The sequence below is a fragment of the Nycticebus coucang genome, chromosome 7 (genome assembly GCF_027406575.1).
Source record: "Nycticebus coucang isolate mNycCou1 chromosome 7, mNycCou1.pri, whole genome shotgun sequence".
Lineage (NCBI taxonomy): Eukaryota > Metazoa > Chordata > Mammalia > Primates > Lorisidae > Nycticebus > Nycticebus coucang.
In genome coordinates this window covers 68,958,769-69,535,484 of record NC_069786.1, presented here as the reverse complement: position 1 = coordinate 69,535,484, position 576,716 = coordinate 68,958,769, and the positions used below count along the sequence as shown (strand labels likewise).

The following is a 576,716-nucleotide window of genomic DNA, read 5'->3' as shown; positions in this document are numbered from 1 at the left end:
GAAACTGAAGAAACCGAAACACAGCAGGGGCCAGCAACTTGTCACACGTTTGCAAGTAGGGAGTTGGAATCTGAGTTCAGGCAGTCTGATTTGAGAGACCTCTGGCTTTAACTTCAAAGATTTTAGGTATGGACTTAGAAGATAATTGTTAAAAAAAAAAAAAAAAATCAGAGGTCTTGAGGAATGTCAAAATGAATGCTGCCCAAGAAATATTTCGTTTTTTTTTTTATTTTTGAGACAGACTCTTACTTTGTCACCCTCGGTAGAGTGCCACGGTGTCATAGCTCACAACAATCTCAATCTCTTGGGCTCAAGCAATTCTCTTGTCTCAGCCTCCCAAGTAGCTGGGACTACTGGCACCCACCGTGTAATGCTCCAGTTCTTTTTATTTCTTTTTATTAAATCATAGCTGTGTACATTGATATAATCATGGGGCATCATTCACTAGCTTCACAGACCATTTACCAAGTTTCACATATACCCTTGTAAGATGCACCGCTGGTGTAATCCCAGTTCTTTTTAGAGATGGGATCTTGCTTTAGCTCAGGCTGAGTTGAACTCATGAGCACAGGGGATCCGCCCACCTCAGCCTCCCAGAGTGCTAGGATTATGGGCGTGAGCTACCTCGCCCAGCTGACTTAATTATTTAGAGAGGGAGAATGTCTTTAAAATATGGGTGGTTTGGTGCCCATAGCTTAGTGGGGAGGGCACCGGCCACATACACTAAGGCTGGTGGGTTTGGACCCTGCTTGGGCCAGTTAAAACAACAATGACAACTGCAACAAAAAAATAGCCAGGCATTGTGGCAGGTGCCTGTAGTCCCAGCTACTTGGGAGGCTGAGGCAAGAGAATAGCTTAAGCCCAAGAGTTTGATGAGGTTGCTGTGAGTTGTGACGCCATAGCACTCTACCCAGCGTGACATAGTGAGACTCTGTCTCAAAAAAAAAAGAATATGGGTGGTTAATAAATTAGGGTGGTAAGTAGGACAAAAACTAAATTATTCAGGGATTAGCAGTAACATTTATGATTTGGTAGTTATTTAATCAGCACTAAATCACTGTAAGTAGCTGAACTAAATAAAATAAATAAAGAACAAAATAACACCAGAACAACTTATTAAAAAAAAATACCCAGCGATCTCTCTTTAATCTGGTATTAGTCTTTTCAGTTCAGTTCGATGTTCTTCAGGAAAATGATTTCCTTCAGTAACGGAGGCTGCACCCCCAGTTGTGGTTTGACGAGCAGCGGAGACAGGGTTGGCCTCTCCTGGCCTCAGCCCTACTCTGACTCTGGTCACGGTCCACCCTGCAAAGTGCAGAAAGGGTAGGGATTGACTTTCCTACCTTGTCGGTTAGGGGTAATATTTTGCTTTTCAAATGCTCCACCAAACTCAGGAATGATGATTTAGAAAAGAGAGAGTGTGAATGGGAAGCAACCTTAAACATGAAAAAAAAAAATTTTTTTTTTTAATTGTTGGGGATTCATTGAGGGTACAATAAGCCAGGTTACACTGATTGCAATTGTTAGGTAAAGTCCCCCTTGCATTCATGTCTTGCCCCCATAAAGTGTGACACACACCAAGGCCCCACCCCCCTCCCTCCGTCCCTCAACATGAAAAAAATTTTAAAAAAGAAAATAAAAACATTTAAAAAGAGAGGGTGTGTGTTGGTAATTATTGCTTTCTTTGTTGTTGTTTTTGTGTTCTTCATTTGTTTTTAAATTAGAATCAATGTTAAGTTGCTGTTTTCAGCCTTGACATGACATTAACTCTAGGAAACTACAGAACGAATGTCCTGTATCTAGACCTTATTTGGTAAAATAGCTTGTTAAGAGAGATATTCATCACACATCACAAAATGATTGGTAGAAGGGGTGAGGGGAATAGCGGTCTTTTGAGAAATTCTCTTTTAAGATACGTATGAAATCAGCTGGATGTGGTGTCTCAGGCCTGTGATCCTAGCACTCTGAGAGGCTGAGGTGGGAGGATTGCTTGAACTCAGGAATTTGAGGCCAGCCTGAGCAAGAGCGAGACCCCGTCTCTACCAAAAGTGGAAAAAATTAGCCAGGTGTGGTGGCACATGCCTGTATAAGCCCAGCTACTTGGGAGGCTGAGGCAGGAGGATTGTTTGAATGCAGGACTTTGAGGTTGTAGTGAGGTATGATGATGCCAATGTACTCTACCCAGGGTGACAGAGCAAGAATGTCTCAAAGAAAAAAAAAATGTATGAAATCCAAGAGGGAAATTTGTCTGGTTTTTTTTTTTTTTTTTAAATAAAGTATGAGTTAATACATTGCCACACTAGAAAAACATTTTTCCCCCCTTGGGGCCATGGTATTTTATTATGAAAATAGAATTTAAAAAATCGAAAACAAAACAATCCTTTCTAATTTAGTGAAAATTTGTTATTTTTTATTGTTTTCTGTATATGAGTTATATGCAGTTCACGCAGTGCTAGAATCAATTTTTATACTGTACACCCTGTGAGTTGGATGGGACTCAGGACATACTGTTTCTGAGAGTTGAGTCCTCTGTCATTCCACAAGTTTTTAGTTGTGTCTGGAGTGGATGTTGGGTGGTACTACCCTGTTTCCCCGAAAATAAGACATCCTCCAAAAATAAGACCTACTTACAGGAAAGATAAGACATCCCCTGAAAATAAGACCTAGCACATCTTTGGGAGCACACCTTAAAATAAGACACTGTCTTATTTTTGGGGAAACAGGGTAGATTCAGACAACCTCTGAATCTTCCCCCCATGTATGTGCAACAATGTCACTGTATGCTGTAGTATAGATTTCATTCAAAGAGCCACCAGGGGAAGAGTCAAGGCGAAATGTGCAATTGGAAGTTATGGTAACTGGAGAACGCAGTCCAACACATGTGGACACTTGGGCAGGCCAGCTGGGGTAGGGCAATAGGAGGTAGGGGAGACATGCTGATTGGCAGCAAAAACAATGAGCAGAGGTTTCACATTGCCCAGGAATGCTATGGACCTTCTCACCTATCTACTGGTTTTATATGCTTCACGAACCTCCAGCTCAAAACTAGGATGAGTTAAATACAACTCACGTGGCAGTTGAGTTCACGTCAATTCTCCTACTTGGGGGGAAGCCAAGTACCTTCTTGTTATAGCACCAGGGGCTAGAACAGAACCTGATTAAACTCTTACAGGTTTTTTTGTTTTGTTTTGTCTGAGAGACAAAGGTCTCACTGTGTTGTCCAGTTGTTCAGACTGAATTTGAACTGCTGAGCTGAGGGGATCCTCAACCTCAGCCTCCTGAGTAGCTGGGACTACAAGTGCTGAGCCTGCTCTTGTGGGTTGAGCAGAATGTTCATTCTTATTTTCCTGTAGCTATGTTTGGAATCAGTCTTGCTGTCTGGGGACAATGATTGAAATAAAATGCCTAGGTTTTTCTACATTAAAATTTGGACAGTGCTCTAGATTTTTCTAGTCTTTTCACCTCTGTGGAATAGAGATAACAGTGTTTAACTTGTAATGTCGCCTGTTATGGGGCCCAGCATCTGTGCTTGGCTGTGAAGCACTATATAAAGGAAAGGGGTTGTTACACCGATCGTTTTCCTGTTTGTTTGAGAAAACTGTCTATGTACAAATGATGGATTGAGGGGAGAAGAGGAAGGGTGTTTTCTTTCAGGGAACTTGGCTAAGGAAAACACGACTCATTGCAGAACACCATAAAATACAAAGGTTTCCGCTAGCATGTAAACAGTCTTTTATTGAGAACCAAATTGCCACAGCCATATTGCAAGCAAAACGAACTGTCTCTCTTTAAAGGACAACAAAAAGCCCTCAATATAATGACTGACAAGTATCATTAATTCATGATTCCAGTAATAGACACAATGGCCTAATTCAGGTTGAAGTGCACACCTTTTGGGGATACTCTGCAGCCAGTCAGCTAAAAGCTGCCTAGCTAAAGAAACTTGTAAGATAAAGACATGGGAAAAACAAAACGAAGACAATCCAAGATTTTCGAGTCTAATTAAGCAGTACACAAGATCACGTGTGTAAAGCACTTGGCGCACAGTCAGTGGAAGTTAAATTGTAGTTACAATTACTACTACTACTGGAATGAGACAGAGAAAAAAGGACAGGAAAAAGAGGTCAGCAAGTGACCAGAGTTAGATGATCCAGTTTGGCAAGGGTTGAAAAGTCTCCCAGGGCTCCAGGAAGTAATACAGGTCTAAAACTCAAGGCCCAGCTCAGTCATCATCTTGCATGGCCTTGAGCATTGGAGTTTAACAGCAGTTAACTAAGTATCATAGTTCCCACCACTTGGGATGAATAGGTTACAGTCCCTGTCCTAAGTAGCTCATGGGTTTGTCTACCTCACCTACCTGGGTCAGCCAACTATGCTCATTTCCTCACTTTTACTCTCTCCCATTCTTAGTAGTAGCAATAATTGTAACTGTGGTTTATAGTTTATTTTAGGGCCTTGTGCCACACCACCAGAAAATTACTAAGGGTGACCCAAACCAGTCTTCCTCACACTTGAGTACTACATGGCATCCTTTTGAAGGAAGAGAATTATTACATTCTCCTAGTATTACTTAAGTATTTTAGTTATGATGTTATTTATTTATTTATTTAGGCAGAGTCTCACTCTACTGCCCTGGGTAGAGTGCCGTGAGGTCATAGCTCCCAGCAACCTCAACTCCTGGGCTCAAGCCATCCTCTTGCCTCAGCCTCTTGAGTAGCTGAGACTACAGGCTTGCACCACCATGCCTAGCTAGTTTTTCTATTTTCAGTACAGATGGGGTTGTTCTTGTTCAGGCTGGTCTCGAACTCATGAGCTCAAGGATTTGTCCTGCCTCAGCCTCCCAGAGTGCTAGGATTACAGGCGTGAGCCACCACGCCTGACCAAGAATGATGTTTTTAAAGCAAAGCTGCGGTAGCTGTTATTGTTGTAGTTGTGTCTGGCATCCCGAAAGTGTGCCGTATGCTCTGACATTGCACCCATTAAGTGAACAAATGCAAACATTGTAACCTAATGTTTGTGCCCTCATATTAATTGGGAATAAAGACAAATAAAGCAAAGCTACTGTTCCTCTGATGAATACAGAGCCTTCAACTTCTCAGTTTTGTCCAGGGCAACAAACCACTGCATGCGGTTAAGTGCATTTCATGTGTATTAAGTTTTCCTCTTTTAATCTTTAGCCCATCAAAATTCACATTGATGCTATTTAGTATTAACAGAACATAGACTAAACCACTGAGATTACATGGCAATGTGTATGTTCGAAGTCACTGTACAGATGATCCAGAATACTCTCATAGTAATGTTTTAGATTATTCTGGAATATAAACACAAAAGTTAAAAAAACTTCTCAGACAATGTGTGACATTTAGAATGTATCTAACCTCAATTTGAAGATCACCGAACTAAGGGATCACTAAGTTACTAGCTCTTGAATTCTACAAACTCTGTTTCTTACACGTAAGAAGGTTGTCCTTGGCTGGACACGGTGGCCCATGCTTGTAATCCTAACACTCTGGGAGGCTGAGGCAGGAGGATTCCTTGAGCTCAGGAGTTCAAGACCAGCCTGAGCAAGAGCAAGACTGTCTCCATTAAAAATAGAAAAATTAGCTTGGACGCTTCTCAGGAGGCTGAGGCAAGAGGATTCCCTGAACCCAGAAGTTTGAGGCTGCTGTGTGTAGGCTGATGCCGTGGCATTCTAGCCTGGGCAGCAGGGTAAGACTGTCTCAAAAAAACATGAAAGAAGTTTGTTCTTGATGGTAGATTCTCAGTTTAATATTGGTCTAAATTGATTACACTTTCATATAAATTATCCAATCAAGTCTATTTTAAAAAGCAGAATTTTTTTTTTTTTTTTGTAGAGACAGAGTCTTACTTTACCACCCTCGGTAGAGTGACATGACGTCACAGGACTCACAGCAACCTCCAGGTCTTGGACTTTCGTGATTCTCCTGCCTCAGTCTCCCAAGCAGCTGGGACTACAGGTGCCCGCAACAACGCCCAGCTATTTTTTGGTTGCAGTTCAGCCGGGGCTGGGTTTGAACCTGCCACCCTCGGTATATGGGGCCGGCGCCCTACTCACTGAGCCACAGGTGTCACCCAATTTGAAATATTTTCATCAAACTGGTTAACATAGTCTTCATGGCATTTTCTTATTGTGTTAAGACATTTGTATTCTACATTTCACATGTACCCTTGTAAGATGCACCGCAGATGTAGTCCCACCAATTACCCTTCCTCCACCCATCCTTCCCGCCTTCCCTCCCATTCCCCTTTCCCTATATTCTTGGGCTATAATTGGGTTATAGCTTTTGTATGAAAGCTATAAATTGGTTTCATAGTAGGGCTGAGTACATTGGATACTTTTTCTTCCATTGTTGAGATACTTTGCTAAGAAGACTATGTTCCCGCTCCATCCATATAAGCAGGAAGGAGGTAAAGTCTCCATCTTTCTTTAAGTCTGCACAATAGTCCATGGTGTACACATACCACACAAACACTTTCTTGATCTCTATGGAGACCCAAGAAGTTTCAGCTGGACTATTAAATAAGAGTTAGCTGATGGACCTTGTGAACACTCATCTCTCAGGAGATCAAATATTTTACAAAACATGGGCTTCTGTGAGAACAGTGTGGAGAAGACCTGCAGTTGGTGGCCTCAAGCTGTGTCTTAGGCTGGGTGGCTGGGCAAGTACTTCACTCCCATAGGCTTTAGTTTCTTACCCATAAGGTGAGGACATTGAGCTTCTCTCCCTGGTATTCGAGATGATTTCCTGCTCTAACACTCAACTGAACTATGCTCAGGCTCAAATTTTAGATTGTGGGAAAATGTAAAATAAGCAGAAAAGGCAAAGCTTAGAAAAGAAGATACCAAATTACAATGGAGAGTCCAGAGAATTTAGTGGCGATGACCTGAAGTGATTCTCACCTCCAGGTACAGCCCTGCAGGGGCTGACCTGTGTAAACAATGGGATATTACAGAAATGACTGGGTGTGACTTCTGAGGCAAGATCGTAGGAGATATGGTAGCTTTCCCCTTACCCTCTTGGATTGCTCTCTCTTGTCATACCATGAGGATACTGAAACATGTGGGAAGACCCACACGGAGAAGAACTGAAGCTTCCTGCCAACAATATCTCAGAGAACCAGCTTGAGAGCAGATCTTCCAGCCCCAGTCAAGCCTTCAGATGAATGTGGCTTCAGTCAATGTCTTGACTAACATTTCATTAGAAAGCTAAGCCAGAGCCAGCCAGCTAAGCCATGGCTGAATTCTGGACCCATAGAAATGGTGTGAAATAATTAATGCTTGTTCTTGTTTTAAGCCACTGTGTTTTGGATTGGTTTGTTATATAGCAATACATAGCTATTACAATGTCTGTCAGAAAAGTGTAGCTGTTCTTGTAGAGTGTTTATAACATGCACTGGTTACTTTACCTTCATACTTTAATTCAATCCCTCATCAGAAAATTTACTGAGAACTTATTCTGTGCCAGGTGACAGAAATTCAATAGTAAAGATTCCTACCTTCAAGAAGCCCATAATCCAGAAAGCTGGGATGTGGGATGGGTGGTGGCCAAGCACAAATGCTTCTAACAGACACCACTTGTACCCTGCTTTGATAACTCATTTTGTGTTCCTGCCAGTGTTTGAGTACACAGACTTTGGCTGTGACTTCAGTGGCTGAAGAGAATGAGCGTCAGTTACTGCAGCATGATTGTTTTTAGTTTTAATAAGAGTGATCAATACCATCAGCTCCCCCTTTAAATGCTAATGAACGCTTTAACACAGCAGATGCAGACATACAGTACACTGCAGATTAAAATTGGGCACAAAATTAAATTGCTTACACATAGCGAAGGAGCCAGTTTGGACATCTTGATAATCAGCCACTACCAGATGACAAATCTTGAGCTGTCCCTGCACCAACACAAAGCGTCCCCCAGTCTCTGCCAGAACAGGCATCATCTGGCGACTAATGAGCGTGCCTGGTGTCTTTGGGTAAGAGAAAGGAAAACTGCCAGGTCAGACTTTCAGTAAAGCTTTGTGTACTTTTAGAAGCAGTCACAGCAGGGTCATAGAGGGCACGAGTACCAGGAACAATTTGTATTCATTAAAAAGACAGAACTTTAGGTTTCTGGAAAGGAAAGCCATAGAGTAGGATTCTATTAAATATCCAAAAGGACATTCATATGTCTATGTGTGGATTTCTTAAATGTTCACAGCATCTCTAATTTTTTTATTCCTGTGAGAAGTGATTATTGAGACCCTGCCTCTATAATGGTATGCTAGGTGTACAAATTTAAAATGGAAAATGAGAACAGTACACTATGATGCAAGTGACTGTTTCTTAAGAAAAATAGGCTGCACTTTCCCTTAAGGGCCTCGGCATACCCAGAATCTGCTCTGAGCAGAACACCCAAAACTTAATCAGTGTCTCGGTGTTTCATTCAGGGTCCAACTTATATTGGCAAAGCTCACAAGAGACTGATGTATAATATAAAATTAGAATGGCAATGATTTTAGGCTGGATGTAGTGGCTCGCGCCTGTAATCCTAACTCTGGGAGGCCGTGGTGGGTGGATAGCTTGAGTTTGAGACCCACCTGAGCAAGAACAAGATGCCATCTTTACTAAAAATAGAAAAACTAGCCGAGCATTGTGGGGGGTGCCTGTCATCCCAGCTACTTGGGAGGCTGAGGCAAGAGGGTCACTCGAGCCCAAGAGTTGGAGGTTGCTATGAGCTATGATGCTATGGCCCTCAACCCAGGGTGACAGAGTGAGACTGTCTCAAAAAAAAAAAAAAGGCAATTATTTTAAATAAGGCAATTATTTTGACTCTTGGGTGGGTTGCATACTCCTGTTAAGGTCACTTAATGAGCATGAAATTAGAACGAGAATTTAGATGATTTGATGTTTGTGAGCCTGATAAATAAACAATTAATGCATTTATTCAGTAAACAGATTGAGTACTGACTACGTCTTAGAGATACCCCAGAGACAAAGATAGGCAAAATCCCAGCTTCCATGAAGTTGATAGTCTGGTGAGACATACAGGCATATACATCTTGGGAGAATTACCATAGAAGGGGATGAAGACTTGAAGAACAAAAAGGTTCTATGGAACCTACAAGAGCAGGCCGGACTCAGGTCTGGGGATCTGGAAAGGTTTCCTGGAGGTGGTGAAACCTTAGCAGAGAGCGGAAGGGTAACGAAGCACACAGCATGGGGCGGCTGGACGGGGAACTACAGAGGGAGGGTGCATGGTTGCTGCTTCAGTGTGGCTGCGGCGTGACGTCTGGTGGCTTTGCTGTGCGTGTAAGGCAGACTGTGGTGCAAAAGAGGTCTCATGACCTGGGCCCTATGGCCATCTCCGCACCAGATTTGTATCTCTCAGACTGAGTGGATTCTCATGTCGCTTTGGGAGGTTGGGCTGGACAATGCTGTCCTGTTTACAGGGTCGCCACGTGTGATGGTGCAGGTTGTGCCCTGCAGGAAGGTCTTGCTTGCACAGTATGGCTCATCTTTTCCTTTGTGCATTGCCTTATTCTAGTCTGTCAGTGCCGACCAGCTCTGGCTGTCCCCAGACGCACCACCACCCCTAAAGGATTCATGTTCTCTTTGGATTGCTTCATACTTCCAGCCTGATTTACAACCATGTTTGGCAGGCCTGGGAAGTGTTGCAGTATTTGTGGCCATTTCATAATTCTCAGAGGTTGGTCTTATTTCCCTCATTGCCAAGTTCTTGGGCAGCACTGCTTTGTTCTCACAGAGCACCTTCAGAGGAGTGGGGCTGTGATGAATACCCTCATTCTCTCCAAAGTGTTTTTCAACCTTTTTATTTTTTAATCTCACAGAACACTTGAACTTACAGTTAAACATCCGTGGCACACTTAAATTATGTTGATGAAAAAAAAAGTAAAAAAACATGGCTTTGAACTTATTTCGAAAATAATTTAATTAATGATCTTCAACATTTTCACAGCCTGAGAGGGATACAGGATGCACAGTGTGGCTGGTGCTGTGAAGGGAGGTTTCTAGCCAGGCAGGACTTCAGCTGGTCCCTGAGGCTGAGCGAGAGTCATTTAGTGGTAGGAAAGGAATTTCTCTGGTACAGTTGAATAAATGGGACATTGGTAATGGAAACGGAATCTTTTTTTTTGTTTGTTTTTTTGAGACAGAGTCTCACTATGTTGCCCTTGGTAGAGTGTTATGGCATCACAGCACAGAGCAACCTCAAACTCTTGGGCATAAGTGACTCTCTTTTTTTTTTTTTTTGTAGAGACAGAGTCTCACTGTACCGCCCTTGGGTAGAGTGCCATGGCGTCACACGGCTCACAGCAACCTCTAACTCTTGGGCTTACGCGATTCTCTTGCCTCAGCCTCCCGAGCAGCTGGGACTACAGGCGCCCGCCACAACGCCCGGCTATTTTTTTGTTGTTGTTGTTGCAGTTTAGCTGGGGCTGGGTTTGAACCCGCCACCCTCGGCATATGGGGCCGGCGCCCTACTTACTGAGCCACAGGCGCCGCCGCATAAGTGACTCTCTTGCCTCAGCCTCCCAAGTAGCTGGGACTACAGGAACCTGCCACAACACCTAGCTATTTTCTTTCTTTTTTTGCAGTTGTCATTGTTGTTTTAGCTGGCCTGCTAAACAGCCCTTGAACCTGCCACCCTCGGTGTATGTGACTGGTGCCGTAACCACTGTACTACAGGCGCCCAGCCTGGAAACTGAATCTTGATTTTAGTATTGAATGAACTATGAGGTTACAACTCTTCATTCCTTAACTGTTGATGGGGTCATGCATTATTTGGCCAGCTAGTAGACTAAAGACTTGACAATTTTGACCATGAATTTGGTACTTTTTCCTTGTTGGCAGTCTCATAAACCAGATCCAGTAATAGCAAATAGATAGTATGAAGCAGGTCCAGGTCTTAATGCTCTACTTTCACTGTAGCTGCTTCTTCTTCTTTTTTTTTGAGACAGAGTCTCACTATGTCACTGTAGGTAGAGTGCCCTGGTATCACCGCTCACAGCAACCTCAAACTCTTGGACTTACGCAATTCTCTTCCCTCAGCCTCCCAAGTAGCTCAGACTACAGGCACCTGCCACAACACCCGGCTTTTTTTTTGGTTGTAGTTGTCATTGTTGTTTGGCAGGCCCGGGCTGGGTTTGAACCCTCCGGCCCTGGTGTATGTGGCCGGAGCCCTGGCCACTGAGCTACAGGCACCAAGCCATTTACTGTGGCTTCTTCCTTTTTTTTTTTTTTTGGCCAGGGCCGGGTTTGAACCTGCCACCTCTTGTATATGGGGCTGGTGCCCTACTCCTTTGAGCCACAGGCACCGCCCACTGTAGCTTCTTAAACCCAACAATGACAAGAGATTTTACAAGCCTCCTAAGTACAGTGTCTATAATTTAAAATTTCAATAATGCTGCATTCTGAACAAGCTTGCATAACCAAATTAAGACATCTTATAATTGGGCAGCTTCTGAGAGCCAGAGCTTTAGAAGAATACCATATCTGTATCAACTTGTTGAAGTGAAAAGAAAAATTATAGAGAAGGTACTTACAAAACTCATAAAATACTTACATATATGGGAACTGGAAACATTGCAGTTAAGTCAGAATTCCTTAAGGTGTGTCCAGGATGTTTTTATCCTGCCATTGGGAATACTGATGATTCTGACCTTACTATTTTCATTTCAGTAAGGATCACCTATATTTATAGGCAAAATATTTTGATCCGGATTATATAATTATTTTTTTGAGACAGAGTTTCATTCTGTCACCCAGGCTGGAGTGCAGTGGCATGATCATAGGTAACTGCAACCTCAAATTTCTGGGCTCCAGAGATTCTCCTGCCTCAGCCTCCTGAGTAGCTGGGATGACAGATGTGTGTTACTACAACTGGCTAATTTTTTCTATTTTCAGTAGAGACAAGGTCTCACTCTTGCTCAGTCTGGTCTCAGAGACCTAAGCTCAAAAGATCTTCCCACCTCAGCCTCCCAGAGTGCTAAGATTACAGGTGTGAGCCACCTCGCTTGGCCCAAATTATATAACTATTGAGAAAATATTTTAGTGAAGAATTTCAGGGAGTGAATGTCATATGTCAATCTAATTTCCTGATTAATTTTCTATCCAACATAATGTTATTTCCCATTTTTTTTTTAGACAGAGTCTCAAGCTGTTGCCCTGGGTAGAGTGCTGTGGCATCATAGCTCACAGTAACCTCCAACTCTTGGGCTCTAGCAATCCTCTTGCCTCAGTTTTTCTATTTTTAATAGAGACGGGGGTCTCTCTTTTTACCCAGGCTGGTCTTGAACTCGTGAGCTCGAGTTATCCACCCGCCCTGGCTTCCCAGAGTGCTAGGATTATAGGCCTGAGCCACCAACTCCTCGCCTTCCCATTTTTTAATTAAATTTTTTTGTTCTGATTTTGTCCATGGGATCAATTCCTTTCAATTTAAATGTTACAATGAAGATATTATGTATCTATGCTTTTTATTATTCATACTGGATTTTACCAGTATCAGCTTCTGCCACCAGGAGTTTGCTTTTGGAGTCATTATTATTTAACCTAATTTTCGCAGGCCAGATTTTATAGTGAATAGTTTAAACTATTGCAATTTAATTTTTATTATTTTTTATGAGCTATGTTCATTATAATGAATAAATATATAATCAAAAATATATTTAGAAAATAATTGATAATTTATACTTATTTCTGAAGTAGGTCTTGATAAGAAAAAATTCCTAGTGCACTTACACAGTTTGGGATTATTTAATTACTAAAGCTAGGTCTATTGTGTTGCTAAGCCAGTGATTTTGTGCAAAGAGCAAAACATCCTGCTTTGTCTGGGCTCTGCCTGAAATAATGACCGCCTCTATGATAGCAACCCACATAGATCTGGCAGTTCCAGACTCACTCTGAAACATGTTTAGGGACCATCAAATCCCCACATTTAGAGGTGCCCAGTCCAAGATGTATCTCTTGATTTGTTTCTACTATAATTTTTTTTTCTTGTAAAATATCCTTCCCTTTGTTTGTTCTTTTGGACTTAACCTCAGCCTCTTGAAACTAACACAGTTCCTCATTGTTGGCAATGGATTTATTCTGAGGGAGAAAAAAAGTCTTGATAACCCTTGCTTTGTTCCTGACTTACATTCATCTTTCAACCTGGCAACTAACTTTTGGCGAATAAGCATCATTAGAAAAGAAAAAGGAACATCCAACTCGTACCATTTGTTTACATCAAGAAGCACACTGCAGATGTTCTTACTTTGATTTTGCTGCGAGCCCTGACGCTGACAAGTATTTTTCATAAGATATTGCAAAACAATCAGTTTTATGGGCTGATGGAATAACCTCTCCATGATCACTGGCTAACACTAAATAGGGCTGAGATAGGTAACTGAGTGAATTTATTGCCAGATTGAATTTTTCTAACCCATAAACCCAAGAAAGCAAGATGGGAAAAAATAGCATATAACTAGTCATCATTTGCATAGCACCTTTTAAACTGAAGTCTTCAATAATTCCCTAGAATGAACATTTTGTGTATTAATCAAGGCCATATTTTGTGTTTTAGAATGACTAAGTCAAGACTGTTCAGCTACTTATCCAAAAATTCTAATCAAAGAATATATTTTACTGCTTATTTGGAAACAGCATGATTATTAGGATAGCATACTTTGTATTAGCCTACCTTTCTTTAAGTTTAAACAAAGGACAAATGGGAAAAATAATTGAAAACAGACTGTGGTTGATATAAACTTCATGAGAAAGGATCACAGAGGAGCTTAAAACTTTAGAAGTTGGTTATATATGATGAAAGAGCACTTCACTGATTGCACCGCACCCACTGCCTTCACCTATAAATGCAGATGGCACACAATAAAACTTGTATAACATCAAGTTGTTGAATCAGTGTGTAGGTCAGCATAGCTCCCTTATAAATAAAGGTCATCTCCTATAACCTTGACTTTAATGTTACCCAACTACAGTTTTCCCTACCAGGCTGGGAGTAATGTAGTAGAGCAGGGCAGCTACTCGTATTGGAACATATGGACATAGTATGATGCTGATTTTTATTTTATTTTATTTTTTTTGTAGAGACAGATTCTCACTGTACCGCCCTCGGGTAGAGTGCTGTGGCCTCACACAGCTCACAGCAACCTCCAACTCCTGGGCTTAAGCGATTCTCTTGCCTCAGCCTCCCGAGTAGCTGGGACTACAGGTGCCCGCCACAACGCCCGGCTATTTTTTTGTTGCAGTTTGGCTGGGGCTGGGTTTGAACCCGCCACCCTCGGCATATGGGGCTGGTGCCCTACTCAATGAGCCACAGGCGCCACCCTGTATGATGCTGATTTTTAGTAAAAGAGGACTGAACCCCACAGAATCACCCACGTGTCATTTCTCCAGAGCATCCAGAACACCGTGCAGAGCTGTGAACATTTGATATTCGGGGTTAGCGAATGCTGAACAGAACCTCAGAATATTAAGAGTAACTGATTTATTTGACATTTTAAACATGTGTTGGCCCCTGACTTTCTGATTTGTAAAATAGGGGTTGGATTCTGCATGCGTTTGCCCTAAGTGGCAAGCAGCCTCCTTCCGCCCCCAGCTGCTTCGAGCTGTCTTGCTCCAACAAGGCTGTTGGTGATTTTCAATTTCTCCGCTTTTAGCTTGTGACATTTATGCCTTGCTCTGTGTCTGTTTTCTTTTAGATTTTAGATTTATGACATCCGAAGGGGAATTTATAGACCGTTGCTCTCCCCTCTTTGCTCCTTCTTTGGGAAAGTGTAGAATATAATATTCAAAAGCAGTCCTGGGAGATTAGGGAGAGAAACAACCACAAATCTAGGCAATTGAGATCTTTGGTTTCAGATGAATCTTAATGAATGCAACATGCACTATCACGAGCATTAAGTTCAGTCACCTTTTTTATTGCCTAAAAATGACAAGCCAAATCAGTTCAACACTGACCATGATAAAAACACAAATACCTTACTAAAATAAATACTAACCAGCAGGGTTAAGAGAAGAAGGAGATGAAGGAAGCACTTGCCTTGGGCACAAAATTAAAGGGGGCATCAAAAAGAAAACCCACACCCAAAACTCAGATAAACGATATTTTAATATTAAAAAAGAATACTAATATAAAAACATTTATGAAGAACAAAATGTCAATATTTTATATTATTTATTTATTTTTAATAGAGAAGGGGTCCTGTGGTGTTGCTTGGGCTCTTCTCAAACTCCTGGCTTCTGGCCTCAACATTTTAAATAAAGACAGGATCAGTCATAGTGCCTTGCCCAAGCCTACTGGAGGCTTAGAGGAAAAGAAAAATCAGGCCTGCCTCAATGGCTCTCGTCTGTAGTCCCTGCACTCGCGAGGCTGAGGCAGGAGGAATCCTTGAGCTCAGGAGTTTGAGACTAGCCTGAGCAAGAGTGAGACCCTGTCTCTACTAAAAATAGACAAAAAAACTAGTGGGGTGTGATAACGGGTGCCCGTAGTTCTGCTACTCAGGAGGCTGAGGCAAGAGGATCGCTTGAGCCCGAGTGTCTAAGGTTGCAGTGAGCTACGATGACCCCATGGCACCCTACCCAAGGTGACAAAAAATTAAAAAAAAAAAGGAGAAATCAGTAATACTGATCCTGTCTTTACCTAGAGTTTTGATTTGGTGTTGTTGCTGTTGTTCACTTCATGTGCCTTACCCCAGTCCTGGCCCTGCTCAGGATAAAGCAAGTTGTTAGGTAAAAAGATCACAGGACACCTCCTCTAAAATTAACTCAGGCTGTGCACAGTAGTTCATGCCTGTAATCCCAGTGCTTTGGGAGGTCGAGGTAGGAGAATCACTTGAGCCCAGGAGCCTGAGACTAACCTGGGCAATATAGTGAGATTTCACCTCTACTAAAAAAAATTAGCCAGGCATGGTGGCGAGTGCCTGTAGACTGAGCTAATCAGGATGCTGAGGTGGGAGAGTCACTTGAATCCAAGAGTTCAAGGCTGCTGTGAGCTATGATTGTGGCACTGCACTCCAGCCTGGATTATAGAGCCAGACCCTGCCTCTATGGAAAAAAGTTAACTTGGGGAGAAAAATGTGTGTAGTTATTTCCAAGTCTAGTTACTGTCATTGGACAATCAACATCCATAATTTGGGCCGTGGTTTGACTGTGGTTTCAATCAGAAAATACTTCCTAATAGTCACCCCAAATGGAAGAGCTTTTGTTAATTCAGTACGAAGGCACCATATTGTCAAAATCTGTTATATTAAAACAAAAACAAAACCCTGCTAGAAAAATGCATCTAGTTAAATTTGTTAAAAGTTTCTCCGACCACGGTAGTTCCCTCTGACTCTTTCTTTGCTCGTCTTGGCAGGGGAGGGCCGGTGGGGCTTTTTCCGGTATTCCACTTTGGTCCATCCCCCTTCGCTCCCTCTGTTCTCCTCTTCACTGGCTCTGGAATCAGTCTCAGTGTGCAAAGGCATCCCTGGGATGGTCCTGGGTTGGTGGTGGTCATTTGGGCTTCTCTTGAAGTCAGGTGACTGGTGAATATTGAGTGCTGACTGAGAAACCCGATAGAACTTTCCAGAATATCTTTCTCTTGAAGGAGTGGAATGCTGGCTTTTTCCGCTGTATCTGCCTCTCGGAGAAGAATTGAGTGACACACTACCACGATCGTATTTGTTCCTGCTCCTGTCTGAGTACCGCCCCCTCTCTGAAGAGCTGTCAGTATTAACACTGGAAAAGCTATTGTCCCTGGAGTTGAGATGCAGAGAAGATAAGTTTTTGGCCAGTCCATACTGAGTGGGAGAGGAGCTTCTGGACTGGTTTATAGGTATGATCTGTTGATACTTAATGGGCGCCTGGGTCCGCCTCACAGCAGCAGCATAGGAATCCTGGTCATCAAAGTAAGGGAAGTATGATGAGCCCAGAATCGGATTGCTCTGGGAACGCTGTAAAGAAGTGTGGGATGCAATCTGCCGCATCCTCAGAGTGTCTAACCACTGGCAATCAGCACCTGCAGAAGAAAGGGAAGTAAGCATCTTTAAAGCCACACGGGAGCTGCATGCCTGATTCATAAGCCTGTCCGGGGATAATTTAAGGCTGTTTGGGATGCTCTCAGCTTTGCCATTCACAGAAATTCTACACTAGGTATTAAGGACATTTCCTTTATTGCTACAAATAATTCTTTAAAAATAAGGGCATTGGCCGGGCAGGGTGGCTCACGCCTATATCATAGTATTCTGGGAGGTAGAGGTGGATGGATAGATAGCCTGAGCTCTGGAGTTTGAGCCCCCGCTCCTGAGCAAGAGTGGTACCCCATCTCCACTACAAATAGAAAAACTAGTCAAGACAGGTACCTATAGTCCCTACTTCTTAAGAGGCTGAGGCAAGAGGATCTCCTGAGCCCAAGAATTTGAGGTTGCTGTGAGTTATGATGATGCCAGGACACTGTACCCAGGGTGACAAACTGAGATTCTGTCTAAAAAAGAAAAAAAGGCATTTTCACTTTAAATATATGTGTTTGGCATTGTTCCAAGGCTTTACTATATTATCTCATTTAATCTGCTCAATAATCTTTCTAGGTAAATGCTAACTGTCTTATTCTATCAACGAGGAAGCCAGCGAGGTCAAATTACTCACCAAGGGTCATGTAGTAATCCCAGGTTCTTTGGATCTAAATCCCACTTTTTTTTTTACTTAGTTGTGCTGTCACTTCTAGAAATTACTGTTAAGTATGTTTAGGTGGCAGGGGCATGTTTGATAAACAGAAGACTTTGCTACCCCACACTTTTGTTTTTTGAGACAGAGTCTCACTCTACTGCCCTAGCTAGAGTGCCGTGGCATCAGCCTAGCTCACAGCAACTTCAAACTCCTGGGCTCAAGCGATCCTCCTGCCTCAGCCTCTGGAGTAGCTGGGACTATAGGCGCCTACTACAAGGCTAATTTTTTCTATTTTTAGCAGAGACAGGGTCATGCTCTGACAGGGCACACCACCACACCAAGTTCATGTTTCAATTTTTTTGTAGAGATGGTCTCATTCTTGGCTCTTGCTGAAGCTAGTCTAATCCCTGGCCTCAAGCAATCCTCCCAAAGTGTTGGGATTACAGATGTGAGCCTCTGCACCCAGCCCCCAACCGGCACTTGTAAAGCCTGAAGGATGAGAAAAGCCTCCAGCCAACACTTTTAACCCCACAAAGACCCTAAATGAAGATAAAAGAAATGAGGTTCTGAAGGCTGAGACAGCTAGAGGTTTTGGGGAAGAAAATCAGGTCATGTATCCAGAGGAGAGATTCCTGCGGTTCAGGAACATGGCATGTTTTCAGCATAAAAAAATGATGCTGCGTGGCAATGGTCAGACATTAAGGTAAAAGTAAACAGTTAACTAACAAGGACCATTTAGTAAGCTATATTTCAGTGAATAAGCAAGTCTCTCACACCTAAGATCTTTTCTGTTTCCCCAGGGCCACATTATGGCTGCCCACATTCCAGAGACCCTGGTAGCCCTCCCTGACTCAGCCTCCGCAGCCACTCTGGCCCTGCCTGTGCAGATAGGGCTCCTGTGTCCAGACACTCTCCACAGCTTTAGTCCATAACAGGGCCTTTGTGTTGTACGTGTGTATTTTTATTGTTGTAAAAAACACATCCTATTTACCATCCTAACCATTTTTAGGTGTACAGCAGTGTTAAGTATATTCACCTTGCTACTCAACTGGTGTCTGGAATAGTTTCATCCTGCAATGCTGGAAACTCTGCACCCACAAAATACTACTCCCCCTTGCCATCCCCTTGCTTACCACCTTTCTCCTTATCTTTATGTTGACTACTTTAGATACTTTGCATAAGCAGAGTCGTATAGAATCACGTGTCTTCTTTCTCTCACCTTGACTTCTCTGCAATTTTAGCCTCCACCAGAGCCCTGATTTTCTCTGGTGTCCGACCCTTCCATGCAGGCCTGTGTGTCAGGGAGCTCTGACCACATTCTGGCTCTAGGGGCAGGCTTCAGTCAGCCTAAGCCAGATGTGCAGGTGCCTGGTCTGGGACACCAGTTTCTTACTTCTGGACAAAGCAGAATTGGTGAAGGGTAGTCTGCTGAAATTTCTTGGAAAGTTTTTATTTATTTATTTATTTATTTATTTTATTTCTTTTGTAGAGACAGACTCTCACTGTACCACCCTCGGGTAGAGTGCCGTGGCGTCACACAGCTCACAGCAACCTCCAACTCCTGGGCTTAAGCGATTCTCTTGCCTCAGCCTCCAGAGCAGCTGGGACTACAGGCACCCGCCACAACACCCGGCTATTTTTTGGTTGCAGTTTGGCTGGGGCCGGGTTTGAACCCGCCACCCTCGGCATATGGGGCCGGCGCCCTACCGACTGAGCCACAGGCGCCGCCCTGGAAAGTTTTTTTTAATCCTAGACATGAGAACCAGGAGGGACCTGACCCCTTTTGTCCTCTGAGCTTTGCTCTATCTCTCTGCGCTGACTGTGAACACGAGGGAAGCCAGCAAGAGAGCAAAGGCAATGTATTAGTGATGGCAGAGCAGAAAGAAGGAAAGGTTCATCCATCACCATTAACATAGTTGAGCTGGCTTATCTTAGTGCACCTGGAGCCTGCTCTGCCTCTGGACTTCTTGTTATTGATGGTAATAAATTTTATTACAGTTTAAACCAGTGGTTTTGAGTACCTCTGAATCATCTGGAGGGCTTACAATGCACTTTGCCAGTCCTACCCTCAGAGTTCCTGATTCAGTAGGTCCAGGATCGGGCCTGAGAATTTGTGTTTCTAACAAGTTCATAGGTGATGCTGCTGGTCCCGGGATTACACTTTGAGAACCAGTTTAAGAAGCCAATGAAACTGGGTTTTCTGCTACTTGCTGCTGAAAGATAGATTTCAACTGATCAGGTGGCACCCTCTTAGTCCTCACATCATGTTGGAAAAAAGAATACGAGGAGGAAGGAAGGAGGGAAACTAGGAAAGCTGGAGTAAGCCAAAGAGAGGTCAACCTTTCCAGTTAATAATCAGAGGAGAAAACTTCATCCAGAGCAATGCCAGGAGGAGGTAGGTACAGATTAGAGAAAGAGAATAACTATCTCCTAAAAGTTTTGTTTAAGAGAAGTTGAGTACACCTGTTAGATGTCTTTCTATTGCCTTTTGGGGGGAATGTCACCACCCTGTGATTACAACATGCTGCACACACAGTCTGTCCTGTCACCCCATCTGCCATCCCCTCACCTTGTGGATGCAGTTAAATGACCTGTGGAAGAAGACCACAAAAAAAAAAAAAAAGAAGAAGAAGAAGAAAAAGAAAAAAGTAGCTCCAATAAATTTTGCCCCAAGGGAATCTGGAATTGGGACAAATAAAGTATCTACTGGGTAACTCTCAAAGTAATAGGATTTGAACCATGTAAAAAAGGATTCAAAGCTATTGGCAGCCGTTTTGCGCTATGTGGGTAGGAAAACAGAGAAAACCAGCTTTTAATGGAAGAGAAAAATCCAGCAGAAATGAAGAGAGAAGACTTCCCTCTCCTCCCAGATTTCACAGGGGTATTCTAAAAATCAAATAGATCATGGCTGTGAAAGCCCTATAGATATAAAATGTGCTCTACCAGCATTAGTTATTATAATAAGTCCTTAAAGGTAGGATAGTAGGCATGTGAGGCAAGACTGATGAATTAACAAATAGAAGAACTTAGTCCTGGAGTACCTTCAGAGAGGGTGCTAGTGAGAATCAACACCTACTGTACAGGTTAGTCCTGTGTAGAAATAGCATACCCTAGAAGATGTTTGACCGTGTGTTTGTGGCTAAGAAGGCTTAGTAAAAACTCAAGCCCCATCGTGGTGGTCAGACTGTCTTCTCATAATTATTTGTGAAAAAAAGAACCCAATCAACTGTGTTGACAAACATGTATAAGTTCAGCATACTGCCAAATAATTGGTTAGTAGGTTTTGAGTACTGTGCAGAATTGTGAGCATTCTGGCTGGTGGACGTTTAAAAATTCCTGGTCAGCTTGGTAGATCAGCCTTTTCAGTGAAGGAGATAGGAGCTGGGCTCTCATAACTTGGCAAGATCAACAGTGAGGGTCACCTTGTTGGAGCCCCTTGCTTTGATTCTGTGCCCACCAAAGAACCTTCGATATGGCTTCCCAGGTATATCTTCCTTTCGGGGGAAAAATGCACTGATGAGAAAACATGTATTTCTGGTTTGTTTGGCAGATACAGCTCTCACGGGAAGGAGTGAACTGCATGGGGGTGGATCTACTTCCCATGCGTCTGTTGGCTTACTGTGCTCCCGCAGAGCCTAACTGTGAGTTCTGTTAAGAGTTTCTCCAAGTTTCAGGGCGGCGCCTGTGGCTCAGTGGGTAGGGCGCCGGCCCCATATACCGAGGGTGGCGGGTTCAAACCCGGCCCCGGCCAAACTGCAACCAAAAAATAGCCGGGCGTTGTGGCAGGCGCCTGTAGTCCCAGCTACTCGGGAGGCTGAGGCAAGAGAATCGCTTAAGCCCAGGAGTTGGAGGTTGCTGTGAGCTGTGTGAGGCCACGGCACTCTACCGAGGGCCATAAAGTGAGACTCTGTCTCTACAAAAAAAAAAAAAGAGTTTCTCCAAGTTTCTCCAGGGTCACAGCAACCTCAAACCCTGAGGCTCAAGTGATCTTCTTGAATCAGTCTCCCGAGCAGCTGGGACTACAGGTACCTGCCATGATACCTGGCTTTTTTCTTTTTTTAAATTGAGTCTTGCTATTGCTCAGTCTGGTCATGAACTCCCCCAATTTTTTGACTTCCCCTTTTTGCCCTGAGAATAATCTATATATTTTCTAATTGTGTAACATTTTCGTGGTCAGTGATGAGTATTACATTTCTTGATATGTGGTAAGTCTGACATGGTATTTAATCATTTCTACATACATACACAAATTTGTTTAGTTATCACAATTCTGAAAAGGAGTGGATAAAAATATAAGCAATCTGAAGATTTCCCCCCAAATCTCCTGACTCTACCTCTACTAGAGTTTCTCTACTGAATTGCAATTACCCCTGTGGTACAATTACAAATATAAATACAAAAGAGTCCTTATGTTTCAAAACACTAATGATAAATTAAGTTTAATAAGACTCTTCTTACAAAATTATGAGTTTATGAGTTTATTTGATATTGCAATAACTTTTGTTTCCTGTTTGTGTTTCAAACAGTAATAAATGTGAAATATCTTATTGCAAAAAAAAAAAAAAAAAAAAAGAGTTTCTGAACCTACAGAGCTGAGGGTCAGAACCTCTTCCCTGAATCCACCAAATAATGACTCATTTTATAGCAGGTCATCTGATCTTCCTCTATGGTACTCTAAATTCTTTCTTTATATCATCTGTAGTTACTATCACCATTATCTACTATATGCATTCCAGGTTTTCTCTTTCTCTACCCTCCCTTCTCTCTTCCCTCATCCTTATTTCCATCCCTTGCTCCCTTCTTTCTTTCCCTCTCCTTCCCATGCTTTGATGTGTCAGTGGTATCAGGATTCAAGTTGTCCCAACCGTGGCTTTGTAGTAATGTTTGATAGACATAGAAGATTCATATCTTTATCTACAGGCACACTTTTAGAAACTAAATATATACACATATAAATACACTATATGTATGTATTTTTATTTACCAATGCAACATAATAATTTTCCTCTTTTACCATAGTTTTATCTAAATATTGAAATTTATTATACTATGTTCAGATTTGTAAGTCCATAAATCCTCTTCTCCATATAATCTGTTTATAAAACCAATGCTGTAAAAGTATAAGAAGGAAGTATTATATTAGGAATCTATGTCTGTCCACAGACGGGTACTTACCTCTGGTAAGACTTTCATAATCAAGTTTTTGGGATCTAGCACACGTCTAATTACTACTGAGCACTAACTTACTTGAGTCAGACCTGCTTCCAGGGTTGCCTTCCGAGTTGGGGAATACTGTCTGAATAGCAAGTTGGACGGCCTTCACCTCATCCTGAGGTTTCATTCTACTCCACTGAATCGAATGGATGTGTTTAGTGCTTTTTGGAGTTCTAACATCACTCTGGTAAAAAAAAAAGAAAAGAGAAAGAAATACATAACCAAATAGATAGACACATACATATAAAATGAGAAGAAAAGATACCCAGTTATTAGATTGCCCCAGTTTCACTCCTTACAGCATTATATTATAATACATTAGATAAAATATTCTGAACAAGTGGGCTAAATATGTTAATTCCTAAAAGGAAAAATTTAACCACTTAACCCTAACAGCTTACCGAATTCCATCCCTTACCAGGTTATAGCATATATTCTTTACTAGATTCCAATAGCTAAAATTATATTTGTTTGCTCCCAGAATCTATTAATATTTGGCAAACCTCAACTGACCTCTTTGTTTAGTAGGAAATAAAAGAGAATCTCTTTTGTACATAGTAGCCAAAAACAAGTATTGTGCTTGTTAAATGAAAATCTGACCACCATGGTGCCAAAGGCTACCTCTGATCATGAGGGTAACCAACTGCGGTGAATGTGGGCAGCGTGGTGGGACAGATCACTGCATGGAAAGGAAGAGGTACAGACACAAAAGTGAGATAGAATCAACAGGTAAGAAATAAGGATTAGGGGGGCGGCGCCTGTGGCTCAGTCAGTAGGGCGCCGGCCCCATATACCGAGGGTGGCGGGTTCAAAACCCGCCCCGGCCAAACTGCAACCAAAAAAAAAATAGCTGGGCATTGTGGTGGGCACCTGTAGTCCCAGCTACTCGGGAGGCTGAGGCAAGAGAATCGCTTAAACCCAGGAGTTGGAGGTTGCTGTGAGCTGTGTGAGGCCACGGCACTCTACCGAGGGCCATAAAGTGAGACTCTGTCTCTACAAAAAAAAAAAAAAAGAAATAAGGATTAGGAAGAGGTGAGGACACACCACTTTCTTGTCCTGAAATCGTCCTCTTCACCAAGTGTGACAGATCAGTATTGATTAAAGAGTCTCCAGGGTTCAATATGGTTATGAAAATATTTTTTAAGAAGCAGTGCCTGTGGCTCAGTGAGTAGGGTGCCGGCCCCATATGCCAGAGGTGGCGGGTTCAAACCCAGCCCCGGCCAAAAACTGCAAAAATAAATAAATAAATAAATAAAATAAAAAAAGAAAATGAGCAAAGCATCTGAATAGACATTAAAAAAAGAAAATATTTTTTAAAAAACTCTGGAGTGAAAAATCCAGACACAAGTGGCCTGTCATCATGGAGTCTAAACAGGAGGAGAAGGAGGGAGAGGAAAGGGAGAGAAAAGAATTGGGTGTGATGTGTCTCCAGAACTGTCTAAGGCAGGCAGAGTTGAAAACTGGCCTTTCTGACTGTCCAGTTACTAAAAAGTAAGACATTTCCTGGGTAGTGAAGATGAATTAACAGGCTTCAAAATAGTCCATATTCCAAGTTCCTCAAAACTAACCAAGCTCTTTTTTTTTCAGATTTTGTGTCCTGCAGTTGACACTTTCTGTCACTTTATGTGACACTTTATGACACAACTTCTCAGGTGCCTCGTCCCTGACAACCTGTGTGCCCTGGCGGGTGAGGATAAATAACTGGTATAGTATTTACTGAATCCCAGGTTGGAGAAGTGGACTAGCCAAGATTTGCATTTCTACTACTGGAAAGCCAAACCCTGGTAGCTCAGCAGAGCATCACAATGCTGCTGTTCAAAAAGTCCAATTCCTGGGCAGCGCCTGTGGCTCAGTCGGTAAGGCGCCGGCCCCATATACCGAGGGTGGCGGGTTCAAACCTGGCCCCAGCCAAACTGCAACCAAAAAAAAAATAGCCGGGCGTTGTGGCGGGCGCCTGTAGTCCCAGCTACTCGGGAGGCTGAGGCAAGAGACTCACTTAAGCCCAGGAGTTGGAGGTTGCTGTGAGCTGTGTGAGGCCATGGCACTCTACCGAGGGCCATAAAGTGAGACTCTGTCTCTACGAAAAAAAAAAAAAAAAGTCCAATTCCTTCATGCTACCACAGCCACTGAGAAGCTAACAAGGTAGCTGGGGAGGAGTGACAAGTGTATTTACCAACACCAACTCTGTCACTACCTACTCAGAACCTTAGAACTTCCTTTCATCTCTCCGAGCCGGTTTTCCCTATCTGTGAAAGGAAGTTTATAATACTTATCTTGCAGAATTTACATGAGGTTAGTGAGATAAAACATGTCTAAACACTCCTCATAGTGCCTGGTTCATAGTATTATAAATCCTTAATTAATGTTTCTTGAATGAATGATTGAATGAATGAATGAAATGCATGTCCTGTTGATGGTATTTGCATACTGATATCTGCATGTGTGCTAAGACTGTAATATAACCGCACCCTCCCCTGCCTCCCTGCATGGCTTCTTGTTGATTAAAAAAAAATCATTAATATTAAATACATTCATTGAACACAGATTATTGAAATATATTACAGAGAGATCATTCTCTAAGAGTTAATGTGAGTTTTTTCTTAAATTATGGTAAAAATGTATAGTATAAAAATCTATCCTCTTAACAAATTTCAAGTGTATAATACTATTAACTATATGGTCCTTACTGTGTCCTTGCACAGAAGAAAGATCTTGATTTTTAAAACATAATTAGGTTCTTCCTCTCTACTGCTTACAATGCCCCATTGACTTCCCATCCTGCTTACGGTACCTCCAATTCCGTGCTGTGGCCCTATGATCTGGCCTTGCCCACTTCCCTAGTTTTGTCTCTGTTCCTTGGGGATTTGCATTTGCTCTTCCTGGGCTCTTCCCTGCTTTCTCCTTCTTGGAAAAGAGGTCTTCCCTGACCATCCCATCTAATGCCCCACGTCACAATATTTTCCATTATCACCCATCACTCTCTGATGGTTTTTATTTTTTACTTACTTACTTTCTATCTTCCCCACAACTAGAATAAAAGCCTCAAGAGCATATAGACCTAGTCTATCCCAATCACAAAACACTGCCTGCCAGCAGGTACCATTAAATGTGTGAATTTTAGTATTAATAAAGTATTTTTAAGAAAGTATAATTTTTTTCTATTTTTCAAAAGAAAAGATATATAGAATCTGTTCATCGTTTTTGGTAATAGCTCCTCCTCTCCAAGGTGGTAGATGAAGAATCATTCAGCTGCCCTTACTCCTAAACTCTAAGTGCCAAGAAGGCAAAGACCTGTCTTAGTCATCATTGGCTACCCCTAACATGTTATGTAGTACACAGAAGGCATTTGATCATTAACTAGTGATCAATGAATGAAGTATTATGTCTCTCTCTCTGGGTAAGTTTATCCTGTTCTCTTTCCTTTCCAGCACTTTATTAGGGAAATATATTGTTCTTCTCATACTCATGTTGCTTAAGTAATTTCTCTCCCAATATATCCCAACAAATCATAAGCATGCTGACGAAGAGTTAATTCCTGTTCACTCCCTGATGGCAAAGCCACCAGTCTTCTTCCCCCAGAGCTCACCTCATAGATGACAGTGCACTCCACAGTCTGATTTTCCACTATTCCTACAATCCACTTCTCCATTACAAATGGTGGCTGAAAAACAAAAGTTAGGATGATGGTGTAGAACCATAAAACAGCCTGCTATAAAACAGGCTGTCATATATTTATTTGAGGCCAGTAGCGCCATATACAATTGGCAAAATGGGGGCAAAATATTGGCCATGTTGGTTCACGTGTGATCACTTATAATGTGTTAATGATTGGGGTTTTGTTTTTCATAGGACATCCTTTTGTGTATTTGTCAATAGCTAGTCCTTGGTCTGCACAATCTTCTCTTTTATAACAGCACTTGTTATCACTCAATCTTATCAGGAGATCATGCTAAAGTTTGAAGCATCAATTTAGCATCAATTCATGCTAAAGTTTGAAGCATCTGCAGAAAGCTTCCTTACAATTAAGGGAAAGCTGTAAGAATTTAATAAGATCCAGAAGTGCCTTCCTTGAGCACAAGCAGTGGCTTTTTCAGTGGCTTCAACCATCGCTCTGCGTGGCTCAGCGCACATAGCTCCATGGTTAGGGCACCGGCCACATGCACCGGGGCTGGTGGTTCGAACCCAGCCAGGGCCTGCGTGACATAGTGAAACTCTATCTCAAAAATATCCCTAAAAAAAAACGAACAGAAAACAATCACTCTGCTCTCTTCTATCGCAGGCTATCTGGCAAAGCTGCACATACAAATGAAGAAACTGGGGCAATATTTTCCCACTGTATTAAGACAAAGGATCAGTGTGAAAAGTCCTAGATCTTGAATGCTATTTGAATTTTGAGGAAAACAGCCTCTATGAAGAAGAGCACTACTCTCTCCTCCCATCCTCCTGTTACACCAGGTTTAAGAGTGCAAAGGGGTGAGCTGAGCACAAGATAATGTGTTAGAAATTTAGCTGTGTTAGTTTCTTTATTTCTGTACGGGTTAAAAATTGCTATGAATTTTGAATGGTCTGCCCTAGTCTTATTTTTCCCATAAGCTCAGTTTATGTCGGTTTGAGACTTTGTATATATGGCATTGTAGGAAAAACACCTGCATGTAGTTTTACCACTCCATGGCACAGGTGGAGAGAAAAGACAAAGTATCTTTCTGGTCTTTAAGACATCAAAACATGATGTGTCCCAACAAAATAGGAAAAAGTTAAAAACAGATCATAATCTTTCCAGATAAATAATGCCATGGAAATAATTCCCACAGAGAATCTAACAATGAACATCAAATCAATCTACTTGATGAATCCATTTGTAAATTTAAAGAACATGGGTGTTTAGCCTATGAAGAGAACACATTTACAAGTCTAGTACATGGCTTTTAAGAATCATTTATTATTTCCCTACTTGTGTTTGTATCTTGGTTCTTCACTACTATCCCCTTTCTTCACTGAAATACATAGTTAAAAGTACACTAGAGGGCTGGGCAGGTGGCTCATTGGGAGGCAAACAAGGGTGGATTGCTTGAGCTCAGGCGTTTGAGACCAGCCTGAGCGAGAAAGGACCCCATCTCTACAAAAAATAGAAAAACTAGCTGGACATCATGGCAGGCACCTGTAGTCCCAATTACTCAGGAGGCTGAGGCAAGAGGATACTTGAGCCAAGGGTTTGAGGTTGCTATGAGCTATACCACCACAGCACTCTACCCAGGGTGACAAGAGTGAGGCTGTATTGCCAAAAAAGAGTACTAGAGTTAATGGCTATGTGAGGTTAGGGAGATGGTCCTATTGACATCACAGGTATGTGCCTGAAGTTGTGGGCCTTTTACAATTAAAGTCTCCTATGTATGTTTTCAGGATGATTGGGCCAGAATTGAATTTTTTCCCTTTTGAAGAGCAAGCTAAGCATTTCTATAAGCCTTTCTTCAGCATTTCCATGGGCATGCTTCTGGCATGACCCCAATGCAGTTACATGCTCTCTGGCCGCCCCAGGAGCTCATAGACGTGAACTTAAGGGAGCCATAAAGAAGTCCCTTCAGGGAGACTTCACCAGGTGCCTCGTAAGTAACCTCATCTAAGTCCTTCAAGAAATTGAACTCAGGAAAGTCTTCCTCCCTCCAAGTTTCAAAGTTTAAAAGGACTCAGGTCAAAGTAAATATTTTCATCAATAGCATTTTCTTTCCTTTAATCAATGACAAAATAAACATGAAGGAATATAGAAGAAAAATAAAAAAAAGAAATGATACATTTTTGCAGTGCTTTTTAGTTCACATGTATAAGTAGAATTTTAACAAAAACCTATTATGATTTCAATCTGCTAAATAAAATGTGCCTTTCAACAGCCAGCTTGAAGCTGAGCTGATGTGAGCCATCGCAAGCACAAAAGCACACCGCTGGGGTATTTTAATGTCTTTGTTTGATATCCCTCAATTCAAAAAAGCTTTTAAGCCGTAAATAGAACCCTACCTTTGTCATCTTTAAAATCTCTGTATCAGGTAGGTTTGTGTTGAATGTCACATCTTTTATGTAGGTTATTGCAATTTCATCCCCATCCATCTCCATATACATTTTCCACTTACAATCCTGGAATTAAAAGCAAAATTGTAGAATTTGAGAAAGCAAAACATTTTTTTTTAGTCTCAATGTTTTATAACACATAAAATATTCTAAATGAAGTATTATTGGAGTGTTTTTTCCCCCCTTTTTCAATCAAAGCACATGAAATTAGATCCCTTTGTATATCTAAATAACCCCCCTTTGGTGCAGCCTTGAGACATAATTTATCACTTTGAGTGCTCTATTATCAAAATTTCAAACGCAAAATCCTAAAGGGGCCAGCAAGATAATAAAAAAGTAAAGCCAGGCAGCTTCATTACAGAGCCTTAAGTTGTAACCTTTCAAAATAGACTCATTTAATTCACATATTACACATTGTAGGAATATTTTCTCATTGCTACGAAGAAATGTGGTCTTTCTACCTTTTTTGAAATATAAAGCCTTTTAGATCTATTTTTCATTTTCCCAGATTGATAATAACATGGGTGCAAGAAATGCTCACTTTCCTCCTAACATGAAGGAAAACAACCTGCAAGTGGAGGTAATGATGGGAATTGAAAGTTATGGGAAGGTCCAGGGACTCTGGGGAACTAAAGAGCAGTTGCCCTGAAAGCAGCTACTCCTCAGCTTCCATTGACGATTCCCCTGTGGATGTATGAGCTTAGGTGTGCTAGGTCCTTTAACCTTTCATGAAAGGTTGGGAATCTAAATTCTTATGTTGGTTTTGATTTGTAACGATGGTAACCTAATTTTTTCAGTAAAATCACCACATAATGAAAAAGTGCTCTGCATGATGTTACTAGGAAAATATGAACTATAAACATGACAAGGTGCCACTCTACACACTCACCAGAATGGCTAAGATTGATAACATCAAACGTTGGCTAAGATTTGGAGCTACCGGAACTCTCATAGATTGTTGGTGTGAATGTAAATGGTACAACTGCCTTAGACAAAGTTTTGGCAATTTATTATAAAACATAATATACACCTGCTATATAATCCATAAATTCTACTTCTAGGCATTTACGCAAAAGAAATGAAAAAAGCCTCATCCAGGTATATTCTTAGCAGCTTTATCATACATTCATAGAATGTAATCCTACTTAGGAACAAATTACTGATGCATGCAACAACATGGATAAACCTCAAAAACATGAATGTGGGCTCGTCGCCTGTAGCACAGTGGTTACGGCACCAGCCACATACACTGAGGGTGGCAGGTTCGAGCCCAGCCCAGGCCAGCTAAACAACAATGACAACTGCAACAAAAAATAGCTAGGTGTTGTGGCGGGCGCCTGTAGTCCCAGCTACTTGGGAAGGTGAGGCAAGAGAATTGCTTAAGTCCAGGAGTTTGAGGATGCTGTGAGCTGTGATGCCACAGCACTCTATCCAGGACAACTTGAGACTCTGTCTCAAAAAAAAAAAATTAATTAATGTGAGTGAAAGAAGTATTACATGAAAAAACTAACAATTCCATTTATATGACATTCTGGAACAGACAAAAGTAACTTATGGTAGAAAAAATTCAGAAGAGTAGTTGCTTTTGCAGATGGAAACTGACTGAGAAGGGGTATGAGGGACTCTTCTGAGGATATAAATACTCTTTTTTAAAAATTTATTAATAGTTTTTTGTAGTTTTTTGCAGGGGCTGGGTGTGAACCCGCCACCTCCGGTATATGGGGCTGGTGCCCTACTCCTTTGAGACACAGGCACCACCCCCAAAGAAATTCTTTATATTCCAAAATCACTTTATGCTCCGAAAGACACCAGCCTTCCTCATCTCCTTAAAATCTTGCATAGAATCATAATTTCTGTAGAAATCTGCATATGCCTTCTTTCTTGGTTCAGTCACAGAAAACTTATAGAAAGCTGCAACCCAGGGATACAACAAATGCTCCAACAATATGAATCCGCAGGCACCTGGCCAAGAGGCCACTCATCTGAGGTTTGGCCAAAGCACTGGAAGCCATGGTAGTTACTGTCCTTGATGGATATCCCAGCACCAACGTGTCCTTCCCGGCTGAAGTACACATGAACTGTCAAGTACTCTTGATAGAGGTTTGGATTATACAGGTGTATGCATTTGAATATACACTTAATATTTCTGCATTTTTATGAATTCCAACATACTGAAGTATTTAGGAGGAAGTGTACTGATACCTGAAAATTACTATGAAGTGCATTGAAATATACGACTGACAGATGGCTAGAGAGACAGATAGATAGATAGATATGTGAAAAGGCAAGGAGAGTAAAATGTTAATGGTTGACTCTAGGGGTGGGCGTATGAGGGTTTGCTGTAAAATTCTTTCAACCTTGCTGTATGAATATTTTAATAATAAAAATGCTGGAAGATAAAAACTGGGTTTGCAATTCAAGGAAAAATAAACCCATGTTTTTGAACCAAATTTGACCTCTGAACCATAAATTCACATTTTCTTTTTCTGATTTTTTGAAGAATCAAGCATTAAGATTCTTGAGAGATTAACGCTGAGGTACTTAGCACCTTCAATATCGAAACTAGAAAATGCCCTCCTGACAGTGGGCAAACTGACATAATTCCTAGAGCAAACTGACATAATTCTCATGGAAGGGCATCATAGAAGAGGCTGTTGAAAACCCGTTGGCTTCAACAGGAAGCTTGGGGAGCCTGATGTTTCAAGAAAGCCCTTGGACAATGTGCAGAACAAAGCAGGGCCCACGTCTGAGGAGGGGCTCCTCTTTGCCCAGCCACACTTACAAGATAAAAAGCCAATTAGTGAAGGAGAAGGTCTACTAGTCAATAAAATGAAAACCTAGCTCTTAGCTAACATAAGTCAAATTAGTCACTCAGAATTGACAAATCTCTCCGTATTTCTTTGTTTTGAAGCCACTGCAACCCCCGCAACGTGGGCCCTGAGATAACTGGGCAAGATAATGACTCGTGTCTAGACTGCTCTCCTCTGAAATCGCAAGAGCCTCCTCAAGGCAGTGGCTAGAATAAAAAGCCTTAGAAGAGATGAGTTTATTTAGTTCTGTTTCTTTTGCCTGTCAAGTTTGGGAATGCAGTTAGTCAAAAGCACAGTCAAAAGACCCTGAGCTGCGTGTAAACGCCGGGACTCGCTCTGGGTCTGTCTCATCTCCTAACCCTGGAGATCCCCCATGACCCCAGTCTCTGTAGCAGACTGACAGGAAGTCAGTCACATTTATGGAGTGCTCACTACGCGTGTGGCATGTTGCCGGGCACTTACACCACGTTATCTTGTTTGATATCCATAATAACCCCCAAAGTGAGGTCTGTTTACCCTTTAGATGAATGAGAAAAATGAGACTCAGGCAGGTTAAGGAACTTTCCAAGCATTTCCTGGCCAGTAAGTGGTGCACGTGGGATCACAGCAGCACAAGGCAGGCTGTCTCCAAAGTCAGGAAGGACAGAGGGACTCACTGGACCATTTTGCTGAGCCCCATAAAGGGGGCCAGACATTGACAACAGGCAGGAGAGAGAAGCATCAGAGATGATTTGCTAATACAACCGAAAAATCAAGTAGCCACAGTTGTTCCTTCCTTGATGGCTTCCATGCTCTCCAAACTCCAACTTGGAGAAGCATTGATCCAAACAATAGGGTTATAAATGTTTTATTTATTTATTTTAGAGATAGAGTCTCACTTTGTCACCCTTGGTAGAGTGCTGTATAGCATTACAGTTCACAGCAACCTGCAACTCCTGGGCTTAGGCGATTCTCTTGCCTCAGTCTCCCAAGTGGTGAGTAGCTGGGACTACAGGTGCCTGCCACAACACCTGGCTATTTTTTGTTGCAGTTTGGCCAGGGCCAGGTTTGAACCCACCACCATCAGTATATGAGGCCAGTGCCCTGCCCACTGAGCCACAGGTGCCCCCCCAAATGTTTTATTTTTTTAAATGTTCTTTCTCTCTTATCTGAAAGAAAGCCCTTTACCTGAACTGTAAAGAAGATAGCTACAGAAGGAAAAAAAAAACCCTACAATCAAGGAAATCATGGGGTGGAGGGCATTATCCTTTTCATCAAACAGTAGGTACTGCACGTTGCAAAGCTGGGTGAGAAAGTAAGAGAGTACGCAAGATTCACCCCAGTCATTAACTTAACCTGGCAGTGCCCTCATGTAGCTCCTAGGTATTTTTCAGGTCTCTGTGATGCCATTGTAGTCTAGTTAAGACAAGTAATCCACAAAGAGAGTAATAGAATGCCTTAAATTCTGCTCCATTGCTAATTAACCTAAGGCATCTTTAGCATTTTTACCAGCTGATGGATCTTACATTGTCAGTGAGGACTGTCCACAACCACCAGGCTTTAAGCCACAGTTACCAAGTTCCACAGAGCACAGCTGCAGTGCAGACAAAGATGCCATGTAACAAGTTCTTAATCCATTGATCACCGAAAAGGTTTTCATAACAAATAAGAAGAATTAAGTCATCAGTAATGTTACTAAAAGTAACAAAAGTTTCAAAATTTCACAAATTTATGAGCCTACAACAGTGTTTTACTTGCGCAATTGCTACCTTTCCGGTATCTTGGTAGTAATGGACCCTAATTTTAAAGCCATTCACCAGCGACCCAGTCCCAGCTACCCTGGAGGCTGAGGCAGGAGGATCACTTGAGCCCAAGAGTTTGAATCTAGCCTGGGCAACATAGTAAGATCCTGACTCAAAAACAAAAAAAATTCACTTTTACCAGGGTAAATTATTGATTTTGGCTTGATATGAATGATAGAAAGGTGGGTACTGATTTTTGAATCAGCAATATTCAAGAGTCCTTTTGAAAGTCTGTGAATAACTCTCAGTCTAGACAATTATAAATCAAAAGTGTATAGCTCTGTATTCTGAGAGAGTTGTGTGTGTGTGTGTGGGGGGGGGAAGTGTGCCTCAAAGGACTCCACTTCCAAAACCTTCTCACCCCTGCTGGTCTAAACTGTTCGTTATTCACTCAGTTGGTTTAAGGTGTTGATAATTCCTATTAATACGGGAAAAGATTACATATTAAACTTTTACTGATGGAATGTTGAAGGCCAAGGTAGAAGATCACAATTTTAACCTATGAATCCCTTCCACCCTAATTTTAGCCAGCATATGCTTTCTGAACTTCATGTTCTTTCTTCACAAGTGGTGAGTTGTGTTGTGGGGAGGTTAGATGAGGTTATATAAATACAGTAGCCACCAGCATTGTGCCAAAACCAAATTAGGAGCTCAAAAAGGAGTAATTACTATTGTTACCAATATGGTACCCGATATGGCTCCAATTAGCTTACTAGACCGGCTGGCCTGTCATCAAACAGGGATAAAATAGAATGGGGGCTGGGCGTGGTGGCTCACACCTGTAATCCTAGCACTCTGGGAGGCCAGGGCAGGTGGATCCCTGGAGCTCAGGAGTTTTGAGACCAGCGGCAAGAGCAAGACTTGGTCTCTATCAAAAATAGAAAAATTAGTTGGTGTCATCACAGGCACCTGTAGTCCCAGCTACTCAGGAGGCTGAGGTGGAAAGATTGATTGAGCCTGAGAGTTTAAGGTTGCTGTAAGCTTGGCTGATGCCACTGCACTCCAGTGTGGGCAACAGAGCAAGACTCTGTTGCAAAAAAATAAAGGTTAAAACAAGATGGAATGGAACAGAAAGCAAGGGGGCTTTGGTGGACAGGGGATGTGAAAAGCAGTCTAGATAGAGAGCCTGCCTGAGCAGGGAGGCTAGGTCACAGCACCTCATTTGGGCTGGAGTCAAGGGATATGAACTACTCTGGTATCAGGGAACGATCAGAGTTGGAAAAAAAAAATTCAGCTAAGTGGCAACATAACAATGACCAATTTTAAGAAATAAATAGAAGGAATAATTTGTATCTTCTTACATAGGTGGATTATATAACCCCAATTCTGCTCTTCCCTACCTCAGGAGATGTCAGTTCAGCCCTACTAATAAGCGCCGTAGATGTCTGGAAGCACTATTAATATTAAACGTGATTGACAGCCATGAAGCTTATCTTGGACGAGGAAATTGAAGCACAGAGAGATGAGTTCAGATTTGAACTACGGCAGTATGTTGGCGCTACAAAAAGCAGGTTTCCCCTCAGTCTTTTCTGAATCCTGAACTTTTCCTAGTTATAGGTTAATAAAAGTAAGAACTATAGTACTGGGAAGTCTCACTTTCCAAAATCAACATGAAAGGCAAAAACACAAGTAGTCTAAATTATCCTGGTGAATTCCTTGTCAGCGTATAGGTTGCATGGTAGAGATTGAAATACCATCTCTAGGAAGTCCAACATAGCCAATTTCCTCCTCGTTGTTGACGAAGATCATTGTTAAAAGTGCATATGGTGCCACTGGAATCTGAAATCAGACACACTTTCCTCCAGCCTTCCAATCGGCTGCTGGCTGGCTTTGTGGGCTCAGTGGGGCTCCCTAAACCAGGAACAATGTCAGGAAGATAGGCCCTGACCACCATGGCTTTTAGCTAGGTTCCCATCAAGTAGGACATTCCACTGTTTGAATGTGTATTTTGATGAACATTTCTAGGGAGTGCGAATTGCTAGTCAATAGGAAAAACATACTGGCCCAAGGAGCAGAGCTGGGCACTGAGAAATACTTTTGCTAGAGCTTTGAGTAACAAAAAATAGTTCCCTGAAGCTTTCCAATGTGCAAAGCTACAAGACACAAACAGAATTTTGTTGGTGAGACGGGAATTCTTTCATTTGACACGCATGAAAAATATGACAATTCCGGTGTGTGCCCAGGATATGTATGTTTATACCTGGATAATTTTAGGAGCAAGTGTGGTTAATGGAGGATGAGAAAGCATTCCATTTGAACTGCATCAGGATTGCCAATTATGTGAAAACATTTTCTGAATTAAGAGTACTGGCCAAGTAAAACAAAAACTCTTACACTGTGAAGATAAAATCCTAAACAACACTTGGTTGACACTAAATTATCTCTTTCTGAGAAATCACCCTTACACCCTTTACAAGCTGTTTAAAATTCTTTAGCATTCCAAGCCAGTGCAAGTGATGCCAAACATTGACATCCCTTCTCCTCAAGGAAGGAAGAAAAGGTGAGGGAATAAAAAGAAAAGAATCACAAAAAAGAAAAAAAAAAAAGTATCACGATAGCAGTAATTTCTCCAAATAGAAAACAAGATTGAAGGAGGCACACAAAAAATCAAACTTTAAAGTTCTGGGTAGTTCAGAGACAATAATCTCTCTCTATATATATTTTCCCTGTCAAAATTTAATTGCAAATATCAACACTATAGATTAATTTTTTTTTAAATCTAGGACCAATATTATTCAGAACATTCCAGACTCCGAAATTAGGCTTTCAGATTTTTATAGATCACCTTTACCTAAAGGTTACAGACATTAAAAAAAAATTAATGTATTTTCTTACTGAGGTATAATTGACATATATCAAAAGACACAGATTTTTTAAGGGTAAAGTTTTGACAGATGTATATACCCATGTAACCATCAGTACAAGCAAGATATTTCTAGTACTCGAGAATGTTCCCTCATTCTCTTTCCCCGGCAAGTTCCCTCCACAACCAGAGATCCTCACTAATGTGATTTCTATCATCACAGATTACACTTGGCTGTTCTAGAATGTTCAAAATCAGGACTTCACATTATATACTTGTATATGCCTGGCATAGAGTTTTCGACATTTGTCTATGTTATATAAGCATCACAGCCTTACCCTGTTACAGATAGTACTGCCCCCATTTTGCAGATGAAGAGACTGAGGGTCAGAAAACCGGGAGCTCTGTGGCAAGGTCATTCAACTTCATGGGACTGGAATCCATCCTGGGCACGTCGACTCTTAAGAGAGGTTGATTTTCAAATTCCCTATCCTTCCACCCTCCTCTTATGAACAGAGAGAAAATAAAATCATGGGAGAATGTTCAGGGTTTCAGCAAAAAGGCCCGCATTGAAGAAACAATTTAAAACATGAAATACAGAGGTAGCAAGAAACTTTTTAAGATTCAAGGGAGGTAGAAAGAACCAGTCTCATAGCAGGCACCTGACTGTTGCGAAATGTAAGAAGCAATGAGAGATGAAATAAAAATATGATAAAAATTTTGGTCATGCAACCGAACGACCAAAATTGACGGTTTAGGCCCCTTTACATACGTCGCTATTATCTAGCTCAGCTGCTGCAACCTGCTGTTTTAAAGGCAGGAGAGTAGAACATCCCGTGATAGCACCTGGGTTATTTATCATTAAGTATAACCCCGCTACACTATATTTTATTATGCTGCCTTTAACGGGAAGATAATACAAGTATGGTTAATTTGCTTCTCTTCTTTATTTATACAGTGTCATGACCCACCATGGCTTTGTCCCATGAGATTTGTTTTTCAACCAAAAAGAAATCCACAAGAAACTCTCCCTAAAAATTCCATTAATAACCTCTTTCAGAGCGTATAGGTTGCAGGGTCTGGAACTAAGAAGGTTTTAATCTCTTCAGCAAAACAATGTCTCATAATGATGTACAGGACTATTGCTGTACTGATGAAGAATCATACATAATTCAGCACCTTTCACTTGGCACCACTGTGATATCCTCATTAGCCGTGGCTCACAGTGTCTGTCAGATGGTGTCCATGCGAACGCAGGCATTATATTGTCTTTGAGATGTGCAGCTGCTTCCATGACACTGCCAGTATATAAAAACATGACGCCAGTTTGTTTTATTTAGTGCTAAACCTTCCAGTTTGTAAAAACAAGGCTGACACAGAGCCTGACATGAGGCAGGGAAAATAATTAGCTCTCATTTTCTCAGCCTCCTATTTCCTTCTCCCTGCTGTGTTCTCTTTCCACTAAACCACCACATGTCAGTCGAAATGGGAGGCAATTAGTGGGCTCATTTCAGTCCCCACAACTGTGCTGAAAAGAAAGTATTTATGATGGCACAATGAACAGCTGAAAGATTAAATAACATTTGCCTTTTGAAAAGAAAATGACTTCTAGCTAAATGGGCAATTTTTGATTATTCTCAAACAAGCTTAGAGTAGTTGGTTTTTAAAATACAAGAAAGGAAAATGAGTCATTTTTAGGTGAAAGAATCAAATAAAACTTGACACAGGAATGCAAATAACTGACGTTTTATTGCAAAATATGTAAATGCGTTATACCCTTAACAATGGCTTGTGTCTAAGGTCAGGGCAGATTGGTTCCAAGTAGACTTCAGTGGAGATAAGGTTGCTATATTGCCTTTTTTGGAGTTGTTATTTGAGTTATGTGTAAAAAGGGGACTTTGGGGATGATGTTAGAATAAAGTAAAACAAATCGAGTGAGACATACTTTCATACGAGGCATTACACACTTGACTGTCTAAAAGGGTTCAGATGTTGGTTGACATGTTTGCAAAGGGCTTTTTTTTTTTTTTAAGAACTGTATTTGAAATTGGAAGGTACTAGGTCTTCATCTTGAAAAAAAGAATAGTAAGTCTTGCTATTGATTTTTGAATAATTAAGAATCTATTCTATCCCAGACTGAGTTTCTTCACCAGCATAGAAGGTGATCTGTTTACCTAAGTACGGCTTAAAAAATTTTTCTAATACTAGGAAATTTGCTGCAAATAAACTTTCATCCAGGACCCTGAAAATATAAAAATAGATGTGTCACCTGGTAAATTCTTCTCCTCTCACCCTAGGACTTCAAGGGTGACAAGAAGAAATACATCGTACATATACGTTTTGAAAAAACACTGGCATAGTTAGTAGGCACTGCTTACAGTTGAGTTATTCTCATTTCAAATTCTAATCAAATTCGGGATTGAGATGGTTGTCATACATGCTTGATTTTCCAACATAGTGCTTTTCATTTTACTTCACATAATCTGTCCCTGTATAGTTGATTAATTCTTTTTTTTTTCAAATCCGAAGTTATTTTATTTATTTATTTTTTATTTTTTGAGACAGAGTCTTACTTTGTCACCCTTGGTAGAGTGCCGAGGTGTCACAGCTCACAGCAACTTCTTTTTTTGTGTGTGTGTGTTTTTTTTTTTGGCCAGGGATGGGTTTGAACCCGCCGCCTCCGGCATATGGGACTTGAGCCATAGGCGCCGCCCGATAAATTCTTAACATTTAATTTTGGTCCTGAAAACACAAATCAGTGTGAATATCAAGGCCTTCTTGCTGCAGAATTTATAGTGACCCTCGGAGGCTTTTGAAAACTTGCTTCTGAAAGCAAAGATCTCTATTCCTATCAACAACTGTGCCTGTCACCATGGAGTCTCCAACTACGACTGTTTCAACATTTTTAAAAGACAGGCACAAATTTAAATCGTTTCCCTATTTCCATAGTATATTCTCCCTTTTTATAAACCTGAATCCCAATTTTCGCTTCATCTGATATGATCTGTATGAGATAACAGGACACTCTGAGACAATGGTCACCTCAGAGCCATAAGCCAACCACTCATTAGGAGACTGGAGCTCTCTCTGAGTTAATGACATCTATATTATAGCTGGTAACCAGCAACAGTGTGTTGGTAATTTCTTCCGGCCTGTGATTTATCATGCAGGCTGCATTGCAATTTGCTATTTTAAAAGGAATTCGTAATCTTGAGTAAGAGACTGAGGAGGATCCTATGGTGTGCTGGAGCCAGCACTCACAAGCCCACTGCTCACAGCTCTTCTCAATTTCAAGTTCCATGATGTCAGCTTGGTAACTTGGAATTGGCCATGGTGGGAGTCTTCACGCCATGGAGATTGGCAAACGCCACGGATCAGGGCTGTTTTCTCCTGTTGTTAGACATTTCCTGGCACGCGAGCTGTACACATGCCTGTCAATCCATCAGCAAGTGCGCACTGAGCACCTCGCTCAGCTCTGCTCGAGCTCTATAGGCGGCTGTCCAGCCCGGCTGACAAAGTGCACCGCCATGCTCTGTAATTAGGTATCAGAGTGAGTTATGCAGTTGTAAAATTCTGAACTGCATTTGCTTCTTGGCTGTCAATTAAAACTTGAGTTTCTTTTTCATTTTTTGAAAACCACTTTGCTGAGGTATGACTGACATGCTAAAAGCTGTACGTATTTAATGTATATAACTGGATGAGTTCAGGCAATAACATGTGCTTCCGTGAAACCATCACCACAACCTATGCTATACTTAACCACCTCCAAAAGTTTCCTCTTGCCCTCTTATTTATTATTATTTTTCTTGTTATTATTTTTGTGATAAGAAAGTGTACATGAGATCTACCCTCTCAGCAATTTTTTTTTTGAGACTTGGCCTTATTCTGTTGCCCTGGGCTAGAGTGCAAGTGGTGTCATCATAGCTCACTGTAACCTCAAGCTGCTGGGCTCAAGCAATCCTCCTGCCTCAGTCTCCCAAGTATCTGGGATTATAGATGCACAATACAACATCTGGCTAATTTTTCTATTTTTTGTAGAAATGGTGTCTTGCAGGCAGCACCAGTATACAGCGCCAGCCCTATATACTGGAGGTGGTGGGGTCAAACCTGGCCCTGGCCAAAAAAAAAAGAAAAAGAAATGGTGTTTTGCTATGTTGTCCAGACTGGTCTTGAATTCCTGGTCCCAAGTGATACTCCCACCTCAGCCTCCCAAAGTGCTGGGATTATAGCCAGGAGCCACAATGCCCAGCTCTTAGCAAATTTTTTAGTATATGTTAACACACCATTATTAACTAGAAACATTAGGCTGGGACATCTTGTTCATCTGTATAATCAAAACTCTATACCTTTTGGCCAGTATTGCCCTGTCTTCTCCCTGACACTTTTCTTTCTTTCTTTTTCTTTTTGAGGCAGAGTCTCAAGCTGTCACCCTGCGTGGAGTGCTGCGGTGTCATAGCTCATAGCAACCTCCAACTCTTGGGCTCAAGAGATTCTCTTGCCTCAGTTTTTCTATTTTTTTTAGTAGAGACAGGGGTCTCACTTTTGCTCAGGCTGGTCTCGAACTTGTGAACTCAAGCGGCCTACTAGAGTGCTATTACGGGCATGAGCCACCGCGCCCAGCCAATGCTTGTATTTCTTATAGAACCCTGCCACTGCCAGCTTGTATACTTAGGCATACAAATACCTGAGTGTGTACATGGAGTTTTTCTCCCCAAAAGTGGTTGATCATGGGAAATAAACTTCTCTACACTGCATTGTTTAATAAATGCAAGATAAAGTAAAGAAAAGCTGTTCTGAAATTTACAAAAGATGTTGGCGTTATACTTCCTTACAAAATCCTTTTCTTTGAGCTCTGTTATTTTATTCATGTTTATCTGTTCATCTATAAAAATTGCACAATAGGGAAAAAAAGCCCTGTTTGACAGGTTTTAATACTTAGAGTGCTCTGAGAAAGGTCCTGGAGATTCAATTAAGTTTATTAAATGCAACGTTTTATAAGCAATCTAATAAAGACCCAAATGCACAATACAAGCGGGAAGCAGAATTTTTAACCTACGGATGACAGACAGGAAAAGCAGAACTATGGGTTGAATTTCTTCCCATGGGTCATGGAGAAGCGGCCAGGTGCTAACAATGATGAGGACAGAAGGCCGGAGAGGGAGAAAGTCTTCCACCGTGAGGGTGTGAGGCTGTCTGCTTCCACTTCTCCAAAATGTTCCTTCTGGCCAGTGTGGTGGCTCACATAAGTATTCCTAGCACTTTGAGAGGCCAAGGAAGGAGGATTGCTTGAGGTCAAGAGTTTGAGACCAGCCTGGGCAACATAGCAAGACCTTGTCTATGCAAAAAGAGTAAAATTAGCCAGGTATGATTATATGCACATGTAGTCCAGTTACTAGGGAGGCTGAGGCAGGAGGATTATTTAAGCCTGGGAGTCTGTGGTTACAGTGAGATGTGATGATGCCAATGCACTCTAGCCAGTGTGACAGAGAGAGACTCTGTCTCAAAAAAAAAAAAAAAAGCTTCCTTTATTTTCTCTTTCTGGTTCTCTTGCCTCTTCAAAATATCTCTCAAAAAAACCCAGACACAGTGGGTCTGGGAGGGGTGGCTTGAGTCTGGAAGCCTAGTCTCTATTTAAGGGTCCACAGTAGCCAGCGTATTGGGAGAGATGGGGTATCGTTTCTGTCACTTCTCCCCTAACCTCACTCTCTATCTATGGCAGGAGATCAGTTTTGATCCCCAGTCTGGTTTCCTTTGCCTCACTAAGGAGAAGAGGAAATCAAAACTGCAAGGACAAAGTCTGTGACTGTTCAGCTCACATGGAATAGACGACTCCCCAAACGGTTCCTTCCTAACTCTGCTTTTGAATTTTTATGACATAAAGTCTCAAAAATATCTTGGTGAGAAAACTGCTGGGTGATTTCATGGTTTATCCTTTGGCAATTTGAGAATCAATATTCCTGACTGGTGAGCTGATAAGAGATATGTAATAATAAACTGTGCAGCTGAATATTTCAATAAAAAAGGGTGGTTGCCACCCTGGGGAGTACATGAAGCTGCCAGAGATTCTGGAAGCTGCTTTCTTTTGTGCCAAGTCAAAGGCCTTAGATTACAAAACATAAATAAGGCTCTTTGCATGCAGAACAAAAACAGCAGCAGTGTAGTATTTATTAACTGACTCAAAAAAATACCTCTTTATTACCAAGTATATCAGAGGGGGCTGATGATATTTTCCAAAAAGGGGCAGTATTAGGCTTACTAGGTGGAGAACTCTGGATGATGCATTTTTTTTTTTTTTTTTGAGATGGAGTCTCAAGTTGTCCTTGGTAGAGTGCCGTCACTTCACAGCTCACAGCAACCTCAAACTCTTGGGCTTGAGCGATTCTCTTGCCTCAGCCTCCCAAGTAGCTGGGACTACAGGCGCTCACCACAACACCTGGCTATTTTTTTGGTTGCAGTTGTCATTGTTGTTTAGCAGGCCTGGCTTGGGTTAGAACCTGCCTGCCTGGGTGTATGTGGTCAGTTTCCTAAGCCATTGGAGCCGCCTAGACAATGCGTTTTATCTCTCTGCCCTCCAGTTTCTTCATGAACTGGATAAAACAGGCATAATGCTTCCTATGATGCTGAGCTGTAACAATCACAGGCCAAGTAAATGGGTCAAATTCATTTTCATTTTTTTGTTTTAAGAGACAGGGCTTTGCTCTGTCACCCAAGTTGGATATAGGAGCCTGATAACAACTCACTGGAGCCTTGAACTCCTGGGCTCAACTGATCCCCCTTTCTCAATTTCTCTAGTGCAAGGACTCCAGATGTGTCCTACCTGATTAATTTTTAAAATTTTTTGGTAGGGATGGGGGTCTTGCTATGTTGTCCTGGCTGGTCTTGAACTCCTAACCTCAAGAGATCCTCCTGGCTCAGCCTCCCAAAGCACAGATGCGAGCTACCACACCTGGCCCATTCTCAGTTATTAATTTAAATTACCAGTGAAGCCTTTGGTTCCATCATGATGTTTTTCCTGCCAGGTTGTTTCAAAAAAGGAAAAGAAAAGGGACATTTCATTTGTGGAGGAATTCTTGTAACATAGGTGAGACTGAAGCCCCGTCAGGTCCTGGCTGTCCAGAAGGCTGTGGCAGTGAAAACTAAGATCATGAGCGAAGTGTCTCCGCAGCCATTCCTGACTACGGCAGTAGGTGAAGGCACGTAGGCCTGCACGACTCCACAGCTTCGTACTGTGCCATAATCCATCTGATTGCAAAATGACGCTAAGAAAAATAATTTACTATGAATTCTCAGAATAAAAGATTGATAGGGTTTTTCCTCTAAGTATATTTGCATATTTGTGTATAGGGTTGTATTTTCATTGTTTGCTCTTAGTAGGTTTAAAGTTACCTATTTTAGGGCCAGGCAGAGTGGCTTACACCTGTAATCTCAACACTTTGGGAGGCCAAGGTGGGTGGATTGCTTGAGTTCAGACGTTCAAGACCAGCCTGAGCAAGACAGAGACCCTGTCTCTACCAAAAAAATGAAAAAATTAGCTGGGTGTTGTGGCAGGTGCCTGTAGTTCCAGCTGAGGCTGAAGCAAGAGGATTGCTTGAGCCAAAGAGTTTCAGATTGCTGTGAGCTGTGATATCACGCTACTCTATCCAGGGTGATGGAGTGAGACAGTCTCAAAAAATTTTTTTTAATAAGTTACCTATTTTAAACAGTAGTTAGTTGGTGGTCCTTCTCAAATGCAAAGGGAAAATGTAGCTGATAGAGTATTGTCATAAATTATTTGCAATGGCTATTAGAACAGATTTTTCATTTTACTTGCAGAAGAAAATGTGAAATCAAACAAATGTCTCTACTATACAGACTCTTAGGTTTGGACACAATTTCCAAACTCCAGTTTTCCCTTCGAAGCCTTATTCTAGTCATGGAGATGGGAGTGGACATAAAGGCTTCACCTTTTCCATGAAAAAGGGTTTATAAGAATTCAGTTAATTGGGATTTGGAGGAAATCTTTTTTTTCCCTTGGGTTCTACCTTTAAGAGTCAAGGTGACAACGTTTTCATGCTGGGAATTGGAATTTCAATTCAAAGCACATTTGTGGAATTTCAGTTCAAAGCACTATTTCATAATGCCAGGGCATGGGCTGGCATACCTGGCATAGTACAGAATCGGACAGTAATTTATTCTAGGATTGGTTTATGTAAGTTCACAGATGGCTTCAGTGTCATGGTCAGGTATGAGAGCTAGCACATGTTTAATACAAAGTCAACAATAAATCTCTCCTACCTCACCCAGGTTGGTCACACGCTTTCTCTTGCTGTTCCTTTTTTTTTTTTTTGTAGAGACAGAGTCTCACTTTATGGTCCTCGGTAGAGTGCTGTGGCCTCACACAGCTCACAGCAACCTCCAACTCCTGGGCTTAAGTGATTCTCTTGCCTCAGCCTCCGGAGTAGCTGGGACTACAGGCGCCCGCCACAATGCCCAGCTATTTTTTGGTTTGCAGTTCAGCCGGGGCCGGGTTTGAACCTGCCACCCTCGGTATATGGGGCCGGCGCCCTGCTCACTGAGCCACAGGCGCCACCCTCTCTTGCTGTTCCTTAATCAGCAATATTGTGCCTTATGTATCTCACACAAATGCCAGGGAGAGAGATGAGGTAACTTTAAGTACTCAAGCTCTTTAGAAAGAAGTGTTCTCAAAGAAAAAGCTTTCAACATTACATTCAGGAAATTATTTTGCAATTGCCCATCAACTCCTTCAAGCCTCAACAAAATACTCATCCCTTTCAAAAAAAGCTTTTCCTGATGGCATCCCCCATTGCAGCCACTTCTTCATACTTTTAGTACCCTGGCATCATGTCCACATTGTATATTTCCCCTTGGCTATATTACTTGGTAACACCATCTCTCCAGCTGCCCAGCCTAGAAACGTCCGTACCTTCCAGGCCCTCTCTCTCACTCACCACGTCTGCAGCTTGGGATGCAGTGTGTCCTGGGACTTGTGGCACTGCCATAGCCTCACCTCCTCCCCACCGGTCACCCGGCTGTCTGCACTGCCTACTCACAGATCTTTCTCTAGTGTGACCCCATTCCTGCTCATCCTCTTCTGTGCTTCTGAGAGATCTGTTAAAAACATAAATCTAATCCCTTCTACTCTTTGATTAAAACTCTTCAAACTTCTTGGCTTAGCACATGAGACAGTTCTTTTTCTGGCAGCCAGCGCCCCCTCTGGCCTTAACTCTCATGACACTACTTCCCCTGCCCCATGCTAACTCTTCCCAGAGGGAGGATGCTTGAGTTGAATCATGAGTCCTATCAAAATTAGCCCCAGAAGACCTCCCTGTGTTTTCCTGGCTTCATGCTTCTAAGCTTTTGTACACACACTTCCTGTCACCTTCAATGACCTCTCTCTACCTAGTGTTTTTCAAATTTTAGCTGAAGAATCACTTCTACCAAGAAGACTTCAAGACCACTCCTCATCCCCGTCCCATCTGCTATAGAGGAGCATCCAGTGTGCTTCCGTAGAATGATGTGCACCCTGTTGTAGAAACTCACTGTCCTGTACTGTAGGCTTTCATTGGTCTTGTCTATTTCTCTCAATGAGCTGTAAGTTTCTTGAAATCCAGGACTCTATTCTTTGACTTTGTATTCTGAGCATCTAGCATAGACAGGGCAGGCACAAAGTAGGGTCCCAGTCAAGGCCTGCTGAATGAATGGATGAAATTATTACTCTGAACGGGTGGCCAAGGAACAGCAGAATATCAAGTGTTTTGGCAATTTTAGGCCTTGTTTCTAACCTGTGATTTAAGAAGTATACCCGATCATGGTTAAAAACAGACTATTATATTATAGCTTCTAATTTTTACCAAAAATATCTATTTTTATTTATTTATTTATTTTTATTTTTTTGTAGAGACAGAGTCTCACCTTACCGCCTTCAGTAGAGTGCCAGGATGTACACAGGACTCACAGCAACCTCTAGCTCATGGGCTTCCGCGATTCTCCTGCCTCAGCCTCCCAAGCAGCTGGGATTACAGGCGCCCGCCATAACGCCCAGCTATTTTTTGGTTGCAGTTCAGCGGGGGCTGGGTTTGAACCCGCCCTCAGTATATGGGGCAGGCGCCCTACTCACTGAGCCATTTTTCAAGATTAAAAAGTCTTTCTTTTTTTTTGTGTGTGTGTGTTAATTGAAAATATTTTCTTGGCCAGGCATGTTGGTTCATGCTTGTAATCCTAGTGCTCTGGGAGGCCAAGGCAAGAGGATTGCTAGAGCTCAGGAGTTTTGAGACTAGCTTGAGCAAGAGTGAGACTCCATCTCTACTAAAAATAGAAAAACTAGCTAGGCTTTGTGGCAGGCACCTGTAATCCCAGCTGTTAGGTAGGCTGAGGCAGGAGGACAGCTTGAGCCTAGGAGTTTGAGGTTACCATGAGCTAGGCTGATGCCATGGTACCCTAGTCTGGGCAACAGAAAGGGAAACTCTCTTAAAAAAAGAAAAATTTAAAAAAAAGAAAATATTTTCTTGGTTGAGACTGTCCTTTATTGAATCTCTTCCAAAGAAATTCCTTTCTCTTCTTTTATCATCTACAAGCCCTAAAAGGTTTAAACAAAGAGAACTCATAAATTAAGTGCCATGGACTCAAGTATTCTAAAGAAGACAAATTGAAATATGCACTTTATTTACCATCGGATGGAGGCGTCCACAGGTACAGAATCTCAGGTTCAGAAGGGGCAGTGATACAGTTGGAGAGACAGGCACTTACTTTCCTGTGCTCTTTCTATAGATGCTTTGAATAAGAGAATGAACAGCAATGATCCATTCGCAGTGGGAAAGAAAAGTATTCAAAGTATTCATACACAAGAAACCTGGATTCAGAGCAGCTTTCACTCAACCACATTCTGTGGCTCAAACAAGGGAGGTACAGATTTCCTTTCAGCAGAAGCATCAAAATACTTGCAACAGCTCAGGGAAGACAGGCCTTTGCCAGGTGTCTAGAAAAGTGAAACTCAACCTCTTGCAACAATTTCCAACCATTCCTAAGCACTGGTTCCTAATGGCCTGGGGGCAATCATGGTTTTATTAACAAATGGCCAGTGGGCCTGCTGAGCCTACCAGAGCAATTGGCATTATGTTTATAAGATCCCTTGGCTTCCTCAAAGGAAAGGTACGAATAGTACAGCTGTTTGAGAGCTTGGGTTCTGGGGATAGAACAGTTTCCATTCAAGTCTTCATTCTACTACTCCCTACGCTGAACTCTTGCACAAGTTACATAACTTCTCAAAGCCTCAGTTTCCCCATTGGCAAAATGGATGGAAATAGCATTTACACCTCAGTACAGTATGCCTAGCACACAATAAATGGTTAGTATGTTACCATGATTATTAATATTAGCTATTGTGATAATCTAAAGTAACACAACCCACTATAATTCTGATTCACATGTTACCCGGGTCAAATACATTCTCCAGACATAACAATGGGAAAGTACAAGCCTGATTGAAGGGGTGTTGCACCCTATTGAGAGCTGACGTTATCATCTGGGCCTCCTTATTGCCTCCTTTCTCAGAGTTGCTTACTCTTGGAAAACTGATTTCCCTTAAGAAACAGGATATCAGGAAGCGGTGATGTGAACAGTATGAATAGTATACCCAGCGCACAGAACACACTCTGGGCCCTTCTCCGTCCGGGCTTTGCTGTGAGTTACCTTGAGGTTTGGACGGCCTCACACAGGATTCTTCAGCAGACTGAGAAAGTAAGATTCCTAGACTGGTTTACAGCAGCAGCTGTCAGCCGTTCAGCTAAATTCTATTTTATAAAGTCTATAAATTTACTCAGAATCAAGTTACCAGCTGGCAGGGGGTGTATAAAACCATGGAGTTACAGGAGCAAAAAAAAGTAATTAGTTTGAAATTTATCCAAAGGTTTAAAAATATGTGTATGATTTACCTGTGGGCCAGATCCTGGTTTCAAGTGAAAACCAAAAACCAGTTCAAGGTTCACTATTTTTTCCTCATTTTCTTCAGGTTCACCTACTGAGTCCTAAAACAGAAATCCAAGCACCAATTATTCCAGATGTTGTTTTTACTTCATAGCACTAGTTTTTTTCCATTCTAATATATTGTTTAACTTTTGGTTATTTTGGAGTAAGCTATAAATTACAATTACTTAAAGCAAGAGAAACAACGTATTAGGCCTTTCAGAACTTTGCTAAATGATTTATATCAGGTCCTTCAAATTGAATGTCACTATCTTATATTTATCACAATGCATCTCACGGGCAATTTTACCCCAGAAATGCGCTGAGCACCTGGAGATGCATTGTGAGATTTCAACTTGAGCTTTTCACCACACCCAGAGGATTTACAAGCTATTCCTAAAGGGGAATTGTGCAGGCGCTAGGGCATATGTGGATGAGGTCCAAGTAGCATAACAAAATGAATCTTCTAGGGTCCATTTGAAAAACCAGAGCTTTTTTTTTGAATGAGTAGAGTTCTGTGTTACTAGTTGCAAGGGTTTGCTGATTTTATTATGAAGTATGCCATATACCTTTGGATTATATTCAAAATATGTTAAATATACTAGTATGTTATTCAAATAATAGACCTCCCACCCCTGATAAAAATCATAATCCAGAGCTCTAGTGTGGGAATTTCTTCGGTGACTTACATGTTGAAAGGTCTCCAGGCCAGGGGGGAGGCCAGAGGTCCTATAACATTGACATTTCCATCTCCTGGCCACTAAACTGAGGCATGCTGTTCTTATCTGGAACTCACTGTTAATATTTGAACTTTAAGGAACAAAGGTGTTTGATTTATACACACCTTAGCTTCAAAAGGCCTTTTGTTGGGCAGATATGATTAAATTTCACTTCAAACAACTGTTTCCGATGTTGGCAAATGTAGGTGTGGCTGTGGCAGGTGCATGTGAAATACTCTTTTAGTTAGAAAAAGCCTTACTTACCTTTATTAGTGGTGGGAAGTGAAACAAGTTTAGGTAATCATGGGTTAATTTCTCAATGGCTGACTGTAAAAAAAAAAAGTCACATGACTTTATTAATGATTTGATGATGCCAAGTGGGGATTAAAACAATGGGTACATACGGAGTATAAAAACTTTCCTTATTTACATAGTTCATAAGTTATCATCAAGATGTTAATATCTAACATCTATTGAGAATAAACCTGATTGTCCAGAGTAGTGTAGGTAGTTTGTTATTATTTAAAGGAACAGAAAGATATTTTAAAGAAGTTAAACCTTAGACTACGGAGTCAATAAAACCATTCTTCAAGTACCAGCAGAGTATAGTTCATGTTCAATCTGGGCTATAGAATGCAGGTGTCACTCTGTATAACACGGGAACAGGACGACACACAAGTACAACACTACAGACCTTCAGGAAGGCTGAAATCTCACTCAACCTTGTTACATTGCTCAGGGCTTTTCTATGGATATGGGTCCAACACTTTCTCTACTAATGAAGCACAAAGAAATCTTAAGGGAAAGGAGAATAATTTATACTATGATTTTTTGGATACTTATCAGGGACAATTCAGCTTTTCTATGAACTTATGTAGAGTAAAAAAGTGCCAACCTAAGAAAAATTAGATGCATTTTTTCATTTCATTTATTTATTTATTTATGTATTTATTTAGGCCAGGGCTGGGTTTGAACCCACCACCTCTGGTATATGGGGCTGGCACTCTACTTCTTGAGCCACAGGCGCCGCCCCATCTTTTCATTTTAAAGCAAAATGAAAGCTGTTGACACCTGACAGTGTAATGACCACTCACTGGGTGTTCCAGCCTACACCTTACACCCGCTCCTCCACACAAGGGCCTGCAGGCTCAGGGAAGAAGGGAGCCACAACAAGGCCACAGAGAGGAACGACAAGCAGGCAGGACAGGAGAAGTACTGCTCACTTTCCACCTAGATCACCTCCCATTTAAGGACTGGGAGACTCCTGGAGAGGGTATGCAATGCTTGTGCCTTCCTTAGTGGAAGTGCAGAGAATGAAGGTCACATTCTCACCATCGGGGTGTGTGTGAGAGAAACACTTCTGCCAGGTACCGGGAGGGCTCCTCTAGTCTGGACACAGTCATCCCCAGAGGCCCAGCTTGAAGCATTATTTATCCAAATTGCCCCGAAGAGTACAAGCAGGGTCCACCTAGAATAAATTTCCAGGACCCCTTGCCCTTCACCTTTCCCTCTCTAAGCTTGTCAGAAACACCCATGCTGCAACTGAGTTCAGTGGCGTGTCCCCTGTTGGCATAGGCCCTCAGCTAGGTGGCCACTCTAAGCCTCAGCTCTGGCAGCAAGGGAGAGGGTTCCCTCTGTGAATGACCGCTGTTACATGCTCTCCAAGACTCACCAGGAGCTTGAGGGCAGTCCTAGGTCCCTCCCAGATGGGGGCCATCCCTTCCCTTGGATGTCAGGCAGCCCCTCTGGGTCATAAGGAGAGGACACTGCACTGACCCCAACTGGGCAAAAGAATTTTTAACCCCAAGCAGCTGCTTTTAAAAAGGGGCTTTTCTCTACACATGTTTCTTGGCTTCTCTGCAGCCTTTGACCCTTTCATCACTGACTCTATCTTCAAGCATTTCCCACCTCTGGCTGCTGTTAACACCCTTCCCTCCCCATTTCCTCCTTGCTGGACAGGTCCCCCTGTCTCCCTCTTCTCTCTCCTGCTCAGACTCCCCTGACCTCTCCTAGTCATGGGCATCCTTTCTGAAGGCATCTGGTCCTCCAAAGACAGAAGGCTTTCCAGCTGGGAGAAGATTGCTCTTGGGCAGGGCTGTAAAGGTGTTATGCTTTCTTTCTTTTTTATTACTATTTCTTAATGAGGTGAAATTTACACCCCATAAAATTAACCATTTTAAATCGGGAGATTCAGTAGCATTTAGTGCATTCACGATGCAACCCCTGCCTGTGTATAGTGCAAAACATTTTCATCACCCACAAAGGGGCTCCGCACCCCTTAAGCAGCGACTGCGCAATGCCTCCCTCCAGCCCCAGCAGTCAGGGGCTGATTCCTGACTGATCTGCCTATTCTGGACATTCGGGTAAACAGAGTCACGCCCTGTGACCTTCACGTCCAGCTTCTTTCACACCAGGTCACGTGCGTCGCAACAGCGTCAGCCCCTGACCGTAGCATCCTCCTTTCTTCCTTCACATTTTTGCTACACCAGCCAGTCCTTATTACTCTCTATTTTATGCCCTTCTAACTATTTTTTCAAACTCCACCTCTACTTTTTAATCCACTTTAAAACTTACATAAGCCAAGTTTAAACACATTAATTGTCAATGCTCCCGGCTGCTGGTTGAAGTCCAGACAATACTCTCCCAACCCAAAGTCATAAGCTGTCCAGGCCCCGGCCCGGCCTCCCTGCCCCTCAGGCGTTGCCAGTCCTGCTGTCGCCCATGTTCCCAGCAGGCTGAGCTATTTATTGCCACTCAGATCAAAACTGATCTCTGCTCCTCCACGTTCTCTTCTATTTCTTTCTTAACTCCTTATCTCTCTGCCTAGACCAGTGATTCGCCACCTTCCTCATGCCGCAACCCTTTAATACAGCTCCTGTGGGTCGCGACCCACAGTTTGAGAACTGCTGGTCTAGACTCACATTCTTTCCTTTCCTGTTGTCCATTCCAAATGCTGTCCTTCCTCCAAGATCCAAGTCAAGAGCCATCCACTCCCGAGGGTCCCCTTCCCGTCTCTCTGCACCACCCCTCCCAACCATAGGTCCTGAGTCCCCTTCCCCTCCAACCGCCCAGAAGTGTTTGTGCACATTTTCTCTCTTCTCTGGATGTAAATTTCATAACTGCAGACTTCTTTAAATCTTCACAGGCCTGAATTGCAATTAGCAGGCAGTCACTGAGTTTGCTGAACAATGAACAGTAAGTTTGGACGCTGTTGGCCTCAGCGATGCCAGCCAGCGGGGGTGGGGGTGGGGGGGCGAGTTCTTTGGCCACCTCTGGGAATATTTAGGGCTTTTGGTACAGCTCATCACCTCTTCCTCCTAATTGGTCCTTAAGGAATATTGGTCCTTTTCAAAGACAGCAGAGAGGAAGGGGAAGTGAGGGCATTGTATTTGGTATCTGCCAAATAGGACAAGATTTACAAACTTTCTCTTTTGAATGCTGAAATGTCTGTGTGCTGCAGAAATTCCTCCCGTGGCACACCTAAGCCGGCGCAGACTAGACTTGCCCACACCCAGAGGATGAGATTAAATTCTCTGCCAGTCTTTGAAATATATGTTTATCCACAAGTTTTTCTGTCCATGTTCCAAAAGGGAAACGACGGTGAGGTATTCTTTCTCCTGGGGAGGTGGTCAGTGCTACGCTGCTACCCAGCGGCTGCTGAGGGATGGGAAGGGCATTACTGACATGGGTCTCGTGGCCGCAGGGCGAAGGGAGTGAGTTCTCTTTGGACCTTGACAGGATTTCTCTGGAAAGGCCAGCGTGGTTAGCTCTGAGGTAAGGGGAAGATCAGCATGCTGGGAGGGCCTTTGTGAGGACCTGGATTTGGATGGGAAGCTGCTTTTTCTACACATCCGTCTTTTCCCCTCTTCTTTCTAACCTCCCCGCACTGGGGATGGAGAAAGCTTGATTTTATCTGTGTAACATCTCTCTTGAAACCGGGTTAATAAATCCACACAGATGGCAGCAATTCTCACTAGGTTTGAATAACTAAAAAATAAACCCCTCAAATACTCTCCCCCCAAACAGACATAAAACAGGTGTGGTTGCTAAACTGCAAAAAAAGCAATCACAGCAACAACAAAAACAGGAGCTTGAGTTTTAAAACTACTCAGGATTGAAGTTTTGGGGGAAATGCTAGGGTTTCCTAAAAGTGGGGGTTAGAATACACACCTGGTGGTGTCTGTCCTGAGTCATACTGAGGAAGATCGCAAATAACTTTAGGTTACTGCAGTGGCCGGGGGTTCCCTTGGGTCATGCGTGGAGTTGCCTCCTGTGTTCCCCTGGCGGACACTGCTCTCGGGGCCCACACTGCCTTGGTTCCAGGTTTTCCCGCTCACTATGCTTCTGCCTCCCTTAGCAACTCTTCCTGCCCAACCCCATCGCTTGCTTACCGCCTCCCTGTCCCCCATTTTCTACTGCCTCAAGCTTCTCCATGGAGGCCTCTCCTCGGCCCGCGCCCCCCCCCCCCGTTTGTGGCATTTTTCTCAGTTGCCATTGTCCCATCATTGCAGGGGTCATATCTGTTTTCTCCACCAGACTGAAGACTTCCTGCAGGCGCAGGGTCTATGTTCTGGTGAGTCCCGCTATACCGGGTATGAACCCTTTTGCTGTTGGATTGTGAGGAGGGAGCCGGGGTCCCCAGGGGGCAGCTGTTCATCAGTGGGGAAGTGTGTCAGCACTGGAGCCACCAACGCAGTAGCCACTAACTCGAGATCTGCTACCTAGCAGGGGCTCGGGTGCGATTTGTGCTGGAATGTTTGCCCTTCCCAAGGTACCTTTAAATGAATGATATGCCCCTTGGAGACAATGCCCATGTCTTTCAAGTCTTCTTCCTCCAGCAGCAGCAGCCGCTTCCCTGTAATGTTGTTTTCTTTAAACAAGCCTGCATACACACTCATCTCTGCTGAAGAGTCACCTGCAGGAAGAGATTGAATGCAGAACAAAATTAGACTGAATTACCTCCGAAGCAAAGTTAACGTCATGAATGAAGAAGGTAACTTATACCACTTGCCTTTTCTGACGAGCTGCTGAACCCAAAAATACTGTGAAAGAGAGGACATACATGGTTTTGAAGATTTGCACATGGTCAGCGTCCAGTTTTAACAGTAAAGCATATAATTTTTAGTAGATTCAAATATCTTTAATTCCTGCTGTACCCATGAAGGTTAAATGGAGGGTTTTCTCTTTGTAGTTTTAAAACCTTAAGCTTTCACATTGGGGATATCCCTCCCTTCAGGGGTCTTGGACAGTTCAAAGGTTGTTGGCTTCCCTCCTCCTTTGGGATATGTTTTAATATCTTTTCTAACTTGCAGTAACCTTTCCATCAGTGTGCCGGTGGTCCCCTGGATTGCGGAGAGGCACAGGTTTATTCAAGGAGTAATGAGGATCACACAGCAGTGGACAGTGAAGAGGACAGAGTGAGTCCTCTCTTCCAGGCCTGGTCAGTAAGTAGCCACGTGGCTCTGGAGAAATCAAAGTGTGGAACTTTCTGAGTAGAATGAGGTTGGACCCCATTGCCCTCAGTCCTCATATGTCACGTGTCACAAGTTTACTGGTGTCCTCCCACACTATGTGGAGGACGAGAGATGGGTAGAAGGCCATCTCTGATTCCCTCTGATTCTCTAGGGAGCTCTCAAACATGGAATTTTATTTAAGTGGCCTGGAAACCACTCAACCTCAGAGCAAAGACTAAAAATAGCCGTTAGAACTTGGTGCTTTTCTAAAAATTTCTTTTCAAATGAGAAGCTGGGGATCAAGGGATTATATCAAACCCACGAATAAAGGAGACCCTAAGTCCTCGTTCCTTATTAAGCAAGGCTGGCAGGAAAGTTAGAGTCATGGGGCCCAGTGAATAAACTGGTGCCAAGTTTCCCTGCTCTGCAGAAGCCAAAGAGGTGAGCTCATGTTGAGAGTGGTTTTACTTCACAAGGGTCTACGGAAAGCCAGGCCCGGAACCAGCCTGAGCCAGACACACAGACCTTCGGCAGAGTTTCTACCAGTGACGGCACCTGGTCTGTTCTCCGGGGCGGGACCCATACTTGCCAAGGCTGGCATTGTATCTGTTTTTTCCCTTTTTATTTAATGAACATGGACAGGCATAAGTTCTCGAAGTGTCTGATCAGGAATTCTCCTTCCTGCCTTGTCACTAAAGAAGCAGATATGGAGCCGTCACAGGCTGAGCAGCCTTAGGCCTCAGGGTTTCTATCCACAATGTGGAGTAGAGGGCTTCTGTGGACCTAAATAGTTTGCTTGCAGTCAAAAACATGGAGCTTCTCTAGCTACAGCTGCAGAGAACGTCTGGGTGTGCTGGAGTCCATTGTCCTCGGGAGGCCGGAGGAGGGATGGCAACTATGAAGCTGTCACTTTCTGCACCTAGCACTGTGTAATCCCAGCCCAACACTACCTTCCCCTGATCCTTCTCCATCTATCACGGGTCAAGTCCATAGCTGGCATATTAAGAAAATTCAAGACCCCCTTTTTTCAAGTATCTTTATTTGCTATCTGGAGTCAGAACTTTTGTCACTGGTAGTTATTATTGTATTCTGAGATATTTTCAGAGAAAATAGGGAGGTAGAATCCTCATGCAAGATTTGAAGAAATACTTGCTTTGCTCTTGAGACCTTATTTTCAATCATTATTGCATTTAAAATAGAAAAACATTGGAATTTGTCGACCTCTCCTAATAAGGATCTCCTAAGGCTCAACTCCCTCTGGCAGTATTTTTTAAACATGTGGACACATTTATGAAACACCTGCCCAGGTCAAAGGAGGCATTAACAGAGGCGGCTTACCACGTCGTCTTCGGTCCACGCACCAATCTCAAAGGAAGGCAGCAGCTGCGTGGAAAATATGCATGAAATGAAAAAAAGAGGAATATTATCACTGTCTTTTTGGTTTGTCCTCCCGTCTCACTCATTCAGCCCTCAGCTGTTGCTCTGGCTTCTTCCTCTGGCACGGTAGGTTGAATGGAAAATAATTTCCCTGACTTTAAGAGCACCCAAGGCTCCAAGGAGTTTGACCCCAGAAGCCAGTAATGTACAGAAGTCTCTCAGCAACAACTTATTGTGTGTGGGGAGCTGTTTCAGGAGAGATTGTGCAACATGGCATATTCCTCTTGGCACGTGGCAGACTCATAGTGGTTTTGCCGCCCACAATAGGGCCTTGGCAGTCAAGGAATTTCTGACATTTGTCAAGTTCCAGAGCCTTCCTCAGAATTCTTGGACAAAAGGAAAATTTGTTTATTAATGAACATTTCAAAGCAACCATTTGGTAACCAGATGATGTATCATGCTTAGCCTCATTGGGGGATTTCTAAGTGTTTAAATATTATCTCATTGGTGTTCTATTTTTTAAACCAAATATTAGCATCCAGGGCGGCGCCTGTGGCTCAGTCAGTAAGGCGCCGGCCCCATTTACCGAGGGTGGCGGGTTCAAACCCAGCCCCGGCCAAACTGCAACCAAAAAATAGCCGGGCGTTGTGGCGGGCGCCTGTAGTCCCAGCTACTCGGGAGGCTGAGGCAAGAGAATCGCTTAAGCCCAGGAGTTGGAGGTTGCTGTGAGCTGTGTGACGCCACAGCACTCTACCGAGGGCCGTAAAGTAAGACTCTGTCTCTACAAAAAAAACCCAAAAACAAGTATTAGCATCCATGGATGAAGAAGGACATGTGAAATTGGCACGGTCTTGAAATACGTGGTCCCAAAGTTGGTCTAACTAAAACAGACAAAAACATCTATCTCTTTGTCAGGTTCACAAGTGAAGGAAGACTCACAGAGGATTTCAGCCCGCACCATTTTCACAGCCAAAGAGCTATTCTCATCTCAATATATGCCTCATAGCCATAGTCTAAATTATAAATTCTTACATAATTTGAAAAGGTCTGTATCCTGCAATAGGAATTAAGAGTTTGGTACAGCCACTAGCTTTCACTTGCTTAACTAGCCAAAGTGTTCAGATTGCTCATGAGATAAAGCAAAGTGTCATCTGTAACAAACAATATTTTTTTGCAAGTTAAAAAAAAATAAAGTTGAATTTGGTTGCTTTTACTATTAGTATAAAAATCAGAGGGTGGGTGAGTTAATCCTAACCTGTAGGTATTTATTTTGTACCCACATCTCCAAACTCTGCTAGGAAAGGTACAAACCCTGCCTTCAAGGAGCTTTTAATTTAACTGGGAGGTGAAATAGGTATAGATTTTACATGGGGGAATCTAAGGCCACCTTCATGTTGGTTTACTTTGTGCATGACATATAATATCTGATAATTTTTTTATTGAATAATTTCATAGAATGGATAAAATTGAAGGGTGCATTTATTGAAATGGTATACCAAAGACTGATGTGTTCACAAAGAGTTTTGGAGTTCCCTGGGACAAAGGAAGGCAGGTGGCTTGAGCTGGGTGCTGCAGGGCAAGGAGGAGATTTGACTCCAGGTGAAGAGAAGCAACAAGGGAAAAACTGTCAGGGGGTAGAGGGAAGGATGGGTGTAGCATGATCCCCTAACTGGGGCAGGAGAGGCAGTTAGGTTCATCTTGGAGGAAAAAGGGAAAATGAGGCAGACTCTGGGAGCTCCAAGCAGAATTTTTTAAAAAGAAAAACACAAGGGTTAAAATAAATAGGGATGTGAAGAATTTGAGTATTACAGACAAATTGCAAGGCCATAAAGTATACACTTTCATCAATACTATTCTATGTGGACTCCACTACCCCACGCACTCTACTCCCCTCAAAGATTGTTCCTTTCCTCCCTTGAAATAATCAGGTATGTGGGGATCATCGGATGCACCTGCTTTAGCAATGGGCAAAGGAAAGGCTTGAGGAATGGAACCTAAAGCTGCACTTGATCAAAGATAAGTTTTGTTTCTTCCCAGGGCAGCTGGCTACAGCTGCAGAAACATGCGGATCCCTTCTCCCATCACGGAAGCAAATGTGAAATAAGGAATTTTTTGATTAGTTCCAGAAACAACAGACTGGGTTACAGAAATATTTCTCTGCATCAAGGCTGGCTTTTATAGGAAGGGGATGGGGGAAAAATGTAGTGTTTTTATTTTTATACAAATTCCCAAATGTTACACTAAACAAAATTGAGAAATAAGTATTTCTTGCATAAAGGTTGTAAATGAAGCAACTAATCAGAATCAACAGCTTTGGTTTGAATGTCAAAAGGCAAAGAGAAGAGTTCTCTTGCTGAGGATGGCTCATCAGCGTGAGCCCAGGGGAAGGCCTTACACTCAGCCTGATACCCTCTTCAGCAGGCGCCTCCGCCACAGCTTGCAGAGATCAGTGGGAGGAAGGCTGAAGCCAGGAACTGCTTCCAGAGGGTCTGACTTTGGCAAGACAGGGGATAAGTTAATGATTTCCAGCCACACACTGGCTTACCATTTCCTTTATGTTTTCTGTATCTTGTTAACATATCAGTGTATCTGTTGTAGGATGAGTTCTAAGCCTTTCTGTCTTTCTTTGGGGATTAAAAAAAAAAAAACCAACCTCCTGACTGCCCCATCACTTTACAAATTCATTATTTACCCTCCAAATGAATTCGGGAGAGAAAGGCTAACACTCGTGTGCATGTGTGTGACAATGATTCCTTCGAAGGATGTTAGGAATCCAGTCTAACAAAGATCTTACATACACAGCAACACATAACAAAGGGGTTTACTGTCAAAACGTTTATTGCAAAATGGAGTCTTAGAACAAAGGAAAGCAAAGAAAAGTTCACATCAAAATGAAATGTATGACACCAACTTGGATTTCTGAATACATTGTGGACTTCGTGCTGGAATATCAAATTCCAACTATAAAATCAGTAACTGAAGAGTCTTACCACACAAGAGTGCAATTTAATCTTCCATACAAACATTATACAAGATATTTGGCATAAGACTTGCTCAAAATAACATTGCAATAGAATAACTGAGTTTTTGTTAAAAAAAAAAATAACGTGATAATGCCATCTATTCAAAGCTCACACTCAAAGAATATAAATATTTTCTATTATTTAGTACACATTTTTTTAAAAGAGCACAAAAGCAGTATGTGCAGTGTATCGTATCCGACATTAAAAGCTAAACTGTTCTGCACACAATGTAAAATAATTAATGTAGGTGCTTGAAACTCTAGTTCTAAAGTAAATAATCACATGCCAGAATGCTCCTCACTGGTAACAGAGCGAATGAAGCTGGAATCGGAGGAAACTGGGTTCATCCTCTAGATTTCTTGACAGACACTCATTTTTTATCACAGAGGTGTTGAGTCTAGAGCTGTCAGGCTATGCTACCATTGAAAGAATTGAATAGATTCTTCTCTCTGGCAAGGCTTATGATCTAAACGGGAAAATAGTCTTACTCAAAAGCTGCAAAGGTGCCTGATTATAGGAACATCATGATCTAGTGTACATGTGATATGGTGAGACTACTACTTTTAAAAGGCTGCAAAAAATCTAGTATAACAGAAAATTAAAAAAAAAAATCAATATTTAACTCAGAATAAGTTTTCAAACAATCTTTCAGAAAACTCCTACTGCCCTTATGAAAACTTTGAAGAATAAAGTTATGTACACAGTGCTGTGAGAATTCATTCTGGAGCTCACCTAAACCCTCCCCCAGCCCCAATTCCTTGGTTTTTAATGGGGATCAATAGGTTTGAATGCCTCGGCTAGTGTTAGTGTCTGACAAATCCATTTCATGTTAAAATCCCTGGCTAAAAACCTGCCCTCAACATTTCCAGAGCATCAAAAATAGCAGACTTTGTGCACCCTCCTTCTCTTCCTGTTGGTGGTTATTTATGTAAAACATTAAAATATGATTTTGCTTAAAAAAAAAAAAACAAAAAAAGACCGGGAGGAAAAGAGGCCTTTTAAATTAATCTAGCTACTTTGCAGAATTGTAGTTACCTCAATAAGATGTTTGTTTTTCTTTTAAACTGTGGAATCCGTATAATACATGAATGACCCGCCCAGGTGAATTTCATAATTTCATAAAGTTTCCTCGCCAACATTCTTCAGGGGAAGGAAACTATTTCCATAACTGCTGCTTTCAGATAAAGCCAGAAACTCACAAAATTCAGATTGTATAGTGGTTGTGGTTCTAGAAATGCATTTTTTGAATTGGGTGACTTTGTTTGGGGAGAAAATAATTAGATATGAAACTCTGAAACTGCCAGGCTTAACATGTTTCTCAATGGGGAAGGGACAATGCTGTTTGTATTTTGAATGTGAGTCTTTACTGAGGGGATGGTGCCCAGCATGCAGGATGTTACCATTCCTCACAGAGGGCACCGAATGTTACCTTAGGACAACCAAAAATAGGCCCCAGCGCTCCCAACCCCATCGGATGACAGCACCGCCTCCCTCCCCCAGCTGAGACCCACTTGTAGGGTTTCCTTTAATTCTACAGGATCAATTTTATGAGTAAAGGCAATACATTTCCAGTTGAAAATTCACAAAGTTCTATTTATATGCTTCAGCTTTGGGGGATGTTTTCGTATTTTCAAACCACTAGAAGGACTCTGATCTGGAACAGAAAGTGAAACAGCCAATGCCATATGATGGTGATCTACAGCCCAGTTCTAGGTGGAGAACAACTTCAAACTCCTCGCTGTCTCCAATATTCTAAATCCCTCCAGTGTCGTGAAGATAGAGTACTGAGCTACGGCCATCTCTGAAATGCTGGTGAGGAACATGGCAGCAGGTAAGAGAGGAAGGAAGTGCTACCCAATGAATAGTAAACCTAGGGCTGAGCATAGATTCCTCACACTTTTCTCTTTGGCCCTATTTGGCTACTTTTATTAACGCATCAAAACTTTATGTATAATCATATGGATTTATATGTAAAGTAAGAAAAATGTCAGTTTCATTCCATTCATATGTTCTAAATGTACGCCGATTGTTCTTAAATGAGAAGGTTTACATTCTTACCTAAAGTGCACCGATCCCAAAATTAACCCACAGAGACCCCCTTACATTTTTCAGCTTTGCTCCTGACCTCGCTTTAAAAACCTCAGTTCTCCCCCAGGGGCCTTATCCTCCTTGCTTCGCTTTTGGCATGTACCTATGAGATGGTTACCTACCATGTGATGCATGTGTTTTGTTCACTGTCGACCCTTGTGCACTAGCATGTACCGCAGCGCAAATATTTTCATCCAGCTATTTTCTAGAACAGTACCTGGCACAGAGAAGGGGCTTAATGCGATGTGTTAAATGAACGTATCTTTGAAGGAGAAGATGTGCAAGAGGCTTTTAAACTCCATGCCTTTGGCTCTCTGCTTTAAGAGGCACCACCATAGCACCCCGGAGCATGCTGGAGAAACAAGAGCTGCCAGCTGCCCTTCAGCTCCACTCCACCACTTGTTGTGCCCGCACAGACCAAGGAACTATAGCAAAGGAGGTCTATGGGGAGCCCATCTTCCAGGAAAGGTTTGCTTCCTTTTTCTGTATTTAATTAGTCTCTACCTCAGAGCAGGTAACCCTGGCCAGGGCTCATGGTTTTCAAAGAGCACAGAATACATGTGTTTGTATAGCCTGCTTTCTAAGAATGCCCTCATTACCTTTCCCGAAAGCCATCCCCTTTTAATTTCTTCTCATGCTACTAAGCAAATATTACTTGAAATTTAGTTCTCCTGAAGCTTACTGAAACCGCTAATTTTCCAGTGTCTTTTCCGTGGCACAATTCATAGTAGCTATGGGCTTGGGACTGTGTTGGGTGCTTTACAGGCATTGTTTCTTTTAATCCTCACAATAATCCTTTCGAGTAGGTACTATTATTATTCCCATGTTAAAGATAAGCAAACAGACACATAGAGATTAAATAATTTGCCCAAGATGCAGAGCAAGCAAGCCCAGGATTCTGAATCATGATCAGACTCAGACGGCTCTTTGTCACTGTGCTATACAGACCGGTTTCCATACCCAAAGGAACATTTAACAGCCTATCAGTTGTTTCTCTCCAAATAAAGCGAGCACAGCATACTGATCATTTTGTGGCATTTTCCAGCTCTCCATGGGGATTAGATGCATGTCATGCTTCAAATTCCAAGAGGCTTTTTTAATGATCAAATATAGTATTAGGTAATATCTAGGATGAGGTCCTTAAAACTTCAATAAAGAGAACCACCAAAAGTATTTTAGTTTAATCGTCCAATCAATAACACTTCTTTCCAATTTAGACTGAAAAAACGTCTTTGTTCTTTTGCCTTTCTTTATATAATTGTGAGTGTTTTATGTAATTTAAACAAGCTTTGACAAATACGTGGCAACATTCTGAGAATATCTCTGGCCAGTCGGGCTTTACCGAGCAGTATCTGTATCTACGTCTTAGAAACACCAGCATCAATGAGCAGGGTTTTAAAAAAGGCAAGTCTGGAAGGCTCGATTTGATACAGAAACCACCTTTCAGTCTGTGCTTTTGTCTATGTGAAGATAACTTATCTTTACTAGTCCTTTCATAATACTTAATTTCCTCTTTAGAATATCTGCACATATATTTAGAATCGGGGATTATCCTGCTCCTCCAGAACGCAAACACACACCACGCACATCCCTGTTACTGGGGGTGCAGGGCAGCCCGTGCTCAGCACTCCCAGGCCTGGAAGTATCCCTTTAACACTGTACAATGTACAGGTTAAGTCTTACGTGGGTTACTGTGAAGAACTTTCCAGGGCCAGCACTGGTAGGAAAGCCTGCAGCATCTGCTGTTGGTTTCAAATTAGAATATTTCTCTTTCAAACTGAGAATAGGCTTCAGGTTTTACTTTGAGTAGTTGTGCTATTTAGTATTAAAAATTCTCAGCATTTAGGTATTTCTGAAGAGCATTTCGTTATACCTTTCTTTCACCTCAGTATTCTTGTTGTTGAATTTTGCAGTCAGTATTAATCATTTCTGACATTACAGTGTATCGCCATAAGGAAAACAAATGCACCGTACAGAACGATCAAGGGTCAGAGAAGAATTAGGAATTAAGAGTACTGTTCAAAATCTGTGTTTTCTTAACCAGTTGAATAAAGAAAAAAAAAAAAGTCAAACTATAAATTATTCATTAATAAAGAACATCCAGAATGTCATTAGTTAAAAAATACTATATTGTATATAGAATCACAAATTTCTATAATCAGGCACCACATTTGCTGATTTGTAAATATGCTTTTTTGGCTTAATTTCCCCTCCATTTTTCTGTAAGCAAAATAAATCAAAAGTAAAGTTGATAACAGACATTACTGTCATATAAATGTGACTGACCTAAAAATGTAGGGCTTGGCTTTCTGCCTCCTGACTGGGTTTTGCACAGACTGAGATAACAGGTTACTTTTGTTTTCACACACATTTTCAATTTTGTTACTTTGCTTTCTGCTTTCATTCACTATTACTCTCCATGTCATTATCCTCCTCCTCACCGTCATCATCGTCACCTTCTGACAAGTCAAAATCACTGAACCCCAGGGCCATGTTGACTTTCTTCCCCCTTCTCTTAGATGTGGTTTTGGAAGAATTCTGCTTGGCTTGCATGTTTATTTGCATCCCAGAATGCAGCACAGCTCCGGGTTTGTTCATTGAGAAGATATCCCCAAAGCCCATCAGCATCATGGCCTGCAGACTCGGGTTCAGGCCATGGCCCTCCCCATTACTTGTTGCTGTGATCTGACATGACATCTCTGCACTGTTTGACTCCTCTGTTTTAGATTCAAAGTAAGACTCCTCAGACATTCTTGCAGCAAGAGGCAAGAGAAGCTATCAAAAGGAAAGAAAGGACAGAAGTAAAAAGAGAAATTAGGACCAATTTAAGGAAAATAGATACCACAAAATTAGCTGGTACTACACAGGAGGTAAATGATTAGTGAAATAAATGAATGTAAGGGATTATGTGAGAATTTATTTAATGGCAGATTTGGCTCCAGCATAATTATTTGCCATCATTTATGAATGACAGAACCAATCACAATCTAAAGTTTACAGAGTACCACAGCAAGCCAAATTTCAAATGGAAAGGAAGTTGCAAGTTTTAAGCCCTCATTTTGCTTAAAACAAAATAGATTTTAGGATTTCTCTTAATTATTCCCCAATTTCACTTGCTCGCAGAAACTTTTAGTTAACCATTATATTAAAAAAAAAAGAAATTAAATAGAGATTCAATTTCATATAGTTAAGAAACCGTGTACCAAAGAAGAAAAGCTTAGAGAAAGTACAAAAACAGGTCAGCAGTCAATACAGTTCTAGGGGAATTGAGGTTGTTAACTACTAACTTTTTAGATTAGTAGTCTGGCTATACACTTGCTTCCATTTATTATTTATCACAGCCAGATCTGATTTAATACTACTTATTCACGTTATCACAAATAAATAATTCATTTGTCAACAAATTCTAGATTGTCTCTCACATTTAAATTATACCCACGTATGAAAATACATGTGAAAACTGGAAAGCAAAGAAAGCATTCATTTCTATTATCATCCTTCTATATTTTTTAATACTCAAGTTTGCTTCTTGTACCACAACACTTTTCTAAGATTCCGTTTCACCGTAGTTACGTTTATTTTCCATCTTATATAATTATTTTGAACAGCCAACCTGTTCTTGGGAGCTCTTTGTTGCTTATTTATTTTGTTATTTCAAGGGTGCTTCTTCACATTAGGTTAATCTCAACAAACGTCTCTCAAATAAGCCTGTATTCTTGAAAGAAATACATTTTTTTACCTCGCACTTCAGCTATAATTAAAAAATAAACATTTCTATGTTTATGCATGAAGAATTCATCTTCCCAAATATCTTTAATGTTTTCGTTCTAGGAAATAAAGAACATGACCTTGAAATTAATTCAATAATATAATTTTTTTTTATGAAGTTACATGAATGTTAAACTTATAATTAAGATGAGGCCACACACAGAAAACCTAAACCTTTAGCTACTTACTTTTCAAAGGGTTTATTTTATCTTTCTCTCAGAAATCTCAGTTAAAGTCAAATAAAAACTGATATGAGGATAAAAGAAAACACCTACTTATAGAATATCTGAGCATAAATTTTCTTTCCTTCAGAAATACCAGCTCTAAGAAAAAGAGACATTAAAAGCAAGTACTACTGTAAAGAAAGAAAACATCCTTCATAAGGAAAAAAAGGGAGAAAATTTCATTCAGCGCGTGCTTTATGCTGTCCATTGTTAGATGGTAGCCCTCAGAGCAGCTCCTTTACAGCAAAGAAAGTTTTCTGGAGTTAAAAATGTAAGCGTACAACCTACTGAGCGCTCAGCGCGTTTTATTATTTATTATACAACTATGTTACTAATAGCAATAACGTGTGCAAGGCAGCCCATAATTTCTTAGAAAAACTGATGCTAATAAACTAAAGGCTCTAAAGCGTACTCTAATAGGTAGTTTAAAGTCTTTTCTTACAATACCACATTTAGAAAGATTCAAGCCATGCAGCGCTTTATCGCTTACGATTTCAATGCATTTAAAAAACAAAACAAAACAAAAAATCTCCCAGACTTCAGAAGCCGTGCTGTGGGGACAAGGTCACATTCTGGTTCCTGCCCCCATCAGCTCAGGGAGAAGTGGTGCCCCTCTGCAAACTCCTAGGGTGATGCTTACAGTCTGCTGGGTGGCACCAAGTCAAGGTGGACAGGAAACTTCCCTGGTCGTCTTTCTCAAAAGCCAAGGTAAATTCAGGGAACTTATAAAATATGGTACCTTTTTAATGTTCCATGATGGTCTCAAGTATGGCAATTCCATTCTTATTTGGGAATTCCCTGGATCACCAAAATCATTTTTGAAAAATTTAAATCTGATAGTAAACATTTGACTTCATTCTATTTTCCTTTTTTGGATATCATGTTGCTTTCCCGAACATGTTGGAAAAGGAGACCAACTATTTTATTCTTAAGACACTGGAAAATACTTTGCAATTGGGCATTGCTGCTTAATGGAGATGAAAACTGTAATTAGAAAATAGGGAAACTGGCCGGGCGAGGTGGCTCATGCCTGTAATCCTAACACTCTGGGAAGCCGAGGTGGGTGGATTGCTTAAGCTCAGGAGTTGGAGACCAGCCTGAGTAAGAATGAGACCCTCCTACCTACTAAAAGTAGCAAAATAATCTGGGACATGCACCTGTAGTCCCACCTACTCTGGAGGCTTAGGCAGGAGGATCGCTCGAACCTAGGAGTTGAACCCAGCAGTTTGAAGTTGCTGTGAGCTAGGCTGATACCAGGGCACTCCAGTCTGGGCAACAGAATGAGACTCTATCTCAAAAAATAAAATAAAATAAAATAAAATAAGGGGGAAGCTTCTTGAAAATCACAAAATAAAGGACATTTAAGGGTTTTTGTGTATAATTGCCATAGCAACAATGAATTTAAACAATCAAAAATGAACTTAAAATATGTGTTTACTTTTAAATCTATCATTACTTATAATTTTTAGTGACCAAATACTGTCCATTAAAAACCCTAGAAAAACCAATTGTACATTTATACTTAATTCCTGAAAGTGGTCATTTGAAACAGGGAAGAATGCTGAACTTTGATTAGACTTTAATACATCATATCAGCATATAAACTCACATCGTGTATAAATAGTGAATTTTTTAAAAAGAATTTTTATATCCTCTAAATCTAAGACTTGGGCGGAAAAAGATATTTCCCAGGGGGGTAAATACTGGAGAGAGAAGTCTTTCTCCAGTCTTTTGTTGCCCATAACCGCAACATGAAATTGAGTAAGGAGTAGTAATGCTTGCCATTCATACGCGCATGTCAGCAGGGTAGCTGCATTTTAGAAGGAAAACACGATTAAGTTCTGACACACTGCAGACTTTCTTAGTATAGCCTTGCTGTTACGTTTATTAGTTACCGATGGACTGACTATAAAGAGTTCACCAGCACTGAGAAGCATGTTCTGGGGATCTAACAGATGGTGTGAAAATACATCGGATTTTATTTTTGTCATTCTAATATTCTAACACACCATCATAATATAATAGTTCTTAAGGAAAGAGCCAAAAATAGGATAAGCTTTTCAATACATTTCTGGCATTTTGCTAATTGAAATGAGATATGAGTACTACTGGAAAGTCAACGCAGCCCTTTATCCAGGCACAGGCAGGACACAGAGGGGCCGTGGTGGGCGGAAGAGGTGCCAGGCTGCCGTGCACAAGGCGCGGCCTGAGAGCTGTGTCTGGCAGGATGGCCGGGGGCAGGGTACTCACCGGTGTGTTGGACTGCTCCGTCAGCTTTTGCTCCCACATCTTCAAACGTCTTTCTCGTTCTTTAAGTTCCTGCTCTTTAAAGCTGAGATCTCGCTCTAGTTTCTTTAGCCTCTCAAGAGTTGCCTCGATTTCACACCTGCACAGGGATAACTGATGTAAGTCTCGACCTTACTTGAAAGATATCACTCAGTTTTTTAAAAAAAGGCAGGGTCTCACTCTGTTGCCCAGGCTGGAGTGCAGTGGAACAATGACAACAGCTGACAGCAGTCTAGAACTCCTGGGCCTCCTGAGCAGCTGTGATGACAGTGAGTCACCACACCCAGCTCCAGCTTAAGAGATATCAAATGCTTACGGGGTCCAACAGAAGGCTCATCAAAGTAAAAGACTAATGTTTGTGCTTCTAAATCAACCAGGAAACTATCAGAGAAGAAGGAATCTTTTATATTCTTAAAAATCAACAGGTAGTTTCTAGCCGGAAAAATGAGTTCAAAATATTACAACAACACACTGAAAAACCACTGGGTGCAGCATAAGCAATGGAGTTGGCGTCCTGGTTCAGCCATTTAATAAATGCTTATGTTCATCTCTCTCTTTACAGCTCACAAAGCACTATTAGTATTATTTCATCTTGTTCCCATAACAGCCCCAAGAAACAGGTACTAATCTCAGACATATGTCATAAATGGGAAAATGGTAATCAGGGTAGGTGATCAATATCACACCATCAGTAGTAAGTGGCTAAAATGATACTTTAGCCTCCTCATTCACTGAGTGACCTAAGCAACCAATGGAGGATTGAGGGTGACTGACCTGACTTAGTTTCCTTCATTATAGGAGTGAAAGTTATATTACAGCAGGGCTCCTTAACTTGCCCTTTCCTAAGACTTACCTAGGTCATTTATTAAAAAAAAAAACCACCAAACAAACCAAAAAAACAATAAGGTACAGATTCCTAGGACACTATCTTGAAGCTCATGATTTTAGTAGGGCTGGGTGTAGCCTAGACATTTTCAGTATTCAATAAAAGGCCCTTTTTATATTATATAAAATATGAGAATAAAATAACATTTTATATAAAATATAAAACAAAAATAGGTATCTTATATAAAATATAAAAATAAAAATTTATATAAAATATAAAATACATATATAAAATATAATATATCTTATACAAAACATAAAATAAGTATTTAATAAAAAAGTAATTTTTATTTACCTTTTATTAAAGTAAAATAAAGTATTTAATAAAAAAGGCAAGTGTAGGAACCCCTGGGTCAGATTACCTCTGAGTTTCTTTCTAACTCTAATTTAAATTTTGAAAGGACTGAGTATGGGCGGCGCCTGTGGCTCAAGGAGTAGGGCACTGGTCCCATGTGCCGGAGGTGGCAGGTTCAAACCCAGCCCCGGCCAAAAACCACACACACACACACAAAAGACTGAGTACATTGGATACTTTTCCTTAATAGGGGGAAGGGGAAAGGGAGCGGAGGGAGAGGGGAGGGAGGGGAGGGAGAGGGGAGAGAGGGAGGGGGATTGGTGGGATCACACCTGCGGTGCATCTTACAAGGGTATATGTGAAACTTAGTAAATGTGGAAAGTAAATGTCTTAGCACAATAACTAAGAAAATGCCAGGAAGGCTATGTTGACCAGTGTGATGAAAATGTGTCAAACGGTCTATAAAACCAGTGTATGGTGCCCCATGATCACATTAATGTACACAGCTATGATTTAATAAAAAAAAAAATAAATGCAATGCATGACCCTTATAAAAATAAATAAATAAATAAATTTTGAAAGGAAGTTCTCTCCTTAGCAGAAAACCTATCTCACCACTTGGAACAACATGCCCTATTATAGAAACCTGTCCCTCACGAAATTGAAATAGGTAAGATGGCTCAGCACAAAGGTTTTTTCTCTTTCTGGGCTATCACAATGTTTAGGTCCAAATTTATGCTCTGAGAAACGGCAACTCTTTCCCTTGAGTTTCTGAAGGCACTGTAGGTATCAATAATGAGAGAACGGGAGAGAGAGAGAGAGAAGCCAAGACTAGGGAAGGCAGCCGAGAGAAGGGTGTGGAGGAAGGAAGGGCCTGGGAATAGGTAACTGTCCTGGAGTAGCTGCTAAGCGCCACCAGCCACTGCTTCCAAGTGCCATGGAGACAAACCTGTGTTACAGCTGCGTAACTGGTGGAGACCCTGAGTGTGGAATGTAGAAGCCCCAGATCTAAGTTAATGAATGCATGTGATCAAAATCTGCCTTTTTCTTTCTAGGGAAAATCAGAATAAATGAACAGCTCATCCCAGGGCTCTCACAGGCAAGAATTAAATGAATAAAAACAAAAAAGTTCTGGGTATTAACTGGCAAAACCCACCTCAGGGAACAGCTATGGAGGTGGCTCTGGATTTGGGCCCAACACTTCACTTCCCTGCTTGTCTGAAAAGCACCTCAGAGCCATTCAGCATGAACAGCATCTGCTGTGCCACCCACAAATATCAGTGCTCCATCCCTTGTACTGGTACCATTTGAAAAATCATTAAAGGATGTAAGTAAAGCCACAGTACAGTCCCTAGAGAAAGGCACTAATCAGCTTCTTCCAGAATTGTTGCTGTCATAAAACCTAAATGTTATATTTGGTATTTCTGAGAAAAATACGCTTATTCACATTAAAAAAAAACAACTGCTTTTATTTTTCAGTGGAGGTTTGAGGGGGAACAAACCTTAGGGTACACTTTTGTCCCCACCAAGGCAAGAGTAAGCCATCTTCAATCACTGAGATGTCAGAGGGTGACAAGGTGGCAGCAGAGCTGAGCAGGCCCAGTGGCAAGCTGGCAGCAGCCTGGGCTGCAGTCTATATGGAGCTTCTGCGAGGCCAGTCTTCCCCGCACCCCTTCTCCCCCCTGCAAGACTGATCTCACCGATGTTCTTTTTGATCAGGGTAAATGGTCAACACATTCTATTTCCCTTGTAATTTAAGTGAAGAATTCATCTTGAGTTCCAGCTCTGGGAGCCCACTGCAATTGTGAGCCCTTCTGGAAAACAGATCAACAGTTAAATAACCCGAGAGCTGTGGCTTAGGAACAGTGAGTAAATCTTCAAAACTGTCTCCTCAGTCCCAGCTTCCCAACACTGCTCCCCTGACCCCAGGACCTGAAATCGAGCATGGGGTTGTGTGCCATGAGCAATGTAACCCCACCTGGAGACAACGCCACAGCTGCCGCCCTGGCTGTTTTTGCTGGTGCCTCAGGTGCATTTGCATCATTATTTTGGATCAGGTGCGTTTGTGGATACATTTATATAACCTTCCTATTCTAAAAATACAGTTTAAGGGTCTTAGTTGATGAGAATTATGGTTTTCTCTTAAACCAAATCCAAAAAGATCAATTCCAGTTAGTATGAATTTTCCATATGCCACAGAAAAATTTATTTTCAAAGAAAAGGTCACTTCGTACCAAGAGTGCTATAGCATATATAGTACAGGATAAATACATAATATGTATATTAAATTTAGTGCTATGTATTACGTGATTTGTACTAACGTCCAAATTGCAAAGATTACGTTTTCTGATCTCTTTTTAAGAAGGCATGTCATGGTGAGAGTACTTGGTCCCAGAGGAAAAACCACCAAAGAAGTGCTTTGCCAAGAGACGCAGCTCTGAATGCAAATCAGAACACTGCCCAGCTCACAGGGGGCAGAGGACTACAGGTCTGCGGGCAGGCACACGGGTGGGTTGATGCCGACTGGAAACACGACCAGTTCTTAATGTTCAATGTCATCATTGCTAATAAGTCGACAGGAGAAACACGCTGAGATCAGATGAACAAGGATGGGCCTAGCACGAGAGTTCTTTCCTAATATTTAGTCGGTCAAAGGAAAGGGCATAATTTGTGTGGTTTTTACTAATGTAGTTTTAAAAAGAATTTTCAGAATAATTATTCAATTTTCTAAAAATGCAAGTTCCATCTGGTCTGTGTGTAGAGATAGCTCTACCAGAAAACAGTCATTTGCCAGAAACATCACAGCGGTATTGGAGTCAGACTTCACTGTGATTCTAATTTACTAAAATACTAGTCACGTGGTTTCGGACACCAGACAAAAGTTGGGAGGAAAAAAGCAGTAGATTGGATGTGTTGTCCTTTGAAACATCCAGATTATCTAATAAAAACACATAATTCTTTTTCAGCACTTTGCATATTGGGTTAGACAGTCTTTCTGACTTAATGATAAGCTGAAATAATTGTGCTTTGGAATACTCCTCTCAGCTAAAATCTAGTCAAGTGAACACTGCATGCTAATGAGTAACCAGCATGACAATGGCCGCAGGTCGGCGTGTGCAAGTGCAGCCTGTCACAGGCTACCCGGGCTCCAGGCCTGGCTGCATCTCAGGACCACGTGGTCTTGGGCAAGTTACCCAACCTGCCGAGGCCTCAGTTTCTGCATCTGTGATATAATTTAGGGTTGCTATGGGGATTAAAAAAGATAATCCAAAAGAAGTACAAGCATCTGGTAAGAACCTAATAAATGACAACTGTTTATTATTATTATAATTAATATAATTATTCCCCATGTTTTAAACCAATTGCCAAGTTCAGTTAAAACGGCTCTGCTGCTTCTCAAACTGTGATGTACTGGTTCAGAGAAAGATATATATTATCTCTCCAGCTCTCAGAGCAGGATTAACCGTTCCTGAAAGAACCACTAATGAAGCTCCCCCCACACCACAACTATATGTATTATACTAAAATATATCAATGTATTTTACCTCTTCCCCCATCCTTTATTACCAATTTCATTCCTCTAATTTTCATCTTTGAGCATTTTAAAAATGAATTTACCATTCAACTAATCCAGGCTTGATGCAGAAAAAGTAGAAAATAAAGAGACACAAGTAGAAAACATTCATCCATAATCCTGTTACCCAAGGATAATACTTTACGATACTTTTCTCTGTGTATACATATATACACATAAGTATGTGTTTATTTTATAAAAGTGAGTCATTCTAAATGAACTACACTGTAGTTTCTATTTTTAAACCATTTATCAGATTGGTGTTATCAGACATGGCTCTGTATTACTCTGTGTGTGGAGACAGCATTGCTTAAAACCATTTCTCTTATCTCAAGAATGGAAAACAAAGTATCCAATGTACTCAATACACTATGAAATCAATATATAATCACCTACACATTCATACGAATGGCAAAACATAACTATAGTCCAGAAAATAGAAGGGAAGAGGAGAGAGAGGGGAGGAGAGGGGGGCAGTGGGAAAAGGTAGGGTGTTTAGGGGGACCTCCCCTAATGTCATGATGCAATGGTACATTTCAAACTATTAAGAAATGAGTATAATTGTGATGGATGTGTTACTTATTTCAATGTAAGCATTTCACACTGTATATCAAAGCAGTGCCCTGAACCCCATAAATGCATCAATCTACAAAGTTATGATTTAATAAAAAAAAAATTATTTCCCTTTTTTACATTTCCAGTATTTCTAGTTTTACATTTCTAAATAATGCTTTGCTGAACAAGTGTCTGTATGTTCTTGCACAGCCTTCCCATTTATTTTCTTGGGAACATAGAGTAGTGGGAATGGTAGAATTTCTAGGAAAAACAATATGAACATTTTTAGAGTATCTGATCTATACTGTCATCCAGCAAGGTAGCATTTTCCCACTGGGAACGTATGAGGAAGTCTATATAGCATTGGGTATTTTTGTAATGTATATTGTCAATCTGATGAATTAACTATTTTCCCTTGTACTTATTCAATTACTAAATGAGGTTGAATATTTTTCATATATTTAGTAGCCTTTTAATTCCTTCTTTTATACCTTTTCATGTCTTTTAGTATGGTATTTTAATTAAAATATTATTTTAAGGACAAACTCTTATCATAGCAGTATTGGGTATGTAGTCTGGAGGCTCATGAGAACTTTTTAAAGGATTCTTGAGGTTAAACTGGTCCTTAGAATAGCACTAACACAGGAGTTGCCTTTTTACTGTCATTCTCTCGCAAATATACAGTCTTCCATAGGTTTCATGACCTGTTGACAGAAGCAGGATTTATTATTGTTAAATGACCAAATACATATTTGAATTTTTTCCTCTGTTCTAATTTTCAATGTGGTAAATGTTGACAGATGAATGAAAATTGTTTGGTGCCCTCAATCATTTTTAAGAATATAATGGAGTCCTGAGACCCAAAGTTTCAGAGCTGTGGATCTGTCAGATAGGGGTAAAAGTTGTAACAGTGTGTCATTTGTCTTTTGGTCAAATGGAGGTTTTTAATTTTTCTACAGAAAACTTACCAACTTTCTACCTGTTTTCTGATTTTGTTGACATACTTTAAAGAACTCCCTATTGCAAAGGGAGTACTATAATATTAGTACTGAGATCCCACTAATCCTTTGGATATTAGATCAAATAGCATTTCCTCTAAGAACCTTTTATTATATCCCCAGAACAGATGAGATTTCATGGTTATATGCTGTATACATCTAGTACTTCTGCCGATTACTTGTCAAAATGTAATGAGATAATTATTGTATATTTATATTTAATGATTTAATTCTGGACATTCCTAGAGAGTTCCAAGAGCACTGGAACTGTTGTGCTCGCTGCTACAGCCCAAACCTAGAATTGCACCAGTGGTTTTCGCACTAGCAGAAGTTCAATGGATAAATAAATACAAAAAGCACTTTTGTCACGGCAAACAAATTAACTTACATATTTATATTCTCTTGTTTAATATAATGTCTTTTTATATTATTACCATCATGGTATGTTCCTCCTTTCCCCCCCAAATCCTACTGAACAAATGCTGTGCTCAAGGCACATTCTAGATGTTGTGTGTACAGTGATGAATAGAAGTGACTGTCCCCCTTACATTTTAGCCCATAATACACACATTAAATAACTCACTGCAGAATTAATTCCAACAGCAGTAAAGGCTACGATGGAGACGGCCTCAGAGCACATAAAGTAGAATCTGATCTGGCCTAGAGTTGGAAACACTTCCCTACAAATATCGTTCAGCTGCTATGCTATCTGAATAGCAAATAGCAGCTAAGGTGGGGTGTGGGTGGTGTGCAGCTGAAATGGGATAAGTTTTAAAGAAAAGAAATCACATTTGCAAAGACCCTGAGTAACGGAGAAATATGCATGTATTGAGGAATTGAAAAACAGAAATTAAGGGTCAGAATGATGTTCTTAAGATGAGGCTGGTGAGGCCAGAGTACAGAAGTCTGCAGAAGTATTTTGGTCTCTGTCTTAGGAATAATGGGAAGTCGCACATGGATTTTAAAGGGGTGTTATCTGAGTAGATGTGCACTATAATATTCACTATAAGAAACTAATATTATTTACATGTTTTGTTAAGCAAAAAGTCTCTCATACCTAGACTCCAGCTTAGAGTGTTTTTGTATCCTTAAATAAAAATTCATTTAACTCACTAGCCCTAGATAGAGATGTTTCAAAGGAATGAAAATAAATCCGGTTATTATAAAATACCAATCAAAAAGAAAACCCAGAGAAATGTCTAATAACAGAAGTAAACAACTCTGTTAATTTTCAAAGTGCATGCAGTATCCATTTGGCATCAGCAGATGGCGTAAGGCGTCACGTTACTGCCATGGCTCTCGGGAGCAGAGATGAAGTTATTTACAATCTCTGCTGAGTCAGGACAGGAATAATGTCAGCTCCCAAACATGCTATTTATACTCATGTAGCAGGTGACCTGGCTAAAATGTTTCATCCTGGGCTTACTTTTCCACTTATACAATTCAATTCTCTCATTACTAAGTTTGTTTTACACTTAATAAATTTAAATAGGATTTTTAATATCCAAAGTTTTCTTCTAAAAGTGTTTTTATAGTCTCCCAGTACTCAACATGTGGGTTGCAACCCCTATTTAACAATGAAAATACATTGCGGCATTAGGAAGGTTGAGAACCACTGCACAAGCAGATACCATACTCCGAAAATTTTAAGGCAAACAGCATTCTTATTTCTTACTGAATAGAGGCCAAAGCTTCCTAACAAAGAGTATCTATAGAGAAGTGTTTGGTAACCATCTTTTGTCTCAGATGATAGGATTTCAATATTCTTTCCAAATACTTAGACATCTAAAAAGGCTTAAAAAACATTCTTTTTTTTTTTTTCTGCTATGAAACAAAGGACATATTATATCTCTAAAATCTTTTTTAAAAACGTTTTTTCCTAAGCTGTGCTTAGAAATCAGGACTGTCCTCAAGGAATTCAGTTCTCTTGTTCACGGAGACCAGTCCTGGACTCTCACAGCCAGAGGGCAGATGTAGCTCTGCCTTGGGGCTACCCACCTCCACTCGGCCTTGTTGTGCAGGAATGAGTTACACTGGTCAGGAAGGTTCGTGTCATTTGACATAGACTCCAGAATTGAAATGATTTGCTTGAATGACGGCCGTTTCTGAAGAACAGAAAATAAGTCATCACTTGTTGGAACTTCAGACAGGAGATCTTTAAGAGAAAATGGACATATCCACAAGCATAGTGATACGCTCAATCCACCATAACAAAAAAACCCACGATACAGTGTCCTGACTTAGTCATTCAACCATCAGGCTACTTAGGTTTAGAGAAACGTATTCTTTATTTTCAATTAATTATTCACAAAGATAACAGACTCAGACATTGTTTTTTTACCACGTGGCCTAAGATGAGAATAATAAGTGAGTCTGGGTCAAGAGAATATTAATAATCTCTTTTAGTTATGATTAAGAACTTCTAAAAGGAAAAAGTCCTCTTCGAATCTACCTGTGTGATAAAGCTGTGTAAGTTAACGACAGTCTGTGTGGTGAGTATGCTAGTGTTGACTGTAAAATTCTTTCAACTTTTCTGTATGGTTGAAAATTTTTATAACACAATGTTATGGGGAAAAAAAAAATCTACCTCTCAATCTACTGAAACTAACAAAATTTCCCAGATAAGTTGGTTAGACAAAGAAATCCCCCAATTTTAAAGCCATCATAACTTCACTGCTCTCGATATTTACTTCATGTTATGAGTGGTGTTAGTGTCGGGACACCATCAGCTGCTGTTCACTAGAAATGAGCAGTGGTTAAGGGTATTTCCTAAGTCCGTGCCTTTAGGCTCTCTAGCCAAGGGTGAGACAAAAGGTTAAAACAAAAAGGGAGAAAGATAATAAAAAGGATGATTGCACATTCTCCTTCATCACACCTCATAATTATACCATTTCTGAACAAATTATAGCTGCAGCAATTAAAACACGCGTTTTAATTTAGCAGCACAAATACAGGAACAATGTGTAGGTAGCTTGCTCTCAGGCCTTCAGTGCTTTGTATATGATCAAGAAAAGCAATTTCTCAGAAATGTGAAACTGGGATCCATACTGGGTCTGTCATCACTGTTCTCTTTCAAGGGCATGGACACACACGTGTGCATTTTAAGAGACTGGAAGTAGCTAAATGTTACTGATGTACATTAAGCCTTAAAATAAGCAAAGAGGAAAATTCCTTCAGTAGGAAGCTTAAAAAAATATCACCTTCTTTAACTTTCTTCTCATCCTAGTTTCTCCCACAATGTGTCAGGCTTAAAGGAAAAATGTTTTAATTGTTTGCACCAGAACTACACAATAATTAAAGAATTTTTCATTTTGCAAGAAAAAGCAACAGAAGGAGCTAATGAACTTTTAAAGAATATTATTTTTCACTACATTTAATCAATTAAATATTTAAAGAATATTATCTTTTCACTACCTTTAATCATTTCTTGAAATAACATGCAATTCTTTTGTAACTGGATGAAAAGCACTCTAGAAAAAAAATCTTAATTTTATAGTTAGAGTACACTGGATAGAAATGATCAAAGTGAACATTTAAAAAGCAACAACAACATAGAATTTTGTGGCAATAATATTTTATGTATATTCTGGTTATAATACAACAATTGGCCTGGGATCTTATATAAGTTTCTCTGAAGGGGTTTCGATTCTTAGGTATTATACAGACTTTGCTTATTTAAAACATAATAGTAAAAAATCACAATCAGGGCCATTTATTAAGCATCTCTATGTATATTTCCTTATCTGTTATCTTCATTATATAGTGAAGATAACTAGCCTTAGAAAGGTAATAACGGCCTAGCATCACATAGGAAGCAAGTTGCAGAACCAAGGATTCTACTCTTAACCTCTTCAACATGTTTTCTTATGTAAGAGGAAGAATTACTTCCTATCAAACTCTTAGCTTTAACTATTATTTTCCCTTATTTAGAAATGTCATTTTAGAACTTGAACCAACATCCACCTTTCTTTTCTTCTCTTTAAATATTTTGAGTACCTGAGGTAAGCCACTAGAATGACCTGACCTTTCCCTACTACCAGCTTTCTGTTCTATACATCTCCCCATTCTCACTGCAAAAGAATAACAGTTCTATTGGCGAGCCGACTTATTTTAATCCAGGTGTTAATCCTCTAAAGTCTAAGGACTGAAAAAACAGAAACAAAATAGTTTAGCCAATTACTGTTCTACTACAACTACAGGACAGGTAACGACTTCTGGTTGAATTGCTACATAAAATGTGCCTCTTGTAGGATATTTACCTGGGGGTCTGGCTACATCAGGCAACAACAAAATTGGGCATATACTTTATAAGCAGATGTAAAGGACAACAGGGAGACACACGTACAAACTAGCTCTATCTCTTGTAGAGCTTGCAATCCATTTAGAAAGAAAAGACATTTTAAAAACGTAACAGTACAAGGTAAGGCCAGACTGTGGTTTAGGAAAAGGAGTACTAAGCCCGGGCTGGGATAAAAGAATAACCAGGAAAGCCTTGATGATAAAGAAGTATTCACGGGGGCAAAGGAAAGAACAAAGAGAGCATGTTCAGGGAATGAAGGTGCATAAAGTGTATCTAGAGCAGATTAGCAGCCAGAGCTGGAAATGTGGGCTGCCGCCAAATGTTCAATCAACTCAAATACAAGGGATATGGAGTTGTTGTATCAGGGAAAAAAAAGTCTTGAATTTAGAAAATAAAATCAATCTTAAACTTTTTTTATACCTCACATGTCTGAAACACAAGATTCCTTTGGTCCTAAAGAAGTAGGTTAGTCTACTACATGATAAAGACGTGCCAACTTCATGGCTTCAACACTAGGCTTAGTGTCCTTGTTGTGTAAGAAATTACACTATCATTTGATCAATGTACCATACATATATATTCTTGAAATGTTAATTAATGTAATATTGAGTTTCTAATAAAGAAATACAAAAGCTGCTTTGCCTGAAATATAATTACAATTGTAGGGACATAATTGCAATAATCCAGATCAATGCAAATACTTTTGGGCCAAACTTCTATTTAAATATCAGAGAGAAAAATACACCGAAATCACTTACATAGTACCATGAACACATAACGGGTAGAAAGGGCAGCAAGATACCATTTTCACTGTATAAAATAAATTTTAATGCAAGCTGGAAAATACTTGCTTATAATTTCTACTGGATTAGTTACAAGTGCCAGCATTTCTCTTAATGCTTAAAAAAATCCCCGCATTCTGTAAAATCACATACTTTAGACAATAGGGCCTAAACAGGGATACGGCAGATCATTCAAAACTCATACAGCTTTGTCACAGAATACTAGTAGAAAGAATCACAATCCTAAATAAAAATATTAACAGTTAAAAATGTTAAATTCTTTAATGAAAATAATATTAAGTAAACATTGAACTCTACTTTTAAAAAGGGTGAAGAAAGTTTGAAGAATAGGAATGAGAGCAAGGATTGAGGTTGCTGGTTATCAGGGCAAAGGCCAAGTGCCCACAGCGAGGGAGACCTGCACCAAACTCTTCTGTGCAGAGCCGAGCTGGATCACGCGGAGCCCCGACTCCCGCACTTGCCGCCCTGTTGGCTGCTTGATTACACCTCACAATCAGCACAGATAAATGTGCTGGGAAACGTTACGTACGAAGAATTCTGGTTTTCACTAACAGTGCCCACACTCATGAACTGTTTCTGAGTTATTCCCAGTAAAGAAAGATGTAGAATAAAAGACTGTATGTTGTCGTCAATATTGTTCTCTGGGGTTGGACTGGATTTAATTTGGTTTAGAGTAAGAAAGAAATTCTAGTCTTTAAGACTTCTTTTGTAGGTCTCCATTTAAAAGGTAAGCTGTACTACTTCTTTTTCCATGAAAAACTAGACAAATCTGAACCATAAAATTCTTTTTCCTTTTTTGAGTGCAATTCCTCTTTTAGTCTCATGTTCACTCTGTGAGGATCTTTCATTTTTTAACTTCATATTATGGAAAATTCCAAACAAACACAAAAGTAAAGAGAACAATATAATGAACCTCTGCGTACTTATCTGTCAGCTTTAAATATCATCAAGGCCAGTCTTGTTTAATCTATACCATTGTCCCTTCACTGTATCTTGAAGTGAATCCAAGACCAGTCTATCATTTTATCTGTAAATGTTTCCGTCTGTATGCAAGAGTCTTTTTTAAAAATGATCTTTGCAGGGAAAGGAAATGGGCCATTCATGCTCAGATGTGATAACCACATGAAAGTCTACATCTTGAAATTTCTTTTTTTTTTTTTTTAAAACTCATTTCCTTTATTTTTATTTTTTTTTTTTTAGAGACAGAGTTTCACTTTATTGCCCTTGGTAGAGTGCTGTGGCGTCACAGCTCACAGCAACCTCCAACTCCTGGGCTTAGTCGATTCTCTTGCCTCAGCCTCCCAAGTAGCTGGGACTACAGGCACCCGCCACAACACTCGGCTATTTTTTTGTTGCAGTTTGGCCGGGGCCGAGGCCGGGTTTGAACCTGCCACCTTCGGTATGTGGGCCCAGCACCCTACCCAGGGAGCCACAGGTACCACCCCACGTCTTGAAATTTCTCCAACTCTATTGTGATAGCTCAAAAGCATCATGGAAACTGGAAAGGGAGCACACACCAAGGTTCTCCAGAAGTGCTACTTCTGCCTGCTCTTGGTTAGAAAGGCAATATGGTGTGGCTAAGAGCAGGGACTTGTGCCAAGCTGCCCGGGTTCATGTCCAGCCCTACCACTTATTGGCTCAGCTGTGTGGCCTTGAGACTGTTATTTATCCTCTATGGGCCTCGGTTACCTACTTCATAGAGATATTCTGAGGAACGAATGAATTAATATTCATAAAGTGCTTGGAACAGTACCTGGCATACTATAAGTATTAGGGTTTAGGCATTTTATAACATAAATGTGCAATAGTTATTATGATTGCAAGAGGGACTTTACCTAACATTTGCAATCAGGGTAACCTGGCTTATTGTACCCTCAATGAATCCCCAACAATAAAAAAAAAAAAAAAAAGAATAAAATTATTTTTACTGAGTCAGGAATGCCAAAGACGAGTGTAAGAAAGAGTTAATGAGTCTCTAGGGATCAAGACAAGCAGATATCAATGGAAAACCTTAACAGTGAATCTAGGGCTCCTAGGAACATCAATCCAGCTTTGTTTCATAAACAGATTTCATTACCCCAAGTTTTTCTCTTTTTTTTTGAGACAGAATCTCACTATGTCACTCTCGGTAGACTGTCGTGGTATCACAGCTCACAGCAATCTCAAACTCTTGGGCTTAAGCGATTCTCTTGCCTCAGCCTCCCAAGTAGCTAGGACTACAGGTGCCCGCCATAACGCCCCGCTGTTTTTTGGTTGCAGTTGTCATTGTTGTTTAGCTGGCCCAGGCCGGGTTCGAACCTGCCAGCCTCGGTGTATGTGTCTGGCCCTGTAACCACTGTGCTATGGGCACCGAGCCTATTACCCCAAGTTTTGAAAACTCAAAGCCAAAGTGAAATTCAGAATTCTCAACAACAACAAAACATGCATATACCTTGGCATCAGCTTCCCAACACTGATGTAACAATTCAGCAAAACTTCTGGGGCAACTGCTTGGAATGGTTAATCTCTGTAATAGAGAGATAGAAAACAAAATAACACATAGTGATTTATTCATTAAAGCAAGCAAATACTATTTGAAAGGTCATAAAAGTTAATTTAAGAGCATAAAGAAGACACGAAATTTAAAGTTTCCATTGATTAATATATGACATATATATTTAGATTTGTAATACCTAATCTCTAAAGACTTATAATTTTTCTCCAAAGAGGAAATGTAGTGGATAGAGGTTCAGCACAACATCTGCCACAAAACATAAAGTCAAGTCTAAAAGAAGCTACAGTACAGGAGGGGCAAGTTGGAACTTACACACTAACCCTAAATCTGCACGTCAAGGTACTTCCATAGGCAACTTACAGTATCTGCAAACAGGCCAGGTATCCAGGACACCAGTTTAGCTTTGGCAGCTGGTGTACAACTCTGAAAACATCTTCAGCACAGAAGATCCCCGAGACAATGCATATACAAGAAGCACCCAATACAACACAAATTACAAGGTGAGGACCAGTCCTGTTCCAATAGTCTACAGGGGTGGTTCCCAGAAACATGTAAGCCTCTATCTGCAAAAGCAATTTTGTTTGTTTTAGAGACTACAGAGTCTCAACCGGCATTTACGGGGAGCAGGTCAGGAATGCTAGACATTGCACAATGTACTATAACGTCCTATGTAATCAAGGATTCTCTTATATCCTACCAAACTTCAAATGTCCCATGTGCAAAGCAAGCAATGAGGTTTATAATTTTCTGGGCCTGAACCTTTCATTTACAAATAAACACAAAGTATTTTTTGAACAGTTACAGAATACACTGAACTTTCCGAGAATGCAACTACCAAGTAAATCAAAAGCAGACTGATTTTTGCATTATTCACAGCTGTCAAGATTTTTGAAAAATGTCACTTGGTAACAGTGCTGCTCCTGGTACTAGAGTCCTTAATACTCGCAGGTACATTTCTAGCTTCTGAATTTTACTCATCCATGGGAGTAGGCACCTAAACTTGCTCCGTCATCTCCTTTAGTGTGGTCACCCTCAATTTGTACATTGCAATACATATTTCATTTATTTCTCTTCTATATTATGGGTGGAGCATTATATTGACTTAAAATACATGCACAGATGCATTTATGTTGCCTGTGAACTTCATTTCAGGGAGTGGGGCGTGTTAACACAGAGTCGTTATAAAGAGCACTGAGTGTGATGCAGTGGAGAACTGCTGTACTAAGAAGTATGAAGATTTATTCCACAGTACTGTCTGCCAAAGAAGTTTTGCAAATAAAAAACTTAAAACTGAACTTTGTTGGGCTTAGGGAGGCTACATGTAAGATGAGAAAAATAATTGTCTTGGCAAGAAAACCGAAAATCTATATTTGGATTTACAGATAAAATCTTAAAATCAAAACAACATAAAGTTAAAAACCAAACAACTCGCTCCCAATGAAAGGCTACACAAAGTACTTCTAACTTCTAGTCTTGTGATTTCACGGAATAGAACAAGATGTATTACTCTGTACTACATGGTATTATTTTACTGTAATATGAACTGCAGATCTTTTGATAAAGGTCAAAAGAAAATTCAGGTGTTTACTTTTTTATTTTTATTTATTTTTTAAGAAAACAAGTTTTTGTTTTTTTTTTTTTTTTTGCATTTTTTGGCCAGGGCTGGGTTTGAACCCGCCACTTTCGGCATATAGGGCCGGCGCCCTACTCCTTTGAGCCACAGGCGCCACCTGTGTTTACTTTTTTAAATATAAAATGATCAAGAAGTCTGAACTAATAAAACAGACTATAATTATGATTATGCAACTGAATGTATTCCATGTGTAACTAAAAATAGTAAGTGTTGTAAAGGGTAACATTTTTCAATACAACTTTGCTTCAACATTTTGCCAATAGCCGAAATGTAAACTGGCTGGATATAAATGTTGATCATGTCTGTCATCTTTTCTTTTACTGAAAAACTGTTTAGATACCACATCTGAGATATTATACAAGGAGACACAATTTTTTAAATATTCTGACATCGTCAAATATCAGTTAAATCTGGACTCAGACACTTCATGTAATGGATTATATTGGTGCATTAAAAAGTACTTTAAAATAGAATCCAAAGTATTTAAGTCTTGATTACATAACTGTGGGCATTCCTAATGCATTAAAACATTTTGAAATAACCAGATCTTAGCACCAGGTTTGCAACACTACTTAAAACTTAAATATCTTAAAATAAAAGTTTAAAATTAAAATATCTCCCAAACATTAGATCAGGCATGACATTTTGTAAAAACCATATTCATTGTTTTTTTCTTGAGAGAGTTTCACTCTGTTGCCCAGGCTAGAGTGCCATGGCGTCATAACTCAGAACAACCTCAAACTCCTTGGTTCAGGTGGCCTTCCTGCCTCAGCCTCCTTAAGTAGCTGGGACGACAGGTGGCCTCTATGACCCCCATCTAATTTTTCTACTTTTAGCAGAGATGGGCTCTCACTCTTACTCAGGCTGGTCTCCAACTCCTGAGCTCCAGTGATCTTCCTGCCTTAGCCTCCCAGAGTATTAGGATTATAGGCGTGAGCCACTATGCATGGCCAAGACCATATTCATTTTGGTACCATTTTCTGCATAAGATATAAAATTTTTTTTGTCAAATTTTTATCTTTTTCTGAAATATAGTCAAGAGCAATAGATTATGTTTTATGAAGATTTCTATGTCAATCAAATAGTTTTGCTACTTGGAAGAAAACACATTTGTATAAAAATATCAGTATTTACATAAATAGATTTATGCTACCAGAACGTTTTGAATGACTACTGATTGAGTTCTATGGAAGTGACAAAAGAAAATATTCATATGGTACATTTTAAAAATTTATTAGTAATGCCCTCTTAATTTCATGCCTTTGGTAAAGGTTCATTATTTACACTGTATTTAGTGCTTTATAAATTTAGTTTTAATAGGATTTAATGCTAGAGAAATACTTGCTTAAAGGCCTTATTTCATTAGTAAAGCTTTAGAAGCAATGATCTTCACATATAATTTTCAGAAAATATTGATTTTCCTACAGATGGAAAAAGCAACCCTAAATGGTAAAACTGAATAAAGTCTTGCCTAGTAAGGCACCGATCTTAATTCCCTGATGTTAACAGTATATTACAGATATGTAAGATGTCACGAATGAGGGAAGCTAGGTGAAGGGTACACAGAATTCTTTGTAGTATTTTTGCTAATTCTTGTAAATCTGTATTTCAAATAAAAAGAAAAGTCAACCCTAATATTTGGATATATATATATATATACACATTAATAGGGCGACTAGATCACATTTAAAACATATCCTTGAAAGTTTATAAACACATCAATTAAAACAAAGCTTGTTAAAAACAGGATGTTCTCTTTTTAACCGAATAACCTAAGGTATTCAAACATTAAAAATAAAATTAAATAACTAAAAGTTAAAAGGATAGTGTAAATTTTGTTATGAAATTAAATCCTTGGGAATTATCTTCATGCTATGCCAACAAATTACTTTGGAAATGAGTGCCTACACGTGTGAGGTGAAAATGAAGACACCTTCTTGAATAAGGACACTGAAATTTGCATTTAAACTTCATTTTCATATTTTTGACAAATTCTGTACAGAATAAGAGTAGCAAATAAATACCCTTGTAATAGTCTATGTTACTTCAGCTCATTAGCAAGTTGAGAAGATTTATTAAACTATGTGGATTTCTTTCAACTTAATATTATGTTCAATAAATACAGTATGAACAGTATGGAGTTGTCTTCATTAGTTATTAGCTGATCATCAGGATACCATGAATAAAACAGTAAACTTTACTGGATGGGATTTCTGGAGAGAACGTGCTTCCTTTGTATACAATGCTGAAGAGATTCTGAAGGTTGTTCACGGCTGATTCCCAACCCTCAAATCAACTATCCAGGCGGCTTCTGAATTAATTTTTTTTTTCAGCTTTAAAAATCCTTGACAGATACTTCAATATTTAAAAGAATGCTGTAGCTCTATATCTATCTTGCCACCCTTTAGATGGATTATGATTTAAAAATATTATTCTGTCTTATACATCTTTGGAGGGTCTAGTTAGCTTTAAAAAAACAAAAACCAACTTTCTCCTAGTGTATCTCTGAACAGTGTAGAGAAAAAAGATTACACTGAATGTTCTGCTCTTGAGTCAACACAAGGTCAATAATTCTCTTCACTTTCATTTGTAAACCCAGAACAAGATGTCTAATCTTCTCACTGGTAAAAAAAAAAAAACAAAAAAAAAAAACCGCAACAGAAACAAGTGGGTTCTCATATTAAGAAAGGATCAGTTATGCTGTGTGTGAGATCTTATTTACTAGCACACTAGGAATTACTATTACACTTAATCAAAAGACATCTGTGAAACAACGAACAGTGCAGATTCTTGCACATAACCCCCTTTCTTTCCTTAAATTGGCAGCTCGTTCCCATCCAGTTCAGCTATCATCAACATTTCATCCGCTCCAACAAATCAGGAGGACAAATTACAAAGTATGCCAGATTATGTGATCTAAAAGATGGAAACTTGGTTTCTCCCAGTCAATAGCAGCTTTTTGATTAATCTGGCTTGTTCCTGCACGCATATGAGGCACAGATCAATCTAATTCTTTTAGGGCATTAAAAAGAGCATATCTTTATATATTCTTTTTGTTTTGCACATTTTTTTACTCTAAGATTGCGCTCATACCCTTTATGGAGGGTACAGATAAGATTTGGAAATGAAGTTGTTTTGTAAAATAAAGTGGTCTTGCATTGCAAAGAAGACTGCACGCTTCCACTACCCGATCTAAGTTCTCCTAATACCTTGCTCTCGGATGCTTCATCCCTAGGCTGAGAATTTCCATGGCTGTGCATTTCAGTCACAATTTTAAACCTTTCAAAATGTAGTTGCTCTCTTTGATATGAATGTGCCATGTCCTCTGATGTAGGCTCATAGGTCCAACTAACTGAAAGCCTCAATTTGTGGGAAGAAGAGAAGCGAGGCTGGGGACACAGCACAAACGGTGTTTACACCACTGAAGTTCTTTTGAAATGGAAAGGCTCTGCATGAAGAGGCGAGCAGTTATGCCACTGCCTCGCCAATTCCAGTGAGGAGCTCATCTTCAATGTAGTGTTCAACGTAGGTGGCAAAACTGTAATTTTTCCCTTTTTTGAAACTATTTTTTCTTCTTTTATTTTTGAAATTCTCATCTAAGCGACAGTTTCTTGTACTATAGTGACTCCTGCTGGGAGAGGTAAGTTGAAGTAGCTGAAGGTCTCTTACAGATATATCAACTCCCGGCCAGTAAAAAAGATGTCCTAAACGCAGGAGATGGAGTTAAACTGTTCCCCTACCTTGGACGCAATGGCTTCTTTCATCACTAAGAACAAACCCCTAGGTTTTACAATTGAGACTGAGAAACTAGTACAGTACTTGTACAATTTTTGATCTACAGCATCACGACGTGAAGCTGCAACAATTAGATGTAAAGGGTCCATTCATGAGGAATAACATCACTTTGACCCTTTGTGTTAGCTCCTACTGCTAATCTTTCCATAAGCGTGAACTTACTTTCAATTTGAAGAAGATGAAAAAGTCTTTTGCAAAACCCCAATACTGTTTTCTGATCTATGTACCTGAATGGAGAAATGTAGTCTTACCTCGTTTTTTTCCACTACAAGCCAAGCTACTTGTAATCCTTCCAAACCTTTAAAGGGGACCTCCCTTGTTAGCATCTCCCAGAGAACCTGGAACAAAAAGAAAATGGAATTTTTATTCTTGTACTTTATATTTTTGGTGCATTACTGAAACTTTAACATTTAATTGTATCCAATTACCAGATACTACCAACTCCATCTGTAGAAACTTGGGCAAAACATATATATTCATACACAGGACTTCTTCCACATATTATATACTTTTTATGTTCTTTTTCATAAAGAAAATACCTGGTTTAGAAATTAGGACATCTATAGCCAGACTTAAAATTTTATAAAACCAATAGGCCCGAGTGATTTAATTTAATCTCATAAATTAGTATAATTTTCATGTATTTTCACAAATTACATTTTCTATTTTGTTAGGTATAACTCTTTCTACTCTAAATCTTTTAAGATAATAATATCCCTATAAGATAATAACTGGGGATTCGACAATATTTTTAAAGGTTCAATAATGGTCTCATAAAATAAAAGAATCCCAAATTACTAGTGTAACCCATCTACCCCATAACGGTAGGTACTTGCAAAACTGTAACATTTAGATTTTTGTTTTGGAGAAATCTTCCTCAAAAGGAGTCCATCTGAGGGATCCATTTTCATCTACCTATAACAAAATTTATTATACTACATTCTAAAATGTAATAAACATTTTATACACATATAAGCTGATTGGCATATGTGAATTTACGTTTGTGTTCATCACTGTGCCAAGTCTTAAAGTCAGTATGGTTAATAAATGTGGACTGGAAGGCCTAAAGGAAGGAAATTGGTGCTAGATTTGGGGTTTTTCAAAAACCTGAATAAAGGAGATTTGAACACTCTGTTAAACTTTCTCTGTTTATACAAATGGACTTCAAAAATTTAAGTCTACTAATATTCTGAAAAGTGCAAAAATAATTCTAATTTTATCAATAATAATCATCCTACTAACCACCACTCCCGTTTATTGAGAGCCTATTATGTTCAGGTATTCTTTACATATGTGATCATGATTGATATCAATCTTAGTGAATAGACAGTATCCTCATTTTACGGGTGAGAAAACTAGAGTTTAAGAAAGTTAAGCAAACTTGCTCAAAGACATTCAGTTACCAAGTGGCAGCGCCAGAATATGAACATGCTGTCTGACCCTATGCTCTTAACCCCATGTATTATAATTCTACGAAGGGAAAGTGGCAAGACTAGAGAGAAAGAGACATGCCATATCCTAGGTACGGAACGCTGGCAGAAGCGGGAAGAGACTGAGCAGTTCAGATTTAGATTCGCCTTGTTCTAAAAACAAAAGCCCATTTCTAAATAAGAACGTAGATGGGGGACATGGACTCTATTCAAGCAAACTGTTCAAACCTTTATGCCAGGGCTCAGTCTTACTCGAGCCATACATGTTAAATGAATTCTGGCTAATATGAAGATAATTAGTAGGAAAATCAGGGAAATTGGCAGATGCTGCTAAAGTAGGAGAAAAAAAAAGTTCACTGAAGCCTCTTTGGGCTTTTAATCAAGTGTGTAAGGTACTTCTTTAGAAGAGCTACTGAATAATTCTATTTGAGTTACATAAGTGATTGGGAAAAGTAAGGGCATCCCCGAAGGGGACAACTATAGTGAATACTGAAAGTCAAGGCCGAGGGAGAGTCAGTGTAGATATACAAGCACCCCACCACACCTCCCGGGCAGGGAGGGAGTGGGGAAGCCCGGGGCTGACCAGGAAAGGAAGCCTCTCAAGGTGCTGCAACCGCCACTCCACAGCGCAAGGCTGGGAGGGGCAAGGATCGGAAGTGCAAGTGGATTAGTGGATTTGGCATAACTAAGGAGAAGGGAACGGGGCAGCAGCCTCAAATAAATCAAGTGCTGCAGACACCAAAACATTCAGATGAGCAGCCGTGTACCTCCTTTCCTAGTTGGACCCGTATGCATAACACAATGTGTGTGCCCATGTACACACACACACACACACACACTCTGACTGGATTCTATGAGGTACATTGCAACATTGCAAAACCAAGAGTTTGGGTCATTCCCAAAGTAACCAGAAAAATATTTATGTCATTTTTTTGTTCTGCTGGAAAATATCCAAAATCTAATATGACTCAGGTTAACATTTGAGTTGTAAACCTGAAAAAAATAAAGACAGTTTCATTTTATCCCTTCTGTGCCTGGGAAGAGCTGCTAGAGCTAAGGGAGTCATGCGAAGCATGAAAAACCGTCTGGGATGGTGTTAGTAACTGCTGTGTCCCGAAGCCCCAGGGAGGTCTTCAGTTTAATTCCAGTATCAGCACATCTCGTGATTTCCTGTTATTAATTCTCCAGGTCTGGGAAAGTATTAAAAAGTAAGGTATGAGAGAGGAGCAAAGCTTTCTCTATGCTAAACAAAATGACATTTGGCACAAAAAAGTAACTATGTTGAGGAAGTCACTTGGAGGTCTAAAAGTACATTACACTATGCCCCAAAATACCAGTTATGAGGACGCGGGGCAATGTCATTGTGATCTATAAAATGATCTTAAAAACATTTTCCCACTCATTTTATATTGAGACATCCTCACACTTAAAACTGTTCACAAGGGAAATTTCTGTTTTCAGTTTATAGAATTGAAACTTGGATGAGGCTGTGTACTTTTCCTGCCTTTTCTTTCACAAACAATAGAAAGCCATTACCTGAGCCTGGTGTGTTCTGGAGCAGGGCTCGCAGAAGGCGAGGCCGTGATGCTGTCTCTTAAGCCTCTCTGTTTCCAAGGCTGGCTTTGGTGGAGAAGCTTTTAAGAAGGTAATCCTTTGTGCAATGTCATTAGAAAAGAATTGTTTCCACTGAGTGGCTAGGCCTTGTCTTTGCAGAAGGCTTGTTCTTTCAATGATTTTTACTTTCCTTAAGTCCTTCCTTTTGGGGGGATAACATACTAAAAAGGCCTGGTTAAGTTCTTCAGGAGAAGTTATCACGAGGGGGTAGGAAAATCTCCTTTATTAAAAAATGGAAAGAGAAACAATTGCCTGCCTGGCAGAGATCACCAGCTTAGAAGCAAGGATCACAAGATCCATTTCTGGCATTTGCAGCCCATTTATTTTAAGGCAGCACAAGGCTAGTGAGTCTTTCATTTGTTAGGCAGCAGCACAGGTTTATCAAGCTGGGGGTTTGGGGGCTGGTACTTTTGAGAGTATTATGTTAAATTCTTATAGCAAGTCTGAAAATACAGAAAAATAAAAATATATTGCATTTTGGGGGTAGATTTCAAAAATGACAACTTTTTAAAATGGCTCCTCTGTGTATGACTGCTGTGAATGGGGGGAGGTTTCAACTAACAGAATAGACTCTTCATGAACTAAGGGATGTTTTATGGAAACGGAAGCTCCAACTTACAAATGAGTCCTAGTTACTAGACTATTTTTCAAAAGACATCAAAAATTCTAATTAACCACCCTGCTTTCCTAGACAGGTATCATTTTCAAAGTTTATGGACTGCAAATTTCTAAAACTAACATGGCCCTAACCTTAAAAACTGTACTTTCTTGCTCTTTTATGTAATATCTACTTTGAACATAGACAGCTGTTCTTCATTTTTAAAAAAACTGATCATTTAAACACAATGGCTCTGCAAAGCATGCTGCATATTTTTTTCTTTCACTAATGGTGTTTATTTAGAACAAACAGAATGGGAAGGGGTCAGAATTAAATACAATCCTGAATTCCTGTTTATAATTAAATTAGCATCTGTAGACTTTTCTGAATGGAATTCTGCTAACAGTTGCCCGCATGTCTGACTGTCTGCATGATTGGGCCCAAACTCTCTTCTAGACAGTCAAACAGCACAAGGTGTTTAAAATAGTCACTGAAAGAGCATTTGTGTCTCCACCAGTTAAGGGAAGGCTCTAGGGTAACTGTAGAATTGATATTCCAAATCAGGTGCCTGGGGCAGAGCAGTTCTGAAGAGCAACATCTGGTGTATAAATACAGAGTGACACTGGTGATGTCCAGAGGTGGGTGGTCCAGTTTTTTTCAGCAAGTCAAATTACTTGATAGGGTGATTTGTGAAGCATCCGTTAAATCCTCCTCCAAATAAAACCAAACCAAGCAAAGGCAGGGTCAGTAAACGCGGGGATAAAAAGCCTAAACTACAAAGGGATATGTTTAGGCCCTTCTACTGAAAAGTGGTGCAAAGTTATTTGAGTGAAAAAAGTTTTAATAAAATAAGCTGAAACTATACAGTTCCAGAAAGGCTGACTCAGACTACGTTTAAGAAGTGGGGTCAATGTGAAATGGATGAAAGGGATTTTAAAATGATCCAGGTAAAGACCCTAAGCTCTGCAAATACACGTCAACTTTTAACATCTTTTACAGTTCATGTGTGAAAAGGAGTGTGTGCTTGGCCAATAGCACTGAGACTGTCTTTCAGTTAAGGAAAAGCAGAGGGTGCATTTCACGCCAAAGTCCCTGGCAACTGCGAGGTTTTTCAAGGTGGCAGCCTTAAGTTTGTTTTCATAACGAAATAATATTGAGACCAAAAGTTCATTCCACGTGTAACTCATAGTTGTATCTTTAGGTCAAACATTTCTGGCCAGGCGGGGTGGCTCACGCCTGTAATCTCAGCAACTCTGGGAAGTCAAGGCGGGTGGATTACTTGAGCTCACAAGTTTGAGACCAGCCTGAGCAAAAGTGGGACCCTGTCTCTACTAAAAATAGAAACACTGCGGCAAGAGGATCACTTGAGCCTGAGTTGGAGGTTGCTATGAGCTGTGATGTCACAGCACTCTACTCAGGGCCACAGCTTGAGACTCTGTCTCAAAAAAAAAAACAAAACCCAAACAAAACATTTCTGAGAGAGGAAAATTCTAAGATAAAGGAAGAATTTTATTTTATTTTATTTTATTTTTTAGAGACAGAGTTTCATTTTATCACCCTCGGTAGAGTGCTGTGGCGTCACACAGCTCACAGCAACCTCCAACTACTGGGCTTAGGTGATTCCCTTGGTTCAGCCTCCCGAGTAGCTGGGACTACAGGCACCTGTCACAATGCCCAGCTATTTTTTTGTTGCAGTTTGGCCGGGGCCAAGATTGAACCCACTACCCTTGGTATATGGGGCCGGCGTGCTGCCCACTGAACCACAGGCGCCGCCCTAAGGAAGAATTTTAAAAGTAAAAGCACTATACATACAAAAAAATGAGCCTCAAAAGTCTTCTAATTCACATCGATGTACAAAACAATTTAGAAATTACAACCGTCTATGAAAACTATAGCCAACAGATAGATATAAGCCCAACATATACATATATGATTGTCTACATTCATATACACATGTGTGCGGAAGGAATGAATTGCTTGTAACTGTCGGCAGGAACACTGACTAACTGAGACACGTTCTTCAGCTTCAGTCCTTATCTGTCCAACCCCTTTTGTTCCATAGAGGGGTCTGCTGCAGAACAGGAAATTTTTTCATGTTTTAAGGGTTGTAAGAAACAAACAAAAAATGACAATTATGCAACAGACACTGTAAATGGCCCCCAAAGCCAATAATTACATGTACTATCTGATCCTTTATATAAAAAGTGTGCTGGTTCCTGTTCTATAGGATAAAACGAGACACTGGTCCCAATGAACTGGCTAAGTAAAATTTAAATCACCCTATGTTGTGTCTAGCATAGTGCCTGACTTAATAAATTAATTGTTGCTTAAAAATGAATGAACATAACTTCGTAAGAGAAAAAAAATCTCACAAAGAGTCTTAAATTGCATCAGATACCCCATTTTTAAAATACCCAAGAGACGAGTCTATGATGTCAGAATGTAATAAATTAAGACATTAGAGACCAGTTTTTGAATAGTCTTCTTGGAAACTTAGGTTTTGTTTTTTCCTTCTTTCAATGAGAATATTTAATCACTACCCATAATAGTTTACAGTCTTCATTCTTAGAAACAACCAGAATCAAGGGAAATTAGGTATTTAGCCTGATGTTACTCTTGTCTTTGAACCTTTGAAATTCTAGCCTTTAGCTACAAACATTTCTTTTTTTTTTTTTTTTTTTGAGACAGAGTCTCACTTTGTCTCCCTTGGTACAGTGCCATGGTATCACAGCCCACAGCAACCTCAAACTCTTGGGCTTAAGTGATTCTCTTGCCTTAGCCTCCCTAGTAGCTGAGACTACAGGTGTCTGCCACAATACCCAGCTTTTTTTTTTTAAAGATGAGGTCTCACTCTGGCTCAGGCTGGTCTCCTGAGCTCAGGCAATCCACCCTCCTCCCAGAGTGCAAGCCACGTCACCTGGCCAAACGTTTCATTCTTGAAATGATTTTTTTTTTTGAAAAGGCCACAAAATTCAACCCTATTATGTTAATTTTGTATATATCAGATGTATTATGAATTAGAAAGAGCAAGCCAACTGGAACAAGCCCAGAACTTAAGAAATGAAGTGCAGTAAACAGAGAGTGAATATAAGAAAAGGAGCATGCCCGACCACACAGACCGTCTCCTGTGCCATCAGCTGCTCCCTTCCCCCATTCTCCAAGGACACGGAAGAGGCACGGTGAAATGGGCCCAAATTAGTCTGCTGCTTTTAAAATCACTATGAAAATGTCCTTCTAAGAAGTAATAGTATAAACAGAGAGGCAGTGTAACTGGGGGATGAGATGTGAAGGCAGGAGTTCCAAACACTATTCTGGACTTTTAAAGGATACATAGGCATTGTAGGGGAAACCTACCCTCAAAAAAAGCCAACACACAGAACTGCCCCCACCCAGCTTCCTCCCCAGGAAAGACCCCTCCACACGCTCCTCCAGCAGCTCCTGCTTCTCACCCGACTCAGTCCTGTGGCCTCTGTGCCTGTGCACTCTGCCCCCACATCAGTCTATTCTCATGGGTCGTTCTGTTGCTGTTCTTAGGTGATACTTTAGATACATGTTTCAGATAGTGACTACTGCTCTCTATGATGTGCAGCAGACATGGACAAGGCTATCTGCCAACGGCTAAGTACATTTTCTTTTCTGCTTTTAGAAATTCACTAATTAGGGTACACTGGTTAGTGAACAGGTGAGCCCACTTGGCAGATCTATGGGTGGCTTTAGACTGAGCAGTCTGTGACAAGGAAGTCCTCATAGATGATCCACATTTCAACTGAATTATAGAAATAGTCTACAGTCATTTCTCCACCTAGCAAAAAAGCACTATCCATGGAGAAGTGAGGCCACCATTATTTCAGTTTCCACCTAATTTGTTTCTTGGATGTGATGTTGGTTTCTTCTTAACACAGGACAAAATAACTCAAAAGTGTAAAAATGACCAAAGGAAACATTTTGGATATCAGAAAGTGTTCTCCTGGTTGCACTGTTTCAGGTAGTCCACTGCAAACAGCAGGTTGTTTGCTTTCTACAGCTCCTTTAGCAATTAAGATATGAGAAATGAACTCACCACACCATAGGAATATGTGTCACAAGTTTCAGACACAGGGAGACTTTGGATAACTTCCGGAGCCATCCATGGGAACGTTCCGACCAAGGACATGTGTGTTGTATGGTTATGAAACCGAGAGGCGCCAAAGTCGCAGATCTAAGGGAAAAGAAGCCAGTGTTAACCTTCTACTTTTCAGCTGATAAAAAAACTATCAGTCTCAAGAATTTACAACTGAGGTTAACAAGTTTTTTAAATAATTAAAGAAACAGTCCTACCTTCAATACTCCATCAGCAGCTATAACAACTAAAAAATAAAAAAAGATAAATTATGAAAATCATTTAATTAGTGTGATCTAATACTGAAAGAAATCAGAAACGTATATTTCTGCCTTTAATATGGCATTATAAAAGGTAAAAATCAATGTTATTTATAGCACTGAAGATTTTGCAAAAGGTTGTTGACATTAAAACAAAAGCTTAATGGAAAAGGCTTTTAAGACACTTGTTTTATCCAAATGCAGTTCTAATAAAAAAGGCATAAATCAGTAGTAATTGTTAGAACCAAATTTTTACCTTGGCTCTAGCAATAGACTACCAATGTGATACCGAGGAAGTCATTACCATTATTCCTTTATGGTATGTATAGTTTTCTCTCCCAAATGAAGAGTAATTTTCTTTCTTTTTTTTTTTTTTTTTGCAGTTTTTTGGCTGGGGCTGGGTGTGAGCCTGCCACCTCCGATATATGGGGCCGGCACCCTACTCCTTTGAGCCACAGGCACTGCCCAGAAGAGTAATATTCTTAAAGGCAAAGACAATATTTATTCAATTATTCATACATTAATTCATTTCACAAATATATGCTGAACACCTACTATGTGTAAGGCTATGCACTGTGTTTGGAACAGGAAGATAAGACCAGTATTGTCTCGGTTCACATGGGGTTCACAGTCTAATCAGAGAGAAGATTAAATGAACATCTAAAACAAAGTGAGATAAATCCTATGGTGACAGTACTATAGAACCAAAGAACAAGAATATCTAAGTCTAGGGAGATCAGCTGAAGTTTCCTGAAAGAAATGATCCTTACATTAGGACGCGAAAGACACAGGACTCAGCTAGAAAGAGGATGGCTGAGGGAGGAAATTCCCAGGCAGAAGACAGAGCCAAGGCAAAAACTCAGGAGAAGAAATGGTATGGCGACTTTGGAAGGTAGGGGCCAGGGCAAGGAGAGCCCTGTGAGAAATGGAGAACCAATGGACAATTCCAAGTGGAGGGAAGAAATGAGCAAACATTTCTCTGATAGTGCAGAGGGAAGACTATCAGAGAACAGAACGGGCGGGGAGCAGACAACTGCGCATGTATGCACGTGTGGTCCGAGAGGAGTCAGGATGCCTGGACAAGGGCTGTACAGGGAAAAGGACAGGAGAGAAGTGGACGGAGTCAAGAAATACTTAGGACCCGGGGCCAACCAGGCTTGATGAATAGCTGGGTATGAGGGGAGAAGCAGGAGAATCCAAACTCTTAACTCCTGTTCAGTTAATTTCTAGCTTGGGCAACTCACTGCTACTCACTCGCTAAGGGAAATGCAGAAATGACTTTTTGGAGGATGTGAGGTTGAAAGAAGATGAAAAGGTCAGTCTGAAAACATGATACATTTAAGGGTCATAAAAAACATCCATGTGAGTACGTTTAATAAGCAGATAGATACATAGATTTGAAGTTGAGATCTGTTTTGGACTATTAATATGTAGATGGGGCATTTATGGGGGGTAAGGATAACAGCATACGAGGAGATGAGGTCAAGGATAAAACCCTGGAAATAAGTTTCTGGTGTTTCTTTCATAAGTCACAGAGTGCCTTAAATATGGTAGAGGAGGGATACTTATTAGCTGCTAATAATGATTTTAATAAGGTGAGAAAATAATTGCTGCATGAACTAATATATAGAAATAGCCTCAGGGTAAACATGATATTAAAAACAATAAGCTATAAAATTTTACAAATAGAAACGTAAATATTGTTAATATTACATTCAGTTTTCCCATTATAAGATTAAAAAGTACTCAATAAAATCTACCATTATAAAAAATACATATATATATATAAAACATAGAAGAAGAAACAGTCTTGTCCCCTCTCCGTTCCCCCCCCAAAAAACTGTTAAAAGTTAGGTCTATATTCTTTCAATAAGAAAGTATGTGTGTTCCCATAAAAGTAACCACCCACAAATTGCAATTTTAAAAAATGGTGACATCCTCCACTGCTTTCTTCATAATGATAGCATGGAGAAGCTCATCATTTAGCTAACCATTCTCACGCGGAAGATTCAGGATGTACTGTAGTCAAATAACTTGTTTAAATTGGAATTCTGGGCAGGAAATGAAAATTTAGAAAGTCATAAAACTGATATTTTCTACTAAATTATAGATTATTACATAATGACTTCCGGGTTAGCCAATTATATATCAAAAATGTCTAGTTCCAGGAAACTTATGTCTAGCCAGAGCCAAAGGTTAAGTGATAACCTAGAAAAGGGAAGCACAATAAGCCAGAGTCAACTGGCAGGGCTGATCTATTGGTCCAACCCGGACTATGATGAGTGGCAGGTGCCAGCCTGCTACCTCCCACCCCCCGCCACAGTGTACACACAGACCTCAAGGTCCTGCAGCATGTATGAGCAAGGGTACCCGGTCCATTCATTCCCTGGCCCCCTTCCACTACCTGCCATCACCACCCATGCTAAGGATCACACTATCAGCATGTCCCCACTTTATTTATTTATTTATTTTTTGACACAGAATCTCACGCTGTCACCCTGGGTAGAGTGCTGTGGTATCACAGCTCACAGCAACCTCAAACTCCTGGGCTCAAGCGATTCTCTTGCCTTAGCCTCCCAAGCAGCTGGACTACAGGCACCCGGCACAAGGCCCGGCTCTTTTTTGGTAGCAGTTGTTTAGCAGGCCCAGGCTGGGCTCAAACCCGCCACCCTTGGTGCGTGTGGTCAGCGCCCTGCCAACTGAGCTATGGGTGCCACCACCCGTACCCACTTTAACTGCAGGGAACTAAAGAGCTGCTAAATATAAATAGTTCTCATCCTCCTCCCTGAGAAGACCCACTTAGAAAACATGTACACAACTAATTAAAAGCAAGGTTTGAAAAAAAGTGGCAAACTCTGATGTTTGCTTAGCTAGCTCTGGACGGCTAAGGTATCCCCAGCTGCCTTTCTCCAGTAACTATGAAGTGACAGAACAGAAGGAGCATTCTGGAGCATTCTGTTACCACTCCTACTTGAAGGCAACTTACCCTCCAAATTATAAAATACAGGATTATAAGTTAACTTCATAAAGTACAGAAGAAGAGAGAGAAGAAAAATAGAACCTCTACTTTCCAAACTCCCAAATGCACTGCCCATTTTGGGCACTAATCCCGGTAATAAGGGCACGACCAACATAAACAATTCGCACCATGTAATTCAAAACTAACAAGAACAAAATTGGAAATGGCTAGTACAGAGAAACACCTAAAAATAGAAGAGTAGAAACATGTGACTGTACACTTTGACCCAGCAAATCTTGCTTAGAAAATGATTTTAGGGAAATAATTGAGGATGTGTTGAAAAATTTGGGCTTAAAGGTATTAAGCATGAAATTTCTTATCAGGGCGGCGCCTGTGGCTCAGTCAGTAAGGCGCTGGCCCCATATACCGAGGGTGGTGGGTTCAAACCCAGCTCCGGCCAAATTGTAACCAAAAAATAGCCGGGCATTGTGGCGGGCGCCTGTAGTCCCAGCTACTCGGGAGGCTGAGGCAAGAGAATCGCTTAAGCCCAGGAGTTGGAGGTTGCTGTGAGCCGTGTGACACCACGGCACTCTACCGAGGGCCATAAAGTGAGACTCTGTCTCTACAAAAAAAAAAAAAAAAAAAAAATTTCTTATCAAAGAAAAATGTAAGAATCCAAATCTTCATATTTGTGCTATATTCATACAGTAGAATACTACACAGCTTCTTCAAATAACAGAGAATTTTGATATTTAAGTGATACTGGAAAGACTTCCATGGTATCAGCAGTGAGTCAAACAGGTTACAAAAGGTATGCAAAGCATGAGTTCTTTTTCTATATACGTGTGCATGAAATTTGTAATAAAATAGGTAAAATAAAAACATATGTTACCGTTTCTTGACTTGAGATCTCTGTGAATCACCTTGACAGGAGCCTCCATGTGTAAATAGTGCATTCCTTTTCATACAAGAAGGAAAAAAGGTCTTTTAATATTTTAACATTACATCAGTATTGCCTTCCATATTTTTTCAAGAAATTCCATAGCAGAAACTAATTTCTTCCATCATGCTGAGTAAAATTTGTGCTTTAATCTCTTAAAAGTTGGGATTTGATTGGGTGTAAAGCTGTAATAGCTTCTTCACAATACCTAAAAAGGGCACCTTGATTTTCTGGAGTCTGCAGGAAAATACACAGTAACCTCTGGAGGCAGTGTTCCATGACTAAGGTCTCCTACTACCAACTGCCTTCTAAATCTGCCCTGCTCCAGTTTCATTTGGATGCAGTTACCCAGTTGCAGTTTGGTTCATTTATTTTCTCAGTATTCATTCCAACAAGAGTGGGGAGTGGATGTGGGGCAGAGATAGGGAGAATTAGGAGGATTCATTAGTTAGAATGGGTAAAGAATTACATGATTTTCAGATAGAAAAATATACAATAGTTATAAAATTACTTTACTCTTTTTATAAGGATAAATCTTTGAGATAATCTATATTTAAACATAACTCCAAAATTATTTCCATGATATTTAGGGTGTAAATCAAATTTACTTCAGTAAACTGGGCATATATAAGCTTTGCAGAGTTTTAGTATTTTGAATCAAAAATTACACCGTAAAAGACATTATTTTATGGTTTCCCCCTTACTAATGTTTGACTCTTTCTGTATTTATATATTGTCTACCCCTTTAGAATAAAGAAAAGGAAAACTTTCTACTGAAATACATCCTCTTCCTTTATTTCTCAAGTTATCTTTTCTAAACAATGGAAGAAATAGCCCCCCCACCTCCAGCCCTGCAGTTGGACAGGTTTCTTTGTTAAATGAACTATACATTGAAAATAATTTAGGAAGGAGGCTTTGGCTTTTTAAAGCATGCAGAATATTTTAGTTTTTTAAAGACTAGGGTTTTTTTTGTTTGTTTGTTTTATTTTTTGTTAAGCAGGCCCAGGGTAGGTTTGAACCTGCCACCCCTAGTGCATGGGGCCAGCACTCTAACCACTGAGCTACAGGTATCCAGACTAAAGATTAGTTTTTAACCTCTTATTCTTCTACTATTCTGATTAGTATATATGGAAGAATCATGAAAGAACAAAGAAAATAAGGAAAAAATTAAACTCTAGCCATATAATGATATTACTGTAGAGTCACGTTAACACAAGTATTAGTAATTCAGATGATCTTAAACAAGATGTTAACTGGGATAAAGAAAATTTCTCTTCTAATATGAAGTTCTATATATTTTAAACTGTAAAAATTTGACCAGGCAAGGTGGCTCACACCTGTAATCCTAGCACTTTGGGAGGCTGAGGCAGGAGGATCGCTTGAGCTCAGGACTTCAAGACCAGCCTTAGGAAGAGTCTATGAAAAATAGAAAAATTAGCTGGGTGCTAGGTGTGGTAGCTGTTGCCACACACCAGTAGTCCCAGCTCCTCAGGAGGCTAAAGCAGGAGGATCACTAGAGCCCAGGAATTTGAGGTTGCTGTGAGCTAGGTTAAGGCCATGGCACTCTAGCCCAGGCAACAGAACAAAGCTCTGTCTCAAAAACAAACAAACAGCCTGAGCGTGGTGGCTCATGCCTGTAATCCTAGCACTTTGGGAGGCTGAGGCGAGTGGACAGCTTGAGCTCAACGAGTTCAAGACCAGACTGAGCGACAGTGAGACCCCATCTCTACTAAAAATAGAAAAACTGAGCCGAGGCAAGAGAATCGCTTGAGCCCAAGAGTTAGAGGTTGTTGTGAGCTATGATGCCAGGGCACTCTACCCAGGCAACAGCTTGAGACTCTGTCTCAAAAAACAAAAACAAAACAAATGAACAAATAGACTACCCCCACCCCCCAAAAAAACCCTGTAAAAACTCAATAGCTAAACCTGGGTAGCATTTACTAATCTTAATATAACTGAGTTTCACAGTTACCTCTCTTTTGCCCTAGAATCAAATTCATTAAAAAAATTTCAGGTAGAATCTATTTAATTAATCTTAGTGGCAGAGATAGTTTCCACACTTGCTGACAAGATTCTAGTACAAAAGCTTTAAACAGGCACTTTTCTCCCTCATAGCAAATTATTATAAGTACCATAAATTATTTTTAAGTATACACTTAAATAATATTACCTGTACATAAACAGTAATCACAATTACGTAAAATTCTATTTAATTTCTTTTTATAGAGTCGTCTATAATTCTGCCTTATTTTTACTGCAAATAGTTAAGAAGTCTGAAAAATACTTTTGTCAGGTTTAATGCTTAGGGTTTCCTAAAATGATGTGACAGATGTTAAGGAGGAGAATTTTGTGCAGATAAGGAATCCACAGTGACCATTTTAAGACTGGGTTGAAGTTTATCTGCTTTACTTGTTCCTTTTACACGTTGTTGATTGACTTGTAGCGATTTCAGATATCCTTGCTGGCCCACCCTCCACTCCTTTTCCTGTCCAGAAAGAAGAAAATCTTTTTTGCTTTGAGGAGATAGTCTTTTAACAGCAATGATGTTAAGCAATACTTATTTCAAAATGTATGAATCACTCTTATTTGAAATGAATATGTTCATTCTTTCATTTCTCAACGTATCACTGCTCCAGTCAATTTAATCATAGTCAAACTGAAAAGTACATAACTGAATTCAAAACAGAATCAACAAAAATAAAGCCTTCCTATTTAATCTCCAAGTTCTACACCTTTATCAGAAAGGGTCAGAGTCATTTCTAAAGCATTAACTTATTTTTTTCATTTATAATCCATCTTAAAGGATTTTTAAATGTTAAGTAAAAGTATTATCTGTAACTATTAATAATCGAGCCTCTTTTCTGCCCCACTTTTCATGCCTGAGATCAAACACATTAGCTCTTACTTGCCTTTCAGATGAATTCACCAGCCAGGCAAAAGGAATTGTATGACTGTAGTTTTAGACACCATCGGAGGTCACTCTGACTTTCTCCCTATTCTTTTCCTGTAGTTCATTTGCTATTTAATTCTGTTCTTTCTCTTCCTCGTCCTTCTGATGCAGAGCACCAGCACTCTAGAGAAACCCCAGAGAAAGAGCTGATCTGGAGCCCAGAGATTCACCCCTGGGGCAGGGATGGCAGGCAGGCACTTGAGAGGGGGAAAGGACCAGAAGCTCATAGGCTGGGAACAAGAGAAGCTTAAGTAGAGCACAGCAGGAAGCAAAGACTGATGTTAGTTGATTTGTTTGCTATCTATCCATCCTGAGTGCCATTAAGTAATAACATGGGTGTAACTGGCTAAGCACCCTAAAGGCAAATGTTTGTAAGGTAACGTGCTATAAGTCAAGGACTGCCTATACTGTACAGGCGTTTGTATTTACCTAGGCATACTTCCACAATGCTGCAGGCAGCTCCCTGTAATAAATAACACACCACTCTGCTTACAAACAGGTGGGCCCTGAGTACTACTGAGATGCAGAGAAGCAACTGTGACGTCACATGAAAATATCTTGAAGAATATAAAATTTTAAGGCTGATTTGAGATGCCTGATGCATGAGTACACAATTAAGTTAACACAGCCAAAGCCTTAAATACACCACTCTAAACATAGAGCTTATTACTCTTATAAGGTAATGAAGTATCATTCAGCAGCAATATCTAGCATAAAACTAAAAAGCAAAGTTTCACTTTCCCTATTTGAACAATTTGGCAGGTTTTGATGAAACTTAAAACAGACAAAACAATTCCCTAAAGGAAAGACTACGACTTTCGCAAGTCACACAGTGAAAGCAAAGTATAAATGCTAAATAACATACTTGCTTTTCTTTCTTTCTTTCTTTTTTCGAGACATTGTCTCACTCCATCTTGGGTAGAGTGTCCTGGCATCAAAGCTCATAGTAACCTCAAACTCTTGGGTTCAAATGATCCCCTTGCCTCAGCCTCCCAAGTAGCTAGGACTATAAACGCCCATCACAATGCCTGGTTAGTTTTTCTCTTTTTATAGAGACAGGGTCTTACTCTTGCTCAGGCTGGTTTTGAACTCCTGAGCTCAAGCAATCTACTCCCCTCAAGCCTCTTAAAGGCATGAGCCACAGCACCCAGCCAACATACTTGCTTTGTAAGGAGATGCTTATAAAGAGTGGAGTTGTAAAATGTACAGGAGTTAACTTCTCCAGGAAAAGGTGGACATCCTTTCTAGGGTTGTTAGAATGCAAATGTAACTATCAACCTTCATTACTTAGATCAAGTTGTTTCCAAAACAACTTTGACAGTTATAAATAAAACTCAGAAATGTTCAGTTAGGAAAATGGAAAAAAAAAAAAGATAAAAATAAATGGAACTTGAATTGCTTTAGAAAGCATTAGTCCATGTAGGAATTTATGAGGGGAAAAAGCTTGGGCACCTTGTTTAGAGATTTTGCATATTAACAATATTTAATTTCCAAGGGTGATGTCCAAGTTTACATTAAATATAAAATAAAATCTGAATTGCTTTCACATGGCAGGACAAACAAGATTTTCTTTTTTTGTAAGTGGTTTCTATTTTTTTGCATATTATATATACAAAATGAGAACTAATCCTATAATAAATCATGTTTTCTGGATACTGAGTCTAAGTAGAGACTTTCAGAACAACAGAATTATGATTTTTTTCCATTTAATGTATCAAGCAAGCTAGTTAATTAGATATCAGAGAACATGACAGAAGTGTCTGCCCTTAAGCTAGAACTTGATTTTAGAGAAAGAAATAATGTAGAGAAAGGAAAAAAACAACAACAACAATAACAACAAAGCAAGTTGGGAGTGGAAAGGTAATAACCTAAAATATTATCTACAGTCAGCTGCAAAAGTCTTGCTATTAAAAAAGAAGAACATCTAAAGTCTCAGGGTAAAATATGTTTTGACCTATGTTCCCCTTTCAGGATGGGAAAAAGCTCCCCCCTAATTTTATAAGAATACACCAAGCACAATTTCTTACCTTTGGCTACATCCGTGGCCCAGGTCATAATGTGATCCATATCCATCTCTTCACTTCTGTTACTGTTAATGTAATCATAGAGTGATCCCAGAGAAGCATATTCTATTTTAAAAGAGATGCATAAAATTAAAACCAAAATACAGTTCAGAAATAAGATTTTATATTTTCATTGGAAAAATATATTCAAGAATTTAACAAAAAACATCCACAGTAGGGGCGGCGCCTATGGCTCAAGGAGTAGGGCGCCGGTCCCATATGCCGGAGGTGGCGGGTTCAAACCTAGCCCTGGCCAAAAACCACACACACACACACAAAAGACATACACAGTATATAAAAAATTGTTCCAGGCTGTAGTTTCTAAAAGTTAATATCATCCTGAAAAAACAAAAAATTGTGAAAGACAAAACCAGTAACATAGAATGAACAGTCAACTTCCGTTGAAAATCAAAAACCATCTAGCTAGAACTGGAAAACAGAAAGAGGTGTTAGAAGAAGGTATTTGAAAAAAAGGTATACATATAAGTAGGTACTTCTTTAAAAATTGTTATTCTTATGAGATAGATAATATTAAACACATAAATCAGAAGGTTTATGCGAAAATATAAATAAATCAATCCTTGTGGCATAAAGATTTAGAAAAGCTTAAAAATTTAAGAACAAAAGGCCAAGGAAGTAAGAAAATTCCTTTAAAAATGGATTAACTTAAATAGAAATTACACACTGTATAATTCACTCACTGTGAGTGTAAAATTTGTTGATTTTTCGTAAATTTGCGGAGTTGGGCAATAACCACCATAATTCAGTCGTACCACCCTTCTATTACTCCAGTTTCCTCATGCTGGTTTATAGCTAATCACCCCTCTCTAGATCTAGAACATACCTTTTCTCTCTAAAAATGGACCTTTTCTGGATAGTTCATACAAACAGAATCATCGAAATTGTGGTTTTTGTGTCTGACTTCATTCCCTGAGCATGTTTTCAAGGATCACTCATGTAGCAGTTCTTCATTCCTCTTATTTATTACTTTATTCCTTTATTTTTTATTTATTTTATTTTGTTATTGTTTTGTTTTGAGACAGAGTCTCACTTTGTTGCCCTTGGTAGAGTGCTGTGGCATCATACCTTACAGCAATCTCAACTCTTGGGCTCAAAGCAATACTCTTGTCTCAGCCTCCCTGTTAGCTGGGACTACAGGCACCTGCCACAATGCCAAGATATTTTTTAGAGCAGGGGTCTTGCTCTTGCTGAGGCTGGTCTCAAATTCCTGAGCTTAGGCAAGCCACCTGCCTTGGCCACCCAGAGTGCTAGGATTACAGGTGTGAGCCACTGCACCCAGCCCACTTCATTCCTTTTTATTAGAGAATACTATTCTGATGTACGGATATAGTACATATGGTTTATTCATCCACCTGTTGATAGACATTTGGACTGTTCCTAGTTTGGGGCTATTATGAACAATGCTGCTAGAAACATTTGTGTGCATGTCTAGGTAAATATGTTCATTTCTCTTGGATAGACTCTTAGGAGAATTGCAGGGTTGTATCGTAAGTTATATTTAACTTTTAATAAAACTATCTTTTTTTAGAGACAGAGTCTCACTTTGTCGCCTTCGGTACAGTGCTGTGGCATCGCACCTCACAGCAACCTCCAGCTCTTGGGCTTAGGTAATTCTCTTGCCTCAGCCTCCCGTGTAGCTGGGACTACAGGCACCTGCCACAATGCCCCGCTATAAAGAAACTACCCTAAAAAGAACTGCTTTCCAAAGAGGTTGTACCATTTTATAATCTCACCAGCAAAGCATGGGGATTTTAGTTTCTCCATGTCCTCACCAACCCTCGTTATTGTCTTTTTTGATTATGGCCAATCTAGGGGGGTATTTCTAGTGGTATCTCATAACACTTTTAATTGGCATTTCCCCAGTGAATAATGAAGCTGAACATCTTTTCATGCACCTGTTAGCCTCTTGTGTATATTCTTAAGCAAAATATTTATTCAAATCTACTGCCCATGTTTAAGTTAGAATGTTTTTCTGAATTCTAAGAGTTCTTTACTCTAGATATAAGTCTTTTCTCAGAAATAAGATTTTCAAATATTTTCTTCCAGTATATCAACTGTCTTTTTATTCTCATAAGAGCATTTTTCAAAAAGAAGAAATTTTTAATTCTGTTGAATTCCAATTAATCATTTTTTTAATGTGGTTTGTGCTTTTGATGTCATACCTAAGAACTCTCTGTCGAGTCCACAGGCATAAAGATTTTCTCCTATTTTTCCTCTAAGAGTTTTATAGTTTTAGCCCTTTATACTCAGGTTTATGATTCATTTTGAGTTAATGTTTACGAATGGCACAGGCACGAGTCAAAGATTTTTTTCCATATGCATTTCTAATTGTCTCGGCATAATTTGTTGAAAAGACTACCCTTTATCCATTGAGTTGTCTTGGCACCTTTGCTGAGAATCAATTGATGAAGAATGTGAGGTTTTGTGCCCCTTGACTTTTAATTTTGTTCTGTTGCTCTAATGTCTGTATATAGTGCCAGTATCGTATTATGTTGATCACACCAGATTTATGGTAAGTTTTGAAATGAGGCAGTTTAAGTCCTCCAACTTAGTTCTTAAAACTCATTTGGCTATTTCTAGGTCTTTATTATCTACGGAAATTTTAGAACTGCCTAAAATTTCTACAAAAAGTCTGCTAGAATTTACATAGGAATTGTGTTAAATTCATAGATCACTCTGGGGAGTATTGCTATGTTGACAATACTTAACCTTCAAAACCATAAACATATAGTGGCTCTTTATTTATTTATACCTTTAATTTCTTTAAGTAATGCTTTGTACTTTTCATTGCATAAGTCTAATACTCATTTTGTTAAATGTATACTCAACTGTTTTATTATTTTTGGTACTACTGTAAAGGGAATTTTTTTCTTAATTTCAGTTTTAGGCCTTTTGTTCCCATTATATAGAACTGCAGCTATTTTTCTGTATGTTGACTTTGGATCCTAATGACCTCATCAAACATGTTTATTAGTTTTAGTAGGTTTTGGGGCATGTATTTCTTGAGATTTTCTACATACAAGTTGACATACAAGACAGTTTACTTCTTCCTTTCTAATTTGGATGCCTTTTGCTTCTTTTTCTTTCCTGATCACACTGACTAGAATCTTCAGCACAATGTTGAATAGATGTGGGGAGAATAAGATCTCCTTGCCAAGTCTTAGGGAGAAAACACGCAGCTTTTTGTCATTAAGTATAATGTTAGCTGTAGGATTTTATAGATGCTATTTATCAGGTTGAGAAAATTCCCTTCCACTCCTAGTCTCTTGAGATTTCTCATTATCAGTGGGTATTACAGTTTATCAAATGCTTTTTCTGACATATAAGGTTTTTGTCTTTTATTCTATGATTTTATTATCTATTAGGGTACTTTATAGCAAGTGATTTCAGATGTTAAACCAACCTTGAATTTCTGGGATAAATTCCATTTGGTCAAGGTACATAAACCTTTCTAGAGATGGCCAGACTCTATGCTAATATGGTTAAGAATTTTTCCCTCTACGTTCATGAGCAATATTTTCTAAGAAGGAGAAGAATTGGCGTTATCTATAATCTGTTCTATAACCATTTGATAAAATCCACTAGTAACATCATCTTGGCCTAGACCTTTTTTTATGAAAATATTTTAAATTACTAATTCAATTTTTTACTTATTATAGTCCTCTTTAGATTTACTGTTTCTTCTTAAGTCAGTTTTGCAAATTTGTATCTTTTAAGGAATTTGGTCATTGCATCTAAATTATTTAATTTGTGGACATAAAGTTAGTTAGAACCTTTCTTTTCTTTTTCTTTTTTTTTCTTTGAAACAGTATCACCTTGTCACCCTTGGTACTGTGCCATGGCATCATAGTTCATAACATCTCAAATTCTTGGATTTAAGTGATTCTCTTGTCTCAGCCTACCAAGTAGCTGGGACCACAGGCACTGGCCATAACACCTAGCTATTTTCAGAAATGGGATCTCACTCTGGCTCAGGCTGGTCTTGAACTCCTGAGCTCAGGGCAATCCAACCCCCTCAGCCTTCCAGAGTGCTAGGATTACAAGGGAGCCACTGTGCCCAGCCAATAACATCTCTTTATTTTTAACTTCTATAGGACCCACAGTTCTATTTGCTCTTTCATTTCTGATTTTGCTAATCTCTATTTTTTCTTTGGTTTCTTGCTAAAAGTTTGTCAATTTTATTGATCTTTTCAAAGACCAAACTTTTAGTTTCAGTGTTTTTTTCTATTACTTTTCTGTTTTCTATTTTACTAAGTTATCTTCTAATCATTATTATTTCCTTTCATTGGTTTACTTTGGTTTTATTTTGTTCTTTTTGTAGTTTTTTTAGGTTGAAGCTAAAGTTATCCATTTCAGACCTTTCATCTTTTTTGACACAGGCATTGAAAGCCATAAATGTCTCTCTAAGTATTGCTTTATTTGTATTCTATAATTTTGATATGTTGTACTCTGGTTTTCCATTAGCCCAAAACATTTTAAAATCTATTGTGATTTCTTCTTTGTCCCAGTGGATATTTAGAAGTGTGTTATTTAATTTCCAAATATTTAGAGATTTTTTAGATTTTCTTTTGTTGTTGATTTATAACTTAACTCTATGGTGGCTGGAAAACATACACATCCATTATATGATCTCATTCTTTCCAGATGTATTAAGATTTATTTCTTGGCCTCCCTTACTATGTATCCTGGAGAATGTTCCACATACACTTGAAAAAATAGGAACTCTTTACCTATGAGTTTGGTAGAGTTGGTTGAACATGCTCTCTAAGTCTTCTATGTTCTTGCTGATTTTCTGTTTCGTGTTCTATAAAGTTTTGAAATCAATTGTAGTTGAATTGCCTATTTCTCCTTTTAATTCGATCAGTTTCACTTCACATACTTTTAATACCTGTTTCTAGGTGTGTAAGCATTTATAATCACTGTATTTTCCTTGTGTATTGATTCTTTTATCATTATGAAATGGCCCAATTTGTCTCTAGCAAATTTTTTAAGTCTATTTTGTCTGAAGTTAATATGGTTACCCCAGCTCTTCAATAGTTATTGTCTGTAGGATATGTCTTTTTCCATCTTCTAACTTTCAACCTATTTGTACTTTTGAATTTAAGGTATGTCTTTTGTAGACAATATATATAGTTGAATCTTTCTTTTTTATATAGTCTACAATCTCTGCCTTTTAACTTGGGTGTTTAGACCATTTACATTTAATAGAATTATTGATACAGTTAGGTTTACATTTGTCATTTTCTTTTCTACATGCCTTCTTGTCCTTCTCAGTCCTCTGTTTCCCCTTTTACGACAGCATTTTATGTTAAATATTTTTAATGTATCACTTTAATTCCTGGTTGATTTTTATTTCATGAGTGACTTTGTTAGCGGTAACTCAGGGATTACAAAATGCATCAAACTCAGTACAATCTACTTCAGATTAATATTAACCTAATTACAGTAATGTATAGAAACTTTTCTCTAACTCCATTCCCTCCCTTATCATTTACATTATTATTATGACATATATATCTATGTATGTTTTAAACTCAATGAAAGTAAAAAAAAAAACTTGCCTTATACCATCTCATGTTTTAAAAGATGTTATAAAATATGAGAATAAATATATTTTATGAAGTCTTTATATTAACCCATGAATATACTGATGTTTTCCCATGACCTTTATTTCTTCCTATGAATTTTAATTACTATCTGATGTAATTACTTTTCAACCACAAGGACTTCCTCTAGTATTTCTTATAAAGTATGTCTGTTAGCAACAAATTCTCTCATTTTTCTAAACAAGAATGTCTATTTTTTTTTTTTAATAATTTTGCTGGATGTAGCTTTTTCTGTTAGCACTTTAAATGTCATTCTATTGTCTTTTGGTCTCCATTATAGAGAAGTAAAGTCAGCTATTAATCATATTGCTGTTCCCTTGTACATGAGGAACTGCTTTTTCTTTTGCTGCTTTCAAGATTTTTACTTTATTTTTATAAATAGTTTGTGGTTAGTGTGAGTTCTTTTGCATTTATCCTACTTGGGGTTTGTTGAGCTTCTCAAATATGTACATTAATGAATATTATCAAATATAGAAAATTTCTGGATCTTATTTCTTCAAATACTTTTATATCCTTCTGCTCTTCTCTTTCTTATTATACATTCATTGGTATACTTCATATTGTCCCAAAGGGCTCTGAGGTTTTAGGCATTTTTCTTCAAATGTTTTCTCTTTTTTTAAAATAATCTCTATTGATCTAGCTTTAAATTCACTGATATTTTTTCTTGTACCTCTCAAATTTGTTAAGTCATTCTAGAGCAGCGGTTCTCAACCTGTGGGTCGCAACCCACAGGAACTGTATTAAAGGGCCGCAGCATTAGGATGGTTGAGAACCACTATTCTAGAGACTTTTTCATTTTGATTATTGTCTTTTGCTTGGTTCTCCACCACTTTTACAAAAAGAATTTCTATCTACTTGAGATTCTCTATTGGTTGATTCATTACTTTCATGCTTTCCTTTACTTCTTTATAACATAGTTTTCTTTATGTTCTTTGAACATACTGATGCTTTGAAAGCTCTATCTGATAATAACTGGGGATACTAACAGTAATTGATGGATTTTATCCCTGAATATGGGTTACACATATTTCTATTTCTTTACATGTCTTTTTTTTTTTAATTGGGTAGGTTAGATAAAGCATTAATAGCAAGTCTGGATTCTAACTTCACCTTCACCATCACCTCCTGAAAGTTGTTCTTGATTGGGTCTGTTTCTTAACATGCTTAGACTAAATTTATTAAATCTGTCTCCCCCACAATGTGTCTGCAGTAATATCCATATATATATATATATATTTTTTTGAGACAAAGCCTCAAGCTATCGCCCTGGGTAGAGTGCCCTGGCATCACAGCTCACAGCAACCTCCAACTCCTGGGCTTAAGCGATTTTCTTGCCTCAGCCTCCCAAGTGGCTGGGACTACAGGCGCCCGCCACAATACCCAGCTACTTTTTGGTTGTAGTTGTCATTGTTGTTTGGCAGGACTGGGCTGGATTTAAACCCTCTGGTGTATGTGGCTGGCAACCTTAGCCACTTGAGGTATAGGCACCAAGCCTATATCCATGGTTTTTAAAAAACAATATTGTTTTTATTTCTAAGACTAGCCTTTCAGGGGCTGTTCTATATCTGCACAGATCGATGATCAGCCAGCAATTATAAAGAAGTTATGCTGATGAATCTCATGTAAGCAGAATACCTTCAAAGTTCAGGCTGTTTTTAAGACTGTCCTGTTTTGTTTTGAGAGAGTCTCACTCTATTGCTCAAGACAGAATAGCATCAGCCTAACTCACAGGAACCAGCTCAAACTCCTGGGTTTAAGTGATCTCAGCCTCCCGAGTAGCTGGGACTATAGGCACCCACCACTATGTCTGGCTAATTTTTCTATTTTTGGCAGAGATGGGGCCTTGCTCTTGTTCAGGCTAGTCTTGAACTCCTAAGCTCAAGTGATCCTCCTGGCTTGGCCTCCCAGAGTTCTAGGATTATATTACCAGTGAGCTGCTGCACCTAGCCAAGTATGTTTGGGTTTTTACTTTCTACTGGCCTTTCTTTTTTGTCTCCTTCACAAATGTTCATAGCCTCAGGACCTATAAGGATGCTGTGGATACTTAGGCCCTCTCCACACTCTATTTTGCATACATGTGGCCTTATCCGGGAATATATCTACCCAAATCACAACCCTCAGGTCAGACTAATAGAGGTATTAGCCATCCCTGCTTGCCCTCCACCAAAAACATCACTTCTACTGATAATGCTACTGGATGTGAGCATGACTCATTGTTCCAAATTTAGTGAGTACCTTTCAACTGTGGCAACAATGCTGACAATCCTCATGGCCTGCCCCCTGCACTGACTGAGCTGTTTTGGAGGTAGGGGGAGAAAAATGAGAATAACGCATGCAAGACCACTATTGAGTCCCACTATCATCCAAAATTCCATGGTTTTTCAAGATAAACACTTCTCAGATTGCTGTATGCCTTTGAGGAACGCTATAAATTTTGTGCAGATACATAAATATTTCTTGTAGAGAGGATTTGTCAACTTCCTAGTTTATCCATAGCTAGAAGTCCCTTCCAGAAAATTTCTTTTTCATATTATAGGCCAACATGTAGAAAATTCTCATTTTGGAGAAGTTGAGAATTACCCCATGAGACCTTTAATGATTCATAATAATTAGCATCATCATAATGCTAAAGTCTATAATTTCAAAATAGATTTTTAAGTTTTTTTCTGTGAAGACATAGCTAAGAACAATACTCTGAAACTAAAGTTGATTCATACAATTAATGTTATCATGAGAAATTATTCCTTGAGAAAAATACCAATACTCATGACAAAACATATGTCAGTGAAGAAGACATTTTTGTTTTTATGTAATTTTTATTTTGACATCAATGTTATGTAATAGCTATTAGTCAAATGGCATAAAATCACACTATATGATAATCTTAGATTTATAAAGGAATAGCAAAGAATAGAAGAGCCTTAAGTTTCACTATTACATAGCTTGGTCCAATGTAACAGTAAAGGTGGTAGTAGCCTAATCTACCTACCACATAGTCTAGACAATCAAGCTGCCTCTATAAATAAAAACAGCTCCGGTGATATACCATTTAAATATTTTCCGGTTACTAAAATAGCATTTGTAGAGGGTAATTTTATAACTTTTGAAAATAAGAGCAAATACAAAGTAAGGTTCACTTTCATCACCAAAAATAAAAATATCCCTCAGAAAAGAGTGAGTTAACTTATAGTCAGGTACTTCCAAAATCTTTCATATTTTAGGAAAAGCTCTCAAGGACTTTACTTTCAACAAGTAAAACAGTTTGGGGGAAAATAATATGAGCTTACGAGGACTTAAGCTAGTTTTTCAAGGCTCATAAAGGTTGCCTATATGAAAAGACAAAAAGAGAAGAAAGGAAGGGAGGAAGAGAAGAGAAGGAGGCAACAATTGTGGGGAGTGGGCCTGGCCCTCCTCCTCCTCTGTCCAGCTCCACCAGACTCCATGCCTGGGCACTCCAAGTAATAAATAATTACATAACTTTAAAAATGCAAAGGAAAAGGAGCAACAAAATTTACACTAATTAAACTTGGAACTATGAGATTTCAATAGCAGATAAAGGATGTCCTTGAAAACAAGTCTTGTGAGGATCACTTTAAAAAGTTGGCCTTGGTCGGCACCTGTGGCTCAGTAGGTTGGGCGCCAGCCCCATATACTGAGGGTGGTGGGTTCAAACCTAGCCCCAGCCAAATTGCAACAACAACAACAATAATAAAAAGTTGGCCTCAAGCAGAGGCTCACACCTGTAATCCTAGCACTCTAGGAGGCTGAAGCAGGAGGTTCCCTTGAGCTCAGGAGTTTGATACCAGCCCAAGCAAGAGGGAGGGAGACCTTGTCTGTAGTACTTTGGTGGAAGTCTGTAGTCCCAGCTACTTGGGAGGCTGAAGCAGGAGGATCAGTTGAACCCAGGAGTCTAACCTAGGTTGATGCCATGACATTTTAGCCTGTGCAACACAGCGAGACTCAGTCTCAAGGAAAAGAAAAGTAATTTGTTATAGCTACAAATTTACTATATGGGATTAAAATATCCAACAATCCTAATGTTATGCCATTGAGTACTTGTAGAACTTGAGATAAATATCCACAGTGTCTTATAGACATGCAAAACTACTATATTTTAAACATCAACTATATTGAAGATAATATACTCTAAAACACATTAAGATAACTTATAAAGTCATTATAATGATAATAAAGACATGGATGTAGAACATACGTGATAAAATTATTTCATGAATGTGAAGTTCCAAAAAAAGCAATTATCATTACATTTCTTTCTTTCTTTTTCTTTTGAGACAGAGCCTCAAGTTGTCACCCTGGATAGAGTGCCATGGCGTCACAGCTCACAGCAACCCCAAACTCCTGGGCTTAAGCGATTCTCCTGCCTGCGCCTCCAAGTTGCTGGGACTACAGGCTCACACCACAATGCCTGGCTATTTTTTGGTTGCAACCGTCATTGTTGTTTGGTGGGCCTGCGCTGGATTCGAATCCACGAGCTCAGGTGTATGTGGCTGGCGCCTTAGCCACTTGAGCCACAGGCACTGAGCCACATTTATTTCATATAAAAAATGATTCATAAATGTGTGGGTAGCTAAACTAACATAGTAACCATTTTCTTGGGGGGGGGCGCTGAGTCTCAAACTGTCACCCTGGGTAGAGTGCCATGGTGTCACAGCTCACAGCAACCTCTAAATCCTGGGCTTAAGTGATTCTCTTGCTTCAGCCTCCCAAGTAGCTGGGACCACAGGTGCCCACCACAATGCCCAGCTACGTTTTTTTTGTTGCAGTTGTCATTGTTTAAGCAGGCCCAGGCCGGGTTTGAACCTGTCAGCCATGGTGTATGTGATCAGCGCCCTACCCACTGAGCTATGGGCACAGCCCATGGTAACCATTTTAGATAGGCATTTAATTCACTGGACATTAGTATGAAAGTAGTTGTTTTAATTCTTTCTTTTTAAAAAGTCATTAAAGGCTCGGTGCTTGTAGCTCAGTAGTTAGAGTGCCAGCCACATACACTGGCACTGGAGGGTTCAAACCCAGCCCAGGCCTGCTAAACAACAATGACAACAAAAAATAGCCGGCCGTTATGGTGGGCACCTGTAGTCCCCACTACTTGGGAGGCTGAGGCAAGAGAACCACTTAAGCCCAAGAGTTTGAGGTTGCTGTGAGCTGTGACACCACAGCACTTTACTGAGGGCAATATAGTGAGACTCTTTCTCAAAAAAAAAAAAAAAAAAGAAGTCACTAAAAACCACATTATGCAAACCTTTTCTTTTGATTTCTAAGATAATTCTTCCCTTTGAGTTTTATGGTGACAATAGCTGGCTTTGAAAAATGTAAACAGTCAGTATTGTTGAAACAAATACCATTACACTGAAATCTCTTTATAATAAAATGTTACCAAGACCAAGCTTAGTTTAGATTATAAATAATAGAACAAATAAATTTGGGCAAATGTCTGAAATTTGTTATAACAAGATGTGACGCTTGTCTGTAATTGGCTAATAAGAAATGACCAGCATATCATCAAAACATGCAAATTAGATGTGTCTGTGCTTAAAATAAATCAAAACCAAGTTAAAGAAAATGAGATTGGGCACTAAAAAATTGTTTTCCGTGGTTGAGTTTAATAAGAATTTGGCACTGCTGACAAATCATGAAGAACCAGTATCCTCTCTCAGTGTATTGATAAAAGATAATACAGAACAGGTAATAACCTTAAGAGTCCTTGAGTACAAAGACAATAATTTTAAGAGCCCCTGAGTACAAAGATGCAATTCCATAGGGGCCTAGGATCCTAAATCACTTTCCTCTGGAACCCTGAGAGCCAGGCTGCCACCCTTTCTCAACTCGTAGATTACCAGGTACACTGAAATCTGGTAATCTAAGAGTTGAGAAAAGGGTGAGGGTTCCCCTTTGATCAGCTTGCTACCAAAGAGCCACGTCACCTAGTGTTTAACAAGGCCTTCCTTTGCCTCTCAGGGGTTCCCCGACCTCGGTATTTCTGTTAACATACATATTTTTTAAATTAAAAGAATGGGAGTAGTATAGAATGAAGAGGTTTCCCAAGATCAAAGAAAAGATGATCCATTAGTGCAGCTTTTTATTTTGACTTTGGAGTTTGCAGCTTAGTCACTTCATTTCTTTGCAGATCTGGGACAAAGATGTTCATTTGCCTTCCAAGGGAAATAAATGGGTGATAACCTCTTAAGGCTCTTGCCTAGGTACCCTAACAGGCAGGGTTTAAATCTGTGATGGGAAGTTTCATCAAACACACATGCGCAAGTGAACACACATACACTCTTAGCCAGAAATCATCTATTTTAGTGCCTTCATTCAAAATGAGAAAACTGAGACAGCAAGAGATCATCGGTGACCCATCTATGAAGCCCTGGCAGAATAAAGACACGATCCCACATTTCCCAGTTGCCATTCCATTCCATCACTCTGATAAATCATTCTTTCAAGCCTTTGGTATAAGTGACAACAGCTGCCTGTTTCAACAACCTTTTTGATTAACAACAACAAAAATAATTTGAGTTGGATGGATTCAAGACATTCAAGTTTCCTCCTCAGAGTCTCCAACATCTAAGAAAAATGAGCAAGCTCATGGAGGGACCTAACAAGGCCAGGTGATCGAGGGCTTTTGCTTGCCTAGCTTTCCTTTCCTCTGAACCTCCTCACACTAAGACTTATTTGTGTTCACTTCAAGTAGCAGGTTACAGGTTATGGTCTCTAATTCGCATGATCTTTTAATTCCCAAATTTGGCTCAGGTGGCCTATGTTCTGCTACCCATGCACAAGAGTGAGGCTTGATCTCAATGTTGCACGGGATTGGTTGAAAAGGTTCACATAAACAAACATTTAATTAAAACTAACATCCTTAAGTCTAAAATAATTGTATTGAATCTTAAACCACTAAACCTTGACTAATAGGTCTCTGTAACAATTAACCTCAGGGGGTATAAAATATACAATTCACTACTATCTCACATTTCTGAAGCTTCTGTCATTTTAAAGAACTATGTAACGTTAATAGTTTGTTACATACTAGCTCTGCAGGGAAACAGATATAGATCCATAAAGAACTAATCAATGTAACTATAAAGGATTTGGGTAGGTGAAGAAGAGATTAGAGAATGCTGAAGGGATGCCTGAAATAAACGACTGCCTAGTCTGACACAGAAACTAAATAAATTCAGACTGACTCATCCAACTACACCCTCTTTTATATGATATGACCCAGGCTGAATATGATAGCTAAGAATGAATGTGTTTCACATCCTCCCTGGGACTGAGAGTAAACTCTTGGAAAAAGGAATTCACACCATAACTCAAGTCTCTTTTTCTACCCTTCATCTTCACCTCAGGAAACTAGAAAACTTCATGAATAGCCCACTGAGTTAGTTACGGTAAATTCTTCCCCAAAGCATTAGATATCAAGGGTATAAAACAGAAGCAGCATTTCTAATCTCTTTGGAGTATCATGCACACTTTCATCTGCTAGGTAAGAATAATATTTAGCTACAAATGAAAATCTGAAAAATTCGATTCAGATTTATAAGGTAAATCTGAATAACTAGTAGAAAGTAAATACAGTAAACTCAGGGAAAAAAAAAAAAGAAGCCATATGGTATATGGAGTAAAGAAAGGTTTAACTTTAAGTCTGAAATCTGACCTAAAAAGTTAGGTATGGTTTACCCCTTAACAATACAACCCACTCTTGGGTATTCACGTTCATAAGACATATAGGCTCAAGATAAAAACTGCTAGATGCCCCATTTCAGGCACAGATCTTAGATAGCAAACTGGGGATAAAAGTCCCTCCGCTTAAGAACTTAGGTAAAATTGCTACTTAGAGCAAAAGCGTGTTAAACTACCTTGACACCAGAATGTGGGATAAACAGTAATAGTGTTCCTTTGAGTGCAAGAACCAGTGAGTTCACAGCCTCTAGAACCTAGCTTGCATCCAAGAAGCTTAGCTTCTGTAGAAAAGTACTCTGAAAAGTTGATACCACTCTAATTCTCCCACTAGCTAGGTGCCCATGGGAAAGTGACAAGTTCAAGTTTTAGTTTCTTAATAGTAAAACAGAAATTATTTCACCAAAGTTTTTTTTTTTTTTTTTTTTGCAGTTTTTGGACAGGGCTGAGTTTGAACCTGCCACCTCTGGCATATGGGGCTGGTGCCCTACTCCTTTGAGCCACAGGCGCCTCCCACCAAAGGTTTTCTTTTAAGGGTTATTATAAGTATTAGATGAGATAATTTGTAAAAAAAAATACCTAATATAACCCTTCTTTACTGAGGGTGTTTTGTTGTTATTTTTCCATAAAGACAATCCAGGTTCTTATCACCGCAGTGGAAGAAGATAGGGATAAATCCTTTAAGGTTTTCTTGTTTGTTTTTCTTTTGATCAAAGTATTGCCAAGATAAACAAACTAATCAGTTATTTATTGTATATTGAACCTTATAGTTACTATAGACCCAAAGCTGCTCATTGGATTATACAAATCTGAGCATAAAGTAATAAAAATACGTCTTTCTGTGTTTTCTTTCTTTTATCTTTTTTTTTTTTTTTGCCCCACCTATTACCCTCCCTCTACCCTTTCTGTGTTTTCAAGTGGCAAAATTTTCTATGTGCTCATTTTTAGGAAGGGTATTTCCACGGCTACAGACTGTTGCTCCAAATTATCTGAGAATTTACCTCAAGGTCATTACCAACTTAGCTGACCAAATGTGAAAAATATTGTTCTCATGTCAGAGACCTTGAAGAAAGAACACTCTAAGGGGATGAAAATGACTTGCGAAGAATTACAACACGAATAGCTCAAGAAATCTTAATTTATAAAAGGTCACAGAGTTACAAAAAACATCTCTCATTTCAACTAATTAAATGAAATTTTAGCTAAATGGCACCTTTAAATATTGGTATTGCAGCTGTTGAGTGCATTTAAATAGCATTTACACGGATATAATTAGCACAATTAAACACGGGTAGAAGTGGAAACACCTTTCTTAATTATATTGATATAATCAGTTTTATTAATGCTTTATAGCAACAAAAGTGACATCTGACAGTAGCGTACAATTCATGACTGAATCTAATAGTAAGCATTTCAGCATATTAAGGAATCCAAAGCTAGGTAATTGGGGAAAGAAAGAAGTCAAACAACGAGTTCCTACCTGTGACGATGCCGTAGTTGGGAGGCTCGAGAATGACCCCATAAAACTGGATGATGTTTCTGTGACTGAGGACACTGAGTATTTCCGCCTGCGGAAAAAATAAAATGCAAAATCGCATAAAATTTCATATTTTAAGTCTAAATAAAAACAGGCCTTCTATTCCATTTTCTTTTGCGTACATTTACAAAGATCTATACGTGTCAACAAGTATGTGATGGGGATAATATTGTGTTTAGGAGCATTCCGAACGGTTGAAAACAGCTCTTTTGAAACTTTCTGAAAATTTAAAAGGAGATAGGGCTGAAGAGACAATAAAAAAGCTTACCAGCAAGTCCGAGTGACGGATAGCAGAAGAGGGGCGATACCGCATTTACTGACAGTAAAAGCCTCCTTCCTAACAGTCAAATATACTTTTTTCTGCATAATGAGATGGCTCTTCTAGGAGGGTGCGGCAATGCTGAATTTTATTGGTTGGATGAGTAAAAATTAAGGTAGGAGTTTTAAACATTAAAGGAACAGATTTAAGTAATACCTATTTACATTATTTATCTAATCATTTATTCAAAATATATTATTGCTCTCCTTCGTATGCAAGGTACTGCGAACACTTAAAGGTGGAGTCCTGACCTTTGGTGGCCACTTAAAAGGAGGCCGTATTTATACACTTTGAAATGTATTAAATGCTAGAAAACTGTACCACAGGGTGACAATAAAAATAAGTTATCTTTATTAAACTTAATTTTTAAAACAAAAATATAGAGATATAATGGTATATATCTGCTAATGTCTACAGAAAGATGATCCCTTTTGGGAATCTGCATGCCATGAATTTGTGTTATTTGCTATCAGTTTTTTCCCATAGGATAAGAGTTGAGATTTCTTTAAAACATACTCTGTGAAACTGGTTTTGAAGGTGATATAACTATGTAGAAAACAGAAGCTTGAGGGTTGACTTGGGGTCAACATGAAAGGGAGAGAAAGGAAGATTATCACTGATTGTATGAGACACTTACCAAGGTTGCTTTAACAATGTTTTTCTTTTAATAATATAGATGTTGAATGAGTGCCTACTGTGTACAAAGGTTCTGTGCTCATGAAGTGACATTCTTCTCATAGTTCAGTTTCCCATATAGGAAGAAAATGCATCAATTAGGCAACACTATTGTTTTGTTTTTAACACAACTATTTCTTAAGGAGCAGGTCAACTCTTTGTGAGGAGAGCATTGGAGTTCAATGTGAATACAGTACAGCGTGAGTTAATGTTTGGACCAGTATTTGTCAAACTGGAAGTGTTATCCTTTGGTATATTCTTTGGGTTATCTGAATTCTGTGACCACTAAAAATTTTTGTATCAATAAAGAATAAACACAAGAATATTCTGAATTCTTGGATGACTACTTTATAATTTGGCATAGTAGGATTTCCAGTATTCTAACTAGTTTTCATGTTTATACTTAAGATAGTCCCAAGTAATACCTTGAGGAGATAGGATTTTTTATCCTTTCAGGTATTAGTAAGCATGTCTAACAGCTCTCAGGCAGGAAAACGCTAATGTTAAATTAACAACCATTATCCCACTGTTGTGCTCATATTCTAATTTTTTACAATTACGGAGACATAAATTCTCTTTTTCAGTATAATTTTCAAGTAAAGCCATTTCCATTCATGGAATAAGATTTTAGGTGATTATTTAATAAATTAAAAATCTGATTTAACATCATAAAAACAATGTAACACTGTAGAGTGCTGTCTTGTTTCATGCAAATGGGTCAACAGAAAGCAAAGGCAGACTGAATAAATAATAAATGAAGTAATACTATGATGTTAGCAATTCAAACACGTTCCAATGGATTCGCGTGTGAGGTTAACTGAATTATAAAACCTGCATTGCAGCAATCAGTATCTGATAGGGGGCAGATATGCACGGGGATTTTGCCTTTACAGGCACCTGTTTGCAGCAGTTCATTAATGAAACTATTGCAGTAAATATGTAGTAATTTTTTCATTGAATTGTGGTTTTCCCACTGTTTTCCAGATTTACTTCTGAGCTACACTAGCAAATGGATTGCCCATCAAAATAATGGATAGTGGTTTAAAAGTGAGTTCACTATTAAAAAGAAAGCATAATAATGATGAAGGCTAAAATAACAATCCAAATGAAAAGCAACGTAAGCAATTTATTTATGGCAGACATAATTTGATGAAAATCATTAAATTGTATTGATTTTACAGTTTTATTTTTATTTTATTTACTTTTTTTTTTTGCAGTTTGGCCAGGGCCAGGTTCGAACCCGCCACCCTCGGCATATGGGGCCGGCACCCTGCCCACTGAGCCATAGATGCTGCCCCTTACAGTTTTATTTTTATGTAATTAAAAATTGGTTTGTTTTTATAGGTATATAAGAGCTATGAGGAGTTAATTCTTTGTGTATACTTAAGTAACACTTGCAACTCAGAAGACTTACTTTTTCTGTATAAAAGAACTACACTGGCAGTCATGGTCGGTCGTGCCTGTAATCCTAGCACTTTGGAAGGGGGCCTGGGCCTGAGGATCGCTTGAGCTCAGAAGTTGGAGACCAACCTGAGCAAGAGTGAGACCTCATCTCTACTGAAAAAAAAAAAAAAAAATTTAGCCGGGCATCGTGGCAAGCTCCTATAGTCACAGGTACTCAGGAGGCTCAGACAAGAGGATAGCTTGAGCCCAGGAATTTGAGGTTGCTGTGAGCTATGATGATGTCACTGCACTCCACCCACGGCAAGACTGAGCATCTTTCTTTAAAAAAAAAAAAAGCACTACCCATTTCTCAGTTCATAAATGTTATTCCAGGGACTCAAACGGATACTTATACCCAATTTTCAAAGCAGCATTATTCATAATAGCCAAAAGGTGGAAACAACCCAAGTATTCATCAATACATCAATAAAATGATACCTGATGCTTATACAATGGAGTAATATTTTGGCCACAAAAAGGAATTAAGTATTGATATATGCTGAAATGTGGATGAACCTTGTAAACATTATACTAGTGAAATAACCCAGATACAAAAGGGCAAATATTGTATGATTCCACTCACAAGAAGTATCTTGAATAAGCAAATTTAGAGATGACGAAAGCAGATTAAAGACTACCAGGGGCTGGTGGGAGGAGGGAATGAGAAGTTATTGCTTAATGAGTACCTAGTTTCCGTTTGGGGTGATGACGATTTTAGAAATAGATAATCACAATGGTTGCACAACACTTTGAATATAATTAATGTCATTGAATTGTACACTTAAATGTGGTTGAAATGGCAAATTTTATTCTATTTCTATTTTACCACAATAAAAAGTTAAAAAAATGAAATTACAGAGTTTTGCAGAGATGAATGAACAGAGTCTATATATACAATCCAAAATCTAAATATCCTTAAGATAAATATATAATTTTCCAGATTAGGATTTGAGGCTCTAAGGAAAGACTGGGATAGATTGTGACAATATTAACTCAGGATCTAAGACTCTCTATAAAAATAAAGGGTCACAATATGATAAATAGAGTAACCAAGGTGCATCCATAGAAATATCTAATAGTAATATGCTTATCATATTACCACAAAAATGTTCATACAGATTATTTTGTTTGTAGCAAAATATGCACCTGCTCACTGCTTCCAGCTGAGACAATTCCTTCCTCTCTTCCCCCTGCCCTTCTTTACAGAAAAAATTACAGGGGTTTTAGTTTGTTGCTAAACCTGGGGAGGTGGTGGGCTTTTTGTCATTAGTTTTATTTTACCTGGCATTTCTATGCATTTACCTGGGGAAATGAGCTCAGTGTGCCAGAAGTTGGTCAGCGCATGGGTTACCAATGACTTCAATCAGATATGAAAAAAAGTTAATTATCATAGCTTTAATTCTCTTCCTTTAAAGTACTTCCAACAGTTTTAAAAACATTCCCATCTTTAGAGTGATCCCCTCCTTTCGATTCAAATTTTTTAAAATTTAAGCTCAAATTTTAATTTGTTTCTTTAATTTTGGAGAGCTGCCATTTGATTCTTAAGATTTTGTGTGTTTAAAGCTCATTTACATCTTTTATGTTCTATTAACACAGCCTAAATGTATTTATGTGACAGATTAAAAATAAAATTGAGTTCACTTCTTTTTCTGAAAAAAAGCAAAGATACCAACAACAACCTAGTTATAGCTTGAAAGCAGTGGTTTACTAAGCCCCACATCATTAGGCTGTCAGCCTCACAATTTACCTCTGACACATGGAACAGGCTTTTCTCCCTGGCTGTCAACAGCTATCACCCTCTACCCAGCACCAGGACTGTGTCTCATCAGGGTCCACACTGCCTGTGATGTGGCACTGACACCAGGCACACGTGGACTGCCCACCCATGTCGGCTGCTCCTCCACACTACTCCACGGACTTAGATCTCTCAGGTCCAATTCTAAGACTATCATTCTATCAACGTACAAGAGTAACAGAAGGAAAAGTGGATCAGCCAGTCGTTCAGCTGAAGCATTCTCCTCCCTGCATGATCCATCCAAGGTCCAAGACTCTCTCCAAAGATAGTTCTGCCTTGAAATTACCAGTAAGTTCCAAGGTCACTTTTATACTTAAGAAATAATAAAAATTACGTGCCTAGAAAAAAGACTGGGCAGAAACAAAACATTAATTGCGGTTATCTCTAAGAGGCAAAAAGAATAAGTGATTTTAAGATTTTTTTTTATTATTTCCTAAACTTTTTTTTTTTTTTTTTTGAGACAGAGCCTCAAGCTGTCACCCTGGGTAGAGTGCCGTGGCATCACAGCTCACAGCAACCTCCAACTCCTGGGCTCAAGCGATTCTCCTGCCTCTACCTCCCAAGTAGCTGGGATTACAGGCACCTGCCACAACCCCCGGCTATTTTTTGGTTGCAGCCATCATTATTGTTTGGTGGGCCCCGGGCTGGATTCGAACCCACCAGCTCAGATGTATGTGGCAGGCGCCTCAGTAGCTTGAGCCACGGGCGCCGAGACATTTCCTAAACTTTTTACAGTAAGTCCATATCCTCCATTTTTTAAAAAAATTTTTTTAGTCAGGTTCTCACTCTGTCACCCACTGCTATGGCTTGATCATAACTCACTATAGCTTCTAACTCCTGGTCTTAAGTAAGCCTCCTTGTCTTAGCCTCCTGAGAACCAATGAAAGATTAGGCTTCAAAAACACTGCACAGATTCCTGGGAGTGGGATACCACACTAACAGGGACTTTACCTAACAAATGCAAACATTGTAACCTAATTGTACCCTTACATTAATCTGAAATAAAAAACAATTGACCAGAAACATAATTTAATTGAATAGTGAACAAAATGAGTGAAAATTTAATTCTAGTTCCAAAACAGATGGCCTTGGTCACTCCTAAACATTGCTTTCTTCCTAGGAAATGACTCCATTGGACAAAATTATCTTCCAGATTCCTTCATACTTTAAATTTTTATCTATTTTTGTTTTTAAAAGTTAATTTACTATTAACACTACTTTATACAGAGTATTCAATGAATACTTGATAAACTGAATGGGGGTAATTAACCATGGTATATTAGGACATATTCTGGAGTACAAAGGGTTCGGTCTGAGTCTTGGCTTTAACACTTAACAAGCTAGGTGACTCTGAGGAGGTTAGGTAACCTCTCCGAGCCTGTTTCCTCATTTATAAAATAGGGAGAGTAATCCTATCCCAGTGCCTGCAAATACAGGGTACCCAACCAATGCTAAGTCCTTTCTTTTCCTTTATAATTAACACCTATCATTCAGAGTCAAGTCAAGCTTATGAGTAAATTTGTATTTCTTCAAGCAATGATTCCAATTGCAAAATTTTTCTTCCTTTAATTAGCCTCATATATTAACTTTCCATGTTTACTTACGTTTTTACCTAAATATAGCACTTTCTTTTCTTCTTTTTTTTATATTAAATCATAGCTGTGTACATTAATGCAGTCATAGGGCACAATGTGCTGGTTTTATATATAATTTGAAATATTTTCATCAAACTGGTTAACATAGCCTTCAAGGCATTTTCTTATTGTGTTAAGACATTTGTATTCTACATTTAGTAAATTTCACATGTACCCTTATTAGATGCACCATAGGTGTAGTCCCACCAATCACCCTCCCTCCACCCATCCTCTCCCCTCCCCTCCCCCTCCCTATTCCCTTTCCCCATATTCTTGGGCTATAATTGGTTTCTTGGGTTTCATAGTAGGGCTGAGTACATTGGATACTTTTTCTTCCATTCTTGAGATACTTTGCCGAGAAGAATATGTTCCAGCTCCATCCATGTAAACATGAAAGAGGTAAAGTCTCCATCTTTTTATAAGGCTGCATAATATTCCATGGTGTACATATACCACAATTTGCCAGTCCATTCGTGGGTGGATGGCCACCTGGGCTTCTTCCATGACTTAGCAATTATGAATTGGGCTGCAATAAACATTCTGGTACAAATATCTTTGTTATAATGTGATTTTTGGTCTTCTGGATATATACCTAGTAGAGATATTGTAGGATCGAATGGCAGGTCTATTTTTAGATCCCTAAGTGTTCTTAAATATAGCACTTTAATATTTTCAAAGCATTTATCTTACCTGACTTTGCAAGTAAGATATTTCATCATATTTAAGTGTTGAGAAATTGGGTCTTTGATTTTCTCAAACTCACTTGCCTGAAGCCTAGTAAATGTCAGTAATAAAATTTGAATCCATGTCTATGACCTCTTTTTTTCCCCCAAGATAAAAATCATTTATTGATTACACATGATAATGGTTAGATACACAAGCTTCATTCTCATCTGTAATTTTATCTGGTACCATTATTCAATTTAGATATATTGCATAGGGCTTGCCAACAATCACCTTTATAACCAATAATTCCATGATTTTCCTTGGACGACCCCTTTAAATGGTGAGCTTCAGGTCACAACAGTAACCCTCAGTTCAACTACCCCAAGGTTTCTGGTGACAATGGCTTCTTTGCCCAAGCAGTTTGTAAATGAATTTCAAATAGAACCTGGCATCACCCTGAAGGAATTCTAGCCTCACACTTTTGGGAAAGTTTACCAAAATGGCTTCAGAGTAGACTAACTTTACATAGCACATTTAAAAAAACAAAAGACACATTTATTCAGTGTCATGATCAGACTATTACATTTAGCAATCAACAGCATGGGTGCAAAAAAAAAAAAAAAACTACATTAAAACCCTTTGTTAGAATGCTTTACACTTTCCACAGAACAGAAACTAAAATAACCTGTTAAACAATTAGTCACAAATACAGTCCTCAAGTTTTTGCCAGTACACGAGTACTGTCTAAAACATGTCTTCTTTATAGCAGCTAGGCCCCGCCACCACTGTGCTTGGCTGAGTTCACAAATCTGTTGTAACCTGTAGCTTCCCTGTCACTTCTCTGGCTCTCCTCTCCTGCTAAGCTTTGTTTCCTGCTAAAACCTTCTGCCACTGCCATAGCTACTGCTGCTACTGGAACCACCATAGCCACCTTGGTTTTGTGGTTTGGCAAAGTATTGGCCATCAACACCATAGGGGCCAGAGCTTCTGCCTCCAAAATTTCCTCCATTCATGGGTCCAAAATTTAATGACTGATTATTGTAATTGCCAAAATCATTGTAATTTCCACCACCTCCAAAACTGCTTCCATCGTTACTAAATCCATTGTAGCCATCCCCACTGCCACCATATCCACCACCACCACGGCTGCCACCAAAGCCACCACGACCACTGAAGTTTCCTCCATGGTCAAAGTTGTCATTTCCACCAAAACCACCTCCACGACCCTCACCAAAGTTTCCAGAACCATTTTGATCTCTTTGGCTGGAGGAAGCACTAGCCATCTCTTGCTTTGACAGGGCTTTCCTTACTTCATAGTTGTGGCCATTCACAGTGTGGTATTTCTGAATGACAATCTTATCCACAGAATCATGGTCATCAAACGTAACAAAAGCAAAGCCCGTCTTCTTGCCACTGCCTCGGTCAGTCATGATTTCTTTTTTTTTTTTTTTTAATAAAAAAAAATTGTATTTACTTAGAAGCATTCAGAATGTCAACAAAATAGCTACAACTTTTTTTTTGCAATTACAGAGTGGTATTCAGTTAACAGAACAACAATTATTTCGTATAAGCTGCATCAGAGACAACTGAAGATGAAAAAACTACCATCCCCATGTATAACTAATTTGTGCTGTGCACCAACAAGAACCTGCTTTAAATTTCCATGCCAGTTTACAACCCCCAGACTGTACCAGGCAAGGTTAGTGGCTATTGAGAATACCACCAGGACAGGGCTATCTAAAGACACTTTGGGTAGCGTGTTAACTATACAGAAAAAGACACTGTACAGTTTAAAGACAAATCTTACACAGCCTTACATTTCAATTTTTTTCTTTAAAAGGAGTGAGTTGTGTACAGAGGGGTTAAATGCTTTATAGACAAGAAAAAAAACTGCCCTAGAACCAACTTCTTCATCATCATCATCTTCTTTATCTTCTTCATCTTCCTCCTCCTCTTCACCCTCTTCATCCTCCTCCTCCTTCTCTTCCTTCTTTTTCTTGCTTTTTTCACCCTTGACGACTCCCTTTTTTGCTGCATCAGGCTTTCCTTTAGCTCGGTCTGCAGCAATATCCTTTTCGTATTTTTCCTTCAGCTTTGCAGCCTTCTTTTCATAAGGCTGCTTGTCATCCACAGCAGTGTTACTCCACATCTCCCCCAGCTTCTTTGCAACATCACCAATGGACAGGCTGGGATGTTCTCCTTTGATTTTGGGGCGATACTCAGAACAGGATTAGAAAAAGGCCGAAGGAGGCCTCTTGGGTGCATTGGGATCTGAACTTTTTTGTTTCCCCTTTCTGAGGGATGTAGGTTTTCATTTCTCTTTCATAACAGTCCTGTCCACCTCTGCCATATCTTCACATTTTCCTTTCTCTTTAGCAGACATGGTCTTCCCCCTCTCTGAGCACTTCTTAGAAAACTCTGAGAAGCTGACTGAAGCGTCTGGGTGCTTCTTCTTGTGCTCCTCCCGACAAGTTTGCACAAAGAATGCATATGATGGCATTCTGCCTCTCGGCTTCTTAGGATCTCCTTTGCCCATGTTTAGTTATTTTTCCTCAGCGAGGCACAGAGTCACCCAGTGCCCGTCTGGCTCTCACTTGCCCCGGCACTGTCTCTATGGAGCTCAATGTACTGCAAAATGGCTGTGAGAGCGGGAGCCAGACGCAGCCTCCGGTCAGTCATGATTTCAATCACTTCAATTTTCCCGTACTGTTCAAAATCATCTCTTAAGTGATGTTCTTCAGTATCTTCTTTAATGCCACCAACAAAGATCTTTTTCACAGTTAAGTGGGCACCAGGTCTTTGAGAATCTTCTCTGGAAACAGCTCTCTTTGGTTCCGCGACTCTTCCATCCACTTTGTGTGGCCTTGCATTCACTGCTGCATCCACCTCCTCCACGGTGGCGTATGTGACAAACGCGAAGCCCCCGGAGTGCTTGGTGTTTGGATCTCTCATTACCACGCAGTCTGTGAACGTTCCCCATTGCTCAGAATGGCTCCTCAGACTCTGATCAGTCGTTTCAAAGCTCAACCCTCCAATGAAGAGCTTCCGCAGCTGTTCAGGCTCTTTAGGAGACTCTGACTTAGACATGATGGCAGTGGGAAGAGAGACTTAAACGATGCTTCCTCGGCAGCGTCCACAGGCAGAAACCTATGACCTCTTTTTAGATATTTTATCCCCCTTCTCTCTTGAAAAAAAAAGAGATTCACAAAAATCATGAGTCCTTCATAAGCATTTTTTTATTAAGAGCTATTATTTTCCCAAGAGATTCCAACTTGAAGACTCCCCTGTAATGCTAGCTAACCCCTACTGAGCGCCTACTATGAGCTAGGCTAACCACTTCATGTACATTGAATGTTTAAATCCTCACAGCAAACCATGAGTTAAGGTCTATGATTAATCACCTTTCATAGAGGAAGAAACCAAAACAAGGGGAAATTTAAAAATTTTTCCAAGGGCACATAAGTAGCAAAGTCAGGTCTTTAACATAGGTAGTTTGATCTCACAGCTCTGCTTATAATCACTAACCCATACCTCTTTGCTTCACCTAATTTGAATACAGAATGAAATACTAACTAACAGAACATCCAAATATTATACCAGACCTACAAAATTCCAGTGCTCTCTTTAGTTAGTTACAGAAGCATGAGAAGCTCCTTGTCAACTCACACTTAGGGTCTCAGCTGCTGTCCTTACTATAAGATTTCCATGTCTTTCTGACACTCTTTTGTGCCAGATCAGGTCAAGAACCAAGACCTAATTTTCTACAGGCAGTAGGCCATTGGGCCAGCCAATAACAGCCAAATTTATAGCTAATAAACCAGTTAATTGCACAGCATGAGGCACTCTCTCTCGATGCAAAAATTACATGGTTAGAAATTTTGAGCAACTCTCACAATCTGATTAGCTAAGTGCTTTATAATATTACTCTCCAGTGCAACAGAGTTTGATTATTTACATCCCATAAGAGAAATGTTTGCCACATTTTAATGGAAATCTACAAAATCACTTAGAAGAATTTAGGCAAATTTAATTTTAAAATAGTCTGAAAAGTCCTTTAACATCTTTTAGACTCTAATTACATGGTATCTTGAATACTTGGATTCTTCAGCTAAATTTATAGTAATTTTACTATTCGGGGGTTCTGTAGGCACACTCAAACAATAACGAAAGGTAAAGTCAGATGTGTGAGATGTCTGCCAGACTTTTACTTTACTGATTACCAAAAACCAGTACCAAAACCTAAAAAATGTATAGTAAGGATCATCTGAAATCATATGAAAGGAATTTGAAATCTGCTAGTCTTTTCCTTCCTAGACCCCAACTATAACCCCACCTTAAGGAAACTCCACTCCTAAAGGCAAAGACCACTTCTCCCTTAAATAAGATAGCCTCCATTTAAACAAACTCTAAATACTTAATAACCATCACCAACCATCTTTCCTTTCACTAACCTTCATGCTGAAACCCAAATCATGGTATTCAGTAGAGATAGTGAAAAACCCCAGCTGAAAGCTAAATTTTTACATTAGCTTCAGTTTTTCCAAAGCTTAAAAATTCGAATTCTTTTCATTTTTCTTGACATGTCTTATTTTTCAGCTTTTTGGTTATTTTACCCATATCTATGCCAAGACATCAGTCATTCAGAAGATGCATTCAAATAACTGGTATTGGGTAGAATTAGCAGACTGAATGTGTTCACCTTTCACCCTGATATTGAAGTATCGTATAAACTTGGTTGTTACAGTTCTCCTCAAAATCATCTTTATAAGTGCATTCCTCACATTTACGAGAAATTTTTTGATGTTCTTTAATTCAAACATGGACAGTTATAACAAGTATAATGGTATTAGTAAAAAGAGTATTTGTAATTTTCTTGAACAACCAATTCGTTTTTATTCCATTGTTCCCAAGATTATTTTAAGAACCTGTCACATTACATTTTTCAAATTGGTTGCTAGGAATTTTAGACCCAAGTTTGTTGTCTGCATCTAGAAAGCACTATATATTCAGAGCCTCGTGGGTGTGTTTTTAATCATACTAAACTTCATTTCTGTTTCCATTTTGTTTTTCTACCATAATTTCCTTTTGCTTTGGTTTTCTTTTCTTTTCTTCTTTTTTTTTTTTGAGACAGTCTCACTTTGTCACCCTTGGTAGAGTGTTGTGCTGTCATAGCTCACAGCAACCTCCAACTCTTGGGCTCAAGCGATCCTCTTGCCTCAGTTTTTCCATTTTTAGTAGAGACAGGCTCTTGCTCTTACTCAGGCTACTTTTGAACTCATGAACTCAAGCAATCCACCTGCCTCGGTCTCCCAGAGTGTTACGATTACAGGTGTGAGCCACCGCGCCTGGCCATTTTTCTATTTTTAATATATTTTCTCTCTCAGTATTGTTTGTAAGTTCAGTAGCTGCCTTACATTATTTTGATGACAAAGTCAAATAATAAATACAGTAATACAGCTGACTTTTGAACAACATGGGCTTGAACTTCTGAGGTCCGTTTGTAGGTGGCTTTTCTTCTGCCTCTGCCCCCCTGAGCCAGCAAGACTGATCCTTCCCCTTTTTTGTGTAGACAATAAGGATGAACACCTCCTTGATAATCCACTTCCATTTAATGAAGAGTAAATAGATTTTTTTCTTCCTTAGACTTTCTTAAAGACTTTTTTTTTTTTTTTGCAGTTTTTTTTGGCCAGGGCTGGGTTTGAAACTGCCACCTCCGGCTTATCGGGTTGGCATCCTACTCCTTGAGCCACAGGCACTGCCCCTTAATAACATTTTCTTTTCTCTAGCTTACTTTATTGTAAAAATACAGTATATACTGTAACATACAAAATATGTATTAATTGACTATGTTGCTGGCAATGCTTCTGGTCAACAGTTGGCTATTACTAGTTAAGTTTTGGGGGAGTCAAGTTATATCGCATTTTAGCTGCATGGGGTTTGGAACCCATAACCCTCATGTTGTTCAAGGGTCAACTTTATTTTGCAGAATATCTCAAATTGAGTCCTTAAAATAAGATTCCAGAGGTCCACAGATAGATCCTTGGTGGCCCATACAGTCAAACTCAACAGAAACACTGGTCTAACTGAAGGGGTACCTCTTGGTTACCTATCTGCGTATACAATTACTATTTCCTGGTCTTTGTCCACTCCAGGAACCTTCACCAGCATTTTATTTTAGCACCTTATGACTATCTTTTGCACCCTTTCATCACACACCCACGTCAAATGTGGAAACCCCTTTCTGACCTAAATCTTTTATCCTTACTTCCCTTAAATCAATTCTTCAATTGACTGGATTGAGGCTTCTAGTTCCTCATTGCTTTCAATTTTTTTCCTTTTTAAAACTGGGTTCTGTGGACAGAGGCAAGAATCCAAAACAACAGTAGTTTAAACAAGATAGAAGTTTAAAATAAGCCACCTTGAAATGACAAAATGTCTCAAAATATGAAGTCTGCAGGAAGCCCAATGTGGGGGCTCCACGGGATAATGCCCCACCATCCATCACGACGGCTGCATCCTCAGGGATGCCTGATGGTCACTATATAACCCCATTATATCCACACTCTAAGTAGCAAGAAAGAAGAAAGTGCACAAGGGTGTCCTCTTAGGTCAGCCTCCTTTTAAGAGCTTTCTCAACAATCTCATCCAAAAGTTCTGTTTAAATCTCATTAGTGAGTTCTATTTTCAGAGAGGGCTGGGAACGTAGATGTCAGCTGCATACAGGTGGCACCTCTAATAATACAGGAATCCTAAGGAAGACCAGGAGAATATCACTGGGTGGGCAGCTAATGATTAATGTCGTATCTACCAACTATCAATAATCGAGATTCTGTCTAATGAAAGTGTCTTTAAGGAACTGCACATTATACAGTCATTAGTTAAATCTCCCCCAAATATTCTTGCCCAAACCCTAAAGCTTTAGTCTCCTCCGCATCCTACCAATCTGCTAAATATGGAAAAATCCAATGATTACCTTTCTATGCTCCTCAGTACTTCCAGACAAGCTTTTATGACAGAACTGTCCCGTGATGGTTAACATGTTAACATGGTGTTTTTTTTTTTTTAAAGACAGAGTCTCACTTTGTCGCCCTTGGTAGAGTGCCGTGGCATCACAGCTCACAGCAACCTCCAGCTCTTGGGCTTAGGTGATTCTCTTGTCTCAGCTTCCCGAGTAGCTGGGACTACAGGTGTCCGCTACAACACCCGGCTATTTTTTTTTTTCTTGCAGTTTGGCCAGGGCTGGGTTTGAACCCGCTACCCTTGGTATATGGGGCCAGTGCCCTACTCACTGAGCCACAGGCGCTGCCAAACATGGTGTTTTTATGGTCTATACATTTATTGAAAGCTCGTTTTGAGAGTCTTCAGTTAGTTCAATCTTTCACTCTCAATTCAATATTTACCCTAACAAATATCGATGATGTGCCAGGCACTGTTTTTTGGTGCTGAGTACAGTGGTGAACAAGATAGCAAAACCTTTGCCCTCCTGGAAGTTATAATCTATTTGGGGGGGAAGACAGAATAGTGATGTCAAGAAATAAAATAATTTTCATGAGTCAGCTACAATCAAGCTTAACTCTTCTCATGTCCTTCGTTACTCTTGCCTTCATCATTCTTGGTAGATTATTACGAGCACCTGTACACTGGGGAAACAGGCAGAATGCCCCTCACTACTCCTATCTTACTGCCTTTCTTTCTGACAGAGAAATGTAGCTCTCCCCTTCCCCACATCTCAGCCTGACACTGGTTTTTTTCATACGTCCCTCAGGATATCATGCTCCATCAATATTCCTTCTGGAATCTTCCATCTCTTTCTAGTTCCCTCCTCCAGGCCAAAGAAAATGCCTGAATTTCACTTCTCTAAAAAAGAATGATCTTTCTTGACCATCACCTCCTTCTCAAACTACTTTCCTGAACATCCAAAACTCAAAATAATACTTTACATTCTATTTCATCACTGTCTATTCACTCCTAAGTCCTATTATATTTGGTTGGGTTTTTATTCTCTTGCTCAAGTTTCCCTATGGGACTTTGACCTTTTCTTTTAAATATCCTATATAGGTTATATTCTGAGTTTTTAAATTAAATATAACCACGTCTCTCCTTAACAATCTGATGTTGTCCTAAGCATCTATATTGATTTATATCTTGATGTGAACAAACAAGGATAAAACAAGTGTTATAAGTCAAATAAAAAGAAATAAACTGATACCATCAAGGGCTTAACACAAATATCCGGGGAAAGATAAAAGTACATGATAATAAGACACCATATGACACTCCACCACAGGCACCTGTGTGGGGCCTTCACAGGACCCTGCCCATGTGGCGATTGGGTGAAGCTGTGGGGAAGAGGGAACTCATCAGCTGCACAGAGAAAAAGGAGGGAGACCTTGACCGACAGTTGAAGGAGGAGTGGCATTTCAAAAGCATTTGTGGGCAGATGGCCTGGGCAGCATGTCAGAGACAGCAGCCCTTGAGGAATGTGGGGCACATATAGGAGAACAGAGTAGGTAATGGAATCACTAACACACAGCAGTGTGATGACTAACACACGCCAGGATGACTCTCAGGTCAAATTTCTCTGAGAGCAACTCCTAAAAAAGTCAGCCCTTTATATCTGCAGGTTCCACATCTGCGGATTCAACCAACTATAGGTCAAAAATAATAGCAAATAACAATACAACTATAAGAAATAATGCAAATTTTAGAATCCCATATAGTAATTATCTATGTTTACACTGTATATTAGGTATCATAAATAATCTATGTATGATTAAGCATATGGGAATATGTGGGTAGGTTATGTGCAAACAGTATATCATTATATACTTATATAAGCAACTTAAGCATGGATGGATTTTGGTACCTGTGGGGGATCCTGGAACAAATCCCCTGCAAATACTGAGGAACTACTACGATTTCAAAGAGACCTTTCAGGATCAGCAAGCCTACAGAAGTAAAAGAATTACTTTATATCAGGTGTATCCAGATGAAGAATGATTCTGAAGTATTTCTTCTTTTTCTATTGTCTACAAGATTTGGCATGATCTGCTTTTTGAAATTATCTTTTATCTTTGTTTATAAATATTAGTTGTCTTTTTTTTGAGACTTGAAAAAAAAATAAGAAGTTAAATAAGGACTCCATACTGAACCTCAGATCAAAGCATTCTATAATAGACATACTCTTATTTGACAATGTGAATGTTACATTTTGCATTATTATTATTGCTCAATATTTCATTGCAGCAATCGTCTGCTTTCTTTTTTGAATGTATTTATCTTTCTTCATTCTTTATGAGTTTTTTGTTTCTAGTCCTTATCTTAAACATTGTTATTGTTCTTAAATTTTAAGCCTTTTTAATTTTGTGAAGGCAAAAAGTGGAAACCAAATAAACACATGTAAAAAAAAAAAAGAATTACTTTAATCATTAGTGAGAACTTAAAGGTCATCTGCTCCAGGTGTCTTTCTAATAAAGTAATCCTTTTAATAATATTTTAAGAAATAGGCATCTCACCTCTGACTAAATACTTCCAATGACATATTAACACCAGGAAAACAGTGACATATTATTGGAAATTTGGAAATCATTGATGTTAAGTGGGTTAGAGCAGAGATATGTCAAGTTACTCTGAAATGAAAGACTATCCTAGCACTCTGGGAGTCCGAGGCAGGTGAATTGCCTGAACTCACGAGTTTGAAACCAGTCTAAGCAAAAGTGAGACCCTATCTCTAAAAATAGCCGGGTGCTGTGACAGGTGCTTATAGTCCCAGCTACTAGGGAGGCTAAGGCAAGAGAATCACTTGAGCTCTAGAGTTTTACGTTGCTGTAAGCTATAATGCCAGAGCACTCTACTGAAGGCAACAAAGTGAGACTCTGTCTCAAAAAAAAAAAAAAAAATTAAAAATTGGGCCGCGCCTGTGGCTCAAAGGAGTAGGGCACGGGCCCCATATGCCGGACGCGGTAGGTTCAAACCCAGCCCCAGCCCCAGACAAAAACTGCAAAAAATGAAAGACTATTCTAGGCAAAGAGGATGCAAGAATAACTTGGTAGAAAGTAGTAACACATTCAATAAAACTGTGTGAGTATTTAGTGATAGTTAGGGATGGTCAACCATGAAGAGTTAGAAAAAAGTTAAAAGATAATAAACACTGGCAGGGGCAGGGACATAGGCATAACACAACATCCTTAGCGGGGTGGGGGAGGCCTGCTGTCACAGGGCACCCACAGAATGTATTACGAGTTATCAGAAGACATGCAAATCCCCTTGCTAACTCCTCTTTCTCTGAATCCACATTCATGAAGCAATCTCTCTGTAAGTTTGTTTCCTATATAACTTACCTATAAATTAAAAATTTAAAAATTAGCAAGAAGGTTTTATTCTTCAGTCTCAATCAAATTATATATGATTTAATACCCCTGACAGTCCACTCAGCTCTGGACGCTGAAGATTAAATTTCTTTTTTTTTTTTTTTTGTAGAGACAGAGTCTCACTTTATCACCCTAGGTAGAGTGCCGTGGCCTCATACAGCTGACAGCAACCTCCAACTCCTGGGCTTAAGCGATTCTCTTGCCTCAACCTCCCGAGTAGCTGGGACTACAGGCGCCCGCCACAATGCCCGGCTATTTTTTTTTTTAGTTGCAGTTTGGCCGGGGCCGGGCTTGAACCCGCCATCCTCGGTGTATGGGGCCGGCACCCTACCAACTGAGCCACAGATTAAATTTCTGAACACGTAAATCAGAAGCTACCTCTCTAGGGACCCATCTGGGCAGGTGCCAGTCTTCCCCAGAGTGCTCCCTCACTGTATCCTTGGGAACCTTGGATCTCCTAACTATAGGAAACTGTTTTCGAGTTTGCTGATTCTATTATCTCGAATTACTAGACTTGACCTAGGTAACTTCTGGTGATCAAGCAAGCCTTGATCTTATTTGCTGTATCTATTTCAGTTCAGAGTTTCGTCTCCTCATTTCCAAACACCATCTCACCCCAAATTCTGATATTTTTCTCTTTGCATGAACATTCTGTGGGGTGTCCTTAATCTGACTGTCACTCTACTTAAATACCTTATTATCTCTGAGCCAGAAAGATTAAAAAAAAAAAACAAAAAGCCCCTTTAAAAGCACTTGGTAAGTGGTACCCTGTTTCCCCGAAAATAAGACAGTGTCTTATTTTAAGGTGTGCTCCCAAAGATGCGCTAGGTCTTATTTTCAGGGGATGTCTTATCTTTCCTGTAAGTAGGTCTTATTTTCAGAGGATGTCTTATTTCCGGGAAAACAGTGTAGTTAATAGCATTGTAACTGGTCCATTCTTCCATGCCTGTTGCCTGAGACAGCATTTGTGTTAAAAGATAACATTTGTTTCAAGCCAGGAAGCTTAGAACCTAGAAGAGATCAGATACAGGCTTCAGTCTATCTTTTGAGTTCTCTAGGTGGACTTCTTCCCTTGTAACTGATCATAATCATCACTAAACATCCCAGTCAAAATAATTGAAGATTTTCTGTATAATATGCGAAACTTAGTAAATGTAGAATATAATTGTCTTAACACAATAACTAAGAAAATGCCAGGAAGGCTTTGTCAACCAGTGTGATGAAAATGTGTCAAACTGTGTATAAAACCAGTGTAGGGTGCCCCATGATCGTATTAATGTACACAGCTATGATCTAATACTAATAAAAATAATATTGCTTACCAACTGCATATAAACTATAAGGATAGCAAGTCTTTATAGGGAAATAATAGATAACAATTATTAACTCATAGAATTTTAATTTTTCAACAGAGAGGAAGGAATGTAAAGATGGTCAGTTTTCATAATGAAATATTAGAGAAATTATAAACTCCAAGTTTTTCAATAAAGACCAAAATCAATCTCTCTCTCGGCTTGGTCGCTTTCTTGCTTTCTCTGGCTAGCAACCCCCCTACCCACCTTGGATTTCTGTTTTCACAAACCATTAAGAAACACAGCAGACCAAAAGGAAATGTAAATTCTTCCCTTGACATTTCTCCATCTCCTTGCCTTTTAGAATTTGTTCCCATAACCCCAAGTGATTCCCAAGGGTCCAAACAATGGAAAATGAACATCAGGCCTCAGGACTAGAAAAACCTGGAAAAATGTCTGCCTTCAACCTTGCTGGAGGAAAGGTGAATACAGCATTCACATCCAGGATACTTCATGAACTTGGCTGCGGTTAACTTTTTCTGCCGCCCCCTTTAAATTTAGCAGCGTCCACCTCCCACCCGAACTGCAGGCATTCCTTCCTTTCTTTCTACGAGATGCCATGCACCATGACCCTGCTCTCTTTTCTCTCTCTTTTCCTATTCTCTTTCCTCTCTCACTCCCTCTCTCCCAAAATACAAAATAAAGTTTATACTTTTATGAACTAAAATAAAATCTTAAGTTTCCTCCCTCAGCAACTCATGACTAGACCCCCTTGTTGGCCAAAAGGATTCCTAAAACTGAGTTTCTAGTCATGAGAAGAGATCAGACGTGCCTCATCATGCCCTAACCTTCTTAGAGATGTCCTTTGTGATTCAGTAACAGGCCTAAGCCTACACAAGACCTTTCTGCAGGTCCTCAATACACATAACAAACCACTTGAGTCTGTCTGGTGCTTCGTCTCTAATTAAGAGACCTTTGTTTTAAGCATTCCTTTTCACTGACTCTTAGTCTTTTAGACAAAGCCTTACTTTCAGTCAATTGTCAGCTAAAGAATCTTTAACCCCCTCCTATAAACTATAACTCCTGGCTTCCAGATGTCTCACCTTTTGGGGCCAAAACAATGTAAGAGATAGCTCACCTGTAATCCCTGTCTCCCTAAAATATATAAAACCAAACTGAAATCCCACCACCTCTAGTCCAAGTGCTCAAGGTTTTTTGGGTGTGGCTCCAGGTCATGGTCTTCAAATTTGGCTAGAATAAACCTCCTTAAATTATTTTACAGAGGATGAGTTCTTTTTCATTAACACTTTTATATCCTCATTTTAGCCTAGAGAAATTGTTTTCTCAGCCTATGCTTAGCACCCACTGAGCTTTTTACCCTGTCATAAACATAGAGAGACAAGAATCATTCTGCATGCAGATAAAATATAAACCTGGTGATGACCAACGCAATACATATACCACCCTACATCAGGGCTACATTCTGGCAGCCTGAGACACTAATTATCAAAATACACAGAAGGTCACTGCCAAATTGAGCTGAGATATAATGGTCCAGCAATGAGCCCAGAGATGAAGAAAATATGTTACAACAGCTTGTCTTCCAAGAAATAGAGATAGTAGGCTATGAAGCATAAGAGTATAAACCCTAGTAAGAGCTTATAGAAAAGTACACAAAATTTGATACAAATGAGCCAGACCACATAGTTCCATTGTTGTAATTTGTTTTCGATCAATGAATATAACAACTATTGTTTAAAAAGTTGTAAGCTGAGGACATTCTTACTCATATTTTATAATATAAAGCACTTCCTATGTATCAACACTATCTCATCATTTACATATATTAACTCCTTTAATCCATAAGGTAAGTACCATTTATCCAGTTTACCCAGTTTCTAAGACACTAAGGATCAGAGAGGTTAAGTAACTTGTCCAGGGCCAGATAGCCAGAAAGCAATGAAGCCAACATTCAAACTAGGCAACCTTGTTGCACAACCTATGATTTCAATCGAGAAATATAAATAGAAATTCTCAAAATTACATAGACTTACATGCCCACTGATCTCTATATTATTACACATAAATAAGCAAATTTACCAGTGACTATGTATATGCCTAAGTCTTTGAAAACAGTAAGTGCTAGAGTTTCTATTTGATCTAAGTATGGAAAGGCCTATAAAATCAGAACTGAGAAATCTATATTCTGAGAGTCTAGTTTCTGACACTTGATGGCTATGTGATTTGGGGATTCAGCTTACCTGCTGATAAAATGTCTAAATGTGAAAGAAAGAGGACTAATGGTTTAAAGCAGGGGTGTCCAACCTTTGGGCTTCCCCAGGGCACATTGGAAGAAGAGCTGTCATGGGCCACATATTAAATACACAAGCACTAACAAAAGCTGATGAGAAAAAAAACAGATCCAAGCATAATTTTACTGATATCTTCTACCAAAAGAAGATAAGCCAAAAATTCCTCACATAATGATCCTAGCTGTGGAGCAGCCCATTCAGAGTCTTTTAAAATCACTGACCAGGTCTCAAGTTTGTGATCACTAAGATAGAAAATGTACATATCCAAGTAATAAAATGTCTTTGGGTTTTAGAAAAAAATTTTATTACAAAAGTAAAAACTAGTGGATGGAGGGTTGGAGCAAGATGGTGGCCGAGTAACAGCTTCCCTGCAACTGGATATGGTGAATCTGGGGAGATAAGACTCCAGGCATCACTGGCTGGTGGGATCTGCCTATAATCATCCCTTTGAGGATACAGGGAGTCATCAAGGGACTTCTGGACCCCAAGAGGAGGACAAAAACAGTGGAAAACTGGCAAGTGGTTGTGTGTGTTCAATTGACATAATCCCGCTGGCAGCCGTAAGTACAAGCACCAGTGAAACTTCAAACCGGAAAGGCCCTACCTGTGAACTGCTTCGGTGTTTTTGGACTTGACACTCAGTTGAACTGCCTTGGGGAGAGCCTGAGCAGGAGTACAGAGAATTTTGGGCATTGGCTAGGGCCCCAGACTGAGCCACTGAGCCGGATGGAGCTAATAGTTTTCAGCTGCGGGCAGCAAGGAGCCATTGCGAGACAACTGCCCTGGCAAGCTCTGCCCGCAGGGTCGCAGAACAAGGATCAGGCGGGAGCTAGTAACCTAGTGACTGAGCAGCCTAAAGGTGGGGACTGAGCTGCCTTACAGCTTTAACCCTCAGGGGCAGAATGAGACCGGTTTTGGCACACTGGAGCATCAGGCTGTTGTCCTGGGTAGAGTGCTGTGGCGTCACAGTTCATAGCAACCTCAACTCCTGAGCTTGGCACCATCCAGACATCCATAAGAGCTGTGCCAAGACCCCCAACCGGCGACCCGCACCCGCCAGGCCTCCGCATACCCTGACCAGGAACTGCGGGAGCTGTGCAACCCTGCGTCCTCCCTTCTGTACTCTCCCCGCTCGTCTGGCCAGGGACTCTGGTAGGCGTGTGCCCTCCAGAGCCCTCCCTGCCTCTGCGCACAGCTCTTCTCCTGGCCAGAGACTGCTGGAGCCTTGGGCTCTCTGTGCCAAAGTCACAGGGCACCAGGCACTTCCAGAACTGTGTGCACCACCTTCCGCCCTATTGCTGGATCCGGGTGTGTCACACTCTGGAGCTGCTTCCACAACCAGAACTCCTTGGCTGGGGCAGCCCCAGAGGAACTACACAGGGTCACTCCCTACAAAGATCCAGCAACAATAGAGTGATCCCACTGGGGTCTCATCTTGGAGAGGCACCTCCCCAACTCTGAGGACGGCCAGAGGCAATGTTGAAAAACAATCATGAGGTGAAATCAACAGAAAAACTCTGGCAATATGAATAATCAGAGAAGATCAACTCTCCCAGGGATCAATGGGGCAGACACAGCACAAGATCCCATGCACAAACAAATAGCTGAGAAGTCAGAAATCAAATTCAGAATCTGGATAGCAAATAAGATCGAATTAGAATTCCAAGTAGCAAACCAAAAGATATCTCAAGAATTCAACGAATTCAAAGACCAAATGACCAAAGATTTTGACACATTGAGACAAGAAGTTGCAGCCCTCAAAGATCTGAGAAACACAACAGAATCCCTCAGTAACAGAATGGAGCAAGCAGAAGAAAGGATCTCTGACACGGAAGACAAAGCTTCCGAACCCTCCCAAACTCTCAAAGAGGAAGAGAAATGGAGGGCAAAAAGATATCACTCTCTCAGAGAGCTCCGGGATAATTCGAAGAAAAACAATATTCGTCTTATAGGGATCCCTGAAAGCGATGAAGTGGCTTCACAAGGCACAGAGTCTCTTCACAAGGCAGAGTCTCTTCTCCATGATATTATGAAGGAGAACTTTCCAGACATGCCAAAAGATTCTCAAATTCAGATAGCAGATAGTTTCAGAACTCCAACATGACTCAACCCAAATAAGACATCCCCCAGACAAATCATAATCAATTTCACTAAAGTTAATATGAAGGAGAAAATTCTGAAAGCAACCAGACGAAAGAAAACCATCACCTACAAAGGGAAGAATATAAGACTAACTGCAGATCTCTCTGCTGAAAGCTTTCAAGCTAGAAGAGGATGGTCATCGACTTTTAATCTCCTAAAACAAAATAACTTTCAACCTACGATCCTGTTCCCAGCTAAACGGAGTTTCATTTATGACAGAGAAATTAAATACTTTAATGACATTCAAGAATGTTGAAGAAATTTGCCATAACTAAACCAGCTCTCGAGGATATTCTCAGACCTATCCTCCATAAAGACCAGCATAATACTCCACCACAAAAGTAAACCCACCCAGAAAATTTTGACCAATTTCTAACTTCCACAGTCGCAAAAGGATTAGAAATGTCCACCGGACTCTCGAAAGCCTTATCGATATTCTCAATTAATATGAATGGTTCAAATTGTCCTCTAAAGAGGCACACGCTGGCTGACTGGATACAAAAACTCAAGCCAGATATCTGCTGCATACAAGAATCACATCTTACATTAAAAGACAAATATAGACTCAAGGTGAAGGGATGGTCATCTATACTCCAGGCAAATGGAAAGCAGAAAAAAGCAGGCATTGCAATCCTATTCGCAGACGCAATAGGCTTTAAACCAACTGAAATAAGGAAGGATAAGAATGGACACTTCATATTTGTTAAAGGCAATACTCAATATGATGAGATTTCAATTACTAATATTTATGCACCCAACCAGAACACACCTCAATTTATAAGAGAAACTCTAACAGACATGAGCAACTTGATTTCCTCCAGTTCCATAGTAGTTGTAGATTTTAACACCCCTTTAGCAGTGCTGGATAGATCCTCCAAAAAGAAGCTAAGAAAAGAAATTTTACATTTAAACGTAACCATTCAACATCTGGACTTAACAGACATCTATAGACCATTTCATCCCAACAAAACTGAATACACATTCTTCTCATCAGCCCACGCAACATACTCCAAAATCGACCACATCCTAGGCCACAAATATAGCCTCAGCAAATTTAAAAAAATAGAAATTATTCCTTGCATCTTCCCAGACCATCATGGAATAAAAGTTGAACTCAACAACAACAGGAACCTGCATACCCATACAAAAACATGGAAGCTAAACAACTTTATGATGAAGGATAGAGGTTACAGAGATTAAGAAGGAAATCACCAAATTTTTGGAACAAAACAAAAATCAAGACACAAATTACCAGAACCTCTGGGATACTGCAAAAGCAGTCCTAAGAAGGAAGTTTATAGCACTGCAAGCCTCCTCAAGAAAACGGAAAGAGAGGAAGTTAATAACTTAATGGGACATCTCAAGCAACTGGACAAGGAAGAAAACTTCAACCCCAAACCCAGCAGAAGAAAAGAAATAACCAAAATCAGAGCAGAATTAAAGGAAATTGAAAACAAAAGAATTATACAACAGATTAATAAATTCAAAAGTTGGTTTTTTTAAAAGATCAATAAAATAGATAAACCTTTGGCCAACCTAACCAGGAAAAAAAGAGTAAAATCTCTAATTTCATCAATCAGAAAAGGTAATGATGAAATAACAACAGACCCCTCAGAAATTCAAAAAATCCTTAACGAATACTACAAGAAACTCTACTCACAGAAATATGAAAATCTGAAAGAAATCGACCAATGCCTGGAAGTACACCACCTACCAAGACTTAGCCAGAATGAAGTGGAAATGTTGAACAGGCCTATATCAAGTTCTGAAATAGCATCAACCATACAAAATCTCCCTAAAAAGAAAAGCCCAGGACCAGACGGCTTTACGTCAGAATTCTACCAAACCTTTAAAGAAGAACTAGTACCTATATTACTAAAACTCTTCGATAATATAGAAAAAGAAGGAATATTACCCAACACATTCAACAAAGCCAACATCACCTTGATTCCCAAACCAGGGAAAGACCCAACAAGAAAAGAAAATTACAGACCAGTATCACTAAGGAATATCAATGCTAAAATACTCAATAAGACCCTAACAAACACAATCCAACAACACAGCAAAAAAAATTATACACCATGACCAAGTGGGATTTATCCCAGGGTCTCAATATTCGTAAATCTTTAAATGTAATTCAACACATAAACAAACTAAAAAATAAGGACCATATGATTCTTTCAATTGATGCAGAAAAAGCTTTTGATAATATCCAGCATCCCTTCATGATCAGAACACTAAAGAAAATTGGTATAGAAGGGACATTTCTTAAACTAATAGAGGCCATCTACAGCAAATCCACAGCCAATATCGTATTGAATGAAGTTAAATTGGTATCATTTCCGCTTAGATCAGGTACCAGGCAAGGTTGCCCATTGTCTCCATTGCTCTTTAACATTGTAATGGAAGTTTTAGCCATTGCAATTAGGGAAGAAAAGGCGATCAAGGGTATCCACATAGGGTCAGAAGAGATCAAACTTTCACTCTTCGCAGATGATATGATCGTATATCTGGAAAACACTAGGGATTTTACTACAAAACTTTTAGAAGTGATCAAGGAATACAGCAATGTCTCAGGCTACAAAATCAACACCCATAAATCTGTAACCTTTATATACACCAACAATAACCAAGCCAGAAAAACAGTCAAGGACTCTATTCCTTTCACAGTAGTGCCAAAGAAGATGAAATATTTGGGAGTATACCTAACAAAGGATGTGAAAGATCTCTACAAAGAGAACTATGAAACTTTAAGAAAAGAAATAGCTGAAGATGTTAACAAATGGAAAAACACACCATGCTCATGGCTGGGAAGAATCAACATTGTTAAAATGTCTACACTACCCAAAGCAATATATAATTTTAATGCAATTCCTATTAAAGCTCCATTGTCATATTTTAAAGATCTTGAAAAAATAATACTTAGTTTTATATGGAATCAGAAAAAACCTCGAATAGCCAAAACATTACTCAGGAATAAAAACAAAGCAGGAGGAATCATGCTATTAGACCTGAAGCTGTACTATAAATCAATAGTGATCAAAACAGCATGGTATTGGCACAAAAACAGAGAAGTAGATGTCTGGAACAGAATAGAGAACCAAGAGATGAATCCAGCTACTTACTGTTATTTGATCTTTGACAAGCCAATTAAAAACATTCAGTGGGGAAAAGATTCCCTATTAAACAAATGGTGCTGGGTGAATCGGCGGGCAACCTATAGAAGATTGAAACCGGACCCACACCTTTCACCATTAACTAAGATAGACTCTCAATGGATAAAAGATTTAAATTTAAGACATGAAACTATAGGGCGGCGCCTGTGGCTCAAAGGAGTAGGGCACAGGCCCCATATGCCAGAGGTGGCAGGTTTCTTGAACCCGGCCCCAGCCAGAAACTGCAAAAAAAAAAAAAAAAAAGACATGAAACTATAAAAATACTTGAAGAAAGTGCAGGAAAACTGTTGAAGGCATCGGCCTGGTTGAATATTTTATGAGGAGGACTCCCCAGGCAATTGAAGCAGTATCAAAAATACACTTCTGGGACCTGATCAAACTAAAAAGCTTCTGCACAGCCAAGAACATAGTAAGTAAAGCAAGCAGACAGCCCTCAGAATGGGAGAAAACATTTGCAGGTTATACCTCCGATAAAGGTCTAATAACTAGAATCCACACAGAACTCAAACGTATTAGCAAGAAAAGAACACGTGATCCCATCTCAGGGTGGGCAAGGGACTTGAAGAAAAACTTCTCTAAAGAAGACAGACGCATGATCTACAAACACATGAAAAAAAGCTCACCATCCTTAATCATCAGAGAAATGCAAATCAAAACTACTTTGAGATATCACCTAACCCCAGTAAGAGTAGCCCACATAACAAAATCCCAAAACCAGAGATGTTGGCGTGGATGTGGAGAAAAGGGCACACTTCTACACTGCTGGTGGGAATGCACACTAATACGTTCCTTCTGGAAGGATGTTTGGAGAATACTTAGAGACCTAAAAATAGACCTGCCATTCGATCCTATAATTCCTTTACTAGGTTTATACCCAGAAGACCAAAAATCACAATATAACAAAGACATCTGTACCAGAATGTTTATTGCAGCCCAATTCATAATCGCTAAGTCATGGAAGAAGCCCAGGTCCCCATGAACCCACGAATGGACTGGCAAATTGTGGTATATGTATACCATGAAATATTATGCAGCCTTAAAGAAAGATGGAGACTTTACCTCTTTCATGTTTATATGGATGGAGCTGGAACATATTCTTCTTAGCAAAGTATCTCAGGAATGGAAGAAAAAGTATCCAATGTACTCAGTCCTACTATGAAGGTAAATTATAGATTTCACATGAAGGCTATAACCCAACTATAGTACAAGACTATGGGGAAAGGGCCAAGGAAGGGGAAGGGAGGGGGAAGCTTAGGGTGGAGGGAGGGTAATGGGTGGGGCCACACCTATGGTGCATCTTAGAATTGGTACAGGCAAAACTTACTAAAGGCAGAATACAAATGTCTGCATACAATAACTAAGAAAATGCCCTAAAGGCTACATTGAACAGTTTGATGAAAATATTTCAGATTGTATATGAAACCAGCATATTGTACCCCTTGATTGCACTAATGTACACAGCTATGATTAAACAATAAAAGAAAAAACAAACTAGTGGATATTTGACACTGTATTTGAGAATCTAGTACATCAACATCTGGTTTGATGGACGTCCTTGCAATTGTCAGCAAGTCTCAAGGTGCTCGTCAGATATTTTCATTCTAATTTTATTGTTAATGTGTTTTTCCTTCATGAAAATAGTTGCTCACAAATGTAGGTGCTGCCAAAAAGCCATGACATAAATAAGGCGTGATTGTGAAGCAAGCAATATTCATCTCTGGAACCTAGATAGGAACTAGTAAAAAGACATAATCCAATTTATTTTTTAGAGTGCAGCTCTATGCATTGTGCTTGAAAATTGGCAAGTAACATATTTGTGTTGACTAAAAATGGAGTCACAAATGCACCAAAATATTGGTTATTTTCACAGACATCTTGAAATCTGTTTTCAAATTCTTGTATCAAATTGAAAAGCAAGGCTGCACATTTTTCACTGTTCACAGGACTGGGTTTAGCCCATGTGTTGAAATGCATGAAATTGTTTGCTTAATTTGCACTTGCCATAATTTCAGTTTTGTTTGAAATGGTGCTATGGTTTGAAATACTGTATTGGTAAGTTGGTTTCCACTTTGAAAAGCATGTTTTACTAATATGAATGAGTGATTAAATCCACTAAAAATGTTACATCTGTAAGCCAGTTTTCACTGTTAAATTCTGGCACAAATTTGGTTTTTGATACCATAAACAACTTGACAACATGTTGCAAATCATACAATCTTTTCAACATTTGGCCTTTAGACTTAGCCATCTTAACTTCCAAAAAGTAAATGATGTTGCCATTGTCAGTATTAATATTTTTAAGGAATTCCTGGAATTGGCAATGATTTAATCCCTTGGCCCTTATAAAATGCACCGTCTTGATGATGATTTGCATGACATTATCTAGTTTTAAAGCTTTTGTGCATAAATTTTCTTGACGTACCACACAATGATACTTCATTAAATATGAGTTTCGGGTGGGAAGTGATCATCTTCTATTGATTTTACAAGTCTGTGTCTTTTACCTACCATCACCAGGGCACCATCAGCGACTAGACCGGATATGCTCACAATGGAGAAAGAAAATCACCTTAACATATTTTTTACTGCTTTGTATACATCTCTTGATTTAGTTATGTCTTTTAACGGCACTGAAGAAGCTATTTCTTCAGTGACATTATATTTGTCATTAATACCCCTAATAAAAATGGCCAGTTGTGCCATATTTGTAGCATCAGTCCTGTCATCCATCACCAAAGCGTAACATTTAAAATTAGCTGCTTTACTCTCTAAACTTCTTTTGATCGATTTTCCAGTTTCTTCAGTTTGCTTGGCTATGGTCTGGTGAGACAAACTGATTTTAGAAATATCCCTTTTTTTCAGGGCAATGCTTTCCATACAATGCTTAATAAACTCTCCATCAGTAAATGGTTTTGATTTCTTTGCTATTAAATATGCTACCACACAACCAGCTTTTGCAATGGAATCCATCTGAGTTGTAACTTAAAAAATTTTTTTTGTTAAGAAGACAGACATTTTTCAGTTCCATTATTTTGTCTTTATAACATAATTCCTCATGTGCACTGAATTTGCCATGATGTTTTTGCATATAATTCCTTTTCAAATTAATCGTCTTTGAAAACTTGCACAAATTTCCCTCAAATTAAGCAGAGTGCCTTACTATTTTCCTAGACCAAAAAGTAGTCATCTGTCTACTTTTCATTCAACAATCTTCCTTCATCTGTAATCTTTTTTTGGGAGGGAGATTTGTTTTCTTTTCCGATGTTGTAGAAGCCATGCTGGGATTAAAAAAAAAAAACCAAAGTACTAGCTAAAGGACTATATTTACTTTGATTACGAAAATTAATTGACAGGAAAACAGAAACGAAGATTTGGGTCCTGCTATGTCTTGGCTGCTGATGCAGGACAAGGTCGGGGGCCGACTGGGAAGTGGGGCAGTGATGTGGGAAGCACTGCCTAGGGGTGGAAGTGCCCTTAGTAACCAAATGAGAATGCTTATCTGACTTCTAAATAACATTATGTGAACTATTATCGATAATCATGGCTCACCAAGTCACCACAAGCACATGTAATGTCTGATGGTGTTAAATATGACTGTCTACATTTGGAAGAAAATACCCTGGAAGCCGCACATGCACAAAACTGAAGCCACACACGTGTACAAATAGTAAGAGTATATGTATGTTTATCTATAATGACATTGTGACACAACGTTGTCATCTACAAAGTTCATGTTCAAGAACTGCACAATTGAGTTCCACCAAAAAAACCCCAAAAATTCCTACAAAAAAAAATCTCATAATTTTTTTTTCTTTTATTATTGCGGAATCATTGAGGGTGTTTTAAGTTAGTTTATGATTAACTATGACTGTTGGGCCACCGTCATAGCCATCCTGGGCTGTATGTGGGCTATGACACAGGCATCCCTGCCTAAAGTCTGTCTCTTCAACTTTAACTTCTAACTTAAATCTAATTTAATTGTTATGGGGTGGGGCCCAGGCATAGGTGCTTCTTTGAAGGTTCCAGGGTAAGTCTAATGTGCAGCCAGGACTTAAGACTCCTGGCCTAGAGGGGATCTATGGCAAGCTAAATTGTAGCCCAGGTGCTCTGGAGTCAGAAAACCCTGGAAATGAACTGTACCTCTATCAAGCATGAGCCGTTTGGCCTCACAAGTCTCTTAGCTAAACTTGCTCTTCACACATAAATAAAAAATAAAATAGTTGGGAGACGAAGCACAGTGGTGCATACTTATAGTCCCACCTATTCAGGAGACTGAGGCAGGAGAATGACCTCAGCCCAAAGTTCCAGACAAACCTGCGTAACATAGCAAGACCCTATCTCAAAAAAAAAAAAAAAAAAAAAAAGAAAATTGGTAGGAAGACCAAACTCACATGTAAAGTACACAGAAGGCACACGGTTTTCTCAGTAAATTTTAGCTTCTAAAAACTTTACCTAGATTAAGTAAAAAAAAAAAAAAAATCTTAAAAAGATATACAGAACTGAACTCATATACAGAACTCATATCAGCCAGAACTGTAAATTGCTGGAAAACAGATCCATATTCTGACAGCAACAGCACAGTGAAACTCATAAAAGAAAGAGGCTAAAACACAGATCTGCACATGCAGGACACTGGCTATAAACCAGGATTTAGAGAATACAGCATTAAAAAACAATTAGAGGAGGTGGAGACAAGATGGCTGACTGAAGCCAGCTTTCCACAGAGGCTTCCGTCCAGAAGGAGAGTTAAAGGACAGAAATTTAGCAAGTAACCTGGTGGATTAGAGCTGCACCAAGAGAGAAGGTTGAAGAACCCCGCTGAGATGAGCTGCGACCCCAAGGATACAAACAAAAGGTACAAAATCCATCACCAAGCGGATGGGAGTCCCCTCCCCCATCCGCTCAGAGAACGGCTCAGAGTGCCCCACAAACAAACGAGCCGAGTTCAAAGGTCCTCCCACTACACTCCATGGGAGAGACACTCTAAAAACTGCACCTACCTCCCCTGCTAGGGTGCCAGGGAATTCTCCTGCCAGGCATAAAACTGTATAAAACTGTACATATTCTCTACCTGCAATTCTGAGCTCCCAACACATCCCTCCACTCTCACTCTGAGGTCTGGAGGCCTGTCCCCCAGGAGTCCAGATTCTTGGGTGATTTCTCGAGGGATATGGACAGGGCCTAGACTGCAGTTGGTCAGTGCTGATTGTGTGGCACGGCAGTGAAGAGAGGACGGTCGGCTGAGAGGGAACCACAACTGAGCGGTGTTGCCCCAAGGCACGGAGCAGCATTTTGGCAACAATAGGGCTCACTCCTGGATATTCCGAAGCCACACTCCCTGTCTCCCTGGGCAACCAGAGGAGGCTGGGCATCTTCTCGGGTAGCAACCACCACGGAACAGATCTGGGACAGAAACTCAGGCCCCGTGAGTAAAGGGTTTGCCTGAGGTGGTACCGGCCTGGGTGGAGCGCAGGGAACAGAAAACACCTGGGCAGAGCCGGGAAATTCCCAGGGTGGGGCTGACCCAGAGGACCGTTTTACTGAGCCTAAGATGCACCCACCCCTCAGGGGATCGTCACCCTATAGACAAAGAAAGGCAGGAGGCTACAATGACAGCTAACTGAACACAAACCTGCAGGAGCAAAGACAGGGCCTGAGGCGCAGGCTCTGGGAACTCAAAACAGCTTCTTTTCTGCAGGGGAATTTAGCAGGGACAGAAACAAATTCCCGCCAAGTTGTTCTGTTCTGTTCTGTCAGTAACATCAATCAGGGGCGGGGCTACAACTGAGTGAACACCCCCCAACCTCCATCAAGCACCTGAGATTGTCAGGCCTCACATCCCTCTGCTGGATACAGGCAGAGTGCAGTGGCCTGGCTAAGTAGATACAGATTTACTTACAATTCAGGCAAGTGCAAACCCCTGGAGTACCTGTCACTAGAGGCAACTGGATCACAGCCCTGCAGGGCTATCAGTGACTGGGTGTGACAGAGGGGCTAAATGGGGAAGGAGGCATCAAAATTCCCAGATTAATCTATTTGCTAGGTGGGTCCTCCTGATTTCATGGAGCACTGGAGCAAGTCATATCTGAGTTGTCACCAGACCCCTATGATCCAGTTGCCACCTTTTAAGCTCTCCCACCTGAGACAGGTGGTGACTGAGATAATTGATTTGGACCTTTTGAACTGAGCCAATCACCCGAGGACAATTCAAGTGGTGCCCTGGGTGTGTGGTTGTAGGAAGGTTTAATTTCCTCTTCCAACTGTTGCCTATTGTGGCTGGGGTGACTTAATAGCTGGTACTTCTCCACAGCTGAGACTTCAACCCAGAGTAATTATTTCACTAGGGTCGGACAGAGACCAGATGAAACAAAGACAGAACCACTTAGCCCTACCACACCAAACAGGTCCCCAGTTTCTCAGGCCACAGCACTGTATGTGTCCTCGACAAAGCTACAGGAGAAAAATCAAATGGTGTAAAATAATCATGGGGCAGAATCAGCAGAAAAACTCTGGTAACATGAATAACCAGAATGGATCAAACCCCCACCCACACCCCAAGGAAAGATATGGCAGATATAACTGAAGATCCCATTCGTAAATAGCTGGCCGAGATGTCAGAAATCTAATTCAGAATTTGGATTTCAAACAAGATTAATAAAGTGGAGGAAAATTTGGAATTAGAACTTTGAGCAGCAATTCAAAAGTCGGAATTAGGAATTCGAGGAGAAATTCAAAAGTTGTCTCAAGAATTTAACGAATTTAAAGACAAAACCACCAAAGACTTAGACACGCTAAAGCAAGAATTTGCAGCCCTCAAAGATTTGAAAAATACAGTAGAATCCCTCAGTAACAGAGTGGAGCAAGCAGAAGAAAGAATTTCTGACATTGAAGACAAAGCCTTTGAACGCTCCCAAACTCTCAAAGAGGAAGAGAAATGGAGAGCAAAAACGGAGCATTCACTCTGAGAGCTCTAGGATAATTCAAAGAAGGCTAGTATCCGCCTCATTGGAATCCCTGAAAGTAATGAAATAGCCTCGCTAGCCACAGAGGCCCTTCTCCATGAAATTATGAAAGAGAATTTTCGAGACACACCTAGAGATTCTGAAATTCAGACAGCAAACAGCTTCAGAACCCCAGCATGACTCAACCCCAATAACACATCCCCCCAGGCATATCATAATTAACTTCACTAAAGTTAATATGAAGGAGAAAATTCTCCAAGCAGCCAGATGTAAGAAATCCATTACGTACAAAGGGAAGAATATTAGAATGACTGCAGATCTCTCTGCTGAAACTATTCAAGCCAGAAGAGGGTGGTCATCGACTTTTCACCCCCTAAAGCAAAATAACTTTCAACCCAGGATCTTATATCCAGCTAAACTGAGTTTCATTTATGATGGAGAAATTAAATACTTTAATGACATTCATATGTTGAAGAAATTTGCCATAACCAAACCAGCTCTTCAGGATATTCTCAGACCTATCCTCGATAATGACCAACCCAATCCTCTACCACAAAAGTAAACTCACTCAGAAACTTTTCATCAAACTCCAACTTCCACACTGGTGAAAGGATTAAAAATGTTCACTGGACTTTTGAAAAAATCAATACCCAAAACTTTACCAGACTTATCAATATTCTCCAATAATGTGAACGGCCTAAACTGTCCTATAAAGAGGCATAGGTTAGCAGACTGGATACAAAAACTCAGGCCAGATATTTTGTGCATACAAGAGTCACATCTTACCTTAAAAGACAGATATAGACTCAGGGTGAAAGGATGGTCAACCATATTTCAGGCAAATGGTAATCAGAAAAAAGCAGGTGTTACAATTCTATTTGCAGATATAATAGGCTTTAAACCAACAAAAGTAAGAAAGGATAAGAATGGTCACTTCATATTTGTTAAGGGTAATACTCATATGATGAGATTTCAATTATTAATATTTATGCCCCCAACCAGAATGCACCTCAATTTCTTAGAGAAACTCTTAGAGAAACTTAGACATGAGCAACTTGATTTCCTCCAGCTCCATAATAGTCAGAGATTTCAACACTCCTTTGGCAGTGTTGCATCGATCCTCCAATAAAAAGCTGAGCAAAGAAATTTTAGATTTAAACCTAACCATCCATCATTTGGATTTAGCGAACATCTACAGAACATTTTCATCTCAACAAAATTGAATACACATACTTCTAATCAGCCCACGGAACTTACTCCAAAATCGATCACATCTTAGGTCACAAGTCTAACCTCAGTAAAGTTAAAGGAATAGAAATTATTCCTTGCATCTTCTCGGACCACCATGGAATAAAATTTGAGCTGAGTAACAACAGGAATCTGAATACTCATACAAAAACATGGAAGTTAAATAACCTTATGCTGAATGATAGCTGGGTCGGAGATGAGATTGAGAAGGAAATTGCCAAATTTTTGGAACAAAATGACAATGAAGACACGAATTATCAGAACCTCTGGGATATTGCAAAGGCAGTCCTAAGAGGGAAATGTATAGCACTGCAAGCCTTCCTCAAGAGAATGGAAAGAGAGGAAGTTAACAACTTAATGGGACATCTCAAGCAACTGGAAAAGGAAGAACATTCCAACCCCAAACCCAGCAGAAGAAAAGAAATAACAAAAATTAGAGCAGAATTAAATGAAATTGAAAACAAAAGAATTATACAACAGATCAGTAAATCCAAAAGTTGGTTTTTTGAAAAGGTCAATAAAATAGATAAACCTTTGGCCAACCTAATCAGGAAAAAAAGAGTAAAATCTCTAATCTCATCAATTGGAAATGACAAAGACGAAATAACAACAGATTCCTTAGAAATTCAAAAAAATCCTTAATGAATATTACAAGAAACTTTATTCTCAGAAATATGAAAATTTGAAGGAAATTGACCAATACTTGGAAGCACGTCACCTTCTAAGACTTAACCGGAATGAAGTGGAAATGTTGAATGTGCCCATATCAAGTTTGGAAATAGCATCAACCATACAAAACCTCCCTAAAAGAAAAGCCTGGGACCAGATGGCTTCACATCAGAATTCTATCAAACCTTTAAAGAGGAATTAGTACCTATATTACTCAACCTGTTCCAAAATGTAGAAAAGGAAGGAAGACTACCCAACACATTCTATGAAGCAAACATCACCCTGATCCCCAAACCAGGAAAAGACCCAACAAGAAAAGAAAATTATAGACCAATATCACTAATGAATATAGGTGCAAAAATATTCAACAAGATCCTAACAAACAGAATCCAGCAGCACATCAAACAAATTATACATCATGACCAAGTCGGTTTTGTCCCAGGCTCTCAAGGCTGGTTCAACATACATAAATCCATAAGTATAATTCAGCACATAAACAAACTAAAAAACAAAGACCATATGATTCTCTCAATCGATGCAGAAAAAGCTTTTGATAATGTCCAGCATCCCTTCATGATCAGAACACTTAAGAAAATTGGTATAGAAGGGATTTTCCTAAACTGATGGAGGCCATCTACAGCAAAACTACAGCCAAAATAATACTGAATGGAGTTAAATTGAAATGATTTCCACTCAGATCAGGAACCAGACAATGTTGCCCATTGTCTCCATTGCTCTTTAACATTGTAATGGAAGTTTTAGCCACCGCAATTAGGGAAAAAAAGGTGATCAAGGGTATCCATATAGGGTCAGAAGAGATCAAACTTTCGCTCTTCGCAGATGATATGATTGTATATCTGGAAAACACTAGGGATTCTACTCAAAAACTCTTGGAAGTGATCAAGGAATACAGCAGCATCTCAGGTAACAAAATCAACATTCATAAATCAGTAGCCTTTATATATACCAACAATAGTCAAGTTGAAAAAACAGTTAAGGACTCTATCCCATTCACAGTAGTGTCAAAGAAGATGAAATGTTTGGGAGTATATCTAACAAAAGATGTGAAAGGTCTGTATAAAGAGAACTATGAAACTCTAAGAAAAGAAATAGCTGAAAATGTCAACAAATGGAAAAATGTACCATGCTCACGGCTGGCAAGAATCAACATTGTTAAAATGTCCATACTACCCAAAGCAATATACAATTTTAATGCAATCCCTATTAAAGCCCCACTGTCATACTTTAAAGATCTTGAAAAAACAATACTTCATTTTATATGAAATAAAAAAAACCTCGAATGGCTAACAGATTACTCAGAACTAAAAACAAAGCAGGAGGAATTATGCTACCAGACCTCAGACTATACTACAAATCGATAGTGATCAAAACAGCATGGTACTGGCACAAAAACAGAGAAGTAGATGTCTGGAACAGAATAGAGAACCAAGAGATGAATCCAGCTACTTACCGTTATCTGATCTTTGACAAGCCAATTGAAAACATTCAGTGGGGAAAGGAGTCCCTATTTAACAAATGGTGCTGGGTGAACTGGCTGGCAACCCGCAGAAGACTAAAACTGGACCCACACCTTTCACCATTAACTAAGATAGACTCTCACTGGATTAAAGATTTAAACTTAAGACATGAAACTATAAAAATACTAGAAAAGAGTGCAGAGAAAACCCTTGAGGAAATCGGCCTGGGTGAGTATTTTATGAAAAGGACCCCCCGGGCAATTGAAGCAGCTTCAAATATACACTACTGGGACCTGATCAAACTAAAAAGTTTTTGCACAGCCAAGAACACAGTAAGTAAAGCAAGCAAACAGCCCTCAGAATGGGAGAAGATATTTGCAGGTTATGTCTCCGACAAAGGTTTAATAACCAGAATCCACAGAGAACTCAAACATATAAGCAAGAAAAGAACAAGTGATCCCATCGCAGGCTGGGCAAGGGATTTGAAGAGAAACTTCTCTGAAGAAGACAGGCACGTGGCCTACAGACATATGAAAAAATGCTCATCATTTTTAATCATCAGCAAAATGCAAATCAAAACTACCTTGAGATATCATCTAACTCCAGTAAGATTAGCCCATATCATAAAATCCCAAGACCGGAGATGTTGGCGTGGATGTGGAGAAAAGGGAACACTTCTGCACTGCTGGTGGGAATGCAAATTAATACATTCCTTTTGGAAAGATGTATGGAAAACACTTAGAGATCTAAAAATAGATCTGGCATTCAATCCTATAATTCCTCTACCAGGTATATTCCCAGAAGACCAAAAATCACATCAAAACAAAGATATTTGTACCAGAATGTTTATTGCAGTCCTATTCATAATTTCTAAGTCATGGACAAAGCCCAAGTGCCCATCGAACCATGAATGAATTAATAAATTGTGGTATATGTACACCATGGAATACTATGCAGCCTTAAAGAAAGATGGAGACTTTACCTCTTTCATGTGTATATGGATGGAGCTGGAGTATATTCTTCTTCGTAAAGTATCCCAAGAATGGAAGAAAAAGTATCCAATGTACTCAGCCCTACTATGAAACTACTTTATGGCTTTCACATGAAAGCTAGAGGGCAGAGGGATGGGGATTGGTGGGATTACACCTCCAGCGCATCTTATAAGGGCATATGTGAAACTTAGTAAATGTGGAATGTAAATGTCTTAGCACAATAACTAAGAAAATGCTAGGAAGGCTATATTAACCAGTGTGATAAAAATGTGTCAAACTGTTTATAAAACCAATGTATGGTGCCCCATGATCGCATTAATGTACACAGCTATGATTTAAAATTAATAATAATAAAAAAATAGCTGAAAATGTTAACAAATGGAAAAACATACCATGCTCATGGCTGGGAAGAATCAACATTGTTAAAATGTCCATACTACCCAAAGCAATATACAATTTTAATGCAATCCCTATTAAAGCTTCTCTGTCACACTTTAAAGATCTTGAAAAAATAATACTTCGTTTTATATGAAATCAGAAAAAAACTCGAATAGCCAAAACATTACTCAGAAATAAAAACAAAGCAGGAGGAATTAGGCTACCAGACCTCAGACTATACTATAAATCGATAGTGATCAAAACAGCATGGTACTAGCACAAAAACAGAGAAGTAGATGTCTGGAACAGAATAGAGAACCAAGATATGAATCCAGCTACTTACCGTTATTTGATCTTTGACAAGCCAATTAAAAACATTCAGTGGGGAAAAGATTCCCTATTTAAGAAATGGGTGAACTGGCTGGCGACCTGTACAAGACAGAAACTCGATCCACACCTTTCACCATTAACTAAGATAGACTCTCACTGGATTAAAGATTTAAACTTAAGACATGAAACTATAAAAATACTAGAAGAGAGTGCAGGGAAAACCCTTGAAGAAATCGGTCTGGGCGAGTATTTTATGAGGAGGACCCCCCGGGCAATTGAAGTAGCTTCAAAAATATACTACTGGGACCTGATCAAACTAAAAAGATTCTACACAGCCAAGAACACAGTAAGTAAAGCTAGCAGACAGCCCTCAGAATGGGAGAAGATATTTGCAGGTTATGTCTCCGACAAAGGTTTAATAACCAGAATCCACAGAGAACTCAAACGTATAAGCAAGAAAAGAACACGTGATCCCATCGCGGGCTGGGCAAGGGACTTAAAGAGAAACTTCTCTGAAGAAGACAGGCGCACGGCCTACAGACATATGAAAAAATGGTCATCATCTTTCATCATCAGAGAATGCAAATCAAAACTAATTTGAGATATCATCTAACTCTAGTAAGATTAGCCCATATCATGAAATCCCAAGACCAGAGATGTTGGCGTGGATGTGGAGAAAAGGGAACACTTTACATTGCTGGTGGGAATGCACATTGATACAATTCTTTTGGAAAGATGTTTGGAGAACACTTAGCGATCTAAAAATAGATCTGCCATTCAATCCTGTAATTCCTCTACTAGGTATATATCCAGAAGATCAAAAATCACATTATAACAAAGATATTTGTACCAGAATGTTTATTGCAGCCCAATTCATAATTGCTAAGTCACAGAAAAAGCCCAAGTACCCATCGATCCACGAATGGATTAATAAATTGTGGTATATGTACACCATGGAATATTATGCAGTCTTAAAGAAAGATGGAGACTTTACCTCTTTCATGTTTATATGGATGTAGCTGGAACATATTCTTCTTAGTAAAGTATCTCAAGAATGGAAGAAAAAGTATCCAATGTACTCAGCCCTACTATGAAACTAATTTATGGCTTTCATATGAAAGCTATAACCCAGTTATAACCTAAATAGGGGGAAGAGGGAGAGGGAGGGGAAGGGGGAGAGGGAGGGGAGGGAGGGGGGAGGATGGGCGGAGGGAGGCTGATTGGTGGGATTACACCTGCAGTGCATCTTACAAGGGTACATGTGAAAGTTGGTAAATGTAGACTGCAAATGTCTTAACACAATAACTAGAAAATGCCAGGAAGGCTATGTTAACCAGTGTGATGGCGCCTGTGGCTCAGTGAGTAGGGCGCCAGCCCCGTATGCCGAGGGTGGCGGGTTCAGGCCCAGCCCCGGCCAAACTGCAACAAAAAAAAAATAGCCGGGCGTTGTGGCGGGCGCCTGTAGTCCCAGCTGCTCGGGAGGCTGAGGCAAGAGAATAGCGTAAGCCCAAGAGTTAAGAGGTTGCTGTGAGCCGTGTGATGCCACGGCACTCTACCTGAGGGCGGTACAGTGAGACTCTGTCTCTACAAAAAAAAAAAAAAAGAAAGAAAATGTGTCAAACGGTCTATAAAACCAGTGTATGGTGCCCCATAATTGTATTAATGTACACAGCTATGATTTAATAATAAAATAAATAAATAAATTAATTAATTAATTTAAAAAAAAAGAAAAAGGGTTAGAACTTGTCATTGTGCACATGCAGGTAACACCACAACTGGTGAAAGAATCTCTTAATTAGAAGGGCAAAAATACCAAGATGACCACAGGTTGTTAGGTCTGGTTCTGCAAACTTCTAAATAAGTCTCTTAAAGTCACTCTACTATTTTAAAAATTAATTGCTAAGCTGAAAGAAATTGAACATACTTTTCTTTTCCACTTACAGCAAAAAGAATGTGCCTTAATACCATCCCCAGACTCACAATCACCACATTTACAGAACAAATCTGAACATGATGAGGCAGCTCTTGTGATTCTATTCTTCGATTTTTGTGTCAGAGGTCACAGAAGATCACACTATACTATCATTCCTTTTGAAAACAACTAACTTTGGCCCTGGGCCATCACTCATCATCTCTTCTCTGTATGCTCCCTCCATGAGTTTTCTGCTCTAATCATTTAATCAAACAAGGCCCAAATATGCACTCTATTCTCAAATATGCACTCTATTCTCAAATATGCACTCTATTCTCAAATATGCACTCTATTCTCAATTCTCTATTCTCAATGGAGAATAGAGTGCATATTTGGGCCTTGTTTGATTAAATGATTAGAGCAGAAAACAGGAAATAGAGTCAATAGGAAATATATTTTTAGTTATTTTTCCAATAGTGGAACATGGATCACAACGATCTCTTATCTGTAAAATGGTATTCTATCTCAACCCTCAAAAGGCCACTGGGAAGGCATGAAGAGATCCGCATGAATGCAATGAGATCTTACTAAGGCAGTAACTACCCAGCAACAGGCACTGAAGCAGAAATGCAAGGACTATGGCCGCAGAGGTGTCCAACCTGCAGCCCGGGGGCCACCTACAGATTCTATGACGACTCGTTTGGTTACCTGTGGTGGCAGATATCATGAAAATTATGCATGGAGCTTTTCTTGCTCATCAGCTTTCATTAGTGTTTGTATATTTACCGTGTGACCCGAGACTACTCTTTTTCTTCCAAAGTGCCCAGGAGAAGCCAAAAGGCTGGACACCCCTAGAAGGCCTGGCTTTTCAACCACCTCTCCTGTATGCTACTGAGCAAGCTACCTAGCTTTTCTGAACATTGGAACTCTGCAAAATGAGGACTATAAAAACCTGCCCTAGATCATAAGGGTGTTTTTAATTTATTTATTTTTTTATTTTGGAGTAATTTTGGATTCAGAGAAAAAAATAGCTGGTATCTTATATACCCCTGCCCAGTTTCCCGCATTGTTAACACCTTACGTTACTAATCGTACATGGCTACTAACTAAACTCAGACTTTGGATTTCACTAGTTTCTCCATTAATGCGCCCTTTGTGTTCAGGGTCCAAGCCAAGGCACCACACGTTTAGTTGTCATGTCTCCCTAGTCTCCTCCAGTCTTATATTCACAGGGTTTTTGTTTTTTTTTGTAGAGACAGAGTCTCACTTTATCGCCCTGGGTAGAGTGCCGTGGCGTCACACAGCTCACAGCAACCTCCAACTCCTGGGCTTAAGCGATTCTCCTGCCTCAGCCTCCCGAGTAGCTGGGACTACAGGCGCCCACCACAACGCCCAGCTATTCTTTCTTTTTTGTTGCAGTTCAGCCGGGGCTGGGTTTGAACCCGCCACCCTCGGTACATGGGGCTGGCGCCTTACTGACTGAGCCACAGGCGCTGCCCTATTCACAGGGTTTTAATAAGAATCAACTCAATGTAAAGACACTTTGTAAAGTGAAAAACATCTTAACAATACAATTTACTATTGCCATGCACTGAGTTCAGGAATATAAAGCACCAACAAAATGGCCTGGCACATATTGAGCTCCAAATATGGACAATTAGGATTATCATTATAAATATTTATATTTACACCCATCCTACATTGGGAACAATTGTTCATGTCTCCAACAGCTGCTTGGAGCTCGGAATTCCTTCTCTGATCACAGATTTTATTTTCTCTGTAGGAAGTCAGCTGCATGGGATTAGCCCTGACCAGACCCTCATAAACACCTTGCTCAATCTCGGGCAGCAGGAAACACAGGAAGAGACAGAGGAAAAGCACGGGCATTCACGGAACCTCACCAAACACCGTTCTTATGCCCCACAGCGACACAGTGAAAAGAGCCACGAACTCAGCCACATTTGGCAAACCATAAAATTCAAGAGGGACTATTCCTTAGAGATCAAAGTAACCAATACATTAGTAGTAGTCTGTAGTTACTACAAACTAACCTAATGATACCAACAAACAGTGGAATCAATTCCAAGTCGCTTTAGAAGAGTAAAATAGAGGAAAAGGTCTGAAGCTCAACCTGTGCTAAAAGCCATTAACCATCCTACCTCCCGTAGCATAAAATTTTACCAGAGAGAGGTCAGAAAGTTTTATGAGCCAAGAGTCAGGGAGAATACCAAGAGTTGTTTTTTTAGTAGAGGAGCCAACATGTTCCTTTAAGGGTATGTTTGTCAAATCCATTAAATGTTATGTAATGTTAGACAAAAACAAATAAAGAACTACAGTGTATGTGGGATGGGTGGGGGGGGAGGTAATTGAGGAGGCAGAGCTGTGTGGAGCCATAAGAAACAGTAAATAATTTCTTTAACTGTAATAAATGACAACCCCTTTCAGCCTTCAGTATATCTTACAAAAGTCACATTAAAAAAATTTTTTTAAAAAGTCACGAAAACTCTTTGAGGGTTTTTGTGATTAAAAAAAAAAGCTTAGATAGCTCTCTCCCCTCCTCTCTCTTCCTCTCTCTCTCTCGGTCTCTCCTCTCTTCCCCTCTCCATTTCCTCTCTCTCTCTTTTCTCCCCCCTCTCTCTCTCCTTTTCTCTCCTCCTTGGTGCTGCTCGGCAGCATCCCTCCCTTGCCAATAGAAACCTTTCATACCAAAAAAAAAATGCTTAGATAAATGCTTCTTGATCAAGTTCAAATTTTTAAACAGGTTAGGATAAAACCACATTAACAAATAAAATCAGAAACTTGTAGTCCTTCTTGAGGCCAGCAATATCTAATGCTTCCTTTATTTATTTTTGAGACAGTGTCTTGCTATGTTGCTTAGGGTGGTCTCAAACTCGTTGGGTCTAGTGATCCTCTTACCTCAACCTCCTGAGAAGCTGGGATTATAGGCGTATTCTACCATGACTGGCTCTGAATAATACTTCTTGACCAAATTCATGTGTCAGGAAGGTTAGGATAATTATTCATCAAGTTTGGTAGTGTACTATTTTGAGTTAAAATTAAAAACAGTTCGTACCACGGTAGATGCTGGTGGCTGTAGTCTATTTTGCTTATGGTAGCAATAACCCCAGACAAAAATTTCCCAATGTCCCTTGCAGCTGAATGTGGCCACATGACACATCACGGCTCAGGAGGCACAAGAAGTTATTATCCCTGTACAAAAATGAAGTTGGATCCCTTCTTCAAACCAAGCACAAAAATTAACTCAAAATGGATCACAGACATAAAATATATAACCAGAAATTATAACACTCTTCACAGAAAATACAGAAGTAAATCTTGGCGACCTTGGGTTAAGCAAAGCCTTCTTAAATATGATGATACCAAATGTACAAAAAATAAAAGATAACCCGGACTGAACCAAAATTAAGTGTTTGTACCTTAAAAGACACCATCAAGAAAATGAAAAGACAAGCCACAGATGGGGTTGTAGATATTTGTAAATCATAAGGGACTTCTATGCACAATATATGAAAACTGTTACAATTCAATAATAATAATAATAGTAAAAAGATAAATAACTCATTCAAAACAGGCAAAGAGGCCAAACAGTTCTCCACAGAAGACACACAAATGGCCAATAAGCACAGGAAAAGACGCTCAACATCACTGTTTATTGTGCAAATCAAATGAAGACCTCAATGAGAGACCACTCCAGACCCACTAGGAGAGTTACAATAACGAAAGGGAATAACAGTGTTGGCAAAGTTGTTTCTATGATTGGAGTTACACGAAATGTTCCCAGTAGACAAATCTATAAAAAGGAAACACAGATTAGTGGGTGCCTGGGCACTGGATGGGGGAAGGTGAGAGGAAATGGAAGCCATTGCTAATGGGTATAGGTTTCTTTTTGGAGTGATGAAAATACTCTAAAAGTGACTGTAGTGATAAGTACTTAACTGTGAATAGACTGAAAACCAGTTAATTGTACGCTTTAAATGGATGATCTATATGGTATGTGAATTATACTTCAATGTACATTGAATGTCACATATATGAATAAACACAGTTTGTATATTTTTTCATACACACAGAATTATTGATTGGAGCTTCTGGAGCTCTTTAACAGGCAAAATGAAGGCACACTCCTCTATCTTTTTAAAAAAGATTGAACTAAAAAAATATTAATAATAAAAAAATAAAAAAGATTGAACTTGTTTTGTTTTGTTTTGTTTTTAAGAGACAGAGTCTCACCTTGTTGCCCTCGTAGAGTGCCCTGACATCACAGCTCACAGCAGCCTTCAGCTCTTGGGCTTAGGCAATTCTCTTGCCTCAGCCTCCCGAGTAGCTGGGATTACAGGTGCTCGCCACAATGCCCGGTTGTTTTTTTGTTGCAATTTGGCCAGGGCCAGGTTTGAACCCGCCACCCTCGGTATATGGGGCCGGCGCCCTACTCACTGAGCCACAGGAGCCGCCCTGAACTTGTTTTTTTAATTGTGGTAAAATTTATATATTAGTAAAATATATACACCTTAATAAATGTAGAGTCCTGATAAATGCATGTCCCCAATATATCACGCTGATCAAGATACAGAATGTCCCCGCCTTTCCATGCACCTGCCCATCAGTCCCCACCCTCACGCATTCTGTTCTGCTGCCTGTCACCATGGATTAGTTTTATCTTTTTTTGAACTTCACATAAATGGAATTGTACTGTAAGTTACCTTTTTTACCTGGCAGTTTTGCTCAACATTTTTGACATTTATGTACATGGATACACATATCACTAGTGCATTCTTTTTACTGTTAATCAGTATTCCATTTGATCTGTATTGTTTATCCATTTTCCTATTAATACTTGACTTTTTCCAATTTTGGCTATTATGAATCAAGCTGATACACACATTTTTATACTAGTCTTTTTCGGGACATATGTTTTCATTCCAACAGTGTAAGCAAGTTTTCACTCTATTTGCTGGATCATAGGGGAGGTGTTTGTTTAATTTTTGTTTCTTTTTATTTGAGACAGAGTCTCACTATGTTGTCCTGGGTAGAATGCCGTGGTGTCACAGCTTACAGCAACCTCAAACTCTTGGGCTTAAGCGATTCTCTTGCCTCAGTCTCCCAAGAAGCTGGGACTATAGGCACCCACCACAATGCCCGGCTATTTTTTTGTTGGAGTTGTCATCATTGTTTAGCAGGCCCGGGCCGGGTTCGAACCCACCAGTCCTGGTGTATGTGGCCGGCACCTTAACCACTAAGCTATGGTGCAGAGCCTGTTTGTTTAATTTTTAAAGAAATAGCCAAAAACCAACCCAGAGTGGTCATACCACTTCACACTCTCTGAAACAATGTATGAGAATGTGCTGATTTATATTCCTGCCAACATTTGGTGTTTGTGGTTTTTAAAATTTTACCCATTCCAACAGGTGGATTTAGTGGTTAGCTCTCACTGTGGCTTTGTGATAATCTGCTTTCCCTAACCGCTAACACCACGAGTGCTTTCACACACACTTACTGATTCACATACATCCATCTTCATTTGTGAGATGACTGTTCAAATCTTCTACCTATTTTTAAAACTCAATGCTTGTCTTTTTTTTTTTTTTAACGCTTGTCCTTTTAATAGCAATTTGTAGGACTTCTTTAAAAATCCTATACACAATTCTTTTGACAGATAAATCTATTATAAACATTCTTTCCCAGTTTGGGGACTGTATCTTGGGTCCAGAACCATTGATTAAAAACATTTCCTTTTCCACATTTAATTGCAATGGCACATTTGTTAAAATTTAGTAGACTGAAGTATCTGTGGGTCTAAATCTGAAATTCTACTGCACTGACATATATTTTTGTCTTTATGCCAAAAACACAGTCTTGATAACTGGAGCTTTGTACTAAGTCTTGAAATCAGGTACTGTGAATCTTCTGACTTTGTTCTTCCTATACTCAATTTTTTGGGAAAAAATGGCTTTTTTTTTTTTTTGAGATAAAGTCTCACTTTGTCACCCTGGGTAGAGTGCCCTGGTGTCACAGCTCACAACAACCTCATACTCTTAGGCTCAAGTGATCCTCTTGCCTCAGCCTCCCAAATAGCTGGGACTATAGGTGCCTGCCACAATGGCTGGCTTTTTAGAGGCGGGGTCTCTTTCCTGCTCAGGTTGGTCTCAAACTCGTAAGCTCAAGTGATCCACCCACCTTGACCTCCCAGAGTGCTATTATTACAGGCTGCCTCCCAGAGTGCTTGGATTGCAGGCATGAGCCACGGTCCCCAGCGAAAAATGGCATCTTAAGACTGAGTTTCACAATCCAGAGATGAGGTACATCTCTCTATTTAGGTCTTTAAAAATTTTTCTTAGCAATGTTTTATAGTTTTCAGCATAGAGGTTTTCCATGTGTTTTATTAAATTTATTTATATTTTTGCGTTTGATGCTATTGCAAATAAAATGTTCTAAACTTTGTTTTCAAAATTTTTTTTTAGAAAGAGTCTCACTCTGTCACCCTGAGTAGACTGCATGGTGTCATAGCTCACAGCAACCTCAAACTCTTGGGCTTGAGCAGTCCTCTTGCCTCAGTCTCCCCAGTAGCTGGAACTACAAGCACTCACCACAACCCTTGGCTAGTTTTTTAAAATTTTTACTAGAGATGGGGTGTCACTCTTGCTCAGGCTGGTCTTGAACTCCTGAGCTCAAGCGATCCACCTGCCTTGTCCTCCCAGAGTGCTAGGATTACAGGCACGAGCCACTGCACACAGCCTAATTTTTTTAATGTTGAAGATCATGTTTTGGATAATTTAATATATCAAATAATCCTGTTCATCTTTTAAATTTTATTGCTTAAATTGTTTGCTGCTAGTGTATAGAAATACAATCAATGTGCTTCCTGTAACTTTGCTAAGTTAATTGACATGATCAGTTCAAGTATTTATTTTGTAACATTCTTAAGATTTTCTCTGTAAACAATCATTTTATCTGCAAATACAGACAGTTTTACTTCTTCTCTCCAATCTTTTTTTTTTAGACAGAGTCTCAAGCTGTCACCCTAGGCAGAGTGCCACATCACAGGTCACAGTAACCTCCGACTCCTGGGCTTACTCAATTCTCCTGCCTCAGCTCCCAAGTAGCTGAGACTACAGGCACCTGCCACAACGCCCAGCTATTTCTTTTTGTTGCAGTGTCATTGTTGTTTTTAGCTGGCCTGGGTCTAGTGGCTGGCACCCTACCCACTGAGCGTCGGGTGCAGCCTTCCTCTTCAATCTCAATGCCTTTTATGTCTTTCGCTTGTCTTACTCTCTGACTAGGACCTCCACTACAGTGCTGAACAGAAATGAAATGAGGAGGACAGAGATCCTTGCCTTATTCATGATCTTAAGGAGAAAAACATTCAGTGTTTCACTGTTAAAATATTAGCTGTGGCTTTTTGGTAGACACCCTGAGAAGACGAAAACTTCTTTTATGGCCAAGTCTACGGACTATCTTGGAGAATGTTCCACGTGCACCAGGAAAGAAGGTGTTTTTTGTAGATGTTAATGTTCTCAGTTGATTAGAGGGAGATATTTAAAATCACAAACATAATTTTGGATTTTTCTCTTTCTTTAGTTCTATCAGTTTTGCTTCACGTATTTTGAGGCTCTGTTGTTCGATACATACTCATTTGGGATTGTTATATCTTTTAAGAAACTGACTTGTCATTATTAAATCATTCTTTTTACCGCTTGTAATACTCTCGACTCCTGAAGGCCATCTTTTATCTGATATTAGTATAGCCACATCACCATTATTATGCTTCCATTTGCATAAGATATCTTTTCCCATATTTTTACTTTCAACAGATCTGTGCCATATTTCAAATTCATCTCTTACAGATGGCATATATTAAGGCTTGCTTTTTTCTCCAGCCTAGCAATAGCTGCCATTTCATTGGTATTTAATTCTTTTACATTTAATGTAATTATGTATACGGTTGGGTTTAATTTACCTATCTTGGTTTTCTTCCCATTTGTTTCATGTTTTTTGTTCCTTTGTTTCTCTTTCCCTGTTTGTTTTGATTAATGATTTTAAGTGTTTTGTGTTCATTCCTTCATTAGCTTTTTAACCATATCTCTTTATTTTGCATTTGTTTGTTGGTTTTGTTTAATGTTTGCTCTAAGAATTCAATATGTCTCTTTATCACAGAATAAGGAGGCTCACCTCCCTATCCTTTGTGACTCTGCGTTATCTACATTAATGTACATATATTATAAAACCTGTAATATTTGTATATAACATGACTTTTCCCTTAAGCAGTTGTCTTTTAAGGAAATTAGAAATTTTAAAATGATCATTTATATTTACCTTTGATTAACAATAACGTTTCATTTCTTATAGTGAAGACCTACTACTAACAAATTATCTCAGCTTTCATCTATCTAATAATCTATTTCACCTTTAGTTTTAAAGAATATTTTAACTGGATACAGAATCCTGTGGGCAGTTCTCTTTTTTCTTCTCCCAGCACATTAAAAGTACCATTCTATGGCTGACTGGCTTCCATCACTTCTGGTAAGAAGCTACCCAATGACTTGTGTTGTTCCCCTTTATGCGATGTGTCATTTTTCTCTTCTTATTTTTAATACTTTTCTCTTTATCTTCTTTTTGCTCTTTGTTTTTTATTTTGAGCCTTGTTGACCTTATTGGAGCTGTAAGTGTATGTTTGTCACCAAAACTGGGAGATTTAAAGTCAACATTTTTTAAAACATATTTTCCATCCTCCCAAACTTTCTTTTTCTCCTTTTCTTCTATAAATTTTAATTATATATATATATATGTATGAGAGACTGATATTGTCTCTCATGTAACTGAGGGTTCATTTTTTTTCAACCTTTTTTCCTTGTTCTTCAGATGTGATGAATTCTACTAATCTGTCTTTACATATACCAACCTTTCCTTTAGGCTTCTCCAATCTACTATTAAGCCCCATACAGTAAAATCTACATTTCAGAGACAGTAGTTTCCCAGTTCTAGAATTTTTAGTTTCTATCTCTGTGCTGAATTAGCCATTCTGTTCTCTCATTCTTACTATGCTTTCCTTTAAGTTACTGAACATGACTATAAAAGCTGCTTTTAAAGTCTTTGTCTGATAATTACAACTTCACATATCTAATAATTTTTATTGTATACTAGGTAAGAATATAATTTAGTGTAATAAAGTAAGGATGAAGTAAACAATATCAGAGAAATGCAAATCAAAACCACTTTGAGATAACATCTAACTCCAGAAAGATTGGCCCACATCACAAAATCCCCAAACTACAGATGTCGGTGTGGATGCGGAGACAAGGGAATGCTTCTACACTGCTGGTGGGAATGCAAGCTAATACAACCTTTTTGGAAAGAAGTTTGGAGAATACTCAAGGAAATAAAAGTAGACCTGCCATTCAATCCTGCAATTCCTCTACTAGGTATATACCCAGATGATCAAAAATTATTTTACAACAAAGACATTTGCACAAGAATGTTTTTTGTAGCCCAATTCGTAATAGCCAAGACATGGAAACAGCCCAAGTGCCCATCAACCCATGAATGGATTAAAAAATCATGGTATATGTACACCATGGACTACTATGCAGCCATAAAAAGACGGAGACTTCACATCTTTTATGTTATCTGAATGGAGCTGGAACATTCCTTCTTAGTAAAATATCTCAAGAATGGAAAAAAAAATACTCAATCCCATGTACTCAATACTACTATGAAATCAATATATAATCACCTACACGTTCCTATGAATGGCAAAACATCACTATAGTTCAGAGAGAGAGAGAGGGGGAGTGGAGAGGGAAAATGGGAGGAGGGAGGGTAGGTATTTGGGGGACCTCACCTAATGTGCATGATGCAATGGTACATTTCAAAACTATTAAGAAATGAGTATAATTGTGATGGATGTGTTACTTAGTTCAATGTAAACATTTCACAGTGTATATCAAAGCAGTACCCTGAACCCCATAAATGCATCAATGTACAAAGTTATAACCTAATAAAAAATAATTAAAACAAAACAAAATATAAAAGTTATCAAAAGGAATCAGGAAGCTTTTTCTGTAGTCACATTTTAAAAGTGCCTCAATACATTAAGTTAAAAACCCAAGTTGCGAGGCAGTATTATAAAATATTATCTAATTTTTTTAAGTTTTTGAGATGATTAAGGATTCAGATGCAGTTACAAGAAATCATATAGAGAGATCCCATATACTTTCCAGTCAAGTTTCCACCAATGAAAATTGATATTTAGTAATCTGCCACTTTATTCAGATTTCCCCAGTTACACACACTTGCACACTCACGTGTGTGCATTTGCTTTAATCGGCACAATTTCATCTTCCATGTACATTCAGATGATCACTAACACAGTTAAGAAAAGTTCCATCACAAGGTTCCTTTGTGCTACCCTTTTCATATGACCTGTGTTTATGGAAGAAAAAGTGTTAATGTAGTTATAAATGCAAAGAAAAAATAGATTGAAAAGTTATATGCTGGTATGTTTTAGAGTGAAGGATTATTGGGAAACTTTGCTGTTTTATTTTCTATACTGTAATGTTTGTTTTTTTGTTTTAACAATGAATGTGTGTCACCATTTTAACATAAAAAATAAAATATGGGAAATAAATATAACCTGGAAATAGGGGGCGGCAAGTTTAATGGGGTCAGAGTGAATAAGCAGATAAAGGCAAAAATTTACAAAAGAAGTACAAATCTGGGTTTATAAAATAAAATACATCCATCCCATTTAGGAATCTATTTCTCTATTATTAGTATTCTCTATCCAAAAGGGATTCCTTTACTTAAGTAGGTACTGGTCATTTTTAACTCCTGGAAGAGATTCCAGAAAAGCAAGAAAAAACTTATACATGTATTACAATGACCTTCTTGTCCTTGGCCCAAACAAGAGTTATTAAACAGCATGTGGTATAGTATCAGAATAACTCAGAGAAGAACTTCCTAAGATAGTTTTCTAAAGATGAAAGGGACTGCCCCAAGAGGTTAGTAAGTTTCTCTATCATTAGTAATCAGAATTCAAACAGAAGGTAAATGCCCATTTATAGCAAGAGGACTTTAAGGGATCAGAAATATGGTCATTTACGATCTTTTCCAAAGCTGGGATTCCATTAAGGGTAAAGAGCACTGGGTCAGGAGCCAGAAAACCTATAGCATGATTTTGGGAATCACACTGAACCTGTTTCATATTTGTAAAGGAAATAATAAGTAACAGTGCTTTATAAACAGTAAAGCCCTGTCTGAGTGGCGTTATGTATTATCATTTAAGGACAATCCAAGTGATAATATATTAAAACCTTAACAGAAGCTGGGTAAACCAGCCATTAAGCAGGATTTAATGGTAAGAATTACAGAAACCGTCTTCCAAAGAGCCCGAGGAATTTTAACAACAGATATATAATTCCCAGTATCTGAAATAATTTAGATATAATCTTGATGTAGAATAAGAAGTTGTATTGTAATTTCTGTGGCACTGTCACTGGCTGCTAGATATACTAGAAAAAGAAGGAAAACAAAATGCCCCTTTCCCACTAATGCTGAGTTGTTATCAAATGCTTACCATTCAGGAATATTCAACCTTCTGTCTTGTAATAAGCAGGTAAGCAGTTGAATGTCTTTTAAAAAAATAACAGATACAGTAGGAACCTGACTACATAAGAGCTCCAAACTGGCAAACCAGAGACCTGGGCCCTTGAATGGAATCTGTTGCTACCCAGTGTAAACTTTCTGAACTTCAAATTAGTGATTTTTAAAATGAGGGCTTGAAGCTGTCAAACTAAAACAGCTATTAAAATGACAGTCTGAGCCTTACATAATAGACCTTTTCACAATTATGTGCAAACCTATCTGCTAAGCAAAAACCATACACCATAATACTAATACTTCATCACCTTTTAAACCTTTCCCATATTACACTGCTGTAACTAGGTACGAAATAGACAAATTCGGACCGATTCATAATTAGCAGTTCAAAACACACAAAAAAGAAAAATCACATATTTCATAATCATGGACATTTTCACAATTTAAATATTCCATTTAAAATTACAGATATTTATTTATCTATATGGATTTTCAAATAAGCTACTTACCTGGAATAAATGAAAATCATTAAAATAAAAAAAATGCTAGGATTACTCAAATTTATTTTTGTAGGTTGGTTGGTTAAAGAGCACTTGTATTTTACTTTACTTAAATTTTGCTGCCCAAGAACTAATAGTCCAACTATTAAAAAATGTTTTGTGGGTTACAATTCAAGCCAATACTCTAAAAACTACACAAATAAAATTTCCTTCCATTTCTGTTCATGGATCCCCATTTCTCTGTTAGGACACACAGATTTCCAACAGAATATTTTATAAAATAAAGAAATAGCAATATACCTACTGATAGAGGAAAAAGAAAGATAAAACACACTTTGTTTTTACTCTTATATATGATCACCTACTAGACAATTTCCCTTCCTCATAAAATTGCTCATCCAGAGAAAGATCTGCTCAAGCTAACATTTTAATCAAAATAGATGCTTCTGTCTTCTGCTTTCAGACTTAGGCCTGCCTTCCCAAATAGAGAGCTTAGGGTGTTTACAATTCTCTTTTCTACCCACGTACACTACACTGTATCCCTCCACAACGGGATGACTACCAAAGTACAAAAGATTTAATACAGCCATATCCCCATTACTCTTTCTTTAGACCAAGTGTTTCAGCAGATTCCTAGTTTAGATGGTAACGGTAAATGGGTTATTTTGCATATAAATGTTATAGTAAATCATTATGATATTTAAAATGTAAAAAAAAAAAAAAATGAAGACCTTGATACAATTGAACACTTTGCAACAAACACAGGAAAGCACGTTCTCCCACGCGAAGTTCACAAACAGCCATGGATCCTTTATAGGCTGGAAGTGTAATTGGAAAGACCAATCTTCTAGATATTTTCACAGCTACGGCCCTTGAAAAGTGGTGCTTCTTGTAAGAAAAGGATAGAACAAAGACTTTAATGTTTCAGGTCTGAAAGATATCCACATCAAAACCAGGTATAGTGGTCCTAACCTAAGCAGCTGGCAAACTGCAGGACGGATGTGGGCACTCCTCTGCCTAATAAAATCTGAATCAAACACTTTGCATCTGATTCTCCACGTGAGCTTTTATGCAAACTTCTAAAGTGCAAGGAATCCTGGGGTGGAAGAGCTATTCTGAGAGATTTCACATAGTTCATGTAATTAGGGAAACCACTTCCTTTGATTGTAAGTGTTCAAAACAGCTGAATTTCTGCTATCAAAGGCACTCTGTGATTTGGGTCACCTCTTTTACTTTCTCTTTCATGTTTCTCAGGATGAGAGGTGAAGCTGGAGAGCACATTATTTAGGGGGGGAAAGGATCTTGCTTTTTGTTTTAGGGATTGAACTTGCACTATTCAAAAGACTGCCATTTTAGAATCTTCCCTGCTCACCTCTGCCTCTTTCTTTCTCTATGGAGGCTCTTCAGGTGCTACACAGAACACAATCCCAAATGCCAATTTAAAGCTCAGGGAAACTGTCATATTGCGTGTAAAAGGATTCTAATTTTCATGTGTGGTATTTAAACCATAATTAGCAATGTAATCTGCAGGATCTTGATCCCCATGCCATGCATTTTTTGTCATTGTAACAGTGCATAAGCCAGAGAGAGAGAGAGAGAGAAGAGGAACAAACAGGAAAAAAGGCCCCTCCCCCAAACCCCACAGTCTCACGCCATCATGCCATCAGCAAATATGGTAACAGAAACTACCTCTTTGTCTTTACATATTCCTGGGGTATCCTTTTTCCCTATAAGTGGAACATAGGCCTATTCAACAAGGTGGCTCATGCTGCTTTTGTTACAGCTAATTTTAGCACTGATGTTCTGGCATTCAGTACAGCTCATTTTAAAATACTCTGGTCAGGTTAGTACACAGTTAGTCAGTGAATATATCAACTAAAAGAGGTAAAAAAAATAATTCACCATTTACCAAACATTTTGATGCCCAAATTTCTAGCAAGTGTTTAAAGCAAGTCTAACAATAATCTCTATGCTATGATCTCTAAGATTTTAATTTAAATGTCAGTTACTTAAAATTATAGATGGTTAATAAAAACTATTTGCCACTAGTTACATTAAAGAAAAGGTTTTTGAACTGTATGGATAAATGTGACAAAATTGCCTAGAATGATTAATAATACCACTTGCATTCACTATATGACATTTCCAATTCAAAAGAATACAATGGGGCAGGAATTATCCCCATTTTATAGGTGAAGAAACCAAGTCTCCCAGAGGTTAGCTGATTTTCCAAACATTCCATTTAATAAGAACAAAGTAGTAGAATTTTAAACAGAAAAAGAACAGGGCATGTTCTCCCTGGTTTAGGATTCCAAATTTCTATCACAGTTTGAAAACTTCATTAAACATATCATAATAAGCCAAAAATATAAAATAACCTTCTGGCAAACCCTCATCCTCTGTCTATACTTAGCTTTAGAGTTTACATGATGATTTTTTCATTTTCATCTATGAGGCTCATTGCTCTAATCTGTTGAAATCTTTTCAGGTTCTTGTTCTTACTGCACCTTTTAACATATCAGCTATTTTTCCTGCTATCACAGCAACTACAGTGAATCAGATGCTACCTAACTTATTAACAGAAGTGTTGAATAGGACACTGAGTAAAATTAGCTAATTCCACAAGGATTAAGTGCTCTTTATGTACTTGTAAAAATATTTACAAATCCAGCTCATTCGTACATAGAAACTTTATTTCAATATTTTTATTCAGGACCAGATGAACTTTGCCTTCCAAATCAACTTTGTTTCCATTACAACTATATAACCCTTAGCATGTGTTTTAGCCAAAATTTATTGAGCACCTACTATGTGCCAAGCATTGCACTGAAGTAAGTCCTGTAAGTAATCCTCACTTTAGGATAAAGAGGATAAGTAATCCTCACTTTAGGAACAAAGCTGTTAAAGAGCCTGCCTCAGGACTAGGCTGATCAGGTGGCTGACCCAGGGATTTCAACATAGGTCTGCCTGACTTCAAAACTTATACTTTAAACTACTGCATCTGTTACAAAGATATTTACAGTTTATTTCACCCAGTCTGACTGTAAGATCTCTGTGGGGTCTGGTCTCCCAACTTCCAGCATGGTTCTGGCATTTATTAACTATTTAATAAATGGCTTCTGAATTAAGTTGAAACCATAGCACAATAAGGTTAGGACAGGCTCTGCAGCCTAAATAAGAGAAGGTAAAGAAAGGGCATAACAGCTTCCTCCGAATATCTGAAGGCTGCCAGGCAGAGGAAATATTAGGCCCAATTTATGAAGCGCAAGAGAGCAGTACTAGAACCAATGGGCAGAGGTGAAGTGGCCCAACATCTAACTAAACTCAGCTAAGGCCTTTTAAAAAGAGCAATGCAAAAGAAGAAAAGGTGTCTTAAATTAATACAAGATTCTTACCACTAGAGGTATTTAAAGTATGCAAATAACCAAATGATACAGAAAATAATCCCATACTGAGAATCTCATTAGGGTAGATCGGAGGTTCTCACACACCAGCTCAATGACCTGTTACACCAGCTACGAATATTTAAGAGAAAAAAATTAAAATACACATACACCAAGGATGTGGTGTACTGGAACTACTGAATCACAATACTTGTAACGGGCTAATCTGTGTGTAATGAGCCCACCAGATAACTCTGATGTGTAGCCAAAATTAGAAAAACTGGTCTTGGGAGGTCCTTTTCCACTTTACGCTTCTGTAAAAGCATGCTGTCAGCTGTCTCTCAATTTCATGATCACCTTTACAGTTCTAAAGTACTATGGATGCGACAGTTCCCTGATGACTCTCACTCTCTACACCAGCCTTTGGCCTCTTCTCTCATTTCATCGTGTCCTTTCAGTTAACTACTGGGAGAGAGCTTCCTTCTTCGAGGAATTTGGCATAAATTTTGAAGTAGTTTCCAAATTGTGCAGCATCTCTCTACCCGGTACCCAATCTGTTTTCAGATCTTAAGCGCTTTTTATTACTATAGATAAAAATACCGATATAAACTTCTATGGGTAAAGTACTCTTAGAAGTTTATATTGTTTTGCTGCTAAACTACCTTCTAAAACTTTGGAATAAAAAAATACATATTTTCCACCATATTCTCATTTAAAAATAGATACAAATTTATGAAAAGCATTTAAAAAGATTGCTCCTTAAAATTTATATATGTCCATAACCAACGTAATAGAGAAAAGAGACTTATTCAGGAATGTGTATAGAAATGAGCCACATTTTAAAATCAGTATTTTTGAGTGCATACTATCTGTAAAGTACTATTGGGAGCCTGGAAGTGGAAGAGAGAAAAGGAAATATACAGTATATAATCCTGACATTTATCTGATATTTACTACGTGCCAGCCATTGTGCATTCTATAAAATGTTACCTCCATCTTTTTTTTTTTTTTTTTTTTTTGTGGTTTTTGGCCAGGGCTGGGTTTGAACCTGGCACCTCCAGCATATGGGACCGGCGCCCTACTCCTTGAGCTACAGGCGCCACCCTGTTACCTCCATCTTACAGGTGAAGAAAGTAAGATCTAGTGGTTAAGTGCCTGGCCATGGGTCAGGAAGCTAGTCAAGTGGTACAGCTGAAGAGGATTCTAACCTGCACAACCGCTCCTGAGCCTGCAGCTCTAGCCACTGCATTATGCTGAACCTGTCCTCATGCTACGCACACATAGGAATGAAAGACGCTTACAAAAGGCAATTTAAAAAACTGCTTGGGAGGTGGAAACAGAGATCAATGAAAACACAGGAAAATTTAACTCTCCTGGATGGAGGAGAAGAGGGGTGGGAGAGCTTTAGAGAAGGGATATTTTAGGAACAGGCTTCGGACTGGCAGGGAGGGGACAGAAATGCATTTCAGCTGGAAGTCAAAAGCACAGGTCTCTGCTTGCCGCTGACACTCCGCCTGCTAAGGGCAGGGAAGGAGCAGGAGGAGCTGCTGAAAAGCTGTCTTGGGGAGGGACTTTTTAATAAAAAGGGGCTAAATGCCATGTTAAAGATTAGAATTGATTCTGTAAGTAATGGAGAACCACCAATGGTTCCAGAGCAGAAATCACATGACCAGAAAGGACAAACAACCAGAGGCTGGGAGAGATAATGACCTGAACTAAGAGAGGCAGAGACAGAGAAAAGAGAGGGAGCACCAATTTATAAAAATATTATTAACAAAACTTACACGGTCGAGCAGAAGCCCTGGTCTTCCCTTCCAGGGACTGTGTTTTATTGGTTTAGAGATAATTACAGAATTCCACTAGAGAGGGGTCTGGGGTGAGATTAAGGGATCTGTCCAGGAAATCAAAGAATTAGACCCCTACCCCTGATTGCAAACTAACCTCAGAAACAGGTGAGGACGGCCAGGTGCGGTGGTTCACAGCTATAATCCTAGCACACTGGGAGGCCAAGGTGGGCGGATTGCTTGAGTTTAGAAATTCAAGACCAGCCCCAGCAAGATAAAGACCCCGTCTCTACAAAAAATAAAAAAACTAGCCGGGTGTCTTGGTGGGCACCTGTAGTCCCAGCTATTCGGGAGGCTGAGGTTAGAGGATCTCTTGAGCCCAAGACTGTGCTTGCTGTGAGCTATGATGATGCCATGGCACTCTACCCAAGGCAACAGTGAGACTCTGCAGGGGAGGACATGAAATCTCATTAAACCAGGTAGCAGCTGTCCTTCCCTCGGCTTCCATCACCCCTCCTTTGTTCTTAAAGCTGGTTCCTTTCCCAAAGGCTGCTCAGTCCACAGTGCACTGAGCAGACCCTCAGAGACCCTAAGGTGCCTCCTATCCCACTCGCACCCTTCTGTACCCCCTACACTTGATTTTCTAAATTTTATTTAGCTTTGATTACAATTTTCTCTTGTTGGGCATGGTGGCTTATCCCTGTAATCCTAGCACTCTGGGAGGCTGAGGCGAGAGGATCCCTTGGGCTCAGGAATTCGAGACCAGCCTGAACAAGAGAGCAGCCCCACCTCAACTAAAAATAGAAAAACTAGCCAGGCATCTCAGCGGCCACCTGTAGTCCAGATACTTGGGAGGCTGAGGCAAGAGGATCCCTTGAACCCAGAAGTTTGAGGTTGCTGTGGGCTATGATACCACAGCACTCCAGCTTGGGCAACAGTGAGATTCTGTGTAAAAAAAAATGTTTTTCTGCTAAGAATATCTAATATGCCACACAGTTTCCTAGCTGAGAGAAAGAACCTTGCCCAGCCCTTTGGCTTACAAAACAAAGACAATAAGAAATAACTGTCATTAGCTGATAATTTTTGAAAGTTTCCTTTTAATTGACAATTTTGAAAACTAAAAATACTTAGATAAATGATGGTGTCATGGTTCCTATCTCTGGACAGTTTATCTTTCACTCTACTGCAAAATGAAATCATTGAATTCCTAAGCAACTCTTTCCCCATCTCCATCACACTGGGTATCCATGGCAACGTGTCCTGAAGAACTGGTACACTGTGGCATTTCATTGTTTAATGGAGCACCTAATGTCAATTACTGTACATGTAACTTTATATGTGTGTATATTACCTAATCGCCTTTACATACTCCAACGCATATCTGACAGTCTCTGATTCCCTGGAGACAAGGCATTATCTCCTCTAGTGGGTAAAAGCCAGAGCAGAAAAACAAAATGAGACTAGGCACAGGGATGATTTCAGATCTTTGGGCTGCCGCTATTTCAGCTATTTTCACCAAGTTAGAAGACACAGCCAAGGGTTTTTATCCAGGCAGGAAAAAACTGCCCAAATGCCACTAATTCCATGAGGTAATTCTCTAACAGATCTCTCTCTAATAGATCACACGCACTTGGTCTTCCAAGGAGCTGGTAGACAAATCAAAATCTGTTCTCAGAAGCATCTTATTTAAGTCATAGCCACATGTTTCAGTAAAATCCTGACAGATTCTAAAACCTTGTATACTAAATCCTGGTGCAGTTAAAGTTTGGGTTTTACACTAACGTGGTGGTAACGGTAGAAGGGATAAGCATCGGCCAGACTTTCCCTTTCTCTCACTGTTGGTCTCATTTCACCCTTTGGCCTTCTGGGAATCGCACTGACAGCTCCGCCCTGAGCAGACTGCTTTCTAGCTTGGTGCTTAGCCCTTCTCAGAGCCGCCTGACCATACCCTCATGTTTTGGTACCCTCAGTTACCTGGCACGCTTTGGCTAGGATCCAACCCATTCTCACATCACATTTAATTCTGCACTTTAGTGAGGGGGCATTTAAATTTTAACAGTGGAAAGATCATAGTATTTCTATTTATTAACCCTCTCACTTTACAGTCGAAAGAACCAGAGAAACAAAGTGACTCATTCTAGAGTCTAGAATAAAAACATGAGTATTCCTGTCTCCATGACAGTGTAAAAATACTGACAAATTCTCATAACCCTTTCTGTATGTTGTTTGTTTTTCAGAATAACAAAAACTAAGTGAATATCATCCCAGAGCAGTTCCTTAAGCAAATCAGGCAGGGGTGTCCAACCTTTTGATTTCTCTGTGCCACTCTGGAAGATCTGTCTTGGGTCACATATTAAATACCCAAACACTAACAAAAGCTGATGAGCAAAAAAAAAATAGTCCGTGCATAATTTTTGTGATTAAGTGAAACATCTCTGCATTCACCAGATGCACTTGTTTGCCTATGACCTTAGGATACACATGTATTCTTAGCTGTGGCATCCCTATGTCAAAAAGCGAGCATGTTTTGACTGCTTACTTTTTGACTTCATGCAGTGCTGTACCTCAGAAGAATGTAAATTTATTTTCTACCAACTGTTTAAGAGAATATTCATTTTCCCAACCTTCACCAATAGTAAATAACCTCATTTATTTATTGATCATTATCAACAGCAATAGTCTTATCCTTTTGTGAAATGTCTCTTCATGTCTTTTTTCTATTTTTATAATAGGATGTTTGGCCCTGAATTCTTGACTCCACTTTAGTTAGCTGGGTTTCTATTATAATTTCTAATTATGTATAATTGTAGAACAGGCAATTTCAACTTGATTTTAATAAGTCAAAGACAGATAAAATATCCAGTGAAGTTTCACTTCTAAATGCCCCTAAATTCCCTTCATGAAAGCATTTATGAAAGCCCAAAGGCAACAGTTATGAATACAAGACCGATGGTCAGAGAGAACTGGGCTCGGACCTTTGACAAGTTATTGAATCCACTGTGTCTCGGTTTCTTCAGATATAAAACAGCACCAATGATGTTGCATTTACAGATTCTGAGAGGGAATGGCACTCTCCCCAGGGAAATAAAGACAGACTCTTTTTTTAGCTGGGATTCTACATTCGAAAGATGCTGCTAATACCATTAAAGATCCTCTTTCAACAGAATCCTCAGAAAAGCAAAACTTTTGTTTCTGAAGGATTATTTATACAAGTATTTTTCTCCTATCTTTCCCTCATTATGAATAGCAGAGAAAGCCTTAAGAGGAAAGAGCAGTAAGTCCTTAATTAAATTATTAAATTAGCAATTCCTAAATGAAGTAGGAAACAGAGAGGGGAATGAAAACCTAATAATGTCCAGAGATTATACAATCAGTGTCTATCCACCCATGTTTCATTCCTAGCCTCACGGAGGTAATTGGAAGGAGATGACTACTGGGTGGTCCTCTTCAATGGAAATTTGCTTTCTTATTCCTAGTTTTATTCATTTGCTGATCAAAACCCTGGTGTTTACTGAGTGGTCATAATGCTAGTCCCTACTTCCTGTTGTAGGTTTGCAGAAAACCACAAAACCAACCCAGGCAGGATTGTGGTTTGCTGAGTGAATCAAATGTCCACTCTAAAACCACACGGCCTTCACAGACGTGGCCAGCTCTTGCAGGCTTCTCCTTCACTTTCTAAAGTCCAGAGAACAGAAACCTCCTCCTTTTGCAGAAGCTAGTTGTCAGAATTACACGTGTGGATGCTGCCTATCTGAATGTTTTTCCTGCTCTCCTGAGCGGACTTTACTGCCCAGAATAGTCCATAAGAGCATTCTGCACTTGAAGCGGGTCGCACCCCTCTTCCCTCTACCAGGGTGTCCAACCAGTGGCCCATGCAGATTATTTTGCTTAAGTAAAGACTGTTTTGCTTATCTGTGGTGTTGGATATTGTGAAAAGAATGCACGGATCTTTCTGTCTTTTTTTTTTTTTTTTTGCTCATCAGTTTTATTAGTGTTTATGTATTTAATGGATGTCCCAAGACAACTCTTATTCTTCCAGTGTGCAGCAGAAAAGAAAAATATGTGGACACCCCTTCTGGACTAATAATGAAAATAGGAAACAAATATTCTCTTTGTTAAGAAGCATTCTTTGTTGTTTTAGACATCACCCACTTTCACAAGTATAGTATTCCAGTATTCCCTTGAATCTCTCTTGCCCTAAGCCAGTCATTCTTTTCCCTATCCCAACTACACTGTATGATGCACTTGTTTGCAAATGTTCTACTATCTCTAACTTATATAAATTCTATGGAAGTATACAGACATATACTTTAAAAGACATTATCTCTAAATGTATTAATATACATATGCTTTAAAAGCAAAGTGCTTTTAAATGTCTCATTCTTTGGTTTATATATATTATACTTCTGTAAAGAAATTTAATTATATTGCTTCAAAGCATTTGTTTTTAATCATTCTAGCGCAGGGATTTTCAACCAGTATTAGGTGCACTGAGAAAATTTTTAAAGATCATTAATTAAATTATTTTTGAAAGAAGTTCAAAGCTCAGTAAGTATACTCTTTTTTTTTTTTTTTTTGATCAACATAATTTCAGTGTGCCTCAGAAGCTTATAGGTTCAAGTGTGCCGTTGAGATTTTTAAAAGGCTGGAAAACACTGCTCTGGTGGTATAATTTTCTGCTCACTTCTAATGTACAGATTACTACACAGTAGAACTGGAGAATTTATATACGTCAATTTAAAAAATGTAAAGTGAATAAAGAAAAGATAGCCTTTTGAGAAAACTTTCTGGGATGAAATTTGTCCTATCTTCCACTCCCCAGGGTACTGACATTTTTTTGTGTTTGACAATAAATACTAGTACATTCATTAACGTAAGGCTCCATTAAAAAAAAAAATCTAAAATTTAACTTTATTTTCAAACTGTTATATAGAGAGACTTCTAAGCAGAAAAATGAAAGTAAATGAGGTTGCTTTAAGGCTAATCTGAGGTCTTTCTTTTGTTGTATGAGAGCACTCACCCACCTAAAACACTGTAAAAAAGTTGGTCACTTATAGTCCAGGACTTATGAATATATTAATAAGCTGAAGACTGAAATACATAGATAAGAACTTACTGCACTGAGAAAGTACTTTCTTTCGGGAGGTAAGAGATTCTACAAGTGAATATTTAAGGATGGTTTAAACATAGACATCTTCCTCAATATATGTAAACTTATGACTAGGCAGATTTTCAATGTAGAAAGAAAAAGCAATATATCCATTCTTTCTAAGAATGACCTAGTACCTTATAAAATGTGCCAGTTAGGAATTAATTGTCTCCCAGCTCTGGGTGGACACCTTGCCCTCCTATCTGATATTTGAGCTGGACCCTGTAAACATTTCTTTGTCAGTCATGCAATTTTAGACTTTGTTGATAGAGGCACTGGAGTGTCTCAGCAGAGGAAGAGGCTTCTGCTTTCTTGTTCCTTGGTGTGTTTTCTTGCTCCTATAGTACAGCTGCCAGGCAGTGTACAAGAGATCCAGTTGAACTAATCCTCCAGCAAATTTCTCTAGCACCCATTGGCTAAATTCTGATGAATAAGCACTGGCGAGTCACAGCCTAATAGGCAGCATCCCACCTGCCAGTTCTGGCCCACTGGCACCCACGTGGATGCCTTTACATTCACAAACTCCGACCCACAGGCAACCCAGAGAATGGCTTCTTAGGAACTAACTCCAGTCTGCAGCACTACATCAAACCTCACTGGTACCCTAGCAGGTAGCTTCTGAGGAGCTGGCTCCAGCCCCTGGAACTGCAACAAATCCCTCTGTTATTGTTTGCAGCTACAAACTCTCCAGTAAGGTCCCAATCACAGGCTGGAGAACAGGCCCCCTTCCAAGGCTACTCCTTCCTCGTTGCTCTCTCTCAGCTCTAGAATCAGTAGTCTCTCTCTATTTTTTATTCCTGCATTCTTTAGTCTCTTTCACCCCTTGGTAAAAAGGTTAACCACCTTTTATTAGTTAATAGTTCTCTACATTAATTTTCCTGATAAAAAAATGGTCCCAGGTGTGGTCCCAAGTTACAGACCTTCAAAATCGGAATTTGGGACTAGGTTGGTCATGAGCTTTGACTAGAGTACAGTGCTAAGTTCCCTGTCAATGGGAAATGGGATGCTAGTAATCCATGGCATTAAGTAGCATCAGAACCGATTAAGTTATTACCTATGATTAATCGCAATGAAGCACCAGCTGAAACAAGGACTAGGCGTCAACATGGCTTCTGTCCTCAACCACATAGAAATAATGCGGAACAGAAGAGCTGTAGGTTAGAATGAATTCTTGGAGTGCAATGAAGCACTTACCAAAAGAAAACGACAAAGTTCTCGTCATTCTCCCAACTAAGTTGCAGTCTGAGAAATGAAGAGCTTAGGTACTACATCTAAAACATCTATTTTTTATAGCTACAGGGCGAGTATTTAATATTCCAGAAGTCATATTGCGTGTGTTGCTGAGTTATAACATCATTTGTATGTACAACCTCACAATTTCTCACGTGAAGCTGATGTCCTGAATGGGAAGGATGGGGCCTGAAACCTGGAAAGGAGAGCACCTTGTTGGGTGTCAGATGAAACTGATGACTTCAAACTCCAAATAAACTCGGAGGCTCCCTTGATTATGAAGGTGCTTCCTCTCTCATACCTCAAGACACTAGCCTTCTTTTGCTGCAAAAACTTTTGCTGAATAGAGTCAAACCAAAGTGGAGTGGACACTTTGCTCATTCTCAAGATCGAGCCTAACTACTCATTGTTCCCAAATCTCAACATGCTCCAGTATATGCAGTATCACCCAGAAGGAAGTAATTTATAAACCTAAAAACCTACCAGACTTTTGTTAATACGTATTGGCAAAACCCTAGGAATATGTGTGGGAGTAGATATGATGATGTCATATAAAGGAGAGTGAGAAATACGCAGCCGACCAGATTGATTTCAGATACAGATGCATTTACTGGAGGTTAAAGACTTTGTTAGCTCGTGAAGTTGGAAGTGCCTCTGACAGTTTACTTGGTTAACTGAATCTTGAATTCAACAGTAGCCTGCATGTAATAAGTCTGAGATGCCAGAACTTTCCTGGCATGATAGGGAGGAAGGAACCAGAAGACTTAGGAGATAAGAATGTTTGAGTTGATTTATCATGTGTGAACTACATACCCAACCAGCCCAATTACATCTCCGGTAAAGGACCGGAGACCCTAACCAGCCCAACCACATCTCCGGTAAAGGACCAGAGACACTAAAACATTGAAAAATACCTTAGTGAGGAGAGAACCCCATCTCTGAAGGACTCTCTGTGGTTATTCTCCTTTGTAGACCAGGTACAGGCAGTCTCTGAGTTAAAACATCTGACTTATGTGCAACTTGCACTTATAAAGTGAGGCTATGACAGGTAATAGGTAAATGTACCTGTTCCAATTTATATACAAATTCAACTTAAGAACAAACCTACAGAACCTCTCTCATTCATAAGCGGGGACTGCCTGTAATAACACAGGGATCATCTCCACAAAGATGAGCTTCCTGATGCTCTTGGGGATGATGAGGTACCAGAGTAGCAGAGCACATAGCAGCACTCAGTGCCAAAGACAAGGCTGGTGCATTCACCATCTAGGCGGCAGGGACAAATTAGTCAAAATGCCTCGGCGTGCAGCAAATCACTGGTTGTGGCAAATTTATCCTCACGTCCCAAGGAATGATATTAGTGTGGAACCTGCTGAAATGTTATGAGATCAAGATAACAGGTTTGTGCTTTTAAACTTTTATCTAGGTTTGGTGGCTATTCAGTCATCACAATGGAGAGTCACACTTAGTTTTTAGGGATAAGCCAGTTTACAGATCCAGAAACCTATAACCGAAGGGCAGGCCCGGTTTCCTGGGAACAGAACCCCGCACTGTTGCCACAGGTGTGTACCAGAGTTCCTCCTTCAACCCTTCAGCAAAGGCACCTTGGATAGACAGAACACCACAGAAAAGGCCATGCTCAGACGTTCCAGAGATTACTACACACCGGCTCTGAATCAACCCCAGGCTTCCCACAAGTCAACTGAGAAAAGTTTAAAAGCACAAGCTCAAAGTGTAAATGGTTCTGTGACATGTTTGGACCAACTAAGTGAAAGTGGACGTCTGCAGCATTCTATCTTCAGTCAGGGGTGACCCCAAAGAACAGCATTTAAGGAAAACCTCTAAGAAGGCAGAATTCTGAAAATATATTTGATGATTCACTTTGTCTGGAATGAGAAACGGCCAGAAGTGTGAATTTATATGAATTAACGAGTGATTGCTTACAGTGTAGCTGAGTGATCGGGGACTTGAATGGACAAGGATTACAAGACTGTGACACAGAATTTTGGGGACGAGGTATGTGATGCCACAGACTGTGTTGCAAGAGACTGCAGAGGCGGCCACAGCAGTAATCACAGGAACAAAGTCACACGCTCTTGTGGGTGTCATTCAGCCTCCTTCCCAGCCACCCCAATGCTTTGCACAATGGGGCCGTGATGCAGGGTTGGAGACTACGTGTGAGCTCAGCAACGTGGATTTCCCCTTCCAAGGCTGAAATGTCTGCTGCTACTGCTGAGTATCTAATCTGCCAGCACAGACACTGAGCCCCAACGTTCTGCCATTCCTAGGAGGTGATGTGGGATGGGGGTTCATCCCCACACACATGTATCTTGTACACGAATTTGCTTTCTCCGCCTATCATGACTCTGACTACCTTCATCGGCTGCCTCCACTATTATTCACCAGGTATTCCATCCTGCATTGCTTCTGATGAAGGAAACCACCTCATGGCAAAGAAGTGAAGCAAGGGCTCATACTCTTGGAATTAACTAATCTCAACACATATCCCTTCACTCAGAAGCTGCGGGAATCACATTCCGAAGATTCAGTTATGGCATCAGGTGGGGAGGCAACACCCTGAAAGCACTTCTGACTTACAGAACAAAGTATATGCTTTGAATCAGAGATCACCGTCTCCCCTAAACCAGAATACATAGGTCTGAGAATCAAGGGACAGAAGTGGGAATGGCTCCTATTACTTAATAACTCGCAGTATGTGTGCTCCCCGTTCCAGTAACACTGAGCGCTGCTAATCTGCAGATCTTTGTCTCCAAGGGTGCAAGTTCCTGCCAGGGAACACAATGATTCCACTGACTTGGAACAGGAGACTGTCACTTGGCTATTTTAGGTTCTTTACACCGCTGAACCGACAAGCAAAAAAGAAGCTCCTCTGCCAGCTTGATCGAAACCCAGGGCATTCTCGGGGGTGCCCTCCAGTACTTCCGTGCCCAATAACACAGGTTAATGAAACACCATGACAAGCAATAAAAGGCAGAACTACTGAGGGCTCTCAAGCTTTAGGAGGGAAAGTTCAGGTCACCCCACCAGCTAAAGACCCCAAGACAGCTGAGGTTTGGGCTTAGGGAGAAAAAATATAGACTGAGTAGTGGAAGAAGGAAGCTAGAAATCATGCCCAATTTCAGAAATGAGGACGAAAGTAACTTTGAGTATGTTCCCTTTACCATTTTGTTATTGTTGTTATTAAATACCATTACATTAAAGTAACACCACTTCTTTATTTTTTTTTTTTTAGATTCTAATAATTTTATTCTGTTCACTCCCTTTCCCTAACACAACTTTACACTGTTAGGTATGTGCTGCAGTTGTCTTCACCGCACATCTCTTGCAGGTTTCCAAGTGACGTCCAGGCCAACACTACTTCCGCCAGCGTTGCAGCTTCAGATGCCTGAGATTCCAGCTACAGCACAGGATGAAGTACCCCGTGAAGAGCATCATGACGCTGCCGACTCCTCTCTTCCTGAGGGTGGTGTTGCACCTCAGCCAGCCTTTTTGTACAGCTTCCAAAAGCCTCCTTAGAGAGCAGTTGGAGGTTGTAAGCCAGGTCAGGGATTCCAAAAAGGGAACCTGTGAGAGTCTTTCCCCCTGGGGACTGATGAGCTGTGGCTTCTGGGCCACTTCATGCCAATACTGAGGCTTCCCTGGCAAGACCCCCAGTCCAAGATAACCAGGATAGCTCTGGAAACCACTCCAGCCCCAGGGAGCTGGGCATCTTTCTATCAGCAGTTGCAACATGATTGAGGAAGGGGCTCTTACACATGTGATGCAGGGCTGAACGCAACGGTTGTTGGCATCCGATGTGCAATTCGTGAAACTGACAGCCAGATTTGGGCTCCAGAGAAACTTGCTCCTTATTCTCCACTAAGGCCTTTATATCAGGGACTTGATTATGAACGCTGGCTTCTGCTTTTTCTTCTTGAATAAACTGTGTAGCCAGACAGGCAAGACTTTTTTGACTACTTGCCTGTGACACAGAAAAAAATTCATTGTAAGTTGTCTCCCTTGGAATGTACACATTTAAATGTCCTCCACCTTCAGATTTCTTCTCTGTGGCTGAATCGTCAGGTTTGAAATTCTCAGAGCCACTGCTGACGGCAGTCCATTTCTGCACTTCTCAGAGCCACTGCTGACGGCAGTCCATTTCTGCACTTCTCAGAGCCACTGCTGACGGCAGTCCATTTCTGCACTTCTCAGAGCCACTGCTGACGGCAGTCCATTTCTGCACTTCTCAGAGCCACTGCTGACGGCAGTCCATTTCTGCACTTCTCAGAGCCACTGCTGACGGCAGTCCATTTCTGCAAATTCTCAGAGCCACTGCTGACGGCAGTCCATTTCTGCAAATTCTCAGAGCCACTGCTGACGGCAGTCCATTTCTGCACTTCTCAGAGCCACTGCTGACGGCAGTCCATTTCTGCACTTCTCAGAGCCACTGCTGACGGCAGTCCATTTCTGCACTTCTCAGAGCCACTGCTGACGGCAGTCCATTTCTGCACTTCTCAGAGCCACTGCTGACGGCAGTCCATTTCTGCACTTCTCAGAGCCACTGCTGACGGCAGTCCATTTCTGCACTTCTCAGAGCCACTGCTGACGGCAGTCCATTTCTGCAAATTCTCAGAGCCACTGCTGACGGCAGTCCATTTCTGCAAATTCTCAGAGCCACTGCTGACGGCAGTCCATTTCTGCACTTCTCAGAGCCACTGCTGACGGCAGTCCATTTCTGCAAATTCTCAGAGCCACTGCTAACGGCAGTCCATTTCTGCACTTCTCAGAGCCACTGCTGACGGCAGTCCATTTCTGCACTTCTGTCTCAGACACACTTTTCTCTGCATTTCCTTTCCTCCCACACATCTCTACTCCAAGGCTAAGTCCTTTTTCTTGGTTCTCCATGACTCGGACTTTACCTAATGAGCTAATTTTAAGGCTTAAAATTAGTGATTCTATGTCTTTTTCTCGAGTCTCAGTGTCTTTAATATCAGTAGAGGCTCCTGAGAGGTGATCCTTGCCTTTGGAATCTCTCTCATTGTTCAACAACGATGTTCTTACAATTTTAACTTCATCACTCAGGTTCTTTGGAGAACTGTAATTGTCACCACTAAGCACATCTAGTAATTTTACTAGAAGCTCCTGTCATTGGGGATTAATTTTGTCCAATTTTAGATCAGAAGTGGTTTGTACATTATTAGGTATGGCTGAGGAATATTTTCTTTCTTGATTTGACAAAGAAAGTTCCACTGAGCCAACCAGTAAAGATGCTTCAGTTTCTGAAGGATTACATCTGCTTTCCCCTTATTTAGGCAAATTTCTGGCCAGTTCTTTCTTAGGAGAGGTGTTCTCTGGTGCATAAAACTGACCCTTGGTTTCTCCTTGGAAAGTAGTCTTTGGTTCAGACTTTTTTAACATTTTGGAGGAGAGCTGAATTTGATTCTTGATGTCTTTACCTGCCTCTGTAGTAATTGCTCTTTCCAAACTGGCAGTGGAAAGGACTGAATTGTCTGTTCTGGTTTGTCCATTATCAACTTAGAATTTCTTTTCCCACTTTCTGTCTCTAACTCCATCCGTTTAGCTTTCTTTAAATCTTTGATTGGCCCTTTCAATTTTTTAGCATGTGGGAGTGTACCTGGGTTGGACTCATACAGCAGGTATGGTTGGGCCTGCCATCTTGCAGTATGGCAAATGGGACTTTAATCTTTTAAATGGCTTCTTACAATAAGGACACAATTCCGTTCTGGGTGGAGTATCACTCATCTTCTTCCTGAGTTCTTCTAGGATATTAATTTTTCAGTTGTTTTACTTGGATCCCCATGCTTCCCAATCGTCGTTCCTGAGACTGGAAGAATGAACTTCAGTGTCAGCCTGGCCTGCCCTCCTCTCCACACCCCTCCTTTTGCTGAAAACTGTCTTGCTGCTTCTAGCCGGGTGGACAGGGATCGCCGAGCAGCTCTCAGGTCGTGGGTCAGCTTCCCGGCAGCCGGGGGCGTAACACCACTTCTTTTTATAAAAGGAAGGAAGGAAGAAAGGGGAGAAGGGAGGCCTTGCTTGTTCTTTACACGTATGTATATATACTTATGTATAGGATAACTATTTCCTGCTTATCTCTCCTTATTTCCCTTATTGTTTTATACACAAGTTGTTAGAGGTTATGATTTGATCTTTAGGGAACAGAATATTTAGTGTACTACAACGAAATTAGGGAGAAATAATAACGCCAGTAATGGGTACAATGACTACTGGGACTGTGCATCTAATTTTGGGGAAAGAATGAGAACCTCAATTGTAGGAAGGGCAGCTGGTCTTCAAAGGTGAAACACAGTAGTTTCATCATTACATGGAAGTTCGAATGTGTGTAAAGGATGTATGTAGAAGCTGAGCCGCCGAAGAGGGGAACTGTGCCAGTTAACAATTTATTACCTATCAGCATCAAATCCACCACGTTTTGCCCTGCCTTGTGGTACTGGAGCTAGACCCTATAAATATTTTTCCTCTGCCATCTGGCAGGATGTTAACCTGTGTGGATAAAGGGCACCGGAGGGACCACTGCAAGGCGTAGCAGAGGAAGAGACTTCTTTCCTGTGTGTGTTTTCTTCCCCTAGTCCCTGTGGTTGCCAACAGCACATGCAAGGCCCAGGGTATCTCACCCTCAAGGGGGTTTCATTGGCACCCAGTGGGAAGATGCTTGTGGGCCAGCTTCACCCTCCCAGAACTCCAGCAGGTGGCTTTCTACAAGCCAGAACCAGCCCACAGCATACACCCCAGAAGATGGTTTCTTGTGAACCAGCTCTGGTCTACCACCACAGCAAACCCTTCCACATCCAGGCTACAGCCACACACTAAATCTCAGCCTCTGACATCTGTTCCTTCCTTGGATACTCCCCTTAGCTCTGGAGGAAGTAACTGTCCCCTGCATTTCTTTGTCTTGTATTCTGTAGAGTCTAAAGTTAATCCCCTGTTACTAGTTATTAATTTTAATTTTAAACTTACCCTGTTCAAATCACTGGTATGATTTCTGTCTCCTGACTGGGCCCTGATTAATATAATCCACGGTTTCCAGACTGAGGCATCCAGGGTTATCATGGTTTTACCCTTTTGACAGAACACACCACTAACAAACCGTACACTTCCAGAACTTAATTACAGCTACTTCTACAACTACTAATTTGATAATATTTTAAGTAAATGACAGGAAGACGTTGTAATTCTTTGAATGAAAGAAGCTAGTTATAAATTAAGTCCATCGTACCATGATGATTTAAGTGAAAAACATACTGGTCAACTATCATAATTACGCCTAACTTCTAAGTCGAGCCCTGCCGTGAAGGACTCTCTCACCGTCAAGGAATCCAGTAAGTCTCCTTGCCAAACACACTCTGCAATCCGTGCTTTAAATCATGGCATTCAGAACAAAGTTTTGTGAAAGCCCGAAGGGGAAGTGCAGCGTGTGTGTGTCCACACATCCACAGGCTCCCAAGCGTTCATGTTCTTGGGTCAAATGAGAAACACAATCACTCCATATAATTAACACATAAAGTTTTTAACATTTTCTTACCTTCTGTTTTTCTGAATTGCCCCCTACCACAAACTTGTAACACAAAGACACAAATCTGGAAATAATTTCAAAAAATTAACAGGTCCATAAACTGTCTAGTTTTTGCTCCCCCAACTAGAGTCATTCACATTACTGACTAAATTAGATCTCATTCTGACACATCTGTTTAAAGAAAGATTTTTTTATCTCCACAAATGTAAACAATACAATAAGCTAAGAAATACTCTGACTTTCGTGGGGGAAAAACAGAATTATAAAGAGAAAAGAGATGAAGCGTAATCATTTTTTAAAACAGTCCTAGAGACAGATAATCTTAAGTCTACTAAATGACTAGATTTCTCCCTTTGTGAAAGAAGGGAAGCAATCAGAGCTGGCCTCAGATAAAGAACAGAAAACCCTTGGGGTGAGGGTCCTGCCAAGTATACTAGAGATTCAGGTGCTTTCCATCTGCCCCATCCCCAACATCCACCCCCCCTACCCCACCTTCCGGCCCTCCTGACTTTGATAATAGCAGGTACATCACCCCAAGACAGAGAAGGCCTTCCTATAACTTAGAGGTTTTAATACACCTTGGGAGGAGAGAGGAGAGTGTTTCTGTTATTAAATGCCAAAAGTGGTTAACAAAAATGCCTTTAGCCAAAAATGATTTCTACCTGTTTGCCTTATTCAGATGCATTTTCTTTCTTTCTTTTTTTTTTGTAGAGACAAAGTCTCACTTTATCACACTCGGTAGAGTGCCATGGCATCACACAGCTCACAGCAACCTCCAGCTCTTGTGCTTAGGCGATTCTCTTGCCTCCCGAGCAGCTGGGACTACAGGCGCCCGCCACAACACCTGGCTATTTTTTTGTTGCAGTTTGGCTGGGGCTGGGTTTGAACCCATCACCCTTGGCATATGGGGCCGACACCCCACCCACTGATCCACAGGCGCCGCCCCAGATGCATTTTCTATGTGACATACTCCTCTGCAGTTACCTAACATCTGTTCTGTTCTGTAATGTGTAATCTTAGAAATTATTAACCAATTCTTTTCATGTAGTTAAGAATAAATTTCAATATAAAGAAAAAAATAACTGAGGAAGTTTAAAAGAATATATTCCTATTTTAAAAAAAGAACCCTTTTGGCATTCTTAAGAGAGTCACCTTAAATACTCCTCAATCTTTCAGATATGCTTCACGGATAAATTTTTAAAAGACCAATTCTTTTATTTTATGGACTGCATTGTTAAAGACTAACGAAAATTATATCTTAATTGACATAATTATGAAATAATAGAACAGATCTTTCCTGAATCTTTTAGAACTGATACCTCTAAATGAGACTTGCCCTTATCACTGAAGACCCCAGTGCTGCCGTTCAAAAACAGGGATCCACTCGGCTGCTCTGTCAAGGAAGCTGAGACTCGATTTTCATGTAAAATCATCTAATTTTTAAATGTTCACAATGAATTCACAAGGTTCACTGTTGAGAGACTGGGTAAAATAGATTAAAGGCAGTGAAGGGAAGCTCAGCCTTGCTATTGCGAAAGTTCTGATCTGAACTTTTGCCAATAGTGGCTGAAGGGAAGTGGCGCTGACAGTCATCCAAGTGGTGGTGACAGAAGGCTGTAGCTCCGAAGCCACTACAGCGAATACCAAAGTCACTCAGAATGATGGTCACAGACAGGATGGAGATGATAACCGAGGCTGGTAATGAAATCAGGGAAGGTGGGAAGATGTGCAAGATGCAGAAAGCTGGCAGCCAAAGTGGTTTAGTAGTCTCGCGGAAAATCAGTCAGTGATGAGAGGTGGTTGCAAATGAGGAAAGGAGACTAAGTTTTCAACGGCTCATGAACTGATTCAAAGATTACAACACTCACAGAAAATGCATAAAATCATCTTTGGAGAAAACGGGGAGATGCTGGTCAAAGGGCATGAGATTTCAGTTCGGTGGAATAAGCTCAAGAGACCTACTGCACACCATGGTGACTACAGTTAGTGACAATAGAAAGGGACTGTATACTTAAAAATTGCTGAGAAAATAGAGTTTAAGCGTTTTCACCTAAAAAATATATTGTAAGTAGGTAGGTAACACATATATGAAATATCTTGATTTAGCCATTCCATAATACGTGTATATGTCAAAATATGTTGTAAAGCATAAATATGTAGAATTTTACTTTTCAATTAAAACAACATAATGAAAAAGATGTCAAAAAACTTTCTCTTTAAGGTTGAAAATGATAATTTCACTTATGTCTACTTACTGCTGACTCAAATTAAGACTTCCCTAAAAGGAAGAAAATCATCAAACATTTCTTTGTGGAAAGGCTACATCTTGTGGGATTCCATTTATATACAGGGTCCCGATGGGCCAGTCCACAGGAACGGGAAGTGGCATCACGGCTGCCAGGCACTGGAGGAAGGAGGAGGGGTGACTGGCAACGAGGACGCAGTTCCTTCTGGAAATGACGAAAATGCTCTAAAACTGCGGTGTTGGTCTCTCAGACATTTTACTGAAAACCACTGAATTGTACACTTTAAATGGGTAAACTGCACAGTCTGAGAATCGTATCTCAGTAAAGTCCTTTGTTTTTTAAACAAGGTAAAAGGCCAGTGAGGTGGCTTGCACATGTAATCCCAGCACTTTCTCAGAAACCAAGACAGGTGAATCAATTGAGCCCAGGAGTTTGAGGTTTCAGTGAGCTACGATGACACCACTGCCCCCCAGCCTCAACAACAGAGCAAGACCCTGTCTCAAAACAAACAGGCTCAGCGCCCGTAGCACAGTGGTTACGGTGCCACTGTTACATACACTGAGGGTGGCGGGTTCAAACCCAGCGCGGGCCAGCTAATCAAGTACAACAAAAAAATGGTGGGGCGCTGTGGCTGGCGCCTGTACTCTCAGCTACTTGGGAGGCTGAGGCAAGAGTTGGAGGTTGCTGTGAGCTGTAACATTATGGCACTCTACTGAGGGCGACATAATGAGACTATGTCTCAAAAAACAAACAAACAAACAAAAAAACAATAAAGGGTAAAAGATGCTCATCAGGAATCGTCAGAGAACTGCAGTCAGAAACACAGCCACTCACCAAGCAGTAAGGACTGTTGCAGACAGCTGGATCACCACTCATCTGGCTGCCCTTTTTTTTTTATGATTCAGAAGAGTGTCTGGAAACAGGTTGACCCTAACTAAATAAATAAACCTTTGAAAATTTTCAAATAAATGGTAGCAGAGCTCAAAATTAACAAAACAAAACATTCTTTTGGGGATGCAAATATATCATATTCCACCCCCCAATTAGATTTCCTAATTTGTTAGGTAGGATGAGAAAGGCATTTATTGTTCCAAACCAAAAGGTAATTTTCATAAAAAATAAACTTTAAACCCTAAAGTTCTATTTCTGAAAATGCGCCATACAAGTATTTTATGATTGTAGACAATTTAGCTAGGTAAACTCAAAGAACTGTACAGATGGGCTCAACAAGGGAAATGAGAAATTCAGGAAAGGTTTTGTTTGTAGACACAAATAGTAGGCCCTTTTTATCTGGCTCTCAGTGCTTTTACCCAGAGCAGACAAGGTCACAGCATATTCGGTCTCCTTCCTAAGCTCCTCTCTGAAAGGAAGAGTTAATGGAGAATCTCCCTCCCCTTCTCTGCAGACTCTGCTAAGATAAACAGGTGTGAAATGCTTTTCTCTCTTTATACTCAATTCTTAAAGAGAAAAATTTCTTCCCACTCATCCTGACAGATGGCTGTGGGTAAACATTCCAGAACCTTTATGAGTTTACTAAAACAAACAGAAAAAAAAAAAAACCATCATAATAAAAGGAAAGACATATTTCAAACATCTCCCAAGTCCTGGTTATATGCTCTTCTTATGTTTTCACCCACTGAGCAAATACAGACGTCCTCCTTTATAATTACCAGAGCTGGAGCAAGCTATGAACAAAGGCAAAATTCTAAAACATTATTGCTTAGTAACCAAAAATTCTATTTGTATTCCCAAAAATACTAAAGGAAGGTGCCCAGTGCCCCAATAAATGCAAAATATGTTTAACTTAAAATATCTGTGGTGTTTCTTCTGTAAAGACCTGGAGAAACTCTTAAGTAGAATTCATGTTTACTTTATACCACATGCTTGTAGAGCTTCCCGGCGGCAAAGAAATTGTGAGGGGAAAAGTTAAAAGAGATTAAAATTCTGGGTCACAATGACATTCTAGGAGAGTTGAGGCAGAAATATCAAAAGCCTATGAGTGCATTTTCAAGGGACTTTGCATGAATGAAAACTAAACAGAGGGCTGATTGTCAAGCTATACAAAACAGACAAATTGTAAAGCTGTTTTTACTATCTCCAACCCCCAAGTAAGATTCCACACACTTAGTTTTTTCTTTTTTTTCTGATACAAAAGTAGAACATGCTGACTACTCCAATTTGCATTGCCATATACAACTCCTAACACACACGCACATACACTTGGCCAGTTATTTCCTCACAACAAATTCCTAACAGTGAGGATGACGAGTCAAATGCATTTTATATTAAGACTTTTCTTAAGTCTCCAAAACTGCCTGCTGTACCAGTTTAGCCTTCTGCCAAGAAAACAGTTGTGCCCCTTACCCACCTCCTCGCCAGATCTAGAATTGCTATTCCTTCTCATTCTCGCCAATCTCTTCTTCCACGTTGTTCCATTATGCAGTCACAATGGATCGTATATGGCAGTGATTCTTAAGTGAGAGACGATCTCAATTTTCAGAAGACAGAGAAAAGGGGGCAGTTAAAAAGAGATAAACTATCCCAGTTTGTAACACAAAATACAGTAAACAAATGACAAAATATTGTTGGCTGGTGAGAAAACAGAAAAAAAAGCCAGGCACGGTGGCTCGCGCCTATAATCCTAGCACTCTGGGAGGCTGAGGCAGGAGGATCGCTTGAGCTCAGGAGTTTGATACCAGCCTGAACAAGAGTGAGACCCCATCTCTACTAAGAACAGAAAAATTAGCCAAGCATTAGGGTAGGCACCTATAGTCCCAGCTACTCGGGAGGCTGAGGCAAGAGGATTGCTTGAGCCCAGGAATTTGAGGTTGCTGTGAGCTATGATGCCAGAGCTCTCTACCGAGGATGACAGAGTGAGACTCTATCTCAAGCACCTGTGGCTCAGTGAGCAGGGCGCCGGCCCCATATACCGAGGGTGGCGGGTTCAAACCCGGCCCCGGCCAAACTGCAACAAAAAAATAGCTGGGCGTTGTGGCGGGCGCCTGTGGTCCCAGCTACTCGGGAGGCTGAGGCAGGAGAATCGCCTAAGCCCAGGAGTTGGACGTTGCTGTGAGCTGTGTGATGCCACGGCACTCTACCGAGGGCAATAAAGTGAAACTCTGTCTCTACAAAAAAATATATAAAAAAATAAATAAATAAATAAAAAAAGTTTGGGAAACATTGTATCATAGGGTGATGTAAGTAGGTAATTATCTACCAGTCTTAAAAAAGAAAGTTGAGATATAAGCAAACAAAACACAAAGGAATAGAAATCTTGGATGTGTTCTGACTATAAGCTGCTAAAGTAACTGTAATAACAGTTACATATCCTGAGAGCTGACTGGGTGCCAGGAATTCTGCTGAGGTATTTACGCAGATGACCTCATTTGGTGTTCAAAACATCTTTATAAAGCAGGCCCTACTATTATCTACATTTTATAGAAGAGGAAACTAAGGCTTGGTTCAGTAACATAAGTAGTGGAGCCAGGATTTGAATCTACACTGACTCCAGAGCCGAGGCTTACTTACTAAGCTATATAGCTCCCAAGGAATTGAATGCCTCCATTTATCAACAAAAGACAGAAGATGTTATTTAAAATATGCATTTTTTCCTAATATGCAGGCAGTAGATGATCTAATACAAGGTGGGGGTAGGGGAATGGGGGATAAGGGGTGGGAAGGGCAGTCACAGTGTATGTCACACCTCTTGGAGGCAGGACACGATTTTAAGAGGGACTTCAGCTAACAAATGCAATCAGTGTAATCTAATTCTTTGTACCCTCAAAATAAAATAAAATATGCATTTTTAAAAACAAGTAAATGAAAAGTCATTCTATAGTTTTCATAAATATTTTGACTGTCACCTTTGCTAACAGATTGATTCCCCATGAAGGACATGAGGGCAAGAAGTTTTTACTGGTTTTAGGTTTCCTAGATTCTCAGGAATTATCTTGTCCTCAGACATTTATTTACACAGAGTCACTGACAAACTACAGATTACATAAATATCCCTTTTGTGTAGAATATCCCTATTGTCATAAAATGGATTGTCACAGTCACTATACTACTCCCCAGGTCTCTTATTTCCAACTCCTGAGGCCAGGGGAGCCCTAACACAACCTTGTACTCCCCTCACCGCCTGGCCACAACCCTCTGCCTCTAAACTCCAGGCCTGAGCTCGCACGTCACCCCACACATGTTATCACCACAAGCCTGGCCCGCTCCCAGGCTGCTGTGTCACCCACAAGCCCTGTACCATTGCACATATTCTAGCTAACCCCCTCCCACCTTCCCTCACTCCTGAGGCCCTTCCACATTCCACCAGCGGTTCTCAACCTGTGGGTCGTGACTCCTTTGTAACAATAAAAGTACATCCTGCATATCAGATATTTACATTATGATTCATAAAATTACAGTTATGAAGTAGCAATGAAAATAATGTTATGGTTGGGGGTCACCACACCATGAGGAACTATATTAAAGGGTCGCGGCATTGGGAAGGCTGAGAAGCACTGAGCTAAACCCTCTCTCACTGGAATCTCCTAACTCTCCTCTCACCTCCTCGAACAGGAGCGCACCCCTCTCCGCAGCCCTCACGTCTCTCAGCACTGGTTCCACTGGGCCTGGCGGTGAGTACCGCACTCCCACGTCCAGACAGTGCTCCCCACTTCTCTAAAAGCTGAACTTCACTGTTGCTACCACAGACCAATCCCCAGATAGCTCCTATATGTCATGATATTTCAGGCCCTCGCTCACTGTCACTTCCTCCAGTCACTATTTTAGCAATCCGAGGGTGACAGAGTGAGACTCTGTCTCAAAAAAATAAAAAAAGTTTGATCTCTCTTACTTTCGTTTTCCCCTCAAACTTATTAAAATAAACTTTTTATTCTGGAATAGTTCTAGATTTACAGAAAGGTTTCCAAGATAGTACAGACCGTTCCTCTCACTCTGTTTACCCTGTTGTTAACATGCTGTGGCACCAGGGCAGATCTGTCAGAACTAAGAAAACAACATTGGCACATTACTGTGAACGAAATTTCCGACTTCATTTGGATTTCACCATCTGTTCCACTAATGTCCTTCCTTTCTGTTCTAGAATCCAATTCAGGATACGTGTGTAGTTAATGTGTATCTTAGTATCTCCCAGTGTGTGACGGTTTCTTAGTCTTTCCTTATTTCCCCAAACCTTAACAGTCTTGGGGCACCGTGGCCAGGGAGCCAAGAGTTCCTGCAGAAATGTCCACCACTTTGGGCTTGTCCGATATTTCCTCATGCCTAGACTAGGGTAATGGTCTGAGTGAAGAAAATCACAGAGGTAAAGTGCTTTTCTCCTCTCAGGGGATGTATGCTGTCAACATGACTTAACACTAGTGATACTTACCATGATTACTCGCCCAAGGTCTGTCTGCCAGATCCGTCCACTGTAAAGTCAGGCATTTTCCTTTCCTATGCTCTCTCTTTGGAAATGAGTCACTAAAGTCAGCCCCTTTCAAGGGAGGTAAAGGGTCTTTATATTGTATAATGTTTTAACAAATCATTTATTTTCTTATTCCCTACATTTGAGGGTGAACTCTAAACGGATATAAATTTTTGTCTTTTTTATTTGCTGATGTGGCTCCAGTGTCTAGAACAGCACCTAGAATGTAACAGATACTTAATATCTGTTGGACGACTGAATCACAGAAAAGGAAGGTACTCACACTCTGCCCAGGTTCCAGTTCCCCCGCAGTGTCGCTTTATACAGCTCCCTCCCCAGGAAAGTATAGCTCAGGAAACAGATGGGGTACCTCACTCACTCTGAAGCATTACTGACATGGAGAGTTACACTTCTCAGTGGTATTTGTCCATTCATTGGGGGAAACTATCTTAAAGAATGAGGTTACAAGCCAAAATTTAAAGTGTTAGCTGTAGGGCTGAATAAAGAATATCTGCAAATTGCTTAGAATCACAGCTGTAAATAATAGGAACTTTACTTTCTTCACCCTACAGTTAGGTGAGGGCCCTTTGGGGTATATAGAGGGTCCTCCAGGGACTTAAAATATACTTATTCTATCTGCTAATAACTGTGGATCCTTTTTGAAGCAAGGCAGAGTATAAATTTTTAACACTCTATATCCCCAAATCCATTTAATATTAATTTCGTTGATCTCTTCTAAAAGTCTGTTTCCAGCCTGGTCAGCATTTGATGTCAGTGTATCAAGAATTAGGGTATCCCACTGAGCATCACCAATCTCAGAGAGATGGCCTGGCCTTAGTCACAATCCCCAGGTTTCTTTGAGGATATAAAGTTTTTCCCTAGGAGGAATGTAGGCCACACTTAGGGGTACAGTCCTTACTTCGTGGTTAAGAAAATATCCTGAAATTTTTAGGGAGAAAAAGCTCTCCACTTCTGCGACTGTAAAAGATTTGGTCAGCAGTAGATGCTAACTAAACTTGATATTAATTTTAAAATACCCATTCCAAAATTAAAAATTGAGTATAGGGAAGCAATTCTGTTTCCCATTAAAGGAAGCCCCACTCTGCGTGTTTGTAAAATGCAGTGAGCTGAACCGATTTGTGCATTACTTGCTGAACGCCACCTCTTGGAAAGCACAGCAACCATGCCATCTCCTCTCCCTTTAACAGACATCTTCATCCTTATTACTGTGGCGGCTCTAATGCAGCTAATTCTGCCAAGCAGAGTTTTTATGAAGAACAGCACCAGGGACAGAAGTCATACTTTCAAGTCATTAAATCCTGGCAGTCTCATTTTATTTAAGACACCTTAATTTTTCTCAGGTCATGAATCAGTGCACATCTGATATTAGCAGAGCTAAGAGAAAGCATCTTGGATTCCTTTTTTGGAAATACGTTCAAAAACAAATCATGTAAGAACCATAGGCAGGAAAATCCCTCCTAGCTGCACAGAACGCTTATAAACAAAGTAAGAATTTATTAAGAACTCAAAAAATCAGCCAAACATGGAGAGGAAAAGGCTATGAAGATCAGCCATTAGATTAGAAATGACAAGCTATATTGCTTTCTATAGAAGCGGCAACAGTGAAACCTTCATGTCAACCTTATAAAAGAAGAGCCAGGGGCTCTTATTTTTTGTGTTTATTATTTTGTTTATTTATACACTATGCATTTATGGATTTTTATGGTGGGCCAGGAACTAAGGTGAAGTCTTGAAAATTCAAGAATCAATAAGACACAGTTCTTGTCTTCCAGAAGAAGACATATGAAAGAAAGTTAAGATTTGTTCTGTGTGGTCCCGGAGGCAAGGAGGGGCACCAATCGTTGGAAGTTACATCATAAAGAACTTTCTAAGCTTGCATCTCATATGTCAACAATGACAGCATTCCAGCAGAAACTGGTTGTCCTAATCTGGAACAGGAGACAAGCATCAGTAAAAACAAACTGGAAACATGGTCTCTATTCTTGGGTAATTTCGTACCAGCGACTTCCTGTCTTCACTGGAGAGCAGAAAAGAAAATTCTGGGCATCTTTTTAATACTCAAGTGAGAATTCTACTTCTGAAAACCAAGAGCCAATCATAGCTATTTTGAAAATATCTGAAACACCTGTGAGCTGCTCTTTCTTGCCTCCTATTTTTCAATTATTCTCTCCGCGTTAGGCTTTCATTTTCTCTGAAAGTCAATTCATGCTGCACACGATTTTTCTTCTAGCAACAAGACCCACCACGCTCTGTATAACATCAGCTAGTCAGGACATAACATTTTTACTGAAATACATTAACTGTTTTGATTTCAGCACAACAGTTAGAGCACTGCCAGGAAACAAATATTAACTGAAATGTTTATTGCTCAATATACCAAGATCAATACTTCAATGAAAAGCTGAAATAACAGCTGCAATAATGTGCCTCATATGGCAAACTGAAAATAACCTCCACATACATAACTTAATAAAGTTTTAAAAATATTTTTAGATTTTTGAAGACTAAGTAGCAAAAATAAGAACGATGAGGGCTGGCAAATAAAACATTTTTAAGGCCATATCAATGATCTAAAAAATATCATAGAATTATGTGTGTCTTAATGGAATTGCACCTCACAGAACATGATGAAACATTATTTACAACTTAAGTAATTTTCTAAATTCCTCTTACTGCCAACAAAGCCTTTCTTGTAGCTGTTCCTCCGTGACCTCTCTCCTAAGTTTCAAGTTATCTTCAGTAATATCTGCAATACAGATATTACAGTAATATCTACTTGCTCATTTAATTTATGTATTTGTTCAACATGTGTCCAATTTCTCTCTCTCTCTTTTATAGCCGTTCACCTTGGAGTGTCTTAGATTACAAGCTCCTAGTAACAGAAAATGTCCTGTAGAAAAGAGCTGAGTGATGGATGGATGTTTAATAAATACTTCTGGACGATGATTATGTTAATTATCAAATAAAATGACTATATTAAATTGCTTATTTTCTTTTCTTTTTTTTTAAACATTTCTAATACTATTTTATATAAATTGCTTATTTTCTAATTCCAAGTTATAACACCAAACAATGAACTTTTAAAATCCTTAAGCAGAAATGGCATGCTAGTCTAAAACACGCAAAACCAAAGGCATTTATATGAACCAAACATCAAGTACCCTAAAGCAAAGGGCATAACGTGAGAGTTCTGTTGCTATGGAACTGAATGCCCGTCTGTCTATCACTGCATTTACCGTGACACAGTAAAGACAGATAAGCTCTACCTTGTTCACAGCTCAAAGCAGAGAAAATAAAATAAAATGTGGGTACATCAATATAGATACCTTTCTGGATGAACATGAATGAGAGGTCAGTCCAGCGCAATATGATACAAATATCAAGGAACAAATACGTCCACGCTTCCTGGGAGCAAGGCGTGGTGCTGGGTGCTGTGGGGCAGGCAAGGGAGACCCACACAGGGGATGCTGTTTATATTGGTCAGGCCATTAACCTCTCTGAGCCTTAATTCTGATCTGTCAAATGCAGATGAAAGTCTTGCAGAGTGACTGTGAAAAAGTGGTGGTAATGTAAAGCTCTGAATCAAACGCGGGCTCACAGTGTCCAGTGATGATGACCAGCTTGGTGGCAGCTTCAACTACAAAGACAGCCCTTGTGGTTGGAGTGCTCGTGACGGGGACGTCAAATACCCCGCATACATGCTTGGCTGTCCACATTCTCACGGAGCCTTGCTGTGGCTCTCTTCCCTGCTAACTGTATTTGTAGCATCTGACCCCTTGTCCACATAAGGTCCTAAGCATCAACTAAGTAAAAATTTCACGGAAGATGACGTCTGTCTCTGGTGTTCTGACTCTGGAGCACAGCCGTGGAGCTACAACCGAAGGCAGCAGCGATCTGAAACTCCCCGGATGCCAAGCACTCCTCTACATGCTTTACAATCACGGGTCCTCAGACTTTTTAAACAGGGGGCCAGTTCACCGTCCCTCACTGTTGGAGGGCCGGACTACAGTTTACAAAAAAACTATGAACAAATTCCTATGCACACTGCACGTATCTTATTTTGAAGTAAAAAAACAAAACAGGAACACATACAATCACACGGCCGTATGTGGCCCACAGGCCGCAGTTTGAGGACCCCTGACACCGTTTACATGGATCGTCTCACTTAATCCTCTCAACAATGCTGGGAGGTGGGCACTGTTACCAGCCCCCTATTTCAGATGAAAAGACACGGCATGTTCACATCAAATGTGAAGTGGCAATTTCTTACAGGAATGCTAGGATCACAAGGCAGTAAACCATAGAGGTTAAACAGTATAAATTCCTCAGTGCTTGAGGAACGGAGCATGTTTCACAAAGAAGGAAAAAGTTAAAGCTGAAGAAGGAGAAGGATCTGCTGAGGCAAAGACAAAGGTATTGTAGGAAATAATGTGAGCCAGGCTGCAGGAACGGGAAGATGAGGCAGAGCAGCTGGGCCAGAGTGGAGGGCTCTGGTCAAGAGAAATACAAAACCAACCTGGAAAGTCGTGCTAGCTCCAGAGTGGGGAGGGGCTTGACTCTGAGGACATGAGCTGCAGTTTCACGTATGTCTCTTATCCTGAGTCAGCCTCTAGCTCGTTACACTCAATGACATGGCCAAACAGGGTCTGTGGATAGGTGGTCATCTACCCAGGGTGAATTTAAGAGTCTAAAGGCTTCGAAGAACAAAAACCTCTCACCACTAGTTTGACAAGGCACCCCAAATTCCAAACTGAAGTTATATTTGGCATATAATTGGCTTAGGTACAACTGCAACAATGGTTCTCAACCTGCCTAATGCTGCGACCCTTTAACACAGTTCCTGGGGGGCGCAACCCACAGTTTGAGAACCGCTGCTCTAGAGGGCACGACAAACAAGTGGGGAACCTTATTAAAGCACAATTTGCTGGGCCCCACCTACAGAGTTTCTGACTCGGTAGGTATGAGGGGAGCCCAAGAATTTGCATTTCTATCTAGTTCCCAGGTATTATTTGATGCAGCTGATTCATGGACCGCACTTTGAGAACCACTGAACTCAAAGAATGGAATCCAACACAGGTAAATTCTGATTGGGAAGAGAAAAATTTTGCATGCTATTGTCTTCAATAATAAAACATGAAGAGACTCCGGAGTGAAGGAGGAGAGCCTCGGCACATGAAGGTTCTGTAACCAACAAGCTGGGTACAGAAAGGGTGGGCATTAGAAAGGACAGGTTCTATATCCCCTATCCAAAATGCTTGGGAACAAAGTACGTTGGATTTCAGATTTTAACAGATACATAATGAGACATCTTGGGGATGGAACCCAAGTCTGAACACAGAATTTATTTACGTTTCAAATATACCTTACACACACAGCCTAAAGATAATTTTGCACAATATTCTTAATAATTTTGTATGTGAAAATTTTGTATATGAAACAAAGCATTTCATATAAAAAACCTGTCACATGAGGTAGGGTGTGGAATTCTCCACTTGTGGTGTCATGTTGGTGCTCAAAATGTTTCAGAGTTTGGAGCATTTTAAACTTTGGATTAGGGATGCTCAAACCTTTACCAACTTAAAGTACTAGCTCCTGTATAGTGAGGTAGTTCTTCCTATCCTTAAAATACCACATTTTAGGACATTTCTGAGCACCATTTTAGACAGATTATCACAGAAACTATGCCAGAACTCAATGGCAGTTGTCAAGTATCTAACATGTTTATTATTTATTCGTATTGGTCCCATAAATATATTTAAATATTAAGAGGATTTACAAAGAAAGTAAATGTGGTTTTATTCTTCTTTATTGTGTTCAAGGACAGTGAAAAATACGTATTAAAATAGTAATCCTACAATTAAAAAACTGCAAAGAGGGTGGTGCCTGTAGCTCAGTGGGTAGGGTGCCAGCCACATACACTAAGGCTTGCAGGTTCAAACCCGGCCCAGGCCAGCTAAAACAACAATGACAACTGCAACAAAAAAATAGGTGGGCATTATGGCGGGCACCTGTAGTCCTAGCTACTTGGGAGGCTGAGGCAAGAGAAACTCTTAAGCCCAAGAGTTTGAGGTTGCTGTGAGCTGTGATACCACGGCACTCTACCCAGGGACTCTGTCTCAAAAAACAAACTGCAAAGAATTCATTAACAAAAAGTCAGTGATAGCACTGTAAACAAAAGAAAAAGGGACTCCCAAGAGCTAATAAAGTGATAACATTTAACCAGCCTTCTTTAAAGCACTAAATATTGTCATGTTGATAAACTGTGTATACTAAGAACCTTTATTTTTAGCTTGGAGTTCTGCATCAATTTCAAAATTTTATTTTCTATTTCACATACTTTTCCCCTTCATATAAAAAAATCACTAATAGATGGGGCATGGTGGGAGGCTGAGGCGGGAGGATCTCTTGAGCCCAGGAGTTCTAAGCCAACCTGAGCAACAGTATGAGACCCTGTCTCTACAGAAAGTAAAAAGAAAAAAAAAAAAAGTCCAGGCCTGGTGACAGCTCTCAGGAGACTGGGACAGGAGGATGGGTTGAGCTCAGAAGTTCGAGGCTGTGCTAATTTATAATTACACTATTGCACTACAACTTAAGTGATAAGGTAAGACTGTCTCTAGTAAAAAAAAAACATTAATTTTTCCTGAAGTTATGACTACTTTTGACATTTTGACCTTCTTCATAAATATTTAATATGTGCAACTGTTTAGAAACTTGAAAATATTTATTAGGATAATTTTTTCCCTTAAAATAAAGTGAGGGGGAACTTGCAAAAGCCAAACCAATGAAGAAAGGGCCTTGTATTTTACCTCTTGAGAATTCTGTGTCCTTTCTATTCGAATCATGTTTGTTTCCTAATTACTTAAACATGGTTTCCTAACACCAATTGAACATCAACAGATTTCAAGGTTCAGGTTTCCATCTTTCCTAGTTTAAAAAAAAAACAAAAAACTACATACCGACATGTCTAGTTCAACATATCATCAAATACATTACAAGAGTAAAAGTAAGCTGCTGTGATCAGACCTTTTTAAATTTTCCTGTGACAAAGCTAATGAACTCTCTGTTGTGCCAGGACTGCTCTCCTCTGGGCCAGTAGTTGTAAGACACTGGACACAACGTCATTCCGTGTCACCTCCATTCCTCACTTAAATTTCTGCCTAAGCAGTTCGTTTTGATTCTAGTTTATCTGGAATTTGCCCAAAAGATACAATAATGCCTTCTTTTCTTACCTTTGGTATAATCCTTAATATCATATTATTTTCTCCTATTGAAAACGTTTTTTTTAAAACAGAAATAAATAGTGCACTGTAAATAAATCTGCAAATAACATAAACAAGCTAAATTACCACTGAGGTCCTATAACACTGTTATGTAACAGAAAACATTAAATATTTTAGAAGCACATATTGAGACTGGAAATTTAGTATTGTGTGATATAATAAAGAGGTTTACAAAACTCAGTTCGCTTGAATATCTTTGAAGTGACATTGCCATTTATACTTTTTTAAATTGAATTTTTCTGATTGTAAAAGTAAACATATGTCATATAGTATTCACATTTCTCAAAACTTTAGGTATATTTTATCTCAAAAGAAAATAAAAATGCAAACACATACTGAACTTCAGTAATAACATGCATGATGAAGTATTTAAGGAGAAGTATACTGATGCCTGCAATTTTATTTGAAATGCTTCAAAATGGAATGATGAATGGAAGGGCAGATAGTGGATAAACATGTGATAAAGCAAATATTTACATTCTTGATAGATCACAGGTAGTGTGTATATAAACATTCACTATAAAGTCTTTCAACTTTTATGTTTGAAAATTTTCATAACACAATGTTGACAAAAAATATAAAATTATCATAGAAAAATATGCAAAACAAAGGAAAGCACCGTACAAGACAAATAAAGAACCATACAGGCACCAAGCATATAACATTATATAGAATGTTTTATAACTTGCTTTCACCACTTGGCAATATATTATGAGCATTTTCCTTGCTCTCCAAATATTCTTACCAATGGAATGGAATTCCTTTATATAGCCATAGTATAATTTGCTGCTTCCAGCTCTCCACTGTTACATATCTGAGATGAACTCCTATTTTATCTGTCTTTCTGTACACTTCTGATTATTTCCTTAGAATAAAGCCCTAGAAGTAAGATTTCTAGCTTTCAAAAGAAGTAAGATTTTAATATTTTTGGTACATTTTGCTAAACTCTTCCCCAGAAAGGTTTACCAATTTACATTTCTGGTAGCGGCATATCAAAGACCCTAGCTATTCAAAATCCAGACTTTGAATTTTAAATTAAGTGCTTTCATAAATAAGATTTCTCTGTAACTATTATTTTTGCCAAAAAGACAAAAGGTCTTTTTAAAGAATCTAAAATAAAAAATCCTAATATACAAATTACCCAGTTCCAACTAAAATCAGGTATACTGACCCAGGACTTCTTAAAGAAATGGCTGACTCCAGGGATCAGACAGGAACAAGATGAGCCTGGAACATCTTTTTGTGCCAAAAAGTAAGAAAATCATCCAAAAAAAATTGATGGGGACATATCAAAAGGCCACAGGAGCCACCCTGAAGGACCTCTTGCTTACTAAATTTGGGACAATTTAAGCATAAGATAATGAATTATAACATTTTAAACTTGAAAAGGTGTCTTTAAGTCTACCAAACAATAAATAAATGAATGGAAGAATGAATAAATAAAGGAAAAAGAAGGAGGGAAAACTCATTTATGTTAGCATTTTTTCTTTCTTCATACTGCTATTGTAATAATATTTAATTCAAACAAAAATCATCAATGAATACAAAAACCTTGAGTAAATGTTTATTGAGAGAAAATATTTACATAGCCTCAAAGTACCTAACAATAGCATAATTATTAATCACAAAGGGAAAATAGGTATTTTTTCTGTGAAGAAAGCATATGAACCAAATTACCCAGGGGTTTAAAATAACATCACTAATGATGGGACATCCTGACAACATGCCATGTGACTCTCTTAAAATGCCCTGGGGACCCATGACCAATGCACAGTCCCAATAAAACCACCTAAACTTAAATTAGGCAGGAGGGGTGGAAAATCAGGTAAACCCCAAATAAGGAATATTCTATAAAACAACTGTCTTATATTCTTCAAAAATGTCAAAAGTCTTATAAGACATGAAGAGAAGCTCTTCTAGATTAAAGCAGACTAAACAGATACTAAATGCAATGTTAAGAGCCTAGATTGGATCCTGGGTTAGGAAAAATTGCCATAAAAAGTTATTATTGGAATAACCGGCAACTTTTGAATATAGTTTATATTCTTAGTAATACTGTTGTATCACTGATGAATTTCCTGATTGTTAATTATACTATGTTGTATTCTTGATTCCTGAAGCATTCAGGATAAAGGTACACAGCATCTATAATTTACACTCACAGTTCGGCAAAAATAATTAAATATGAATACATATAAATCAATAACATACAGAGAGAAAGCAAATTTGCCAACTGTTACTAAAGGGTGAGTCTAGGACAGTGGTTCTCAACATTCCTAACGCTGCGACCCTTTAATACAGTTCCTCATGTTGTGGTGACCCCCCAACCATAAAATTATTTTTGTTGCTTCTTCATAACTATAATTTTGCTACAGTTATGTAATGCAAATATCTGATATGCAGGATGTATTTAGGCGATCCCTATGAAAGGGTCATTTGACCCCCAAAGGGGTCGTGACCCACAGGTTGAGAACCACTGGTCCAGGGGAAGGATACACTAGGTTCGTGGTACTATTCTTATAATTTTCTCTAAGTTTTAATGACCTACTGAGATTTTAAGTAAATGCCATTTTTCCTTCAAAAAAAAAAAAAAAAACCCAGAAAAGTAATACATACCCACTGAAATATAGAAAAGCAATACATACTCACTAACCTAAAGGTCTGCAAATAAGGTCAAAGTAAACAGTCTTCCTTTCCTTTCTCACATAAGCAAACTTAGAAAGATTGGTATGCATTTTCTCCCTATTTCACTAATACATACAACATATATTTAGCAAATATCAAGTCACCCTTAAAGAGTCACATGAAGAACTGCAAACATTTTATTAAATGTTCTAGTGCTTCTAAAACCCATTGGCCAAAAACAACCAAGTGACACAGGATTGGATCTACGAATTGGAAAAAAATACAGAGCTCATTATCTTTTTTTTTTTTTGAGAGAGTGTCACATTTTATCGCCCTCGGTAGAGTGCCATGGCGTCACAGCTCACAGCAACCTCCAACTCCTGGGCTTAAGTGATTCTCTTGCCTCAACCTCCTGAGTAGCGGGGACTACAGGCGCCCGCCACAACGCCCGGCTATTTTTTGTTGTTGTTTGGCCAGGGCCAGGTTGGAACCCACCACCCTTGGTATATAGGGCTGGCACCTTACCCACTAAGCCACAGGCACTGCTCAAAGGGCTCATTATCATTATCTTACCTCTTAGAAAACACCTATCCAGTGAGCCAATACACATTTCATAAAGTACAATAATTTACACACAAAATGCATATCTCCTTTCCAATAACTGCCAACCCCCCATCATAACTTTTTACATATTAAGTTCATGCTGATTCAGTTACAGGTGGGGAAGTGGGGAAGCCTTGCCACAATTTACCATGTCTCTATCACTTACATACACTGACTAAGCTCCATGCTTAGTGGAGCTGAAGTGGAGTTTTTGTTTTTCCTACTTACAAGTTCGAGTTATCCTCTTACACTCAATTCAATTACTGAGCTGTATTCATTCAGGTTAAAGACCTACACAAAAGCAAGATTTGGCAGTTTCCAATTCCTGCTTTCACCCCTGTGCTTTCCTATGTCATTTACCTGGCTCTCTCAAAATAGTAGAACAGTTATCATGTTTGGACAGAAGGGATTAGAGGGAGTGGGCTGCAATTAATGTTTTCCTATCAATATATGTCTCATATCTTGTAGTCTATTTCACGTCTGATAGTTATACAAGAACATGTTCACTGCACTAATGTTGCATGACCTAAGGCTTAAAAATACTAGCATATTTATAAACTTCTTTGACTGTAAATGGATAGAACTGGTTTATTTTCTCTTCTTACTTGGCCAATTCGAGGTTTCAGAGCTAAAAGCTAAAGAATAGGAGTCTGGCTCTTCTGGATATCACTTGCCCCTCCTGGGGCAGAGTAATACATTTCTTAAAGCTCTATTTCCCAATCCATAAAATGGGGACAGTAATGTTTGCCTATAAAGGACTTAACAAGTTTACTAGCTAAAACGGCTAGGTTCAGTCCAGAGCAGCAGTTCTCAATCTGTGGGTCACAACCCACAGGAACTGTATTAAAGGGCCGCGGCATTAGGAAGGTTGAGAACCACTAGTCTTGAGTAAGAAATAGTTTTACTGTTTGACTACTATTAAAAAATTATGTTGATCAAGAAATGGAGGGAAAAGAGCAAATTCTTCTACCTACTACCCTTCTGTTTTGTGTACATATGGGCTCTCACTTTTTAATGTTTTTCAAAGCCTATGGATACCCCCAAGGCAGTAATATTTTAGTTCTTCCGAATTGGCTTCCACAATGGTAAACACAGCGGGTGATCACACAACCACCCAAGTCTGATGGGAGGAAACCCACACCAGGCTGCCACTTGGTTTCCTTCTCTAATCAATTGCTATGGTCCACTGGCAGCAGTTGACGGGAAAAAAATACCATTCCAGGAGATTACGAAAAAGTTCACTTTAAAAAGATATGGAAAAGGACAATAATTTGCCAAAACAGGACATAACTAGAAATGACCAAAGCAAGCTCCAGAGGATGGCCACTGAAGTTATCAACGCAGCTGACCCCTGAGGGTTGGCTCGGCAACTAGCTTTATTCTCAAGGTATCAAACTGAACATGGGGACTATGTTGTGTCATTCTTGGGCTCTGAGCTCATTTAGGACTAGCATAAATCCCAGACTCTGAAAGCTAAGACCCTTTTCTGATTTTTACCAGGAGGATAGCTGTCTAGCACCGATTAATTCTTTGTTGTATGAAGACTACTATCACTGTTAACCTTAAATAGAGGTGAAGTCCAAGAAGCTGGTATTGCTTATTTCAGTTGAAAAGAAGTATCTTTCATTTTTTTAAAAGACAACTTCTTATGTCCACAACTTGAAGGAGAGAAAATGGAAAGAGGATGAAAACCCTACATGTTATTCTTTGCTGACCCCTCTTGGCTGCCGGAGGGAAAAGAAAAGCTTGAACCCCAGGAAGAGGAGGTCTGAAGTTTCACCTCCGCCTCCAGGAGAGCCCAGAGAACATTTGCTCTTTCGTGCCATGGAAAGAAATCCTCTTACTTCAGATGACCGCTAGTAGAATTCAAGCGTAAAGCACACACTGTAATAATTTCTATTTATGGGGCTCCCAGAATGGAAATTGGGAAATGGCCTCCTGGATCAGCTCCAAAGGGCTTGCTAGGTCCCTTATACCCTGTGACCCTCCAACTCTACGCTGAAAAAGCTTACATAAGTGCTATGAGGACCAGTTCTGAAAGCAGGAAAAGACCTTACCTCTTTCTCTATTTTGAGTAGCTTCTTTACAGCCACCTCCTTGTCCTGTGATATCCATTTGGCTCGATAAACACTCCCAAAACTTCCTCCACCGCAGTTTTCAAAAAACTGCAAGTCATCAAATTTAATTTGCACAAAGGAGGCACCGAGAGACGACATCTCATAATGACAAAGTACTATACTTCCACAAAATCTGCAGAGAGAAAGAAAAAGCAGAGTTTAATTACAAATATATTAGGATGAATCCTTTGAGTCCTGCTTCAGGCAACGTAAAACGACTGAGTCCTATGAAACTTCCAGAGAGACCCAGGATAACTTAGGAGGAAGAAAAATAAGATTACAAACAAATCAAAACAAAAATACTCACCCTGGCAGCTAATGCAAATTCAAGGGCGACTTGTACAAACTTTGAAATACAGCCGTCCACAGAGAAATGGCTCAGATTCCCCCCTGACAAAACCTGTAGCAGCACTTCCTACACATCCGGAGGAGCTCTGCCTTAAAGGCTACTGTGTCACCAGGTCTGCTATCAGGAAGTCCTGGACAAGCGGGAAGCATGCTCTCCCCGGTGAGCTTGCATAGCTCCTCTGGCATCTAAGGCATGCCCTCTCCCCACATGGCACTCACTTCACACAGAATATGCATAGACTAAGCTGCAGAGAATCCTGAGCACACATTCAATGTTTAGACTCCCAAAGCAAACTTTCACTTTCAGGATGATAAAAAGGCTGGCCAGGTAGTTTCCAAAAGTGGCTCCCTGCATTATGTATCTTAGCAGAACTTAATCAAAAAGTAGAAAATTTGCCCTGGATTACAATATATTATGTCACAAAAAGAACACCCTAAGGATACTAAAAGCCCAGCGTGGTGGCTCATGCCTGTAAATTTAGTACACTGAGGCTGAGACAGGAGAGTTGCTTGAGTGACAGAGTTCAAGACCAGCCTGAGCAAGAGCCAGACCCCATCTCTAAAAAAAATACATAAATAAAAATAACCTGTCAGGCATTGTTGTGGGTACCTGTAGTCCCAGCTGCTTGGGAGGGTGAGGTAAGAGGATTGCTTGAGCCCAAGAGTTTGAGGTTGCCATGAGCCATGACCCCATGGCACTCTGCGAAGGGTGACAAAGTGAGACTCTGTCTCAAAAAAAAAGGATATTAAAAAATATATATTATGCTTGCTTCCAGAGGAACAGATATTATTACAGTGTTATTTTTTGTGGTCGAAAGAGTTTTACTATTCTCTAGGTAAGTGGTCATTCTTAATATCCCATGCCAAACCACAGATTAGCAGAAAAACCAAACCAAAGCATTATTCTTTTATCCATAGCAAATAATGGTATTTTGATTTTTTAAGAAGATGTCTCCATTCTTGGGAAATACATGTAGACATTTAAAATATGATGTCTACAATTTACTTTAAAATAGTTCAGCCCCAGCCCCTGCCCATCCTCCAAACCAGAAAAAGTTTGTGTGTGTGTGTGTGTGTGTGTGCACGTGCAGAGAAAGAGAGAAGGCACGCACGTGTGGCAAAATGTTGACTGACAAATCTCGGGAGAGATATATGGCCACTTTCTACTCTTCATTTTTCTCTGGGTTCCCTCCAAAAAAGCAGGGGTGGGGGGGACAGTTTTTATCTATGTAAATTGGCAAAATTTCTGTATAAACAACGTGAGGCTTTGCTGAGTGATATACACAATTAGCTCAGAGACCCTAATGTGTAGCCTGACTAGCCATCCCATTTTACTGAAGAATGATGATTTCTTACATCAGCGGTTCTCAGCCTGTGGGTCGCAACCCACAGGAACTTTATTAAAGGGCCGTGGCATTAGGAAGGTTGAGAACCACTGTCTTACATGAAGTCAAACTGTTATACTTGGAAGAGAAGGCAAAGAGGAAGGTTGTTTATCCTGTAAAGTTTAGAAGATAGTTTAGAGTCCACATAAAAACATGCGGTGGTGGGGGGAACCACAGTACCCAATAAACTTCTGCTAAAATTCATATTCAGTTAAATACAGAAAAGAAACGTGGTGTGCTTGTCGAAGGTCACAGCGCACTCACAATGGAGCTCTCGGAGTATGTGCAGAAAGGCTTCCAGATGCTGGCCAATCCTGGCTCCTTCGACTCCAGCGCCTTCACCCTTCTCCTCCGGGTGGCTTTCCAGAGCCTGCTGGACGCCCAGGCGGACAAGGCCGTGTTAGATCACCCAGACTTGAAACATATCAACTCAGTGGTTTTAAAACATTGTCATACAGCAGTTGCGACTTACATACTGGAGGCAGGAAAGCACTGGGTAGACAAATCAACTCTGAGCACTTATCTAGAAGACTGTAGATTTGACCAAGAGCAGATAGAACTATTTTGGATGGAGTATCAGAATAATAAGAATTCCCTAGAAATCCTACTGGAAAGTATAGGCAGATCTTTCCCTCATATAACTGATGTTTCCTGGAGGTTGGAATATCAGATAAAGACCAATCAACTTCATAAGATGTACAGACCTGCATATTCGTGACCTTAAATGTAGAGAATGCAGATTCCCAAACCTACCCAAAGATTAGTTTTAGTTGCAACATGGAATAATCACAGGGCTTGGTAGGGAAACTTAAAGATGCTTCGAAAAGCCTGGAAGGAGCAACTCAGTTGTAACTGAGGAAAGTAACGATCCACGGGAGAATGTAGAGGAAAACCACAAACACCCTGCCTTCAGCAAACCATCGTTTCTGTGAGCTGGATGTCCTCCTTTCCAGTAGAAAAGATTTTTCCTTTTAAATTTATGCCATTCATCAGTTCTGACACTTTTTTATACGTGTGTAAAGGTTAAGAGGGAAATGCTGCCTAAGTATTTGAGTCCTCTTTTATACCTGTGCATTTATCCTATGTTGATCTTTTTCAACTATGAAAGGAAATAGACAGTGTAATACCGTGAATAAATAAGGTGTTTCCACAGAAAAAAATAAATATAAAAAAGAAGAAAGTTTGGATAAAATTTAGGACAGTGCCGAAAGTAGGTACAGTGAGTGGGAAAGCTAAGAAGTTTGTTCAATGAAACATAAAACACAACTGGCAAAAATTTCCCAGCACTACAGATGCTATACATATATATATATATATATACACATATATATATCTTTTTTTTTTTTTTTTTTTCCTTTTTTTGAGACAGAGTCTCACTAGGTCACCATCAGTAGAGGGCCGTGGCATCACAGCTCACAACCTCAAACTCTTGGGCTTAAGCGAGTCTCTTGCCTCAGCCTCCCAAGTAGCAGGGACTATAGGCGCCTGCCACAACCCCTGGCTATTTTTTTGTTGCAGCTGTCATTGTTGTTTAGCTGGCCCAGGCCGGGTTCAAACCTGCCAGCCTCAGTGCATGTGGCCGGTGCCATAACCACTGCGCTATGGGCATTGAGCTACTAGGTATATATTTTTATTAATTATTTTTATTAAAACATACAAAATAAAATAGAACTACAGTTTACAATTAAAAAAAAAAAAAAAAAAAACAGAAGTCTTCTGCCCTAGTATTCCCCACATCCAATCCTCACTTTCCAGAAGCAACTGACTTCAACTCCTTTAGGGTCTTCTGCTGCTACTTAATAACTCCATTATTTCTAGATAATGTGTTTATATAGCTATTTTATTTCTCCATTTTAGATATCATCTGTTAACGTCTCCTTTGGAAGATGAGGATTTAGTTCTCATATACCGATCTTTCCCTCCACACATACAAATACGTCACACTTACCCACTGCTCCCTGCTTCCCACTATATTGCAACGTTTGGTTAAGTCAATATTCAGGGTCTACCGCAGTCTGACAAAGTATTATTCCCACCAGTGCCATGCAGGATTCAATAATTGTATTTCCTTTCTTGGGTAACTTTTTGTTTCTCCTAGAATTATTAGCTACTCTGTTTTTGCTTTTTTGTTGTTTGCGTAGTCTATTACATTCCTAAACCTTATGCACCTCGTCAAACTCTCCCAAGAGCTACAAAACTCCTCTCAATGAAGTAAAACAGTAGGTAATTCTTTCTTGTTTTTTTCTTTGTAGTTCTCTTTTTTGTTGGAGACATTCCTTCTACACCCTTTGTTCTGATTCAATCGGACTGAAATGGTGGTCCCTAGGTTTGACCGGGAATGGGACTTCCCTTTGCCACAATCCTAAGAATTTCTTTCACCTCCTTCCTTTGTGGAAAACCCTCTCTTTAGAATTTTTGTCTTCACTTCCTTGGTTTATTGCCTCACTTTGACTGCACACATCTCCCATTAGCTCCTGGACACAACACAAAGAATATAATGTTTTGAGGGTGGCGCCTGTGGCTCAAAGGAGTAGGGCGCTGGCCCCATATGCCAGAGGTGGCGGTTCAAACCCAGCCCCGGCCAAAAACTGCAAAAAAAAGAATATAATATTTTGAGAATCTGTAGCCTGACTGGGTAGGAGATTCTAGGTAGAAAATGATTTTCTGCATAATTTGAAAGTATTACTTCATTTTCTTCTTCTTTCTAAGGTGGCTATCAGTCTGATGCTACTCTGATTACTAAACCTTCTAACAATTATTTTTTCCTCTCTGAAAGTATGTAGGATCCTCCACTCATCCCTGGAATCCTGAATGTTAACAGGATATGCTAAGGACTTAGTCTTTTCCATTCACTGGTAGACACTCAGTGAACTCTTTCAATCTGTAACTCATGTCTTTTAATACCAGGGGATTTTCTTGGGTTATACCCTCAACACATGTAGCCACTTTTACTTTGTGTCTTCTCATTTCGCACACACACAAGGACCTCTCACATCTCCGTATCTTTGCCCAGCCTAATTCTGTACCCAGGAAACTCCTATCCCTGTCCATCTCCATGAGCAGAGTGAAATTCTCCCTCTTCAGCGTTGTGTCACTTCTCTTAACCCATTCAGGTTTCCCTAAAGGCAGAACTCATTCATATCTACATCTAGATCTTTAGCGCTCAGCACACACAGCCACGTACAGAGTATGCAGCTTTTCCATTAAAAATGTTTGGTAAATAAATGAATAGTTTCTGGCTATTTTTCTACTAAACCTTTTTTTTTGAGACAGAGTCTCAAGCTGTCACCCTGGGTAGAGTGCCGTGGCATCACAGCTCACAGCAACCTCAAACTCTCGGGCTTAAGCGATTCTCTTGCCTCAGCCTCCCAAGTACCTGGGACTACAGGTGCCTGCCACAACGCCCGGCTATTTTTTGATTGTAGTTGTCACTGTTGTTTGGCAGGCCCAGGCTGGATTCGAACCCACCAGCTCCAATGTATGTGGCTGGCGCCCTAGCTGCTTGAGCTACAGGCACCGAGCCTCTAATAAACCTTTTGAAGCTGGAAAGATTTCGACCAAATTATGTAATTTGGTAGTAGTTCTAGTTTTTCCAGGTGTCCCCAGAGAATTCTGAAGCAAATTCAGAAACTGTTGACTAGGCTTCCTAGAAGACTGACTCTGTATGGGACCTCCAATGTTGGCTGCCTTATCCAGAGTGAGGGAGGGAAAAGGAGTAGAGACATTCATTCCAAAAGAGGTAGAGATCTGACCCAGAATGAGATCAAATGGAATCAGTCTAAACCCTATGCTGAAGAGCAAGCTCAGCGAATATGGATGAATTAAGGTAAGATCAGTCACATCTAACAGTGACCTAACAGGTGCCAGAAGACGACCAGCCTCTCCAAAGCACCCTTCTCCAGGATCTTCACCCCTTGACGTGAGGTGAAGAACAGGAGGCAACTGGCCATGCTCTTCCCAGAATCAGTTACTTACTTTGTGAGACACCTTGCCATTTGGGAACTGGCTATCTATGAATGGAACTGTGCAATTACTTGAATGTTCCGTTGACACCATAGAAAATTAAGACTTGTCTGATTACCAAAGAAATTAATAATCTAGGGTGTATGAGTACAGGTTCACCCTGGGAGCTCGGTACAGCACCATGGACTTAGCAGAAAAACTGGTTGAGATTCTCATTCCTGTATATACGAATATCAGGCCTTTGAGAGACATTTTTTTCGAGTTTTCTCTCCTTTAATTTAAAAAATTATTATTCTAGGAGGATGACATATGATCAGAAGAATGAAATTATCTGAGTTGCTGGTTAATCATACTTAGGTCATGTTGGGCAAAACTGCTACTTGACCAAATTATGTTTTAATTTTCAAATGTATTCTCCAGTAAATATACGACAATTTAATAGTAAGAGTCACCTATATAAATTTATTTACTGAATATATTAAATCAAGTATGTTGTTTTCATCTCACCCTGTTAAAAGAACAGCTTTTACACAAAAAAAGGCAATTTTGCTCCAGGCAACAATTCTCAGTCCTAATTTTGCAGGATTCTAACTTTAGCTTCTTCAACTCCAAAAGCTGTTTTAAATGTTAATTATCTGCCACACAACACTGACGGGTAGGTAAGGGAGAGCAGGAATATCACCAAAATCAAAGCATGATAAGGCATCATGATTCTGTAAATGTTGGAAATCACTAAAATTTTGTGATTGAATCTAATCATTTGGGTATTGAGTGGCACTCAAAATTTTTAATTAAAACTTAATTCAAAGAAAATGTATTAACTACATTGCCGAAAGCAATATTACACTTCTATTCCCCCCAAAATGGATTTTGTTTCCCGATACATAGATTTTCTGTTTTGCTTTTAGACTTTTCAGATCAGTGTTGACCTTAAATACATCATCTGTTTTCCCCTCATTACTTTTGCCCCAAATTAAAAACCAAAAAGACCCTACTAAAGTTCTAGCAAAAAAAACCCGTAAGGTTTTAGAATTAGACACATGTGAATCTGAACTCTGCCTCCACCTCTCAGTAACTTTGAACCAATCACTTTTTCTCAGACTATGGCATTTCCAGAACAATAAATTAAAAATTCCAAATCCTCTCCATTCAGTGTCTCAAAACTAATAGCAGAAAAGTTACCGAGTTTGCACAGTATTATCTGACTTCACTGCTACGTTTTTGCTTCCAAATACCAAATATTTCAACACAGAAGCAGCATGGTCTAGGGGAAAGACCCCTATTAGAGAAATCCAGTAGTAAATCTGAGCCTCCCAGCTATTTATCAACCTTGGACAAGGCACTGTGCTGCTCTGACACTGATTTTCTCATGGGCAGTGTCTATTCTGCGTAGATCCTGGAAAGTGAGAGATGTTGTGACAGAGCCTCTGTGAGCACTGTGCCCAGTACACGACATACCATTACAAAAATTACAGTTTCTTATTTTAAGAAGCTTTGATATCATATTTAGCTTTTTATTCCTTCAGCCTTTGTGGTCGGATACGTTCTTCCCAATAGTTTTCCTCTCCCCATTTTCAGAATTGTTTTTTATCTCTTAGTTTTGCAAAGCAGGTCTTAATAAATGTGGTATGGCTCCTTAAATTCTTCTCATCTTTCTTTCTTTCTGTATGTTTTAATTTTTTTTACTCTGCTGTTTAATGCTTTTGGTTTTGAACTTTTTTTTTTTTTTTGAGACAGTTTTACTTTGTCACCCTCAGTACAGAGCTGTGGCATCACAGCTCACGGCAACCTCAAACTCTTGGGCTCAAGCGATTCTCTTGCCTCAGCCTCCCTGGTAGCTGGGACTACAGGCGCCCACCGCAACGCCTGACTATATTGTTGTTGTTCAGCAGGCCTGGGCCGGGTAAGAACCCACCAGCCCTGGAGCATGTGGCTGGTGCCCTAACCACTGAGCTAGGAGCGACCCTGTTTTGAACATTTTTGAAAGATCTTATTAGCAAATAATTATGATTTTAAAACTATTTTCACAAGGTAAATATTTAAGTTATTATACAAAAAGACAAAACTTTGTTTGTATTGTTTAGATGCTAGATTCCAGGATCTCTGTACTCAATGGCAGCACTCCCTGAGGAAGGTCCTGGAGGGTACTCAATGGCAGCACTCCCTGAGGAAGGTCCTGGAGGGTACTCAATGGCAGCACTCCCTGAGGAAGGTCCTGGAGGGTACTCAATGGCAGCACTCCCTGAGGAAGGTCCTGGAGGGTACTCAATGGCAGCACTCCCTGAGGAAGGTCCTGGAGGGTACTCAATGGCAGCACTCCCTGAGGAAGGTCCTGGAGGGTACTCAATGGCAGCACTCCCTGAGGAAGGTCCTGGAGGGTACTCAATGGCAGCACTCCCTGAGGAAGGTCCTGGAGGGTACTCAATGGCAGCACTCCCTGAGGAAGGTCCTGGAGGGTACTCAATGGCAGCACTCCCTGAGGAAGGTCCTGGAGGGTACTCAATGGCAGCACTCCCTGAGGAAGGTCCTGGAGTGTACTCAATGGCAGCACTCCCTGAGGAAGGTCCTGGAGGGTACTCAATGGCAGCACTCCCTGAGGAAGGTCCTGGAGGGTACTCAATGGCAGCACTCACTGAGGAAGGTCCTGGAGGCTACTCAATGGCAGCACTCCCTGAGGAAGGTCCTGGAGGCTACTCAATGGCAGCACTCCCTGAGGAAGGTCCTGGAGGGTACTCAATGGCAGCACTCCCTGAGGAAGGTCCTGGAGGGTACTCAATGGCAGCACTCCCTGAGGAAGGTCCTGGAGGGTACTCAATGGCAGCACTCCCTGAGGAAGGTCCTGGAGTGTACTCAATGGCAGCACTCCCTGAGGAAGGTCCTGGAGGCTACTCAATGGCAGCACTCCCTGAGGAAGGTCCTGGAGGCTACTCAATGGCAGCACTCACTGAGGAAGGTCCTGGAGGCTACTCAATGGCAGCACTCCCTGAGGAAGGTCCTGGAGGCTACTCAATGGCAGCACTCCCTGAGGAAGGTCCTGGAGGGTACTCACTCTCCTGGGGAACTATCATCTTCCTCCGGATCTTGCCCACTGCCTATCAAAAAGACACCCCGCTCAGGAAAACTGCAACTTGCTCATCAAACACCTGTCAAAATTTTTTAAATTAAATCCATTTTGCAAAAAGATTAACTTTACACGAAGACCTTTGGACTGTCTCTGGATATTTCTATTTTTTTAGTTTTATATGTGCCTGTTATTTCTAAATTTAAATCCTTCCCCTTTTTCTAACTCTTTCTTTTTCCCCTGTTTTACAAAAATTAAGTTACAAGTTTATTTTTGATATAATATAAGAAGAAAAACTTATTTTTTTATCATGACTTGGATATTACCAAAATAAGGGAAAAAAGACTTTTCAAAAACAGCCCTCAGCCTTCAACAAATTATTTTGCCAGCCCTTGCTGCCCTAATATTTACTTATGCAATTATTATTTCAGCCTCTTAACATAGATCAGTGAATAAATTAACAAAAATGTGCTTTGCCATCATGTGTACTAAAACAGTAACACTTGGAATCCTTGTGCTACAATTATTTTTTTTCTTACAAGTTCTATCTTCAAAAAAATGGAGAAAGCTCTAGCTTGGTGTATTTACTCATAACATCAAGGTCAAAGATTCAAAGACTCCATTGCTGAAGAGGACTGCTATTCTACTATATATATATATATTTTTTTTTACTCACTAAAAAGATAAAAGCTCTGGACAGTGCCTGTGGCTCAGTGAGTAGGGCACCGGCCTCATATACCAAGAGTGGCGGGTTCAAACCCAGCCCCGGCCAAACTGCAACAAAAAATAGGCAGGTGTTGTGGTAAGCGCCTGTAGTCCCAGCTACTCGGGAGGCTGAGGCAAGAGAATCTCCTAAGCGCAGGAGTTGGAGGTTGCTGTGAGCTGTGATGCCACAGCACTCTACTGAGGGCAACAAAGTGAGACTCTGTCTCAAAAAAAAAAGATAAAAGCTCTGAGAGTAGTAGGAAGAGATTAGTATACAAACAGACATAGTGCTGTGTCTACCATAGACCTTTCCTTCTCTCCTCCAGTGCTGCTCCCAGAAAATAGTGTCTTACCTAGAATAAGATGGTCTTAGTGAAGCGGACTCCTTCAGGTGTGGGTATTGAGGAAATTCAACTTTAAATAAGACAAAACTCAGAACAGCTATCGTTTCACGTTCCCCCCACCCCCCATCTGTGCTTTGCCATATAAATCATGTAGCTCTCTTGCAACAGTTAAAAGCAGTATTTTTAAAATGAAAACATGCTAGTTAAAATAGAACATTCTTATTTGTATTTTAGAATTTCAATGAATAAAAATCAGCTTCCATGACATGCTTCCTTGCCAGAATTTTTGTTGCCAGAAGTGAAAGACAGAGGGATGAGAACGTGGTTGGTGGAGCCACTGAGGCCCCAGAAATGCTATGTGGAAACACATGTGTGCTGAAAACAGAAACCCACAGACAAGCCACGCCATGGGCCACTGTAGGGGCTTCTTGAGGAAGAGCATGGGACCAGAGTGTGGAGAAGGTGAGGGAGCTTGCTGAAGCAGCTTCCGAGGTTGCCTGAGGAGGAACACGTGGTGTGCAGGCCGGGGCTGGGAGAAAGCTGCAGCCCCGGAGCCCACCTCAGTCTGCCAACCCCACCCCACGCCTAGGCCTGCTGTCACTCAGCTTGTTTTTGCGCAGCTATGTCCTATCAAATAGACAGTATCTGATCACCTTGGCTGCTGCTAAGCAGATACAATTTTGGACTGATGACCTAGAATGAACGTTCCCTGAGAAGGGTAAATGAGAGTTAAAACCTGGTAACACTGGCGTGAGATGAAAGGAAACGGGGATGTGAAGATCAGAGAAGACGGAGACCCTGTGTTATGTTTTGCTGACTGAAAGGCAACGCTATCTTTTTAGTTTTTGGCCAGGGCTGGGTTTGAACCTGCCACCTCCGGTATATGAGGCCGGAGCCCTACTCCTTTGAGCCATAGGCGCTGCCCTGAAAGGCAGCGCTATCTATGGGCAAAAGTTACAGAAGGAATTCCTGGCTATAGAACTGTCCCACTGGTAAGCACGCCACCCTTTTTAGTAATGAGTGAGCCATCACTGCGGGCATTCGATAGAAGGTAAGGGTGTGGCGTAGGAGACTCCTGCATCAGCCAGGAGAGCTGAACCAATGTTTCTTTCGGATCTACTCCAACTCTATGAGTATGATGGCTAATTAACCTACTATAAAATACGGCTGGTCTCTCTCTCCTTCTGAGAGATGCTCTCATGAACCTGACATATGTGCAGGTTCACGGAGAAGCACACAGATCAACATCAGTGAGGGAAATAGTAGAAACAACTGGGCCACCCTCCCAAACTGGCTAGCAAGGTAAGGACCACAGTCCACATTTCCATCCTACACTTCTCTTCTCCCTCCCCCCCGTTCCTAAACCAAAGAGCTCTCTTCATTTTCAAAGTCATAGTATAATCAAAGAACATAGAATTCTTTGGGGGATGATCCACCCCTATTCTTAGCAAAACAGAATTACACTACCGCATGCACTGGGCTGGGCCGCCAGGCTAGATGGTGCCATCCCCTTTATTAGAACCCACCTCGTGCTCCTCACGCACTTATTCCCTTACCTGGAGCAGACAGCACTGTGCAGAAGGTGTCTGAATAAACACACGTCCTACAGCATCAATTCTGCTTTACGATTTGGGGAAATAAGCCCAGCAAGGGAGGCAGCCCTGTAGTCCGAGCTACTTGGCCGCCTGAGGTGGGAGGATGGCTTGAGCCCAGAAGAATAAACATCTGTCTGTTTGTATTGGTTTGTCCAAGTAAGTAAAAAAGAGAATGCAAAATCTACATGAATTTTTAGGAGTAAAATACAAGGTTTTAAAGGAAGTATTTGCTTATATTGGGAGTATTTACAGCCGTTTATCTACAGATTCTTTTTTTTTTTTTTGCAGTTTTTGGCCAGGGCCTGGGTTTGAACCCACCCACTCTGGCATATGGGGCCGGCGCCCTACTCCTTGAGCCACAGGTGCCGCCCCATGTATCTACAGATTCTTAAAGAAATACATTCCTTCTTCCCCGCAATAGGGTACGTTAGTAGGAAACTTTAATAAGCAAAGATTTACTCCATAACCTGCACACAGTGAATCTTTCCTTCTCTTCTTGGTTTTCCTGTACAGAGGTCCAGAGATGAGTCTAGAAAGAAGGGTACTGGCTCCGAAGACAAGCTGTACTCAAAATCAGCTGCAAGAATGGTTCCAAGTGGTTGTGGTTCTGTCCTCTGTTCATAGAACTCCCAAATTCTTCACACAGATATGTATTTTTTTTTAATTTTTGTTATGACTTGAAAAAATTTCCAATTAATATGAGGGTACAAATGATTCAGTTACAATGTTTGCATCTGTTAGGTAAGGTTCCTGTTATAGTGGTGCCCTGTCCCCAGGAGGTGTGCCATATACCTTGACCTTGTGCCCATAGGTGGGAGCACACAGACACCCCCTCCCCTCCCTCCTCCCATCTCCTCCCCATACAGATACTTAAGTGCATTTATTTTCAGATTCTTCCCTCAAAAAACATCACAAAGCTTTCATAAACACATTTCAGAAGCTCCCATGCTCAAAGCAGTAAAGTACTTATAAAAATCTGCTACCTACCCCTACATACACACGTATGGACTGTGGAACATAGCAGGCTACCAAGGGCAAGCCTGAGCCAGTACAGGTGGGCACTAGGTTGGAACGTCCCTGCCAAAACTCTTGTTGAAATGTAATTGCCAATGTAGCAGGGCTTTAAGAGATGATTAGGTCCTAAACAGACCAGTGCAGTTATGGCAGGAGGGGGCTCGTTCGTTACCTTGGGAGGTCAGCCGCCTTTTTCTCCCTGTCTGTGCACCTGCTCTGCCTTCCTTCCTTCCCCCAGGGGATGATCCTTGCCAGATACCAGTGTCATGCTCTTAGCCTTCGCAGGCTCCAGAAATGTAAGCCAAACAAACTTCTATTCCTTATGCATTACCCACACCGAGGTATTCTGTTATAGCAGCGGAAGGACAGTGGGCCAAGCGGAAGGACAGTGGGCCAAGCGGCTCTGTGCATAACTTGAGAGATGTGGTGAAACACTCTTCCCTACTGCTCCGTGGCCTAAGTTTCAGGCACTGGTTCAAGCATTTCTATGTGCTGTCTCTATGCTGCCGTACCCCATAATGACATTTCAGTGAGGGACTGCGCGTACACAACAGCAGTCCCAATGATTATAACAGAGCTGAAAAATTCCTATCACCTAGAGTCACACATCCCCGTGCAACTCATTACTGGTGTTTGTGGCGATGTAAACAAACCTACAGTGTTGCCAATTGTACAAAAGTAGAGTGTATACAGTTCTGTTCAGTACAAAACCACCATCTTAGATGGTTATGTATGGACCTTTTATCCTTATTTTAGTGTAGTCTTTCTATTTAAAAAAAAGAAATAACTGTAAGCCTCAGGCAGGTCTTCAGGAGGTGTTCCAGAAGAGGTTGTTATCACGGGATACAACAGTTTCATGCATGTTAGTTACTGTCCCTACAGACCCCTCCAGTGGGACGAAACGTGGAGGTGGAAGACAGTGATACGAATGATCCTAACCTGTGTAGGCCTAGGCTAATGTGTTTGTTTAGATTTTAACAAAATGTTTAAAGAGGGAAAAAAAATTAAGAATAGAAAAAAGGATATAAAGACAGAAAATATTTTTGTACAGCTAAACGGTGTGTTTAAAAGTGTTATTATAAGAGTCAAAAGTTTAAAAAATTCAGTTTATAAAAGATTAATTTATTTTTGAAGAAAGAAAAACATTTTTGTAAGTTTAGCGTCGCCACAGTGCACTGTGTTTCTAAAGTCCACAGCAGTGTACAGTAAGGACCTCGGGACCTTCACACTCCCTCACTCCCTGACTCACGGGGCCGCTTCCTGGCAGTGCTGTGAGTTCCATTCATGGTAAGCGCTCTGTCCTTCAAACTGTATTTTTACTGTACCTTTTCTGTTAAGACATGTTTAGACACGCAAATAATTACCATTATGCTACAATTTGCCTCCAGTATTCAGTTCAGTCACCTGCTGTAGAGGTGTGTAGCCTAGAAGCAATAGGCTATACCAGATAGCCAAAATGTACAGTAAGCATGTAAGTATATTTTTTCTGTCATTCACACTAGAGGTACAGTGCCCTGGCAGTAGGTCATTGCAACCTTGAACTCTTGTATTCAAGCAATTCTCCTGCCTCAACCTCCCGAGTAGCTGGGATTACAGGGATGCGCTACCACATTTGATGAATTTTTAAATTTTTTTTTTGTAGAAATGGCATCTCGCTATGTTGCCCGAGCTGGTCTTAAACTCCTGGGCTCAAGCAATCCTCCCACCTTATCTTCCCAACATACTAGGATTACAGGTGTGAGCCAATGTGCACCCAGCCTTATATATAAGTACATTACATGTGTATAATGTTCACACAATGACCAAACACTTAAAAACGCAGTTCTCTCAGAACCATCCCTGTCATCAAGTGACAAGTGATTGTATTTATCCTCAGGAACAGGTATCACTGTGCCCAATCTATACGTGAGAAAACTGAGGATCAAGGGTGTAAAAGTAGCCCAATTCAATTACCTAACTTAGAACAACCGGAATTCAAACTCAGGTCTTTTCCCAACCAGATCATTCTGCCTCCTCCTATTAATTTGCCTTTTTTTTTCCTCTTCAAGTTGACTCTTTTCTTATTACTGGATTGCTTACCATCCACCTAAAGTTTATAATTTGAAGCTTTAATTTCCTACTAGCAATGGTGACACTGGGGTTAGGGTATGAAATGTACGGCTGCTTTGCTCACAATCTTCTAATGTGTTGGGATTATTTAACTGCTATTAGTGTATCATCAGTGTTCCACCATCCCTAGGAGGGTCTGACATAAAAGCACCCGTGTATCAGTCAAATCAGTTTAAGCTCTAACATTCAAAGCTCTCTTCCCTTAACAGGTACAGTTTTCTGGTAACAGCTAGAACTCTGCCTATTTGTGTGTAGTGGGGCAAGGTTAACAGCCACAAAAGAAGTAGCCTAAATCTTCCTTGCAGTAAGACGAAAAGGTATCTTAACCAAGATTCCTATTACATTTAAACAGACAAGACATCTACCCTGTCAATCTGTCCTGGGTAGAATAAAATGGAAAACAAATGGCCCAAATTGATCTTTTATTTCCAGCATCTCAGGAAACAGAAGGCTATTTTAGTCCAAGAACTTCTATATCACCACTGATACCTTTTTCCCAATTTTATATATTAAAAAATTCTCTCTCTTCTGCATCTATCAATTTCTAAAATCAGTATTTTGCTCTTTCACTGTACACCAGCGGCTTCACTTTACGTCTGACCTCTTTTCAATAAAACATGATTGTGATTTCTCCAGTGTTTTCTCTGATGATTGGATTATTCACCCCATGCCCCTCATAACTCCTGTTTATAATTATGTAGCCCTATCAAAGTCAGTTGCACTGCTCATTCCAGATAGGCACTGAGCCAATAAATTGCCAATAACACTCACTCTTGTGCTAACTTAAAATACACAGCGCAACTTGCCAAGTTGCCTTATTTGGCAAGAAGGCCCCTGAGTTCCCAAGATCTTTGACCATCCATTTTTAGACCCAAATCCTTGTGCTTAATATTTGAATTTTTCTCTCTCTTTCTTTCTCCTTCCCCTTAATGTATCCTTACGTAGTTCCTAAAAGAATAAGAAAAAGAGATGAATCATTTCTATTCCCTTTCCTAGACAAGAAAAAAAAAATCCCTGCAACTGAATTACATCATTTACTCTGAAACTTTTGGTTCAAATAATATCTTGCAGTTTTAAAAAAATTCCAAAAACAATCTCAAAAAGTTAAAGTAGGAATAAATTGTCAAAGATTAAAATAAACAGTGCACACGGCTTCAAAAGACTACTTTTATCTTAATTATCTCTTTCCAAACAAACTGAATTCCTATTTATTTACGATCTCCCAAACCTCTCACTATTGTATCAGGAATTTTAAACAATGACTCTACAAATGACTAAAACCATTATTAAAATGCAGCCAACACATACTTTTTTAAAAATCCCTAAGACATGAAATCTCACTGTGGAGAAGGGCAGACCACAAATAAGGCATTAACTGACCTCGAATAATTTTTTTATTTTTTTCTTTAAACATGTTTGTAGGTTTGGATCCATTAAATATTGGCTATTCATTACAACAAAAGTTAGGAAAGCAGGAAGGCTCTCCTAAAACAGCTTCATGAGTAAAGTAAGAATGTACTTCACAACAATATCAACTCAAATATCCTCCAACTTATTCTGTACGATGACTCTCATGCCCCATTATTAATAAGAGCTGCTTATTGTAATAACGTTGACATGAACCACTAAATTGTGTGGCTTTCCTTATTAAAGAAACTAACAAAAATAGAAATTAAGTTCCCCATAAACAGGGGAGCATCAGAATCACACATTTCTGGCAATCTAACAAAGATGTCCCCCCTTTTCCAGCAATTCGATGTCATCTAGCCAGTTTTGAGTTGAAGTTTTTCCGAAAGCTGTCACGAGCCGGCGGGCGAGGCGGCGGCCTGGGCGCGCAGCTCCGGGCCTGGCGGGGTCTGGGCGCCCGCGGAGCGGACCCGGAGTCGGCGAAGGAGACGCCCGCGGCCGGCCCCGGAGAGGCCGAGCGAGCCGGCGCTCCACGCCGCCCAGACGCGCGGCAGGAAGGGCAGCGAGCAGTCGCTCAGGGCAGAAAGAAGCTCCCGGCCGAGTTCCGCAGAAAGCAGAAGTTACCCGCTCCCCGCGCCAGCAAGGTCTCTGCTGGGAAGTGGCCCGAGCCCTGCCCCGCTGGGGACACTCGCGTTCGCCTCCCGGCAGGGCCCCAGCCACCCGCTGCGAGGCCGCGGGGCCCGGCCCGGGGGCGCCCCGGCCTACGCCGCACGCCCAGATCCCGAGGCGCCCCGGCCTGCGCCCCGCTCCTCCGCGCTCCAACTTCTCCGCGGGACGGGCCCGAACTTTGGCGAACCGCACTTGGCGGCGCCGCGGCCGAGATCCGCCGCGGAATCCGCGGGCGCCGGGGGGGCTCGCTCCGGCCCCCGCCGCCGCCCGGGCGGGCCCCGGGTCCGGGAGGGGCTCCCCGCGGGCCTCCTCCCGGGGCCCGGTGGACTCCTGCCCCGGCACCGGCTCCGCACGGGTCCCGGCCCCCGGCAGGGCCTCAACCCCGAGACCCCGGGACGCCTGCGAGCGCGGCGGGCCTCGCCCCCTCCCGCCCTCGCTCCTCCGCTCCCTCCGCAGCCCCCAGCCCGGCCCTACCTGCTCCCGAGCCGGGCGCGGACGGCAGCCGGGGGCGCGGAGGCCCCGCGCACGACGAGGGTGGCGGCGGGGGGTCGCAGGGACAGCGGCCGGCGGGGCTCCCACGCTTCCGCCCGATCAGGAGTTGAACATTCCGCCTCTCCGCGCGGCGCCAATGAGGGAGACAGTCGCGGCAACAGCACCACCTACCTCCCGCCGCGGAACGGCTGGGCCTCCCTGCCTCGCCCGGCACGCCCGCCGCCCGGCCGCCGCGGAGACGCGCCCGTAGCCCTGGGAAGGCGCCCCGGCATCCCGACCTGGGCCCCGGGGAGGCGTCCGCCCCAGCGCTGGGGGCGCTCGGCGGCGCGCACCTGCCCTGTGGTGGGAGGAGGAAGGAACGCTGGGGGAGAGGGTCCCCTGGCCCCCTAGTACATTAACATCTTTTGACAAGTTAACTCAGTCCTTATCAACAAACATAGGCGCTGGGGATACCAAGTCAGAAGTTAATTCTCTAGTAGGGAAGAGTCCACACATGTAAAGAGATTCTGAAGAGTTAGGGCTAAAGCCTGCCTGGGTGGAATGATCAGTAAGAATGTAGGAAATCTTGAGGAAGGGTCGTGGTCTGCTACTCTGGTTGGTGACTTTAACGGAGCCAAATTCAGCTAAGAAGGCTAGAATCTATTGCAGGTGTAAGCAAAAAAAAAAAAAAGGTGGGGTGGGGTGGAGATGGGCATTGGGAAGGAAAGGACATTGTTATGCTAAAAAATTCATATTGTAGGAAATGAAATAATTCTAAAAACTATCTGGGCATTAAAGGAAAAACTCAGGCTTTTTTGCAAAGACCCGGATTAAGAGTGCCCTGTTCATTCTACCTTTCTTTTTTTTTGTTTTTTGGCGGGGGCTAGGTTTGAACCCGCCACCTCCGGCATATGGGACCAGCGCATTCTACCTTTCTTTCAAAGGCAACTGGTTGTGATGGGAAGGTGAGGAGGCCTAAAGTCAGAGAACCACCAGTTATCAACTGGGGCACTTCGGTGGATAAGCCTCAGTCTCCTCCTCTGCAAAATAAGAGGGCCCAATTAGGTGTCAGTTATAGGTTCCAGCTTTAAAATACGAATGTATTGCTTCAAATTTGGTATTTTTAGCCACATTACCCTTTCTTCCCATCCAATTTTGCTTCATTCTATTTTCCTCACATAATTAGGCTAAGAGAATAACCAGCAGGAACATGGATACTAAAGATTAGTTTTACAAATATGCTTAAATGATGATCTGATAGGAATTTTCTAATCTTCCCAATTAGGTTGCAGGCTCCTTGTAGTCACATCTTATGTTCTGTTTTATGTGTGTGTGTGTGTGTGTGTGTTATCCATGGCATTAAATCAGCCTTTTCTTTCATCAAACTGCCTTTTTCCTTATGACTGTATCGATCTCTTTAGGCCTGGACCTAATAAATATAAACTAGTGAGTATTCACATCACTGACTCTCTTTTTCAAACTTTGAAAATTTATTGGTTAATTCTCATCAGAGAGAATCTAGGGTCGCCAATGTAAATAGCAATAATAAAAGAGACCTAGTCAAGCCTCTCTTATCAAACCTTACTATTCCTTTACTTTACATGTTTCCACACTAAAAATAGATGTACTCTCAGCAGTGAGGTGGCTTGGACATTCTTAGCACCCTGTTATATCTAAAGACACCCTCCAAAATAAACATGCGATCTAAGTATATAGAGTAAATAGAAGTATAGCTTGAAGAAAAAGTTTCCTGACCCCTCCATTCAATGGAATTGCTTCCTCTAAGCCCCTCTTACAACTGCCACCAGCTTTCAGTGGCTCAGAGAGATGCAGACATAAATTCTACTAATGGCAGAAGGAAAGGCCATTTAAAAGGAAGAAAGCAGTCTTTATCTGCCCTTCCTCTTACAGTGATAAGAAATGGGATGCAAGCAGGCACCTGGGGCAATTTCTCTAGCCATCTCAGTTCTCTATCTTAGATTGTGAATAGTCTATGTCTGGATCATAGCTAAGAATTAACCAACTTTTATGCAAAGGTTGGAGCTTTACCTACCTCCTGTACACCTCTGAGTTCCTGGGAAATAAAGTTACCTTAAAATCCTAAACGAAGTCTAGGTCATTGTTTGAGCTTAGTTTTCACATTTAACTTGGGGATCAAAGAGATTCACAAGAATGTTTAATACCAAATTCATTGAGGTGCCCTGGGGCATGAAAGGAACAGTGGGATAAAAAGAGACATCGGGGACTTCTGCAAAATTTATTCAACAATCTTTCACCGTGAAGGCACTGTGCTGAGCTTTATAACAGTGAACAGAAGTAGTCCTTGTGTTACTCTTTGTCCCTTCTCTCACAGAGTTTCAAGGAATCTCTAAGTTGATACAAAAAATCAGGAGAATTTGCTGGACAAAGGAAGGAAAGGCATTCAGATGAAGGCAACGGCAACCCAAGAGAAGTGAGAAAGTTCAAGGAATAAATTCTTTAGATACCCAAGTAAAGATATTGCCAGGAGGAAGGAAGAGTCTTTCTGGTGGTATTGATGATGATAATAGAGACGGTTAATACTTAGTGAGTACTCATATGCCATGTACCGAGTTAAGAGTTTGACACAGACGCGTCCACCTAGTTTTCACATTAACGCTGCCCGGTAGTTGACGTTATCATTCCATGCCATAAGGCAGTAAACTCTTGGAAAACTTAGCTTGCCTTCCCTCAGGGAGCAAAAGATGGACTTTAGGCCTTATTCTTTAGATGAAGCAGCTTTCCAACTTTTTGATCTTAGGACTCCTTGGCACCCTATTGTTAAGTGAAGGTCTGATAATGACTTTGAAGGTAAACACTATGAGCCAGCATTGGTTTATTGAAAGCAAGATGTGCCCAGTTTTCACCAGGAGAATCGGGAATCAACTGAGGATCTGATTTCAGTGAAATATTTGACAAAGTTTCTTGGGATGGCTTTAGAAATCAGAAGGAGATTTTAACTGATGATAGCACAACATGGTGAACTGCTATTAGTTTGAAACTGAGCTGCAAGTGCTGATGAATGGATCAGTGTTCCATGGAGAGAGGTTTCTAATGGCATGTTGCGTGGCTCTGTCCTTGGATGAAGGATGTCTCCATGGATGAACACCTGGCTGGGACACATATCTAACATAAATTTAGAGCAATCGTATCAAAACTCAAAAACGTTCGCTCAAAAACCTTTATTGACACTTCACTGCCTACCACATTAAGCCCAAGCTCCTTAGAGTGCATTCAAGAGCCGCCATTATGTTTTCCTGCCCAACATTTATCTCCCATCTTCATAGGTCTCATGTCAAATGGGACCATGTGCTTTCCAGTCACCATGCTTTCTCTTACCTTCTTCTAGCTTCTCTGCTAGCATCAAGGCCCAGCTAAAATGCTCCCCTTCCCCAAAGCTTTTCCCAATCCTCTGTCAAGATGATTTTCCTTTTGGAATTTAACAATACTTTTGTTTGCCTTTATGGTTTTGCCCCATATTATGATTATCATGCCGATCATTTCCTACTCTTCGTGAGCTTTAAAGACGAGATCCACAGTGTCTGACATAGGACACTGCTTGCAAGCACTCCATAAATATTTATTCATTTATAAAGGAATGAATAAAAGAAAGTGAACTCCTATTCGAATTACGGTTCAAGTGATTACATTTATCTATCTCAGAAAATTTATTTGTGAAGAAGAAAGATGGCAACGAACACTGATTCTGTGGCGGGCATCTTATTAGAAGCTTTGCAAATATACTACTTAATTTTTTAATTAACTTAATCTATAAAAGAGGAACTGCAGATTCAGAGATGCTAAGTAACTGGCTCACTATCACCTTGCTAACATGTGATGAAGTTGGGAGATTAATGAACCCTGAACTGTCTCAGTCTGTAGCCCATATTCTTTTCATTGTACTGTAAAATAGGGAACGTGGACTTTTAGATTTTTTTTTTTTTTTTTGCAGTTTTAGCCAGGGCCGGCCTTCATCCTGCCACCCCTGGCATATAGGGCCAGCACCCTACTCCTTGAGACATAGGCACTGCCAACTTTTAGAGTTTTTTGATAAAGAAATGAGCTAAAGAAGGACCTATCAGTCTCTATAATTCTTTCTTGAGCAAAAGGTACAGCCATTGCTAAAAATTGAAAAGAATTGGCATATTTTATAATATGTACTTTAAGACCTTTAAAATTAGGGAAAATTCCATTTATTCCATGTCTTAGCACATGCCTTCAGGTAGCATTTTTCTGAACAATTTAAAAAAATTTTGGCCTAATTTATTAAAATAAAATTTACTAAATAGCATGACTGCAAAAACACTGGTACAAGAGTTTACGATTTTAAATATATGACTTCTTGCTACCTTGCCATAATTAATGTTTCAAGATTAGTCTCAGACTTCTGTAAAGACTGTCTTCCTATGGCTGGGCACAGTGGCTCATGCCTATAATCCTAGCACTCTGGGAGGCCTAGCTGGGTAGGTCCCCTGAGCTCAAGAGTTCAAGACCAGCAAGAGTGAGCCCCTGTTTCTACTAAAAATAAAAAAATTAGCCAGGCACTATGGCAGGTGCCTGTAGGCCCAGCTACTTGGGAGGCTGAGACAAGAGGATCACCTGAGCCCAAGTTTGTGGTTGCTGTGAGCTAGCACACCATAGCACTCTACTGAAGGTGACAGAGGAAGACTCTGTCTCAAAATAAATAAATAAACTAATTCAAAATGAATGTCTTCCTATATACAAATCCTTAAACACTACTCAAGTACTCGAGTAAGAGTATCTCCAGGTGGAAAGAGATGTCCCTAAGTAGCCCACCCTCAGTTCTTCCACCACTGTCCCCTCTGGGGTCTGCCTCCTCCTTTGGGTTTGTTTACATCAGTTCTAGCTCCCATCATTGCACCTGGCAACCAAGAATACCCTGACTCCGTCACAGGTGGTGGCAGCCTCTATTCAAAACTCTCAAGGAAAGCGAATGTAATATAATTACATAAACATAGAACGTTATGAAAATAGTTACGTTTCTGAAACTGAGGCTTCTGCTTTAACAGATTCAAGAATTAGAGATGAGCTTTCAGTACTGGATAACTATATCTTAGCTTCGGGTAAGCTGGTAAAACTTTATAGACATATTATTTTCCTATAGTCTCCAGAGCTTCCCAGAGACACATCTTGCTGTTTTTCTGGATAGAACAAATTCTCAGACCCAAACTCAGACATTCTAAGAAAGCCAATGATATAATCCCATATGACTTTCAGTTATAGCAGCAGTTCTCAACCTGTGGGTCGTGACCCACAGGAACTGTATTAAAGGCTCGTAGCATTAGGAAGGTTGAGAACCACTGAGTTACAGCATTAATTTCTGGAATTTAGGCACATGCATTAGAAAAGGAAAACTCTGCTATCCGTTGATATCTGGTAAAGCAATAATAATATTTCACAAAGCAGTTCCATTTAATAATTGCTCATACGTAACCACGTTATATCAACTATCCTTTATATAAAATTTTCAAGTATCTACAGATTTTCATGGTCTTTTCTTTATAAACATTGGATGATATCATGACATAATCATCTGCCTTCAATAGTAATTCCTTTCTCTTCTCGGTGCGTCATTTCACTGGTAGGTATGCCTGATGTCTGTGTTTTCTTCATTGTCCTCACTACCCAAAAAGAATGCAACTGAGCAATATAGTTTCTCCGCTTTGCCTAGAAGGGGAATGGGGAGTAAAGGAATGACTCCTTCCCAGGGCCTGGGCCAGGACCTCTCATATGTATGTTTATCAACTTACTGTATAATCAGAAAATCCTGGTCAGATTTGAAAGTCACTTTTCTATCCACATTGCTTTTGTATTATTCTTTCTCAAGTTAAAATTTTTCCAACTAATATTTTTAAAAGTTCTACTTGCCTTTTTTTTTTTTTTTTTGCCACCATTGGCTTTTCCCTAATTTCATAAGGTCCATTTGTATTACATGGAAGGCCCTGTCCATATTGTTGTTTGTAACACCTTCCAATTTAGTCACATCTGCAAATTTCATTAACATGCTATTTACTCCTTCTTCCAGATCATTAATAAATGCTATTTCTTATGTATTAAATTTTGCGGTCGAATAGATTTAATTTGCTGTTGTAATTTCAATGCATGTTTTCTAAAAACACAATGCAGTTAAGAATGGTCTTAATGTAGGCTTAAATCCATACCCAGTTTATAGTTATTTTACTATTATGCAATCCGTTTGTGTTCACTCATCAGCACTGTTGTGAGCTCCATTGAAGCCATAATCTATTGATTTTCTCTTCCTTCTTTTTCAATACAGTCATCATCATGGCTTTAAATGCACAGCAATAGCAGAGTGAGAACTATTGTTGTATTACTCTAATCCACAGCTATTTATAGAAGGAAATTAAGACTTTTTTTTTTTTTTTTTTTGTAGTGAGACTCTGTCTCACTTTATGGCCCTTGGTAGAGTGCCGTGGCATCACACAGCTCACGGCAACCTCCAACTCTTGGGCTTAAGCGATTCTCTTGCCTCTGCCTCCCGAGTAGCTGGGACTACAGGCACCCACCACAACGCCCAGCTATTTTTTGGTTGCAGTTTGGCCGGGGCCGGGTTTGAACCCACCACCCTCGGTATATGAGGCCGGCGCCCTACCCACTGAGCCACAGGCGCCGCCCGGAAATTAAGACATTTTTTTCCTCAGTGGATGTTCTTCCACTGATTTAAAAATGTTCTATGTTCTGAAATTTATTTTATAGCCATAATATTCGATTTTCTTATGCATGGTATCAATGTTCTTAAAAAATAGATTTTAGTTTTTCATACAAGCAAGTAAAAGTAATATATAAATGTATGTATTATGTACTTATATAAAATATATCTAATATTATATATATAAATAGGATAGTATGTACCATATACATATTTTATTTATTTATTTATTATTGAGACAAAGTCTCACTATGTCGCCCTTGGTGGAGTGCCATAGCATCACAGGTCACAACAACTTCACACTCTTAGACTTAAGCGATTCTCTTGCCTCAGCCTCCCAAGCAGCTCGGACCACAGGCGCCTGCCACAACGCCTGGTTATTTTTTTGTTGCAGTTGTTGTTGTTTAGCTAGCCCCAGGCCAGGTTTGAATCCTCCAGCCCTGGTGCATGTGACTGGCGCTGTAACCACTGTGCTATGGGTGCCGAGCCATACACATATTTTAAATATATCTTGTTCACTGGCTTCCTGGCTCCTAGAAAATCTGGAGCTTTATATAATAGACATGTCACTTTCAAATCAGAGAATTTGATTTACTAAGCCTTTGCTTCATTTGCGTCACGTATCACCTCCTTGTTAGGCTTGCTGTGGTGCCAGTTTATATTTCCAACAAGGTGAGTCTTCTTACACCCTCTGTTGCAATACTTAATGTTCACATATTATAGTATTAAATCATTATACATGAGATTAACCTTCACGTTCCCATGTAATATTTCCAGGAAATTCTTTCTTTCTTTCTTTTTTTTTTTTGAGACGGAGTTTCAACCTGTCACCCTGAGTGGAGTGCCCGGGCATCATCTTAGCTCACAGCAACCTCCAATTCTCGGCCTCAAGTGATCCTCTTGCATCAATTCTTTCTATGTTTGGTAGAGACGGAGTATCACTTTTTGCTCAGGCTGGTCTTGAACTCCTGAGCTCAAGCGATCCACCCGCCTCGGCCTCCCAGTGTGTTAGGATTACAGGCGTGAGCCATCGCACCTGGCCAGGAAATAGTTTCTTTGCTATCTCTCTACATCTTTCTTTCATTTTTAATAGTGTTACCAGGATATGATCCCATGGCAATCTTTTATTTTTCCGCCCTGAGAAATTCATGTAACCTCTCAAACTCAGTTTCCCCATCTGTGAGCTGCCCTCCTTATAACTTTCCTGTCCATCTCAGAGGGTTGTTGCCAAGTTCAAATGAGTTAATTAAGTGTTTTGATTAATTGAAAGTATTTTATAAATTATATAAGGGCAAATAAAAGTCATTGTTTTTATTGAAACTAGTAAAGGCAAACACACATTTGTTCTTGTTGAGAAATAAAAGCTAAATTTCTAGAAGATTTTTCCATGTTGAACTTTCAGTAAATATCCATTTTTTAGTAAATGTCAAAAGACAGGCTTTTCTTTTGGTGTTCAATGCAATTGAATTCTGAATCTAAGATTTGTAGAGAAGAATTTCTGCATTCTAAAATTTCCCTAACTAAACAACATATGATTCTATATCCCAAATTTTAAAACATTTCCACAGTACACCTATAAAAAAGAGAGACACCAGGCCAGGTTCAGTGGCTCACTCCTGTAATCAGAGTACTCTGGGAAGCTGAGCTGGGAGAGTTGCTTCAACCCAAAACTGTAGTTTGAAGCAACACAGTGAGACCCCGCCATTTAAGGTTGCTATGAGCAACCTTGCACCACTGCATTCTAGTCCTGGTAACAGAGCTAGACTCTGTCTCAAAAAATAAAAAAATAAGACATAATAATAAAACCAAATAAAACTTGTATTGTCTTTTTTTTTGAGACAGAGTCTCACTGTGTTACCCTCAGTAGAGTGCTGTGGTGTCACAGCTCACAGCAACCTCAAACTCTTGGGCTCAAGTGATTCTCCTGCCTCAGCCTCCCAAGTAGCTGGGACTACAGGCGCCTGCCACAGTGCTATTTTTTTTTTTTTTTTTTGCAGTTGTCGTTGTTTAGCTGGCCCAGGTTCGAACCTGCCACCCTCAGTGTATGTGGCTGGCACCATAACCACTGTGCTACAGACACTGAGCCAAAAACTTTTTTTTTTCTTTTTGTGGAAAACTCTTCTTCATTTTCTAAATTTGTTTTTGAAATCTTAAAGAGTCGAACTTTTGTTGAAAATATTAATTGGATTGTTTATTAATTTATGTTCCCTCCAGGACAATTCATCTACTGTAACTTTTAGAGATTCCATGAGAGTACTCTTTTTCTTTTTAATTCTGAAGGGTACTTAATAGTTGTGTATCTTTATAGGGTACATGTGATGTTTTGATACAGGCATACAATGTGAATGAATCAAATTTATTACCAAAGGCATTTGTCATTGCTTTGTGTTAGGGACATTCTAATTCCATTCCTTTAGTTATTTTAAAGTATAGCCTAACTTTTTTTTTTTTTTTTTTGAGACTGAGTCTCACTCTGGTGCCCTGGGGTAGAGTGCCATGGTGTCGTAGCTCACAACAACCTTAAACTCCCGGGCTCAAGCAATCCTCTTGCTTCAGTCTCCCAAGTAGCTGAGACTACAGGCACCTACCACAATGCCTGGCTAGTTTTTCTATTTTTAGTAGAGACAGGGTCCCACTTTTGTTCAAGCTGGTTTCCAGCTCCTGAGCTCAAGTGATCCACCCACCTTTGCCTCCCAGAGTTCTAGCATTATAGGCACCAGGCACTGTGCCCGGCCACCCTAACTTATTTTCAATAATAGTCGCTTTGTGGTACTATCAAATACTGTTCATTCTGTCTAGCTCTAACCATATGTTTGTACCTACTAACCATCCCCACTTTACCTGTCCCCCCACCTGCAGCCTTTTCCAGCCTCTGATAATCATTATTCTACTGCCTCCATGAGATCTACAGTTTTTAGTATTTAGCTCCCATGTATGAGTGAGAACAGGTGCGGTCTGTCTCTCTGTGCTTGCCTTATTTCACTTAACATCATGTTCTCAGGTTCATCCATGTTGTTGCAAATGGCAGTTGATGAGAGTTGATTTTTGAGGACGTTTTACGAGGCCCTGTTCTCACTAATTCATCCTCCCGACATGTTCCGCTCTTTTCATTACCAATCACATTTTATAATAAATCTCCATATACTTCTCCCCATTTTCAACTTTTCTTTAGAAATGGTCTTACTCTTTGATAATGATAAAGTTGTTGGTTTTGTTATCCTGATGGAAAGAGAAAAATCAAACACACCCAGGTACGTGGTAGGAAGCTGTAGTAGGTAGGTAGTGTTTTGTTATGGCATCGCAAACCGAGTAATTACAGGTACTTCAGTGGAAGGAATCTTCTATCAGAATGACGTGGAGAGCAGAGTTAACTATCTAGCACGTTCATGTTCAATGTCCCTTCCCACCCACACACATACACACAAATACATTTTTGCCTAAATTATTTAAATATTTTAATCAAAATTCTTCTTACTACTAGATGTCATAAAAAAAAAAGTCAAAATAACTGGATAATCATCTCAGTTTTTCACTTTGATAATGTTGAGCAAACCTTACAAACCTTTGTGGTGAACATTTCAAAGTAGTTGTAAGTCAGATTTGCAAAATCTACTAAGTTATTTTGATTGAGTAATTGAAATTCAACCTCACTTAACTAGCCTCCACCTGTCTAGACAACCAGTTTATCTGGAATATCGTACCATGCAAATTAGTTACATAAACCCCTCCAAGAAGTTTCAGTGTATCAGATCACACAGTTTGATAGCTATGACCAACATCTCCAGTCCCAGAGGAAATTCCCCTCCACACATCTCTAGATGTTTCAGATCCCAATCGATCTGTATGCAACAAGTTTTAAAGTCAAGATCCTGTTACAAAACATGGTTCATAAGTATTCTTGAAGTCTTAGATGCTTCAGCGTCTTAGTGGCCTTTTCTTTAACTATGTGTACAGATGGAAATCAAATTCAGCCTTTCCCAGACTCACAGGCAAATCAGGATGGCCCTTGAGTGGTCTGATTATAAGAGAACTGGAAAACTTGATGGATCCCTTAGGACAAATGTTAATGAGAACTTTGAAGTATTTAAAATTCAAAGAGTAAGGCTCTTAAGACAATATAGCATAGAGACTAAGAACATGGGCACTGAAGTTAGATAGATACGGATAAAGACTTGGGTTCCACTGCTTATGAGCTGTCTTGAGTATTTTATTTAGCCTCTCTGAACCTCAGTTTCTTCACCTGTAAAATAGGGATGGTAATCAGGTTTTTATTGGCATTAAGTAATTCTGTATATGTACAGTACTTAAAACAGGACCTGGCCCAGAGTTCCTGTTTAGTAATTCTAGCCATTATTATTTTTTTTAGGCATGTTTACTATGCTAAGTATTTGCTATTATTATTGTTGTTATTATTCAAGTACCTGATTGATATGTTGCTTCTGGAGTCAGTTTTTCTTTTTATTTATTTATTTTTCTCTATTTTAATGGTTGTTAGTTTCCCCAGATATCTCTAGTGATTGTTAGCTATTGCTTATACGTCAGAATGAAGAATTATGTTGACTATCTTAAATAGCTGGCCTGGGTTATCTCTGTGTGAAGCAGACTATTCTCCTGTAGGACATTTTCCTGAATAAAAAGACTTGATGGGACTCTCTAGTACATAATGGGACATGTTGACTGGTAGACAGTAGGCTTACTTTAAGATAATATATATTTATAAATATCTGTGCTTTTTTTTCTTTTTTTTGCATGGTTGGCTTAGCCTACATAATTTAGTACGTTGGACTTTTTCCTGTCTCATTTTATGAAGTTATAACCCATGTGGCTAATGAAAAAAATGGGAGAGACTGAGCTAGAGGTGGTTTTCAAACGTGCCAGGAAGAGTATCTCACTGGATATTTAAATGAAAATTTTGCTGCAGCTTGAGAGGCCTTTAAGGAAATGTTCAGTTATCAAGAAGGTAAAGTTCAGGAAAAAATTAGGAATTAGAAGTTCTTTGACATTATGAAAAGCATAAAAAATATCACGGTAGCCTCTAAGGATTTTTTAAAAATAGCTGGGAAAAAAGTACCCCCTATACTTACCATGACTTAGGGGATTTTAAGAGAAATGAAAAGTAATGTCGATGTGTGTTCTGAGGATTTTTCTCCAAGTGGAATGGCAGTTACTTGATTATGTTCCTGTGTCTGTGAACTCTACGTGTATCTCCATGTTGAAAGTGTGCTTGGGCACAGCAAAGCTAATACAGGTGGTTTCAAAGTTTTAGTCTCTTCTTTTTCCCACTATCAGTCTCTGAAATGAAAAATAAAAGGAAGGAGATTTACTACTCCTCATATAAATCATGACGTCTACCGTCAGGAGGCAAAATATTGTATCAGGCTTTTTTGTTGTTGTTATCTTTAATATTATCCCTCTAAAGACAATGGACCTTGGTAACAGGAGGGGCTTCTGTTTGTTCAATACAAATAAAATTTTGATCCTCATCCAAAATGGACATTTTCAGGGCAGTGCCTGTGGCTCAAGAAGTAGGGCGCTGGCCCCATATACCAGAGGTGGCAGGTTCAAACCTGGCCCGGCCCAAAAACTGCAAAAAAAAAAAAAAAAAAAAGAAATGTCAAAATGGACATTTTCAAGCTTGGAGCTAGAAGCTTTGAGGAGATTAAATTAGTCTGCATAAAGAAGAAAACATGACCCGGGGTCACCAAGGATGTTCTGCAAACTGGAGGGTGGTGGAGAGAATTGGAAGTAGGGAAAGGAAACTCTGTAATTGGGAGCAAAAAAGAAAGATTTTGAGACAAAGTACATTCAATGAGGATTTTTTACATTGAAATATTGTGGGGTTCTACAAGGAAATGCCTTTCTCCACATTTCCTACAAACGATTCAGTAAATATGCATATTTCAAGAATTCTTTGATTTCAGTGGAGTCACTTTTACTGAAATAACACATAGAGAATAATACAAAAACACACATGGGCCAAGCCTTTCAAACCCAACTGAAGCTCCTTCCTAAATACGAGCGGGTCCTTCATGCTAAATACAACGAAATGTTTTATCTTGAGAAAATAAAGGATTCCCAAAGCTGCTCTATGGCATGTATGTGATTTATGGGATATTTATGAAGGGATTTATACACACACACTTCTATTAACAGGCAAAGCTTAAGAGAAAAATATGACCTTAAAATTAATCTCATGCTTTGGTTCCTGAACTCGTTTCTGTTATTTTTATTTGTGACTTTAAAAGCCTTGTGGAGGCAGAAAGATGGGCAGTCAACTTTGTAGTAACAACATATGTCTAGGAATCAGACATACAGTAAACCTCCACAGCTGACCACCTCCTTAAATCGACCTGATTTTCACAGACCAGACACGCACCACAGGCACATATCAGTACAGTAAGTCTAGTTCCTGATGTGGACCACCTCCATGTGTTAACCAGTTTGTTACAGTCCCTTGAACTGTCAACTTACAGAGATTCTATAGTACTTGGCTTGAGATCTCAACTCTGCTAGAATCTAAGCATGTGACCTTGGTCAAGCTATATCATTTCTTTCACTGTTTCATCGTCACTAAATAGTGAGACTACTCATCTTTTAGGTATTGAGAATAAATACTATGTATTTATTCTTTGGCACAACTGAGTCAGTGTTCAGTACATGCCAGGAGAACCGACAGACCAAAAGCATTGATCACTGAACCAGGATAGCCCAGGAAATTCTTTTCCAAAGTCAACATTTAGAAAACTTCGTATTTAAAAGTATTCTTTAGTGACCTTGTTTTTTTTTTTACTAATTTAAAACCAAGTACAGAACTGCCACCTCCCTTCCTTAGAATCTCTTGGTGAAAAGATTTCCATACTCCATGTTACAGCCTTTCTTCAGTTGCTGCAAAATGTTTTTTTCTAATGCATAAATGAACTCTGCACATTAAGACTGTAATACAACTGCATATCTCGGTTACTCCCCTAACCTCCCCTTCCCCCATAACTGTTTCAATGTTGACTTAATGTTATTCATTTGCTTGGGTTGTTACTGAAAACGAATTCTTAATTAAAATGGCCTAGCATCGCCAGGCTCACATAGAGTGTCACAAGCAATAATCCCTAATTTAATGTACACTTTGGCTCATACCTACAATTTAATTTCTGAAACCAGAAATACAACCAGTTTTTATAATGGCTTCTACATATTAGGTAGGAGAAGCTGAGGACTGCTAATGAAGAGCTACTTTCTTAGGAGGAATCTTTTAATGCCTAATTGTTTCTGGGCCATATGCACTGAACATGTAAATGAACACCCAGTTTAGGGTAAAATCCAGCTTCTAGTGTGATCTATGTACGACATGTTATACTTTGTTTTACTTTCTGGTCTACTGTTTCTCGAATAAACATTTTATCTGTTGGTAAGTAGCATGAATTTTTATTCTATTTTCACCTGTCTCCTCTTTTATTCATTACTTTGAAGTGTTTTCTATTCTACTTCAAAGAACTTTCAGTTGTGCCTATACAAAAATACAGGCACAACTGGTATCCTCGTTCAACTATTATAGCAAAACCTTGCAAAATGGGTGCCATCCAAGTCTGCTGTACAAAGGACCAGTGTCTGATAGCTCCCATGCAAGTTTCTTTTCTTTTCCATCCTTTTGTTATTGATTTGGTTGGAGACCCTCAAACATCCTTGAATGTTCTAAAGTACCTTGACCATGGCCTTTCATTGTAGCAGAGAGGTGGGAAAGGCATTTCTTTCTTGAACACCAAGCACTCAGGATGCTAGACACTTTATATACCTTATCTCATCCAGTCCTACCCTGGCTTTGCTGAGGGACATATTATAATTCCCATTGGCAGTTATGGATTGAAACTCTAAGAGGTTAAATGCCTCAACCAAAGTTCACAGCTGAGGGCTAGTACACAGTGGTGTAGGCTGCGGCACACACAAAAGCGTTGGTTGAAGGACAGCGCTCAGTGGGGCAGTACCAGTGGAGAGAAGGGTCACCTCTTTCTAAACACACACAAAGCTGCTGTTGATATTGGGGGTGTCTATACAGTGGGTGGCCCTGAGCCGAACCCAGATCTATCTGATTGTCAAGTCTGTTATCTCTCTGCTGATTCGTGCTATCTCCCCAGAGCTACTAGATGCACCTTGGAGAAGCACCTGGCAGTACCAGGCCCCAAAATCTCTCCCCAGAGAGCAGCAGCAGACCTTCCAGACACTCACATTGTGTGCTACCCTCCCTCTAGTAGATGGTTTGTGAAGATGGGGGCAAGTTTCCCTTCTACAACTTTGTACCCACAACTTTGGCAGAATAACTTTGCAGCTCTAAGCATCAAGACATAGAATTATTTCCTCTCCCTTGACTCCTGGCTGACCTCTTGACCCACTTTGGCTAGCAGCTGCAGAAACGACGTGTGCGGGTTCTGAGCCTCGGCCTCTAGAGCTCTTACTTATCCACTTACTTCCTGGGAACTGTTCTCAGCCAACAAATGCATAAGCTAAGACTAACCTGCTGAAGGACAAGGGTCTATATAGAGCAGAGATGAACTATTTCTTCCAAGGCTATCCTAGACCAGCTGACTGCAGACACATGACTGAGCCCAGCCTTGACCTGCCAATTCTGGTCCAGATGGCAGAATGGCCCTTTCAACTCATGAACTCATGGTTCATGGTTATTTTTTAGGTCACTAAATTTTAGAGTTTCTTATTTGTCAACTTTGATGATGTAGACAAGATTAAAATTTAACTTGGTGAACTTTGGGTAAAGCAGATTGCCCTCACAACATAGGTAGGCCTCATCTAATCAGTTAAAGGGACCTGAATAGTTTCTCAGTGAGAAGGAATTCTCCAGCAGATTGCTTTTGGGCTTCTACAGCATCTCCTGGGTCTCCACCTGCTGGCCCTCAGACAGGAACTGCACCATTGGCTTTCTGGGTCTGCAGGCTGCCAGCCCACACTTAAGATTTGAACTTGCCAGCCTCCATAATTGTGTGGGCCAATTCCTTTGAGGATGATTTATTGTAAGAAATTTGTTCTTTCTATCGGTTCTATTTCTTCGGAGAACCCTAATACACATAGCAGTTGATAGATACACTGATACAGTTTACCTTTTCACTGAACCACCTGTTCCTTTCTCCGTCTAAAGTCACTGCATCTTGGCTTAGTGCAGAACTTGTCCCCTAGAGCTTCTGTGTCTCCTTGCCTCAAGCCCTCTCCTTGCTGAGGAGACTGAAGCATCACATCAGTCTGTGCCTCTGGCCTGAAATATCAGGACTGCTGCCTGGAACCTTCCGTTCTCCTCCATTCCTGCCAAGTCCCTCAAGTCATCACCCTGAAGACCCTGCCACTTGCCTCTAGCAAAGGAAAGCCCTGGTAAAGATCATCCAGGTCCCATTTGGTCTCAAGTGCTGTAAAAACCTGTTAGGAATGATTTCATCCCAGCTTTTGCTCTCAGTTTTCTCTTGTGTTGGTCTTCCTATTATAGAATTCTGCTCTTCCAGAGTCTTCCCTGGCTGGGAAGAGTCTGACTTCTCCCAGAGTGGGCTGTGGGGAGGAGAGCAGGATGGAATCAGACAGCTCTCAAATGCCCTGACCCTAAGTTCTCTCTCTTTCTCAGATCTGGAGGGAAATGCCAGAGCCCACGAGCTCACAGTGCCTGGGCTTACTTCCCTTTTTAGCAGGGACTTGGCCTCAGTCTTTCCCAATTTGAATTGCCCCAGGAACAAAGATTCTGGCTTCCTGTAGCAGCATCCTTGACCTTGCCTAGCTGCCTGACAAGCACAGGCAAGGGAGCAAAGCAGGCACTTTTCCCATTCCCACGCCCTTATTCCCTCGAGGTTGGTAACATTCCCTCCACTCTTTCCATCCTGCAGTGTCAGACTACAGGCAATGGGAGTCTGATACATCCGCCATCAGGGCAGCAAGGACAGACCAAAGCTCTGGGGCTGCGATTGTCTTGTGGACAGACGTGGCTTCTCAGAGGTCATCCTAATACACGAAGCCTTCCTGCTCCATGCTCAGACACCACGTAGCCCTGGGTCCCCTAGGCCCTCTTTCTTCTGGCAGCCATGCTATACATTGGCAGCATCAGCATCCCAGGAGATGGTGCAGGTAATCATGAGCTATACAAATGTAGCTGATAACATGGTGCAGCCACTGTGGCAGAGAGTAAGACTGGTCCTCAGAAATTAAACAGACTAGTTATATGATTCAGTCACCTTACTTCTAGATATATACCCCCAAAGAACTGACAATCTGGGACTTGAACAGATATTTGTTCCATATCATCCATGTTGATAACTCAGCATTATTCACAACAGCCAAAAGGTGTGAACAAACCAAATAGCTATCAACAGATGAACAGATAAACAAAATGTAGTATACACCTAAAATGGGATGCTGTTCAGTCTTAAAAAGGAAGACAGTTCTGATAGATGCTGCGACTTGGTTTAACCTTGAGAACTCTATACTAAGTGAAACAGCCCAGACACAAAAGGACAAATATTGTGTGATTCCATTTAAATGAGGTACCTGAAGTAGCAAATTTATAGACAGAAAAGTAAAACAGTGGTTACCAGGAGTGGGGGGGGGATGAGAAGTGACTGTTCAATGGGTATAAAATTTCAATTTGGAATTTTGAAAAGGTTTTAGAGATGGGCAGTGGCGATGGTTGTAAGACAAGGTGAATATGCTAAATGCCACTGAATTATTTACTCAAATGGGTTAAATGATAAAGTTTAGTTGTGTATATTTTATCACAAGAAAAAATTTAAAAGTGGCCCAGCGTGTGGACTTTATCAGGAGGAGGGCTGGTGTTTGACTGGGTCCACCACTGCTTTTTAATGTTTGTCACTGTGCACAGCGCCCTTGAATTACCTCTGAGCCTGCATAATAATTAAAGAACTAGGGATGACCCTTACAACCTGTCCAGGATAGTGTGGTATACATAAAGCAGTGGTCCTGCCCTCCAGGGACTCACCATTAGAAATGCAACCCCTGTACTCCCGGGGAGGGTTGCTTGAGGCCAGGAGCTCAAGACCAGCCTGAGCAACATAGCAAGACCTTGTCCCTACAGAAAAATAATAAAACTTAGCCAGACACAGTGGCAAGAGCTGGTAGACCCAGCTTTTCTGGAGGTTAAGGCAGGAAGATTTGCTTGAGGCCAGGAGTTGGAGGCTGCAGTGAGCTATGATTGTGCCACTGCAGTCTGGCCTGGGTGATAGAGAGAGACTCTGCCTCAAAAAGAAAAAAAAAAGAAATACAACCCCTTGCCTCAAGCTCATCATGATAACATTCTACTCCTCTTGGGAGAAAAAGGAAAGATGATGCTCGTTACAAAGGCCGGCAAGTCCTTGCAGGCTGAGCCCCTCTTAGCTCTCCAGCACGCACTGACACACTGTCACTCGTGTTCTCTGTGGGCTGCAGTGAGCTGGCTGGCCTCGCTACTAATGTCGCTACCTGCTTAGAGCACATTCTTCTCTCTGCTCAGCCAGCGCTCACCTCACTGCTTCAGAATTCAGCTCCCTGTCACTTCCACAGCAAACCTTTCCTCACCTCGCATCAGGTTAAATCCCCTTACTATATGCTCTTGCAACCCCATATTCTTTCTTGGAAGTATTGTTATATTTATTTGTTTGCTCGATTACATGATTAATCTTTTCTTTCCCTGTAGATGACAACTCCAGGAGATCAGGTTTTTCTCACCCCTGAATTCTGAACCCATATAGGGTCTGTCACTCAGTAAAGCTCTTCAATTATTATTTGCTGATGAATGGACAAACGAATGAGTAAGTGAATAGAAAAATCACTAACAATACTCAAGCTAAGGATTCTGCTCTAGGTTAGAGGTAAGGCATGCTGTGACCTGTTTATCACATCCCAAGGTCTCCTGGGTAGAACAGGTTGAGAGTCCTCTGAAGCAAAAGGTGCCATGTTCTCTAGATGGACAGCAAAAAGAAAGATAGTTAGCCAGATGTGGTGGCTCACGCCTGTAATCCCAGCACTTGGGAGGCAGAGGTGGGTGGATCGCCTGAGCTCAGGAGCTTGACCAGCCAGAGCAAGAGGGACCCCATCTTGCTGGGGGGTCCAGTAGAGGTGCTGGGAGGTCCAGTAGAGGTGCTGTGGTGGGCACCTGTAATCCCAGCTACTTGGGAGGCTGAGACAAGAGAATCTCTTGAGCCCAGAAGTCTGAGGTTGCTGTGAGCTAAGATGTCACGGTGCTCCACCAAGGGCGACAAAGTGAAACTCTGTCTCAAAACAAAAGAAAAAAGAAAAAAGAAAAGAGAAAGAAAGAAAGACAGTTGAGGTAGGGATTCATTTTACCACACTGCATATTCTAGGGTGATTTTTACAATTATTATTAGCACAATTTGAAACTAGAATGTAACTTCTTGTGCTTTTCTCACACTGGTTGTCATTCAACCGCATTCCCATCTTCAGAGGAAATGCCCTAAATTCAGGAGAAGTCTATTTAACCTGCGCGGTGTTCAAAAATCACTGGAAAAGCTTAGCTCCTGCACACTATGCCAGTGACCTTGTTAGGTCAGCATGTCAAACACTTAAATGTGTAATTTTCTACAGGCACTTTTCACAAAAGAAAAACAACCTCTTTCTTCTTTTTCAGGTCTACCAGCAAACCTCCTTATCCTTCTTGTGACCCTGCAGGCATCTCGTTTTCTTTTGGCTTGTTTGCAAATTTTAAAATATTAACTGCATCTCCTGTCTCAGGAAAGGTTGCGTGGCTTCTACTCTGTTTTTAGAGTGCGAATTCTTTTACTTCTCCGTTTTCACCTTGAATAATGGAGATGAATGGATTTCATGGAAACCAGACGTAATTAAAATCTCTTATCTGTGTTCAGTTCAGTAATAGTTACTTTCACGTGGAAGACCAAACGGGATATACATGGAAGAGTATGTATTAATTTTGAATAATGTTGAGACTCAATTAAAAGAAGGTCGTAAGTTGTCAGTCACCATGGAATTGGGGAAAGTGCTGCTGTGTACAGGATTTTAGCTTTTACGTAAGGTAGAAATAAAGTAAAAAAAAAAAAAAGAGCAAAGATGCTCAAGGAATGAGCTTTCAGCTTCATTTATCATCTTTGTAAATTACCTACAAAAAGAAAAATATATAATGGTGCCAACTTTGTAGTTGATATTGAGGCCTATGAGATAATAAAATGCTGAACAATAATAACTTCAAAGAAATTTATTCAGTGACTTTTTTTATTATCTAGTAAATTCCAGGCCCTGTACTTGCCTCTGGGTAGAAAGTGTAATACTGCATAAAACAGCACCTGGTTCCTGAGGACCTTGAAATTTTATATAATTGAACACAGGAAGGTATTTGCCAGCTTGAGCATTTCTTAAAGTGAGCTTTGATTGTGGGATGTTAAAAGGGATTAAATTGGACTTCTCAGAGTCTTTAATATGTTAATGAATACTGGGAACCATTTCTAAGGAGATGGTATATTATGAAGCAGTCCCCAAATTTATTAAAAGATAGCACTTTGGTTTTGTTTGGGGCTTTGTACTTGTGTTTTTGTTTTTGGAGGAACAGCTTGTGAACTTACAAGGCCAGTACAGCCGGAAACAGTCTGGAAAATGCTGACTCATTAAAAAACAGAGGTACGTCCAGAATTGAAAGAATTTTGGAAATCTCTTCATCAAATACTAAGTGCTTAGTCACACACCAGTGGGGCAAGGGGTGGGGTCAGGGACATGTGAAAAACAGTCCCTGACCCTCCCATTGGAATGTGATTGTATCGCTGGAAGATAGCATGAACCCCTTCTTGGGAAGCTCTCACATCCAGTACCCCTTCATAGCAGAAATATTCCTACTAGACAAAAAGTGGAACGATAATCAAATGTCTGTCAACTGATAAATGAATAAACAAAACATGGTACATTCAAAATATGGAATATTACTCAGCCATAAAAAGAAATGAAGTATTAGTACAGCCTGTAACGCAGATGAACCTTAAAACATCATGCTATGTGAAAAAAACACAAACCCACTCATAACGTCTGATTCCATTTACACGGGACGTCCAGAGTAAATCCACAGGACAGGAGAATGAGAAGTGACTGCTAATACTTCATTTAGGGATGAGAAGACTGTTCTGGAATTAAAAGGTGATGATGGCTATATGACCTTATGGATAGACTAAAATCCACTGGATTGTGCACTTTTCTTTTTTGAGACAGAGTCTCTTTCTGTCACCTGGGCTAAAGTGTCATGAACTCAGCCTAGCTAACAGCAACCTCAAGTTCCTGGGCTCAAGCAATTCTCCTGTCTTAGCCTCCTGAATAGCTGGGACTACAAGTGTGCACAATGATGCCCAGCTAATATTTCTGTTTTTAGTAAAGACCAGGTCTCGCTCTCACTCAGGCTAGTCTCAAACTCTTGACCTGAAGCGATCCTCCCACCTTGGCCTCCCAGAGTGCTAGGATTGCTAGTGTGAGCCACCACATTCAGCTGGATTGTACACTTTAAGAGGATGAATTTTATAGTATGTGAATTTTATTTTATTAAAAAAATTCAATAGTAAATGGTTATCGCTCTCTAAAAAATAGGAATTGAGAATAACACAACCATTTCTTTTCAACAATTATATTTAATGAAGGTACTAGATGTTATTTACAGAAGATATACATACATACAATTCCTACACGTTAAATGTAGTCTAATTGTGGAAACAGGAAAAAACTGTACTCCAAAATTACATACTAAATAAAATAAATAAAAAGTATTTTTTTTGGCACAATATCTATTATGTGGCAAATAAATAACTCTATACCATTGATTGAATGAACTATATACAATCTATTTGAAAGTGCAAAACAATTGCTTACAAATTAAGGTATTTGTAGTAACATTTAAGTCCAGAAAATATGTTTTTCTTCATAAATAACAATAAATTTGTAGCCAATAATAAAGATTTTTAATGCCCAGGAAAATATTTCAATTTTGTAAAATGTTTTGTATATATTGTGCTCTTCTGAAATGTCATTTTCTTTTTTAACGCTGGCAATTTTTAAGAACCTTGGTGTTTCTCAGTGGAATTCTTATGCATGTAATCCTGATTTGTAAATTTGTAAAAGTTACATTGTAAACATAAATATATTTCTATATCTCATTCAGAAATTACAGACCAGTCCTCCCTAAATCACATAAATAGCCATAATGTTTTACAGTAATGTGGTCAGGTTCAATTCCTTCAGAGGTATGATTATGAAGCTGGAAGAATGTGACTTAATTTGGGCTTACACAGAGATTCCTCAACACCTTCCCCAAACCCCATGCTCCAAATCAAGATGTTGAGTTAAAAACTACGAAACTATATCACACCCACTTGTCCAAATCAACCCCCATTCGTAGAACATAATCCTGTAAACACGTTTAGAAAAAAATGTCAGGGGCTTGATGGTTCTCTTGACAATGGTACTTCTACCAAACTCTTCATGTGGACCTTATTTAATGTTTCAGCAAAGAAGATGACACAATTGGAAATGAAATAAGGTGACTACAAACTGGGGGTTCCTAAGCTAGAATGTGCAAGCTTTTTGCAAGTCAAATAATTCCTTCTCTTGTCACGCAGCTGGTAAGCTGAACACAGCCTGAGACATCTCGAGATGTGTTCTTGCTTGTTTTGTAGAATTCTCTGGTGGCAATACAGTCAGTAGTAGCATAAATGGCATTTTTGAAAGATTGTGGACTGGAGACAAACCATTGCTGTGGGCACTTTAAATGTCTATGGTCGACGAGGCTCTAGTCTGTGTGACATCTGTGATAAAGTTCTCTGGTTGTCAATCACATTTAATTGCCGTACATAACTACGGACATCCTGATGATTCTTATTAGCTTGAGCTGCGTCGGGATCTGTGGAAAGAGGACAGGGCAGCGTTGGCATTGTACAATGCATGCAACTCAGATGCAGCCTTATTTCCCAATTACTTATAACATTTGCCATAGATTCCCGGGTTCCATCAAGACCTTTCAACACACCACATTCATTGAAATGCTTCCACTTGGCTGTTCCATTGCCTCCTTCCTATCCTCCAATTTTCTTTTCCTCCCTGGTATCACCTCCTTTGATCATTTTCCTTTGCATGGTACATCGCAAAAAAGAAAAAAAAATGGCACCAAATAAAAAGGAAAGCATCTGTCTGATAGCCCCTGGTTACAGGTGACAACCACTTGCCCTTACCAACATGCCTCTGTGTCTCTCGTTTTATATCTCTGCCTCCTTTGATCCAGATGAGGACGAATGTAAAAGACGCAGTTTTTCTTAGTGCCTCACAACAACAGCACTTAACACCTGGACCAAACCGAAGCAAGCCACTGAGACTACACAGTCGTGATCCCCTCTTTACTTGCATACAACACACAGCATCACTGTATAGACGGTGTGTTCTTGGAACTGTCCATATTCAGGAAAAAAATACACTTCATGGGCTGAATTTATGACTTCTGCTAGACCTTTGATTCTCCGACGCTATTTGTTCTGAAAATTCAGTTACTATTCTATTTTGAGCCAAACTCCAAGTTTGTGAGGACCTGAGCTATAGCATCTGATTTCATTAAAATCAGATCTGAAAGAGGAATTCGATGCCTGAAGCCCTAAACAAAGATTATCATGAAAGAAGTAGGCCACCTTGGATGGTGATGGATGGGCACACAGGTCCCCTCGGGAGCGACTACTGAGCTCCTGCGAGCTGCTGCCTTAGAAATCTCTTCTGTGTCCAGAGTTGCCAGATCTTTCTTCTTCCTCCTCCTTTCTCCTCCTTCCACCTCCTCCTCCTTTAATTTTTAGAAATAGGAAACCTGGATGTTTTCCTCATGAATTCTTCCAAATTTTAAATGACATTATTTCCAAATAAAAGGGAGAAAATGCTGTATTTAGACTCAACACCTCTCTGGGCCACCTCTGTTCCATCAATCACTTGGTGGAGTCTCTTGTCTAATAGGGCACCGGGAATGACCTAGTCAGTGTGGCTCCCGACCGGGGTTCTTTCTGCCCTAGCACACTGGGTCCTGTAAGATCCACGCTCCACTCCTACAGACAATTAGCGTACCATCTGCTTCAGGGGCAAAGGGGAGCATTGCAGTTTTGAACACAGAAAAGCAGACAGAAGAAACAGAGGCCCCTACTTTCCGTAGGAAGAAACTCCCCAGGATAATTATCACATGCAAATAATACCATCACGGACTGCAGAAGATACTATGTCTAATTTCTTCCACTTCTCCCTGGCAATGTACTCTACATGTACAATATACTGTAATTACATTGGACATATTCCCACAGTGTTTATGAATCTATTCCTATAGCTTTATCTATAGATTGTTGACTTCAGCGCTGAGCAGCTGTTGTTTACCAGCAGTTACTGATAACTTCAACAAACGCACTGGAGTTTTAAAAAAATAATTTCCCCCTCACTTCTCTAGGAGGTTTAGGAAAATGTGGGATTTACTTCTAAGGAGGCTCATGGAACAAAGTAAATTCTAGCATGGTTCTTTTTTGGTACTTGATCCTCACTGAAAACCTTCTTAAGGCTATCAACCCGCTCAGGCACACCTGATTTTGCATATAATTTCCGGAATTTCCTGGACCCCCCATGAAGGGCCATGGACTCTGGATTATAAACTCCTGCTGTCACTGATAGCATTTATCTATTTCATCTTCACTTGTACAACTGCTCTGTGATCATGTCTTTAAACACACTGTAAATTACCAGACAAAAAGATATGTGACAGGTAGCACCTGCAGCTCAGTGGGTAGGGCACTGGCCACATACACCAAGGGTAGTGGGTTCGAACCCGGCCTGGGCCAGCTAAAACAACAGTGACAACTGCAACAAAAAAATAGCTGGGCGTTGTGGTGGGCATCTGTAGTCCCAGCTACTTGGGAGGCTGAGGCAAGAGAATAAATTGAGCCCAAGAGTTTGAGGTTGCTGTGAGCTGTGACGGCACCCTACCCAGGGTGACACAGCACTCTACCCAGGGCGACAGCATGAGACTCTGTCTCAAAAAAAAAAAAAAAAAGATAAGAGACATTTTAATTATGGAATGATCCACATAGGGAAAGTTGATGATATGCAGCACTATTCTTATTTTGGAAGTCAGAGAAGGCCCAATCACTTAAATTAACTTTTTAAAGGAACTATTTGTTTCCCGAATTAAGGTTATTTTTTCCTAGATTTTTTCCTCCCTAGATTTTTTCCTCCTGTATATTAAGTAATGAATATTTAATAGTTCTGGCTTCCCATGAAAAAAGCCTGGCTTTGGGCCAATCCTGTGCTAAGAAGTACAAACAGCTCTGGTTTTATTAACAAGAACCTTTTGGTCTCTTAGCACTGGGTTTACTGGAGGGGATGGTACTGGTAGCCTCAGAGTCATGTCTGTGTCATATTATCATGTTGAATTAATGGGACAAATTTCTTCGAGTGACTCATACAGTGAAGTTCACAAAAAACTTCACAGGGTTCATCTCTTCACTCCAAGATCAGATTGAAGGAGTGAAACCTCCCCCACTTCCTTAAAGTCCCAGCCAGAAGCAACAGTAGCATCTAATGTGTCATAGCATTACATTTGGTGCTATGATGCAACTTAATTCCCGACAGATTAAAATTATTTATCATTAGGAATATTTTTATATTAAAGTATTGTATGATGCCAGTTTGTGATACATGTTCAGATTTAAAAAGAAAGCCTCAAATTCCCTAGGAGTACTAGAAATATAATATGATCTGTTATGGGGCCTTTTACACATGTGCTATACACATTTATGCATTCTTGCAACACATGGAGGGACAACAAATATTATCTTTCCCAGTTTATAAATGACAGGACTGAGTCATCAAGATGTGAGTTTCTCAACAGCAAGCGATGAGTCATAAAGAGAGTTGGTTTGAGGCAGCAATTGTTGGCAATTGTGCCTTAGTTGTCTCTAGCCATGGTGGAAAGAGCAAATTAATTCTCCTTAAACTCATTAATAAAATAGTATTCTATGGTTGTTTTCTACTTTTATAACAATGTAAATATTTTCTAGTTTTCTAACAGCAAGAAAATCCTTAAACTTAAGGCTGCTATCCCGTGGAATTCATGGCCCAAAGTGTTTCTGACATAATCAAATACTGTCCTGGATCCTCAAATGTCTCAGTGGCCTCATTAAAAAAACTTTTCAGCCCACATCACAAAATCCTGAAACTACAGATGTTGGCTTGGATGTGGAGAGAAGGGAATGCTTCTACACTGTTGGTGGGAGGAAGGAGGGTATTTTGAGGGACCTCATCTAATGTTCATGATGCAATGGTACATTTCAAAACTATAAAGAAATGCAAGCTAATACCTTTTTGGAAAGAAGTTTGGAGAACACTCAAGGAACTAAAAGTAGACCTACTGTTTGATCCTGCAATCCAGATGATCGAAAATTATTTTACAACAATGACATTTGTACCAGAATGTTTATTGTAGCCCAAATCATAATAGCCAAGACGTGGAAACAGCCCAAGTGCCCATCGACCCGTGAATGGATTAACAAATTGAGGTATATGTACACCATGTAATAGTATGCAGCCATAAAAATGGAGACTTCACATCTTTTATGTTTATCTGGATGGAGCTGGAACATATTCTTCTTAATAAAGTATCTCAAGAATGAAAAAAAAAAAAAACGTATCCAATGTACTCAATACTACTATGAAATCAATTTATAACCATCTACATACTCAAATGAATGGCAAAACATAATATAGTCCAGAAAGTAGAAGGGAAGAGGAGAGAGAGGGGAGGGGAGGGGGACATGGGAGGAAGGAGGGTATTTTGAGGGACCTCACCTAATGTTCATGATGCAATGGTACATTTCAAAACTATTAAGAAATGAGGGGCAGGGCGGCGCCTGTGGCTCAGTCGGTAAGGCGCCGGCCCCATATACTGAGGGTGGCGGGTTCAAACCCTGCCCCGGCCGAACTGCAACCAAAAAAATAGCCGGGCGTTGTGGCGGGTGCCTGTAGTCCCAGCTACTCGGGAGGCTGAGGCAAGAGAATCGCTTAAGCCCAGGAGTTGGAGGTTGCTGTGAGCTGTGTGATGCCACGGCACTCTACCCCGAGGGCCATAAAGTGAGACTCTGTCTCTACCAAAAAAAAAAAAAAAAAAGAAATGAGGGGCATCACCTGTGGCTCAGTGAGTAGGGCACCGGCCCCATATGCCGAGGGTGGCAGGTTCGAACCCAGCCCCGACCAAACTGCAACAACCAAAAAAAAAAAAACAAAAACAAAAAGTATAATTGTGATGGATGGGTTACTTAGTTCAATGTAAGCTTTTCACATTGTATACTGAAGCGGTACCCTGAACCCCATAAACGTATCAATGTACAAAGTTATGATTTAATAAAAAACAGTTTAAAAAATAAAAAAACTTTTCACATTGTAGGATGTAGCAGCCAATAACTTACTGAAGGGTTGGCTCCTGTAGTATCTCACTGTTCTGGCAGTATTTGTAATCATGCACTGAAAGGAATCAAGAAAAACGAAAGAAACGCAAGTAAGCTTAGTGTGTAATATAAGAAGGAAAACATTATTTATTTTGGCAATAGTACTATGAGAAATAGCATGTTCTGAGATGCTGGCTAACTCAGGGCAACTGGCTGATGTATAACCTGCTTAGTTACTTTAAAGAGGCACCCACACTCACACCTACGAGGCATTTTCAGGTAAGGAATATAAGGGCATAGTTCTAGTTAATTGTTGGCTTGCTCCCCACAAGATAAAAAAACATCCATCATGCCTGAGACCGTACCTTAATGCTCAGGAATAGTTTCGCATCCTTTCCTGAGGTCACTGGGAATTTGTAAGAGAATTTGTAACTACCTCAGATTTGAAGGAAGATGAGCTTGTCAAGTTCCTCACAGTACACAGGGCTCAGTAATGAGGTATTACATTATAGTGATTGAACATTAAGTCAAAATATTCTACATATAAATTTTTGCTATACCTTATGCATTACTGACCTCTCAATCTTCTAGCAGAAGTGTGTGTTTCAATGTTAATCCTAATTCTCTGATTCCCTCTCTATCTCCTTCCCTTCCCTTCTCTTCCTTTTTGATTACAACATAACACATGCCCATTTTAGAAAATCAGAAAATACAGAAATTGCTGTGCGCAAATCAAAAATCACTTAGAAAATCACAGAGTAACCTCATTAATATTTTGGTATATTTCCTTCAGATATTAAAAAGGTAACATATTTAGAACTATATTTCTTCCAAAAATCTGAAGTCATCCTATGCATACATATTTTAATTTAAACTATTTTGCACATTGCATGCATGCCATGCCATTTGCACTTGAATTTTAAAACATTTTTAAAATGAGTATGTATTCAATCAAATGGATGGATTATAATTTTTTTTTTTTTATTGAGGCAGAGTATCACTGTCACCCTGGGTAGAGTACCGTGGCATCATAGCTCACAGCAACTTCAAACTCTTGGGCCCAAGCAATTCTCTTGCTTCCATCTCCCAAATAGCTGAAACTAAAGGCCTCAACCATGACATCTGGCTAGTTTTTTCTATTTTTTTGTAAATACTGAGTCTCACTCTTCTTGCTCAAGCTGGTCTCAAATTCAGGGGATCTACCCGTGTCGGCCTCCTGGAGTGCTAGGATCACAGGCGTGAACCACTGCGCCTGGCCCAAATGGATGGATTATAATAATTGATTTGACTTTTGTCAATTTTGTCATTAAGTGATTGTCTATATTCTGTGTGAACTTTTAGTTGCAATAAAGACTTAAAAGGGAATCTTTTGTGCTGAGTGCCATTAAAAACAAAAGAAGAAAAGAAAAAAAAAATGGAGGACAGAAGCAGAGATCCCTAACTCCTGAGGAAAAGTATCAATGAGACCTGAGCTCCACATCCTGGTGGTAATGTACATTTCTTACTCATGGTATTCTGACAATAGCGGGCACCCCCGTTACTGCATATGTTTCAGGATACCTCTGCTGCTTAGACTGTAAAGGGGAAAGTCCCATGGAGATAACAAACTAATTTTAATACTAGCAGAAAACTGATAAGGCTCCACCCAGGTAAGGAGACTCCCCAGTCTCTGAGTGGCTATGTCATTCCAGTCCTCACTTTCTTCTACCATGGATCCTTGGCTTTCCAAAGTATAATAAAATGACTTTGAGAAAGCTTATGTAATATAAAAAAAAAAATCACAGAAGAATCAAGGCCTTAGGAATGCATACATGTGAGCATCATAAAACCTCACTCAACACTACTGCTTTGAGGACTCTGGAAAGTGTGAAGACGTGCCTGCATTGGATAATTTCTCAAGGAGGCAATCAGAAAAGTTTAAACTTCATATCCATAAAGGATTTTAAAAACTAGCGTGTTTGTTGATCAGTATGAGAAATATATTACAAATACCTCCAAGAAAATGTAACATACAATGTATAATTAGCCTCTGATATATAATGCCCTGAAATAAACAGTAACTATGATAATTTTCTTGCTAATTTACTTTTAAGTTGCTTTTTCACTTCTCTAAAGGCTTTGCATCAGAAGGGCACAAGTATGGTCCATGTAGAATTATTGTAATTCTTTAGATAGTGAATGCAGTGTAATTACTGAAAACCCAGGGAAATGCTGCCAATATGCTCCTCTGAAGAATAATAAAACAATGAGCAGGGGTCAGAAACCTCTTCCTATACCGTTTTGTAGGGAGTAATTGTTCTGCTTTTTAGTTTTGAAAAGCTAAAACATTTCATTCTGACTTTAGTTTTACAGCCATATCGTGAGGCTTCATAATTTTTAGCTCATTATGTAGTTTAAAATGTGAGAACAATTGTTTAAATCAGTAATTTCCAGCTCTGAAGTTCATTCTACCTTTCTAAATCTTTGATTAATTTTAACAATGGTTTTAATTTTGACGTATCCATTTTAATTGCACTCAAAGATAACTTCAGTTTAACTTTAAAATCCAAATCTGGCTTTACAACGAGGTCCATTCATTTCCTTTGTGAGGTCCAGACAATAACGTTTAGTGAGATGAACCGACCATTACAGTGTGTGAACTGGATGGCATTGCTGCTCAATGTATAGTTAAGAGTAACCCAAAGATGGGTTAATGGGATATGTTAACTCCACCCTCTTCTGCACCCATTGACACAGGCAATACCTGTATTTAGTATGCTGTTAACATCTACACCCAGCCACAAGGCCCTTTCTTGGGTTGCTGAAAGAGACTTTGGAAGTTGTCTCCTTCCTTGAAGCATACCCAGAGAGCACAATGCTTTTTGCAGCCTGCCTCTAAACAGCGGCTTTCCCACTGTTTGAATGCAGCTAGCAATGAGGAACTCATTACCTCCAAGGACAACTCCATTCATTTTTAGATACTGCTATTAGAAATTTATCATGCTGAGTCAAAGTCTTTCTTCCTCTACTTTCCACTCATTGATCTCAGTTCTGAGCTCTGGAACCACAACAAACATGTTTGGTTTCTCTTTAACAGGATGGGTCTTCAGATGCTTGACTACAACTGCTATGGACATCTCCCCATACCCAGGTCTTTTCTTGTTCAGCCTAAATAATCCTAATTTCTGCAATACTTCTTCATAAGATAGCTTTGGCTTTGTTTTGAACAGACTCTAGTCTGGTTTTCTAGATAAAACAAGTCATAGAGTACAGAGAAATTATTACCTCCCTTCCTTGATCTAGACCAGTGGTTCTCAACCTTCCTAATGCCGCAACCCTTTAGTACAGTTCCTCATGTGGTGGTGACCCCCACACATGAAGAGCGGTGTCTTGGTTCCCAAGATGATTGGAAATATGTGTTTTCCAATGGGCTTAGGCAACCCTGTGAAAGGGGAAAGGGTCGTTTGACTCTCAAGGAGGTCGTGACCCACAGGTTGAGAACCACTGATCTAGATAGTGCCATGAGTCCAAGTCCACACTTCTATAGAAGTCATGCTGCTGACCCTCGTTGAACTGATAGTGGGCTACACCTCTCGGGCTACACCTCTCAGCCTAGTTCACTGAGCTGCTGCTAGGTGGGCACAGCTCATGCTTTATAGATTTCCAGACCAAAGGGGTGAGTTTTACATTTATCTCCACTGAAGTGTGACTAGACGCAGCGGTTATCAAACTCTGGGTCGCGACCCCTTTGGGGGTCGAACGACCCCTTCACAGGGGTTGCCTAATATCAGATATTTACATGACGATTCATAACAGTGGCAAAATTACAGTTATGAAGTAGCAACGAAAACAATTTTATGGTTGGGGGTCACCACAACATGAGGAACTGTATGAAAGGATCATGGGATTAGGAAGATTGAGAACCAGAGTTAGTCTATCTATCTTTCCACATACTTAAGCCTTGCACGTTATTTTTGCTGGCAAGCAGCGGCTGATTCATTGGTGTTCTCAGTCAGTGTTGGCAGAAACTGAGGTTGAAGAGACATAGGCTTAATTATTCAACTGCCACAGCAGGATAAAGCCCCAAATCACACCCTATGCTTCCCGGCCCTGCCAGAGCAAGTTGGCCTGCCTGGAGCAGATGGGGTGACTTTCAGTAATGCCAGACTGGGGTTGGGCAGTGGGGTGGTGCCCAAATATTCCAAAGCAGAGATTCTCATCTTTTTTTTTCATCCTAAAAAACTGAGGTTTATGACATAAACAACTCATTCATTAAGATGGTAACTGGTAACTCAGGGGTAAGGATGAGGTGAACATGCTTCTTTAGAAGGTACTCCAATCAGGGTAGGTGGCAAATTAACCCCCCCTTGCTACACTTTGATTTTCCTTGGGATTAATTCTAAATACAGGTCTTCAGAGCTTGTTTGAAAAAGTGAATATGTTCGCACAGTTCCTGACCTACTGGGCTGAGAGGAGCCCAAAGTGAATGCTGATGAAATGCCCTCAGCACACACACTAGTGGACGGGAGCTTGGAAAGGACAAGTGGGGTGGGGAGTGAAGGACTCTGTGACTACCCCCACGCATTTACTAATCTTTGGCGCTGAGAAAGAGTGGCTCGGAAGCAGATGTCTTCTGGGGCCTGAGCTGCAGTGGACAGTACCAAGCCACTGTTCAGAGGACAGGGTGATACCGTCTGTACTCCAGTCTGGCACAGGCAAGAGGCTCGGAGGCTCCAGTCCCAAATATGAAGTCCCTTCAAACTCAGAACCAGGTAACCCCTGGAATCCAATGCGGGGTCAGAGGGCCTTGTTCTCAGACTGGGCTCTGCAGCCTGGGCCTCACTGCTCACCCTTCTGTGACATTTCCCTCAGAAGCAGGTCAGCCAAGGTACACCTTCACTCCTATCCAGACGTGTCTGGGATCTGCCAGGCCTTCACCGCTGTCTCCAGCCTTTCCGGCCAGCTCTGTGCTGATTCCTGTGCCCCCCGTCCAAGCTCCCCCTTGGCTCTCCCGTTGCTGAAGCAAGTGGACTTTGTGTCTGTATTTCAAGTTCAGACCGGCAGCCGTCCAGGCCATGCCGCCTCCTGGGGTGCCACTCTAGGACCGCCCACTCCCACACAGCTGCCCGTCGGCCTCCCTCTTAGGCTGCTCTGCCACTCTGCTTGTCCCGTGGGGAGCTCCTCCACCCAGGCCTCCTCCATGGCTGTCTTGCAGTTTTTATATTCCTTTCTGTTGCCCCTTAAGATCATTACCACCCTTGTCCTTAATGTGGCCAGATGGCTTTTTCTCTGTCCACATGCCTATCAGATACAGGATTTCTAACAATTATTCTCTGCTCATATATGAAAACCACATTTGCAGCATCTGATTATTTCACTCAGACTTCCACACATTCAGGACAAGAATTTTTTTTCACAGCATGATCCAGAAATAAATAGTCTCTCACGTAACTAAGATTATGCCCATGACTACAACCAAATGGAAGTGCCCAGTGAGAACAAGCTAAAAGGGACCCAGGAGCAGAGCTCGCTGTCACTGTATGGTTCACTGAGGAGGAGCCCTGACCACCGTCTCGGGGCTGCCTATCTAAGAGGTGTGTGACATGTGGACATACACGTGGAACACACACGTGATGCTCACAGGACATCGTACATATGATTGCTGTGAGACAAGACAGTTCAGGTCCCTGCTGTACAGACACGTGCAGAGTTTGTGAACACCCCTGGACTCAGGGAAGGGCAGTGAGAACAGACTCAGAACAACAGAGGGAAGGGGAGACAGAGTAACGTCCAGTTAGGAAGAGAAGGATAGGGGAAGGCCACCTTTCATAATGTCTCAGTTATGGAAAACATTTGGGGAGGTCCTGATGAATCAAATTTTCTAATAAAATAGAAATATTCTTTGATTAAATTTTGTTACATAGTAATGAAACTTTAAAAAATGCTTCAGTGCACTGCCACACCTCACTTCAGTCTAACGCTGAAATGTAACTAGTTTATTCTTTTATTCAACAAAGATGTCTCACATCCCTATAATGTGCCAGACACCTTTATTGGTGCTAGGGAAATAGCAGTGAACAAAACAGATAAGATGCCTGGACCAGGGCACTTATATCCTAGTACGGGAGACAGACAATGAAGAGGGAAAGTAAAGAAGATCATCCCAGCTTATGAAAACTGCAAGGTGAGCTTATCTGTTGGAGAGTGTTGGGTGTGGAGAAGCTGTGTTACCAGCGTGGTCGGGGCAGACCACACAGAGGAGGGGACACCTGAGCTGAGGCCTGAATAATAAGAAAGAGCCAGACAGCTGAAAACTAGGGAAAAGACAATTTCAGTCTAGTGCAAAGGCCCTGGGGTTGGCAGGAGAAGAAGAAAGGCCAGTCTCACCAACTTGGACAGAATACAGAGAAGGCAAAGTGTGCGCTAAGGTCAGACAGGTGCATAGGGCAACAAGTCTAGATTTTACTATATTATATATTCGAAATACATGGCTTTATTTTCCACTGATACATCTGCAGGAAGTTCTCTTTCCTGCATTTTTCTCTTTTTTTGACATCTCTTTTATTTTTATTCTGATTTAGTTTTTATATCCTTTCTTGATTTTTAATAGTTCATGTATATATGTTTTATCCTTCCAACTGCACCTAATCTCCTGAAGGTCAAGGGCTACCTTCTAGATATTTTATATTTCTTGGTAAGATCCTTGCCTGGACACTGTACACGGTTGTGTTGCTTTGAAATAAGCCTTTTGAAAATCTGTATTAAGCCTGGCCTGTGACATCTACGGAAAGAACTAAACTTTCAAAGTATTCCCATAGATTTATTTCCTTTGTGTTGGAGCAGTCTGGGAATAGGGTGGATTTGAACATGTGGAGTTTTACTTAGATATTTTTTTTCCCTCACAGCTTCAGGTAACAAATCCAGCACTCTCTCCATGAATCTTGTAATAATATTACTGGTAATAGAAAACATATTGTTACTGATTATTTAATGACATGGTTAGTGATATAAAAATACTTCAAAATGTTTCTCTTCCTTAATGAAATTTAGCTTCTGTACTGTTTCTAGAAGTACAGACATTTGCCCCATGCTTTTCATTGCAAATAAAATAATTACCTTAAAAATCACATTCATAAATAAATATACCTAAATAAGGGTAAGCCTGAAATGGAACCAGCCTCCTAATACAGTAGCAACTGTGCCTATCAGCATGTTCTGTGCAGTCTGAGATAGTGGCAGCTGGCCAGCATATTATCCTCTAATCCATTGCTAGCCTACCTCCTAAATGTTATAAATATTCATGTATGCCATAGAAAGCTATGAAGGGCTTTATTCAAACATTTTTTTGAATACTCCTTTATGTTTTCCGCAAATGAAAGAATGTCTGCTTTTTTCCCCCTGTTCTTTTTTTTTTGCATAAGGATCAGAGTGTAAATTCTCTTTTGTTCATACCCATAAATCCTGAAAACCAATATGCAACAAATTCTTTAATCCTCATTTCATACCTCAAGGGTGAAGAGGTTCAAAATAAAACTATGGGTTGGCACAGTGTGGTTTCCTGGATCTGTACAACGATGCCACCAAGAAATGGCATCTCCTGCCTCCCCTGGTGACTTCTGCCCCTGGCAGGGACTCCCTCTGAGGATACAGCCTACCAGCCCCATAGAGGCTGCCAGCTCTGCTAATCACCTGAGACGTGCTGATGGGCGACTGGGGAGCAGCACTAACATCACTCTGAACTTTCCAACTTTTTGATTGCTAACATGATCATTTGTGGTGGTGGTGGTGTCATGGGGGCAGGTGTGGGTGAATTTACGGGGAAAACATTTTGGAAAGTTGGCAATAAGCACCAGGTTTAGAAAACATAATCACATCTTCTTGAAATTCTAAGCATCCGATAGAAGGGCAATTGCAAAGTCAAACTTTCTCATGGTATGATTTATCAAGTGAGTAAAGTTGCTGGAGTAAAGAACTATACTCTTTCAGTATCTTTTCTGTCTTGTCTTTCACAGTAACAGACCCCACCCACCCCAATTTGAATACCCAAACTAAGGGCTATATTTTCTAGCCTTCCTTTCACGGGACTAAGTTTCTGGATGATAAAATGGGAGGCAAGTGGTGAATGCAATTTCGTTCCTGCCTTTAAACGGAAGAAGCATGCCTTCTCCTTTGCTGTTCCCTGTGGCTGGAATAGGGACATGGTGGTCGCCGGCCTGAACCGTGCAGATGGTAAACTGGAGAGAGAGAAGCCTGAAACCTTGACTGCCTCCTGCAGTAGGGCTGCTGTACCTGCTTGGACTTTTAAATGAGAAAGCAATAAACTGATCTTGCTTATGGCATCATTAATTTAGGTTTCCAGATAGCAGCTGAACTGCATTATATCTTAGATATTTATTTGCTTGTAAGCACAAGTGGACTCTCTGAGGACAGGGCCTACAGGATTCCTTTCCTCACTGCTAGGAGTGGAAGGACCTAGCACTGTGCAGGGTGGACAGCAGAGATGAGAAGAGAAGTGGTACCCTCCTAGGACCTAGAGAATGTGAGCTTGACTTTTCCTTGCAGGCTATGGATGGAACCCCAAGATCTAAAAACCCAGATGAAGCACATTTTACCCACCCTGACGGATGGCTGGCTCTGTTCAGTTAATGTTAGCAATCTAAAGTTGGAAAGCTCGGTCACCTCTTTTGGAAACTTTGACTTCTGTAACTCGGTACACATGTATACTTTATGGTTAAAGGGTTGGCTTAGCCACCCTGCAGTCTGCATTTCCACACAAGTGATCCAGAAGGTTCTTTACCCATTTGCCAAATCTTTCCTTCCTGGAAAATAGGTTTTCTTTTTGAAAAATCAGGGAAATTGTTGAATTCTCTGCCCTAATAAATGAGCAAAGAATGTTGGTTTTTTGTTGTTGTTTGTTTTTTTGCTTTGATCAAAAAATTATTACACTGACACAGGGATAGAAATGTTCTACTCTGTCTTTGGTGTAAGGGGTGAGGAGGAAGACTGCTGAGGAAGTATTTGCCCTCTGGGATGGAGAGTCTCTGAGGAGCGTGTACTCATGCTATTTCCTAAGAAGCTTAAGATGTGGGAACCTAGTGCCTGGCGACCACTGTACTTTACCAGACAGGGCTTCACAGTAAACTCATTCCCAAAGCTGAGCAGTGCTGAGCCTTGTGGGATGACTGCAGGTGTTTCAAATTCTCTGGAGTCATGCACACCATTTTTTAAGAAAAATTAAAGTAACGGTTTTATATTAAGAATTCTGTAAAAATCTATGATTTAAGGGAGACTTATGTAGCATAGACCTACCAATAATTCAGAGATAGATGGATCGGGCATGAGCCACACTTTCTGTTGGGGAAACTGATCCACAGGAAAGTTAAGGGAGGGCTACAAAGGAATGAACCTCGTGTCTCCTGAACTCTAAGGCTTGAGCTTTTCCCACAGGGGAACCACATTTACACTGCAAATCATAACCCCTGACAAACACCTACATGGAGATGAAGCTCTCCATCCATCCAGGCTGCAGCCAAAGGATTCAGAAGACAATGGAAGATTCCGTTGAAAAAAAAAATTTTTTTTTTCAATTGTGAAGATTTTCAAGTTCCCTCTTGGGACTTGGATGAACTTTACAGGGATAAACAATACCCATTTGGATTAATCCCCCATCACAAAGATCTGCTATAGAGTTGTCTTTTGCCTACATGCACTGAAGCCAGGCTTCGTAGACAAACATCTCAAAGGCACCCGGGGGTAGTCCAGCTCCACAAACCTTACAGCAAAACAACAACACGTAAGTCACTCTGGAACATTTGGGCATTTTAGCAACAGGCAGCCAAGGACGAAACATACAGCATAAAAGCTAGCTGCTGCTGCGAGCCACAGCACAAATACTATTCAACTGCACAAAAGAAGACTGACAGAATAGAAAAGGTAGCCAATTGGAACCAAATATTTAAAAACACCTTTGTGTGTAACTACCTTTTTAACCTGGCAGCGTCTATGGAAATTATTTCCTTTATCAGTACAAATGCAAATTTGATTTAAAAAAACACATCGTGGTTAAAGTTACAATACCGCACGTACCATTTTTTCAAAGTTTACTAGATTGTCAATGAACGTCTTGTTCCCCTCATGAGTAAATGTCATATCTGTAAAGAAATAAAAGCCACATTCTAATCACTAACCGAAATATGTCAGACTAAGAAAGCACAGTAGCACCATTAGATTATGCTGGTGGATTTGCATAACACTGCAGTTGAAAAAAGCTGTTATTGTGCCTTTTATGCTAGGTGTTTAACTTTCTAAACCACTTTACCTGAGATTAGTAAAATTTCTAAACCAGTCTTGTTTCCCTAACCGGGCTTCCACATCTTGGATCGCTGACCCTCCAGTTTATCTTCCCAACCCTTGCACAGAAATCAGGGCTGAGGGGAGATGTCAAGGAAGGCAGGAGGATGAAATTCATCATTCTTCCCCAGAAGATCAATCTGACTGGCTGTTGTTCATTTCCCTCCCCAGATATTCATCCCCACTTGGCTCGGGCGTTTTCTTAGGATTACCTTTAATGAGCAAAGGCATGAAGGGGATCAGAGGAGGCTCCAGCTTAGCCACGGTCAGCCTGTAGGCCCTGTGGTTTCTTGAAGGATCCTGGGGAGAGACAAAGAGGTGCTGGTCAATGACTGGTTACACATATGCCACCGGTCGTCACCTCCTGATAGACCCGGCCTTGGCACCCCGCAGGCAGGTACTCTGGACCCTCCAATAACACGGGCTGGAACTGTGCGGGTCAATTTAAACGTGGGTTTTCTTCCGCCTCTGCTGCCCCCGAGACAGCAAGACCGACCCTCCTCATCCTCCCCAGCCTGTTCAACAAAAAGACAGCGAGGACAAAGACCTTTCTGATGGTCCAATTCCACTTAATAAATAGCAAAAAACATTTTCTCTTCCTTATGACCTTCTTAGCATCTTCTTTCGCTAGCTTACTGTATTGTAAGAATTCAGCCTATGATACATGCAAAATACGGGTTGGTTATGTTGTCAACAAGGCTTCAGGCCAACAGTAAGCTACTAGTAGTTACTTTTTAAGGGAGTTACATGCAAATTTTTGACTGTACACACCGGGGAGACAGGGCCAGTACCACTAACTGTGGGCTGAATTGTTCAAGGCTCAGCTATATTTTTGAATGGAGTGTAGCTACAAAGGAAGGTAAACTTAAACAAATTGATTTGTGTTTTTTTTTTTTTGTAGAGACAGAGTCTCACTTTATGGCCCTTGGTAGAGTGCCGTGGCCTCACACAGCTCACAGCAACCTCCAACTCCTGGGTGTAAGTGATTCTCTTGCCTCAGTCTCCCAAGTAGCTGGGACTACAGGTGCCCGCCATAACACCCGGCTATTTTTTGGTTGCAGTTTGGCTGGGGCCAGGTTTGAACCCGCCACCCTCGGTATATGGGGCCAGCATCTTACCGACTGAGCCACAGGCGCCGCCCTGATTTGTGTTTTAAAACAACATCACACATATCATATTCTTATAGATAATCTTTGAAAAGATTTATCTATAGGGACCAAGGGGAGAGACACTCTTGGAAAGCAAATATGAAAGGTGTAAAACCTCGGCCACAGGAGTCCCCTTCTGGAGCCCTGCCTCCTTCCCTAGAATTTGGCTCACCCTCCCTCTGCCCTACACAGCCGTCCAGTCCCAGCTTGCCCTCTGAACTGAGCGCATCAATCCTGGCAAGTCCCACTCACACCTTGACTGTCTGGTAATACCTCCCAGCCAAGGGGAGAAAAATTATCTTAGCAAGCCAAGGAAAATGCACTTCCAATCCATTGTCAACCTGAGTGGAGAAGACCCCATTACACTGCTTTTCTTAGTTACACAAATTGACCTTATGTGGGACATAAGTCCTTTTTAAGTCACTTCCTGAGGGTGTCATTCATTAGTCAGATGTGCTTGTTTTAGCAGCACTAAAAGGGATCATAAACTTCTTAAAGTCATACAAGGACAGATAACATTTCCAAAATGAGAACTTCAATTCAGCTAATCAGAAATTGGATTAATGCAGCAATGAACAGCATAAAGGACCCACTGTCACTTACCATTAAACTTTCAAACTCTGCATAGAACTTCTTGAACTTGCTTGGCAGTTTCTGTTAATAAAATGAAAATGCCACACGCATATGTCAGATTCAATATCTAGATACGTATCATGTGTTCCCATTTCTCAGGGAAATGTATTTCTGTTGGCTCTTAATCAAACATCTCTGAGACAGGCTGAACTGTAATCTGTCCAGTCATTTGGAGAATGATCTTCTGGAATATGGAGAACTAGCCTTTTCAAGGTCTTTAACCTAATTGAACCAAAAGTAACTGCACACGCTTTGGTCTTACTGCCTTTATAATGTTTTCTGAACTGGATGACCTAGAAAGAGGACTGCGCTCCCCAGACATCCCCCCCTTTTTTAAGTCTTTGATTTCCACAATCAGGAATCTAGACCAGAGAATATTATTGCTAAAAGAGCTTAAGGAACTATTTCGACCCTCCTCTTCCCTTAGGAGGCAAGCTGCATCGGCGCAGGGATTTCTATTAGTTTTATTCCCTACTCTTTCCTCAGTGCGTAGAAGAGCGCTGGGGACATAGCAGGTGCTCAGCAAGCGTCGTTTCAGTAGATTAACCTGTGTGTTATGGACGGAAGAAATTCAGTCTCACAGTTTGAATGATGGGTCCAAAGCCACACAGCTTCTCTTACCCGCTCTACGCTTTTTCTACACGAGCACTTTTGCCCCATGATGTCTCTGCCTTTCTTTAACACAAATTTTGATAGTTCTATCAAGGTACTGATTTCTCATGTTTATATTCTGGCAAATGATTCGACACCACTTAATGCATTCACATTATCTATACCAACAGGTCAATAGTAAATCGTTTTTCAATCATTTATGGATTGGTTCCCCCTTTGCTGAGTTCCTGAGTCTTGTTTTGTTTTTGAGACAGGGCCTTGCTCTCTTTCCCAGACTGGAGTACGGTGGTTTGATCACAGCTCACTGCAGCCTTGAACTCCTGGGTTCCAATGACCCTCCCGCCTCAGCCTTCCAAGTATTGCAATGGGCATAACACTATACCCGGCCTTGAGTTTGTAATGAAGCTGAATGTTTCGCTTTCCCTTCAAACCAAGATAGAGTGGTACGATACGTTCAGCATCCCGAGACTGGAGAGGCATATACCAGATCTTGGGTCTCAGACATTCCTAAGTCAGCTCTGCATTGTCCAGTGTTTCTAAAAACCAGTCTCCTATGTATCCTCCGAACTCTTTTTCCTAGTATCTATTTTCAAGTTAGGTTTCGAGGGAACCTGATATCCCTGCTTACAGGGAAGACTCAAAGGGCTGAAAGCTGGATGGGCAGGAAGCGATGAAGGGATCTCATCTCACACAGTCTCCAAATCACCAGGTTGGGCAACAACAAGGACTTAGCGAACACAGTCCATTTATAAGATTAAGAGTGCATTCATTGTATTTATGGTTAGACCTCTGTCACTCTAGTTCTCTTTCTTCCCTTGGCTGGCCTTTAGGTCAAAGACAGCAGGGCACACGGTAATAGCAAACACTTCATTATCAGCAATATTGCCAGCCATGCACCATGCTTCCAGGGCCCTGTTAGCATCAGGGGCCGCTTTGCCAACCCAGGAAACTTTTGGTAGCACTTGGGGACAGTTTTGTTGTCACAGCTGGGGTGGGGTGTGGTGAGAGGTGCCACTGGTGTCTTCCAGGTGGAGGCTGGGTATGCTGCCCGGATAGTGTCCTGCAAGGCAGAGGACAGCTCCACAGCAGAGACTCATCCTGACCCAAATGGCAACAGTGACGAGGCCCAGACTTTGCTCCAGGTACCTGCTTATTTGCTTCATCTTAGATTGGCCTCTCCCCTCTGTTTCAAACGCTTCCCTTCATTGTGTGGTCTGGCTTCATTTTCTCTTTCGCTCATTGACTGTTTTACTCCTGTGTCTGAATTCCTTGAGGTCAGGGACTGTTCCCCTCACTGCTCATGCGGGACCCCCATGCCACAACTGGGGTGGTAAGGGAAGCCCTTGGGATGCTCTCGGCAAACCCAGGTATGTAAACCAGAATCAAAGATGCTTATGTATCAAAGGTCTCCTACCCAAGTATATAATCATATTTCACTTAAGGAAATAAAAGCTCGTAACTGATGAAAGGTTAATCTCTTTTCAGCAACACACATGCTGAAGACAGAAGCTCGTAGACTCACTTTATTCCTCTCCCCGGTAAAACCGAAGGCCAGACCAACTAGCCAGTTAGCCATCTCCTTTCTCTGCCTGCACCCACCGCAGCAGCCTCCTGTTCATCTCTTTAGACTGGGGAAGGCGGCTCGGACAGTGTTTCCCACTTGCTCTGCTCTCACTGTCCGGCTGCTGTTATGTGATACCTCTACCTGGTCCCTGGACCTATATGAGGATTTATGCCATTTTTAATTTTCCCAGTCAACTCATTTGGGCTCTGTGGGGGAGGGATTAGACGCTGGAAGCAGACTGGGGAACGCAGACGCTCTGAGGGAGAACCCGAGGTCTCCAGAGATTCTGAGAGTTCTGGGCTGTGAAGACAGGGCTGTGCTGTGGGGGTGGGTGCACGGTGGCTTCATGGCTGAGATTTGCTGGCAGCACTAACTCTCTCCTTTTACTAGCTGGCAGATGACACAGCAGCGTGGCCCGCGGGCCTCACCAATTCCCTCATTCCTATATTCAGGGGATGAGCAGCTGTGTGCTGCATCTGCCTGGAATTTTAAGAGAAACTCAAGACAGAAAGACCTGTGAAGACCTGCCCTAGAAACAATGGAAACTTTAAAGAGAGGCAGAAAAGGAAAATAGTTTTAAGAGGGAAACAGGGAAGAAACTAATTTCCAGACAAACATTTAGAGATGCAGGTATCTGCCTTCCAGCACCACTGCCAGTTGGGTCTCTGCTACATAGCCACACTCTTTGTCCTCTTTTTGTGTCCCACTTACACACACTTTTTTATTTTTAGTAAGAGTCTATTTCTGGGTGTATGTTCTATGAGAGATTAGCGTTTCTTCAACGCTATGCCACATGTGAGAGGTCAAGCACATTTTGAGGACTCAGCTAAGAATAAGTGAGAGTGTTTTTTGGCTTGAGTAGCCCACTATCAACAAACCACTCTCCATATTTGCTACAGAAATCCACAGGACACCTGCACCTCTTCTGCCCCAAACTGAATACCAGCCAACTGTTGTTCTTCTGCATGGAAAGCGAGGTCTGCCAGGGGTGGAGAGACACTTGGTACTCGCCTTTCCAAACAGTTGGCCTCCTGGCTATTTCTCCCAGGAGCAAAATGACTACTTGGATAAAAAGGGATCTTCTGTCCTCTCTCAATCATAGATAAGGCTGATTGCAAAAGCAAGAAGGAGACACTTCAGAGAACAACAGACTCTATGAGCCGAAAAAACTTTTGAAGTTATCCAAGCCATGTTGTTCCTTCATGTTACACCCAGGCTGGACTCTTATTATTATATATGGAGAAGCTGACATCTCATCCTCCACCCTGCACCCCCCACCCTATACACAAAAGGACAATATCTTTTAAATTTTTCACTCTGAGGCAACTAAAAAAAGGAGGCAGTTCACCTCCCTCCAAGTGTCCCATCTTTTCCATTGTTGTACTAGTGTGAGTGATATTTCTATAAAAAAGCTCACTGGTAAGCCTGTGTTTTTATTCTTAAGGCAAAAGTCACAGCTGGATCTCAGCTGAAGCTTACCTCCCACGTTAGTGCCAAGCGGCTCACAGCAACGTTACTTAGTCCCATGACGATGGCAAAAAAGGAATTCAGATTTTTGTACTCCTTACAGCTGAAACACAAGAGGCACACGTTTCATAAAATGTCACTTTTGAGTGAGATTTAAAAAAAAAAATCAGAGTTCAGTTCTCTGTTAGTTATTAATATTCGTCAAGACTCCATCATGAGAACAGGCGATGTTAGATTTAATGTACTGTGTAAGTGCCACTTGGGTAACCACGTTCTGCTGTTTGATTTCTCACTGTAATTTTACAAGGTTGATGGTTTTGGGGTCCAGTGTGGTGGCTCACACCTGTAATCTCAGAACTTTGGGACGTGGAGGCAGGAGGATTGCTTGAGGCCAGGAGTTTGAGAGCAACCTGGGCAACACTGCTAGACTCCATCTCTAAAAAAATTTAAAAAAATAGCCAGGCATGGTGGTACACACCTGTAGTACCAGCTACTCGGGAGGCTGAGGAGGGAGGATAGCTTGAGCCCAGGAGTCCAAGGTTGCAGTGAGCTATGATGATGCCACTGCACTCTAGCTTGGGAGATAGAGCAAGACTCTATCTCTAAAAACAAACAAACAATAACAACCCCTCCCCCCCCACTAAAAACTAAAGTTCACGGTTTTCGCTGTAGAAGTTTGGGTTTTGAGAAAGAATTTAAAGATATTTACCCTAGAGATTGTTATCATGATCCCAAACTTGCTGAAAGAATTATTGGACGGGAACCAAACTTGCTGAAAGAATTATTGGACGGGAAGGGAGACAGCAAAATGTCCTTGTAGACTTCCAAACCTTAAACATTCAGGTAGACACCCTCCCTGGCAACTTGAAGGAACTGCTGCAGCCACCATGGCTCTATCTACCACGCAAATGCTTCTAATTTGTTAAAAAATACCAGTTTACAAGTGACAAAATTCCTGTAGGCTCGTCACTTAATCTCAAGGAATTTCAAAGCTGAAAAATAACCCAATTAACTCCCAAATAACCACATTTTCTCTTTTTACTGATATTGATGAAGCTGAACATTTAAAATCTGCACTTACACCAATATTAGCTTTTATGAATATATGATTTGAGGATGAGACCTGTGGAATATAATCAGGAATTTTTATTAGAATGGTGATGTTTAATCTGGGTACTTGATTTTACTTAAAAAAAGAAAGAAAGAAACCCACCAACTTCTTCATACTAGGTCTCTAAAAAGAGCATTCATTCTGCAATAAGCATAAATCTTTCACCCCAAATCAACATGGTTATCTATGTTGACTACATCATAATTAGATCCTTTCTGGATTAACATTTTTGAGAAAAGCTAATTAAGTCATTGCATTTGCTACCTATGTTCTCCTTGCAAAGACAGCACTTGAGTAATTCTTAAACTGTCTGTGTCAAAGTGGGAAAATACATTTCAGAGAAGCTATAGTCTGTGTGGTCCCATGGGTGGGAAAGCAAGCGAGGCCTGAAGCGTGTGGGGCAGTGGTCCCAGGTCAGTAGCTGGAAGCTGTTAGCAGACACCGTGGGGTGCAGGCAGTGATACAACTGTTCTCATGTTTTCCTTGTCTTATTCATGTCATCTTGAAAGAATAAACACAGGACTGTAGACCTGCCTTTCTGGCCATTGCTCTGTTGCCAACTAACTTGCCAACACACCTGAAATGTCTCCATGCCTCAATCTCCTCGTATATAAACAAAATGATATAACATCTTGCCCTCCTTCCCTCCAGAGTTCACAAAATTCTCAGCAGGACAAAGAGCTTCAACAGGATATGCTGAAATTCTCTACAACTATCAAGTAAAGCAGATGCTCCTGCCTCGAGGTTTAGATCTGCCTCGAGGTTTAGATCTCATTCTTGTAGATCACAGATTTATGAAAGTCTATAATCTTCCTCAGCTGGGCTGTGTAAAAAGCTTCACTCTAGGACAGGGAACTCGGTATAGGGCGTAGTAATGGTTAAATATCATAAACCAACTTACATTGAGGGCAGGCCCACCTCATCCTTCACACAAGTACAAGGAAGAGGGATGACAAAAGCAAAAACATTAAAAAAAATTCATGGGTTATTTTTGGAAAAGCTCTTCCAGGTTGCCTCTGTAACATAACAGGATTAGGCCCACAGAGGCTTTCTGACTTCTCACAGATCACAGACTGCCTCTCTCTTCTCCTTAGTGCATTTGGCCCTGCCAGGCTAAGGTGAAGAGAGAATGTGTTCCTTAAAACGGGAAAGCACGCATTCTCATAGTTTCCATAATCAACTCATTCCAGACACGTGAGGGCATTTGTCCCTTGCAGTGAGGCTTTTCAGGCTACTAGGGAAGATGGCTACGCTCTGAACCAGAAATTCATATGTAACATTTTACCAAATCTTTCTGTAAATAGCTAGGTTTCTACATTAAGAGATAATAGCTTTTAAATCCAGGGGGTTTAGTATTCTCCTGAACCCTCAAATTTCTGGCAAAATATGTCAAGGCATTTAGCAAACTGATATGCATAAAATGTCAGGTAGCCTTTTCGTCTTTGTTTGGCCCAGGAAATCAAGATTCATGTGGGATCTAAACTGTTTGGCTCAAGAAAATTCCCTAGCTGGGGTCACTTGTGATCTCAACCTTCCTAGGCTAGAACTCCCTGCATTTAGAAAGGAAAGAAGTCTCACAGCCACAGGCCACATTTAGCATTTTATTTTTAGCACTGTGGTGATACCAAAAGCATGGCAGTAAACAGGAGGTTGTCAGGCGTATCTAAAGAGCAGAAGATTAAATTCACGTCAGGGAGAAATCTAACTGGCCCCTGCAGTAAAGAACGTGTTTCCCATGAAGTGCTCCTAAATAGAATATTTATAAGATTTTTTCTTTTTCTTATGTTTATGGAGATGATTCTTATGTACCAGATTAGCTCTCCTTTTTGCATTTTACGGATTTTCTGCTGGCTGCTGTACACGCGTGTTCCACTGCCCTCTACTGGTGAGAATGTGTCATGCAGGACATCGGCTGGACTTGCCTTTTAAACAGAACTTTCCACAACAGAACTTTGTTTACTGAAGAAATCTTTAAACTGAACAAGGCAAAAAGGTCTGAGTAGTTCAGAGAAAAAAAGAGGTTGCAATTTTGACTGTAAGAAATTATATATTGATGTCAAATGTTTCAAAAGCTAAAAGAAATGCATCTTTTAGAAGACTCAGTTATGCTGGAGCCCCTGTGGTGGTCCTTAGGCATAAGTAGTTCTTCTATTTTGCTTTCCTTTTTAAGGTTGTAGTCCAAGAAAACAAGATGAAAACACAGCTCAAAAACTGTTTCACTTACTGAGCTAAAGATACTTACTGGGCTGCTATCTTAATAAATTTTTTTAATAGCTGAACACGCTTGCTGAGCTGGGAACAAAGGCAAATCTCAGTGACAACCCAAAACTGAATTTCATTAAATCTCTTCAGGAACAAATCCAAGTTTGCTGTGGTCTTTTTAAAATTATGCCTTCCAAATGTGTGATAGATTAGCTCCAGCTAGAAAAGAAAGGAAAACAATTTTACTTATTTGCTTGTTTTTAACTCAAAACACCAGCGAGGGCTGGGCACAGTGGCTCATGACTATAATCCCAGCACTCTGGGAGGCCAAGGCAAGTGGATTGCTTGAGCTCAAGAGTTCAAGACCAGCCTGCGTAAGAGTGAAACCCCGTCTCTACCAAAAATAGAAAAATTAGCCAGGTGTGGTGGCGGGAGCCTGTAGTCCCAGCTACTCAGGAGATTGAGGCAAGGGGGTCGTTCAAGCTCAGGAAGATGAGATTGCTGTGAGCTATGATGCCACGGCACTCTACCCAGGGCAATAGAGTGAGACTCTGTCTCAAAAAACAAAACAAAACAAAGCAAAACACAACACCTAGCCAGGTTTCTCTATTTGTCAGTATTTTATCAGTCAGCAAATTTGAATTCAATCATTGACTGGGATGCAGCTATCTTGTGTATTTGAAGGCTTCCATGAGGCTTGTTAAATATATAAACATAAATTAGGCATTATTTGGTTATACTCAGGAAGACATGGCATACTGTAAATCATAAAGATTTTCTTTAACACTCAAAAGGCTTTGTAACAGCTTTGATTTATAAACACAATGTGCAAAAAGCCTTTACTCATGTGCTTTCCACACTGCAGCACATATCACCCCTTAGAGTTGAGCAACACTAACAGTCCTCGTCCTGAATTGCAATCACATCTACGAGTGCACCTCGCTGGGCACCTTACCTCATGTACGCAGTTGAAGAGTTCCCAGTCATAAATCGTCATCTGGTATGCTAAATCTTTGGAGCTCATCAGTTCAAAAGTTCCCACTGTTCCAACAGTTGGACCTTCCTGTTCTGGCAGGGGAGTCTATGAATAGTAGTGCAAAAAAAAAATACATCAGAATCACACACAGACAAGTTCTCAGTGCTGAACACGTTCAGGAGGTTCTGAGGGGAAAGGATTCTGCAGATAGTTGCTTTCAGGAATATCCTGAAGTTTTGATTTGACTCAGGGGAGAGAGATGCCTTTGCTCTAAATGCTACTTGCTTCCACGTCAGCTTTATAGTCACCATCACCATTACAATCAGTTCCACTGACTGAAAAACGTGGACCATGGCAAATACGATCTGTGAGAATTGCCTTACAATGGTGCGCTTCCACTCAGGCCGGGCAGGTCCCTCAGTAAAAATGGAAGAAGTTCTAGGAGACTTTTTTGCCTCCTATTTCTCCTTGAAGTTGTTCCCAGGCCGGTGCTGTGATGGCAGTTTGGGACGTCATCCTACTGCTGGTGACTGTGGTGAAGCTGCTGCCTCTCCCATCTCTTATAACACACTGCCTGGGGTCCCCAGGTGATGGAGAGCTTTGGGAGCTGAGCTTATGCACGATGTCCAGTTCCTCCACTCTCCGGCAGATGTCGAGCTGAGCATGGTATTCATATGGTTGTGATATTTAGACCAGACATTAGAAGATCAAGCCATGTTACTTTCTGGAAGACCCTTTGTGAAAAGTTTCCGTCTGATTTACTTATCTCATTTTTATTTTATGGGAAATGATCTAAAGTATTTTTACTTAGTAAGATAAATGATATGTATACTTAGGAAATACATGTATAATGCATTAATATCTCTATATAAAATAATATATATATATATATAAAACAAAGATAGAAATGTCACAAAAGTGAAAAGACCATTTCCCCAGTGGGATGTAATCGTATTTGGACACTCGGTATTCAAGTCGGAAGTGATCATATGTAAGTTCCATCTTCCTCATCATCACCATTCTATAAATGCGCACTGTATGTAGCATTTAGAGTACATTATAGGATCATTTCTGGACATTAGAGAAATTATATGCTCAGGAAGTAAGTGATCCCTGCATTGGAAAGTTTACAGTCTGAATGAGTCAGCCCTGACCAGTGAGGACAGAGTCAGCTGGTGGTCCTCATTGGCTTTTATCAAGAGAAAGAAGCATCAACACATGTGACTTCAGGGTACAGAGATGAACAGGAGGGGAACGTCAGTGAGCTTTGGAAAGTTATGGGGTGTTAGGAAAGAATTAGTGGCAGAAGAAGATCTCGGAGAAAGAAGCTGAGCTTTAAAAGATGAAGCAGAGCAGCCTGGCTGGGTCAGAGCTGCGAGGCCTTCCCTGTGTGTGCAGGGTGCTTTGTTAGGGTGGAAGAAGGCCGAGGAAGGCTCGGAGGCGGGGAGGCTGCCGTGAGACTGCTGGGCAGGAGCAGAGAGCACAGGGGGCAAATGGATGGCTTGAATAGCTTTTAACAAGTCTTTGGGTACTGGAATAAGACTTTGGGCTTGGATAATAGACCAGGTCGGTGCCAATTTTAGGGAGCAACAAACTTGTGTATAAACCCCACTCTAACTATGGAGACTTGGATAGGCCCCCTGATCTCTTAAATGTCTTAATACCTATCAATTAGCCTGTTAAGAGCACTGGTCGGGAATAATTTCAGTGATGCAGGTATCATAGTGCTTGGCATAGATGAGCTCCCCTCCTCCAAATTAGTTAGTTCCCTTTCTAGAAGTGCTATAGCAAAGCCACTTACAGAAAAGTGTGATCAGTACAACACCCGGATGTAATACTGTTGCTCCTAATTTATTCTATGTAGGGAACAGAAAACAGGGAAGAAAAACAAAGATTACAAAGTTTTAAAACTTCGGGAAAGACCTGAAACTGATGGGCATGTAGGGTAAGGAAACAAATGGTTTCAACCAGGACGGGTTCTAGGTAGAAAAGTTGGGGAGGCGTTTAAATTCTAGGTCTTTCCACCATCTCTCAGGGTCACACCAGCTTTCCATCCTCCCTTCCCCCCTGCAGCTGCTGCTGGGAACGCAGCCCCTCGGCTCCCCTGGAAAACTGCCCCCCCCTACTATGCTACTCCTTGGATTTCCTCTTTCCTCAAAATTGGAGACACTCAGGCTCCCTCACTCCTGTCTCTTTCTGGAGGCTTTGTAACTTTTCACAAAAGGGACAAATTAACCTAGCAACTACAGGGAAGATTCCTTTGAAATACGCAAAGTTCGTTTAGCCGTGGACAATGGTCTATCCTTCCTGCCTCATTTATGAGAGAAAAACAGAAAGCTTTGTTGAATCTCCACTTCATTTGAGAGGCCAGAGCTCACCAAGCCTCTCTCCCTTGTAGGGCAAGCTGAGGGCAAGCTGAGTCCTTCCCCCACGAGTCCCCTGAAGAGGCATCTGAGCAGCAGAAGGTGCTCCTCCATCTGAAGAGCGGAGTTCACCGCTGACCCCAGGCCCCTTAGGAAGCATCTCCTTGGGCCGTTTTCTCATAGAAATCCCTGTGGAATTTTCCTATAGATGGAGCACAGCAGAGCTTATGAAGGGCTCCACTGCACAGACATCTGAAAATTGCCTACACGCAGGCACAAAACTCCCACGGACATCTCCCCCACCTTTTTTGAGAGGTGATTTCTTTGCCAAAGTTGAAGAGCAGAGAATAGCACTGTTATCCTTCCATCTTACGGTTGGGAAAACTAAGATATAAAAAGGATGTGCTAATGACCGTCAGGGACAAAGCGATGGCTAAGGTAAGCTGTGCCCTACGCGCTCCCTGCCTCCCGCTCCCACATCCTCTGTGCCTGGTTCTAAGGGTACCTGTCACACTGGATTCTCCCTGATGACATCCTGATGTCTCTCACCACACTGTGAGCTCCTTGAGGCACAAGGACTATGGTGGATTCATCTGCAAAACCACCCCAGAGCCACAGCTGTCCACAACGCCTGGAAGGGTTGTAGTAGGTCTAAATAAAAGTCACAGGAACTAGTGAATGGGTAAAGGTAGAGCCACACTACAGTGCAACAGGATTCTGTTGTAATTTGCTCTGTACTAACATTTGTACTTAAATAAAATGTTGAGAGTAAAGCCTCAATATCTGAGCCTTCAACCATAGGCTAAATTGCTGGCACGCTGCTATTTCTAGACAACACCATGTAACATGAAAACTCATTCTCTTCCAGGCTGCTTGTGTTAGTCTCATCTCTCAGATTTGACCGTAATGGTTACAAGGACAAAGGCTCTGAGACGCTTGGTCCCGTGTCACACAGGGGCCAGCATATCACCGAGTGCAAAGCAGACACTTCATGAGCGTGTGTTGCTAGATCAAAGGGTTTGGCCAACATTCTACACGACAGTCATCCTCTGTACGAGTCTTCCTAGAAGGACTGTCCTCAAAGGAAATTTTTAGACAGCCAGAGAAAAAGATCCCTGGCTACAGCTATGTGAGGCAGGTGAAGTTCGACCACTCACAGCACAGTGCACATTCGGGGTACTTGTTGCAAAGTAGTTTCTTTCAACTACAGAGGCCTTAAAATGGACGATAAGCGAGGCCTAAGAAGTTGGAAGGCGGCAGGATGCTGTGCAAATAAACAGAGGCTTAAAACGTTGGTATCTGCCCCACAGTGAGCTGAAGACAGTCCACAGCCCCTGTCTATACGCCACATCTGGTGCTGCAGCCAGGACACAGCTGGCAGAGAGGCCAGAGCACCCGTGTGACCATCATATCACATAGCACCTTCCACAGGGTTACAGCTAAACTGGCTTTTTATGGCTTCCTTTCCAGGAGAGGGCAGCACCACTCATTTATAACTTTTTTTTTCCAGTCCCTCTGTGTTGGAACTATCTATCTAGAAAGCCATGAATGCAGATGACTAAAATCACATATGATCAGGACTGTGGGCAGATTCAGAGCTTCCGACCCTGGCGGCTGGGGAAAGGCGAGGGTGCTTAAGACCCGCAGTGGGTAAGGGATGAGAAAGGGAACTAATACCACATTTGCTAAGTTTCTCTCCAAGTAAATTCAGCATGTTGTAAAAATCTGCTTACCTTCACTAGAGAGCACAATATGGCTTTTTCCAAAGAGAAATAGCAGGATTGTGAGGCTAAAACAAGCTCTAAAAAGTCTAAGGAGAATCTTGATTTACTTAGAAAAACTGACCGAATTAAATTTGAAACCTCTGCGTGTATGGCTTGCGTGGTTAAGCTCTTTTCCCCAAATTCAGTGCCATTTACCTCCAGCTCCTCTGTTGTGCTTTTCATAGAAAAGAAGTCCCGTGTGTCCGCAGATGGAGAAAACTAATTTCTCTACCTTTGGAACTGGTCTCACAGGCTTTCTAAGATACTTTAATAGCCAGTCCCCTTCATGCCTAATTTTTGTAGGATAAATAGAAATGAATGTTACCACCTGCTTAAGAGGTGACTACTCAATTATTAGTGAGGGCTGATTAGTCTTTTATTCACAGAAAGCTCTGTGCGGCTGCGAACAAGTGTTCTAGAGACCTGAGGAAGGTTTCTGGCCTCTGATATTTCCTATTCAAGGCAGATAGAGTACTTTCAGCAAAAAGCATTTCTCTGCGACCAGAGGGAGGCATTGCTATAATGCAAAGGAGTCTGCTAAACAGTGATACCTTGTTTAAAAAAACCCAAGATAATCCTAGAGTAAGCATTCAGATTTTTAGTGTTAACATTTAAGTTTGGAACATATCAATGAGGCAAATTACGACAAAGAAAGCTGAAATATGCCTCGTAGTGGTGTTACTTGGCTAATTTCCACGAAAGAAAATCTATAGCTCAGAGCATCTCAAATGAACACCTGAGGCTTACCTAACAGGCTGAAGAAAAAGCAAAAGCTAAGTAGCATTCAAGAATTTTTAGCCACTAGGTTCCATGTGACTGCAAAATTACGCTCCAGACAAGTTTTTCTGATTGCAGGCACAGCTCTGAGGAGGCCATCCACACCTACCAGTGCGTCGAATTGCTCTCGCGGGCAAGCAAACAGGCGTCCATTAATGGTGAGCGTCGTAAATACTGAAACATCATTAGGTTTGAGCACCACCTTTTCTGTGAACATAAAAGCATGAGATTGCCTATTAAATACATCTGAGATTTGCTGCACTGCCCTAATCACACCAACAAATTGCCAGCTTGCTGAATTACTGGAACACGCGGAGCAACTGAATAAAATACAGCACTGAAGGGACCCACTGAATAAAAAGGCACAGCCTTCACGCAGCCCCACGGCACTCAGGATGCCAGCGGAAAGGACCACAGAACAGGAATGGAAACACCAGAAGGTCAATTCACCCAGTGCTGTGCTGCAACGGTAATGACTACACACACAAAAAACACACTTGCTACGAATATAACAAGTTATGTTTCTGGATGGTAATTACAACCAGCACCTTGGAGATGAAAAGCTCACTTTTTAAAAACTTGGGAGGTTTCTGAGATCCTACATGCTGTTACAGGCAATATTATTATGTTGCATATAATATTTGTATTATTTTGCAAATAATAATATGTGCAGTATTTTTTTTTCCTTATTCCCTAATTGGAAGGGTAATAGCATTAACTAGATTAAGCCTTCTTCTACATTTAAAAAATGAGTTCATTTGGTTAAGTATTTACTTGGTATTTACTATAGGCCAGACACTGCTCCAGGCACTGGGGAGATAAAAGGGAACACTGCAAGTTGGAAGGGAAGGGAAGGAAAGGGGGAAGGAAGGAAGGAAGGAAGGAAGATCCCAGTCCAAAAAGAGCTTCTATCTGGGAGATGCAGACAAAGAACAAGATCAATGTAGTAGTGAGGAGAGATGAGGAGGAAAAAACACAGCAGGGAAGGGCCTTGGAAGCTTGTATAAGGAGGAGAGGTTAACATTTTAGACAGGGAATCAAGGGAAGGAAGGAGCAAGCCTTAGTGAAACACTGATACAGTGTAAAGATGTAAAGGAAGTGAGGGTGGGACTGGAAAATGCAAGGGGGTCAGCTTTGTGCAGGGACAGAAATGGAAGGGAGATCTTGGGAGCCTAACGTGCATTTTATACTCTTACATCACAGAAATGGAGTGGGAAGGGAGGGGAGGGAGGAGGTTTGATACAGGGAGGGTAAATGGTGGGACCACACCTACGGAGCATATCGCAAGGGTGTAAGTCAAACCTATCACGTATAGAACATAAATGTCTTAACACAATAATCAAGTAAATGAGGCGAAAGCTATATTAATTAGTTTGACGTAAGCACTCCAGATTGTATAAAAAAAACAACACATTGTACCCCATATTTGCATAAATGTATTCATGATCTATTGGTATATGACTTAATAATAAAAAAATGAAAATAAAAAAAAATCTTACATCAGTAGGGTCAGTTGCCCTAAAAGTCGACGGAAATGGCTCACCTTGTCCTGAAGGATCCCCCCAATGGCCGTGAAATCATTGCTGGAGAAATTAACCTTTCTGCTCCTTCCCCCCAGCTTTTCACCGCCATGTGGCTGACCACTACTCAAACTCTTGGCAGCATGGACTGTTAACTATTTACCTATTGCCCATCTTCTCCCTCGCCTGGGAGAGACGTGGAGACACAGACTGTATCTAACTCATCTTTTCCTGTCACAGCGACACTAGGTGGTCAGTAATTGTATGACAAGCAAAAGAATGACATTTCAGGAAAGCATATAATAATCAAGGACAACAAAAGGAATTACAATCCCATGGGGGTAAATATTACTCATTTCATTTGATGTGCTGGGCCCCTGCCCTCTCTACTGGGCAAGGAGAGGAACCACCATCAGCTGAATTAATCAGCCTCCTGGGCTCAGCGCCTGTAGTACAGTGGTTACGGCACTGGCCACATGCACTGAGGCTGGCAGGTTTGAACCCAGCCTGGGCCAGCTAAACAACGATGACACCTGCAACAGAAAACATGGTCAGGCATTGTGGTGGGCGCCTGTAGTCCCAGCTACTTGGGAAGCTGAGGCAAAAGAATCACTTAAGTCCAAGAGTTGGAGGTTGCTGTGAGCTGTGACGCCATGGAACTCTATCCAGGGCAACATAGTGAGACTCTGTCTCAAAAAAAAAAAAGAACCAGCCCCCTTACATCAGACTTGCAGAGACCTACTTGAGCTTGTTGAGCTAGTTTCCCTCCTGGGATCCCTGTTTCTCAGGGCTCCAAGGCCTAAAGTGTTCTTGATTAGGATTTATACTGAAAGAACTCTAGGTGGCCATCCACACCAGAGTCCTCAGCTCCAGCCATCTCAGGTAAATCACCTCACCTCTTTCTGCTTAAGAGGGGGTGCCTACAATAGGAGATAATGGACACCCCAGCCCACTTACACAATTTATGTCATTTTGGGGAGCATAATAAGCACCAATTCATCCTTCTGGGTGGGCCTGAAATAGACATGCTAACTCCTGATGTGGTTTCTGACCGGATGGGATGCCCCATTTTGCCAAAACCCAAAATACTAATAAGGGCTGTTACCTCCTCCGGAACTCATCTTGACTAAGATCAGACCTTCGCCAGAGCCCAGCTTGTCGGCAACTGCGCTAATGACTTCCTTCACCGAGGCGGACACTGGTACCCGAATGGTCGTGTAGGTGTGGTCCATGCAATAGACCTTAAACAGAACTATGCAAAGGCAGTGACAGTGTGGTAAGTTAGTCTTGGGAGTTCTTAAGAATGCCACAAGCCATGCTAAATATTTAGACATCACTCAAATTTGCGTCACCTTGCCATCCTTACTATTGTATTTATTCATACAAGTCTACCCCATGCCTGCCCCCTTCTAAAACTGCTTCCTCCAGCACTGCTCTAAGAATAGGGGCACGAATGGTTGCCAATCCCGATTAGAAAAACGACAGATACTGGTGAAAACCCTACAAGCAAGGTAATGAGAAGAAATGGAAAGTATCTTTAGGCCAATTACAAGATTCACTTGAGGCTTAAAATGAAACGTTTGTCATTATTATTGTGACTATTTTTGGTTATGATTCTTTGGAGACATCTTAAACAACCGAACAATAAAAGCCAGCATTTTCACCTCCCTGCTGGCTGCTGACAGGGCTGTGGTCAGGGTCAGAGCGCCGCCTCTGGGCAGGGGCCTTGGTATTCCACCTTTTCCTAGGCATTCACAAGATGCCAGATAACCTCCCACCAGGTCTTCCCAGTGGTGGGCAACCTTGACTATCAGGGCCTGAAATAATCTTTATTTTCTTCAAAGAAAGGTGTTATTTGAGGGTAAAGCAGAGTCAAGAAAGGGTGGACAAGCAGCTTGGCTCCAGGTACGAACAACATAAATACGCAGACGGCCAAAGGGCACGTCCAGGGCAACCATCTGGATGGCAGCCAGGAGCCACCAAGAGAAGCTGGTCTGTGGGCCCAGGCAATGATACCCAGGGGGAAGATTTGCTCCTGATTCTAAACAATCTATACAACCATGAGTTAGAAGAGAATTTTTACCCTCATCAGAGCCACGGATTGGCTGGCGCTTCTGGGTTCTCTCATCGCCTGTGTTGAACTGTTGCAAAAGAACTTTGTGCTGTGAAAACAAGAACCACAGCAAGTGCCATCAGGGACACTGACCAGCACACACTGGTAACTCTGAGGGAAGGCGTCTGAGAAGCAGGCAGAGTCGAGAAGTGAAGACGTATTTCATGTTTTCAAAAAAGAGAATCGGTTATATATTTATGTTTTATATTTATATTGCAATCTAGTATTCTGGGAAATTGTAGTCCACATGACAGAGAATCCGAATCTACGCCACCTACCTTTTTTTGTGGTGCCTTTGCATCTTCTGAGCTACGAGAAGGAAAAAAAGCACATTATTTAATACCATGGCTGCTATTACTTTAAATGGCTTTATTTGCATACAACTTCATTTTTTAAAATATTTTTTATATTTGCATGTAACTTTAAACTTACATTAGAAAATGAAATGACAGAATCCCTGCCAGAGCCTCCTCCTATTAATACTAAGAGACCAAAGTGCAGGGGAGAAAGCAAAGACATCAGCTCTTGTCACAGGCAGATCCCTGGCCGGACGGATGCTCCAAGCCGCGGTCTCCAGCCTTCAAAGTCTACCTAGTAGCACACTCACTCGCTAGCTCTGTATTCATCCTATAGTTCAATTAACAGCATGTGGACCTCCTGTTTTCACTGAGAGGACACAAATATTCACCATCAATAGCTCGGCCAACAGAAAGTGAAGTTTCCACATAAGTAATGGCCCTCAAATTTTCTCGAAACACCATCAATCAAAATTTTATTGCTAGATTCCCGGCTTTGAACTTAAGGGACCCAAGTTTATTGAGTAGGGCTCCCTGCATGATCTTTCGCTTCCCAGGCTTGTTCTTGGCAGCTCTCCAGCATGGAATGCAGCTGAACAGAAGCTCAGTCTTTCCGTTCACCTGGCTGTACTGCCGTGACCTGTGCCCTGGGTACAGTTTGCTCAAATCAGAACACTGTGGCCATGGAGAGACCAGCTTAATTTAGCCTTTCTCATGGGCACAGGACTTTTGGGAAGATGTTTTGATTGTGAGGCAGGCACTCACTGGATGAAGGCATACCCCCAAAGCTAAGCCCTTCCTTACATTTGCTTGACGATCTTCTCCAGCTCTGGCAGTTGCTCCTTGAGTGCAGCAATCATCCGGGCATCATCTGATACAGACACATAAAACTCCTGTAATTGGCAAAGGTCACAGACTTTTAACAAGAACTGCAAAATGAGCACGCTTGTGAAAAAGAGCAATAAAGATATATCTCTATGTCACCGGCTTTACCAGCATCTCTAGACCATGGTTTCACGGACTGGAGGGGGGTCGGGGGGAGGAGGAGGAAGAGAAGAAGGAGAAGGAGGAGAAAAAGAAGAAGAAGAAAGAAGGAAAAGGAGGTGGAGGAGGAGGAAGAGAAAGAGAAAATGTTATAATGTGTCTAAATTCAAAATTGTATGACAAGAAGTTTTGGAAGTAGATCATGATAACGATGCCACAACATTGGAAGTGAAATGAATGCCACTAATGTGTACACTTAAAAATGGTTAAAATGGCAAACTTTATGTTAGATATATTTTGTCACCATAAGAAATTCAATTTAAAAGAAATTGCAAATGAATTATTTATATGATGGTAATTGAAAGCCAATGTAATGCAATGTTTTGGAATGAATGACTTTATAGTCTACACTTTAAGAGGACTTTTTCTTAACCTTAATTTTTTTTCAGGGATTTTAATATTCATTTTAACATTATTTTAGTCTTTTTTATTTCATATTTACCATTCATTCTGGTTAACTGTTGGTGGTAAAAGGCTGGCATGGTCTTCTGCACTGTTCTGAATTTATGCTGAGTTGTGTCACCAACTCAGGACTCTTTGCTGATTCCTGGAAGCTGCCCCGACCCCTAGCAGCAGCAGGAGTGCCTCCCCCCACACTTGGGAACAGTAGCCTCCACAACAGAAGGTAAGAACTATGGCAGTTCCAGCTTAACCACCACTTTGGTTCATCTGGAAATGGCCTTGTACTCAGTGAGTACAGGCCATGAGTCAACATATGACCCCAATATACTACTCTTCCTCACATTTTCAAATACTTCGTTCTACAGCCTTGAAGGACTCTCAGGGACCATCTTCCCTCCCTGCCTCACCCCTCCACCTGTGAAAATGATACAGTTAAAAAGGAGACAGGGTCAGTGTTTCTTTTGGATTTTTGAAATAGCAATGACATTGCCTTTTGCCCACCTTATCTAGGTTTTGGAGGAGAGAGTATGTAATTAAGGGTTAAACTCCAGGATCAATGCATTAATATGGGGCTACAGGTATAGGAAGGAACAGGGAAATTCAGCTCAAAACAGTGTTTATGAGCTGCCCTCACAGTCCATCACTTCATCTTCTAGTAATTCCTTGATAAAATCATCAGCTCTACTCCATTCAGAAATACCTAACATTTGATCTAATAATCTCACTTCTAGGAATGTAACCCAGGACAGACCTACTTGCACAAAAATGTTCACTGCACTATCACTCTAGGGAGGTGAAATTTATTCAATAATATGGGAGCATATAAATATATCTGTGGCATAGCTACTTAATGGTCATTGGAAATTTTTATTATAAAGAACATACCTTCTATAAAGTTAAATGGGAAAAGCACACTGCAAAACGCTGGGTACTATGTGATTACAACCACAAAAAACATACAAAGAAAAAGAGACTAGATGAAAATACATTAAAGTGCTACTAGTTATTGAATTAAAATGCAGGATAATGAATAATGTTTTTCTTTGCTTTTTCGATAGGTCCTTTCTGATGCATAGATGTGTTAACAAAGTCTAGAATTTGCAATTACGGTCTTTTAAGGAAAGCTACTATGCTTATGGGTAGGTCCCTGTATTGTAGGACAAAGACGTATTCTTGGAAGAAATAACACCACCCCCCTCCATACCTCTAAGAAGGCCACAGCCACGTCGTCCTCTTGTAGGAGGTCTCCATACATGGCAGCCCACTGTAGAACCAGGCGGATGACTCGCCTCTTATTGTTGAGGGCATAATCCATTTTCTCCTGTTCTGTACCTTGTGAAGGCTGCGCGTGGTAAGTGCCAAGGGGTCAAGGAAGACAGTTAGCCATTCCACACTCATTTCATGTGTTCTTTGCCAAGGCAGGAGTGATAGATCCCACCTTCAGAAGGCTAGCCTTTTAGATTAACGAATGTCTTCTTTTAGAACCCAAGAAAAATGCCACATAACATCTCTAGCAAATGCATATGAATGCTTGTTAACTACTGCTGACTTAGACATGACAGATGCCCAAGGAATTATACTTTCACCGGCTGCCCTTGAACTTGGTGTTGGCAAGGATTCTTGTGCCTGGCTCTGTTCTCATCCCCATCGGCCTCTGCCTTGCTTTTTGCCTCTCTGTGTAGCGGTGTTTCCTGCAATCACTTGTCACTGGGGGCCTTGCTGCTTCTTGCTGATCTCCATAATTCTGCCCACATCTCTATAATTCTCTTCACCATATGCATTTCAGTTGAGCCTTTCTGAGTGGGCATCTAGTTCTGCCAGGGCCATGGCTGATACAAGGATTACAGGATGGGCAAGTGAGGCTGGAGGTAGATAAACTCACCCAGTGTTTAGGAAGAGGAAAGCTTCCTGCTGTATCAATCCCCCGGTGAGGACTACAGTCACACTTTTCACACCACACCTTTTCTTCTTGTGCAGAACCACAGCTCACGGCATTGGCTGTTTGTGCATTTACGGCCAGCCACCTTCATTATAAGCCCATTCAGGCTTGGGATGGTGATTATTTGCCTTGTATTCAATACCATGCGTAGCATAGTGATGTGCATCTAGAAATTTTCTTTTCTCATTAATACAATGAATATATAATTGAGTCCTTCTTCTATGCCAAGAGTAAAAGTCCCTGTTCTTGGTTGATGATATTCTTGTATGTATTATAGGAGGGAGTGCATAGTAGGCGATCAAGAAACATTTTAGAAGATACTATTCCTTTCTCATTGGTATATAGTTCACACGATAGACAATTAGTTCATAAGACAACTTACTCTTTATAACTTGCACAAAGTAACTCAGTTAAACTCTACTTCGTAGCCTTGTGATGAAAACATTCCATTTTTACAAGCGAACAAACTGGCACTAAAGGAGCAGAAATGGTCAGGATTCCATAGTGAGAGTGCGGAATTGGTTTTGAATCCAAGACTCCTAATTCCAACCAGTTTTCTTATTACATAACACCTCTGTGCCTCCCACCTAGCTACAAGACTGGCCATGCCTTGGCTTCCTACCCTGCCTTAAAAACACTGCAGAAACTGCCTGTGGCAGTGCTGTGCTTGAGAACTAAACCAGTAAAGGGCCTCTTCTAAAAGGACTATAAATAATCATGATCAAGGTGAATGGCAGAATGTTAAAGCAAAGGTTTACTGCAGGTAAATGGGTTGCAAAATGGCTTTCATAAATTGAGCACAAGATTCATAAAAAAGAAAATCGCTCAACCTGTATTGCCACAATTCTCTCTGAGCGTACAATAAAAAAAGGAGGAAAGATCACTTTATGTGAAAATTATTTCTTTCCTGATTAACCCCTTGGTCTCTTGCTTGTATACATTCATAACTCAGTTTTTCTTCCAAAGAATTACAATGCTGGGCACTAGATTTTATGACTATTTTTAATGGTATTTAGGAGCATTACCTGGCACATTGTGGGTCCCAAATAAGTAATTCTTGACTGATTAAAAAATATGTACTGGTTCACTCAAGAGCGGGAGGATCTGGGTTCAAGATAGCTTGAATCAGATAGCTGCCACCATCTAGCTATCTGATTTTGGACAAATAACTTACCCACTGGAGACCTCCCTTTACTCAACTGTGAATTGAGGTGAGATAAGATCATTTCCAAATTCTTTCAGTCACCACGTTTAATAACATGAAGGCAAAGTGGATCCACAGAGAACTGGCTATGGCTAACCAACATAATGAAAGTACAATGCTGCTTTTCCATGATGCTCTCTATGTTTAGTGTTATGGTAACTTTTGGTTGTGTAGAAACTTGGCTGCCCGACCTCATAAGGGAAGGAGACACAGAAGGACCACGTGGTTCTGGTATCTCATAAGTTCTAGCTCTTAAAAGTCTGTAGGAGAATCCAAAATTATTTACTGAATGGTATTTTAAGCACAATTAAGGACCAGCCATAATAGTTCAAGTGGCCAAACTTATCACTGATACACTGAGCTGATTTCAGAAGAGTCAAAGAATCACAGAATCTGTAAATTTCAGGAGCCCATTGATTACATGTCCTTGAATTCCATCATCTTAGAGGTAAGGAAACAGAAGCAGAATGAGGTTAAACAATTTTCCCAATTTATCAGTGGAATTCTTAGGACTATAACTCAGTTTCCTTATTCCTTTCCCCAGTATTCTTGATACCTTTCTATGCTTTTGTGTTCTTTCTGATATTAACACCGATTTCTTTTGTCTAACATACATCATATAGCAGAGTCAGGTGCTAACAAACTTCTGGTTTGTTAGGAAACAAGAAAATCCATCTAAGAATGTAGAAATTGATCCCTGTTGTATCCTCAAAATAGACAAAGCACATGTAGAAAGCAAAGAGTTAACTGTTACAATCTTGGTAATCTGACAATCAGGGAGGCACAGAACTGCTAATGTCTGAAAGAGACCCTCTCTGCTACGGTTTCAATCAGCTCTCTCATCTTACACCTGTCAGTGGCCATTACTAACCAGACATTGTTAAATCTACTGACCATTCACCTTCTAACTTGAAGTTTCACTCAAGGTTGAGCCTCTGAAGGTTGAGTATCTCTTATCCAAAATGCTTAGGGCCAGAATGTTTTGGATTTGATATTTCTCCAGATTTTGAAATATTTGCATCATATTTACTAGTTCAGTATACCTAATCTGAAAATCCAGAGCCAGAAATGATCCAATGAGCACTTCCTTTGAGCGCCATGTTGAATCTCAAACAGTTTCAAATTTTGGAGTTCAGATTTTCAGATTAGGGATATTTAACAGGTAATAACTACTTCTCACCACCAGGGAGCATTCAATCAAAATCCTTAAGAGCAGGAACCAAGTCTTAAATTCACTGTGCTCACTACATTTTCTAGCCAAGGACTGGACATGCAGAAACACAAAAAACTTCAAAGTTTGTTGATTGGCTTGTCACCTTAAACAATTTAACCACACTGTTTAGAATGCCATAGATAATGCACTTTTCAGGAAAAAAAAAATCTTCCAAAAAGTCACAGCTCTTTAAGACTCATTATCTAAATTTATATCTAAAGATATCATCTAAATAAGTTCATAAAGAATTTAATGTCACTAGGTACACTAAGTCTATATAAGTTCCAAAACATCTGGTACATATTTTAAGCAAATCTTTCATTTTGGGAGTATTTAGTCTATAGGATGACAAACAGAGTGACTAAATCTTCATTGAATTGAACCACCTCCTTCAGCATCTGAAGACAGTCTGGAGCTATTTTCTGGGAGATATTAGGGCTGAAAATCAGAAGAGGTAAAGGCCACAGTGTAGGCTACATCTTTCCACCTTGCCAACAGCAGGCTTAATATTCCATTGAGTCATTTTCTTCATGCCGGCTCTGCCGTTCAAACACTGTAATTATTTCATATATTTTTACCTAGTTATTATCTTACTCACCACAGGCACCTGTAATTTTTCTGCATTTTTTTTTACTGCTCATTTACTTATTCTTAATTCAGCTAATAATGGTTCCTGTATTAAAATTATCGCAAGGAAAGTAAGTGAAAACCTCCTAGGATGTAGAGGCAGCAGATTCACTTACAGCCTACAACAGGGAATAAAATATTATGTATACTTTTTGCAGTAAGTACATGCTAATTATGCAGCTATTTATAAAACACTTAACAACATTCAAACTGATACTCTTCAATGTTGTTGTTTTTAAAACCCTGCTTTGCATACAAGATCTCTGCTTGCAGCTGAAAACAAACTTTGGGGGTCATCTGCTCACTGTCGAGACCCAGCTTTTGTATAGTCTTCACAATACACCATGTGCCTCTTATAATGGTATAATGATACTAGCAACGTCTATCTGAGGCTTTAAGGTTTATGATATACTTTCACATATATAACCTCATTTGATCTTCATAACTACCTGGTAATGATGATTGGGCAAGTATAATTATCCCTATTATATAGAAGGAGTTCGGAGAGGTTAAGGATAATTGCCAACTAATATCGCTTGCAAGACCCAGATCTTTCTTTTCTGTTCTTTATCTTTTTTTTTTTTAGTGACAAGGTCTTGTTCTGTCATGCATGATCATAGCTCACTGTAACTTCCACTACTGGGCTCAAAGAATCCTCCCAAGTAGCTGAGACTACAGGGGCATGCCACCACACCTGGTTCGTTTGTATTTGTGTAAAGACGTGAGCTTGCTATGTTGTCCAGGCTGGTCTCAAACTCCTGGCATCAAGCAATCTTCCCTGCCTTGGACTCCCAAAGTACTGGGATTACAGGCTCGAGGCACTGTGCCCGACCAAGACACAGGTCTTCTGACTTTAGAGCTTCTGCTTTTCCAACTATAATCCAGGGCTTCCTGTGTTTGTGGAGCAGCCTAACATCCTGGTCCCAGGTCTCTTCCTTCCTTGATGATGCAGTATGTTCATGAGAATATAAATTCTGAAATTAGACAACCTAGATTCATGTCCTGGCTTCCCCACTTATGTATCGAGTATGTAATCGTCCATAAAGCCTTGTTTGGTTATCAGTAAACTCCATAGGATGGCTGTAAGGATGAAAGGAGATTAGACGTGTATAGGTTCAGCGTGCATCACTGCATCTGAAACCCAGTAAACACTCGCTAAATCTTAGCTATCATTTGATTTCCAGTCCTTCTCTGGAAATCATTTGAAATATTTTCTTTTTTTTTTTTTTTTTTGTTCTTGAGACAGAGTCTCATTGTATCACCCTTGGTAGAGTGGTGTCACAGCTCACAGCAACCTCCAACTCCCGGGCTTAGGCGATTCTCTTGCCTCGGCCTCCTGAGTAGCTGGGACTACTGGCGCCCACCACAACACCCGGCTATTTTTTGTTGCAGTTTGGCTGGGGCTGGTTTCGAACCTGCCACCCTCGGTATATGGGGTTGACGCCCTACCCACTGAGCCACAGGTGCCGCCCCATTTGAAATATTTTCTTTTTCTTTCTTTTTTTCTTTTATTTTTTGAGACAGAGCTTCAAGCTATCGCCCTGGGTAGAGTACCGTGGCATCACAGCTCACAGCAGCCTCTAACTCCTGGGCTCAAGCAATTCTCCTGTCTCCGCCTCCCAAGTACCTGAGACAACAGGTGCCCGCCACAATACCTGGCTAGTTTTTGGTTGCAGCTGTCATTGTTGTTTGGCGGGGCCTGGGCTGGATTCAAACCCAGCAGCTGAAGTGTACGTGGCTGGCATCTTAGCCGCTTGAGCCACAGGTGCGGAGCCATTTGAAATATTTTCAATCGATAGTTTTGGACAAGCGCAGTGGCTCACACCTGTAATCCTAGCACACTGGAGGCCAAGGAGGGTGGATTCAGGAGTTTGGGACCAGCCTGCCTTTACTAAAACTGAAAAACTGAGGCAAGAGAATCATCTGAGCCCAAGAGTTTGAGGTTGCTATGTGTTGTGATGCCACGGCACTCTACCAAGGGCAACAAAGTGAGACTTTGTCTCAAATATATATATATATATATTTCAATGGATAGTTTTAGAATTTTTTGTAAGACTTGTGATGCTCCTCCTACCAAGACACACAGCTCTTTTGTTTATGGGTAACTATTGACTTTGAACTCATAAGAGTGCTTTCTATGCTATCAATTTCTTCAGATAGCTTCTATTTTCTTGCTCACAATATTTTTTCCCATTGATTTTCAGCATTTTCTGTGCTTTTAGAAGTCATCAGTTTTTAGCTCTTCTCTTTTTAAGTCTCAAACCAGGGGCTTATATTCACAGTAGAGGAGTTAGGACATTACGTAACCTGGGTTCAAATCTTGTCGAACATTTACTAGCTGTGTAACTTGGGACAAATTATTTGGCTGCTCAGTCTCACTTTCCTTATTGTAAAAAATAGTATTAAAAGAATACACACCTTGTAGTGTAATGTATATATGTAGTGTTGATAAGAGGCTGAGAAAATATATACAAATATTTATAGGATATCTGATAAGACATCTTCCAAGGAGCACATCCTGTTCATATTATCATTAAACCAAATCTTCTTTATTGGAAATAAACTCTCAAACTGTCTATCTTCAGAAGTAAATTGCTCTAATGGTGACATATGGATCAAACACTTCAGAATCAAATGGCCAAATCTTCCTTAAATGTAAGTTTTTCTTAGGAGTCTAAAGAATATTCTTAAAAACTACTCGGGAGGCTGAGGCAAGAGAATTGCCTAAGCCCAAGAGCTGGAGGTTGCTGTGAGCTATGACACCATGGCACTCTACCAAGAATGGCAAAATAAGACTCTGTCTCTAAAAAAAAAAAAGAATACTCTTAAAAACTTGGCTTTATCTAAAGAATATAAATCTGATGCTGTTATGAAAATCTTTCATAACATAACATTTTGATAAATGTCCCACTTAGAAAACACAAGTCACCTTACAAAGAGAAAATATCCAGGTCAATTTTACAGAGATATAAATGACAAAGACCTTGCCTTTTCAGGAAGGGAAGATGCTGTGATTCAGCATAGGAATGAAATATATAAAAGGCAGTTTTCACTAAAACGTAGTAGCAAATTGATATTGTATTTTTTCTTTTTAGTCAAGAAACTAAACTAATTATTTCTCTGCCCAAAGCATAAAATCTGTGTTGAATACTAAGCCAATGAAGATTAGTGCTAATAAAAAATATTTGACCAAAATTATTGCTATATTTAAATTTCTTTTTTTTTTTTGATGGAATAAAACGCGTTTTTATTTAAATTACTACACTCATGCACACAGACATACACAGGCTTGAACATAAGTACAAGTCAATCCGTTTTCACTTTTTTACATCTGCTTTGCTAATAACCTTCAATTTACTATATTTAAATTTCTATAAGTTTAAATATAAGCCATTTATCATTTAAGATTCTTTTGGCTGCAGGAAGAATCGGTCCTAAACAACAAAGACCTATAGTTGTGGACATAAGAGAAAATCTATTGGCAGAGTGAGCTTCAGACCTGGTCCAAATGCCAATGATGTCATCACAGGCACGGTGTTTTTCTGGCTGTCCGCTCACTTCAGCTTTATCTTGGGATGTATTCCCCCCATGGTTGTAGGATAGCTGTTGCTGGAATTGAGGTTATAAGATTCCTGTTCTTTCTCTTAAATGTTGAAAAGATTTTTACCTAGAAGCTAAGGAAGCCTCTCTTTGAATTCTATTGGCCAGCATAGCATGGGCCTGCCGTTTAAGAACTGGTCCTTGGCAGAGAAAGCCAATTAGTGCAAGTGGTTTTCTCAGACAACTGAGATGGCTGAATGTTGGGAATCAACCACAATTATATTAGTGCTGCACAGACTTCCTCCAAACATCTCTAGGACACACAGATTCTTGGGTACTTATTTGGCCTCCCCATGCCTTGATTTCTCTCGTATCTCAAATGAAATAGAAAATACATAAGACCTTTTTGCCTCACATTTGGGGAACGGGTGTTGGCAACATAAATGATGTGAAAATACTCTGAATCAAGGAGTTATTAAAATTCAAAGTAGACGTAACTTAGTTGAGATCCCTTAATGAATGGAAGAATAGAAGGGCAGCCTGTATTTATAAAAACAACAATATGACAGAGTTTAATCATAAAGCCCAGAATTAAGACAACTTGAGAGAGCAATTTGGGAATAAACATCAAAAGCATGAAAATATTACACATTCTTTGCCTACGTCTAGAAATTTAAATTAAGTAAATTATCATATATGTGGACAAAATTAAAGATTTATCTGGAAAGAGGTTGATTCATCCTACTGTGCTTGTTATGGCCAAAAAAGTGGAAATAATCTAAATATCCAATAGGGAGAAGCTAAATATATCTACCATATTATATATGTGGTCATTAAAAATTTCTTTAGTTCCTTCCTCACTTATCTGTTGCCCAGCATGCTAGGAAATATTGTCAGTACTCAATAAAAAAAGATGTAGTTTTATTTATATGTCAGTTTGAAAAGATATCCACAATACATACCATAAAGTGAAAAAAAGCATATTACAAAAAAACACATGTAATATGATTTAATGTATATATATATGCTTACATATGTACATATATTCTGAAATGTTTTTCATAAAATTATTAACCATGGTGATATACCAGATGGATTTTGCTCCATTTTTGTGATAATTGAAATTTTTTATAAATTTTACAGATGACAAGCTAACTATATTTAGAAAAATGATAGAGGAAAACATTTAATATAATAGATAATAAAAAAATATTGTTTCATGAAAAAGCATATGAAATTATTTATACTATGACCCCATTCTTGTACTTAAAAGTATACCTGTACGTATAGAAAAAAGTCTAGAAGTATACAAACCAAAGTATTAGCAATGGTTTTACCTGAGTGATGGCAAGGTTATATATATGTGCTTTTAATTTTCCTTTTAAGACTAAAGGGAAATTGAACTGAATTTTAAATGCAGATTTTAAAAGGATTAAAGAAGCTGGAGATGAAAAGTACAGAAATTGAACAAATATGACTTTACAACTCATTATAAAGCACTTGTATTCATCAGGTCAAATCATGTCCAAAGTGTATTTAGTGAATAGAGAGTCTCTCTCATTAGCACATAAAAGGCCTGATATATTAATGTTAAACTGAGCTCTACCATCTTTCTCCCTGCTAAAAGCAAAACTGGAAGAGACATACTTTGTGGATTAAGAACAGAAATAGGTGTCAGAAGCGCAGGGCTCACATGCGTTCTGTACTAGTAATTACCTTTCTCTGAGTAAATCATAAATTTTCATTATCCTAGTTTATTGATTTGGAAAAAGAACAGTGAAAATACTGACTTCTTCATAGGGCTGCTATAAAAAGCCACAGATGTTAAATACTTTAAAAATACTTACCCGAAGCAACTGACTGATGAAATGTGGTTAAGTATTTTATTATCCCTATATCCTGTGTTAAAAATGGGATAGAACAAATGTGGGTTAGCCACTTTCTCTTTTTTCTTTGAAGACAGTCTCTGTCAAAGTGTCCAGTACAGTGCTTTGCATTTGCTTGACCAGGGTGTCAGTAGTGACCCAACCTAGGGCAACCAGACACCAGTTCCTGAGAATGTGGGAATGAGACAGGGGCCCAGACCATTCCCAGTAGTTTTACCGCAACAGTAGAGTCTTTAGTCCTGCCCCTGAGGCCCTGTTCTAAGGCTTGGACTCTTCCAGGATTCCTTCATTTCTCTGAGTTACCCATATGAATTCCTTTATTTCTTATGTCAGTCACAGTTGGTTTATATTACTTACAACCAGAAAAAAATGTAGCTTTCATAAGGAGCCTATATGACAATAACATCTCCCTGAGGAAAAAGGAACACTGAACATTGAGTCATTATCATAACATACTTGACCTTTGGGGATAGAAGCCTTTTCCTGTGCAGCAAGATGAGCCCCTGGCCTCCTGGGACACCGTTCCCTAGGCATTACAGAATAACATTTCTTGTCTGAGGCTGTTATTTCCAATATCTAAGGACTAGACTTGTGCTATCTAATGTGGTAGCCAGTAGCTACATATATGGCTATTTAAACTTAATGAAAACTAAATAAAACTAAAAATCCAGTTCCTTATACTAGATAATCTCAAGCCCAGTGGCTGTTGGGCTCACACTTTTATCATTACACAAAGTTTTCTATTGGACAGTGCTAGACTAGCCCATAGGCTCATAGGACCAACCTTCAGGGAGAACCCTTCACTGGCCTGTAGTGACATCCCTGAGTTCTCCAAGTGAATATGCAAAATGGGTCCCCCTAAGAGCCTTGGCACATTGGGAAAATCATCAAAACTAAAAATATAAATTTTAAAGGAATGCATTCAGAAAATCATGGCAAATTTTTAAGATCGATTTAAGTCCTACAAACTACTTTATTTAGGCCTACTTTGCTTTTAGCCAACTGCATTATGCAATATACCGAGGGTGCCAAAAAATGTATACACGTTAAGAAAGGGAAAAAAAAAAACATTAAAATTGTAATAATATATACCAAAAACAAAAGATGAATACAAGTCACATTGAGCACCTCTTATAATTGCAGAAGTAAAACAAGACTTGAGTATTACAAATTTGAGAAGTTTTTCCTTTCTTAAAATGTGTATGTAATTTTTGGGACCCCTCTGTATTATCAAGACATATTCTTAAATTCTAAAGGTTATAGAATCATTAAAAACTTAAATAAGCTTTGAAAGAAATAAGCTGTGAAGAGAAAAAAAGGACAAACCCCAAGCTTAGAACCCTAAGATCTGGATGACTTGCTGGGGCCCCCACTTCAAGTTTGTGGGAGCTTCAGGATCCCCAATTGTAAAATAAAGGTAAGAGTAACCCAGATCCTACAAGGATAAGGTGGAATCATACTGGGCAATGCTCTTAGCTTGAGATAGAGACAGTTGATTTGAAATCAAACAATGAAGAGAATCTAAGTTCTTACGAGACCAGATGTGAAGGAGGTTGTAGGATAATATTTAGAAATAAACATATCCTACATCAAGCACACAAAGTGAACTCAGTGCGAGTTTAAAATGACTTGTGATTCGTCCAGAGGCTTAAGGGACCTGGGCCCCCCTGGGACACACGCAGAGTTGGCTTGCCTGGAATTAAAAATTCCACAAGCCCATTCTCTGAAGCTGTGCACCCCATGAAGCCTGAGCTCAAAGGGCATGCTCCCCTTCCTCAGAGATACGGGCCGGAGGGTTGACGTATGTTAACAACATATTGTCAGAGGTCTATAGGTGCTCTGCCCTGAGGAAAAGACACAGTCGTTACTTCATACTGAGTAAACTGAGTGAACGCTTAAAGATAGTCTTCCATTAACTCTGTTCCCCTGTGGCTATGTTCTTCTTTATGATTTTGTTTAGACACCTGCCCAGAGATTAGTCAGTGTCTAGAAGAAGATGTTTACTGCAAAAGTGATTGTGTTGATATGGTAACAGGATATTTCCTTACAAGTTAATTTCAGATAGGTAAAATGAGGTAATGGTGAAACTAACAGATAATAGATTAAGTGTATATGTGACTAGAAAGGTATAAAATCAAACCCCTAAATAAAGAACTTCGCAACACGCCATCCCATCCCGTGTAGTCTGTTTCTTGACTTAATAATTACAGGAGTGAGTTTACACCCACGGCAAAGCTGCTGTTCATTCGCATCTCTGGTCACGCAACAGGGATGGTCTGAGGACACGAGGTAGTATAGATTATACCCAGTCCTCCTAGATTACTCAGTCCACAGAACAAAAAATGAGGATTTGATATCACAAATGTTCATCAGGTATCCCATGATTCTATTACTCACTGTCTGGTCTTTCCTCCTCAGCGTTACCATTCCCATTTATCCCCACCCCCGGGCAAGGTGTGGGCCTTTCTTCCAGGACCTGCTATTTTGAAAACAGAAGTCACTTACTTGAATGTTCTCAACCAACTCTTGAAAGAGAATAAACTAAAGAAGGAATAAGAATGGGTAAAAAATACAAGCCTTGTGTTTGGGGCTGAGACTTAGCCCCCTTTACTCTTTCACATGTCCTTGGATTTGGTTTGCTCAGGCTTATCGGTGTGCTAGCTGTTAGAAAAAATAAGTCTGAACTCAACATTTGTTTTATTTTTTCCTTCCAACAAATCTCAAAGGTGTAATAATGATTACCATGTTTGGAGTTAGAAGAGCAGAGAGATCCCAAATGGGTTAATTTTACATGAGAATAACTGGCTAGGAGCCAGAAAGAATATAATATCTGTAAGTCTCATTAAGCTGTCATTACTTAGGAAGATATTTTCCAGACAAATAAACACCCAAATCTCACTCTTGCAGCTCCCTCTGAGTAACACATTCACCTCAAATCTCCCATCCTCACACATTCTGTTGACGTCAAAAAGAATTATAGGTGTACAAGAAAATGAGAATCAGGGAGGGTTATTATAATCCTGAAAAAGGAAAACATTTAAATGTGGAATTGCTTAAAAAAAAGGGGGGGGGCATTCTCTTTCAAAATACAGTAGACCTGTTGAACTTTTTAAGTTGATCATCCAAGGGACTGTAACTGGTCAACATATGGAGGTGGTCGACTTAAGGAACTTCCATTGAGTACAAGTAATGCATCCAGTCTATGAGAATTAGGTGAAGAGGCAAGGGGAAACTTGCCATTTCCCTTGAAAGTGTGCTGAATGATCAACTCACAGTTAAGGCACAGCAAGAGAAGAAAAAGGATTTATTTGCCATGCGTACGGGGAGAAATCACAAAGTGATAACCCAATTTTCTAAAGGAGTTCAGATATCTTTATATGGGACTTACAGAGGGTAGGAGGGAAATTGAGCAGCACAGGACTTAAACAGTTGCTAGGGGGGTTGCATGAAACAGATAGGAGAGAAATAGACTGACTAGCGGAGACAGGTATTTATAACCGAAATGGTTTGATCCAGGTTCACCTACATCCCTGACCCTCGTTCCTTAAGTATTTTGAGATAACAGGAAAGGGGAGGAGGAGTCAGTGGTCCCCTTTATCCTCTAATCAGCCCAGTCCAGTTTACGCAGATAGAGGGAAGCCCTCCTCCTTCAGTGCTTCTTGACCTCACATGGCCTTCAATTCAAAATATTCTTCATACCAGAGAGTTATACCTTGCAGTGAAATTTCCTCAGCTCCTTCATTCATCAACTTAAGGAGGCGGTCAAGGTAAGGAGGTGGTCAAGGTAAGGAGGTGGTCAACTAGGGAGGTTCTACTACATTTAACTGCTCGAAAGGGTCAAACTGTTTTGGAACCTAAATTTTTGTTGCCTTAAAAATATGGCAGAATTTAAAAATATACTTTCCCATGCTCTCCAAAGTTGAGGATGAAATTAATTAATAATGTTCACTTCTTCTATTCAACTCTATTCTTCTGAATGCTGGTGCTGCACCAGAGACCAGCATCAGCAGGTCCATTCAATATACCATTGAAAGGTGCACAAAACAAACTCATGTCTAAAGGCACTGTCAAATGAATTTCAGGTTCATATCTTTGTTTTACGTTAATGATAGAGCAAAAAAAGCAACAAAGAAAGAAATTTCAGCTTCTTAGCAAACTGCTTCATACTACAGCTCAGAAGAATACAAGCAGACCACACTCCATCCTGCCAGGTAGTATGACAGAGGCACACAGTCTGTCTTGCCGGTCAGGGAACTATCCCCTGCACCAATCCCAGATTCTTCTCCATACGCTTCTCTACTCTACTTCTCAAGTATATGCATAGTACCTGCCAGTATCACCTTTCTGAGGTGACCTGATTCATACTTCTCTGCAGCGGTATTAAGAAGGAAATCCTTAAGCCTACGCCAGGGAAAGCTGGAGTCTACACAGGGGGAAACTGCTGGCATTTCCTGATCTGGCGAGAATGGAAAACACAGACCCACCTGGGCTGTGACTTACCTTTAGAAGCTGAGAGGAGGGAATGGCCATGTACAGGAAGGGTGTCTCCAGGAGAATAGAGAGTTATCACAACAAAAGGATATTGGGCCATCAGGGCTGGGCAAAGCTGGGTATTTGGCATAAAAACACAGTGCATCATAATGAAGTCATTTAAAACAGAATCTGGAAGGGAGATAAAAGCAGAAGAATAATTAGGTTCTTGGGGAAAATCTTTAGGAAGGAAAGCAAGAGTATTTATTTGCCCACTCTTGGCCACTGGTTCTTACAGTTGCTTGGGGTATGATTTGACTGTACGTAGATATACTTCATATGAAAATAATGATATTGACAGAGCTTAAGGTAAAAAGTCAATGTCTTAGGATGATGGACAAAAAGTATAATATTTTAAAAGCAAACAGACTTGTCTAAATGGCCATAGATACCTTAGTTGTTAAGAAACTTATTTTATTTTTTAAATTAATTAATTAATTTATTTATTTATTTAGACAGAGTCTCACTTTCTTGCTCCTGGTAGGGTACCACGGTGGCATAGCTTACAGCAACCTCAAACTCTTGGGCTCCAGTGATCCTTTTGCCTCAGCTTCCCTGGTAGCTTGGATTATAAGTGACTGCTATAATGCCCAGCTATATGTTAGAGAAGGGGTCTCGCTGTTGCTCAGACTGGTCTCAAACTCATGGGCTCAAGAGATCCACCTACCTTGGCCTCCCAGAGTGCAAGGATTACAGGCCTGAGCCACTGTGCCCGGCCCAAAGAAATTTAAAACTACATATACATTTGTACATATCTAATTGAAGAGTCACACATAGGCACTACCACACATGCAGAATTAAGGCATGGTCATTTCTTTGTCTACTTTAGATGATGTTTAATTTTTTTCAATATATTTTTTCTTTTATCTCTTTTTTATCTCCTATTTTCAGAAGAATCAATGAAGGGTGAGAGGACAATAAAATTATGGAAAAAGGAGATGGTAGGTAAGACAAGAGAACTGGCGAGAAGAAAAAAGCAACAAAAAAGAGACAAGAGAAGGGCTGTGAGCAGCAACTGGAGGAAAACAAAAGCCATGGGGAGATTAAAATGGTGACTGTGTTATCTTTGAAGGTATTTTGTAGATAGACAAGCAGGGTGACGGCACGGGAAATAGGGCAGGTCCCAAAGATAAGGCTCATTTGCTTTGTCATTGAATTTCATGCTATTGCGTCATTGCAAAGACAGTGCTGTCCAGCCAGCCTGCATGGAAGAGCAGGTGAAAACAGCCCAGAAGCCTCAGAACTATGCCCATAGAAACCTGGGACTCAAGATGCCATGACAATTGTCGGCCAACAAATGTACTACATTGGCTGAGATTATGAAACTCATGTAAATTTTCCAATGGAAAATTTATAAGAAATATTTAAACCTTAACTCTACATCTCAGATTTTCAGAGTCCATGTTTTTAGTGACTAAGGGGTAACCATTATTACCCTAATTAATGAGTGTGATCCCATACCATCATAATTCAGCATCACCAGACCCTTCAGTCCCATTGTAATAAACTGGAGAAGCAGAGAAGGTACCAGATTGAAGCTGCATGAACTTTTTAAGCACAAAAGGACTTTGAGTTTAACTTCTAGAGTCACCTTGATATATTTTATATATTCTCTGGAGATGGTGGCAAGTCATTCTTGCTTATATGCCACTTGGAAAGCTGTGCTATATAGTAGTTTGACTTCTGATAAAGCAAAGATTTGACGAGGTGCACAGAGGCTGGAGAGGTGGTCACCCAGCATGGCTACCCCTGGCACTCACATCTCCATGTTGCTCTTTGCTCATGTGCAGCAACTCCCGGTTATTTCCTACTGGAAAATGATATCCCAAGTCCCTCTCAGGTCATGAAAGTAAAAGTCTAGAAAACTAAGAGTCTAAGGTAGAAAATATATGTTTTGGTAAATTAAGAAAACACGTTGTCAAATTTAGCAGTATCATAGTTTCTCTGATGTAAACAGATTTCACTGCACTCTGAGATTTCTCACTGAATTGTAAATCCATTAAATGACCAAAAAGGTCTCCTATGCCACTGTATCCACAAATATCATGGACCTAGTCTAGGATTATTTTTAGTATCTTAGATGGTAATGAGGTACACTTGTATTTCCAATTTATGAGAAAGATACTAATTTGGTCTCTTTCTCCAAGCCATGAATGTTACACGTGCAATAAGGAATCAGAAAGACCTCAAGGAATGAAGTTCGATATTAAATTATAATGTTAGCCTAGTCTCTAACATCAAAAATGGAAGGGTCTGGGATATCCCACATGCCAGCCTTCAAATACACTGATTTCTAGGCTTCAATGTTTTAATTTAAGAAACAATGATTAGTCAGTCCCCATCTCTTTGGGAGGAAAGACATATTTGCCCTTAACGGGTAGTAAAGATCCTAAAGGCCTTTCCTTAGATGGCATAGTCTCTAACCTTCCCTTTGAGACAGTCCTCACATCAGGGAAGACGCGGCTTCTTGCCTTATGCAGTCACATGTTCTGGGCAAACAGTTAATCAGAGGGGAAAAGTCAGCTGCATTTTTCCTGACCTACTGTCCTGGAAATTTGGTTTGTTTGAGGTGACGTATGGCCCTTGGGAACAGTCCCCTCCTAACTGGTTCTTCAAGGGTTTCTTCATCCTAAATATGGAGCAACCTTTTTCCAGAAAGCTCTCATCACATTCCCCTTGCTCAGACAGCCGTCTTCAACCAATCCCGAGTACTGAGCTTTACTTTAAAACCCTCCAAGGTCTGTACCCTAAATTCTTAGACCTGACCTTCTTTTCCTACTTAGGTACAGGGTGGTCTAGCAAAACCCAGGCCGTTTGTTCTCCTTGCCTGTTTGTAGGTCAGCACTAATGTCATCCCTCAGTATGGAAGGCTTTGTCCCCATCTCCAGTCACTGGTTAGTAGCCTTCCTTCAGGGCTGCTTGAGAAGCTATACCTTCCGTGATACTTTCCAGTTCTGTTGGTCAGGCAGAAGGTTCCTGAAGCAGGAACCACATTCAACCTTATGTCAAGCTATTTGCACACTCCGTTATGTCTTCTAGCAGACTATTAGTTTCCTGAGGGGAGGAGGGTGATTCCTTGTTCACTAGTTCAAAGCATTCAGCTTAGCTCCTGCCCCAAAAGATACTCAGCAAATAATGGGCTCCAGCCGGGAGCTAGGAATCCTGCCTATTATATCTACCATTCCCTAATTAATCTGCTATATAAAAAATACTCAGGTAATCTATTTATAAAATGAAATTTATAAAACCAGAATGAGGACATAAAATAAGAAGTTAATGGTAAAATACTTTTAGGAGGTATCTCATGATAATAACGACATCTTCACCTTGAGTGTACTGCCCAGGCAATTGATGGAAATAGATTCTGAACTACCAGTACGTTTTTGAGATAAATCTCTGAACTTCTTTTAATAAGAAATGTTTTCCTTTGGAGCTCAGTGTGCTTAAAATGTTGACCCATAACATTGTTCCGAGAGAGAGGCCAGTAACTCTGGATTCTTTTTTTAAAGTCGAATGTGGGCTGTTAAAAAGTCACACACAGGATGGTAACCAAAGTATGGTTCACAAGTGAGATTTGTTTTAGTCACCCTTAAATATTCTGTGTTTAGGTGATAAAACTGCTTCACTGTAAGAAGGTGGTATGTATTAAAATTTATCCCCCCAAAAAGACAGGTTGAAGAACTAACTCAGCACCTTAGAACATGACCTTATGTGAAAATAGGGTCTTTGAAGACATGGTTGAGTTAAGGTGAGCTTATTAACTGTGGGCCCTAATCGAATGTGACGGGGGTCTTAAAAATGGGGGTGAATTTGGACGCAGAGACAGATATGCATAGAGGGAAGAAGATGTGAAGAGTCAAGGGGACAACACCATGAACATGAAGGCAGAGATTGGGGTGATGCACCCACAAGCCAAAGAGCACCAAAAAATAAGTAGCAAACCACAAGAAGGTGGGAGAGAGGCCTGAACAGATTCTCCCTCACATACCTCAGAAGGCTACCATCACCTTCATCTCAGCCTTCTAGCCTCCAGAACTGTGAGACAATACAATTCTGTTGTTTGAGCTACCCAGTTTGTGACACATTTTTATGGCAGGCCTAGCAAACCAAGACAGGAGGGGTTTAGTTACACAAGGGCACAGAGAACCATCTTGCTCCCAGTTGGCACAAAGCTATGCCTTTTATTATGTGTACAGGCAGCTTCAAATCCTTTATGGGAACGGGTAGGATTTAAATGATAAATCCAACAGATACCTACAGAAGGTGGATTTGAACGACAACCTAAGAAATGCCTATGGTAGACTAGTCATAATGGGTGGGAAAGAGACTGAGTCATCTAGAGAAGAGCCAGGAGTGGAGAGGGCAGGGGAGAGTCAGAAGGGCTGTGCACTGTCTGGCCACACAGGGATGCTTTTCACATGTCAACACGCACAGCTCTCTTCTAAAATTGCCTAGGCTTACACACTGAGAATGAATTCAGGATTTTTAAAAAACAATTCCATGCATGGGTTTAATGGACATTCACGTTTTATGGACATACAAGATATACAGGTCCTATGTGTGTACCTGTTGCTTCATTTAAAGCTGGCTCAAGGCGAATTGTTTCTAGAAAATGCTCTAAAATTTTTTCAGGTGTTCCTGACATCACAGTATACCTGGATAAGAAACAAAATGCCATTAGTTTTTCAAAAGTAGACTAATCATTAACAAAAAAAACCCCTTTTTATTTATTTAAGTATTTGTTTTTTCTTAATTTAAGATGCCAGGGAGCCATATATACATACTCTTCATGGTAAAAGAGATCATGAACCTTGCCAAAATTACACAAGAAGACAAAAGAAAAACCACAAAGTCAAGCAGTTACTAGAACGTTGCTCTTTCTTCCCTACAAGGAAATAAAGTAAACTTCTTGGAGAGCAGCTTTAGCAGACTGGGAAGCAACTTCTGCCTTTTTCTGAAGGGAAATAAAAAGGAACATGTAAAACTCAGCTAGGTCATCCATATATGGGTTACTCATAGCAAAATTTCAGTCCCACAGTCAATTCCCCTGTCTATTTCTGGAATGCTCCGTCTTTCCCAACTGGATGCTGGTATGTGCTCTGGAAATGCAGCTAATAATAAAACAAAATAAAAGAGAACAAGATCCCAACCACCAAGGATGAAAAAAATGAACCCCAGCAACATTATGGATAGGAAATAAATCAGCAGTAGAAAATCCTTATAGTTTACTTCAATGTCAAATATAGATTATTGGAGCCATTAGCCATGATTTCAGAAGTTCCATTGATTATATTCATCAATCAATATGGGAGGGTTTTTAAAAATTGAATGTGGGTCGTTTCAAAGTCGTCAAGATAGGGACAAAGCAATATGGGAAAGCTGCAGGCAAAATGCGTTAAGAAGATCTGGGTGCTTCTCTCATGAAACTCAGACTTTGTTTTCCTACTTGGCGTTTCACTTCAAGCAGAATGACGGGAAGAAAGACAACAACGAGAACAAAATTGTCTACTGTTCAGAAAGCAGCAATGGAGCTCCCCTCCCCAGGAGCACCCAGCTCTCTTTGCTTCCCCACTGACTCTCTTTCCTTGCCAGTTTGAGACCTTCGAGGAGGTGAATTGAGATACCAAGAACATCGTATTATTACATCTCAGGACCCTAACCTCCTGCCTGAGGGAGTGAAGAAGAGACCCCGAGATGTGAAAATGGAGTGTGAGGGCTGCACCCCTGCTACCGAGTGACATAGTGCATGAAGCCGCTAACTCGGTCAGTCTGGAAGGTGGCACTTACGGAAAACTGTTCTGGGAGTGCCAGCACAGGACAGAGGGACGTGAAAGAATTAAGTCTTTGAGGAAACCTGGCTTTAAAACCTAGGTGGGGGAGGGGGAATGAAAAAATAGTCTGCTTTTATCTCAAAAGTATGACCCCTTCTCAAAATAAATAAGGTAGAAGACAATGGTTTTTCCTCCCGTAAGCAATGGATATTTGGGGGAAAGGAAAGGGCACATCCATAAATGACGTTCAACATGTAAATGAAGACTATTGCTCAGTTCATTCAGTAATTCCCGAAATACATGACTCATTGATAGCCCTTGCCAGATGAAAAAGGAGTAGCATCTGGCCACATTCACCAGGAAATGGGGTGAGAGGGGCTTTCAACGTCTGTTGGACCTTTACTGTGCCCCAACGGCCAGGTGGGTACTGAACAGGGTGGTCAGGTTCGGTCCCGCTAGTTAAGCATTATCTTCATTCTGCAGATGGAGAAACTGCTGAGCATGGGAGGGGCCGTGCCTCAGGTCTCAAAGTTAGTAAATGGGCGATCTCCAACGTGGGCCAGAAAACCAGCTTGTGGCTCATGGTGCTCTCCTGTGTGTATGTAAGATGCCCCGGATGAACACCAGGTCTACTTAACTGGAGCTCTTTCTGAACCGGAAGTTCTCCGTGTAATTGAAAACTTCCCTCTAAAGAGGGATTTTCTGTTTGCTCGTTTCTGAAAATGAGTTTTGTTTAAATGAGAGCGTAAATGCATAATTACATGACATGAAAGCTGAGTGGGAGAAAACTTCAAATGGCCTTGGTGCCTGCTGCTCATAGCTGAAGCCCTGAGGCAAGCTACATGCCTGAGAGAGATGTCAACATGAAACGCGTTCCTTGTCAAAAGGTGAATTCTGGTAAAATGAATGTTGGCTCCTCATTCTGGTATTCTTGGTTTGGATATCTCTTAGCTAAGGTATTATGGCTTGTCAGAAAAATAAATAAATAAATAAATAAATAAAAATGAAACAACTAAAGACCAGGGCAGCAGGCCTGGCTATCTGGCCACCGGAGACCCCACAGGAGCTTTCTTTTATTCCCATCTTCTCATGGTACAGCTGCCGTGGCTGCCTTACTTCAGCCTCTCTCTCAGCTCCACAGAAGGCTGTTAGGGGCTTATATTCCTTTGGGCAGGGAGGGTCAGGAGCTTCTGGCCAGACACAGCCCGCTCTGATATTAGGGCTCTGGGTCTGGCTGAAACATGACGAATGATGGCTTTGTGTCATGTGGGCCACTGCCAGGCAGTTGCTGCTCAACTCTGTTTAAATGAGGTCCAGACCACCTGAAGACCAGTGAGCATGGCTCCTTTCAGTTCATTGCATGAAGGAGCTACTTGGGTCCAAGTTAAAAATGAACCTTAATGGCTTACATTATGTGAGCTATGAGGTTTTAAACTTGTAACAGAAAAGCTTCTCCCACACCAAACCTGCAAATGAGGACACTTCTGTCTGCACGTGGAACAGAAAAGGGTCAGGGAGGGCACCTGAAAGAGACTATCTTCTTGCAAACAAGATGGAGTTGAGCAATGAGAAAACAGTAAGAAAAGAGTGACTTGGTCAGCAAAACTGGAATAATCTTTTCAAATTCTTACTTTCTTACACAGAGCACAAAGATAACCAAAATAGTAAATGTTTGATAACCAAAATTATAAATGTGTAATTTGTCCATCACGAGAAATGCTACCTTACTATTGATATTTTCATATCACAGTCAGAGTTGAGAGGTTTGGGCAGAGTCCAACAGTTTTGAAAGTTTAAAAGGTATATAGAAACTATTCTGAATTTCTAGGGAAAACATGATTGGAAAAGTAACATTACTAGCGGAACCAACATGGGACCCTCTTTGAGCTTAAAAAGGACAATTTCTGAGAAGAGGCCCTAGACTTGCAGACGTGTCCAACCTATGGCCTGCAGGCCACATGTGGATGGTCTGAGGATGGTTTTGCTTATTGGAGGTGTTGGAGAGCTCAAAAAGTATGTACAGACTTTTTTTATTTGTTCATCAGCTTTCATTAGTATTTACACATATAATGTGTGGCCCAATTCCCATTCTTCCAATTTGCAAGAGAGACCATAAAAGGTTGGACACCCCTGCCTAGAGCTTCATAAATTTTAAGTCCATCCACAGACAATGTTGATGCCATGTTAAGGAAGTTGTCAAGAACATCAGCTCGAAATTCATTCTCATGGGCCTCCCCTTTCAACCAATTCCGTCTCATTTGAGAAAGTGCAACATGGAAAATGACCCCTTGAGAGAGTAGTTTTTAATTTTTTCAGGGAAATCACTTTGCATGGTGCCTTATTTTGAACTCACTGATATTTGTTTAATGGTTTTACTGCAAATAAGCACAAGTTTTGAATTATAGACGAAATTTAGATTAGACTACAGGACACAAATTAAGAGCTATAATGGAAAATCAGGCACAGGCCTAAATTAAATTTAATACACATGGTCTCTCATTTTTTATACACTTTAGTTTGATGTTCTAAAAAACCTATATTTGAAGTACACCCTGAATGGAAGATATTATGACAAACAAATGCTTTGATCATGATCCAGTGATATGAAGAGGGAAAGCAAGAGGACCCCCAGGAGACCTCAGACCAAACGTCCAGACTAAGAAGAATTCTCTAGGTTGGGCAGCGCCTGTGGCTCAAGGAGTAGGGCGCCGGTCCCATATGCCAGAGGTGGCACGTTCAAACCCAGCCCTGGCCAAGAACAAAAAAAAAAAAGGAAGAATTCTCTAGGCTTATGTTTTCAGTTAGCGTCTTTTCCTGAGACATCTGAAGCATTATTAAAGAATGCAGGTTAAGCCTGTAAAGTGGTCTAGTTATTCTTAAGGGCACCATAGTCAAACATTGGGACAGTCCCAAACTTCACATAAAAAAGGTATTTTCATTCTCATCCTCCTTGGTGGACTGGAAGGACAACTGTTAAAACACAGTTTTAAGAATGGACAGTAAGTAGTAAAAGATAGAGCAATAAAGAATTTTTTGTAAGGGAAAAGTAGTTTTTGATACAGTCCTTTTATGTCAGATTTTTACAACATTTACTATATAATACTGAGGATATAGGTTTTATATACCATATTTTGCTGTGGTAAGCTGGGAGGAAGGAGTCATAGGTGAGAAAGTTAGTCAGGCTAGACTTGAATATATATTCTACAATCATAAGCTTTGAGACCTTGGGCCAGAAACTTTCTTTTCTGAACCAAAATTTCCCCATCTTTTTTAAAAAAATTTTTAAATTTATTTTTATTTTTTAGTCCCCTCCCCTTCCCCCAATTTCCCCATCTTTTTAAAAAGGGGTTAGAATATATATCATAAGGATTCGATAAAATCTGCAAAATACACTATGGTTATTTGATAATATATTTTTTCCTGCCCTCTTTGAAAATATGTTGATTCATCCAGATGAAAATTTCTGAGCCTTAGGCTTTTAGTCCAAACAATAAAAATTCATCAGTTACAGAGAATGTTCTGATAAAGGGAACACTCCACTTATTTGGCAAATAAAGGAAAATTACTTGAGATGCATTCTCTTTCAACATATTATTTAGTGACATTTCTTTAGCTACAGAATTGGTGTTTTTATTCCACTATGATTGAAAATTAATCTCCATTTAAAAAACTAGATTCTGCAATTTTCTGTGATTTCTTAGAGCCACATTTCCTATTATTCCATCATACCACTCAAATGTAGGCACAATTGATGAAAAAAATCTTACGTAGGAAGTTGCAGCAAAAGCTGGAACTCAACATACCTATAATGAATAAGACTTATATTAAGAAAGTGACCTGAGAAATGTGAAGACAATGCCCTTTGCCATTAGCAGATATAAGTAGGAATAAGGCCAAATGGATGCTTCTGGGCAGCAATCAACAGATTGTTTCACATTTGAAATCTGGGTTCCCATCAGACTCTCATTCTGATAACAAGATGAAAACACTTCATGAGAAACCCTACATATGAAATTCAAATACCAAGGTTCTCATCACATCCTGTGGGCTGTGTGAGCTGCCTGGTGTCCCCCATTCCCAGTGTCCCCTCACGAGCTTTCTGTTACAAAGCTATTACCATTGAACGCTGCGTACAGAGACTGTTTTTTTTTTTTTTTTTGTAGAGACAGAGTCTCACTGTACCGCCCTCGGGTAGAGTGCCGTGGCGTCACACGGCTCACAGCAACCTCTAACTCTTGGGCTTACGCGATTCTCTTGCCTCAGCCTCCCAAGCAGCTGGGACTACAGGCGCCCGCCACAACGCCCGGCTATTTTTTGGTTGCAGTTTGGCCGGGGCTGGGTTTGAACCCACCACCCTCGGCATATGGGGCTGGCGCCCTACTCACTGAGCCACAGGTGCCGCCCCAGAGACTGGTTTTTAAAGTAGGGGATTATTCTCTCCAGAGTTACTCCAGGCAGCACCAAGTTCAGTGCAGTGCCAGAAATGGATACATTATCATCCACAAGATGTGTGATTAGTCAATAGAAAGAAAAAAAGTCATATACACTCCCGTCTTCCACAAAAAAGAACATGCTATTGTGGAAATGATGATACCATGTGAAAAGGTTAATCACAGTCTGGCAATTACAGTGTTAGATGCAAACATACTTTTGCTGAGGCTGTGAGTTTCCTTGATTAGAAGCTCTGTTCCCTGCTGGGACCTTCTCCAGCACCAAGACATCTTGGTCATGTTCTTTAAGTCTGACTGTATTCGCCTCAACATCCTGCAAATACAAATTACACCACATACAGATGCTGCCATTTACTCAGACAATGAAAAAAATTTAAAGTGCTTCAGAAACTCATTTGGTGCTTGTGATGCTAATTGTTGCGTCTACAAATTAAGTCATTTTCAAAGTCAAGGGCTGGAACGGTCAGAGAGAGGACCAGATGAGGTTTGAGGCATGTGTTTTTAAAATCAGCTTTTATCCCGGCTTCAGAAAAACAGCAGAGTAGAAAAGTAGTGCGGTTATGCTCTGAGAACCTGGGGAAAAAGGATGGCTCGTGTACAGCAGGAAAGTGAGGGAGCAAAGGCATTTATTCTTTAAAAAAAAATATGCAGTAAATAGTACTCAGCTGCAGCAAAGTTCTTTTTTCTTCTGAGTATATTTAGTTTCTTTAGGAGTGGAGCACCTTTCTTTCTAATCAAAGGACTAAAAAAATCTCTTTGAAATGTGTTAAGAACTCTTTCAGCTATTTTAAGTAGTTTTTATACCTTACATCAATGATAATGGTCCTCGTCTGATTCTCTCAAAGAAGTTTTTGGCTGAGTGTGAACTCTTTATGTGTGAAAGCAGTAAAAAAAGGCAGTGAAATTTACCTCCAAACCTCAGTGTCATTTAAATAATTAATTAAAACATTGAATGTGCTTTCTCTCAACATTTGACCCCATTTTAAAGAGATATCAGATAAGAATGAAGTCGAATTTCACGTGGTATTTTTTTATATCTTTCAATGGTATAAACTGTAATTTAACTTTCTTTACATTAAAACAATATATTCCTAGGTGAAACTTTCTTGTCAGAAATTTTTCCGCCAAAGGCAAATGCTTAAGGGTGTATAGGGACAGATGTCTATACACAATGACAGGGGAGTGACATCGTGAATCATCGTTCAATAAGGGAAATGCACCAGAAAGTAGAAAAGCTCCATGTGAGACCCCAGAATGGGCTAGAGAATGATGGAGAGTTACAAAAGAGAGAGAAGACAGTCTGTGCTGTGCTTCAGCAGGGGAGGAAAGAGGGCAGGGCAGACCCTTGGCAGAAGGCCCTTCTAGGGGAAGTCCAGCTAGGGTGAGAAGGACCACAGGTCACCCAAGAGGCCAGGAAGGATGAGACATTCTCATCGCTGCCAGCAATCCACAATCAGGCCCTAACCAGATGAAACTGGGCCAAGGGACAAGGGACTGCATGTGGGGAGAGCCCAGGGACCATCTCGTCTAAACATCACCCACTCTCACAACTCCTGTCACAAACTCAGAGTAGGCTCATCTTCAGAGGCCACTTTTAAGTGCAGCTGGCACAACTCCCTCTACCAGGCCTACTTTTCCTACTTGCCAATGCCTGAAATTCCTCTAGCTTGAAACAATTTGAGATAAAGCTCTTGAAGGTGGCAATGCTTGGCTTGCACTAAAATGTAATCACCCAATAAATCAAGAGAGTATGTGATGATAGGAGAAAGGTTTTTATTTGGGAAGAGATAGGAGGTGGAGACCAGGGAGATCCAGGACAGAGAAAGAGGGGGGCTGGGGTGCTGCCACTGCGCTGCAGGGCAGGTTGAAGAGGGACACAAAGAAGAGTGGCCAGGTGTCAAAGAGAAACTTCTTAGACTGTGACTTTTTGCCAAGGCAGATGCTCATGGCCGAGCACAGTTGTATGCAGAGAGATTTGGTCCAGCATAACCTTCTACATGTGCAGCTTTCCTGGAATAAAACCTCTGGATCCCAGAATACACACCAGTTCATTGAACACATCAGGTTTGTAACAAAGGCCCTTTGCTCCTAGAGCACTCATTCATCATGGGACTACTCCATTAACGCTAGGGGCAATCTGTTCATCTGGGAAAGGGAAAAATCAGATGTCCTCAAACCAACTTTGCTCTGGACTCACTCACCCTCAGGATCCGGTTGAAATCCTCTTTGTCTACTCTTAAGAAGTGGCAATTATCTTCTCGCAAGACAATGGAGGCAGCTCGTGGGGCGTCATTCACCAGTGCTAACTTGCCAAAGTCATCTCCTTCGTGCAGGGTGCAGACCACACCCTGGGAAGAGCACAGCATTCAGATGAAAATGGTCCCTGATGTAGAGCAAACACCCACCTGCCTCTTACCTTGCCCCTAAAACACTGTAGATAGATATAAATGGGCCATACTCTAGGAGTGACAAAGGGGATTATATAATTAATGTTTCATTTTTCTCTTATCAGTTAATAGGATCTATGGCCTGACTTAAATGTATATACTATAATCAGAAAGTACAATACTACTTTGAGTATAATAATTGAGATAATTTTCGATTAAAGATGCAATAACATCTTTTCTATATCCAGTAACAATGTTGTTGCAAATTTAATTGCAGCACTACCGGGCTAGTACTGAAAGCCACACTAGTAAATGGAGCGTAATAAAGTTTCAAAAAGAAGAAGATAGATATACCTTGCCATAAATGACTACATTCACGGATCCTTTTAGAATAATGTACCAGGAGGTGCCTTCTTCCCCCTGGTTAAACACTAGACACAAAAAGATGAAAAGACGACTGATAAGAATAGAAACACATCAATATAAATTACAGCTTATCAAATCATCATTTTAAGTCCCCAGAATTATAAATACGTAATATGAAAAAAAGCACTGGCAAAAACGAACTTATTCAGGTGGCACATTATTTCTTTTTCTACAGAAAATGATGAAAGGCAGAGAAACGTTGCCCATCTTGCTCTGCTCTAAAGGATAGGTTTTTACTGGCTATCGATTTATCAGCAATCCTTTTCTTAAAGCCACAGACATTTACCCCACAATTCATCAAAAGTTATGCCATGGAAAAATAGTTTTTCGAAGTAATCTGACCAGTGATGAAACATTGAAAAACATGCAAATCAGCACTCCGTATTGTTTCCAGATACATACCTACATGCGGTCGCCTGTGGGGGATGTGTTCCTTCTACGGATACCAAAATCCACGGATGCTCAAATCCGTGGTGTAGCATTTGCATATAACTGACACACGCCCTCTCATCTACTTTAAGTCGTTTCTAGAATACTTCTAATACCTAATGCAATGCAAATGCTATGTAGATAGTTGTTATATTGTATCATTTTGTGAACAGTGACAAGAAAAAAGGCTGTACATGTTCAGTACAGATGCAAACCACCCGTTTTCTTTCTTTCAAATGTTTCTGATTCTCATTTGATTGAATTCAACAGTGTGGAGCCCATGGAAATGGAGGATTGACTATTCTTTTAAAAGAATGGGTTGGAATAATAACCACTACGTTCAGGTTGGAGTTCCTTTGGAGAGGGAAAGAGAAGAATGGGATAAAAGTGGGAATCAGGGGTCTTCAACTGTAAAAGTATCATTTCATTCTTTAGAAGATATAAGAAAATAGCATAACGTTTGTGCTTGATAAAGATCGAAAAGGTGTTTTTAATAGGCTCTATTTTTGTTTGAAATATTTAAATACTTCATAATAAAATGGAGACAATAAAGTATAAAAGAAAAGAATAATAAGGAAATAAAAGAGAGAAAAGAATAAGTCCTCAGCAATGATAATGATAAAAAATATTAAGCACTGTGTAAGTATTTAGAGCAAAGAAATTCAGGCTTGGAGCCTCCAGGGAAAGGGAGAGAAGAAAAAGAAAGCAGGATAGTTCAAATGTCATTCTAACTGGTAATCTCGTGATAGATTGGCTCCAAAAGACACTGAAGTGAGGTCACTGGAACAGGCGCTGCCTTGGCCAGGCTGGACAGGAGCAACTTGCACCCCTTCTAAACCCCGCTGGAGCCGGTGGAGAGTGAGTGAGGCTCAGGCTGGTGCCCACTGCGCGTGCTACCACTAGAAAACCACCAGACTTCATAAAAGTTGACGTGTGCTGGAAATAATCACAGGTCCAGCAAAATGAAAGTGCCGCTGGACACCCTGCCAAGTCAGACGTGGGGACAAGAAGCCACGTGTTTTTCTGGTTTTCTGTGACATGTGCGTGTGAGCGTGCCAGCCAGGCCAGGTCCCTGTGTGCAGGTTTCACTTACACACTGTCCCTCCTTTGGCATGAGACTCAAAAATGAGGACACCTGCTAACTCTCGCTTCACCTAGAAGGAAAAGAGAAAGAATGTGGAAAGGCTGGATCAGGAGCCGGGGCGGAGGGTGGGGGGGTGGGGTGATTCATGCTCTTTCTGGGGCATGAAACTGACTGTGCCCTGTTCCCACCGCACCCTGGCTTCCCGCACAGTTGTCCCCCCAGGCACTAGCTGCTGCAGCTACTCTCACCTAGAGCTGCTCTCACTGGATTTGCTGCTAGGTTCTTAAAGCTCATACTAAAGTTATTTTTACAGAATAGTTTACAGCCAATTTCTACCAGACGACCTCCTTGGAGACTTTCTAAAACGCGGTCCCACATGCATTAGCTAGTCACGTCTGCCTGTCTTCCGCCTTGGGTGAGACGTAAGCCCATCGACAGCATCGTGTGATTCTGTTGCTGTGAGTGGCTCTTCCCTGCATCGCTTACAATGTGTCACTGCAAATATGTTAGAGGATTCAATGTCTTGATGTTGAATAGTTAAATTTAAATGAGTGAGAAGATTTGTATTCTTAGCCAAAATTCCCAGATAGCTAAATTTCTAATTAAAAAAATTCTAAAATTTGATTCCAAATGATGGCTCGATCTCCCTGAGAACCAGGTATCTGAGAATTTTCCACAATACCTGGGTACCTGGGTACCTGGGTTTGGGCAGAAGAGCAGCCTACCCCTGATCCTCTCATCCTGCCAATACTGGGGAAGTGGGAACAGGGGCATGCTAGGCACCTGGAGTGCAGGTGGGGGGGCTCTTCCCTACTTCCTTCACAGCATGAGTTCCTGGAGCCTCAGGTGCCCCCTACATATAAGCAGGGGCTCCCCAGGTGAGGTTCCCAGGCACTACACCTCCCTACCCCCATGGAGAGAGTGAGGAGGACAAAGGCAGCGGGAGGTGGGAGGGGAGGTGGTCTGGGACCCTCCCTTGGATAGTTCGTGTAGGTGAGCCCTGTGAAGTAGCAGGACATTGCATTTAGAGAGCTGGGAATGAAAGACAAATGTAGATGGTTCTCAGGGGCCTCAGAATATAATCTGTGAAAGCTGAAACCACTTCCTCCTTCCTGAATTATTAGCACGTAGGAGATGCGTGCTGCCTTGAAATCATCTCCTGGAAGGAGGGGCTTCTATCCCTATTCAGAGGCCACAATTTCTGTCTCCCCAATACCCTAATCAGGTAAAAGTTCAGAGTCAGATATAGCCACTGGGTCAGTTTTTATTAGTGGGCAGTGCTATTGTGCCCTAACATATCCAACTGATGCACTCTTGAACTTTCTGCTTCCTTTCTTGATAGGGCAGCAAACGTTGGTTGAGTTGGCCCCTGGGGCCAGGAAAGGGCGTCTAGATTTCTCTCCTCCCTCCCTCTGGCTCCATATGTCATGGCAAGGAGTCAGAGCCCTCCCAAGGCCTGGCGCTCCTGTGTGAGTGTGCGGATTCCACAGTTCACAAACAGAGGGGTGAAGCACATGTTCCAGTCCTACTCACATCAGCCTATTTGGGGGTTTAGGTTAACAGGGGCAGCTGCTAATAATATGCCAATACTTGATTCCCTTTCAGTGATCGTTCTTGGGTATAACTCCCTGAGCGTCTTGTGAGAGAGAAGGGAGGTGATTCACATGGGGGAATTCAAGCACTCTGACCCACCTCTGCCACACCGTAACACTCTCCTCCAGTACCAATAGTGCATTTAACTCAAAGTCCCCTAACTATGCTCAACTAAGAGACAACTTACTGTGGTAGACAGATGGGATAAAGCTTTAATATGAAGGAGCTCTTCATAGATAATCTCGAGGTCATCCACAGTCCTCTGGCCAGGTCTATAAAGAACAAAGTAAAAAGGAAATAATGAAAAAATGGTCATGACTAAGGCTTCAAATATGGAACTGGATTCAGGTCAGTAACATGCTCAGGGATTTCTTCTACATAAAAGGATATCGACAGAGGGAGTAATTGTGCCATTATAACCCCTGCAGGGATTTTTGAAATGAATGTGTTCCTTGATGGAAGAATAAGGGAGGAATCTAAAGTATGCACGGTCCCTGCTCTTCCAATCTCAGAGGGAAGAGCACTGCCACTCATGCTGTAATCGACAAATTTACCTCTCACTTTGTAGATGATTGCTGTAAAAAATTGCTTTTCATTACCACCTTAATCAATGACAAAACTTGGTTTTTAACACTATGAGAAACAATTGGTTTAATCCATTTGACAAGTGATCCAAATTCCTTGGGATCCTGTGTGATATCTTAGGCTAACAGAATAATCATGCTGCTGTCCCTATTATCTTGGGTTGTGTAATTGCTTTTTCCAGAGGACCCAAATATAGGATGTATACAGACTCAGCTTTTCTTATTTAGCCCTCCCTGAGAGGTAAGGCCATGAGATGAGAAGGCAAAGAGTAGGGTCTGGGATTAGTAGGAGAAGGGAATAAATGTTCACCTTTCTCAAACTCTGTTCCGCGGACCACCACTATCTATGAGATGTTAATCAGTTTATATAAAGCTTTTTTATTCTATAATTTATAATAAAAATATTATTCAATAAAACGCTTTTAAGGAATGGTGTTATGAACATTTCTGGCATTGGAAGACTGAGTCGATTGCTAATCATTTTTCATACCTATAATTATTTTAGAATCATTAATAGTGTTTCCTTATATTAATGACAAGATATGATGGGTTGGTAATTTGAATTTTTTGTTGCTCTCTGCAATGTAAGGAACCCTAACTAATATGTTTTTGGAAATTAAAAACAAACCAATGAGTTATTAATTCTGAGAGTGTTCAGAAGTCAAATGAGAGACAATCTCTACATTGATAGATAGGCAGCAGTTACAATCAGCTAACCACTAAAGGCATGGATGTTACCTATTATATAATCATCAGTCTATTTTATCCATTTTTTGTCCTAAAATTCTAACAATTTATAATATTATTCAACATGAAACATTAAAACCTCAAGGAGCTACTGAAAGTGTACTATCATTACCCTGTCATTAAAAAAGTATTCCTTGGTCAAATTAATTCAAGGCGTGTTGGTGTACTGAGCAGAGCACTGGCTTTAGAGTCTGAAGAGCAAGCTCCAAGTTCAACCTCATACAACCTCTCACCAGCCATCTAACATCAAAGTCTTATTCTCATCTGAGAACTGAGCACAAAGGGTAATTGGTGGGACCTCACCTACTCTGCATATCGCAAGGGTACATGTCAAATATATTAATAGTAGAGTATAAAGGTTTAAACACAACAATTAAATAAGTGAGGTGAATGCTATGCTAACCAGTTCGATGTAAACATTCCAAATGGTAAATAAAATCAGCATATTGTACCCCATAAATGCAGTAATGTAGTTATGATCTAATAAAACAAAACAAAACTGAGTATACTGCTCCCTAAGAGAGGAGTTGTGAGAGCTGATGGAGAAAGCAAACATGAAGATAGCTACATATTTATTTCTGTAAGGGAAAAAAATCCAGAAAAGTGATATTCGAAACTCCAACACTTACACAAGAAGTTAGCCAAATTTACTCAAATAAAGTATGGCATTTGTCCTAGCAAATTACATCGGAAACTTAGTCAATTATTAGATAAGTACTCAGAGTAATAAAAACTGAATTGTAAATAGTCTAAAATAGTTCATTGGATTAAATAATTCCACAACCATATTATAATATGGGGAAGACAACACATCTAGTGGGGGATAGTTGGAGGAAGAAAACTCTGCATACCTTGCACATGACCTTCACAAGGACAGCTTTCACACGGATAAAAGAATATGATAACCTTCTCTATAGCATCCCTGGGGGACCTATTTCCTTACCCTGACTGTACAAAGACAGATACTAAATCCATGACCCAGAAGATGCCAGGGATTCATCTCCTGCTAAGGATCACCACCAAAGGACGTAACTGCACACCCATCTAGTGCTTAATGGTGGAACCCAGAAAGTATGGGACCCACAGAGACACTGATGAAAAGCTGTGGCCACGGGCACCAAAGGAGCCAGGCCTTCTCAGCAAGAGACCTAATCTACTACTTGACTTAGACATGGGGATTTTGAAATGAGGACCCTTGGGGATTTAAAAGTCAATCAAGTCACCTTTGTCCATCTACTACTACAGAGGCCACTAATAGGAAAGTCTCAAGGTGGGCATAATAGGATTATGGCTCTTCAGCAAGAGCAGCAGCCCTGCTGTTCTTGCTACTTGACATCAGCTGCAAATAGCATGGAACCCTCCTAGAAGCTTGGCTAAAAGAGAAAACAGTCACCAAGTCTCATTCTCTCCTCCACGGGGCGGGCTGTTACTGTGGGAGGAGAAGAACTTAGCTGGGAAAAGAAAGGCTTAGACTAATTTAGCTCCGAAAGGTTGATAGGTTCAAAGTTGGAACTTGGGGAGCAGATCTCTGTGCGTTTAGGGCGAGTGCTTTACGTAATATCAATCTGGAATCTGTATTGATCAACTCTTACGGATTATTAAAAAATGCTGCCTTTAGAAATGACAAATCTCAATATTAAAAATAATTGCATTTCATCTAAGATTTAAAACATGATGAAGAACTGCCAGATCTTCAATGCCATGTACTAAAGATTTGACGTAGTAGTTCAAGGCTGACCCTGGAGCCATTCAAATTAGTCTTAGGGCCTGCACCTAGATGTGGGGGAAGAGCGGTGAGGATAGCAAAATTTAAGCTGTTTTTGGAACATACTCCATGACCCCACTGCCCTCACCATGGAGCACTCCCAGAAGCTCTCTCGCCCTCCACTCTCCTGCCCTCCTGGCTTCCGGCTTGTTTCCTGGATATTTCTTCACATGTCTTTTTGGTTTATTGTTCTTTTGACCTCTGCCTGTATTATGCCCTGCTCTCAAGGCTTTGCTCCACCTTTGTCCCTGGGAACAATCCCCAACTTCCATCTAGATAATAATGAGACCTAAATCTCTGTCTCCAAACAGCCCTATCCAGTGGCTTCCTGGTCATCTCTTCAAGGGGTACCCCACAAGTAACACCAGCTCAGGCTATCCAGAGTGCTCCCTCCTCATCATACAAGGCTCTGGAAAACCAGATCTCAACCGGCTCTCTTCAATACCTCCCCTGACAGCCACATTCTCCATCCCTGCTATACCAGGTGTTTCTCCAATCCCTAAACATGCTAAGTTTTTTCATGCCTCCAAGACTTTTTGCATGCTCCTGTCTTTGCCTAAGACATTTTTTCCCTCCAGGTTTTCTCCAACCTTTCTTCTTCCACAGCATATGGTTCCGCTGCTATGATAATTACAACATACTGTGATGAATGTTATTTGCCTACATATCCATAAGTCTAGACAGATCTTCCCAAGATAAGCAGCATCTGGTGTACACGGGGCACCGGGTTGGAAGCAGAGACTGGATCTGAGATCTAAATCATGAACTTCCTACTTGCCTGAACAGTCTAATGCCTTGTTTCTGTATCTGTAAAATGGAACTGATCCATGGGATTGTTGTAAAGGTCAAATGCGTTAATATATATAAAGTGTGTACACTAACTAGAAATACGTCACAAATACAGTCTGGCGTTACTATCAGGTATTCAATAACTCTCATTATAATTCATGCAGAATTCAGGGTCTGCCAGAGAGAGAGGGCAGCAGTATCACGGGCCGGTTTTCATTTTGTAGCCTGGGAAATACGGGGGCTTCTCCTCTGCCGTCCTTTCCATTGAGGTTAAGTAAGACAAGCCATCCGTGAAACAACTCACCTTTGATACGGGATGCCTTTGTGTCATGGCAACAGTTCATTATTAACAGATGGAGGAGAGAAGATGAAAATGATGGACTTCACCTCTTACTCCAAATGCCTGAAAATCCCTACTTTCCTTAGAATTATAGACTTATTCATGCTGTTATGAGGAACAAATTACGATCTCGGAGCAGCTTAAGTTGCTCAGTCTAACTATGTCAAGGTCAGTAGGAGTTTGAGAGGTCCGTCCAAACCAGCGAAAAGCACCTGTTGGGCTTTGGCCAGATTCTTGTCTGCCATGCCAAGGTTTGATGAAGAGCTATTTTAACATTGCCAAATAGCACTGGGAAACAAACAAGCAAAGCCATCACCACAAACAACAAACCAGTATTATCCGCAGACCAGAAAGTTTTTGTTTTAGAAATGCCTGGATGATAGAAAGCAGAGAGGAACAGCATGTCTGAGAGGGGAGCCTGGCTGCAGCCCCAGCTCAGCACAGTAGAAATCCCCACAGGAGAGAAACTGCAAGGCTGATCAGACGGGCATCAGCACGCGGAGGGCAGAGGAAAGTGAGGCAGAGGGGCTCAGGTCAGCTGGGCAGCAGGCCCTCCCCTCTCACACCTGTCACACTGAGCAGTGGACAGAGGCAGAGTTTGCTGCCAGGCAAAAACCTGTGACTTGCAGATGCTCAGGAAGGAAAGGCTGAGCAATGAAGCCTGAGAGGCAGAACAGAGCAAATGGAAACCTTGGTCCCTTCTGGGAGACACGGGAGGAGAAGGAGGCAGCTCCCAGGAGGGGAGGGCACAGAGGGGCTCCCTTACTGGGAAATCCTCTTAATTTTGACAACTAGTAGGAGGCAGGGGGATAGCTTGAATCCACCTGCTCCCCCATATGCCTGTCCTAAAGCAAAGCCTGCCAGGTCACCAGCCTCACTGCCTTCAGGGGAAGCTCTGGTGGGGGTGCCCTGGCCACACCTACAGAGATGCCCATGTGGCAGCCTGCTCCGTACCCTGGCCTTCCATTCATCAGGAAGCAACATAGCCATCAATAAAGGGGACTGGCTGGAAGCCTCAGAGAGACCCATGGCAGCCGTGTGAAACAGAATGGAACAAAGCCCGAAAACAGTTTAGTCTCTGCGTTTAAACCACACGCAGAATGAAAGCGAGGGAAGAAAACCACGAGAACCAAAAGCCAACCCCGTGGGCTGGAGTGGTCACTGTAACCACAGGGCAGGCCCCTGTCATCTGGCAATCCACTCAGGTAGCAGAGTTTTCTGGTCCTGTTTACAGCACATGTTTTAACGAGGTGAGAGAAGTCAGGACTGCAAGGTGTGAAGTGACTGACTTTTAAAAAATGAGTATTAGTCACAGTTAGCAAAGCAACAAAAGCATTCCTGAGAGGTTTACCGTGAGGGGGGACATTATGTCCCTCAGGGGCCTCATCCTGTCACCAGGATTGAAAATTGAGGAAAATTCCAGGGAGGTAGCTGGCCAGATGGAGCAAATGTCAGTGTGGCCAACCTGTGCCCACCTAAGTGCATCAAAATGTGATCCTCTCCCACCCCGGCGGATCTCGGCGTTTGTGGCAGAACAGAAACCAGCCCAGACTCTCCAAGGCCCTGGCGCAGAGCTGCTGTGCCATCTAGCGTCGCAGCAAAGGCTCCCCTCTCTCTGACATCAGACAAAAGTTCGCCCGTTCATCTACCCCACCCCTCTGAGAGCACCCGACAACATCTAAAACCCAGCATTCCCCACCACAATCACTGAACAAAGTCACATCTTAAAAGCGGGTTTCTTGTAGCCAACGGTGGCATTAAGCACCTTTCCTGCTTTGGTCTTTATGGGGGTGACAGGGAAAAAATGAAGAAGAGATCCTGCAAATCAGCCCCCGGCCTGTTCAAACAGCAATGAAAGGGTCCCAAGGACTGAAGGCAATTTGGCTTTCAAGAGTAAAAGGAACGCCGCGCCCGAGCAGGAGGCACTAACTCCCAGGTCCCCTCATAAGAGTAACCTGCAAGGCTGGGGAAGTGAATTGACTCTCCGCTGCTCTGAGTGGCAGCTGGTGAATGTACCTGGTCTTTACTTGTCCTTCTCCAGATGTCACAGGGAGAGATATTAGGCATCCCTGCTTCTTTACAAATCTGCGTGGTGCCACATTGATGTGGATTTGTCGGACCCCGCTGTGGAAAGGCCTAGTTTCCGCAGGGGATGCATTCTGGCAGCAATGTCTAGTTACAGACAAGATAATAAATGGGGATAGAGGGGAAGCAGTTTATACATTAAAGGATGGGAGGGCTCAGGTGATATTGGGAGCTGCTGGTAAATACAGTTTTATCAAGGAATTTATCAAGGTCAGAGACAGAGCTCCTCAGTTAGCGGAACGTGGATAAAATGGAGGATTCTTCCAGTCACCAAGCAGCACATGGGCATGGCCCGTGGTAAAATATGCATGTAATAAAGCAAATAAGCTGGTTCCTCTAGACCTGTTGCCTAGTAGACCCTGGTACATGGGGAAAATACCCAGAAAAGTCAACATTATAAATATCTACATACGCTATGGTCAAGCTTCAAAAAAAAAAAATCTTTCTTTCCTTTAGAGGGGGAGTGTGCTTTATTTTTGATCTCAGCCTACCTGATTCTCTGACTTCTAAGTCTTTTGTCAAATTTGGATCATTTTCCAACACGCTTAAGATCCTCATCTCTTCTGCTTCCTTACAGGGAAGTATGGAATGATTCTGCACCTCCTTGTCCAATAAAACCAATGAAACATTTTTTGTTTTTTTTTTTCTTTGCTTCACCTCCCAGGACTCCTGCTTCTGAACTGTCAAGAGCTTGGTGTCTGGACATTTGAAGCGTCTTGCCCTACTTGGTCTGCTCAGCTACCTGCCACGCCACCACCCCCTTCCTCATCCACAACTCAAAAAAAGAGGACATTTTAAAATTATCTTCCAGTTCTGATAGCAAAGCTTTCGTACGTGGGGATTGTTTCCTTCTTTGTGAAGTTAGAAATGAATACCTTCTACAGTTGTAATAAAGGGTAAAAGCTTTTTAGACATGAATACGGTCTATGGTTGTAATAAGGGGCAAAACCTTTATGAATATTTTTCAGACATGAAGTCATCCCCGTTGGGAAAGAGGTAACGGTTCTGTGACTCAGGGTTTCTGAGCACTAAGTGTTTCTAGTTTTTAGGACAATGTGGCTTGATCATATTTAGAAACTGAATATGCCCAACATCCTCCCTGCAAAAGTGTTTACTACGAGGACACTCTAGAAGTTTAATACAACTACACATATTTGCCTTAAAAACCCTAAGTAGCAAGTTGAGAAGAACAAACAGATTTAGATGGAGTCAGATAGTATAACTACCTGCCACTGAGGATGACATCTATATGTGAAATAGAACATGGAAAAAAAAAATTTTTTTTTTGAGACCGAGTCTCACTATGTTGCCCTTGGTGGAGTGTTATGGCGTCACAGCTCACAGCAACCTCAAACTCTTGGGCTTAAGCGATTCTCTTGCCTCAGCTTCCCAAGTCGCTGGGGCTACAGGTGCCCACCACAACGCCTGGCTATTTTTTGTTGCAGTTGTCATCGTTGTTTAGCTGGCCTAGGCTGGGTTCGAACCTACCAGCCTCAGTGTATGTGGCCGGTACGGTAACCACTGTGCTACGGTGCCAAACTGAAAATCTTTTTTTGAGGAAGTGCCATATGGATGCATCATTACTTCTTCCTTGTAAAAATTCAGTTCTTAATTAATCAGGGACAGATGGATTGCCCATACATTTTTGGTCATTTCACGGCTTGCTCAGAAAATTCCCTAGTGCAGAGAAACTTGAGGCAATCTAGTAGAGAAGGAAGAATATTGTTAATGAAAGAAAAAAAGAAGAAATAAGATTGGACTTGGAGTAAGATGATTTGGGTCAGTTCTAGGTTCAGCCACAAATACTGCCGTGTGATGTTAAGAAAGGCATTTGGCATCTACTAAGCTCAATTTCTTCTGTACACAGTGGATTATAATTAGTCCTACTTCGTTCAGAGAGCTGTTTAGTGCTTCAAAGAGTGGAAGGGTATGAGATAATATATACTGGGCTGTTTAAATATTAATTACTAAGTTTTGTTTGTGCTTCTGGCTGAGGGTTGCTGTGGAGTAAGCTGACCCTTCCGAGACCTGGGTGTTGTCAGTGGTTTCTATGCTACTTTGACACTAAATTTTCCAGCAGCTGTAAAGGGAAGCAGACTATCATTAAGTTGGGTGCCAGATTTAGAAAATAAAAGTACTGAATGAAACATCAAAAAATTATTCATTGTCTGTCTGAAATGCCAGTTTAACTGGGCATCCTGTATCTAATCTGGCAACACCAATCATAAGGCAATTAAAACTATAAAGCACTTCATTTCTGTGGAATCATTCAACAGGGAATTTTAAATTAAAACTTTAGACCAGAGGTTCTCAACTTGTGGGTCTCCACCCACAGGAACTGTATTTAAGGGCCGCAGCATCAGGAAGGTTGAGAACCAATGCTTTAGACCCAAATGGCTGATTAGACTCTGTTGCTGACAGTACACAGTAGAGCTCAGGACAGAAGGTTAAAATAATTATAGGCTCCAGAAGCATATAACTCTCCTAGGAAAGAATCATCATCATCATAACCCATTCTGGATTAGTGGCACATCTGGGTATCTTCCGTATTAGAGGACTTTTTCCCACAGTAGATGGTACACTTGCACCCTTTTCAGGTCTATATGGTGATAATTTAATAAGATTAGTCAGTTATTTTTTTTTTTAGATACAGGGTCTCAACCTGTTGCCCAGGCTGGAGTGCTATGGCCTGATCATAGCTCACTGCCATGAGCTTGGGCTCAAGCAATTCTCCTATCTGAGCCTCCTAAGTAGCTAGGACTACAGGCATGTGCCACCCCACCTGGCTAATTTTTTAAATTTCCTGCAGAGATGAAGTCTCACAGCCCAGGCGGATCCTCCTTGCCTCAACAGATCTTCCCATCTCGATCTCCCTAAGTGCTAGGATTAAAGGCATGAGCCACCCACCTGGCCTGTAATAATTATTTTTAACTTGAAATTCTATGACATCTTTTCTCACCAATGCTCAAGGCGTAAACCCATAAGGCCATTCTAAATCTCTTTTAGCCTATTCCAGGTGGTAGGGCACAGACAGGCTTGGGTCAAATCTTGAGTTCACCACTTTCTAGAAAACCATAAATTTAGCTTAAGCCTCTGTTTCATAAATCCATAAAATGGAAAAATATAATTAATTACATAATAGTTTTGTTGAAAGAATTCCATTAAATAACTGTTCGGCACAGTGCCTGGCACATGTGTGCTGGGTAAATGTTGGCTCTGACTAAATAAGGCTGCACTGTGTTTCCATTAAAAATTCCCTTGTGGGGCGGCACCTGTGGCTCAAGGAGTAGGGTACCGGCCCCATATGCCAGAGGTGGCAGGTTCAAACCTAGCCCTGACCAAAAACTGCAAAAAAAAAAAAAAAACAAAAAAACAAACAACAAAAAAATCCCCTTCTGAAGTAGGGAAGAGTCAGCAGGTATTATGAAATCATCGTATAGCCTGAGAAATTTGTAACCTGGAGTTGTTGGATGGCTTAACGGTAAATTGGTAAGAATAGAATCCAGAGCTCTTGTGTTCAGTATTACTTTTACTTTATTTAGCAGACTCTTGGATAAAATGTTATGTATCTCAAAGGCTGTCATTAAATGCTTAAGATATAACAAGTGTTGCTTTTCTGATGGCCTTGGGTAAAAACAAAGAAATGAAACTCCCCAAATACAAGGAGGGTACTCTCATATAACTTAGTATCTAGCTTTCTGCCCTTAATCTTGATTCCTACAATCCATTCTCCAGAGATAGCAGAGAAACTGACCTACTGCAAATCTGACCATACCACCCCTCTCTGTAAAATTCTCCAGTGATGCCCGAATGGCTATAAAACAGTGTACGCAGAGGGCATAGCAGATGCCCCTCCACTGACCTTGGCCTCACTCTCAGCAGAGCCACATACACTAATGCCCCATCGCCACTCCCATGCCCCTGCTGGGCTAGAGCTCGTTCTTCACTCTGAAAGGAAGAACACTAGAATATTCTATTTTGTTGCTCTTAAGAAGAAAGGGCTTGAGAATCAACATAAAACATCCAACAGTCACAAACTGAATGCATCAAGGAACATTCAGGGGAGCTACTCTTTACCTATATATATATATATATAATATATATATATAAAATATATATATATAATATATATATATAATATATATATATAAAATAATATATATATATAATATATATATTATATATATATATAAAATCCATTAAAGAATACATAAGTTTAAGGGAGAATGTTATAGTGTATTGATATCATTATTAAGTGTACAAAATTAGGAATTAAAAAAATACCCAGAGGGATAGGCACAAAAATGTTAATGGTAATTATCTCGGACAGATGTGACTGCAGATATTATCTGTTCTTTTTTGATGCTTGTCAGTAATTTCCAAATTTCCTACTATGAAAAGATTGACTTTAACACTAAAATGACATTAAAAACATGAGGTAATCTTATAATGAACCCCAGACTATAGTGACGTCCATTCTCCCCTCTCCCAAATCTGAAACTTAAAAGTACAAAATCTGATGGTTGGCTTCTTGGGCCTGTATGCCTGAGGGAGAGGTGGTAAACTGCTTTTACAGGGGAGAGGCAGATGACCCACTTAAGGGAATCATCCATTCAGGTAAAGTCTATAAGCTTTCGCTTAGGGCATAGAAATCTTTCTGGTAAAAACTATAAGCTTTCGCTTAGGGCATAGAAATCTTTCTGGTAAAAACAAAGGCAAAGGCTGTCATGCAGTGGAGGAAAGGATTCACAGTGATCAACTATTGCATCAGATGAAGCTCTTTTCATCTGGTCAGCGTTTGAGGATGGACTTCCTAACTGTGAGCATTCTCTGGGCACATCCCAACACAAATCAAAACCTTAAACCTCACTAATTTTGATTTTGCTAATCTGAGATCCCCTGAGGAAACAAATCCCCTTATAATTATCAGGATTTGAAATTGCACATCCTTGAAAACAGTTCGGACAAAGATCCTATTAAAACAGGTTCTGCAGGGTGGCGCCTGTGGCTCAAGGAGTAGGGCGCCAGTCCCATATGCCAGAGGTGGAGGGTTCAAACCCAGCCCTGGCCAAAAACCACAAAAAAAAAAAAAAAAAAAAACAAAAAACAGGTTCTGCAAATTAAGAGAAAATACAGCCTCTCATGCTCCCCCTAGCGAAAGTGTGCAGAATAGCACTGAGGCGGTCTTCAGTCTGCCTGCCAGGGACAGTCCCCTTCTGTTCCCCAAGGCATTTTCTCATGTCATTGATCCATTTTAAATTGTTGCCTTCCAACTTTTCATGCCAAGGCATATATTTGATATGAAGTCAATGCATTTCGTGCCATGCCTTCACATTTCTTAATGACTTGGCAGTTTGGGCAGTAAAAAAATAATAATAAAATAAATCAACATTTCTATACCTTGGAACATGTTTAGTTTCCAGGAGCAAAGTGCTCGGCGGGTCTATTCAAGGACAGCAATTCTTTAACAGCTAAACTTGTTTTCTTTCCATTTAAATAAAACCAATTAGTAGGTCCAAAGATTATTAGCAGATTTAAAAAAAAAAAAAAAAGAAAAAGAGAGGTGTGTGTATATAGAGTTTAAATGTCTGTCTCATAAAATTAGATTCCTTACTTGTCACTTTCCCATCTGTGGGGAGTTTTCATTCCAGTAGAAAGAAGACCGAAGAGTCAAAAGGACTATCAGCCCAATTGTAATGTTTGCAAAGTTTCAAAAAACTGGAAAGGTGGGAAAATCCCAAGGGCATTTGAAATAATTATTTATTACATAAAATAAATGAACTCAAGTTTCTGAGTTTTTGACCCATTTGGAAGACTCCACAACTTGCCAACAATTTTACACACACACACACACACACACAGTACCAAAAAAAAAGCATATACATTTTAAGAGAAAAGCTATCCTCTTCATGTCTGCTGCACACTGATGCTGGCATCCATTTGATTAAAGCCATTTTTTGGAGGAAGGTCATTCTACACATTGCTACTGTGATTCAATTCACATTTGAAGAGTAATACATAGATAGTATCTCTTAAAATGTGTATATATTTTTTGGGCACCCTTGTGTGTGTGTGTGTGTGTGTGTGTGTGTATTTTTCCCTGTGCACAGGCCCAGCTGATTTTTCTCTTTATCAACTTCTTAATCCTCTAGGCTTTTAGGGAGTTTCAGAACTTGGTTTAGGAAACAGCACCTACTTCACTGCCTTACCCCAAAAGGCGAATCTCTAACCATCCTAAACCGTGGAGCACATGCCCCACTTTACCTGGAAGGAGAGCTTAGAAGGCTTCTATGGCAGAGCATTCTGTCTCCTCGAAACCTCTTTTTCTATAGCTGGCTTCACATTGACAATACTCTGCTTACCGAGTCACTTCACATCATTTCGCCCTTGTCTGTCTATCCAAAGTATCTGCTCGAAGAAAGCCCAAATGTACATTTCTGCTGGTAAGGGTTCCTACTTGCCATAGGGTGACCTCTTTGTTTTCAGACTTATAAACAAAGCAAAAACAAAACAATAAGCTTTGAGAGTTCACTCTGTATTTGATGGCCCTGTCTTGGAGCTACAACAACAGCATCATCAAACTGTCATTGTTCTATAGCACTTGCCCCCAAATGCCATCCAGGTCTGCACCTGGAAAACCAGGATGGGCATTGTGAGTCACTCTGTCTGCCAACACATAAAAAGCTAATTTCACATTCAGAATGTATGTTTCTTTCAATACCAATAGCAACAAGAGTGTGCCAAAAAATTCCCCTGAAGCTCTATTCTGTTTTTTAAACTACAGAACATTCTTTCATAGTTTGACAGTTAAAATGCTGCAGTTAATGTAATAAACAGAGAATTTTTCTAAGTAGCCTGTCAAAACAAGTGACACTTTTTTTTTTTTTGCTAGCGAGTCTCAGATTCAGAACAATAGGAAGTACCTTTCAAAGCAACATCTTCATTATACAATCAAATTCTCAAAGTAATCTTCTCATCAAAGAATATTGTGTTATTTCTTTCCCAGTAATTATCAGAGTTCTGCAACCTCTCTGGCAGTGGTGACTATTAGAAATTGCAGCTGTGCTGAGGTAAAAAGTTGAGGGGTCCTGCCTTGGTCTATATGGAGCCAATGCATCTCATGCCTCCACATTTCTTAATGACATAGTAGTTTGGGCAGTAAAAAAAAAAATCAACACTTCCAGAACCTTTGAACGTGCCCTCAGCTCTCAGGAACAAAGTGCTCAACTCGCGTCTTCAAGAACAGCAACGATACTGGCAATTCACAATCAACTAAGTTTGTTTTCTTTCCACTTAAATAAAATAAAGCAGTAGCTGCAAAGATTATTAGCAGATCAACAAACGGGGTGTGTATGGGAGTATAGAGTTGGCATGTCTGTCTCATAGAATTAGATTCCTTACTTTTCACTTTTCCATCTCTTGAGAGCTCTCATTCCAGTAGAAAGAAAACTGAAGAGTCATAGAACGTCCAGCCCAGTTCTAATGTATGAAAAGTTGTAAAAAACCAAGAAGACAGGAAAATCCCAAGGCTACTCCAAAATGATGGCTCTTGGAATACTGGTGAAACCTGCACTTTAAGAGCCAGTGACAGACTGGAAGAGGCTGAGACTTGGAATGTAATTTTTTTTTTTTGCAATTTTTGGCTGGGGCTGGGTTTGAATCGTATATGGGGCTGGCGCCTCACTCCTTTGAGCCACAGGCGCCGCCCTTTGGAATGTAATTTTCTCTGAAGAATCTTTGGGCTGCCAGGGATCATGCAATTCAATGGTGTATGCAAGAAAAAGGAAGGACAGCAGAGGCTCTCATCTCTAAGAGTGACTCAGGGAACCCAGCTTTCAAGTTTCATGTGAAGGGCAAATCAATTAGCATGCATGTTCTTAGCAGACAGCAGGTGCTCAATAAATGTTTGTTGCATCTGAATCTGATTTAGGAATACCTCTCACATAGAACTGTAAACTCCCCAAAGGCAGGAACCACTTTATTACTTTTTTCTTTTAATTTCTTTGGTAGATGCTTGAAAATATTTGTGAATCGAGTGGTATTTCCTCCTCTCTTGAAGCAAGCAAGAACTGAGCGACCATTAGGTAGGGCTGTGTATTCACATACTGATTCACTTGCTCAGCCAAGATTTATTGATGGCTTACTTGGTATAATGCACAGAGCTAGAAATACGGCCTCATTTCCACATCAGGTTAAACCCTGTCCCCACAGTATGTTGTGTTATTTCACAGCTACCTTTTCTTCGATAGCATTTGACGCAGTTATGATTAAATGATCACTTGTGGCTGGGTGCGGTGGCTCACCCCTATAATCCCAGCACTCTGGGTGGCCGAGGCAGGTGGACTGCTTGAGCTCAGGAGTTTGAGACCACCCTGGGCAAGGGCAAGACCCATCTCTACCAAACACAGAAAGATAAACTGAGCGTGTGGCAGGTGCCTACAATCTCAGCTACTCAGGAGGCTGAGGCAAGAGGTTTGCTTGAGCCTAAGAGTCTGAGATTGCTGTGAGCTGTGATGCCAGGGCATCTACTCAGGGTGTCAGAGTGAGACTCTATCTCAAAAAAAAAAAAAAAATCACTTGTATAAGTAGTTGCTTAATATTTGTCCCCCGGGCTAGACAGGGAGCTCCAGGAAAGAGGAGCAGGCCTCTTGTTCAATGCTTATTTTAATGCCTTCGCACTTAACACAGTACCTACAACAAAGTAGGTGCTTAATAAATGAATGAAGTAAAAGGAGATATGTCTTTGCCTAAAAGAAATTCAGTTTACAGCAACACACCATTTCAGGATGGCTTTTTATTTTGGAGGGTATTTCAGTGTGCTTAGTAGCCCTGTGTCCTAGCCACTGCCCAGTGAATGTCAGCCACGTGCCCCTTCCTGCACTCTGACAACCAAAACATATCCACATATCCTCACACTTCCAAACACACTTTGGGGCCTGTTTCCCCCTGATGCAGAATAAGGTGGCAGCCAGGAGGACAGAAGAAAAAATATGGATCCAGGAAATGATGGAGAAGCACAGATGACGAACAGTGGGACAAAGGGGTGTGGAGAACAGTGAGGGGACGCTGGGGACAGGAAAGAGGACCTGGTTAAAAGGGTGCTCACTTGAATTCTGCAAGCACTAGGGGTTCTCTGTATCCCTGCAGCCTCCTCCCCACATGCTCCTTCAGGGCAGGGAAAACGCAAATTAGTCGGGCAGGTTTCCTCCTCCTGCTAAGGTCAGTCGAGCTCTGGCTTTTCTGTTTCATATTTTGGATTTTCCTCTTAAATTTTTGTTTGAAGAAAAGGTTTTGAGGCTTAGAGAGTTAGAAACCACAGTTCTAGAGTTAAGGATGACGGTGCCGACTGGGATGAAGGAAGGCCTTTGAAACACAGGGTGCCAGACATTAAGACCCAAGAGAAAGTTTTGACAAAGGGGACATGGTGTGACAAAAAAACGAAACTGCAGGTATGTTGAAAAGACTTTGCAGCACTAAGGAAGGGCAAGTGAAAGAGTCCCGGGGAAAGGAAATAAAGGGACTCAGAGGGCCACTGCCGTGGGTTTGAGAGGCAGACTTTGGGGAAGCAGGTCTGAGAGACACCTTGCTCTGGGAAAGTGCTCAGTGGATTCGGAAGACGTGTAAAGTTTAACACTCTTGTCCAGACTAAGACTAATAGATGAAGGCCAGCCAAGCTGGTGACTCAGAGTCAACATCCACCCCTGGCAGGCACCGGCTGCTGGATGGAGGGCGGCTTCATTTCCAGCAGAAAAACAGACCCCTGTAGTGGTTTCAGATTCAAGTGTCATGTCGCCACTACTGCAGGGGTTTCCCTGAGGACTAAGACTGTAGCGCATGTTGCTTAGCCTGCCCCGGGGAGCAACAGGTAGAATGCCCGCGGAGTCCGGAGTCCCGTTTTTGAAAGCACAGATCTTTCTGAATGGATCTGACTGAACATTTGACAGGCCTCCATCTCAGCAGGTGGGCTGCTCCTGAAGATGAGCTCAGTTCAGGGGAGGCCAAAGGCAGAGACCGCCTCAGGGGCTGATGGAGGCCTTGCAGGGGTTAATGGGCGGGGTGTTCTCCTAAGAAGGGGTCTCCAAGCTGCAGGGCAGAAGCTTCAGAACAGGGTGAAAGGGTGTGCTGAGTGAAGGAGCGCAGGAGAGAATGGGAGAATGAACATGGGCCTGGGCATGAGGGTTATGGGCTGACCTCTGTCCTGTTGCAGAAGGAAGGGAGGTACTGCCACAGTCTGCCATAGACACAGCACTTTCTGTCTGTCATTGGCCAAGGGTCATTTAATATGGGGATTCACTATTCAGATCCTGAGCCAACTACTAAAAATCTCTATAATTTTTAACTCATGCAAATGGAAAATAGTCATCTGGCTCAAAAGCAAAAAAAAAAAAAGCTCAAACCGAGGCAAACGCTGCTGTGTCACCCTTTCAGTGTCTCTCCTTTGGCTCTGGGGCAAGGCCAGGAGGACTTGTGAACTCAGCCGTGTGCCCCTCTCCCAGGCGTCCAAGCACCAGGTGGGTCCAGGGGCCACAGTGGCTGAGATGTCACTCACGGTTTTCGGAGGATCATCCTCATGTGGGCGTCGGGGCCCATCTGGGACAGCAGCAGCATGGTGTCCTGGAGCTCCTCATCACACTCTTTCTTCTCCTCCTCAGTAGGCAAAGGGGCATCCTCGTGCTCATCATCCAGAAATCGATAAAATAAATATTTGTCTTGGAAATGGTGCTCCTGGTCCACTATAGGAAACATGGAAGCATAGGTCAGCTGTGGCACTGCGGCCTCACTGCTCCGGTCCCCAGAAGTGAACAGAGGGCATTGGGCAGGACAGCCTAGTGGCAGCAGAGTGGTGAGATTCCGCACCCTGCTCACTCCGCCTTGCCTGGAGCCATGCAGCTGGAAGACTTGACCTTCTGGCTGTGGGCGTGCACACCACAGCCCTCTGAGACCCACCCACCTCCTGGGCCTTCGTGGGGCTCCCTCTGAGACCCTGCCAGCTTTTCTGAGATGACCTGTAAACACTGTTGTGGATGTGGGACATCCGTCCCAAACAGGAAGACAGCCAACTGCCAGATCATACTCTCTGATGGTTTTTGAAAGCACAGACTTTTTAAAAACCCACTTTTTCAGGATCGGAATTCATATTTTTCTTTCTGTATGTACTTTTTTATAAACATTTCTTTCTGCACTTGGGGAAAATAAAGTTAGAATAAAATTTCAGTAATTGTTTGAACAAAGCTGACCAGGTCCTAGAGGGATTTGGGGTTTTGTGGTAATTTTCTTCCAGACCTGATTTTAACAAGTTATTTTTCCTCTTGTTCTTTTAAACAACAAGATTTAGATCTTGGTAGGACTCAGATAACAAACTTGGCTCATTCAGAATCCCTCATCTACATGTCTTACAGTCTTTAGCCCTTTTTTAGGCTAGAGCATCAATACTCTCCAAAGATAAAGAGAAGTAGGAGATCCTGCTGCTGCTCAGAATGTGACCCTCGGGATGGACATCGGCAGAATCGGGGCACCTGTGGGAAAGGTGGATTCAGGATCCATACCAAAGCGGCTAATCAGAATGTGCATTTTAACAAGAGTCCCAGGTGATATGTATGCACATTATATATGAGGAATCCGGTGAAACCACCATTAGAGTCCCAGGTGTGGGCAAATTAAATGAATTATTTGAATATTTTGTCTGTTTGGACAAGCAGTCTTAAATACATAATGTGAGCAGTTCAGCCAGACTCACAGGCCAGTCCTGAAGAGCTACTCTGCTCAATTATAGCCCCTGCAGTTATCAAGAGCCACAATTGCAGAGCACATTCCTGATTTTAAACACGGTCATCCTGCCGGTGTACAAACTGGCCGCCCCAGACAGCGGCACATCTGAAAGGTGCTAAATGCAGCTTCTGAGTTCCTCACTCACTTTCATGTCATCAGCCCAGCCACACACTTCGCCGCTCTTCATTCTGCCCCTGCATCGGGACTGCGAGGCGATGCTTGGAGTATAATCACGCTATCAATGAACCATGAATACAAACTAATAAACATAATTGGAACTGATGCGCTCAGGCTGCAATTTCATTTTCCTTTCAGACGTTCTCCCAAGTTAGGTAGGTCCGTGGTGCAGCACAGCAATCAATAGCATCCACTCGCTACATCTGCTGGTCCCTGAGGGATCATCATTCTTTCTTGCCCATTTCTTAAGTCAGCAAAAACTTACCCAGGGAAATGCACTCAGCATTTCTTGAGGGGTTTCCAGGGACAGTGGCTCAACTTACCATGGTTAAGAACACCGTCTTCTAACAGGACTTGCCACATGCCGACAGCTTGCGTCCGGGAGTGAACACATGGAGTCTGCTGTGTCATCCAGTCCACCAGCTCGATCCCCACGCAGCATTGTCTAAGGGCAGGTGGGACACAGAGGGTGGGAAAATCACCCTTTTGCAGATAAAGGATGGGAGATGGCTTTCCAGAGGACAGAACCTCCCACAGTACGAAGGACCACATGGTGTAGCCTAAGGTTTCTCCAATGAGAAGACAAACCAATAAAACCAGTCAGCTCCTAAGAGAATGCTTTAAGCAAGGCTAGAAAAATAAAAAAGCATTGGGCGGCACCCGTGGCTCAGTGGGTAGGGTCCCAGCCCCATATACTGAGGAGTGGTGGGTTCAAACCTAGGCCCCGCCAAACTGCAACAACAACAACAAAAATAAATAAATAAAAAAAGAAGAAGAAAAAGCATTACAAGTTGCCATACCAGGAGAGAAGGAGAGCATTGTCTGGCAAGCTAACCATCGGGACAGAAACTCAGTCATCATGAGCTCGTCCCAGAAAAATCTCAGTGTAAGACGAAGGCAAAGCAAAAGACACGCTGACTCTCTCCACCTGAGCTTCGGGAGGAATGAGTTAATGTTCGTGAGGCACTCGGAGGTGCTCCATGAAAGGCGCTGTGTAAGTGCAAAATTATATAGCACTTTATATTTTCAAGTAATACTACTGATCTTCCTCAGAGGGGTGTTGGGAGAAACAAGCAATTAGCGATGCAAATCTCTCTGAGAAAGTTCTGTGTAATGAGCATTAGCACTTGTACAGAGCCTGCCTTCTGAGGAGCACCAAATGCTTCCAGCTTTGTGTATATTCACATGTTAATCCCTAAGACGCCCTCTGTGGACAGTAGGTCTGGATGGGCAAACTGCATGTATCAGTTAGGAAATTCGTAACTATACACACACACATTAGGGAACACTGAAACCTTCCAGGGGTGAGAGAAGGGCAGGTGTTCACGGCACAATGGTCCAAGGGAGGGGATGGAATCTTGAATTCCAGGAATGGACCCCAAGGGAAAAGGAAAGAAGGCCGAGGGTCACAGAGCAGCTGGCTTCTTGCAGCTGGGACTGAGTCCCTGGTGGCCTTCCCTCCCATGCTTAAGGATGGCACCGTCTCTGGAGCATGGGCTGAGACTGGGCCAGGCCCAGAGAGCTCCACCAGGAGACTCCTAGTGCTGCACTGCTTTGCAAAGAGTCTAGAACTAGGAGGAGACATGAGCTACAGCGCCAGGTCTGCTGCTTACTAGCTATGTGACTTTGGCCATATGGGTTCAACTCCCTGGTTCTCAGTTCTTTCATCCGTAAAAGAAAGGAGGAACAAAAGATGAACTCCGAGGCCTCCAATTTAATATTTTAGAACCTCTAAAATCTATCAAAGCTCCTGAGATGCTCTAACCCTGACCCCAGAAAATTTCACAGGGAAGATGTTCTAAGAAGGCCTTCTTATAGTCTATACCTACACATTAGAGCTTTAAAGCCCAAAGAGTCACTTACTGACCATTCTGAACCAAACGTATGACCTGCTGAAATGGTCCTTTTCTAATGTGAGAATGTATTAATGGGAAAAACTTGTGAAAAAGTCAATTTCAGTTGGCTTTTAATTCAATGATTGCCTTTGCTAAAAAGAGCACATGGAATTAAGATGATCTCAGAGCATCTGAGTCCTTATAAAGGGTGTAAGAATCTTGCAGGGAAAATATGAAACAAAGACACACAGCCACAGCTGTGCCACTTGGCAGCTGATGGGATCACTGGCGTCCTTTCCATCAGTGATCCCTAGCCACTTTGGAATAGTGATTCTTGGGGACAATACTATATACAGAGAGGATGCAACTCCCCAATATTGCAGCCATCACATAATGGGGAGAAGAGCAGGAGGACGGAAGAATGCAACTGAAGGTATGAGGTCTGGGGCAAGGAACTCAGCTGGTCTCCCAGAAAAAAGAAATCATGCTTCTGGCCTACAGAGGAGCCCGCTGGTCATTACCAGCAGATCATTAATTTGTGTCATAGGCCTGGAATAGACATAACATCTATATTTCAGGGCTTTAAAATCTTAGTACTATGGAGCACAAAGAGATTGGGATTTCTGACTTCTTGTTTCCACTATTTGTCACCAAACATGACCTATTTTAATGGATTTTCCCTAACTTAATACTCAGCAAAGCATAACCACTAAATTAAGGGGAAAAAATAAAATTTTAAGAACAAAATGTTTCTTTAACCATAAGAGATTTTGAGATCCACTTAATGAGTTAAAGAGGTTGAACTCTTTCTGGGGACATGTGACACACAACTTTTTTTTAAACGTTTACTTTCCTTAAAATTATAGCAGTGTGTAGGGATCACAGCTTCGAAATTAACTTCCAGGGTTAGAGAACAAGACTTAACAAATGGAATCACCCAAAATAGTAGTCAGTAAATATCAACATAAAAAGGGTCCAATGTGTCCTAAGTAGAATGTGTTCCTTATAAGACTAAGGTGCCTTTCAAATCCCATGTCGTTTCTAAAATTTTATCAAAAAGAGGCCAATCTGAATATAACAGACTGTCAGTTTTGGTCCTGTAACATATTCATACCAAGTATAAGCAGAAGAATATGAGGTTGCGTGGAGTGTAGAAAAAGTAATCCAAAGAGGAAGAACTTGCAATGCTTTCCCTCTGTCCTGAGAGACTGGATCTTGAGGAACATATACTTGGTAGGTTTGCTACAGGGTGAACCAGGTATAATTTTATAGGTTCTATCATAGTTGGTAGTCACTAGGAACATATACATCATTCCTGGTCACTCTGAAACTTGTATTCCAGCTTTTCACTGTCTTATGAATTAGGTTCATGTGAATCAAATGGGTTTTGACTCATGCTAAGGCTAACGGGTTCTGAGGTCATGTCTGGGCTGCCTCACTGAGTGCGGAGAGAGGGCTGTGTCTGAACCACCGGCTCTGGAAAGAGGAGTGAAGGCTCGTGTGCCACATGTTGATAAAATCAAATGTTAGGGATTAGACTCAAATTCTTAGTTGGCCGATTATGGTTCAGTCATCCCTGAAGGTTCAATTAACCATGCAGCCCCAGTCTTTGTGATTTATTCCCTCTAATAACAACTATAACAAGGAATTCTTCATGATATACATGTGATACAGTCATGTATCTTACTCTCTGCATACTAGAATGAAATCTTACATTAGAAAATAAGCTCCATAAAGGACTTTGTATATTTTGTTCACTACTGTATCCTCAGAGCTTGAAATACAATAGGACCTGGTACCCACTCAGTCTTTAATAAGCTTGTGGGACAAATGAAGATTAAATGAATGAAAAGATCATTGAATTAGGAAATCAAGCAACTTTGGTTTAAATTCTGGCCTACCACTCACTAGTCTCGTAATTAGGACAAGGACAAATATTTCATCTCTCTTGAGTCTCAGTTTTATCATTTGAAAAATGACCATATACCTCTAGCGGGGCTGTGATGAGGATGAAATGAAAGTGGTCTGGTACAGATCATTAAGCATAAATAAGTGCTCAGTAAATGTTAGTTAAAAGTGATCTAATCTAGTAGGCTTCCTAAGAGTCATTAGAAACAGAAATAATAAAAATTTTCTCTCTCTGTTCTTTTAAATCATAACTGAACCAATGTCCAAGCGAATTAGTTTAGGAGCAACTGCCAGGAATAGTCCAGATAATTAAATACTCATAGTTAAACAGGGTCCAAGGCAAACTTAGAACTTCTAGAACTTGAAGGCATTCAAAAACGGGCTGCCCCCAGATAAAACACAGGGAGAAGCATTTTTGTTCCATTTTCACCACACATGAACCTGTAGGGGCCACGGCCTCTGGAGTGAGTGCACGTACCTGTACGTCTTCAGATGGTACTTTCTGTCTCTTATCATGTGAGGTGCTCGAGAGAGAATGGCATTTCGTAAAATTTTTCCAGCCCTGAGGATCTTCTCTGAGGGGACCTGGATTTTAATCAGGTGGAAGGAGGGGAGGAAAAGGAAGGAGAGTTTATAGAAGGAATACAAACCAGATCAATCCTTAACTCACTTTCCAGTCTCACTCTGGCTTAAAAAACATATTCATTACATTTACATTGTCCACTTATGTGACATGTCCCTGTTTTATGTTGAGAACTGAGACACACTGGGTATTTATTATTTCTAAAAACTGTATCAGAGATTTCCTGAATTGATGCTCTGACATAGAGACCATTTCCACTGGTACTTAAGAAGCAAATTCTGCTGGCTCGTCAACCCACCTACGTCCCATTACCTTGGTAATGGTGTTAGCAGGACGAAGAGGAACGTGAGGTTCAATGAGAGGTGTCTGAAAAATAAAATGTTAAAGCAAAGGAAAATTAAACAAAAAGCTCACTGAAGAAAATTATGGGGATAATAAGAAACATCTATTCTTTATAAAACTCAAAATAGAATTAAAAAAACAAGAGATAAAATCTATCTAAAGAACTTGAATGCATAGGCATTCAAAGGGCAAAATCAGATCTTTCAATTTGCCAACATTTAAGCATAAATTATTAAAAATGAAAAAAACAAACTGATAGGAATGATTAGATGTTTGTAGACTTTGTGAGACAGGAATAACTATCCGCGCAAAGCGTAACAAACATCAGAGTAAGGAAAAAGCAAAACAAGGCAAACGGAAACAGAGATTAAAATGGCCTGTCTCCTGGGGTGCGGATAAAGTGTTGATTTAGGATGGAAATGAGCTATTTCACTCTTTCTCCTGTAGTTAAGATTCTTTTTCTGCAATTTGTATTTTTAGGAAGAAAGTTTTAATTTACGAATGAGACTTGGTAGTTCCATATATATACTCAAGCACCCAGAGCCCAGGGAGGCAGCTCGCACACTTCTCTTTCTTTTGCAAAGTAGTATGCAGTTTTCAGGATTCTGGGACTGTCAGATAGGCTGTAGATCTAGAGAGAGGCCATATTATTATCCACATTCTTCAAGTGGATGTACTGAATCTGATCCTAGGAAACTTACCTGCTACACATTGAGCCCCTACTCCTGTTGAAACCTCTTTGCTCTCTTGCTCTAAAATATCTGGCAATAGCACTTTCAAATGCAAGAGAAGGCACAGATAAATACAGATATATTTATTTAGAACGGCCAAAATCTGAACTGACTTACTTAAACATTTTTATTGCCTCACTGGAGTCTAGTAGAATCTTTTTTTTCCCTCTTGAAATCTCTAGAGCATAAGAGTCAAGCGATATTATAGTATTTTAGCAGCATACTGTTTACAAGCAGCACAGATCAAGGAATGCCATTCTGGTTCCATTCAATGTGTAGCTTTAAAGATAGACCACTCTGCCCTAAATAGCCCATCCTCCCTTGTGGCAGATCTGCGGAGGGGAGAGGGACGGTGAGCTCACAGAGAAGGCAGGGGAATTCTGTGATGGCATGTTTCACAGTACCAGGGGACCATCACACATTAGACCCCTGCAGTGTGCAGTTAAACATGATGCTGTTTCCAAGCTGGGAGTTCCCAGTCCCAGGCCCCCCACCTTGTGGCATTACATAGGTTGGTTTACGTGTCTAAGAGTGCACCTGGCTATGTATCCAAATTGTAAAAGCCTCTTGAAATAGTACTATAGGCCGGTGTGGTGGCTCACACCTGTAATCCTAGTACTCTGGGATGCCAAGGCAGGTGGATTGCCTGAGCCAGAGTGTGACCTCATCTCTAAAAATAGCCGGGCATTGTGGTGGGGGCCTGTAGTCCCAGCTACTTGGGAAGCTGAGGCAAGAGAATCGCTTAAGCTCAAGAGGTTGAGGTTGCTGTGAGCTATCATACTCTGCCAAGGGTGACAATGTGAGACTCTGTCTCAAAAAAAAAGAAAAAGAAAAGAAAGAAAACAGTACTACAGACCCATTTCTTCTTCTCTGGTAGTTAAGAGGTGTAGATGGATGTAGTCTACAGGAGACAAATGTGAGATTAGCTTCTGAGCTCACCTTTTCTTTCCTAAGGAATGTCTACTTTCCTCTGCTGTGGTTTTTGGGAAGCTGGCTGAGCTGAGGTCAAGAAGATGCCCACACTTAAGGGCTGTCAATAAGTGCTTATTCCTTGTAGGTGTAGTGAAACATTTGAGGATCGCATCTTTTGCTTCTACAGAAATGGCTATATTTTAACAAAATGCTCATAAGTCCCTAGGTTACTTTGTTTTCTTGGACAGCTCCCCTTTTAGTTGGTGAGCGGAAAGCACTACTAAAGCAGGGGAAACATCAAGCTTCAACCAGAATTTTTCCTTTGATTTGCAACTTCTAAAGGAGTGGATGTACACGAGGTTGTCTTTTAGCTGGGTAATCCAGCTACCAGTTCTAGGACCAAGACACCGTTTAATCTGTTGAAAGGCAACATTCTCAGAACCTTCTCTGGCTCAAAGATTTTAGGTGTAGGGGCAATATGATGAATGGATGCTTTGAGGGGGGGATGGTCTCTTTAATTAAATAAAACTTCCAGGAACAAATGCAGGAGAAAGCAGAGAAAGTTTTATTTTGAGGGACTAGGAATTTGTCTTCAAATGGGGCACTACATTCAGTTGAGTAATATCCTACATCCTAAGAACTATGTTTGCATCTGGAAGTCATATGTGCAGAGACAGAGAGTGTTCCTAACAGGGGAGCCAGGTCCCTGGGAAACAGTGATGGTCAATGCCTGTTCAGGGCCTCCCCCATCATAAGTGTGACTGTATCATTTTTGTACCGGCTCATTATTTCCTTTTTTGCTCCCCTTGGCTTTCAAGTGGAATTCCTTTTGAGAATTTTACCTTACCTTTGTGCTATAGGAAAATAAGAAAAAGAATTTCATTTGACGAATGATTAGGTTAAACATGAGAAGGAAAGACCAAGCCTAGTGAGATTAGTGAATCAAAATAAGAAAACCAGCCCTAGAGGCAGGCTCTCCCTACCACATTACTACGCCCATTGTTTATGGGGAAAGCAAAGACCAAAGACACTCAGGGACGTGGCTGAGCTCACATAGCTAATACCTGGAACTGCTGAGAGTTGAGTCCAGGTCTACCTCACTCCAAGGTCTACACTGCAAGTACAGTCACCTTAACCACATACAATTTTCTTTTAGAAACATCTTGGCTCACTCTTAGGAGAGTTTGCGTGTTCTGTTTGATTAAAGTTCACTGAGAAAAGTGCATCTAAGCTCTTCTAGTTATCAGGTATTGAACTTTATCTTACTAATGTCCAGCAGTAAATATTCGTTACCACCCACTGAGCTTACACATCCAGCATCACCAGTGGTCTGAATTAGCTTTTAAAAAAGCAACTCTGTAACCATAAAACATTTCCCATGGAGAAACTTCCCCACCAGGGCGAAGCCAACTACCCCAGGGACAGAAGCAGCCACAAGGTGCACCTAGGAATGAAAACCCTCTGAGGATTACCACAGAGGGCCTTTAAAGTCAGGAAGTGGCTTTGTGCAATATTAGCAAAGCAGGAGGCCCATGAGCAGAGGGACGGAGGGAGACGGAAGCATCACCGGGGCCTGTGCCCGGTGTCCTGGTGGCAGCTGGAGCCAGGAGGGCTCCAGGACCTTGCAGGTATGACCACTGCCGGAGATGGCACCTGACTACTGCCGAGAGGGAGGCAGGACCCTCCCACATCCAATCTTCCTCCAGCCAGAAGCAAGAGAAATAAAAGAATTTCATTTCAAAAAGGATTAGGTTAAACGGAAGAGGGGAAAAAAGTAGCAAGTTAGTATTAGGGAGACTCAAAGGTAGAAAACTACCCAAAGGCAAAATTGAGGATGAGGGAGGCCTGGAAAACACATTTGGCAGTGGCCGGGCCTCTTGTAATACACAGCAGAGCACAGAAAGGGCAGGGAATTGATCTGAGAGTAACAGACCCAGGACCCACACAGCAGGCTGGTCGCAGAAGCCACAGAGCGGGGGCTGGGCTGCCAAGGTGCCACCCAGCCCGCAGGCCCTTGCTGTCCTCAATGTCCCCAGCATTCTTCCTGTTGGGCTGGCTGTCCGAGAGCCAGTGGATAGCACAGAGCAGGGGCGACATTAGCACTTGCTGGGTTTGCTTCCGAGGGCTGTAGCCAGAAAACACTTACCACTGAGTCCTAGAAGGATGGGCCCCTCTCCAACTAAATTTCCTAGATTTTAACACATCAATCATGCTCTGATAAAGATTCTTCCTCCCTACCTGGGCATGAAAGAATCCAAATTGGGCTGTGACAATGTGATCCCGAAAAGGCTAGGCAGGAGGACAGATAAAGGCAAAGGCATTCAGCTTTCTCTCTGCTGTTCTTGGCTTTCTCCATGGAAGACTTCCCTCAGGATTGACCGTAATTGGTTTTTGTTTGTTTCTGGAAAGGGGATGCTCTTTCCTCTGCTTTTTATTATGTTTAGATTACTACTGAAAAGGAGAAACAGTAAGGGGAAATATTCCTTTTGGCACCAGAGCCAATTCAGAAATACTAATCAGGTGATGAAAAATATGAATTTAGCCTCCATTACAAGGTGCACAATAACTCCCCGGTAGATTATAATGAGCTATAAGGCACTGTAATAGGCCTTGCGAAAAACCATATTCAGACCCTTTTGAAAGGGATAATTCTTTGTACTCGAGTACTTGCTCACAGAAGCCTTCTGCAAGGCATGACATTTTAAGCCAAGAGACAAGAATAACCTGCAAGATAGGGACACAAAGCTCTTGGCTGGAACTCTGGCAACCAGCTCAATAAACACCTGGGCAAGTCCACGTCCCATCTGATTCCAGGGTTTAATGGAGGCCCATTGTGTGAGGAGCAGCGTGCTAGCCTAGGCTAGAGATTCTGATAAAGCACCTGGCTCTTGATCTTGTTGGAGGAAGAAAAACTTCTACATAAGTATAGGTTAAACAATTAGGGAGACAATGTGAATCCACCACTAAATGTGCCATGTTTTGGATTTCAAATTCCACCTTTTCTTACTTTTGCTGAGGAAATACCTAGGGGTAGGGAGAAAAATATCTAATATTTTAGTGGAAATCATGTATTTTTAGGAGCTCACTCCCTTGTTTTAGCATTTTGGAACAATGCAACTACGGTCTTTGAAATAGCTTTCTCATTCCTATACTAATTATCATCAATGTCATCACTCTTTGGGGCTGCCCACATGAAATTAAAGTCAGGACTAAGTCATCCTCACAGGCAGATTTCACCACTCTGAAATAACCACGTAAGTGTTTCCGTTTGTGAAATAATGGAAAAATCATCTCTAGACAACTTTGGCTTCCGATTGTAGGCTCTACCACCCCCTCATCTTCCCTAGTTCAAAATGGGCTAACACAGACTTCCAGTTTCAGTTTAGACATAAAGAGCTTGAAAGTTGTCAATGGGGTCCTTATAGCAAGAAAATGCTGGCCAAAGTGAACAGAATGACTTCTCCTGAGCCTTATCAGAGAACTAAGGTCACAAAGCAAACCGCCATCTGAAACTTGGGTGGACAGGAGAATCCAGACAATCACTGCTGAGATCTACTTACCCGGAGCAGAACCCTCAAACTGGTAGCAATATATAAGCGGTCATGTTGATGAATCACGGGAGTCTGTGTGAACTAGCTTGAGAGTGAGAAACTCCTGGGGGTGATGGGCAGTCTTAGACGTGACCCCATACTTGTGTGATTTTACCTACTGGAACCCCGCAAAGAAAGATCTGCTTGTGGCTCTGACAAGGAAAGGGAAAGAGTAATTCTCATAAAACACACCCAGAGTATTAATAAATACTCCAGCCTTTATTATGGAGTATTTATTCTCCATAATAAAGGCTGACTCTCTAGAAGATTTCAGGAGTGTCTTATCCGAGCCAGGAGAGTGGTATTTCTCTGATTCTAGCAGTCTCTAGCTTCCCGGTTTCACAGAAAAGGGAAAGAAATAGTCTTAACCTGCCAAAACCAGAAATACCTTCTTTCCCGCTTTTTCTTCCATGCACCAGCTAAAGAACAGCAAGAGCAGAGGTGACTGGGAGTGGGAGAGGCGGACCCACCCCCACCCCACCCAACGCTGGGACAGCCTGCCCAGTCTCTTCAGGGATTCCCTTCCAATTAGAGCTGAATAAAAGTCTGAAACACATATATGACTGATCCTTAAAGTAATATTTTAAGGGCCCTAAGTGACAAAATTTTATGGATCAAGACTGAGGCGGTTTTTTATGGGTGCTAAGTACCAGTGAGGAAAAAAACAAACATTCAACTCAACACAGTTAATAGTTGTCAAGGGGCAGAGGATTATTCCACGTGTGTATTTCACTGATTGAGACTCCTCAAGCCAACCAAATACATATGTATGTCCCTGTATTTTTTAAATGGGCTTATAAAACAGGGGATCTGGGGTTTACGGTTTGGTCTTAGACTGCAGTCTGACTATTTGTATCTGACTATAGGAAGACACTTCAGAGTAATGAAGGCTGCTTGGTGAGTCTGTACTCCTGGACTGAGGAGGTGTTTCCAGGAACAAGGCTGCCAGCTCCTGTCCACTGGTCTGGGAGCTCTGCTGTCTGCCAGGTGCTAGCAAATGGCTTGTTTCTCTCCAACACACCCTAATGCAGTCCCGCAAAATGGCATGTTTTAAAAACGATTCTGTCAAGCCCTAACTTACAATATAAGATTGTTTCTGATTTCTTGTAGTGGTGAGAGATAGCCTCAATGAGATAATAATATTTCTCTTAATAGCCACTAGCCTCCCATAAGCATTTACATTTAAATTAATTAAAATTCAGTTCCTAAGTCACATTAGTTCCATTTTAAGTGCTCACCAGCCACATATACCTGGTCCAAGCCTTCATCTACAGACTGTGACAGTACCCTAAGAGGTCTGGATATTTCTACCCCTCCAACATTGTCAGCCCCATAGCCAGAATGATCCTATAAGAACAGGAGTCAGATCCTGGTACTCTGCCTGAAACCCTCCAAAGGCCTCTCCTCCCACTCAGAATGAAGGCCAAACTCACAGTATGCAGTCTGTCTGTCTGCCTCCTTGAAGCCTCTCTGATCTTCTCTCTGCCACCTGCTCGGTCCACTCCCCACTCCCTGAACACACATTCCCCAGAGAGCCCCCTGGCTCGAGTCCTCACTGCCTTCAGGTCTCTGCTCTAGCACACTTCTCAGAGTGGTTGGCTCCGCGCATCCCAGCCCCAAACCCAGCACTCTATCCCTCTTGCTGTAGCACTCACCACATGGGACACGTTTGACGTCTGTCTTGCATCTATCTTCTGCCCTGAGTGTTAGCTTTAGGAAGACGCAAACTTGGATTTGCTCACTGCTCTACCTCCAGCTCTAGGCACACAGAAGTACTCACCAAGTATTTATGGAATGATAGTAGGAGTTCTTCACTGACTCATTCATTCTAGCAACTTCATTGTTGGAAATCGAAGAGAAAATGGAAGGTGACTTATGGGTTCAGATGTAGGAAGGGAGTTTAGGAGGAAAGTGACTGGCTATTCCACCTCACTGTAGGATGAAGGGTCACATTCGATGATTTACAACAAAGTAGATGCTTATTGACAGATGGGACAGATGGGGACTCTTCTTCCCCTGCCTTTTGTTTTTTAACAGCTGGGCTTTGTATTTGGTAAAATGATGCATAGAATCAGCACCTTGTAAATTTTAATATCTGTATAATCATATGGCGATATCATTAAAATGCAGATTCTGGTTTTGTTGGTCTGAAATGTGACCTGAGAGTCTCCATTTCTGCCAAATGGTGTTGATGCTGTTGGTTTGCGAATTGCATTTTGAATATCAAAGAATCCCATGAGTACCAGCAGCAGCCTGTGGATCTGTAACTTCATGGCAAAAAGATTGGGTCTGCTTGACATAATAATAAAGTCATTACCTTAAAAACATTTATGGTACTTAAATAAGCCAATATGTTTTCTAGTTAAAGGAATCACTTCCCAATCACTTTTGGTTTTTGTTTTCTTAATACTCAAGTAAATTCTAGGAAAATCAAATACATACAATTTATTAAAGAAAAAATATTTGGCCTTTAGGGTTATTTGAATAATATTATTAGTATTCACAAATAACACACTTCAAAATTTCTAAATTACCAATATTTCTGCTCAACCAAATTCGTTATATAAACAATTATGGTTTCTAAGAATAGGTGAGATATATCATAATCTTTACATCACCCTCCTAAGATGATAAGACAAAAATAACTGCATTCCATATTTATGAAATTAATATTTGAAAATGAAGGAAAGTATTTATAATATGAACCTAAATTTCAACAGCATACAGCATTTTCCGTATTTGCTGGGTATATCAATCCTTATCCTTCTTCTAGCTAATTGAGGCAGAACAGGAATTTATTCATGGACAATTAAAAACTCAGAGAATCTCTGGAAGAGCCACAGAGATGGGCTGAGGGACGACATGGCCAGGAACAAGACCCAAACACACTGCAGGTGATCTCAGCCATGGGCATCACTGAGACTCTCAAAGTGTGTGTGACAGACCCTGGAAACCCAATCCTTTCCCTACCACCTTTACCAAAAAAGTGAATTCTGCAAAGACCGCAGAATTTGGGTCAAATGCTTAGGCCTTAATTGTGTTCAGAGAGGTCAGACTACTAACATATGAAAAATCCCAACCAAAGTTAGCATTCTCTCCCCACCAAAAAAGCAAAAGAAATGACTACTAACCTGGGCTGTTAAAACCTAAGTGTACAGAACAAATGTATAAATATTATAAGCATGCATATTTCTAATGTACATATTCTAATGAAGATTATAGCTACCTTAGATACCCTGAGAGAAGGGCAAGGTCCCGGTCTCTCAAATTTTAGTTTGAATACTTTCCTTCATTTCCAAATATTAATTTCATAAATATGGAATGTGATTATTTTTGTCTTCTTATCTTAGGAAGGTGATGTAAGATTATGCTATATTTTGCCCATTCTTAGAGACCATAATAATTGTTTATATAAAGAATTTGGTTGAACAGAAATATTGGTAATTTAGAAATTTTGAAGTGTGAAAATTTTGGAAGCATTTCCATAAACCCATTGGGTATACAGATTAGTCCTTGAAATTGTGTAACAGTAACACCCAACAACATCGTACATATAAAAACATATAATACAATGATGTCTCATGTTATGCAATTCTATTTTAAATTTAAATATATGCAAATAACTTATTATTTGCATACAGTTGAGAATATCATCTCTCCTGTGCTACCTTGATTGATTAAAGTTCAAAGGAAGCTTTTCTAGAAAATGATGTTAAGTTTGGTTTTAATCCTAGGTTTAGGTTACAAAATGTTTAAACATGAGATTGGCCTAAGTAGAGACACACCCTTTGAAACAATCTGAGAAGCTATGGAACTTTAATAAAAAAGTACATAGTCAATTACAGGTGGATTTTCTTATCCTTGGTTCCTTGAAGATTCATAAACATGCCTTTGATGAAACAAATTGAAAAAAAAATTAGAGAGATTAGTGATCAGATAAAGGTATTCCTGATTTTCTTGATTTTGAAGGATGCATGAGCATATGTCCACCAGACATCAGTTGTGTCCTGAATTTATCCTTGGGATCCCTCTACATTTCCTGAATCTCCATTACTGCATATATTGTACTATTTATACCACTGTTACTTCCAGGTCTGTTTCTCCAAGTACTACATGAACTCCTTAAAATAACAAAATTGCGTCTTACGGTCTCAGAATCCCTGTAGTGCTTTATGCATACAGATCATTACATATTTACTTGATTAATATGTGGAGAAGTTTCTGAGGTTTGAAGAGCTCAGTAGTACAAAAAAATGGAAGGAATTTTTCTCTTTTCATTTCTGAAATTAAAGTTTTGCTCTTCATGGTTAAATACGATGAGATTTTTTGTTGGATGTTGGCAATTTGTGCATTATTTTGCTTTTTCCTTCCTAGGAATAACATTTCTGCTCAGTTCAAATCCTTAGTGAGGTGTTTTAGGTTGGAAGGGTGAAGCATTAATTTCAAGTTGGCCACCTTTATGTTTCCTTTAGATGCAGGAAATTCTGGGAAGCAGATTGCTCTGGAGACCTGAAAACCACCCTTCTCTCTCATCATGTCCTCCTCTTCTTTTCCCCTGATACACACCAGACCAGCTTTAAGTTTTTGCTAAGAATGTCTGACTGTTTTTGAACACTTCTGAAAATTTCACAGAACTGATGAAGCTTCAAGACACACACATATATCCAAAATTCTGCTTATCATTTCAGGGGTGAACACATTTCTACAAGTCTATATACAGATCCTAAATCTGAATATGAGTGTTCCTAACACACCCCAAAAACAACTACTACGTAAAAGCCCAACTGAAATGCACACATATGTTCCCTGAAAGGCCTGGACTGACGTGTTCAGAGCAGTGCTAGTCACAATAGCCTATCACCAACAGAACGGACAATAAATTATATGGTTCATAATGGAATGAGAAATTACAAATGCCTTCAACAATGTGGATAAATCTCACAAACATAAGGTTGAATGAGAGAGAAGCCGGATATAAAAGATACATAACAGATTGTTTCATTGATTACACGGTATCGAAACAGATTACTGTTTTCTTAGAAAGCAGGATAGTGGGGAGCAGCTAGCAGGGAACCTGAGGTGGGTTTCTAGAGTGGTGGTGATGTTCTGTTTTTTGATCTGTGAATAGGCGTGGCTGTAAATGATCTGTGTACTTTCTTACATGTCTGTGCTATGCGTCAATAAAAAGTTAGAAGAAAAAACATGTGTTAGAACTCCTCTTAAAAAAAAGTTATTTACCAACCCTCCATGATACAGAGAGGCACGTAAAGAAGTAAAGGAGACCAGAAGATTCCGAATTCAGCATTTGAGTGGCACCAGATCCACTGTGATCCTGACACACAGCCCAACGTGCAGCAATTTTCATTTCAGAGTGACTTGAAGGGAGAACAAGAGAATGAACACAGGCTTGTGTGCCTGAAAAAGGCCCAGGAACAATGTTACCACCACCAACCTCCACGGAAGGCGGCCTTCAGGATAAGGACGCTTGGCTGGAGAGAGGGCCTAGCAGACTACATAGCATTTTGAGAAATAATCATTCATTCCTTTAGCAATTCTGGAAAAGTTTAAGAACACCATTGCAAATGTTAAGTATCTATTATTTAAGGCATATCATCCTCAAAAGCATGTAAACACGTGAAAAATTAAAACAAGAGTATTAATGAATATTAAAGTCATTATATAATTAAATGTTTTATAGCTGTTTGATTTATGTACTAGCTATACCGGGCAACGAGTACATTTTTTATAGCAGATCATAGTAAATATTGATAAAATATCAATGTATTCTACTGATTCATGTTTTTCATTGCAAAAACAACATCATCACACTTCTCAGATTTAGCACTTATGGAGCTCAAGGATTTGACTTTTGATCACTCATTTGACTCTTGAGAAAGTGACCAGTGTTTCTCTACAGTCAACTGCGGGCTAGTGAAGGCACAAGCTGAATCTGTCAAAAATCTTAGAAATTCTCACAAATGCTTTTAGGTAATGTGTTAAATTCAGAATAAGTGACTCACGTTTGATGTTACATGTTGTGGAAACTCTATAGTTGAGTTTTTGAGTTAAGGGAATGAATAGTGAGAAAATGCTACACTTTGGAGACGGTCATTACCCACTTGCCACTCATCAGTGTCCATGCTGACCAGTCAGCAGGTGGCTTCACAAGGTCGGAGCCTGCTCCTGCACCCTCTGTTGGTCGGCACCAACAGATAAAAATCACACCGAGCTAAACTCTGTCACACACGTGCAAGTACTTTATAGAGACTGAAGGTTTGAGCTGGGGGGTGGGGGGGCAGTTGCCCAAGGGAGCTCAAGGAAACCTTCCCAGAGGAGGAGAAATCTGAGCAGGGTCTGACGGATACAGAGGAAGCGAAGCTGGAACCAAAGTCATACGGATGAGAGTTGAAAGCACTCTGAGCCTCCTAGTCTGGCTCTAGCACACAGCTGGGGGCAGTCAGAGAAGGTGGGAGAAAACACTACATGAGACAATATTACAGAGTCACAATTGTTAAGAAAGTCAGAGCATCGGTTATTTATTTTATCTTTTTCATATTCTTTCGTTACAAACCAATGCATTCATGCTCACTGGAAAACATAAAAAATTTTAATCATACAAAACCAACCACTAAAATACAATTATGATTAATATTTTGGAATATTAATGGTAATCTCATTTGTCTAAATATGGTTTTTGTTTTATTTTTAACTAAAGCATAACCACATGTAGATAAAATTTTGTATCTTTCCTTTTGACATACTCTAAATCACAACAACTTCATGCATGACTCTAAATTCTTTGTGACCATCGTGTAAAAATTCCATTGAATGTGTATGGCACAATTTAATGATTTTCTTGTCATTGTATCTTGTAGTATAAATAAGCTGTGAACTTAGACCCAAAGCTCCCCTCACTCACTCATGTCTGGGGTTATCTTCTGAGAATCAATTCCCCAAGGTGGACCACCCAGTCGTGGGTTATGGTTCTAAATACATTGACAAACTGGGAAGCGTGCATTGAAGGTAACGTTGGATGGGATATTTTTTTCTGTATAAACTCTTGAAATCGGGTTCCATCTTTGGCTTCTTGAACATAGACATTGGTTTCTGTAGTAAGACTAATAAATATCAATGTGGAACAAATTAATCAATTAAGACAAAAATCTCCAACAGATAAACATATTTTCCTAGCCTTTAAATGCATGCTGTGTATAATGCCCTAAGCCATTATTTTAATAGCCTAGTAACTCCCAGTGGGGGAAAGGTAAAATAATTATCATGGAAAAAAGTTCTTTGTCTTACACATTGAATTAAAAATAATGCAGTCAATTGACTTTTGTACAGCCCTCTGCATGTACGTGTATTTGTCTGTATTGATTGAAAATTTTTAAAGATTTTTTTCCTGTTTTTTCAAACAATCTAGTAGGCCAAAGCTATAATAAACATAACTGTAGTACAAATGCAGAACAAGAACACACGAACAAGTCATTTCAATAACCTATAAGGACTCAGAACCCTGAGAGGAGTGGTAGATTGGAGGAAGGTACGCAGAGTTCCTAGAATAGCAATAACCTATCGATGTTTACAAGAAACCTTTTAAGACTTTACAAAGCTCAATGAAACAAACACGATCAAAGTCCTAAAAACATACCATGTAAAATATGAACACAAGACAGAAAAGTAGCATCCTGCATAAAGCACCAAGTTTATTTCAGATCTGGCTCATAAACCAGGCTCCCTAAACATTGTCTTTTGTTCTTTTTATCATCAAGTTGATCAGCTAGGCAAACCTTAACTCAAAAGGCCAAAACAGTAAGAGGTATGTAAGAGATTCAACTTTTATTTTATTTTTTTATTATTTATTTTTTTTTATTGTTGGGGATTCATTGAGGGTACAATAAGCCAGGTTACACTGATTACATTTGTTAGGTAAAGTCCCTCTTGCAATCGTGTCTTGCCCCCAAAAGGTGCGGCACACACCAGGGCCCCACCCCCGCCCTCCTTCCCTCTCTGCTCTTCCTTCCCCACCCCTCCCTCCTTCTTTCTCTCTTTGCTCTCCCCTTCCTCCACCCCCACCGTGAACTTGTCATTAATTGTCCTCATAAAATTGAGTACATAGGATTCATGCTTCTCCATTCTTGTGATGCTTTACTAAGAATAATGTCTTCCACTTCCATCCTTAATACGAAGGATGTAAAGTCTCCATTTTTTTTAATGGCTGAGTAGTATTCCATGGTATACATATACCACAGCTTGTTAATCCATTCCTGGGTTGGTGGGCATTTAGGCTGTTTCCACATTTTGGTGATTGTAAATTGAGCTGCAATGAACAGTCTAGTACAAGTGTCCTTATGATAAAAAGATTTTTTTCTTTCTGGGTAGATGCCCAGTAATGGGATTGCAGGATCAAATGGGAGGTCTAGCTTGAGTGCTTTGAGATTTCTCCGTACTTCCTTCCAAAAGGGTTGTACTAGTTTGCAGTCTCACCAGCAGTGTAAAAGTGTTCCCTTCTCTCCACATCCACGCCAGCATCTGCAGTTTTAAGATTTTGTGATGTGGGCCATTCTAGCTGGGGTTAGATGGTATCTCAGGGTCGTTTGATTTGCATTTCTCTAATATATAGGGATGATGAGCATTTTTTCATATGTTTGTTAGCCATTCGTCTGTCATCTTTAGAGAAGGTTCTATTCATGTCTCTTGCCCATTGATATATGGGATTGTTGGCGTTTTTCATGTGGATTAATTTGAGTTCTCTATAGATCCTAGTTATCAAGCTTTTGTCTGATTCAAAATATGCAAATATCCTTTCCCATTGTGTAGGTTGTCTATTTGCTTTGGTTGTTGTCTCCTTAGCTGTACAGAAGCTTTTCAGTTTAATGAAGTCCCATTTGTTTATTTTTGTTGTTGTTGCAATTGCCAAGGCAGTCTTCTTCATAAAGTGTTTCCCCAGGCCAATATCTTCCAGTGTTTTTCCTATGCTTTCTTGGAGGATTTTTATTGTTTCATGCTTTAAATTTAAGTCCTTTATCCATCTTGAATCAATTTTTGTGAGTGGGGAAAGGTGTGGGTCCAGTTTCAATCTTTTACATGTGGATATCCAGTTCTCCCAACACCATTTATTGAATAGGGAGTCTTTCCCCCAAGGTATGTTCTTGTTTGGTTTATCAAAGATTAAGTGGTTGTAAGATGTTAGTTTCATTTCCTGGTTTTCTATTCGATTCCAAGTGTGTATGTCTCTATTTTTGTGCCAGTACCATGCTGTCTTGACCACTATGGCTTTGTAGTACAGTGTAAAATCTGGTATGGTGATGCCCCCAGCTTTATTTTTATTACTAAGAACTGCCTTAGCTATACAGGTTTTTTTCTGGTTCCATACAAAACACAGAATCATTTTTTCCAAAGTACGATGGAAAGTACGTACTTTTTTTGAAAGTACGATGTTGTTATTTTAATAGGAATGGCACTGAATAGGTAGATTGCTTTGGGAAGTATAGACATTTTAACAATGTTGATTCTTCCCGTCCATGAGCATGGTATGTTCTTCCATTTATTAATATCCTGAGATTCAACTTTTAAAATTTGATTTCGTTTATAGTTTTCTTCCTTCCTCTTTCTGTGTTTTTCTAATTTCCCATAGTGTGTGTACAACGAAAAAAAGCTCAGATTGTAAAGCCTTAGCTTATGGGAGGAATAGCAAGCTGAAGGAGTTTAAGCGTATTTTAGAAACCTGGCATTTCCACCCCAGGGTCATGGATTTTCTTTTTTTTTTAATGAAAGTCATTTGAGAGGCTTTAGAAATACTTGAAACATCTGCAAGTGCAATGAGAAGGAATCAAATGTTATTGTGCTCTTTTATTGACTGGAAACTTAAACTGTGAACATAATTCTTTTTCTGGAAGTGAGAGGAGGATTACAGCTCACCCTCAGGAGGACTCTCGTGCTATCTCTTGGAGAAAGGAGAAATGTTCTGCTGCTTGTGACAAAGCTACAGAGCCCCTTGATTAAAGCTTTCAAGCCAGCCTGGGGTTAATCACTGTCAGATCTGCTGATTAACAGGCTGTTTTCAGAGAAAGCACCAAATATCTCGCTCCCATCTGCTTCCCTTAGGGAGAGGCTCCAGAGTTGGGAGGGGTTGGGTTTTGCAGCCATGAAACCGAAACAGCCCAAGTACAGGAAGGTAGTCACGACTTGCTGTGCTGGTGACACAGCCTGCTCTGGGCATGCGCCCAAAATAATAAGAAAGGATTTCCACTGCTTACCTATTTTCTTGTCTCTGCCTTTACCTGGCATTGGAAACACTAAAAATCTCTCTGCTTGGTGCAGCTTAAAATTTAAAAAATGGTAGGCTGCATTTGAAAGCAAATCTCTTCCAAATAAAAACAGAACTTTTAATACATTTAATACATTACTGTCTTACTGCTTCAACCTAAAACAATTACTGAAATCTGCAAATGTCATTCTGTTTTCTACCACGAGGTTCCCTCTCTGATGCCGAGTGGCAGCTGAAGGGGCATTACCAGGAACAAAAAAGCGGGGGCTGGGGGCAGTCTCAGATGTTCAATGTGTTTCCGAAAGAAGGAAGGTTTTGGGGTTCATCTGTAAGACTATTCTGGGCTCAGGAGAGCCTAAGAACAAACATTTATTGAGCGCTGCGTGCTAAGTGCTTCACATCAATTATCTTATTGAATACTAAATAACCACCCCTGAGGACTCTAATTATTCCCATTTCACAGATGCGGAAACTGTGGCAGTGCTGGGATATGAACTCTCTAGTTAACACGTTTACTACCCTACACTGCTTCTGAGGGAAATGCCCCTGTCCACCTTCCCTCTGAAGTAAGGGTGATTTTTACAATGAGCCCATGTGATGGCGTCACTTTTCTATTTAAACTCTTCCATGGCCGGCTCCCCACTTGTACGGAAACTTCTTACCACTGTTGGAAGGCTCTTCCTGACGTCGCCCCGCCTGCCTCTCCAGCCCCTCTGCTCTTCCCTGCTCCAACTGCTTAGGGTATTTTTCAGTTCTTCAAATATGCCAAGCACTTTGGTTTTGGAGGTTTTGCCCAATCTCTTCCCTCTGCTTAAAATAGGCCTTCCCCTCCTCCATTTTCCTGACTTCCTCATCCTTCAATTTTCAGCAAAATGTGCTTTCCTCAGAGGGACCTTTCTTCTGGAGCAGGGGCGGCCAACAGGGGAGCCATAAGGGAGACAGGACCACTTAGACGCTGAATGTGGCCAGTCTGATGTGAGGTGTAAGTGTGCAAAACATGCTGGAGTTTGAAGACAAAATACAAGAAAAAGAATGCACAATGTACAGGTAATAATGTTTTATGTTGGTTACATGTTGAAAGGAGAATATTTCAGGTATGTTGGGGTAAGTAAAAATATATTATCAAAATTACTTTCACTCCTTGTTTTTACCTTTTCAAATGTGGCTAGTAGGAAATTTTAAATTATTAAGTATGTACAGATTCCCACCATACTTCTACTGGACGGTGATGTCATAAAGTGCTCTGCAATTCCCTTTGGCAACACACATTACAGGTGAAATTACTTGGTTACTATCTGACTTTGTAACAGACTATAAGACCTAAGAGGGAGGAGCATGTTTGTCTTAATCCCTCTGGGATGGCCTGGTACCCAATGCTGAGGACAGTGCCTGGCATGGTTACGTGGATTGTTCGTGAACACGGGCCTTTAATCTTCAAAAGAAAGAGAGCAGATGGTAGGTTTGAATTTGAGTTACAATCATTTAAAAATATATTAACAGAAGTTTTTGAGATCTGTTGCATGGCACTGTGACTACAGTTAATAATAATGTGTTGTATAGTCCAAAATTACTAAGAGAGTAAATTTCAAAGGTCTCATCACAAAAGATGGTAAGTGAGGTGATGGAGCTGTTAGTTAGCTTGATTTAATAATTACACATTGTACACATGCATCATCTCATTGTATGCTGTAAACATCTCACTGTATGCTGTAAATTTATATAATTATTATTCACCAATTAGAAAAACCTCTCTGAAAACTGCAAAGCACCAGTTAAACAACGTATCACCAGAGATATAAACGAGGCAAATCAACTTTATCTTATTTATAACCAAAGGAGCATTTGTTGAGAGCACACTATGTTACAGATGCCATGCTGGGTGAACTTGATACATTATGTTCTTATTTAACCCCCATGAGAAGCCGGGCATGGTGCATGGTGACTCACACCTGTAATCCTAGCACTCTGCAAGGCTGAGGCAGGAAGATTGCTAGAGCTCAGGAGTTTGAGACCAGCCTGAACAAGAGTGAGACCTGTCTCTATTAAAAATAGAAAAACTATAAATTAGTTTCATAGCAGGGCTGAGTACATTGGATATTTTTTCTTCCATTCTTGAGATACTTTGCTAAGAAGAATATGTTCCAGCTCCATCCATGTAAACATGAAAGAGGTAAAGTCTCCATCTTTCTTTAAGGCTGTATAATAGTCCACAGTATACATATATCGCAATTTATTAATCCATTTGTGGGTCAATGGGCACTTGGGTTCCTTCCATGATTTAGTAATATGAATTGGGCTGCAATAAACATTCTGGTACAAATATCTTTTATAGCTTTCATATAGCCTAGGAATATGGAGAAAGGGGAAAAGGAGGGGAGGGGAGGGGGGAGGGGGGAGGAGGTGGAAGGAGGGTGATTGGTAGGACCACATGTATGGTGCATCTTACAAGGGTACATGTGAAACTTACTAAATGTAGAATATAAATGTTTTAACACAATAACTAAGAAAATGCCAGGAAGGCTATGTTAACCAGTGTGATGAAAATATTTCAAATTGTATATAAAACTAGCACATGGTACTTCATGATTGCATTAATGTACACAGCTATGATTTAATTTAAAAAAATAGAAAAACTATACAGGCATTGTGGTGGGTGCCTATACTCCTAGCTACTCAGGAGGCTGGGGCAGGAGGATCACTTGAGCCCAGGAGTTTGAGGTTGCTGTGAGCTACTACAGACCGTCTCAAAAATTTTTTTTTCTGTTTTTTTTTTTTTCAATTAAGAAATAAAAAAAATAAGCTGGGCGTGGTGGCTCATGCTTATAATTCTAGCACTGGGGGAGGCTGAGGCATGAGGATTGCTTGAGCTCAGGGATTCGAGACCAAGCTGAGCAAGAGCCTGTTTCTATTAAAAATAGAAAAGTTAGCCAGAGGTTATGGTGGATGCCTATAGTCCCAGCTACTCAGGAGGCTGAGGCAGGAGGATCACTTGAACCCAGGAGTTTGAGGTTGCTGTGAGCTATGATGCCACGTACTCTACCAAGAGTAACAAAGGACAAGGAACAAAACTTAAATATGCAAATTTTAAAAACTCAAGAGGTTACGAAATCCCAGGATGAATTCGAGACTTTGACCAAAAAAAAAAAAAAAAATTGACTCTATAAATGCATGAAATAATCTCACTGCAAGGAGTAACAGGGCAGGGGGAGGTGAGGAAGGTGCTGACATAACCTTGGAAATGAGTGAAGGAAGAAAGACTATTAGCAATAATCGTGCCTCGGATAAACCTCATTGGCTACGCTACTGCCACTGTGCAAAGCTAAGGAAGAAAGACTAAAGGCAGCAACTCTGCGTTCTGTGCCAGTCGACAAATTTGTTTCCCGCAGGGTCCAGGCAAACAATCTGAAACCACATTAAATGTACACTGCAAGTATATAAATAAATCAATGACAGATGGTGTGAGCCACAATTCTCACTGTTGGAGTTGGGGGTTACAGAGAAGCAAACAGGAAAGGGCTAGAAGGATTCATGTGGTAGCAGATTAGAGTTGAAGAAATCGGTATGGGCTCATGCTTAGCCAAGTATGGAGATAGATGGAGACCTAGAAACAGATGCAGGGCAGTGTGCAGGTTAGTGTGCACACACGTTTTCTTGCTCTGTCACTTGGGAGGGCTTCAGATGTCCCAGTAGCAACGAGTTCATCTAGCACCCAGATCTTGCTTTCTAACACAATTCTTTAATAAAAGGAACCAAGGATCTTTGGCGAAATGGCTAACTGTAAGACTGTGACAGAGAATATACAAGTATCTAGTTGTGCCACAGGCAAGGCAGTGCTCAAAAACCCCAAACCAAACAAAACGCAATGATGGGCATGTGAGTCAGGAATACAGGAGCTAACTCAAAGAGTTCAAAGGGTCAAAGCTGAAACTATGTCAGCAGGAAATACGGATGGGAGTTTTGGATTGTAACCCAGAATATAAAATACACACCTATCAGTACACAGTGATATGAATAAACGATTGAACAAATCAATAACGTGGGAGAAGAGACAAACCCCCATGCAGAAGAATTTCAAATAATCTATATTGCTATCTTGATAGCAGAAGATGCTACCAAAGAGCTGGAGCAGAACTCCCCACTCCTCAAGTGTGGACAGAATGTGTTCTTGATCTGATGTGATGAAAATGGGGCCCCTCTGTGGTTTCCTCCTTAAAACTCATCACTTCAGTCTAACCTTGAGAAAAAACATCAGACGAATGAGGCACAGTCCACGAAATACCTGACTGGTATCCTTAACTGTCAAGGTCATCCAAAACAGGCAAGTCTGAGAAACTGACCGCCAGAAAGAGCCTACGGAGAGATGATGACGAATTCCTGGGACGCAACAGGTACGTTAGGAAAAAAGGAAGGAAATCTGAATAAACTACGGACTTCAGTTGTGACAACAAAAAGTTCTTCATACAGGAGGCAAGTAATGCCAGAGGGAAATTCAGAACATCAGGAATGAAGGAAGAACAACAGCAGTGTAACCAAAAATAATTCCAGAAATGGGAAGGGGATGGCGTGAAAACTAACTTTGACAAAATAAAGATAGCTGTTTCTTTAAAAAAAAAGTTATTGTCGATGAAATTCATTCCCCAGTAGGGTTGAGACAATATTAACCGATTTAAAGAATTCTTTTAAAAAACTTAATTGACGGAGGAATGCTATGACAGTATAAACTAAATTTTCTTTCTATACATATGTACACATACACGTTTCTATACATTAAATATATACACACAAATATTTCTGGGTAATGGTATTTATAAAAAGTTAAAAAAAAAATACTTTAATCCTAGCACTCTGGGAGACCAAGGCAGGAGGATCACTTAAGCTCAGGAGTTCAAGACCAGATTGATGAGACCAACCTTGTCTCTATGGAAAAATAGAAAAATTAGCCTGGTGTTGTGGTGGGTGCCTGTAGTCCCAGCTACTTGGAAAGCTGAGACAGAAGGATGGCTTGAGCCCAGGAATTTTGAGGTTGTTTTGCTAGGTTGCTATGCTGATGCCATAGTACTCTACCCTGGGCAACAGAGTGAGACTTGGTCTAAAAAAAAATACTTCTATGTTTCCAAACATTCAACATAAGAAGTATTACATATATGATCAGGAAAAAATAACCATTGTTTTTGAAAAATGCTTGGTCTTGCTAGACTTCATTTTAGGTTCTTGGCAGAAACACCTCCTTTTAAGCACACAACATACAACTTGAATGATTCATCTGAATGTAAATTTGGCTCCCGAATTTTAAAAGGCTAAAAATGTAGGTTAAAAAAAAAAGAATTCCTGTAATATTCTAGGGAAAATGGGATTGCGTATGTCATATAGTAGTGTTTCAGCACCCATATCTAAGAAGCTCAAAAGACTTAACGATCCAACCTTGTTCATCTCCACATCATATATGTTAAGATAGTGAAAAAGAAATTATGATGCTGATTGAATGGGATGCGTGGACTTTCTAAAGCACAATGCTTATTGCAATCAAAGCTATTGCAAGATGTGATGTCAACATCATTTTCATAAGTGCATCTGTCCAATTTCTTTATAAACAAGGGATGAAGTCTAACCCCGAATGAGATATTGATTGCATTATGATGTTATCTGAGTACTTGGGATGAAGGGGGCTAGTTTTTCTGCAGTCAGCTGTGTGCGCATCACTGGGGAAAAGCAGTCAACTCTTACCATCTCTTACTGTGCCCACTTCTCCTAGGCACAGACCCCCCCATCTCCAGAGCTGAGTTCACAGTGGAATCTTACCCACAGTGGCTCAGAGTCCTTCCCCAAGGTTTTCTCACTGTAGCTGCTGGGGAAGAACCCAGAACAGTTCTAGGCTTAGGGAGAAGCAATATGAAATAGAGCCCGTTTCTCCTGTTAGCCCCAGGCCAGCCTCACATCTGCACTTCATGGGGAATGGGGATATAAGCCTCTCTCATTTGCTTTTTTTTTTTTTTTTTTAATTAAATCATAGCTGTGTATATTAATGCAATCATGGGGGACAACGTGCTGGTTTGATACACAATTTGAAATATTTTCATCAAACTGGTTAACATAGCCTTCACCGCATTTTCTTAGTTATTGTGTTAGGACATTTATATTCTACACTTGGAAAGATGTTTGGAGAACACTTAGGGATCTAAAAATAGACCTGCCATTCTCTCATTTGCTTTTAAGGTGGTTTTAAGGTTTCTGCCACCTGTAACTTTGAAGTCTCAAGTTACACAGTAACTTAGTCACTCCCTATTCTTGTGAAGAGGGTGACTGTAGGGAAGTGGGTGAAAAAGGAAACATTCTTGTCTCAGAAATCTTTTGGGCTCAAGTAACATGGCTCTTACAGTGCATATTTTGGTATTTTGGCACTTACCTCTATTCTCTCCCAGTAGCACATTCTGAAATAATTATCTCTTTATCTGTTTCTCCCGCCATTAGGCAGTTTTCTCTTTGAAGTCACTAATTCATTTTATTGGACTTTGTATCTCCGGAGCCAAAGTACAGAGTCTGCATGGCAGATAGCAGGCACTTAACAAATGTTTGTTGATGTGGGAGGCCGAGCCAGGCAGATTACTTGAGCTCAGGAGTTGGAGTTCAAGACCAGCTTGAGCAAGAGCAAGATCCCGTAAACAGAAAAACTAGCCGGGCGTAGTGGTGCCTGCCTGTAGTCTCAGCTACTCTGGAGGCTGAAGCAAGAGCATTGCTTAAGCCCAAGAGTTTGAGGTTGCTGTGAGCTGTGACTCCACTCTACCCAGGGCAATAGAGTAAGATTCTGTCTCAAAAAACCCAAAAATGTTAGTCGATTCAAAAAGGATAAAATAAAATATGGTCATTTCTTCCTGCTATCACAGAATTATCTCATTCTTCAAACTTTATTAATTGGAAATTTATAAGTAGGCTAGAAAATGAATTTATTCAAGAAAAAAAGGTTATTAACCCATTAATAGAAACTATAAAGAGAATGCTTAAACTCATTAAGAAAACAAATTGTTTCCAGCAGGCCATATCCATTTAAAATCACTGATTCATACAGAAATAATTTGTGGGCTAAGTTACAATTAATCTCTCTCTACCTATTCATTAAATTAGGTCCCTGAGGATGTCTATTAAGTAATACTGTATTAGCCTGGTGCATTTACTGTTTGTACTTGAAATTCCATAAATCAACCTTTATTAATTTGAAAGGTGACACCTGAAGTCATATGCAGAGTTTACTTACAAACATAAATTCCCTTAAACCTACAAAATATAATAGAGGAGCAAAATCTAATAAAATTCTTGCCAATTTGTGTCTCATTTTTACATTTCTTTTAGACACATTTTAGTTTCATACATGCCCCAGGCACATGCTACTTGGTACAAATCCCCACCTCTATCTCATTATCACTTTCTAATCTAATGTTTATTATCATTAGCTATTGAATGGACATAGGTATGATACCAAAATCTAATCACACCTCATTCCTGGTACTGTCCAGTACAGTGACGTTCAAACTAGGTCTCCAAACCCATTCTCACTTCAGTCTTCCCTTTCTTACTTGATGGCAGCTGTCTCCTTCCACCTGTTCAGGCCAAAATCCTTGAAGTCATCCTCGAGGACTTCCTCTCTCACCTCATTATTTAACTCACCAGAAAATCCTAGGGCCTCTATTTTTAAAATCCATCCAGAATGTAACACCTCCCACCACCTCCACTGTGACTACACCATCACTTCTAGCTTTCCATGAAGTATCACACCAGTTTCCTGGAAGTCCAAGAATTTAGTAACATTGCTATTTAAAACTACTTCCATTCCCATCTTCTTATTTATGTGACAGAGTTCTCCCAATGCTTACCTATATAAAATCAAAAAGAGGAATAAAATTGATGTGAAACTGCTATCTCATATAGGTATACTGATCCATTTTTTAAAAGATATCAAGTCACTCAGAGATGCATCCTCAACAACAATTTTTAAGTGTTTAATAAAGTTTTTACAGAATTATAAGGTATTTACTTTGTTTTAATAATTATGTACAAATACTGTCATGACTTCATCTGGAAAAAAACTTAATAAAGACTTGTCACAGGAAATTTTAAAACACTAAGATTTAAATTTATATATATATTTTTAATACATGCTAAGTATAAAAGGATGATCTATAGAGACTTTCGATCATAAAGATACATTACAACATGAAGCCACCATATTATTCCTGGACAGCCCATATTTGGAGAGTTAACATGAATGAAAAATAATCCTTAATTTTATTTAAGACCTGTTCTGTTTGAGTTTTTGTTATTGTGGCTAAACTTCTATATTATCTAATATACCAATGCAATGAAAAAGGCATCTGGTCTTTAAAAAAAAAATCATTATAATAGGATAAAATGTTATAGGTAAAACAGAATTGGAATATGATTTAAATAAGAAAAAGAAATGCTATGACATTACCAACTATTATTAAAGAGCTTGTCCATGTGTTTTTTAAATGGTAACAAGTTATTTCTCACCATGCTTCACTTTGTTCTAATATTCAGTAAGTACTCTATAAAAACATGCTGACTCATAGACTCACTCTTTGGGAAAATTTGTTTAATGAGCAGGATTAGAACTCAGTTCTCTCTGTGGACTTGTAGACCAGACAGTCCTGTATTCAGGAAAATCACATATCAACATGATAGAAGAGAAGACTCTCTATGTGCATATATGAATTGATGAATGAATAAATTAACTGGATATTTTGGGTAACTTTGAGGTTCCCAAGTATCAGGAATCTTACAAAAGAAAATGACATGTACTATGAATATTTCCAGGTTCATCCAAACATCATGTAGGAAGTAACTAAAACTTCAAGATAAAGCATGCAGAAACAGAGGGATGACCACCAGGGGGCGCCCACGTGTTTTTCTGAATATACCAGACACCCAAGGGAAAAAGGAAGAAAACAGAAAATGTCGAGCTGGAAGCGGTGGTGGGAGCACTACCTGTTTCCGTCATTTAAGAGAACTATTGAATGACAGAACTATTTTTGCGTCTATGTTACAAATTCCTTTACTAGGCAGTTGGAGGTTGCAATGCTCTGACATTTGTAAAAGGAGGATCAGTAAAACTTAATACTTGGAATTCTCAGATAACCTAAACTAGCAGGTCCTGAGGGGACTGCTGCAGTAACATCCATGTTCTCCACTGTGCTCCAAGGAAGCCAGGTGCCTTCTGGGCTCATCTGTTCGTTCCTTCTCTCACTCTCTATTCCGGCCCACCTTTGTGGTGACGTTGGAGGAAAGATTAGACTATCGAATGACAGAGCACTGGTCATTGTGACTTGGGAATTTTTCATTCTCCTGTCTTAGCCAATTATAAGACACTAAGATGAACAACTTTCCATTTGTCATCCTGAAGCCTTTCCAGAACCGGACCACATCCTAACAGGATGCAAGAGGACCTCTATAACCTGTCCAGACCCAGTCTCCAGGGAAACCAGAATCCGAGGGCCAACTTCATCATACCCTCAGGTTAGAAAAATGTCCTGGGCCTGGGGCTGTATAGACGAGGGTGCGATCCTGTTAGGATTACGTTCCAGGGAAGCGTAATACAATGTCTTATAGTTGAGAGCAGTGTCAAGTTTTAGAATTTGCCCCATGCTGTATCTAATCAATCCTTTTCTTGAGGTGGGTCAGATCACCATGATATTGGCAAGGAAACTGAAGCTCATGGGAGTGACTTGGTCAGTGTCTCCGGTTAGGAAGCGTCAGGGATGGAAACTGATAAACACTTACTTAAGGGGACATGGATTATAACAATAACTGAGTACTGAACTCAGTCACAGGAAAGTCTTCTGAGACAGAAAGAAAATTACTATCTTCCCTTCCCCTCAAACTACAATTGAGTGAAAAGCATAACGAAAGTGAATCCAATGACTCAGCACTTGCTTTACCCAGGACTTTTATGGTATGTTTTCCTAAGTTTCTTTTTCATGCCTGGATGGGGTAATTGTGTATCATGTATGCAAATAAATTAGCACTAAAATCTTGAATCCTACAAGGTTAGGTCCTCAGCTGAATGCTGCTGGATTTAATGTGCTTATTAATGCCTTGGCTACGGAATCAAAAGCATTCTTCACCAAATTTAACAATGATACCCAATTGAGTGGAGGTGGCTGGCAGTTAGGAGAACTAGATTGAAAATTAAAATGACCTTGACAAACACAAAGGGAAAAGGGAGCAAAATTCCATAGAAAGCCTTGCAAAGTAATTCATACAAAAGAGGGGAGAGAACACAAAGGAAAACAACAGAAATGAGGGAGCATTGGCTGGGCAATTATCACAGACAAGGAGCCAGAGGTCAGAGTGAACAATAGGCTTCAGAAGCATCAGCAACCTAGTTCTGTCATTTTAAAAAGAAGGCATGCCTTGGGGAAGTACAAATAGGAGAATGCTCAGCTAATTACTCCTCCAGATTCAAAATAGATCAAGCTTGGGGGGAGGGAGTTGTTTTGGGGGGACCTGAAATGCCTGTAGCTTGGAAGCCATATTTTGATAACTTTGAGAGAGAGCCTTAGAAAGTGCAGTGCCTGAAATAGTTAGTATTTGATTTTTAGATCTGATGAAGCTAGCCTCAAAAGAGAAAGTTCTGGTACTCTTTCTCTTAGTTCATGCAATGTTCTCAGCCAGGAATAGCCTTTGCTTTCTACCTCAGTAACACCCACCTTCTCTCAAGCACACATACGGGCATTTCCTCCTCTGTAAGGCTACTCTGAACCCCTCCTCTTCTCCCTGTAGAGAACGGCACAGTCGGACATGTGTGTCCACAGGCGGATCCTGGAGCTGGCCCTGGCTAAGCCCTCGGTGTGCAGTACCTCATTAATGTTCTTGGAACCCCACTGGGGCATGACATTACCATCATTCTTATTCTTTAGATGAGGAAACAAAAGAGTAAGGAGATGAAGTAACTTGTTCATGTTGTTCACATGATTGGTAATTAGCAGAGCTAGGAATTTAACTTAAGCCTGAGGAGTTCCTAAGTCCACGTCCTAAGCCACAGTATCCTAACTGCATGCACACCCACAGTACTTCCTCATACTTATCCATTCCCATGTCCGCCTCTGTCTTCTGGACTGCAACTCCCTGAAGGAATGTACCAGGTTTTATTTATTTGCATAGGGGCCTGAGATTGATCAATAAATGTTAGTTAAATTGAAGGTTTTCAAGCAAGTGAATGGAATATTCTATGTGATTCTGAGTCATTCTTTGTCTAAAGGAAAATAGAAAATAAAACTAAACTGAAGTGAAGTAAACATTTATAAAAACTGACAATAAGAATTCTGAAAAATTTTGTGCCACATTACTAAAGATGATTCGACAATTTTATTTTGCAAAATTTTTTTAAAACCAAAGTATGTAGATATATATTTATATGTACAAAAATGCACACATATGTGCCTGTATGTGTATGTCTATGTGTACGTTTATTTATCTATCCTCTGTCTTCAATGTAATTCTACCTAAGGGTAAGGAGAATGACTACAGAATATTTTAACATCTATGGACTCTGGGGAGCATGCCTGACACAGAATTGTTCATGGAGAAGAATCCAATTTCTAAATGACATGTCAACACTAGATTAATTTATCCAATCTGAGAACACTACAATTTTCTCTCCTAACCATAAGACGTATTTTGTAAACAATTTGTTCTCAATTCCTCAAAACCGGAACAATAAAAATTCAAACACATCAAACATAAATGAGACCATTTCATTCTCACAGTTTACTGAGATAACATGCTAGCAGCCCGAAGTAACTGGTGATGAAGATAATTAAGCTCAGTACAGGATAAAATATTTGTGAAGACAGCATATACTTGCCTGCCACTTTGGAATCAGCAGCAGAGTATGTAGCACTACCGAGACATGACATGCTGAAGATGGGACGGGGGGACGAATTCCTAGCAGCGGAGCCCACACTCAGCCACTCATCAGTTTTTAAAGTGAGACCAAGAAGAAGCTGTTGGCTAGAGAGATAAGGGAATCTTATTCCCCTTATTATTATATTTTTAAACCATCAAAACACTGCCCAGGTTCTTTGGGATAGCTTGCCCAAGTCAAATTCTGAGTACTGAAAAGGCTGAGTGAACACACTCAACCCAGGGGTATGTGGGATCTATCCGTCCCAGAAAAGCATGGGGAAATTTAAAAGTTCTGTTTTACAAAAGAGTTAAAATTATAAAGAAACCAAACTTAGAACCTTAAAAAATGATTCGTCAAATGTTATTGTACAAATAATTCTAAAATGTAACAACGCGCCACCACCCCAGCCCAGCCCAGCACACGTCCTTTCCACAGGCAAACTCACAGCAAGCAGGTCCCAGGAACAAGGTCGAGGGCGTTCACATGCAACCAACGCTGACAACAGCCTAGGAACAAGGTCGAGCACGCTCACATGCAACCAATGCCGACAAGAAGAAGGAACAGAGCTTTGGAGTGTGACCTACGGTTCCTATTTGCTATTTTCATGGAGGACAGCTAGGCATCGTCTTAAAAATTCAGTCAATATACGACTGTAGAAGCTAGAGAGACGGTACAGTTAGCTTTCATACCAAAGCAGGGGAACAGATGGAATAAGAAGCAGAAAAAACTTCAGCAAGGACACTCTGCCCCACCAAACACATAACTCACAAGTACAAAAACAAACATTTCATCAGAGGCGGGAGAGCTGAAGTTGTCCTTGGCACCTACGACACTAAGTCACTGGTGTTTTCCAGGAGGTGGGGCAAAGTCAGCATGTTTGGGCTCACTGGGCTATGCTTTCTAATAGGCCAGCTAACAAAAGGAGTATTTGCACATTACACAAGTTGCGGGATAGGCCAGCAGCCTGCTGAACCTAATCTTCACTTGGGCAATAAGCAATTTGTCCTTCAAAATCAGAACAAGCAGGCTCAGGAGTTTCTGAGTCTGTAGTATTTTGCCATTTCACTCTCCCAAGAGCTTCTCATCCTTGGATGACTACACATGGTTTCAGAGTGGCGATGACACTAGTCAAACCACTTGCATCCTAGAACAGAAGGAAAGAGCTGCCAAGGGGAAACCTGGGGACCTGGCCCAGGTGTCTTCATGGACTCCGGGCCTGTGTCAGTCATATTTTAAAGCAGAGTTTTAAAAACTGTGTTCTGTGGAAGACTGTGTGTTTGATTCTGTAGGTGCTGTAAAGCTGGAGTTGAGAGGATTTATCATGAGATTATCTTTGTTTTTTATATTTTAAGTTTCTATGAGAATACACAATTTCCTGTTTCTTCATCTGGCCCAGAATTACATTGTCATAGCCAATCTGTAGGGGTAAAATAAGATGTCATAGCATAGCTGGAAAATATTCACACTTGTTTTCTCTAACTTTGAAAAAGAGCGGTAATAAAAAGAAATAAATGTGACTATATTCCTCCAAATCCCCCAAATTCCTAATATTTTGACCCTAATAGTTACTAGCTTATTATTATTCTATTGCCCTCTCCTTAATGAGAATTTCCACAAACTCTGACAATTATTTCTGTACCAGTTGCCATTGAAAACCTTATGTCTTTATAATAATTTTCGAATATTATTTTCATATAAATGACCCATGATTTTAAAAACTTGCAGAAACTCCTGCTTTAAGTAATCTCCTTAACATAAGGCCTGCCAAAAGTTTGAAAAGACCCTGAGGCTTACTCATCACTAATTGTTAGCGTGAGTTCTAGAAACTGGAAAACAACTTTGAGCTGTGAATTGATAGTGATTTATACTGGGAAATCACTCTCCAGTATTTAGCTAGTCAGACTATCCATATGATAGCTACCTAACTAATGAGGTCCTTATCTGTTTGGAAGCGAGATGTTAGTGAACAGACTCAAGGGGCTTATTTTGTTTATCTTCTCAAGTCTAGCTCTCTGGCTCCTTCCACACTGAAGAAGGAAAGTACAATCTTCTAAAACTGCAAAATCCCACAGCAGTTGCCCTCTCAAAAGGATAGAGCACAAAAAATTACAAACTCTACATAAGTAGCAAAAAATGAAGACAAGCTCATCCTTTAAAAGGGCAACCATAACATTCCGCATTCAACATTCAAGCTTTCTTAGAGTTGTGATTTTTAACTTCGCTGTTAAACACAGTCAGGGATAGCACATAACAGAAGAGGGAAAAAAAAGACAAACTTGAACAGATCAAAGCAAAGAATTTCTTGATAAAATCAACAGCCCCAAATAATCACGACCCTACCAAATAATCTATTTGCTTTATTGGCTCCATGGTTGTATTTCTGGTGGCTTTCTTAATTATTTTATGGGTTCCTGTGTCCTGTGTCACCTAATGTTAAATAATGTCCTTATCAATTGTGGAAGTAGCAGACAAAATAATTCAGCAGGATAACTGTGAGTCCATTTGTTTCTATGAGAGTACAATTTATGAAAAGAAAGTTCTTGTGCATGGGAAGGCTGAGTCCAAATAAAATCTAGCTGGCAAGGCAGCTACAAACACCACATGTTGATGTCTGTATAGTTGATTTAAAAGTTAAACACAGTGAATAACAAAACTATGAGGAGAAGCTGGAAAGGAGAATATACTTTTTCCACAAAAAAATCTGCGAAACAGTTGAATTTCTTTTATTTTGGTCCACCGGCGTATTATTGTTATTTAGAAACAGAAGGGGAATATTAATATTGTCCGACATGTAGTTAAAGAAGGTAAGGATAAAAGAAATCATCATAACACAACCTGCCTCTTACAAAGGAAAACAATCTCAATTAACACCACTTTAAGGCTCTCAGGCTCCTTTTTATGTTTCTAGAGCTTCAACCCAGCCCATGAACGTCTTTCATCTCCTTTGCTGTACTTTGAAGCCATTAGAAAGCTTTCTCCGTAGCACGTGGTGAGGATGCACCTACTCTGTTTGCTAATAGAGAATTAAAGTGAGCTTCTGCCTTTGCAGGAGAATGTGACCTAGAATAGCCCAAAGAAATGCAAATACGCATACACTACTGCTAACATGGGGAGACTGTCCTGGACAGTCCCCCAAAACTTTCGGAACATGTTCACAGCCCATTGTAGCTGACAAACTCGTTCTGCAAACTTCAAATTACTATTCGGTGACAAAGTGAGCTACGTGGTGACAGCTGTTGGGCCCTCTGCTTGAGCCTTGTGCCTGCCGTCCCTCTACAGGGGATCCAACATAAAGGTCTGTGAGTGCCTGAGAGGACAGAGCTTCCTTTTGAAGCCTAGAACATTTCAGCCCTCCCAGGGTGCGGACATTCTGTGTGTACCCCCACGTCACTGATAGGCCCTTGATGGGGAGTACAAGGCCCTTTTATCATCATCATTTGGCTAAGGATTTGTGTAGGATTTGTTGCGGCATAGACGATTTGGGACATCTGTGTCCAGAATGGTGTCAGAATCTAATCGCTGCTTTAGACTTCTAGAGCCTGTTGCTTTAGAATCTTTATAAGCCTGATTATTTAGAGTTTTACTCAACACACACACACACACACACACACAAATTTTTAAAAGCAAAAGATCAGTGGTAAGGTTCATTGAAGAAAGGTGCCCTAAGGCAAAAGAACAGTTATTTTTAAAAGGGTAAGACATTTTGGGGAGGTGGAAAGATAGCTAGGCAATGATATAAGGCTTGAGAAAATAATAATCACAATGATAGTCCTAACACTTACCAACTTCTGCTGTCCTTATCTCTATGCTTTCCACAGATTATCTCGTTCAATATTCTTAATTTCTTTGTAAGGCAGTCATGTCTAACATTTAAATTTTAAAGATGAGACAGTATGCTTAGGGGGATCCGGTACCTTGTGCAAGGCCCCACAGCTGGGAACTGAAATATTTTGCTGAACCAAACCAAGTAAAATGTTAGGGTGATGTTTGAAGTGACATTGCTAGGTCTTGAACCCAAATTTGTAAGGGACCAGGCAATGAGCTAGAATCTGCAAATAGCCCTTTAAAACCAACATTATGAAAAGAGGAAGACTGAAAGAAAGCTAGGGCCAGGTCTCTGAAAAGAGATACAGAAATAAGCTAAATTTAATTCAGACAGTGTATCTTCCCACAGACACAGGATCCAAAATAAAGAAAGGGACTGGTGACGATTCTGTAACATTGTATAATAATAACCTGGTATAATAATCAAGGAATACAGTTACAAGGTGTTACACCTGAGAGCCAGCCAAACACTGCATCAGATTAACCTTTCCACATTGCTTCCTAAATCTAGATTCTAGTCTATAGAATTGATATTATTATTTGTATACAAAAATAGGGCCCCGACTCACTACCATCCTTAGAAGCATGCTTCGCACTGTTAGTGAAAGCTTTGTCCTGAACCTTTTGCTCTTTTACAGAAAGAATACAGTTTTGCAGAAACAATTATAGTAGTTCATTATTTTCAAAATGGTGACTTTAGGGCACTTGTATATAATTAGGTGAATTCATCAACAGGCCTTGAATTTTATAGTTTGCACTCCTATTAAGGAAAATCAACAAGTTTTCTGTATGTTATTAGGCTAATCATTTGTTCTATTCCGTGTATGCACCATGGGAAAAAGAAAACACTTAGCAATTGTACCATCTGCCCCTAGAATAACCTTTCTTCAAACTAGTTAATATTGCAGACATGTGATGACCATGTCAGTGCGATCAACCTTCTCCCCTTTATATTTCAAAGTGACTCACCAACGATGCCAGAATGAGATTAGAAAAATGTTTATTGCTCTGTTGAATGTGGATCAAGAGCTCTCTTTGCTGGCAGGGTGCCACAATTATTTTTTACCTTAAGATAGTTTTTAGAAGTTAGGCAGAGAGAGTGGCTACTCACGTTTTCCTTGTCAGGAATCCCTAAAGGAGGAAAAAGAAACAAAGAGAGGCCATGAATAATACAATTAACCTGTAAAGTGGAACCAAAATCCTTTGCTGAACCAAACCAAGTCAAATTTTAGTGTTCTGATTTGTGTTTCCATAAAAACTTACATAATGCTGCTTAGAAATATAAAACAAAACTTACATAATTTGGCTAAAATAAATCAATGAATCAGGAGCAGGGCTATGTGCCCAGACAACAAAACCCACCAGGCTTATTCTGCTTATCTGCCACAGGCTTTACCTTCCCAGGGGTGAAAACCCATCACTGGCTCGTTCACACCGCGTCAGGAACCAATTCACTGACTCAGGCACCAGGACCCTTAGCATTTTGAACAGACACATTAACTCTTAAGTTTAACATGCTGTACTTTTACATAGCAAACCACTTCACACTGCTCCAGTGATATGAACGTCAAGGAACACACAGAAGCCAGCAGAAAACAGCTCCCACTGTGAGCAAAGCAAACTCCTCTGGCCTCAAGTTAGGTCTGGGCATGGCAGTGGCTGTTTCTGGGGAATCTCAGTTTTCTTAGCTAAAAAGGTAATTACTCTCCATTGCTCATTTGTTCACTCATTGGCAAACCTTTTCTGAGTATCCACTATGGTCAGCCCCATTTCGTTTCACTTCCTTTGCATTGCTCCCCTGACAGCATGGTAAGGGTGATCACACTGGAAGGCTCCCAGCCAAGCAGGGAGTTGTGCCCCCAGCACAGCAGACACAGTGGCTTTACATTGAAGAGACAGAAGAACAGGTGGTTTCTATGTGCAGCTTGCACTTTGCTTTCAATCAGTGGGGTAGCATGAGGTGTTTTGCAATGTGAAAATACACTACATCCAAATTCTGAGTAAATGGGGCTTTCTGATTAGCCAGGGGCCACATAGGATTGACAATATTAGTATTAACAGAACCGAGTGCCCATCCTAATTGTCAGCAGCACAGTATGCAGGAGGGGTAAGGATGGAAAAGTCTAGTGGGAAACAAGCTTTGGTCCCCAACTGAGACAGCACCAGGGTATAAAAGCTCAGTTGGGAAGCAGGGCACGGAGCTGTCCTCTGAAGCAGTATTAATAGCCATCTTTGCCATCACTTCCCTGATCTGTCAGGAGAAGGAAGGACGGCCTCAGGTCAGTGCTCTGAAACTCATCTTGAATCCATCCATCCATCTATCCACCCATCTGTCCCTCCAACAGCCATCTGAAAGAACTAGAGTTGACAGCATGAGACGCTGGGACGGGACAGAAGCTGGGAGGGTCAGTGAGATAAATACGCAATTGTCCAAGTCACCATATATCTGAGGGGCTAGAAATTAGAGTATCTGTAGAGAAATAATAACAGAAGAGTGATTTGAGGCCATGCAGGAATTTCACACTTGGGCTAAGGCATTAATAGTCTTGGAATTTCACCTTCCATGGCAGGCAATGGACAATCATAAAAAGTTCTGAACAACAGGAGAAGGGGAAGGAAACTATTCAAAACTAAAGATATACTCTGGGAGGCCCAGGCCAGTGGACTGCCTGAGCTTAGGAGTTGGAGACCAGCCTGAGCAAGAGCGAGACCCCATCTCTAAAAAAACAGCTGGGCACTGTGGTGGACGCCTATAGTCCCAGCTATTTGGGAGGCTAAGGCAAGAGGATCACGTGAGCCCAAGAGTTTGAGATTGCAGTGAGCTGTGATACCATGCACTCTACTGATGGTAACAAATTGAGACTCTGTCTCAAAAAAAGGAAAAAAAAAAAAAAACAACCTTTAAGACACAAACATCAGGTGCAATGGCCCTTGGGTGCCAGTTTGGGCAATCAGTGACAATGACATCCAGCTGGGGAAGCCTGAATATGGACTAAGTGGAGGATGTTACTAAGGAGACCATGGCAGTCATTAGGGTGTGACAGTGGTGCTGAGGTTATACATGGGAAAGTTTTTATTTTCAAAGGCACCTGCTGGCTGGGCATGGGGGCTCACGCCTATAATCCTAGCACTTTAGGAGGCTGAGGTGGGAGGATTACTTGAGTCCAGGAGTTTGAGGTTGCAGTGAGCTATACAGATTGCCATGGCACTCTAGCCTGGGTCTATCTCACCAAAAAAATAAAACAAAATGAAACAAAAAAACCCCGCATAAGTATTTGAGGTGAAATGTATGTATGTGACTAGAAGAAGGAGATAATGATAAAATGCTATTAAACTACATATTAATTTATTAATAAAAATACATCATATTTAAGCATTAAAATATTAATGAAATTGAAGTGAGAAAAATAGAGGAGTTAATGATGTACCAATCTTTCTACTTCCCATATGTTTGAAGTTTCTCATTATAAAAAGTGAAAAAAAAAAAAATGCCGTGGCAATTAGGTGTAGGTAGACCCAGGGTGAGACAGTGAAGGTTCAGAGCCAGCTGAGTCATCTCTGCCCTCCCCAGGGGGACAGGCTGGGCGTGCTGCAAAGTAGTGGGGGTGGGACACGTGGCTGGCGTCAGGGGTGGGGCTGAGGGGGGAGGCATCCGTGCTGCTTGCAGTTTAGAGCTTGTGTAGAAGAAAGACACGGTTGTTGGAACAGACTGTCAGGAGGAAGGCGTGGGTTTGAGGGAGTCGCTATACTTTCCCTTACCGACACTTTGAGGTTGAGGGGGCAGCAGGCCACATAGGCAGAGACCCAGCGATTAGGCTGCCCCTTGGAGGAACCAAACAGAGGTTATGGGCTTGCAAAGTATATGTATCAATTGTAGGAAAGGAAGTAAAACATGGAGAAGAGAAAAACAGCCATGGCTACACTCTTAGGAAATATTTAAACTTTTCAGGGAGAGAAGGAAGTACATAAGAAAGAGTCAAAAGAGTCAAAAATGCAATGGCCGGAGAGATGTGAGAAGCCCAGCAAGGTCAGGGGAGCCCTGGGCGCTGTGGGAGGAGGGAGTCTGACCATGGACGGTTTATTGAAGGCAGAAAGGATGGAGAATGGGAAGGACCGGGTCTTCCTCAGTGACTGAGGGTAATAAGCTCCCAACACCATCTGGGAGCTTAGTATATGACCAACACCCCTTTTGACACGCTTTGATTCATCTAATCCTCACAGCAGTCCTGCAAGGAAGTCGAGGCACAGAGAGATTAAATGCTTGCCTGAGGTCACACAGCTAGAAGACAGCACAGTTAGGATTGCAACTCAGGTCTTCTAACTAGCCAGTCATCCCAAGCTCAGCCCAGACAGGAAACAAAACCAAGAACAGGGGTGGAAAGGAAAGAAGGCTGTGTCCCTCCCAGGCCCCCACTCTGAAGGGGAAAGGAGGCTGAGGCTGCACAGACAATGTGAAATAGGGAAGGAAAGTGAGGGTCAAGCAGGGAGAAAGATGAGCCACGGAGTGACAAATCTGAAAGGGAGAGTGGGAACTCTAGGAGACCAGAAGAGGATTTGAAGGGTGGCTGTGTCTCCGAAGATGTGTGGCCTGATGGCGCTGCCTGCTGTATCACTGCGTCTGCTGGCTGAGGCGCCACAGCTCTGAAGACCCCTTGTTGCACATATACACACACAAGCACTTAGCAAGGAGACTCACAGATGCACGAGTGACGCCAGCAATGCTAACATGGCTGGTCTCCTATCAAAAGCCTGGATTCTTTGAATGAAAAATTTTTTTTCCATTAAGCAGGCCCAGGCCGGGTTCAAACCTGCCATTCCTACTGCACCGGGCCAGCACTCTAACCACTGAGCTACAGGTACCCAGCTGAAATGAATGAGTTTGATATCTACTATCTATAACATGCCATTTTTTCTGCAGTTTTTTTTTTTTGGCCGGGGCTGGGTTTGAACCCACCACCTCCGGCATATGGGGCCGGCGCCCTACAGTCCTTTGAGCCAGAGGCGCCGCCCAACATGCTGTTTTGATATACACATTCCAACTGAAATTACTACAGCTAAGCAAATTAATCTATCAGTCACCTTCTAGTCACCTCTGTGTGTGTGTGTGTGTGGTGTGTGGTAAAAGCACCTAAAACCTACAAAGGCCTGGAATTTGAAGAGGCCATGACTTAAGGAGATTAAATAAATGACCCACACTGTTTCTCTCCTCAGTCAAAATATGCAAATCAATATACGCAAGAGGTAGGGCTCTCAGGTATCGAGATGTGACTGAAACAAAATCCCTTCATGAATCCCATTTTTAAAAGGGCACAAAAACACAGAAACTGGATTCCACTATAAGTTTAAGCTATTCGGAGAAAGGATTCTGAGCGTGTGGAGGGCCCTGCTGGCACCAGAGCACACCTCCCTTCATCAGCTAAGACCACAAAATAATATCACATTAACCATTCTTTAAAAAAGCCTCAAGTGTGCTGGCAGGTTTGTTTATCCACAAAAGAGTCTGGAGACGTACTCCATCAAGCTGGTGTAGGACATATATATATATATTTTGTCACATGAAAACACACACCACGCAACAAATTTTTAGATACAAAATGTTCACATTTTCCACTTACTGTCATTGTTAGAGCCTGTTTCCATAACACCATAAGGAGGAGCCAGAAGTCCTGCCATGTACTGTCGATATTTCTGAAAGACAAGATTGCAAACTCAACACACAGATATTTACTCACTTCAAGCATCCATTTATTTACATGTTAAAAAGCAGAAATGCTGGGTGTCAGGAAGCATCTGAGCCTTGTATTTATAGAGCCCTGAAACGTGCAGTCTGGGGTCTCTGGTGTAAAATAAAGATGTGTGTTCTAAAGACGTCTTCCTGAGAAAGCCTGAATGTGCTCCCCAGCCCACCTGGGGCAGGGGGTCTCTCCCAGCCTGCTCGTTTATATGTTTGCAGCTGACTGAATTGGGCAGGCTTTTCACCCTCCTCCACCCCTGCTCCCCTCTCCACCCCTGCAAACACATGCTCAGCTTTTTGTAGAGGGAAGAAAAACGGCACTTGGTTTCTATTGATGCAGATACAAATACATGTGCTGGCTTCTTAATAGGTGAATGGCACTGAATCAGCTTCTTTCAACTCAAAAAGAAATGAATCTTGAGAAAAATGTCCGATATGAAAGAAGCTGATTCACCACTATTTACCTACTTCCTTTTTACACTGTACACCTGCCAGCTAGGGTGACCTCCAAAGAATTTTTGGTGTGTGTCAAATAAAGTGAATCAGCTTAATTTAGAACTATTTGGATTCCCCTGAATTGTAGTTCCCTGACTTTGGGTCCAGGCATGCTCTAAAACCTGGGGCTTACCCCTGGACATTAGCCCCAGGAGTCTGCCATGTGGGAGGAAGATGGCTTGGGGAGCACAAAGCAATCTAGAGCAAGGGCTAGAAAGGAGAGACATTTACAGAATGGAAAGTGAGCATTAGCCACCCTCTCCTCTCAGGTAATAAATACAGCCTCTTCCCCTTTCAGAAAGGAAGCTGGGCAATTTTATTTATTGCATGATGTCATGTATATTTATGGCCTATAATTATGATGACACACAAATGTTAAACAGCTTCAAAAGCATCAACATTCCATAGTGTGCTTGTGGGTTACATAAATGTCAGTTGAAAAGACTTTGTGTGTAGCAATGGGCAGCTGGCAACATGCAGTATTCGGGCAACCATCTGGCCCATTTGGTAGATTTGAATGGCGGTTGTAAAGTGACATTGATGCTTTTTCAAAAGAGCCTTCTTCTAGTCAAGATATGACTAGCTTTTAAAAAAAAAAAATTTTTGTTTCTTCTCATTCTAAGGCAACTCTACTAACACCTGCAAGCAAGCATTAAAACCGTGATCCTCTCTGCCTCTGAGCTAATCACTCAAACATACCCATAGGACCACCCTGTGTTCCTGCCATCTCTTTTGATAATTTCCCAATTCTGATTCTTTTCTTCCATATGACACCATCTACTCTTCTTTTTCATGAGAGAACATTCATTAAGCACATTTCTGGGCATCATAAGATTCTGGACTGTAAATAAAACAAGCTCAGAGACTGCAGATGAGGACTAAGGATGTTCTAAGGATCTTCTTATAGCCTTTTGAGTTATTCTTCTTATCATTAGCAGCTCCCTAACAGGCTCCCAAAAGAAATCATTCATGTCAAAGGGGCCGTTTTACTTTGCTTAGAAATCTTGTCTTGAATGTGACTAATGTCCTTTGTGTCTGGCACCTCAATGTCAATCCCCATGAACTCCATATAAGCACCTTCCTGTCCCCGGATGAATGGGATTTCACACCTTCAAACTTTATAGCTCCTAGTCAGTTGCTCTTTCAAAGAGCACATCATCAGGGCCAAAGCTCATGAAAACACAGAACAGAGTAGCCTTTTGGGAAGGAGGGTACAGGCTGGTCTAGAGGACATGCTGCGTTGAGCACCTGCTAAGCACTGGACTCATTGCAGAGAACAAGCAAACAGGCTCCCTGCACTTGAGAAGTATCTATTTTCTGTATCACAGGGCACTATGTCTTACATATAATATGAACTTAATGCTTATTTGTTGAACTTCTGAATTTTTCTAGAAAATTCCAAACAGATATCAAAATACAACAATTATAACTCAATAATTATTAACTCATGACCAATATTGTATCATCTAAACATCCATCTACTTATTCATTCCAGAATTATTTTGAAGAAAATCCCAGATACCGTATCATTTAATCCATAAATATTTAATCCAAAAGATAAGGACTCTTTTTTTAAACAAAACCACAATACCATTATCACAGCCAAAAAAATGTAACAACTCCATAGTATCCAGTTGATGTTCAAACTTCCAAATAGTTTCATTCATGTCATTGTTGAATTGAAATTAAAAATAGTTTATTTAATAAAACATTGGTTCTAGTATAATACCTTTTGGTACAGGGGAGATTACAAAGACCCCTAAAAAGCCAACCTTTTAAAATTAATAGAGGGTTCTCCATACTTCCTTCCAAAGAGGTTGCATTAGTTTGCAGTCCCTCCAGCAGTGTAACAGTGTTCCCTTCTCTCCACATCCACGCCAGCATCTGCAGTTTTGAGACCTTGTGATGTGGGCCCTTCTCACTGGGGTTAGATGACACCTCAGGGTGGTTTTGATTTGCATTTCTCTAATAATTAGGGACAATGAGCATTTTTTGAACTCAAGCTAGACCTCCCATTTGATCCTGCCACCCATTGCTGGGTATATACCCAGAAGGAAAAAAAAGTCCTTTTACCACAGCGACACTAGCAGTGGACTGTTTATTGCAGCTCAATTTACAACCGCCAAAAGGTGGAAACAGCCTAAATGCCCACCAACCCAGGAATGGATTAACAAGCTGTGGTGTATGTACAGCATGGAATACTGTTCAGCCACTAAAAAAAGATGGAGACTTTACATCTTTTGTATTAACCTGGATGGAAGTGGAAGACATTATTCTTAGTAAAGCATCACAAGAATGGAGAAACCAGAAACCTATGTACTCTATTCTGGTATGAGGACAATTAAGGTCCTAGTACATGATGGAGGGTGGAGGACGAGGAGTGCTGAGAAAGGGCAGGAACGAGGGGGTCAGGGGACAAGGGGTGTGGCCTACCTTTTGGGGGTGGGGCACAGTTATAAGAGGGTCCTTTTCTAAAAAAAGCAATTAATGTAACCTTGTTCTGTGTACCCTCAATGAATTCTCAACAATAAAAATATAAATAAACAAATAAAATGAATAGAGGACTTTTTAATAAACACTCACTAAACTTGGGAGCTTGATCTTTTACATAGCACTGCAGAGGACCCTATAATAGGATAGTAAGAGCGAATTAGAATAAAACCTATATCCAAAAAATGAGATTCTTAAATTATTTGTATATTGCTTGATCTTTGGGCAGCATTTCATCTTCCAAGCATAAGTTTAAAACACACCCTATAAAAGGAAATCTCATATAAAAAGATGCTGAACTCCATTAATAACAGAAAGGCATATTAGAAAACTACAGTACAATATCATTTTTTATCTGACAAAATTTGGCAAAGTTTCAACAAGTTTGCTAATATGCTGCTGCTAAGAATGGAGAAAACCGATTTTCTCATAAACACGTACTGCTTACGGGAGTACAAAATGATATCACCTCACTGGAAGGCCATTTGGATCTAACTAATTTTAATGCATATTTCCTTCAACTGAGCTAGCAGCCTGCCTTTGAGAACAGACGTAGAGCTTCCCAAAATACCTAAATACATAAGCAAGCACATGAACCTGCCAGTGACAGCAAACCTAACAACAACAACAAACAGGAAATAACCCGAATATTCATCAGCAGAGAACACTGAGTTTCTGCCTGGTGAGTAAATTATGGTGAGTTATTTCTTGATAAATAGAAGATGTTGGAATAGTATGCCTCCATGCACAAGAATGAAGCAGCACTACCCATACAGACATGAAATAATCTCCACAATGTATTTTTAAATTAAAAAAAAAAAAAGTACCAGGGGGTTCAAAACCAGCCTGGGGCGGGGGGAGGGAAGCAAACCACATAATGATATATGTAGTATGCCAGCATTTTGTGGAGATAAAAAAATAGATGTTCGTGTGTGTGAATATACATTTGTATATGCAGATTTGTAAATGCACAGACTGTCTCTGGATAGATACACAAAAATGTAATAATAAGAATTGCCTCTGGAAAAGAGATCTGGTGGCTGATCGTCAAGTGGGAGGGAGATTTAGTTCTCAGTGTTCATCCTTTAGAACTTTTTTTTTTTCTTTTTTTTGACACAGAGTCTCATTACGTCGCCCTCGGTGGAGTGCCATAGTGTCACAGTTCACAGCAATCTCAAACTCTTGGGCTTAAGAGATTTTCTTGCCTCAGCCTCCCAAGTAGCTGGGACTACAGGCACCCGCCACAATGCCCGGCTATTTTTTTGTTGCAGTTGTCATTGTTGTTTAGCAGGCCCCGGGCGGGCTCGAACCACCCAGCCTCCCTGTATGTGGCTGGAGTCTTACTCACTGAGCTATGGGCGCTGAGCCTAGAACGTTTGACTTTTGTACCTTGGATTCCAGAACAGCTAATGTCCCTCTCTATTTTACATGTATTATTGAACTTCTGTGCTGGATTTCATTTGAAGAAAGGATTCCGCTACTACAAAACAGCAAGCGAACAAAACAAAACGAAAACCACACAAACGGTACAAATAAAAAAAAGATCAAAAAATTTAAAAGAAAGAGTCCAGGAATTAAGAAAAATAAAAGACCATATATGAGTGCTCTGGTCAACCACCCCAGCTGAGCCCAGCCTTTGAGTCATCCCAGACCAGCAGCCAACATGCGAATGAGGAAGCCTTCAGGTGATTCCAGCCCCCGACCAGCAAGTCACCTCCAGCCGATCAAGTCACCTTGGCCTTTCAAGTATTCCCAGAGGCGGCTCCAGATATCATGAAGCAAAGACAAGTTTCCCACTGTATCCTGTTCAGTTTCTGCCCTCACCCATCAGATGTGTGGGTACAACAAAGTGGTGGCCAGTATGTGGCACTGAGTTTGGCACAGTTTGTTATACAGCAATAGACAACTACAGCAGAACTTGGTGTCTCAAGGTGAGTTGGTATTATAACAAAACCTAAACTGTGCAGCAGTAATTTCAGAATTGGAAAGTAGAAGGCAGCCTGACAGGGCTGAAGGAGGCTTGATGAAGGCTGGAGAAGAAGATTGAAGGAAGGGCTAATGGAAAATAGAGGGCCTAGACCGTGTTCTGCACTGGTGGAAAGTTTAGCAAAACTAACGCCTGTAGGAATGTGGAAAATGGAAAATGTACCCAATGAACCAGTGGATCTGGCAAAAGAGATTTCCAGGCAGAATGCCAAGTGTCAACTGTTTTCTTGGAGCTGTATATTTTAAGGTGTGGATACAGATAAGCTAACAAAGGAATCAGTTAGTTTGCAATCAGAATTGGGAGTAAAGATAAATTAGACTCCAGGACTTGCAAACTTCAGAAATAAAGCCATTTTTCATCTCCAACCTCTCCCAGCAAGAGATTTTCAAAGTAAGAAAGAACCTTGTGACAAAGATCAAACACAGGGACTGGCCGAGAAATGAAGCCTCAGAGTAAAGAAGCCAACGGTGTCACTGTAAAACCCTCTTTTAAGACTTTAGAAAGGTGTAAGGTGGGGCTTCATAGATAGACAAGAGACTTCTAAAAAAGTCTTAAGGATATTCTATCACAGTAACTTCAAAAGGCATTCAAAGCAGAGAAACTTGTGGGTGATAAATTGATACATAAGAAACCCACCAAGGTTTTAAACACACTACACTATCTTCTACCAAAAGAGAAAGAAACGGAACATATGAAAACCATCCTTTGGATCTCTTAAGTTTCTTTAGCAGGAACCAGTCTGAGGACACTAATCAGTTGCAACACAGGCTACATTTTATGGGAAGGGGACATGGACACACCTACAACAGGGACTCTACCTAACAAACGCAAACCTTGTAGCCTAACTGTACCCTTACATTAATCTGAAATTAAAAAAAGAAAGAAAGAAAAAGTGGGGACATGACTGAGGGTAGAACCAAAACCCAGAGGGAGGAACCAGGAGCCACAACTCCCAGGCAGTAGAATTGGGTTTTAATCAAGGAACTGGTGCCACTTGGCCAGCTGGACCACAGAATTGCTAAGACTGGTGACTGTCATGTGACAATCATTCCAACCGCCCACTCCCCCCACCCCTTGTTAAATGGGAGTGTCTGCTGCAGTTCCCATCCCCTGTAGCCCCTATCTGTACTGTGTGTTGGGTGTTGGGGACATACACCTTGTCTCACACGTAGGTCTCAGACTGAGAAGCACATCCAGGGAACCGTACCCAATAAGCAGCATCTGAACCCCTCATCCACATCTAGACCTGATGTAGGATCCTCAACTCTGAGTTGATGCCATGACACGAAAGGACTTTGGGAGTATCCAGAAAGGAGAGAGCTTATTTTGGATGTGGGAGGGGTGTGAGCTGTTATGGCCAGACAGTGGACAGAAGTAGACTGTGTGTTTTAATGAATTTTTTTTTTTTTTTGGTGTTTTTTTGGCCAGGGCTGGGTTTGAACCTGCCACCTCCGGCATAGGGGACCAGCGCCCTACTCCTTGAGCCACAGGTGCCACCCTAGACTGTGTGTTTTAAAGGTGACCACAACACTCTCTCATTCCACATTCTTTCCTGAAATATGACCCTCTCTTTCCTTCATCAAATGGGAGCCTCTAATTCCCCTCCCTGTAAACTTGGGCTGACCCTTGTGACTTCCTTGTCAGTAACAGAACACAGTGGATGTGATGCTGTGTGACTTCCTGGGCTAGATGGGAAGAAGCTTGCAGCTTCCACTTGGTCTCTGGGAACACTTGCTCTCCAAATGTTCTTTCTTAGGATTCTGCCTCAGAAGCCAATTCGTCATGCGATGAGAGCCTCAGCTACATGGGGAGGCCACACAGAGGTGCTCTGGTCAACAGTCCACCTGAGTCCAGCCTCTGAAGCCTTCTAATGATTCTAGCTCCCAGTCACTCAAATTGATTCCAGCCATCCAAGTCTTCCCAGACGAGGCCAAGAGGGTGTGGACCAGAGATGGGTCATCCCTCTGTGTTCTTTTGGAACTCCTCAGAGAATCCATTTGTGTAACAAAATAGTGGTTAGGGCCAGGTGTTGTGACTCATGCCTGTAATCTCAGTATTTTGGGAGACTGAGGCAGGAGGATAACTTGAAGCCAAGAGTTTAAGACTAGCCTGGCAACACAGCAGAATTCCCTCTCTACAAAATACTTTTAAAAGATAAACCAGGCATGGTGGTAGGTCCCTGTAGTTTCAGCTACTCAGGAGGCTGAGATAGGAGGATTGCTTGATCCCAGATATTTGAGGTTGCTGTAAGCTAAGAAGCCCCTGTACTCCAGCCTCAGAGACACAGTGAGATCCCTTTTTTTTTTTTTAAGGTGGTTATTTTATACCAGTATATTTGGTGTGGTTTTCCAGTCAACAATAGATAAAAAGGAACACTCTATCACAGGTTAAATGTGTGCAATTTGGAGTTCTGGCCCTGTATAATAGGCCAGGCTGGAAGGCTACCTTGGAATATTAATGAGTCATCTTTAACAGGGTTGCTGCAGAATCAGTGGCACTCCAGGTGATGCATGCATAGTTTGTGTTTCTAGGATATAGCGGAGAAACTGCCTAGAAGGGACTGGAGAGAGAAGGGGTGAAGAGATTCTTCATTTGCACAGTAACAAATGTTAAACCAGATGCTGCTATGCCTATATAGCCTGGAGTAGATGAAGGCCACGGGCAAAATTTTGGGATCCTGAGCCTGGAGCACCCTTGGTTGAGCAAACACTGAGGCTATGAGGCTATCTACTGTCTGTCTGGCAGGGGCTGGTCTGGCAGGGTTGGCCTGTGGCTGGGGTCAGCATCACTCTTCCGAGAGCAAGGTACCTGGCGACAGTGGTCAGGATGGCAGTGGCAAAGCACACAGCCCTTTCCCTTGGATTAACAGGCAGAGGTGAGGAAATGCCATCTGAGGCAGGGTGCTTTGGGGAGTTACATACAGGGCAACCTTTTAGTAGAACTTATTGGTGCTCAAGTGATGAACTGAAAAATAAGAGATGACTGTATCAGCAAACCTAGATTGTGGAGCAGTTTATATCTTCACAGAGGTTAAAAGTCATTGCATGAATTCTGAAACATAGGCCATGCTTAATAACACCCTCACATGTAAGTCAGCTCAGGTCGGCTTAATCCTGGGGTCGGTGAGATTTCTTTATGTTAGTCACTCAGTGTCACCGCTGCTGAGGTGTGCTGTGGCCTGGCTGAGCTCTTTGACAATGTCTGCTTTGGGGCCCTGGTGGGCCACCCCTGCAAACCCTTTCCCTGGATCCCAATGCACTGTAACACCTCACTAGGCATTTTCTCAAATCTCCACATGCACGTGGGAAAGAGCTATGCCTTTAGCACAGCCGTTCTCAACCTATGGGTTGCGATCCCTTTGTAACAATGAAAATACATCGCGGCATTAGGAAGGCTGAGAACCACTGCCTTAGCAGATTAGTCAACAGTGAGGTGAAGAAAAGATCAGAATGCTGAATCGGTGCTTAAGGGGAGCGGGAAAGGATGAGCTCCAGCTCCTGCCTGCAGCCTTGGAATGTGTGCCTCCTGCGTGCTACCTAGGGTGGCGCAGGCCTTCCTGTTGGAGGCGTTCTGTTTGTGTCAAGAGGAGCTTTGACAAGGCCCTTTCTGCAGTGTTGGGGCAAGGTGCACAACAGACCCCTGGGCTGCATGGAGTTCTGTCTTTAGGGCCCATGGCATCAGTCCCACTGCTCTCAGTGGGGCCTCCCTGCCATGACACTGGGACAGAACATGGAGGCCCCTGGCTGGAGGACTCATGAACACTCCACTTCCCAGCCTCCCAGGACCTCTGAGGGCAGTTAGGAAGTCAGTTACACCAATGACAAGAAACCACAAGAAGGGTTTCAAGGGTCCTAGAAGCACACGGCAGGCTTGGCTCCAGCTTTGCCACTAATCAACTGGGTCACTGCAGACAAGTCTTCAAGCTCTTTCACGTCAGTGTCTTCATCAGTGAAACAGGTGCCTTGAATTGGATCTCTCCTGCGGAACCTAGAATTTTCTGGGGTACCCTCAGGCAAGGACACACTGTGTAAGCATGGCCTATAGCCCCTATGGCAAGTGGAACAGTGGTCCCCAACCTTTGTGGCACCAGAGACTGATTTCAAGGAAGACAATGTTTCCATGGTTGGGGGGAGCTAAGTGGAGCTCAGTCCAACAGACAGGTGATGGGGAGCAGCTGGTGGCTATAAAAACAGATGAAGCTGCTTCGTTCGTTCCCCACCACTCACCTCCTGCGGTGCAGCCTGGTTCCTAGGTTTCATGGAGGACAATTTTTCTATGGACAGAATGGGATAAGAGTCTTGCACTTCCAGGGGCACTGGGGGGGAGGTGGAGCTCTGTGCCACTCCTAACAGCCTGTGGACCAGTAAAGGTCTGTGGCCCAGGGGTTGGGGACCACAGAACCAGAAGGTCTTCACTTTAATCTGTTTCAGAGATTAAGAGTTCCAAGAGCAGTTTCATTTGAAAAATGACTTTGGTTTCTAAAAGTTAATAAACCACAAGATGAAATAATCTTTAAACTCCCAACCAGAAAGATGGTACTCAAAGATCTCCATGAAGAATCAACAAAGACCAATTTAGGATTTGTCTAGGCAGTGTTAGGAACTCTACTTCTGTTAAAAAGATAACACAACCATGGTTGTGGACTGGCCACGTGACAGTTTGCTCTGTAACTGAAAGGTTTATCAACAAAATCTGTACTAGGAATTTAACTGAGACACAGCACAGTGCAGGGCTGACCTTCTCAACCTGAGGGTGCAGACACCAGGGTGCTACCCAGTGGGGCACAAAGGGATGTGGGAAGAACAAACAGGAGCTCTTCCTGGAGTACAGAGTTTATTCTATGTCAAGTAGTTTAAAGGATTATTTTTATACTTTTATATTACGGAGTAGAAAGCTAAATTTGCATAAACATTAAAGATTAAAGCATGGGACTTCAAAGAAATTCTGAGCTGGCTGCTAGCTACTTCTAGCTACAAAGGGTCTAGACCCCAGGCATTACGTATTGATTTCCTCTGCATTCGGGAACTTCAGTGGAAAAAACCAAGAACCTCTGATGTTATGAGAAGGGTGCAGACATTAGAATCACACAAGTTTTGGGTTTTAATTCCGATTCCACCACATGCTACCTGTGTGAACCTGGGTAACTTATTACCAGTCTCCAGGGGAAGGAAACTGGTATAACAACACCCATTTTTAGGATCATTGTGAGGATGGGAAATAAACAGCGCCCAGCACATATTAGGCATTTAATAAATGGTTGCTGATCATAATAATGATGCTGATAATTGTAATCACAAGCCAGGGATTAATTAAGCTACTAGAGTACATTTGATGATAGTGTCTAGCCAGGTAGTCTTTGGCTTTGAGAAAGAACATTTTCTGTATCACAACTTCACATTACTGAGGCTGGTTGATGTGCACATGATATAAAGACCCACAATACACCTATTGATCTGTCTGCTAAATGGGGCCGTGCAACAATAAGAATTTAAATAAGGCACTTTCTCAAAGGATTTTATAACATACTACCTATTTTTTATCCACACAGTAAAATAGCCCAAGGAGAAAGCAACACAACATGTTCCAAAGTGATGGAGAAAGGAAGAGCATTAAAGGGAAAGCCCAGAAATAATACATAAGTAAAGCCTTTCAGCCGTCAGAGCTGTCTCTTTCTATTTATAAAATCCCTTAAAAATTAATTTGTAAATTACAATTTGCCAGTTTCAAAGAAAACTCAGTGTCTGTGGCTCAGAATAGGGGCAAGTGGTGGGGGAAACAGCACGAGGAGGCCCGTGGGTTAGTGAAGCCTGATGCCCATCCCCAAATCAAGCTGCAGATGTGCTGTCAACTGTCAACTTCGCTGTTTTCTAGAAAGAGACAGAAGATGACATTCTCAGAAAGGTTAAAATCTGGTCCATCTTTCAGTGACTTGCCCCTAGGAAGGCCACTGAGGAACTCTGGCTGGAAGGCTGGCAGAGCCACCACCAGACTGAGGTGGGGTGGGGGTAAATCCAGCTCTGCTCCACAAGCCCAGGGGAATAAGCACTGTTTTCTAATGTGCACAAAGGCTTCATGTGGCCCAGATGTAGCCCAGGAGCTGGCATACAAAGCTGGGTGGCATCTTTTGGGGGAGGAGACAGAATAGAGCCATGTCACTTTCTGAGAGGTGACTCAGTTTGTAAAGCAGGGCTCAGAGTATAAGGGAAGCTGACAGCTTGAACCTGGGCTGGACCATCCATGCCAAGAGAAGACAGGTTCCTGGCAGGGGAGGACTCTCTAGCCTGGAGGTTAGGGCCTTTCGGGCGCTCTGTGAAACCTTCTGGGTGTTCTCCAAGCTTCTGCCCACTGCCAAGACCCGTCCAGGCTGCCAGCAGGAGCCTCCGCTGGGATGGGAAGGCCTGCTACCACACTCCCACAGCCAGGCAGAGACTCAATCTGGGGCACACCTTTCACAGTAGCCAGTGCCTTGCAATCACCAGGCTGTAGGGAAAGCATCAGTAGCTCCATAGAGTATACACCTGACAGCCCTGGGCCAGGATAATTAGCACTAGAAAAGCCTTAAAAACAGGAAGCCAGCAAGAATGACTGACAGCATTGTGCCAAGACCTGGGGGGAGGGGCACTGCTCAGAATAAGGACACATGAACAAGGGTGCAGGGCCGGCAGCGCCCAGGACTGGGAAAGAACAGCAGAGGACTGTTCTGGGGACGTGGGGATACGTCTAACCATAAGGTCCCATTCACTGCGTCCTGCCAGGTTCTCCCAACTTCCTAAGGTCGAGATCATAAAATACCACAAGAAACAGGCCCTGGGTACCTGCTCGTCGTGATCAGACAACATAACAGCTTAGAAGAGTGAGACAATATTTGGGCCCACTTTTTTCTGTTTCTTGGCAAGAGTTCTTTCACGACCTCTAGATGATGTGAAAATGGATGTGATGCATTGTTCTAAAACCCAGAGAGCTGGAGAATTCTTAAACATGTGAATAGTAGAAAAGAAGGTGGAAAGCGAGGCAGTTATAAATGGAAACCTGCAAGCCGAAGTTTTCGTCCACCTCTTTGAAGTTGCAGGTGCTGCTTTTCCTGTAACAGACCAGTGGCTGGACGGAGTTTACCTCCAAGGCAAGTTATCCTGCTTCCCTGTTTCTCGATTTCTATAACATCAGCATGATAGAGCAAAAAGAACTTCCATCACCATTGCTTCAATGATGTTTACTGACATCTTTGGCCCTTCATAGATATTTCTAAAAGGAGGCAAAATTCTGCTTGGAATTCAGAACTCGTGGCCGTTCTGAATTCACGGCCAGTCTGCTGAGAGAGTGACAGTCACACTGCCGCTTTTGTGGAAGGTGCTTGCCAAACCTGAATCACTTGCGAGTCTCAGACCAAAGCCCAACTCGGATGATGCTACAAGAAACAAATGAAGTCATTGAGAAAAACACAGGGTAGAAAAGCTTTCTTTTAGTGGCCCGAGAAGGTGCCAAGATTCTGACCAATCGGTGCTCTCGAGAGACAGCAGAAATATTTCCTGTGAGGAATAACAGCTCACCCAAGTCTCAGTCACTGAGAGTAGTCAGATTAACCCTGAAGTCACAGGAGAATAAGTACACAGTTATCTAGTCAGTCAACAAACACCACCGGCAGCATGAGCTCAGGGGTGACAAAGGAGGCAGGGCAGAGTCCGTACAGGCCTGTGGTCCAGGGAGGGGGATGGCTGTTCACAGGTGGTCATACAATAACTCTGTCAGAGCAAGGGGGCTAGGTGCTACAAGGGAAAATGTATAGGGTGCTCTGAAAATGTGGTCAGGTGGTGGAAGGTGGGACAGATGTATATTTGAGAGGCAGGGAAATGAGAAACTGACTCTGAGGCTGAGGAGCGTGGGGGTGAGGGGCTGAGGGGCTGAGAGAAGGAAGAAAGAGCCTTCCAGCTAGAGAGGGAACAGATGGGGCATTGAGAGGAAAAGAAGGCCAGGATGGTGGAGGGTGAGGCTGAGGGGATTCAGGGAGGGCGGGGAAGTTGGCGAGGCCTCATCGTGCAGGGGCCAGGACGGGTGAGGCCTTATAGGTCACAGTGAAGATTCTGACCATTATCCTTGCATGATGACAAGCATTTGATTGGAGGAATGACAAGATCATTCTGGCTACTGTGTGAAGAATTTTTTTTTTTTTTGAGACAGAGTCTCACTATGTCGCCCTCGGTAGAGTGCCATGGCGTCACAGCTCACAGCAACCTTTAACTCTTGGGCTTAATAGATTCTCTTGCCTTAGCCTCCTGAGTAGCTGGGACTACAGGTGCCCGCCACAAGGCCTGGCTATGGAGAATGGTTTTAATGGGAAAACAGGAAGGTATTGGATGCAGAGGGGGACAGCAAGCCTAGATGGGGCCCCTCAAAGGGGCCTGACATGTTGCAAAGAGGGAGGAAAGAGGGGAGGAAGTCGTGTCAAGGGTAGAGGTAGATGAAGACACTTCATTCCTAAAAGAAGAGGAGAAACTGGGCGGCGCCTGTGGCTCAAGGAGTAGGGCGCAGGTCCCATATGCCGGAGATGGCAGGTTCAAACCCAGCCCCGGCCAAAAACCAAAAAAAAAAAAAAAAAAAAGAAGAGGTGAAATAGCTCCAACTGCTTACTGTTAACAACACGAAAGCCTTCAGTTTCTCACGGAAGCACACTCAACACATCTGTGTTTTTAATACGACTAAAAGGTTCAAAGATTTCAGGGGGCTCCCTGGGATTCATGTAATGTTAGTTAGTGCACACTCTGTATATTCAAGTAATTAATTAGCCCTGAGCTTCCCTCAGGGAAACTCGTATTGAGAGCAACACACACATACAGAAGGTCAATGCTACTTAATTGAAAGTCATAAAATAATCTGCTCCGGGACCGTTATTGCACAGTAAATCCTTACAACCTTGTTACAGTGAGTCTGAACCGACTACTGTCTGACAGATAAATGGGACTATGAACCATGAAAAAAATATCAGTTGTCTCTTAGTTTGAGAAAAAACAGTTGATCAAAATTTTATTTAACCCTTAGTCTTTAAAGGGTGATAGATATTACATATAGAGCCCTGCACTTATAAAATTAACAATAACATCAGTAATACAAATCAGGAAAACACAGAAATTCCAAAAATATGCCTACATATTGATATACAGAATTGGGATGGATTGATCATTGAGAGACCTAAAGTAAAGGATCATTGTACAGAGGAATAGCCCGTGACTGTCACCCCATCGAAGCAAACTGGCAGCATTAGACAGGAAGACTTTGCTGGCTCAAATAAATAACAGCACTTCCCGCTGCAGAGACATCCCTTTCGCTGCTGGCTTTCTCCCTCTCAGAGACCACAGGGGCACAGGCACTATGCGTTTCCCAGGTTACTTTCTCGGGAAGCATTTGTGCATCACCCACCTGTCCTTCCACCTTGACTCTGATCCTGCTCAGTAATCCTAATCAGCTTAGAGTTGCCACATGGTTTCCCAGCTTTGGCCATGTCCATGCTCATTGGTTGCTGGAAGGTAAACCACACGGACAGCGGCTTTCATCTGCTGCACATTCCACCTTCCAGAGCACACGACTTCTTAGCTCTGGTCATGCTTCACCTTTGGAGACTTCCTGCTCTGGTTCCTTCCAAACTGTGGCAGCTTGTCTGCCCACACGTGTTGTTTGCGCCTACTTTCCTCCCTCCGCTCCACAATCAGCAAGTCTTAGTTCCCATGAACAACCCTGAAGCATCCTTGTCCATCTCAACCAATATTGCATATATCTAGGGAGTTGCCATAATATGGCTCTGGGTGGTTTGGAAGCTTCTGGTTATCACGCAGCACCGCACGCCTTCAATCCTTTGAGTGGATCCTGGTTTCTCTCATTTCTCCACTCTGGACAATCTGAACTCTGCCTTCTCTGCAAGACACATTCCTAGGGGGCTCACCCAGGCCTCACATTTTCTAATTTCCCTCTATACCATCAAATAACAAAGCAGGCCCCACTTCTCCCAGCCTGAACGAGGTGTCAATGATGAAAGCAGTGCTTTAGCTCTTCTGGAAATGAGTATGGAAGCATAATATTAGGGTGCCACATGTCCGAGGAGGGGGGACGTGGCAGAGGACAAGGCTGAGAGAGTTGGGGTGGGGGATGCAAGCTTTAAGATCGGGGCATCTTAACGGAGTCTGGGAGCTGGAAAAAAAAAAAAAGGAGGAGCTCCTCCAACCTCAGTTCTGCAAATCTCTGCAGCTCTCACATACTTCCCGTCCACGCCTTTCCAACCCCACTGGCCTCTTAGATCCTTCAGCACATGGAGTTTCCCTCCTGCCACCTGCAGTCACACTGTCTCCTCCCCTGAGCTGTCACATCACCTCCTTGGCCTTCCCCAGCCCCCTGCCTGCAAGAGTCATCTGGTTTTCTCTTTCTCAGCATCACGTTTCTGCCATCGGGGTGCCCAGTAACGTGTTGGCAGGCACTGCATCTGAGTGTGTGCTGGCTCAGCGCCCCCTCCTCTTTTCCCATGGGCCAGGAGAGGGCAGGGTTCACACCTATATTCTTTCTCACTGAATACCTAGAACCTAGCACAGCGCCTGGAACATAAGAAGCTTTCAGGGGATACTTGTTGAGTGAATACACCACTGACTGAATTTCTTAACCACTCTGAGGTTCAGATTCCTCGGTAATAAACCAGAAATATTACCATGGCACCCCTCGTGGCTGATGGCAGAACTGAACGTGATAACCTAAGCAATTCTCCTCACAATCGGGCACAATTATTAGTCCCCCTTTCTCTACATCATCATTTCTTCTCAGACTGATTCTGCCAAAGGGCACATTTTCATTTAAAAAAACTGATGCTTGAAAGAAAAATCATCCTGATGGCTGAAAACCTACAAACATAATGCTGGTGTTTGGAAATATGATGAAAGAGGCTATTTAAAATCATGTGATGAACATGGTCCAATATCTCTGTGACGTTTTGCTCTTTATGAATAAACTTCTTGCTTTCAGAGGAGGAGCAGGACGAGCAGGATAATCACTTGATGCTGATAAAAACAAAACCTAAATTTAGTTCATCAAAATCTGTGAATACGAATCAATTTTGTAACTTAAAAAGAAATACAGAGGAATAGAGCTCCCAGTCTGCTCTCTCGGAATTAGTGCCAAAATACACTCGTGGGTGAAAATTTAGTTTTAAGAAGCTCACGCACGATGCATGTATGATTTCAGTCTTATTTTCAAAAGTGAGATAGCACTGTAAAACTTAATTCCGACGCAAGCAAATAGGAAGCATACCACTCAGGAAATCCCTTTGATCTCTCTGATGGCTTTACCTAATTGGTGTGATTATGTAGTAACTCCATTTACTATCAATCGTATTTCTGTAAACTGGACCAAAGCTTCTCATGTAATATATTTGAAAAAAAAAAAAATATACTATGTTCTCCCTTCTAGAACTGCCAGAAGAAACAGAACTTTAATTAAATTCTAAGTGAAAACTTCAATTTTGACATTTAAAAATAATAATAGAAGAGAAATTATAAAACATTGTGGATGGTAATGAATATTAATAGTGTTAAAAGGAACCAGATTAGCTGATTTTGATAATTGTATTATGGTTATATAAAAATGTCCCTGTTCTAAAGAAACATGCCTGGCAGTTTTAGGGGGCAAAAGAGAACAGGGGGTCAAAATACTCACAAATGACTTGGAGAATAAATGAGAGAAGGGGGAGCCAAATGAGGAAAAAGGTAAACAGCTGGGCAAAAAGTTGGGATGAGTTCTTTGTGCTATCCCTGCAGCTTTGCTAGGTGTACACAAACATATCAAAACTAAAAATTATCAAAAAAATGAAAAGCAGTCAGAGCTGAAGCTTTACATGACTATTCTGAATCTAATGTGTTTATCCACCCATACCTGCCTTCCCCAGCTCTGCTCACCTCCAGCTCTGAGGTCACCCATTCTGCAGGCTCAGTGCCTCCCCTCTTGAGTGAGTCACTTGAGTGAGTTGGAGTGGCGAGCTCTGTCCTCAACACCAGAGAAGGTCTAGAGCTGCCTCTGGGTGCCATGGGTCCAGTTAGGTGGCATGTGGGGAGGAGGGATCCGGGGTATTAGGAAGGGCAGCACTTGGGGCTGCAGAGCCACAGCTCGCCCCCATCGCATCTCACGTGCTTTGCCTTTTTCCCTGATGAGCATGTCTATTCCCTTTCTGAGACTGGTGCTCAGCCTTAAATGCAGTCCACAGCTTACCCTGCCCTCCTACCTCCAGGACAAAGATCACTTGTCCTGCATACTACTAGTGCTAGCCTGAAACACTGTCCACGATCACAGATGACCCAAAGCCGTGATACTGTCTCCTGATTTTTTCTTCTTTCACTGTTGGTAAGCATCTTTTCCAGGCATCACCCAGCAGACCAAGGATCCTCCTGGCCTCAGGGCCATCCCCGGTCAAGTCTGAATTCTCCAGTCTCCTTTGTCACTATCATTTTCGTTGTTGGCCACCGCCCCCAGGGGTGAGCTTCACAGCTTCTGTGACAAGGTTTTCTGGGATACACATGTGGCTTCCTTGTATTTTCCACGCTGGACTGGCTTGAGGCCTGAGGCTAGCATATATCCAGTCTCCGATGTTAACAGATTAATTTTTGTTCACACACAAAAACCAGATTTCTGTTGTAATCTAGAAACTCAACTTCAAATGTCAATTCCCCAGTCAGAAAATAGCTACATTGTGCTTCCCTATAAATTATCTCTATGGCAATGGAAGGAAAGAAACGACCTTTTACCAGCCAACACAAAATCCAAATAATATGAGACAGGTGTGCCATGCTGAAGAAAAAACCCAAAGTATAAAATGTGAATGTATGTTTTTCTACATTTGTAATCTGCAGGCATTCTTGATTTTATTACAGATTTTAATAAAATTCCTGATACTAAAAAGATATTTTTTCTAAATCAATATATGCATAGCTTTCAAGAAACATCTATTGAATAGTAAAGTATATTTAAATTTCAGGGAAAAAATTAAAGAACAATCTGGAGAGGAGAAATTTTGAGAGAGTGAAAGAGTGCTTCGTTAAAAATTCCTTAGAAGTTTCACCTGGAGCAAGATTATTGCCAACTACTTTTCCGTGTGTATATATATGGTACACAGCTAATTTGGATAACAAAGACTCTCCTTCCTTCAGTGGAAGTGTCAGAAGCTGAAAGTACAACTTTAAGGAGAGATGTGGGGCCAGCCCATGAGGAGAGCACTCTGGCTCTAGCCCTGGATCCCAGGGACTATGGCTCTGGCCCCCAGGACCTAGAGGGTTCTTACCTGGCCCTCCCCATCCCGCTGCCCCCTATAAATGACAATGACATCCTGGTTTGTCCTCTGCACTTGTCTCCATGCAGAAGTGGGCTGGCCAGCCTGCCTGTACCCTGTGGAGCTGGGTAGCTGCCCAAGCTGGTCACCTCACCTATGGGGCATAGGGATTTGCGTCTGAGGGAGAATGCTAACCAGAGGAGCTTGTCCAAATGGGTCCACAGAGTGAGGTAAGTCTGAGGAAAGGTCTTAGGGGGACAGGGAGGGAGCCTAAAAAGCAAGGACCAGAGCTACTCTGACTGAGCAAAGAGGAGGTGGTCTGGGATGCTGAACGTGAGGTGACAGGGTATGTGACCAGACAGGATGCCTATAAAAGGGGCAGGACGCAGTGGCCACTTGCCTGGCTCTTCTGTCTCCAGTCCAGCCCTACCTTCCTCAGGCTTGGACCTCAGGCCTGTCTGGATGTTGACCTTGATGTCTACTTCCTTTTTATTATTTTAAAAAGTATTTATTTACTTAGTTGCTTACTTATTTAAAGTCTCACTCTGTCATCCTGGCTAGAGTGCTGTGGCGTCAAAGCTCACAGCAACCTCAATCTCTTGGGCTCAAGCAATCCTCTTGCTTTAGCTTCCCTAGTACTTGGGACTACAGGCACCTGCCTGGATGCCCAGCTAGTTTAGAGATAGGTCTTGCTCTTGCTGAGACTGGTCTCGAACTCCTGAGCTCAAGCAATGCACCTTCCTCAGCCTCCCAGAGTGCTAGGAATATAGGCGTGAGCCACCACGCTCGGCTTCACTTACCTTTAGATGTTTACCTTCCGCCCTGAGAATCTTCCATCTTGACGTTTGACTCCCAACCTTCCCTGCTCCCATGGAGATCCACCTGGTCCCACACCTCTCTTCTTAGCACCCATCTACATCTGGCTGATGATGCTCCTGTTTTTGCCACCCCAGATAAGACTCCACGCCACTATGCTCAGGCTGCAGCCCACAGGCCATCCCTGTGATGTTGCTAAAGAAACAACATGGTCCCCCAGCCCAATCACCTGGAGACCACTCACCCCAAGCGTGTCATGCTGCCAGCCAGGCCTCGCATCCAGAGCTCACGGGAAAGTGCTCTGCTGGCTATCAAGGACTGTGCGTGTGCTGGGCGCTCAGCACAGTTGCTGTGCCATGAGGCTAAGACATGGGGTGGAAAAGGCAATTCCAAAGATGAGAACTCCCATTCAAAAGCGGCCTAGAAAATGATCGTTTTTATTTCACTGAATTAATTTACCCAAATCTGGATCTCAAGAGATTGCTAACTGGGATGTGAGGTGATAAAAATGTTTTAAAACTGGTTGTGGTCATCCACACAAGAGAAAAACCCAATTTCAATTCAAGAAGTAGGGAGAGGGCAGCAGCCGGGGAGAGAGCGTGACGGAGGGGATTGGTGTGCTCCTGCATAATGGGCACCGCGGGGGGTATATGGCCCACCTCCTGCAGGCAGGACACGATTACATCAGGGTCTATACCTAACAAATGCAAACATCGTAAGCTAATTCTTTATACCCTCAAATTAACCTGAAATAAATTAAAAAAAAAAAAAGAAAGAAAATATTGGTTGCGGTGACTGTTGCATGACATGACCAAAAACTATTGAGTTCCAGATTGTCATTGGGAATTACACGTGTGGTATGTGAATTATACCTCAGTAACTCTGTGGGGAGGAAAGAGAAAACGCTGAGTGGACTCAGGACGTGAGCCTGACTTGCCCAACGTATCCTCCTGGCTGTCAGAGGGAGGGGTCAGAAAAAGATGCAGGAAGATCAGTTTTGAGAAATTCTGGGTGGGCTCCGATGAAGCACATGTGCTGATTTCACCCTCCTGAAGCCCACGTCTGACCACGCCTCCCTCAGGCAGCTCACCACACAGGAATGCTGCCCGCGGAGAGAACTTGTGCCCATAGCATGCAGAGCTATGCTTCCTTTTTCTCAGCATTTGATTTTTCCAAACAAAAGGAGAAACCAAGCACACAAAAACTAACAGAGAATCGATGAACAACTTTGCATATATATAGAATTTCCAGGCAATAAAGCATGCTCTCCAACAAGCTTGTCTTTGTTTGGAGGAAAATTATGCTTTGCTCTCTGACAATGCCCTCTGCCAAACCCAGTGTGCCCTCCTAATTTAAATTAGTCTTTCGATTGTACGATCGTTCCAAAAGAAACTAATTTTCACTGTGCTCTTTCAGGGAACTTAACCAAAACTTGATTATTATTATTATATTTTTTTTTGGTAGGATGGCAGTGGTGGTGGCGAGCCCATATAATAAGGTTTTCTCCTTTGCCACAATTCTAAGAGTAATCATTTTCTAAATATCTATAAATATTAGTTTGATGATGTGAACGTCTTTCAATAGCTGTTTATGAAAAACTCACAATACTGTAAAGTCTATAAAGAAATATGCCTAATACCATATGAGAAGAGAATGAAACACGAATTGCAGTTATGTTCTAATTTGTAGATTATAATTCACTGTGCCATACGATGTATCCTGAAAATTATGTTATCTTTAAACTGATTAAAATAATTTTTCTTGTAAATCCTAAAATGCTTCATTCCCTGAGTAATCTTATTCTGTCCTATCTCAATAAGGAAATTTTCAATCAAAGACCTGGAAAGGAAGGGTAATAAATCTTGGCAGTTTCCATAGGTTCTGTTTTCTGTTGTATGTTAAATTCCTCCCATCTGTATGAAGTTCGGCATAAGAATGGAGGATTGTAAAAAAACGTTTAAACTCTGGCTTCTCTGAGAACATCTTAATGGTCTTTCTCACTGCTGGTTTATTTCCCAGAAAAACTTCCATTTTCACTACATTTTCTTAAATAGAGTTGTGAGGGCAGAGGATGCCATGACACCTGGGGGTGTGAGGAATCTGGTCAGAAGCGGGTTCATTTATTTATTAATTTTTTTTATTTTTGGCCGGGGCTGGGTTTGAACACGCCACCTCTGGCATACTGGGCCGGTGCCCTACCCCTTTGAGCCACAGGCGCCTTCTGCAGGTTAATTTTTTAATTGTCATAATCACACAGTCTTTGTATCAATTCATAATCTGGACAAGCCAATCATTCTGTGTGGCTTTGGGGCAAATTCTTGTTTGTTTTGTTTTGTTTTTAAGAAGGTGTTATTATTACCTCTCTCCTCCCCTACTCCCTTCTTCCCACATACAAAAACGAGATATTCATCTCTGAACGCCCTTGGGGACCCAAGCATATTATTTTTTGGGACAAATTATGTCAGCAATAAAACTTGAGGTTTGCAATGCCAGAGAATTAAGTTAGAAGTGCATTATTTCTATATAAAATACTATATAAATAAACCATGTTAGCAATATGTAGATTCACAGAAAATTGTGAACAATAACTCAAGAAATAATCCCTTTTTTGGGCACATTCATGTAAGTGAAAAATCAACACAGGCAGTGTATTTCAGGTAAGGTATGCACTGTGATCTTTCCCCCAAAGATCTAGGGAGTTGGTAGAAAGCACTCAACCCTCAGACAGGGAGCTTACAAGGGTGGGGAAAGGCCTCTACCTCCTTAGAGATACCCACAGGCTCCATTTCCCAGCAGTTTCCCATCACAAGTTCTAGAAAGCAAAACTTTTAATTAAACACTACAGGAAAGGACAATGCCACATGCTTTAAAAAATAAAAACAAGACAAATCCATCCGAATGGCTCACAACAGGACAGGAAATCAAGGCTAAGTACCAACAAGCAGAATCCAGCTGTTGTTTCAAAAAGATTAAAAACAAAGAAGAACAGAAAACATTAAAGTGAAACGGTTGCAGGGATGCTGCCAGAGAGCATTTAAAACAGACCCAGAGAGGAACAACAGATTGCTCCCCACTTCCCACCTCCTTTCACACACCAGAAGCCATAGAGAGCTCTCTAAAGAAAATTCAAAAATAGTTCTTCTGTTCAGCACCCTTTGAAGATGCTCGAAGTGCAGCAAAAATCGGCCAATGTACATGTAGCGTGTCCGAGACAGGTCAAAGCTAATTTTGCGATAATTGTTTTGCAATGTTCATGCCCACTACAAAGGCCAAAACAGTGTATTTGCACGCAGGTGCCTGTGTAGGTATGAGTATTTTCAAAAGGTTGGCACAAACTGTAATAAGAAACCCTATGGCAAGACATCAATATCTTTCCTTTGAGTTTCCCTGAAATGCTCCCTCAGAGCAAAGGCAGATCTCAGCACCCACTTCTCACCAAGTCACAGACCAGTTTCTCTTCTCCTTAAATCCTCATTTCAGACTGAAATGAATGTGTTATTCTTTTCCTGCTTGGTCAGAGTCGCTTAGGCTTGCTTGCTTCCAAAATAAATTTCTTTCTTTCCTTTTTCTTTTCCCTTCACGCTCTCTCTTTTTAAACAAAATAACTCTTCTGCTCTCTCTCACTGAATTCTTTTCTGTGGAATAAAAAGAGAAGGAAACACGGCAAGAAAAGGGCAAGACCTAGAATCAGAACCTTTATGAAACTCAGCCCTCATTTTCTACCATACACCATGTAGCAGAAGGAAGTTTAAAGCTGAGGTCATCACAGAAAAGCAGTATTGCACAGTGCAGAGACTCTCTGGCTAGAGGTCTATATGGAGAGATGACTATTGCTACCGAATATTCACTGATGAGGCTACAAATGAACTTAAAAAGTCCTAAGCACAGATCCACATAAGGAACCCACTGGCCTCCAAAATTCTCTACAGGTCACTGTAGACCAAACAGGCAGTGAACACGGTTCCTGGAGCAAAGAAAGAAGGTGGCGCAGTGGTCCCCGGGGGACAAGCCTATGTTATGTAGAACTTACAAGGGTGCCAGGTCTTACCCAGATGTGTACATTGCACACACCCAGGGACATCTGCTATGATTCTTTCTTTTTTTTTTTCCCGATTAATAGAAAGGTACATACAGTCAAGTTACATTGTTTGTGTAAGGAAAAGTCTGTTAGATGTTCCCTATGCCCCTACAGTGTGCCCGTTCTCACCATCTATGTCTCTGATGCCAGGCGCAGGGGCTTACACCTGTAATCCTAGCATTTTGGGAGGCCAAGGTGCAAGAATTGCTTGAGGCCAGGAGTTTGAGACCAGACTGAGCAAGAGGGAGATCAGTCTCTATAAAAAAAAAAAAAAAGAAAAGAAAGGGGAAAATTAGCCAGGCATGGTGGCTACCCTGGAGGCTCAGGCAGGAGGATGGCTTCAAACTCCCAGCCCAGAAGTTTGAAGCTGCAGTGAGCTATGATGACATCACTGTACTCTAGCCCAGGTGACAGATTCTATCTACTAAAAAAAAAAAAAAAAAAAAAAGAATGAGAGATCTTTTCAGAGAACCCTAAAGTAAAACAGGGGCTTTCAAACAGCATCATTACCAAGGACTTGGGCGGAATCTTCTGCTGGCTTGGAGCTAACTGATCAGACTGGCATTGTCAATATCACCAAGTGGGCCAGGCTGGGGGTGCATTTGGAAGCACACTGTGGGTGGTAGGCGATAATACGCCTAAAACAGGACAAGAGAAGATCACCTATAGCTGGGACCTGCCTCGGCTCAAACAATCACGTTTCAGGGAAGGTACTTTAGATTTCCATTACTTTAAGACTCGCTGGCATTCCTGGAGTCTTTTCTTCCAAAGAAGACAAAGTTCAGATTTGCTCTGAATAAATGCATTATATTAAATACGATAGTTGCTCACACCCTATACCCCTGAGGCTCTGAATAAATCAAGGGGCTCACTTTTTAAAAAATGGAAATAGAGTTATTGCATTTTTTAAAGCCTAGAATCATGAGTCAGAAGCCTGTGCCCAACTTCCATGATTTAGGGCTGCAGCCCGTGGGTCTGCTTTACCAAGTGCAAACTTTGCCTGTGCCTGTGCCATGATGTTTCAAGAATGCTCTTTTTTCCTTCACCTTTCCTTCACTCTGTGTTTCACTCAGAATATGAAGCAGAGGCCTTCATCTCTACATTCTCAGTTTACCTCCAACATGCCCTGGCTGCCTGCAGCTCTCCCCAGGACTGAGCAGTCTGTGCCTGCCCCCCGCCTTTACTTGAGCATCCTCCTGACCAGTAATGCCCTTCCTCTATCTGTCCTGCAGGCCCTCACCCACTCGTCTTGTACAGCTCCTAACCATGGACCCACTACTGACCATTTCCTCCGAGTCCTCGTCATACTCTGGAAAGATTTTCAGCATCATCTCTCTCTAGTAGACCATCTGCTTCCCTGTCAGCACCAGCCCGTAGCATGGTAACTAACAGAAGGGGCCTTCTGTAAATGTTTGCTGCACAGGTAAGTATGCAATGAGATGCCATAAAGGAAGAGGGTGCCGAAAATGGGTAACATGTTTTAAGAAAGGAAAAGACTGTATTAAAATTGTTACTCAATACACACCAATAATGTTTGTTATTGTGTATCCTGTATCTCTTGTAATTGCATGACTTGAATATTACAATTTTAATACAGTTTTCTTCCTTTCTTAAAATGAGTCTGCATTTTTAGCGGCACCTTCTGTTTATGGGAAGAGACTGTCAGATGACAGTGAGACTCTGGTAGAGTGCCCTGTCAACTGAAGGAGTATTTTTAATTTTCCAATTTTCTTGTTTAGTTATTAGTTCAAAGTTGAAAGACTTGTGTTCCAAGGAATGTCACCACTGCGCCAGGACATACAGAAGGCTGCCCTACATGCGCCAGCCTGGCCAGTGCTGTATCCTACTCATTCTAAGGTGCTCTCTTAGTTTTTATTCCTGTGGAAGCAGAATCTGAGAGGTGATAGGTTCCAGGAAGCGGCAGTGAAAGGCAGGAAAAGCGAGACAGGGAAGGAGGGAGAGGATATAAGGGCTGTGTTAATGAGTCATGATCCCAGTGCGGACCCTTGTTGAATGCATCTCAGAATTGTGCCTCTAAAACACAAGAGTCTGGGGTGCTTATCGGCAGACTCTCATCTCCTGTTATTTGAGGAGAACCTCCAGAAGGACTAACTCCCCCTCCAAACTTCCAACCACCCTGAGTTTAGCCTGGGCCGGCTCCTGTGGTTTAGGAAACAGTCCGAGTTGAGAGACGGGGAGCTACAGGGGGCGGGGGCCATGGATACGCACAGGACTGCCTGTCACAGCTCCAGCTCCAGTGGAAGGTCAGCTGCAGCTCACATTCAATATTGATGAGGAAAGGGCAGCAGAGCAACTGGATGTGGCCTTACATCACATTTACGAAGCTAGGTAAAAAACTGGATTCCAAGCACAAGCTATTAATAGATGGAAAGAAAGTGCTTGATGGGGGCCCCTTGAAAGAGCTCCCTGGGGAATGCGTGACTGAACCAGGGAACGCTCGGGACTCATCCAAGACTGGTTTACTTCACACCAACCCTGCTCCCACCCGCCACATTTCCTGCCACCCCACCATTCATGGGGCAGACAAAGGGCTGAGTGCTGCATACACTCAAGTCAGTCCTGATGATCATTTTCTAAAAATGGGTAAAGGGAGCAGTAAAGCAGAAAGGAAGGGGACTTGCTAACCTGAGCACATTCAGTCATATAAAGATAGCCCCTCTTGAGCTCTGATAACAGATGGAGAAGAATGCCCAGCTAATGCCCTGGGGGACCTACTACCAACAGCGGCAAACATACTACTTAGCTTTCTCCAAGTATACTTGAGAAGGCTGCTTGTCTTCATCGTCACCAGAATTTTCTACGTCACTTGGAAAAAGGCTGGGCCAAGTCCCATTCCTTAGTTGTTTTTATGCCTGACCCTCTGTATTCCACTGTTAATTTGAAAAGGATGCCAGGTGCCACCCACCCTCCACACCGCACGTGCACCCTCCATCGACGCCCCATCTGCCTGCCATCCCACTGCGCAGAACAACCGTCAGTGAATTTGGCTGTTTGTTTCTTGCAATCAGTCTCACTTTTCTAACATGAGCCTTTTAGCTTAATGCCGGCCCAGGATTTTGAGATAAACAGATGTCAGGACAGTGAGATGAACACATGGAACATAAAAGCAGAAATCAAAGCCGGCTTCTAAAGAAAATGCCTTCTTACAAGGAGGATGAGAAGGAAGAGGAGAAAAAGGAGACAAAACACACATCAAGGGGCGGCGCCTCTGGCTCAAAGGAGTAGGGCGCTGGCCCCATATGCTGGAGGTAGCGGGTTCAAACTCAGCCCCGGCCAAAAACTGCAAAAACAAACAAACAAAAAACAAAAAACCACACACACACACATCAAGAGATTAAAGGAAGTCAGAAGACACGGGGGACACATACCTGAAATTTAATATCTGACCGAGGTCACAGAGTAATATTAGTTAAGATCTGATAAGGACCAGTTATTAACGTCGCCAAAGAAGAAAAGTAAAATCGGGGCTGGCTTCAGGATTGTGTGAACTGGGCATGCCCACAGAACCCCATGTTTGGAAGGGCCTCACACTCACTGTAAGCAAGGCTGTACTGTTGCCATCTTGAAATTCTTAACAATTTTTGAACAAAGGGACTTATGTTTTTATTTTGCCCTGGATCCCCATCAATTATGTATCCAATACTAAGTAAAAAAATAAAAGTTGTGAGACAAGCTCTTTCATTTGCAGGCTACAGCGTAGCAAACATCATTTGCAGAGGTATTCTCAACTCTCTCAATGATTCTCAATGGTTCATTTCAAGCTGTCTTCTTTTAAAGATGTTAGGAATTTCAGACTAAAGGTATGTTGGGTAGAGGAGGGAGTCAGTCACCTAGTTGATTAGTGACAAAAGGAAGAAGTCTTTTTTTTTTTTATACTTTCTTTTCTTTAAAATTTAATAACAGAATCAATAAACTTATAAATCACAATTATGATGGCACTTATTCCACTTCTAAACTTGGCTGTATTTTTTACTCAGCAAATATTTATGTATCTCAGATGCCTAAGGTACAGAAATGTGTTAAATAATCAATTCATGCAGTCTTTCCACTTTAGTTTTTTGTTGTTGTTGTTGTTGTTTTTTGTTTTTGGCAGGGACTGGGTTTGAACCCGTCACCTCCCACATATGGGTCGGTGCCCTACTCAAAAGGAAGAAGTCTTAATGGATGAAGTTCTACATGGATGAGACTGAAAATTCCCCCACTACCCCTGATTTCCTTATTTGCAGAAGTGGAGAATTAACACTTCAAAAAGTATTCAATCATCACTCTTCAAAAGAAGGTTCATTTACACAAAGCCTAGCTTCCTCGTAAAGAAAACTCTGTAAGAGTCTCCTGTAGTGTAACCCAATTAGAAATCCATTTTCCAGCTCAGCACTTGTAGCTCAAGTGGCTAACGCGCCAGCCACATACACCAGAGCTGGCGGGTTCGAATCCAGCCCGGGCCCACCAAACAACAATGACAACTACAACCAAAAAATAGCCGGGCGCTGTGGCGGGCGCCTGTAGTTCCAGCTACTTGGGAGGCTGAGACAAGAGAATCACTTAGGCCCAAGAGTTGGAGGTTGCTGTGAGCTGTGACGCCACAGCACTCTACCAAGGGCAACGGCTTGAGGCTCTGTCTCAAAATAAAGAAATAAAGAAATCCATTTTGTTTTTTTAAACAAAAGCAAACAAACAAACAAAAAAACACACAACGAAAGGTCACCCAATAGTCCCTGAGGATGTGGAAACGGCTGTTGCTAGTCATTCAGGTCCTGACTCTGAGGTTGAACTCTTATCAGTCATCAACATCCTCTCCTTAAATAGAGCCACTACAAATGTCACCACCAGCCTTCCTCGGACAAAATCAGGGATATGGCGTCAGAACCTCAGCTGACAAAATAAAAAGCCTCTAAATTACTCTCAGGTCACTGCAGCCTTTCCTTCCGTATGTGTTGTGAATTCACCGTTTACTAGTAAGGTGCTTGTTCAAGTACTGCTTTCACCTGCAGGCGCTGGCCCCGGTGGCGGTTGAGCTTGACAACTGTACAATATGGAGGCATACATCTTTCTGCTGTAGAAATATACCCTGCTCACCATGGGACGTTCCCAAAGACTGGTAGAGAAAATCCCAGGAACAGAGAGCACCTCAAACAGTCTTGCGTGGTGGAGTAAGTTTTCCTTGGCAAAAATCTGCTATGAGAGAAGCCAATCATTGTTTACAAGTTTAAATATTGGCTTGGACCCAAATCTTACAAAATGTCTATCCATTTAAAAAAAATCCCCCCCACCCCCCCTAAACTAACTAACAAATCAGATAGAATTATAGTTGCACTGGGTAGCCTGAATGTACGCATACGTATTTATTTCATTAAAGCTCATCCTTGTGTATAAGTATGCCGCCTTGTAAAACCTTGTTCTGTGAGTGGAAACTCCAAGTTGAAATGACCTCTGTGGGAGAAGAGGCATTTGTTCTTTAGATACAATCCTAATTACAAAGTAGCTTGATGAACAGAGACCAAATCCTACCCATGTTTCTAGCAACCCTACGTAATTTGGTCTCTCAACAACTGAAATCTGTTTGTAAGCAAATGAGACTCCTTTCTTGACATTATTACCCTCCATAAGGATTATTGCCAAAGCCTGAACAATGGAAGTCCAACAAAAATGGACTTTTCTTTATAAAACATGCCAAAAAGATGTTAAAAGCCCATTAACTTGAAAAGAGACAGCATTATACGATCTCTTCCAGCTCTTTAGTAAGGAAAAGACACAAGTGCTGGGCCTCTTAAAACGCACCTTTATAAATATTAAAAGAGAGGTTCTAGTTTGAAAGTTATCATTCAGTATCATCTTTGAGACGATAAATATGATTTTCCTGGTATTTAAAATTAGATCCCAACGCCCATCAATCTCAGAAATTGCTCGTCAGCCCTCACACTTTCCTCTCCCTCAGTGAAGAGGTGTCTGGGAAGTCGATTAAAGCTCGTCCTTATTTCCCCATAAGTGGTTACCAGCCCCAGGAAGATGGACAACTGGGCTCTTTGCCAGGTCAAGTTCTTCCCATTAAGCAATTGGAGAATGTGAAGCATCCAGCAGTTAACTGGCTCTAGCAACATGAAATCACCATCACTCCGATAAATATGGGAAACTCTTGAAAAATGCTGCTTTCTAGTTTGAGTTCAATCTTTCATGAAAAAAGGAGAACAATATTAAGATGATCATACAAGCCAGATCACTGAGCAGCTACTGCAAAGTCTTATATGGATCGAAAGCGGCTTTAAGAAGCATTCAGATTTTCAGACAGGGTTGAGTCAATACCAGTGGCTGAGAATCATCTTTATGTTACAAAAGGAAAAACTGAGGGAGATGGAGAATCGACTTACTTGTCTACAAATGAACGACAAAGCTAATACCAAAATTCTCTGATGTGCTTCCTAGTACTAGAGGCTGGTCCACCAATAAATACCCTGCTTCCTCCACCATGGAGATAACTATTAACAATTTTACTAACAACTTTCCAAAGAATACAGTGTGTCTAGCCCACCCTGCAGTTCAGTCTTCTCTGCAATGGAGGTGCAAGAGAGCCGGGTGCTGTGTCCCTCAGTCTTCTTGGCCAAATTCCCTCTTTTGCCTCAGCTTTTTTTTTTTTCCCATCTGCAAGATGGCAGGATAGGGAAGAGGAGGACAAAAATAATTCCTAAATACTGCACAGTTAAAAATTCCAGAATTCCTCCACCTGCTGGACGTGTCTCTGACTACCCCATGCTCATTCTCAGGCACTGGTTAATAACGTTCAATACCCCAATGTTGATTAGTCACTTCTTGAGGTTCTGCTGGGTTCCAGGCATCCGGGTGATGTACTAAAGATGCAAAATTAAATAAGACACAGAACCCCATCCTCTACAGCTCGGGCTCTAGCAGGAGAAAGGACAAAACCAGGAATTAGAATGCTAGCACCAATGATAAGTGCTTTAATGCGAGCCTAGAAGAGCAAAAACAATACATTTTGGGGAATTCGGAAATTCACAATAAAGAAGGAAAACCAAGTGGGAAAGGTTTTCTAAGTAGGAAAGAGGTCAGTGGCCTTCCAGGCAGAGGAACTCATATGTACAAGGGCTCTCAGACCCACGAAGAGGTTGGGCAAGCAGAGGGAATGTTGAGTAGGGAGACAGGCAGGGCTAAATAGAAAAGCATCCTTGAGCAGGGTTAAGGAACGTTTCCCGTGATAGGCTAGTGAGTCAAATGTCAGGCTTTCTAGGACATATAGTACCAGTTCAGCTACTCACTTCTGCCATTGTAACACAAAAGCACATAAACAACATATAGATAAAAGTTTAAAATAAAACTTCATTTACAAAAATAGTCAGCAATCTAGATTGGGCTCACAGGCCATAGTTTCACAACCCCTCTCCTAGAGCAAAAGAGGAGATAAGATTATAAGGGCAAGCTGGAAATCAGATTAGAGAAGTTCCTATTGGCATGACAGAGAAGCTCGGGAGAAATATTAACATTTTTTAAGTAAAAGAGAGATGGTAAAATTTGCTAAAAATAAAAGCAGCATGGGATATGTACATTTTCACAACCGGTATTATTAAAATAAAAGCTATTATCTTTCTTCATTATACTCTGATTTTCTAAAATTAAATCTAGGTAAGGTGTTTTCCCAAGTAAATGTAGAAGAGGGATTCTTTTCAACTAAGCAAGCATCTGGAAAATACTTTGCATCTTGTCCCACTTGGTCTAAAACACCTGGCCAAGAAAAAAAAACCGAGTTGTATAATCTCTATGTCTTTAGTGAAAGCATTGCCTATGAAACTAGTAAATGTTGCAACAGGCTGAGAACCTCACTTCTGTCTGATGAAGAGCTGTAAGAAGGTGGTACAATATTCTCACACCCAGATCTGGAGATGTTTTATTGGCTATGAACAGCACTGACACATGTACATATAAAATTAGCAAGACAAGGGGCACGTAATACGGAAGGAAGAAAGACAAAATTGGTGGAAACTTTGTTTCAAGTCAGACAGTAAAAAAATATTTATATTATGTCTACTTTGTGTCAGGGACTGTGCTGGGTGCTAGGTCACAACAATGAGCAAGAGAACTCCTCTCAAAGGAAGCTCATACTCTAGGGGAGGGATTGACAAACTCTTTTATAAAGGTCCAAATATTTTAGACTTTGTGAGGCGTATGGTCTCTTGCAAATACTCAACTCCGTAGTTAGTACAAAAACAGCTGTAAGATGATTTGTAAATAAATGGGTGTGGCTGTTATCTAACAAAATTACAATTATTGGCCGATCCCTAGTATAGAAAGAGAGAGACATTAAACACAAAATGGAAAATAAGTTACATCACTGCAAATACACAAAGCTCTAAGGAGAGAAGACACAGGAACACATGTTCCAAGGGCTGGACTAAGCCTGAAAAACCTAAGAAGGAGCTGGGAAACTAGGGTGGGAAAACCAAGGCCGGCAGAGGGAGGGCAGTGCAGGGGCACCCAGGCCAGTATGAGGATGGGGGGCTGGCTGGCTGTGCCCAGCTCAGATGCGCTGAAGGGTAGCAGTGACAGCTGCCCTAGGGATCTGGGATTCTACCCTAAGGTGGGAGGAAACCGTTCAAGGTTTCAGGACTTGAATGGTTTGCATTTCTAACCGTTCAAGTTCTAGATTCTGAGGTGCTGGTGGCCAGAGGCCTTGTAGGAAGACTAGCTGGGGATCTAAACCATGGTTCAGGGAAAAACTCTGTCTTAGTCTGGGTTCCACCAGCAACTCACTGGGAGACCAGGTCTTGGGTTGCAGCCTTGGCAGTGTGTTCAGGAGGCAATCATAGGAAGCATTTGGAAAGGAAAGCAAACGAGGCAGGGGACAGAAATGTCCCTGTCACTGCAGGCAGCATCAGCCCTCGGAGGCAGGCAGGAGCTGGGCGTCCACCCCTCAGGGGGGAACATCAAATCCTTGACTCTTCTGTGCTGGCTTATTGTCCGAGCAGATCCCCAGACACGGAAGAAAACCCTGAGACAGGAGTGGAGAAACACTGGGGCCTGAGGTGGGAAGACGGACAGTCCACGGCAGCTACCAACGAACTCAGACACTGGCCTAGGTTACATATGGTGAGAGGAGGGGGCAACAGTCTGTTCTGCTTCAATGGAAAGTAAATAAATCAAGAAAAATACAAATGATTTCCAAGTGCTGTAAAAATTTCCTAAATAAATTTCTTCCTTTTGTGATCAAAGACTAAAGTCTGTTAAGCTGAAGTACGTTTCATCACAGCTCACAGCAAGCTTCAATTCTTGGGCTTAAGCGATTCTCTTGCCTCAGCCTCCCAAGTAGCTGGGACTACAGGTGCCTGCCACAATGCCAGGCTACTTTATTTATTTATTTTTGGTGTAGTAGTCATTGTTGTTTGGCAGGCCCAGGATGGATTTGAACCCACCAGCTCTGGTGTATGTGGCTGGCACCCCTAGCCTCTGAGCTATAGGCACCAAGTTGTTTCATATGTATTTTATCTGAAAAAATTAATACTATGGCACCGGGACCATGTTCAAAATACTTGACAAATGAAACAGCACGGGCACAGACTACTGAGAGCAGACCTTCACAACTCTTCCCAGGGCATACCAATGTGGACAGGGTGAATACCAACTCTGCTACATTTTCTAGAAATACTCACTGAGTACTGTAGGGAGCCAATATGGTACAAATGCAAACACAGAATCCCTACGTGTGAGTGAATAATACCTCTGGATCTCTAGCTGAGTAAGGCATGAATTAGAAAGCTCTACCTGGCGTCTGGCATGGGAAACCTCCTTCAGGCAAAACTGAATCTTCTGGCACATTCAGTACTGACGTTGCAAATGTTAATTTAAGACAGGTACGTAACGTTCCAACGTGTAAGTCCTACTGACTACAAATGCTGATTTTCTAACCCATCCACCTGCCTGTTATAAATGGGGAATGAAAGTGCTTGTTACCCAAATTACAGTCCAAGGTCAACACAAGATTAAGGACTGTGTCTGAAGGTAAAACATTTCAAACCCTTTCATGGTTGCCAAATTGGAGACACTGCTGTAGGAACAACTTCCCAGCAATGAACTGCTTCATACATTTTAACAGCTCGCTGCTGGCTCCCTGGTCCTGGGTGCAGGTACATGGGTACAGTGGGATTTAAACACTGTGATCACAGGTCGTGGTGGCAGCAGAATTGCTGTGGTGACAGTTTAGTTACTAGAAGCCTAATCGATGAAGACAAAAATTGGTCTGATACTACAGCTGCTGGCCAGATCCGTGAGGCTGATTATTTCGCTGACCATATATATCATTTCTCCCCTTCTCCACGGAAAAAATGACTCTTATACATGGTTTATTTTTTCACTAACCTAAATACAAGGGAAGAAAGGACTTGATACTCTTGCTTTCTTCAAACCATACTCTGTGTCTCACATTGTTTGAAGTTAGATTTGGGCTGGGTTTTCTGTGGTCCTCAGGACCACGCTCGGCTTGAGTCTGTGGCTTAGAACCTCACCCGGATACTGCCAACTGAAATGGGCTTCTAACCAAACCCACCTTTTCTAAAAACATCTTCTAGGAAAGAAAAATATATGGGTAACATCTTCTAGGAAAGAAAAATTTACCAGTAGAATTTTTCTTAATGGCAGGCCCTCTTTTCCTTCCCCTATTACACGTTTGAATGATGAACCTGTCTTTCCTTCGAGAGTCTCCATCTGTCTATAACATGAATGTGTTTGCCCTCTTGGCAGAGAAGGTCTGCTATGGTCTTAATATCTCTCCCCAAGTTCATATATTGGAAACTTAATCCCCAGTGCCACAATGAGGGGAGGTGGTGTATTTCGGTCATGAGGGCTTCACACTGATGAATGGATTAACACCGATCATAAAGGACTTGAGGCTACGGTTCACGCTCTGGTGTGTGTGCTGTCTTCCCTCCCTGCTTCCAGCACGGGATGAGGCAGCGAGAAGCTGCTCAACAGATGCAGCCCTCCCCGGGACTTCCTGCCAGACGGTAAGAAGGAAATCTCTGTTCTTCACAATCTACCAAATTTCAGGTATGCTGCCAGAGAAGCACAGAATGGACAAAGAGTCTACCCCCAGCTGGACTAGCTTCTTTTTTAAACACATATTGCTTTAAATTGGCTTCATCCTGTCCTCTGTGTTCCTGATCCTCCGCTCTGCTCCCCTGCCCAATTCATCCTCCCAGATTGGTAGACGACTGGAAGTGAACGCATTTTAAAATTTAATGATAAAATGTGAATAAATGCAGTGATTTGACTTGAAGGAACTAAAACCAAGGACAGCCTGATGCTCCAAGTAGCCAGAACTTGGGAATTCTTGGATGTAGCATCTGTCTTCCTAACCACAGTTATTGAAGATGAGGAGGATGTTTGCTAGCACCTTACAATCTATAAAGCACTCTCCGATATCTGCTGTCTCATTTGAGCTTTATTCAGTTTTATAAAATGTAGAAAGAACAGATATTACCTTCACTCACACCTAAGGAGAAACTAGTCTCAGAGACGAAGTGACTTGCACAAGTGCCTTGTAGTTAAAAGTCAAGATACAAACACAGACTTGAGATTCTAGACTCCATGGGCTTTCCTCATAACACACAGTCAACCTGCCTTCTGCTGAGCCGCCTCCTCCTATTCCTTCTCTCCTCTGGTGGCTTTGAAACTCAGCCTCCTTGTCTTTCAGATTCTTTAATGTGAGTCCTAGATGTCTCTAACAGGCCTGCACTCCATCAAGCAGCAGAGTTAAGCAGGCCTTGGGTGGACTCATAAGCTGTACAATGAACACAAACCTGGAACCGTGCTCGAGGTAGCACAGGGTCAGCTAACCCCAAAGACTCAGGGCTGCAAAGAGGAATTCATTTCATGTAGATACTCAGAGTTCTAAAGAGATTAGGAAGTGAATATGAGGGGGGTGAAGAGGTAGCAGCCAGAACAAATTTCAAATGGAGAACAAGAACGTTATTAACTAATCACAAGGCATTTCATACTGTGCACATCAGGGTAGATGGTTAGTCCAGAAATAAACAAGTTAATTGGAGAAATGTAACATAAATTCAGAAGAAAAATACTGGATCTATTTAATTATAACAGGGCCCTATTAAAACCCATGAACATACCACATATGTATTTCAATGCTTTTCCTTCTGTAGGTATAAAAGAGATTATTGGTACAATCAATTAGAAAAAGGAATTTCTTCCCCTCTTGTCAGCTTATTGAACCCCACAGGCTGGCGTTTTTTTGTTTTTTTTTTTTTTTTTGTAGAGACAGAGTCTCACTTTATGGCCCTCGGTAGAGTGCCGTGGCCTCACACAGCTCACAGCAACCTCCAACTCCTGGGCTTAAGCGATTCTCTTGCCTCAGCCTACAGAGTAGCTGAGACTACAGGCGCCCACCACAACGCCCGGCTATTTTTTTTTTTGGTTGCAGTTTGGCCAGGGCCGAGTTTGAACCCGCCACCCTCGGCATATGGGGCCAGCGCCCCACCGACTGAGCCACAGGCACTGCCCAGGCTGGCATTTTTTAATATACGTTCCTCTGCCATACTCCATCATCCATCAGACAGCAGCTTCACAAGTCTTTAAAAATGAAGCTACTTCATTTAAAGGCCACAGATGAATTTCTCTAATAAGGGCATGCACAGCATTCTCTTACAATTCAGATACCCAGAAGCACAATTAGAAAAAAAACACGAACATGTGTTGGACTAATACTAAGGCTAATAATAAAATTTTAGCACTTCATAATTCACAAAGCACATTCAGTGATATCAACACAGACCATCTCATTTAAACCCTGCTGTCAATGAAGGGCCAGTCTTATTCTCCCTGTTGGAGAAGCAGCAGCTGAGCTCACAGAGGAATTAACTAGCAGATCCAGGGTTTGAACCCAGTGTCCTTGGCAATAGCACAGGCTGCTTCCTTCTGTCTAGAGGAAGTGCTGAAATTCTAGGCCAGTCCAGGACATGACGTTAAAACTAAGTTTAACTAGGTTTTAAACTATAGAATAGTAAATAGAATAAAAAGTTTCTGCATATGGTAAGACTTCAATTGTCTTAAATATATGGAATATTGATGTTCAACAGGAAGGAACTCAGCCAATTTGGAAATCACAAAAATCATCCACCGTATTCATTAGAGAGCTCATTAAGAGCCTCATCAAGTCACTCTCATTTATACAAGATTACATGTAACGTGTTTGGTTGTCTGATTCCCCAAGAGCACAGTATATTAGAAAATTATAACAATGAAAGGAGGTACTTAAAGCAGGCCGTTGAGAATGGTAAGAACGACAGTTGACCGTTAATGAATGGAAGACAGAAGAACTAAAAATCAGAGTTGCTGGAAAATATGACCGCTGTCTACATCTCTGTAAGCTCAGGCAGCTTTTCTGTGTTATGCACAGGACAGTAATTACTGCTGATGATAGTATACCTGAGTTAAAAATTAAGATGCTCATTTTATTTTTTCAGGAAAGAAATCCATTTTTTAAAAATATATCTCAAAGTTAGTCAAATAGGATACACTTGGTAGTGTATTCAGAAAAAGTGTTTTCAGGAAACTAAACCAACGAGAATGGCCATGTCTGGAAGGTTCTGGACAATTGTTCAGAATGAATGGATTTGTCTATGGGCCACACCTTGCTGTCAAAGCTTGGCATTCATTATCTCATTGAATCCAAACAACCAGCCTACGTGGTAGATTAATTTTGGTATCTCCATTTTATAGAGAAGGAAACTGAGGCATCTGGAGGCTAAGAAATGTGCCAAGTCACCAGTTAGTAAGTGGAAATGCCAGATTTGAACATAAGCTGTTAACGCCAAAGCCTAAACACTGAACCAACTGGCCATGCTAAGTTTTAATTCAAGCTTGTAACTATTATGCTTCTGCATCTTTCCCTTATAGGAAAAGCCCAGCTTTCAAAACTTCACTTAAATCAGTTATTTAAAATTCAGATTATTTTATCCTCCATTCAAGTCGTTTTTTGAGCACTGACTGTGTGTCAGGCACGGTAGCAGGTGCTGAGGCCACAGAGATAAACAAATACAACTCCTGCCCAGATGTAGAAGGCAAAGAGGAAGACTGATGTAGAAATAATTAATTACTCTGCAAGGTGCACTTATAGAAGGTTACCCTGGGGTCAGGGGAGATGCAACGTTAGGCCTGATGGTTGGCAGCCTGGAGAAGCACTTTTCTCAGACCTCAGCTCTACTGAAACTAAAGATACAGTCTTGCTCTCTAAGCTTCCCTGAGCTTCTCTGAGTGCTGAGCACTAAATCCACCAGAGCTCTGGGACAGTAGGGAAGGGATGTGGACAACAGGACGTGTCACATCTTATGTTTAACTATCTTTAATGATGGGCTCTCTGGTTGCTGTCAGCAAGTGGGCATGAGATTCCCCCACACCCTCAATCTACAGGTACGTGGCCGTCTCGCTTGCTGTGTACAGCATCCTCCTCATCTGCAGGCTCAGCAGGTGTGCTTCTGGAAAGTGTATGGGAAAAACCTCTCACACGCCATCATATAAATAGACCAACCACTACCAAAATAAAGAGGAAAGACTTTCATTACACCACCCACCTCTGGTTTCCTGAACAGTCTCTTTGGGAAGCAATTGAGAGTACTTTTCCCAGAAAACTAAGTTACAACAACTATTTTTATATATGCTTAATGAAATACAAATAAGCCATCCATTCATTCTTATTGTAAACACGTCAAAGGTCAGAGGTAGGAAGTGTAAAAAACTAAGTCCCGATTTACTCCCTCACCCCATTCCCTCTTTCCTCCTCACTGCTAATGGCTTGGTATACATATTTCATAACTTTATCTGTGCATTTACCTCCACATCTAAGTATGTATATGGATCTACGGTTTAGGTTCTTTTTTTTTTTTGGCCGGGGCTGGGTTTGAACCCGCCACCTCTGGCATATGGGGCTGGTGCTCTACTCCTTTGAGCCACAGGCGCCACCCTAGGTTCATTTTTTAAATAAATGGGATCATAAAAATATAAATGGTCCTGCAGCTGCCTGTTTTGGAATTAACAATAGGCCTTACAGGTCTTTCCATACAGTCCCCCCTCAGCTTTTTGTTTAAATTTCATCATTAATATTATTTTTATTTTATTTTTATTGCAGGTTAATGTGAGGGTACAAACTTTTTTTTTTTTTGAGACAGAGTCTCACTTTGCTGCCATTGGTAGAGTGCCAGGGAGTCACAGCTCACAGCAACCTCCAGCTCTTGGGTTCAGGCGATTCTCTTGCCTCAGCCTCCTGAGTAGCTGGGACTACAGGCGCCCGACACAATACCTGGCTATTTTCTGTTGCAATTTGGCTGGGGCTGGGTTTGAATCCACCACCCTCAGTATATGGGGCCGGCGTCCTACTCCCTGAGCCACAGGCGCCGCCCCTGAGAGTACAAACTACTAGATTACAATGTTTGTCTCCCTCGGCTTTTTAAACAGCTTTATAGTATTTCAAGTTAGACACAGAGTATAACTTATTCAACTACTCCTTTACCGGTGGGTATTTACAGTGTTTTCTGTAACAAATAATATTGCGAAAAAGACCCTTATATCTTTATAAACATGTGCAAAGCATTTTTGGAGAACAGATATCCAGACTTAGAAATGTTTGGCCAAATGGAGTGTGCCTTTTAAATTTTGATAGATGACTGCCAAGTAAGCTACAAAATGTGATTAATATTTGCACCTGCACCAATCGAGTGTGAGAATACCTTTTCCCCCCACCCCTTCCCCAACATTGGATATGCATATTTATTAATTACTTCCGCTGATGCCAATCTGATAAGTACAAAAGCATATCTAATTGTTTTCTCCATTATGTTTTTATGCCTACTACTGATATTTACATTATCTACACTCCTTTCTTTGAGAATTACCTATCCACGTTGTCCATTTTTCTAGCTAGTGGCCTTTTCCTTGTTAATCGATAAAATTTTTGACTCTTTCCTTTAGTGGGGAATATAATGTGTAACAGACTTCTCATCCAACTGATGCTTCTAATCAGTCTAGTTGCTTTGGCTGCGGTCACCCTCTAGAAGAGTGCTGTTCTGATGGCCTCGGTGAGATCTACTCTCCCCTTTCTCTGCTTTCTTCCCCACGACTGTTAACGAACTCGGATGTCAACCACAGGAACAAGCAGGCTGCAAGCTGCACAGGCGCCAGGTGCCCACACTACGGTGACAGTCCATCCTAGAAATGAAGAGGCTGAGAGAATCCTCCAGATACAACCCCATACGGGCATCAGACTGTCTTGAGGTAAGGCAATAGGTGAGAACCTGAAGGGATCCATCAATAACCATTTTTCATCATTTTGGGAGTAAGTAGGAGAAAGAGTGAAGAAAATTCGGGGGGAAGGGAGCCTTGCCAATAGCAAGGGAGGTAAGGACACGGGCGAAAATAATGGAGGAAAAATAACCACAGCATCACTTCCCCTTTCCCAGCTCTGCCTCACCACCTCTCTCACCTTTCACTTGTTTTTCACACCAAGTGGGCGCCAAATTAATTCATTTGAAGTGCAGATTCTGATGCAAAGAGCACCGACTTCAGCAATTTGTTCTAACAGACTCAAAGCCTGACTCCCACAGCAAATTAGTAATGCTGGCTGAGTCACGGAGGGGTCACAGACTAAGTCTCTTAGGGTCTATTTGCCTCTATTCTTAGCAATTATCTCAGAGCAAGAGAACAAAACATACTGAGGATCTATTCATATTGCCGACTTTTAGTATGTTTGGAATTACACAGCACCATCATTGCAACTGTTCGGAGGTTTGCTGCTTTCCCAAGACAAGGAGAAGATAGAGGATCCCTCATAGCTCATGCTTTCCAGGGGCTTAGGGACAGGAAAAAAGAACCAGCCACAGACCCGCACTTGGCTGGATGTTTTCCAGGGTGCAGGCAGCCAGGGCAGAAGGGAGAGGTTTTTTAGCTGAGAGGTTAGTCCAGGGCGTGGAAACGGTTTATATTCTGGTTGGTGCCATAGTCCAGCAAGGTGAGAAAAGTAAAGCAGCAGCCCCTCCTTGTCCAGGTCTTGGACTGGACTTGAAACAGGTTTCTTTAACTCAGTGGCAACAAGGAAATCTGCATCTAAATCATTGCGCTTTTAGATGTCTTCAGTTTGTGCTCATGAGTATGGGTGACTGTTGAATTAGGAAATAAAGTAGCAGACCGAGGAGGAAAGACTCAGCTGCTCTTGTATTATCTAAAAAATACATTGTCTCAAGATTATACCAAGGTTGTAGCCAATGGTGACAGTTAAGATGACTTGGCTTTCAAAGAATTCTCTAACAAATTGTCTCATATTTCGATTGCAATTTTAATGAACATGTAGGCACACACAGAGTAGCATCCTTCGAAGTTTTAGTAAGAAAACTGAGAACATCTGAGAAATGAGGACAACACAATGAATCTTAGAAAAGCTCTCAGGAATCCCCCAGTGCCCGGTGTTGAATATGAGCCAACTCTCTCTCCTCTGCCTGCATCGCGGATGCAATCACAGGCACATTGCATTCACTGGGAAAAAATTATTGGACTTTGTATTCAGTGATTCACACTCTGTCCTCCAAAGTAGCATCTTCAATTAAAGAGTCCGATCACCTCTTCTTAGCTGGTGGTGTATTACAACAATCAATTGCATTTGGCTAATGCACCCAAGTATGGACATTCACAGTTCCAGTCAGTCTGAACTGTGCGTAGACAGCCTGAAGCGAGGTGGGGTTTGTAACAACACTGCAGTTTGTGAAGCTGGAAATAAAAGCAGGTATCTGCTCAGCTTTTCATCCTCTTAGACCAGATTTCAAAAACACAACACCCAAGTAGTCTGGGCATGGCAACTAGCAGCCTACCCAGTTGGGTTGAAGAACTCATGATTGTAAAAGGAATGGGCATAACTCCACTGCTAAGATTATTCACCAAGACTCAGTTTTGTATTTTAAGAAGACATAATAGTACAGCACATATAAGCCTCTGAAGAGTTTTGTTAACAGGTGCTAAAAGTACAAGGAAAGAACCATTAACAACTAACAAATACATCTGATAGAAAAAAGCAAGGCTTGAAATGATGCAGTAATGTACTCATTAAAGAAAAACAGCTCCAGGCCAGGCTCATGCTGTACCCCTAGCTCCTAGGGAGGCCCAGGTGGGTAGTCTGCTTGAGTTCAGGAGTTGGAGACCAGCCTGAGCAAAAGTGAGACCATCTCTACTAAATACAGAAAAACTAGCCAGGCTTCTTAGCAAGTGTCTGTAGTCTCAGCTACTCGGGAGGCTGAGGCAAGAGGATCACCTAAGCCCAGGAGTTTGAGGTTGCTGTGCGCTATGACGCCACGGCACCTTACCTGGGGAGGGAGGGAGGAAAGGGAGGGAGGCTCCAGAGAATAAGTCAATTTAGACACCGAGGTACGATTTAGAAACAAAATGTAGGTATTTCAATTATCCAGTTGTCTCAGAGGTTGGATTTATTTTCAGATAGAGATGTGCTATTGCCATATTTTAATACCATATATCCTGCGATGTACCATAGGAAGGATGCTGGAACATCTGAATCTGGGCATTGCTTTCTCCCTGCTGGGTAACTTCAAGCAAGCTGGTTAACTTCCCTGGGCCTCAGTTTTGCTACCCATAAAATTATAGACGGGAAAATAACCGCCACCCAGCACTACTGGGGGATTAAGCAACCATGTAAAAGTAAACTGGAAAGTGTCTGGATATAGTTGCTTCTCAATGCGTTTTTTTTTAATCTGGGATATTTACCCTAGTTTTAAGATATATACATATTTGCCTCGGGTGGTCATTTGCTCATTTCAGTACTGCTGTCATCTCAAAATACTGTTGTACCTCCCTTTAGAATTGCCTTCAGTACAAAAACAAACAAAAGAAAACTTGGTCTCCTTCTTTTGTCAAAATATCCCTTGCAGGGAATTTCCTGTGATTGCCGCAATTTCACTGGAGTTGATTCTCTGGCCATAGGCAGCATGCCAATACCAGTCAAAATAGCCTGCCAAGAGCCTCTATAGACCTCAAAACTTGGGGAAAGCATAAGACAAGTTAATTGACACATTTTCCTTTTGAGCAACCCTCTGGGTCCTTTGTCAGTTCACCTAGACAAAAAAACCTCATGCCTCTACTTACCTGCCTGATTAGCAGGGTTGCAGATATAATACAGTCTAGTCTGATAATGATGAAACCCTATAGAAAAAGTAACTGTCTCTTTCTCTCCCTTTAGAAAATATGTGTTTCTGAATGAAAAGCAGTGGGCCACTGGAAAAGCCACCTTTAATCAGGCTATCTGAGTCTTACAGCAGGCAAGGGATATTTCTTTTTCTTGATGCTAATAGAAATAAATATACCAGTCCATAAACGTTATCCACCATATTAACAGAGGCAAAAATAAAGATCACATGATCCTCTCAATAGATGCAGAAAAAGCATTTGATAAAATCCAGCATCCTTTTCTAATTAGAACACTGAAGAGTATAGGCACAGGTGGCACGTTTCTAAAACTGATTGAAGCTATCTATGACAAACCCACAGCCAATATTTTACTGGAGTAAAACTGAAAGCTTTTCCTCTTAGAACTGGAATCAGACAAGGTTGTCCTCTGTCACCTTTACTATTCAACATAGTGCTGGAAGTTCTAGCCAATACAATTAGGCAAGACAAGGAAATAAAGGGAATCCAAATGGGAGCAGAGGAGGTCAAACTCTCCCTCTTTGCTGACGACATGATCTTATACTTAGAGAACCCCAAAGACTCAACCACAAGACTCCTAGAAGTCATCAAAAAATACAGTAATGTTTCAGGATATAAAATCAATGTCCACAAGTCAGTAGCCTTTGTATACACCAATAACAGTCAAGATGAGAAGCTAATTAAGGACACAACTCCCTTCACCATAGTCTCAAAGAAAATGAAATACCTAGGAATATACCTAACGAAGGAGGGGAAGGACCTCTATAAAGAAAACTATGAACTCCTCAGAAAGGAAATAGCAGAGGATATTAACAAATGGAAGAACATACCATGCTCATGGATGGGAAGAATCAACATTGTTAAAATGTCTATACTTCCCAAAGCAATCTACCTATTCAATGCCATTCCTATCAAAATACCAACATCCTACTTTCAAGATTTGGAAAAAATGATTCTGCGTTTTGTATGGAACCAGAAAAAACCCCGTATAGCTAAGGCAGTTCTTAGTAATAAAAATAAAGCTGGGGGCATCAGCATACCAGATTTTAGTCTGTACTACAAAGCCATAGTGCTCAAGACAGCATGGTACTGGCACAAAAACAGAGACATAGACACTTGGAATCGAATTGAAAACCAAGAAATGAAACTAACATCTTACAACCACCTAATCTTCGATAAACCAAACAAGAACATACCTTGGGGGAAAGACTCCCTATTCAATAAATGGTGTTGGGAGAACTGGATTTCCACATGTAAAAGACTGAAACTGGACCCACACCTTTCCCCACTCACAAAAATTGATTCAAAATGGATAAAGGGCTTAAATTTAAGGCATGAAACAATAAAAATCCTCCAAGAAAGCATAGGAAAAACATTGGAAGATATTGGCCTGGGGAAAGACTTCATGAAGAAGACTGCCATGGCAATTGTAACAACAACAAAAATAAACAAATGGGACTTCATTAAACTGAAAAGCTTCTGTACAGCTAAGGAGACAATAACCAAAGCAAAGAGACAACCTACACAATGGGAAAGGATATTTGCATATTTTCAATCAGACAAAAGCTTGATAACTAGGATCTATAGAGAACTCAAATTAATCCACATGAAAAAAGCCAACAATCCCTTATATCAATGGGCAAGAGACATGAATAGAACTTTCTCTGAAGACGACAGACGAATGGCTAACAAACACATGAAAAAATGTTCATCATCTCTATATATTAGAGAAATGCAAATCAAAACAACCCTGAGATATCATCTAACCCCAGTGAGAATGGCCTACATCACAAAATCTCAAAACTGCAGATGCTGGCGTGGATGTGGAGAGAGGGGAACACTTTTACACTGCTGGTGGCACTGCAAACTAGTACAACCTTTCTGGAAGGAAGTATGGAGAAACCTCAAAGCACTCAAGCTAGACCTCCCATTTGATCCTGCAATCCCATTACTAGGCATCTACCCAGAAGGAAAAAAATCCTTTTATCATAAGGACACTTGTACTAGACTGTTTATTGCAGCTCAATTTACAATTGCCAAAATGTGGAAACAGCCTAAATGCCCACCAACCCAGGAATGGATTAACAAGCTGTGGTATATGTATACCATGGAATGCTATTCAGCCATTAAAGAAAATGGAGACTTTACATCCTTCGTATTAACCTGGATGGAAGTGGAAGACATTATTCTTAGTAAAGCATCACAAGAATGGAGAAGGATGAATCCTATGTACTCAATTTTGATATGAGGACAATTAATGACAATTAAGGTTATGGGGGGAAGCAGAAAGAGGGATGGAGGGAGGGGGGTGGGGCCTTGGTGTGTGTCACACTTTATGGGGGCAAGACATGAGTGCAAGAGGGACTTTACCTAACAATTGCAATCAGTGTAACCTGGCTTATTGTACCCTCAATGAATCCCCAACAATAAAAAAAAAAAAGAAATAAATATACCAATTTTAGGACAGAGTTAAAAGAGCTATAACTCTTTTTAAAACATTTGAAACATCTTGATCAACCAAATATTCTCAAGCTGCTGATTCTACTAGCATAATCCATAGTCTACAGTCAGATGGCTCTCATAGCATTTTTATAAAGTTAAATCTCAACTTACAGATCGGACAAAATTGTAAAGTTATATTAGGAATAGGAAACAGGCAGAAAGATAAATAATCTCACCGGGCTATATCCATGTGCATAGCAGCAGATTGCTGGCGATGTTCATGGTCAAACTAAAACATTCCACAGCAACTGAGATAAGTTGTCACCACCTATAATTAATTTCATGGGCTTCAGAACTTTGCTACTTGAAGCCATAGCCCCATCTTGGGGCTCATCTGCAAGGTTGTGGCTTTGCAAAACCAGAAATAGGAAAACAAATCCCGATATAAACCAACACAGGCCACAGCTGCTTAAGAGGGATAAAAAGCTTAAAGATTGAGCTGGCATTTTTTTCTCTCTCTCCTGAAGCAGTAAAGTATCCACAAGTTTAGTTGTGTCCTCATTCCAAAAAAAGACATGACAGATAGCTTCTCAAACCTGAGAACTGGCCCGACAAGATACATACGGTAGGTAGGTAGTCAGAGAACTCATCTATGTGTGTACCGTATGCATAGGTAATGCGGTGTAGAGTGCTAGGTCATGACGTTAAGTGCATTCCTACTGTGAATTACAATAAAAGAGGCCTGAAAAGCAGGACCCCGAGACTCCCCATAACCTCCAAATTGGAGGTAAGTTGTGAGCCAAAGCAGAGCACTCACATGGTGGGAACAACGGCACAGGGCATGGGATGACCGGGAGGCGGAGAGGCTCCGGTGATGCAGCACACCCAGGGGTGCAGCTTGCCCGGATGGCTCCTCGTTTGAGTGAGGAGCTCACCCTTGGGATGTCTGCCCCTATGAAGAACCTACGATTTCCAGTGTATTGTCTTCATGAAGGAAGTCCGTGATAGTACATGCACTCGCATGAGAAGGCGTTTTCAGTTTACGTTGTATATTTTGCACTGTCTGCTTCCGGATTTCATTTTGGATGTGAGATACCGTCCCTGCCCTCCATATGTCCATGTTAGATAGAGAAGATAAACAAACACAATCGACAACAGAAACATACGAAGCTGAACATATGAAGTTGTTGTTTTGGTAAGCCAGAAGTGGTCAAATATCAGCGATTGTGTATGGTTCAGCATAATTAAAATCATCAAAGTGCAAGGAGGGGCTGGATGGCTCAGAGATTCAGCTGACAGCACTCCCAGCCCACCTTCCACACACACAGCAACACGGGTGAAGACGTCTGAGCACCAGAAACCCATTTTCCATCTGTGATTCTCAATATACAAAATTTAGCATTAACTCTATGCAAGATGTTGAACTTCCTGCGCTTTCTACTGTTTTGCTCAAAATATATAGGCATAAAATTACCCACAGGGAAAAAACATTTTGCAAAAAGTTTTCAATATTTTAATTTGAGATGTTCAAAATTATTTTTTTAAGTGCATATTAGTTTTGTTTTTTAAACTGCTGTTTAACAAGAACACAATACCTAAGAATTTACCAAGGCCTCAGACGTGGTTTGTTCTTTTTTTTGGTAGAAATTTATTGTTTATGAAGAATTTCCTGTTATCTCATTGAGCCCCCTTTTAACTCTATGAGGGAAAGATTTGTCTTCGTACTTTACAGATAAGGAAATGAACTATTTCAGGGATTCACTTAAAATGGGGGAAAGTTCAGTTTTGTTCTTTTTTTTTTTTGCGGTTTTTGGCCGGGGCTGGATTTGAACCCGCCACCTCTGGCATATGGGGCTGGTGCCCTACTCCGTTGAGCCACAGGCACCTGTTCTTTAAGGTAAACTCTAGCTTCAGATTGTGCCTCTGGTTGGCTTCACATTCAAATACAAATACTTACAAAGGACCCAGAAGATGCCAGACCCTTGACTGGTGTTTCCTTGGGTTCCTTTTCATCTTTTGGCAAACACTCTAGCAGGAAGCCAGGCCTCTCTAATGTGTGCGGTAACTTACAAGTCCTGAGACTCAGTAGGGTCAAATCTAAGTTCCTCTGCTTTGGGGAGAAATGTTACAAGAGTTGTTCCTCTCCAAACGGCCTCCTCCACTTTAAACTCTTTCCAGCATCATTACATGTTAAAGAATGAATAACAAGGATGAGACCTGGGTGGTGTCACTGAAATGACCTTGTATAACCTCAGGTTGAGAACATGTCTGCAATTTTATAAACAAAGGACCCCAAATCTGCTGTTCTCTCTGTGGTATTTGATGTAAACAAAGAAAAATTAAGCTATGGACAACATAGGTGATGATATTGAGCTCTTGTGTTATTATTTAAAATGGCTTTTGAAGAGGCTTCATTGGGCGTACACTTTTATCATCACTATAAGCCTGTCTTGGTCATTGTTCTAATGTTTGTGCCTAGAATATGCCTGGCACATAGTTAGAGTCAATGAATGAACGGAAACAAGGAAATGAATAACTTAACACAGGATAACTGAAGCCAGGCCCTCCAAGACTGAGAATACTCTCCAATGACAAAGACGCTACCGCCCCTCCTCACACCTGAAAAAGAAATTAGTTGGCTAATACTTGAGCTGGAAATGCTGTATTTCTTAACCATCAAAAATGACAAAATAAGCTCGGCGCCCATACCTCAGTGAGTAGGGCACTGGCCACATACACCGAAGGTGGCAGGGTCGAGCCCAGCCTAGGCCTGCCAAACCACAATGACAACTATAACCAAAAAAAAAAAAAAAAAAAAAAAATAGCTGGGCACTGTGTGGGCGTCTGTAGTCCCAGCTACTTGGGAGGCTGAGGCAATAGAATAGCTTAAGCCCAAGAGTTTGAGGTTGCTGTGGGTTGTGATGCCACAGCACTCTACCGAGGGCAACATAGTGAGACTCTGTATAAAAAAAAAAAAAGACAAAATAAAACTCAAGACTTTAGCTTGATGTTCTGCACTGTGGTTGATTAGGGGTAGGGTAATGTAGCTTCTGTCTTACTCAGCTTAGGACCAGCTGTCCTCTGTTATATGGATTTGCCAAAATGGTTATCCAGCTATCTACCCTCTGATATTTTTTAGTAGAAATTTATTGTTTATGAAGAACTTTTGTGATATCTCATTGAGTCCCCCCAATAACCCTATGAGTTTACAGACATCAGAAATCTGAGGAGGATCATAGTGAGTTCTGAAGGCAAAATAACAGAAGTGAGTGATCACAGCACTGGCCCCGCCTCTGAAGAATGGCCATCTTTACCAGAGGCCTAGAAAGACCTGCAGGGATCATTTTGCAACCTTGCTAAATTTTGCAGGAAACAGTAAGTGGTGGAGACAAGGTGCCTTTCTTTGTAGCTCAGTATGTCAGTCCACTGCAGAGAGGCCTGAGGCTGCTGATGGATTTGCCTTGACGCTTGAATTTTGGGAAGACAATGTCAACGGCCCTTACCTTCTGCAGTGCTCCAAATGCAACTTAACAGAAACTTACATTGGTTGCAACACTGTATTTCAGAATTTAGCCTTTTCAAAAGAGTTTCTATGTTCCCCTTTTAGAAGAGGAAAAACTGTAGAACCTCAATTAAGATAAAACTGCAACTATAACTCTGTCCTTTGAATTTACAGATAGTGTCAGGTTCAGACTGATGGCTGCTTCTATTATTTGGGTTTCTCTTCAAAAGCCACAAATCTAAAGAGGACACAGGCTCAATTAAAAGGAGAGAATTAGACACATGGCTTCCACCTCAACCCTCCACTCCAAAGATTCCTTCCCCTCTGTTCCCCTGCCCCATTACGTTTTCTCTTATTAAAACTTAGAATGAAAAAGTAGAGACAGTCTGTGCCATGTAAGAGCATATTATTATGCAGTCTGCTCTAATTCCACAAAATGAAATACAGTGCTCGTATTTTCCAGAAGCACCGGGATGTCAAAACAAATTTAGAGTTCTCTGTAGATTGCAAATGAACTTTGAAGCAAAGGTCTTTCTCTCAGTTAAGTATTACCATTAAGGATATGAGTTGTGTGAATCATATTGATCAAAAAATATTTAATTCATGCTTTTATTATTTCAGAGATTGACTACTGGGATGCTCGTTCTGTTAGGTGGTCCAATAATCTGTTCATGGGATTCCGATCTGTTCAAAATGCAATTGCATGCCTGGCTGATAGGAACCCAACAACTGAAGCATGTCACCCCTTCTCTAGTTTCTTTGTCATTGATTAAAAGTTAAAATTTGGATTAATTTAGGTATGACACAACTCTTGAAAGTTCAAATGTATTTCACATTCTTCTTAAAAATTACTTTAAGAAGCTAAATAAGCAATATGAAAATGTATTTTTCTAAACCAAACCATTAGACTTCTTGAATGTCACAGAAAACCTTTCCAAAATGTAGGTAGGACTAAAAGGTTCAAAACAATTTCTTAAACATTACCCCCTTTACCTGTATAGACTGGCCTGGTTAGATATTAGTCTGTGTCTGTTTAATCAGGATGAAACGAGAAAACAGATTTAGTTCTCTCTTTCACCCCAATCTCATTACAAAGACTCAACAAATGAGCCATACCTTCTTTCATATATCCATTTTTATTCATGAAGTGTTGAAAATTAGAATCTCCCCATCATGTGCAGTTTCAAAGTGGTACAGATACATTTCAGACAGTAAGGAATCTGTTAGATAAGCAAGGAGATATTCTCTTGGACCTTCATGTTCAGGGGTCAGGAGTCTCTTCTCTTGGATGACTCCTCTGACCACAAGTAAAAGCAGTTTAATTCCCCTTTCTTCCATTTTTTACTGTTGGTTAAGATACAAAAAGGTTTGTATTGCCCTTGTGGGATTATTCAGTTATCCCAAGGACACTAAAAGACTTGAAGGAAAAAAAGAAGCCAATTGAATGTCCAAATAATTTTTTTTTATCCGAGGTACAGAAAGCCAGAGTATTTTATTTTATTTTGCAGTTTTTGGCCGGGGCTGGGTTTGAACCTGCCATCTCCGGCATATGGGGCTAGTGCCCTACTTCTTTGAGCCATAGGTGCTGCCCTATTTTTTTATTTTTAATAACATGTTTTGAGATAGAAATGCCTTTTTTATTTTTGAGACAGAGTCTCATTCTGTTGTGCCAGACTGCAGACCTATGGTGTGATAGCTTACAGCAACCTCAAACTCCTAGGTTCAAAGGATTCTCCTGCCTCAGCCTCCCAAAGTAGCTGGGACTGTAGGCTCTGGCCACAATACCTGGCTAGTTTTTTTTTTTCTCCTGTTGCTCAGGCTGGTCTCAAATGCCTGAGCTCAAGCAATGCACCCACTTCAGCCTCCCAGAGTGTGAGGATTATAAACCGGAGATAGAAAAGACTTTTGCATTCCAAAACATTGGCTTGACTTTACAGGGACAAATTCCATAAAGTTTATACTCTAAACAATAGACTAAGGAAGAATGAATATAAAAAGATTTCAGAGGTAGTATTTCAGCCCCAAAGGAGATCAATACAGTAAAATGGGTGGTGGAAGTGATGAAGGACATATGAGGAAGGTTTTTTGAAAGAAAAGAGTAATGTAGCAAATTATTGCTATGGGCTAGAGAAACAGGCCCAACCTCACTCTGCCCCATTCTGGGGTCAAAATCCCAGTTGAGTTTGGAGGGACTCCCCAGGTAGAGGTCTGCACCTTTTCTAGTAAGGCCTGATGTGATCCCAGCATGGGAGTTGAGAGCATATAAGTATTAACTGAAGCTACTGGAATGGATGGAACCCCTTCCCTAGTTCTCTTATAGTCAGAAAACAACAGTGCCCCTGAATAATGCCTACATTTTAATACATTATAAAGAAAGGTAAGCCTTCAGAGAGTAAGAAATAGGATAGCACAAAGAAGCTACAGGAAAATGCTAGTTCAAGAAGGGAAGGTGGTCCACAATGTCAAATGCTGTAGAATAAGGACTGAGAATCTCTTTCACATTCAGAACAAGTAGGTGGGAGAAGCCTTCAGCTATCAGGGTGCCCATGGAGTGGCTGGGGGAGAATTTAGATCACAGTAGGCTGAGGAGCGTCTGGGTAGGGAAGAGATGGGCTCAACAGATGTAGACAATTCCTTTGAGAAGTTTGGCTATTAAAGGGGAGATAGAATTGATAAGAGGGCATGAGAGAAAGATGAAGGTTTTCTTCTGTTTTATCTTATACTTTAAAATTGGAGTGTCTGGAGCCCATGTGCCATGTACACAAGTTACAGGAAATGGAGGAAACAGTGCGTAAAGCACCCAGGAAGATCGGAGTGAACAGAGTCTAGAACACAGGTGGGGGAGTCACGGGAGGAAAAATATTGTCTATTTGAACCCAAGGAAAGAGAAATGGGTGAGTACAAACGGACAAATCTTTTTAAACTATATAATAAATTGCCAATTTTTGCAACCTCTTCCTCCCCCCACTCAGAAAAAGGACAAGCTGCTGCTCAACAATGGCTACTGGTGCTGACTGCAGTAAGTGGAGTGTGAGAAGGACGACAGAGGCCATGACAAGCTAGTTAGCTCTGCCCTGCCAGAGGGAGAGCAGACAGACAGGAGTAAGATGCTGGGATGGATTAGTGTGGCAGCAGGTGAGAAAACAGAGGAGGAGGGCAGAGGGAGAGAATAAACTGATGGCTGCCAGGAGGACCCAGGTTTGGGCAGCAAGATGTGTAAAGGTGGTTGTTAGGAAATCTGGCTATGCGTTCTGAGATTAGTAACTCCTCAAGAAACTTTCAGTAAAGACCTTCATTTGTCTTCCAAGCCTTTCTGGAGTCAGATTTGACTTTCACTGGGTTGAACTGTTCTTAAGACAGTTTTTTTTTTGGCTAGGCAGGTAATAGATTTATTGGCAGGAAGCGAAAATCTTGCACAGTAAGAGGTAAGGCTATCTCCTGAAAATGATGAGAGAGATGGTCCGCTCAAGGATTTGAGGAAAGTAGAAAAGTCTTCAATTAGATGTTGGAGAGAAGGGTAGATGTGTATCAGGAATATATTCATTTCCAAGTATCTAATACTCAAGGTCCAACACGTAGGAATCATTCTACAAATTTTTATTGAATGAATGAATGCATGCATGCATGGGGAAATTGATAGTATTGAGAAGGGGACAGTTTAAATGACAGGCAATGGTATCCAAACCAAGTAGGGAAGGAAACAAAGACGAGGGGCCCCAAAATGGGAAAAGTAAATAGGAAACCCCTCAGACTCACCAGGTCACAGGGGCAGTATCGGACTCTAGAGAGCGCTTCTCTAAATCTGAAGCACCCCCTGGTGGCCGAGCCGGGGAGCTATTTGCTCAATACTCTTTCCCCTCCAGCAACACGCACATCCTCAAGTTCCTCTTCTCTGGGTTCAGCACTCCCTTCTCTGTCCTTCAGACATCTCCTTCCCACCCATTCTTCAAACCTGCTCTTTTTCCTTTCTTAACTTTGACTCTAGCCACCTCAGGTATCTCTCTCTCTACCCACTTTCTCCCCTCACCCCCATTCCCTTTTCTTGTGAAAACGATCTTAGTCATGGCAGATATTGTAGAATCTGTGATGAGCCCAAAATAAGGACAAGAAAATCTTTACATTTCAAATCTAAAGAAGTTGAAGTCAGTTCAGGAGGACACACATTTTTAGTTAGTCGCAACCTAACTCATCTCATCATTAACCTACGTTTCCCCAAGCACCAGCATTCAAGACATTTTCTATCCTGGTAGTTATAGCCTATATTTTAATTACTAACATTACGAGTATTTTTGCTACTAAGTTTTTATTGTTATTTAATTTATTTTTTTCTATGCTATTTTAACCCATAGGGTGGGTTGGGCAAACTTTTGAAAAGCAGCCTAAACGTGTTTACAATATTGTCCCAATGAAGGACTTGCAAATGAACTTTTGGACCACAGTCTATTTGCCAGCTGGGGGAAGGGGTTGGTATAATTTTGATTCTTGCTTGAATTTCCATAAAAAAATCACAATAAGTTATTTAGGGAATAACAGTTTCCAAACTGACAAATTATAATCAACAGTCAGGTTGTGAAAGGTCCACGAACCATCTCTTGGCTCCCATTTCCTCCTGAAAACCAAGCTATTTTGAGAATTTCCATTCCTCATGCTGTTTTTCTTCTCACCCTGACACTATTTGTATCCCCTCGGAGGCATTTTTTAACTCAGGAAAACCTAAATAAGTTCCAAGATTGCAGAAGAGCCTTATTATTTGATGATTATGGGTCTGGGAAAAACTCCAAACATAGATTTGCCATTTTAAGTAATTCTTTTGAATTTTCACTCTATTGTCAGCAATAGCCCTATAGTATTGGTTTATTATTAATTTTTTTGTTTCTCCCTTTACGTAAGTTAAGTAGAGCACTCCAATTTCCTCTTCTATCTTACTTAGTTTTCTTAGTTTATAAGTCTCTGAAAGACTTACAGACTTTATATGTATATACAGAGAGAGACTTATAGATATTGTTTAAGGTTTTTGATTTTTAGAGTACACACACACGTGCATACATAAATCATACCTTGCCCTTATCATAAACCCATAATCTTTTCCCTCCTCATCATGACTCTTTCTTCTTTACACTCTTCCTCATCCTATTTTCATACAACCTGTTGCCACATTTTGTTATTTTCTCCTTTAAAACATATTTCAGCTCCATCCTCCTCTCCTTGTTCTCCCCCCCAGCGCTGTCCTGTCTCAGATCATATTCTTATCCGTGGTACTGTCACGCCCTCCTAGCCAGCTGTCCTGCCACCCCCCTCACTCTCTCTGCACACCACCCCCACGCTCCCCTGCACACTCAGTCCATATGGTACATCACACTGCTACATCCTGCGGGCAGAGCAACTGCTGGCACCCAGGTACATCTTCTCTTTTCTTTTCATTCTCACAATCCTGAATGATGAGTGTGATTTTCTTCATTTCACAAATGAGAAAACCGGCTCTCCCAGAGCTTACGTATTTTGTCCCAAATCAATTAACTTGCAAGTGTTCCAGTCACTAGCCCTCTGAAGGCTGTTGTATTGCAACAGAAAAATGAAACATTTACATAACAAGGATTTGATATTCAATCTCTTTAAAGTCAAGTAACAAGACAGACAGTTATTCTCATATCAAGGCCAAGAGTTTTCAAGAGATGACATTGATAAGAGAGAAGCATAAATCCAACTGTCAACTCTCAAGAGCTTTTAATGGAGTTGGTTAGAGTGTGCATCTAGAACGTGCTAGATACATCATAAATGCTGATTAAATACTTGCTCAAGCCAGGGCCAGGGAATGGAGGGGGAGCCTTTGCTACAATCTCTACTGGGCCTGCTACTAATTGCACTGTTTATTCCTAGGGTGCTTCTTAATATAAAACGCTCTCTTTGACACTTCCTTCTGACCCAGTCCCAAAAAACATCAGAACAATATACTGTTAAGGAAAAAGACGTTGAGATTACTGGGCTGCCATCCAGACTACAGGCTGATTTATTTTTTTCCTAACTACAAGATAATTATTGCTGGATATTATTATGGGATTTTTCCATATGTCGTTTGGTCAGGACAGTGATGACCCGATGCTGCCTTTTAATGTACTCTGGTCTCCTGCCAGCTTACCTCATTCTACAGCGTTGCCTTTGGTTTTTATGTTTATGATTATTCAGACTTCCCATCGCCTAATCGATACCTCAATTGGCCACTGCTGCTGTTGACTCCACACTTGGACAAAGAGTCCTTAGAAAAGGTCTTTTTAGCTTGCAGTGGGCTCATTTAAAGCAAGTTCTTGCTACGTTCATCATTTTGTCAAACAAGGACAAGTCAAGGAAATTAGAGGCCAAACTTGACAGAGCACTGGGTGCAGCTGCTGGCCCAGCTGTGCAGTGATTCTCAACTGGTCCATTACCTCCAAAACTCAACTATTCAGCACAGCTTCCCTAGTCCAGCACTCCTGTCGGTCTAATATATTTGGCAACAGCCATTATTTCAGAAATGAATGTTCATGTGTATTTATAGCAGATCACATGCTTGCTCTATCAACAATTAAAGAGATTAAGATTCAGCAGACGTATTCCTCTAATTAGGACAAGATGGAAGACATAGTGTAGAGAATGCTGCAGTTTGGTCAAGGTTTACTCTTTCCTAACAAGGCTGCCATGCTGCATTTCATCAGTCAGACATCCAGTGTCTTGGGGGCACCCCATCTTCCCTGTGTGACATCCACTTCCTGTGTCTGTCCCATGGATTTTGCAGTCGGGGGATTCTGTTTGCAGCGGGCACTTGGAGTTCACCCTTCCTCCCTCCCGCCCACCACACTGGAGGCTCCGTGGATTGCTTTAAGGCTTGTTTTGAAATAACATGTGGCCAGCATCATGTGGCCACTAATTTCAGTGACACGCTCCCCCTGGAGCCTCTGTGTATGCTATATGCTCACGCTTAAGTAGCCTCTCCTCTGAACAAAAGCCCAACCGCAGTGCCTGGGCCATAAATCCCATCTTGCCTCCCTCTTGCCCAGGCATTATTTAAGCAATCTTCTCGGCAAGCCGGCGCGAGAATTTCCCTCAGAGCAACAATCAGCAGGCGCTTCGAGCGCTGTTCTAACGGGAAATGTAGGATATCAGAGAGCGTCCCACCCGTTCACAGTCTCGATAATGAAATATGATAATCTAATTTGGTAAAAATAAACTGTGAAATCAGAGATTTGAGGCAAAAAACTTTAAAGATGCAATTCAGACTAGCAATCAATGCTCATTCAGTTTCTGTACCATCTCAGCTTTCTCCTTGCACAGATGCTTAAGTGATGCTAAATTAAATAATTGACAAATTTTTAAAACTGCTGGAAATTACCATCTGTACTTAATTTTGGAATATAAAAAGGTCCCTAGAAAACACCCTTTATGATTATTTTGTCTAATAACAGATATGAAACAATACAAACATCCCAGTCATAAAATAGAATGCGTTTCAAGCAGGCTGGCTTACATCTTTAAACACAGTTTTTCAAAACAACAGACCACAGGAGGAGTGAAAGGCTGAGTGACAAATACATTTTTTTTTTTTTAAAGAATGGCAAAATAACTAGAGTTTTCATTTAAAATCTACCCCCTCTAACCCCCACTTCCCGGTAAAACAAAAAACAAAATACAACTCACCCACGGGCTTCCTGCACACAGTTATGACAAACATCACTTTTTTTACATTTCTCTCCTGGATAAACACTGGGCTAATCTGTCCTCTCTTAAGAACTTTATTAGGTTGATATTACATTTATATAAAATGAAGTCTACTCCTGTAAATAAACATGCTTGAGGCTTCCACGAAAGCACTGAGAAGAGATACAAGCTTCCTGTCAGTGAACACACTGGTAAATATATGGATAAAACAAGTTGAAACTTACACCAGACACTTCCCCCCGGTCCAGCGCAGCAGGAGCCCTAAGGGTACATTCTAGTTTTTTTTAATCCATATTCTGCTCTTCTCACTGGTGGGACTACTCAGGCACATGGTCAAGTTGCAATCAGCTTCTTCCTTAGTGATGTATGAGAGCTGGACTGATTTATCTTGGCTTTCTGAAGCATATTAGCACTAATGTTTCTGCGTGTGCATCCTACCTTTCTGTAGCCCGAGTCCCAGCTTTATCATTGGTAATCTAAATTAAAGAGCCAGTGAACAGAGCAGGGTTGTTGTCCCCCACCCCTCCCTGTTTTCCATGAAACAATTGCCAGGCAGTCATTCCCGGACAAGGATTTCACTGTTTATTCTATCAAGCCTCCCTGTCCATATTCCATTGAGACTGGAAGCCAGAGTTGCAAAAGGATGGGTCCAGGGAGACCGTCTCAGTTCAAAGGTATATTTACGATTTATGCTCTAAAACAGCAGACGACTTCAGGAAATGCTAGAGAGAGCTGTCATTTACCAGTTTTTCAGCCCAGAATTCAGAATTGGCACTATTTATAAAAACAGAGCAACTTGATACTTCATTTACTGCCCAGGGCACAGCCTGCTATTAGATGACTCTTTTTCTGATAAATCTCTTTCTTTTTCCATCAATATTTATTTTATATTTGCAAACTTAAATGTTTATTTTAATGAAACATATGAATACAATGATTGAGCAAGTTGCACACAAGAGGCATAAAATTCCATAAAAATTTGGGGAAACCCATCAAACAAATCATTATTAACCTTGTTGTAACCTGCTATCAACACATAGCAGCTGAAGTAGCAGCTAAAGGCTGTAAATAATTGGTGAGGTGTCGATTCCTTTCTTCGAGATATATTTAGAATTTTCTCCATCTCCACAAATGTTTGGGAAGGGGAAATAATATCAGAGTATGTTTTCATATGAAAGCTTTTAATTTCTTAAAAATTTTGCTGTCTTAGCTGATCTCAATGTTTTTTAAAATCAGATTCATGAAGATTACTGAAATACTATTAGTTCTGTTTTCTGTTTTAAGCAACAGACTTTTAAACTGTTGTTAATAAAGTAAAACAAGTTTCATGCCTATCTTGTGTATTTTTTGTTAAGAAAAAAATTATTGTTTTCATGATGTTAAGTATGTTCATTAAATTTTTAATTTTATTATTTTAAATTAACAAATGTAACATACTCATTTCCATGTAGAAAAAATATATACTTGCCATTTTTAATAGTTTTATAATATTCAATTTCCTAATTCATGATATTTCCATTATTTCAATTTTTCATTTAAAAATAAAATATCTCTTATCAGAAATGCAAAATACTCAACATTCAAGTCCCTATTCCCCCCAGAAAAAACCAAAAAGGCACTCTCAAACTCAAACTGTGATTCTCAGCTTTTTTCAAAATTTTAGTGTGGAGAATACTTAGGAGGGCTGTTTGAACACTATCCAGGGTATTCATTCTTCCACATTGTACCTTTCAGTTAAACTTTAAACTTATTTTAATTTTTACATTCATTTTTACACTCTCAACCTTGGTTATACTGAACTATACCATAAACATCCAGGGAAGTTATTTTAAAAATTTAAATCTGGGCTTGTTACTTGGCTGCTTAAAACTCTGCATAGCTTCCCGTTACTCTTAGGATGAAAGCCAAAATCTTTATCGTGGCCTTCAAGGACTCAGTTTTTTTTTGCTAGGAAGATAAGCCCACCTTCCCAGAACTGACTGGCTGGGATTCAGAACCATCAATCAATCAAGTATTGAACCCCTACTCTTTATTGGCCAGTCACTCGAGTATGGTATCCGAGCACTGGTTAGAGATGCCGAGAGAATTTCAAAGCAGATACATAGGCCTCCTCCTTCAGTTTGAAAAATAACATACTTGAACAAGATTTCACTACCCTGCCAATCGGCTTATGAACTGTCACAAAATCAATAAGCAACAAGCCAGACTTTGAAAATGCAAAACGAAGATAAAAACCCAAGGATAAGAGGAATAAGTTGAAATTAATTATTTGATGAATGTTAATTCAAACTGATGGAGGCTAGAAGACAAAAAGGGAGTGAAGAGGATCAGAAACTCTAAAACAAGTGTTGTTCAAAGTTGGTCCTGTTATTATGCTGTCAAGGCCTATAGCTCACATCTGCTAAATTACATTTTTAAAAGTCAACAATTACCCCATAATCATGGCTTTGAAGTTCTTCAATAAATAACTCAGATATATTCATTATATTACTGTTGATATGCTACATGGCTTTTGCTCCAAAGATTTATTTTAATCACTAGAAGAACCACATCACAAACTTCACCAGGTTCTAGGTAAGATGGCCAACATGACTGACCATACAGGACCCTGAACATATGGGATTTTTCATAACCAAAGATCTACTTTGTGGTTAACCAGGAGCAACAGGATCCTTCGATGCATCTTATATATAAACTTGTATTTAAAATAATGCAAACACCAAAATATATATGAAATAGCCACTGAGTAATGAGACCTCAAGAAAAGCCTGGTGCATATGAAATTGATACCAGAACGCCCCACAAGTTCCAGAATATTTCCAAAACTTCTTTCCATTATCCTGAAAATTCGTACCACACGTCTCCCCTTGTAAGGAATTCTAAGACTTGGGAACCAAACTGCCTGTGTTCAAATCACAGCTCTGTCACTTACCAGCTATATGACCTTGAATAAGATACTTAAACTCGTGAGAGAGAAAGAGTTAAATTTACCTGTAAAGTGGGATAACAGAGTTCTGCTTCTGGTCATCAAACTAAGTCATATTGGACCAACCCTCCACTGACAACAATTATAAGCCCTGGGTAAATTATTAGAAACAACAACAGGGGCAAAATTATCTGAAAGAACTAAAGAGTGACTGAGAGTTGGTAGAAACTAAAGGGGCATTGACATTTAGAAGAATGGGGCTTGATGAATTACACAATTTTTACAACTTTTCATCTATGGAAAGGCCCCAGTCAATTCCGCACTATGGCAAGACTCAGATGGAAACCTGTAGTCTTACTGGCTGAGAAACCAGAGAACAGAGTTCAGGGAGATGAGAGTAGCTGGAAAAAGAAGGAGGAAATCCCAAAGAGAAGACAGCAACAGAGGGAAAGCCCCAAAGTCAGCACATACAATCTGATCAAATTGCTGGCTGATCCGACCACTAAATACGTGTGGAGCAGACTCCAAGCAGCCCAGCTAAGAAGAAAAGAACTGAACAGAGATGTCTGCTGCTGTCTGTCATAGGAGACTAAATTGGAATTTGAATTCTGACAAGTTAACTGCCTTCAAAAACAAACAAACAAGCTCTTTAGGGGCATAGGACAGAATGCAGACTCTCTATAAAGTGTCAATCACAATGTACAAGATACATACTAAAATTACTAGATATGCAAAGAAACAAAAATATAACCCATCATCAGAAGAAACTGAGCAAAAGAGACCAACTATGAGATGATGCAGACAATGAAATTAGCAGACAAGGATTTAAAATCGCTATTACTAACTATGCTCAAAGGCATAAAAGAAATCTCAGCAAAGAGGTAGAAGCTATAAAAAGTATCAAATGGAAATTCTAGAACTAAAAAATATAATATCTGAATATCTAATATCAAAATTCCACTGGATGGACCTAGCAACAGACTGTAAAAATAATAAAAATAAATATCAATGATTTTGAGGAACAGAACAATTGAAATTATCCAATTTAAAGAACAGAGAAAACAATTTTAATGGATAGAGCCTTGAGGTCAAACATATGTGTTATTTGAATTCTAGAAGGACAGGAAAAAAATAGGCAGAAAAAAATATTTAAAGAAACAATAACCCAAATTTTATAAAATTGGAGTAAAAATACATAAGTTTACAAATTCAAAAATCTCAGCAAACCTCCAACCAGATAAATAAAAACTGAAACAAAATAAAAATCCATGCCAAGGTACGGCATATCAAACTGTTATAATTCAAAAGTAAAGACAGAATCTTGAAAGCAACCAAGGGTAAATGGCTTATTGCATAAAGGAGAAAACTGTAATAATACTAATTTTTCTTTTCTTTTCTTCCTTCCTTTCTTTTTTTTTTTTCAAAGCCTCAAGCTGTCACTCTGGGTAGAGTGCTGTGGCATCACAGCTCACAGCAACCTCCAACTCCTGGGCTCAAGCAATTTTCCTGCCTCTGCCTCCCAAGTAGCTGGGACTACAGGCACCCTCCACAATGTCTGGCCATTTTTTGGTTGCAGCCATCACTGTTGTTTGGTGGGCCTGGGCTGGATTTGAACCTGCCAGCTCAGGTGTATGTGGCTGGGGCCTTACCCACTTGAGCCAGAGGCACCGAGCCAATAATACCAATTTTTCATCAAAAGTAATAGAGACTAGAAGATAATGAAATGGATTCTTTTAAGTTCAAATAGAAAAACAACTGTTAAGCTAGAATTTTATATCCAGCAAAAATATTCTTCAACAATGAAGCCCAAATAAAGACAATTTCAGAAAAACAATACCTAAAATACTTAATCTCTAGAAGATCTGCATGACCTGAAATATTGAAGAACATTCTCTAGGATGAAGATAAAGGACACCAGGTGGTTTTTTGGATCTTAGGAAGGAATGAAGTTCACTGGAAATGGTAAATGTATAGAAAAATATTAAAAACAGACATATGTACACTTTTAAAATTGTTTAAAAGACATACAACAATTGAAATAAAAAATATAAGACTATATTGTGGTGTTTATAGTGTCGTTAGATGTAATATATAAGAAAACAATAACACAAAGGCGGGGGCAATGAATGGAACTATACTATTGCAAGGTTCAGTATGTGACGTGAAGCTGAACAGTGTTAACTCTAATGAAAATGTGAAAAGTGAAAAACGTGGTAATTTCCAGAGCAACCACTAAAAATTACACAGAGAGATACAATTAAAAAGCCAGAAAAATTAAACTGAAATCTGTGGTAACCATGAAGGTGTCCACTTGGCTCTCCCTTCTGGAAGAAACTTGCCAACCAGCTGACAGCATCTTACTATAGTAACTTTGGGATCTATTGTGAATGAATCAAAGCTATGTCCTTCAAAGTTAGCCAATATTGAGCATGGCAGGGATACCAGCATTTGCTCATTTCTGTCCAGTGTAAAACTTGTTTATAGGCAATCTTTAGGCCAATATCCTCTATTACAGACTTTCTCAAACTGCAGGGCAGTCTAAGGCTCTTAATACCCTCTGCTCCTTCCTTCTGTCCTCTTCACAGAGGACAGGCTCCCAGTTTCTCTCTCTCTCCTCTTTAATTTTTGGTAGCATTGCACTCAATAAATCTCTTGCACTTATAACTCCATCCTGGCCTCAGCTTCTTAGAGAACCAAAGTAATGGAGAATTCTAAAAAATATTCAATTAGTCCAAAACAAGGCAAAAAATTAAAAAAAAAAAAAAAGAAGAAGAAGAAGGTAGAGGAATAAAAAGCAGATGGGACAAAAAAAATTATAAACTGGCAAACCTAAATCCTACCCCATAGACAATTATAATACATTAAGTGTAAATGGACTAAACATTCCAACTAAAAACAGAAATCATCACAATGGATAAAAAAGTAAAATTCATCATTTATATACCTTTTAAATATAAAGAAATATGTAGTTTGAAAATAAAAGGATGGAAAAATATTTACCATGAAAAGAGAAAGCATAAGAAAGCTGCAGAGGCTATATTAATATTCTATGAATTCTATTTTAAGGCAAAGAGTATTACTGGATATAAAGAGAGACATTTTATAATGCTAAAAGGGTTAATTCATCTGAATGAAATAATAATAAATGCATGTGTACCCATAACAAAACGTTAGAAAGCAAAAACTGACAGAATTTTTTAAAGAAAAAGACAAATTCGTAATCACAGAGGTTTTAGTATTGTTTTCTCAATAATTATTAGAACACAAAAAAATCAGTAGGGACATATAAGACCTGAATATCACTGACAGTTACAGAACACATGTTTTTCAAGTGTACATGGTGCATTTACTAAGACAGAAATATAGTATGCTCTAAATAAGTCTCAATAAATTACAAAAGACTGAAATCCTAAAAAATATATCTTCTGAACATAATTTAATTAAAAATGAAAATCAATAGCAATAAGATATCCAGAAAATTCAAAATATTTAGAAATTGATAATACATTTCTAAAGAACCTATGTCCAAAGAAGAATTCTGGGGAGATATATAGTATTTTGAGCTAAATGATAATGAAAATGCAATATATCAAAATTTGGGGGGGCATAGTTAAAGCAGTGCTTAGAGGAACGTTGTAGCTTTAAATACTTATAGTGGAAAAGAAGAAAGGCATAAAAGCAAGGACCTAAGGTTCCATCTTTAGAAGTTAGAAAAAAAAAGAGTAAATTAAATCCAAAGTAAGTAAAGGAAAGGAATAATACTTTTTTACAAAGATCAGAAATCAATGAAATTGAAAACAGAAAACCAACAGGAAAATTAAGAAAATCAAAAGTCAATTCTTTGAAAAATCCACAAAAATCAACAAATTCCTAATTAGATTGATCAAGAAAAAAAAATTTTTTTAAAGAGGGAATACAAATTACCAGTATCAGGAATGAAAACTCTAATAAACACCTCTAAGTTAATAAATCCGAATGTGTACATAAAAATAGACAAATTTCTTGAAGAATGTGATTTACCGAAATTGACATGAGATGAAACTAAAGATCTTAACAGCTCCAATCTTGAATGTGTTATTAAAATCCTTTTCATAAAGAAAACTCCACTACAAATGGTTTCATGGTAAATTGTATTAAACATTTAAGAAAAAACATTAAGTTTTACACCATGTCAGAAAATAGAGCAGGATGGAACTCTAACTCATTTTATGAAGCCAGCATAACCCTGATACCAAAATCTGACAAAAACACTGTATGAAAAAATATAATTTTATAGGTCAATATCTATGAACATAGACACAAATATCCTTACCAAATATTAGCAAATGAAAGTTAGAATATATAAAAAAAGAACAATTATCCTTTTTATATAATGACCAAGTTGAGTGTATCTCAGGGATATAACTGTAACACATTTGTAACACATAAAAACCAACCAGTGTATTTTACCATATTACCAATATTTACCATATTGTTTAGTAGATGTTATTATTAATACATTCAGAGAAAGTATTTGACAACCTTTAGTGCCAATTTGTGATTTTAAAAAACTCCCAGAAAATTAAAAACAAAAGGTCATTTCCTCAATCTACAGTTAAAAATCATATTTAGTGATGAAACAGTGACTAGTGTTCTCTACAATCAGTGATAAGGAAAGGACATCTGCTCTCACTACTTCTATTCACCCTTGTACTGGCCATCCTAGCCTGTGTAATAAGATAGGAAAAAATAAATAAATGGCATAAAGATTAGAAAGGAACAAATAGGCTCTGCTCCTGTAGCTCAAGCGGCTAATGCGCCAGCCACATACACCAGAGCTGGTGGGTTCAAATCCAGCCTGGGCCTGCCAAACAACAATGACAACTACAACCAAAAAATAGCCAGGGATTGTGGCAGGTGCCTGTAGTCCCAGCTACTTGGGAGGTTGAGGTAAGAGAATGGCCTGAGCCCAGGAGTTGGAGGTTGCTGCAAGCTGTGATGGCACAGCACTCTACCCAGGGTGACAGCTTGAGGCTCTGTCTCAAAAATAAATAAATAAATAAATAAAAGAAAGGAAGAAATAAGAGTCTCATCATTTACTGACCTCATGATTGTTCATATAAAAGAATCACAAGGAATCTAAAGTGGGGTAAGAATAATGCCTATCTCATATAACTGTTGTAAGGACTAAACGAGTTTAAATTTGAAATGGGCTTAAAACTGTGCCTGACACAGTAAGTACTATATACATGTCAATGTTAAACCAAGTTAAAAAATACAACTAAATATAGAATTTGAGAAGGGTTATTGACAATTCATCAATATAGCTAAGAGAAGACTATATTAAGAAACAAGGTTATCTTCATTCTGGGACTCAGGTTATTAAAAAGTTCATGGGGAGGCAGCGCCTTGTGGCTCGGTGAGTAGGGCGCTGGCCCCATATACCGAGGGTGGCAGGTTCAAACCTGGCCCCAGCCAAACTGCAATTAAAAAAAATAGCCGGAGGGCGGCGCCTGTGGCTTAGTCAGTAAGGCGCCAGCCCCATATACCAAGGGTGGCGGGTTCAAACCCGGCCCTGGCCAAACTGCAACCAAAAAATAGCCGGGCGTTGTGGTGGGCGCCTATAGTCCCAGCTACTCGGGAGGCTGAGGCAAGAGAATCGCTTAGGCCCAGGAGTTGGAGTTTGCTTTGAGCTGTGTGAGACCACGGCACTCTACCGAGGGCCATAAAGTGAGACTCTGTCTCTACAAAAAAAAAAAAAAAATAGCCGGGCGTTGTGTCAGGTGCCCATAGTCCCAGCTACTCAGGAGGCTGAGGCAAGAGAATCGCCTAAGCCCAAGAGCTGGAGGTGGCTGTGAGCTGTGACGCCACAGCACTCTACTGAGGGTGACAAAGTGAGACTCTGTCTCGAAAAAAAAAAAAGAAAAAGTTCAGGGCAAGTAACACTGAGATGCCTAGAGAATGACCAGTCCTCACTGACATTCCTAAAATATTAATAGAAAGGTGAAGTGTGTCACGAGGTGACACGGTCTACAGAGTTACTGCTTTTTTTTTATGATCTAATAATCTATGTAGTTCAACAAACAAATCCATTACTGTTTTAAACGAGCATATACCTTGCTGTGATCTCTAAGTACTCATGCAGAATAGCAATGGAAAGACATTTAAGTGGAAAAAGCAGTCTGAATAATCATATTTATAGTATAAGTAAAATTTTAAGGCAAAAAGATGGTCATACATAACACTCACATCGCTATGTAGATAGAGAAATGTCTGGGAGCACAAATAAAAGTGCTAACAGCAGATAGCTCTAGATAGCGGGAGTGGAGAAAATTTATTCTTTTATTTTACATATTTTGCATCCTGTTTGAATTTTAATAATACATTAATATTTTTGCTTTGTAGTTAAAAATAAAGAAAACTCCTTACTAATACAAAAAATATATCAACATTTAAGTTACAATGTTTAGTCTTTTTTTCTCAGTCAAATAAGATTAAAGAAATTCTTTCGTGTTTCTTAAACAAAGGTAGAGTTTTATTAAAGACATCAAGATCATATTCCGGATGCTTTTACCTCTAAGATCCTGTCCAGCAGCCCCATCACCTTCTACCCCAAGAATAGAAATGGGGAGAAGAAAACATAGGTCAGGTCAAGTCACAGATTCAGTCCATCATCAGTTTCCACAGCCTCATCAGAATTGAGTGCTCTAAGAAGGCAAAGGGTTTGATTACCCACAAGCCTATCTGCTTAGCTCCAACTCATGCCTCTGACTGCACCATGACTCCAGGAACTGTTGCTCCAACTCATGGAGACCAGAGGAGAGGCATATGGATCAGAGATAGTCCATTACCACTGGAAGCACAGAATTTTAGATGAGGTCTAATTCATCTATAAACAACCACTTTACAGGGAAGAAAACTGAGGTCCAGAGAAGTTAAGCGACTTGCCCCAGGTCACAGAGTTATTAAGATAAAAGCGAGTCTCTTGAATGTCGGGATAGTGTCTTTTCTGTGAGGAATGAGGGAGGACTGAGGAGCATCCCTATACTGCCCAACCAGGGGCTGTGTCTTCCTGCACAGAGACAGTCTGTCAGGGTAAAGGCTTAACAAGGCGCTGAAGGGAGCCATCTTCCTGCCTTCCTCATAGAACCCTAAATTGTATTCCAAACATCAAAAACTGGCCCTGTTATGCTTTTACTTTCATTACCAATATTCCATAAAATGCATATACACTTTCTCTACCAAAAAAAAAAAATAATCCTTAGTATAAAAGAGAGAATTCTCCCTATTGGTGATACTGCCTTGTGACCCCATGATCCGCAGATGCTTTCAGTACATACTAACTAATGAAGGACTCTCACTAGAACGTTTTCCACATTTTTGTTTACGGGCAGTAAGAAACCTAGAGATATCTGAGCTAATGGAATGTATTCTCTTATGTCCTATCATTTTGTGTTTTATAGTAGGAACTATAAATCAGTTTCTAAAATTTAGGGGTTAAACCAATGATTAGGCTTTGGAATTACTGAAAAGCAATAAATCGGAGACTAACTGAATCAAGTTATCCTGCAAACTAGCCCAGAACCATCAAGAAATCCCTCATTCCTCTCTACTAAAAAAAGAAGAAAAGAAACACTTCCAAAAAAGTCAAAATAACACTTCCAAAGATCATAAGCTAAACCCATACATAAAACCTAAAATAATTGTTATCCAAATATAAAATCATTCCTCCCCATTTATCAGTATGCTTTCTAAAGCCTTCTACTATAGATGGTTATTTATTAACACTGATTAATGTTTATAATACACTCCGAATAATAAAATAGCTACCTTTAGTCAATATCACCTTTTCACTAATTCAGATAACTCTTCCAACGTATCGTAAGCTCCTCTAATGCATTAGCAACATGATTCAATTACATACACCTTTGAGTTTGCAGGAAGCGATCTCAGGGTGAACGCTAGGCACCTTCAATATGACAAGCTGAAGGGGTGCCCAGGTGGCAGGCCCTGGCTGGACCTCCCTCCCCCAGACACCTCATTGCTAATGATTTTTCAACACTGAAGCTTTTTAAAACTTTGATCTTTTGTGAAAACTCAGTAGGATAAAAAAAAAAAAAAAAAACCTTCCAGCTGAACAAACAAAACTAGGGCGGAAAGACCATCCCTTAGCATTTGTCCTGACTCCACCCCAGTGTTTCATTAAAGTGGTGTCTTTCCAAATATGCAAATGACACGGTAATACTCTGAACAAACAAATGAATTATGTGAGCCTATATAGGCAATTTACTCAAGGTAATTAAGAATGCTAAATCAAACAAATTATCATTTTAAATGGCAAGTAAGTTTTAATTAAACTTGATTTCTATACCAAAAATGAAACTACTAACTCAACAGAAGGGATTTAATGTGGATTAAAACACAAAGCAACAGAAAGGGGGAATAAAGAAAATATACCCTGACTTTTGATTCAGTGTCACTACATTTCCATTGGACACTGACTCAAAGAGAAGCACTCTGTGAATGAATTTAGAATTTATAGAATGCATCTGGGCTGCCTCAAGCATGAGTACAATTTTAAATGGTAAAGATGTTCATCAATAATAAAATCAACCCAAACCCAAGGTAATTTTTAACTAGTGTCTTGATCTTTGTCTACCATTAAGAAAGGGACTCCAGCAAGCCCTTGCCCACCCTAGGCATGGAGAGTCCTTCTGTGAGGGCTGGGGGGATGCAGAGACCCCCAGCATAACTTCCACAGTAGTATGATGGCCACCACCCCTGAAATAAATGTGTATGATGAACCAACCCATAGGACCTGATCGGTAACCATCGAAATAAACAGGCCCATGGAAAGAGAAAAATCCTCAGTTGTCCCAGGATTGACAAGGCTAAAACACGGTCCTACTTTTAAAGCAGATCACATGTATGTATTTAGACCTACAAAATACATAATCTTAAAAATAATCATAGTCTCTTTAAAGTTTCAAGTAATCTCTGAAACTAGTGTGTCCCTGTCTCCAATCATTTTAATATCTTGTCCCAGTAGTTTGATCACTCTGTTTAGAACCCAGCCACCTGCACTGGCAACTAATAAAGCCCTCGGAGAACTACCTGCTTTCTTCCCCCTGTGAAGCACCTTGCCTGGTTCAGCCTCCAGGGTCTTCCCACTTCCTCCTTTAGCTCAGTGTTCCACAGGAACACACACGCTGTGTCCTGTCCCCTTCACTCCTGGCTGTCTGGTCAGACAAGATGACCAAGGGCGGGAACCTAGGAGGAGGCTGAGAGCAAGAGGCCAGATGGAGGCAGGATGGAGAGGGAGGGGCCTGAGCACAGGCGGGAGAGTCTGTGCCAAGTCACCCCCTCTGGCATCTGGGTCTAGTCACCCTGCCATGCAAGACCATTTTCATATTGTTCTCTAAATAGTCTGCCCTCAGCATGACCCTAGGAACACTAGTAAGATGTTTGTGGTAGGGCTAAGGAGTCTGTGTCAAGGCTGTGTTCCAAGGGGCAGGGAGAACTTCAGACAGCTGCATTTCCTCTTCTGTACTCATGCTGCCCTCTGAAGAGGTAACCCCGCCACTGCTAACTCGGGAGCTAGAGAAGGAATTAGCATGTCAAGAACTCAAGAGGCTGGGAGAAGCCAGTGTGTCCCCAGTCACTCTGTTCCTGATTCTTGCCAGACTGGGATTCACCCATCCACTCATTCACCAGCTTACACTGGGCACCTTCCACCTGCCAAGCACACTCAGCATATGAAGAGACCCCACTCTGCCTTCAAGGCGTTCACATTCCAGAGGCAGGAAAACATGCAAACAAGAGCTAGTCCCGGCAGGAGGTGTCTGCTCCCTGAGCCCCCAGCACAGGGGATGGGCTTGGTGTGAGCATGGCTTTGTCTTCCCCTTGAGAGCAGAAATCCCAAGAGTGCAGGACCATATCCCCATGTCTGGCACATACTGCAAGGGCTCAGCACACATGTGCTGAATAAATGAATGATCTAAGAATTCAGATGTGCCCCTGGGGTTTGGGGGGGACAAACTCTGGGAGGGGGAGGAGGATCATAAGGTCACCTAATGACCCAACCCTCCAGAATTTACAAACAAGAAACTTCTTTTTTTTTTTTTTTATATAGAGTCTGCTGTGGCATCTTAGCTCACAAAAATTCTCTTGCCTCAGCCTCCCAAGTAGCTAGGACTATAGGTGCCCACCACAACGCCCGGCTATTTTTAGAGACGAGCTCTCGCTCTTGCTCAGGCTGGTCTCAAACCAATAAGCTCAGGCAATCCACCCACCTTGGCCTCCCAGAGTGCTACAATTACAGGCATGAGCCTCTGAGCCTGGCCCGAAACTTCTCTTAAAATGTTTGCTGGTGAATATGGACAAAACTTCTCTTAAAATGTTTGCTGGTGAATGTGGATAAAATCTGGTATATCCATTCAGTGGAATGCTACTCAGCAATTTAAAAAGAACTACATACACATTCTACCTTATGGGTAAATTTCAAAAACACTGTGCTGTGTGAAAGGAGTCAGCTGCAGAGATTACACATCATATGTTTTCATTTACATAAAATGTTCAGAAAAGACAAATTCATATAGACAGAAAGTAGATTCATGGTTGCTTGAGGGCTGAGGGTGGAACCAAATTAACCATAAAGGGGCATGAGAGATCCAATTGGAAAGACAAAAAACTGTTCTAAAACTGGATTGAGGGGGCGGTTGTACCACCTAGTAAAGATACTGAAAATCATTAAACTACACTTGAAATGGGTGAATTTTATGATATATAAAATATACCTCCATAAAGTTATTTGTAAGGGTTTGCAAAGAGAGTCGTAAGTTACAGGGTTGCCCTCATGCTGCTATGAGGGGGATTTGCTATGTGGTTGAAAAAAACAAAGACAGAAGACCATAGTTGAAAAGACCCTGTGTCTCCTATTTCCCAGCCCCAATGTTTCCTAACTCCCCTCAGTGACCACACTGAAAAGCCTGCTTGTAGATAGAAAACAGAGGAGTGGTTGCTAGGGGCAGGTGGGAGTGACTGTTTAATGGACAATTTCCTTACAGGGTGATGAGAAAGTTCTGGAACTAGAGAGTGGCACTGGTTGCACAAATGTACTTGATGCCACTAAATGGTTAAGATGATACAAATCTCATGTTATGTAGACCTTACCACGATTTTTTGTTAAAAGTCTACTTTTAACAGGGCGGCACCTGTGGCTCAGTCAGTAAGGCGCCAGCCCCATATACCAAGGGTGGTGGGTTCAAACCCGGCCCCAGCCAAACTGCAACCAAACAATAGCCGGGCGTTGTGGCGGGCGCCTGTAGTCCCAGCTACTCGGGAGGCTGAGGCAAGAGAATCGCTTAAGCCCAGGAGTTGGAGGTTGCTGTGAGCTGTGTGATGCCATGGCATTCTACCGAGGGCCATAAAGTGAGACTCTGTCTCTACAAAAAAAAAAAAAAAAAAAGTCTACTTTTAACAGAAATAGGTCACATTTCAGGAACATTTTCACATTTCCTTTCCTTCTGCCAAACCCACTGCCCAGTACCACAGAGGGGCCGGCTGCTGCCCCAGCTCCGTCATGTCAGGATATCTTAGCCTAGGTGACAGCCCAGCTTTAAGCAATTTGTTTGTTGCACTCTGTCACCTTCCCCCGGGTTGGCAAACACTACGCACTAATTAAATTTAAAAAAAAAATCTGGGCTTGGTTTGCATTTTAATCCTGCCCACTTGAAACTGGCAGGCATCATGCAAAACAGCACATGCAGGGATGTTCCCTGAGCTGTCAGGCCATCTCATTAGGTGTTGCTGGCACAGCTTCCTGGCTCCCTGAAAGTGTGAGAGCTGAGGCTTCCCTTGTAATGTAGTTTGCATGGGCATACCACGAAACCCTTGTTGCTCAGGCAGAAATATTAGAGGTCCATGAAGCTCAAGGACTCCCCGTTTCCATATGACCTAAAGAAGCTCCATCTTGGCCTGGAATCACTTCCACATTTCCCTATTACAAATGCCCTAGGTCACCATTACCAGTGACAATTCCCAGAGTACTTGTTTTTGCTAATACCATTGATAAGAATATTCCGATCAATCTGTAAGGTTGGTTACAATTTTCTTTCCTTCTTTCCAATAATAAGACAAGTTGAAGAAGGATTTAGTAAGTCGCCCAAGGATGCCAATTTACTTAGGGCTCCAACCGGGGTCTGAACGTGCTCAGCATACATACATATTTGCTTGATGGTGCAGAGAGAAAGGAAGGATTATCAGCTATATAATTATTTTCTACCTCAAAGAGGAAGCTAAACTGATACTTTCATTTTGGGGTGGCTTAAAATATGTCTGATCGTGAATGAACTTAAAACAAAAAGAGAGCCCTCAGGTTTCCATTTGTCAAATAAAATTTGTAGAGCAAGTACTAAACGTCAAATGTCTCAGAGAACTCCTCTGAGGAAATGCTTCTTTAATGCCAGCCACAAATCACAGGGACACACTGTGGCTGAATTTTTTAATTGTGTTTTTTTAGAAGCTGGATAATTTTCTGACCATTAAAGACAATCACAGCCAAGCCTAACAATAAAAGTAATTGAATCTCATGCTTGAGAGCGTACAGCTGATTCATGATGGGGTGCAGGAGAGGAAGGAGGCAAATGAGAGGGGGCAAGAAGTCCAGAAATAATTTTCTGTCCATGAAAAGCAGAGGCTGCCTTCATAGGAGAGAAGCCCAAGATGGAAGTGTGTTTGTATTTCCTGAGTCCCTCACTTTCCCGGGCCCTTTCTCCCATGCGGCACCTGAAAACCATCAGAGGCCTGAGTGACTTAACCAGCCTCTGCCCCCGGTCTCCTAGATCCAGGTGGGGACACTGAGATGAGGTTTCCAAGAAACGAGGGGGAGACCCATCCATTCTGCCCTAGGGAAACTGTGCCTACAAGCCTGGGCACTGTCAAAGCCCACAGATCTACCTGGAAGTGGGTGTGGATCAACCCACAAAACACAGCCTAACTTGGAGAATTTATATAGTAATAGCATTCAACCACAAAGATTAAGCTTCTCCATAGGTGAAGCAAACACCACTGTCTCTGCCTTCGAAGGATTTACAATTTAATGGCAAAAATACCAGCACCTATCAGAGATAAGACAGCCAACCACTTGGTGTCAGGGAAAGGTCTACTCCGGCAAGCATTTCATGTGTACAGCTTTTACAATTGAGTTGGTGCTCACAGAGAAGGTCTTTACAGATTGGCCTTCACAGACAAGAGAGCCTGGTATAGGTCCTGGGTAAATACTTAATTTTCTGAGTGTCAGTATTCTCATCTATATAATGGGCATTCCGGTCCAGAATTCAAAATCACACACATAAAATTTCTGCAATGAAATATATAAACACTCACATAAGTGGGCAGAGACTATAAATAGCCTTCTGTTTATTCAACACCCATTCAGGTCTGGTTTTGCTGACAAAAGAGTTCACACTTTTGATTTTGAAAATTGGGTTTCAGAATTGTAGACAAGAGATTCCGAGACTTGTAGTAATATCTCAAAGGACTACTCTGAAAATAAAACCACCATACAATCCTACTTTGAAAAAAAATCTTCATTTTATAAATGTACTTAAATCGATTATATCCTTTATCTGTGCAGAACTACAGGAGCTCAGAAATCACTAATTATCCAAGTGTTGTGTACACATGGATTTGCCCCTGGCAGATACTGTTGGAAAACTTCTACCAGTCTCTTTAGTAATAGAACCTATATTTTTATTTAGCTCAAAATAGTGACATTATTGCTGTCTTATTCTTCCTATCTAAGTATTTTCAACATTGGATATTCCTTGGCAATGTCTCATTCCTGTTACTTTGTTTCAATTTTTACTTTTCCCCCTGTGTAAGGCCTTATCATGGCATATCTAGATTACTGTAATAAATTCCCAGTTCATGGTACTCCCTCCAACTTCCCTTCCAATGATCTACACTCCATAGCCAGATCATTCTAGTTCATGATCCCTGGGATTACGTCAAAAACTCTAAAAGCCTGGCCAGTGTCAGCAGGACCAAATCCAGATCCCGTAGATTAGACTCTTACTGTTTTCCCAGGCTCCCATCTACAAATTCTCTGCTCCACCGAGACTGATTCTCCAAATACCTTTAACTTGATCCCATCTGTAACCTTACTCCTCTCAGTCCATGGCCTGTGAGGCAGGCTGTGTTTTGTCGCAACAATATCTCCCATCCCATGAGCTCTTCCTACAATGTGACTGAAGGTATTAAAACTGAGCCCTAGGTTCCCTCCCCAGTGATCTGAATGCATCCGTGACTATGATGAAAGTGGCAACGAATGACTTCCAAGGCAGGTCATAAAATCGAAGGTGCCTCTGCCTGGTTCTCTTGGGACCCTATCTCCAGTTACCAAGCTTCTGTGCCAGGAGAAGGCCGAGGAGCCACATGGGAAGGCCACAGAGAGGTGCTCTGGTCCACAGCGACAGCTAATGTCAGCATCAGTTGACAGACGTGCCAGGAGCAAGCCTTCAGCAGATCACCAGCCTCCCTGAGTTGTCCCCAAACAGAAGCAAGCTATTCTCCCTCTCAACTCTGCACTCTTTCCAAATTGCAGATCCACGAGAAAATAAAGGACTGTTGTTGCTTTAAGGGACTACAGTTGGGATGGTTTGTTGTGTAACAACAGACAACTATAATAGACTAAAATACTCTCCTCCTCTTTTTGGCCCTCACAAACCCTACCCACCTTTCAGAGCCTAGAAAAGATCCTCATACCTCCTTCCTGAAGCTCACCTAAAAATAATGTCTGTCCCTTTCTCTAGCTTGAAGCCTGAAGAGTGCCCAATAAAGACCTACCATTTACTGTGTGTTAATATCACCTGGTCCTCCAATGGAACCAAAATCTCCCTGGGAGAAAACACCAGGCCCTTGTCCTCTTGGCAACCCTTTCCCCAACATGTCTCCGAATATCTTACACGTAACACATGGTCTATATATACTTCCTGGGTAACTAATTTTCCAACCTCCAGAATAAAATGCACATAGTAGATACTGAATAAGTGACACAGAGTATGACCAGTGTTTCATACCAATGAAAATAATAAGAGAACGAGGGTCAGTAAAAATAGTTTTTCAATGGAGGATCAGGTAGTAGGAAATTCAAACTTTTCAAGTCTCTAAGCTCCTTTATATTGAGCAGAGCAGATACTTTTTTTTTTTTTTGTAGAGACAGAGTCTCACTTTATGGCCCTCGGTAGAGTGCCGTGGCCTCACACAGCTCACAGCAACCTCCAACTCCTGGGCTTAAGCGATTCTCTTGCCTCAGCCTCCCGAGTAGCTGGGACTACAGGTGCCTGCCACAACACCCGGCTATTTTTTTGTTATTGCAGTTCGGCCGGGGCCGGGTTTGAACCCGCCACCCTCGGTATATGGGGCCGGCGCCTTACTGACTGAGCCACAGGCGCCGCCCAGAGCAGATACTTTTTAAATTACCAGTTTGTGTTTGCATGCACGTGTGAGTGTGTGTGTTCAGCCAACATGTGGATTTAGATCTCTGCTTTGGGAATTGTTCCCTCGTTAATAATTAAATCCTAAATGGGCATTTTGAGAAGTGGCAGTAACTATCCACATTCTGCAATCTTGTAATTACCCAAGTGTAATTAGAATATGGGAGGTTTAGAAATAGGCAGAGTGTTTCTTGTCAAATACCATCTGTATCAGGACTTGTTAAAGTGGGGGTCGTGCTGGTCGTCACTGGAAAAGCTTCATGGAGTTCATGCCCTAAATTATACCCAAAATGTTGTGTATATGTGCATTTTTCCAAGGAGATAGTCTGTAGCTTTCATCAGAATCTCAAAACAGTTTTGGAAACCATGTTAATTCAAGGCTTTATCTTACTGCACTTGTTTTTAATTCCCCTTTCAGAGATTATGTCACAGAGTCAGCCCTGGGCCAGCAAGAGGGAGGCCAAGGCTTCCCTTGCTGTGGCAGTGCCAGCATCTGGCCTTGGGAAACCCTCAGAGGGTATCTAGACCTGCCTCTAGCCCTGTAAAAACTGTGAAAACAGAGATGCACTGAGTGATCTCTAAGACCCCTGTGGCTACCGAGATGTCTCAAGACAGTTTCCCTGAAACACCTGCAAGGCAGAAGAGGGCCACCTCACCTGGAGCTTTCCCATCAGATTTTCTTTCCTATAAAAGAACACTAATATTCATCTCAGTTAAAAATCTAGACTTTATTCATCATTATTAACGTAATCAAATTAACTGGGTACTCACAATGTGAGAGTCACCAATTAGGAACTTTTCATTCAGCCCTCTAAGACTTGGCCTTTCCCGAGTAGCTCACCCCAACACTGCTCATAATTCCGGCAGGGAGAGTGGAGAGTGAGAGTATCAGAAGCTAAGAGAATAGCACAGAGGACCAAAGAGCAAGCAGTTCGTCCAGCAAGTAGTACATGGGTTGTGCAGATGTTTCAGTGGAAACGGAGTACTCTGGTGATAACCAGGCGGACTCACTGATCTGTCCTATTAGCCCGCATGCTCCTATGCCCACCAGCATCGCATGATCAGTGAAGAGAACAGCATTCCTTCCTAGACAAAAATCTTTAAAGATACGTAAGTAGCTGCACTCTGGCCCAGAACCTCTAAACCAGATCTCATGGGAATAGAGAGCCATAAACCAACAAAAAGCAAGCAAACACAGATGCTTAATGGAAGAGAAGCCACAGGAGTAATTTTGACCCAAGGACAATCTTACCATAATTCTCCACGTGCTCAAAGGTTTCAATGGAGGAAGTATGATTTTATGAACACTTTGAATTAGAGATGAAACACAAGACAAAGTACCAAAGAGAAAAGAGGCTTTCAAGCACTTAAGAGGAAGGAAAATATGACATTGATCATTTCATCATTTCTTGATCCATTCATGTTCCTCTTAATGTTAGCCTTAAAGTTAGTAGCTTTCATACTGATACTCAACCTTTCATATGTATATGACTTATCTCTGGAATTAGTCACTTTCTTGGGGCCCAGTGCCCTTGTGTTTTCTGTATCTCATTTGCATAATAAAGTATGTCTACTAAATATTCAATAAATATTCTGTGAATAAATAAGTGGTAGCACTTCTCCCTAGGTGATAAAGCCAATGACCTGGCTTTATAAGAAGGCTGAATGCTTTGTTCCAACTCACTATAATTAATATCCACAATATATTTGTTTCATTCAAAGTAAAATGCACGTGCAGAACCTCGAGTGTTGCCGTTCATTTGTGGGCAGGGGGCCTGGAGATGTCACCAGGAGAAGGCTGCTCCCTATTTGGTACATGGGGATGAAGGGAAGCATTGGGAGACGATTGTATTTATTGCCCACACTTAGAAACTGGGCCTAAGTTAATTTATGTCTCTTCAGTAAATAAATGCAGTATATAATAGCATTTGGTACAAAGTTAACAGGTTTTGGCTTTTTCTAACACACGTTTCAGGCAACTTTTCCTCCTGTCCCCTCCTCTGACTCTGTGTTTGGTATATCATGGGGATGCAACACCACTTTTTTTTTTTTTTTTCTGAGAGACAGAGTCTTATTTTGTCACCCTCGGTAGAGTGCCATGGCATCACGGCTCACAGCAACCTCCAACTCCTAGACTTAGGTGATTCTCTTGCCTCAGCCTCCCGAGTAGCTGGGGCCACAATGCCCGGCTATTTTTTGTTGCAGTTTGGTTGGGGCTGGGTTTGAACCCACCACCCTTGGTATATGGGACTGGCGCCCTACTCACTGAGCCACAGGCGCTGCCCACCACTTTTTAGATAAATTTGCACACATGTGAGCAAAATGCTGAGAGCAGAGAAAGTATTTGGAGTATACAGTATCTTTAAATTATATCAAAAACGTAGGAATAAATCTTATGGAATCACCTCTATAAAATCTTACAATAATTAAAAAAAAAGTATCTATGTGGCAAAAAGGAGCTAAAAATTGAACTCATCACCAGCACACTTAGAAAGTACTTGATTTTATTTAAGATATTAACTTTATGCCATGGCTTAGCTTTCCTCGGACGAAGATGCCTCTGGATTCTTCTTTCCTTTTGGTCATAAATCAAATATCCAAAAGCTGGCTTGTACAATATTAGCTCACTTCATTTACTCTAAGTCAATCAGTTTAGTATGAAAATAAAGTTGGGAAATGGTGGCTTACCTTTCACCTGATTACCCAGTGCATTTAGACTGTCTGATCATTCTGGTATGACAGCCCATTACCATGACTTTGATCTTCCTATGAGATTGAAATGGGGAAGTTATTTTTGAGAAAGGTATTCTTTCACATCATGGCATGCACAGGGAAATAAACATATTTTAAGTTTTAGGAAATCAAAGAGAAGACGATCTTCTGCCCCCAAACAGGCTACTTCTTTTAGGAAATGATATGTAATAGGATGAGGGGCTAAAATAAGAACAGTAGTCTTCCTGTGTGGGAGGAAGAATCTGTTGATTTTTTTTGTTTTTTTTCTTAAGAATCTCTTGATTTTTTATCTCAGGGTCTTACAAGAAGTATGACCGACACAGTAAGCACTTGCACTTCATGTTTGTCAAGTTTAACTCAATGTTATAGACTCTAATTTTTCACACGTGTTGGTGAGAGTGGAATACTACACTACTACCCTATTTGGGGGCTATTGCTCTCAATGAAAATACAAGTTTTTTCCTCAAATATATTCCATTAAAGGGAGTTAAAACTGGGGTTTTTTTGTTTGTTTACTTGTTTATTGGTTTGGTTGGTTTGTTGATTGGTTTGTTGATACTGCTTGATCAAAGGATGGTGAGAAAGAGACACAGTGTGGTACAAATCATGAGTATTGATGTCAGGCAGGGTTAATTAAAATCCGAACTCCACTTACTAGCCATATGACTCTAGGCAAGTTCCTTAATCCCACCAAGTCTCAGTATTCTTACTTATAAAATGGGATAATAATCCCTAGTGACCAGGATTATTGGGAGGATTAAATAAAACAATGTATGTAAAATATCTACTTAGCATGACGACAAGCCCATGGCAAGCCCATGGCAAGCAAAAATAGTGTACAGCTATTTTTATGTTTATTATTAACTCATAAAGTCATACTTGGGATTCAACAAAATTTACACACACATACCCTCACATGGTTCCCGACATACGTAGTGATAAATGCTAATACACCGTACGAGCCATGTTTCTACGTACCATGCTAGCACATACATAGGGCCATCTCAGGCATATAACAAACACTGCAGGAATCTCTCATTCTGAATAAGCTCTAAAAATGCTTCTCAATTGCCAGAAATCACAAGAAATAGGAATAATCACCAGAATTCAGATTTGCAATGAGAATTCTGGTAAACATGACCACTTTGATGGAGCTCTTCAGGTTGTCTAAAGCACTAAATGACCAGCATGGAAGACGCTAGCCACAAGCTATTCCCAGCCCTTCTCGCATTTCCTGGCTTTACCTGGATGGGATGTGTGCTGAAAGCAGATTTGTCATACATGCCATCCAAATAATTACAGCCTGACTGGTCCCCTGTGTCCCCGCCTCAAGTCTCTTCACATGAGTCATCATTCAGCTGGGAAGCAGGAAATGCTCCATTTGGGGGAGGAAGTCTAAAGGACGCCACACCTCAGGACGATGCCCTTCTTACCCAAACAGTGTTATTATTCGCATCTACCGGGCAACACCCAAACAGAGCACATCTAATCATACCAGCAGATAGGAAGATCAGCACCGGAAGGGTCCTCCAGCAGTTTTGAGACAACATGCAGACCAAGAGCTCCAACCAACAGCCTGTTCCGCTGACCCCACACCCAGCTGACTGCTGGTGATGCCCGAACACCAAACCTTTGACCTCAGAGCACAGAGACTGCAGCTCCTTTCAGCTCCTTCCTGTGTCTCTCTATTGCCATTGATGTGTGGAGCCAGAAGTGTTCTGCACACATTCATACACATATGAAGTCCAACATGTTGAGAAGTTTGGGGTGCTCAAAGGAAGCTGTCATGAAGATCTTTGGTGCCAAGACTATTTGGTATTTTCTAAAATATACCTAAGTTGACACCAACATGTGACATCTTTTATGGAGTAAAGAGTATATTTTCATTTAATTGAGTCAGGAGTTACCTCACCTACTTCCGTTTGGAAGGTCTGGAGTGGTCAGATGTATCACCTTCATTCAAAGTCAGGGAAAAAAATCAGGAAGAGATTGAAAGAAATATCTCATCTGCCCCATAGCCCGACACCCCCAATCTAATGCAGAGATATTTGGGAATGGTGGGCTGGCTAGCCTCAGGTCTTTGAACGTCTCAATCTTCCCCTAACACTGAGAATTTGATTTCTGAATTGAAATGGATAAAGGTTAAAAAAAAAAAAAAAAAGAAAATGGATAAAGGTTAAGAGATTTTTAATAAAAAGTTTTACATTTCTAAACTTGACTGTTTTTTAGTGATTTATAATTTTATCTTTATTTAAATTCACAACAGTTAAGAAATTTTATAATCATAAATATTAAGAATGCTTCTAATGATTTACATTTCTAAAACATGTTTATGTTTGTTATCATTTCATTTAGTGAAATTCTTTCACTCAGTATTCATCCACGTGCTAGACAGTCCATACTGTGCTATCTATGTTTTCTTATTTCATTTCATAGGTGAGAAAATGGTAAGCTTCAGGTCCAATAGTATGCAGAGGTAAAACCTCATTTTGACACAAATCTGTCTGACACCTAGGCCATCTACTTTCCACTATAGAAAGTGTCCCCTCTATTATGGAACTTGCATATTATTAGATGTGTATACAACTTGGTGAAAAATTTAGACATAATGGGGGTTTTGTGTTTGAAGACAAAGTGTCCCTCTATAGCCTAGGCTGCAGTGCTGTGGCCTCAGCCTAGCTCACAGCAACCTCAACTCCTGGGCTTAAGCAATCTCCCTGCCTCAGCCTCCCGAGTTGGAGCTGGGATTACTGCCAGCTGCCACCTGCCTCAATGTGCAGCTAATTTTTCTATTTTTAGTACAGATGGGGTCTCAATTTGCTCAGGCTGGTCTTGGACTCCTGACAAGTGATCCTCCCCCCTCAGCCTCCCAAAGTGCTAGGATTATAGGAGTAAGCCGCTGCTCTTGGCCAGAAATAATCTTTTATACAGCTTTCAATCTCTTTAACAATACATCAGTAATCCAGATGCCTCTTATACACATCTCCTAATAGATCTGAACACAATTAGGAGCTGCAAAAGGGTCCTCTAAGCCAACAGAACGACTGTGACATCTGTTCTACACATCAGAGCTGACAGATGACAACACACTTCTTCAGGGACCATTTACTCTCACTTTAGACACCATGGTAAAAAATGTGGCCATGTCATTTCCAAATCTCTAGCAGAGAAAAGGCACCAGGGAAGGGGAAAGCGGGAAGATTCTAGAGGCAGGAATATTGACTTCAGTGGGAAAGTGAAAGCTGTCTACTTGGAGCAAAGGGTTAAACAGAAAAGCTTAGAATTCTGTAACATATTGGTGCCAGTTAGTGTGGGGCAGAAATTCCTGTACAGCACAGAAGCCTCAGAGGGTCCAGCCCACTGCAGCACAGAATAAGAGCATAAGCTCATAAGGATGACACAGTTACATTGCAGGAAAACAAAACGTAATACTCTACCCAAGACAAAATGAAAGAAAGAAAACACTATTTATGTAAACTTCTTCCAGAAATATTTTGATATTTAAAGGAAGACGACTGCCCTTTTTTGAAAACTCATCTTTTTTCTTTTCTTTTTGAGACAGAGTCTCACCATGTCGCCCTTATTAGAGTGCCATGGCGTCACAGCTCACAGCAACCTCAAACTCTTGAGCTTAAGCAGTTCTCTCGCCTCAGCCTCCCAAGTAGTTGGGACTACAGGCGCCTGCAACACCACCTGGCTATTTTTTATTGCAGCTGTCATTGTTGTTTAGCTGGTTCAAACCCGCCACCCTCAGTGTATGTGGCTGGCACCGTAACCACTGTGCTGTGGGTGCTGAGCCTGAAAACTAATCTTTTGTACAGCCTCTCTCATTTCTCAGAAGGTTTAAAAGTTGTTTGCTTAGAATTTCTTTTTACAAATAAGCGTGTTTATGTACAAGGGGATTATTTCATGTTGAGAGAGGTTTTAGAGCTCCTCAAGCTCTGTTCTGCTGTTCACCAGCACTGTGCACCCCCTCTGTAGCACTACTCTCCAGACCAAACTTTTAATTCAGAGTGCCCCTCTTCTCCCCATTCATAATGTGCACCCAATCTTAGACACTTTTTTCCATCGCCCTTCTCTGAGTTTTCTGAAGCTGCCCCTGCTATGTCCCCACATATAAATAGATGCCATTTTAATAGAACCACTGAAAAGCAATTCATTGAGCACATGGGAACGATCAAATCCAGGCAGGAAAGTGGAATTACTTCATTTCTGCAGCCGGGGTTCTTTAGCTTCAACCGTGCAAAACAATTCCACTCAACCTACCTTATCTGTAAGGGAATGACAGACTGTGCACCAAATTCTTAAGCCACTGATCTAGCCAAAAAAACACAGCATGTGATACATATAATTTAAAAATGCATTCTTCCTCTTAGTTTCTACCAAATAGATACCTTATCGGATGAATTATTGCCAGGAACGGCATTTTGTAGTTAACAGATCCGCAACCAGCTCACTTAGGATTAGCCTCCTAAAGTAGCATTTCCTCAGTAGCAAAAGGGTAAAAACAACATTAAATGGGTAAATCAATATAATTTCCAGGAGAGGTGGTAGACAACAAAATGACTTTATAAAAGTTTTCCTCCAATAGCAATACAGTATGTCCTCAGGGAAGTGTAACTGGGGCATAGTTCACAGGAAGAGATTAGAGGGGAAAAAATTAATGACTGAAATGTCTTGAGGAAGAAAAACATAAAGCAACCCAGGAAATGTCTCTCCAGTCCTCAGTGCCTGGTCACAAACTGCATCTTGAACAAAAACTTGGAAAGATATTTTAATGCATAAGGCAAAAGGGGCACATTTCTTTAATTTACGAAGGCCTCTTATAATCTCATAAGGATAAAAAGCAGCTATTCACAGACATAAGAAAGTACAACTGCCAAGAAATACTTTAAAAGATGCTCGCTCTCACCCATGAATAGGAAATGCAAAACAAAATCACAAAAATTTTCCAAGTTTGAAATTACCCAGGTTGACAAGCAGGTGTACTCATACACTGTTGGGGGGAGTAAAAATTGGTGCAAGCTTTCTAGAGTGTAATTAGCAAATATTTATCCAATTTAAAATTTTACATAATGTCCATATAATTCCATAGGTAAGAATTTACTAGTAACTCAAGATATATGTATGAGAATAAACACTGCATCACTGTTTGTAAGAACAAGTTTATCCACCAACAGGAGAATAGATTACAGTAACACCCAGACTTTGTAGCATTGTGTGGCTAATACGTATAGATTTAGATCAAGTTGATCTCTGAGATATAATAAATGGGAAAAAAGCAAGATACAGATAAAATGAGTGATATAATTCCATTTATAGAAGTATGTAAGTTCAAATGTCTTAAATGTATGTATCATTTATAGTTGTTGCTTGTAACAAATCATCTCAAAACTTAGTAGCTTAAAATGATGATGATTTATTATTTCTCACAGTTCTGTAGGCCTCCTGGGCAGTTCTTCTGTGGGTATCACCTGGGCTCCCTCAGGTGGCTAAAGTCATCTGGGGGATTGGTTGGGGCTGGATGAACTTACTTCTCTGGGCTCTCAACTGGTATGGCTGGAATTTCTGCAATGGACCACCCAGTTTTTCATCGCAGGTGTCTTCACACAGTGCAAGAAGCACTCCCAGAGGTCAAGAGTGAAAGCTGAAGGGCTTATGTAGGCCAACATTCAAGACAGACAAATCTCTCCCACTGAATTTTATGATCAAAGCATGTCCCAGGCCTAGTCTGGCTTCAAAAAGGAGGAAAACATACTCTACCTTTTTGATTGGAAAAGTTACAAAGAAATAGTGGTTATGCTTAATCGACCTCTATAAGTATCTGCATCTCTCTATATCTATGTATGTATCCATCTTTTAGAACCCGAAATGTTACTGAAGAATCTCTTAAAATAATTGCCTCTGGGGACTGAAGCTAGGAATTTGTGTAAAGAAGAAAAAGGAAGAAATTTTCTTTTTGCTTTTAGATAAAGAAAACAGTTTTATTATTGAATATTAAATCAGAACATGATATATAGTATAATCTGCTAAGAGACTGCAAAGACAGAAAACAATCTAATCTTTTGTGCAGTCAAGTAGACTCAGCTCACTACACGCATGTCTTCAAGATTAACTGTAAGAAGTCCTCCAGTAAGACGTTGATGACATTTGTCATACATAGTTCATCCTAAAGTCAATCTGGTAATCATTCCAGAGGAGAATCCAACTTATATCTTTCTGCAACATGGAGCAAGATGCTCCCCAAAGTTAAGGTCTTATCCCCTAGAAACTAGGGTTTAGGGATCCTATCTCCTTTCCATCCATTTCTACACTCAGAGCTGGCTTCACAGGCACGTGCCCTGAGCTGCTACATGGAGCCCCACTGTAGAAGTGTCCCTCACTTGTTTTAATGCTCTGTTGCCACCACCTTGAAATCCTTAATGATTTTATTTTTGAGCTTGTCTTCTGTAAGTGAAGTCCAACGGTGCAGTGGGGGACCTTGTGTACAAGCTGAGGGGACACACACAAACATGTATGCGTCACTCCTTGTCCCATTTCACATACCATGTCCAAAATGCCCACGAGCACAGGGTTCCAGGGCACTCACAATGCAGGGGGGCTCAGCATGACTCAGAACAAGTGCATGGACAAAGTGAGCACATTACATCTCCAATGAGTCGATCTTGGCGCTGCCAGCCCCAGAAGCCACATTTTCTGTTCTCACCTGAACTTGCTTTGAATACAGAATGAGTACAATGGCCCTGGTAAGGGACTAACTATATCCTATCCTTTCTTATCATGTTACCACCATATATAGTTATCCCTCCATATCCATGGGGGGTTGGTTCCAGGACTCCCTGTGGGTAACAAAATCCATGGATGCTCAAGTCCCTTATATAAAATGATGGTATATTTGCATCTAACCTATGCACATCCTCCTGTATATTTCAAATCATCTCTAGATAACTTATGATACCTAATATAACGTAAATATTTTCTATATTATATTGTTTGGGGAATAATGACAAGGGAAAACATCTGTACATGTTCAATGTAGACACAACCATATTTTTTTCATATTCTCAATCTGCAGTTCATTAAATACACCATCACGGAACCTGTGGCTATCAAGGGCTGACCCTTAGTCAGTTACTGACACTGAAAATCATGACCTAAAGAAAAGGAAAGACAGGGCAACTCATGACTGTCACTTCCTTCCGTCCTTCCTTACTCATCAGTAAGCTGAAGATGGTGTGGCAGAATGTATGTGCATTGAAAAATGAAATAAAAACAGTTGAATCGGTTTGATGCAGTTTTCTCTATGCTGGGCAGAATGAAATATACATGTCTGCATGAGCTACTTACACGGCTGGTGATTCTGCATGCAAGTTAAACATTCTTATGTTTGCACTTGAAACTCAGTTTTGCATCATAGAAAGACAAATTTTTTGGACTTTACTTAGAATAACATTAAATAGCAAATGAAGAAAAAATGCTGAGTTGAGACAGAGAAGGCAGAAGAAAGGAAAAATCTATATATTTTAGAACCACTAACAACATTTTTTTCCACATTTTTATTTTGCACTGAGTCCCACAGATTATATAGTCAGGCCTGTCTGACTATATAATTTGTATATACACGTATGTATCTTATTTTTATATGTTAAAAAATAGGTTTCATTTTACCTCACCCCTCTCATCACTTCACTTGATGAGGCTTATGTCACTCTCCACCTCAAATAATCATAGATCTGTTTTTTAAATTTTTTTTTAAAAGATAAGATCCTGGGAACTGGCAACCAACAGACAACAGGAACTCAAATGAAGAAACATTTTTAATAAACAAAGGCAACATTTTGTACCATTATTCCTGCTCTCTTTTCTTTAATGGGTAAACATTCTCCCTGATTTATAGCCCCGCAGCCATGGTCAGCACAATGAAATTAAGCAAGAATAATATGCCAGATTAAAAAGCCCAAACCCAATTTTATGAACTCAATTCATGACAGCTGCTCTGTCAACATAAATATTTATTCTCTCAAGGGCCATGATCGCAAGGTCATCTACACCACAAGGGATGCTTACCTTGATGGGTACATATTCATATCAGCTCAGGAAATGCAGAACTGTGCAGGGGTTATTTACAGGGATAGCTCCTTGGGAAATTAATGCAGAAAGGATTTCTCTTGTTGCATTTACTAGGACAGTATCAACGTGAGAGCCCATCGCGATAATGATTAACATCTTTGTTAAACTTCTTTGTTAAAACTGAAGGAAGTAATATTTTTATATTTACCTCTTAGGCTTTTAAGAGGTAAATCTCCACATCTGGGAGAAACCAAATGGAGCCCTTGAGTGTTACTAACCACATATATTACTTTGAATTTTCAACAAATGCATTCATCCTTAATAACAAAAAATTAAAATTAATTATACTGAAATGACTCTTACATGCTCAGAGTTTTGTATTTGAAACATGGCAACATTTTGCAATAATATTCTCAAATTTAAAACATTAGATGATGCCGATAAGAGGTTCTTGTTAGGGTTTAGTGAAATAGTAAATCAAATGGAGTGAGTAAACAAAAATGTTGGAAGTATGTCAGGGTTAATTTGTGTGATGACTGTGTCTCAAAATCTCTTGCCAGGTTTAGAAATTTTAAAACATTTTTTCTTTTTCAAGAAGTTAAGAGGAGTTAAAAGTTTTGGAAGGTTTGCCCGATGACCAGTTAAAGAGATTATTCTGCACAGAATATTCTTCTGTAGTCAAAAGAAGCCCTTAACAGGGGTTGCTTCTGGAGAGGAAATCTGGTGGTTGGGACAGGGGAGGGAAGAAAGCATATTTTTCATTATACACCCTGTATATATATATTTTTTAATTGTATCAAATGCATGTATTACCTTCTCAATAAATTAAATAATTTCTTTAAAATAAAAAACAGAGAATTCTTGCTTTGAATGATGGGCCATGTTATCATTAATTTAAAAAAAACACCATTGTCTGAAGGTGTCCAGTTAGCTTTGTAGGTATTATTAAATTTGGACAGTTTATGGAGAATATGGAGCTGAGGATACAAAACCACATGCCCAGACAAAACTCCTATTATCTTAAGTGCAATCATTTTGGAACTGGGTACAGAATGTCCAAATCAACTGAGTTCTTTAAAGAGGCAATGGACCAATAAATTAGAAATATTTATTTTTAAATGGGCTTTGGTAGAACTCATTGGTAGAACAAAAAGCATTTATTTTTTGATCCTAAGAACTTAACATTTTTTTAAAAGATTTTTTTTTCATTGTATAAAGATTTTGGGATATCAATGTCAAAGCTTTAAAGACTAAAGAGAAACACTTTTCTATTTTTACTATTAACATCACAGATTCTGTAAAGGTGTATTAAATTGGGAGTTAAAATGTTTGGTGTTCTCCCACATCAAAGAGGAATATCCTAAGTAATCTGGTCTTATTTTCCTTTTGATCTGACAGAAAATGGTTCTTAATCTGTAGAGAGAGGGAGAACAGACTTCTATCAGATTAGAATGAAAGCTATGGACCCTCTTTTCAGAAAAATGTACGCACACATCCGAACAATGTCAAGGGCTGAACTGGTCCATGAACTCTCGCTGGGTCATGAGCCCCAGACTGAAAGCACCTGCTGTGGATCATTCCTCTTTCCTGACTCTCCACACACAGACCTGTCTGCCAATGGACTCAGGAGCTATTGGATGATTATAAGACAAAAAGCTCACATCAGGGTCTCATCTTAAATTTTTCCTAAATAAACTCACAACTCTTTTCATTCCAAAAGTCCCCATACTGGAAACATAAACTATATTATTCTGGCTAAGCTGGTAAGAACGTACTCCTAAAGAATTAATTTATATACAAAGATAAGAACGATTTCTAGCACTTCATTGGTGACAAATAAAATTCATCTCTGGTCATAAGCTATTTATTATTCACATAAAGAGACTCACCATGCAAATGTAAAACCCAAACGACCATGGTGATTTTAAATCAGCTCTGACCTTGAGACAGATCACATCATGGATCCCTCAGATGGGATGCTCCCAGGAACTCACCTTCCTTCCACCTGAGGTCAGAGAAGATTTCCCCACATGTTACACAAACATGGAAAGCGTGACATGGAGTGTTCATGCCTCTGTGACCCAAGGACCCAGGCCTGACAGTTGCATTGAACTCTTCCTCATTGAAAGTGAGGGACACCAACCAAGGCCTTCAGGATTCCACATCTGGGAGAAACCAAATGGAGCCCTTGAGTGTGTCTACAATAGTCTTTAGACCCCTCTGGGTCAGTTCTGAAGCAACTCCAGGTGCCCTCAGCCCAAGTCCTTGCAGCCCCAGGTCTCTTGGGCTATATTGGGGCGGCCACAGCTCTGGGGCTGCATCTCTCCTGAATCTTAGCAATCACAGAAACTGTGCTTCTGGATCCCCTCCATCCCCCAACCTAATCTCAGTTCCAATATCATCCTACTTTCCTTAGAGTCATGTTTGTTTTTGAACGTCTGGATCCTCATCTCCCCAGGAGGAAACTCAGCCTTTCCTTCACAGACAGATCTGATTTTAAAAATAAATTGCTGGGAAGTAACACAGATGTGGACAGGCTGCCACCATTCCTTCCTGATGCTATTCCCCTGATTTGGAGAGTAGAGACAGCATTAGGGCTGGGTCTTGGGGTGGTGGGGAAGGGAGGAGACTGCCAGCACGGGGTCCCCACAGAAAGGGACCAAGAAGGGCACGGCAGGAGCAGCAGGGAGTGGGTTCGAAGCTGGGGGTCTGCCAGGGGACTGAGAATCAGATCTCCAGTGGGCTTGGTTGACACTTCTGGGCTCGTTACTGTTTTTGCACCAAGAGAGCAAGGAGGCAAAAACTAGTCTCCAAAAGAGCTTGGGAAGGGGTCAGGGAGGGGCAGAAGGATATCAAAACCCTGTCCTGACCTTGAGAAAGGCCAGGAGGCTCTGATGGGCTCCTCTCTCCACAAAGAACCCAAGGATGAGAGGAGTAGGCCCTTCACTCTGGGAGGATGGATGTGACCCCCTCGAACCCCGTGTAGACTATGGATCTGTCACATCAGAAGGACTTGTAACCACGGCCTGGGTCCAGTCACATTCCCATCAGCCTTAAGAAGGCAACGCCCACGAGGAGAATGCTCTGGAAACCCTTTTGACTCTCCCCGGGTATTACTCCCTCTTCCTCCCACCCCCAGGCCCTGTGTCTTCCTCTGTGGTAGCTCTTATCTTGTTCTACTGTAAATTTCTTTTCCTATATTTTATCTTCATTAGACTGTGAGCTCCTTGAGGGCCGCAAGTTGTTTCTTTCGGCATCTATGGCGCCTAGCACGGAACCTGGCATGTAGTGGGTAATCAGTTAATGCTTCTGATAGGATTCAGGTTGATAAAAAATGTGTGTGTTAATTAACAGAGGCAATACAGCTGGAAAAGGATGGAGGGCCAAATGTAGAATACTGAGCATGCTGGGCTAGGCGGTTTGAACCTTCCACCCTGGGCAGCAGCAGCACTAGGTGTCTGAGCAGCTGGGTGGTGGGTATTTAATCCCTGCTCCGTCTGTGTATTCATCTGTCACCACCTCCATACCATCTGCTGAGTGCTTTCTTGGGGATAATACATTGATTGCATTATAGCATTTTTTCCTCCCAACCACCATTTGTGGTAGGATTATTTTGACCCCCATTTTACAAATGAGGAAAAGGGCCAGAGAGATTATTATGTAAGTTGCCTGAGGACACAAAGCTGGCACGAATTAAGTCCAAGGCTGTCATTGTATCTTGACTGATTCCAATCCATGGTCTGTATACTATTTCTTTTTTAAAACACGGGTCTCACTATGTTGCCCAGGCTGGTCTTGAACTCCTAGTCTCAAGCTATCCTCTTTCCTCAGCCTTCTAGTATGATCTTAAAACATTATATTGCCTCCTGCCCTCCTCACACTGGTGAGGCCTGAGAAAGAAGGGAGGTAACTGTGGATGGTGGAAGGGAATTAAAAAGCAATAGAAAAATATACAACTGATTATAATGGGAGACCAACTAGAACAAGGAGAAGCAGAGGGAAAAGCCAACCTGAAATTCTGAAGAGTAAGGTATTGCTATCTCCATATTTTTTTCAATTTTTCTGAATGTTTGAAAGTTTGAATTAAAAATTGGAGGATAAGCTCAGCACCCATAGCACAGTGGTTACGGTACTGGCCACATGCACTGAGGGTGGCAGGCTTGAACCTGGCCTGGGCCAGCTAAACAACAATGACAACTACAACAAAAAAATCGCCAGGCGTTGGGGTGGGCACTTATAGTCCCAGCTACTTGGGAGGCTGAGGCAAGAGAATTGCTTAAGCCCAAGAGTTTGAGGTTGCTGTGAGCTGTGATGCCACAGCACTCTACGGAGGGCGACATAGTGAAACTCTGTCTCTAAATAAATAAATAAATGAATAAAAAGTTGGAGGACAAAAAGATAAGTCTAACATTTCAGATGTAGGTGAAGTCTAGAGAAGGGAGAAGAAAATATAAAGCAGAAAGCAAGAAAGAGATTTTGGGGTTGAAGGATTCTCAACTATGCTAAAACCTCTCCAAAAAGGGATTAACAGAGCCAGGACTCCACTGTTAAAAGTATTATGCACACACTTGCTCTGTTATTACCAAGAATTCACCTAGGGACTTTAACGCATTAATTTTCATATATGAATCATCACATTAATATGCTATCTTCTATGCTTAATGACACTTTTTGGTATTGAAGGAACAAAAACATCAACGGAAGGAGTGTGACTAACTGCAGTTTTCAGAGAACTAAAACACTAACGTTTTTAAAAGATATTTAAAAACTTCTTGATAAACAAGTAACCTTTCAGTGTTGCTCACAAAGGCATGTGTGTTCTGAACAAGGGTACCTCTCACTAAATGCAATACTTGATCATTTCACTACATTCTCCATTTTTAAAGTTGTTATGCTTTTAATGGGAATTATCCACATATATAATGAAAGTTATTATAAGATCAATTTCTGCTGTTTTTCAGAATATTTGTATTAGGCTACAAAGTTTAAACAAAGATAAGCATGGGCAAAAATACTCTCCAAACAAACTAAAACCTACAAAAAAATAGCAAAGGTATAAAAATGAAAGACTGTTTTCATTGACACTTACTGGTAAGAATTTCAGTATTTTCCCTTTAAGTATTAAAGGAATAGATACAGTATCGGACAGTGAAAGAGAGAAAATAGTTATGGACGCCCAACAAGAGGACTCGCTTCACTATTTCAAAAGATCGCAGTACCACTCGGCACCACGCTTCGCTCTGACCCACTTACAGTGTGTTTCAGGGGCAAGTGGGTACCAAGGACTAGAGCGTTCCAAGATCAAATCACCTGGCTACGCAGAAACCCAAGTGCTAGGGGAGTGGAAGGGGCGAGCATAGATCATGGTACAAATATCCAGCAAAGAAACCTGAAGAAAATTTTGTTACAGAGCCTAAGTAAGGTCCACATAGAGGTTATAAGAAATGATTGGAGGGCTTGGTGCCTATAGCTCAGCAGCTAGGGTGCCAGCCTTGTATACCAGAGCTAGCAGATTTGAATCCAGCCTGGGTCTGCCAAACAATGACAACTACAACCAAAAAATAAAAAATAAAAATAGCTGTGTGTTGTGGCAGGCGCCTATAGTCCCAGCTACTTGGGAGGCTGAGGCAAGAGAATCACTTAGGCCCAAAAGTTGGAGGTTGCTGTGAGCTGTGACACCACAGCACTCTACGGAGGGCAACATACTGAGACTCTGTCTCAAAAAAAAAAAAGAAAGAAAGAAATGATTAGAGGCAATAGATGGATGTGCAAAAACACTGAATAACTTTTTAAAGCAAACAAAGCAGTAAAAAGTTTTTAAAACTCATTCAATTCATGCAGCTAATACTATTGGGTAAAATACATCATCGCTTATATCATGTTACTTTTCAAATCTATGAATAAAAGTCAGCAAAAGTTTTATCTTTATAAAAAAAACTTAGAAAATTTTTATGTCATAAAATAGCCAAGTTTATGGTAGATTTAGTGGGTTGAAATTGTATGTTGGCTCAGCGCCTATAGCTCAAGTGGCTAAGGCGCCACACCAGAGCTGGCGGGGGGTTTGAATCCAGCCTGGGCCTGCCAAACAATGACAACTATAACCAAAAAATAGCCGGTTGTTGTGGCAGGCGCCTGTAGTCCCAGCTACTCGGGAGGCTGAGGCAAAACAATCGCTTAAACCCAGGAATTGGAGGTTGCTGTGAGCTGTGACGGCACTCTACCCAGGGTGATAGCTTGAGGCTCTGTCTCAAAAAGAAAAAAGACAAAAAACAAAAAAACTGTATGTACATTCAATATATGTGAGAAATGAAAAGTAAAACAGATCAAGATAAAACATTTGAGGAATTATAACCAAGGGTTAATGACTTGATGAAATAAAGCATTCACATAAATTAGTAAATAAATGCTAATACACGTTTACATAGCATGTCCCAGAAAAGAAAATATCATCAGCAAAGAAATAGATAAGAATACCTCAACCATCCTAGTAATCAAAGAAACACAATCACCCCAACTTTTGGTGGTTCAACTTAAAATTTTTCAACTTTGTGATGGTGCAAAACTGATAGGTATTCAGTAGAAACGATACTTCACATAGTTGTATAACCATTCTTTTTTTCACTTTTAGTATAAAAGTGAAATAAATTACATGAGATGTTCAACATCTGATTATAAAATAGGCTTTCTTGTTAGATGATTTTGTTCAATAGGCTAATGTAAGTGTTCTGAGTACGTTTAAGGAAAGCTGACTAAGGTGTAGGATGGGTTGAGTGTATTAAATGCATTATTGACTTATGGTATTTTCAACTTACAATGGGTTTATGGGGTTGTAACCCCATCGAACAGCATGTGTATACATAATGGTCATGCTGGCCAGAGCCAGAAGCAGTAAGCAGGCTCAAATACCCTTGGTGGCAGAATAAAAGCTATTAAAAATAAATGTGATCACATTTATTGGATCATAAAAGTTTTTTTACTCTTTAAACTAGTAATTCTTCTTCTGAGAGTTTATCCTGGAGAAATAACTCTTAAAGTACAGTCCAAAGACAGGTGAGGGCTCTCAAGATTCTCAGACAGGGATCCATGATTTCAAAACTCTTCTCATAATAATACTAAGAAATTGCTTGTTTTTTTTACTCTCATTCTCCCTGACGGGTACAGTGGAGTTTCTCAGAAGTTACACCATTGCTCTGATAGTTAATAGAAACTATCTGTGTGGGATGGTAGAATTTGGAGATGATCTTTCACCTTATTTTCATGCTTTCAATAAACATTCCACATGGGCAAACTGTAATTCATAAAGCCTTGAAGAGACCCCACAGAATCTCTTGAAAGCACTAATTGCCATTATCACTTACATCTGGCAGAAACCCCGGTTTGGACAGAGAATATCCATATGACAGAAGGAAATTCAACACAGATTAGTAAAGAATAAAGATATTCAATCAGAGGGCCTTAGCACTGGGCAAGGATGCCAACCAGATGAGTGCAGAAGTCAGCACCAAGGGGGGGAGAGGAAAAGCCCTCTGCGGAAAGACAAGCTTCTCAGCCCTGGCTGCCTGGACCCACTGGAAGCTATTTAAGAAACTGCTGATGGCCAGGCCCCATGCAGGGGTCCTCAAACTTTTTAAACAGGGGGCCAGTTCACTGTTCCTCAGACCACTGGAGGGCCGGACTATAGTTTAAAAAAAAAACTATGAACAAATTCCTAGGCACACTGCACATATCTTATTTTGAAGTAAAAAAACAAAAATGGGAACAAAGACAAACACACCACCTCATGTGGCCTGCGGGCTGTAGTTTGAGGACCCCTGGGAGATTCTGGTTTCATCAGTCTATTGAGGGCCTGAGAATTAGAATTTTAAAAAAAACAACTCCCCAAATAATTCTAATGTGAAACCAGTTTTAAGAACTGTAACTATAGGCTGGGTGCAGAGGCTCACACCTGTAATCCCAGCACTCTGGGAGGCCCAGGTGGGTGGACTGCCTGACCTCACAGGTTCAAAATCAGCCTGAGCAAGAGCTAGATGCCATCTCTAAAAATGGCCAGGTGTTGTGGCGGGCACCTGTAGTCCCAGCTACTCGAGAGGCTGAGGCAAGAGAATCACCTGAGCCCAAGAGTTGGAGGTTGCTGTGAGCTATGACCTCACAGTACTCTACTGAGACTCTGTCTAAAAAAAAAAAATGGAAGTATAACTATAAATGATGAAAGATACCAAAAAGTTATTCTGCCCTTCCAAATAATATATTTCAATAGAATATGAACTGTTGCTCTATATTTTATTCGTTCCATTCACATAATTTGTGGCTCTGCCTTCTTTAATTTTCAAACCCAAAAGGGAGAGGGAGTATCAAATTTTTCAACTCATAAGGCACATAAGTGAGCAATTAGCATTAACTTGGACCATTCTGGTGAGCAAAGCAGAGTTTAAATAATAGCATCTCTATTTTATGATAAGATGGCCCAGGAAGCTGGAGACCTTTGCAAAAAGCTGTCCAGCAAAGCTGGGTTAAACCAGGAATAGATTGGAATTTTAGGCCAGACCATCTGACCACATCAACAGCCTTTGGAAGGTCTATCTTGCGTTTATCGGTTTGGGCTAGACAGCTCAGAACACGGAGGCCAGTGAGATCAAACAGGGCCAGGACTGCAGGAATTCGGAGAGGCTGACTCTGGGACGGGGCTTCCTGCGGTTTCTTCCTCCCTGTCAGACGCTCTGCCCCAGTGACTGTGCCCTAACCCCTCACTCAGCGGCCTGAAGCAGCAGGAGTGGAATTTGGCCCCACCAGAGCAGGAAAGTCCCATGACCACAGGGCTTTCTACACATAAAGAGCTTAAGAATATCCTCCAGGTCACACCACGAGTTCCTCCTGTAAGTCTCAAGTTCTTAAAGTTTCCCAACAGAACTGCCTTTGCCTGGAGGGACCCATTAAACCTCAGCCTGGATTTCTCCAGATGATGGCTGAACAAAAAACAAAACACAGAACTGGGCGTTTGGAAACCCAGCACATGACACCCGCCAAGGACAGGCCAAGCTCCCACCAGCTCCGCCTGGAGTGCCAGCACCGTGGGTGGAGAAACCCGGCCCTGTCCTGTGTCCTCTGTCCCCTGGGACAAGGTTGCCTCAAACACTATCATTTGGTTAACTGAGCCCAATCCTTCAGGGATGCTGAAAAGCAGCCTTGTTAGCCACACAAGAATTCAGAACCCAGTCTCTTTGTCTGTGGACAAAAAGAGACCCTGGTGGAAACAAAGCTTCCACCAGGGTCTGGCCTCCCTCGGTGTCCGTCAGCACACTGTGCCTTTCTTGGAGCATTTTTTTAGTTGGCCTTACATTTGTGTTTAGGATTGTCTGTCTTCCCCCCATCAGAGACCACAGAAAGGCAGACGTGGTGTACTCTGCACCTCCGGGTGGTGGGAAGCAAGTATATTTGCTGAATACAACAGAACTTCTTAGAGATGAAATTTTTAAAGTGGCATCAATTACCACTGAGCTGAGCAGCTGTTTAGAAGGGCGTGCTGCCCAGTAGGTTAGCCGAGAGAGTGAAGGGGGTTACTGTGAGGTACAAGCGCAGGGGACAGGGTGGAGGTGCGGTGTCAACAGAGTGTGGACAGCTGCACAGCCAATGGGGGCGTTTCAGAGCCTGTTATCAGCAGCTCCTAAGAGGCGCTAGAATCCACTGTACACTCCTGAAATGAGCACCCAACGAGCACCAGCTCAGTGGAAGGGACTATTGGTCACAGCACCCCACTAACAGGCCCACTGGACAGCATCTGGTTATCCCTGCCGTCCACCAGCCAAGCTGTGGTCTGCTCAGACCCCCTGATCATCTTCTGAGAAACAGTGGGATTGTAGCTTGGGAAGCAGGTCGAACTTCAAGTTACCAATAATGTAACAGAATGCTCAGGAACACGAAGGACTTCATATAGTCTGAGACGCAGGTAAGACGACCATCAGGCATGCGGATGGTGGGATACTGTCACCCTGGTTCTGTTTCCCTGACCAAAATTCATTTTTAATATGCTGTTCAACTATGTCACTAGATAAATACACGTACTTAACATCGATGTGATAAATGTAACTCTGCCTACTTACGAACAACTGTCTTTGTTTATCTTCGAGGAACATACGTAAGATCATAAGGCTGAATAAGCATTCTTCACCATCAGAGAAAGATAAGCTGTCCCACACCCTGCCCCCCCCCCACACACACACACCACAGACAAAGAAGAAATCAAATTACGCCAGTGCCATGGCACACATTTGGGTCTGGTGAAACATGATTAGAAAAGCCAGAGATGCTTCTGAGCTTCATTCCAAAATGCAAACAGTGACATGGACTTTTCTCCGCTCTCCCACCCTCCCTAAAGAATAAAAAGACCCATTCTGACCTTGTAGAGCATACGTCCTTCTTTTCAGCCTCTCAGCGTTCTCAGACATCCAGTGAATATCTATCCTTTACTTGGACAGTGACATGTCCCTTCATTGCAGCGAGGTTCTTATCTATTATTGAGTGTCTCTGAGCCACAGAGAGGAAATCGGTGCTGATGGTTCTCCAAGAATGCTCAGGCAGTCAAAGGCAGTAAAAAAAGACTTCCTTTTTTTTTTTTAATAAACTTGAGTTATCTCCTAATACCTTCACTCCCTTCCTTTCTGGATTTGAATCATTTTGTCACTCCATGGAAGAGCTTGAAGACACAGGAGTGAAACCCGGGTGCAGACACACATCTAAGTCATCGGAACAGGCTTCCGCTTAGTTTAAAAGAACCAGGACTGTGAGGAGAGAGACACGAGAACCAGCCAACAGGATGTGTGTGGCTGGAGTTCCTGGCATGAAGTCTTGGCTTTCATGTTTATTTTTGGATGTATTTTTCTTAGCCCTTTGATGCAAATTTCTGGCCTGGGAAGTAACCCTACAGTAAAAGCTCGGGAGTTGCCAAAAGTCAGCACGGGTTTCTGACTTGGGAGAATGCAAACTCCTTGGCTGTGCAGCTCTAGCTGCTCCTTAGTGGAGGGTGCAGGGCCCTGCGCCTTTGCAGGCAGGCAAGGAGCTGCCTGTCTTCAGACAGGCCTCCAAGTGCCCTGCAGTGCCCAGGTCCACTAAACACCCAACTGAAATGCCATTTCACCTGGAAAGCCCACCCGTAATGCAAAAGTGGAAAAACCTGAAATTGTTAGCGTGTTAAATAAAGCCATAAAACCCACCCAAAGGACTTCTGAGATATTTATTTATGTTCTGAGATATTATGTTTTAAGTATTTGGCTTTTACTTTTCTGACAGCGGCAGACAGATAGGAATATCAAACCTATTCAAGCAGGAGCAGATGCCCCTGGAAGGCAAATTATTCTAATACGGCTTTTAAAGCACATCAGCAGAGACTAACCTGCCGTCATTTCAATAGTTCTTACTTTCACATTATTAATGATTATTAATGAAAGAGGGTTTTTTCCCCCTATGTATCCTAAAAAGGTAGTAAATAGAAATAACTAAAAAGCTTTCACAACTGCCAACATACCTGGAATAATCTTACAGGGAAAAAAAGTCTTTTTTTTTTTTATTAAATCATAGCTGTGTACATTAATGCGATCATGGGGCACCATACACTTGTTTTATAGACCGTTTGACACATTTTCATCACACTGGTTAACATAGCCTTCCTGGCATTTTCTTAGGTATCGTGTTAAGACATTTACATTCTACATTTACTAAGTTTCACATATACCCTTGTAAGATGCACCGCAGGAGTAATCCCACCAACCACCCTCCCTCTGCTTCCCTCCCTACCCTTTCCTCCTTCCCCCTATTCTTACATAATAACTGGGTTGTAGCTTTCATGTGAAAGCCATAAATTAGTTTCATAGTAGGGCTGAGTACATTGGATACTTTTTCTTCCATTCTTGAGATACTTTACTAAGAAGAATATGTTCCAGCTCCATCCATGTAAACATGAAAGAGGTAAAGTCTCCATCTTTCTTTAAGGCTGCATAGTATTCCATGGTGTACATATACCACAATTTATTAATCCATTCGTGGATCGATGGGCACTTGGGATTTACCCATGACTTAGCAATTATGAATTGGGCTGCAATAAACATTCTGGTACAAATACCTTTGTTATAATGTGATTTTTGGCCTTCTGGGTATATGCCTAGTAGAGGAATTATAGGATTGAATGGCAGGTCTATTTTTAGATCTCTAAGTGTTCTCCAAACATCTTTCCAAAAGGAATGTATTACTTTGCATTCCCACCAGCAGTGTAGAAGTGTTCCCTTTTCTCCACATCCACGCCAACATCTCTGGTCTTGGATTTTGTGATATGGGCTAATCTTACTGGAGTTAGATGATATCTTAAAGTAGTTTTGATTTGCATTTCTCGGATGATTAAAGATGATGAGCATTTTTTCATATGTCTGTAGGCCGTGCGCTGTCTACTTCAGAGAAGTTTCTCTTCAAGTCCCTTGCCCAGCCTGCGATGGGATCACTTGTTCTTTTCTTGCTTATACGTTTGAGTTCTCTGTGAATTCTGGTTATTAAACCTTTGTCAGAAACCTGCAAATATCTTCTCCCAATCTGAGGGCTGTTTGCTTGCTTTACTTACTGTGTTCTTGGCTGTGCAGAAGCTTTTTAGTTTGATCAGGTCCCAGTACTGTATTTTTGATGCTGCTTCAATTGCCCGGGGGGGTCCTCCTCATAAAATACTCGCCCAGACCAATTTCTTCAAGGGATTTCCCTGCGTTCTCGTCTAGTATTTTTATAGTTTCATGTCTTAAGTTTAAATCTTTAATCACATCTACTGTGAATGGAATAGAGTCCTTAACTGTTTTTTCAGCTTGACTATTGTTGGTATATATAAAGGCTACCAATTTATGAATGTTGATTTTGTAACCCGAGACGCTGCTGTATTCCTTGATCACTGCTAATAGTTTTGTAGTAGATTCCCTGGTGTTTTCCAGATATACAATCATATCATCTGCGAAGAGCGAAAGTTTGATCTCTTCTGACCCTATATGGATACGCTTGATGGCCTTTTCTTCCCTAATTGCAGTGGCTAAAACTTCCATTACAATGTTACAGAGCACTGGAGACGATGGGCAGCCTTGTCTGGTTCCTGATCTGAGTGGAAATGATTTTGATTTAACTCCATTCAAAATGATATTGGCTATGGGTTTGCTATAGACGGACTCTATCAGTTTAAGAAATGTCCCTTCTCAGGCGCCTGCAGTCCCAGCTACTTGGGAAGCTGAGGCAAGAGAATTGCTTCAGCCCAGGAGTTGGAGGTTACTGTGAGCTGTATGATGCCATGGCACTCTACCAAGGGCCATAAAGTGAAACTCTGTCTCTACAAAAAACAAAGAAATGTCCCTTCTATATCCATTTTCTTAAGTGTTCTGATCATGAAGGGATGCTGTATATTATCAAAAGCTTTTTCTGCATCAATTGAGCGAATCATACGGTCTTTGTTTTTAAATTTGTTTATGTGCTGAATTATACTTATAGATTTACGTATATTGAACCAGCCTTGAGACCCTGGGATAAAACCGACTTGGTCATGATGTATAATTTGTTTGATGTATTGCTGGATTCTGTTTGTTAGGATCTTGTTGAATATTTTTCCATCAATATTCATTAGTGATATTGGTCTATAATTTTCTTTTCTTGTTGGGTCTTTTCCTGGTTTGGGGATCAGGGTGATGTTTGCTTCATAGAACGTGTTGGGTAGTCTTCCTTCTTTTTCTACCTTTTGGAACAGGTTGAGTAATATAGGTACTAATTCCTCTTTAAAGGTTTGGTAGAATTCTGACGTGAAACCATCTGGTCCTGAGCTTTTCTTTTTAGGGAGGTTTTGTATGGTTGATGCTATTTCCGAACTTGATATGGGCCTATTCAACATTTCCACTTGATTCTGGCTAAGTCTTAGAAGGTGACATGCTTCCAAGTATTGGTCAATTTCCTTCAGATTTTCATATTTCTGAGAATAAAGTTTCTTGTAATATTCATTAAGGATTTTTTGGATTTCTGAGGAGTCTGTTGTTATTTCGTCTTAGTCGTTTCTGATTGATGAGATTAGAGATTTTACTCTTTTTTTCCTGATTAGGTTGGCCAAAGGTTTATCTATTTTATTGACCTTTTCAAAAAACCAGCTTTTTGATTTATTGATCTGTTGTATTATTCTTTTGTTTTCAATTTCATTTAATTCTGCTCTAATTTTGGTTATTTCTTTTCTTCTACTGGGTTTGGGGTTGGAATGTTCTTCCTTTTTCAGTTGCTTGAGATGTCCCATTAAGTTGTTAACTTCCTCTCGAGGAAGGCTTGCAGTGCTATAAATTTCCCTCTTAGGACTGCCATTGTGGTATCCCAGAGGTTCTGATAATTCGTGACTTCATTGTCGTTTTGTTCCAAAAATTTGGCAATTTCCTTGTTAATCTCATCTCTGACCCAGCTATCATTCAGCATAAGGTATTTAACTTCCATGTTTTTGTATGAGTATGCAGATTCCTGTTGTTACTGAGCTCAACTTTTATTCCATGGTGGTCCGAGAAGATGCAAGGAATAATTTCTATTCCTTTAACTTTACTGAGGTTAGACTTGTGACCTAAGATGTGATCGATTTTGGAGTAAGTTCCACGGGCTGATGAGAAGTACGTGTATTCAGTTTTGTTGGACGGCTATGATCTGACATAAATAAGGAATGGGTGTTCTGGCTATCAAACATTCTGCTGGCAGATTAGCACTGTGTATATCCATGAGTAAATCACTTATATTCAAGGTATAAAAATGAAATTCATTTAATTATAATGATACGCTTTGAAATTATATGCTATCTCTTATTTTATTTTTCCTTCAAGTAGAAGCCCCCATCCTGAGAGCAGGAACATAAATAAATATGTACATGTATACACACAGCACACACACCTGATTAGATCAACGCGGGAGCTATTCAGTCTGTGTTGAATACATAAGCAGTAAAATAAACAGAATTCAATCTTTTTTATTCAGAAGGTCCTGAACAATTGTACGTTTTTTTAGAATTAGCATAGGCTGCATACACATAAGTGTGCCCGTCAGTTAAGTTCTGATTAACAGATCACTAGGAATGGGATTTACTGCATTTTCAGTTTAGACAATTAAATCATTGGTTGAGCACCGAATTCACATTCAACACATGAATAGGCAAATAAAATGAACTATCTGACTAATTCCTTATTCACTGTGAGAAAGAGCTGACTAATCTCTTATTGCTCATTTCTTCAACATATACTGAATATCTTTTATGTTGATCTAATTTTATTTTATTTGCCCACTCTGTGAAAGAAGTCAGACCAAAACCTTCCCATCCTCTTGAGGTCTGAATGGCTCTCTGAGTCTTGACCCCACTATGCTTAAGTCATTGGCAAAGGAGATCAGAAATCACGCTCTGGGGTTACAGGTGAGTGGTGGCCCCACTGAGCTGCCAAACACGTGACACAGTTTGGGATAGCAAAGAAGTCCTCAATATCAATGTCCCTATTTCATGGTTTTTCTCTAAGGGAAATATCTGCAGAAAACATTTCTAATGTGTACTCAGATAACTTAACCAGGGATCAGTCATGAAAATGCAATAAACCCCATTACTAGTGATCTGTTAATCAGAACTTAACTGATGGGCATGCTTGTGTGTATGCAGACTATGCTAAACCTAAAAAAACTGTACAATTCTAAATCTAATCAACAGTCAAGCAACCCACAAATTATGATGCTCCTGATATACTCAGTCTCAACTTTGACATTTTCTTGCCAAAAATGTCTGGCTTGATCTAGTCAAGGCTTTAGACTGGCTTCCATTTATAGGAAACTCTGGGGTATAGGTGCAAAAAAAGAGACTATGAAAAAAGTATCAGACAAATCTTGAATTTGAGAGAAACTGACCTGACCATTTAACAAGTCAAGGCCATGGTGGAAGTACGGGGGGGAGAAGGGAGTAGGAGAAGAAAGAGAGAGAGCCTGAGTTAGATATAACAATCAAAAGTGGGCGGCGCCTGTGGCTCAGTGAGGGCCACATATACTGAGGGTGGCGGGTTCAAACCCAGCCCCGGCCAAACTGCAACAAAAAATAGCCGGGCGTTGTGGCGGGCGCCTGTAGTCCCAGCTACTCGGGAGGCTGAGGCAGGAGAATCGCTTAAGCCCAGGAGTTGGAGGTTGCTGTGCACTCTACTGAGGGCGATAAAGTGAGACTCTGTCTCTAAAAAAAAAAAATAATAATAACAATCAAAAGTAATATGCAGCTTTTTATTGGAGCCTCTAATTGGTGCCTGAAAAAAAGGTTATAAAAGATATTTATAAAACCATCCAGGATATTTGAAATATAGACTGGATATCAGATGATATTAGGATAATTGTCATTAGTATTATAGGTGAGATGTGGGTATTTTAAAGGATGTTCCAAGTTTGGGGGGATATATGCTGAATATTCAGGGTGAAATGTCATAATATATTAACCCTTTACATTAAGAGGTTCAGCAAAAACCAAAGATGAAGCAAATACAGCTCTAAATTATTAGAAATTGCTGAACTAAGCGGGAGTGAGTGGATGTTCATTATACTGTATTTGATATTCTGTTTCAAATATTTTTAAATAACACATTTGTTTTAATGTTCACAGGAACTTCCTGCACATAGCACCAAGGGCTCCTAATTAAAATAAATGTTTTCAATATTTCCCCAAACCATCTTCTCTCAGCAATTTGAGTAAATCACACAGACAAAAGCAGCTATAATGACACACATCATGGGTAATCATTTTTGTTCTTAAAACCAGTTTTCCAAATTCCCTTTTTGAAAAAGGCTTTTTCCGTTTAACTTTTATAAAAGATCCAAAAACTGGCTTATTTGCCTCAAGCTTGGTCCCTTTTAATTGACAGAAAATCTCTCCACACACACCTCATGCAAACCTGCTTTCGATTTTTCCTTCCTAAAACTAGCTTTTGTCTCTGAACTTTACAGAGCAGTTGGAGCTCTTTAATATTTTCTAAGCGAAATATTTCAAACAAGTAACCCCACAATTTATTCACTACTGCCAAGAATAAAAGTACAGGTTTTACCACCAAGGCCTTCTGAGTCTGTGCATGACTTTTAAGGCAAAGCACCACTCATTCACCTGCAGGATGGCTTCCTAACACATCTGTCATTTGTTTGGCTCTGGAGGAAACTATTTGATTACACAAAATTCTTTTTAGATCAAGTTTGAAATCTTAGCCACACTGGGACAAGTGGCGAAGCCTGCCAGCTCTCTGGGTTAACGCTTGGACATACTGAGCCAAGGACAAAGACAAGGAGCAACCACAGGTTGAAATCAGAAGCTTAAAGAACTGAAAAGGAACAAGCGTGAAAGATGCAAGGCTTAGAGGGCCTTTCTAAGTTGCCCGCCTTGCCATTGCTGCATAGAAGATGATGTATTCCTCACACTTGTAAATGAGCGCAATGCCCTGAGGGACACTGGTAAGCATCTGTAAATGCAAAAGCCACCAGGACCGGTTGTGTCCATCCATTGCTGTGCCACCTATGCATTTGGAAGTTGGCAAGGAACCAGACATCTTTATGTACCTCCATTTCCCATACCTTATTATAGGGCACATCATTTTTAAAAGCATTTAAATGAAGCAGATGTTAACCTCATTCATTCCACTTTCCCGGGGAACATGTCAATGATGATTTTTTAAATGCAAAAGAAAATGTCAAAGTATTTTGTTCCCTGGTTAAGAATATATCTGTTGAGTAGGAGGGAGAAAATTCATAAAACACTCTATGGTCATTCAAGAAATAATTATAAGGTATGTCTAACTACAGAAAATTGAGCAAGCACTAAATTAAAAAAAAAAGGGATGTCTTGTGTCAAAATGGCTTTTTTACTCACTCATTTCAAAAACAAGTTTTGAAAATTAAATTCCATCCACTAGCTCAGAGCAGAACACATTACAGCTTGACTGTAATGCCATTATCCATGTGGCAGCTCCCTTTCTTCCCCAAGCTGCATTAATTGACAGAGAAGCCTTGGGGCTCACCTCCCAGAGTGCCTTGAAGTCCTTCTGCTCAATGCGGAGCAGCTCGCTGCTCTCCCTGGTAACAATAGTCGCATGGCGGGGAGTGTTGTCCAGAATGGACTCTCCAAAAGCTGTCCCAATTCCCAGGGTACAGATGGTCACTGCATCCTGCAAATCCCCAAAACAGGTCATTAGGAAATTAAATATCTAATGGATAGGTGAGCATTCTTTCCTTTAATTAAAATATAATTTGTACAAAATAAAACATCCAATTTAATTGTACAGCTAGTTTTGAGAAATATACGCACTGGTATAATTACCACCCAATCAAGACAGAACATTTCAACCTCGAAAGTTCTCTTGGGCCCCAGTCCAGGCAAGACTCTTTTCCCAAAGATAATCACAGTTCTGATTTTTGTCACCATAAAGGAGTTCTGCCTGTTTTGGAATTTCATGGAAAGGGAGTTAGACAATACTCTCTTATTCCTGTCTGGCTTACTTTGCCCAACAAATGTAAGAGTCATCCATCTTGTAGCATGGGTCAGTAGTTTTTTCTTCATAGCGATAAATAGTTTTTCATTGCATAGGGATGCCATGATTTGTTTACCCATAATCCTATTGGTGGACATTTGGGTTGTTTCTAGTTTGGGGATAGTATGAATCAAGCTGCTAATGATCATCTGATCTTTTTATCTCCTTTAAGAAAATGGAAGAAGTCTATTGAAGACGAACTCAGTCTTTTTCACTGAGAGAGTGAAGTTATAACATTTAAATGGGAAACTGGAATAGAAACGCTAGTACATCTTTCTGTCTTGAAGAAATGAGGAAACTGAGGGTCAGAGTGGTGGATTCACACAGCCCCATTCACATAGTCACGTCGTGTGGCCAGATTCTAAGCAAATCTGACTGCAGAGTCTAAGATTTTTATATCATGCTGCCTCCTGCAGCCACAACAGCGTAAAAACATCATCCTAAGGACTATAGTGTGATTAGTTTATAAAATGTTGTGAATCGATGATTTAAGTTTCTTAAGGAATACTAAAAAGGTAATTTCCTCTCTGCACGCAACATTGGTGATAACGTTTGGATTTAATCCGAACTAGTTTCAAATAATGCAAATAGCCACTCAAAAATCACTTGGACATTAATTTTGCAAGGCATTTAAGCCAAGAGAGATACACAAGGGTAGTCCTCTGAGTTAAAAAGTACAGTTTCTCTTTCACGCAGCTAATATAGAATAATAGGCAAATGTTATTAAGATCAAGTTAGTGACTCTGTAATCACATTACTAAGACAAATGCCCATAAGAATCCAGTTCCTTGGACCATAGCAAATTGCTTCTGCACAGATATTACCATATAAAATTATGTTTGGGAAAATAAAATCAATAATATTTCAGAAAAGAATAAAAGATCAGGGGAGAACTTAAGAATTGCCTGCTAACAAATTTTCCTGAAAGGCAATTGCAAACAAATTCACTCAGAAACAAATGTTCCCAGAACTGAAATATCAATACACAGTGAGTTAGGTGCTTCTGAGTAATTTTTAAATTCTAGTAAAACTGTAAGATAGATTATAATAAATCATACACTATCACAGATTCTCTATAACAGTAGGTTCTCTTAAACCCCCCACTAGCCTAATTCATTGTTTTGTATCACCTGAACCCTTCAGAAACAATTCTTTTGCCTAATTTATATTTTCCAATGTTCAATTCTATTCTGAAACCTGAGAGATGGACCATAAGTTATTAACTGCTGCCACCATCTACGTAGCTTATATATCTGTGGTTATCTGTGAAGGATAGTGTGAAAGAGTTAGGGAACGCTCAGTTATTCTTGGGCTAGTTGTAGAGCTTACGGATGAACCATTCTCCCTCATCATTTCTCTCCCAGACACATGTAGTGTGTCACCAAACAGTACACAAAGAAACAGGCTGTGACATGCACATGAGCCTGTCTTTTTGCCACTGAACAGCTCTTGTAAGAAAGACTAGAGAGAAAAGGAGATTTAAACCTTTACCAGCTGTTTGTTTGTTTGTTTTGAGACAGAGTCTCACTTTGTCACCCTCCAGAGAGTGCTGTGACATAATAGCTCACAACAACCTCAAACTGTTGGGCTCAAGTGATTCTCTTGCCTCAGGCTCCCAAGTAGCTGGGACTATAGGTGCCCATCACAATGCTTGGTTACTTTTTTTTTTTTTTAATTTATTTATTATTAAGTCATAGCTGTGTACATTAATGCAATCATGGGGCACCATACACTGGTTTTATAGACCATGTGACATATTTTCATCACACTGGTTAACATAGCCTTCCTGGCATTTTCTTAGTTATTGTGTTAAGACATTTATATTCTACATTTAATAAGTTTCACATGTACCCCTGTAAGATGCACCGCAGGTGTAATCCCACCAATCACCCTCCCTCCATCCATCCTCTTGGTTACTTTTTTAGAGACAAGATCTCACTCTTGCTCAGGCTGGTCTTGAACTTCCGAGCTCAGGCAGTCCACCCACCGCAGCCTCCCAGAGTGCTAGAATTACAGGCATGACCCACTGCAACCAGCCCTTACCTGTTTTTATATACATATGTCACATAAAACCAAATTCAGTCATGGGAGGGCTGCCTACCACACTTCTCAGTGTGTCCATGGCAGGACCCCCTGTGTAAGGTGAGGACCACGTCAGTCGGTGCCTGGCTGGGATGACCAGCTCCAGCACCCAAATATGTTTCCAGAAACCCACACTCTTCCACCAGAACTAAGTATGGGAGCACTCCCTTCTCCATCTCCCCCTCCTTCACACTTGCTCCACTCAACTTCACAGGCACAGAGTTACAAAGGACAGCGCAGGATCTCAAAATTAGGGCTGGAAAACCTCACCTGAAAGAACAATCACTTGCAAGTTCAAAGTTTACTTTCAGCAGGTTCGGAGTATTTTTTCGGACAAATCTATTTAGAAATCTGAATGGGGGTGAGGATATGGTGTGATCACTGAAGAAGTAGAAGGTGCCGAGAAGAACATTTTCACTCTACAGACTCATCTATTTTTATAGTCCACCGTGCTAGGCCTTATTTACATTTGAATCCCAGGCAGGGCCTTCCAATGTGCTCAGAAAGTAATTACCAAATAAAGAATTTACATCCAAATGTTTTCTCATTTAGACAGAGTATCACTTTTGTTGCCGTTTGGCCCAGGCTAGGTTCAAACCTGCCACCCTTGGTATATGGGGCTGGCACCCTACTCACTGAGCCACAGGCACCGCCCCATGTTTTCTCATTTAGCAGAACCAATCAATGTTGCTCATGCAAGCTGAAAGGCAGGGTAAATGCGGACGGGAGGAATGTGAGTTGATACAGAAGCAGCACTCTTTCTTCAGTCCACCCCAACGTCTAACCGCATCTCTCAGCTCAGCGTTCCAAGCCCTGCAGGTGTGCTAAGGAGCACCTTTGCCTGTTGCTCAAAGTGTCTGTTTCTGAATGCAACATTATGACTGATTTTAAGCTTTCACATACTCTAGAGGTCTGCTCATGTCTCAAAGCTTATTTAATAGGGATCATTCAAAAGAACATTTTTATCTTCCGTTCATTTGCAAATTAATGTTCAGAGAGGCCATTTGAACAAATGTTTACAGTAAAATTCCCTACTCAGGGGATATGAAACAACAACAATGAGGAAATGTCCTGTTTTGCAGTAAGATGGCAATTTATTTGGAAGACTTTCAAACAGGAAATGAACGTTTAATGTCTTCTATATACGAAGGTGGGGTTAGCAGATGCTGCTGGAGCCCTGCCAGAATCTCTACCCACCCATGAAGTCATCTGTAGCTTTCTGGACAGTTCCGGACAGTGTCCTGCCTCCCGCATGCATCACTGCTCTGCCTGTGGGCAGAGAGCTAGGCAATTAATGCCTGTAGGGTGCATCCTCCAGCAAGAAGACAGGAGGGTAGAAGGGGAAATACCCCAGCCCCTTTCCCTGCACGGCTTCTTAGAGGGTCCCCAGAATGAGGGAGTCCAGTTGCCCACAGTGGAAAATCTCTTAAGCACACACTTGGACTGGCTTTCCTTCCTTCCATGTCTGGCTTCTTTATTCCCTTACTACATTTCCTGGGGTCATCTCCAAATAGCCACTGCAGCCAAATCCTTGTCTCTAGGTCTGCTTCTGGGGAAACCCAAAGCAAGAAAGTGGGTTAGCCCCATGGCTTGAGTCCTGAGACCTCTGGGGGGATACCAGACCAGATCAGCATTCCCAGAGAAACCTAGGGACAGAGACCAGCTACTCACTTAGCATTACATCAGACACATGGTACATGCCTATGACTTAGCTGACATACAGGAAGACGTCACTGTGTCAGGGAAACATGCTGGGTCACCTGAGATCAATTCTACTATATAATGAGGGGTGACGGGCTTCTCAAAAAAAAAAAAAAGACCTGTGGCACATCGCTGACAAGTCCTCTGGTTTCTTCCTCCAATCTGATCCAGCTATCTTCCATCAGTCCACCTGATCACTCCTCTACCTTCTGGGACGCAGATCTCATTTAATTACCCACTGACGTAGTGCATCCCACAGTACGGCAGCACGCAAGGGGGTCTGCATGGGTGTGAGTGGGTCATGTGCTGGGCCAGGTGTCTTGACTATGATGCTTCATTTATTTCCTAAAACAGGCAAATGAGATAATGTATTTAAACTGCTTTGCATAGTGCCTGACTCGAACCACATACTTAATAAATTGTGGCTATTCGTGTGTGTGAGTGTGTGCGTGTGAGAAAGAGACAGAGAGTCTCACTCTTTCACCCTGCTACTGGTAGAGTACTGTGGCTTCGTAGCTCACAGCAACTTCAAACTCTTGCAATGGAGCAATCCTCTTGCCTCAGCCTCCTGAGTAGCTGGAACTCCTGAGTTCAAGTAATCCACCCACCTGGGCCTCTCAGAGTGCTAGAATTACTAGTGTGAGCCACCACGCCCATAACAAACAGCCAATTGTGGTACTACTATTCTTATTGACAGTAGTAGTAACTCAGTCCTTCCATGTCAGTATTTTTATTGCTGTTTTATAGGCTGAGCAAATTCAGGCTCAGAGATGTTCAGTAACTTGCCCAAATCATGGCTAATAAGTAGAAGTGCTGAGACTCAAGCTTAGTCTAATTATCTATCCATATACTTCTTAGATTATCATAGGAAATATAAGTACCTTTTGCCAAGGCTCAGCAGAAAAATTTACATATTAATTTCATTTCTATAGATTCTTTTTTCAATCATCTGACGTGTATAGTTATTGAGTACCAAATACCAGGAAAATATAAAACATTTGGCATCTCTCCCCCTATAATCCTCCAGTTCCAACATGTGCAGGGGTCCACCTGACCCTCCCTAGAGGATCAAATCCACCCCAGGCAATCCCTTTACTTATTAGGAGAAATTTAAGCAATTATAAGCCAGTAATTAGAAATCAAATCAGCATTTTCTGCCTTGCCCAGGCTGATCCTGTGTCCTATTTCTTATAACAGAGTTCCTACATCAGTTGGAGAAATCAAGTTTCTGTCTTTTGAGTCTCTGTCTTCATAACTTGCTGGGCATCCCATATATTTCTTCCCCAGGTTGCAGCGTCTTGTCCTGACAGCCTTCCCAGGCCCCAGTTTCTCTAGCTGTCCTTCAATGGGGGACCTCTGCATCAGCCTGCCCACCGCCCTGGTCCACCACGGGACCACCTCCAGACTCCTCCATGGGCAGACCAGGCCTCATCATGCTCCCACTGTTCAGACCTGCCCTGGCCCTGCCCGACACTGACCTGTGGGCATGCTACCCCCTGCCTGCTTCCTCTCCCCCCTTAGCGGCACTGCCCACATGTGCCCTCTAGACATTTCCCACCTCCACCACGGTGGGGGCATTGGGGGCAGGGCAGGTTTCCAGGCTCTGCTCCACCAGCCGGGCACCCATGGAGTTAAGAAGCATATCTTGGCACAGTGTTTTCAGAGGATAGGCAGAGTCTAGTTAACACCATTCATAAAAGCTGGTACTACGTATGTCAATAAAGATGTCAACAAATCCAGTCCTGATGGAATGCAGGACAGCGTCAGGCAACGGACACAGATGTGGCAGCACCCAGAGGCACCCAGTGCTTGGCAGAGAAAATCTCTGGGAGGCAGTCAAGTGACAAAGGCATGGGCTTTGGCAGACCTAGACTCATCTCTGCTGGTTATTAGCTCGTGATTTTGAGCAAAATGCTCCCCAGAGCTTCAGTAGCCTCATTTATAAAATGGGCATAATCTTTCTTACAAGATTATTAGTAGTATTAATAGAAATAATATATGGACAGAGTCCTATATAGTTCTTGGCACATTATAGGGGCTCCATAAATAAGGGAAAATATTATTTCTAATTTAGCCATATTTATATACATGTATAGGTTATCCGTGTTTCTAAAACGCAAATTCTGTCTTTTCTACTATTTAAATAACAGAGAATCTCTATATCCATTTTGTATTAATCTTCCACTAATGACAGTTTTCAACACTTAAAATTCCAAGTTTCTCTGTCCCCTAGTCTGGATGTCAAGTGGTTTGAATGATCTGCAAAACACTTCAGCTCTCTAGGGGAGCTTGTATTCAAAGGAACCCTTCTGACAATCATGCTGTAAATCAAAGAATCCTTTTGTACTGTAACTAATCACCCCTTAATTTATCTGCTTTGTACATCTGAATTATGGTATGCTGGGTTTTCTTAAAGTAGGCCTTCTTGTAGGAGGTATTTTACTTGTTTGTTTCATTATAAATATTGCTACAGTATGAAAATGAGATTAGTGTTAAGAAAGCCAATGGTTATGTGTCACGGATAATTAAGATTGTAAAGAAACCTGTATCTTGGGCAGCGCCTGTGGCTCAGTGAGTAGGGCGCCGGCCCCATATGCCGAGGGTGGCAGGTTGAAACCCAGCCCCGGCCACACTGCAACAAAAAAAAAAAATAGCCGGGCGTTGTGGTGGGCGCCTGTAGTCCCAGCTGCTCGGGAGGCTGAGGCAAGAGAATCGCGTAAGCCCAAGAGTTAGAGGTTGCTGTGAGCCGTGTGACGCCACAGCACTCTACCCGAGGGCGGTACAGTGAGACTCTGTCTCTACAAAAAAAAAAAAAAAAGAGAGAGAAAAAAAGAAACCTGTATCTTACAAATAAGGGTTAGCCAAAATCTAACTTATACACATTATAGACATTCTGATGAAATTTAAAATAGCTAACAATAAAATAGACATAAGAATTATCTATGGTAAGTATATCAAGTTTTTTTTTAATTGTCCTGTAATTTCAAGGGCTACCAGGTATTTTTATTATGTACATTTAACTCACTGCCATATTCAGGGGTTAAGAAGAGTTCATTGCCTCATGACAAATTTATTGAGTTAACATCAAAGAACAAATTGGTCCTTTCTATGTGTAGAGCCACAAACATAAATTCTTTTTTATTATTTAGAGACAGCATCTTGCTATGTAGCCCAGGCTGGAATGCAGCAACTATTTTCAGGCTAGATCAGAGCTCACTACAGCCTAAAACTCTTAGGCTCAAGTGATCCTCTCACCCCAGCCTCTGGAGTAGCTATAACTATAGGTGTATGCCACCCCGCCTGGCCCAGAAAAAGAAATTCTTGCAAGAATTTTATAATTTTTATTTGAGGCCTATAGGCAATACTTGCCATTAAATCTCATAGCACCTTGGTTTATTTCATGAGCTTAAATTTAGTTCTAGAATTTACAGAGTGTTCCTTTTAAAGAATAAAATTTAATGGAACCCAATCTCTTAATTTGTCAAGATGTTAGATTGTATGTGCTGTCAAAATGATTTATTGCCAAGCAGGAAGACAAAATACTCATAAGTCAAATGTGTTTTCTAACAAACAGCAAAGACAAAGTCTATTACTGATAGAACACTCCCCTAAAATCAGCATCTTAGGCACAGCTTAACAACATCAGGCAAGCTGGCTTCAGGAAGGTTTAATGAAAATGGACTAGCATTAGCATTCTGATAACTGAATCAGGGAGACCAGCCTGTTTTAGCAGAGAGGCAGTCTGTCCAGCACGGTGGAGCCATTTCACATCCACCCAAACAAAGAATTACATGGCAACAAAACTAAACACAGGATGCAGGATGCTAAATAAACTCCCAATCAGTTCCTAACAAATAGCTTGACCTGAGTGCAGACAAGTAGGAAGAGATGACAAACAACTGCTGTGGACTTGGCACCTGCCACGTTTTATGAGCTCAATAAATGTGTTCAGAAATGTGTTCAGAAAAATGAGATGGTGACATCCTCTGTCCGAAAATAATGGCATAAAATGAGTGAATGGGAGAATCAGAGAGGCAAGAGAGAGAGATCCTCACTACAGCAAAGCATTACTTTCCTTCAAATTTTGTGAATAAAAATGCAATGCTCAGGCTAGGCACATTGGCTCACGCCTTTAATCCTAGCACTGAGAGGCCAAAGCAGGTGGATTGTCTGAGCTCAGGAGTTCGAGACCAGCCTGACCAAGAGTGAGACCCTGTCTCTAAAAATAGTTGGCTATTATGGTGGGCAACTATAGTCCTAACTACTCAGGAAACTGAGGCAAGAATATTGCTTGAGCCCAGGAGTTTGAGGTTGCTGTGAACTATGAAGCCACAGCGCTCTACCCAGGGTGACAAAGTGAAACTCTGTCTCAAAAAAAAAAAAAAATGCACTGCTTAAAAATATCTTTGCTGCAAAGGCAAAGAAGAGAGGGCAAGTGAAAGTACATTACTTTAGGGGGAAAAAAATCAGTAAGAGATGTTTTTCTGAAATTGGGCTAAAATTGGCCACAAAAGTTCACAGTGACAGATGAGGGGATGAAATTAAGTGACGGCTGCAGCCAAGTGCAGCCCAGAGTCTCTTATGCCTGAAATGGTTGCACAGTATTATTAACTATACTTCTTGCTGTTTCAAATCCCAAGTACATTTCCTATTCTAGCACTGCCCTCTTGTGATAAAATGACAGTATTGCAGGTGCTGCAACCTCCAGCCGTCCACTCTAGGTAATTAACTTTTCTTTCTCAAAGTGGTAATTTTAAAAAGACAGTTAGCCAGTGCTATGGCATGTGGGTAGTCCCGGCTACTCAGAGCGCTGAGGTGAGAGGACTGCTTGACCCTAGGGGCTCGAGGCTGCAGTGAACTGTGATCACTGCACTTCAACCTGGGCAACAGAGGAAGATGCCGTGTCTTAAAAAAAAGAAAAAAAGCATGGAATCTCTTTGTCTATCTCTGGCTTTGTACTAAGTGCTTTATATAAATCAGCTTATTTAAGGTAGGAATTATTATCCCCAATTTACAAGTGATCTGGCTGTGCATAACTATAAGACAATTAAGTGGCAGAGACAGGATTGCCAAGGAGGTCTGAATTCAACCACAGTGCCTTGCGTTAATTAAATACTAACACTTTAAGCCTCTGTAATAGAGATGTAGGAGTTTAATAAACCATCCCATTCTTTGTTTTGCAGCATGAACTTCTATTCTGTCATCAGGCAACAGAAATTCTTTCATATGACTGGGGAAATGTTATACTTTTTTGGTGTAAAGATTAATTTAAGATCTTACATTTTCCTTTTTTTTCTTTGAGACAAAGACTCGCTCAGTTTCTAAAATTTAGACATTTACTATACTGTAAAGGACCCTCATCTATAAAATTTGCAGAGAAAAACAAGCCTCTTTCTTTTTCTCTCTCTCTGAAACATACCTATACATACAGAGCTGGGTAATATTGTATGATACAGTGAGGTTTACAAGCCTATTTATTATTTTTAAGGTTATTTATTTGCACAGAACTTGCTCCAGTGTTCATCTCTAACCCTAAATCTATTAAAACATAAGTGAGAAAAAAATGTAACCATAGTATTACTCGTCCCAGCGGGAATGTAAAATGTCTGACTTTTAGCCCATTTAAATTACCCAAGCACCCAAAACGGAAATGGCTCCTGTGCAAAAGAGTTCAGCAGTGGAGACCTAACATTGTGTGTGTCCTGGTCAGGCTTAGGTACAAGAATGAGGGTGGGGACAGATATCCCTGGGGAACTGGAAAATTCTTGACAGGATCTGTGCTGTTGGTGGAAACCTCCACGAATGTGTGAGACAGGCTGGGATAGCTTTGAAGGTCCTTGCTGGGGACTCTGGGTTTCATGGGCTAAGGTACAGAAAGAACATGGCAGGAGCAGCTGAGGGAGATGCCTCTGACAATTGCACAGAGCAGTAAGATGCTTTTTAGGTTTTGTTTCATGGAGTAGTGGCATAAATACAGTTTATAGAATGATATTTGCAAGGACTTGTAAGTCTCTGTAAGTTCCTCATAGTAACAGAAACAGGATAATCTACACAGTCCCCAGAATTCTTAGGACAAATGCGGATTCAAGCAGTCACAAAAGAAATGAAAGCAACGCAGCACCATCCCCTGGGGAGAGTCTCTGAGACACAGAGCCCATTTTTCTTCCCTGTCCAGAGGTTATTCTCTCCCCTCCATCTCTTAAAGTCTTGGTTTGGGGGGACTTAGCCATGGAGGGAGCTGGGCAGCAGAAGCAGCCCCTGGCTTTGGGGCTCTGCCTGGGAAGGGAGAGGAGAGGGGCTGAATTTAGGAGCCAAATAGAATATTTGTGCTCTATGTATTCTTGAAATATCTCTCTCTATATCTATCATTATATCTTCTATCACCATATAAAGGAAATAGGGTGCTTTTGTTAAAAAAAAAATCCACCAAATCAATAATGCCTAACAAATACATAGTATTATATCAAAATATTGTCACAAAATCTGTAAAGGGCTATCTCTATACGGTATCCCCTATTTCCATTAGCAGTATCACCATTACCTCTTCACCCACATCAGGAGCCCCCCTTTTTCTCAACCCTGTACATCCCATCAATATGAACTCTAACATCCCACCTGGGCCTATACACACCGCATCTCACTTGCCCTCTCTCATTGCCCACACTTGTCTGTCCCACACCCTTATGGGGAGCTCTTTGAAGAGGTGGGGCTCATTTCACTACATATCTCCAGATCAAAAATTGGCTGGGAGACCCTCCCCCCCTCCAACCTGCAGTGGCTAGGAGGCGAGGAGGTGTAGGGCTCTGAGTTGGCATCAGACATGCAGGAGGGGGTCAGAGGAGTCTATTCCTACCTGGCTCAGCCATCACCTCTCCTCCTTCCCATTCAACATGCTTCGGGATGGCACCTGTTCAACCCTGATGGCCAAGCACTTGAGCCCTAGAGGCACAAAGAACCGGCCCTGACACCAAAGGGCGGTGTGACTGTGGGCAAGTTATTGGACATCTAGCCTGTAAAATGAGACTGATCCTAATATTAAAGGCGCTGTGGTGATGCTGGGAAGCGCTTGGCACAGAGGCCTGCAGTGGGTGCCCTATTGCCAGGGGCCACTCCCACCTGGCTGTCACCATTCTTGCTCAGGGAAGCAGCTAACACCCCACTGGGGGGAATTTGTCAGTTCATCCCCTCTGACTCTCAGATGGGAAGGGAGACATGCAGGGCAGGGGGGGACAGGCTACCAGAAACCCTGTTGCACTCTCTTGGGAAGACTTCCCTCTGCACTGTTACCTCTTTTCTCCCTCCTCAGTCTTCTCTTAGCCTCTTGGAGCTTTTTTCCTGCCTTTTTTATCCCCCTCACCCTCACCTTTTTTCATGTGTGACCAGCAGAACATGACACCGGGAGAATGTCAGACCTGAATTCTAATCTTAGTTTGCTCACGTACATGTGTGTGGCCCTGGGAAAGTTACAGTTAAGGTTACCAAGCCTTGCTTTCAAAGCCAGGGGTAAAATAGGAATGAATGCCTGGCAATTAACCCAGTGAGTGTGCACAGAAGCCCTGGCATAGTGTGGTTCATGCGGTGAAGGCACTTTGCAGAGATCATTTCTGGTTTCCAGGGTGGGAATTCCAGCTCTTTCCCTCTTCCTCCCCCTACGGCCCATCACCCACCCTCATTTCACTCCCCACTGGGACATACTATGGTTAATTCAACTTGACTAGACTATGGTGGCCAGTTGTCTGGTCAAATATGTAGTCTAGATGTTGTTTTAAAGATACGTGTTTAATGTGATTAACACGTATAATCAATAGACCTCAAATCAAGTAGGTCCCTTTCCATAGTGTGTTCCTCTTCCAATCAAGTCTAGGTCTTAATCAGCAAATAGGTTTCCCTTGAGGTTTCCCAAAGAAGGAATTCTGCTTCCAGATGGCAACATGAAATTCTGCCTGAGTTTCTGGCCTTCATACTCAAGACTGAAACAATGGCCAGCTGTAGTAGCCCACACCTGGAATCCAAGCAATCTAGGAGGCTGAAGGGGGAGGATCACTTGAGCCCAGGAGTTGGAGGCTGCAGTGAGCTATAATTGTGCCACTGCACCTGAGCCAGGGAGAGACAGAGTGAGACTCACTCTCAAAAAAGACTTCAATGACAATTCTCACCGGAATCGCCAACCTGCCAGTTTGCCCTACAGATACCAGACATCCCTGCCCTTCGTGTGAGCCAGCATCTTAAAATAAATCTCCACCTACCTATCTCTATCTCCCATTCCTTTTGTTTTTCTGAAGAACTGGAACTTATTTGGGCAACCCCTCTGCCAAGTTAACCAAACATCCTGATTAGCCCACCCTGCTAGTGGCCAGAGACCAGAGCCCATTGCAAGGCTAGCACAGGTGGATGTGGCTTAGCCATCCCACTTCTTCTCCTCTGGTTGTCTCTCTCAGGTGGCTGGATCCGCGTTCTGCCCCCGATGCTGGCTGGAAGGCTCAGGCTACACTCTGGAGGCTGGAGGGTGTAGGGGTCAAGATGCTTTCTCTTCCTTTTATCTTAATGATCCGAATCAGTTCCACTGGTTGAGCATTGTGGAATGAAATCCATAAAGGACACAGCAAACCAGCATTGGTATAAAGCTAATCATTCCTATCCACCAACAGAAGATCAAGTCCAGGTTAGAAAAGTCCTCTGTGTTGGTTTTGAGGTCAAAACCACAGCTAAACTCTGAGATTAAAAGCTTACTGAAATTTCTTAAAAACCACAGCTAAAACCAAGCACCACTCAGCTATTCTTTGCTAGGACCCCCTGGTGAGAGACAAGGAATCCAGGGCAGCATTCCTGAAGCCCCTGGCCAAGTGCTATTTTAATACCACCCACGCCTCAGCCGCATTGACATCTGGTGTGTGGGCCCTAGGCGCTGGGGTTACTCATCCTCCCTCAGGCACATCTGGGCTTCCTCCTCTTCTCTCTTGCAGTCTCGTCTCCTTGAGATTCCTGTCCTCGGTTCTCATCTTCCTTCCCTTTTCTCTCTTTCCTCACCTTTCTCTTCTTGGCTTCTCCCCTCTTTCCATCATCATTCATTTGGGGCCACTTGGAACAGCAGGAGGGTCCGAGAAGACTCATCCTCCCCAGCCCTGTGCCCTCAGTACATCCATGCAGGTGACACCTGGGAAGGGAAGCACCGGGAGCAGCTCCGAGCTAAGAGCCCAGAGGGTGCCCACCTGGATGGCACAGGTAGGCATTGTGCAGAGGTAAAGGATATGGTGTAATCTGAAATGATGACAAAAGGCAGAGAAGTGGGGAGCTGATGTTTCATCGTATTTCTTGTACGTCAAACACCAGAGGGCAGTGGCTAAGCACATGTGTTCAGGTGCCTGACTTGACTCTTGACTTTAATCTTGGTTCCGTTAATTTCTAGATTTGCTGAGTAGTACTTGGGTCAAATTATTTAACTACTCAGGGACTTGTTGTCTCACCTGTAAAATGAGCACAGTAATGTGACCCACCTCCTAGGTCTGTGGTGAGGATTTAAGGAATAAATAAATACATGTTAAGTTCTTAGAATACTGCCAAGCAAATATCTCACAAATACTGGATATGGATAAACATCTTACGGCAAATAGTCAAGAAATGCTAGTTGTTCTTAGTCCTATCAGAAAACCGAGGCACACTATAAAAATCAAAACCTACCTCTCAACTTGTCCCTCTTTCCAAGAGAAAACCAGCCCTGTAAGACACGGGAAGAGGGAAGTGCCATCAAAGTTGGGACACACAGGTGCCACGCATTGTCTGATGGAACTTACCTCACTGTGGGGTAAGCAGGACTTGGACACTGGCCAGAGACTATCCATTTCAACAAATATAGCACAGGAAACTCATATTCCAAATTCCAAATGACTACCTTACCAACAATCTTTTGGGATACTACTCCACTTTTAATACAGGTACTGCCCACAACTCCAATATGCACACAAGTCCCTACAAAATTCAAATCTCTTGTCTGTCATAAATGTTTCTCACATTTGAAGTGAACTACTTGTGAAAAAGGCTCAGAAACACTGTATCAAACATGGCACTTCCCTATAGATGATTTGCCCATTTAACAACTTCCTTGATTTTTCTTTGTAATTCTTTCTGATTTTACAATGAACAAATTCTCTTCCTTCAGGTTTTATCTGAATCCTGACTATGTGGAATTAAGAGTTGCTGATAGCGACACTTGGAAGGTGACGCTTCAGGGGCCATACTTTTCAGATTTGAGATAGTTGGCTCTAAACAGGAAGGGTCTGTACATCAAGGCCACGTGTTGTAATGACAGAGCAAGCATCACTGAGGATATGAAAGGAGACTCTGGGCCGATTTCAAACATTCACAAATACTGTGAAAAGAAAGGATATGAGTTTTATTTACCAGGATGTCAAACTCCTCAGAGGTGACTACAGAAGCTATAAAAAGAAAACAAGTACTGCACTTTAGAAGAAAGACAATATTGCCCCCCACCACCCACCCACCCCCGCGCATTTCTACCTTATTGGGAAGATGAGGTAGAGAAATGGTGAGAGATTTTAGGGGGACAACATGTCGCCTGCATCACGGGAGAGGCTGATGAAATCACTTCTAAGACAAGAGAAGGTCAAGATACAAGATAAAGAAAGGATCAAAGAGGAAACACAGGAAGACTCGGTTTTCCTTCCCCTTTGCTCACGTTTTACTCAAGCAGCGGTAATTGATCACATTGCAATTGTTTGCATTTCCCCATAGACTGTAAGCTCCTGGAAGGCAGCCATGTGTTCTTGCATTGCATGTCTGCACACCTGGCAGCACCCTCAAATCATGGAGGACATTCAACATATATGTGTGTTGAGGGACTTAATAAAGGAATCTAACAAATACCATTAAATCCCTTATTATGAGAAAGCGGATTTGAAAATGTAATTTTAATAGCATAAAAGACATAGGGGTAATGCATCTTTAAAACAATAATAATAAATCCTACTTAAAAAAAAAAAAAAAAAGAACAACATATATTACCTGATGACTGCTGGTCTCAGATACTTTAACATCCAAAGACCCTGCCAGGACAGCATACCAGTTTGTTCCAATATCACCTTGGCGAAATACTGAAGAAGAAATTGTGATGTAAATATACCAAATACAAGTGAGTTTCACTGCATGATCTGATAGTTTTTCACTAGTTTTCATGAGCATGACTTGGACCTAACTGCTCTTCCCACCTCTCCCCTATCTGTTTCCCACTAGAACATGATGTGCTTTCCTTTACGTCATCTGTCAACAGAGCTTTATCTCATTTATTCAATATTCTATGAAGTGAAACTCTATTAAACAGAACTCTCCCATACTTAACAGAGCTGTAATACAAGAAAATAATCCCAAATGCTATTAAGATCCTTTGAATTTAAGAACTGACTGATGTTCTACATACTTTATCTTGAAAAACATTTCATTGTATTGTGATTTGGGGGGAAATAATTACTCCAGATAAGGTACATATTAACAAAATACCAGACCACCGCCCCGATTTCCTACATTTATATCGAAAGCAATGCATTTTCTAGAATAGCATGTCTCCTTTTAAAGTGACCAATGAATTTTTTTAAACTGCTTTATTTAAAATTTTTAACTACTGAATCATCACTGTCCATTTATATTCACTTTATAAACTCACTACTTTCAGGCATTCAGTAATGGTTCTCATCAGAAATTTCTGGAATTTGATTTTGCTCTAAGTTTGTCATCTCAGAGAGAAAATATTTAGGTATTCAAGTAGAATTTTAGTTCCCATATTATGTTACCACTGGACTTTGGAAAATAATTCTGAAACACCAAATCAAAAATCTCATACAAACCAACTATCCTTTTAAATACCCTAGATAAATAACTAGATAAATAATCTGATATTTTAAAATTCATTTCACAGTTCTAGTCAGAGGTCAAGTGACGCAATGAAAAATCATGACAGCTCAGAGGGACAGCTGAGTTGTGGCAAGGGTGTTGCTCACTGAATAAGAAGAACAAGCTTCTAGGAACCAAAATTAATGACGACAAGTTGGTCTGAACTCCCTGACTGGGACATGCTGTGCAGAGGCAAAGCACCAAGTGTAATGAACGACAAGCTTAAGACGGGGGCTGATGAGTGCAGAGCTGGCCTCTCCAGTAACTCTGCTGCTCTGAACCTTCATAAGTGACTATTGAACTTCGCCCCCAAAGACATTATTATTTGCCCAAAATCATATTACATATCATAGAAGATTCATTTTGAAAATGACTTTAAGGGGCAGTGCCTGTGGCTCACTGGGTAGGGCGCGAGCTCCCTATACTGAGGGTGGCAGGTTCAAACCGGCCCTGGCCAAACTGCAACTAAAAAATAGCTGGGCGTTGAGGTGGGCGATTGTAGTCCCAGCTACTCGGGAGATAGAGGCAAGAGAATCGCCTAAACCCAGGAGTTGGAGGTTGCTGTGAGCTGTGTCACACCACGGCACTCTACCGAGGGTGATAAAGTGAAACTCTGTCTCTACAAAATAAATAAATAAATAAAATAAAATAAAATGGCTTTAAGAAACAGAAAATAGAGTCTCATCGAGAGAATAGAGTTTCTGCTACCAGTAAGAAAAAAAACGATCTATTGGCAGTGATATGTATGGACAATATATTTAACATAGAAAGGTGACTGTGTTTGTAGTGTGTAAAGGTGACTGTGTTTGTAGTGTGTACACATGGGAAAATATCTTGAAGGAGACATACAAAATGTAGGGATTGTAGTTGATTTTTCTTTTGTTGCTTTTTTTCAATAATGACCCTGTTGCTTTCCCACCCAGAACCATTCATGAACCCAGGTTTTATACAAGTTTCCACCCACATTGGCAGGGCCAAGTGCTCAAGGCACATGTGTTCCTTCCCCAGCTCCACTGGGGTAATCATAATTAATCTAAATCACTCCTGGGGACCCTATATCTTTGCCAGTGATTGGTTCAGATACAGGTATGTGATGCAATTCTGGTCAGTAAAACAGTACAGGAAGGCTGCTGGGGGGAGGTCTGAAACAGAGACAAAAAGAAATGATCCTTTAGAGCAGGGGTTCTCGACCTGTAGTTGCGACCCACAGGAACTGCATTAAAGGGCTGTGGCACTAGGTTGAGAACCACTGCCTTAGAGAGATGTTTTTACACTGGTCTGATGCCTCCAACTGCTATAGCTGTCTTAGGACCACTTGAGATGAGTCTGAGGCCAAAGCTAGCACCTGAGAATGCATATCAAAAAAAAAAAAGGAAAGAAAAGAAAAGAAAAAGACAGGAAGGACCTTGACCTTAATGATGTCATTGAGTCATCTTACTAACCCATCCCGAAGTCATCCTACCTGGGACTCCTTACAAATGAGCACTCGAACTTTTTTTTTTGCAGTTTTTGGCCGGGACCGGGTTTGAACCCACTACCTCCTATATACAGGGCTGGCGCCCTACTCCTTTGAGCCACAGGCACTGCCCAGCACTGGAGCTTTTTTATTCTTCTATGAGTAATTGATTTTTCAAGCCTGTTGGATGGGAGCTTTCTGTTACTGCAGCATAAAGTGTCCCCACATATGGAGAAGTATTACTTTTTATTTTTAATAAAAAAATACTTAAATAATCCAGCTGTTGTCACTCTGTCTCCCTCCCTGTCCCTCATTTCCTCAAATAATCTTTTGAGGTTAATTCAAAACATTACTATTCGCATTTAAGAGGCCTTTTATCTTTCCTCAATATCCTATTGGTCACATGTTTCTTGGAGGAGAGAAGACAACTACCTGAATTTCTAAGGAGATAGCCAAGTGTATGAACCATTACGTCCCCCCAGCTCCATCTGGAAAGCAGGCTGCCCCGAAAGACCTGTTTACACTCTGTGAACGAAGGAGCCAAGGAAACACCTACACGGAACTGAGTGGAGGGGGATGTTGACTTAATACCCTCGGTTGAAGATCAAATCTTTTGCACATAAACACTCCGTTTGCTATCTCTGTCCATGGGGCGCACAGGAGCACGAGCCACACATGAACAGACACTGCTGGAGACGTGTTTCTTACGTGTTATTCCTTTCTCCAGGTTCTCGTAATAACCACATAAGCAGATCTGATGGAGGAGATTTGGGTGAAATTTCTCAAAAGCTTTCACGTCCTTCAGTCGTGTGAAGATTATATCCACATCTTCACTGGATCGTTCCAATGGTCTATATGGGAGAAAAAGGCACAAACAGCTGTATAAGGATCTATTTGAAAGTGGGTCAGCAGGCGTTATTTTCATTATACTCAATAGTACGCAATTATCCCAATTGCAAGTATTTCAGCGCAAATATTTAACCAACCCATTATAGGTATTTCTGGGCCTTTTTAGATATTTCTGAGGCTTTGTGGACTACGTACCTTAAATCACTTACTACTACTACAGATGGCTACCGCAGGAGTCGACCTCAGAATCCTAAGTTCAAGGTGATGTTTTTGGATAGTGTTCAATCCCTTAGAAGTACCAGGATGTAATAAGATACAAGAAAATGCAGATTTTACTGAAAATTGAGGTCACAAATACAAAAGCCTACAGGAGCCAATTAGGTAAAATAAGCCAAATGTAAGGGGGGAAAGTCTCTACTAAAAAGCCACAGGGAAAGCCCAAAGCCAAATATAAGTGCTGGCGATTCTACAGAAGGAAATGTGGAACTGCAAGCCCAGATGCTGTCAAATCTTCCAACTGTTTAAGGTAAATCTAGGTACGGATGTAGACGTTTGTCCACATTTCTTGAGCATTGTGTGGGCCACACAAAAACACATCTATGGAATAGATCTGGTCTGTTGACCACTGTTTTGTAATTTCTGGATTAAGATACAACAAAGAACCAAACAAAAATAAAATAGTTTTACACATGATATAAACTATTGTTTTTCTTTTCTTTGGGCAGATTTCCCAATCTATTCCTTCAACATGCTTTGCAGGATCCTGGTGGCGTTCCTGGATAGATATTTCACCTTACATAGACACTATCCTACCTCGTGTGTGCACCAGAGCATTCTGGGATCAGAGGAAACGAAGTGCGCGAGGCTGTGACAGCGAGGAGAAATGTTGACCAGATACCTGTGTGTGCCCCCAAATTTACTAGCCTCCCTTGTAGTTATGCTGGAGCGATATTCTGGCTAGGGGACTGTGAACAAAACTAGCCTGCATCACTTCCAAGGTGAGACTGTTAAGAGCTAGGGGGTGTTTCCTTTACCTCTCTCTTCTTCAGCCACAACTTTGAAGGGTGCTACGGGTCAAACCGTGTCTCCCCAAAAGATATAACAAAGTCCTAATACTCAGTACCCGAGCATATGACCTTATTTGCAGATAGGGTCTTTGGAGATGTAATTATAGTAAGATGGGGTTATACTGGATTAGGGTGGGTCTTAATCCAATGACTAGTGTCCTAATAAGAAGAGGGAAACTTGGATGTAGAGACGCAGGGAAGACAGCCGGGTGAGGGTGAAGGCAGAGATTGGAATGATGTGTCTAAAAGCAAGGAATGCCAAGGATTGTGGGCAACCATAGGAAGCTACACAGGAACAAGGGAGGATTCTTCCCTAAAGCCTTCAAAGAAAAGATAGGCCTTCCCACATCCTTATTTCAGATCCATAGCCTCCAGAACCCCGAGAGAATAAATATTTGTGGTTTTAAACCATGCCATTTATGGCATCTTGTTTTTGGCAGCCATAAAAATCTAATTCAGAAGACATGTGTTTCAGATGCGATAGCTACAGGACGACAGCAGTGTATAACCCACAGGAGATTCAGTCTAAGTGGCAGATCAACCTCCACTGATGGAAGGGGCTGGCGTGCAGCAGGGGGCGATGCCTGGGTGTCATGTTCTACACCAACCTGAACTCCCCTCTCTTCCCACATCTGCTCCTGCACCTGCGCTCGCTCCTGCCAGGCATGGCGCAGACACACCCTCTGCTGGGTTTGAATGTGTCCCTCCAATCCATCACCTAGCATCGCCCACCCTAGTTCCAAAAGCAGGATCAGATGGGCCAGAGTTCCACGCGACTTGGGACATCAGAAGGGGACAGACCCCATCATAAGAGATGAATATTTTTGGAGGACGTGAAGAAATGACCTGTCACTAAGGGAAGGACATAAGACACACACTTCCATGACCTTATTTTAGAGGCTTTTTGCCTCTCAAATTCTGGCCCCTCACGCTTTTAGGCCCAAAGAAACTAGATTCAAAGAATATGCCCACAACCTTCACTTAGCCTCCCAACTCTGGTCCCTGGGGAAGAGGGAGGGCAATCCTGCCGCACTGGTACCCAGCTTCTGAGATAGCAAAATGTCTGAAAGACCGAAGCCATCTGCAGGCTTTCCTGGGGAGAGGTGGCACATCAGCATCGGTGCCTCTTCCAGCTGCTCCTCATGTGGGACGGGCCTGCTACGCTCCTAGGCAGAAGCTGTGACCCCAAGTGGAGGGCTGTGGAACACAGGCTAGCACTTCAGCAGCCGATGAAGAAGTGTGAACGGTGGTGCCGACCCCTCTCAGTGACAGTTTCTGTGTGCCAAGGGGGAAAGTACCTCCCAGGCGGCAAGGACAGGGGCAGCCAGCAGAGGCCCCCACGGTCGGGGCCAAGTCGGTGGGACACACTTGGTGGAGGCGGAGTCGGGACCCGCAGGGGCCAGGTTGCTGCCATGGCAGTACTGGCACCAGCCATGGGCCCAGAGCAATGGCAGCTTTTTATGTGAAGGACTAGATGAGTCGGAAACCAACTGGACAGTGACATGGTGGACTCAGTCACAGAGGAGGAGAGATCAGCAGAGAGTGGACTCTATCTTCCTTCAAGAAGGAAAGCAGCACCCACATCACTACAGGAAGGCAGACCAGGGCAGCTTAAAAAGAGTTTTGGGCTTGGCGGTGCCTATGGCTCAAGGAGTAGGGCGCTGGCCCCATATACTGGGGGTGGCAGGTTCAAGCCCAGCCTGGCCAAAAATGCAAAAAAAAAAAAAAAGATTTCTGGCCTAACACTCTGCAGAGGAAGCTGGACACTCAGAAAGCAGTAGGAGAAACACCCATGTACTTCCAAACAGCCCAAATCAAGCCCATAAGAACTGCAAGAGTCGATGGGCGGCGCCTGTGGCTCAGTGAGTAGGGCGCCAGCCCCATATGCCGAGGGTGGCGGGTTCAAACCCAGCCCCGGCCAAACTGCAACCAAAAAAATAGCCGGGCGTTGTGGCGGGCACCTGTAGTCCCAGCTGCTCGGGAGGCTGAGGCAAGAGAATCGCATAAGCCCAAGAGTTAAGAGGTTGCTGTGAGCCGTGTGATGCCACGGCACTCTACCCGAGGGCGGTACAGTGACACTCTGTCTCTACAAAAAAAAAAAAAAAAAAAGAACTGCAAGAGTCATAGCCAAACTGTTAAATGACGACACCTAGAAAAACAAAACTAATGTGAGCTAACCAGGACAAGGCTGAAACCTCTCCTCCCAAATTAGCCCCTAATAATGTCACCCATGGTTTAAAAAGCAACTTTTGACTTATGACTTTTACGGGCATGTCATGGAATGGGAATAATCTCGCTCAGCTGTTAACTTACACCTTTACCACCTATCTCCGGAGTCCACCGCTCGTGACACTCTTCTGTTGCTCCCCTTCTCTTAGGAATCTCTAACTTCCTGCTGCAACGTACACTCTCATCTCCGCAGAGGTCATGCCTGACACTTCCTTTCTAGATCCCACAGTCCCCGGTTCAGGGCAAAGTAACAAAACGTCTTGGTGTCAGGGCAAAGTAACAAAACATCTTGGTGTCGTGCTCTACAGCGACCTCAGACTGAACTCCCTTGCCTTCCCACGTGTGCCACTGCACCTCTGCTCCCTCCTTCCAGCCGGGTGTAGTATCGCCCTCTGCTATGGTCTGGATGTGCCCCCGAAATCCATATGTTGGAAACATAATCCCCACAGCAACAGCGTTGTGTGGTGTGGTCCAATGGGGGCTGTGCCTCCGTGAATGGATTCATGCCTCGGGAAAGGGGCATGCAGGAGCCGATTATTCTTTTGCACCTTATGCCATGTGAGGACACAGCAAGAAGGCTCTCAGCAGTTACGGGCGCCCAGATCCTGGACGTCTCAGCCTCCAGAACTGTGAGAAATACATTTCTACTCTTTATAAAGTTCTTAGCCTCAGATATTCTGTAACAGCAGCACAAAACAGACACTCTCCCTCATCACACCCCGGTAATTCCACCTTCTAGCCTCTCTCAAATCCATCCTCCCTCGTTATCCTTAATGCCACTGTCTCCTTGAGCACAGATGAAGGGCACATGGAGCACAGGTGGGGACATGAAGCTGAACACAGGGCAGTCCTACCCGAGGAGGTTCTGCCCAATAGTCAGCAGAAGTATTTTAAGCAGAGCAGTGACGCGACTGGATGTGCGTTTGGGAAAGATCACCTTGACTGTGACTAGAAGCAGATGGGAGACAGTCAAGACCAGCAGCCAAGAGACTGGCTGGGAAGTTCTCACAGTACATCAAGATGATGATGCGGTGTCTCTAATTATAGCTCACTTGAGGCTCCTTCCTCTCCCTTAATAAGGAGGAACAGCTGGTCCCCCAAGGAAAAGCTCCAAGCACAGAGAAGTTATTTTCCTTAGCCTGGCATCTAAGACTTAGGGCCCATTTTTAAAACTTCACTTTTAAAACACGTTCAAACAACAACAAAGGAATCATTTACAACTCCTACAACTCAGTAGTTTAAAAACCTAATTAAGAAATAGGCTAAGGACTTGAATAGACTTTCCTCCAGAAAAGACAAACAAATGGCCGACAAATACATGAAAAGGTGCTCCTTGTCACTAATCATCAGGGAAATGCAAATCAAAAACCTCAAGGAGATCTCAACTCACACCTGCCAGGGTGGCTGTATCAAAAAAACAATAGACAACAAATGTTGGCAAGGATGTGGGGAAATTAGAACATTTGTACACTGTTGGTCAGAACGTAAAATGATGCAGCTGCTATGAAAACCAATGTAGAGGTGCTTTAAAAAATTAAAGAGTCCAGAAATCCCACTTCTGGGTATTTGTCCAAAAGAATTAAAATGTGGATAGTGAAGAGATATTCACACTGCTATGTTCATTGCAGCACTATTCACAATAGCCAGTGTGTGGACACAACCTAAATGTCCATCAATTGGGGAATGGGATTAAAAAATGTGGTATATACATACAGTGGAATACTATTCAGCCCTTAAAATGAAGGGAATTCTGCAACCAGTGACAACAGGGATGGATCTTAAGGACACGATGCTAAATGAAATACTCCAGTCACAGAAAGACAAATATTACATGTTTTCACTTACGTGGTCTCTAAAACAGTCAACTTTGTGGACTATAAGAGTGGAATGATGGCTACCAGAGGCTGGGGTGAGGGGAAAATGAGGAGTTATTAATCAAGGGACATAGAGTTTCATTCAGTCAAGCAAGATGGATAAGCTGTAGAAATCTGCCGTACCACACTGTACTTATACTCAAAAAGAATGCATCGTACACTTATAGTTTTGTCTCATGTTAAGTGTTCTTGCCACAATAAAACAAAGTTTTAAAAAAAGAATCACTTTCAAAAGAAGATGCTGCGGTAGACAAGATTTTAAGGTGACCCTCTATGACACACTTGTATAAGTCCCTTAAATGTAGATGGAAATATAGCGTGCTTATAACCAAAACATAGCAAAGGTGAGGCAAGATCACTCCCATGATGATGTACAGCATGGGGCACGGGTGAAGAGATTTTGCAGAGGTAATTAGGGTCCATAATTAGTTGACGTTAAGTTAACCCAAAAGGAGATTTTCGGGGGTGGGCCTAACTAATTGAGTGAGTCCTTTAAAAGAGGGTGGAAGAAGTAGGACATTGTTTTGCTGGCCTTGAGAAGGAAACTGTTCTGTAGCCCAAGGGTCTGTGAGAGGCCCACATGGCAAGGAATGTGGGCAGCTCCTTGCTGACAGCCAGCAGAAAAAGAGGGACCTCAAGGCGCCACAAGGAACTCTATTCTGCCTCACAAGCTGTGTGGAGGTCCCTAAACTCCAGAAAGGAACACAACCCAGTCAACACCTTGATTTCAGCCTTCAAGACTCTGAAAAGAGGATCCAGACAAGTGGTGCCTGGTCTCTTGTCTCATGGAAATTGTGAATAATACATGTGTGCTCTTTTAAGTAGCCACATTTGTCACAATTCGTCACACAGCAATGGAAAAATGACACAGACACAAAGTTATTTTCTCACACTGACTAATTTCCTTATGGCCCAGCTTAGACTTCACTTCCTTCATGGAGCTTTTCCTTACAAAGTTTCTTCTTCTCTGAAATCCAATTGATAATACTTCTTTTTGGCATCCAATCCCATTATTTCATGTTTTATGCATGTAAGTTTTGTCTACTTGGAAATACCTTCTGCTATGGTCTGAAGGTTTGTGTCTTCCCTCCTAAAGGTATATGTTGAAATCCTACTCCCCGCCAGGGGATGGTACTAAGGGTGGAGCCTGTGGGAGATAATTAGCTCATAAAGGGCAGAGCCCTCATGAGTGGGATTAGCACTCTTATAAAAGAGACCCCAGAGATGAGTTCTGCCATGTGGGCACACAATAGGAAGATGCTCCGAGACAGACAGTGGGCCCTCACTAGACAAGGAATCTACCAGCACCTTGAGCTTGAAGTTCCCAGCCTCTAAAACGGAAAGAAATAAATTGATGCTGTTTATGAGCCACCTGGTCTAAGTATTTTGTTCTAACAACCAAAACAGACTAACGCAGCTTCATTTATCTATTCACTCACTCAGTAAAATTTTAAAACATGTTCAAACAACAACAAAGGAATCATTTACAACTCCTCATTTAAACTCAGTAGTTAAAAAACCCAATCAAGACATAGGCTAAGGACTTGAATTGACTTTCCTCCAAAGAAGACAAACAAATGGCCGACAAGTACAGGAAAAGGTGCTTCCTTTTCATAAACCACTGAATTCCTACACGCTCCTCTTTTGTTTTGTTTTTCTTCTCATGGTTCTTCTGCTCTTCCAAGATGAATTTCACAGTCATCGAAAACTCTGTAATTCAGAGAGCAAGTTGGGCAGAGGATAACCCACCTAAGTTAGCAAAAACCTTAAACTAAAAATATTTCTGATGGCATAAAATTCTTTCAACTGCTATATAAACTGTAATGGTAAATAATGCCAGTTAGCAATATCAAAAAAGATCATTGTATTAGAATGTGTTTATGATCTTGAAAGGAATGGGGGTTTTAAATAGGTATTCTATTCTATTCTATAGACAGAGTCTCACTATGTTGCCCACGCTCTGGAGTGCAGCGGCCATTCCCAGGTACGATCATAGTGCACTATAGCCTTGATGAACTCCGGGCTCAAGAGACCCTCCCAATTCAACCATCCAAGTAGCTGGGACTACAGCTTTGCACCAACACACCTGGTATAAAGAAAATAGTGTATTTCTAACTTTTTAGCACACCTACCTTTCAAATCCACGGCATGCACTCACATTAACAAGACTTGACTTTGCCACATGAGCTATCAAAACCTATGCAATTTTAAAGGACTCTCTATTCACTGAACTCATCTTTCCTGAATGCACATTCGTTTTATTTATCCATTCAGTAAACTATATTGCTTCCTACTATACGTTAGGTACCTTTCCCTGAAAGTACAAATATGAGCAAGATGCCAACCCTATCCATGAGGAGCTCACAATCTAGTGGGGAAAAAAAGTCATGTAACCAAAATCGGAACACGATATAATAAAGACGGTAATAGGGATACCAAGAATGTTGAGAACTACCAAACTCAGGTGTACCGGGGATAACAAAGGTTCTGGATTCCAGGTGCCATCCACATGCATTATGATATGTGAAATTTTAATGTTCCCTTAAACTGTAATTCAGTCAATTCTAGATTATCTAGGGACTAATTATTCAGTTTCTGGGTTAGCTAGAGCACAAAATAATAACACATAGGCATTTATGGAAAAGAATATACAATAACTATAAAATAAACAAAAAGCATTCCCCTTTGATGGCTTCTATTACTTGGCTATCTAATGGTCAATATTGACAAACCCCTTGCTAGGAGTGATCCCACCCCTTCCCCATTCGTCATCTGAACAGACCCTAGAGTGCCTACTCCTGCCAAAGCTCAGGAGACCTGCTGGGACAGTGGATTTCAACACCCCAACAGTCAGACCTGTGCAAGTCCAAAGGCAGGTAGAGAAGTGAAGGGGCTGAGGCAGGACTTCTTTTTGCCCAGTGTCTTCCCATAATAATAAACAGAAGGCTTAGCCAAGAAATGGACAGCAATAGTGGACTACAGTTACACTGTCATCTTACGGGAATATGCACACTGCTTAGTTCACTCAACTACCTTGAAGTATTTTTAATTTTCAGATGTCATTTGAAGATCAGTAAATGCATTTCAGAACATTGGCTGTAATGTTAACTAAATATGTTTGCATTAAAATTCCTTTGCAGGCTGGGCACGGTGGCTCATGCCTCCTGTAATCCTGGCACTCTGGGAGGCCTAAGCAGGTGGATCACCTGAGCTCAGGAGTTCGAGACCAGCCAGAGCAAGAGCCAGACCCTGTTTCTACTAAAAAAGAAAAAGTAGCTAGGAATGGTGTGGCAATGGAAGGCTGAGGCAAACTCGTGCTCAAGCCCAAGAGTTTGACGTTGCTGTGAACTATGACACCATGGTGTCTCAACAAAAAGAAAAAAGAAGGCTTGGCACCCGTAGTACAGTGGTTACAGTGCTAGCCACATATACCAAAGTTGGCGGGTTCGAACCTGGCCCAGGCCAGCTAACCAACAATGATGACCGCAACAAAAAATAGCCAGCTGTTGTGGCAGGCACCTGTAGTCCTAGCTACTTGGGAAACTGAGGCAAGAGAATCGCTTGAGCCCAAGAGTTTGAGGTTGCTGTGAGCTGTGACGCCAGAACACTCTACACAGGGTGACATAGTGAGAATCTGTCTCAAAAAAAAAAAGAATTCCTTTTCAGTTCGTTTGACTCTTTTCATTTAAACAGTAATTAAAGCATTGTAAAGAGCAACTCTTCTTCCCTAATGAAGAGTGGTCAAATTTGAGATAATTTGCACGAGCTTTATCAATTAAAAAAGGCTACAGAAGTTATTGTTTCTAATGCCATCATCATTAGCCACCAGACCTTTTAAAAGAAGTATCAAATGAAAACAATAATAAAGTGTTTTAAAACATATACTAGAATTCTTGTGTGCCTGTTGTAGGTTTTATAGACAGATGTGCATATATGGTTATTTCTGTCTATTATAACTATTATTTACAATAGTAGTTATAATAGACAGAAATAATTAATAGTGTTATAATAGACAAACACTATGTCTATTAGAGTATAACACTATGTACTCTACACTCTCAATCTTTTTATAAGACTGTTAACTTTTCAAAGATTGATACCTATTGAAAATTTTGATCAACACGACCCTGGTAGATAAAACAGATATTATGAATCCCATTTTACACACACAAACATTTAGACACAAAGGTTAAGTGACTAGTAGTATGCTAAAATCACGTGCATGTATGCCAGTGATGACATGGATATAGCAAAAGTCTTTGAAACTCAAGATGTTTACCACTTATATTATCCTTTTAATTATATGATTATTAAGTACTTAGAATACTGAATTGTTTACTCTTCCATAATTACAAGTTTTTCCAACAATGTCAACAAAATTCAGAATGAAGGAGTTGAGAATTCATTCATTCAATCTGAAAATATTTGCCGAGTATCTTTGTGACAGGTGAGTGAAACACTCAGTTGACGTAAATATCGTGATTCTTATACTCAGAAAGTTAAAATTTGGTAAGGGAGACATGTACACATAATTATCAAGGTGAAATAAGATTAGAAGCACAATTAAAATAGAAAAGAAAAGAATAGGAACTCAGAAAGAAAGAGACATCACATATGGGTGAAAGTTCTACAAAGACTTCATGCAGGCATTATTGTAATATCTCCCTGAAATCAGTTTCTTCTCGTTTCTCTTTTTATGACTACAGCATGACACTAAATATTTGGTCAATTAGTCTGAAAAATTTGTGCATCACATGGCCCCTCTCCATATAGACTCATTTTCCTGACTCTTCTCATTGTGAGTTTCCTAACCACTAACCCACCACCACACACACAGATACCCACATACATACACACAAACACACTTACAGAGATACACACACACACACACACACACACTTCAACTCAATCAATTGCTCCAATTCTTCCTTGGCTGGGACTCTTGATTTTGCCAGTATTCAGGGTGACCTTCAGAAAAATCCCCTTTAAAGAGCCTGAGATGCCAGGGGCAACTGCAGTTTTTCATTCTCACAGTTGAGACTGATCATTACTCATATAAGGCACACCAAGACCTCTGTGATCCTTCCAAAAAAATGGCCTGCACTTCTGCCACCATGGAGCAGAGCACTACAGACCACAAATTTGACCTTGAGCAAAGCAATAAGAAAGGTCCAAATACCTCCAGTTCCCCTTTGCAGACAATCACTCTGTCATCTGCCCTATGACAGACCTCTGGGGCCCAGGGCTATTCAGAGAGTTGAAAAATCTCCCAATTAGGCAGAGGGCAAGGCCAGCTCTGCTAATGTCTAAAGAATAGTTGGCCCTGAATTTATGAGTGAGTAGAGAGAGAAGAAAAAGCTTTTTGATCAGGCTCAGAGCATTGAATTTGTCTCATTACAATGAAAATGCAATACAAAACCAAAGTACAGCATCATCTAATTTTAACTATCCCTTTTCAAAGACTCTCCAGCACGCATCCTCCGTCATAAGACCCCAGACCCCAGCCAGACTAGGATGCTTACTGCCTGTCTCCCCCCCAAAAACAGCATATAAAAGAGAACACTGTCATAATTCTCCCTATGAAGCATACTTGCTTAACTATCATTAAGCCAAAATATAATTTCTTTTGGCTCCTTGACATTTAGAATGGCTTCTGGGATGGCTCAGATAACTGATACTTCTTTTAGAAGCTTTCTGGATAGGTTGCACCTGACGGTTCTTCTGCCTCTGAGTAATTTTCACTATAGTAAGCAGAGGCTCTCAAAAATATTTCACAGTACTTGGCTGCCACACTCAAATTTGAGATGACTCTGTTCAAAAAATTGTCACTGTTGCAACTACATATTAGGGGAACCCACTAAGAACCTTGGATTGCGAGAATAGAATGAAAATCTCTTCCTTCAGATCCTTTTGACAATCTTTCTTAGCTATCTCTATTCCTGGGTAACAAGAAGGGGACCCTTGAAAGGGAAAGAATGTGGAAAAATGGATGTACATCAAGCATGTGAGGAGGAATGGGAACAATATGACTTTACCTGGAACAGTGACTCTCCACCGTAAACCTGTCCTAACCACCTGATGCATAGTGTACGCACCCAGAATAACAGTGGAGGGAAACACACTTTTAACAGGAAAGGTTTGAAAAAGATTTTCTCAAACTGGATCAGCCGGTTGGGAATCTCTGGCTTTAAGAGAATTGGTTTATGAGTTAATTATGTTGATATAAGCCTCAAGGGTGTATACTTTGGTTAATCCTAATTATTCATGGAACACCCCTTGCGTCTTGCTGCCTCCCAAGGGCCCACCCAGCATCTGCTACTGGTGTCCCTGCTGGTAACAACTTGAAGAGCCCACAGAGTAAGAGGGTAAAGTTTCTAAGTGGGAGACAATTTGCCAGGTGCAGAGTTAGCCCTCTGTGTCTACAGGTTGTGCATCTAATGATTCAACCAACCATAGGTTGAAAATATTAGAGAAAAAATAGCAAAAAAAATAGTAATATAACAACAACACGGCACAATTATAAAATACAGTATAACAACTATTTGGGTGACATTTACATTGTATTACGTATGATAAGTAACCTAGAGATAATTGTATATGGGAAGATGTAGGTTATATGCAAATACCAAGCCATTTTACATTAAGAACTTGAGTATCTGCAGATTTTGTTATCCTTAAGGATCCTGGAGCCAATTTCTGCGGACCCCAAAGATGACAGTTCATAAATGTAGCATTGGAAAATTAAGAATACTTATGAGATGTCAGAAATACTGACACTGAGTCCTATCACTAACATTAAGTCGCCATGTGATATGAAACGTGTCCCTGGTAAAAACCTTGCTAGAAATCAAATTTGCTTTTTCTTTTTTTTTTTTTTTTGCAGTTTTTGGCCAGGGCTGGGTTTGAACCCACCACCTCTGGCATATGGGGCCGGCGCCCTACTCCTTTGAGCCACAGGCACCGCCCCAAATTTGCTTTTTCATTCACTCACTCACTCACTCAACAAATACCTACCGAGCACTTCCAGGGAGCCTGCTCCTATTCTATGACACCACTATAACACCTAATAGGCCTTTCGTTTGATGAGCTTTTGCTAAGAACTACAAGCTGCCAAATACTTGGAATACACGATGTCATATACTGACAAGGATTCTCTCCTTTGAACTAAATTTCAGTCAGGCTACTCTAAGTCCTCTCTTTCACTAGGCCCGACCACAAGTTTCCCTCTTTGTTCTTGATAAATCCGGTTTAAGCAAGAATTCTCCTAAATCAGTTTCACGAAAATCCCCCACCCTTAGTATGTGACCACCCTCGGAATCTTGCCTTCAGGAAGAATCCTATCATGTCAGTTTAGCCAGAACCCCCGTTAGTCTCCATTTTCTACTTAGTGATTTTCCATCTACACAGGCCACCCTGCACCTTGTTTATAAACCTCCTCTTGTTCTTGTTAAAGTAGGAGTTAAGCCTGACTCCCCTACTATAAGACCTCACTTCTGGGGACCCTATACCTATCGCGTGCCCCCTTGAATAAAGCTATCCTTACCAGCTTTAACAACTGTTTGACTAATACATTCTTTCATAATACAATATTGGAATAGTACTAAAAGATTGGTGGGTTTCGATACATAATTGGGTGATAAGTCTCTTCATTTCCCCCTCAAGATGTCTGTGGTTATTAGAAGAATTCACTCTATAAATGGCCTCAATTTCAATAGATGCTATGAATATGGAAGAAGTTAAATATTTCAAAGTGCAAAAATGCATAGTAAATAGGAGTAAATATAAACCCAATGGAAAACAATATAATAGCATCTATCAAAAATTAGTGTATTTTAATACAATAAATTCCAATTATAGGACCTCTATAGATATTCTGGCAAATGTATACAATTACGTATGTTACTAAGATATGAAATGAAATGTATTTATTTGTGGATATAGATAATGATAAACCCACACAATGGTACAGTATGCAAACTTTAGAAAGAATCAGGAGTGGCCAGGAGTAGTGGCGCATACCTATATAATCCCAGCACTTTAGGAGGCCAAGCCAGGAGATTCACTTGAGGCCTAGAGGTTGAGACCAGCCTGGGCAACATAGGGAGATTCCATCTCTATAAGAAAAATTTTAGAATTAAAAAAAAGAGTGAGGAAGCTCTGTCAATTCAAAATATTGAAGTGTAGCAGTATATGCCACCCCAAAAGATGCCACATGGCTTAAAGATTATTTTGTTTGTTTGTTTGCAGTTTTTGGCCAGGGCTGGGTTTGAACCCACCGCCTCCAGTATATGGGGCCGGCGCCCTACTCCTTTGAGCCACATGTGCCGCCCACTTAAAGATTATTTTGAACTGAAGGCAACTGAGAAAACACCAATATAAGAAAAGTTCTCTGGCCTCCCCTTATTTGCCCAAAAGCAAGACATGAATTGACATAGGTGTCCCTCCTCTCTCCACCAGGAAGCACAAAAGCTAATCACTGGAGATGACTGTAGACCCTTAAGTATCTAGAGATGGCAACAGGGCCAGCATGACAAATGCTACTAACCGGCCCTTATCCACCATGATTTCCCTACATATTTGCCTTCTCACAATTTGGGGTCCCTATATGTAAATTCAAGGTCCTTTTCCTTTGTCTTGTCATCTCTCTAAAATTTATTAGGTTTGTTGAAGATATGATATAAGCCTGGAATTCTTTTTTTTTAGACAGAGTCTCACTATGTCACCCTCTGTAGAGTGCTTTAGCATCACAGCTCACAGCAACCTCAAACTCTTGGGCTTAAGCAATTCTCTTGCCTCAGCTTCCCAAGTAGCTGGGAATACAGGTGCCCACCACAACGCCTGGTTATTTTTTTGTTGCAGTTGTCATTGTTGATTGGCAGGCCCAGGCTGGATTCAAACCCACCAGCATGGGTGTACGTGGCTAGTGCCCTACCCACTGAGCTATGTATGGGTGCTGCCATAAGCCTGGAATTCTAAACCACCTCTCAGAGAACTACTCCTTCCCTGGTTATCTCCCATGTATACCTGAGAGACACATGTTAATAAACTCTTGTTTGGGGTTTTTTGGGGTTGTTGTTGTCATTGTTAATTAGTCTTTTGTTACAGGGGCCCTAACCAAGACCATAGAAGGCTAGTGGGAAAATTTTTCCTTCCTACCAGCTAAAGAGTATTAGTTAGTAAACAAGGTTATTTAAGGCTCAGTAGGATATAAATTCCCTTTCACAGTGTTCAGGTTTTGGGGTTCTGAGGGATTTTTAAATCAAGCTTTAATAGTGACTAGACTGTTAAACAAATCTGAGTTGGTTAGTAAAGAAAATATCTAATATGATTTTTTAATAAATATTAGCTAAAAACCTCTCATCATACCCACAGAGCCTAATACATCTTCATTAAAACTACAAATGCCAGAGAAAACAGATGCCTTGAATTTCATTCTTTTTGGAAAGAGTTTCTGGTACCCTCCTCAGTGTGTAAAATATCAAGAGCTGTCCTCACCAACACAAATTTCCAGTATGCCTCACTGCATAGCATGAAAAGCCCCAGGCAGCGCGGTTTTTGCCAAGGCCATATGGCAGGGATTATGATTAGTTAGGAATGAAGATTCAATTTGACAGTCTTTCTTTTTATTGTTAGTCATTTTGGTTTTCAAAGTGATCAGACTTAACAGTCCAGGCCAGGTAGGCTAGTGCACAGAACGCTTAATAAAAAGAAAGCCAACCTTGTATATAATTTCAGGCAATGTTTGAATTATTGCATTTAATTATGACTACAAAAGCAGTAAGCTGCCTAGAGACAGAGCTCCCAAAGGATCAGAGACTGGCCAAAGCCGCTATCAGAAAGCGGCCTTGTTACAGTCACGTATGGTCCATTTAGCAATAGGATTCTGTGACTCCCCACCCATGCCAAGGACATAGCTCTGGCTTGAGAGATCATAATAAACTTTCTAAATGCAAAATACTGGTCTACCTCTTCTAGTCCACCTGTGGAGAGAGGAAGCCACTTCTTAGGGTCATCAAGAGTCAGATCTCTACACTACTTCCAGGCCCACGTCTCTAAGCAAGTAATACAGGAAGCACCTTTGTCCCACAGCTTTCCTTCACCAAAGTAGAGATCACCAGCATCAGAATTTGGAGTTTCAGTCTCTAACCCAGTGGTTCTCAACCTTCCTAATGCCGTGGCCCTTTAATACAGTTCCTGTAGGTCGTGACCTGCAGGTTGAGAGCCGCTGCTCTAACCCCTTTCATTCCATACTTACTGTTGTATATCCACCAAGTGCAAAGCACAATAAAAAGATCTTTGAGAGTTACAAAGAAGAACCAGACCTTGATTCAGCCCAGAGCAGCTTCTGATCTAGAAGGGGATCTAAAACAACCATATAAATGATGGCAAGCAAGGATAAAAGCAGTCGTGTGGGTCCCTAGAAAAATATGCTGAGGTCTATATAAAAACTCCTAGGGGTTCACAGACAAGAGTGAGGAGAGAAGGCTGCACAGACAACCTTTTTCCTTCCAATTCTCTGCTTCCCACAGCACATTAACTGGTATTTTAATCAGCTCATAGAGAATGGGCAAAAATTGCAAAAATATAAACTGAGGTTTCCAGGCAGCGAAATGATAAAGCACAAGCAAAGTCATGGAGGTAGGAAGTTAAGGCCAGGAGTAGCCAGCACTTCCAACAGCTTGGGGTTCCACTGGCTCCTCAAGGAGGGAGACTGAGAAGACAGACTGGAACCCTACTGGGGCTGGACTTGCATTTCAGCCAGTCAGGTACAGACGTTATTCTGCTAACCATGGGAGGCCAGCAGAGATTTTTAAAAATCAGAAAATCAGAAGCAAATCAGAGCCATCACTTTAGAAAATCATCCTTCTAGCAGGGGAGGAATTAGAGGAGAAAGGGACAACAGGCCTGGAGACTAATTAGGTCAGAGTTTTCAGGGCTCCGTATGTCATACTTCTCACACCGTGCAGCCTGCACGTCCATGACCTCATGGAACATCCACATGCTCGTTCAGATGTGATAACGCCAAAACTCTCTTCTCCTGCCTCTACTTTGAAAGAGTGTAGCATTACATCTGGTTTTTCCTGAGACAGTCGTAGTATCTACCTATAGTCCCACTGAAAATACTAATTTTGCACTCTCAAAAGTATCCTGCTTTAGATAATAAGTTAGGCATCCACCTACTTAGCCATAACTCTTCGCCTCTCTGCAGGTACTCTCCTAGGTAATCAGCGATTCAGAGCCAGGTGTACCATGGCAACCCCCTCCCTTACTCACTGCATGGCAATTATTCGGTCAGTTTTCACCAGGGCACTAGGTCATCTGCATTTTTCTGGTTTTAGAGCTTCTGCTGCCTCTCCAGCCCCAGCTCAGTGGGATGGAACAGGATGCACCTCTGATGGAAAAGGAACTGGTTTGGGGGCAGTGGGGTTTGGACTTGTGGAAAGTGGGTCTGCAGAGAACGCAGGGAGTCTCCGGCCTGCAGCAGGAGAAGGAGGACAAGGCTCTCCAGCTACCGATGAGTAAGATTTCAGACTTTGTTCTTAGGGGCAAGTGTCAGTGGGTATGTTGTGAAGATGAAAGGGTACAGTGGTATCAGGAAAATGAAAAAAATGGCTTTACTCCATGAAAGCAGTACTAATTATAGTCATTTATTTGAAGATCATATGAACGATATGTCCCTAATTACACTGCTGTTCAAGGAACAAATCTGTAGACCATTTTTATTGTAGCTTTATTTGATTATAATGGTAAACTCTCCATATGTGTTTGCAATTATGGTTTGTTATGCAAGTATGGAATGAATATGTTTTCGTCACTAACTCCATCTATTATTAATGAATCATCTTACATGGTAAAAGACCTGGATTTTTCAAATCCCTATGAACTTTCACGCTTTCCCTCATACAGAGGCAAGCAGACTTGTAAGCCAGAACCCAAACCTTCCCTTATTGCCATTTTAAGGTTTTAACAGCTCTTTAGAAAAAAAATCATCTTTATTACTGACCTAAATCTTTTGTACTGGGAATTTAAAAAATATACCTGTATATGTGAGGTCGGGCAAATAAGTTTGTAAACTCATCCTAGAAAAAGTACTACATACCTCATTGCTAAAGATCACTACAGTCACCTTCCAAGTACTCCCCTTGGCCGCCTGGTGACCACAGTGACATGCTATTAATATAGAGTGAACAGGAGCATTCCCTCCCCTGCAGTTGAACATCTAAATAAGAGCAACATTAGTCCACAGCTGTGTCACCATCTAGCAAGCACTGTTTGGGGAAATAGCAGGGAATAGCAGCTGGGATTTATTGTGTTCTCATTAGGGGCCAATGTACTCACTTTGTATACACTAACTCACTTAGTCCTCCCCATGGCTTTATAAGGTTGGTATTATTACGCTGCAGATGGGGAGACTAAGCCTGGGATATTTAATAACTTCCCCCAAATCTCATAACCAGCAGGGGTAGCCCAGACTGGAACCTGGTCCATTTGGCAACACATTTTTATTTTTTTATTTTTAATCAGGACCACCCAGGGATGTGACTTCCCCCAGACAGGTGGATAACTAGGTCTACATCAAACATTCTCTGACTATTGGTTCAGTATCTATTTAGCAGAGGAGTGAAGCAGAGGAGTAGGACCAGCCTGTGACAGCCTTCAGATATTTGCCTATTTCCTCAAGCAATTCAGCAATGGCCCAGGTTTGTGTGCTCTGCTCAACAAACTAAAGTATGCACATATGCCACCAAACACATTAGCAAAAACTAAGCTCGAGGGCTCAGTGCCCATAGCTCAGAGGTTAGGGCACTAGCCACATGCACCAGGGCTGGTGGGTTCAAACCCAGCCTGCTAAACAACAATGACAACAACAATAAATAGCAGAATGTTGTGGTGGCTGCCTGTAGTTCCAGCTACTTGGGAGGCTGAGGCAAGAGAACTGCTTAAGCCCAAGAGTTGGAGGTTGCTGTGAGCTATGACACCATGGCACCCTACCCAGGATGATGTAGTGAGACTTTGTCTCAAAAAAATTTTTTTAAAAACTAAGCTTGCATTGAGTAAGTCCCACTCTCTTTTAGAAGGGAGTAAGACTATCTGTGGTTAGTCATGATGACCCCACTCTACACCCTCTGAACACCTTGTGAAAGTGGATCTTCTACCACTAAACAGTATTCTTTGTATGAAGAATTCTGGCAAGCCTTGGATTGCCAGATGTTGCAAATACAAATAAAGGATACCCACTTAAATTTTTTTAATGTATGTCCCATTGTAATTTGGGGACATACTTACATTTTGAAATTATTTGTCTTTGATCTGAAATTTAAATTTAGCTGGGCATTTTCTACTTTATCTGAGGACCCTAAGTAAGCCCGGTTTTCCTAATCTCTTATTTCTGTCGCTGTTGCTGGGACTCAGATAAAGATACCTCAAAATGTGCCTCTGTGGACTTCAAACTGAGAGCAGGCAGGGAACAGCAAGTGCAGGGAGGGCCTTTCTCTAAAGTCCTCTATCTACTAAAGGCTGAATTCTCCAGAAGAGATTCAATTGCTATGAATCATTTTTCATCAGAGGAAAATGAAACATACCACAGGAAGGAAGATTAGAGCTGACACCACCCCCAGAGCCCAAGCCTTGTTCCAGGATATTGTTCTTGGCACCCATTCATCTCCCCTAAAACTGTTTTACTCTTCCTCGCTAAGTGCCTACATCTCCACTTCCCACTGCCCTCTGAAGAGGCATTTACGCTTTAACCATCTGACCCTTCTATGGGACACCCATGCCCTCATACACATAATCTGCATGTATTTTCTCCTGCCTACTTTCAACTTTATTCTAGAGATCCAACCTTCAGGGAAGGGAAGTTCTTTTCACTCCTACAATCGTTTAGAACTTCTCTGAGATGGATGCTTCTGAAATCTCACATCCTAACCAAGCTCTGATTCTATCTCTTCCTCAATATCATGATTTGTTCCACAATCACACATTGGAAAGGGCAATGGTGATGCAAATGCCCCCGTGCATCTCAAGGCAGCGTGCTCATCCCCCTGTGCTGGTGTTCAGCTCTGCGTGAGAAGGCAGGGAGAGCTCGACCATGTGGAGGAAGCATCTACCCAGAGCATCAACTTTACAGAAAAATTTTGAGAAAAAAGTTTTGCAGTCAGTCTTGAATTTTTAAAAGGATTTGTCACATGAATATGCAGCAAATTTCTGGGTTTTCATCTTGGCCAATGTTGAGTTTTTTTCATGAAAACCAGTAGGTTATAAATATTTTAATGTGCAGTGAGGGAGTATAACCTTTGGCACTCTGGAATCATACGAGAATCCACAGAATCAGCACTGCGGTGCAGACAGTGAGCAATGTCTTTGGCATAACTGATTATGCTAACGTCACTAGCTCCAGCACACGCAGCTGGCACTCTTCCACCTGAGTATTCATGCCAGGAAGTGTGATTTCTTGATGAATCCACAGAGGCTTTTATTTCCCTTTTTTTTCCCACTCTTGGCTGCAAAAAAATCTACTGGCTCCCATCAACAAATGCAGCTTCCTACTGGAATCTGTCAAATATGTGATAAATCAAACATTTATTTGACAAACATGAAACTATAAATAACTCCATTTTCAGTTTTAGTGGGTGTCTCTATGATATAAAACCAACCAAAATTAAGGATTTTTTTATGATAGATACATTTTTCCTCTTTACATTTTAGAATGGCAATGTGTCTCTTGTACGAAGGAGTGTTGGTACATTAATTAATTGAATGACCTTGAAATCCCTGATTTTAATAACTCTCAAGATTTCACCTGGTAAAAATATGGGGAAGGTGGCCGACTGGTAGCAACCCTCGGCAGAGGCTCCTGAACAGAGGAGGAGGAGCCTGGATGGAATCCGGACTCTATGAAGCCAAAGGTGGGGAGCTGAGCCAAAAAAGAAGTTTGGCAAGCTGTAACTCCAAGGAAGAGCATTCAAGAAAACAAATTACAGGCACAAAGCCTATTGACTAGAGGATGGGAGACCCCTCCCTCAAGCAGGAGGCCTGCCTCAGGCTATCTGCAGACAAGCAGGGAACAAAAGACCTCTCATTGTACCTTGCTGGAGAGAGCCCCTAAACTCCAGGTCTCTTTCTCCAGGGAGGTCTCACTTATGAACCTAGACACCACCCCACCAGGCATAAAATTGAACAGATATTTTCCCCCACAAGTCCAAACTCCCAGACCACCCTTTTCCCCTCGCATAGCAGTCTGAATTTCTGCCCCCTGCAGAATACAGAGTGTTTGGTCTTATCCTGAGAGATCTGGGCATACTGTGGACCACCAACCATCAGGATGGAATCTGTGACTAATGGGGAAGAAAAAGGGTGTGGAAAGAAAGGGGACATTTGGTGGGAGGAGGAGCAGTCCCCTGGTTATGACTATGCCCAGCCAGTGGTGGTACTGACCCTCGGTTCAGGCTGTGTCTGGCAGATGGGGTGCAGAACCCGCAGCTCTGATAGCACCCACAGCTGGAGAATGGTTGCCCCATGTGGACTGAGTTTGGCAGTCAGGGCTGGTCCCCAGCCTGTGCTGGGCTTACAAGCAGAGGCTTGCTAGGTGCGGACTGAGACCTGAGAGCAAGGACGCGGTCCCCTGATTCCAACAGAACCTTCCAGCAGTGGCGTACTGGGTATGAACCAAGACCTGGGGTGTGGACTAAGACCTGAAGCTAGGGCATGGTCCCCTGTCTCCAGCGAGGCTGGTGAGCAGAGGCTTACTGGGTGAGGACTGAGACCAGAGGGTGGGGCCCGGTGCCCTGCTCCAACAGAGCCTACAAACAGAGGCTTGCCAGGCAGTGGACTGAGACTGGCAGGCAGGGGCATGGTCCCCTGACTCCAACTGGTCTGGCAAGCAGAAGCTAGCTGGGTGTGGACTAAGACTGGTGGGTGGGGCCGTGGCCCCTGGCTCCAACTGAGCCTGTGAGCAGAGAGGCAGACAATAGTGTGGACTGACTCTGGCTGGCCGGAGTGTGGACACTAGGCTCCAATTATGCTGTTTGAGACCCCTGAATCCCTCTCTGTTGAGCAGGGTTTGCACCACCTGAGATAATTTAATTGGAACCCATGTCTGGGGCTGTCCACTTGGGAATATTCTAAGGTTGACCTTCAAAATTCTGTAGCAGAAAAGAACTGAAGGGTGAGGGCTGGGTGCCGCAGCTGTTTGTATCTCTCCACAGTCAAGATTTAAACCTAATACTGTGGTTTCTTAGGAAAGGATAGAGGTTGGCTGATATCAAAACAGAGCTAGCTTGCACTATCTCACTAAGTAGGTCCTCAGAGTCTCCTACAAAAACTCTAAAAGGGGCCTTCGTAAGGTTGTAGGAGATAAGCCACCATTACAAACCCTAGCGCTTTTGTAAGGGGCTATCTCTACTACCTGGGAACCCCAATTCAATCTCACCCTACCAGTTCTAATAACCAAACGGTGGAAAATAAACATAGTGTGGACCCAACAGAAGAACTCTGGCAACATGAACAACCAGAGTAGATCAACCCCCACCCCAAAGAAATGACAAAGGAGATGCAACTGAAGATGCCATGCATAGAAAATGGCAGCAATGTCAGAAATCGAATTCAGAATATGGATTGCAAATAAGATAAATAGAATGGAAGATAGAAATTGAATTCCAAAGAGTAGTTCTAAAGTAGTGTCAGGAAATTAATGAATTCAAAGCCTAAGTCACCAAAGATATGGACATAATGAGAAAAGACATAGCAGAGCTCAAGGAAATGAAAAAGTTAGTTGAGGACCTCCAAAATACAGTAGAATTCCTCAGTAATAGAGTTGACCAGGCAGAACAAAGGATTTCTGAAACTGAAGACAAAGTTTTTGAACGTTCCCAAATGTTCCAAAACGCTTAAAGAAGCAGACAAATGGAGAGCAAAAACTGATTATTCCCTGAGAGAGTTGTGGGATCACTCCAAAAGATCAAACATTTGTCTTATAGGAATTCCCAAAGGAGAAGAGGATGGTCCTAAAAGTATAGACACTCCACTCCAAGAGATTTTGGAGGAAGAATTTCCCAAGCATTGCAAGAGATACAGAACTTCAGATAGCAGACAGTTTCAGAACCCCAGCAAGACTCAATCCAAATAAAGTATCTCCTAGACACATTGTGATTAACTTTGCCAAAGGTAAAATGCAGGAGAAAATTCTGCAAGTAGCCAGATGTAAGAAAAGCATCATCTACAAAGGGAGAAGTATCAGAATGACTGCAGACCTCTTAGCCAAAATGTTTCAAGCCAGGAGAAGAGGGTCATTGACCTTCAATCTCCTAAAACAAAACAACTTCCAGCCCAGGATCCTGTATCCAACTAAACTGAGTTTCATTTGTGATGGAGAAATCAAATACTTTAATGACATAGACATGATGAAGAAATTTGCTACAATTAAACCAGCTCTCCAGGCTATTCTCAGACCCATCCTCCACAATGACCAGTGCAATGCTCGACCTCCAAAGTAAACTCACCCAGAAATTTTTGAACAAAACCCAACTTCCACAGTGGTGAAAGGATTAAAAATGTCCACTGGACATTCAAAAATCATGACACCCAAAACACAACCAGGCTTATCAATTCTCCCAATTCATGTGAATGCTTTAAACTGTCCTCTAAAGAGGCACAGGCTAGCTGACTGGATACATAAACTCAGACCGGATATCTGCTATATACAAGAATTTTATCTTATCTTAAAGGATAAAAATAGACTCAGGGTGAAGAGATGGACTTGTATAATACAGGCAAATGGAAACCAGAAAAAAGCAGGGGTTGCAATTTTAGTAGCAGATACAATTGGCTTTAAACCAACAAAGATAAAGAAAGATAAGGAAGGTCACTACATATTTGTCAAGGGAAACACCCAACATGAAGAGATTTCGATAATTAACATTGATGCACCCTACCAGAATGCTCCTCAATTCGTAAAGCAGACCCTAATGCATATGAACAACTTGATATCTTCTTGCACATAATAGATGGAGATTTTAACACCCCTTTGACAGTTTTGCATAGATCCTCCAAGAAGAAACTAAACAAAGGAATATTAGACTTAAACCTAACCCTAGAACAAATGGACTTTACATATCTCTACCGAACATTTCACCCTAATAAAACTGAATATACATTCTTCTTGCCAGCCCACAGGTCATCCTCCAAAATAGATCATGTCCTAGGACACAAGTCTAACCTCAGCAAATTTAAAAGTGTAGAAATACCACTATAGAATACAATTTGAACTCAATAGCAACAGGAATCTTCATACTCAAACAAAGTCATGGAAACTAAATAATCTTGGGCTGAATAATAGCTGGGTCAAAGGTGAAATGAAGAAGGATATCACCAAATTTTTGGAACAAAATTATAATGAAGACACAAAGTATCAAAACCTGTGGGATACTGAAAAGGCAGTCCTAAGAGGGAAATTTATAGCATTAAAACCCTTCACCAAGAAAACAGAAAGACAGGAAGCCAACAACTTAATGGATCATCTCAAGCAACTGGAAAAGTAAGAACATTACAACCCCAAACCCGGCAGAAGAAAAGAAATTACCAAAATTAGGGCAGAATTAAATGAAATTGAAAACAAAAGAATCATTCAGAAGATCAACAAAACAAAAAGTTTTTAAAAAATTAACAAAATTGATAAACCTTTTGCCGACCTAACCAGAAATAGAAAAGTAAAATCTCTAATATCATCTATGAGAAAGGATAAATGAAAAATAATAACAGATACTTCAGAAATTCAAAAAGTCTTCAATGATTACTACAAAAATCTCTATTCCCAGAACTATGAAAATCTGAAGGAAATGAACCAATACCTGGAAGCATGCCACCTTCCTAGAGTCAACCAGAAAGAATTAGAAATCTTGAGTAGACCTATATCAATCACTGAAATAGCACCAACAATATGAAATCTCCCAAAAAAGAAAACTCCGGGACCAGATGGCTTCGCATCTGAATTCTATCAAACCTTTCAAGAGGAACTAGTACCTATATTAATACAAAGTTTTCCAAAGCATAGAAAAAGAAGGAATACTTCCCAACACATTCTATGAAGCAAATGTCACCCTGATACCTAAACCAGGAAAGGATCCAACAAAGAAGTAAAATTATAGACCAATATCATTAATGAATATCAATGCAAAAACATTCAATAAGATCTTAGCAAACAGAATTCAGCAACACATCAAAAAAATTATATTCCATGATCAAATTGGTTTTATTCCAGGGTTACAGGGTTGGTTCAATATACACAAATCTATAAATATAATATAACACATCAATAAAATAAAAAACAAAGACCATATGATTCTCTCAACTGACGCAGAAAAAGCCTTTGATATTATCCAGCATCCTTTCATGATCAGAACACTTAAGAAAATAGGCATAGAAGGGACATTTCTTAACTGATAGAGGCCATCTACAGCAAACCCACAGCCAATATCATATTGAATGGTGTAAAATTGAAAACATTTCCACTCAAATCAGGAATGAGGCAAGGATGCCCACTGTCTCCACTGCTATTCAACATAGTAATGGAAGTCTTAGTCATCACAATCAGGCAAGAGAAAAGGCAATCAAGGGTATCCAAATAGGATCAGAGGAGACGAAACTCTCACTCTTTGCCGATGATATGATCCTATACCTGGAAAATCCCAGGGACTCAACTTCAAAACTCTTAGAAGTGATCAAGGAAAACAGCAGTGTCTCAGGATACAAAATCAATACTTACAAGTCAGTAGCTTTTATATATGCCAACAATACTCAAGCTGAAAATATAGTCAAGTACTTTATTCCTTTTACAATAGTGCCAAAGAATATGAAATATCTGGGAATTTACCTAACAAAGTACATGAAAGATCTCTATAAAGAGAACTATTAAAACTCTGAGAAAAGAAATAGCTGAAGGTGTTAACAAATGGAAAAACATACCATGCTTATGGCTATGGTATGAGCATGGTATGTTTGAAGAATCAACATGAAGATTCAACATTGTTGTTAACCAGTGTGATGAAAATGTGTCAAACGGTCTATGAAACCAGTGTATGGTGCCCCATGATCACATTAATGTACACAGCTATGATTTAATAAAAAAAAAAAAAAGAAGAATATTCAACATTGTTAAAATGTCCATACTGCCCAAAGTAATTTACAGGTTTAATGCAATCCCTATTAAAGCACAATTGTCATACTTTAAAGAACTTGAAAAAATAGTACTTAGTTTGATATGGAATCAGAAAAACCTCGAATACCAAATACATTACTCAGAAATAAGAACAAATCAGGAGATATCACATTACCAGACTTCAGGCTATACTACAAATCTACAGTGATCAAAATAACATGGTACTGGCACAAAAACAGAGGTAGATTTATGGAACAGAATAGAGAACCAAGAGATGAACTCAGCTACTTATCATCATTTTTATCTTTGACAAGCCTATCAAAAATATTCAGTGGGGGGAAAAACTCCCTATTTAACAAATGGAGCTGGGTGAACTGGCTGGCAACCTGTAGAAGACTGAAATTGGACCCCTACCTTTCACCAGTAACAAAAATTGATTCTCACTGGATAAAAGATTTAAACTTAAGACATTAAACTATAAAAATGCCAGAAGAGAATGCAGGTTAAACACCTGAAGAAATTGGCCTGGGAGAATATTTTATGAGGAGGACCCCCGGGTAATTGAAGCAACACCAAAAATACATTACTGGGATCTGATCAAACTAAAAAGCTTTTGCACAGCCAAGAGCACAGTAAGTAAAGCAAACAGACAACCTTCAGAATGGGGAAGATTTTTGCAGGTTTGATAACTAGAATCTACAGAGAACTCAAACTAATCAATAAGAAAAGAATAAATAACCCCATTTGTATGTGGGCAAGAGACTTGAAGAGAAACTTCTCTGATGAAGACAGATGCATGGCCTACAACCACATTAATCATCAAAGAAATGCAAATCAAAACCACTTTGAGATATCATCTAACTCCAGTAAGATTAGCCCACATCACAAAATTCCCAAACTACAGATGTTGGCGTGGATGCGAAGAGAAGGGAACACTTCTACACTGCTGGTGGGAATGCAAGCTAATACAACCTTTTTGGAAATAAGTTTGGAGAACACTCAAGGAACTAAAAGTAGACCTACCGTTTGATCCTGTAATTCCTCTACTAGATATATACCCTGATGATCAAAAATTATTTTACAACAAAGACATTTGCACCAGGATGTTTATTGCAGCCCAATTCATAATAGCCAAGACATGGAAACAGCCCAAGTACCCATCAACCCATAAATGGATTAACAAATTGAGGTATATGTATACCATGGAATACTATGCAGCCATAAAAAATATGGAGACTTCACATCTTTTATGTTTACCTGGATGGAGCTGGAACATATTCTTCTTAGTAAAATATCTCAAGAATGAAAAAAAAGTACCCAATGTACTCAATACTACTATGAAATCAATATATAATCACCTATCCACTCATATGAATGGGAAAACATAATTATAGTCCAGAAAATAGAAGGGAAGAGGAGAGAGAGGGGAGGGGAGGGGGGATATGGGAAGAGGGAGGGTATTTGGGGGGACCTCACCTAATATGCATGATGCAATGGTACATTTCAAAACTATTAAGAAGTGAGTATAATTGTGAAGGATGTGTTACTTAGTTCAATGTAAGCATTTCACATTATATATCAAACCCCATAAATGCATCAATGTACAAAGTTATGATTTAATAAAACATAATTATAGTAATAAAAAGAAATATGGAACTATTAGTGCATAAGCACTGTATACATTTTGTCCAGTCAATAAAAAATCATGCTTCAAAATAACATGAATCACTAAAGACTATGGCACTAAGATCATCTTTTAAGGTTTCCACAAGATGCTGGCAGCCCCACTCCAGTTATCAGATGGAATGCACAGAAGTAGCTCTAAAAATCATAGGATATAGGGGAGGGAACAAATAAAATACAAGCATAGGATATGTTTATACGTTTATTTAAGATAGAGAGTTTATCTTTGTGGAGATACAAATGAACTCCACTCTTGTTATATCTTGGATGACTTACAACCATATGAAACTGTGACTCTTACAATAACATCCAAAAGCCAATCATGCATATTTTAAAGGAAAGTTGCCAGAATTTTTTGCAGCTAAAGATAGCAGTCTTGGCTAGAAGCAAGACAATCAAAACTGAAACCAAACAAGCAAATGCAGAAATTGCTTGTAGCTTTTTTTGAGGATGGTTTCAGAATCATCTTGAAAAGTGAAATTCACAGTAGAGAAGAAAATTTGATGAAACTGCCCAATAGCTCTATCCAAATATGTTTTGGGCCCAAGAAAAGGAGCAAACTAAAAAGATGCTCCTATCAAACAATAAATTGTACTATCCCTGAAAGTCATGGCTGAAGTGGTTGAAAGACAGCAGTTAATATGATTCTTTATTAAGCTGTTGAAAAGGAACATAAATGTTTTCCCCTAAAATACTTATAATGGTATAGACTAAGCAGATATTCACATGGAAAAGTTAGCGCACAAACAAAAGTTAGCTATGACTCTTCGACAGCATACATCTTAACCAGAGATGAGAACAGAACGGTCAGGTGAGCAAAGGTGTGGGCTGGAGATGCAGACTTGGGAGTCGTCAGCAGACACGTCATTGAATCCATGAGGAAGATGAGATTGTTTAGAGAGAGAATGTAACCCAATAGGAAGAACAAGCTTCTACACAACCAAGGACACAAAAATTAAAGAAAATAGATGACCTTCAGAATGGGAAAAGATATTTGCATGTTATGAATCTAACAATGGCTTGATAACTAGAAACTACAGAGAACTCAAATTAATCAATAAAAAAAGAGCAAACTATCCCTTCTATCACTGGGCAAGAGACATGAACTGAACTTTCTCTGAAGAAGACAGAGAATGGCCAACAAACATATGAAAAAATGCTCATCATCCCTAATCGTCAGAGAAATGTAAATCAAAACCACCCTGAGATATCACCTAACCCCAGTGGGAATAGCCCCCATAGAAAGTCCCAAAGCTCCAGACGCTGGTGCAGATGTGGAGAGAAGGGAATACTTTTACACTGCTGGTGCAACTACAAACTAATACAGCCTCTTTCGAAGAAGTAGGGAGAATCCTCAAAGAACTCAAAATAGACCTCCCATTTGATTCTGCAATCCCATTACTAGGTATCTACCCAGAAGAAAAAAAATCATTTTATCATAAGGACATTTGCACTAGACTGTTTATCACAGCTCAATTTACAATTGCCAAGATGTGGAAACAACTCAAGTGTCCATCAACCAGGAATGGATTAATAAACTGTGGTATCCAGGAGTCCTCAAACTATGGCCTGCAGGCCACATGAGGTGGTGTAATTGTGTTTGTTCCCGTTTTGTTTTTTTACTTCAAAATAAGATACCTGCAGCGTGCAAAGGAATTTGTCCACAGTTTTTTTTTTAAACTATAGTCCGGCCCTCCAACGGTCTGAGAGACAGTGAATTGGCCCCCTGTTTAAAAAGTTTGAGGACCCTTGGATACCATGGAATACTGTTCAGTCATAAAAAAAGATGGAGACTTTACATCTTTTGCATTAACCTGAATGGTGCTGAAATATATTCTTCTTAGTAAAGTATCACAAGAATGGAAAACATGTATCCAATGTCTCAATACTAATATGAATATTTTAGTATTCCATTTTTCCTTTTTTTAAATATGAAACCAGTAGATGAACTAATGTATGCACACAGAAGAGAAAAACTCAATTTGATTCAAGCTGGGGGCAAGGGGGGGGGAGGGGAAAGGTGGGAAGACGGAGGGGGATTGGTGTGTTCCCACCTAATGTGCACAATGTAAGGGCGTATGACACACCTCCTGAGTGCGAGACACAACTACAACAGGGACTATACCTAACAAATGCAAACATTGTAACCTAATTATTTGTACTCTCATATTAATCTGAAATTTAAAGAAAAATAAAAAAAAGAAGAGCAAGCTGAAGACAGAACCCTAGGAAACACATTTTCTTTTTGCTTTCTCAAAAAACAAATGGTCATTTTTCCTTTTTTTTTTAACATTTAAAAAATAATTAGTTCGCAATTCATGTATATATTCCTGGCTGAATTGGGACTTCAAAAAAGTAGGGAATTAATCATCTGGATGAGATGAAAATCAAAGTACACATGACCTTCTGCTGTTCTCACACCTATTCCTCCTACCTCCTCCGTGCAAATCTGCTCTCCCAGACTCAGGCTCTCCCATTTATGTTCTCGTCCTCCTTGCCTGATCTAGTTTGTCATAGCTTCTGTGAAAATTACATTAAATACCCCTCTAAATACTTGTTCAGGGTCTGCATCCCAGGTGACTTGTATAATGGCACAAAATGTCCCCTTCTCAGGAGCAAGCCCAGCATGGGTCACAGGCAGCACATTGCTCAGTGGAAGGTTAATGGATTAAAATGTAACACACAAAGATTTTAGAAAGAATTTTTTAAAAGTATTTCTTTGTTTCTGCAGTTTTATGGCAAAATGATGGCAAGGAAGGGGATGTCTGCTTTTGAGGAAGGCATTGGCAGAAAGTGAGGTTCTGAGATTTGAGGGCTTCACATTCGGCCAGGATCTCTTCAATTAATTGGCTTATCCAGTTAGAGCAAGATTTACTATGCCATCCTCACAATCATACTATATACTCATCTTGGAGATTTTGGTTTTAAAAAAATAAGTTAAAGTGTTTCCCATATTTACAAGGCTTCACTGACATTCACCATCAACTCTCCTAAGCAGACTGGCCTCAATATAATAATAACAGAATATTATTACCTTGCTGCATATACCATAGTCACTCAGAGCAGAGGCCTCCCAGGTCAGGAGCCAATGTTTTATCACTGGCCCCACTCCCCGATTCACTATTTTCCAATCAGCTAAGACACCAATCCATGTATATACAAAGATGTTTACCCCTAAATTTACACTGATTCCTATCTATAACCTTGTGTTAAACAGTCATATGATCCAAGGAAGGGACATGGCAAGACTGAAGCCAGATCACCAGCTGGGAGTGTCCACTAGAGCCCATCTCTTCTTCCTCTGTATCAAATGGGAGGCAAAAGGGGGCCCTTATCTCAGATAGAAGGCATCATTATACAGACAAGTTCAGCCTCTGGGGTTCCATAAATTAATAATTCTCAGGTGAAGAGGCAGAGTGAGAAGATCTGAGTGGAAGGGATGCCCCTTAATCACAGAACTTTTTTGAAATCGCTTTTGGAACTCCAGGAAGAATATAATTTTCAGTGATGAAGAAACAGTAGGGGCCACAGCTTATGTATCAGGTGTTGATTTTGTACATAGGGTGGCTGGATTGCTAGATATAAGACATGAGAGAGAAGAAGATGTGTATGCTTACCACTTAATATCATTCTTGTACCCCAAGTGGGAGGTACAAGGGCATTACCAGGGACTTTTACAAAAGATGAAATTCTGGTGCCTAGAAGAAAGCAGTATGTTTTTTGAAGGATAGTGAAAGCAGAAGGATACTTGCATTGAGAGCTATCCTAGTACCCACTGATTTCCTCAGGCATTTCTGTTTTGCAGGTTATGTAGCTTTAATTCAATCTCCTTTCTCTTGTGCCCCATATTTTACTCTTTCTGTCATTTCTCCTTTCTTCCTGATATTCAAAGATTCCTTCTTTGCTCATTTCCTTTGTTTCAGAAACTTCTTTTAGTAATTCCTTTCAGGTAGGATTATTAGTGACAAATCCTCTTAGTTTTCCTTCATCTGGGAATGCCTTGATTTCCCTTTTAGTCCTGATGGATACTTTTGTTGGGTATAGAATTCTGGGTTGGTAATTCTTTTCTTTCTACACTTGAAAAATGTTGTTTCATTATCTTCTGGTCTCCATGGTTTCTGATGAGAACTCCACCGTCATTCTGTTTGTTTTTCCCTTGTACGTATGGTGTGGTTTTTATTTTGCTGCTTTTAAGTACTTTTTCTTTGTGTTTAGTTTTCAAAAGTTTGATTATGTGTCTTGGTATGGATTTCTTTGGATTTTCATATTTAGGGTTTTCTCAGCCTCTTGAAGTTTATTTCTTTTGTCAAATTTGGTAAATTTTCAGCCATTATTTCTTCAAATACTTTTTTTAGCATCATCTACTTTCTTCTTTTTTCTAGGATCTCAGAGATATGAATGTTACATCTTTTGTTATAGTGCCATCAGCCCCTAAGGTTCTGCTTATTTCTTGCAGGTGTAATCTCACTAATCTGCTTATTTCTTTTTGGTTGATTTTCTTTCTATTGTTCAATTTCTATTGTTCTATCTTCAGGTTCACTGATTCTTTCTCCTGTGCTCTCCATTCTGTTATTCAGCCATCCTTTCATTTTTAAATTTTCAGTTGTTTCATTTTTCAGTTCTAAAATTTCCCTTTAGTTCATCTTTATTACATTTCTTTGCTCAGGCTTTCTATTTCTTAGCTTAGAAATTCTGTTTTTCCATATATTTTAAGTGTCTTGATAATTGCTCACTAAAATATCTTTATGATAACTGCTTTAAAATCAAGGAGGGAAGACCTGCTTCATTACACCTAGGCAAGGCTGTACACTTAGCTTCACACTTGTTCTTTGCTGATAGGGGTAATGGTAAGTCTGTCATTTTTTTCTGTGGTGTTTGGCTAGAGTAAAACAATTATTGTCTAAAAGTTTCTACTATTGTCTACTCAAGCACCCAGCCTGAGATATATCAGGCAAAAAGAAAACTCAATGAACTCACCACTGTATCCTGCAGATAGAGCCGCCCTAAGCCAGTCAGAGTTTTTCTCTCTACCTTTTAGAACATTTTTCTTTTTGTTTTACATATAATATCCAGGGTTTAGAGGTATACTGAGGGAAAAATAGAGAGAATCAAGTCCACTCCATCTTGTCCAAAACCAGAAATCTACAGCTGTCTTTTTGGCAGTAGTTTTGCTTAGGTAAACTGGATAGTTACAATCTCACACCTGCCTTAGGTACCAAAAGCAGGTATACACAACCTAGAAACTCATTTACAGAGGCACAGTGTCTCCTAGGAGGATACGTTTCCAGGGACATGGCAACCAATGAGCCATATGTTGTTTATTTGTTAATCACTTGCCAACTCTGGCTTTATTGATAATATCACTTCTGAGTTTCACAGCAGCTCTCATGCCTCAGCTGTGATAGTTTGCTTCCTTGCTGTTCAGTATTTATCACAGTGATGTTGACTCCCTGTTCTTTTCCCCATCTGTTATAAAGAAATAACACCCCACGATTTCATAATTGCATCAATGTTATTCTCTCTCTTACCCTCTGTACCTCCCTACCTTGATTTTTCATCTTTCCTTACCTGGACTTTTTATTTACTTGCACTCTAGCTGAATTATCTCATTCTAGTCTAAGCCAAGGTACAGAGCTATGGATTTGCCCTGCACCTTGTGTGCGAAATCTTTCGTTTTTGTTTGTAGTATTGCCAGCTTCCTCACAATAACATTCAAAGACCTGGCACAAAGTCTGTAACCAGCCTAACTGCCAACTGGGCTTGGAAAGTAGAATTGTTAGCAGTGTCACCTGTAAGATACAAAACTTCAAATGCAAACACAGATATGGTCTTTCTTCTACCTGATGTTTTGTCAACACAACACAATCTATCTGAAAACATCTTCTCTTGCCTGTCAAGACACATTCCACATTCCCTTTATTTTCCTCCTACCTCAGTGGTCACTTCTACATAGCTTCTTTTGTTAGTTACTCCATTTTCTCCTGAACTCTCCTCTTTCAACACCCACTTCCTTGTTCTCCAATATCATGGCTTTAAATACTACCTATGTTTTAATAATTCCCAAATTCATATCTCAAGCTCAGGCCTCTCCCCCAGACTCTGGAGTCATATACCTAATTTCCTACTCAACATCACTTAATTCAATGTTTAATAGACATCTCAAGCTCAACATATCCAGAACTGAACTCCTTCACTTTTCCTCCAAACATGCCTTGTCTACAGCCTTCGGTGTTCCAAAAGATGGCCCCAAGATGCTTCCAATTATCCCATCAAAACCTTACAGTTATCCTTGAAGACTCTTTCCCACATATTCCCACATTCAATTCATGGGCAAGTCCTATTTTTCCTGCCTCCAAAATGTATTCTACCACTTCTTACCACCTTCACTGCTATTACCTTTGTCTAAGGGACCATCCTCTTTCACCTAGATTACTGCAATAGCTAATAGATCTCCTTCCTTCTAGCTCTGTCTCCCTCCCCTCAGCATCTGATGAACTAACATAGCAGTCATAGTGATCTTTTTAAAAAGTCAGGTCATGTCTTTGCTGTTTGAAACCCTTCATGGCTCCCTATTTCACTTAGAGTAAAAGCCAAGGCCCTTGTAACGGCTGTTGAGTTCCTATATGATCTGTCCACATTCTTCGTCTGACTCTGTTTACTACTCTCTTCCTTGCTTATTCTAACCACCATAACCTCCTAATGCCCCTCAAACAATCTATACATGTATACATGCACCCACACAAAAGCCTTTGCACTGGCTGCTCCCATTGCTGGAAATTCTTACCCTAAACATATGCTTGGTTAAACTCCCTCACCTCTTTGCTTAAATCACTTTCTCAATGAAGCCTGTTGTGAACACCCTATTTAATATGAGACATTTGAAATGCATTTGGATCTATCTCCTAAGATATATAACACTGTACTCTTAGGTTTTCAGCCATTTGTTTATTGTTGTATCTACAAATTAACCTGTGTCCTAGGACAAAGTGCATTCTGATGAACTTCAAGATTTCAACAGATTTCCAGAATTCTTTCTATAATTTCCAGGCCACGTATAGAAAATTCTTGATTGGCCAAAATGCTTAGAGAGTGGTATGTCTCAGTTAAGATCATTAGGATTAGGTTATAAGGCACACATCTCAACAATGTGACTTAAAAGAGCCACCAGACAGATACTCTTAATGATGTGAGTTTCACCCTGATTTCTTTGAGTTAAGCCTTTCACATTTCTAGGAATCCTTTATTTGAAATATAATCATTTCTGCAAGACCCAGCACATTAAACTCTTTAACTCGTTCACTCAGGTTGTTTTATTAATGGTTGTTGAGATCTGAACAGAGAAAAGAGGAGTAAGGGGCAGTGCTCTGCCACCCTGCGTCTGCTTCCTAGTGTGTGGCCCCATGAGTGCCTGTCCTACTTTTTTCTATTTAAGAGATAGGTCTATGAGAGCGATACAAAACAGGGTTGAGAGAAGTCAACCCAAGGAGTCTGGACAAAAAAGGAGACTAGACACAGTCAACTAGGGATACCTGGGCAGATCAAGTGGCTTGAAAAAGGCCCTGGGAGCTCTGCAACAGTCAAAAGGGCAATGTGACAGCTTGGAGTTGGAGGTGACTGCTGTCCTGTCAACCCCAGGCATTCAAGGTATCCAGAGGGGGTGCAGAGAGGCCAGGAAGGGTGCTGAGAGGGAGCAGATAGCCAGAGAAGGGGACTGCAGCACACAGAGCATCTTTCTATTTTGCTTAAGGTCATCATCCCTAAACCCAGAATGAAGGCCACCCTTCACTGGTGTTAAAATTCTTGCTAACTTGGACTCGCTAACTAAGTAAATACTAACTACTGAACACTACTTGACACCTGGTAAGTTATCCTCAGAGTCCTACAGAAACATCTGAAGTGAGGTTCAATCTATCTCCTAAGATATATGACACTGATAATTTTTTGTTTACTTTTAGATTAATATGAGGGTACAAACTATTAGGTTCCACTGCTTGTATTTGTTAGGTAGAATCCAGGTTGGAGTTGTGCTCCTCACCCAGAAGGTGTGTCATATACCCTTATCTTGTGCCCGTTAGGTGAGAGCACACAATCCTCCTCCCTCCTTCCCTCTCCCCTGACACTGATCTTTTTTTTAAACACTTGTTATGGACAGGAGAGGGGCAGGCATGGCTATGAAGGGAGAGAAAGAGGGAGTCTTATAGTAATTGATCAGTTCTGTATCTTGATTATGGTGGTAATTTACATTAATCCACACAGTAATAAAACTGCATAGAACTACACACACGCACACACACAAATATACACACACTTGAATTCATATAAAACTGGCAAAACCTGAATAAACTCTGTAGATTGTACTAATATCAATTCCCTGGTTTTAACATTGTACTACAGTACAATATAAAAGATGTTACCATTGGGGGTACAGGTTACATGGGATCTCCCTGTATGTGTTTTTGCAATTTCCTATAAATCTATAATTATTTAAAAATAATTTTCCCATTTATTTATTTACTTTTTGAGATAAGGTCCCACTCTGTCACTTAGAGTGCAGAGGCATCATTGTAGCTCACTGCAACAAATTCCTAGGCTCAAGCCATCCTCTTGCTTTGGCTCCCCAGTAATGGAGACTACAGGTACTCGCCACCACACCTGGCAAATTTTTCTACTTTTTGTAGAGATGGAGTCCCACTCTTGCTCAGCCTAGTCTTCTCAAACTCCTGGCCTCAAGCAATCCTCATGCCTCAGCCCCCCCAAACTAGGATTACAGGCATGAGACACCATGCCCAATCCTATTTATTTTTAATCTGTATACATGTATATTCATGGGGTACAAGTGCAATTTCTGTTACCCTTATATGCAGCACAGTGGTGAAATCAGGCCCTTGAGTGCATATGTCACTGAAGCAACACACATTTACCCACCAAGCAACTTCTCATCTTCCACCCACCAAACTCCTCACCGCTCTGAGTCTCCTTTGTCCAATGGCCCACACGCTGCTTCCATGTGTGCACATTATTTAGCTCCCACTTACAAGTGAGAACATGCAGTATTTGTCTTTGTATGTCCAAGCTGTTGCACCTAAAATAATGGCCTCAAGTTCCATCCATGTTGCAGCAAAAAACACTTCATTATTTTTTACAGATGAATAGTATTCCATTGTGTATATATACCACCTTTTCTTTATCCAGTCCTCTCTTGATGGATACTTGGGTGGATTCCATGTCTTTGGAATAGTGCTGCAATGAAGATACTAGTGCAGGTACCTTCTTTATATATTAATTTCTGCTCTTTTGGGTAAATACCCAGAAGTGGGATTGCTGGATGATATGGTAGCTCTATTTTCAGTTCTTTGAGAAATCCCCACACTGTTTTCCATGGTGGTTGAGCTAATTTACATTCCCACCAACAATGAGGAAGAGCTCCATTTTCTCCACATTCTCACCAACATACTATTTTTTTTCTTTACAATAACAGCTATTCTGATTGGTGTAAGATCTTGCATGACTCTGATGATTAGTGATACTGAACATTTTTTCATATGCTTTCTGGCCATTTGTCTTCTTTTGAAAAATTTCTATTTATATCCTTAGCCTACTTTTTAATCAGGTTAATTTTTGTTGTTTTGAGTTTCTTATAAATTCTAGCTATTAGTCCCTTGTCAAATGTATAGTTTGCAATACATTCTCCCATTCTATAGGTGGTATGTTTACTCTGTCGGTTATTTCTCTTGCTATGCAGAAGCACTATAGTTTAATTAAGTTCCATTTGTTTATTTTTGTTTTTGTTTTCTTGTGCTTTTTGCTGAGACTAATATCTGGAAGAGTTTTCCCTAGGTTTTCTTCTAGTATTTTTATGGTTTCAAGTCTTACATTCAATTCTTTAATCCATCTTGAGTTGATTTTTAAAAATAAAAAAGTAATAATTTTAAAATGGTTATTAGTTTACTTGGTGTTACTTTTCTATTTTTAAAGAAACTCACAAAATCTAAAGGGGTTGAATTTTAATTATTACACATAACACTGAACTGTTCCTCTTTGTTCCTCCTCCTTTAATCTTAACTGAAGAGACTAATATCAGACTTTCATGAGTCCTGAGTTAAAAGAGTTTCTGCACTGGGGCCAGTAGAATATGAAACTCAACTTCTAGTCAAAAGTCTGCTTTGAGGGCAGCCCCTATGGCTCAAAGGAGTAGGGTGCCGGCCCCATATGCCAGAGGTCGCAGGTTCAAACCCAGCCCTGGCCAAAAAACTGCAAACCCCCCCCCAAAAACAAACAAACAAAAAAATCAAAAAAAGTCAGCTTTAATCACTATAATGCAGCCTGATATTGGCAAGCACATCCAGAGTATTTCCCAGGGTTCTACGGCCACATACTGTCTCATCTTAATGTTGATGTCCAGGGCTCTCAGAATTAAAAAAAAATACTTAACTTGTTATTTATCAGACTTTTTCTCTGAGTCTTTTTTTCCTTGCACTATCTACTAATATTCCAAAGAACATACTTGAAACACTGGTACAGTGGAAAGGAATTAGAGTTTCAATCCCATAGTGATCCCGAGCACTCACCAGTTGTATAATCTAAACAAGTAATTTAACTTTTCCAAATTTCAATTTCCTTATTTATAAAATATTAATAATGACAGCTATCTTACTGCCTTTATGAAAAGTAATTTAACGATATGTATCAAAAAATCCAAAATCTCTTCATACTCATTAGCTAATTTTAGTTCTACAGATATCCCCATATCCTGTGGAAGTAATCTAAAACATTGGAAAAACTTAATATAAAATGTTATTGCATTATTTATAACAGCAATGATCACTTTCAAGTGTCTTAATTGTCCACCAATAAGGAAATACTTAAGCCATATGACTCATATGATTTCACCCAACACAATTATGTTTATAGATAATTTTTAATAATTTAGAAAAGGATCATCCCATAATGTTCATTTTAAAAGTCATATAGTACTAGGTCAAACATGCTAAAATATACTCATACAAAATATACTGCAGGAAAATACATGAAAATTTTATGACTAGTTATTCCTGGGGATAGGGTTTTTGAAATAAATTAATAATTATAAGCCAGAAATTCTTTGATTTGGCCCAGAGTTTAATTAAATATGGTTTAAAACATAGTCTGGGGCAGCACCAGTAGCTCTGTGGGTAGGGCGCCGGCCACATACACTGAGGTTGACAGGCTCAAACCCAGCCCGGGCCTGCTGAAACCACAATGACAACTGCAAGAAAATAATAGCCGGGCGTTGTGGTGGGCACCTATAGTCCCAGCTATTTGGGAGGCTGAGGCAAGAGAATTGCTTAAGTCCAAGAGTCTGAGGTTGCTGTGAGCTGTGATGCCACAGCACTCTACTCAGGTGACAGCTTAAGACTCTATCTCAAAATAATAATAACAATAATAATAATAATAAAAACACAGTCTGTAATGTTTTGTAATCACCTACCATTTTCTTTCCGGGAAGGAAAAAGACATGTCAACACACATCAATTGGTAACACTCTCAGAAAGAAGCCAGGCTGGGTTGGGGCTGGGAGGAAGGGGGCACTGTTCACTCTCAGGGGCACCCCAACAGCAACCCTCACAAACCTAAAGAGGCAGCACTTGTGCTGTTTCAGATGTATATTTTAGCATCTAAACATCAGCAAGCCTCTAGAAAAATGTTTTCCTTTTCTCCTATAATTTCCCATATTATAAATTTTTCATTTTATAAATCTTTAATACCTTCAATATCAAGCCTACAAGATAAAAGTCCCACCAGTGAAGTTTCACCTATATCATTATATAAATAAGTGGAATTCGGGACATACTATCAATTGTATACCCATGTTGCCGGTCCCAATTCAAAAGAAATAAATTCAGATGCTATTCTGTTTGTAGAGGCATACTTGTCTGGCAGAATTGGACGCCAAACGTCTCCACGGCCAGATAAAAATCTGGTGAATTTTGGTAGTAGGTGAATAAATAAAAGAAAACCAAGATTAGTTCAACTAAAATAGAAAGACAAAAAGCTCCCTTTTTTTATTTTTTATTAAATCATAACTTTGTACATTGAAAAATCTCCCTTTTAGATAATTTTCCAGCATTTTAAAATCATTCCATGCTGTTGTTTTCATTTTATTATTGTTCACTCACCCTTCTCACCTATGCATGCCTAAAGTCTTTCCTTAAAAGTGATGAGTAACATACACATATTGTTTGTTTCAATTCTGCAATTTGGCCACTTTCTGATACCTCTCAGACAACCTCAAACACCACCAGGGGTAAGTAATATCCACTTTTGATTTGTGTAAGCTGCTCCGAGGAGCTGCTTCATTACTCATTTTTCCTGTGGATATGCAGGGTTAGGACTTCTAATCGTAGAGAAAAAAATATATATTAATCGTCTGAACACAAAGGGTTCTTTAAATTAGATTTACTTTGACATCCACAACTTATTGAATGTTGGATTCTAAAACAAACCTCTAAGTTGTTAAGATAAATATCCATTGAAAATGCTGAAAAGGTGGGAAGCAAAGCAAGAGAGATAATGGAAAATCCAATTGAGGAAAAGATAAGGGGCATTCACAAGCTGATAAGGCAACTGGCTGCAGCACCAGGAGAGGAAAGAGCACAGTAAAATTACATTCTAATCCCATTCAAACAGTTGGGCATCCAAGTTTGGCTGTATCTTTTTTTCTGGGACAGAGTCTCACTCTATTACCCTGGCTAGAGTACAGTGGCTTTCTCATAGCTCACTGCAACCTCAAACTCCTGAGCTCAAGCCATCCTCCTGCCTCAGCCTGCTGAGTAGCTGGGACAGGAGTGTACCACAATACCCAACTAGTTTTCTATTTTTAGGAGAGACGGGGGTCTCGCTTTTGCTCAGGTTGGTCTTGAATTCCTGAGCTCACGCAATGCTCCCACCTCAGCCTCCCAGAGTTCTAGGATTACAGATGTGAGCCAGGGTGCTCAGCCTAAGCTTGGCTATCTCTTATAGATGAAGCTACCTTACATATGTTCCCATGGTATTTTCTGTAACTGCACTTTTTTAGTATCAATGAAGGATTCCCTTATTTATGCTCCAATGATCTAGATAATGAAACAGGGACTCTTAGACTAAGTTTTAAAATTTATTTTAGGTAAATAAAATGTAAAACCTGGCTGTTCTCTAAATAGCTCTAACTCTACAACTTAGATCTCCCAATACCATCAGGGAATATTTCCAAGTCTGATATACAGATGGTGCCCTCACATCACAACAGAGACTTACTATTCTCAACTTGCCTTCAAGTTTTGACATGAAAAAAATTTAAAACATATTGCTGTATCACTTAATTAGTCTATGAAGAAAATATGATAAGAATTCAATATAAAAACATCATCAAAAGGCAGATGGTGGAATAATGACAGAAAAGTTGTTTAAGACAGCAAACAAATCCTGCAATTGAGAAATTGTTGGGATTTTTAAGTCTCCAGGATGATTTTCTTACGCTAGCACATTTGCCTGAGAGGCCTAAGAGAACACTGATCCCACAGAGACACCAGACAAATCCATTATCACCAAAATTTCATACTGATGAATTTCATACTGGCTCGGTGCGAAACCAAAAAAGTCCATCAGATCACACAGTCAGCGGCCACAATCAAAAGCGCACACGTGGTGTCTTTCTAACCTCTTTAGTAAGCCTGGATTTCACTGACTCAAATTCAAACTAGATGACTTCTCGGTTCATTCAAGGTCTTTGATCAAATGCTACTTCTGCAAAGACCTCTGTGACTACCCTTTCTAAACTAACCCTGCCCTCTCTCCCCTTTCTCTGCTTTATCTTCCGTCATTGCTTTTATCTCTGTCTACACAGCAGTATAGTTTTGTCTATACTTGGTTACTGTCTGCTCCTCTACCCCTGTTCTCTTACCTTTGGCTTCATAGTACTTATTACTTTGACACCCATAACCTATTGAATGCTGAATTCTAAAATGAACCTCTAGAAGGTTCGTGTGTTTTGTTCACCACTGTATTCCTTACCCCCGGAACGATATCCTGTCCATTCGAGGTACTTGATAAATTCTCTTTTGAAGACTGGCTGACTGAAAGCCTTCCCAACTTGGACTCCACCTCATGAAGTCAGGGGCCTTGTCAGCTTTTGTCACTAACATATGCCCCTCAAAAGCGTCTGGCACATGGTAAGCAGAGAATACAATCTCTAAACAGTAGGAAAGTGGATGACTAAGATCAGATGCTTTTCCTACAACCACCACCTAGGGAAGGTGGACAAGAGTATGAGGCAGGGAGAAGGGGGCAATGGAGAAAATGGCAAAAGGACAGGCCAGGCACACTGAAGACAGAGCTTCCACATATCTCAAGTGCGTTTGAGGAGATGATAAAACACATAAGATTCAAGAACCCAGCCTTGTCTGTAACATGTTCAATAAATAACCAAAGACTGTACAGCAAGGGAAACAAGAGTGAAAAGGTAACATATGAAATGAAAATATATGCAAGCAATATATCTTATAAGTGGTTAACATCCAAAATACATAAGGAACTCAACACCAAAAAAAAAAAAAATTAAAAATGGACAAAGGAACTCAAAAGATACTTTTCCAAAGAAGACACACAAAATGGCCAGCAAGTGAATGAAAAGTGAATAGAGATGTTCAACATCACTACTACAAGGGAAATGCAAATCATAACTATAATGAGGTATCACCTCACACCTGTTAGAATGACATTATCAAAAAGGCAAAAAATAGTAATAGATGTCAGTGAGGACAAGGAGAAAAAGAAACCTAGTACATGGCTAGTGGGAATATAAATTGGTCCAGCCACTGTGGAAAACAAAATACAGAGGTTCCTTGAAATTAAAAATAGAACTACAGGCCAGACAAAGTGGCTCACACCTGTAATCCTAGCACTCCGGGAGGCTAAGTGGGAGAATCACTTGAAGTAAGAGTTCAAGATCAGCCTGAACAAGAGCAAGATACTGTCCCTATAAAAAAATGGAAAAATTAGTTGGGCATGGTAGTGGGAACCTATAGTCCCAGCTACTCAAGAGGCTGAGGCAGGAGGATCACTGCAGCCCGAGAATTGGAGGTTGCAGTGAACTAGTCTGACACCACTGCCTGGGTGACAAAGGGAGACTCAGGGAGACTCTTGTCTCAAACAAACAAATAAAAATAGAACTATCTTATGATCCAGCAATCTCACCTCTGGGTATACATCCAAAGGAAATGAAATGAGTAGCCCGAAGAGATATCTGCACTCCCGTGTTCACTGCAGCCTTGTTCACAATCACCAAGATATGGAAACAACCTAACTGCTGACAGATGAATGGATAAAGACAATGTCACACACACACAATGGAATATAATTTAGTATTAAAGTGAAGGAAATCCTGACATTTGTGACATTATGCTAGGTGAAGTACAAGTTGGGAAGGCTTTCAGGCACAGAAAGACTAATACTGCATTTTGTTACTTACATATAGAATCTAAAATAGTTGAACTCATAGAAGCAGAGAGTAGAATGGTGGATGCCAGGGGCTGAGGGAGGAGGAAATGAGAGACATTGGTCAAAGGGCATAGAGTTTCAGTTATTCTGGATGAATAAGTTCTGGAGTTCTAACACACAGCAATGTGAATATAGTTAACAATTCTGTATTATATGCTTGAAATTTCTAAGCGGGTAGATCTTAAGTATTCCCACTACACACAAATTAACAACAACAGATGATGAATATGTTAATTAGCATGATTATAACATCATTTCACAACATATATATGTATCAAAACATAAAATCCTACACCATGAATATATATAGTTTTATTTGTTAACTGTACCTCAATAAAGATAGAAAAAAATCAATGACTAGAGGAATAAGCCTGACCAAACACCAGGAAGACATTAATGTCTTCGTCTGGGGTTTAAATAGAATTGAAATTTCATATAATATCAAGAATCAAATTATTAAATTGTGAGTAATGTCTGCTTCTCATCACAGGCTCTTTTGTATTTGTTTTCAACATCTAAACTATTAAGCCTTTCTAAAGTTCTTTAAAAGTTATTTCTCCATTTAATTAAAAAAGAGAGAAGTTCTTGATCTTTTAACCAATTTGTAAGTAGTATTTCTATAGAGCAAGCCTTCCTATTTGATATATTTACATTTTACAATTTATTTTATTCAAGGAAAGAGTTTTTAGAAAATTATGTTACTCAGAGGTAAGCATTTTAGGGTAATCACTTCAATGCAATTGACATATTCTTTGGTTTCCACAGTTCTAAGTGTAGGAGCCATGCTCTGCGGCGTTATCTATGGGTTCTTGGCCATTATTTGTCTATTTGTTAAAGTGTCACCAATATTCATTTTTGAGAATACACCCTCGTCCCCATATCCCCACAGAGAAGAAATAGACCACCATTAAGGAATATCAAAATACATACAGAGAAACAAAAATGTAATTTTACCCCCAGTTTGGCTGTCCAAAGTCTTATTACTTTACACTTTACTAACAACACGGCATAGCAGCATACAAGATTATCTATCAGAAAATATTACTTCAAAGTCATCACAACTCAATAATGATCAACTTTAATAATCATCAATGGCTCAGATGTGAAAACAGTATTTATAGAGATTTTCCTAAAAGATAAATAATCCATTTATTTCTAAAATATCCTTAAATCTATGCTTTGATTAATTCAGACTATCAGAAAACTATATATTATCCGGCACCCTAGGAGGATTACCCTCCTATAATGCCCCATTAGCATTGTGCTGCATTAAAGAGACCATTAAATCCATTGCTGAATTCACTGTTGGGATATTGTTAAGGATATTGATGATCACACTGCAACATATGTTCTTTCTGAAGCTGAGGGTGGTCAATGGATCCCAGAATCAGCTTGATTAATTGCTCTTCTCCAGGAGAAATAGGTTTAGTTTGTAAACACTAAATAATGAAAGACCTGTGCTTCTTTGTATTGTTATGAGAAATTATAGCTTAGATGCTTATATTAGTAAATGAGAGAAGTTTAAAATTAATTATCTAAGTTTCCCCTTTAAGAAGCCAGAAAAAGAAAATTTAAACCCAAAGTAAAAAGAATTACGGGGGGGGAAATGGACAAAAATCAATTAATTTCTTAAACAACAGAGTAAATCAGCCAAAAGTTGGTTCTTTTAAATTATTAACAAAATTAAGAAGTTCCTAGTAAGAATGATCAAGACAATTCAATGCCAACAAATTTGATAACTTACATGAAAAGAACAAACTCGTTGAAACAATTTATCAAAACTGATGCAAAAAGAAATAGAAAAATATGAATAGTTCTCCATCTATTAAACAATGATTTTGCATCTGGACTCCTGGTCCAGATGATACCTACAAAATATATATATTTTTTGAGAGAGAGAGTCTCACTCTGTTGCCCTGGGTAGAGTGTCATGGTGTCATCAAAGTTCATAGCAACCTCAAACTCTTGGGCTCAAGCAGTTCTCTTGCCTTAGTCTCCCAAGTAGGTTGGGACTATGGGCACCCACCATGATGCCCAGCTAGTTTTTCTATTTTTAGTAGAGACGAGGTCTTGCTGTTGCTCAGGCTGGTCTTGGACTCCTGAGCTCAAGCAATCCACCTGCCTTGGCTTCCCAGGGTGCTAAGATTATAGGCCTGAGCCACTGCACCTTGCTCCTACAAAACATTTTTTAAAGAAACAGCATCAATATTAGACAAATTATTTTAGAAATAGAGGAAAAAGAAAGATTTTATTTCTTACTTCATTTGATGCAACTGGAATAATCCTAATACTAAAATCTGAAAACATGTTGAAACACACACAAAACACAACTCACATCCTGGCAAAATGAAAAATAGCAAATTCTTTCCTGTAAAATCAGAAACAAAACAAGAATGATAATTCTCACCTCTTCTATTCAACCTTGTCCTAGAATTCTTGGCCAATGCAACAAAGCTAGAAAAATAAATAATAAAAGCCATAAAAATCAGAAAGAATAAGTAAAACAGCCAGTACTTACAAATAAGATTGTCTACCAAGAAAATCCTGAGGAATTCACAAAGTAACTACTAGAACTGAATAACTTGCCTAAAGTTACATGACCAGTAAAATCAAACCTGGGATATGAACCTATATAATCAAACTCCCAAATGTTTAACCCCCACACTATGTTCTCTCACTACTTAGGGATGGATGACACTTGCATTAGCCCACAAACCTCAACACAGCCATGACTGTAGCTATTCTCAGCCTCATTTGAAGATCTAGAAACAGAGGTTCATCTGCATGGCCAAGATCACATAACTAGGGGATTGAGGTGACAGGATTTGAGTCCAGGTCTGGCTGATCCTAAAACAAAGCCAATTGGAATATATCATGTTTTCCAAACTTGAAGCAGGAATGAAATGATCCAGGTGATAAGGTCCTGAAACAAACCAGTAGAATAGATAGGCCAAGAGAAGAAGTGGTGACTGGTTGGATGTGAAAAAGAACACAGGTGAAAAACCAAGGTTTTTAGAGGGGGGGAAAAATCATAACATCATTTAAAAAAGGTTTCTCTAAAAATAGGAAAGAAAGTGATAAAGACAAACTTTTGGGAAAGAGGGTAAAAATGATTAAATCAGGGGCAAGGAAAAAGAAAATTATTAAGTCAAAATTATTATTTAGACAAGCATCTGTTTGTTATCAGTAAAAAAGAACTTTCTTGGAAGCCTCTACTAGACTTCTGCTGTGACTTTTTGGCCAGACAGTGTGACATGAACACATGAGTAGCCACAAGGGAGATTAGGGAAATCAGTATTTTGTTGTTCCAGCCTCTGTAGCAGAGATAGGGGAAGGAAAATTTTGTCTGCCACAAAATATTAATGGAATATTCACGTGGAAATAAGCAACAGAGAGACAGAAATGCATCTGGCCTGGAGGATTAGCTAAGGAAACAGAGTTTAAGCAATCTGTATAGTTAAAGCAAAGGAAATGGATGAGTGCTCCAAAAAAGAGCACAAAGAAAGCAGTGGCAGCATTTTGTTTTTCTTGTCAGGCAGGGGAGCGAGCAGGTGCGCGTGGATGCAGCTGAGTCAACACGGCTGGGGCTGCTGCCTCTGCTCCAGTCAGCCATTGTTTTCTTTCAAATGTCTGCCTGGAATTTTCTCTGTCATCCTTCCCACTCAGTTACTTCCATCCCCTTTCTCTTTTCTCGGGCTCTCAGCACTTCTAAGGTGGTCTCTCCTTCCCATCCCCCTCATTTGTGAACTGAAAGTCCCTACAGGAGGGAAAACTCTCTCCTCATTGCCACTGATTAGGATGGATGAAGGTGGATTTACATCTAACTGAAGAAAAACTAGCTGACAGGCTATGAAATCTTAGAAACTCATGGGAAATTCCAACAAGAAGGATTTGCCAGTCCTCCCCTTATTTGAGAAGCCAGAAATCCATTTGGGAGAAGCCCAGCTAAGACAAGCAGACTGGGTTGGCTTTGCTAAGGCTGTGTGCAGAAGACCCAGGGGCAGGGCTCAGGCTGCGTGGGACCAGCCCCTTCCTCACGGAGCCATAGGTCCTCAGGCACACCAATCCCATGTGTGCACCCAGTCTGAAGGAGTCTACTAGCTCTGGCTAAATTTTCCTTTCTTAAAATCCAAGGCCAAGCAAAATCTGAACCATAGAATTTAACCCTGAGGACGTACTAGGTAGTACTATCTTCTCATGGCTCCACATACAGTGGAACCTCCATGGTTGACCAGCTCCCTACATTGACCACTCCTTAAGTTGACCTAATTTTCATATGCTGGACATGCACCACATGTACTAAAGCCTACTGCCTTATGTTGAGCACCTCCATGTGTTGACCAGTTGGTTACAGTCCTTTGGGTGGTCAACTCACAGAGGTCCTACTGTGATTATGTCATGTGTTCTCGTGTGTTTGGGGACATAAGAGACGTCCTGCAAGAACAGATAACTGCTGAGCATTAAACTTTAAAAACAATATATTGCTAAGATCACAAAAAGAGATCACTTGACGTTGTCTGTCTTATGATGGAACTATACAACACTTCTATGAAGTAGTCTTTCCAAAAAAAAAAAAAAACAAATCAAAATCCTATCAAACTCTATACCCAAATATTATACCTACTTATAGGAAATACAGGGGGCAAAGGGACATATTAAAAAACTCCATAGGGGTACAATCAAAATTCCAACTGCAAAATAAGTACCAGTTTCTTCAACAAATTTATTACAAGGAAGGAAAAGAGAGACTAAAACAGAGAACCCAGACCTAGAATCATATCAACGAAATACGATTTATTTGGTTCCCGATAGAAAAAGTCATAAAAAAGAAAATTATAAGATAAATGGAAAAATTTGAAGTTCATTGAATATTTGACTATACAACGTGTCCATAAAATTCATGTGCAATCAATTTACTATGTTAAACTGTTGTGCTTTGGTTTTTTTGGGGAGACAGAGTCTCACTTTATTACCCGTGGTAACATGGTGTCATCACTCACAGCAACCTGATACTTTAGGGCTCAGGTGATTGTCTCAGCCTTCTGAGTAGCTGGGACTGCAGGCGCCCACCACAATGCCCCACTAATTTTTAGAGATGGGGTCTCACTCTTGCTCAGGCTGGTCTTGAACTCTTGCACTCAAGCAATCCGCCTGCTTCAGCTCCCTAGAGTGCTGGGGTTACAGGCATGAGCCACCATGCCTGGCCCCTGTTAAACTATTTTAAATTGCACATAACCTTTATGGACACCCTATACTAGAGACCCAATGTCAAATTGTTTAGTGTGTGTGATAACAGTATTTTTTCTTTATAAAAAATCTTTACCTTTAGAAATATATACTGAAATATTTACAAATGAAATAACACCACCTGTGGTATTTACTTCAAAAAATTCTGGGGGCAGTGGGCATGAATGGGACATAAATCAAACAAAATAGGCTGTTGAGTTGATGACTGTGGAGCAGAGGCAGGGGTGATACAAGAGAGTCATGCTGTTTCCCTTCCTTTTGTATATTTTACATTTTTCTGTAATAAAAAAAAGTGAGTTTTGAAAAAGAAAAGACTAGAAAAGAGCTATACAATGTCATTTTTCTTTAGTTTTCCTGTTAGCCAGAAAACACAGAAGGAGCAGCAGAGGCAGATGTTGACAGTGCACATCTGACAAAGAGGGCCGGCACCAGGCCTAGCCTACAAGGTTGCACAGGCCACTCCGTCCCTGAGGAGGGTGCATGAATAAAATATCAAGGGACTAAATCAAGGGATGTGAAAAGAGAAGTGAGCAGCTACAATGGAGTCAGGTTTGTGTATTACCGTGTTGGACTAAGCGTGTGGTGGGAGCACTCCTAATGGTCAGCTAACTGCAAGAGGTGGCAGCCGAGCTGGCCAGGAAGATTCCCAGAACTACCTTCTGATTATAAGTCAATTCCTGGGCTTTGTCACTCTAGGAAGAGAATGTATTGTCATACAGGCCAGGAGATGGAAGGGTCCTGACCTCCTGGCAGCTTGGCTTCTCATTGTAAATGCATAAAATGGACTTCTTAGAATAATTGGATTTCCCATAAAGATTACTCAGAGAAAAAATATATTAGTCAAAGGATGCAAGTGTCCACATCTCTGATGCGACAGATCTTACTGTCAAATTAATAAGTAATCTTTCTGGGTTCTATGGTCCCCAAGAGTCTGGTGCCTATCTCTCTGGCCCTGGGAGATGTATGAATGGTTGGTGTGCTAACAAATCAGGATTCTGAGATTGCAAGGCCATTCCCGAGACTCAGAAAATGTACCAGGGTAATGTCATCCCTGGGGACCTGCCTGGTAGACACCAGTCACCCCCAGAGACACCCTTCTGCTCAGTGTGCTTCTTTGATCTTCTGCCTTCCTCATGGGTAGAATCACATCTGACGTTTCCTTGATATCTGAGTCATCTTCTCTCACCAGGTGTGCTACAAAGCATTTTTGTTTTTAACAAATTTATTCCTTGATTTCTTTCACTCGAATTCAACCACATGAAAATAGATAACATCTGTTTGAGGGCAAGTCAGATGCAGAGAAACTTTCCATGAGGTATTTATAAAATGGAAAATGAATATTTAAATTCCTCAGCGGCTTTTGAAAGATCACAACCTTTGTTACATGTGTCTACCATGTTAACTTCACCTTCCGCTTTGGCCTGTGATAGCCAGTGTTCCTCACATAAGCCAGTCAACTGAGGATCTTCCTCCAACCTACACTGCTGATTAAAGAACAAGAAACCAAACACTCTAAACTCTTTCACAAATGAAGACCATTTCCTTCATCTCCAGGGGTTTCACTGTCAATCACTTAGATTCATCGCTAGCAAAGGATGCTGAATTTCTTCTGCAAAGGTGCACATAGTAAATATTTTAATCTCTGTGAGCCACACAGCGTCCACTGCAGTTTCTTCCTGTAAGGGGAAAGCAGCTGCAGACAATACCAGGCATGCCAAAAAATGTATACACATTGTAAGCCATCTTGTTGGAAGTAAAATCGATCATTCCCCAAAAGTATACAAATTGCAGGCAAAATGGACATGTGTAGCATGTTTAAGTACATATGACCAGTAAAAGTACTTTCAGTTCAACTTCAAAAAGTAATACACAAATAACAGCATTTAAAATGTGTATATATATTTTTGGCACCTTCTGTATACAGGGTATCCCAAAGGTCACCATACACAGATACACAAGGAAAATGGGAAACTGCAGCTAAATGTGTCTTTATTTACAAAACATTCATTACAAAGTTTTACAAAATATTTTTCAATGTGCTGACATATAAATATAAAAATATTAAACATACAAATAATGAGTATGTTAATTTTCCTATGTATAACAACCTTTGGGACACCCAAATGAGCATGTCTGTGCTCCAATAAAACTTTGTTCATGGATGTTAAAATGTGATGCTCATATAGATTTCACAGGTCATGAAATAGAACTTTTTAAATTTATTTCCAACCACTCAGGAATGTAAAAACCATTCTTAGCTCAGGAAACCTACAGGCAACCCGCCGGATCTTGTCAGTTCCTTCTCCGTGGTGATGGACATCAGCAACGATCCACTATACATGTGTGACACTGTGCTGTCCCTGTCCCTTTACCACAAGAACTACGACCTATAAATGGCTCTAACGTTCACAGGTGGCAAATTCGAAACTTTATGGGGAAAACATTTTCACTAAACTTAAACAATGGCCAACACACTTAAAAAAAATGCAAGAGGGACTTTACCTAACAATTGCAATCAGTGTAACCTGGCTTATTGTACCCTCAATGAATCCCCAACAATAAAAAAAAAAAAATGACATGTTACATATCTTAAACCCCAAATAGTGGGAATTATATAATTCATTCCTAGTTATCATCCCTGTTCAGAAAAAATTGTAAGATCCCCATGAGAGAGTGCTTGTTTTGCTTTAACAATTTGCTTTTTTCAGTGTTAATTTACCCTTCTAGATATTCAATGTCTTTCTGACTCTGAGTTAAAAATTAGTATTCGTACACTCTCATCTCCTTGGTCACACCATGGTCCAAGACTGTGAACGCTTGGCATGTAAAAAGCTTCAGATTTTCTTTCTTTATCCTAACCCACGTATGTACAAAATTTTTAATCCCTTCCCCCACGTACAATTTTATATAGTATTTTCCTATCTATGACAAATGTCTAGGCACAACTAACAAACACTTCTAAAGCTCTATTTTCTTTGAATTTTTGTTTGTTTGTTTGTTTCACTTCAATTTTAATTGCATTCCTTTTTACTCCTACAGACTTTCTCTTTTAATGCCTCTGTTTATTTCCATGCCTTGGGATCCTCTTTTCCTGGCCATTCACAGAGTCATCACTTAAATAATGAATATATTAGAACTATACTTCCCAGATTTGTTATGTTTCCACTTAAAAGGTCCCAGGGTCATATTCCCAAATTAACCCAGGGGGTTCCTTGTACCATTTCTTCTTTTTTGTACGTGCTTGAAAATGTCCATAATAAAAACGTTTTATAAAAAGAGAGCATACATTCCTATAAACTAGATTTGGTCGCAAGAAGAACTCACAGTTGGAAAATCTGCAGATTCATATGCTACGTCTGCTCAAGGTGCTCCCTCCCGCTCTGAGGTCCAGGCAGGAAACTTGGGGGAAGCATCTCTGACAGACCCAACAACTCTCTCCTCTGCATTTCCAAATCACACATCTCCATTAAAGCACTAATCATTGTATTGTGGTTAGTTGTTTATGTAGCTGTCCTACCATTACCACCACCGTCAACCCAAGCTAATAAGCAACTCTCATTTCCCGTTGCATCCCAATGCCAAGCACGCTGCTTGGAATAAGGAATCAAGACAGCATTTCTCAGAAATATTGAGGCGGTGTCCTCTCATTGGAGAGATTTCAGGGGGCTTTCCTAGCCAACTTCTATCAGTACTCTCTCAAAAAACAAACAGATGAGAGGCTGGGCATGATGGCTCATGCCTGTAATCCCAGATCTCTGGGAGGCTGAAACAGGAAAATCCCTTGAGCTATGGAGTTTGAGAACAGCCTGAGCCAGAACAAGACCTGTCTCTACTAAAAATAGAAACATTAGTAGGAGTTGCAGTGGGTACCTATAGTCCTAGCTACTGTGGAGGCTGAGGCAGGAAGATCACTTGAACTCTGGAATTTGAGGTTGCTATGAGCTAGGCTGATGCTACAGCACTCCAGCGTGGGGCAACAGAGTGAAAGTCTCTCAAAAAAATAAATTAAAATAATAAAAAAATTTTAAAATTAACAAGATGGGTTCAGTGCCTGTGGCTCAAGCGGCTAAGGCACCAGCCACATACACCTGAGCTGGCGGGTTCAAATCCAGCCCCGGCCTGCCAAACAACAAGGATGGCTGCAACCAAAAAATAGCTGGGCGTTGTGGCTGGCTCCTGTAGTCCCAGCTACTTGGGAGGCAGAGGCAGGAGACTCACTTAAGCCCAGGAGTTGGAGGTTGCTGTGAGCTGTGATGCCACAGCACTCTACCCAGGGCGACAGCTTGAGGCTCTGTCTCGACAAAAAAAAAAGGAAAAAAATTAACAGATGGATCAGGTGTGATGGCTCACACTTACAATCTCAGCACTTTGGAAGGCCAAGGCTAAAGGATTGCTTCAGGCAAAGATTTTAAGAGCAGCCTGAGCAACATAGCAAGAACTCTCCTCATCTCTACAGAAAAAGTAAAATTAGCTGGGCATGGAGACGCACCTGTAGTCCTAGCTACAGAAGGCCGAGGCAAGAGAACTGCTTGAATCTAAGAGTTAGAGGTTACAGTGAGCTATGATCAAGCCACTGCCCTCCAGCCTGGGTGACAGAGCAAGACCCTGTTTCTAAAAAGTAAAAGAAAAAAAATTTTAACTAAAAAATAAACAGAAAATCTAAGTAAAATACAACTTCAAAGCAGGTCCTTCGAAGCCTTCTTACAATGAGATTGCAGCTTCTAAACTGTTCTTCTTAAGAATGAATTCTGGCGTCAAAACTGCAGAGCATGCGCAGTTCTCTTAACACCACAGAGCAGGCCAGGTGCAGTGGCTCAGGCTGGCAATCCCAGCACTCCCAGAAGCCAAGGTGGGAGGATCCGGGAAGATCACTTAAACCCAGGGATTTGAGGTTGCAGTGAGCTATGATGACGCCAATGCACTCTTGCACTCTGCCCAGAGCAGGACAGGATCTGTCTCAAAAAAACAAAACCCTGGCACAGCGCCTGTGGCTCAAGCGGCTAAGGCGCCAGCCACATACACTTGAGCTGGTGGGTTCGAATCCAGCCCGGCCCGCCAAGCAACAATGATGGCTGAAACAACAAAAAAAAAATAACCAGGCGTTGTGGCAGGTGCCTAGTCCCAGCTACTTGGGAGACGGAGGCAGGAGAATCGCTTGAACCCAGGAGTTGGAGGTTGCTGTGAGCTGTGACACTACAGCACTCTACCCAGGGCAACAGCTTGAGGCTCTGTCTCAAAAAAAAAAAAAAAAAAAAACCCACAGAATAAAATGCCTACATGTCACCTGACAATTTTCAAACTACTTTCACCTGGTTATCTTCTTCCTTTCGTCCACTCATCCTTCATTTTTCAGATATTCAAGGAAGTAAAAGTGACAGTTCTGGACCTAAAACCCTTAACTTATTGATCTATCCACTCAGTTCAGTATTTGTGGAGAGTTGGTGGTGTTTTCTTTTTCCTAGTAAATTTTTTTCCTATTAGGAATAGTGGCATTCAATGGTGGCACCAAACCCTAAGAATCCATTTCAAATAAAATCATTTGGGCAGATTTATGTTACAAAAAGAGAGAAACAAATACATCCCACTTATGTTAGTCCGGCTCTATGATTTTGCCGTAAGTACTTCTAATTGACTAAAGGTTTCCAGTGAATTACTGACTGCTAAAAGAATAGGATGCCATGCATTTTTACAAATACAAATACGTTTTCTAGTATCTCAAAATTTCACTCATGAGGAAGTACTACTATTTATAGGTTAAGTGCAAGATCTTGATTCTCTTCCTTTATAATTCATTTTTCCCAAACTATTATTTTTAGATTACTTATCACATTAGCAAGCTCTACACTTCAATATGCTTAGTTTTCTTCTACATAATTCTGTATGATTTAACCATCATTTCAATTCTGTATTTATTGCACAAAACTCTTCTAATATTAGTACATATCATTTTAGACATAAATAGGGCACTGCTTGCCAAAAAATCTTGCTATGTGTGGTAATTGAAAGTTAAAATTGTTTCTCAGATATATTAAGTTATTCAAATTAGCTACATTTAGCTTTTCTCAAATTACTTAATAATTTTCAACAAAGGCCTATAATGGAGTATGCACAGCATGCCACACTTAGGATTTTCAAATTTGATCTGGTTAGGAATCTGTTAATTGAAAAAATTTCAATATGGCAGAGCACAAAATATTTCACCCAAATGCAAATAGAGATGTCCTACACATAGCTGCAGGACAAGCATCATTGCCCTTCTGCATCAAACTCTGAAATTTAGAGGCAGTTCACTCTGCAAGATTTCTCGCTCAGTTCTTAAAAGTTTAGATGCATCACCTTTTAATCAGGGTAATAAACTTTAATTGCTAACATACTGTGTAATGTTTACTGCTGAACCCACAATCTGGACAAACAGAAAATTATGCTGTCAGAGCCTGGTAACAACTGCACTTCGCTGTTACACTCAGCCTCCTCCTTAGGGAGAGCTGTCGTCGGGACTTACATGCTTTACGGTTTTAATTTTTTTAGAGTAACGGTCTTTCCCCGAGAAGCAGGTATTTAAGACGAAGGCGGCCTCCCTCGTGACCTTCCTAACGCAGACCTTGAGCCATCAACTGCGGGGGCAGAGAGCTGCGAATTTCAGCAAGGACTTGGCAGCTCCCCTGGGTCCCTCACACTTTGCTTTCAGGAACAACAACAAAAAGAATGTTTCTCGGCACCTGCCTGTCCCCTACCTCTCCATAAAACTTAAATTACATATACCCCTAGTAGTGCGATAGCGGGACTACCACATCACCTTCAGTCCGGAGATACCAAGAGAAAATAACCCCCACCCAGGAGTGGCGCCTGAAGTGGCGGCGGGGCGAGGGGATTGGAGAGGCTGGTGCACCCCCCTCCCCGCACTGCGCTGAATTTCTCCACCACGTGCAATAATTCCGTGCAGGTGGCACAGAATGAAAGGCCAGGGTCTGCGTGCTCCCGCGTCCGGGACCAGGACCTCAGCCTCCTCCCCGGCTCTGGAACCCGGGCACCTGCAGCCCGGCCGCGCTGCGCCCAGGTCCCGGGCTGCTGGGCTGCGGATCTGGGCGGCGGTGCCCTCAGCGGTCTGGGGACAGGGGCCGCGCCGCGGAGCCCGGCCCCCGCCTGGGGACTCCGCCCGAGATACCTCTTATCCAGGCAGGCGATCCACTCGGCGGAGGAAGAAGAATGGGCGGCGTGCGCAGCAACCATGTTGGGCAGCGGCGCGCGGTGTCCCCGGCTGCGGCGACCTCGAGCGCTCACTCTGCCTCCGCCCCCGCCTCGCCGCGCGCGGACCCCGCTCCTCCGGGCCCGCCTCGCCGCCGGCGCGCCCGCGACTGCCCGCCCTCCCAGCGGGCTCCCGCGGCCTGCGGGCTGGGGGCGGGAGGAGAGGGGACCGGGGGGCGGAACGCGGGCGCGAGCCGCCCGCCCGCCGCTGCACTGCGGCGCCCGGGGTGGGGAGCCCCGCGGTCCCGCCCGCCGAGGGGTGGGGAGGTGGCGACCCCGGGTGGCCGGCCACCTGCGACAGGTGTCCGCCGCGTCCCGGGAGACCGAGCCCCACCTTCACCTCGGGGCCTGGGACGCGGGGAGGGAGGGCAGGCGCCAGGGCGTGTGTGTGGGGAGGGGGATGTCAGCGTCTATATATTCTTCATACAGCAAATGCCACTAAAATGGCTGCTGCTGCTGTTTCCTTAGAAACACATTAGTCTTCCTCAGCAGCTGTCAAAACTTGCGGGCGGTTTCTTGCTCACCTTCGCCTCTCCCCTTTCAAGAGGGATAGCGGGGAGGGCTAGGAAGGCTTGGGACGGAGCCCAAGCCACACGGTGGTCTCCAAGTGTGGAATCAGAAGACAGTTTCTCCTTCAAGGCGAGGAAGCGCAGGACGGAATGGAGAGGCCGTGCAGGCCTGGCTGGAGGCGGGAGGGATGGAGGGCGACTAGAGGGCCCAGTGAAAGGGGCAAAGTAACCTGGGACCGAGGGGACGACAAACTGAAGTCGCTGGCCTTGAACCTTGGGCGTCCGGGGGCTTCCATCACCTGCACGATGAGAAACACACAGTTGAGAATGGGGAGCAGTGGGGGCCTGAGCGGAGCGGGGGGTTGCGAGGGCGCCGAGATCCCAGGCCATGGGGAGCTGGCTGGTGGGCGGCTGGCAGAGCGCCTAAGGGCCTGTCTTCTGTGGATGTTCACACAGGGGTTGCGCCTGGAAGTTGTTCCGCTTCATGCTACCAAAACCAAATCACATGCCCACGATTGTTTAGGGATCTGGGGACAAGTCAAATCTTTTGCACGACTACCGAACACTCGAAATTTGTGGCGTGTCTTTGGGAACACACACTGGGGTAAGGGGCACGGTATTGCTTTCTTCACTTCGTTTTTTGGAGGTTTTTTCCTCCTTTTCTATCCACCCCTGCACAAAGGAGGTTCAAGGACATTGAAGAGAAGAGAACATCAGCTGCTTTCTGGGCTACCCTTTAATTCTAGTAAAATGATTATTACCAAAGAATTTGCCATTTCTCCTCCGCTTGATGGCCAGGACCTGCCACGGTGTTCTTTCAGCAACACGTCCCTGGTCAGGGCTTGTCCCCCCACTTGCCCTTCATCCTGTTAATTTCTGTCATGTTTAAGGTAAATGACATTTAAAATATTGTACTACATAAAAATTACCAAAGGCCAAATACCTTGCGGCTTTTTTACCATATCAGTATGAAGCAGGAAGCATGTCCCCTATATATATTAAGTTTCACTTATAAATACATCAGAGAGTGCCTGAGAATGTTTCAAGGTCACCGAACGCTTTTTTAAAATGTCTTTTCTCACAGAACGTTTCAAGGAAAGGAACTTGAGGAGAAAGGGACTGCATATCACCTGTCATTACAGAGCTCAAAGTCTCTTTGGTTTGGGTCATGATACTAAGAATAGTCGCCATTTATTGACTGTCCACCGAGTGTTAGACATGTGCAGTGTTTTTACATTTATTATCTCATTAAATCTTCAGAACATTCTATGAGGCAGACCCACAAGGACAATACTCCACTCTGGAAATGTAATGAAATAGAGAAAATGATATTTATCAATACTTTCAGGAAAGGTGTTGAATGGGTTGGAAGGAAGACGCAGATGAGCTGCTTGGAGCAGGAATGAGACCCTCAAGGAATCTCCTATGCACTTTAAGGAGTGCCGCTCCGATGCACTGCAAGGCTTTTGTTTTGCTACATAACCCTGCATTTCCTTTAAAGAGAATTTGAAGAATTAAGGAACATCCTTTCAAAGGAGCACCAAGAATCATTAGTTTACCCAAAGCATGCACAGGTCTCCATTCAGCCCTAGAGGTAGGGACTAGTATTCCCAAGACACTCACCAGGACACTGACTCTGGGAACTGGGGCCCACAACTGGAATTAAGTCTGTTTGATTAAAAAGCCCTTGCACATCAGTGCTGGTGTCAATGTCTCTGTCAATAAAATGAGAGTATAAGACATGTCCAAACAACTGCTCCAATGGTAAGAACAAAATGGTTATAAATAGATTTTTTAATAGAGAGAAATTCATGAGGAATTAAAAAATAGACATCCTTGAAACGTTAGGAATAGCTTTACCATTCTACAAATCATTCTTGTGGTCTGAAAGGGATTTGATCGTTTGTCTAAAACTACAGAAGTAAAGGAACAACTGTTGATAATTAGTTATCCTAGTATGAAAAAGAAGAAAATGGGATTTTGTTTAGATTTAATGAGAAAGGCAAAGAACCAAAGAGTATTATTTATTCATTTTCCCTTCTTTAAAAGAACATAAAGTAATCCAGGCCAAAAAGACCATATGTTGTATGACTCCATTTATATGAAACTTCCAGTAAAGTAAATGTATAGTGACAGAAAGTAGACAAGGAATTGCCTGGGACTAGGGTGGTACAAATAGGGAGTGACTGAAAATGGGCCTACAGAGTCTTTTTGGGGTAGTGGAAATGATCAAAATTAGATCGTTGATGATGGATCCACAATGCTATAAATTTAATAAGCATTGAATGGTATATTTAAGATGAGTGAATTTGACGGTATGTAAGTAATAGCTTAATAAAACTGTTAAGCAAATAATCAGAAAATAGTAATAAAACTAGTTGGGAAAAATATGATTTATCTTTTGGGGGAAAATAAACGTATATGAGAAAAAGTAAAAAATATCTGTAATTTCACCACCTAGAGATAATACTGCTAATATTTTGGTACATTTCATTCTAAACTTTTCCATTTTAAAAAGAGACTATTATACACACATAGAACTAGCTTCATATATGCATTTAAGTGTATGTCATGTATATTTACATATTAAATAGACTTGCAAGCATTAATAGTTAATAGGCCACTTTTCTGCTTGGAATGGAAAAATGTTTTCTCTATCGAAAAAATCTTTATTAACCACTTTTACTGGCTACCAAATTTTCTAATGTATAGCTATGATTTACTTAAACTTTTTTATTTCAATATATTAAGGGAGTACAAATGTTTTTCTTACATGGATACCTTGTATAATGCTCAATCAAATTATCTTTCAAGACCTGTTTTTTTGCATTGGCAAAAATTATTTTCTGCTTAATATCCTTCCTATAGCTTAGTGAATTTTCTCTCTGTTAAAAGCTAAAGAGCTCCCTGAAGATCTCCAATGACATGAAGACAAAAAGTTATATAAAACCAATGTTTGTTAATGCCAAGAAGACCCACAAATGAGTCACTTAATGTCTGAGTCCCATGTTTGTTCATCTGAGCAGAGATTCAAAATTAGGAATTTGGAGATAGGTTGGCGTCAATATCCGAGTTGAAATTTCAGCTCCATCTTCTACTAAGTGTTTGATTGCAAACAAATTACTTAGCCTAAGCCTCTGTTTTCATCATGTCTAAAGTGGAGAAATCAATGGCATTATGTATGAACTTAGTGCTGGTAGGATATTGAGTATAAATGCCAAGCACATCATGTGTGGTCAGCAACGACTAGCTATTTTTCTCTGTACCATACAGATAAACAGTATGTGCCCTCTGCATTTCACAAAAACTGGTGATAAGCCATTGAGATCACTTATATATGTACTAAAGGGGTTTGACACCTGTAAATTGTAAGTTTTGATGGGAAGGATTTAAGAGATGGGTCTCCCTAAGAAACACTAAAGCTTCCCAAGGGCTGTTTTAGATTCAGTCTTACAATCTTTACTCTGTTCACTCTCTGCCCAGCACTTCCATTGTTCATATTAGAGCTATATATACATACTGCTGGGTAACTGTTGTAACATACAGATCGACAGCACAGAAGTAGATAGAGGTAGGATAGAGCTCTGTGCTTTCCCATCCCTGGGAATTCCATCACTGATCGAATCTTCACTCATATCTGTATATGGGAAGAAAATGATTCACCATGTTTGAGGTACCTCATCAGAAAGTGGTTTATAAAAACACATCCATCACTCCTGCTGGTCATAAAAGCAATTCATTGAAGGAGCCGTTCTCCTGGGGTGAAATCCTAAGAGCATTTGTAATGTGTTTTTCACTGTCGTTTTAAACTTGCTTGGTAAGGGCAGTTCTACTGCCACAGGACATAGCTTTTTTGGTTCTACCTAAGTAATAGAAAGCATTGCAGTCTGTATGTGAGAATGTCTGAACCAAAATGTTATATTGCTAAATACTGTGATCTTTATTCAAAGATAAGAATTCTCTCCTCCTCCCCCACTAGTGCTGGTCACAGACGGGTTTCACCCTCTGAGAGAGAAGATGTGGCCAACTTCTTCCCTTGCAAATCCCAGCCACTCTTGATAGCTGCTGGTTTTGACCCTTCCAGCATCAGAGGAGTAGAGAAGGGAGGAACAGGAGGAGAGTAAGTCCATACGTCACTGGCACAGTTGTAAGATGGCATCATATTTTCCCGGCAAATCTCAAACCCGCTCTCTCGTGGGTATTTTCATATGTTCTTAGATGACCCATCTTCTGGGCCCTACAACACAGGCAAGTGGCACTCTTTTGGCTACCTGTTCCCCCCATTCATATCTGGATTTCTTAAGTCCCCTCCAAACTGCCTCCCTCTGGAGGAATCCCAATATATCCTCCATTTTTCCCCAGCAGTCTTCTTGAGCAGGACTCAAATGGAGGGGCTCCAGGATGGTTCTCTTCTGCATGTCCCACATCTGGTCCAAACAGACACTCAGGCTGCTTTGCTCTAATAAACCTGGAGAATGTAGACCAATCCTAACAACAGCACTTCTTACCCATTTTGCCAAAGAAGTTCACCCGTCCCACTCTCTTGATCTTTAGGCTTCCAGGGCTGGAGCCAGACAATAATAATCTATGTTCTCTGGCCTATGGAAGCCCTTCCTTGGTGCTGGTAATCATAGCTCAGCTCTCATCTAGAAAATACTCTTGTATTAGTCACGATTCTCCAAAGAAACAAAACAAGTTGGATGCATATCTGTATCTGTGTCTATATCTATAAAAGGACTTGGTGAGGAATTGGCTCACACAATTACGAAGCTGAGAAGTCTTATGATGTGCTGTCTGCAAGAAGGAAACTCAAAACAGTGGTGGAATTCAGTCTCAGTCTGAAGGCCTGAAACAGGGGAGCTGATGGCAAAAATCCCAATCCAAGGGTAAGAGAAGAAGAGATGTCCCAGCCCTAGCAGTAAGGGAAGAAAAAAGGAGACTCCTCCTGTTCCATCTACTCAGGCCCTCAACAGATATGGATGCTGCCAACATCACTGGGGAAGGCAAACTATTTTCCTGAGACCACTGATGGAAATCCTAATCTCACCTAGAAAAATCCTCACAGACACACCCAGAAATAACGTTTCATCTGGACACCTTATCTTCTACCCAAGGTAGCACATAAAATCAACTATTACAACCATTCCCGATAAAATCTGTCTTTAATTTCCACTTCTTAGATAGACACCTTTATTTCCCCCCTTGAGTGAGGAGTCTTAGACTCTTGAAATTGGTCTTCAGTATTTTGACTGAAAGTTTGCATCCTGGCAGCTCACTTTGGAATTCCGTATCTATTCCTATTTTGAAACTTGCAATTTAACGTCTCTGACTTAAGCTAGTGAAAATGGAATCAAGTCGACTTCCCGCTCTACACCTTGGACATTAATTCCTGCTCAACCAAAACAATTGCCTTTTCTAGGCAAAGCTGCTCTCCTGGGAGATGTGAGGGATCCCATACTCATTAGGAAAGGATGGCTCTCGTAGTCCCTTGAGCTTTCTAAAGACTAAATGCATAATTAAAAATAGCTGTTCAGGAGAGTCCCAATTTGTGGGTTACAATAAAAAGGTTGTGGTTTTGATTTAAAACTCCGAAAATGTGTCCATTTTCAGGGAGTGCATTTGAATTGAAATCTTAAAACAATAATAAGGGGAGAGAGGAAAGTGGCTAAAATTCTGCTTACAGGAACATACTTCTCTTTTACATTTTACTGGTAAGGCAAAGTCACAAATGACCATGTTTTAGAATCTTAATACTTATAATACTAAATTAGGGTTATTACTTTTTTTGTTTTAGAAGCAGAGTTTTTGTTTTATTTTGCTTTTTGTATTTGTATCATTATGGCATCTGAAAATAAATTAAATTAGAAAGAAATTAACTATTTAGTTTATTTTTTCCCAGTGGTAAAATAGGACTTTTAGGGATACAAAAGAAGTAAAAAGCATCAGAGCTTCTGGAAGAGGGAAAGAAGTGAAGAACTCTCTCGGGAGTCTCCACGTGGGTAGTTTTAATTGTACTTTGGACATATCCAACTTTGGGACACTAGAATTAAGGCAAACAACCAAATATCATGAAAGCCAGAAAAAAATAGTTTAAACTTATTTAGTGATGGTCTCCCAATCTCCAGATTCATAAAAGACTAATGTACAATTCGGGTTTTGTACTCCCTGTGAAGAGGGTAAGTGTAGATATAACCCCTTATTTTATAGTCAAGAGGCATAGTTAAAATGTATTCTCTTAATAAAAAAGAGTTTAAAATTATGACTTTGTTCTAAATGGAAACAAGTCCTAAAAAAAAAAAAAGAAAAATCTTTTGTTCTGAAAGTTAAAATGTATGCTAGAGAAGTATAGTGACCTCTATAAAAAATAAATAAATAAATAAACTAGAGATTATTTGTGTTAGTTAATACAACATAGGAACTCCCTGCCTGTTGGGGAGTTGGCTAGGAAAGAGCTTGAGTGCTCTGCTGGCCTTCTTGCCAGAAGTCACAAGTCCTCAGGAACCCAGACAGTCACTGATACACAAACCAGTCTGGACCAAGTAGGTTTGACACTTCACACGCACCAAAGCCTTCCTCACCAAAATGAAAGCTGCCCTACGTGGGAGTGTTCTGTCTAGTCTTCTTCAAGTTGAGTTGGAAAAGTCATGAACTTGGGTAAATAATTTGTGGTGAGGAAAATGTCACCATGTCACAGTTTTAGCCTTAGGCCTATTTTTCTAGTGGAGTATATTTATTTTGGCAAAATAAATACACAAGCTGTCATTACTTTCTGATATTGTATAAGAGACACACAGTGTATTATTCAACATAGAAAATTTCCACCTGTGTTATTATACACATTTTTCACATTAATAGAGAAAATTATCATAAAAAGTATTTTGAATGAATTACAGTCACCTGGAATGTGTTACAATTTCCTTTTTATCTGTAATTCAATATGGGCTCCTACATATTTCAAAAATAGATTACTTTATATAGCAGATTCCACAAAGAAAATAGCACAGGAAAAAGAATGTGACTAAAAATCATATTGATTATTTTGAACCAAAAACATACAGAACCCGAAGGGAGTGAAATGGAGAATTGTTAAAGTGTGGCATAGAAAACCTCGTTTGTCATTATAATAATGAGGAGTTGAGTTCTTTTGCTTAATTTTTACTTTAAAATATGATAATGCCATGGCTAATAAAGAAGATATATTTATTGGCATTTCAGGATGAGAAGTCCTGGTTTGGTTCCAGAAACAGAAAATAACTCAGAGGTTTGGGAAGAGGTCAGTGTGGTCAGAGGAAGATAAGACCCTTCACTCCGTGACTGGGACTCAGCAAAGAGCAAAACTTTCTCCTCTGGGCAAGATGGACCTCAGTCCTTCAGCTCTCCAAGTCCAAGTGAGAAGAAAGACCCCTCTGGTCTGCTTTTTCCTCTGGTGACCCAGAGGCTGTGCAGCCATGATCCTACCAGCCCCTGGAACCCTGGAAATGGAGTCATCCCCTTTGCTGAATCCAGGCCCTGACATGCTTACAATGTCTAAGCCCAGCACCATCCACTCTCCTAAAGACTGCAAAGATGAGGCCTTTTTCACTTCTTTATAGCCATTAATTTATCAAAGCATTCAATAAAAATGTCTTGGGCACCTACTGTGTGCCAGGTACTATGCTAGGCACTGAACAAAGAGCAGAGAACATTGCTGCTTGTGTGGAATGTGAGTAGTGAGTAAACTGAGACATAGCAAATAAACACATAAATATATAATATTTATATATTATAAATAAATCTAGTGAGGATAAATGCTCGGAAGAATGAGTAGGCAAAACAGGGAAACAGAGATGGGGAAGGAGCTTCTGTTAGGTGTGCCGTAGTCGGAGAAGGCCTCCCTGATATGGTGCTCTTGCCCTTGGAACCAATCCTGGGGCCTGTTTCTGCACAACCTGTCCCTTCCTCAGCCACTCGACTTTTCAATTGCCACAGCTGCCTTCATGAGGGGCCCTGTGGGTCCCTGCCAGAGTCTCACGGCCACAGTCTCTTCTTTCCACCTGCAAACTCGGCTGGAGTGCCATGCTGCAGGGCCTTGTTTCCTGAGCAACTACCAATGAGGGCTGAATGATGCGACCCAGAAATGTGGAACGTTTAATCCCCCCAAATGAATTTTAACCAGTGTGAGACAGGAGCAGGAGACTGAAGGACCCTGGGAGATGAATTTCCACCCTTTTTCTCCCTCCAGTGGACTGTTCTGGTGCACAGCTCTTCATACCACCTGTCTGTGTGCCAAGTCTGTGAGCTCACTGGGTGTTAGGGTTCAAATTGTGCTCCACAAAAAGATACATTGAAGTCCTAACCCCCAGTGAAGTGAACCTGACTTTGCAGTGTTTGGAGACAGGATCTTTGCAGGTGTAAGGTTAAAATGAGGTCATTAGGGTGGGCCCTAATCCAATCTCTTATTCTTGGAAGTAGAAAGAGACAGGGATGGAGGGGGAGATTGAGCACTGTGTCTAAAACTTGAGGAGTGTCAAGAAGGGCCACAGACACCAGAGGCTAGAAGCAGCAGGGAAGGAGTCTCCTCTCTGGGTTTCCCAGTGGGCATGGCCTAGCCTCCTTAACTTCAGACTTCCAGCCTCCAGAGCTGTGACAGCTGTAATCTCTGTTGTTTTTTTTTTTTTTTTTTTTTGTAGAGACAGAGTCTCACTGTACCGCCCTCGGGTAGAGTGCCGTGGCATCACACGGCTCACAGCAACCTCTTAACTCTTGGGCTTACGTGATTCTCTTGCCTCAGCCTCCCGAGCAGCTGGGACTACAGGCGCCCGCCACAACGCCCGGCTATTTTTTGGTTGCAGTTTGGCCGGGTTTGGGTTTGAACCCGCCACCCTCGGCATATGGGGCTGGCGCCCTACTCACTGAGCCACAGGCGCAGTTTGTGGTAGTTTATTATTACAGCGGCCCTAGGAAACTGATACAAATAAAGTTCTAACAGTTAATCTTTGCCCGAGGCTCTGCTTTCCAGAGAACCCAGACAACCAGAGACCTGAATAAAGTGAAGGACAGTATTTCAGAGGATATTTGAGGGCAGAGAGTACTGACAGTGGGAAAAGTCAGTGCAAAGGCCCTGTGGTGGCAGCATGCTTGGTGTGCTGGAGGAACGGGAAGTGAATAAAGGAAAGAGTGTTAGGAGAGGAAGTCAGAGAAGGAGCCAAAGGCGTGTTCTCCAGGGCCACAAAAGCCTTGGGATTTTTTTTTTTTTTTTTTACAATATAGTAAAATGAACAAATCTTAAGGTATGGTTTTGTGATTTTTTTTTTTTGAGATATGTAAAACCCTGTGTTACCACCATCCAGATAAATATTAAACATTTCCATGTCCCCAGAAAATTCCCTTCTGCTAACTGCCAGTCAATAAGACTTACCAGTCCTAAGATAACCACTACTCTCACTTTTATCACCACTGACTTTTTTTTTTAATTGTTAAATCATAGCTGTGTACATTAGTGCAATCAAGGGGTACAATGTGCTGGTTTCATATACAATCTGAAATATTCTCATCAAACTGTTCAATGTTGCCTTCATGGCATTTTCTTAGTTATTGTATGAAGACATTTGTATTCTGCCTTTAGTAAGTTTCGCCTGTACCCATTCTAAGATGCACCGTAGGTGTGGCCCCACCCATGGAGGGAGGGAGGGACCCTCCCTCCACCCTCACCCCCCCTCCCTTCCCCTTCCGTGGCCCTTTCCTCATGTTCTTGTGCTATAGTTGGCTTATAGCCTTCATGTGAAAGCTATAATTTAGCTTCATAGTAGAGCTGAGTACATTGGATACTTTTTCTTCCATTCCTGAGATACTTTGCTAAGAAGAATATGTTCCAGCTCCAACCATGTAAACATGAAAGAGGTAAAGTCTCCATCTTTCTTTAAGGCTGCATAATATTCCATGGTATACATGTACCACAAAGTCCATTTGTGGGTCAATGGGCACTTGGGCTTCTTCCATCACTTAGCAATTATGAATTGGGCTGCAATAAACATTCTGGTACAGATGTCTGTTATGTTGTGATTTTTGGTCTTCTGGGTATAAACCTAGTAAAGGAATTATAGGATCGAATGGCAGGTCTATTTTTAGGTCTCTAAGTATTCTCCAAACATCCTTCCAGAAGGAATGTATTAGTGTGCATTCCCACCAGCAGTGTAGAAGTGTGCCCTTTTCTCCACATCCATGCCAACATCTCTGGTTATGGTATTTTGTTATGTGGGGTTAGGTGATATCTCAAAGTAGTTTTGATTTGCATTTCTCTGATGATTAAGGATGATGAGCTTTTTTTCATGTGTTTGTAGATCGTGCATCTGTCTTCTTTAGAGAAGTTTCTCTTCAAGTCCCTTGCCCACCCTGAGATGGGATCACGTGTTCTTTTCTTGTTAATACATTTGAGTTCTCTGTGGATTCTGGTTATTAGACCTTTATCGGAGGGATAACCTGCAAATATTTTCTCCCCTTCTGAGGGCTGTCTGCTTGGTTTACTTACTATGTTATTGGCTGTGCAGAAGCTTTTTAGTTTGATCAGGTCCCAGTAATGTATTTTTGATACTGCTTCAATTGCCTGGGGAGTCCTCCTCATAAAATATTCACCAGGCCAATTCCTTCAAGAGTTTTCCCTGCACTTTCTTCAAGTATTTTTATAGTTTCATGTCTTAAGTTTAAATCTTTTATCCAGTGAGCGTCTATCTTAGTTAATGGTGAAAGGTGTGGGTCCAATTTCAATCTTCTACAGGTTGCCAGCCAGTTCACCCAGCACCATTTGTTAAATAGGGAATCTTTTCCCCACTGAATGTTTTTAATTGGCTTGTCAAAGATCAAATAATGGTAAGTAGCTGGATTCATCTCTTGGTTCTCTATTCTGTTCCAGACATCTACTTTTCTGTTTTTATGCCAATACCATGCTGCTTTGATCACTATTGATTTATAGTACAGTCTCAGGTCTGGTAGCATGATTCCTCCTGCTGTGTTTTTATTGCTGAGTAATGTTTTGGCTATTCTAGGTTTTTTCTGATTCCATATAAAAAGAAGTATTATTTTTTTGAGATCTTTAAAATATGACAATGAAGCTTTAATAGGAATTGCATTATAATTATATATTGTTTTGGGTAGTATAGACATTTTAACAATGTTGATTCTTCCCAGCTATGAGCATGGTATGTTTTTCCATTTGTTGACATCTTCAGCTATTTCTTTTCTTAAAGTTTCATAGTTCTCTTTGTAGAGATCTTTCATGTCCTTTGTTAGTTATACTCCCAAATACTTCATCTTCTTTGGCACTACTGTGAAAGAAACAGAGTCCTTGACTGTTTTTTTAGCTTGGTTATTATTGGTATATATAAAGGCTACAGATTTATGGGTGTTGATTTTGTAGCCTGAGATATTGCTATATTCCTTGATCACTGATAAAAGTTTTGTAGTAAAATCCCTGTGTTTTCCAGATATACAATCATATTATCTGCGAAGAGTGAAAGTTTGATCTCTTCTGACCCTTTGTGGATACCCTTGATCGCCTTTTCTTCCCTAATTGCGATGGCTAAAACTTCCATTACAATGTTAAAGAGCAATGGAGACAATGGGCAACCTTGCCTGGTTCCTGATATGAGTGGAAATGATTTCAATTTAACTCCATTCAATACGATATTGGCTGTGGGTTTGCTGTAAATGGCCTCTATTAGTTTAAGAAGTGTCCCTTCTATAACAGTTTTCATAAGTGTTCTGATCATGAAGGGATGCTGGATATTATCAAAAGCTTTTTCTGCAACAATTGAAAGAATTATATGGTCCTTATTTTTTAGTTTGTTTATGTGCTGAATTACATTTATAGATTTACGTATATTAAACCAGCCTTGAGACCCTGGGATAAATCCCACTTGGTTGTGGTGTATAATTTTTTTGATGTGTTGTTGGATTCTGTTTGTTAGGATCTTATTGAATATTTTAGCATCAATATTCATTAGTGATATTGGTCTCTAATTTTCTTTTCTTGTTGGGTCTTTCCCTGGTTTAGGGATGAATGTGATGTTTGCTTTGTAGGATGTGTTGGGTAGTAGTCCTTCTTTTTCTATATTTTGGAAGAGGTTGAGTAATATAGGTACTAGTTCTTCTTTAAAGGTTTGGTAGAATTCTGACGTAAAGCCATCTGGTCCTGGGATTTTCTTTTTAGGGAGATTTTGTATAGTTGATGCTATTTCAGAACTTGATATAGGCCTGTTCAACATTTCCACTTCATTCTGGGTAAGTCTTGGTAGGTGGCGTACTTCCAGGTATTGGTTGATTTCTTTCAGATTTTCATATTTCTGAGAGTAGAGTTTCTCGTGGTATTTGTTAAGGATTTTTTGAATTTCTGAGGGGTCTGTTGTTATTTCATCATTATCATTTCTGATTGCTGAAATTAAAGATTTTACTCATTTTTTCCTGGTTAGTTTGGCCAAAGGTTTATCTATTTTATTGATCTTTTCAAAAAACCAACTTTTGGATTTATTGATCTGTTGTATAGTTCTTTTGTTTTCAATTTCATTTAATTCTGCTCTGATTTTGGTTATTTCTTTTCTTCGGCTGGGTTTGGGGTTGGAGTGTTCTTCCTAATCCAGTTGCTTGAAATGTCCCATTAAGTTATTAACTTCCTCTCTTTCTGTTTTCTTGAGAAAGGCTTGCAGTGCTATAAATTTTCCTCTTAGGACTGCCTTTGCAGTATCCCAGAGGTTCTGGTAATTCGTGTCTTGATTGTTGTTCAGTTCCAAAAATTTGATGATTTCCTTCTTAATCTCATCTATAACCCATCCATTCTTCAGCATAAGGTTGTTTAGCTTCCATGTTTTTGTATGGGTATGCAGGTTCCTGTTGTTATTGAGTTCAACTTTCATTCCATGATGGTCTGAGAAGATGCAAGGAATAATTTCTATTTTTTTTTAATTTGCTGAGGTTAGATTTGTGTCCTAGGATGTGGTATATTTTGGAGTATGTTCCGTGGGCTGATGAGAAGAATGTGTGTTCAGTTTTGTTGGGATGAAATGTTCTGTAGATGTCTGTTAAGTCCAGATGTTGAATGGTTAAGTTTAAATCTAAACTTTCTTTGCTTAGCTTCTTTTTGGAGGATCTATCCAGCACTGCTAAAGAGGTGTTAAAATCTCCAACTACTATGGAACTGGAGGAAATCAAGTTGCTCATGTCTGTTAGAGTTTCTCTTATAAATTGAGGTGCGTTCTGGTTGGGTGCATAAATATTAATAATTGAAATCTCATTATATTGAGTATTACCTTTAACAAATATGAAGTGTCCATCCTTATCCTTCCTTATTTCAGTTGGTTTAAAGCCAATTGCGTCTGCGAATAGGATTGGAATGCCTGCTTTTTTCTGCTTTCCATTTGCCTGGAATATAGATGACCATCCCTCACACCTTGAGACTATATTTGTCTTTCAATGTGAGATGTGATTCTTGTATGCAGCAGATATCTGGCTTGAGTTTTTGTATCCAGTCAGCCAACCTGTGCCTCTTTAGAGGACAATTTAAACCATTCACATTAATTGAGAATATTGCTAAGCCTTTCAAGAGTCCGGTGGACATTTTTAATCCTTTTGCGACTGTGGAAGTTGGAATTTGATCAAAATTTTCTCAGTGGGTTTACTTGTGTGGTGGAGGATTAAGCTGGTCTTTATGGAGGATAGGTCTGAGAATATCCTGGAGAACTGGTTTAGTTATGGCAAATTTCTTCAACATGTGAATGTCATTGAAGTATTTAATTTCTCCATCATAAATGAAACTCAGTTTAGCTGGGTACAGGATCCTGGGTTGAAAGTTATTTTGTTTTAGGAGATTAAAAGCCAATAACCATCCTCTTCTAGCTTGAAAGGTTTCAGCTGAGAGATCTGCAGTTATTCTAATATTCTTGCCCTTGTAGGTGATGGCTTTCTTTCGTCTGGCTGCTTTCAGAATTTTCTCCTTCATATTAACTTTAGTGAAATTGATTATGATGTGTCTGGGGGATATCTTATTTGGGTTGAGTCGTGGTGGAGTTCTGAAACTGTCTGTTATCTGAATTTCAGGATCTCTTGGCGTGTCTGGAAAGTTCTTCATAATCTCATGGAGAAAAGACTCTGTGCTTTGTGAAGCCACTTCATCGCTTTCTGGGATCTCTATAGGATGAATATTGGTTTTCTTTGAATTATCCCAAAGCTCTCTGAGAGAGTGATCTGTTTTTGCCCTCCATTTCTCTTCCTCTTTGAGAGTTTGGGAGCATTTGAAAGCTTTGTCTTCAATGTCAGAGATCCTTTCTTCTGCTTGCTCCATTCTATTACTGAGAGATTCTACTGTGTTTCTCAGGTCTTTGAGGGCTGCAACTTCTTGTCTCAATGTGTCAAAATCTTGGGTCATTTGGTCTTTGAATTAGTTGAATTCTTGAGAAATCTTTTAGGTTACTGCTTGGAATTCTAATTCAATCTTATTTGCTATCCAGATTCTTAATTTGATTTCTGACATCTCAAGTATTTGTTTGTGCATGGGATCTTGTGCTGTGTCTGCCCCACTGATCCTTGGGGGAGTTGATCTACTCTGATTATTCATATTGTTAGAGTTTTTCTGTTGATTTCGCCTCATGATTGTTTTTCACCATTGCCTCTGGCTGTCCTCAGAGTTGGGGACGTATCTCTCCAAGATTAGACCCCAGTGGGATCACTCTATTGTTGCTGGATCTTTGTAGGAAGTGATCCTGTGTAGTTCCTCTGGGGCTGCCCCAGCCAGGGAGTTCTGGTTGTGGAAGCAGCTCCAGAGTGTGACACAACCGGATCCAGCAACAGGGTGGGAGGTGGCGCGCACGGTTCTGGGAGTGCCTGGCACCCAGTGACTTTGGCACAGAGAGACCAAGGCTCCAGCAGTCACTGGCCAGGAGAAGGGCTCTGCGCAGTCAGGGAGGGCTCCGGAGGGCACGTGGCTACCAGAGTTCCTGGCCAGATGAGCGGGCTTGTGTGGAGGTAGGGAGGGTATAGGAGGGAGGACGCAGGGTTGCGCTGCTCCCACAGTTCCTGGTCAGGGCATGCGGAGGCCCGGAGGGTGCCGGTCAAGGGTCAGGGGTCGGAGGTTGCGGCGCAGCTCTTATGGAGGTCTGGGTGGTGCCAAGCCCAGGAGTTTGAGGTTGCTATGAGCTGTGATGCCACGACACTCTACCCAGGGCAATGGCCTGAGGCTCCAGTGTGCCAAAACCGGTCTCACTCTGCCCCTGAGGGTTAAGGCTGTAAGGCAGCTCAGTTCCCCGCCTTTAGACTGCTTAGTCACTAGGTTACTAGCTCCCACCCGATCTTTGCTCTGCGACCCTGAGGGCGGAGCTTGCCGGGGCAGTTCTCTCACAATGGCTCCCTATGGCCCACAGCCAAACACTATTAGCTCTGTCTGGCTCAGCGGCTCAGTCTGGGGCCCTAGACAATGCCCAAAGTTCTCCGCACTCCTGCTCAAGCTCTCCCCAAGGCAGTTCAACTGAGTGCCAAGTCCAAAAACACTGAAACAGTTCACAGGTAAGGCCTTTCTGGTTTGCAGTCTCACTGCTGCTTGTACTTACAGCTGCCAGCAGGATTAGTTCGATCAAACACATGCAACCACTTGGCAGTTTTCCACTGTTTTTGTCCTCCTCTTGGGGTCCAGAAGTCCCTTGCTGACTCCCTGTATCCTCAAAGGGATGATTATAGGCAGATCCCACCAGCCAGTGATGCCTGGAGTCTTATCTCCCCAGATTCACCGTGCCCTGTTGCAGAGAAGCTGTTACTCGGCCGCCATCTTGGATTGTTCCCCTATCACCATAGACTTTTATTACCTGCTGTTGAACAGCATATAAATGTAACCATAGAGCATGATTTTGCTCAAAATAATGCTTTTGAGATTCATACAAGTTGCTATGTGTATACTCCAATGATCTTTATTGCTGAGTAGTATATCCTTGTCTGGATATATCATAGTTTGTTTACCTGTTCTCCTGATGATGAACATTTTCAGTTATTTGCAGTTTAGAAATATAGTAAATGAAGCTGCTAAGCACATTTAGCCTCTCTTCTCATTTTGGATGTATGTAATCACTTCTCTTGGTATGAATCTAGCACTGTACTTTCTGGAGTGACTGGGGTGGGTTGATGGCAACCTTCCTACGCATTTGTTTTTCAAAGTGGTTGTACCTTTTTAGATTCCCTCCAGCAATGTAGAAGTCCCACCTATTTGGCATCCTCACTAACATTTGGAATTGTCAATCTTTTTAATTTTAGCCCTCCTGACAGGTACCTAGTAGCCTGTCATTGTGGTGTTAATAGGCATTTTCCTGCTGATCTAAGATGAGCTCCCTTCCATGTACTCCTGGATCATTTACATATCTCCTTTTATGAAGCACGTATTCAAGTCTTTTGTCCACATTTTATCCTTTGGCTATGGGCACATCTCACTTCCAAAATGTGTATTAAAACATTTAAAAATTACACTAAAAACATAATAGATAAAAACAGTAGATATTCACTGTCTCACACAATTTCTCTGGGTCAGGAACCTGGGAACAGCTTCACTAAGACTCAGGGTCTCAGGTCATCATCATAATAAGGTTCAACTGGGGCCAGAGATCCCATGTCTAAGCTCACTTACATGAGCTTCATTGTGAGAAATGTATTAATTTTGTTAGAATGGTAAGAGGTTGAAAAGCTTAAAGATCCCTTATCATTCTCACTGACATTTTGATGCCTAGGATCTCAACTTGGAAAAAAGACTCATCTAGAGAAATGGATGGCAGCAAAGAGAAACCCAAGGTCCCAAAACTAGCTGGGGGTGTACGGAGCGAGAGGAAAGGGTGTTAGCAATCTAAAAATATTCAGGCTCAAAGAAATGTGACAGTTTGAAATGGCTCACTTTTCTTAAACTTCTACCACCTGACTTACAAGTTAAAAAAAAAAATCATAACAGAGTGTTTCAAGTCCTCTATAAATGGTTATTTCATCCAGCATCCTACCTATGGAAATTTATACGAAGCTTAGAATGTACGATATGGAAAAAACTATATACAAAGATGCTCACTGAAGCATTATTTATCAGAAATCTAAATTGTGGAGCCATTAAATAAAATACCTATTCTCTCAAAGGAATATCATGATATCATTAAAAGTAATCATTACGAGTGCTTGAGATATAACATTACAAGAAATTCTTAGGCTAAGCTATTAAGTGAAAAACTTTTTCCCTAACTTTTCAGTTTGAAAATTTTCAAACCTATAGAAAATTGGTAAGATCAGAACAATAGATGCTCCCACAGATTAACCAGCTGTTGCCACATGAGCTTTATCTCTCCAGGTATAATGAATGCGATTTGAGAGTAAGTGCCAACATTTTAACACCAAGGTCTTAAATACTAGTACCTGTCTTCTAAGAGCAAGAGCATTCCTCTACCTTCTATAATTTTTACACTCAAGAAATTTCACATTGATATTAAATTTATATTTAAATTTCTCTAAGAGCCTAAGTGATCCTTCTCCTACAACCTCCCAAAGTTCTGGAGTTATAAGAATGAGCCACGCGCTCAGCCCTTCTCTCTGCTTTTTAACGATCCAAGCCTTATCTATATCAAAAGACTGTTTCCTATTATTTGTTTCCTTCTATTTCCAGGCCAACATATAAACCAGACATGGAGTCCACTATTTACTTATTGAAAGATACCAAGTTGCAGTCCTAAAGAACAGAATCATCTATTTAGCCACTGCTCGGGTGGGAGCAGTATGTATGCCTTCCAAACTATTTTACTAAAACTTTTGGGTTCTGAAAATACTTTATTTCTAAACTTAACAAGCAGAATTGAAACAGAAGGAAACCTAAATTTTATTTGTAACATGGCCTGTTAAGGCTGCTAATCAGTCAGATCAATTTATACAAATAAGAGCCAGGGCAAAGATGTTGCTTTAATGGTAAGTGTGTCTTAACTTTAGACTTACAAATCTGGGTGGTATTTCTAGGAACAGTTTACTGAATGCATCGAGGGGTTGGCTTACGTCCCAGGGATAAGGAAATTGTTTGAAGTGGTACCATCCCTCTACCTCACTTGCCCATGACGATCATTGCTAATTAATCACAGTGTTCTTTTCCATTAGCCTGGACACTGCCTCAGACAATTTCCCAACATAGCTCTGTATGCAGCCGATAATAATAATTCAGAGTCAATACTTCAGATGAAATCTTTATAACACTCAGAAATATATTTTCCTAACTCTCCCCTAGTTTTTAGTTTTAACCTGCACATGAATGGTGAGGTTCTAGAAGAGTGTTTCTTGTCAATGACTTACAGACAATGGCAAACCTGGTAAGATCTCATAGCCGAGCATGTTGACCAGGTGATGGGACAAAGAAAGCAAAAGAGAGGATATTAGTTAGGTTTAGCTATTTGCTGTGACAAATGTATCTCAAAATACATAATAACTGAAATGCAATCAAAGTTTATTTCTGGCTCAGGAAATAACACAAGTTGGTTCCAGACTGGGGGGATGGGAGTGGCAAACCCCATTCTACACACCCATTCAGGATCCAGGCTGATGGAGGCTCTGCCTTCCTAAGCATCTGGGTTTTCATATCACTGTGGGCATTTGCATCCACCTGATGGTAGGGGAAATTGCATGGAGGGGTGCCTCCTAAGAGGTTCTTATGGATCAAGTCTGAAAGTGACTCACATCAATTCTGCAATATTTTATTTGCTGGAACAAATGAAACCTAATTGTAAGGTGAGCTGCAAAGTGTAGTTCATGGGGGCATGCTTCTCCCAAGGGCACTCTACTGTAGAATGGTGCATAAATGTTTGGTGGTCAGCTTTTCTGTGGAACCCTCAGGCTTCTTGTAGAACAGATAAGTGATAGCACTTGGGTGCACCTAGCAGTACCCCAGACACAATATCTGTTGAAACTTTTCATGTTCCCAGCTGGGAATGTGAAGATAAAATTGAGGACTGTAAAAATTCTCAACCCTGTACAGCATTACTGAATACAATTGTGAGATTTCAGTGTCTAGAATATCTTTCCGGATACAAGGGGAGTACTGCTTCTACCTAGGGTATAGAAAGCAGATGATAACATTATTCTCACCCTAGAAATAAGAAAACCTACAGTTAAAAGAAGAAAACATACTTTTTCTTGAATTCATCAGATAGCTGAGGCTATGGAGCAATCAGGTAGCTTGAAATCCAAAGCTCTGTCTTACCTTCAGAAGAGCACAGAAGAAAAGATGCCAGTTATCATTAAACAAGTAAGGAGAATTCAGCTAAAATTTCTAATAAACTGCAGAAGTCTGTCTTTGAGCTTATGTGACAATATAGATCCAGACATGGGGATTTTACACTTACAAGCTCTTCTTCACAGACCTTCATTGGCTGGATGCTCGTGAGAAAGAATTGAGTTCAGGTGGGGGACCAGAGGGAGTCTTCCCTGGAGGTGCAGGCCCAGAGGAGGGGAATGCAATTACTGAGGCAAAGTCACAAAGCCCCACTTAGATGCTTTCCTAAAGAACAAAAGCCTCACATCACTGGAGAAGAGGCAGAAGCTCTGTAGATACCCAGTGCAATGAAGACCTATTGCATTTAGAAAAAGAATAAAAGAAAAAGCCTTGTCACTGTTGGAAGGGCAGGAAACAGGCCTGGGCTCAGGATCCTTTATCAATACTATCAGCAGTATCCTATCACTAGGCAGGTACAGGGAAGTCATATAAGATTTGCCAAAGATACGGGGCAGTTTGGTCACTGTAAAAGAGAGAGGTAGGTTCATTTAGGAAGCCCAACCCTGAGACTCAGGAATACAAGGAGACCGAGATTTGCAGTACTGATTAACAAGCAATAGCAGTCTACTCCTGGGGGATGGGCAAGGGTATGGAGAGAGAGCCCTTCTGGGGTGCAGGTTCACAGGCTGAAGGCTGAGGGTAAGAAAAGTTCTTTGACACCCAAGCAGAAACCTAAGTATAAGCTAATGCTATAGGAATTTGAAGTCAGTGGTCCACTGATGCTAATCAAAGGAACAACAAAGTCTGCTCGGCTGCTGGGTAGATTAATTCAACTTCCACACAAATAGCCTAGCAGAAGAGAAGACAAGCCCATTTCTAAGCTTAATCTTAGTCTTTCTTGTCCTATTAACAATTTCTAGTATTCAATCAAAAATGATGAGACAGGGCGGCGCCTGTAGCTCAAGGAGTAGGGTGCCGGTCCCATATGCCAGAGGTGGCGGGTTCAAACCCAGCCCGGGCCAAAAATCACAAAAAAAAAAAAAAAAAAATGATGAGACAAATAAGAAGAAAAGAAAAAATAATCCACCATCAGGAGATAAAGCAATCAATAGAACCAGACTCTGAGATGATTCAGATGTTAGAAATACCAGACAAATCATTTAAAATAACTACTAGTAATATGATAAAGGCTCTAATGAAAATGATAGAATGTCTATCCTTCAAAATGCTAGCCAGAATGCAGAATGACTGGAACTTTCATACATTGGTGATGAGAATACAAAACGATATAGTCATTTTCAAATATAATTGGGAAGTTTTTTACATGCATAAAGCTAAACGTCCACTTATAATATGATCTAGCTATCCTCTCCTAGGTATTTATCTTGCAGAAATAAAAATCTGTGTTTGAACAAAACACTGTATGTGAATATTTATGGTGATAATTCACAATTACCAAAATCTGGAAACAACCCAAACTGTCTTTCAACTGGTGAATGGATAAATAAACATCCATGCAATGGAATATTACATTCCAGTAAAAGCATGAGCTGTTGATACACCTAGCAATGTAGATTAATCTCAAATGCATTACACTAAATGACAGGAAAAAGATTAGAAGAGCTACACAATGGTTCAGTTTACTGGATCTTCTAAGAAACGCCAGACTACAAAGACAGAAAATAGATCAGAGGTTGCTAAGGACTAGGGATAAAGATCTCGACTACAAAAGGAATTTTGTACTACAAAAGGAACTGTTTAATATCTTAAATATAGTGGTAGTCATACAACTTTACACTTTTGTCCAAATTCATAGAACTGGAGACTTAAATTGTGTTTTGTTCTGGGATATCTCCTGCCCTTTTCTATGGCTCCTCCCTGTGAGACCTGGTCTTATCAATCCAATTGGGATCACTCCAGAGAACGCTAATTCACTTGACATAGTCTAAGAGTTTGCTAAAAGAAAATAAAAATCATATTAGCCTAGAATGTACTATTAATACAATTATATTTGATTTTTAAATGTATTTAATATCAAAGAAAAAATTACTCTGAATGCTATATTGAAAAACCTAATTTTTCTAAAATATATCTTAGATATTTCAGTTATTTTGTGAGCCACATGAAATCAATCTTGGATCAATTCAATAATATACATATTTTTTATGTCCACACAAAAATGAAAATTGTACCAAAATAAGGCTTTATCCTAGAGGGGTAATATTTTATCTTGCCCTGCTTTCACATTGTGGATTTGCTCTGTTTAGGGTACTACGGGGAAGTCAATTTGTTTGTTTGTTTGTTTGTTTTTGAGACAGTGTCACTTTGTTGCCCTCGGTAGAGTGCTGTGGCATCATAGCTCATAGCAACCCCAAACTCTTGGGCTCAAGCAATTCTCTTGCCTCAGCCTTACAAGTAGCTAGGACTACAGGCGCCTACCACAACGCCCAGCTATTTTTAGAGACAAGGTCTCACTCTAGCTCAGGCTGGTCTTGAACTTGTGAGCTGAGGCCATCCACCCACTTCGGTCTCCCAGAGTGCTAGGATTATAGGTATGAGCCACTGTGCCCGGCCAAGGCAGTGAAATTATAATAGACATCTCTTTATTTCATTCAGCTCATTATTTCCTTCCATGAGTGGGTAATTCTACCTGTCACCAACAATCCTATTACCCAAAACTAAAGACTGCTTTATCTTAAAAAAAATTCAAATGGAATTTTTATTATTACAAATTTTACATTCTAATATTTGCATTTTTGAGCATATTACATTCCATGTGACAAATTCCTGGTCTGTTTTATGTTTCCATTATGGACCATTTGAAAAAAAGATTAGCAGGTTTCATTTTCCCTTCCCCATGAAATCTTCTCTTTAACTTTGTAGCTGTCAGCTCTATTACAGCAATACCCGCTTTTTTTTTTTTTTTTTTGAGACAGAGCCTGAAGCTGTCACCCTGGGTAGAGTGCCATGGCATCACAGCTCATAGCAACCTCCAACTCCCGGGCTTAAGTGATTCTCTTTCCTCAGCCTCCCAAGTAGCTGGGACTACAGGCACCCGCCACAACGCCTGGCTGTTTTTTGGTTGTAGTTGTTATTGTTGTTTGGCAGGGCCAGGCTGGATTCGAATCCGCCAGCTCTGGTGTACGTGGCTGGCGCCTTGGCCACTTGAGCTACAGGCACTGAGCCAATACCCACTTTTTAAAACAAACATTTTGCAATATTTCCCTTACTATCTTTTTTAGATACAGGGTCTCACTCTATTACCCAGGCTGGAGGGTAGTGGGGCCATTACAGCTCACTGCAGTCTTGAATTCCTGGGCTCATGTGGTCCTCCCATCTCAGTCTCCTGAGTAGCTGAGACAATGACCATGCACCATCATGCCCAGCTAATTAAAAAGCAATTTTTTTTTTTGCCTCAGCCTCCCCAAATGCTGGGATTATAGGCAAGAACCACTGCACCAGCCTTCCTTGCTATCTTGAATTAAAATGCCTCTGGTATTGCAGGGTGTCTAACATCCTTAGCCCACTAACTATACTCCAGAGAGCTCCATCAGTCATTGTGACAATCAAAAATATCTCCCTCCTAGAGTTCAATGCTGTCCTTGGGTAGGAGGAGGGTGGAACCACCACCATCAAGAACTACCAATTTATGTCACATTTGCTTCATGGCAAAGCAATGTTCCTCTTTGAAATCCTAATAGGCTTGGACTAAAGAACAATTTAAGTAACAGTTTTAATAGGAAGCATAGTAACTAAAGTTACTTTATTGTTACCTATTGGTTTTCCACAACAAATTACCCCAACATTCAGCAGTTTAAATTAGCATTTATGCCAAGTGCAGTGGTTCACGCCTGTGATCCTAGCACTCTAGGAGACTGAGACGGGTGGATGGCTCATGAATTCAAGACCTAAAAATATCTAAAAAATAGCCTGGTGTCGTGGCGGGCACCTGTAGTCCCAGCTACTAGGGTGGCTGAGGCAGGAGGATTGCTTGAGCCCAAGAGTTTGAGGTTGTTGTGAGCTATGACATCACATCACTATACCCAGGGCAACAAAGTGAGAATCTGCCTCAAAACATAAATAAAATAAAATAGCATTTATTATCTCACAGTTTCTGAGGGCCAGGAATCTGGGAGCAGTTTAGCTTGCTGTGCTGGCTCAGGGTCACCCATGAGGTTGGAGTAAAGCCTGGCTGTGGTCATCAGGGAGCTGCTTCTAAGCTCACTCACAAGACACACAGGTTTAGCACAGCCACAAGTGGGCCTGTCATGACATGGCTTCCTAGACTAAAGCAAGAAAGGCCAGAAAGGCCGCAAGCAGTCCTTTCAGTAATATAAGGCAGTCCCAGGTGAGACATATCATCATTTCCGCCATATTCTATTGACCAGCCCTGACATAATGCAGGAAGGAACTCCATGGGCTGTGATGTCATTGGGTGCCAGCACAGAGGCTTTCTATCACAGACAGGAATCTCTCCACGGGTTATAAAAGTACTCCAATCCATATTTAGGTTTTAATTTTATTGGATTGTAAGGAATTGTTTCATAGAACTGATAGGAACGTAAAACATTGACAAAAGTTTTGCTCCAACTAAATAGAAACTGTTTCTTAGCAACATGAAAATAGTGTTTTAGCATCCCAGACTCGGAATCACAGTTTGTCCAACGTCTATTTTTACCTCTATAGTTTATATGTGTTCAATTGCTCAATAAAGATATAATTAACATTATAACAGTTGTAATAAACCTGAAAAGCACAATGTTGAACAAAGTACATATATATATTATTCTAGCAATAAGAAAATAAATTGTCAAGATGGCAGCCGAGTAACAGCTTCCTTGCATCTGGGCACCGTGAGTCTGGGGAGATAGGACTCCAGGCATCTCTGGCTGGAGGGAACTGCCTATCATCACTCCTATGAAAATACAGGGAGTCAGCGAGAGACTTCTGGACCCCAAGAGGAGGACTAAAACAGTGGAAAGCCGGCAAGTGGTCGCGTGTGTTCAATCCGTCTAAACCCGCCCACAACTGTAAGTTCAGTAGCAGCGAGACT

General features: G+C 40.8%; 3 protein-coding genes and 3 pseudogenes across 11 annotated transcripts; 1 reads left to right on the top strand and 5 right to left on the bottom strand.

Moving 5' to 3' along the window:
- Positions 1-16,283: 16,283 nt before the first annotated feature.
- MAP3K20 (mitogen-activated protein kinase kinase kinase 20) lies at positions 16,284-226,990 on the bottom strand. 3 transcript variants are annotated; one of them, XM_053597117.1, is made up of 20 exons: positions 226,723-226,990; positions 209,589-209,781; positions 118,280-118,367; positions 103,439-103,540; positions 98,414-98,479; positions 94,521-94,549; positions 94,264-94,401; positions 86,813-86,899; positions 81,071-81,145; positions 75,535-75,641; positions 67,194-67,329; positions 55,802-55,846; positions 54,022-54,052; positions 53,786-53,925; positions 49,275-49,337; positions 48,261-48,353; positions 28,886-29,002; positions 26,463-26,537; positions 22,910-23,060; positions 16,284-17,015 (listed from the first exon to the last, which is right to left on the bottom strand). In XM_053597117.1, exons 2-20 carry the CDS (start codon positions 209,745-209,747, stop codon positions 16,315-16,317), a joined length of 2,403 nt encoding a protein of 800 aa, XP_053453092.1. In that variant the 5' UTR covers positions 209,748-209,781; positions 226,723-226,990; the 3' UTR covers positions 16,284-16,314. The 3 variants fall into 3 exon arrangements, with proteins under 3 accessions (XP_053453092.1, XP_053453093.1, XP_053453094.1); XM_053597118.1 differs by lacking the exon at positions 226,723-226,990 and adding an exon at positions 209,956-210,130; XM_053597119.1 differs by lacking the exons at positions 16,284-17,015; positions 22,910-23,060; positions 26,463-26,537; ... (4 more) ...; positions 54,022-54,052; positions 55,802-55,846 and adding an exon at positions 58,661-63,726 and having other exon boundaries at positions 226,723-226,960.
- Positions 125,744-128,008, bottom strand: LOC128590042 (heterogeneous nuclear ribonucleoprotein A1-like). Its single transcript, XM_053597120.1, has 2 exons — positions 127,529-128,008; positions 125,744-126,303 (listed from the first exon to the last, which is right to left on the bottom strand). Exons 1-2 carry the CDS (start codon positions 127,953-127,955, stop codon positions 125,744-125,746), a joined length of 987 nt encoding a protein of 328 aa, XP_053453095.1. The 5' UTR covers positions 127,956-128,008.
- LOC128590041 (uncharacterized protein C17orf80-like) lies at positions 185,164-187,604 on the bottom strand (annotated as a pseudogene).
- Positions 211,647-212,507, top strand: LOC128590043 (COMM domain-containing protein 3-like; annotated as a pseudogene).
- A 21,024-nt stretch (positions 226,991-248,014) lies between the features above and the next one.
- Positions 248,015-552,057, bottom strand: RAPGEF4 (Rap guanine nucleotide exchange factor 4). Of its 7 annotated transcripts, XM_053596307.1 has the most exons (31): positions 551,847-552,057; positions 496,776-496,918; positions 493,730-493,818; positions 478,418-478,564; positions 375,036-375,108; positions 370,532-370,551; positions 338,146-338,199; positions 337,729-337,835; positions 333,831-333,952; positions 332,111-332,294; positions 315,439-315,523; positions 313,668-313,728; positions 312,074-312,150; positions 311,534-311,680; positions 309,530-309,645; positions 303,677-303,765; positions 299,164-299,242; positions 285,376-285,526; positions 283,530-283,618; positions 282,708-282,738; positions 282,400-282,478; positions 281,422-281,568; positions 278,906-279,003; positions 273,873-273,998; positions 272,958-273,136; positions 269,617-269,707; positions 265,932-265,982; positions 264,393-264,480; positions 263,917-263,981; positions 253,873-253,927; positions 248,015-249,299 (listed from the first exon to the last, which is right to left on the bottom strand). In XM_053596307.1, exons 1-31 carry the CDS (start codon positions 551,909-551,911, stop codon positions 249,172-249,174), a joined length of 3,036 nt encoding a protein of 1,011 aa, XP_053452282.1. In that variant the 5' UTR covers positions 551,912-552,057; the 3' UTR covers positions 248,015-249,171. The 7 variants fall into 7 exon arrangements, with proteins under 7 accessions (XP_053452282.1, XP_053452283.1, XP_053452284.1 ...); XM_053596308.1 differs by lacking the exon at positions 338,146-338,199 and having other exon boundaries at positions 551,847-552,048; XM_053596309.1 differs by lacking the exons at positions 478,418-478,564; positions 493,730-493,818; positions 496,776-496,918; positions 551,847-552,057 and adding an exon at positions 470,770-471,143.
- LOC128590904 (uncharacterized) lies at positions 356,935-356,999 on the bottom strand (annotated as a pseudogene).
- Positions 552,058-576,716: the final 24,659 nt, after the last annotated feature.

Bases quoted from the DNA above. Each gene is read 5' to 3' on its own strand.
- LOC128590042 (XM_053597120.1), bottom strand. From the start codon at position 127,955: ATGTCTAAGTCAGAGTCTCCTAAAGAGCCTGAACAGCTGCGGAAGCTC. The intron at 126,304-127,528 runs GTCTGGCTCCCG...AAAAAAAAAAAG, and splicing joins CATGACTGACCGGAGGCTGC to AAATCATGACTGACCGAGGC.
- MAP3K20 (XM_053597117.1), bottom strand. From the start codon at position 209,747: ATGTCGTCTCTCGGTGCCTCCTTTGTGCAAATTAAATTTGATGACTTG. The intron at 94,402-94,520 runs GTAGGACTGTTT...CTTTTCCCTTAG, and splicing joins CTGCTGATGGAGTATTGAAG to ATCTGCGACTTTGGCGCCTC. The intron at 55,847-67,193 runs GTGAGTACCCTG...TTTTCCACGCAG, and splicing joins CGGAGCAGTCCAACACACCG to CTGCTGCCTTCCTTTGAGAT.
- RAPGEF4 (XM_053596307.1), bottom strand. From the start codon at position 551,911: ATGGTTGCTGCGCACGCCGCCCATTCTTCTTCCTCCGCCGAGTGGATC. The intron at 496,919-551,846 runs GTATCTCGGGCG...TCTCCCATATAG, and splicing joins ATCGCCTGCCTGGATAAGAG to ACCATTGGAACGATCCAGTG. The intron at 493,819-496,775 runs GTAAGAAACACG...TTTCTTCTTCAG, and splicing joins CCTGGAGAAAGGAATAACAC to TATTTCGCCAAGGTGATATT.